The sequence below is a fragment of the Lepisosteus platostomus genome, chromosome 12 (assembly GCF_059453375.1).
Source record: "Lepisosteus platostomus isolate fLepPlt1 chromosome 12, fLepPlt1.hap1, whole genome shotgun sequence".
NCBI classification, from domain to species: Eukaryota; Metazoa; Chordata; class Actinopteri; order Semionotiformes; family Lepisosteidae; genus Lepisosteus; species Lepisosteus platostomus.
In genome coordinates, this window is record NC_142622.1 from 32,921,370 (window position 1) to 33,458,319 (window position 536,950).

At 37.5% G+C, this 536,950-nt stretch overlaps 6 protein-coding genes and 2 long non-coding RNA genes across 19 annotated transcripts; 4 read left to right on the forward strand and 4 right to left on the reverse strand.

Annotated features, from left to right (window-relative positions):
• Positions 1-66,391: 66,391 nt before the first annotated feature.
• Positions 66,392-329,554, forward strand: LOC148651421 (retinoic acid receptor beta-like). 4 transcript variants are annotated; one of them, XM_088601681.1, is made up of 13 exons: positions 66,392-66,492; positions 71,499-71,579; positions 73,694-73,803; positions 155,600-155,691; positions 194,686-194,872; positions 194,989-195,174; positions 254,450-254,598; positions 271,546-271,687; positions 298,003-298,163; positions 315,350-315,526; positions 319,555-319,759; positions 322,540-322,698; positions 323,509-329,554. In XM_088601681.1, the coding sequence occupies exons 5-13, from the start codon at positions 194,866-194,868 to the stop codon at positions 323,691-323,693; spliced, it is 1,371 nt and encodes a 456-aa protein (XP_088457807.1). In that variant the 5' UTR covers positions 66,392-66,492; positions 71,499-71,579; positions 73,694-73,803; positions 155,600-155,691; positions 194,686-194,865; the 3' UTR covers positions 323,694-329,554. The 4 variants fall into 4 exon arrangements, with proteins under 4 accessions (XP_088457807.1, XP_088457805.1, XP_088457806.1 ...); XM_088601679.1 differs by lacking the exon at positions 71,499-71,579; XM_088601680.1 differs by lacking the exons at positions 71,499-71,579; positions 73,694-73,803.
• On the forward strand, positions 199,900-207,496 carry LOC148651422 (uncharacterized). Its single transcript, XR_015925747.1, has 3 exons — positions 199,900-202,552; positions 206,301-206,375; positions 207,233-207,496. It is a non-coding gene; the product is annotated as an uncharacterized LOC148651422 (long non-coding RNA).
• Positions 329,555-331,638: 2,084 nt separating the features above from the next.
• On the reverse strand, positions 331,639-360,493 carry top2b (DNA topoisomerase II beta). Its single transcript, XM_088601673.1, has 36 exons — positions 359,809-360,493; positions 354,615-354,809; positions 354,054-354,144; positions 353,066-353,129; positions 352,118-352,263; positions 351,933-352,030; positions 350,981-351,193; positions 350,486-350,659; positions 350,278-350,379; positions 349,949-350,086; positions 349,730-349,868; positions 349,278-349,435; positions 347,831-347,956; positions 347,614-347,724; positions 346,763-346,868; positions 346,508-346,617; positions 345,964-346,056; positions 345,546-345,660; positions 345,199-345,320; positions 344,959-345,107; positions 344,101-344,332; positions 343,687-343,821; positions 342,824-343,024; positions 342,219-342,414; positions 341,852-341,943; positions 341,234-341,389; positions 340,826-340,909; positions 337,970-338,167; positions 337,652-337,793; positions 336,819-336,977; positions 335,201-335,390; positions 334,640-334,725; positions 334,429-334,530; positions 333,322-333,444; positions 332,444-332,538; positions 331,639-332,106 (listed from the first exon to the last, which is right to left on the reverse strand). Exons 1-36 carry the CDS (start codon positions 359,848-359,850, stop codon positions 331,951-331,953), a joined length of 4,839 nt encoding a protein of 1,612 aa, XP_088457799.1. The 5' UTR covers positions 359,851-360,493; the 3' UTR covers positions 331,639-331,950.
• Positions 360,494-360,915: 422 nt separating this feature from the next.
• On the reverse strand, positions 360,916-372,601 carry ngly1 (N-glycanase 1). 3 transcript variants are annotated; one of them, XM_088601677.1, is made up of 12 exons: positions 372,433-372,591; positions 371,648-371,762; positions 370,363-370,596; positions 369,083-369,245; positions 368,202-368,418; positions 367,739-367,860; positions 365,603-365,748; positions 365,323-365,433; positions 364,509-364,679; positions 363,942-364,127; positions 363,356-363,533; positions 360,916-362,545 (listed from the first exon to the last, which is right to left on the reverse strand). In XM_088601677.1, the coding sequence occupies exons 1-12, from the start codon at positions 372,531-372,533 to the stop codon at positions 362,370-362,372; spliced, it is 1,920 nt and encodes a 639-aa protein (XP_088457803.1). In that variant the 5' UTR covers positions 372,534-372,591; the 3' UTR covers positions 360,916-362,369. The 3 variants fall into 3 exon arrangements, with proteins under 3 accessions (XP_088457803.1, XP_088457801.1, XP_088457802.1); XM_088601675.1 differs by having other exon boundaries at positions 372,341-372,476; XM_088601676.1 differs by lacking the exon at positions 360,916-362,545 and having other exon boundaries at positions 363,357-363,533; positions 363,942-364,096; positions 372,433-372,601.
• A 198-nt stretch (positions 372,602-372,799) lies between these two features.
• oxsm (3-oxoacyl-ACP synthase, mitochondrial) lies at positions 372,800-375,973 on the forward strand. The gene is made up of 2 exons (XM_088601678.1): positions 372,800-374,290; positions 374,941-375,973. The coding sequence occupies exons 1-2, from the start codon at positions 373,305-373,307 to the stop codon at positions 375,341-375,343; spliced, it is 1,389 nt and encodes a 462-aa protein (XP_088457804.1). The 5' UTR covers positions 372,800-373,304; the 3' UTR covers positions 375,344-375,973.
• A 52,191-nt stretch (positions 375,974-428,164) lies between these two features.
• Positions 428,165-453,788, forward strand: lrrc3b (leucine rich repeat containing 3B). Its single transcript, XM_088601684.1, has 2 exons — positions 428,165-428,978; positions 448,680-453,788. Exon 2 carries the CDS (start codon positions 448,845-448,847, stop codon positions 449,616-449,618), a length of 774 nt encoding a protein of 257 aa, XP_088457810.1. The 5' UTR covers positions 428,165-428,978; positions 448,680-448,844; the 3' UTR covers positions 449,619-453,788.
• Positions 453,789-467,055: 13,267 nt separating this feature from the next.
• Positions 467,056-469,919, reverse strand: LOC148651427 (uncharacterized). Its single transcript, XR_015925748.1, has 3 exons — positions 469,739-469,919; positions 469,143-469,230; positions 467,056-469,050 (listed from the first exon to the last, which is right to left on the reverse strand). It is a non-coding gene; the product is annotated as an uncharacterized LOC148651427 (long non-coding RNA).
• A 3,158-nt stretch (positions 469,920-473,077) lies between these two features.
• Positions 473,078-535,198, reverse strand: nek10 (NIMA-related kinase 10). 7 transcript variants are annotated; one of them, XM_088601688.1, is made up of 39 exons: positions 535,043-535,198; positions 532,620-532,730; positions 532,397-532,460; positions 532,028-532,167; positions 530,719-530,817; positions 529,931-530,015; positions 528,942-528,983; positions 528,670-528,748; positions 528,515-528,582; positions 527,589-527,668; positions 527,240-527,326; positions 526,749-526,973; positions 522,988-523,127; positions 522,552-522,613; positions 521,467-521,544; positions 521,058-521,122; positions 520,851-520,953; positions 520,231-520,359; positions 517,297-517,434; positions 516,567-516,612; positions 516,342-516,463; positions 515,813-515,915; positions 514,476-514,551; positions 503,016-503,145; positions 500,607-500,677; positions 498,488-498,701; positions 497,760-497,946; positions 494,610-494,690; positions 492,566-492,617; positions 491,693-491,719; positions 491,049-491,089; positions 490,843-490,956; positions 487,528-487,628; positions 486,589-486,699; positions 485,164-485,269; positions 482,707-482,759; positions 481,828-481,883; positions 478,847-481,030; positions 473,078-478,693 (listed from the first exon to the last, which is right to left on the reverse strand). In XM_088601688.1, the coding sequence occupies exons 2-38, from the start codon at positions 532,691-532,693 to the stop codon at positions 481,012-481,014; spliced, it is 3,468 nt and encodes a 1,155-aa protein (XP_088457814.1). In that variant the 5' UTR covers positions 532,694-532,730; positions 535,043-535,198; the 3' UTR covers positions 473,078-478,693; positions 478,847-481,011. The 7 variants fall into 7 exon arrangements, with proteins under 7 accessions (XP_088457814.1, XP_088457815.1, XP_088457812.1 ...); XM_088601689.1 differs by lacking the exon at positions 478,847-481,030 and having other exon boundaries at positions 497,805-497,946; XM_088601686.1 differs by lacking the exon at positions 478,847-481,030 and having other exon boundaries at positions 534,968-535,198.
• Positions 535,199-536,950: the final 1,752 nt, after the last annotated feature.

Genomic DNA, 536,950 nt, shown 5'->3' on the forward strand with positions numbered 1-536,950 from the left:
TTTTTGTGAAATTGGATCCCACATCAATCCACCTATTATCAGATAACTTCCTACAGTAATAATACTGTAGATAAAGCCTCCTTTTAAAGGAACGCAGCAACCTGGAACCTATCCTGGAAGTACACAGCACAAGGTGGGGCTTCAAGCTTCACAGGCACCCCAGTTTAGACTCAAGCCTAGTACCCAATTGCAGTGATCTGTCAGTTGTCTGCCATGGCATTGTGCCAATGGGATTGGAATCATTACTATGTTCAAAAAATGGATTAATAAGAGTTTTAACTTAATTTCTATTCATTCTGGCATAAAGCAATTGGGTATAAAGCACACAAGCTGTGTCCTCATGTCTTCCTTAGTAACTTCCTTATATTTAATTAAAGTTAAAGATATTTGGTTACAGAAAGCAGGCTTTAAAATAATGTTGTAACTTGGTTCTTAGTTTTGCTTCTTTTGAAAATTGTACTGTAAATGTTTTTTTTATTCCAATATACTTTCCTGTTATGTTCGTTTTATTGTTCACTTTTTACATTCTTTACTTTTAAAGATTCAATGCCGGTTTGAAACCCTTCATTGATTGTCTGCAGAATTATTTGCCTGTGGTGAGAAAGTTTCTCTCTGAGGTGCCTGTCATAAAATGCAAACAGAACATAAACATGCTTCATGCCGTCTTGAAATTCAGCTCACAAAGACATGTTAATAAGACCGCACCTCAAAAGCCAAGCGCTGACCGCTGTCACTAGCACTAGTGCTGAAATCGTGCACAAAGCATTGTTCCAAAATCTAATTGCACTGCAAATAATGCTTTGGCCTCACTTTGAACTTAATGATTGGGTGTTAATATGTTTGCTTAGTGATCAGAATCTGGCCCATAGTGTTTAAAGTCGGTCTGGCAAGTGAACTGATGAGCCAGATGAATAGGCCTAAGCATACTGTATGTGCAGGAGTCTCGCATGCCACTAGGAGTTTAGCCCATAGGAAAGCTGTATGGTGATGTATTGTGGCATACACAAAACATTTGTACCTTTTTTTCTGAATTTGTGATCTTCACTCATGATAATGGACAGCCCAGTGTCAAAAAGTAAATAGCTCCAAATTGTGAAGATTCATAGCCAAGCAGGAAGTTTGTTTTTCCTGCTGCAGGAGAGGAAATCCAAGACTAATTTTGTGTGTTTACTTAAAAAATATTTTACTTCTGTCATTAGCTGGTATTGGAATAACTAAAACAAATTGCAGTATTAAGCAGTGCTTGCAATAACTATTATACCAGGGCAGAATAGGCCAAGGAGGCTTTAGGAATGGTATAAAAATAATAAAGTCTAAAGAGCATAATGGTTTCCAGCTTCATGTGTCAGCTCCCATTATGAGCTCCATTGAAATCACAGGCTGGAGTATTAGTTCTTGGCACGGTCACTTAAGGTAGATGGGCTCTGACAGAGATACCAACAAAATGGAAAGCAAAAGTTGTGGCACCACCTCATGTGTATGTCTTGACTCTGGAGGATCTGTTCGCCAGAGGGACAGCTTAATCAACAAAGACACCCACATTTCTTTTTGGGAGCCAATTGTGTTGACAAGGAAGAAAAGGATTTTAATATTGTACCAGTTATTGGGCAGGAAAAGGGAAAAGGTAGACCCTTCTATTTCTTTCTGAGAAAGATCACAGATTTGAGAAAGGAAGAAGTTAAAGTGAGGATGAATGAGTGGAGGACAAATCACTCCATGAAAAGATTGAAGTTAAGGCATTCACAATGTAATGTAGCTGCTAGAAGGGACCATTTTTCCAGAGACAGAAGGATCTATCCTTGCCATCAGAGGCCAGATTTTTGCCACCAAGGACTTCCAGAAGCACATTCTGAAGAAGAATGTTTCTGACATGTGCCATTCCTGTGGGACCAGAACCAAGTCCATTCAACACATCATTGAATGCTATCCAGCACTCAGCAACATTATGTACCTTCAGTGGCAGTTAAAATATGCACCAACAGCTTGCCTAAGACAACTGGCTTAGTGTGGACCTTGTATTTGCCTTTTTTCTTGCTTCCTCACTTTTCCTGGAAGATGAAAATGCTGTGTTTACTTAAGCACCTTAGCCTCTTCAAGCTTAGTGCTTTCTGTGTTATATGTAAAGCTTTATGTGTTTGCAGTACCCTGGATTTGTTTACATTAAATGCCAGCTGGCAGATATTTGCCCAGTATTGAATTTTATCTTAATCTTTTAAATATTATTCTGTGGTTTCTATCAATCTACAAATTGTCCCATTTTAGTATGATTTGCAAACTAATATTAACAGTTCATTATATTTACCAGACTCTCTAGGTCATTGATTTAAATTAGAAAGAGCAGTGCCTCCTATAAAGATTACTGGTGTGGGCACTACCTCAATATGAACACTCAGCCATTGTCTGTATGGTTGTGCACACCCGTAGAAGGCTCCACAGCTGAAACGTTGTGTTTTCTTTCTTCTCTTTTCAGCACAGAATAAACCTATTACTTGTTCCTTTGCAGCCTACACATGCTGACGCGGCTACCAACCTGAACTACATTCTCTGTATGGTTTTCTTTAACTTACTTTTATCAAAATCGTAATCGGAAGATTAGGATACTAGAATCTCAGCTGCAGTCCAATGCTGAAGGGGCACATCCCTTGGACCTTGCACTACAGGTTTTGGTAACCCTTCATCTTTTTGTCACTAGTTCTTTTTTGTTGTGGTGGTGATGTCATGTACACTTGCAGTATTGTTTCTTGGACTGTTCATACAAGTGCTGCAGTCATTGCATCCCCACACACATCATGCAATGCTGTGTCAAATTAAGAGTAGCAATAGGACATCTGTTTACACCAAAGCAGGAATTCCAAGAGTTGTTGCCTCTACCTGAAACCTTTAACTTCCACAGGCAAAGGAAGGATCAATATGTGGGTATATTTCTGTCAGATGATGTCTGACTGTAGCCTTAGATTTTGCAGCCTAGTAACAAGATAGGTTGTCAATACAGTACATGTGGTGCTTGGATTCCTGACAACACCTGTCTGAAATCAAATTCTGAGCAAGGAGTGTTTGTGGTGTTCTCCTGGGTGAGGGCCGTTATGCTTTTCATTGCTATCTTTTGAAGTCTGTGCACAATCCTACAACAGCACAAGAGTTTTGATATACTGTACTTTGCCAGGGGTCATTAAAAGGCAGGAACCCACTGTGACAGGCAGTCAGCCTAGATAATCATCTTTCTATTGAACTCCTGATCCCCGACAACTGGACTCCTGGAGATAAACAAATGCTCCTTATTCATCAGGTGCGTGAGAGATCCAGAGGAAGAGTACTTTTACTGCACGCCAGGTCTTGGAAGGAGCCAGAGAGCCAATCCTAGAACAATGACTGTTGTGACAGACTGTCTGGAGACAACAAGACAGAGTTGTCTTTTATGGTAACAAGAATAAAAGAGCAGTGTTGCTCAATTTTCTATCTTTGAAACGCTGAGTTGGAGATAGTGTATTTCTTCTCCTTAGGTCACACCCACATTAAATTTTAAAATGACATTTTGCATGTCTCTCATTTGGTTTCATTTGTACTGTACAGTCAGAGCCAAATGCATCAATGTGTCATGTGCAGTCCTCCCATTCTTGTTATCGGCTAGAGCGAACCACCTGTTCGAGTGCCACGAAATTCAAAACACATCGGCGGTTTCAACACCATTATTACTGAACCACAACCCCAGCAAAGAGAAGTAGAGGTAGTGTTCTGAAGAACTGTCATAAAAATCTTTTGTGAAAAAAAAACACTAAACATGGTTTTAATGTTCTCTTGCATTTGACAGTACAAAATAACTTTGTACCCTTTGAACTTCTATGTCCCAATATCTTGGTTCTCCCCTTAGAGTCACCAATGTTGAATGGTACCACAATAAATGTAATAGAAAAGACAAATTTGGCATCCAGAACTGAGTGAACACACTTCTCATCAAGAGTCGTCACATGTACTTATATGCATTTGTCTCACTTTCAGTTGCTTCCGTGCCCACTTATCTAAAAACTCACTATAGCCTACTACAAGTACCTGTGATACTGATAACACCTTTCTTCATGAACATGTGACATACTGTAGGTCTTTTTTAATGTGGTTGGAATACAGTTCGGGATATTACAATGCATTTCCCAATAATGAACATTTGAAATAATTTTAAATGACTAATTTAAGCCCGGTTTGTTACAGTTGGTAAATACAAAAACTTTAGTAGAGGGCTGTGTACTAAACACAGTATAATCCCTAGTCTGGAGTGAAATTCAGTTAATAATACATTTCATTTTTCCTTTCATTTTCTCGAAGTTTCTCCAGTTTGCATCTGGATAAAAAAAAGTTAAAAAGCATCAGCAGTGCTAAATGGTCATTTTTAGTTTAACTGATCTTTACTTTCAAAAACAGTAAAATACTTTTAAGAACCATTATAAATATATTAGGAGCATCTGTATGTCAAACAAAAAACCATGAAATGCACACACCTGTAATGATATTCACTACCTACTGTACATGTATTCTTTCACTAGTGTTAGGGTTTTGCTTTGGGGCTTAATTTAAGCCAGTCTGAAAACTTCATACTAGCTGGTATTATACAGCACATTGTTCATGGTCACCTTCCAGTAATCTTTGCTTACAAAGATAAGATAAGATGCACACTACAGTTCTACAGTACTTTCAGACTTGACTGTGGGACAGTCTTTACCCTTACCATGGCAGTACCAAGATTATCAAACATACAAATCTCACAATTGTTACAAGACATAAGTCCAGGAGGCTTTAGTTTCTGTCTTAGCAAGCCAGGAGAGCAAATAAACTATTAAAATATGTTTTTGAAACCAATAATTACCTAATTCACCTCTAATGTGGCTATTTACAACCATTAAGGCTGTATAGCAGCCTCTAGCTGTATGTCACATGCAATTACAGCCCTTTCTACAGGTAGTCTGTAATATTTAATCACAAAATAACATCTTCAGTGCTATGTGAAATAATTTAGATTAATTAGATGGCTATACATTTTGAAGCATTGAAAACAAGGATATCCAAGTGTTTCAGTGCAAGCTGCTGAATGTGACTCTTCAGTTTAAGAATTGTGACACCCAGAAAAATAATTCTGTATTAAATACTTCTTGGTGTTGTGTCTAGTTTGAAATGCAAAGGAAAAAAAAACTTTAAATATGAAAACTGCGCACATATATGTTATACTGTATTAGAGGGAAGAAACTTAATTAGTACTCATAACTGAGATCATTAATGATTTGTTTAAGGTAAAAAACCAACAAATATATATATATATATTGCTCTAAAAGTAATAGGGAAAAGTAAGTTTTTTTTTTCGCATAACACTTAAAGTGTGGGCTTATTCTTGTTTGCTCTTACTGCATGTGTATTTTCAGCTGATGTTTGGCCTGTTGCCAGTTCCCTGCCAGAGGTAATCTGGGACGTAGCTTTATTCAACTGTGATATTGAATTTAACTCCAAACTGTCATATCAAGAGCACTATTTCTAATATGTAAGAAAAGGCTGGGTCAGTATGGTATAACCAGTTACTTAAAATCATCTTCTGCTCTTTTGTAGTCTTTCTCTTAATCTAGTCAATGACTTTTATTTCTTGGATTTGGGGCAAAATATGTATTGCAGTGAATTTCCTCTTCCACTTTTTTTAAAGTAAATTTCTTGTCTTTCATAATACTGTACTGCGATCTGCTGTGAGGGGGCTACTGACGTAGAATGTTGAGCATGCATCACTCATGTGCATTTTTTTAGCATGAAAAGAGTTAAGCAAATGCAATATAGTTCTTATTATTTTTATCCACTGTCTTTGCATTCAGATTGTGCATTTGAAATTTATAACCGGTTCACAGCACTTACATTCAGAATTTTGGCTACACTGTAAGGCACATCCTTAGTGAATGACTCATGTTTTATTCCTAGGTCAGAGAGCCTACCTTTGCTACTCACATACTGTACAAAATCAAACACTAAGATCATCTCTAAACACTCACATCAGTTATTTTGCTGTTTAATAGGATAGTGCACAATTTCATTTTTCACATACGTATTCAATTCTGTATGTATTTATACATTAGAGTTTCAGATACTGTACATGCTGTATATAAACCAGATACTGCAGCAACAACTTTTCATGCTAGACAACACAGCTTTCTTCACATACCACATTGAGATGGTGGTTTTGTTAAATATAATATGTCTTTTTTAGTTTTAAATTATTAAAAACCTATTGGACATCTCAGTTGTTGTCAATTAAGTCAATCCACGCAGAATCTGAACAATGGCTCATCAAAGCATAGAATGTTACTTTCAAGTAACAGATTTGATGCATGATTAAGTTAAGGATGTGACAATGCAACAGGGTCATTGCTGGAAACTGGCTATGTTAATATGCTGGATAAAAAAAAAGAATTGACTCAGTTTGTCAGGCAGATGTGTGCAATCGACACAAATCTGCACCAATAGGTGTGGCACAGGAAATGTACAGTATCTGAACATCTGTCTTACAACATCTCTTTCTCCCATACACCAGCACTAAAATGAATCTAGAAACACCCCATAGAGACATATTTATAGAATATAGAAGATAACACAACAATAATAGTGCGGTAGTTTCCAAAGATGTCAAACCAGGTCTTTAAAAACACTCACTCAGTTCTGAAAGAGCTGAGAATATATCCTTCTGTACAAGAATACTGACAGCAGCATGTTCAACCTTAAGCCATAAGTTACATTGAGGATCAGGTGGAAATATGCCAGTGAATAAATCCATCAAAGCATTTGCAGTAAACTGCAATTAAAAAAAAACCTACAGATCAGTATTCTGCACCTGCATCTGAAGGACAGGAGGTTATAACAGTAAGAATAATAATAATGTTAAGGCAACCAAGGCCAAATATCTTAGGATTCTATGCGGAATAATAGAGAGTGTTCGAGAGAGGGTCAAGACAATAGGCGAAAGCAAGGTTGGGTATCCAAAGCCGAATCGTAAGACAGGGTCTGTCACAATTATAGTCCCTCCTGCTAAAGGGTGCTCCAGTCCTTTCACTTCAGACTTAATTCTGTGCACCTGACCCCTGTTCCCATCCCACCTTAAAAGCCAGGCGCTGACTTTCATCCTGGCTCTGCATCTGGTTTCCACACTGTGCGAGTCCGGGACCTGGAAGTGCTTGGTCCCGGTCCCGGTCCCGGTCCGCCGGTTCCGACCCGGTTCATGGTTTTAATTCCTTGTTAGGATGGATCACCTGGTTTTGGACTTATTCTTGCTTTTTTGGATTCCCAGTATGGATTACTTTTGGATTGTTTGCCTTGGCCACACCTCCCCTGTGCGCCAGCGCACTTTGGACACGCCCCCCTGTTGTATTCCTGCATGACTTTTTCCTAGTGTTTCCCACTTCTTCGGATTGTGTCGTCTGCATAGGGTCCGGAAAGAACTGTTCGTTACAGGGTCGAGGTCCAGGAACGAGAAACGGATCCAGAATCCGAAGGAGTCTTCAAAGAGATCCAATGCAAATCGTAAGGCAAAGTGGTGGTCAAGGAACGAGCAGTGAGGTCTAAGTCTAAAAGAGATGATCAGTGAAGGCAGTAGAAAATGCAAGGTAGAAGTTCTAGACAAGAAACAAATACTGAGCATTGAGCAGTGCGTAATGAGGGTTAAAGTTTGGTGTGTACTGGAAAGCGGTTGATGAGGAACCGCCGTGGGTGATAGTTAACTTGTGCGCTGGCGCTTGTTGTTAATAGCTACCCACTGAAGCCGATTAGCTCGTTTGCAAGAAATACTCCGAGGCCCAGTGGTTATAATGAATAATATATGATTTGTTATTTAGGGCAGTGTAACTCTTTACAGGAAAACATTGTTAATGACTAAGTTGCAGTAACAATAAAATTCTGAAATATTTGTAAAATCAGTTTATTCAAGTCACATACTGTATGCGTGGTTTTTATTTGGCCGTATGTATACACACATACTGTAAGCACCCACACCCATTAGTGGATTTTTAACCACAAAAAAGAGAATGGAAAAACTAAATTTTGACTTTTCATTATTGTTTGAAAGAAGCAAGTCATTTACTCAATACTAGTCAGAGAAGGGAACATTCTTGAGTATTTAAATTATGGTATTAAATCAGACACATTCTGTACATTGCTGTTGGATAGTATGTATAATATAGAGCCTTGTAATTAAAATTGAAGGATGTTGTGAGAGGGCAGTAAGTCCAGACAAGATTAAAATTGCCTGAACCACATTTCTCAGAATTTAGGTGACAATTTAAAAGTACAGGTAACTGAGGCCTGCAGGTTAGACAGTGTCTCCTCTGCTTTTGCTCCAGGGGGAGAGATGAAGGAGAGTATCTATCCAACTGACAGTGGGACAGTGAAACTTGTGAAATGTTTTGGGAACCTGTGAGTTTTGAAAGAGTGGAGTGAAACTTTGGTCTTGGCAAAGACTCCAGTTTGTTGCCGGTAAGCAGCTTAGCTGCCTGGTCATTTATAAAGATTTATTTGTCTCTTTCAATGAAAAAGTGCAGTCAGGAGCTCTAAGAGGAGATTAGGCTTTTGATTTGGCCTGCATTGTAAGTAAAAGGGCACTGTTTTACCAATATGGCTACTTTTGTTTGAGTTTTCACTGCTTTTGGGTATGTATATAAGTATATATACAGTATATATTTTAGGAAGGATGTGGCATACGTTTTGGTCCTGAGGAACAGTGCTGTTTTGTATCAGTGAGAGGATTCTTTTTTATTTTTTGGGTGGAGAACAAAATTGAGGGGGAGATGTTGGCTTCAAAGGGCTGAATGATCCCATTAGTCCACTACAAAAGGGAAAAAAAGGTGATTCGGAATACAGATCCAGGTATGGTCTACAGAAGGAAATAATTTTTCCTAGAGTTCAGAGCAAAAGGGAAACAGAAATGAAAGCCATTTTCCTGAGAAACTAGGACGAAGAGACTCCAGGCCATAGATCACCAGACTAAGGGAAAGCAAAATTATGAGTTGAAAACACTAGTTCAGGAGTGTTGAAGGAGGAGATTGAGGTCCTGCTGGCTGAACACTGGTCGCAGAAAAATGTACACATCAGGATTGCTGCCTGTAAGACACAGAACCAACATTCTGCACACTGCACACTGAAGAAGTGTCTAAATCAAACGATTGGAAAATTCAGGAAGTCCCATGACAGCTTCCAGGGAGAGCTGGAAAAAGACAGACAAAAGAAAAATTTCCTCACCAAACCTCAGATCAGAGAATCCAGTGTAGAAGCAGAAGTGAAGGAGAGGAGAACACAGGTGGGGAGTCTGCTGTCCCAGCTCAGCAAGACTGTTGCTGTGAAGAGGCACCAGGAGGAGAGAATTCTCATTGTAGAAGCAATGCTGGAGGCCAGCCAGAGAAAAGAAAAGGGAAATAAGAACCAAACTCTATCACTTGAGACGTAATCCAACTGAAAGGATTAGTTGAACAACAGCAGGTGAAAAATCATTAACTTTGTGTGAAAAATTAACATCCACTAAAGAAATGTACAAAGAAGTTCTGTTCAAACCTCAAAGGATGCTGTGCAGCAGCAACTGGGATGGTGGCAGGCAAATGTGGGAAACTTTTCCTTCAGATACTCATAAATGTAGTGGAGGAAAATAATTAGTTGCAGAAGTTCAAGCAGAAAGCCAGAAATACTTAGCCAGACCACAGCAGAAATGATAAACCTGATGGTGAACCTAAAAGCGGGAGAGCATTTTATAGGCAGTTTGTGAGCTGTACAGAATTTCTTTGACTGACTGATAAACCCCACCAAGATGTGACAAAATACAGTAGCTCTGTCACTGTTTCAGACTCAGCTCAAGGAGGAGTTTAAGTCTTGAAGCCAGTAAAAAATGACCAAGCAGGATGCACATAATCACTTATGATTTTTGAGGATCTCACTTTGGGCTAGCAGTATCCTAGCAAAATGAAGGACATGATACAGGATGCAGTCCATTCAGTTATGATCTCAGCTGATTCGATCCAAAGAAAATCTGAAGGCCACCCAGGACAAGGTGGTCCAGGAGAAGAAAATGGTCAGACTTATAGAAGCAGTTTAAAAAAATAAATAATACTGTGAATAACGTATGAGAAGTGAATGCTAATTGGGTGAAGGAGATGTTGCTTGTGTTTCAAAAATGATCAGAGGCGAAGGTGTCACAACCTGTATCCCAAGAGGGGAAGGAAGGAAGAGGGGCTCTTAACACCAAAGGCAGATGATGATACTTCTTTGCAAGAACCTAAAAACAGGCTGCCAGATGAGGAAGAAAATGTGGATGTGCCACTGTCCCATGCAGGTACAGTAAATAAGAAAGGCGCAGAATTACCAGATATTTGAGCAGCTGTGGTAGAAGAGGGGAAATGGGTTGTGTGATCAAAGCCAGACGCAGATGGAAAGAAAGTGGGAGAGGCTCCCTGAATGCAGAAGTTGAGGAGAAAAATAATGTCAATGAAGATTGCGAAAGAAACTTAGAAGAAGGGATAACTGCTGCTGCTTCTAAAGTTATAAAATTTGCAAATCCAGATGGGTGCATGACCCAGGTAGAAAAGCCAGCTGGTTTGCCTCATTGACCCTCCCCTGTATTTTACTACCAACCAGTCAGTTTCTGGTCAGCCAATGGCTTTCCTTAATTGGGGGTTTGATGGAGATCCTTGTCTGAACCACATTTCCCAGAATGCTGTGGGGAATGAGTTGCCACCCTCAGTCACCTGACCACTTGGAAGATGACAATTGGTCCGGTGAAGACTTTAATAACAGGAATCTAAGCCTTCAATGTTTGTCAACCTGAAGCACAGAGTAGATCCTTCGCATCAAAGGAAGTGATGGAAGGAGGCTGTCCATCCGACTGACTATAGAAACTGTGAATTGTTTTGGAAACTTGTGAGTTTTGTGAGAAACTGTTCTTGGCAAGAGACTTCTGTTTGTTGCTGGCAAGCCGCTTAACTGACTTGTCATTTATAGTGTTTTTATTAATGATGAAGTGCAGTTAGAAGCTCAAAGGTTAGGAGCTTAGTTTTTTAGAGGCTGTTATGTTATTCCCTGCACTGTAAAGTAAAGGTCACTAATTTATTTTTACAGATGCATTTGTGCCTTTTCCTGGAATCTGTATATTAAAAAGTTACAGCATCCTAAACATGGGAACACTGTCTACATCACACATAAAGTGTTTACAGCATGTAATTGATAGTGTCATCCTGAAGATTTCAAAGTTGTAATATCCAAACAGTCCAGGTTTCTAAAGTAGATTTCCAGGGGACCACTTAATACCCATTGCTTAAGCAGGGTGTAGTAGGGTGCAGTAGGGTATGCTAGAATACAGATATAGAAAATATAGAATATAGAAAATGCTTACATTATTCTGACTCTGTTATTATGCTACACTGTGTAAATAGTTGTGACAGCCTTTAAAAAATGGCTAATTTTGAGAGCTGGTTTCAATCAATTTTAAAAGAAGGCATAATTGAAATTGGAGAAATTTCTAGAAGTTGCAAGCCACTTGCAGAGTATACAATGTTACTCAAGAATTCTCCAAATGTTCATCTTGACATGAGAACAGAGATTGTTTCTAATCCCATCACTCCAGCTGTCAGTGTGATGTATTGAGCTTGTTGATAAAAGCCATTGCAATGCTGTGCCAGCAAAATACCTTCACGCTTGAGGATAGTAGAGAGTAGGAAACGGAGACAATTTAAAGGAAAGATTAAACGCATGGGAAACTTGAACTATTGCAGTATAAACACTTCTAAATTAATACCATTCAGGGAAAATATAGATTAATATCTCAATATATCTATTTATATACAGTATGTCTGTATGCAATCTTTCTGGATATCTATGCATAGTGTGTACATGTAAAGGAATTCTGAACATACAAGTTTGGATTGGATCTGCTACACCCACCATCCTGCAGCATCTCCCAGCCATGGTTGCCCTGAGAAACCAGAGCATTCTAATGCTTTTCCAGGTCTTGCTGGATATCCTTACTAATTACCAATCAGGACCCTAATTATTCACTTTGCTTCTTCTTCTTTCTGATAAAAATTCACCTCCATTGAGGTGCTTTGTCATTATTCCTTTCACATTCCTTGCCTCCATAGCAGTACTTCTTTCACTCTCTGCTCCACCGTTTTTTCCACTGGTTCTGCATGCTGAATTTTCAGCAACTTTTCCTGGCAGTTTGTCTGCCCTGGATTGCTGGACCCCTCTCTCCTGGTCCCCTTCTTTGTTGTTTTGCTGACTTGTCTCCAGGGCAGCATACAGTAAGTGGTCCAGAGAAAGATGCCACCTACACCTAGATTATATTTATTGTATTTATCCATCCATTTTCTAACTGCTTTAAACAATACATGGAGCCTATCCTGGCAAGCAAAAGTCACAAAGCTTTTTGTGAATTGTACATCAGTCCATTGCTTGGCACACACAGATATTGGGACTCTGTGAGGAACTGGAGCACCTAGAGGAAACCCACGTGAACCCAAGGAAAACATACAAACTCCACACCGATAGCACCACCTGCACCAGAATTGAACCCAGAGCACTGTGAGTGGTTACTCTTGTTGCCTGTGTTACCCGGTATTTACAGTTTTTAATAAATAATGACAAAGTAGAATTTTGATGTGTTATTTGTCAAAATAAAGTTATTTGTATCTATTAATAGGACTTGGTGAGGACTAGGTGAAGATCAAATATGTTTAAATATGTTAGAACATAAAATCTTAAGGGGGTGTGCACTTATTTTCATCAGACTGTACATACAGTATTACTTTGGTCAGTGACTAAACCATTTGTAAAACTATTACAGGACAGAATTTCACATGTTATTCTGTCACTTATGATAAATGCAACAAGTTTTAGAGGTTTATATTACCATAGTTTATTTTTCAAATCCATATGTATGTAGGACATACTGTATTTTGATATCATGACAAGCCTAGATGTAGTATATTTTTTGTGACGGTATTTCTCAGAAATATGAACTATAGTTTGCATTTGAGAGTATAAAATATATAAACATGCACAAATTCAATACTGTTGAAACTTATAGGCACATATAGGAAAAAACACAAAAAAGCATTGAATGCACAGCACTGCTTCTATCTCTTTTATCCAATTTACTTATTTTATTAGGGCTGTGGACTTTACATTGGGAAAAAAAATGAATAGCAGTTTTAAGTAACAAAACAGTTAAATGCAATTTTATTACTAACATGTAATGAAAATGAAAGAATATAACCTGCTATGAAATGGCATCCCATACATTGCACATGCTAGATCCCTGTATTGGATAAAGTGTCTAGAAAACTGATGAAAGAATATAACATGATCTACTGTATAATTTTTTTAATATTTTGGGTGCTTTAAGAGCACTTCATAGCATGCAATTAATACATCGACATACTCAAAATAAATTTTAAAGATGTAAAATGGGAAACCAATTCCCTTCAAATGTTTTAGTTACACAGTTTTAGTGACTTGTTACAGTATGTAATAATAATTTATGCTTGCTTTTCTTCCCAGATGATCCAAAATTATTTCACCTATAGGTGGAGAATGACATCATTCAGCAATGGAGTGCAGTACCCATCTGGCTGAGATGTGGCAGAGCCAGCAGCCCCACTACGCAGCAGGCCAGATAGAGAAGGTCAGATAGAGAAGGGAGAAGCTGCTTTAGCAATTGAATTAGAGAAGAAATTAAGGGAGCCAAAATGTGCAGAGTGAAATTTAGCCAGGACACCGCCCTTAAACTTGCAAACAGTGTCATAGGATCTTTAATGACTAAGTAGGAAATCAGTTTAATAAGGATGGCTTCCCATTTAACAACTCAGATTTAAAGCAGGTCATCTTGCAATGAATGCAAAATCCTTTGGGATGGGTTTGGCCCTCAGTTTGTGTGCGAAAATTGCATTAAAGCATTAGCTACATTATTACGTCATCACACAGTTAAGATAACACTGTGACTGCTGTGTTATGTATGTTTCATAAAGTTTTTTTTCAGGTTTTAGATCCCATGCTGCCTAATTTCATTTAATAAATGTTCTGAACATGTTTGGAACAAATGGACACTAGAGCTGATTATCAGAAATGTGATTAAGCTGTCTTTTTTTCTTTTCAAAAGACAAAATCATGAGTTAGCAGTCCTGGAAATATCAGTCCCTACTTTGAGAATGACTATATACTGTAGATATACATATGTTTTTACTGCATAAAGAACAACTGGGCTGTAGTATACAGTACTATGCTGAAATAGAATTGTACAGTAAGACTTAAGAAAGACTAGAGTGCACACAGCTTTGAGGAATGAATGGTATTCATATTTAAGTAATATTAGGATTCCATGGTAGTTCAAGTAGGTACTGTAGCTGCGTCAGCATGCATAGGCTGCAAAAGAACAAGTAAAGGTTTATTCCATGCTGAGAAGAAAAGAAAGGAAAGCCACGTTTCGGCTGTGGAGCCTTCTTCGGGTGTCATTAGGATTCCATTTTCAGTCTGCACAACTTAATCTGTGCAAAGATTTAATGCTAGTAAGCTGCACAGATGTAGAACTATTCATTAGAATTAGTAATTAGAATTAACATTTATAAACCGTTGGATTTCAAATAGCACTTTTGACTGAATTAGTGAATCTCTTTGCTGTTGAAATCTGTGTACAAAACTGGGATACTTTTCAAGGTACCAGTGTTGAGAAAAATCAATGTTTAAAAGGAACAATTAAAAGTTACTTATCTACTGTAAGAGATTATTTTTTAAGCATTACTTTACATAGGTGGTATACAAACATTAAAAAGTTCACTGAACCCTGTTTTTAAATATGTCCTGCTTACCTGCTTTCAATTTTAAAACAAAGTCTTTTACACAAATAATTAGCAACTGTTATGCATTACCTTTTAAAAGTAAATTTCTCCAACACTGCCAGGTAACAGTACTGCTGTATGTATACACAAGCAGAAAAGCTGAAAATTATCCAAGACCACAAAAACACATGCCAAAAGAAACACTGAGACCATCTTGTTGATTTTAATATGTAAATCACTAGACTTTGAAGAAGTTTAGATAACATCGCTAAAATTTCCCAAGCTATCACATGAAAGACTAAAACATCTTTTTAAAAAGATGAACATTCCATTGACAATGGCTCTTTTTTTGACTCAAAGGTTAACTGACTGAAACATTGCAAGTGGTACAGTATCTGGCCACAACCACATACAGGCAAGACTTGATCTGTAGATGTGGATTTGGAGAAAGGGAGGTAGTGACAAGAATAAGAACAGACCTGTGAACTAAAGGCAGAATTTGTTGAGAACATGACAAGGCTTGATCATAGATGGTGCAATGATATTACAAACAAATTTACTGATAACATACTGCCAAAAGAGCACCATTAAGCTTTTATGAAACCGATACAAAAATAAGAGGAGCATATGGTAAAGATAAAATTAAACGTACTGGTTATAGTAGAAAACAATGAAAAATTAGAGATATACAGTATAAGGTAAACAGACCAAAACTACAAAAACATATGATATACTGTATATATAACATACACATACTCAACTAGAGATTTTAATGAGCCCATTATGTACAGTATTTACATGTACTGTTTCCCAGTGGCTCACCAACCCTGTTAATGAAAGCACTGTGTGTTTGCTGCAGTGTTCAACAAACAGCAAGTTATCGTCTGATCTACTGCCCTCCGATATTGGAAGAGTTACAACTGGACCTCCTCCCGAACATCTGTTTAACAACCTCATTTCAATTGCTCAGTAAAATTGTAATTATGACAAAACAAGCCAGCCAATATGAAGTGAGAGCATAGTAAATATTTGAATGTTAACTCATCTGGCTGAGGAACTAACAGCCCTGACTAAAATGTCATAATCCCGAAAACAATTAGTAGAACCCCACAACACTGATGCAGATTTCTTCAGTAATGGAGGGATTGAAGTGTAAACTTTCTTTGTTCGATCTGGTTCGTTTATACGAAGTAATGCAGGAACTGATTGGAGAACAATAGGATGGGATGAATGAGATGGAGACATATGATTAATTATTTGATCACGTTGCTTCAGATATTACATGTTTAAGATGAAAACTGATGGGAGAATGAAATGAATGAGAAGCATGTATCATGCAGGTGATAGATGCCACCAAACCCTAATTGACTTGAGACTGGAATTCTGTGATAAGCAGTGGAAGATGCTGTGGTGTCCTGGAAAGAGCATCCTGTGGTGAACTATACTGACAAGGAAGTAGGATAGGAACTGGTAGCGAGTTATCACTTGCGAGAAATGAATGCAGGAAGATGGTTTCCAAACTGAACCCCTAGAAGAAGAAGACATATTAGTTATGTTTACATGTGGAAGCTTGGTGAAGTGGGCGTGAGAATTGAAGGCCAACAGTGTAACAGGAGCCGGGTCCTGACTCCCGTGAAGTGCGTTGTTTTTAAGACCCTATGCAGGGCGATATAATCCGGAAGGGTCTTGGAGAAGGATATCAGGGGAAGATACAGCAGGGTTAGGACAGGTTGACAGACAGGAGGAAGGAGACCAAGTCCAAACAGGTCCAAAAGGGGGTATCAGTGTGCAGTCCGTAACCCAAGGGCCAGGATATCTATCCAAGACGAAGACACTTAAAATACCCGGAAGGGGAACCAAGGCCGGGAACACAAAGAACTAAAAGCATAACGGTACCAGGCGCTCCGACCCCCGGACTCAGAAGGTCAGAACGCTGGGGAGAAGCCTATGCCGTTGGGCCACTCCTGGAACCTAATCGTAACGGAAAAGGGTAGGAGTGCCCTCTAGTGGAGGCATGAGGAACGTAAAAAATGGTGCACCAGTTGGAAGCCAACAGGGGGAGGGAGTAAAGGGAATGGAAACCAGTTACTGTGGCAGCCTGGGCCATGACTGAGGTGCCAGAACCAGTGACAGTGATGGCGAGGATTGAGAATGAGAAGCCCAGATCCAAACTGATGCCACGTGCTCACATTTTCTGGGGGGAATATAAAAAATCTATTGTAAACATTTTTATAATTTACAAGTTTATAATTTATTAAAAATGTCATGAAATTTTTATAATTTTGTGACTTTACAAAACAACACACGACAACTGTGATCTTAGAGGATCCTATGGGTACAGCAAAAATAGGACTGGGGATAGATAGATTGGAACTGTTGGTGCAATGGGTTCAATGCAAGAACAGAAATACAGAAAAGGAAGGGGAAGAAAGTGGAGTGAGCATGGATAGCGGAAGGGGGTGGGGGGGAGTGGTCTTGGTTGTTCCAGAAAGGGTTGATGACATCAGAGGAACTGAAAGAAATGAATGGATAGGATGGTAAGAGCCATTTGTTTTCCATGGAGAGACTGACGTTGAAGAGCTACTTGTTTAAGAAAAGGCAAGAAAAATGACTTCTTGAAGAAGAATTTCCTTGCTTGAAGATGAATGGTGGTTGGCGGTGGTTGCTGAGCTTGCCGTTGAATGTGAGGAGAAAGGGCGCAGTGATAAAGGTAAGTCCCAGTAACACCAAAAGTGAAAATTCCTCCATCTCCAATGAAACTGAAGTTCCGAGTGGTAGAAAAGACGTGCATACTGTACAGTACCTTTGTGGACAGCAGGTGAGTACTTATATGTAAAAAGCAGAAGTGTAGCATTCCAGGTAAATTTGTCGTATGCAAATTGTTTGACTAATTACCACCTATCTTATTGAGACTTGCTTGGAAGCCTTAAAGGTCATTCAGGATACATGCAGATTGTTACAGTTCTTCTGACTAGTGCAAATCCTGATAATACAGGTTTTGCAAATGAAATTCTGGTCACTAGAGACACTGCAACATTGAAGACAGAAATCTTTTAAATAATTCAGACATTATAGCCTACCATGAGTTATGCATGAAAGCGTTTGAATAAAAAATAAAAGGGAAGAAGAATTTAAAAAAATCAAGCAGGTTTTTGCTTTCTGATTAGACAGTGACCGATCTACAGCGATAGATGCTTTGCTAACCAGTTTTATTGAGTTCTCTGTGTCACTATAAATTAGGTACTATCTTTAGAATACCTCTGTGTTTTGTTATTATTGTCCATTACTTAGATGCAAACAATGTACCTGTAAAGTACTGACTTCAATGTATAGCATTACTGAATATTATGTTTCATATTGGTAGGCGTTCAAGTATGGCAGATAAAAAGAAATCAATGTCAACTACACATCCCAATTATTTCTATAGTATAGCAAAACAAGTACAATGCAATGTAAGGAGTTTCTGTAAACAGCACAAATTTAAGGAATATGTAGGAATTCCTTGGGAATTACTTATGGTTTGGAAAATAAATTGCTACAGCTACATTTTGAGTGTAATATGTTAATTATTTTAATTAATGGTGTTATTGAACAGAAGTTTGGAGGAGGTCAAATTCTAATCTTATTCTTCCTCGTCTCTGCATGTACCAGCTCCCTGCCTGAACATAGCGGCGTGTGTATCTTTTCTAGCTGTCTATGTTGGGCTTCATTGCAGACTGGCACGTCAGCCATTCGGTGGTAGTGGGACTTAAGCTACATTGAATTGCAGAGCTGCTTTCTGCACCCACTTTACCATATGCATTTTTCTTTTGGATTTCCCAATATCTGCATATCTTATAGAAACTCTGAGCAAATGTTTCCCCCTTCACCTCATTCTATCTACAGTATTCCTCATTTCACCAGCTCCATTCTACTTTCTTCCCCCTTCTCTCTCAATTTCTGGTCGAAACCATATGAAAGCCTACTGTACTGTATATCTCTTATTTCTCCTCTTCCCCTCTTTCCTGTCCTTCTTTCCCAATCTTCCATAAGAGCCCCAGGTTGCTTACTCCCACTCTCTCCTGTAGGTGCAATCGCATGACATGAACAGCACATCTACTGTAATTGCTCAAACAAGCTGAAGCCTGCATCATACACACACTTTTGGGCAGTATAGTGCAGTGGCTCTGTAGCTAAGGATCTGTGCCTGTGGCTGGAAGGTTGCCGGTTTGTATCCCGTGGCTGTCAGAGGAATCCTACTCTGTTGGGCTGCTGAGCAAGGCCCTTAACCCCAACTGCTCCAGGGGTGCTGTATAAATGGCTGACCCTGAGCTTCTCTTCCTATCTCTGTGTCTCATGGAGAGCAAGTTGGGGTACAGTATGTGAAAAGACAAATTCCTAATACAAGAAATCGTATATGGCCAATAAAGTCATCTTATCTTTTCATTGGTTGCAAGCATGTTCTGCTTGGTTCTGGTGAAGTGACTCACTTTTTGGTCAGTGTTTAAAGTGTTTAAAATCTGCGTTAGTGTTGTGGGGATTCTTTTAGGGGGATGTGACACCGCTGATCTTTCACCAGTGCTGTTAATGCCTCAGCAAGGCACGTCAAACATACATAAAGTACTAAATATGTTGTCCCTTTATATTACTTTGCTAGCATTTGACCAAACAACTGAAATGGTGTTAAAGTTCACCATTTCAGTTGGAGGCCAAATACTTTCATTTAAGCTTCCCTACGTTTACAATCTTCCTTGCTGGACATGACACTGTGCACAAGTTTTTTAGTACCCCCTCCCTTCTCCACAACATCCTTGCTGCAGCAGTTCTACCCGGCTCATACCTTGTAAGTGAGGGGGGATGTGACAGCACTGATCTCTGAATAGCAGTGTTATTTCTTCAGCACATCTGTAAAAACAAAAGTACTAAGTTCACTATCCCTTTTTATTCATTGGTATGTTTTGTCATTATTAGTATGTCCTAGAAATTAAATGATGGTTTTATACTATAACTAGTATTTGAAGCCAGTTAGTTCTATCTTTTAGTAAACCTGAAGGTGAGTATAACCACTACTAAATGTAAAATGTAATAAAAGAGAATACTAGTGCAATGCTGTTAACATGCAGTATATATCAGACTTATCCCCCACTGCGAAGTTCTTGAGCAAGCTAGCATTTGTTATGGTGTCTCTCAGTTACCATGGAAACGCGTGCTGACAGGATATCTGCATCACCTGTAATCAATTTACATCTACATCCGCATTAGGAGGTGCGGAATACTTAAGGAATGCTCTGATACAGCTCACGGTTCTGTTATAGAGTTCTGTCTCTGAGCCCATCGAGTTCTGGTTCCTGTTTCTCTAGTTTCTTACTTTGTTTGCTTGCTTACTTTGATCTTAGATCTCCCTTGGCTTGTTTATTCTCTATGTTTACTTGGCTTGTCTTCTGGATTGACCTTTTGCAATGAACTGTATTCTGCTGTGTTCCCTGGATCTGACCCTTGCTTTGCCCTGACCATGCACCTCAGATTCCTGCTTTGTGCTTTGGACTGTATTTGTGTTTCATCATTGGCTTCGACCCTTGCCTCATTCACTGACCTGAACTGCACTCCCTGTCTGCTACACTACCATCTCTGCCTGCATGGACAGAAGTGCTGCATTACAGCTAGCTGCAGCACCACACCCACTGAGTGCTCAGCTTACTCAGCTCACTTGCCAGCATGCAACATTTCTTGCAGTGTGTGAGCTTCCTGCTCAGACAGGTCCCTGTGTGTGCACGGCTTTTCCTTGACTCTGTGTTTCTGTGCTGTTTCCCAACTCGTGCTGCTGTCATGTTCCCTAGTCAGCGCACTGCCATGTAGTTTTCTTGGTTCTTTCAGCCCAGCACATGCATCATGTTCCATCAAGCAGCAGGGTATTACATTATGTCTAATAAAAAAAAAACATAAATACCATACCTAGTACGGTATAAACTGATATTTGTATTTTTCATAGCTGGAAAGCTGGATAATAATGAGAACTGCAGCAGATTAAATCTGCTATACTGTTGGACAACAAACAGCATGACAGCTAATAAGGTATTGTGATGCCACGTGGAGCAGAGTCCTTGAAGGGTGTTGTTTTCACCCAGTGTTTCTTATGCTTTTTAGAAGCTTTCCCCATACCCATGATGGTCAACTGGACATCACGATCCCAAGATGATGGATGACGGCAAACACTGGAGTGGGGTTCAGCACTGCGTCTTGCTCCAACCCCTGTCAATGGAGAACCTAACCAGAAAGAAAGAAAAGAAAGAACAGGGAAGAAGCCAGAGGAAGGAACTCTGCACAAGCCACTATGCTACAACATAAGATGCTGCTCTATAATTCCGTTCACATGACTGAAGATCCATAGGCAATGTAAACTTCTCATTGTAAATAAAGGGCACTTTGGATTATTATCCTTGTGTTGTGGTTAGTCTTTGGTCAGGGACCCTCCTGGAACCTAAGCCTCTGCTGTGATCAGCCCCACACAGCATCAAATTATGTATACGAGTGCTATCTCTTCACTGCTGAACCAGATTTAACTGATTTTATTGACATTGTGAGGTTCAACAACCTTTTGGAAAATTATATGCAGCACAAGGAATCCATAAAGCACTGTCATGAAATAGAACATGACCCTAAAATAAAATTGAACTTGTTCCATTGAAAGTCATTGAAGCATTGTAAATTAATCCAGGAGAAAGTTAACTTTCTATCAGTTGAAATTATTGTGTTTAAATGGAAAATAAGGTTTTGCTAAACAAAAGCTACTGTATAGGTTGCTTTCATTCTCAGACACCATTGATTTCTATACACACATAGCAGTAGATCAGGATGTGGAAAGGAATGTGATGAAAACCCTACTATAAAGAAACTGATGACAAGTAATTGTAACTAACTTTCTGTTATAACTTTGTCCTGGTGGCCTTTCTTTCTTCAGTCATTAACTTTGCCTGTTCCCTGTGAAGAAGAAAAAACAAGCTCAAAATATACTATTCAGCCTTTAAAATGCACAATACAACCCCCTACTGCGCGAAAGTATCTACAGTTCAGCGCGTTATACTACCGTACGTGATTGGCTGGCCAAAATGACCGACAGGCAGCACTCATGGTGCATTGGTTGTTTGTGAAACGATTGGTTCATTTAATCTCTGTGCTGTGCATGTTTAAATCCACTTAATATTGAATATTAATATGGAATTTTACAACTAAAAGGAAATTTTAGTAGCGGAGCATAAAAAGAAGAGGAGCATAATGCATCTGAAGGTCATAAATGATATTAATTTATTATTATGGAAACTGTATATGGCTGGTATTGGTAGTGTAAATAAAAAATACACACCAGTTTTCCACTTTCTTTACAAACATTTTAAGCATCAAAGTCTTTCATTTGGTTACATACTGTGGTTATTGTGGAAAAGGTTTTATGTGCTCCTTCTGACTATAATAAGTTTATAGACTTAATAAAAAGGTATAATGTTTTAACCTTTTCTCTGAGTATTTGTGCTCGTTATCGCAGTAAAAAAATGCATACTTTTTAGAATTTGATTAATAGGGAATATAATATGGAATTGCATATCCAACTAAATTAATAATGATATAATTATGTTCATAAAGCTCACATTTTTACAGTAGTATACTTTCTTTGTAAACATCTGCATCAGCTGGTTCCCTGTTGAACGATGCTGATGGACTGGATTCAATCCCGGGCGGTGTACTATATACTCTAGTAAAGTTAATTTTTTTTAACTCAAAGTTACACTGTTGGGTGATGACTGGCTTATGACATTTGGATTAAGACAAAATATAGATTTTCTCAAGACACATCATGTTCACAGTTAGCTATAATAGTGGACTATTTTATGCATTTGGCTCTGATCGGGCTTTGACTCGCCTGGATACAGCCCACTACATTACAGTGCTTATTACCACTACAAGAACAATAGAAGTTTTTTTAAAAAAAGAAATGAATGTCAAAATGTTTCCAAAACGTCCACTTGTGATACTTGCTGCTTAGTTACACTATTCCATATTAATATAACTATCAAGTGATGTTAAATCACTACAACATTTATCTTTTTAGAATATCAATAACAGAAAGTGGTGTTCTTACTACTTATTCTTAGAAAAGGATAAAGTATAATCCATGTTATAACTTTTTATGAAGTACAGAATATAAGCTTAATAATGTTAGAAAAAGCATGTTAAAATCAGAACCCATGTAAGTTACCAAGTTAAAGACTTTGATGCACAAAATATTTATGCATAATTAAAATATTTATGATGAAGGTGGAAGGTTGTGTACTTTTGTCCAACTGAGCAATCTTGCTTCTATAAAATATACCGACTTTTTAATGTTTAATGATTAACATGCTGTAATACACAGTTTAAAATGATTAAAAATCTAAAAAGTATACAACTTAAATTCTTAATTGTAAAAAGATTGTCCCTCAGCAGTGACTGGGATTCGAAATCAGGCGTTTTATGGCGATAGCTCAAATGCTATACATGAGACGTTACGTTTTATTAGCTCCACCTGGTGGTTTTACGAGGTGCTTCCGGATCATATTGGTCATTGGTCGAAGCCGATGATGATCATATTTCAATTTACATACTGTATGATGCGGAATGATGCCCACCGAATTTTGATGCAGCGTAATCCCCGCATTTTGAATGGCTGGATCTTTTTTAGAATCAGAAACTTTTATTCGCCAAGTACAAGATATCCAAAAATTTCTCTTGGTGCAGGTGTCGACATAAATTCCAATAAGGTTAAAGTAACAAAAAAGAAATCTACAGATAAAAACGTCAGTGATATGTACAATTTAAAAGTATATACTGTATAGTTGAGTAATAAAATGTACAGTAAATACTGCATATGTTTACAGAAAGTATCGGTAACATGTGCTGTTAAATGAAAATACGTAACTGATCACAAAGGAGGGATGAGAGAAGTGTCTTTTTTTATACATGTATAACTTATGGCCTGGGGGAAGAAGCTGTACAGGTGTCGGTTAGTCCTGGTTTTTTGGGCTCTCACTCTTGGTCTCCCCTGAGAGGGAAAACTCTGAAAAAGAGAGTGGCCGGAGTGTGAGAGGTCAGCCATGATTTTCTCTGCCCTCCTTCTCATCCTAGACGAGTAAAGATCTGTGAGGGTGGGGGGAGGAGCTGGCAGACAATGATTTTCTCTGCACATCGCACAATGCGCTGTAATATCCGCTTTGAGTGTGATGATGCAGAGCCAAACCAAACAGAAATTGAGGTTGTAATGTCTGATTCTATTATGGCTGTGTAGAATCGGACCGGCAGCACTTGTGACAGGCCAAATTTCCCAAGCAGTCCCAAAAAATGCATGTTCTGTTGGGCCTTCTTGAAATCAATGACCATATCCATAGTTTTTTGTGTATTCAACTCCAAGTTGTTGACTCCACACCATTACAACAGGCGGTTTACTTCCTCCCTGTATATGGATTTGTTATAGTTTGAGATAAGACCAATCAGAGTGGTGTCATCCGCAAACGAGACATTTGACAGATTCGCTGTTAGATGTACAGTCATTGGTGTAAAGTGAGTAGAGCATGGGATAAAGCACACAACCCTCTGGAAAGCCAGTATTGAGAAGGAAGGAGTCCTAAATGTGGCCGCCCACCCTGATGTACTGTTTTCTATTGGTTAAAAAGTAATGGATCCAATGGCAGGCAGGATGGGGAACATTGAGCTGCCTGTGTCCAGAAGTAGACAAGAGATGATTGTGTTGATAGCAGAACTAAAGTCTAAAAACTAAATATGGGCGAGTGTGAGTGCTGTCTAGGTGCTGCAGGATGTAATGCAGAGCCAAATTGATGGCATCGTCAACAGACCTGTTAGCTTTGTATGCAAACTGCAGTGAGTCCTGAAAGGCATCAGTCATGCTTTTGAGGGGATGCAGAATGAGTCTCTCAAAGCACTTCATGATGACAGAGGTTAAGGCAACCGGCCTGTAGTCATTCAGGCAGGAGATCTTCTGTTTTTTGGGAACTGGAATGATAACGGAGGTTTTGAAACAAGCAGGCTCCATACACTGGGCCAGGGACTGATTGAAAAGATCAGCAAAGATGAAAGATAGCTGTTCAGAACAGTGCCTGAGTGTTGCTGGTGAAATATGATCAGGGCCAGGAGCCTTCCTAATCTTCTGTTTCTTAAAAATGGAGCTAACTTGATGCTCAGTAATGGTGATAGGTGCGAGGTGCGAATTGGCAGGGGTGAAAAGGTGCAAATTGGCAGGGTTGAAAGGTAGAAAGGAGGTGTAAAAGATGTCACAGATTGACTGTGGCTAGGCTGGGGGGGGGGGGGAGAATTGGAAATCCTTTGACTCTCAAATCTTGAATAGAAAATGTTAAGCTGGTTTGCACGTGAGGGGTCTGCTGCAGTATTTGAAGATTTTGATTTGTAGTTTGTAATGGTCTGGAAACCCTTCCATATGGATGCACAGTCATTTAAGGAGAGCTGCTGTTCCAGTTTTTCCCTGTGTTGGCGTTTGGCGGCCCTGACTGCCTTATCGAGTTCATACCCAACCTTTTTAAATGCATCCCGGTCGCCACTTTTATAGGCCTCTTCCTTGGCAGAGCGTAGTTTTGCTAGCTCAGCTGTAAACCAAGATTTGTTGTTATTATACCTGCAAACAGTCTTTGTTGGTATGCAGGTTTCCTCACAAAAACTGATGTTAGAAGTAACTGCATCAGCATAGTCATCCAAATTGTCATTGGTGGTTTTGAAAATGTCCCAATTGGTGGAATCCAAGTAGTCCCTTAACTCCTCACTGCCCTCCGTCGACCATATTTTCATTGATTTTAAACAGCTTTAAGCTTTTGCCTGTATAAGGGGATACGGTGGATGAGGGAATGATCATTCAAGTTTCCAAGTGGGACATGCATGATTGCTTGGTATGTGTCCTTAATGGCGCTACAACAGTGGACAGTGGTCCAAGGTTTTGCCTTATCACATTTAAGCTGAAATAGAAGTTAAATTATTGTGAATTAATTTAACATACATTTAATTTAACATACTGTACATTGATCTAGAAATTTTCCACATCAAATGTGGATATCAAATGTGTCATCTCATTGGTTTAGATAGCTGAGAAAACAATCCTAAGATATCATAGAACGATAGAATGAAAAACACTGGGAAGCAAAAACATGAGAATGTTTATAAAGCATCCCTTCTATCTAACGTTTCAGGTAACAGCAATCACCGAGGATTTGCCATTAGTATAAATGAGCCAGAGAAACTACAAAAATCAACTCATTGGGAACAACCTTTTGAACTTCAGTTCATTTTATCTGTTCCTAAAAATAATGTTTCCTTTCAGGTTTTTTACCTTTAGGCAACATGAACATTTACTCTTGGAGCTGTCCACCGGCATTAATGCCAACAGAAACTTAAGAGAACGTTCCTCACATTTGCTTGTCACACCTTTCAATTTGTGCTAATTAAAGAACTATATTTTTATCTACAGTTATTTGTTCCATTTCTAAACTCAGTTCCATTGGAACTCATTTTGGTTTAAATACAAATCTTGCATTTCATTCCCCAAAACTACAAAAGATGCTGAAGTAATAGAAGACATAATTGGGTTCTTGTTGTAGGACTTCCATCCAGCCCTGAATTAAATAGACTTCACAAAATTGTTAAATTGACCCTGCTGTTGAATGATGATTAGGATAATGAATTCATTTTTAAAATGAAGAGCTTCATTGTCAATAAATGTCAAGATTATATTCCTATGTTCTGGAACAACAGGTTAACAAGGCTTTATTAGCCATATTCTAATTATGAACATTCTGTTATTGAAAGGAATAACCTGAAATACTACTGTGGGTCAGTACAGAACATTCTGTTCTATTCACTGAATACCATACCTTTTACAGTATGTACATACAGTATACATATGTATATAACATATAATAGTAGAATGTAATTTCACCTTTTTTGAAAGATTTGTTTAACACTCTGAAAAAATATGTACTGCTCTACAGAATTATTTTTCAATAAATAACCATTTAATAAGTCTTACTGTGCTTTCATTGTGGTTTACTGTAGACTTCCAACATGATACAAGTACACATGTAATTTCAACAGCTGCAAACCAAAGAAATTAAAATCAAGTCTATATTAACGACTCAGAGAATGGTAATGCAATTGTGTTGAAAATAACAGAAAAGCTATGAATGTGTTTTTATACTATGTACCAGGACATCTTAAAATGCCTTGCAATAATATGCAGACCTTTCCTATGGTGTGTTATTTTATGAAATTACAAAATATGTTTTTTTAACTTAATATTTTATTCAATACCTGAATGCTCAAAATATGTTGCAGCAAAAATGTAAGGGAAAACATGAATTGTTCTGATAGCATAAGTGTTCAGTCTGGTGAACTCAAAATTTGCTGGGTTTTGGCAGAAATCACAGCCACAGGTCCTATTGTGAAAGCCACTATTAACTTTGTACAACAGCTCGGTGCAATTTGTGCCAATTTGTCATGGCAGATATGCTCAAGCTGTCTCAAGTTGCCTGGGGACAAGTCGCTTACAGAGTTTACAGAGTTAAGTTTCCAGTCTTTTCAAAGATTCTCCATGGGATTTATGTCAGGACTCGAGTCACTCAAGGACATTTACTTTCCTATTCTTAAGGCACTCCAGAAGGATAAGAAGTTGTTATTTGGAAACCTTGGGCTTAAATTGTGATTTTTTGGTCTCTGCTTTAGGTCTTTTTCTCTAAGATTTACCAGAAGTTTTCTTCGTCTATGTTCCCATCATTCTTGACAAGCTTCCAAGTCCCTGCTGATGTGATACTGTCCACAAAACCTTTTGCCACATGTCTACAGTATCAGTTAGGTGCTTTGTTGCAAACCCCATGTGGGATTTGAGATGTTTTTGAAAAGGGGTAGCTACAAGGGTCTGAATACTTTTCACCATACATGGTCAAACCAATGAAGTCAGGGCTAGGATTTGAATAATACTTTGGAATGAGACAAAACAATTTCCTCCTGTCAGCACTGACAATATTTACACATAAAATGGAGTATCTGGTGTTGAAATATTTTCACAATTTGTAAAGAACTTATTTAGGACAAAAGGAAGTCAAAAGCAAAAGATTGTGCACTATGAGGATTTGTCATATAAGAGCTTTCCAAAAGATGTTTTGCAATATTTGTTTGAATCCTAAAAAGTTAAACTCAGAACAGTTTGAGCTTTTTGTACTTTCAGCCAACCCTCAGTTGCTTTAGATTTATACCCCTCTTTGCCACATTTGCCTGTTTTCATGATTGGACTCATGTGCAAAACACTTTGTCTCAAATATACAGTGCCATGCAGTTCACTGTTTTTTTTATGTGTGTATAGGTAGGGTGTGCTTAGTCTACTTTTCAGTAAAGACATGCTCTTCTTGAATTGAGAAAGCATATCTATGTTTCATTGAAATTGAGTGGCACATTCCCACTTGATGGAAAAAAAGTGATGCATTGTTATATCACAGATAAACATCTTTCATCACACTTAAAAATGAGATGAGTTAGCATAAGAGGGAACTGTTTCTGATATTACACAATTTTTATTATGATGAACCTCCGAAACAGAGTTATTCAAGTTAGCAGTTAATTATGAAAATGTTTATTTACTTTATCATACTATCATTTTATATATTGTACAATACGGGGTTCCTGTGGGCGCCCTTGCCGCTGCCACATCAGGTCAGCCCCCCACCATCGGGGACTCGAACCCAGGCCTCCAGCGTCACTCAACAGGGACCCAGCCTGTTGAGCTAAAGAGAGATCTCCCCACAGCCCAGTGGCTGCGGGCCCTGCTATTCAAAGGGAAGGGCGGTGATGTCACAGCGCTGGTAAGCCGGCTTTCACACTCAATGGTGCCCGTAAGTGTTACAATATTATACTGTAAAGTCTGAAAATAACAATCCCTTTAACACAACACAAACCAAAAACAAATGATTACTGATGGAATTAGGCAGCAGTGGTGGAGGAATATGTACTCAGAAACACTAGTAATATGGACATTTTTGGTCAGATGGTTTTAGAATAAACATAAACATGTATGTATCTATCCAGTCATTCAATTTCTAACCACTTTATTCAATGCAGGATCGTGGGGGAGTCTATCCCAGAAAGCAGTGGGCGCAGGGCAGGAAAACCTCTGGATGGGATAACAGTTCATTGCAGGCCACACTCAGACACAAACACATACACTCTAACACCTGGGCCAGTTTTCCCAGAAGCAAATTAACTGACCACTTTGTCTTAGGCACCGACTGGATTGTCCACAGGGACGCAGTACTTGCTATGGCGGCTGTTATCCCTAATAACACAAGGGCTGTGGAACACAAGGACACTCTCATCCAGCACAACACAGAGTGCGGAGCGAGGGAGCTGGAGGAGAGCATTCTTGCGAACCTCCAGATGGAGGATGAAGCGCAACGTCGCCAAATGGGGCTTCTCAATGGCGAAGAAGTGCTGGAAGGGACTGTGGGGTCTGTACAGGGATGAAGGAGGAAAACCCTGTTCCTTTGAGCTCCTGTGGAAGACTGGACAACTGCAGTTTCAGAGCCAGGACAGGGAAAAAAGCATGGACAACAGCAAGTGGTAGGGCTTGGAGAGACTCTTTTGTTGTGCAAATCCAGCCCTAAGCATCCACTTGCTCAGATTGAAAAAGGACAATCACATTTTTAGGAACTTTTCGATAGTGTAGAAGAGATTGTACAGTATGGTTTGTTAGAATGTGTATTCATTGTGAGATATAGATTGTGAAAATAAGTTTATTTTGTTAAAAAATATGTCTTTGGACTGTTGGAGAAAGATGAATGAAACCCACATAAGCAAACTCCATGCAGATAGCACCCCAAAAATTCAACCCAGCGTCCCAGAGCTGCAAGACGGCAATATTAGCCAATGTGCCACCGTGTCTCCTTTAAGTATATACTGTAGTAGGTAAAATTTGCGTAAAGACTTGTAGAGTAAATTTTATTCAATCACCCAAGTGGCAGTTAGAATGTGTGAATATCTGAAATGTCACTACAGTCACAACACCTAAAGTTTCCTGAAAAAAATAGTTAAGATCTACAGTAATTGTTGATTGCTATATGAATTATGTTTATGTTTATTTTACTTAAGGTACTGTCCTTTTCTAAGCTATGTTAATATTTGTATTAACATACATCAGCAAAGTGTTAATAGTAATATAAATACATCTCAAATTGTTTACTTTAATGATACTCCTATAGAAGGAATTTTATTTCAGATAAAGCTTATACTGTTCTAGATTAAAAGCCAAATAAATACTCCATAAAACAAGTAACGGGTTCAGGGCAATTTTGAAAACGAAATTGTCAAGAGACAATTTGTCGTCAGTGTATTTAATTTACCTGCAAGTCAATAGATGTTTCTGAAATTATTTATTATTACTTATTGTATTACTTACTTGTTATGATGTTGGTAATGGTAGTAAATGTCCCTAAAAAATGCAATTAAACTATTCCTAGAAGTTTGTGAATTTACTTTCATTCTTCAATTATACTCAAATAATTGACTCAATAATAATATGACTCAAACTCAGTTATGATTTTCCATATTTTTTCTTAAAACCAGCCTACAATGTTATGTGAACGTCATTTAGAGGCCTTTTAAAAAACGTTTTATGAGCACACAATGTTCAGATATGAAAAATAGACAACAAATAAAATGGAGGAAAGAACAGTAGAAGCTTTTCTATAAATTAAAACGGATAGCACTCCTATCTCTCTTATGTTCTGGCAGTGAGGTTCAAAATACACTCTTTTTTGAGCAACAAAAATGGATATTGAAGAGACTGCTTTAAGTACTGTATATTGTTACAAAATGCAGGTTTCTGAAAACAGCTCCTTTTAGAGTATGATTTCATTTTCTTTTGATATGAGAATCAGAAGAAGTTTTGCAAATCTTTTTGAATTAAATTAGCCTCTGTTTTTAGAAAGATATGGAAGGAGATACAGGATGTTTAAAAAAAACAAAGAAAATAACTGGAACAGCTTTGATACCTCAGGAAAACTGGAGCAGATAATATTTGCATAGCAAAACATTAATCAGAGCAATGATCCAATATGGAAAACATCAGCCCTAATACAATTACTGATAATTGTATAAACAATGAAATCCAAACTTAACAAAAACCTGCAACAACCATGTTGAAAAATAAAATTGTGAATTTCTGCTGAAGTTACTTTTAGAGAGTAAGACACTTTGAGGTATTAATCAGAATTTACTGAGTTCCTTTATTAGCCAAGAGAGGAACTCTTAGTAGTAATGTGAATGTGTGCTTTTTTCTGAGACACAACAAAAACACTCACTTGTTGGGGAGTTGACAAGTCCTTCCTTTCCATAAATCATATTACCAACACTGTTATATAACAGAACAGAATTTAAAGATACACTGCCATCATGTGGTGAAAAAGTAACTACAGTGACAAGGGTGGCTTTCTCTAAACAAATTCTTGTCAAAATGCCTTCTTGTTTGTGCTTGAACTCACACATTGAACAGTGTCTTACAAGTCTGTTTTTTTTTTAATTTCCAGACATTACCAATCTTTCATATACAGGACCTGTAACCTTTCTCTTATGAAGGATCACTATGTTTTCTAAAAAGGAAAGATCTACAGTATATACAGCATTTTAACATAGTGAGACAGTATAATGTGGAAAAAATGGAAGGATTGGAGCTTACTGCTAAAACTTTATATACAATTGTAAATAGGAAATGAAAATTGATTTCTCTAAATGCCTAAACAGCATATGCTGTAGAGAGCTTGACATCTTTTTTATACACAGAGGCCTGGGAATATTAAAAAGGATGAAAAATACTTTTTAAGAGCTATGGTAAAACTGCTTTAGAAATGGAGTTCCTGCATTAATTAAACAAGTTCTTAAAGAAGTCTAAATTCTTACATATAATTAATGGATGGTAGACAGTTCTGTATGTGTAGAACCTTTTTTACTGAAGGTAAGCTGAGGAGATTGTATTTGTGAGATTTACCAACATCAGTGAATTGTGGAATATACAATAGCCAAAAACCAGCTTAGTTTTGTGTGAAACCTCTTCTTTAAAAAAGTAGGTTGTCTTAAGGCTTTTTCAGCATTTACACCAGATTTATTTTCTATATTTACAGGTTAGACCTATTATCATTTTGTTAGAATTGCTGCAACACCTTTTTTTGGAATTTGCATGGATAACAGTAGAGACCACTAATAACATGACTGAGCTACTATATCCTAAGCAAAGCTGAGATTGCTGGTACAGTAATTATAGAAATTCTGTCAAATGCATGTACCGACTGCACACATCAAGAGGCTGTGGCTGTGGCCAGCTTCCAGCTGTAAGACTTCATCAATACTTGTCATAGAGAAAGCCATGAGATATATCTCTACAGTAAAAGAAAAATGTTTGACTGGTATGTTCTTGGTTTTATTGTAGAAAATATAATTGTAATCAATAATTTGGATACATGTTTTATTTTGTTAGCTGAATCTTAAAGATAGCCATTAGAATTCCAATCATTTTGTGAATGAATAGTTGAAGAGCTCAAGTATTTCTTAAATGATCACATTTGTATATATGTACAGTATACTGTATAGAGTAAGTTGCAACTTACGGGGGGATTGGAGATTTCAAGTAGCCCATTAAGCCAAATTAGCTTATTCGTCAAATTGTACCCTATTACCCATATAAAAAAAAACCTACTAACCTCTCATGGTAATACAAAATATAAAATATAAATATAAAAAATAGTAAATAAATGTAAATAATACAACTGTATAGGCTCACGAACTAGCTGTCATAGATGTGCTTGATAAATTTATGATAAATGCTGATAAATTTTGATAAACGCTGATAAATTTTTCAGAGCATAAAACATTTTTTCAATATTTTTTATTTAAACCTACGACTGCAGTAGCTGAGAGTCCGCAAGTTGCGAGTCTACTGTACTCACAAGAAACCTGCTACTCAGATGAACATGAGGAGGAGAACAGAGGAGGGATTCATGTTTACTCCTAAGTTTGTGATTACTGATAATCGTTTTAGTTCATCAGTGTTATATTAATTAACTTAAAGGCAATGCATAAGTACTTTCTTTCTAGAACCTCTCCTCTTCATTCACAGATTGCAGCTTTTCGCCCCCTCCCAAAATTTGTCCCCCAGATTTCCATTCATTCAGACGCTCTCTTTTGCCATGACCAATCTTATGCTCTTTCTTTGGTTCTCCTTATATCTGTGATATCCCTGTACATCTGAAAAAAGTTAATCAACTGAAGTATTAATGTCTATCTTTTTAGAATTTAATTTTCAGCATGAAATTACCCTCAACTAGTTCCTTGAGGTCCCAATAATAACATTGTCACTTTGTCAGGGGTGTGCTAAAATGCTATGGTGAAGTTTTGAACGTACATGCTGTCAAACTAATTGATTTCCACCTCAAGAGGACGTGTCATGATTTGAATGAGTCTCATTTCGGTACAAATTGTTTGGATAAAGAATGGTCGATCTACTCCACTTTTTCAGAGATAACACCCTGAGGTCCCAAAGGAGCCTGAAGTCACTATCGGGCCTATTCAAAGTGAACAGACCTCAGACATGGCATCTATCCCTCACCCCAAGAGAAGTTACAGGCCACAGAAACTCACCACGTACAGTATAAGTATCCCCCCCCCACTGAATCAATACTTGGCAGAAATACCTAAAGGAACAGTTTACAGCTGTGAGATATACATACTGTATTTCTCTAAATTTGAGAACCGGGATTGTGTAATTTTTCCCTTTTCATTTTTGCAAACATGCTCAAGCTCTGTCAAGTCCAGTGGAAATCATTGAGGTACAGCAGTTTTTCTCTTGCCACTTTCTTCTTAAAAGCCACTTCTGTGCAGCTTAAGCCTCATATTCGAGTCTTTGTCCTACTGAAACGTGAATTTTCTGAAGACTGTAGGTAAGTAGGTTTTTCTCTGTTTGCTGGTATCTTGCTCCATCCATTTGCCTGACAACTGACAAGCTTCCCGGTCCCTGCTGACAAGAAGCAGCCCCATCACAATATTGCCACCACCAGCTTGACAGTATGACAACAGGATGATGTTGATGGTTAATATGCTGTGTTATGTTTGTACCAGAAGTAAAACTTTGAATTTCTATAGGAAAGTTCCATATTTGTCTCATCTGATCAAAAAAGATTTAAATACATGCGTGCAATATCACTTAAATGCTTTGCTGCAAACTATAGTACATATGGGATCTGAGATAGGTTTTGCCACTGTGCCTTTCAGGCAAATTTGGAACAAGTAGTATGATATTTCAGTGAACTAAATGTTTTCTACATTTCTAATCAATTTAAATGGTAATCTCAGAACAGTGTCTCATTTTATTATAATATATACCAATGTAGTCTTGCTATTGTATTGCCTTAGTCAAAACTTTTCTTTTATTTCCAAAGCATTATCTTCAAAACGTGAGTTTCTTATTAATTTCTTTCACTTTAAATAACAGTTTAGCATATAGTTTGTAACTGTATGCCAAAATATTCTTTATTGGCAATCGATAAAAACTATCAGCATTTAAAGGATTATGATAAGCATTTAGCAGTATACAGGGTGTTAGTGTCCTAAATCCATAAATCTACAAAAATTCTCTGAATTATATTCAATATAAGGCTTCATTCTTTTAATGAGGTACTTAAAAATTGGAATGCTTTAAATTCAGCATTATACTAAGAAAAAAAGGATAAAATCAAAACCTCCAAAACATAAAATCCAGAAGCAAATTATTTATATCAGGATTATGTTTAATCTTTTCCCAGAACCTAACAAAGAGTGGTGTAAATTTGTGCCAATCATTGAGTATACCAAAGTAGTACCTTAAAAAAGCTCGTTATAAGCAATTCTTCCACACTTAAAATGCAAGAAGTACTGTAGAAGGTAAGCTGTGTACCTATTAAGGTTAAATCGTAATTGAGGAGGATGTTTTCAAGCCCTTTTAAACCACCAACATGGGATATATTTGTGTTTAGACCTCCTACATCATGTTACTTATCATTTAATCCAAGATGGAACTGCTGAATTATACAGTAAATAACATCTGCGTTTGGTAGTCTATAGCAGTGGTTCTCAGGCCTGGAGTATCCTCAGGTCTGCTGGTTTGTGCTCCAAAAAGACCCTCAATAAATAGTGCTATTTGAACTAACTGATCTGCTTGTTGGTTTAGACTTTTTCTACCCTCACTTCTCAGTTTCAAAACTAGAAAAAAAGAATACACCCCCTCATTTCTGATTAAAAAGTTCTCAATAGGTAATCAAGTGATGGCACAAGTGGAAATTATACTATCAGAGAACTCCCAAAGTGAATCAGTATTTTCCTTCTGCTTAAATCCAATTGGTTGGATTTCAGCTAGCACGTCAGAATGAAGGCAGTCCTGAAATTCACTAATGAGGACAGTGAATTACACGAATTACAAATCTTAATAAGAGCTCTTTAAAAGACCTCAAATAGACAACTGAAGTAAAATAGCATGTGATTAAGAACTCGGCTGAAACTAAACCAGAAGACATGGCATGGACCATGGCTGAGAACCATTGTACTGTACCTGAGTATTTTTGACACAAAGTGCAGGAAATAATAACCTAAACAAGCAAGCATATCAATTACTAGCAGCAGTTAGCACTGGTGATTATGAAACAAAACACACAAATACAGAGGTACTTCAGGATCAGTACTGGTTTTCATTGCTGTAGTTAAATTACATTCTCTGGCCTACAACATCACCAGGAAGTTTTCTAATGAAGAATACTAAGAAGTGCAAAACTTAAGTCAGCACTGAATTGTACAATAAAAAATACACATATACATTGCATTGGATTAGGTTTTGATATCAGCTTTACAAGATTTAGTCTTCACTATTTTTCGGTAGTTTGAAAATCATGCTCACTTGATTTAAGCATCAATATCAACTTGAAATGATATTGTTGTTATTGCATTTTTTATAATGGACGCTATGGCCATTAAGAAAATGCATGGAAGTGACACAGGACAATAGAAGACAAAATAATGTTGCTAATGTTATTTCATAATGAAATGCTTTTGATTTTCTTTATTACCAGGTGACAAGCTGTGTTGGATGCACAGTATGCTTGCCAAATATCTAACATTACTTATAATTTCTCTCCAACTCCAACTCCTTCTCAAACATATACACAACAGGAAACAACAGATTACTTAAAAACTCTGATATTGAAGCAAACGGCAAATCTCACTACAACACCAAGAGAAAGCAAAAGCTTAACTAAATACTGACTCCTGTCCACACACTAAAACTATTACTGACCAAAATGCAGCTTAACAGACAACCTTAAAACTTAACTGGAGATTTAGTTCTAATTACAGGTACTGTATAGTATTTCTAATATTATTGTATTATTGCATCATATTGTGATGCCACAGGGGATACAGTCATCAGACAGGACTTTTAGTAGGCTGGTCTTGAGACAAACACGTCCCACAGCAGTAATACAGTAGAATTAATGGAGCTTTTATTTAAGAACACAGTTAGATAACTAAAGAGCAACAAAAGTATATAAACAAATAAAAGCCTGGCTCATAGATGGAGCTTCCACCTCACATTGTCTTCTAGCTAAATATTAGGGGTAACTATTCAGTCCCTGATATGCAAAAAGAAAATATCTTGCATTGAAAAAACTGCCTATCTTCTTTCTACTTGTTCTCTTTTGATTTATTTTTTCTGTCTTAAGATCACCTGATTTTTAAAAATCATACTCTAGAACTGAAATGTAATTTAAATGCTACTCTATTTGTCAGAAAACTAAATATTGAGCAACACTGAACATGAACTTCCTTCCATGTGGTCACTGACCTCAATAGAGCTGAACCCAATGTGTATTTTAAATTGATTTTGAGTTTTCACACTGTCTGCAACTGGTGTTTAAGCTACGTATACATCCTTTCCTTGTTTCCTTGAACAAATGGAATGTCGTTTATTAACTGTTCAGATATTTTTTTCTTTGTATTTACGAAAACAGGTAAAGTATTGTAAAATACACCAGACCTTTATTTATTGATCAACAACATTCACATCGAGTTACAGTTCGAATTATTTTTCAAAGAGAGTCACTATCTTTCCACTAGGTGGGGACAATAGGCTACGAAAAATAAACATTGTAGCCATACTTACAGTATGTACACAAACAGCCATGTAGTCACTTAGTTTTCCTACAATATGTGTGTGCACTGTCTATATTTTCCAGAAACAACCCTGTTATGTTTATGTTTTTCCTCAAATTTGATTAGCTTCGATTAAAAATGTTCTTCTCTTCCTTTGGTTTCTTCTGAAGACATTGATTAATATGTGTGATTGATGTTTCCATTAGATCCACAGAGAAAAACTACAACAAATTAATAGTTTTAAACTGAGATGCTTCTCACGAATTAAGGATTAGAATCAAAAGTTGCAGCCCATCTAACCCATTTGGTAGTTAGTAACTAATTGATCCAAGGATCTCATCCAGCTGTGTCTTGAAAGAAGCCATATTAGCTTCTACAGCATGGCAGGGTAGCTTGTTTCAGACACCCACAACAATTTGAATGCCTCTTATTCTCAGTTTTAAATGTATACTGATGTGGAGTTTTCACAAAAAGTTTTCAATTTGTTTTAAGTCCTCTGACCAGCAATACAGCTTGTGCAGTGAGGCACTGCACTTTGCCAATCACACAAAAGCTTGTTAGGTGCATATTTTACCCAATGAGGTCCAGGTGGAACAATGTCTTATCAGGTCATCTTTAAAAAGACCTTAATTCAAAGCTTAGGTCACTGGAAGTAAAAGGCCACACCTTTTCAGTTTTTTTTTGTACATTCCATAATGCCTCAAATGTCACCAGAAGCAAGGGAGAGGGCCATTGGCATGCTGCAGGCAGGCATGTGACGTGCCAGTGTTGCCAGACACTATGGAGTAAGCCGCTCCACTGTGTCCCGACTGCAGAAAAGGTTTCAGCAGACCAGCAGGACAGATTCCTGTCCAAGATCTGGTTGCCCTTGAGTGACCACACCAGAGAAGGACCGACACATCAGACCGGTCCATGTGAGAGATCGTTTCAGATCTGCCACCCGTACTGCTGCTGAACCTACCAGCAGACACAATGCCCGCATCAGTGACAGGACAGTGAGACTCCATTCTGCACGAGACCTGTCAGGGGCCCTCTGCTCACACCTCCTAAATGTCACACCCAACTGGCCTGGGCCAGACAGAGGCTGTGATGGACTCATCAGCAGTGGCATCAGGTCCTCTTCACAGATGAGTTATTTGTCGGCCTGTTCCATTCATTGCTCATTGTTGATTCTCATGAAATTCACTGGTCTGACATTGGTAACGCCTTTGAGGATTTTGAAAACTTGTGTCAGGTTCCCTTATAATCTGTTTGAGATTAAAAATGTCCAATTTCATCAGCCCTTTAGTCTAAGACAGGCATTTCAGCTCTGAAATATAACTGGTTAGCGGACAATGCACACTGATGCAGCTTCCCAGGCAAACATATTCTAAATGAGGTCTGTTGATGCACAGTACAATATTAACATCCTTTGAGATAATACATTTAAACCAATATACTGTATATTTAATATGGTCATCCATGTTGCATTTTAATTGCTTCCCCACATTGTTTAGAAGATGTAAATCTACCTAAAACCTAAGTCTAAAGACCTATGTCTTCATATAAGCATCCTCTTTAAACTCATTTTGACCATTGTCGACTTACTATTTCATTATATTAATTCAAAACTAAAAAAGTATAAAATACTCCCTCATCGTGAAATAGATAAAAATAAATTATATCGTTAAACGAAAAAGGAATATACAGTACAGCCAAATAAGGGTTCATGGATCCAATGCATTTATTTAAAATGTCTCATTAATTTTTAATAGTTGCCTTGTAAAAATGTTCTACATTAATCCTGACTTATATAAGCCAAAAATGCAAAAATAAATCCTTAATTTGTCATTCTACTGTTTCTTCCATTTGGGTGATCCTAATGGATTTTGATGGTGTATACTGTAGGTGGCTACTTCAAGCTCCAAAAAGATCAAAGAGCAGTGTTCAAAGTGATTATTTTGCTTATTATCTTTGTATGTTCTGGCATACAAAGAACATCCTCTGTGGACCTGGATTTTACATGGATTCTATTCTGCTATTTGTGTCTGAAATTCACCACCTGTCCAATAGATCCCATTCCCACTGTTTAATTTCAATCCTGTTTCTCTACTCTCTGCCCTGTTGTCCTCAATATAATAAATATGTTCCTGAGCACTAGTGTGGTACTAACGAACTTCAAAACAGGACAACCTAAACAATTTTTGCCCTATATTCAATCTACCTTTCTTGCAAAAAATGTGCAAAGTGTTGTTACAATTCAATTAAATAACCACTGGATTGGAAATCTCCAATCTCCAATCAGGTTTCAGACAACTACACAGCACAATACAGAAACTGCCCTCCTTAAAGTCACTAATGATCTTCTTATGGTTTCTGATTCTGGTTCTATTTCTGTCCTTTATTCTAATTGACTTGGCCTCGGTGCTACGTTTCAACCACAATATCTCTAAATCCACATTGAACAAACTTCAGTTTGCCCAGAATTCAGCAGCCAGAATCCTGACCAGGTCTAGTGCAAGTTCATATCCCGAATTTCGTGTCAACTTCAAAATCCTCATTCTCACCTACAGTATAAGGCGCTTCATGGCTTGGCACCTCAGTATCTGTCTGAGTTGCTAATGTCCTATTTCCCATCTTGCAACCTTTTTTAAATCTAATTCTGGTCTCCTGACTGTCCCTCACGCCCGTCTACACTTTATGGGTGACAGGACCTTCTCCTGTTATGCCCCAACGCTCCTCTCATTGTGTATTTTTTTCCTATAAAGCACTTTGAGAAGATACTTTTAAAGTCACTATATAAAATATAGTTTATTATTATAATATATGTAATGCACATGATGGGATTAGAAGCCAGAGAGATTACAGTGAGGACTAGGCTACTTCTTTTGCACTCCAATCATCCTGCCTTGCATTTTTTGTATAATGGATTCTTCTTTATTCATCATCACTACAAACGTTTTTTTTAAATAATGTCTTTCTAATCTACAAAACTTCATATGATGGCATAAGAAAAAAAGAACATTTTCTTGAGAAGGGTTAATTTGTCTGAGAACAGCAAGACCCTAGTGTTGTAAGTCTCAATAGATGCAAACATTTTGTATTGACATAAAATATTTCAGTCTACTTTTGAAGATTTTATACTGTTTAAACCACATTTATACTCACTAAATTATTGCCAGAACGTCCTAATGATGGTGACAACTGTCAAAACCTTGTTATGAGCTTTTACTGCCAATCTGCACTAAATAACAGTATCAGTGGTCAGGTGTATACCAGATGTAATTAGTGCTGTGAACTGTTTGCCATAGCCTGCTTTCCAGTAAGCCCTCAAGTTTTTATCATTATTAGGAGCGTGGCAGTAGAAGACAGATTGGCAAATCCTGCTACCTCCCCCAGGAGCTTTTGGTGAACGGCCTTTTGCCAGTGAATAGCTGACCTCTAAGTGATAGTGGTCACTATACAGTCCAGTATAGTATAGTGGTCCAGTAACTATACAGACCCATGTAACAGGGTCAGTTTGGAAAATGTTTTATATAGAACTTATCTTCAAAATCAGTTTAAGAAGTCCTGATCTGGGAGGTGATTAGTCCAGGTATACAAGTTCAACAGCCAAACTGCACAATGGAGAGGCCTTGGGTAAATACAACCGTTCAACAAAGTATTTTTATCTACTGTATGAGGCAGAGTTTGTTGCTTAGAACATACTGAATTGCCAACTCCAGGTCAGTCATCTAGATATGCTCTAATTATTGAGTATATAGTGAACAAGCTGCTATCCTTTAAGAAAGAGTGTTCGGTGAATCAAAGTGTTATTTCTTCTGTTGCACAGCAGGAGGAATGAAGGAAGTGAAGGGTAGATGTGAGGTACAGGGAAACACAACAGCAATGAAGATATGTTGTCTTAATGATTGAGAAAGATTAATGACATTTGATTTGTGCCAGGGATTTTTCAAAGATGTTTAAGATGCCTTTGTCTTTTTGGAACTTAATTGCAGCCTACATTAAGTACCGTATCCACATGAGTAGAGAATGTATTAATTTGAATTCTTAACCAAAGAATTGTTGAGTTTTAATTGCATATGTCAAAGTGACGTGTGTTACTTGCAGGAAACAAGGGCTCCTTAGTAGCTCTGACCATCTGCTGTCTAGAGAAAGAGGCAGATTCTCAGCTGGGTATAGCGCAGTGGCTAGAGCTCAAGAAAGAGGCAAAGATGTAGACGAATAAGAGAATGAGCAACAAGGAAAAGGTAAGGATTTTTGAATTTGCAATTTTGACTAGTTTAGTTAAGCTTGTTATACTGGCAAAGCAATGTATGTAGCAAGTCAGTTCAGCTACAAGTGTAGCTGTGTCAAAACATTGCTCTAAGCAATGTATTAATAATAATAATTAATAATAATTGCTTACACTTATATGGCGCTTTTCTGTACACTCCACTCAAAGTGCTTTACAGGTAATGGGGACTCCTCTCCACCACCACCAATGTGCAGCATCCACCTGGATGATGCGACGGCAGCCATAGTGCGCCAGAATGCTCACCACACATCAGCTATCAGTGGGGAGGAGAACAGAGTGATGAAGCCAGTTCAGAGATGGGGATTATTAGGAGGCCATGATTGGTAAGGGCCAATGGGAAATTTGGCCAGGGTGCTGGGGTTACACCCCTACTCTTTTCGAGAAATGCCTTGGGATTTTTAATGACCACAGAGAGTCAGGACCTCGGTTTTACATCTCATTCGAAGGATGGCGCCTGTTTACAGTATAGTGTTCCCGTCACTATAGTGGGGCATTAGGACCCACATGGACTGCAGGGTGATCGCCCCCTGCTGACCCCACATACACCTCTTCCAGCAGCAACCTTAGTTTTTCCCAGGAGGTCTCCCATCCAGGTACTGGCCAGGCTCACACCTGCTTAGCTTCAGTGGGTTAGAGACCACAAAGACAGCAGCCAGAGACCAAGTATCACCAAGACTCCAGCCAGAGAGGGAGGAACTGTCATACACTTAGTGTCCAGCGATGGAGGAAAATTGACAGTGAAGATTGCGAAGTTGTTACCACCACCTTGGCATGAGCAAGAGGGAGATGGCCTCAGGTATGGTCAGAACCTGAGAGAGAGGAAGATTGACTATTGCATTGTCACCATGACAGGAGTCCTTCAAGGCAGAGAATTCCTAAACAGAGTCTTCTGAGTCTCCTAGTCTTCAGATTGAAAGGACTGGTTGCTGCCTTGGCCAGAGCCCAAAGCCTCTTGCCATTGAAGCATGTGAGAGGGGAAGTAGAGCTTCCAGTTGTCGCTTTGCCAGAGAGAGAAGAGGAAAGTTGTCACTGCCTCCCTGGAGCAAGCCTGAAGAGCGAGGTCACGATAAGAGGCTACTACTGAGAAAGATCTATGCTTTTTATGTTGTTGTTTGCAATCTGAATGACAATTCTTTGCTGAATGAGTCTTATGGGTACTAATGTATGGAGTAATCCTAATATGTCTGTTTCACAATCCATTTTAAGTTCTCAGTCAACTAGTATTGAGGAATCAATTATGTTTGACATTTGCACTGTGGCAATTGAGATTACATAGTACCAAAGTAAACTAGATTTGTCTCACTTACCCATCATTCTCATTGGCAAAACCCAAAAAATAATTACATGAAATGAATTACATGAAATTATGTGCATAAACACGGAGGGAGATGATGGAATATTAGACTGTTAATTTACTAGCTTTCAAGCAATACCAAGAAACATATGGTAAGGCTTTGACTGCTGTTAGGTCAACATTTCTTGGGAAGTTAATAGAACAGTTAAAAGTAATCCTAGAATTTTTTTCTACATAATTTATCACTTACAGGTAAATCCAGTTAAAGGTACAGTACCACTGTACAAGGACCTACTGTTTAATGTAATACATATTTTTTCCAATTTTGAGAAGTGTTATGCACTTTGAAGTTTAACACTTCTCACTTTGAAGAGTTCTGTGCATTCTCTCCTCAGAAGCAATTTGAAATCATCACTAAAATCAAACTATGCCTTGGATCCTATTCCCAGTGTGCTGCACTGTTGAAATAGTCTACTTCTCTTGCACACTTGTAGCCAAACTGATTTGCTTTTAGTTCAGTGTTTTGAACTCTGCCTCAGTATTTTTGAGAATTCTTTTGTGGGGCTGTTCCCTAAGCCAGGCAAGCTATGCCAAATATATTCTGCAAATTATATCTACAGTAACTCTTGCTATTATTAGGATAACTGTACTATTGAAAGGGAATTCTAACAAAGTTATACAGTAAAAACAATTCAGAAAGAAAGGTAGGTAAAATCTTATAAAACACATAGAAAGCAATTTATTTAAATTTAGTTTCGTTATTACGTACACCTGTCCCTGGTTTGCCTTTTATTATTTAAGCCCCGTGCCTCCGAAGATCAGGGCTCAGCACTGGAGGACTACCAGCGGGTCCAGGAGAGACCTGAAGGCATAGGCTTCAGAACAGCATCCTGACCATCTGAGTCAGAGGCTCGGAGCGCCTGGCTCCATTATGATTTTAACTTCTGTGTTACTGGTTCCAAGTTCCCTGTTTCTCGTCTTGTTGTGGATGGACCTCCCGGCATTGGATTTTGGACTGCGCCCTGATTTCTCCTTTGATCTGAGTCTTGTGTTTGACACAACATTAACATTACTTGAATCCATTTGTGTCTCTCCCAATCTGATACTGAGAAAATTGCATTTGTATGCATTTGCATGCATTGTATGCGCATGTCCATTTTAGGCTTAATTATTGTAATGTTGTGCCCTTCTGTTCAGTGCAGTGTGTTCTAAATTCAATCGCTGGTATCCTAACTACAGTAAAACCAAAATGTACAGTATGAGTATCTCTATTCTGTTTTAGCTTTCTTGTAATTCATCTGTGGATTTCACAATAAAACATAAACTATTGCTGCTCACCTTCATGGACTTAAATGTTTGGGCACTTGACCAGCATTTTCTGAGCTCTAAATAAGAAAGCTCTTGTTTCTCATTTTTTACTCCCTTTTTGTGTTTCCCTGAGACATCACTTATTTGAAGATCAGGCGGTGTCACTCCATCCTGTTAATAGTTTAATAGAGGTATTCTGTGTCATTCATATGGAATGGAGTGTGCAAGTTTTCTTTCTTCCTGTTACTAAGAAAAGAGAATTTAAAATGCTTTTAGATTTATTAACTTTCTCCATAGTACGCTGGAAATTGTATCAAAGTCAAAATCTGGTGAGTCAGAAAAATATGGGAAAAACTAATTTATCCCCAAGACTTGTGCCATGTAACTGGACAGTATTTGCAATATACTGGGCCTGATTTTACCTGAAACATGTCTGAAGAAAATAATTCTGATCAGGAAAGAAAAAAAATGTTTTAACTTTTTACCTTTAACTATTTGGCAAAAATGGAAAATCTTTAAAGTAAAAAAATGACTTCACCTTGGGAGTCAGTTTCTGAATTAAATATAGAACAAGCCTCTTGTTAGTTCAGCTAAAATGCGCAGTGTAAGCTAGGGATCAGTATGACACACTATGTTGATGTTAACCGAGGTGAATCATTTAGGGTATGCATTACCTTGCATTAATGATAATCACAACTTTAATTCAAACTCCTCTGTTGTATGCTGTTCTTTGTGTGAATGCACAGTGAAGTGACAAAAAAGTAATTGACATCATGTGATTTCTGTGTTATTCTGTCCTCTTACAAAAATAACAAAAACATCAAAAACTATTTTTACAAATATTGTGCCACTATAATGATTGTAAATGTAAAGACTGAAATTCTGTGTTTATTTTGTGGAGATAACAACTACTGCACACCGTTAAAACTTTTAAATTGCATTCATCTCAAGGTTGCAGATGTTCTGCAGCACTATAGCACTGCACAGGCGTAACAATTTTTTATGTTTTTGATTTGACTGTCAGAGGTTTATTATTGCTGTGATTTCTCATCACAGCCATATTAAATATTCCTTTTTGAGAACAAATAATATTATACAATAAAAGAAAACATTGCTATTTTCAGTCACCTACACTTCTAACAGTTCTAAAAATTCTTACAGCCTATGGCGAGGATCAGGGTCTTGTTACCAGCAATCAGTTCATCTACAGTTTAGACTGGTTATTATCTCATTGTGTCACTTAACACTCTTTAAAACACTCATAACATAAACTATTAATATATATATATTGTTTGCAGCACCTAAAGTGATACCCTGTCTTCTAAAGACAATGTATTATTAATGAAAGTGCTTTTAGAGAAACCATTTCTCTTTGGGAAGATGTGCAAAGCATTTTGATCTTTTGTGTAGCATATTGCATTACAATACAGTCAAGAAAGAATAGTCTCGTTATGAGAAAAAACAGAACCTTTTGGTGAAGACTGAACTGACAGTAGTGCTGATTCTGCCATTTAAGTAGCAGGCTTCTGCTTTAATATGACTCCATTCACAGCCCTTAAAGAGAACTATTCTGTAAGCATCTGAGTTATTATTAGGTGTATGAAATGAGATAATCAGTTGCAAACACTTTAGACATCAATCTGTAGTTCCAGAAATGGAAGAAAGCATTGTTAGCGTAAATGGAATGATGTCATTTTATTTTAGTGGACTGAGTTAAAAAAAACAACTAGAATATAAATGGAATTTTTGATGAATACCACAGCTTTTAGAGAAGCCTCTATCATGAGCTTCATTCCTACTATCAAAAGCAGAACATGGTCTGACTTAATCCTCAATGGTGCCCTTGACCTTGGAAAGGGAAAAAAATCTTTTCTTGTGAAATTAATTTTGAAGGAGGTAGAACACAGTGACAAACTGAAGGGACAAATTGAATTTATCCAGTTCACTTTTTACAGAATACTTGTTTTTCATATGCAAACTGGGATATAGAAGCCACAGATTAATGCAAGACATCCTGCAGTGTGACTAATCTAGACCCCTGACCAGGAAACCAATACTATAAGACTAGTTTTTGGGGAAAATGCAGCTGTGGTTCAGCAATTCATGAGATCTCCACCGAACCTACAGTATATAGTTCAAATTCAAACCATAAAAGAATCTCTAGGCTATAAAACATACAGTACTTGCATTAATCCAATTCTCTTGCATGCCCCCAAAGTTGGAATTTCATGTTCTTTTTAACACATCCATACGTGACACACTCCTGAATGTAAATTTTTGAATGAAGCCCAATTCGTCACAGGCTGAAGCATCAGTTGTAGGTCTCTAAAATGTTGCGTTATTCTCAAGAAATTACCTTGATTGGCTTGATCACTGAGAACACTGGAACACTGAGCAGGGCGTCTTGATTGTCACATTTCAACACAGCATTTTTGAAACATTTGTCTTAGTGTTTAAGACATTTTCTTTAAATAATACTTGAATATGAATATAGGGATATAATGGATGAAACACTTAATACGGATATGGTGGAGTACACATTTCATTGGAGCACATATTCTATTGAACAATGATGGACCATGAGACAGAGTTTTGAAGATGGAACATTGAGCATCTCAAGTGTTTTTTGTTTATTGTACCTTTAATGTAGATTATCACTTTATTTCACGATTCCTGAATATTTTCCCTGAATTTCAGCATCTTAAAGCCTTTTATTTTCAATTCAATAAACATTTACATTAACACTACAGTATGCTTCCACGTTTTACCATAGAAATAATGAAATGGTAATATGTGACAATATCATTTTATGTAGCATAATAATATTGCAGGATGCCAATTAAAGAGTCACTAAAAAGCTAAATGCTTCTTTTTATTGTCACATTAGGACTATTTTCCTTTGTGTACAAATTGCACAAGTGTATAAGAGTACACAAGTGTACTTATGTACAAGTGTGGTGAAAAACACCATGAATCAGGTCTCAAGATTGTCATTTTTCATTTTTTCTCTTTGTAGCTTTGGGCTTTATAGCTTAGAAGAGATTTTTTTACTTGCCACCCTAGCATAACAGAAGAACCCAAACACAAACACTAACGTTTTATGAGCTGAGTCTTAGTGCTTGTTTACTACACTGATTTTCCCATAGTTAAAAGAGCAACTTTCACTTACAAAATGAGAGATTTCCAAACCAAAACAAATACCTAACTCCAGCTGCAGTCTTATTTAAATAGCCAGGGGCTTATTTCTTATTTCATAACTGAAACCAATGTTTAAACAATAATTTCTTTTTAATACGGTTTTTGTTCTCTTACTTTTAGTAAGATTTAGTAAATCTTTGGACTCTTGCATCATTGCTCTTAAAATTCTTTATTATACAGCAGATTTATGTACAGTATAAATTGCACCCACAGCATTGGACCAGGTGTCACTAATCTATAAAAGAGAATTCCAAACAAAAGACTGAGAGGAGTCCTTATTGCACATTCACTTGTACTTTATATACAACCCCCCAGTGACAATAGAAAATGGCTGTAGATTGTCAACTAAGACTAAAAAAATCATTTTACCCACTAATAGTCTCCTCTCTTTCTGGGAATGGTAGTTTAAGTCTTCCCAGCTGGACCTGTGATCATTAGAGATGTTAAGGACTATCAGCCTGCCAAAGTGAAAACGTTTCTAAATTCTGGGCCCATAGTTTACCCTTTCAACTTGACCCACATTCTGTCACACAATAGTTTGTCACACTCTTATCATTAGACAATATCAGGATGATGCTCTGATTGATCTACACATCCCCAATTAGTATACCTTTGCTGTACTGTTGTGGACAAAGAGTATGGCATTTTCTAGTTTTATTTTGAAGAACCTTGAAAAGCTGTTTGTCACGGAAGCCGGTGACTGGCAGAACAGGAAGACCCTATTCCTGTTATCAAGGGATTTTCAACATGGTAAATGACATCTGTTAGATTGTTTGGTAGAATTGTTTTACCATTTAGAATCAGTGTGGCATCAGGAGTGAGGCAGCTCCATCAGCGAAAAAACAAATGACATACAATTTCATTTACATATGACATACATATTTATTTAATATGTCATGAGAGAGTGCCATAGGGAAAAGACGTAATGCAGCGATTCACCACTGTTATTAAGAACTTCAAATAGGATTTTCCCATGGAAGAAATCTGTGATGTACTGTAGGGTAAATGAGCTACAGTAAAAGCTGAATTGCAAAGGCCACAATTCTTGTTCACTAAACTGATAAAGTTAAGCCATTTGGAATCCAGGGTATTTTTCAAAAGAGCTCATTTTGACAATGAATTTTCAATTTGACAATAAACAAGAAGCCATTTACAGACAATGAAATTGTTAAGGGTCTTCATTCAGGGATTACAAAACATCCCCGAAATCATGTCTGTGGCAGGAGGAGTTTCTGCACTCGCCAATGTAAAGGAAGGTTTGCTCCGGGCTCAAGGTGTCAGGTGAAGTCGGGGAAAGGAGACAAGAGCAGCGGACGTGGAGTGACCTGGAGAAGCTAGCCTCACGACATCCGATCCCAATGCCGAGCCAGGAGGAGAAGGAGACCCGGAAATATAAAGCCCCAGACAAAGACACACAGGAATATAAAGAAAAGCACGGGAAAACTAGGAACAGAGAGGAGTAGGAACAAAACTAGGACAGAGAAGGAACACCCTCTAGATGTAGAAGTGAAAAGAGAATTTCAGATAGATGTGCAGAATTTCTGCATATATTCTTTTTCTAAGTAAATAACAAGACTAACCTTTGCAAAGAAAATAACTTTATATATGCACCCAGTTCCTGAGGAACAATTCTCGACGAAAGTTGGCTGTTAAGCCACTAAACAGAGTTGACAAGAATGGTGAATGCTATGGGCTGACAGCACACCAGCCAGGATGTGTGCCAGGTTAAATCCATAGATGCTTCTTTTGCCGAGAAAGAATGAAGCTCCATACTCTCTATTAAATCATAAAGTCCTACTGTGAACAATATTATTTTTCAAGGAGATGTGGGCGGGAGAGGAGGGATGTAATCGGTAAATACATTTTGGCTGTATTAAATAGGACAAGTTTGGAGACAGAATGTGTTAATTCACTTTTAGATACCACCATGACACCAGCATTACAATTCATGTTTTTGTATCTTTACTATTCATGGTTTGACTTGGGAGCCATTAACTAAGAAGTGTCATTCCCATGGACTGTCAGGGCCTAACCTAGCATAGCTGTGAGATCTCATGAGACCCAGCTTGAGTGTTAATATATAGCTGCTGTCAATACAGAGCACACGTTCCATCCCAACAAGAGCTCTGTTACTACAACTGCATTTGAAGCAAATGAAAAAAATCAGTCTGGGAACAATCTAATGAAAGATCTAATCTATGACATAATTCTGTGAAGACAATGAGACCTGCTGGTTATAGAGGTTTAAAACATACAGTAGGAATACAGGAAAATTACAAACAAGAAAAGGAAATCTAGCCTGTTTGGTAGCTTGTTCCTCACAATGTCCTGTTCCTGTTGTTGCTATGTATAAAAATTGCCTCCTGTTTTCAGGTTTAAATGCACTTCAACCTCTGTCTTATGGTTTATGTTTTATTTTTCCAAAGAAATGCCTTAGGTTGACTTTGTCAGTTCTATTTATGATTTTGAATACTTTGATCGGGTCCCATCATGTTCTTCTCTGTTCATGACGAAAAACATCAGATTCCATCAGATTGTCAGTGTAAAACTATTCTTGAGCCCAGAAATTTATCTGATTGCTCACCTCTCAACTGATCCCAGAACAATAATATCTTTTAAATAACTTGGTGACCAAAATTGTATACAAAATGTGGTCTTAGTAGTGCATTGTATACCGTACATATTAACATAACATCCCTTGATTTAAAATCTCTGCTGCTAACTATTAATCTTAACATTTTCTTTTTTATTGCCTCCCTGTGTTGCCTAAAACACTTTGTCCAACACTTTGTTCCCACATAACCTGTCTGTGTAACTTTAATTATTTACACTGCATGCTGCATTAACTAATATAACTCATATTAAATATAGCACTGTGAGCTAACAGACACTATCCATCCAAACTCCACTCTAGAAGGTAACAGCTTCATATCTGACAATTACTGTATATCAAGGGATTTTCAACATGGTAAATGCCATCTGTTAGATTATTTGGTAGAATTGTTTTACCAGTTAGAATAAGTGTGGCATCAGGCGTGAGGCAGCTCCATGAATGAAAAAATAAATGACATACAATTTCCATGAGGATAATAATTGTTTGTTCAAAAATAAAGTGTGTGTTTATTTAATATGTCATGTGAGAGTGCCATAGGGAAAAGAGGTAATGCGGATAATTCACCACTGTTATTAAGAACTTCAGATAGGATTTTCCCATGGAAGAAATCTGTGATGAAAGTTGCTTTTCTGTTATGGCTCAATGTACAGTATCTGTATTAATTTGCTTAATCAAAGTCCCGATGTGTCTGGCTGACAAGCATCTAGACAACCCCATCGGAATTAACCTCTCAGGTTATTCTCTGGATTACAGCACTCTGGTAGGTATCATGCACTGTCATCCCCTCATCAATATAAAGGTATAATGACAGCATGCTGGTAGTGTCACAATACTGTATGTTAATGGGATATTTTAAAATAGGCAGGTTCAGCAGAACAGAATTACAAAAACACAGCAATGAGGTTTAAAAAACGTGTTCTGGTGCTCTTTTATTTACAGTGAGGGAAACCAAAAAGACACCAAACACTGAAACAAAAGCCTAGCTCCTTTTAAAGCTGTTGACTGGCTTCTTCAGTCCCTGACTATTATGCTGGGCAGTCAAGCTATGTACTAGCTTCAAAACAAACAACTTCTCAAAACGCAGGCTCCTCAGAAACGTCTTCTCAAAACTCAGCCTCCCCTGAGACTTGTCAAAAACTTCCAAACTCTCACAAGTTCAGTTTCACAAAACTCACTCAATTCCTCTGTTCCATAGTCAGTCCTTCTCCCTTTGGTGAATGGAGCACACAGAGGATCTGCTTAATGTCCCCCACAAAGCAGGTATCACTGACTGACCTGTGGAAGCCTCCTCTTCCTGCTTTGTCTTCCCACAACTCGTCAGGTGACTGAGGGCAGCAGCTCACTCCCCCAAGATTCCTCGGGAGTGTGGTCCAAACAAGGCTGTCATCTTGTCTGAACCAGATGTACCCTTAAAGTATGCATTTCACTTACAAATCTTGAATATTTAACACTTTAGATACGAGAGCTGAGCAGCCTACAGTACTGTATGTACCATTATAAAAATGCATATACAGTATGCCAGGAGTAGTTTTTGATGTTTTTCATTACTATGAAGCAGCTCTCATGAAAGTAAACTTTGGTGACGCCTGGTTCTCTCCGTGTTTGCGTGGGTTTCTGTTGAGGTGCTCTGGTTTCCTCCCATGATCAAAAGTTACAGTATGCTGATAGGTTAATTGGTTTCTGGGAAAACTGGCCCTGGTCTGAGCATGTGCAGAGACTGGTGTCCAAACCAGGGATAATCCTGTCTTGCGTTGGTTGCTTGCTGGAAAAGGCTTTGGCTCCCCCTGAACTGGATGAACAATAATCATCATCATTACCATCTTTATTTTTATATAGTGCCTTTAAGAATGGCTTCGCAAAGAGCTTTACAGAACAACATCAACAACCAAGCCATTAACAAAAGGATGATGCCAAAAGGATGTAGCAGCGGGAAAGTGGATGGATGCCTTTCTGTATCTTGTCTGTTTTTGAACTACTGTTAAATTGGTAGTCTTATGCAAACACATGGTATCAATAACCATTTAATCCAATACAGGGTTGTGGTGAGCTGAGGCCTAACGCATGGGACAATGGAGAGAAGGATATGCCCTGATATCAGTTATATGTGACTTATGGTCAATTCACACATGTTTATGGGGAACAATTTAGAGAAACCTATTAACTAAGATAGCATGTCTTTTTAGTGATCATTTTCCTAATGTCCTTTAAGATTAAAAGAGCTTTGTTTGTCTTAAAAATATTCTGTTACTGAGTAAGAAATCTCTCTTTCTTTCTCAGTGCCTAACTGAGCCAATGAAAGAACATGACATTATGAACATGAACAAAAATAGACTTTTTTTATAAAATAATGTCGAGCTATCAATTGGCCAATTGTCTCTTTCTCTCTCATATAAGAGCTAAAAAACGCTGATAATTAAATGCTCAACTCATGCATTAACAGTAAAGGGAAACATTGCGTTCTCAGAATCTGCCTGTCTTTTTCTAGAAGTGATGTCTTAAATAGTCCCTGGTGAATCTGATTTTCTTTAAAAAGAAGGCATCAAGATAGAAAGAATTTCTTAATTGGCCTGTTACTGCCAGTTCCTTTCAGTTGCACCTTGCTAGAATATCAGTCAATGGAGAACAGCATAGAAGTAATTTCATTTTATGCAGTACATCATTAAGCAGCAACAAAAATAACTACTTTTAATTACCATATTTTCTTTGTGTTCTCTTGAAAAGTCTAACTCCTCTGAGTCCTCTCTTTACCCTCTCAGGTCTGTATATTTATAGCATTAGATTATTTTGCTCAAACCGAACTTATAGATCATTTATAAGTATCACAGAACCAATGAGGACACTGTGAACTTGGAGACATAGCAATGTTGCTTATGATTATGATACAGAAGTGTCTTCCAGATAAATGTCCTCCTGATGATTCAGTTTATTTAATGTCATCACATCATCAGCCATTTGAAACAAAAACATACAGCACAAGCTAACCCCCCACTGGCAGTGAAAGAAGCAAAATACAATCTGAAATGCTGAAGTGCTAAAACATACTGTAGAAATTTTCATTGGAAGCACAGGGGGTTTTTACGTCTGTGGCCTATATCTATTAGTAATGATTGCAGCTCTGTGAAAGGCATTTTGCACATATTAAAGTAAGAGAATGCAGCATGACCTTTTTTTAAGTGATGGCACAACTCCAGTTTATACAACCTTGAATGGAGGATAGGGAGGGGGAGTGCTTTAGAATATAGCTTTTCATTTTTTAAACCCAGACTAAAGGAGAGGAAGGATTCATAAATCTGTGCAAATGCCATTGGGTCCACAAGCAGAACAAATTCCAAGCTGGTCTGAGGGCATCTGTGAAAAACTGTCTGAGATTACTGACTTACTTCAGGGCAACTGTGGAGAAGAATGAACAGTGAAATCTAATTTCTTAAACAATCGTTGATAATCCATAACACTTATGTCTGGCTACTAGGCCCACTTCAGGGTTTAAAATATGTCTACCTGAAGCTCTTCAAACCCTCTAATACAAGTTTATGAGACAGATTTAGGGCTTTCTTTGCCATCTATGCATTCACTTTCTGAAGGGTAGTAACCAAGAAAGGTCTCTGGAAATGTATGACTGTATGCTATGTGAATTTGAATGTAATTTTCTTTGTTTGAAGGATATATTATTCCAGATTCAATGAGTATACAATTATACATTTCCATGGACCATACATTTCTACTGGCCTTCAGTTAATAAGTTTCTACTGTTTTGCTTCTAAACAATTAGAAGCGCGCCTGATTAATCACAATGGAAAGAGTATAGACCAAAATGACAGTCGAATAGGAACATGGTTGAAGATGAAAAAGCAGACTCTGAGCCCACCTGGTACATAGGTTTTGCACAGATTAAATAAAAGTGATTGACAGGGAAATGGCTGAAAGAAGTGGTAATTTTGCTGAAATCATTACCATAACATATGCACATCTGTAACATGTTAATCTGGTATGAGTGTTATAGAGAAGTGAGTTTGGAAGGTAAACACAGTGACAAACACTGTGTCACATGTCCAGTCTTGTTCAACATGTTTTTCTTGCCTGCCTGTATGTGTTGTGTAGCCTCTGTGTACTGGGAAATACCTAATGGACAGGGGGCAACTTCCAGTTCCAACAGGGAGCTCCATACGTAATATATGAATCGACATACTGTAAAACAGAGAGAAGAACAAAGGTGATTATTATGTTCCATTTTCCTGGCCTACCTTATGATGAGAAATAACTAGAAATGATTAAATTAATGTTTATAGTGAGATTATTCTTTCTATACAATGATGTGTAATGCATCAGCCAGTATTCACCAATGGGGATTGATGACTTTGATAATTTCACTGCCTATTAACTAAACTAGATCATACAGTAGCTGCAGATTAAAAATGATAGTTTTTTACTTTAATGGTGGGGATATTTTTTGGAAGAACGAAGGCTTTTATCAGGAAAAAATAGAATTTAATAGCATTACAGTGTTTTTAAAATCTCACATCAGGATGAATGAACCTAGGAACAGCCTAAAACCAACATAACATTTTTCTTATATTATTACTTATTATGGGGTGACGTGGTGGCACAGTGTTTAGTATTGCTGACCTGGAGCCCTGGTTTTAATTCCTAGGGTGCTGTCTTTGTGGAGTTCATATGTTCTCCCTGAATTGGCATTTGGTGCTCCAGTTTCCTCCCACAGTCCAAAGACATACTGGTAGGTTAACTGACTTTTGGGTATAATCGGCCCCTGTATGAAACTTTCTGAAATACTGATTTCCTGGTTGGATGGATCACCTGGTTTAGGATTACTGGACTGTGCCCTGACTTACCCCCATGAATTTGCTTGCACCTGGATGCCTTGTTTTCCCGTGTTCACCGGAGCACCAGTTGTTACTGAGCACTACCTTCGCGAATAAACCCTTGTGTCCGCCTCCTATTTGTCTTACATAATTTTTTGTCATGTAAGGCTTTGGGGAATGTAACTTTTACGTAAATCAGGGAGTACCTTTATGGTGCTTTGCAAAAGTATTCGGACCCTTCCTATGGTGTCCCATTTTGTGAAATTACAAAATGTTACATAAAGTTTTGAAAAATTAGTTTTTTATTCAAAACCTGAATGATCAAAGTGAATACTCCTTGTAGTCAGATAAGTTACAGTAGATATACAGTTACAGCAAAGCGTAAAGAGAAAAACAATGAAATATTTGAAATTATGAAATATTTTGTGCAAGTAGTTCACTATTTGCTGGAAGCACCTTCGGCAGAAATTACAACCAAAGTCTGTTTTTGATCAGTCTCCACCAGCTTTGTACACCAGCTCAGCTGCAATGTTTATTGCCTTTTCCACCAACAAAAATACATTAAACTAATGTTACAGAAAATGTTAATCGTTGGTAAAACATTTTAACTAAGAGCAATTTATCAATTTAGGTCGGTGCGGTGGCTCTGTGGCTAAGAATCCTACTCTGCTGGGCCGCTGAGTAATGCCCTTAACCCCAACTGCTCCAGGGGCGCTGTATAAAAGGCTGACCCTGCGCTCTGACCCCAAGCTTCTCTCCCTGTCTGTGTGTCTCACGGAGAGCAAGTTGGGGTATGCGAAAAGACAAATTCCTAATGCAAGAAATTGTATATAGCCAATAAAGTAATAAAAACACAGAAATTCCAATCCCCTTCCCATATCCCTCATAAATCTTGCCTCACAGAAAGGGTAAAACTAAAGGAAAGAGAGATAGACACAAACCACAAAAACAGAGCACAGATTGTTGTGCTAATTTTACACAACAATCTCTGGGAATTAAAAAGCGGAAAACCATTCCTATGAAGTTATATCTAAATACCCAACTGGTAACAGATTGAGGACCCAGTATAGGGAGCGAAGTTGTCAGTAACAAGAACTGAATCTCAGCCCACTGAAAGATCTGCACTACTTACCTCTTGTTCCATTCTTAATTCCTTCAGTCCTAACTAAAGTAGCTTTCTAATCACTGCTGAAGAGAACCATTCCCATAGTATGGCATGTTGTTGCCACCACCATGCTTGACAGTATGGATGGTCGATTGTCTTTAGAGAATGATCTGCTATATTGTTTGTGTATTAGATGTAATGCTTTGTAAATTAGTTCAAATTTTTTTTTCTTGTATGACCAAAAAAACTTTTGCCTTATATATGTAGTATCACTTAAATGCTTTTCTGCAAACTATGAGTAGAATTTGAGATTTTTAACACTCCTTACAGACCAACTTTCTCCATAAGTCTCCATCAAAGCCATTGAGCTCTGTATCAAACTTATGTACAGTATGCCCAACACATTAACTGACTGGTGACATAAACAGTTTGGAGGGACAGCCTGATCTATGCAGTCTCTGCATGATAAGATGAGATTTGCAAAGAAAGACTGAGATAACAGAATTACAAAGTTACACTGCATGATGGAATAATCATAATAATAATTGCTTACACTTATATAGTGCTTTTCTGGACACTCTACTCAAAGGGCTTTACAGGTAATGGGGACTCCCCTCCACCACCACCGATGTGCAGCATCCACCCGGATGATGCATCGGCAGCCATAGTGCACCAGAACGCTCACCACACACCAGCTATCAGTGGGGAGGAGAGCAGAGTAATGTAGCCAATTCATAGAGGGGGATTGTTAGGAGGCCATGATTGATAAGGGCCAATGAGAAATTTGACCAGGACGCTGGGGTTACACTTCTACTCTTTTTGAGAAACACCCTGGGATTTTTAATGACCACAGAGAGTCAGGACCTCGGTTTTACGTCTCATCCGAAGGACGGCACCTGTTTACAGTATAGCGTCCCTGTCACTATACTGGGGCATTAGGACCCACATGGACCTCAGGGTGATCGCCCCCTGCTGGCCCCACTAACACCTCTCCCAGCAGCAACCTTTGTTTTTCCCAGGAGATCTCCCATCCAGGTACACCTGATGTACATGATGTACATCTCTCACATGCCGAAGGAGAGAAAATCTAAATCAGAACAGGATCAGAAGCACAAAGATGAACAAGAAGAGTTTTGGAACAAAGTTTCTGGGGAGATGAGATCAATATAAGATTTTAATTGTGGATGATAAACAATTGTGAATTAATTTGATCTCTCTCTCTTGGGATTGGTCCAGGCTCCCGTGAAGTGTCCTATTCCTATGAAATCAATGCTGAAGAATAAGCCCCTTCAGAACAAAATGATAAAGTAGGCATTGATTTCCAAACAGGGCGTCTGAACCAGCGTATTAATAACATACAGTGTGAGTTGGCAACAAGTCCCCCATAAAATCTGATCACAAAAAGGAGTAAGCAAAGGAAATCAATATACTTGCTGTAAGGCACAAGGCCCTGAGAAATTCATCTGGACTCACATTTGTCATTATGTCTGTATCCTCATCTCTGTAAATTGCCTGATAAAGCAAGAACTCACTTATACCATTCACAGCAGCACAGGAGGAACATAACATCAGTTAAACTAATTGCTACTATTGTATACTGTATATATACAGTACTATATATTCTATATATAGTATATTGATTATATACTATTTATATAATACAATAAGCTTGCTGTGGTTATGATTTTTAACTTCTGCAATGTTAAACTACAATACATTGTAAACAGTTTTTGTTTTGTTTGTGCTCTTGTGAATTAAAGGTATTGAACCACTATCCTTCTCAAATTAAGCAGAAAAATGAAAATAATGCATCGGTGTATTTCAGCATGTTTTGGTCAAAGTCATTTGTTTCCTTATCAATCATGCGATATATGTGCAACAGAGCTCATATGGGGTGGAGCGGTGTCACTGTGGCTAAGGATCTGTGTCTGTGGTCCAAATCCCACGGCCAGCAGAGGAATCCTACTCCGTTAGGTCCCTGAGCAAGGCCCTTAACCCCAACTGCTCCAGAGGCGCCGTATAAATGGCTGACCCTGCACTCTGACCCCAAGCTTCTCTCTCCCCATCTGTGTGCCTGTGTCTCATGGAGAGCAAGCTGGGATATGAGAAAAGACAAATTCCTAATGCAAGAAATTGTATATGGCCAATAAAGTGATCTTATTTGGCACTGAGAATACTACAGAAGATGCTTGTTACAGCATTGCCAGTGTGAAATGAAATCAGGTTGGAAAGTGTACTTTGTCAGATGGATTAAGTATTCTGGGCTTCTGACTAGGCTCGGAGATACAATAGGTCCATGCACACTGTTCAACAAGACTTTGCTTGAATAAGGTAACCCATGGGTCTGACAAGCAGCAGCATTGTTGCTGTGGGTCTACAGGTGCCAGGGCTAGATCAGATGACACTGTTGTCCCAGAAGCAAGGTGTGGTGACTGTTAGACTGTTATCCTGTCCATTAGTCATGGGCGACTAGAGTGTTAGATGTCACAACTCTGTTCCAACCCCTAGTGGGCGCTCCACCTTTCTGTCCTGTTCCTTGCTTCCCTGTGCCAGTTCTTGCGCGTCTCGTGGAGGTCTGCTATTTCTTTCAGATCTGTCCTGTCCTCCTGGCTCGGCATTGGGATCGGTTGTCGAGAGGCTTGCCTTACCAGGTCACTCCACATCCGCTACCTGAGGGCTTATGTCTCCTCCCCGACTCCTTCCAAAACCTTGAGCCCGGAGAGAACCCCCGTGTTTGCTCCGTTCTTGCCGCTTTGCATAGGGTCTTCACGTCTCGCCGGTCTCTCTCCACGGCTAACCTCCGGCTTCCGTGACAGAATGCCGAACCTGCACTAGACCCCCTGAGTGGTCTCTTGGCCACCCTGGCATTTGTTCCTTGTCTCACTTTTCTTCATTCCTGGCTTTTGTTTTTCTGGCCTTCTGGTCCTGGTCTCTCTGGTCCTTTTTCCTGGCTTCTGTTTTCCTGGCCACCCTGGCTTCTGGTTTACTGGCCTCTCTAGCTTCTGGTTCCTTGTCTCCCTGGTCTCTTTATGTTTCATTTGTCCATATGGATTCCGAGGTTTGGTTGCTTGTGTGTTATTTTTTATGTGTTGTTTGTTCCCCTGTTCCGTTTGTTTATATTGTGGGTTATTTTTTCATGTGTCATTTGTTGTCTCGGATTCCCAGGTTATTTTTGTTGTATTTTATTTTTTATGTGTTTTGTCTGGTTTTTGTCTCTGTCCTCAGGAGCCCCGCCCAGCTCCCCCTTCCTCTACTAATAAAGGTTTACCCCGGAGGAGGGGGTTAGCTCTCAGCCGTGGACTCCCAGACGTTTCATTTCAGTTAAATTAGGTTTTTCCTCCACCCAGTGGTGTGCAGCTTATCATTTTTATGGCGTCCGGAGCTGCCCTTGAAGGGGGGGTACTGTCACGACCCTCTTCCTACCCCTAGAGAGCGCTCCACCTTTCTGTCCTGTTCTTTGCTTCCCTGTGCCTGTTCTTTTGCTTCTGGTGAGTCTGGTGGAGGTTTGCTATTTATTTCCGGTCTGTCCTGTCCTCCTGGCTTGGCATTCTGAGGACAGGACAGACCTAGCTTGCGTCACCAGGTCGCCCCATGTCCTCTACCTGAGGACTTATGTCCTCGTCCCCTGATACCTTGAGCACAGAGCGAACCCCCTTGTTTGCTCTGTTCCTGCTGCTTTGCATAGGTTCCTCCCGTTTCTCCAGTCTCTCTCCACGGCTAGCCTCTGGCTTCCATAACATTAGAATAATGTCTGCAAACCTTTGCAGGCCTCCTTTCAATGATGACTTCAATGATGTCACTTGACTTGACATACAAGAAGGGGGCTCATAGCATTAACACTGCTCCTCAGAATCCTCCATATAAAGCACAACCAGGTTTTATATTGATTCTACAAGCAGAGAGGAAGAGACACCTGATTTGTGAAGATATCTAACTCAAAAGCTTTGAGAACATAAATGGATATAAAAGCCGCTTTTTACAACTAAATATCTTTTCAAAAATCATCATACTGTACCTTATATGCAGAAAAGAAAATGAAGAATTACACTGGAATCACATTAAAGCATAGTGCAGTTTATTAAGTTAAAGAGAAGGCAATCACGTAATGAAATGTTTTTTATTGTCATATATTGTTATTTTATTTTGGGGGGAAAGTAACAATGTGGAGTCAGGCCACACAGATTGATGAAAGTTATTATATGTCAATACAGCTTTTGCTGAGGAAGGTTTTCCTCCCTTACAATTGCTTTGTCCCTTACTCTAGGAGAAGATCTCTGAAGACGAAAGAGCTACATGTTAAGAAGGTGGATCAATAGAAGCTTTTTGAACTTTTTAATGTCCTGATTAATTTTAATATACTGTAGCGTAGTTTTGTCTGCATGCCATTCTTCATTATTTCCTTGTCAAGAGTGTGGAAATTGGGAAATATAAACCCATAACAAGAAAATTCAGAATGACAGGAAGCAGAATCTGTTGGCAGAAGCAGGCTCCAGTTTTATTTTTGGTCATAGGAGGGAGCTGGTATGTTACACAGATATAGACACCAGTCCAGGAAAATTAAACCTACTAACTGAGCTCGATGTGACTCAAATTACACTCATTTTTATGTTTTTTCACTTCTCTCTCATATACATATCACACAGCCCACGAAGACACACTTCAAAATCTTTCCTACTATTTCTTTCACATCACAACTAATAACTCAGTCTATGTGTACTTGCCCCTGCCAAAATCCTTCTCTGTACTTGCAGAGAAGACAAAACGGATGCTACTGTGTGCCAGGGAGCCACAGGTGCTGGACAAGCAACCTTTACCCATCTTCATCCAGAGAGCAAGGGCCCTTCCAGCTATTTCTCTGGTCTTCTTACACTCTTACTCCAATTGAGACAGGAGCTACACAATCATTTCCTCCCACTTCTCTTCACAGGCTGAGTTTCCTGCTCATTGGTTTCTCTCACTGTTAAGTCAGTGGGTGGCTATTCCAGCTCAATGACTCATTCAATCATAAACAACGCAAATGAAATTAAATCAGTCACCTCTTGCTCAGTGATGGTACGTACTGGAGAGAAGCTCCAATACAGTCCAGAAGCCGTTTTCCTTTGGAACCTCACTAGGTTGTTCGTTGTTCCACTCTGGGGAAGACTGCATGAGCTCTCTCCCGCTGCTCTTTCCTACATGTGCCACCACTCATCACACAAACAAACTCTCTATTTCCCCAGCGATCTCAGTCACACAACACTCACAGAGCACCAGCAGTGCTACTTTTGCACCCTCACAACTGCCAGTGTCTCCCTCACGCCCGGTCAGCCTGCATTAATTTCATGCGCAATGGTTCTTTCCTGGTCGCTTCTGTGACGAATGCAATTCAATCACCCTACCATCTACCAGTGCTCCCATGCTCAGTCAGTCTCCATCAAACACAAACATTCTTCCCAGCACACTTCTGGTCTGTCTACAGGATCAAAGGAGCTTATATCCCTCTAACCCTTCTCTTTCAAAAGAGAGTTGTCCGTCTGTAACAAACTGGTGCTATGCTCTGTCTATATGTCCACAACTGATGTTACCCCCATCAGAACAGATAGTTTAAATAGGAAAGCTCTCAGCTATGACCAATTGACACACTAACTCCCTCCAGCTTAGCCACCCCCAAATGAGCACCAGCTAACGGGCTATCACAATTTTGCAGCAAGTGATGTATTAAAGGATATTATTATTATTATTATTATTATTATTATTATTATTATTATTATTATTACGGGTAGAAGATTGGGTAGAAGAATGCTTCTTTGCTTCCTATACTGGCTTTGTCCCTAACCTCTACAAACGATAATGATGACTGTGTCGGTGCTGCTACTGTACATGCTCTAATGACTAGCTGGGACATTCCTGCATCAATTCACTAACTCTCACCTGTCCCTCAAATATACAGTTAACATATTTTCCACCACACTTCCGTTTGTAAACATAAATTTATCTATTAGCCATCCCCGACTCACACCAAAAACTCTCTCCATTTTTCACAGTTCCTCAGGCTACGTTGACTCTGCAGCGATGACATGGATTTCCAGAATCGAGCACTCAAAATGCTTTTTTTTTCATCAACAGAGGATACCCCACCCATGTTATCAATAAGGCCCTCACCCAGGCCAAAAACAGCCCTTGGATCATCAACTTGATCAGGAACTCCCGGCCTCACAACCGCATTCCTTTGGTGCAACCTTCCCTCCTAACACACTTTCTATCCCCAGGACCATTAACGACAACTTTTCCATCCTACAGGCTGATCCCTCCACTGGGGCCCTCTTTTCTGACTGCCCCATCATCTCACATCTCCGACCACCTAATCTGCGTAACCTTCTTGATCACAGCTCCCGTGACCAAACTCAGCAGTCATCCCCACCAGGCACCTTCCCCTGCAACAGAGCTTGCTGCATCACCTGCAAATACATATCTAACAACATGTCATTCAGGGCCCCTCAGGTCAATTCTGGATCACCCAGATGACACCCTGTACCTCCAGCAACCTCATTTACTGTTTCTCCTGCAAAAAATGCCCAGCTATCTACAGTACATTGGGGAAACCAGAAGGAGACTAGGAGACCGCTTCAGGGAACATGTTAGGGCTGTGAAGATTAGAGATTTCTCCAAGCCCATAGTTTCTCATTTCACCTCAGACGGCCATGATCACACTGACCTCTCTGTCTCTGTTCTCAAAGAAGGGTTTCTCAACTCCCATAGCAGAAAGGCAACAGAAACAAAACTCATCCTGAAACTGGGTTCACACCTTCCCCCTTCTCCCAATGACAGACTTATTTTTGTGAAATCTTCTCTATTCACATGCAGGTTTCGACTTCACACCTTTCTTCACCCCTCTCCACTTTGCACCACCTGAGTGGCCTCACCCCCCTCCCACCTCCTCCACTCTCCCAGCTTCTGTTCTCCTGTGCTATTTAATCTTTGCTGTCTGCCTTGTCTTTCTCACACCTGAAGAAGGCTCCACAGCTGAAACGCTGTGTTTTCTCTCTTCTCTTTTCATCATGGAATAAATCTATGACTTGTTCCTTTGCAGACTATGCATGCTGACACAGCTACCCACCTGAGCCATTCTTCTTCTTCTTCATATTATATTTTTTATTTATTATATTTGGATTCACTTTTGTGGTCTGGCCACTGGAGGAGGGCAACTGATATTGTATCAAATTAATTGTTTACAGCAATGAATGAACTATGTACTGGATAGGGTTGGAAAATAAAGACAATTGCTTGTTTCTGACATCAGTAAGTTTTAGCATTTGCGTGTATAAGAGGATTTTAAGATGTATTCTCTGTTTTATGAATTGCATTAATTTTAATTAACAATAACAATGAGTGCTTTTATCTGGTGTCTACCCAAGGACACATAATTAATAATTATTTTTGAGTCATGTTTGTCATCCATGCTTATCTAGTGAAAATTAAAAGAATAAATTCTGAGGATGAAAAATTGGATGGCTTGTTCAGATGAGATACAGTAATTGAGCAGGAGTCTGTAATACACTGAATTAAAATACAGTATGTGCCCATCAGAACATTCTTCATGATACAAGTATAGCACTGTTACACTGACATGTCTTGTCATATTGTTGCGTACTTTATTCAGAAAAACTCTGTATTACAGATGTTTCATGGAGCTAATCTGAATGTTTGTGATGCCTTTGAAAACCTGTAACACTGATGAAGTATGTGTTGCTAGGTTCACTAACACAATGTTTGCAATAGAGCATTTTTATTTCAGGTAGTAGATTTAGAAGTGTTATTAAAAATATATGTTCTAAATTGTTGAGACAAATAGGAACATACTGTCATAATCAGCAAATACATCAAGGAAATAAGAAGCTCAGCGAAGAGAGGTATTGATTTCAGACTGTCAAAATACACTTCCTTAACATCACTACTCCTTGGTGCTATGCAACATGCACTGTAGATATACTGTAAGAGGCTGTAGGACCTCTCACCTTATAATTAACATATTCTTTAACAAGGAGATCTGTGGCTTAAAGTGCTTTCAAGGGGAGATATAAAATATTCAGGAAAGTTTTCACTGGAATGCTGTTCTTTTTAAATTCAAACATGAACTTATTACACACTTTTGTACTTTCAAACCATATGAGCAAAACATGAAATCCGATCTATTTCCTTTCCGTTTGCATAAGGGGTTACATGTACTGTAGTGGTATGAACATTAAAAAATCCATTATGCAATATTCACACTTCTCCACAAGAGGGAGTGTTGGCTAATTTTATGCCCTGTTTCCATGGAGCTGATAACATTTCTTGGGTTAAGTTACAGAAATTACAAACATCCACTTCACACTATACAATTTTTAAACCCTGTTCTTATCTTGGAAAAGGCTACATAAATGCTACAAGAAAATGAATATATTTAAAAATAACTCTGATGTACAGTATAGTAAAACAGTTACACCTTTACTCTAATACCAAGAAACCCAATTACAATCTAGATTTATGCAGATACCAGATGTTTCCATTAGTTACTTAAGTCAATAATAGAAAAAAAACAATATTGTAACATTTCTTAATCCTATCAGTAGATCTGCTTGGACATTGGAAAAGCACCATATTTTCTATACAGTAGATGTGGGACAGAATCTTCATACACTGTGTGTCTGCTGGGATCCTGATGATAATGGAATGGGCAGACAAATCCCAGTTTTTGTGTTTTTCATGTAATAAGCTCTTGCTCACATAGTCAAGATTATTCTATCTATAAATAAAAAATAAAGAAACACACAGTACTATAAACATTTTTAAGAACTGTATATGGAAGTGTACAGTACTGTATATAACAACTACATCATAAACAGAAAAGTACAATGTTAATAAAAGAAAACTGGAATGATGAAAGGTGAATCTTTTTATGAATAACTTTATGATTACATAAACAAACAGGTCCATTCTTGCTTAGGACAAAGATATTTAAACATTATAACTGGGTAATTAAGAAAAATCAGAATTTCAAATGTTTGCATTTTCCAAATGATATGACTAATGAGATTTATTTAGTTGTAACTCCCACAGGCTGCTATTGGGATTCATAAACCTGAAATAATCCAGTGTAGATTGTTATCACAATATAGTTTATACACATTTGACTGGCCAATACAAGCATGGTTTTTAATGTAGCAACTTGTGCAGCAATAGTTTCAGAAAGAACCAGTCCTACTTCAGTAATACAAAGCTGAACTTCAGTCAGCCAGACAGTTTCAGGGAAACAGTAGTTTGAATGGTTGGTGGCCAAACAATGTGAATGATCATCTGAAAACATCTACACATTGGGATGTGTTCATAAGCTAATGTGGTGCACCTAATTCAGATCAGTACTTCATCTGCTTTCAAAGAAGATCTTTCATATCCTTGAAATGATGTAAAAATTCCAAACCAGACAGTGGGGTGGTGCAGTGGTTAACATTGAGGTGTTATCCTGAGATGCTATCTGTGTGGTGTTTGTATGTTCTCCTCCTGTTTGCTTATGTTTCCTCTGGGTGCTCCAGTTTCCTCCCACAGTCCAAAAACATACTGGTAGGTTTATTGGCTTCAGTGAAAAATCCATCCATTTTCCACCTTTTTTATCCGATTCAGAGTCACGGGGAAGCTGGAGCCTAATCTAGCAACCAACGGGCGTAAGACAGGATACACCCTGATGGGGATAACAGTCCAGGGCACAGACACAGACAAGCACAGCAGTATACAAAGGGTGAACATACAAACTCCACACAGATATTACCTCAGGTCTGGAATTGAACCCAGGGCCCCAGCCCTAATAGGAAGCAGTGCTAACAACTATGTTACCACACTGCCCCAAAATTCAAGCCAAAGAAAAAATTAGTGCTCCACCTTTGTTGCTTGAACAACAACAATAATAACAGTACTAGTAGCAAGAATGGGAGCTCAAGTTTCCATGAAATGTGTGATATCTTTTTTAATGGAAACCAATATTTTTTTTAAGTAAAACATTTTCAAATAAGTCATTTTTTCATTTGGTTATTGTGAGAGCATCATCAACAAAATCTATTCTAGATCTAAAGATCCAAGATGCTTCATCTCCTGCTGCTCAAATCCATTTGTCTGATTTTTACTCTGATGCTAGGCTGCAAATGAGAATGTCTTTGCCATTTTCATCACAATTCTTTCCTTCTTATTTTCCACTGTGTGGCTGTGCTATTCACGGTTATGCACAGACCATCATGTTTTCAGGCACTGAGCAATAGTGCTGTTATTAAAAGTAGGTGGGTGGCTTAGCCATGCAACTGTGTTCTATTAGACTGAAATATGAAAGCTATTAGAGGTATTTTGCTGACTTCACATTCTGAAAAAGAAAAAAAATGTCCTGCAGATCTATACAGTGTTAAAAAAAGATTTAATAAAGGAAAACAGATGACTTCATTGTGACAGGTAAGTGTTTCAGGCTCATATTTACTATATGATGGAAAAAGTATCCAGGAGTGCAAAGACATTTGCAGAGACTGACGCTGTTCAAAGCAAATCTACCTTAGCAAATAGCCTCTTTGTAATTATATAGTTGATTGAAACAGCAATGCAACACTGGGAAAAGTAACAATGTATTAATTTCTACTAGTAAGGGAAACTGACCAACCTGTCTTGCCTGAAGTACGTCATTAGACACACAAGGAAATGACCTCATTTCTTTTCAGCTCTCTCTCTGATGAAGGGTTGGATATAGCAGCCATGCAAAATGGCACTGTGGACATTAGGTTTAAAATACCTGAAGCCTCCTTGCAAGACAGACAAGATTACTTCATTACAGGTTAGTCTCACAGCATTTACTTTTATAATTGCATCTTATCTATGTGAAATATGTAAGCTGACTTTTGCTTCAAAGACTATACAGTAATACCAGTTCAATGTGGGAACATGTAAGAACTAGCACTTTAAAACAAACTTTAAGATGATTTTGTTGGTTTCATCATACTTTTGTTTTGCTCCTATTGTGAACCTTACAGGAAATAGACAGCACAGCATGTAATGATCTTAATGTCAAAAAAAGTTCTTTGCTTTACCTTTCATCCCACATGAACTCTTTCATGACATATTTTTGTGTTTTTATATAGTTTGGCAGCTTACAGGGGAGCTATTTTTACCTTAAGGACCAGAAAGCACTTTTTATTTTCCATGGATAGTGAGAGAAATTGCATTACCCTATCTTTTTTGTATCAGCAGTGGGTGTTTATTATCGCAACAATACTTGGCAGAAATAGGTCTACCACCTAGTACTTATGGAAAATCCCACTACATTCAGTCAGTTGGTTCCAGCCAAATGCACAGGGAATATTTCCAAGAAATGATTACAATATTTAGTCCCTGTGCTTCAAAATTGGAAGCCCGGGCTGAGTTATAAGCCTTATCATTTCTGCATTTCTCTCAAGAGATGCGAGACATAATTTAATTGTGGGTAGCAATAAAATATCAAGCAGGCTATAATGAATGCCTGCTGTATCATGTGCAGGGCAGCAATCATTTTTTAAATGTGTCTTTACAAGCCTGCATATTACTAATGTTTAGATTTTCATCTTGTTACCAAGACAAATGATCTCTTGCATTAATAAGACCTACTCCAGTGAACGCAAATAGCCTACAGCATTGGAGCATACTGCTCAGCATTGTCACGACTGCAGGTGAAGTGAAAAACAGAGCTCCTTGTTGTCGCGTTTGAACTAGAAAGGACAATTTTGGTTGCGAAGATTAAAGAGAGAGCAGCTTATTACAACATAACAGAGTGTGCTGTGTTTGTGTCTTTGAAATATGACCTTACTTAGCCTGTTTCCATTTCACAGTCAATTTTCTCATTCCCTTAATGAACCTGCACTGTCTTGACTCTTCTTCACCAGCACACACACAGAGTGTGAGGGTGGCCGAGACTAATTGTCTGCCAGACGTGTATGAATAAAGCTGGTCGTGTAATTGTCTTCAGCAGCAAATGGAAAAGATAAGGCACAGTGCATTGATGGGATGTCAAAAGCAAGTTGTTTTAGTCTTTCTTCTCTTAGTCTGAAGAAGGAATAGACTATATCTTTCAAAAGAGAGATGTATGCTGCCGCAATAGTCTAATGCTGATAACAGCATCATCGCCCATTGCTGAATATAGCACATTTTTACTCTGTAGAAGTGGAAGAGAGTGATCATTAACAGTACAATGTCGCTGTACCTTATTTTTCATTTTGGTGCACTCATATCTCAAGGAAATGCATTTGCAGCTCATCTCCTTACATTTTGTGAATAAAACCCTATACTCTTCTGTATTGTATTGTTTAGAACTCATTTGGCATATAAAATACAAAGATCCCAGTTCAAGGAATGTGCCTGTTATATAGAAGACTCAAGAAAAACCTACCTTGATTATTTTTATTAACTACAAATCACAGGATCTTTTAGGCAAACTATTTTGGAAAAAATGCAGCAGTGATCATTTCTTGACCAAACTGTAAAAGTAATGTGTGAAATTTGTACAAGCTGAAAATAAAAAAATTATGGTAATGCACTAGAAAATTTAACAGTGAAGACATGAGAGAATGGTTCAAATCATTATTTCAATAACTGGTTAACTTCACTTAATAAATCACACCAATCACTATTTTGAAACTGAACAAATACTGTTTTATATAAGGTACATGGTTTTCAGGTATTTTTTCTTATTGGTATACCATATCCTCCAAGAGGTAACAACAACAAACACTCTAGTCATTCTCCTAAATAAATGTAACACTGTACTATACATTTTTTCTTGTTTCATTCCCTTATCATTTCCCAGAGCAAGCTCCTTAAGTCCTCATATTAAGCTAAGCCTTAACATTTCATAAATGGAAAACCTGGTTTAAACAGATGGGCAGATCAATAGATAAACTGACAGTATTCTGTTTGCAATATTATGGGTAGGACCTGTTTTTTCTTGACCATTTCTGATCTTGGGCTCCTAACCTGCAGTTTAATCGTTATCCTCCAGGTGTCCCTGTATGCACTCTAATCTCAGCAATCATTTGGTAATTAGCACAGGAACTGTTATTAATAATATGGTTAGAAACTAAATATGACGTGTTTATTGGATAATACAATTATTGAAAGCATCACAACAAGTAAAATTGGATACAGGGACTAAATCAAAAAAGTATTTAATTGGTTGAGATACTGAGTGCCACTTATCCATCTGGTATAGTTTTTACAACTACAACCTATTTTGCAAAAAATATCAATTTATCATTAGTCTACTATCGAAAGATAACATAAGACAGACAAATTAAAAAAATACAAAAGGTAGAGATTGACACTGGTGAGGGGGGGAGGGGGGATGGTCTCTGTAAAAGAACTCATGGGAAAAGAAAGCTTGGAACACAAGCAGCTGTAATTTAGGATCTGAAAGAGACAGGTGTGTGCACTAATATTGTGAATTACAAATCTGAATTCTCAATAGACATACAATGGACATTGGGCCAAGTCCTACAGCAAGTCAACTGAGAAAGGAGCATTTGCAGCAGACTGCTGATATGCATATAAATTAAACTAAAGAACTGATCAAAATGCATACCTGTAGTAGCTGATGAATATACCAATGTAAAAACGATGTAAAAATCACGATGCTTTCCCTATTTTTTGCTTTTTATTATTATTTTTTGCTCTACTAGAACAATCAAATATAGGTGAAATTACAGTTATTTAAGCAAATGCATCTTATGTGCACACAGGAAATTACTCAGTGGCACAGGGCATTGTGGAATATTTGGATGCATGTGATGATTAATTAAAAAATGTGACTGTGTTTGTTGCAGATACAGTAGTACCAATGACATGATCTTGTTAGCAAATTCAATGCATTTCACATTTAATGCCCATATTCTAACCCTTGTGAAGAAAACATGGACAGATAATTTTCCCAAAGCAGACAGATTTTTTCCAGCCGTAAAAAAGATTTCAAACTTTTTCTAATCAGGGTCATGTGCTTGAAAGAACACCTGTGTGCAGTCAAACAGAAAGGATGTACTCTACCATAAATCCTCCTCCTGAGTCATGTACTGTACAACACGATAGGCACATGGTGTACCTCTGCAGAATAATATTTCAAGAACATAATTCCATAAGACATAGCACAGCTGAGGAGACCATTTGATACACCAAGCCCTGAAAACATACATTTAGGCAGAGCTAAAAACCAGAACCAGAGCTTTAAGGAAACAAAGATGGTTATCTCAATAAATACAGTGGTGTTAAATGTGTTGAAACATGCTTTTGGAAAGTCAGCTTTGTATTTCAAAATTCTTGTTCTTATATGAGTCTTATGAAAGTTGTTAATTTAGATGGTATGGATCATTTTATAAAACTTAGGAATTCCTAAATGTATAACAAACATTGGCAAAGCAGATGCACAGTGCAGACAGCATGATAAACAGCCGGGGTCAATTACAAAACAATACAGATTTCATTCAACCAGAGTACAGATTTCTCAAGGTAGTCAGCACCTCTGAACCAAAATAAGTGTGCAGTCTGGATGTAAATACCCTCCTGTTAGATTATATTTCTGACTTTAATGATTAATGTAAATGTGAAGAGGACAAGTACAAACCCAATGGAAATGAAAATGGCAAAGGAATGTATTTGGACGAATTCTGGAGTGAAGCTCAAAAACTATTTCTCAACAAGAAATACAATATTTGTCAGTTGTTACCAATTCTTGGTAACCAATGTAGGTGCTGAAAGAACTGTTTCATTTTATGGGCTTTCACAAAGCAACATTAACCCATGAAAAAAATAGATAAACTAACTGACAATGATTAAATTAAACAAGAAAACTGAATACACTGGGCACCCCATTCACTGAACTGTAAGCAACATTTTCCTGCTCCTTGCAAACTGCTTTTTCTAATTTTTTCACTGTACATTATTTACATATAGACAATTACAGCTTACTGATGTTACTCATTTTCTGATTTCAGTATTTTGTATCCCTTAAAAAAGCAAAGCTTTTCTTTTGCTGTTGTACACATGTTCCTGTTGATAATTTCAATTTATTGCCATAATAATAATAATAATAATAATAATAATAATAATAATAATAATAATAATAATAATAATTGCTTACACTTATATAGCGCTTTTCTGGACACTCCACTCAAAGCGCTTTACAGGTAATGGGGTCTCCCCTCCACCACCACCAATGTGCAGCATCCACCTGGATGATGCGACGGCACCCATAGTGCGCCAGAACACTCATCACACATCAGCTATTAGTGAGGAGGAGAGCAGAGAGTCATGAAGCCAATTCATAGATGGGGATTATTAGGAGGCCATGATTGGTTAGGGCCAATGGGAAATTTGGCCAGGACGCCAAATAATAACTGTGATATTATTGGATAAAAAAGAACTGTGATTTAAGTATAGAAACTGTTACTCTTCACAGTTTTTGTTGGCTCCAAAAACTCCAAGCCCAAATTATGGTATAGGGATCACATCAGAAAAAGGAGGCCAAATTAAACCGCCATAAGTATGCTTCAAAAGAGTAAATTAAAAGAGAAAGCTAACAGCATGCTTCTAAAATAAGGGAAAACCATGCTCAGCATTTGTGCAATTGTAAATTGTTAAGCATCTGATGAGAGAATCCTGAATTGTAATGCAAAAAATACATGTACTCTGTTTTTCTATAAGAAAAAGTAATCCATCACATAGTCATACTTTACATTTGCCATTGTTTTTTTTTATTTAGAATAACCAATTATTTGTGTTATACCCACCTAGTTTGAAATTCTGTGTTTTTCACATTTCTCTTAGCAACTCCATACCTGACGAATACACACAGGGGAGAATGTGGAAGTGCAGGCGGACTCCAATGACCTTTGAACCATATCACAGGTATAATAGCCCTCTTGTCACGAAGCGTTCTTTCAGGACCCTATGCAGACAACAAGATCCGGGGGGAAGTGAAGAAAACACGGGGAAAGAGGCATGCTAGGGGCTGGAAGGAAAACAGGGGGCGTGTACAGTACATGGTGTGCTGGTGCTCGCGGGTAGGCGGGCTTCCGGGCGTCCATCTTCCAAAGCTGAGCCCCGATAGGCAGGAATGTCTGGTTTATATACTGTAGCACAAGGGGATGGAACCGGAGGCTGGTGTGGGAGATGAGTAGAAAAGAAGGAAGGGCTGGAGCATCCTTAAGAGGAGGGGTTTACGATCGTGACACCTCTCAGGTTCAATGCTGTTTGGAGAAAATGTGTGTCCCAAACTGAGAGCTCCTCATGCCTACGAGTGCCAATGGTGTTGAGAGTTGCTAGATTCCTGGTGTTGAGAGATCCCATGAGCTGCACTCAGGATTTAACCATTCCTAGATATTCACAGTCGAACTTCTAATTAAAGGTGACCAATTCTATAATGATAAAAGTGGGATAATAACAGGAAAACCCCCTCTGAATAATAACCATCCATCCATTTTTAACTGCTTTATCCAATTTATGGTCACAGGTGAGCCTGTATAGTCTGGACGGGTTGCTCAACTATCGCAGGGTAGACACACAGACACACACACACTCATACCAGGGCCACTTTTCCCAGAAGCCAATTAACCTACCAGTATGTTTTTAGACTGTGGGAGGAACCCTTCATGAACATGGGGAACACAGACAAAACCAACGCAAACAGCACCCCAAGTCTGGAACTGAACTCAGGGCCCAACTCTGCAAAGCAGCAAAGCCCTCTGAATCAAATGTTTTTCTTGAAAGCTTTTCATCATCTTGAATCATGAGGAACTCTCCATTAAATTTTAAATCAGGAGTACTTAGGTGCGTGGAGATGATTGCTTTCAGAGAAACTGTAAGAAATAATGTTTATTTTTATTTTCCGAAGAGATTCTTAAAAATGGATGGAACTGATTTAAAAAATGAAAATAAAATGTCACAACCTTACTTTGGATCTGAATGTACCAATCACATGTACATACTGTACAGTACATGTACATGCATATACTTTCACACAGTAAAATTAATTTGATTTTTTGGACTGAAAAGTGAAAGTCAGAACATCATTGAATTCTATTTTTCCTCAAACATTAACACTATACTGTGAAACCACAAACCCTCCTCCCCATAATATCCATTTAATGTAAAAAAATAAAAATCCTACTTTAACTAAAAGTACCTTACAGACATGAAAACAATGTCTACTGTCTTAGCACAAAAGTATTATCAAGTTGGAGGGTGCACACACACTAAAACAAGTTATTGGCTTTGCAATGTGTGTGTAGCACAGCCAGAAGCCAAGTACTGTCTACAGTACATTGCAGCATTTACTTTAATGCATTGGTCTTTCTTTTGCAAATACCTAAAATCTTTACTTTAGCATCAGCCACAGCTGCTTCTGCCTAGCTGGCTCTAAAGCACTTGCTCTGCTCAGTGCTTAAGATCCTACTTCATGCTGCTTTTCCTATAATACAAATCAGACTATTTTGTCTCCGAACAAAAGGCTCTGCTGGCTATCTAAACGTTGATGTGGAAAAGCCACAACCTCTCTGCATTGCTGGTGTTCAGTCCGTGTAAACTTCTGTATGTGGTGCCCTTTATGTGATTTTTATCTCATAAATAAAGAATGCACCATGTGTCGAGCCCTGTACTGACTGTAAGCTGCAGTAAAGAGACGTACCATATCTTTTGAAATCAAAGGCGGTGATCCAGATTGGATTAATGCTTTTCTAAAGAAGGTCTCCCACTGCTTCCCAATGGACTTTCCCATTGCAATGCACAGTGACATATAATCGAGCGCTTGAATTATTACATTACCAAGGGGTATTGTTTGAATCATTGCTTTCATTGTAACCTGCCAGGATTTTATTGAGAAACTCAGCTGTGCTACAGCAGCCAGTGCAAGTGAATAGGTAGAGGTACTGTGATGCACCGGCTCTTCCAGGAGTGAAAACTCAGATGTTTCAGTTTGGTGGGCTAATAAAAAGCACAGGGAAAATTTGCTTTCTTATGTATAGAGTTACTGGCAAGCGGGGCTGCTGAGAAGCAGGAAAAAATTGCAGAAGATAAACTTGAGATTCTGGATCAAAGGGAATGAAAAAGATGTCTAAATAAGAGCGTGCAGTGGGTAAGTTAAATGCTTGTTTATTTCAGACCATTTTTTTCCATCATGAGCTGATATGATTAGAATAACAATGTGCTGTAATTATGATAAATAGCTGGATGGCTGATATCGAAGCCGTCTATGTGAATTCTGTCATTATGTATAACATACTGTACAAAACTGGAAAGATTCTTAAAGTATGTATACATTGTAACAATGCTAACGCACAGAATTATGAAGTTTTACACAGCAGACTTCATTTAAGCGTGAATAAATGCTGTTATATTATTCTTTTTTTTAATATTGCTTTAAAGCGGTTTCTGTATACTGTTGCATCATACTCATTTCATGTGTTACTAACCCTGTGAAAGGTACTATAGTAAGCCGGTCATATTAGGTCATCTTAACTCTTGCCTTGACATGTATATTAAAATAATATTTATCTGTAGCATGATTTGGAATACTTGTAACATAGCTATTGCATTAATCGTGACATGCATGGGAAAGACAGCTTGTCCTTTCTTAAAGTTATTTTTAACTTATGTGAGCCATATAATGTCCAAAACTAATTCCAGGTGTGTAGATTATACTTATGAATTCACAGAAACATTCTCATTTTCAGTGTTGTGGTTAAAGCTTAATGAATTCTTAATGGTGACATTTTCATGTTTATCTGCTTGCATATTTTTATTTTAATCAACTTCAGTTGCTTCATCTCCAGATGGTAATAGTTACTATAATTGGGTTGCCTGCAGCAGGAGATTGCAGATGAATGGTATAAAGTGATAAGAAATAGATCTCATTAACCCCCTTATCTAACTTTGTAAGTTCTTCATTTGAAAAATTATTTCTGAGCACAATATCAAAACTGAAATACTAAATGAATCAGTGTTCATCTACTCATGATGCTAACTGCCCGTTTAGACATTTTGCACAGTTTCAGAAAGATGATTATCATTTCAGAGAGTTCATTAGTTTTTCTGAGGATCTAGAAATGTTGGTGGGTTCATCTGTCAGCTCGTCTCAGACTGGTTACTGATGCCAACTTGCAGAGCCTAGATTTTTTTCATAAAAATAGTTTCCCCTTGTCAATGATAGCTTTGCATATTCAATCTAGCAACAAATGCTCATTCTCAAGGTAGTCTGAATGGAATAAAATTGAGAATTCTTATGGTTATCCCAAAGGCTGTTCTCATTCTTTGGCATTACCTGTTTTTCATGTCCATCAGTCTCACGCTACAGGTGTTTACAAAGCGAGTGATCTGTGAGACATTTGACTGTTGAGGAACTCTGAAATATTGCGTTATTGCTCTCAGTGTGAAGAAATGACTGCTTCAGTCTCCATCTCTGACACTAATGTGCATAATTTGTTGCCTAGATATTTCTGACAGAGAGAGAGAGCAAAAGTCAAGAGCCTTCCACAGATTCCCAAAGGGTATTCATTATGCTTTTAAAGTTTTTAATCAATAGAACAAATAGTCCCTGAGAAACACCAAGAAGTTATACATCACAGGGTCTGGCCAGCCCGGTTCTTACACTGCTCTTTTAGGATCATGTTTGACTGAACACTGTGCTGCTTAAGATGTTGTTAGATCTTGTTTTATTCTTTCAGCCAATAGACATTTGGGTACTTTTACTCCTGAGTATCAATTCAACTCATGGCTATTTCAAAGAGCTCATGAATGCCAATACAAAAAGAAAGCATCTCACTTTTTGTAAGTGTTTCAGTTTGTTTTAAGGACTGGTATGGTTCTGGTGCAAAATGTCTTCGGGGAACAAGCTTAGTATGGTGTAGGGGGGTGTAAATGTATTTGCTTTCTGGTGAGTCTTCAAGTTAGAGGTTATTTGTCATATTTCAAGGATACTAGAAAACAGCTGATATCAAAGCCAAGGAAGTATGGATCTCTTTGAATTCTGAATACATTTTGGTTGTTTGTTCAAAGAACAAAGAAACCCTTTAATACATTTGGATTTTATTCTACTATATGCATATTGGAATGGTGTATTTGGCCAAAACACAGTTTCAAATATCTTCCATCCCAAACATATTCCTATGATGATCTAAACAGTGCGTATCTCATTGTGCTATCCATGTTTAGTGAATCACTATCAGGAATGTATTTTAAAAGATAGAATGTGTGGAAAAAATCTGTAGTGACACAAAAGTCCTTGCACTTTACTAATGAAAAACTGAATGTATTTTTGTGAAATACTTTAGCAGATAAATATGGGTAAATTACACAACCTGAGATACAACTTAATATCCACCACCATTTTAAGTACAATAAATTAACAACTTTCATAATTCCTTACATTATGTGCTGTTTTACTGAGCAAACATACTGCATGGCTCAATATATCTATAATGAAATGTAGAAAATATGACAAGACGTTAAATTTTTTAAATGAAAGTTAATGACTTTATATGTGTGTGTTAAATACAGACAATATTGTACACATCTCTTAGAAAAAATATAAATTAATTAGGATAATTCATCCTGCTTTTAATCTTTGCTTCTTACAAGCTTTTCATATTTCTTTCATTTTAGAATATATACAGTATATAGAAAGCTCTCAAAATAACTCTCCACCCCTGCCCCTTTTCACTTAGTGAAATAAGAAAAGTAATTTCACAAAATGTGTTTGATTTTGTATTCACAAAAGCACTATTCCCTGTTTAATTCAATCAATGATGTAACATTTCAAAATAAAAAGTTCTAAAGTGAATGCAGTGAATTCCTGAGTTGATTAGCTGTTAGCGTACTCTACCACCACTTTTTTCAGACTACCTGTACTGTGTGATGGCTGAAATCTCCAGAGTTTTAATGTTTAGAAGATAAGTTACTTAAGATTAATGAGTTAAAAAAGATACTTCAAAGGCATCAAGCTCAGTAATATATTAGCCTGAGGCTTATCTGCATGAATAATGTGGATAATAATATCAACAATTTTATACTGCAATATGACTTCAAACTCATCACTTTAATCAACCTGAATAGTCTGTTTTCCCTAGCAAATATATTTTGTACTAAATGATATTGTTTTCTATTATTCAGTATCATTTTCTACTCTCAGATATCACACAAAAAGCACTTCCAGAAAAGTAATTGCATTGCAATTACACTTATGTATCCACCAAATAATGATTTTCTATGTAAGCGCTGTCGTCTTGGAAAATGAAATGCATATATCCTGAATTAAATATGTGACACAAATTTATTATTGCAATATGAATAAGGAACATGGAAAAACTGCAACATGATGTTTCAGCTTAATATTTTTTTTGTTTTATACAGCATCTAAAAGCATGCCACAAAAATGCAGTGCCTCACTGTCAAAATGGTAACTCTGCGATAGTTGCATAATGAAGTACACATTACCAGGAGTACAGGAATTTTGACAGATGTTTTTCACAATTAATATTGCAATTACAATATGTAATCAGCAGATGGCAAAATACAATAAGAAAAAAATCAAACTTTAAAAGAAAGAGTAATTACCACCTTAGTGACCATCAGACTTAACTGTGTAACCAGACCTTTTAAAAAATTCTGTGATGAATATGCATCGCGTTCATCGAGTCCTCAAGTTCACAAGGAGTGTGTATAAAGATTAGCTACATACTGTATATTCTATTGCTACAGATAGGTTGAATGCTTGGAAGGCTCTTTGAAACTCCTCAACCTTTTCATAATTTTTTAAAATCAAACTTTCATTTCTGACTGTCAAGATACTGTTCTCAAAGAAGTATTAGCAAATAAAAATTCCACAGAGGCACTTACTGTACTGTATGTAGGCAAGAGTTTCAGGCAAAAATGGGGTGTGTTAAAGTTTGACCTGTTTGTGTGTGAAACTTCAGCTAGGCACCAGTAAGGTCAATTCAAGTGTGTATATGAGGATCTCAATAGGCATGTACAGAGCAAAGAGACCAGGGATGAAATGGAAGCTATGACCCAGTCAACCCCACTTTGCTGAAAAAAGATGTAGAAAAAAACAAAAGGTGCACCAGGTAAATTATTCCATGGTAGAGCATGATGGAGATCCTGGTACCACTCTATGTTTTCATGACATATACAGTAGTAGAGCTTGAATTCCTAGATCTGAGTGGGAAAAAAACAGAATGGCCATAAGGTAAAAGGACTACATTATGCAAAACAGGTGAGCTTGATGTTGCTTTGTTTCATTTCTAGTGTTTTTCCATCAGTCAACATATTTTGATCATATAAGGGCCAAAATTGTAAATTGTTTAAGCAAAATGGAAGAATATCCTGTCATCTGAAAGAAAAGTCTACTTTTTTTCTTTCAACTATGAAAGATGAAGATGAAGTGGAAGTACCAGAATTAAACCAAACTTTGACTACACAATTTTATTGATTATCACGTACAATTCAATGCAAATTGTAGCAGGAAAAGGGAGTCCAAGTATCAAACTGAAATTTTTATTATACATTAGATATGCCTGCTTGGAGCAAATTAGGAAGTTGAATGCAACTATTTAAAATGTCTAATTTTAAAAGTAAGGTATTAACTAAACTACTGTAATATTCTACATTTTCCTCAAACATAATGTTGGCAATTGATTAGTTCACACAATTTTGTGTGATGATATGCATAGTGTTTATCATATTTAAGATATTTAACATGCTTAAACTGGAAGTTTTACAGGTAGAACCATGACAGTGATGTCAGTACTTAAAGGAAGAAAAAAGAAAAGATGGAGGCAGCATGAAAAATATAAAATAAATGGTGACCATTACCGGTCACCAACTGAGTTATAATCAATTCCTATTGATCACATGAAATATACCGTATATACTGAAATAGTAGATGTATGCATCACTAATGAAGGAGCCCTCTGAGCACCATCTCTAGTAAGGGTTACTTGTACTTATCCATTCCCCTTAAAGTTCCTTTTTTAACTGAAACAGTCACCAAAACTTATTTTCTCTGTTTACTATACTGTTTACTATACTAAACTGTTTACTATAGTCACTATCATGTTGAATGAGCAATATTATTTGGAACAGGGAAGAGAATTCAGAATTTATTTGCAAAGAATTGGAAATCATGTCACTTCTTAAGGTACTAGCAGTGTTGTTACCAGGAAGCAACGGGAGGTAGGACCCTGTGCATGGCTATTCTAGTAGTTCTAGTTCAGTGCCAAATCGAGAGACGAAGTCGTGGTCTTGGACGAGCAAGAGAAGAGTAGAAATGGGAAAAAAACGCAGGGATAAATAAATAAGTACCGAGCGCAGGGAGGAGACCTCAACAGTGAGCGAGGTAAAGGAGACGTGTGAGGGTTTAGTGTGGTGTTAATTGGTGCGTGGGCGTTTAGAGAGACTAGGGCTCGTGGAAGTGCGGGAGTGCTTGCATGCAGTTTGTGAAAAGTATTAGAGAGGCCAAAAAGAAAGTATTCACAACCTATCATTGTTACAGAGGATTCAAATTAGAAGATGATTTGGTCTGCTGTTGTCAATATATTAATTGTGCTTAGTCCTATGCATATTAAGTCTACATGCAGAGTGAACAAAAGATTATGTACAGTACTTTCCTAATAATATTCAATTCCAAGAGATATCCAATAAGTTTCTAATATATGCTTGAGGAGTACTAATTCTTTCATAGAGATAGTTCTTTAATTTTCTTAAAGTTGCTTGGTATTTCTTGAACTTAAAGGGAAATTGTGTTGTTACTAACATGAAGAAGTGTCACGATCCTCCTCCCTCCTCTTAAGGGCGCTCCGACCCTATCGTATTTTAGTTCATTTCGTGCACCTGTCCCCTGTTTGTTCGTCTTTATTTAAGGCGGGCGCTCCTGCTATGCCTGGCTCAGCACTGGGAGATGGACACCCGGAAGCCCGCCTACCAGCGGGTCCAGGAGAGACCTGACGGCATCGGCCGGCTTCATAACGGCGTCCTGACCAACTGAGTCCGGGGCTCGGAGCACCTGGCCTCATTACCTTGGTTTTATTCTCTGTCCCTGTACCGGATCCCGTTCCGGATTTTAACTGTGTTTGTCTCTTGGATGGATCCCCCGGTCTTTGGACTTTGGACTTTGGACTTTGGACTGCACTCCGGATTCCACCTTTTGGACTGTCTGAATCCGTTTGCCCTTACCACACCCCTCGAGCACCGGATCACCGTCATCATGCCCCCCTGTCTATCTACCTGTCCAATCCTGCTGTACAGTACCTTCCCCTGTTGTCCTGCTCCACTTACTTCCGGATTATAATGTCTGCATAGGGTCCTGAACTACGCTTCACGGGAGGCTGGACCAGCTCCCGTTACAAGAAGAATACAAGGGTTGCCCATTGAGTCAAAAGTTTCGAGTCAGGATTTAAACGAGTGAAAATGATCAGTAAAAAAACATCTTGTGATTTTCATTGATAGCATCTGCAAGATTAGAGTACATCCTGTTATGGAAGAATCATTAGTGGAATGTCCACATTGAGAAAATTAGATGAAAAACTTCAACATAAAAATAAACTCAAGCCTACTGATTTATGAATTGTCTGACAGAAAGCATGTAGAACATTCAGCAGATGGCTTAGACACTTGTCAAACATGGACCAGCCCAAGCTTAGATGTAGAATTGCACAGGTCAACGGATGCAGCGTTCGGTCACCATTAAGATCTACAGTAGGTTAATAGAACAATCATATTAGTACATTTTAGAGAGGTTCAATAACAGTTTGGTCAATGAAGTATAAACAAGAGGAGACTATTCAGATTATAGATTCTATTTTTAATAGGAAATAGCAAATTGTTCCAAGAATCTCACCCACCCATTTCTTATAAGAAAGCTTCAACAACATGCTTGTTCCATAAACCCACAAACTATAAACTTGAACAAAATAGTTTTTTGCACACTTTGCAATTCTCTTTCCATCACCCCTCTACAACCGGAACAGAAAGCTTAGAATTAAGTTACACACTGAAAAAGTAAAGATCCCAATTTTTATTGTAAAAAGAAAAGGAAGGTAAAATATAACAATATCTGTTAACATCCTGCTGTTTAACGTGAGAATCTTATGACTACATGTTTTCTCTACACTGAAATGTAGACAAGGATCCAAAACAGACATTTGATGGAAATATCCATAAAAAAAATAATCTTTTCTAATGCTTTGATCTGAGGGGTACATTCCTGTCAATGAGAGTGAAACCTCAGCCAGCTTCTGTGCTGCAATGCTGTGGATAGTAACATACTGAACCATGAGAGAAAGTGAGCATTACACAGGTGACTACATTTAAATAAGTGTATGGGGTAATGTAAGTGAGAAGCCTAGTTAAAGATGTCTCATGATCTTTTCATGTCGATTTGTTTTCATTCTGTCTTCCTTTAGAGCTGTGTGTAGTCCCTTCTCCTTAAGGGCACTGCGGCTCTTTCACTTTTGAGTTGATTTTGTTCACCTGCTCCCGGTTCCTGCCTTCTTAAAAGCCAGACGCCCACTCTGTTCTGGGTTCTGCATTGGTTCCCGTACCAAGCGAGTCTGGGATCTGGAGCGTCTGGTCCCGTTCCCCCCTTGTTCCCCCCAACCCTCCACCGGATCCCGCTCCGGTTTTTAATCCTGTTTGTCTTCGTCTCGAATGGACTGCCCGGCTTTGGACTCTTGCCTCGTCTTGGATTTCCCTTTGGACTCTGTTTTTGATTGTTTGCCCTGGACTCACCCCCTGAACACCTGTGCACTATGGACACGCCCCCTGTTTTCATTCCTGACTCCTGCATGCTTTCGAAAGAATGCTTTAGTTACACTGTTAAACACTGATGTGTTGGTGCAGTGGAGACTAGATGTCAGTGTTTGCAGTCCATAATCAGAAGTCAAAATGAAAAACAACTTTGTTAATGAAAAGCTAGCAATTTTGAAAAAAAACCCTCAGAATTATAGCATAAAATTTGGCATGTCATAATTGTCAATTTGGAATAAACAGAAGAAGAAAGAAATGACAGGTATAAGACTGGGATGGCCAAGAAAAAACATTTCTATTTGATGACAGAAAAATATCAGAGTTGTCAAGGAAAACTGTAAAACAACCATCAGTGTAATTGTCATTCACCACCAGAGGTATTAAAAGATACAGTTCTTAGAAGACTGAGACAGCGGAATTACTAAAGCCACACCACAAAATGTAGACCTCTCATCAGCACCAAGAACTGGAATTCTAGATTAGAAATGGCTAACACAGGACAATTTTTGAACAAGGCTTTGTGGATAGAAAAAGCTAACATAAATGTTTATAAGCGATGGAAAGAGTTTGGAGAAAGAAAGGAACTGCAGATGCTCCAAAGTGCACCACCTCATTTGTTAAACATAAATGAGGAACGTCATAGTCTGAGCATACATGACCACCTCTGGAACTGGCTCACTCATTTTAATTAAAGATGTAACAAAAGATGGCAGCATCAGAATAAATTGTGAAGTTAACAGAAAGACTTTGTCTATATATGTTGAAGAAAATGATTCCATACTTATTGGCAGGCACTTCACATCAAGCATGGCAAATATCTTGAAAATGTTAGTGTGGCCAAGCTAATCTATAATCTTTAATCTCTTTAACCTAAATCTGTATTTTATGTGCAACAAATCGTAGTCTGAATGCACCAAGAGCATGTAAGAATTTAAAGAGGCTGCAGCAAAAGCTCAGCAAGCTACTGCATATCAAATGATTGTACAGAGACTGGTGACCCCAATGGGTTATAGACTTCACGTTGTTACTGCCTCAAATATGTGATCAAGTATTGATATATATATACACAGTATACATTCTTAAATGTAATTAAAATGAATGTGTCCAATATGTATGGCCACTTCTATTAATTGGGTTGAACACAATGCATGTTTTTGTTCTACTATGACCAAATGTATGCATGGAATTACCAGAAAAATACTTCCTGCACACATTTACCGATGCTCACCTTAGTCAATAGTTACATTCACTATTGCTTTTGGCCAGAAATTGATGTCATCAGATGAAACCCAGCTTTCATAAGGGGTTTCAACCCCCTTCTCCACAATGCCCTCCTGCTTGTGTCAGCAGTAACTGCCAGTCACTGCCTTTCTCCTCCTGGCCTCCATCTTAACTTCTCTCTCCTGTTTCGGAGGCAGGATGAGGCTCTCTCCATTTCTTCTCCCAATCTTCAAACTGCTGTCTTTCCATCCATCCCAGTCTCCCTAAAACGTTTTAGCATTCTGTGCACTGATTGGGCAGGGAATCCCTTATAACTAACCTCCACCAGGAACAACATCTGTCACCCTTTCTCAACGAAGTATTTTACCAGATCTTCTTATTTGGCACTTTTCCTGTAAAAGGCCTCCTCAAATCCTTCCTCCCATGGCATCGTCATCTCAACTAGGGTGATCTTTCTTGACTCAGGACCATATCGCCATGTCTGGATATAGGGATGTTTGAACAATTTGGGGGAAACTGCAGCCTTTCTCCACATTCAACCCACATACTGTTCTCCAAGGGAGATTTATGCAAGATAGACTCTGATTTTATTTGACTTTGTCATCTTCTCTCCCTCCCTGATGAATTCCACGTAACTTCTAAATCCTCCATGAGCTTGCTATTTCTTCTGCCTCTTTCTCCAGGATGTCCACAAGTGTTGTAGTGCCACCTGTACCTTCCTTGGGAAAATGCTACTTTGCACTGAGAGGGGATATGTGCCATGGTATCTCTGTCTTCACAGAGCCTGCCCTGTGGATCCTCACTCATACCCCACTTATACACGTTTGTTGTTGCTGGGAGGGCGTCATAGACTGCCCGAAGCAGGAATAGGATATGAAAGGGCTCCAACTTCCACAGTTCTGCACAAGTCAATCTTTTTTTAAGGAAGATTCCACTTTGTCCATGCTCTCCGTGATCCCAACTCCACTGCTCTGGACCTCCAGTCCTCCTCCTCCAGATTCCTCACTTCTTCTGCTACCTTGGCTTCTACCTGCTTTTTGCTGGCTTTTCCCCACTGCTGGAAGTGTGTTGTTCTTGGACCTTGCCTTCCAGTATATTTACATGAATTATGTAACGTTATCCTGCATTTAACTTGACCACAAAAACAAATTGACTGTAAAGCAAAAATAGCTTTGCTACCACAATACCTTCAATGTCACGGTGAATCCTAATGAGTCCATCCAAACAATTATAATGTATATACCTAGAAATGAAAGCATCACCATTTGAGAGGAAATACTGAATAAAGACAGTAATATTCTGCAGTGAGAAGATGAGGATGTGAATGAATGCTTAAAATAAAAAAAAGATAGAAAAACATATAAAAAGCTCATTTGAATTACATATCTGGAGCAATGTGTAATTTCACAAACTAAGAAATAAAGCACTGAAATTCTCAAACACAAATGCATTTTCAGGTAAAAACACAGGTAAAAAGTGCCAATGTCATTGCTCTTATACAGTAGAATGATGAAGAGTCCAGTAGGTATTGTGAAATGAAGCAATGAGCGTACAGTACATCACAAAAGTGTCTAATGGGCAAGAAAAAGAAAAGCCATAGAGAAGCATTCAAAAACTGCTGTGTTTTTACCATGCATCCATTTTCTAACTGCTTCATCCAGTACAGGGTGGCAGGGAGAGAGCTGAAGCCTATCCCAGAAAGCAATGGGCACAAGGTAGTATACACACTGGATGGGACGCCAGTCCTTGACAGAGCGCACACGGACAGAGCACTCACATCAGGGACAATGTTCCCAGAAACCAATTAACCTACTAATATGTCTTTGGACAAGGGGAGGAAATCCATGCAAATATGGGGAGAACATAGACCCAAGGTTTGGAGTTAAACCCAGCGCCTCACTGCCACAAGTAGCAATACTAAGCACTAAGGAACAAGTAATAGGTTTATTCCATGCTGAAAAAAAGAAGAAAGAGAACACAACGTTTCGGCCGTGGAGCCTTCTTCAGGTGTGAGAGAGACAGGGCAGTAGGCAAAGGTAAAGTAGCGGGAGAACAAAGGTTGAGAGGGAGGAGGAGTGAGAGGCGGGAGCAGGGGACAGAAAGAGAGGCCAATCAAGAGGTGTGAAGTCAGAATGGGTGCAGAGAGGTGTGAAATGAAACTTCCAATGAATGGAGAAAATTTAAAAGAACAGTAATCTGTCGTTAAGGGAAGGGAGAATGTGTGATCCTAGCTGCAGAATAATTTTAGTTTCGGTGGTCTTTCTGATGTATGAGTTCGGAAAACCGTCTTTGAGAACACAGACGGAGAGATTAGAGTGGTCGTGGCCGTCAGAGGTGAAATGAGAAACAATGGGCTTGGAGAGATCTTTAATCTTCACAGCCCTGACGTGTTCTCTGAAGCGGTCTCCGAGTCTCCTTCCTGTTTCCCCAATGTAGATGGCTGGGCATTTACTGCAAGAGATACAGTAAATAAGGTTGCTGGAGGTACAAGATGCTGTCTGGGTGATCCGGAATTGTCCTGAGGGGCCTTGAATGAGTGTGGTGGTGGCTGTGTACTTGCAGGTGATACAGCGAGCTCTTTTGCAAGGGAAAGTGCCTGGTGTGGATGGTTGCTGAGGGCGGTCAAGGGAGCTGTGGACAAGGAGGTTACGCAGATTAGGTGGTCGGCGATATGAGATGATAGGGCGATCAGAAAAGAGGGCCCCAATGGAGGGATCATCCTGTAGGATGGAAAAGTTCTGGTTAATGGTCCTGGGGATAGGAAGTGTGTTAGGGTGGTAAGGAAGCACCAAAGGAATGCGGTTGTTACGGCGGGAGTTCCTGATCGGGTTGATGGTCCGGGGGCTGTTTTTGGCTCGGGCAAGGGCCCTGTCAATCACACTGCTGGGGTATCCTCTGTTGATAAAAAATGAGTACATTTCGAGGGCTTGGTTTTCGAAGTCGATGTCGTCGCTGCATAATCGTCGTAACCTAAGGAACTGTGAAAAAGGAAGAGAGTTTTTAGTGTGGTTGGGGTGAAATGAGCTGTACAGGAGGTAGCTGTGTGAATCCGTGGGTTTGTAATAAACTGAAGTGGACAGTCGGGGGTAGTTGATAGACAAGTGGATGTCTAGAAACGGAAGAGTGGTGGAAGAAATGTTAACCGTATATTTGAGGGACGGGTGGAAGTTGGTGAAATGGTGCAGGAAGAATTCAAGCTGATCGTTGGAGCATGTGGCGGCACCGACGCAGTCATCAATATATCGTTTGTAGAGGTCAGGGACATAGCCAGTGTAGGAAGCGAAGAAGCGTTCTTCTACCCAGCCGACAAAAATGTTGGCATAGCTGGGTCCCATTCTGGTGCCCATGGCAACTCCACTGACCTGTTGGTAAAAAAGATCATTGAAAGAGAATGCGTTCAGTGTGAGGACCAATTCTGCAAGGCGTACCAGGGTGTGGGTGGGTGGATCAAGCACTGTCATATCATCTGCCCTATCATCTCATATCGCCGACCACCTAATCTGCGTAACCTCCTTGTCCACAGCTCCCTTGACCGCCCTCAGCAACCATCCACACCAGGCACTTTCCCTTGCAAAAGAGCTCGCTGTATCACCTGCAAGTACACAGCCACCACCACACTCATTCAAGGCCCCTCAGGACAATTCCGGATCACCCAGACAGCATCTTGTACCTCCAGCAACCTTATTTACTGTATCTCTTGCAGTAAATGCCCAGCCATCTACATTGGGGAAACAGGAAGGAGACTCGGAGACCGCTTCAGAGAACACGTCAGGGCTGTGAAGATTAAAGATCTCTCCAAGCCCATTGTTTCTCATTTCACCTCTGACGGCCACGACCACTCTAATCTCTCCGTCTGTGTTCTCAAAGACGGTTTTCCGAACTCATACATCAGAAAGACCACCGAAACTAAAATTATTCTGCAGCTAGGATCACACATTCTCCCTTCCCTTAACGACAGATTACTGTTCTTTTAAATTTTCTCCATTCATTGGAAGTTTCATTTCACACCTCTCTGCACCCATTCTGACTTCACACCTCTTGATTGGCCTCTCTTTCTGTCCCCTGCTCCCGCCTCTCACTCCTCCTCCCTCTCAACCTTTGTTCTCCCGCTACTTTACCTTTGCCTACTGCCCTGTCTCTCTCACACCTGAAGAAGGCTCCACGGCCGAAACGTTGTGTTCTCTTTCTTCTTTTTTTCAGCATGGAATAAACCTATTACTTGTTCCTTTGCAGCCTACGCATGCTGACGCAGCTACCCACCTGAAATACTAAGCACTATGCCACCGTGCTGCCCCTGGGGCTGGGCTTTCATTTAAAAAAATGTTTTGTTGCTGTTGTTCATACCGCCCATAATACCACATTTAGTTTTAGGGATAACTTCCATTGATATATTTCTATTGGAATGAGCTAAATGATAACATTTACAGTACCCCCAAGAGTTAAGTGAAAGGGAGGAAACTATTTTTTAAAAAAGGGAACCTCACAAAGCAAGGTTCCAAGGTGTTTTATGTAAACGCATCTAACTTGACCCTTTTGTCTTGATCCCATTCTTACATACTGTATATCCACATTGAATGCAATAATCTTGTAAGAATGGGGATTCTACTCATATACAGTATATTGTATAAGAAGAAGATCCACCACTGTAAATAAGGATTTATGTTTATGTCTTTCTCAGATTCTCTTAGCTCATTACAAGGCAGGTTTTGCTTCCTTTTAAATTCACTTCACAGCTGTGTCACTTTTCTGATAGGAATGAAAATCCATCTTCATTTAGTATTGGACAAAATGAAATATTAATAAATGTGAATTTATTATGTATACTTCTGGAGTACATGCTTTTTTATCATCATAAAAATCCTGGCACTCATAAAGATAACAATATTTAATTACATGTATCAGTTCCATATAGTTAATATTTTGATTAGGATAATTGTCTGTTTTTAAAGCATGTTTTAGCTGACTTACAGCACAAGCAAGGCCTGGATTGTCCCTTAGAGAGACATATCTGAGTTACTGAGTAAACAAGACCATTGGAGCTCCTTAATTTAGTTGTTCGGGAGTGATGACTCACATTCAGAATACCTTATGTTAATCAATGCTGAAACATGACAGTATCTCAGAATAAATCATTTTTAATTCCTCCAAGGGCCGATTGAGCACTGACAATGAGTGATTGTAAAAGAAAGGTGGCTGTTTACGCGCTCCTGTTGTCTGTTATGTGAGAAGTAATGCGTTTAGGGTTTTGGGCTAGTTCCCACCGACATAAACCCATGAGGAGTGAGCAGCAATTCTGCTTTGAAATGCTTATCTTCCTTTTAAATGCCTGCAAGCTGAAAATTATACATTTTGTAATCTCCCACCAAGAATGTTTTTCTTTTTCTTTCCCAATGGACTCTCTCATGATGCCTGCTCATTGCCTCATTTCACAATACTGTCTCTTCCACCCATAATAAATATAATTAATGTCCTTACAGAACTCAGGGCTTTTATTCCAGAGTAATGTTCCAAGGATTTGCCTTTTCTTATCACAGAAAGAAACAGTATTCTTAGAATAAATGGCTTCAGAAATTATTACTGAACACTAGAGGTTAATTGCGGCTCAAGTTGTCTCTGCCTGTCTTCGAATACAAAAAAACTGCCACTAGAAAAAGAATGCAGTTTTGCCTTTTGTTTTGTTAGATCTCCTTATCTATCCATCCATCTATCCATTTAGTAACAGTTTCATCCAGTTCAGGGTCAAGGGGGACCCGGATTCTATCCTGGCAAGCAATGGACACAAGGCTGGATACACCCTTGATGAGATACAGGGCACACACATACAGTACATGAACATGCACCCACCCACACCAGGGCCAATTAATCTGGTAATTATATGTGTTTTTTTGGATTATGGGAGGAAACCAGAGCACCTGGAGAAAATGCACAGAAACAGTGAGATAGCACTCCAGGTCCAGAATCGGACCCATTGTAGTGGCAAAGCATTATTTACACTTACAATAAAGTGTTATTAAGATTTCTAATAAACTTTGTGTTGCCTTGAACAAGCAGCTTGGTATCTCGGTTTAAATGTAGTTAAGAGGCCCCATTGATAAGAGACATTATAAAGTTGAACCAGCTAATGATATACAGTATAGCGCAGATGGGCTCCATCAAACCTAGCTAGTCTGGTTCTCCCCAAGACAACAGAACGTAGATCTCTCATCACACAAAGAAAGATCCACCAATGAGGGACCCGCAGGGTGGGTCCCAGGTTTATACCTGATAAGACCTTCAATCAATCACCAGCTGTGCTGTTGCTCCTGAAAAGCTATCACCCACCTCATTTTTCATTGATAATCTCACTGGCTCTGCTTCTTTCTCCAATTAAACTGGAAATCTAACTTTTCCAACCACATTACTGCCAGAAGTCTGACTCAGACCTTACACTTTTCTCCAAGGTGGCAGGCTGAGAAAATGCATTTGTAAAGTAGAGAATTCTGCCCAAAATATTCTCCCTGCAATAAAATGAATCTTGTTTTATGAATCCACTGTTATTTTCGCTTGATCAATTGTGGACAAGGCAGTTGGACTTTTTGTCGACATCATGAATATCTGAACAAACTCAGAACCAAGATATTGGTGGGACAAACTGTTCTCCACCCTGTGTACCCTGTGGCCAGTCCCCAAAAGACAACTCTGTTCAGGCTGTGCTTTAAGACTAAAGTTCAGCAATGCTTGATTCTCGCAGACTTCCCTCAGCAATGTTAGGCGGAGCTCTCTCCTCTCTACATCCAGGAAACTCCTTGCACAGAACAAGTAGTTGCCAAGTTGGACCTCTGACCTTTCTAGCCAGCTCCTTCTTCTTAGTGGGAAGTTTGAACTCCTCAAGAACGTTTTGACAGAGGATTTTTGTGTATAAAACTTCTTCATTCACATTTCAATTCTGGAGAGCTGAACTCTTATTCCAAACACATTTGATAGGTAGTTCACTATAGTAAATACATATTTACTTGTATCTGAGAATATGAATGTGATGTAATTATATGAGACTAATAAAACCTACAAGGTAGCCTGTAGCCATTTGTAATCCCAGGGTAAACGATCAGCCTTTCAAATCACTGCAGAACGTTTCACCAATATATTCTATTGCGTCTGTTGTTGGTTATGCATGTTTTGGTGTAATATCAATAAATTGTATATGCTATATTTAGAATCCATGTGTAATTCCTAACAGTTGTCATGAACAATTTCTAATTGTTACAGTAAATTGAACCCCTCACATCACTACACCAAAACCCCAGTGTTGCAAAGCAGTCATATTAACCCCTGCACCACTGTGCCACCAAGAAAACATTATCCACAAGACAAATAAGTAAACAAAATACAGAAACCTTCATATTGACAACTTTTGATTGTTGTGTCTTAATAAATAGGGTTATTTTATTGATTTTAATTCATAGTTGGGTGTGAATTTAACTGTTTTGTACTTCCTATGCGGTTTCTTTCTAACAGAAACTATAGTAAATGCTACATACGGTACACATAATGTTTGGTAGTATTTAATGTGAAGAAATACACTAGAATGTTTCTACACATACACAAAATCCTTTAACTATGAGCAAGCTGTATATATACACTGCAATTTTTTTTACATAAAGTGGGCAGCCACTTTCTGTTCTTCTTGTATTTTAATTTCCTAACACCTCTGCAGTTTTAAACTCTGTGTGTTTGCACTTGTAGTTATCATAAGTGAAAGCCTGAGGTATTGCTGCTCAGTATCAACAGACTTTGAATTTTGATTCCTTTTGAAACACTGAATAGAGAAGAATACTTCCAGCACGTATTTGAAGACGCATTTCCATATTCAGCTATACAGTATATTTAACCAGCAGCACAAACATTACATATTTCACTTTTCAGTATATAAAAGCTTTCGGTTTTGGAAATGAAGACAGACCCTACTTTAAAGCAGGGCACTCCCGAGGGTCTGGAAGCACAAAAACTCACAATGGGCAAGAAATAAAGACCACAAGGCTCTAGTGCGCACACGCACACGCACACGCACACGCACACGCACACGCACACGCACACGCACACGCACACGCACACGCACACGCTATATCTTTGCAGTCGCACCAACTCACCCCACCATCACCATACATACAGTACCCTTTAAAAACTAAACAAAAATCCAATTATACCCATGTGAGAATGTGAATTTCTAAACCCTCAACCAATTATCCAGTAATGAAATCAGTCATCCCTCATGTGGCTATTTACAAGGAATTAGTGGCCCTACAGCGTATAAACCTCTAGTAGCAAGTAGACTATAAATGCAGATCATTCGCAAGCCAGCCTGCAATTTTGCAACTTTTCATATAATGCCTTTATACATATATAGTAATTCGTGGTAAATGAGTAATTCATCCTATCTCAATTTTAATTGGACATAACGAAGTTACAAGATATACTGTAACTGAACAACCTACAGTATATGGGCTGACCAGCTTCCTTTCATTTTAACCTCTCTTATTTGCTTATCTTTTAAAACTTGATATGTTGAATAACCAAAATAAAGCTTGGAGACTAAGTCTTACTATTACAGACTATTAAAGATGATCTTACCTTACTGTGTCAGAAGGCTAAGGGTACAATGTTTATAATAAATGACAAAAACGACAATGCTGGCTTTATCAGGGCTGATATAACCTTTGGTTGAAACATGCAAATTTGTGTATTGAACTGACAGGATCTTAGTCTGGTATTCTTTCTTGTGAGGGACCTTGTATTGTTTGTAATTATTTATGATTATTTGAGTTCCAAATGCATGTTCTACCTATGTATAAAAGGGTTTTTGTCATCTTAAAGCAATTTAAAAATGTTTAAATGTGGGTTAAATTTTACTAATCAACACACTGTAATTATTTAAATATCTGTAAAATGAAAATCTGACATATACTTTATAGATTCAGAAATATAAAAAGGACAAAAATCCTCCTTAAATAGTTATTGTAACCAGATGTTAACTGAGAAGGGAAAGAGTTAAAGAAAATCAAGCATATCAATTGAAAACTGTATGCCAGATTAGTTTCTAAGAAGCAGAGATTTTTCAAAAAGCTTTCACGCTAGCCCTGACCATGGGAAACCTCATAAACCTTCAGGGGATGACTTTCTCACATGCTATAAATGATGGATGAAAAATATTTTTTGCAGTGGAAAAATAAAATATATCAGAATATAGATTTCTTAATCTTGGGCTTGAGTAAAAATATTAATGGCCTGTATCACTTTTTATTTCTGTAGAAAAATCTGTCCAGAATTTATTAAATCTAAAAAAATAATAACAGTGCAAATAGAATGAGGGGAGTGAGCAGTGTTTTAATTCAGCCCTCCATTTGACAGATTTTTTCTTTACTTTTTTATTTAAATAAACAAATCTTAAATGCAAGGAAAGTTACTGTCCTGAAGTACAATTTTCATTAGCAGTTTTAATGCAAAGCTGAGATTTTCTTTTATTTTCTGTCCCTTAAAGAAAATACAGGACATCAGTTTCTCTATACAGTGCAGTACAGTATGTCTGTAAGTGGGATACTCTGACCTGTGCAGATTACCTTTGAAGGGCACACATTGCTTAGCAGAAGGTAAGCTCTTTGTCTTTAAACACAACTACTTCACCATTTAGAGAACTGAAAGCAAAGGGAACCAATAAGAACTTTGATAAATGTTTCAATTACTCTTATAGCAGGGGAGCACCCATATATGAAAAAGTCATAAAGTCCATCTTGTGTGACCCAGCAGTAATGATGATGATGTGCTTTCTAAATGAGCTGTGTGATTGCTATATTTAAGGAGGTACAGTACAGTAAATATACCTATTTCAAAGACTTTCTCTAAATTCCATTTTCCACAATAACTTAATGCAATGAACAAATGCCTTTAATTGTAACATTTTTCCTATTAGCCATTGTGTATTCAGGCCTGGACCCTCCGGGACACTAAGAAGATGGGTTTGGTCTGGCTTTATGGTTTGTGAACTGTACAAGCTGGTGCAAAGGTGCTTCTTCAAAAAATAAAGGCAATGTCTCATGACAGAGCTTTAAGCAATCCAGCTCTTACTAGAAAGATACTCCTCAATCTACTGTTGTCATCTTTTTCTGCTGTCCCCCAAATGGTCTACGAAAGGAGGTGCTGCTGTGCACGCTCTTTGTAAGAAGTAAGAATTTTTTAAGAATGACTATCATCAAGTCATCGTTGCTCGCGTTTGCTCAACTTCTCTTTGTGCTTTTTGGGTCCTTTATTTTCTAATTTCTAATTCACACTCTAATTGGTTTAGACCCAAGGAGGCACTATTTGCCTTAAATATCTGAGGGACCCATTGAAAAAACCTGTTGCAGCCCATTGACACTAGAAGCAGGAAATCTGTGATGCCAAGAAACCTGGGGTCCTGTGCGAGGGGTCCTGTAGGACACAGAAGGGAAGAGAGAAAGAATTACTTGCCACACTGGTGAAGCCAACAAGTCCTTCGGATGAGACGTAAAACCGAGGTCCTGACTCTCTGTGGTCATTAAAAATCCCAGGGCATTTCTCGAAAAGAGTAGGGGTGTTACCCCGGTGTCCTTGCCAAATTTCCCATTGGCCCTTACCAATCATGGCCTCCTAATAATCCCCATCTATGGATTGGCTTCATTACTCTGCTCTCCTCCCCACTGATAGCTGATGTGTGGTGAGCGTTCTGGCGCACTATGGCTGCCGTCGCATCATCCAGGTGGGGCTGCACACTGGTGGTGGTGGAGGGGAGTCCCCATTACCTGTAAAGCGCTTTGAGTGGAGTGTCCAGAAAAGCGCTATACAGTATAAGTGTAAGCAATTATTAATTATTATTAAGTCACAGTTTGCAGTAGTCTGGAGAGATTGTCACCACTGGGTTACTGAATTCAGTATCTTTGCCTGAGGAAGGGTTCAGCCAGGCAGTTTGCAGCACAGTTTCCTCTGACCCTTCTAGCTGCTTGCCTTTTAACACGTCACATGCTCCGCTCCCCCATACTCTAGGTTCAGCACCACCTGGAAGAGAGGATTGGAGCGAATCTACTGAACTGGCTGCAGGAGCCACGGTGTTGCTGAGAGCTGAGCGAACTCTTGCTGACTATTGAGATGCTACCCTCCGCACTACTTAGACAGTTATTCTTTCCACTTAGGGAAACCTGGTCACAGTCTGCTATTGACACAGCGTAGACTTGAGCTACTATATGACACCTGGATCACAAAGCTAGTGACCTATACAAGATTGTGAGAGGGGTGCTTCTCTGGAGATACTGTATGAAATGCCCACTGTGTGTCAAGGTGGGTACTTCAGCATTTAGATCCTTCTAGAAGACAGCCCTCACATGATCCTTTATTTCAATCCCTTAGGGAGCATTTGGTTTCCTAAAATATCCTGAGAACCCACTGAAATGTCTTGCTTCACCATGAAATGCTGGCCCATCAGAGAATGCAATTGTGTTCCCACATTTGTTTTTATAACAGACTTTTTAATAAAATTTTGAGAAGGCTTAAACTACAACCACAAATGTAGTTTTTTGGACTTCAGTCAGGCACGTGCATACTTGCAAGATAAGTGTTTGTATAGCATGAATGAAAACTAGTTTACTATTCTTATTTTCAAATTTTGAAAGCTACAGAACTTTCTTTTTAATGCAAAACATTATAAATTACTTATAAATACCAGGAAAGTTTCAGTACATCTGTGATAAATATAGCAGATATCTGTAATTACACAATATCTTAGTTAATAGGCATTCATAGATATGTAATTACACACATGCAGAGCACAGTAAAATAAAATTAACATTCAGAGAACTATAAAATCTTGTGCTTTTGGGACAGACATTATGTAAAAAAAAAAATTAAAAACTGACGTAGAAAAACAGGGTGTAAATTGAATTACGCAGACCCCCTGCCATTCACACATGCTAATTGTGGAGTTAATGATGGATGAAGATGATTAGCACATAAAATTAAATTGACTCTTAATGAAACTGAATATTTAGAAAAATAATGTACTTGAAAGAAATGAAGAGAAAAACATAAACAGTGCCTTCCCCTTTGAGGCTGTTGTTGAAAACTGGTTTTCTGCACTCCTGTGAAACACAGACATCTGTATCTTTTCTTTTCAGTAATTTCCTAGATTCTCATTCAGCAAAGGCAATTCCAGCACCGGAGTTCTTTCTTCACGTATGTGGAATACAAAATGACAGGGTGGGGGTGGGGTCATGTAAATATGGAAAAATATTATAAGCGCTGACAGCAATGACATAAATATAGAGCTGACACAATGATGTCGCTTTTTTAAAAGCTGTCACTGCTGCACTATAATGTGCCAAACAGTGAAGTGGAAAGAAATTTTTATGGACACCACCAACAGAGATAAAAATGAAATGTAACAGATAAAAATGTAAGGTTCTGCCAGATTCATTTGGCAGTTTTCATCATACAGTGTAGAAAACTGTTAACAATTCTATCATGCAACATGTGGTTAGTTCAGATCCAACACTGCATCTAACTACTATTTTCTGCTTCAGAACAGTGGAAAATGTCCTTAACAGTGGGTTTTCCATTCCCTGGAGAACATAATACCAAAAGTAAAATCATCTTCTGGGTCAAGAAAGCAAAATGTAGGCAATAAATGAAACATTAATAAAGTTCAATATAGTCATTGCTGACAGAATGCATTACCATATTGTGATGTTATGGCATTTAGAATGACACCTCTTGTGACCTCATAAAATCCCCCAGAGCATACCTACCTTTTTTTACATGTTACAATGGGAAAAATGACACATCCTCTGACTTGACAGTTGCATTTGTAAACAATACTTTAGAATTTAGATTTACTTTATAAACTGAAACTGGCTTTGCAATTCTGCCTTTCTAAAGCAAGGTGTAAGAAAATGAGTGGTAGATAAGTACTTGTTCTGAGCACAATTTTTGTAATCATTATTAGTAAATTATGTTAGATTTACAATATTTGAAAATATTTGCACTGGACTACAAAATTCAACACTGTAGTAGAACAGTCACACAATGTTAAGAATTCTAATTAATGTGACAACATTTATAGGGACAGCACACCTACAATTTAGTATTGTAACGCAACGGGGCTCAGGCGGGCGCCCTTGCCGCATCTGGTCGGCCCCTGCACCCTCCGGGGCTCGAACCCGGGACTTCCGCGTCTCTCTGCAGCGACCTAGCCCCGTGAGCCAAAGAGAGATCTCTCCACAGCCCAGTAGCTGTGGTCCTGCTATCACAGGGAAGGGCGGTGACGTCACCCGCTCTGGTACGCCGGCTCTTACACAGCGCCTGTCGGCCGTAAGCGTTACAGTATTAACTCACCTGTGTAAGGAACTGACACCTGATAGATATTCATGAGTGGAAGTGGGCAAGATTAGAAACTTTTCCGAATTTCTGTTTACATACTCTGTTAAGGACAACAAAGTGTAGTAGTTACAGAACATTCAGTTTGAACAAACATGGCTTGAGGATTTGGTTTGGAAAGAGGCTGGAAGAAAAGCAGTTAATTGAAACCTTTACAGGAAGAATGCGATTAATAGACCAAAATAAGAATAATGAAGAAATGCATATTAGCTTAAAAAATGTGTTTTGTCTCATGTTTAATTAAAGTTCCTCATATATTAGGGCCTTCCTTCTTCTTAATAAGAAGTAGAACATGTGCCTAAAATCCCCAGTAATACCTAGTATTCTATTCTATTCAATTTCTACATATAGAATATAAAACTAATATATAGCTTTGAGAATATAGTAAAGAAGAGTAAAGATGATATGTTGTAATATTCACAGACACAAAACATACTGTATAATAACTTCTGCTTAGAATATTTATATGTAATATTGTTAGCAATGGTGAAAACAAATTTACATATCCATCCAGAAATATACATTTAGGACAATAAAAATAATAATTTCCATGCTACTTAAAATCATACTTTATTACATTTGTATACCATAGAACCCTTAAATGTCTGTGATACATTTCATAGTTTCTCATGTAAGAGTTAAAGCGAACAATATTGAATCCTCAAACTGCTGCCTCTTTTGCATTAATGTGCTGTAGTTTTCTGCTTATAACTCTGTTAAAGGGTATTGCTCTGGGATTTTACTACTGCAGATGTTATTTGAAGGGCAATATTCTGCTTTAAATATTTTTTCATTTGCAATGCAAATGAATACATTCTCATATGTATAATCCTATCTGTTTCCTAATACTCTAGAATAACTAGCTCCTTTCATGTTTTGTGGCACACGTTCTGCTGCCAGAGGGTTTTTGCTCAAATCCATTTGATGGAATTTTTTAATGAACCGAAAAATGCTATCATGAGCAGCAAAGGCTCTCTGGTTTAGCAAATTGTGCCCACTGCAACAAAATAGGTTTCCCCCTTTTCTGAGGTGGTAAAAGATTACACAAGAACACACAATTGTTTTCTCTTGACACGTTTAGTATGATTCAAGTGGTACAATAGTCTTTAATCAGGTGAAATTCTTATCTGTATGTAGACAGTCAGTGAAAATGCCCCACAGAGATATTGAATCCATTTGCAATCCAGCACAAGGAGCAAGATGTTAATTGGAGATTCTGCACTAAATATGCAGCTGCACTTTTTCAAATTGGTTAATTTATGTCTCATTTGAGATTCTCAAGTAGTAATAAAAGACATTACAACTGGGCCCCCCTTCCATCAAAATCATCAAATGTTTGTTTTTTTACCAACATTTTAAGTTGCTAAAATAAACTCAACACATCTTATTAACACAACTATCCTGCTATTCTAATAGATGTGCTTTAAGAACTAAGTTTTGTAAATTGATGCCTATATACAGTACAGCAAAAGTAGTCAAGAACATTTTTTTAGTTTTAGCTGCATAAGTCCTTTTCTGAGAACTGTCTCATAGTTACAATTAATTTTTCATGTGGCTCACAAGTACATACAGTATACCAGAGTTCATGGATACTCTGCTATTGTTTTAGATCTTGTTTATTTGGCCCAGTTACAAATATTTAATGAGAATACATATATAAAAGCTGATCTGTTGTGATTTAATAATAAAATATTAATAAAAGCAAACCAACCATTGTTTGTATTCAGAAGATGTTTCTACGTATCCAGCCAAATACGAATGCCACATCATCTGTTAAAACCCAGGTCTGATTTTTGAGGACGAAACTTATAACAGTGAGCATAAATTGCATTGACTGTGTAAATATAGTGAAATCTCAAATAACGTCACTGAGCCTACAGTGGTATAAGAGTTGTCTTTTTGCTCAGTCTGTTTCCAGAACAAATTTGGGTCCAACTGCAGTAAAAGGTGTGGATATGGAAACTAAAGACCAGTCATCTTTTTATTGCTCCAGTTTTCAGAAATGCTGAACAATACAAACTGTCAACAATTAAAGTGTGCCAGGACATAGTGTTGCTTATTCTATTATGTGCTGAAATTTTAACACCCATACTGTATGTCTCAGTTCTAAATACCAATCATTCAGATGTTCAAATTAAGTATGCGATGCGTATAGAAAATTGTAAGCCATGTTCAGTGTGCTCAGGAAGGCATCATTGAAATATGAAGTCATTGGTGAATAATTAATCAAATAAATATGTATTTTTAACTTGAATTGTTTCAATAGCAGAGATTGTTCTCAGCCACATTTATATTCACAATCCAGCTCTCGCCTCCTCCACAGATATTATTATTACTTTATTCCTAACCCTTAAGTCTTATATTCACCTGTGACTGAACTCCATGAGTTGGTGTACTATTACAGTTGCTGGCTCCTTCTTAGCCAAGGCTGTGCCAGACACTATATCTAGCACAGCTGCTAAAGAAAATCTTTGGATAACTGTCTAATTTTGTTATCTCCCCCAAGCATTAGTTGAAACCTCAGAGGAGAAACACCCCCCATTAGCACAGAGCTGGAAAAACTAGTACATCCTGTACTTTTCCAATATTTATTTGCTAGGCTTTTTTGAAAACATGGCATTTTTCTCAATGCTGTATTTGGGTTCTAATTACTTCTGCTACCCATAGGAACAGGGAGAAGAAAGCGAGCATGGAAAACGATTTAGTTTTGGCACATTAGCACTGGCGGCGCCTGCCAGCTTCAGCAAAGGGAAAGCCAAGTGGAATAAGAAGTCTGCTTTTGCTGGTTTTCTGAGGATGTCAGTAGTGTCCGGTGCTGTCTCTGCAATTTTGCCTTTGATGTACAGTAGTGCATATCAAAACAACAGAACTGACCACTGCAGGAAATGCAGCAGCGTTTAGAGACTTGGTGCAGCTGGCCCAGATTCTTGTGCAGTCCTCTGTAGTACCCCCAATACATCTAGGAGTCTCTCTTTTAGACTTTAAGGTGTTAATTTAATTATTTTGTTAAACATTTAATTTAATCCAAGTACTGGAAACTTTGGACTATGTATCTCAATTATTTATATGTGGTACCCTGAAAGAACTGCTGGTGAACCTTGCAAAACCATTCTACATCACCTTTATACTTTTAAGAACTAATCAAGGACCTGATTTTGCAATACACTTTTTTTGTATAATTGCTTTTTAAAATTGTAATCATTAAGCACATTTTTTCAAGCGTGAATACAGGGGATCTTATACTATATATACTCGACACTTATACATACTTATACATATACTAGATATGACTGGGCTGAATGTATGGAAATAGATGTATTTCAGGGTAATTAAAACTTTGTTGAGAGAATTTGTTGTGTGAACTACACTGCTATTTAGCAACAGAGAGTAAAAAGTCATCATTGCAGGACTGCCTAGAAATAAAAAAAAGACCCGCAATTTAGGTTTAAAGGGTGTGGTATCCAAACATATCCTTGGAATGGAAGACCACTATTGCTGAAGTATTGGTTAAACATATCAACCATCTTTTATTGCATTTCTTTGATGCTTATGTCAGGAGTTTAGTTTAAATCTCCCTTATTTCTGTGCAGCATGGTGATAAATGAGAGTGTAAAAACAGTGGCATATCATCACTTCTGATTCTTGAGAGAATTTATAGATACATATATTTTCAATTTCATACAGCTATTGATCCATTTTTATATGGATCACGATGTAAAGGTTGAATAAGGCATTGATAAATGGTCTTTCCAATGAACAATTAAAGTGTGCTCATGTTTTCCACTTCCAAGTCAAGGAATACTAGATTACAAATTTCCCAATTCAATACCTTTTTTTCCATCCATTAAAGATGTATCCTTTATGTATGGTGAAAACTCAGCACCAAATGAAAATTATGATGACTCTCCTTGAGCATCTTACTTTTAACTAGCTAATGATCAAGATCTGAGTTTGGTCTTTGAATTTGTAATGGAGCAGCTTTCACTTGGAGAGGCCTATGTCAGTTAAAGTGTCTGGAATGCAGGTTGACTGCAGGCATTCATGTACTTCTGCAGCTGTTGTTGGGTTTCTTTTTAAATAGTTTTATAAAAGGGTTGGGTTACAATATCCTCTGGGTTAAAGAAGTCTTGAGTTACATCATGGTTAAGATCAGTCTCTTGGATGGAGTGATTTATATTGTGGTTAGGGAACGGTCTCGTAGTAGGGAAGCCAGATAGAAAGAAGAATGGTTAGCTCTCACTATGAATGCTCCACCTGCTATGGAACTACAGTACTTTCAAGGAGATTAGAAGGGATGGGTTTTAGATGTTACTGGTAGGCACAATTGGTTCTTCCTGTGATTACATATAGCCACCCACCACCTAATCCCCATACATTTTTTTTCCAAATTTGTTCATTTGTATGGAATGGTAAACAGGTGTAGAAGGGTGGAGTGAATAGAAGAGATTTTTTCTGCCTTAAAAAGGGTTGGTTTAAGGTCTAAACAGATCCTGGGTGGGATTTGGGTGTCATTGCTTCAAGACACTGTGACTGGACAAGGAAGGAATGAACGCACCTGTAAGCATACAGTATGCACTGGTTATAAAGGAGGCATCTGTAATGGATTCTACAAAGTGCTACAAGTCTGCTAGTTAGAGGGGAAACAATAGACAGTGAGCTGTCCCAGGATCTGGATTTGAGAAAGAGATAGCTTCTTGAAGATAGCCCGGGGAAGGGACATTCTGTGTCAGTGTAGTAACTGAGAAATTTCCCTGCGAGTGGCAATATAGTTAACAATACTCACAGAGGGGGTTATGCTGAGGGTTAATGTTATGAAGAGAGAACAAAAACCTTGCCTAGAACACCCTGATGTTCAAGGTGTTGCTGTTCAAGAACAGTGCTAGATGTCCAGTCCTGGTAGAACCATGCCTCTAAGCCTTCAGCACTGGAGACTTTAGGTTTTACAGTCTCTTGGAGCAATTTAGCCAGGACCATAGATGAAATTTAGCCTTAAGTCAATTAAAACACCACAATATAAACTTTACATAGCTGAGAACCTGCAAGTTGTGAGCGGTGAGTGACAGATGGTTGGTTGCCATGGTGCTTTTCCCTGCGTTGAACAATGTTTGAGCATTTTCAGGGTTGATGTGAAAGTGCAGTGGTACAGTATATTTTCCCTTCTAGAAATAAATAATAGGAAGGTAGTTAAGTGTTAAACACACCTGGGGGGTTGAAGTGCCACAGGAAGCAATATTTAAAACAGTAGGTGGGTCCCAAGAAAACCAGCACCTTACCAATTGTTTTTTTCAGAAACTGTTTAGGTGACTGGGAAGGGTGACCCAGAACTGCCATCTTGCCTGAACCTGCTGTCCTCACAAATGCATAATAAACATACACTTCGATCGAAGGTTCTCTTCAGCACTCTGAGTTCTGCCCTGGTTCCTGTTGTTCTAACTCTCTTGCCTTTGCCACTGTATCTGAAATGAAATGAAGAATCCGACTTGCCAACATGCCTCCTTTCCATTACCTAACCCTCCACTGACCTGATCTACCGAGCCATCAAATTCACTATCAGGTCACTAATTGGCTGAAGAAACAAGCCATTCCTTGGCTTTTTCCCGAGGGTCTGTAGCGTGTATTACTGTTATGGTATTTCCAGGAATTAATTAAAGTCTTGTCACATGCTTTACATTTCCTTATCTTCTCACCAAACAATGTAAAGGACAAAGCTGATCTGAAACATGTGAATAACATTTCTTTGGGGTATTTCCTCTTCTGCAATAAAAATCATTATGTGAGTTTACCAAATGAAATGAAATGAAAAAGTAGCAGTATTTTAAATTGGAATACAATTAGTAATAAAAACTTCCACAGACTAACCAAAACATGGTAGCCAATGGTGAGCATGCTCTCTAACAATAGTCTTTAAAAGAACTATTATGCGCCAAAACACATGCAAGAATTCACTTTGGCATTCTCTATGTGTTGTCTCTAAGAATCTTGTTTCTCAAGAAACAAAAAATAACGTTCATTTAAGTCTTGGCACAAAAACAAGTGACAGGTCTTTGAAAGTGTTACAGGCTCTCTACAGTTATATGAAAATGTAAAAAAAAGACAGTGTCAAAATAATGTCTCGTTGTATAGTTTGATTCTTAACCTTGGAGTCTGATTTAACACTAAAATGTGTTTTATGGGAGGGAATAGAAGAAATGATACTTTTCCTTTTGTATGTATAAAACGTATATCCTTTCAGTGGTCTTAATATTCCAGGTAGCTGGGCTCTGAGATCTGGGAATGATTTGTGATGGGAACTTTTAGCTTAAAACAGACTCAGCATTTTCAAGGTAATAAAACTAGAATGTTTTCCCACAAACAGACATTTCTTGTTGTGAGGAAGAAAGAACTCAGTTAATTCCATCCACCCATCTTTTTCTCTACACTTGCTCTTCTTTTGTGCAAAATAGTACATCAAAATTGTTTATTACCACCTCAATAAAACTGTCAAGATCTTGTTAAGCCTTTGCCAGTCCACAGCCTTGGCTGCAGTTGTTATTTAGATTTATGTTCAGGTCATGTACACTTCTGAAATCTACTGATAGTTACGTTCTAAATGAAGTACAGTAAATAGCACAAAGAACAGGAAGCATAAATTAAAGTTAAATTTAATAAGAGGCAATTCCACCCCAAAACACTGCAGTAGAAACTTGATTGAAAAAATGGAAAGGTTATTCAACTACTGTCTCTCAACTCTAAAAATACTGGAACTCCTACACATTTTATTTGAACTCTTTTATTAGTATTAGTACTTTGTTGTATTTTTTTAACATGTTTAAAGATCATTAACTGAAAGTTATCTATGAAATAATGTGGTATTATCGGAATTAAGAAGTCTGCAGACTGGTTATAGATGTGCAGTCTGATGGGAACCCATTTTAACCTCCACAGCTTAAACAGTGGGTATTTTGCATTTCTAAAGGACAGAACCAAGGTTGCTTCTCAATATATTATTATTCATCACGCCATGACAGGAAGAATAAATGAACAGCAAGGGTTAGGAATTCATAAAGGCTATGAAGTTATGCATAGTCCATTCATTCTATACAGAATTCACATTAGATGGGACATTTTGCTTTGATGTAGATCATAATCAAAATATGCTGGATTTGTAGTTTAAAATCTCATATTGCAAAAATATTGAAAAAGTTCAACCATGCCTACGCAAGATGGTTGATGCTTGCATATCTGCTTTTTTCTTCATCATAACAAGAAAAAAGTGTTTGATATAATATTGATAAGTCAGTGTTATTAAATATATTAAATAATATAAATGAAAGAAGAACTTTCTTAACTAGAATCACAACATTTTGCATATGTACAGAGTGGAAGTGTAGTGCAAAAATGTATGTGGTTTTAATGGTTTTAAAGTGGGCAGTGGACAGCATTGCTGTTTCTCAGTTGTGTTGCCCTGGTTTCAGTTTGGATCTGGCATGCTATCTGCATGGAGTTTGTATGTTTTCCGCATGTTTGTGCGGGTTTCCTCTGGGTGCTACGGTTTCCTTTCAAAAGACATACTGATAGGTTATTTGACTTCATGAAAAACTGGCCCTGTTGTGAATAATTGTGTGGGTGTTTGTGTCTTTGTGTGTCATGTGATGGACTGGTGTCCCATCCAGGGTGTACCCTGCCCTGTGACCGTTGCTTGCCAGGATAGGCTCTGGCTCCCCCGTGACCCTCAGTTGGATTAATAGGATTAATCGATGTATGGACATTGTATGTACAGAGTGACATAACAGTAATATGATCATGATCTATTTCTGAGATATTTATATTTTCTCTTGGATTCATTTAGTTTCCTTTGAATGTCGATATAGTTTTGGTTTTTCCACGTCAATTCTTGCCTATATACATTAAATGAAAAAAAAAACAGACGAGAAAAGAAACTCTTTTTCTTAATTTTCAGAATGAACCTCAAGAAAAGGGCAGAACTGAAACTAGAGTTACACCAACCAATCTTTTCTCCTTCACTTTTATCTTTTGCACCCAATCTCTATCTGCACTCCTCTGCATTTTGGGTCTCCGCCTTCTCATCCTATGGCCAGAGGGCTGACCCTCAACCAAGTGTTTGAACCAAGTTTTACTATGACTACACACTAAATAAACACGGGTGATTCCTTGTCAACAACAGTGAAGGCTCTGTGGGACTCAATTGTTCTGTTCATAAACAATGTTGCATGGCATTGAAAAAATATCAATGCTGAATTATTGTCACTGAACATAAAGACAGAGTCTCGGTGGTCCATTATGTTGAACATTATGTAAAATTCTTTTTTCTCTATTCTCTTTTTTCTTAGCTGACATTTCAAAATGTCTGCATTTGAGGGTTATTTTAAGAACCTAAAGAAATGGAAATTAATTTGGAAATATCCAGTGGTTGAAATGAGTCAGACCCTCCATCCTCTCCTTCTTGGCATTATGATCCTTTCCTTCCTCCCATATATTTCCTCTAAGGTGAAATGATCTGACAAGTAACTTGTCACTTGGCAAGATCTGTAGGTACTGCAGATAGTGTGGCCAAAAAAAGATTTACTGACATGCGAAAAAGGCCAGATCATACCTTAGGTAAACTAAATTCATGGGATACCCCTTCTGAGTAGAAGCAGTTTTGTATGGGAATATCGGTACAGTACACTACCATTATCCAAAATATATTTTTAACAGCAGGGCATGCCCAAAATGCTATATTTGTTTTACATTTTCTCCCATGCTAAAACAAATTTTCATTTTGGACTAACTTCCCTTTAAAGTTTCATTTTAATACATTTTTAAGCCACTAACGTTTGGCAGCTGTACAAATCGATTTCTCATTTGATTCTTTCTGGAACAGAAATGTGATTTGTTTTGTGGAACATTTTACAGTTTTGGGGAGAGGGAAAGTATTCTAAAACACAGAGAATGCTTCTTTTCTGCATAATTTATTTTCAATGGCAAAAATGTATTTAATACATTACACTTTGTCACTTTAAGGTTTTTTGCGATTGTCCTTTGCTAAAATACAATTGATTTTTTGTTTTGGTACCTTTACAAGAAACATTACATGCTTGGAGTTTCACTGAATGGTTGTACTGTGCCGCACATGTGGGTAAACTGATTTCCACATACTTTATACACTACCGTACTGTGTAGAAGCAGTACCACTGAGAAACCTAACATAGCATGTGGGAGAACTATTGTGCCTCAATGGTGTAATTTACTGATAATGAACAAAATTAACATACTGCAATGTATGCTAATGAGGCCACCAGACACCACTAGGGAGGGGTTTGGAATGCAAATAGAATTCACTAAGGGGTGGTATTTTCTCCATGCACCTTAGCCTGTAATAAAAATAGCAATTATAAGCAGCAGGAGGTGCTACTAAATCTAAGCATAAACAGGACCACTGAGCCTGCAGTTTGTGGAAGAGACAAAGGTAGTACTTTGTGACAAGTCGAGAAATAGAGTACAAAAGAAAGATTAGCTGGTCAGGATAACATTGTATGGAAGAGTTTTGACCACACAAGCTTCTGTGTCAGGAGAAGGTCACTATAGGATATAAGCTGATCACAGATATCATACTGACTTTACATCATACTGAATCTTTCTGATCAAATGCCACAGTAATAATAAAGTGCTTAGGCCACCTTGGGTGTAAGCAACCACGACCATTTCCATATTTAACGTCTGGGTTCTTGTAACATAATGTACAAAGGTAATTGAAAATGTTTACATGTACTAAGGTATACAGAAACATTATGACTATTTTTCTTTGCCTTTTTAATGCAATCTTTCTTCATTTTAAAGTTTATTTCTGGTTCTGAATAGCACCTCCATGATAACACAGCTCTTATTACTGCTCTGTCTAGGCTATCACTTGTCACCCATGGATTTTAAATAATCATTATCTGGAAACCAGGAACAGTGCTTGCTGACATCTGATGCTGGAATAAGTGATAGTTGTTTGGGGCTATATCTGGACTTTAAGGTGGATGATTCAACTTTTCAAACTCAAATTGGCAAGTGGCTGGTTATGTAAACTTTGCACTAATAGGAGCATTGCCATTAAGCAGCAGATCAACTCAGGTCAATAGCACCTGCCCCCATCCTATTTTTCCTGGATAACTTTACCATAGCTAAGTCATTCTGTATGTGTACATACAGTACAGACCACATTATATTGATTTTAGTGATTATAGCACTGTGAGTCACATAAATAATTGGGAGTAGTGCTTTTGAAAAACGGAACATTCTGGCCATTATCTTACTTCAGGAGTTGACGCTGTGGTACAGAACTTCTACTGGGAAGGAAATTCCAGGTGCTTCCACTGCATTAACACAAATTCTAATCCCAGTAGCAAATGTCTCATCACCAATAGTACCCAAATGAGTCCAAAATGCTGACTTTAGTGAATGTTGTAAATAGGTCCAGAAGCAATTTATGCACTGCAGTCTCTGGTGACGATCTTGTGAGCTGGGGTTTCACGTGCCTCAGCTAGCAGAAAAGTTTCACATGCTAAGATTTTGATGCTGTCAACACAAATGTTGTTCCCTTGCACTTGCTGTGAAACCTGTGACCAGCGCTCACAAATAATGACACTTTCTGTAGACATAGATTGTTTCTGGACTGGTTGTATCAGAGGGTAGTCCAGACCAGAGACCAACTTCCTCCACTCATTACATCATTGTAGAACAATGAGGAGTTGCTTCTCTCAAGACAGAAACTATATTAATAAACTCCAGGCTCTCTGGCAGAATCCAGTCAAAATGACTGAACACTGTGCTTAAGGTCTCTGCCCTCTTCCTTGAATCCCCAAAACATTTCCAAGGCAGGTAACCACACTCCAAATATACACATTAAAAGAGTCTACCATTAGCAAGCATGCAAAGCCACTGTCAATGGAACATTACAAACAGTAGGAACAAGTAATCAAGAGGAACATGGTAAAAAATTGGCACTTTAGTCACAGCCTGGGCTCCCATCAAGTCTATATGCTAATTATGTCCTCCTGGGTTTCAGTTCCAGTAGCTCTGTCCAGGGACCCATGGATATTGCAACAGATTTAAAACAATGTAATGTGGGTATTCTAAAAATAATGTAAAATAATGTGATCATAATCCTAAAGCAAAAACAGTTGCTGATGACTGGGGACAAGAAAAAAAAATTGAAAATCTTTGATCAATCTTTAAAAAATGATTTTTTTTCTGTTTACCTTTATTTACTACATACGATGATTGTCAAAAAGGAGTATAAAATATATTAACAGTCAGATTTAATTAATGGGTCAGACCTCTTAAAACTATATATGTTCTACAGTATGTAACAACAGAATGTGGAAACTGCATGTAGATTAATGGAATTCAACAATAAGAAATGCGAAGATGTTTGTAATAACTGTAATAATGTATGTGCAATATGAGTTTAATGTTTTGGTAATGAACTAAGATTTGTTTTCACTTTTGTTCTAAAATACACCATTTTGATTATTTTAAAGTGCTTGTTTCATTCTTTAGTTTTTAAATTATAAGCAATCATTACTGATTTTTGTGATGGGAAAGGGGATTTTCATATTGCCTTAGGTCAACATGAACCCCATGCAGAATTTATATGGTAATATGTGCTGCTGTTGTGTCACAAGGTGATGTTATTGTATTTATATTTTATTCAGCTGTCGTGTGGTAATACATCCAGTTCATGATCTCTGACCTTCAGCTGCCCCAGTCTCTGCTTCAACAGTTGCAGAAGCTGAGGCTCATGCCTGATTGAATTATCTGCGACTCGTGACAGATGACACTTTGCCACTATTACTCCTCCGACACATTGAGTTTGTCACTCACGTGAGCCAGCCTGCTCCTCTGCATGACTGTTTCTCTGAGTACCATGTGCCTGTACTCCACAAGTTAAAAACGATGCACTGTGTCACAAGTAATTTAGACATTTGGTACATTATTTCATGTGGAATTCGGTCATTCTTCTTTGTTCTACAGACATTTAGCAAATGAAGCCCACAGAAAGGAAAATAACAGGAACATAATATAAAAATGGGAAGGCACAGTGGTTAGCATTGTTGCCTTGCAACACTGGGACCCTACGTTCAATCGCAGATCTGGGGCACTAAACTGGGTGGTAGATTAGTTAGCCCTCGTGTGGGTATGTCTATGACTGTACAGTATGTGCCCTGTGATGCACTGGTATCCTATCTGTCTGTTATTGAGCCCATTGCTTGCGGAGTTGGGCTCCGGCTCCCCAGTGACCCTTAATTTGATAATGTAGTTAGAAAATGGATAGAGGGATAAAACCTTATACTTGTAGGTGCATGCTAATACAGAGTGATATGTGTTATTGCACATGTAAAGTAACACATTGCAAAGTGTTACTAACTTATGCTGTTCTTACTGCTTTAGCTGCAGAGTCAAACCAGTTACATGTCTAGATATTCCCTGTTTTCCAATTTCCAGGATATACAATTTACAAAGTAAAGTACATTTCAATAAGATATGTCTCAAATCAAATCAAGTCATCATAAACCAAAGAACATTTGGTAGCAGTTGTATTGTAGTGTTGCTTACTGTACCGAGGAACCATAAACACAGATGGTACTAGAGCTCGCATTCCATCTTTTTTAAGCAAAATGAGAAAAAGGGACACTGTTACATTAAATAAGGAATAGAAATAGCCTTTACTATGTCTGCCATTTTTCAAGATAAAGAAAATCCATGAATTTAGTCCTTCAATAAAATACAATATGTACAAAACTGGCAGGATAATTAAAGTTGCTAAATATGAAGTATAATACAGTTCTTATTAGTAAAGTAGTGGCTTTTGCCACTAGTATACTAGACACATTATAATATTGATCCTATTAATAAACTGTATTAATAGACAATAATATACTGTACAACCCAGCCATATTATTGAAGCTGATACTTTGGCTTCTTTCAAGAAATGGCTTGATGAAATCCTTGGCTTAATTTAATACTTAATACCAAGTGGACTAGGTGGGCGAAATGGCCACTTCACATGTGTAACATTCCTTCATTATGCGCTTATATGTAATATAAACCTCTATTCCACCACTTTAAAATTCATACCTACTGTCACGATCATAAACCCCTCCTCTAAAGGCTCTCCAGCCCTTCCTTGTTCAGAACTCATTCCCTGCACCTGCCTCCAGTTCCTGCCCCTCGCCCTATTAAAGCCGGGCGCTCACCCTCTTCCAGGCTCTGCATGGGTTCCCGTACCAGGCTGTTCCTGGTCCTGTCAAGGTTTTAGTTCCTGTTCCTGTTCCTGTTCCCATCCCGGTCTCGACTCGGTTCTTGTTTTAATCTCATCTTTCTTGGATGGATCGCCTGGCTTTGGACTTTTGCCCGTCTTGGATTCCTCTTTTGGACTCAGCTCTAGATTGTTTGCCTCGGCCACACCTCCCCCGAACACCAGCACACCGTGGACATGCCCCCGTTTTCATTCCCGACTTCCGCATGCTTTTTTTCCCCGCGTTTTCCTCACTCATCCCCGGATTGTGTCGCCTGCATAGGGTCCGGAAAGAACGCTTTCGTTACACCTATCCCACTGTTTAAATTAAATTGTATTCTTTTGAGAATAAATACAGTATTATATATTATAGAAATATTACATAACCCAAGGACATTTATGTACAACTTCAATATTGCTGTTAATTTCCAAACTGATTTTGTGACATTAACTGACAATTTGTTTTTGCTTTAAAATTGCACTGTATGAACAGGATCTTGATAGTGCTACATGTTCTAGTTTCAAGGTTAATGTATGTAAATCCAGTTATGTAAAAACAAAGTCAGTTCTATTACAATTAAGAGGTTTGCTCCTTTTTTATTTGTGCAGTTCACACTGTCTCCTGCTAATTGCTTTCTTATTCTGACTGAAGGTTAGAAAGCTCCTCTATTTAACTGACGATAACACTATATTAATTCTAAAACTAAAGCTGCCTTGAATCACATTAATTAGCCACTGTAGCATAGATGTGTGTTAGGAAAAGGGGGGAGATATGGGGTGATTTAAAATTTTCTTTTGCAACTCTTAAAGCATCAAATAGTATTATTTTTTAGAGCTAATGAGAACGTTTTAAATTGTGATAATTGCTTATATATGATTTTAAATAAGCAATAAGCTAAAATAGGCAAATTAACTCAAACTCTTTAGATAAAGGGGCTAATAGTTTTGCTAATTTGTACTCTGAAAATGGGAGCAACATACAAAATCTAACTTCAAATAAGTCATATTAAATCAAATTTAAAAACTAGTTTATTCACTTCTTAATGTTTAGCAGATGAATCCAAAAAATGTTATTTATAAACTGTTTTTCCATCTCCTCATGCTGTAATACTTTTAAAATATTCAATAAATTGTTCTGGAATGATCTGTCATTGTATTTCCGACACACAACTTTTTTTTTTCTATTTAATGCCCCTTCTAAACATATCACAGCTAACTCTTTTTCTAACTTTATTAATATTTTTATCATAGACAAATATACAGACAGCAATCAGCGGTACAGTACAATTATTTCACATGAGACAAATGTGGTACACTTCCAAAGGTTGGAATTTGTTTTGTTGGAACACTGAAGAAAACATTAAAAAAGGAATGAATGAAGTACATAAGAAAGTAGGAAGGAAACACAAATACAGTAAAACCTTGATATCTGCAAGTTCTATATTAGTGATTTCTCCTATTTGCCCGTAATTATTAGTGATCACCCATTTTTGGACCAAATTTGCCAATTTGCAGCCTGCCCCCTAGGAGTAGAAATGTAAGAACCCAATTGCACATTTTCATTTCTCTGTGCTTCACCTGACCTGCATTGGTCTATGTAGTAAGGTCAAACAGGTAGCTTAGTTAACAAAGCGTTAACATGTTTATGTAGCAGTATATCGTGGGTTATGCTTTAGTTATGCAGTTTCCATCAGGAAACATCAAATGTACTTTGTGTATTGGTCTGTTATGATCGTAATGCCTGTGAGTGAGAGTTTGTGTCTTTGAGTTATCACAGTCTCAATTCTTGCCTGTCTCACAGGAAAGAAAAACAAAATAACTTAGAAGAAAGAGAATTAGACAAACTGCAGTGAATTGGTTGTTTTGGAAGTGACTTAGTATAATTGTCATGACTGCCAGCCAGCGGAGATCAACCCACAAGAGAACTAATCAGCACCAGCAGCAGGTTAATAATAACAAGCGCCGCCGCACGTGTTAATCCACCAGCACACGCTCTACCGTGCAGCACGCACCTCTATTTAAACCATCCAGACCCGCTTCCCGCTGCTCGGTATTGAGTCTATCGTAGAGAGCTCTATCTCGCCTTTAATTGTACCTCACTTACTATACTGCTCCTGGTTTCTGAACTACCCTTTTGCCCCTCGACCTTGAACCTCGCCTACTGATTTGGATTGTACGCCTCTCCTTGTATTTCCTGGATTTTGAGCTACCTCTCGCCTTTCGACCACGATCTCGTCTGATGTTCCTAAATGTAAACCTGCCTCGATAACTACCTGCTCCTGCGTCTGCATAGGATCCCCGTACCTCTTCTTTGGGGTTTCCTTACAATAGTTAATTTACTTTCTTGTCTGTTATTACTGTGGTATAATAAAGCTTATTACAGGATGGTAGTGTTGCATTCCTAATAGCAATAAAAAAATATCTTAAAAGTGAAGAGCATTGTTAAGACTTTATGAAAAGAAACTCTGATACATGGTAAGCTATAATGTCATGACAGCTAATTTATTTGTTTGCACATAATAATTTGAGTAACTTGAATTGTAAAGGAAAAACAAAACTTTGTTTTATGTTAACAGTAGTTATTTTCACTTAAAATACTATTAAAGTTATTGGAAGTGACTACTGAAGTATTTTAAGAATCCAGAGACAATAATTTACACCTCTATAGTGTCAACATTGATTGTTCTTGGGGAGCTTCAGAGTAAGAAAATAACTGGGGTGTTTACTGAATTGCATTAGGACAGTGATCAAAGGAATGGTCAAGTTTACCTTGGTTAATTAAATTCTGGGTAAGGGATTTAGTATCACCAACAGTTCAGGAAAAGAGCATTAAAAAGACAGCTAGACAGAGAGGACAGAGAGAAAGAATGAAGGAGAGGAGCAAGAGATAGAGGAGGGAAGAGAAGAAGACATTAGGCAGAAACTCCTTGTTCTAATCAGCCTTTAAAAAACTCACTTAATATATATAGCACATTTCATCATAGTGAATCTCAATGTGCTTCACATAAAAGAAAAACCTAAAAAAGAAATAAAGGCACGTAATAATAACTAAGAAGGAAAAAGACAGGAAATTAGTTTATAGTACTGGAAGTTGATGGGTTTGTTGGTAGAGAAAGGTCTTCAGATCTTATTTAAAGGTCTCGGTTGAAACTGCTTGTCTGAGATGATCAGGGAGGTTATTCCACAAGTGAGGAGCAGAGATGGAAAAGGCACTGTCACCCAAAGTACATAGTCTGGTTATGGGGACCTGAAGTAGATTAAATTGACCTGATCTTAAAGACCAGGGTTAATTGTGAAAATGAAGAAGGTCAATGAGGTAGGTGGGACCTTTGCCTTTCAGAGCCTTAAAAACCAGAAACTATACTTCAAAATCCACTCTGTGGTGGACAGGGAGCTAATGGAGTTTTGCTAGAATAGGGGTGATATGTCTGACTTCCTTGCTTTGGTGAGAATCCTGTCAGAGCTATTCCAGAGAAGTTGTAATTTAATTAATAAGCTTGAGGGCAGACCACAAAGGAGAGCATTACTATTGTCCAGGTGAGATGAAATGAAGACATTTTTTTTTCCGGTGTGTGCAAAATTGAGAGAAGACCTTAGCTAGGCAATATTTTTTCAAATGAAAATGTAAGGGCTTACAGATGTTTTTTATATAGTCCAAAAAACAGAGAAAAGTATTGACCACTGAGGAGAGGGGGACAACTTTTCTATCAATTATGGGACTGCAGTTTGATCTGCGATCTCATTAGGTGTCATTTTAGGAATAATGGCTGACAGTAAAACAGAAGACACCCTATTAAAACTTACTAAGATAAGATAAGATCACTTTATTGGCCATATAATAAATTCTTGGATTAGGAATTTGTCTTTTCACATACCCCAGCTTGCTCTCTATGAGACACAGACACAGAGACAGAAGTTTAGGGTCAGAGCACAGGGTCAGCTATTGTACAGCACACCTGAAGCAGTTGGGGTTAAGGGCCTTGCTCAGGGGCCCAAGGGAGTAGAATTCCACTGGCAGCTGTGGGATTTGAACCAGCAACCTTCCAGTCACAGCCACAGATCCTTAGCCACAGTGCCACCCCTGGGGTACCTGAAGGAGGGGCTGGAAGAGCAGCTGTGCGGATTGCATTAGTTGATGTAATTTTTTCTGGATGATGGAAATCTTATCCTTAAAAAGTCTGTTCCACTTTTCAGTGATTATTGTAAAGATTACTGAGGGGATAAGATTGAGAAGTTGTAAAAAAGAACCCTGGGATCGCCCTTAACTTCATTGATTAATGTTTAAAAATATCTGCCATGATCTGCTTTCACAACTGCAGCATAATGGAACTGGTGTGCCTGAAGGGCGAGCAATTGGACAGTTACTGTAGGCCAGATTTCCTCCACAGACACTGCTGCCTCCACCCTTGAACTTTCAAAAGACAAAGTTCTTACAGTGAACAGTAAACCATGGAGAGGAGTGACTAAGGGACAGCTTCTGTGCTTTCTCAGGGGCCTGTTAATTTAGAGCATAGTTAAGGACGCTGTTATAGGATTCAGCCAGCTCCTCAATATTCATCTTGTTATTATGGACATACAATGCTGGTGGACTCCTGAAACTATGAAATAGAAAGAGACTCGAGGCTGAGAAATTTCATAGTACGTTTAACATGAATCAGATTAGAGTGAGAATTTAAGTTAAATGAAATGGCTTTATGATCAGATATTCCAAGTTACAAAATATTAAGATCTGAATTAGGGGTATCTGTTATAACTCGGTCAATTATGTACTGTATCCTGTGTTACTGTATGCGTGAATGCTTTAACGTGCTGTGTCAAATTAAAACAATCCAGCAAATGTAAAAACTCCACAGCTAGTGAACTGTCAGAATTGTTAATATGGATGTTAAAGTTTCCGATAATGAGAACATTGCTGAAAGTAGAATGTACAGAGGTCAAAATCTCTGAAAATTAAGCCAAAAATTCTGTGAATTATATCTGTGGAGAATAAACAAGCAAAATATAAAGGGGGTAAGCCAATAGGTCTCAGAGCAATACGTTCAAATGCCTTAGCCAGAACGCAATTGAGAGACTCTATAAAACACAACACAAGTACCTCCATGACCATAAGTACAGGTTCAATATATAGCAATTTATCCTCCTGATGCCAGGTTTCACTCAGAAAATTCACCTGTCATTATCTACAATAAAATTGTGGAGAAGCAAAGACTTACTTGTCAAGAACTGAATATTAAAAAGGAGCATTTGTGCTGGTGACTGGAGGTTGTATTTTCTGATAGGAAAGCAGGAGCTGAGATTTAGGCTGTGACAGGGAGCAGACTTGCGAGGACAGGACTGAACTGAGTTAATATGCATAGAATCCAGGCTTGGCTTTTAGTTACAATTTGCCACGATCCTCGACATAGGTATTTATGTCTTCTGAGAATACCGGCTTCACCTAGAAGTTTGAAGTTCATTTTGCTGATAGTCCAGATAGGTGAATAGAGGCTATGGAACTTGGAAACATTTAGAGAAATCATACTCATACAAGCAAGAAGAAAAAAACTTTCCTAAAACCTTAAATGAGAATATCAATTATAATAAAATTGTAAAATAATCACAATTAAGAAAGAAACTTGCATAAACAGATGAAATGACACTTATAATACAATTATTTTCTGGAGACAGAAAAACACTCCTCTCATTCACATTCTGATTTCATGTTCAGAGAATCCATAGGTCAAAAAGGGACTCTCCTGGTTAGTGCATACATTTTTTAGAATAGGGAGATAATTTGCTGTTCATTTTGTAACATAATGAGTGCGATTTAACTACAGGTTGAATTCTGTTTAGTTTAGAAAGCAGTATGATATATAATTTGAATACTTAGTAGCGCTCTGGTGTTTACAGGTTGGCCAGGACATAGACCTTCGAGAGAGAAGTTTGTAAATAGAAAACGTGCCTGTTGTATGTTTATACAATTTTTGTTGTTTATGTTGTGTGTTGTTTAGTGTCTGTATTTTCATTATTTCATTATCAAATTATGCCAATCACTCTGGTACTGTATATTCTTGGAAAAATCTTTACAATTTGGGCATTATGATTATTTAATTAAGATATTGTTTTATTCATTTATGGTATTCTCTATTTTCATAACCCCTGTTTGTTACAATGCTTACTAACAATTAAATACTAACACTATTTCTGAAACAGTTAACAGTTACTGTATAACAAAACTACTAATATGGAAATGCACTTTTCATTTGCGGACACTTAAAGGTACATAACGCTTAATACTGTGGTTTTGCAGCAGAATAAAACAGACTAATTAGTTCAGAACAACAAATAAGTAATGTTTTGGGTAACTGGACTTTTAAGGGAGCTACAGTACAGTATAGATGAATTCTAAAATTACCATTTTTGCTGTCATGCTGAATAAAATGTATTTATCTAACCTTGAGTTCCAAACCTGATTATTTCTTTGCAGAAACTGTATCACATTTCTAACAAATTGGATTGGTGAAGGTGGGGCAGCTAGCTTCCAGTTGAACACAATTAGCCATCAGGCAAGTAAGGCTGCAATAGCCCTGGTGTTCTATGTTAAAGTATGACCAGAGATACACTTAATCTCCTACTCCTGAGATGACAAAGAAAGACTTATCCTCACAATTGGAATTTGATTTACTGTCAACTACTCATACTGAAAGGATACTTTATATGTCAAGTGTTGTTTTCGTTGAACAATGAAGAGATAATCCTAGTGTAATCCTAGCACATTAGTTAATCCCATTTGAATCATTTGTACTCAGTCTGGAGCCACATTAACTGATAAACAGGAGTTAAATGACCAGTTCAATGTTTTTTTTTCTTCTCTATATAATTCCAAATGTATAGAAGACTCCCCTTTAATCGCCAACTTCTTCAAAGACCTTGACATTCTTTTAATTTAGTTGACTCTTTAAAACATGATTTTTAAATTTCTGCAGCACCAGGAAGGTGTGTGTACTGCAAAATTCAACAATCCAAAGATGGCAGTCTTGTCTGGGTTTCATTTCCAACCATACAGGACTTCATTTGGCTTTCATTAAATAGGTTGTTAAAACCTGCACTTCTGCAGGATTCAAGTGATGTGAACTGGCAGCAGCTGTTGGCCTTTTCTAATCTTCCCTGTAATATTCTCAGTTTTTCCTTAAGCAAGAAAATAACCTAAAGGCAACGTGCTTCACTGAGGTCTCACTTCTATTCCTTCTAATTACTGAAATTACTTTAATTAATACTCATAGTACTCTGTAGAGGGAAGAGAGAAAAACAAAAAAATAATTGGAAACCACTTTGTCACAAATTTTGTATGTTGTATCTTCATTGCTTGTGTTTTATACATCATCTAATGAAAATGCACTTTCCTTGTAACTTTTCTCAGTCTATCTTTCCATTCCATACATCAAATATAGCTGTAACATACAAATTATTATTAGGCATTGCTATCAGGAAAAGGACAAAATCTTATTTGCAAGATATTTCATTGAACAGATATAGGCAAATTCATCTGAAGACTAACATTTTTTAATCAACACATATGTTCAACAAGGAGTTTCTTGTGAAAATCACAAGTTAGTAATAATAATAATAATAATAATAATAATAATAAACTTTATTTTATATAGCGCCTTTAAAGGTGGCTTCTCAAAGCGCTTTACAGGATGACAATAACAATAAATAAGAAGACTACAACAATAAATAAGAAAAATTTCACAAGACAGGACACAATTATAATTACAGCAATACAACAATAACAATAGAGGAGACCGTGGAAGATGGTATTAAGAAGAGCAGAGGGGTGAAGAATGGAACCAGTTAAGTAAAGGCTTTTCTGAAAAGGAGGGTTTTGAGTCTGGATTTGAAGGAGTTTAGAGAAGGTGACTCTCTAATATCCTTGGGCAAGGAGTTCCAGAGCTTGGGGGCATAGCAGGAGAAGGCCCTGTCGCCCATACAATGTAGACGGGCTTGGGGGACAGTAAGGAGGGCAGAATTTGAAGAGCGGAGGTTGCGAGGTGGGGAGTAGGGCGATAAAAGTTCAGACAGGTATTGAGGTGTCAAGCCATGTAAAGCCTTGTAGGTGAGCATGAGGATTTTAAAGTCTACGCGGAATTTGACCGGAAGCCAGTGCAAGGACTCCAGGATAGGAGTAATGTGAACACTTGCACTAGATCTGGTCAGGATTCTGGCTGCTGAATTTTGGACATACTGCAGCTTGTTCAGAGTAGATTTAGATACCCCAGGGAGCAGAGCATTGCAGTAGTCAATTCGAGAGAATACAAATATGTTGATCAGCTTTTCAGCCACAGTTAATGATAGCATAGGGCGTAGTCTTGCGATATTTCTAAGGTGAAAAAAAGATGTTTTGACAGTATGCTGTACATGTGGGTCGAATGTTAAGCCAGAATCGAATATAACCCCAAGGTTTTTCAATTTTGATTGGAGCTCAAGTACAGAGCCATCTACAGACAGGGTTACAGGACTGGCTTTGCGAAGTTGATGGGGGGTACCAATAAGCATGACTTCAGTCTTGTCACAGTTAAGATGATTTACACATGTGTAAATTTGAGTCATCCAAATTTTTATGTCAGAGATGCAATTAGATAGAATAGAGACAGCCACATCAGTGTCGGGTTTGGTATGGATGTATATTTGAGTATCGTCAGCGTAAAAATGAAAGCTGAGGCCATGTGATCTTAAAAGCTGACCAAGTGGGAACATGTAAATGCTGAAGAGCAAGGGGCCCAGTATTGAGCCCTGAGGGACACCAGACTTGACAAGACCAATTTCAGACCTGTACCCATTGAGCGAGACAAAGTGACAGCGATCAGTGAGGTAAGACTTAAACCATTTGAGGGCAGTGTCAGAGACTCCAAACACAGTGGTAGCAAGTGTGCCAGTCCTGACACCAATGATAGCAGTACATACTGTATGGGACACACCTGGTTGCGGATGATGTCTTGGTGGGATTTTGTCTCATTTCTATCATAAAGCCTGGACAAGAAAATGCATTTTCTGATCTCTAGCTGCTACAGTACATAACATTGGAGCTCATCTCACAAACATTCAAAGGGGCTCGGTTCTGCAGAGCATCCAGATAATTACCGTTTTCTAACAGAAGTAGCATGAGAATATGCATTTTCCTGCTGGAATGTTGTATGTTGGGATGTGCCAACAAGCAGGAGAGCCAGTGAGGCCCAGTAAGGATCAATACAGCACTATAAAATCAGTCACAACTAGCAGAATTCTGTAGAGATGAGGCACTCCTGCCAAGATGGCCAAACATGGATTTTCATGTACTGTATAATACAATAATTAGTACAGTATGTCATTCTGCACCACTCTCACCAGGAAAAGTGGAATGATATTGAATATGTGAGCAGTATAGATTGGAAAAACAACTGACACACTTAAATGCACCGGTAATACAAAAACATTACATTATACTGCAGTGTAGACTTTCACTAAACAGTGCACACAGTTGATGTTTTAGCTGTCCTATTATCGTACTTATTAAATACGTCCAAGAGTAACAGACACCTGTAACGAACAGTTCTTTCCGGACACTATGCGGACGACACAGTCCGACGGAGTGGGGAAACACTAGGGAAACGTCATGCAGGAAAACGGGGCTGAAGACAAGGGGGCGTGTCCAAGGTGCGCTGGTGCACGGGGGAGGTGTGGCCGAGGCGAACAATCCGAGAGTAATCCTTAGGGAAAATCCAAAACGCAAGGGTAAGTCCAAAACCAGGAGATCCATCAGAGGAAGGAATTAAAAACCACGAAGGCCGGGTCGGAACCGGCGGACGGGGAACAGGAACGGGAACCGAGGTTAAAACCTTAACGGGACCAGGCGCTTCCTGGTCCCGGACTCGCACGATATGGAAATCAGAGCAGAGCCCGGAAGAGCGTCAGCGCCTGGCTTTTAAGGTGGGCAGGGAATGGGAAACAGGTGCAGGGAATGAAGTCTTTAGTGAAAGGGCTGGAGCACCCTTAAGGAGGGGGGGGGACTATAGTCGTGACAACACCTTTGGTTTAACGTCACTGGAATTACAATAGTACTATTTTTTAATATATGTTTGAGAGATTTTATTAGTTCTAAATCCTGAAAAAATATATAACAGGATTTTTCCAGTGTATTTCATTGTACTCATAATGGTCAAAGTTATGAAGACTTCATTTCTTTGGAAGATTTTTTTTAGAAGACTCATACACGTACATTTGTACATTTTTTACGTTCAATTTCTTTATTGTTTTTTCAGGGAAAAGAAAGAATATTACATGGTACCATATACAATAATGAACAAATATGAACAGTCATCATGATATGAAAGACTTGGTACCTAAACAAACTGTGTAAATCCAAGAATAATATGAAACAGGAATAAATCAGTAGAAAAAAAGGAAAACAAAGAGTTTTTGAAGAGATAAGCAAAAGAAAAAGAGAAAAAGAAAAAGAAAAAAGGTAGCAAAAGAACAGAAGCCAAAGTCTTCAAGGTCTTTCATACTGTGTGTCTGGATCCGGCTGCAAGTTCTTAAAGAAGTTTAAAAAGGGCTGCCAGGCAGAATAACATTTTGCAATTGAGCCACAGAGAGAAAACCTAATTTTTTCAAGGTGGAGAAAGTTGTCTTTAATGGATAGTCTCTAACTTTCCACTTTTCTCAGTCATTCAGAACCACTGCCACAGTTGTTAAGAGCTTAGGTCTCTAGATTTATAATGATAGTTCCTAATGTTCATGTGCCAATGGGTGATAAAGTCTTGCAATTTCTTTACTCAAAGGCCTTGGAATAATTTTCAGATTTGACTACACAAGGCATGCTTAAAAAGAAATTAAATAAACATGGTATTGATAAGTGCTCAATTGCTTCTTGTACTGTGCTCTTCTGTGCAACAATACTGTTCAGTTTCTCTGATGAGGCACTGTTTATCGTCTTTGGGTTTGCTCTGGATTTCTCTCTCCTGGGTATCCCATGTACAGTCTTATGTCATTGTGATTCCCCGATGAGTAAAAGTGAAGAAAAAAAGACAGAAAACTATAATACTGATCATTTCAGTGTCAAATATTTCAGAAGTAAATCAGAATTACAGAAGATGAAGCCTTTTTAAGCAAATAACACCAGGCTTAAAATGGATCAGCTTTAACAGAAGTTTGCCTATTTTCAGCATGATGTTAATGCAATTGTACAACATGAACCTTATGTGCTGCACAGCTCAAACAGCCATGCCTACAGCAGTCCCATATGCTATGACAACATACCTCCCAATACTGTTTATTTTTATTCACTATCACCTTGCAATAACCTTTACATGAACACAGCACACATCAAGCCTTTCATTCATACAGCCCAGATGCTGTTGACAAAGATCATCACTGCTGCCCCAGAATTTGAGATGAGTTAGCATACAGATCATATTCTCCATCATCTTCCTTGCCCCATTGGCAATGTTCTCATCAGCCTTCCAGTCCTCCAAAGCACCTTTATGGAGGCTATTCTTCATGTCTATGTGCACAGCATGAATCTCCATCACACAGAGAGTGCTTTGATACCCCCAGCAGAGACTGGATGTTTGATGAGAGGGAACATCAGATGCCAGCTCAACTGATCCAACTGATCCAAGTACACTCCTCTGAAAAAAAGTCAAATTCCCTACTTTCATTTATTTCAGTTTGAAAAGAATAGAAGTCAACATGTGTATTGTTATATATCCAGGAATTTCATTTAGTACAAAAAATAAAACTTGAACATTCCATCGCAACCTTTAGAGATTTTTTTTTTGTCATGGGGGTTTTTAATGACATAAATAATCAATTTTGTTTTAGAAATCTTAAAAAGTAATCTTTTCAAAGCATGATACAATGCCTGTGAAGCACAAGTTACATTACAAAAATAGGTTTCGGGGTAAATTTAAAAAGACCCAATGTAGCTGATTTCCTCATTTCTTTAGGAAAGGGTCCCGAGCTTTGGGTCATACCAAGAAAAGGTTTCATGAAGTAAATAGATAATATATTGACTAACTAAGGAGCCATTGTCACGCCCTCTCCAGCCAGAGGGCGCTCCTTCTCTGTCCTGTCTCTCATTTCTGGTTCTTTGCTGTCGTTGCGGTGTTTCTCTCTCTCTGTGGCTATATATATTTCCGGGTCTTTCAGTCTGCCTTGGCTCAGCATTGACGTTCGGATGTCCTGAAACCCGCCTAGCACCAGGTCGCCCCATGTCTGCTACCTGAGGGCATAGGTTTCTATACGGCATTCCCTGAACAGCTGAGCCCGGGCTAACCCCCGTCTCGCAGGGTCTTTACGCTCTCCTGCCATTCCACGGTTCGTCCTTTCCGACATCCGTGACAGCCATACGATTTAGGCTATTGAATACAAGTAGAAAGGTTTGAATATCAAATAAAAACCTGACATGAGCCCAGCTGCTCAATTCTGAATGTGTCGTAGCTTGTTCCTAATAGTTTTAGAGATTCTTGTAAGTAGGACATTACAATAATAAATCCTTGAAAAACATGAACTCGTTCTCTGGTTCATACAGTTGTGTTGTAAGACTCAGCCTAACTATATTTTTGAGATTGAATAACTAGGAATGGAAAAAAAGGATTGAAATTTACACCCCAAAATTAATTTTGGTTGAATAATATTGTCAAGACATCTTGTCCAGCTACAGGTGAAAATAAATGTGCAACCATCATATACTCATATCAGCTGATAAACTGCACAGCAAAACGGGCTCTGTGTTTAGTGATTGACATATAAATTATACCAGAAGGTTTGATGAGCAAATGCAGTGATGTTAAGTGAAATGCAGATTGACTTGTTTTGTATTTAGCAGATTTGTGTTTTTTTAGTTGGAAACAGAAGCAGCTGAAGGTACATTTAATGGAACATCATGTACCAGAAAAGAAACACAGAAAACAATGCCATTAAAGTTGTACTGTCGAAACAACTTGCTATCGTCACTCCAGTTTACAAGAAACTGCTTTCATGGAATGCAGACAGTCAGTATACCATGGTACAAAGCAAGTATAAGAAATAGACTTCATTTTAACTGAGGCAAAGGTATCAAGAGAATGTATTAGGGGATTATTGAATGTATAGGGAATTACAGCTGAACCTTATCTTCCAAATTGTCAAAGGCAAAAAGCAAGGTAGTGAAGAAAGAGCAGAATCAGAGAGCCTTGTATGGTTGACTGATTTTCTTGACATGCTTGGCTTTTTTAATGTGCAGTTTCACACTGGAATCTGAACTTTACAAGATCTTAAATCTTTCGTATGTCAAATTTCAGTGTAATTTTGGGCTTGTATGGCGTTTCACAACATTGTAGCAGCTCATTATGATCGGTGTAGCTGCAAAACCTGTGCATCTTTGCAGTGGTTATTATAATGGACACTTACAGATGTAGCCATGCGCGGTAAAACCCCATACCGCAGGATTTGAGCTACAGGCGGCCGCAGTACGTGATTCGCTGGCCAAAGATGATCGATAGGTGTGCCACCTGTGGTGCATAAGTTATTAGTGAAACAATTTCTTCATTTAATCTCTCTACTGTATATGTTTAAATCCGCTTAATGTGGAATTGTAAAAAGGGACATTTTGGCAGCTGAGTATAAAAATAACAGGAGCATAATAAATAATATCATATATGATATTAATTTAGGAATATGAATATATCATACAAACTGTATATGCCTGGTAGTGGAAGTTTAAATAAGAAATACACAACAGTATTATACTTTCTTCATAAACATTTTATGCATCAAAGTCTTTCAATCGGCCATTTACTATGGTTATTTTGGTAAAATGTTGATGTGCTGACAATATTAAGTTTATATACTTTGTAAAAAGCTATAATGTTTTAACCTTTTCTATGAATACTTGCACTCGTTATTGCAGTAAAAAACAACATGTACTTTTTAGAATCTGCATAATAGGGAATATAATATGGAATCACATATCTAATGAAATGAATTACGACATTAATTTAAGGATCTAAATATAATGTTTTTTTAGAGCTCAAAGTATTACCGTATTCCACTTTCTTTGTAAACATCTGCATCAATTTCTTTGACTCATTCGCTCGTGATTACATTGGAAACATTTTAACCTGTCTGTTTCAGTTTCCAAATGATGTTTTGGTATAGTAGACTACTGTAGGTACTTGCCTGGAGGTCAGTGTTTGATTCCCTGTCAAGGCACATGTTTTTCCTTTAACAAATAAAGACTCATTTAAAAAAAATAAAGTAGTAAATATTATGTACAATTCAATTCAATTGTTTAATTCAATTCAATACACTGCATCACAATGGGGCAATTCAAGACAAGCCTTTACAACAAGTCTTAAAAATAAATAGTATATAATAAAATATCAAAGTGATATCAAAAACACCACTAAAAACTGAACTATAATAATGTATCTGATCACTATTAATAATATTAAATTATTAATCATAGCAATTTCAAACTGTTTGTATTTTGTTCAGGGTCATTTGTCACTGTTTTCACAACCTTTGCTTTCTTTTTAAAATGCCTATTTTTCAGACAGGATGCTTCAGATGTCAATAACTTCACCAACAAATGACAGAACCTTTAAACCACAAAGCATTTTAAAGATTGCTATTTGTGAAACGTTTCACAACTTTTATATAAACAACATCTAGTGCCTCGTTCCATTTTCAGAAACCTTACAGGTGTAAGCGAGTTCATAATGCGAGAACTACTATTTCTACGTATGCAAAACACCTGACCGTATAAAGCTTTCTGTGCTTTTTTTTGTCTATATCCTAATCACATCGGGGGGAGAGTGTGTGGGGGAAAGTTTAGGCTGCAATTGAATTGGGACTCTGTAGTCTTTACACCTGAAACATTGTGTTTTTCTTCCCTTTTCAGCATGGAATAAACCTTTAGTTGTTCCTTTGCAGCCTATGCATGCTGACACAGCTCCCTACTTGAACTCTCGGTTCTTGATTGAGAAGGCTTTGGAGAACTTAACAACCTTTTTTATTTCCTTTGTGAAGCACGTTTGAAGTGCAACGACAAATTAAACCAATTGTAAATATGACGTTTACATTGAGATTTTTATTAATTTTACATATCACAGTATATTTACTTGACATTCACAATCACTTAAGCATACGGAGGAGTGTCAGATGTCAAGGACACACCCCCTTCCCCCCAGGGACCAACTGACAAAGCAATTGGGAAGGGCTAACTATTTAGCCGTTGCAAAGGGTGCAAGAGCAGGAGCCACAAATAAATAAAAAATAACCTCATTTTTTCTCCTGATCATATCTGTAACAAATTGTCACGTTTCACTTACTTGTGTAACAATCATGACGTTTCTGAAATATGAAGCTTCTTAATTTTTTTAAAGAATTTGCTAAAAATAGTTTCTGAGCACCGTTAACAATATTAATTTATTGATATAGATATTTGTATTTAGCTGGTTGTATCAGGGTGTTAATTTCAATTCACACGTTCTCATAGCAGGGTACTGAGGACCCCATCCCCACAGACAGACAAAGGTGATAAAGATGTTAAAAATTCAAAGGGGTGCCTATGGCAGAGTTCAGCACATTTTAAATTAATGAGAGGCTATCAACAGCTGCAGCAGCTGTGTTGATGTTAGTGGTATTATAATAAATAATATAATAAAATTATCATTATTAACAATAACAATAATTAACAAATAATATAATGAATCGGATTTCAAAACGATTAACTACAGAATGTCTTCTTTTTCTGTTTCAGCATAATGGGGCAAATAGAAAATCAAATCAGTCAGGACCTTGGAGTGAAACAAGTGCAGAAACATTTCGCACAACAAAACTGTGAAAGAAGCAGGCAAAATGAGCTCTTCATGGTGTGTCAGAATCAGATTCCTTGCAATCAGTACACGACTTCTCAAAAGATACCCGTTTCTCTCATCCAAACAAAGGTTTGATTTAAAAAAAAAAAGAGAAACCTTGGATGGTATGCCTCAGGGACTCATTCATAATGTAATCCAAACAAAAGAGCTGCTGGGCACACCGTGATCTTGACATGCAGGTGTGAAGTAGAGTTAACAGCTTGTTTTTGGATTTGTGTAGAAATTGTACAGTATCTATTGTAACTGTTAACACAATGGCAAATATAATTGAGGTTCTACTGTTTAAAGTTTAAGCTTTTAATGTCATGCAATGTCTAAGTTAGGCAGGGACATGCCATATTTTCTTATTTTTGATTTTCTTTAAAAACTTGTTAAAAAATCAGCTTCCCACTTTCACCTTGCCGAAACAATAGTGGAATGTAGCATATTTGGGGGCTTGTTCATGATCTTTGATTTGTTTTGTGGAGCCAATATTTTTTCCTTTGATTAACGTGCACTGCACTTTGGGTTGTTTTAGTTTGTAGTAGTTCTTTGTATTACAGGTATTACAATACTGCGGTTTGTATGACGGGTAATTGTGGTGTCCATTGTGGCTTTCAGTTTAGAGGATTTTACTCTGCGACTGACTTTGGAGCAGTTTGAGAAATGTCACAAGGCAGATGTTTTATTGATACAGGGTTTTAGTCTCTCGGTTTAATGGGGATGTATCAGATGTTAAACTGAGGAAAGGATACAACCCCCACACCCCAGACAGACAAAGGTGATAAAAATCCATTCAATAGGGTGCAGTGTGTTAACACAAACTCTAACAGAGCTGCTTCAATCAATCAAGGTTTATTTATCAATGCACAAACAGTATAGAATACAGCAGTGTTCTCGGTAATGAAATGCATTGTCCGCGAGCTCGTTAAGAGGGATAGAAGAGCAGAAGGACAGGAATTTATCGGGATTAGATTAACGAAAAGAAAAAAAATAGGATACAATAAATTACACAATTGCAATTTACAATACAATTTACAAATTGTGCGAAAGTAACACAAGGATAGGAGGTATTTAGCTCTCTTCGTATGTGTCCTGAGAGTGCAAGTGACAGGGGGGCGCCGGTGCGCCTGTCAGTTCAAGGAGGTAATTGCAGGCATCTGCTGTGGTCGGCTATTTAGCAGTCTTACAGCCTGGGGTAAGTAGCTGTTACGAAACCTAGTGGTCTTGGTCTGTATACTTCAATATCGTTTTCCGGATGGTACTATAGAGAACAAGTTGTGGTCAGGGTGACTGGGGTCCCTAAGGATAGACCCGGCCTTCTTGAGGCATCTAACAGAGTAGATAGTCTCGATGTTCGATAGCGCGCAGCCGGTAGTGTTTTGTTCTAGTTTCACCACCCTCTGGAATACTTTGCGCTCTCGGGTGGAACAGTTACCATACCAGGCAGTGATGCAGCCAGTTTCAGTGGTGCACCTGTAAAAATTTGTTAGGATGTTTGATGGTCTGCCAAACTTCTCCACTGCGGACCCGCATGGGTGTGTGCTCTGTTCCTCGATGCTTCGTATAGTCCACAATCAACTCCTTAGCTTAGCTGGTGTTCAGAGAGAGGTTGTTGTCCTGACACCATTCTGTCAGTGTTTCTACCTCTTCCCTGTACACAGACTCATCACCGTTCGTGATCAAGCCGATGATTGTTCTATCATCCGCAAACTTGATTATGGAGTTTGTTTTGTTCCTGGCGACGCAGTCGTGGGTGAATAAGGAGTAGAGGAGCGGGCTGAGTACGCAGCCCTGGGGGGCGCCAATGTTCAGAGTCAGGGTGGAGGATGTATGTGTGCCTACTCTCACTACCTGTGGTTGGCCCATCAGGAAGTCTAGGATCCAATTGCAGAGAGGGGAGCTTAATCCTAGGTCCCGGAGCTTGGTGATAAGCCTTGGGGGTATGATGGTGTTGAATGCTGAGCTGTAATAAACAAACAATATTCTTTCATACATTTCTTTCTTGTCTAGATGTGAGAGGGTAGTGTGTAGAGCAGTGGCGATGGCATCCTCAGTTGATCTGTTGGATTCTGAGAGCAAGGTGACTTTCTGTTTCATTAATTTCAATTGTACAATTTTACATTGTTGCAGTATTTCATGTTTATCGTAATTCTTCAAATTACATATGTCATCCAAAACAGGCACTGATATTCTTTCAGTATCGTAAACCTTTCTTTCAAAGATTATATTGTTGTATCCAAAAAAGAAATTGATTTTGAAATTTCGTTTTGGATCATAGATGGGCTGGTCGTGGGATTCGTAGTTGAAATGAATCTTCTTCCTCCTTTTTCTGGTATTTTCTAGTTGGCCTCAATGTCAAGAGACACTGCAATTTGTTTAGCATCAATAATATATTTTTCATAAACATCATCACTTCTTTATCCCTTCGATGCTTTCAAGGACATTACTGTATGTACATTGAATTTTGGTTCCTGCATCATTTTGCTAACATTAATTTTAATTAAAACATCATGCCAAATTAGTACTGAGCAAATCAATTTAAAAGTGAATATTTTTGAAAGTATACCTTTGGCTTGTCTTCTGAAATCTATATTTTTATTAATATCATCAACAATTTCTAAAAAAGCATTGAATACTGCCTCTAATTGAGTTTTTAGTGGCATGATGGCATCAACTCGACTTTCCCATTGTGTGTTCGACAATGGTTTTAAATTTATGTTTGGCAAATCTGTTTTCTATATATACAGTATTTAGATGTTGTTTAATCATTCGATTATCGATCTCAATCCTCCTGCATAAGTTGAAGCGGAATGGTATATATTGGCCCTGTTAGAACAAGACACTTTACTTCTATCTGCCAGAAAATTGGCATCGCCCATCTTTGTCAACAAAGTTATAATAAAAATACAAAACATTTTCCAAATAATAAAGATGTCTACGATGTGAATGGCGCCCGCTTAGATGTGGTGCCCTTGTGCAGTGCACAACTGACCAACCTTATGTGGCGGCCCTGAAAGAAGCACATCGCGTTATAATAATGGACTATATTTATATATTCGGCTATGTAAGAAACAAAGCAAAAGTAATTCTCTGATCAGTCTTTGAACCACCTGGGTGCAGAGCGCTACATGTCCAGTGCCCATTACCACTATAAGCATAATAAATGAAAAAAACGAATGTCAAAATGTTTCCAAAACATCCACTTGTGGTATTTTAGCTGCTTAGTTACACGATTCCATATTAATATTACTATCAAGTGGTATTAAATCAGTACAACTTTTTTTACAATAACAGCAAGTGGTGTTCTTATTATATATTCTTAGAAAAGGATAAAACGTTATAACTTTTTATGAAGTACAGTATATAAACTTTATCATTTTAGAACAAGCACGTTAAAACCATAACCCACTCTAAGTCTCCAAGTTAAAAGACTTTGATGCATAAAATATTTATGAAGAAGGTGGAATACTGTTGGGTACTTTTTTATGTATAGCTACCACTGCCATCTCCTGTGTGTACATTAGGTATGTATTACGTAATGCTATTGTTTTTATGTTCAGCTACCAAAATTTACCTTTAGATTTTCTGTATGTGGATGTAAACCTGAAAGAGGCATATTACGTTCACAAGCTACAGTATAATAATAAACTATTTTTTATATATCCAACTGAGCAATCTTGCTTATATAATATAGACCTACTTTTTAATTAGTTTTAATGCTTAACATGCTGTAATACACAGTTTAAAATTAATAATAATTAAATTCCTTAATTGGAAAAAGATTGTCCCTCAGCATTGACCAGGATTCGAAACCAGGTGTTTTCTGGTGACAGCCCAAATGCTCCACATGCTATGTTAAGTTTTCACTGCTCCTTTATTATTATTTCTTATTTAAGAAAGTGCCATGTTCAATTAAAGATGGGTATCGTTATAAGAAATTGTCATTCCCATAATTATTTCTGGGGTCATCACGGTTTATTAAATTATTTACTAAGAATTGTATTCAAGGAAAGGAATAAATAATAAAGGAGTAAAACTCTAAGAACAAGTAAAATTATATTAGAGAAAGTAAGAGAGCAAAAAATAGTAATAACGTAATAGAGGCTAAAAAAAGTTTTTTTCAATAGTAGAACACAAACAAAAGTAAAGCATATTTATATAGTAAATTTCAAACTAACTTTCTTGTCTTGTTGCTTAAACAGAATTCACTGGAAAGTTCAAATGGAGACTTAGTTATTTTATTAAATATAATGGTACACTATCCATATAGTCAATATTAATTTTATTCTAATACTGATATGTGTTGACTGTGAGTTATTTCAGAAAAGGTTATGCAATATATTGCTGTGTTTTCCATTTTTTATGTATTAGATGCCATTTTTATTGTCTCAACTATATAATGTTCTAAAAGGGATCTCTGTTACGAACAGTTCTTTCCGGACCCTATGCGGACGACACAATCCATAATCGTGAGGAAACACTAGGAAAAAGATCATGCAGGAATACGGGGATGAAAACAGGGGGGCATGTCCTAAGTGCGCTGGTGCATGGGGGAGGTGTGGCCAAGGCAAATAATCCAAAAGTAATCCAGAGAGGGAATCCAAAAACACAAGAATAAGTCCATAGCCAGGTGATCCATCCAACAAGGAATTAAAACATGAACCGGGTCGGAACCGGCGGACAGGGAACGGGAACAGAGACTAAAACCTTAACGGGACCAGGCGCTTCCAGGTCCCGGACTCGCACGGTGTGGAAACCAGATGCAGAGCCTGGATGAATGTCAGCGCCTGGCTTTTAAGGTGAACTGGGAACAGGGGTCAGGTGCACAGAATTAAATCCAAAGTGAAAGAGCCGGAGCGCCCTTAAGGAGGAGGGACTACAATCGTGACAAACTCCATATATAAATCTGCTTAGGGCAGATCAATTATGATTCATTGAAAATCAAAACACTTAAAGTAAACTAGAACTGCTAAATAGGGTGAGTCATTTTACCTATTGAAATCTGTATTCTGTGCCTAGACTGATGTTTAAAAATTATTTTTCATTTGCTGCTGCATTTGATAACAGTATTAACATTTCTGGCTGTACAGCAGTAATCTGCCATTTTCTTCCTATTGTTAGTAATGGGTTTGGGATTTCTTTTTCATCATAGACAACACATACAGTATGTACAGAAAATCTGTGCACTAAAGGAAGTCTCTTGAAGCGTTTCACTGTTTTATTTAACCCCACATCTTTTTTCACCATTATATTTATAATGTTTATTCTGTTGTGTTCAACACTCTATTAATTAATAGATTAATTAAGTTAATTTGTTTCAATGCCTGCGATTTTGTATTATTGTCAACTTTATAGATTCTCTTTTAGTCACAATTAATTCTTTAATCATCTTATGGTGCAAATGAAATTAAGTCTTAAAATTAAAAGCAACCAGTCTGAAAACACAGAATCATCCATCCTTACTCCAGCTCCAAAGAGTTCGCCTTTACACTCCTAATATTATGTTCAGTGTGCTTTTACTAATTACAGGTTAATGGGCTGTCATTGGTAAACTTTAGTTTATCATATTAATACATTTGAAGTTCAATCCAAAAGGAAAAAAATAATTCACCCAGAAGTGAATGAATGTGTTCAATGTAAAGCCATTCATTGAAAAGTGAATTAATTCAGTCCCAGTTTTATTTGAATCCTTTGTCAAAATTGTGATTATCTGGAAGAAAATCTTTTTAGGAATTCCTGTAATTGATGGATTTCAGAGGTATATTTGCTAGGTTATTTCCTTCCAAAATTATATTACCATATAATTTCTCTTTTGGAACTATATCGTGAGGAAACTGTGCCACCAGAACCACAATTCTTTTATTATGGGAAAATATACCAAATTTCGAAAGCTCATTTTTATAAGAATAACGTTTAAACTTTATCATCAACTTTTTTCCGATCAAAAAGAATGTGAAAGAATATATACAGTACATTGTAATAAGGAATTATAGTGTTACCTTGAGCACAAAAAACTACTTGGTCTTCGCAAATTCACATACAGTATGTAACTGCAATACAATTTTAGTACATAATGAACACAGTTTACAGTCTTGAAGAGCTGTACTTCACATAAAAAGTTCAACCTGTGTTATGTGTGTAATATTGATTTGTGAATTTTCACAGGAAATGACCTTATCAGTGTTAAAGGTGTATCTGCAGTGTTAGATGAAGAAAGTATGTCCCTCTCTGGTAAAGCTACTAATGTTGCATAAAACAGTTAGACTTGTTTAATATTAGAAATTGAATGTCTCAATCTGGGTCGTAATTTTTTAAACATAGGCAATTGGAAAATAATATAATAATAATTCTATATTTTAATTAATATTATGTTTATTTTTAAGATTACGATTAAAAAGAGTGAGAATTCTCCATTTGATTGTATGTTATGCAGGTAAGAATCCCACCACATTTTTGAAGTCCTAAAGCTCATAGATGGTTTGAGTAGCAATAGAAATGTGTTTAATAGTCTCATCAGGTGCTTTGGATTCATCACTACTTAAACTTGGAAGAGAGCTGATTTCTGATATGCTTTGATCTTCTGTTTGGAAGTGAGAAAAAAAATCAGAAACTGAACAGAAAATCCATATTAGGGCTTACACTTTAGAACACAGAGAACTAGGAATTTTTGCTTAACCATGAGAACTTTGAAGATGTGTACTTTCAAAAGGAAACTAGAATTCCCTTCTGAGAAATTATGGTGCCCCAAAATTAAAATGCTAAGACGATGTTGTGTTAATGTGTCTGAGGTCTGGTGTCAAGGATAAATCGTGCTGAAAAGTGTGAAGATATCTCTTGAATTTATAAAAAAAAACATTCACTAAATCTTTTGGAATATAAACAGTCTAATGAGTATTCTACATCTAGGATTGCTATATTTAGAAAATATTGTATTAGAAATATTAGATCTTGTTATTTTTTCAAAATGTTGTTGTACTGTATATTTTCAGTATATAACCTAAAATTCCTAATATTCCATACAGCTTAGTTCATATGCAGTGCTTTATTTCTGGACTAGATACAATACCTTTTATGGAAGCAATAATGCACAAACAAATTATCTGAAATAAAATCTTTTAGCACATTAGCAAAAGAAATTCTGAAAAATGCAGTGACCACATCCTTGTAATCTGACCTTGCATGTTTCTTTTGGACAGGCATGTACTGTAGCTTAATATAATAACAGAGGGGTGTCCACTTTCATAATTGCCAGTGCAAGTGAAGTCCTGCTTATGTCTTTGTGTGGCAAAGGCCAGGAGGTGAACAGCACACTCAGGGAGGGGTAGGAACTTAAAATCGCTCTGCATACAGGTGACATTGTGTTGTTTCTCACTTTCCTGCCTCACTGTTACATGCAGTAAATGTATTTTACACAAGAGTGAAAAATGTGCCAAATCTTTGCTGCTAAGAATGACCTACTTTCAACTTTTTCCATTTACAAATGTAACCGACAAGTTCACAGCACCACCGTACCACGTTTTTATAAAGATAGATAGATATAGATAGATAGATACTTTATTGATCCCGTGAGGGAAATTGCAGTGCAACAGCAGCTTAACACAGACAACACAGCCACAGTGTAACGAATTATATAATAATAGTACAATACATACAATACAATACAAGAGTTACTCACAGTCCGGAGACACAAAGAACAGACTAGAACAGAACAGTACACAGAAAAATTGTATCACACATATGAATATAAATATAGATGTTAATGTAGATATAGATATAAATATATATGCAAATGTATTGCACAGGTCCCTGGCATATATTGCACAAAAAACGGTTGTAAACGGGAAAAAGAAAAAGAAAGAGAACAGATGTAGCAGTAGATGTGTAGATGCTTTCAGTCCAGAAACAGGTCACTGTCGATGTTGGCTCTGCCCAGACGCAAGGTGGATGCGTTGTGCAGTCTTATGGCAGAAGGCAAGAATGACCTCCTGTAGCGTTCCCTGTCGCACCGTGAATGAATCAGTCTATTGCTGAACGTGCTCTTCATTTCTGCAAGCCTGTCATAGATGGGATGGGAGATGTTGTCCATTATGGCCTCTAGTTTGGACATCATTCTCCTCTCAGCCACTACCTCCAAGGGGTCCAGGTCAGACCCAATGACAGAGCTTGCTCTCCTGACGAGCTTGTTCAGCCTTTTAGAATCCAAAAGACCTAAAAGACCTAAAATCCAAAGACCTCTTTAAATTGAATTTTACTCTATTATTTAAGCATACTGAAGCACCTTCGCCTACACCTCTGTAATTTTATCGTTAGCTAGATCTTTTAACTGTGTCTTATATGTTTGTATTTTTTGTATCCTTATGTTAGTCTAGAGATCCACATACTGTACCTGTAGCCTGCTGGTTATGCTCGCAGAGTTAAAAAGAGTTGTATATGGAAGCTGCTTCCAGTCAGTGCTCCTTACTTTCCATTTTGCTCTGCTCCTTCTCATTTCAGTACAGGACTAACCCTTTGGTACAGTATTCACGATTTCAAATTAATTATTCAAATAAATCGTTCACTTATTTTAAAATAATTACACATTTCGGCACAGTCCAGGAAGCAATTCGGCTTTCATCTGTCTCCTTTTTTTCTTCCATTCATCTTTTTCCTCCATCTTTTGGAGATGTGGCTTTCCTTGTCTGGTACAAAAAAGATTTCATACACTAAGGCTCTTTTAAATTAACTTTGTTTCATCAACAGTTTAAAAGATTCGATAAGATTTTTGTTATCCTCATTACAGCAGCTGAATTCTCACAGACCTCATCTTTTCTCCAATTTAAGTAGTCTTAGAGTCAGCAAAGGAGCAGGTATTAGGTTTATTCCATGCTGAAAAGAAAAGAAAGGAAACACAACGTTTTGTTTCCTTTCTTTTCAGCAAGGAATAAACCCGTTACCTGTTCCTTTGCAGCCTACGCATGCACTGTCTTGAACTGTCTTAGAGTCAGATCTGGAACATCCTGTTCCGATGGATCTCATGCAGTTCCTCATACATTGAAAAACCAATCAACTTGAGGTTGGGCAGGTATTCTATTTTTGCCGGTCTTCTGTACATTTTTTAAACATCTACATATCCCTTTGGACCCTTAACTTGACTGCTGATCTCTTTCTATTTTATACTATATTTATGATTTACTTGTTTGCTTAATAGTTCCTTTCTAATTTTTCATTTTTTTATAGCTGTTGCATAAATATAGCATATTTTAAAATATAATAAATATAATAAAATATAGTATATTTTCCTCCTCTTCCCTAAGGGTTTAAAATCAAATACATTTTCCATTATACCACTGGCTATTTTAATGTGGAATAATTATCCTATATTTCTGAATCCCTTTCTTAAGCTCATCTTCTGTATTTCTTTAGATCCCAGCTCTGTACTGACATAGTGGTAAACTGGATTTCTAAAAGCCTGTTACAAAATAAACTGGAAAGTTAGTGCAAATGTTATTGAGAACGCATTACAGCAGCAACACAAATTAAATTGCTGCTTATATTCATCCTAAAATAAACAAAATATATGGTTTCAAATCAAAATATTTTTTAAACTCCATCATTTCTGCTATAGTATATACAGTAGACGATTTTATAAGATGTAGATATGATAAACAAGTGGGTATTGCATTCCCATATTTCATTTATTGTATATCCAAAGTTCCTTTAAAGATGTTCTTTAATAGGCTGAAGAGTAATATACTTGATCTGAGGCTTTCAAATATTAGGACAAAATAATAACAAAAATTGTTTAAATCAGAAACAGTACATTTTGTATTGTGTATTTTTTTATTCTCAACATGTAAAATGGAGCATGGATGTTTTGATTTATCAAAGTTCAGATCCTTTATTATTAACTATGGATTGTTATTATATAGGATTGTTGATTAGTGCATGACACCATACTGTAAACACAATCATTTATAAACTGTTCAATATAGGAAGGTCATCTTTATGTCGTGATGTTTCACAAAGCTTTAGAATAACATTTTTGTGTCAGCCATAACAGAGTAAGCATGATGAAATCTGACTTTTGTTTTTGGACGATTGTGAATAAGTAACAGTTTGTTCGGGGTTGCAAATGCAATTTAGAAAAGTTTCATGAGTGGAATTTATGAATGAAGTATTAACAGAGGGATGTAAATGTGATAATAAATAGCTTCCACAGCAGATTAGCTGCACTTTAGAAACAAAATTCTAAATCAAACCATAACCATATCCCAAAGCCTAGGGTTAATTATAGAAAGTAGTTTAGTCCATCTATACTATTTAATAAAAGTATTGACAACTGTCTTATTACCCATTAATAATAAGTTTTGAAGCTCTAAAAAAATGTGAGATTATTGAGCATGCCTTTTTATTTTTCAGTAGAAGACATGTACAATGCTGGATACAGGGATAGAGTGTAAGAAGTCTTCGTGTGTGGATGGATGGATGGACAGGGTTGTTAGCCTTGTGCCCAACCTCCAACATGGAGGACCTGGCGCCCGACGTGGGACACAAAACCACTACCCTGAGATTATGAGTCTCATGCTCTACCAACAGAGCTAGTCAGACCCCTTTCATGTGTGGGAAAACGAACAAACAAAAAAAACCCATCTGTAATGAAAACAGAGGTCTGTGGAACAAAGCTGTTTTTTCCTTTGCACTACAGTACATGGGTGAAATAATCTGCTTATTCTTCATGACACCTTCTTAGCGGACTGGCTACATTAAAATGAAGTCTCGAATATATTTTTACATCCCTTTCCCAAGAAAAAGCATAGTATAAGATGCAAGAGAATATGATAAAACAGATGTATCATCCAATCTACTTAGCACGGGATGTTACAGCCTTTGTGGGCAAAAAGGATAATTAAAATGTGAGAAAAAAGGTAGTGATCTCTGAGCAAAAGTGTATCAATCAATTTTAAGTAAAGCACATTGTAAAATTACCATGAAACTGCCAAAATGATGTACCTTTTTGGTAAAGCTCTGTGTTATTGAATTGCTGGATCATACTTTTTATGAATGTCTTTGTGGCGTAAGAAAGTAAAAGACAGATCTGACAATGCTTCAGTCTTTTCAAATGTTGCAAAATTAATTTTAAATATGAATTATTATCTTAAAGATCTCTTGCACATTTAATTTATGTGGATTATCTGCTCTTTTTAAAGCCCCTTGCTCTTGTGCTCAATTGTATACCAGCTTTCATTATGTTTCTGCAATTTCTATGGGCTTAGTTAGTGCCACTCAACCTAACGTTCTTCAAGTCCACTCATACAGAAAACATTGCGTCAAACAGATTCTCATTTGGTAAATTTATAACTACCAAAAACATAGTAACAATTTGCTGCTCTAAAAGACAACAATTGGGGTAAACATAAAAATGCTCTGTAAATTACTGCAAGCTTTCAAACTATTTGTGTCCCAGTTCCAAGCAGGTATCGTTGTTAAAATGATACAGATTTTGAGATCCTATATGAGTTCAAACCACAAATACACACTGACTCCCTTCTCCACATTTTGAAATTAATGAGTACATTTGTTTTTGTGTGTTATCTATATGCAAATTAAAATAAGGACTGTGTCCTATTCCCGACTAGAATATTTGAATTCAAAGTGGGTTACTCTTTACTTTTAATTCAAAGTAAGTTAAATCACTATAAATAGCCCACAGGCAACAAAGCCATTGATTCAGTGTGACAGTTTTATTGATTTCAGTTCCACACAGCGCACAAAAACCCTAACACAGATCATAAAATACATCAATCGGATTTTAACTTTTTTGGGATTAAAAAAAGGTATAGGCACACGACAGACACCAGCACCTAATTGTCCAGTTTAAAAACATAAGCCTTTATCAACAGAAATATGTCAGTCACACAAAAAACGAACAGAATCTCTCTGGAAACACATTTTATCATAAAGTATCAAATGCCGGTCGTTAGTATGGCCCTGTGTGGACTGTGCGACAGAAAGCTATGTTCAGCATTGCAGTTAAAATAGAACAGCTTCTGGGAATTACAGCACAGCTGGCAAACACTAGTTGGAAATAGTGGTCATGCCTCCAGGAAAGCCTATAGTTTTGCCTTCACATTGGTGAGAATTGTGCCTCTCCTCCAACCTGAGCTGACTATGCTGTCAGGCAGGTTGGAGATTGTAGCTTTTTGAACGATAAAGGGCACTGACAGGTGGGTGTATCAGAAGAGCCTGTCTATGGAATTATTTGATTATTTAAAAAATGTTGTATCCAACTTGGGTATTTGTACTAGAAAATAAGGTGGGAAATTCCAAATAAAAGAAATACATAACAGAAAAAATTTCAACCCTTGAAGAGAAGTCCTTACACTTATTTAACACTTTTCTGGACACCTCACTCAAAGCGCTTTACAGGTAATGGTCCCCTCCACAACCACCAATAGCGCACACACCAGCTATCTGTGGGGAGGAGAACAGAGTGATGAAGCCAGTTCATAGATGAGAATTATAAGGAAGCCATAATTGGTAAATGTCAGTGGGAAATCTGGCAAGGACACTGGGTAATATCGCTACTCTTTTCGAGAAATGCCCTGGGATTTTTAATGACCACAAGGAGTCAGGACCTCAGTTTTACATCTCATCTGAAGGACGGCACCTTTTTACAGTATTGTTTCCCCGTCACTATAATGGGGCATTAGGAACCACATGGACTGCAGGGTGAGCACCCCCTGCTGGCCCCACTAACACCTCTTCCAGCACCAACCTTTGTTTTTCCCCAGGAGGTCTCCCATCCAGGTACTGACCAGGCTCACACCTGCTTAGCTTCAGTAGGTTGGCAGCTGTCAGCTGAATATTTATTAACATTGCATGTGGACTTGCTGTACAGAATTCATGCAGTGAATATTGATAAAATATAAATAAGGAAGCAAGCTCTTATAAGGCAGCATAGATACTGTATGTCAATGGATTTCAAATAAGCTCTGCTGCCAAATGCATCTTTAAAATCCAATGTAGGCTTTACAGTATATTCTTTACAGTCTATTGCTCCTCTGCTGCTTTAGTATAGGTGGTGTGTTTGTGTCATAAGGTTTAATGAAGTAATTGAAAGCCACATAAAGGTCAGCAGTGCCCTCAAGTCCTGAACTTACACAGGGAGGTTAAGAGAAAAAATGATGTGACACAATGTAATGCATCTAACAACCATCACTTGGATTTGTGTATTTGCTTCCTTTGCACCATGAGCCCAGAACATGATTTTTGATTTTTAAATGATCATACGTTATTAAAGAAAAAGAAAACCATTGGAAGACACCCATTTAAGATTATTTTGATCCCAAGATGAGCCATTAAAATAGATTTGTTTTGTTTTGGTTTTGCAATTAAAATGTGCTTGCGGTACAATTCTCACGGGAACCTGCCAGTTCTGTTCAAAACATCTGAGATTATTTCATGAAAATTCAAATCTTACCTTAGCAACAAAAATAACTCTTTCCAAATTCATTCATCATTCATCAATGATTTAAATTTTTCATGATATATGTGGGCTGCACAAGTTGGAATATATTTCAGTTGTGGTATTTAAACTGATTAATGAATTCAAAAATAAATATGTGACACAAAACGTCTCTAGATAAATTGTGGAGGACAGAGACATACCCAGGGTTTATATCAGATATTCCTCCCAAAACAATGACAGAATTGTTTTTGCTTTTTCTTGTACTCCTCATTTTCTAATACCTCTATACTATCTGTGCTATGCCTAATGGCTTTTAGGTCCAGTTTAAATTCACCCAGGAACACCTTCCTGTATGGAGTTTACATGCTCTATCTCTTGTGTTTTCCTTTCTGCTTCCAACGGCATGCTACCCAGATTAAGTGGGGTCTCTAAATTGAGGTTGCGGGTGTACAGTATGTGTACTGACACTGATGGACTGTCACTTATCCCAGGGTGTAGAATATTCTTGTGCCTATGCTTTTGGTAGAGACTCAGGGTTGCCATGACCTACAGTATGAAGCAGTTTTTCTGTAATGAATGAATGGTGGCACTCATTATTAGTTATTCTCCTTCTTCATGAATTGACAGATGCTTAGATTTCCAGGCAGTAAATCTGGAATTTTAAAATTGTCTTGAAATACAATTCCTAACTGCATGAACATAAACATCAGCTAATTAATTTACAGGATTTTTTTACACTTCAGAAGATATACTAGTTATTGGCTACAACATATAACTTTTTATATGGTCTTTCCCAATTAAAATTCTGAAGCATTCTGAAACATAAAACATTAAATTGCAAGGAGAGCCAATACTGTGGAGTAATGCAAAAGGTATAAATCCATTAAAAATAATCAAAATATTAATATAACCGAGTCAAAAAAACGTAAGAGTACACTATTTAATAATTACTATTTAAGTGAAAATATCAGTGATCAAGTCTTAAATACTAGTTTTTTGTACACAGTAAGATGCACAAAAAGTTCAGAATGAAAGGAGAAGCTGTACTATTAGGAAACATTCAAATAGGTTAAAGGAGAAAGTCATTTACAGTGTTGTCATTTACACCATTGTCTTCATCGGTGTCTCCAGATCATCTCAGTTCTCTTGTACCATATACCAACATAAGCACTAGGGTGACTACCATGATTACTGTACGAAGCTTTTTTTTTTAACGTGACGTCACTCAGCTCCCCTACAACAGCATTAAGAGAATCGAACCAATCTCATTCGTTAGTGCTGCATTTGTGCCAGTTTGTGCTGTTGAAAGTACCTTCCCCTGCTTTCGTTCCTGAGATACACTGTAGCACCTTCTTTTTCGGGTAATCACTTAAACATGTACAGCGACTTTGGCCGCTAATAATCCTGTCTGGGAAATTCGAATACTCTATTGCAGATGCGATGATGAGAATGTCTGCAAATTTGTGTTGCCCGTGAGGCAGTGTTTTCTGTGTGTTTGAGTGAACAGGAACATTCAATTTCACTCCAATATCATACCGTAATCACGTAAGAGTTGAGGGTTTAGCCTTAAAAAGTGAACATTAGCAAACAATTGCATGTTCTTAAAAAAGGCTTTAGCACGTTCTAATACTTTATATCTCTGTCAATATCTTTTTAATTCTGAAGAAGTAATCAGTTTCTCTGTGTCCTTTTTAAATAAATATATAAATCAAGGGAGATTTAAAGATTTGACCTGTCTTTCAAGCCATGTATATAAACAGATTAGAATTAGCAGCTTTCTGTATTACAAGACCATTGTTGTACTATCATATGCACAACAAATTTGTAAATGTGAAAAAGAACCAGGATTGTTTTAAGGGGTACTATGTACTAAGGTGACCCAGGTAGTTCAAAACACATCTGCAAAACAACATCGGAAACTGTCTCAATCATGCAGACTTTGGAAAGATTTTAAAATATTTTTATTTTCCCGTAAAATAATTGAACATATATCTAAAACAAAATTGTCATTATCCATGTCTTTGTATTTACAATGCTCTTATGTGCAAACATAACATGATTAAGTCACAGTCCTTTTATTGTATTTCTGGACCAACAGTGTGAGGGCACACTTTGACATCAGAAGACAAATATTACAGTCTTTGTTTAGTCATCATATTTCTCCAAGCTGAAATCATGTCACGATTTAGACCCAAGAAAAATAAGGCACAATATCCCAGAAACGAAAGCAGCACAAGCTTTACTTTTAATGGCACAAACTGGCACAAACGCAGCACTAATGAATGCAGTGGGTTTCATTGTATGTGCTGTATGTAGGGGGGCCAACTTCACAGAGCTACAAAATGAAGGTCTTTTAATGAGCCAATGTTAATACAGTAATTAAAATAATGTGAAATACAAAATAATGTGCTGTGAATTTAAAATCATAGCTAATTGTTAATGATATAACTTTGATATGTTTTTTTTTTCTCTTTTGAGACTTGTAAATATTTAAATACAGTATGGCTATATGAGCCATGTTGTTCTGATCGGCAAGCATAAATGTAAAGAAAGTGAGAGGGAAGTAATAATAATAATAATAATAATAATAATAATAATAATAATAATAATAATAATAATAATAATTGCTCACACTTATATAGTGCTTTTCTGGACACTCCACTCAAAACGCTTTACAGGTAATGGGGACTTCCTTCCACCACCACCTGGATGATGCGACGGCAGCCATAGTGCACCAGAACACTCACCACACATCAGCTATTAGTGGGGAGAAGAGCAGAGTAATGAAGCCAATTCATAGATGGGAATTATTAGGAGGCGTGATTGGTGAGGGCCAATGGGAAATTTTCGAGAAACGCCCTGGGATTTTTAATGACCACAGAGAGTCAGGACCTCGGTTTTACGTCTCATCCGAAGGACGGCGTCTGTTTAAGTAAACAAGAGCTTTCTGTCACTGATTCAACACAATGACCATAAGCATTTTGCCTCATTTTCTGACCATGTAAAGACTTCCAGAGAGGTATATACATCATCATACTGTACCTGCATTTAACTTGGATGTAGGAAGAAGCTACTGTATTCTGTACAGTACATTCAGATCAGGAGCACTCTAAACATACTAAGTGCTTATTAATCTTTGCTTTTTTCTGATCAATTTCCCACCATAGCCTGTTCCTGTGAATTGGAACCTGTGGCTTCTGATTTATCGTGACCTTTAATTTCCCCTTTGGCATTGTCATTGTGCTGCTAGATGAATAATGGATAAAAAATGTAAACTTATTATGTTTTCCACATCCTGTAAAAAATGCCTTTGAGTCTGACATGATTCAATTTGTATCAGTTGTACTGATATTTTTCATTTATAGTGTATAATCAGGAATTACCCATAAGGCACTTCGCATGCACTTTGCAAAGAAGCTAAGAACATTTAGCACATTTGACTTAAAAAAGATTAATCAACCATTTCATTAACTGTAGGTACTAGCAATTTAACATTTTATACAGATAATTGTACAACTGTACAACTGTAGATATGACTTATATCTAAGTAGACTATAAGTGTTACAATATATAACTTTAGAAATTATCTGAGGTGTTTCATCACTAAAAAAATCTCTAAACGTCAACTGCCATTACATGATTAATAATGTATAACTACTGGGCCCTATATGCAGAATACTTAGGAAGCAAGAAGATGTAAAGAATTAAATGCGTAGAAAAAATGCTCATTGTTATGAATATACTGTACTATTTGAATACAGTGCCAAGACCATCTACAATAAATTATAACACTGAATTCTCAAATCCTAAACACAAAAAACAACAGAAAACAAGCAACACAATTTCTTATTAGCACACATTCTAATGCTAGCTTGTAATTAGGAAAATTAGTACATTGTTTTTTAGTGGTTAATAGATACAATAGCTTTGTTTAACACACCCTTGTTTGTGCCTATCCATCCAAAACGCATAAAATGTACAATATAAGCAGGTGATTAAACATAAATACAGTTAATTAACTGCTTGACAGCAATGTGCACTTACTATAGTACTGCATTTGATTGCTTTGATGTAAGCAATATACAGTAATGTTGTGATTTATGCTCTTTGATTACTTTTTGTTGCGTTTTTTTGTGTTATTGTCTCAAAGCTGTTGCCTTATAAAAGAGAAAAGCAGAATATTAAGTTGTGACCTAACTTACGTATTCTACAAGTGATGTACAGTATCTTCACAATAATATGGTACCTCTGCCCTCTGCACCACTTTAGGAAGCGTTTAAAGTTTAAGTTTACATAAGACAACACTGGATGAAGTTCTTCCCTTACTTTACACTGAGTCTTACTAAAGACTTGCAAAATAACTCGGTAAACCACATACTGTACAGTAAATGGTCAGACTTTACAGTAAACTTTACAGGCTCTACATTAAAATTCTGTACTTTAGAAATGTTCTAAAAAGTGCAATTCTGTTTCAAAATACCCCTGGGACTAATTAAAGTATTAAAAATCTCAGCTGTGCTGTGCAAATCTGAAATTATGCTGCATTTCAGATACGCAATCGTTTGTACACTGCTGAGTGCCATATCAAATATTATGTACCATTGCCTTTTTTAAAGTTTTGCTTTTATTATTTTCCAGTCTGGCTTTATAAATAAAAACCCCACATTTTTTTTCCACAAGAGACAAGTAGACTGCTTTGTAAAAACTGGAAAATGTGCTATTTTATGTTTCGTTTTTTTTTCAATTAAAATCGGGAAGGGCTTTTGTGATATCATCAGGAAATTAGACTAAAACTGCCCAACACATTAAATCATAGAATTTGAGATTTATTGTTCCAGCTTACTGCTGGAATCTGGTTATGCAGTGTCTCCATATGTTTAAAATCCATTTAAAATGATTGCACCACCTTTAACAGCTTGAACATATCATACTGTATGGTTTTAACACTGGAATGGCCATTGCTATTAATTTGCTTTGTTGAAACATTTAAAATCATCATCGCTAATTACTTCCTTATTTTCTGTGGTATATAATTAAAAACGTTCCAGATAAAGAGCTGCACAATAAAGTTTCAGATAAATGTTCTGTTGAAAGGCTGCCATTATGGTTCTGAGCACTGCCAAAGTATGTTTCAGATATTTCTCTCTGACACTGTTTATACTGTATTGTTTATTACTTTATTATAGTGTAGAACAATAAAAATACTTTTGAATTGCAGTAACTCTGAACTCTTCAATGAAATGGACTGCATGACAAAAAAAAACAAGGATGTAAGACCTTCTACAGCAAAGGAAAACTGATATTGTTCTTTCAAGTATTATTCTACTTGAATTTATTGGTTCATGTGTAGACTTGCAATGAAAAGTGCTGTGTTAACTGAGACTGAGCTCAGCTAAACTAGATTTCTGGAAATTGCATCACTGTGGCCTGCACTTTCTTTTTTATAAAGATTTTTTTTTCCCTTGCTTTTGGGACAGGCTTTAAAGCAGATGTATGTCTTAACCTTTAAAAAGTAGGAGTCGTGTAGGCGTATTCTGATTGGACTACATCTCTCTAATGATGATTTGTATTCCTTTTAAATAACCATTTAGTCACATGGTTTATAAAGGACACCAAGAGATTGATAACAAAGAGAGGTTAAGAGTACAATTTCTCTCTTCAGTTTAGTCAATACAGGGTTTATGTCAGCACTGAATCAATAGTGGGAGGAGACAATTCTGTAGCTTAGCAATTATATTTTTATAATGAATTGATTCTCCCTTTTTGTTTTAAAATGCCATATTGTTTACATGCTGATCCTCTGTGTTTTTAATCCAAATATTAACATGAAACTTCATTGTACTGTATAATAGCCACCAATGACAAAAACAATTATTTGAATTATTATTTAGAAATACTACTTACTTTTACAGTTCTAAATCATGTTTTAGCCTTGATAAAAAAAAACTATGTTTTGTTTGAAAAATCAAATTCATTAAATATTCCTGTTGGGTGGCACAGTGGTGCAGTAGTTAGCATTGCTACCTTGTAGCACTGGGGCCCTAGGGCCAATTCCTGGGGTGCTATCTGTGTGGAATTTGTATAATCTCCCCATGTTGATGTAGGTTTTCTCAGGGTGCTCCAGTTTCCTCCCACAGTCAAAAAACAAAAACATACTGGCAGTTTAATTTGCTTCTAGCACCACTGGCCCTGGTGTAAGTGCGTGCGTGTCGGTGTTTGTACTGTATACACTATATTTCTGCCCTGCAATGGACTAGAGAATTATTCAGGGTGTATCCTGCCTTGTGCCTGTTGCTTGCTGGGATAAGCTCCAGCTGGCCCATGACCCTGAATTGGAAAAAGAAGGTAAGAAAATGGATGGATATATTCCTATAAAATCTAATGAAATAACCATTCCAGGTCAAACTTTGTTACCACCGAATTAAAAAAGCTTGCAAGTGTGTAAGACCATATCCACATGATATACACCACAAAAGACATTACATGAAATAGTTCTCTGGATGCTTATCTTTCATTTTCTTCAGGAAACATTTTGGAATCAGTACTAAATCCTCTGAATTTTCAACTTAGTGGTGATAATATAACACTGGGCAGCACAGTGGTGCAGTAGTTAGCATTGCTGCCTTGTAGTGCTGGGGCCCGGGAATCAACTACAGACCTGGTGTGCAGTCTGCGCGGAGCTTGTATGTTTTCCCCAAGTTTGCTGGGTGCTCCTGTTTTCTTCAACAGTCCAGACATACTGGTGGGTTAATTGGCTACTGGGAAAACTGGCCCTGGTGTGTGTGTCTGCGTGTACCCTGCAACTAACCGGCATCCTGTCCGGACTGTATCCCACCACGCACCTGTTGTTTGTTGGTATGGGCTAGGAAATAGATAGGTGAACATAACACTTTTTAATTATCAACAATCAAGTGCAAAAGCACGTAATGAAGCACAAGTACTGTGTGTGTTAACACTCAAAAATAATAGTGAAGACTTCACACAGCTAAGGCAAAGGCAAAGAGTTCTGTTTTATTTTTTTTCCCCCGCCAGATTGCAACTGCCTGCTTGGTTCATTCCAGGGCTGCAGTCTCTTATTTGGCATGTATAAAACTGCAGAAGGGCTGTGTTTGACTCGCAGACCGACTTAGTGTTATTTCCAGTACCTTATTTTTCCCTTCCCTCAGAGCTCATGTTACAGCGGGGGTACGTGCTGCCCTACTGTACAACAGTTCACTTTATTCCCCGGTGTGCGACGTGTGTGTTCATGTCGCCAAGTGTTTCGGTTTATCTTGGCTGGATGCCCGGCCCCTAAATTCTTCAAGCTCATGGAACAAATTTTAGCTCCCTAACCTGTGGCACATTCAAGGTCGGAGACTGGTGGGTGCCAGGTGTGCTTTAAAATGACTTGAATGGAGGTAGTGGTGGTGACGGGGAGGGCAGGATCCATAAAACCGAGTGGTTCTTTTTTTACAACCCCAACTAATAGGCATTTCTAAAGGCAAATTAGCCTGACCCTTTTTGACACTTCTCCAAATTCAATTGGACTGACATTTATTGCCTATTGCAGGGAAGGTATAACTTTTGGACTCTGATTGTTTGGAGTGGGCAGTATCAGGGTAAGCACCTTTGATTGACTTTTTTGTTCGAGACTCACATATGGAAGCAATTTATGACATTCCTGGCAGATTAAAGCATGTTTAGAGAAGCATTTCACTAGCCCCATTTCTGGCTATGGTGAATAAAGTTTCAAAGAAGGTATAGATTTCGTTACTGTTAATATGGTCAAAAGGAGAAGTCAAACTCAGGTCATGTGTTTTCCAAGTTTTACGGAAAGCGTTTGGCTTTTTATATTTCCATAGTGGAATAACTGTTTTGTTTCCTTCAGAAGCATAATTGATTGTTTCTGATAAGTTAGCAAAATTCAGATGATATAATAACCTTCTAGCTTCCCGTTCTTTGTAGTCAAATCAAAACTGCTTCTGCACAGGCTGACTCTGGGTAGATTTGTGACAAAACACAGGAATATCTAGAAAAATTGTCTGAGCTCTCACAAAAATGGCAGCTACTGTTTAAATTGTGACTGTTCTGAACTAGACTCAGTTTACAAAAAAAAACACAACTTCGTAAGAATCTTTCAGTATAAGCAATGTATCAGTGAAAGAGTTTTCATTAAACTGTATTTACCGTAAACAAGGGCAGGCTATATAGTACAGTAGATCTTCACTATTATTAGTATTTTACATCACTACAGTTTTAAAAAAGTCTGGAGATGTATTATGTATTATTTTAGTGTACACCTAGCCCTATTACCTATATTGCCCTAGACCCCTAGCTTTAAAATATTTAACAAAAAAACTTGATAAACAAATATTGATAAAAGTGTTGTTTTTCAGTTTTCACAAAGGGAATAGAAATGTATGCTGTAGTGCTATTATATTTCCAACATATATTCCCTCACAATAATATAATAAGTTTTAACAGCAGCATATAGTAATTAAAGTTGATGCAATTGCAGACACTTACTCAGAATGTGTTTTATATGGAATATCCAAAACATATACCTTATTCATACTCTTTACAATATTTACATATTACATATCTTTACTCTTTACATCTCTAAAGGTTTGTGACCTTTGAAACATCCCTACAGAAAAATGCAGTTTTTCAAGAAAATATATATTTTTTTCTGGTCTGTAAAAGAAAGTTATGTTCTTGTGATAAAATAAATGATTGACTAATGTATTTAGTACAGTTCTTTTTTCTCTCTCATTTTTAATGGTGCTACAGCAAACAAACAGTTTCATTCTAAGTTCATTATAAAGCATTGCTAGAAATAAGTAACTTATTATCCATGGTTCTTATTAGCTATTAATTAACAAGAAAATATGTGATTTGTATTAAAAATGTCATGTAATAGAAAGGATGATTTTTAATTGTACCAAGAGATTCAGTAAAAGCATCTGTTGCCTTTAAACTGGATGAAAATCTTGACCTTTTGAATCATATAGTCACCTGATACAGTATACTGTAGAACTTCAGTTCAGTTATATGACAATTTCACATCTTGGTCAATAAAGCTGTGGATGGTGATACATTAGGCAGCATGGTTATTAGCTAACGGCTGTGTGGGGAGTCTTTATTTTTGCATAAAAGCTTTAAAGTGCTAGTGATATGAGTGCGTTCATGAGTTTATGGAGTGTTTTCTGTTAGACTGATATTGTTCAGAATGGTCTTCTCATTTACGTTAAATAGAAGCCATATGGGGAAAGGGCATTGCAAGTGCAAGATGTCAAGGTGAGGTAATTGATGCAAAGCAGATACAAGTCAGCCTTACTTAATAAATGTTTGGGTGCCTCAAGCACACTTAGGGGAATACCAGGTATGTGAAATTTCAAAAACTGTTAAATATATTTCCAGTGTTTTTCTACTTAAAAAAGACTAAGAATGGATCTGTTCTACACTGTGCTTAATCCCCAGGATTTAAGAAGGATAAATGGGTGAGTGAAAACAGCCGTAAAATCACGCTGGCAAACTCAGAAGGCATGCTAATAGCAATTATGAATTGAATGAAAAGCTCTTTTAAAAAAACACAAAGCATCGTGCAATCAAACATACAGTACATAATGCACATAATGGAAATAACAAAGAAAACAAAACATAGTACAGTATATTAATCCAGTAAAACGAAGAATGAAACCAAATTCTGCATTAAAATCTAATCAGTAAAATCTTTAAACGCGTTTTAAAAAGGTCCACTGTCACAGAGTCTCAAATGGATCTAAGCAACGAGTTCCACAGAAATGGTGCTGCACAGTATTATTTATCATGTTGTGGGGCCTGGTCTTTGGTATAGTAAGACCTGAATCAGAAGATATCAGATTAAATGCTGGTCTATACTCATGTAATAAGTCCTTAAGATAACCTGGAGTAGACCATTCAGCTTCTTATACATGAGCCATAGAGTCTGAACATCTGTTCTTAATTTCACAGGGAGTCAATGCGTTTTGCATAGGACAGGGGTTACATGCTGATGCAGTTTTAGTGATCACACAAGACACAGAATTCTGTACTTACTGAAGCCCATTTAGTACATTAGCAAATACCCCAGTAAGAAAAGCATTATAGTAGTCTAATTTGATTATATATCTATATTCCAGCACTGGATTGACAGAGCAAACAAATTTACTGAGCAATTTTATACTGTAGTAAAAAAAAATATCTTTGCGATGTTCATGAGTGAAATTCTAATTTCCATAAAGGGTTTAGTTTTATCACCATCAATATCAATAACAACACTAAAGTTACCAATTACTTAAATACCTTTTAATACAAATGTGATAACAGCAGACTTGAAGCATACTGTTATAAGATCATATGCAGTATTAATGATGATTGTTGATAGTTGATGATTTTAACTAGTTATGATTATAACTACTTGAGGAGGATATTAACACCCAGAGAAAGAGCTGAAAACATCAATTTACGTAGAAATAAAGGAACAAACATCTCAAAATGCGTCATTTTAGCTACCAAGTAAGTCATTAACAACAGTTAAATGAGAGTTCAAACCCGTTAAAGGAGTGGGTGAAATTCTCATGGCTGCCAGAGGTTTCAATAGAAGTTTATTAACACAATTTGGTTGTGAAGGAATCGCATGAATGTGCTACACTGTTCAGTAGGTTCAGTAAAAGTAGACTTATTAGCATAAGGAAAAGAATTTGGCAGCCTCACTAAAGGAAGCTGTTGTGATTCATCAGCCTGTAAATGAACAGCCAACCTGCACTGTCTTCCTGCACAACCTGTTCAAGATATCATCCTGCTTTCTTCAAAGATTGTAGTTCACATGGGTACCAGGGACGGGTATGAACAAAAGAAATGAGACAGGAGTTAAAAGATCAATGACTTGTATTAGAGCTTTGTACTGCTGAGCAAACGTTTACCATAAGAATGACCTACAGTATAGTTTTTGTACAGTAATCTTTCTCACATAGTAATTCAATGCAGACCAGCATGTGTGTGCCAACTAAATCACCACCCTGTGAAGAGTTCTGAGATTTTCAATTGGTTTCCTTCAATTGGAATAATGGGATTAGCCTCATTCTGTCTAGGACCTGGAGCGCCTGGTCCCGTCAAGTTTTTAGTTCCTGTTTTTGTTCCTGTGCCGGTTCTGATTCGGTTCCCGTTTTTATTCCCTTTGTCTGCATCTCGGATGGACCGCCTGGCTCTGACACCTGACACCTGCATGCTTTTTTCCCCATGTTTTCCTCACTCTACCCCGGATTGTGTCGTCTGCATAGGGTCCTGAAAGAACACTTCCGTTACATGAACAATCTTAAAATTTGTCATTGAGACAAATTAAGATCCAGTAAAAAGGCCTCGGGGTATGTAAGATTGTGGGAGTGGGAGGAGCCACGGCGAGCACCGGTAAAAAGCCAGCGCCCCTAACTGAGGGATGGAAGCACAGATGTGAGGTTAGCAAGAACCGAAAATAACACCAAAAAAAGGTGAAAAAATAAAAACTAAAATAAAAACAATTGTGCCACTGTGCCTCATGACATCCGTTAAATAGGCTTACCCTGTTTAACGGGATCCAGCCTGGGAAAAAGAACTTCTAGCACAGCGGTGACCAGACTGGAAGAGCAGGGAGAAAAAGGCCAAAACAAAATAAAAACTCAACATGGGAGTTTCAACAGGGTCAGCCTGTCCAGGTAGAGATTTGTGATGGGACAGGCAAAAAGAAAAAGAAAAATAACGATGACCTTCCGTGGGTAAATTCCCTCAAAGGATGCCAGTGAAAATAAATCCTCCCCTTCCAGGGGTGGCCTTGCTCGTCCCTTTGGGGGATGTCCAGTGTGCCTTTATAGGACCTTCACAACTGTGGCTCATCTTCTAGTAGCCCGAAAAGCTGTGGCTACAAAGGCAACACCCCTGCGTAATGCCACAGGTTAGAAATGCTGAGTTAAAACACTTACAGGTTTAAAACACTGAAAAGAATTTTGGAATCTGTGGCCATACTTATGTGTTGGAATGTTGAGTAAAACAGAAAAAAAATAAAGTAGCTAAAAAGCAGGAGGTAAGCATTTAAGAGAATCCACATAAAATTTAAATCACCAAGAAGTGAAATACTCGCATACAATGGACAAACCAGAGTTTATAGTTTTGAAACCTAAGAGTAGTAAATCAGAACTACTAACAGGGGCTGTGATCCTTTATATTAAAATGTAATTATCCACAATTATACAGAATTCTGCATACAAACCGCATCAGATAACACTAATAACCTCACTACAACAAGAATCCTTGCACTAATACCAATATCTGAACAGAATTCCTAATTATGGCATCGATCATTCAACATATGTTTACATATGGCGTGGTTACAAATGCTTTATATACTGCAATTGTAACTATATTTTACATGTGTCCCTAAAGCAGAGTGCTGAGTTATATCTTTTTAAAAGGCAAATTAAATATTTCAAGGATGTGTTTGGCAGACTGTGACAGTGCTTGACCATTAATAGCTCAAGTGTTGTTTAAAAAATTGAAAACCACTAAAAATCTGGATTGAGTTATTACGGTGGAGAAAAGGATGCCTTTTACTGCAAGACAGTTACTATTTTGTTTTGCTTTTTACACAGTCCATTAAGGAAAATATCGAAAAAGGTTGCAACATAAGGACTGGTGTCATCAGACCAGCTGTCTGGGTCTTTTTCTTTTTATAGCTCATTAAATACTAGTAGCATCATTTTGTTCTCTCCTTGGCCTTGAAATACAAGTCGCTTCTTGTTCAGGCAGTCACTGGCTGCTATGGCTACAAATCTAAATGTGTTACTTTCAGAGGGCAGATCTATGAACTAATAAACGATATATTAAAAAAAAACATGTTTTGCTAATTTTATTAAGTCTGTAGTTTTCATTTTTCTCATATATGCATACAGTTTCTGTTCACCAGATCTTTATTATTTTAAAATGCCTCTTTCAGCTGTCAATATTGTAAGTATAGGTACTGCTCCCTCATTCTTTCACAAATAGATACAATTACATAAATGTATTCATGCTCAAACTCCTCACAAGTAAAAAAAAATGAAATGATGAAGAATTGGGGAATACGTGCAGTACAAACGATTTTATAATTCAAATGAAGAAACCTAAAGGTATTTTGGTAAGTAGATACTGAATTATCTTTTTGTTCACCCCATATAAATATTCAATCTATTCAATCCAAGCTAATACAGTAGATGTATTTCATGTGAGCAGTCTATCCATTACTTTCTTTAATAACGTTAATTACTTGAATCTTCTGCTGAACTTCAAGTACTGAATTTGTGGCTTTTAACAGACTGCCACAGGTTTCAGCATCCTTAGAAAAAAGGGCATGAATTATTATCTCATCTTAGAGACCACAAAGCTTCCTGGTGTAGTAAACCAAGTCATTGCTTAAGCTTTGACCTGCTGAGGAGAGTTCTAGTTCTTCTGACACAGCTTCAAGTGATTTGATTTGTATTACCTCATACTTTCCAGGGCAGACTGATTCAAACATTAGATAAGATGTAATTAACATCAGTTGTTCTAATTAATTGAACATATATATAACATAAGCTTTACAAGATGACAGTAATCACTACCCCACAAAAAAAGGTATTCATGTAAAAAGGCCATTTATCCCAACCAGGACTGTGTTTAGTCCTAAGCAGCATTATTCCTTACTGGCAAAGAGTAAAACAACTTAAAGCTCATTATAACTCTCAGATTGGTTTGCAGAAAATATTTCTACATAAAACACTTGCTTTTCATTAAAGTGGATCAGTGTTCACGTGGTTTGTTTCTTTTTATATCATATTGCATTCAATACAGTCGACGGGAAAGAGAAAATAGAAGCAGTTAGGGTTAGAAAAGGGCAATCAAATAACAGTAATATATATCTTTGTGAGTTTTTTCATGAATATCAGTCAACATTTATACATTTCTGCAAACTAAGAAGGTATATTATATAGAAAAAAATATATTCAGTATGATTTTTTCCTGCAACTAAACAAAAATGAGAATGACTCTTTCCCAGGCTTTGCTGTAAGATTATTCTTATGAATAAAAGGATATCTCTGTATCTTTGATACTTGTCTTTATTAGTTTTGCTTTTAATGCACAAACATCAGCTTATGACTGCAACTCCCTCCGTAAGAGTTGGTAAGATCAACAGTTCTTCATAAAGACACTGAAGAGCCATCTCTTTCTCTTTTGTTTCATTTCTTTTTCTCCCAACACTTCAGATTAATTTGGTGTGAAGATCCTTGTTTGTTTGCTACCCCGGCCTTTGTTCCTTCTGAAACATTTGATGTATGGCTGCTATAATGAATCACTATGAGGTAAGAGGAGGATAGCTGCGGCCTCTCCTCTTTTCGTCCTCCTGTGCCTCAAAGTGCATGTAATGAAGAGACTCTCAAGGGACGAAAGCTGGGAAATTCTCTCTGGACCCAAAGGAGGCCATTCATCACATCAAAGGCTCTATCATTCACCACAGACGTTATTTAAAAGGTGGACAAGTTGATGCCATCGGCCCTACAGTGGTGTTCCTTGTAACTCTTTCCAATGTGCAACACATCTGTCATCAGTTGAATTATTTTCCGTACTAATCGAAGCACGGGAACCCTACAGTAAATTTAGAAAATTGCACAGATTACAAATTTGATGCATTTTGACAAATGTGTAATTTGTTTAAGCTTATAAGAAGGTATTACACAGATTGCAGAAGAAACCCCAATAGGAATTTATTAAGGGAAAATGCACAGCACCAAGCAATCATAGTAAAACCACAATAAAGCTTGGAGAGGTATGGTTAAGTGTGACACAGTTAATGGGAATCCCTCACTGAGAAAAAACAAACGTATATTATAAGCATGGTCAGACAATGAGAACAGGAATACTTAAATTAATGTAGTCAATTTTATATTAAGTGGGATGTGATGCTTTATGTGAACATACTGTAAGCAAGATATAATTACAAGACTTTCCTTGTGCTACCAAAAAATTGGTATTTTCTCAGGAGTAATGTGTCACCCGAAGAAGGCTCCACAGCCGAAATGTTGTGTTTTCTTTCTTCTCTTTTCAGCATGAAATAAACCTATTACTTGTTCCTTTGCAGCCTATGCATACAGATGCAGCTACCCACCTGAACTACTTTTCTCAGGAGTGAAAGGAGTGAAAAAACAAGTTCTCCATTTCCCATGAATTGCACAGTCACAAAGATATGTCTTTATGAATTAATAAAATAAAATAAAAACAATCTTTGAAACCTGCTATTGTTTATAAAAAGATTTTTTGTTAGTATAAAAGGTGTAAATGCAAATTATTTAAAAAATCATTGTGCTTCTCACTGCATTGAGTAGCATTACAAATGAGAAACCACTAGTGCACTTAGCATGACTCACAAAATCACAGGCAACAGCAAAGGTGACAGTGAGAGTACTGTTGTTGTCTCAATGACACTGCTTATAGTACTTGGCACAGATTAACTTCCATATTCATAATTCATTCTAAAATAACACACTTCTGCATGTTCACAGGAAATGGTGCAATGATCATACTTTTATTCTAAAAAATAATGTGTTCTATGAATGATCACACTATAGTGAAAAAGTTCTTGTATTATTAAGTCTTTATAGTCCAAATCTATCACACTCTACAACTTCAGGTAATGTAAGATAAGCAGTAAATCCATTTGAAACTTGCACAGTTCAAGGTGTTGACTTTCTAAGAAGAAATGTCCTTAATAATTCATGAAAAGATGTTTATTACAGAAAGTGCAGAGAACTTCAGGGACTGGATTGTCTTCCCAATCTGCTTTCACAGATTCTCCCTACCCAGCAATCTGAAAAACTCTGCTATTGAATGAAAGACTTTTTCTTTGTTATCACCCAGAAAACAGCCATTTATTTTTTTTATTTTTCACTTGATAAATTGATACAGATTTACTTATACCCAACACATTTCAAATCTTTCCAGACAGACAGTTCAGTTTCCAAAGTAATAACTGAATGCATAAATATGGAACTTTTTTTCTGTTTGACCCTGTTGAATAATTATAAGATGTAGTAGATACGGTACCAGCAACAGATTAAATATGAATTAGACATTAATACCCTAGACTAGGGGAATTACAAGAGATTAATGATTTTGTTTTCCATGTAATAATTACAACATAACAGAGTATTACTTTTGGCCTTGTACACTGAAATTACTTATAAGTAATCGGTGTAATTTATAAATGACTTACTTATGTTACTTATGTGCAACTTTAAAGCAAGAATTATTCACACTACTCTGCAAGGAAAGAAAAATAAAAGTAAGTAGGACATTCAGAATGCCCTAATAAGGGAGAGATGCAATGGCTCGGATATCTTGTCTTATTTCACATCTTGAAGTACATATAATAAATTTAATCCATCCATACATTTATGGTCCACTCTTCTCGGTGAGTTTCAAGACATTGATAATTTAAATACTCTGTAATTCAGAAACTAAAAGCATGAATGAAGACTGTAGATCATGAAATATGCATGGCAAAAAAATAGCAGATGTGGCTGTTTTTGAGTTTGTATGGCAAATTTATATCAGATCAAACATTTCAAGCCATCTAAATCAGTTATAAACAGTTGTTGTTTTGTTAGCAGGGTTTAATTGAAGAGTGAAGGTGTGTCAAAGCCAGGACTGATAATAGTGTTGCAAGCCTGATGACTACATTACATGTTTTAGCAGTGATGCCCATTAAGTTAGAGAGCAGCAGCTGGGTCCCCTGAGATAGTTCATGTCAAATGCAATAAAAGAAATCTTCACAAGTCATCCGGACGCATTTTAGCGTATGCTTTAGAAAACAAGGCCTTGAGTTCAATGCAGTGATTTGATTTTTTTCCCTTTTTTAAAATGAAACAAATGTGTTTTATTTTTGCAGGACGCTAATACAGATTTGCATAGATGCAGAATTCATCAAGTGATGTTCCTTGGATCTGATGAATTCAAGGTGTCACCTTCTGGTACAGAAAGGTTAGTACCCTAGATTAAATCAGGCTTTTTAAATGTACATGCTAACATGCATACTATTTGTATGTGTAAGTCCTTGTTGTGGGTAGATTATTTGTTGTGCCCCTGTTAATGAAATATTTTCCACTTTATGCAGAATTATTAACTTGAAGTGAATGTGGAATTGTTGGTATACTGTATGGCATTTTTATATTTTCTATAAAATATAGAAGCTAGGTTTTAAAGTTAGATTTGCAGCATTCTCTGCATCTTCTACTCCAATCAAACCTATTATAGTTTGATACTTAAAATTAAATAATGTGTTTCTCTCAATAGTTAATCATCTGTAACATAAATTCATTTCAGTAAGATTAACTGGTGGTGACTCACAGTCAATTTAAATAGAATGAGAGCTTACCTCTTACAAAACATATGTATTTTTATATGGCTGTGTTAGTGTAGGGATGTTTAGAAAATTAGATATTATACTTGGCTAACTCAGTGTTTTGGAGGTTGAGGCTCTTAAAAGTCCTTTCGAAATAATACTCTTTCTTATTTCTTGAAGAAATACTGTACGTGCATATTTTCTTTTTATTTTCTTTATTACATGTTGAGCACAGGTGGACTGCTTACAGTATGCATTTCCAAAAAACATTTGTGGCAATCAAGGTTCACAGTCATATTTTTGTATTAGCCTGCTAAGGAATGTCATTTGTGTCATCCAGTTATCAGTGAACTTTAAACCTTCAGGCCCATTCAACCTCTTATGAACAGAGATTTCCATGTGTTTATTTTTGAGGCGCATATACATATGTATATACAGTATGTAGAATATCTTTATACACCTGGACTAGAAAAATCCCCATTTTTCATTGAAGGATAATTTTTTTTTTCATACATTTATTCATTTACAGATATTTGCCTTTCACAGTACCCTCTCTGTCCTTTACAATTTCCATGTAATTATCCTCAGTTTAACTCTCATCTGTTCTCAGTTCTCCAGTCCTTTACTTGCACCACCAACCCCTCGTATCTCAGCTCTCTGCCTATCTACTGTACACACTTGATGAACTGTTATGAACTGAAATGTTACTGCATATTTTACTCTGGCTTTCTACTTTTCAGTGTGGAATTTACCTCAGCATGTTTCTTTGTAGATCGTACAGTGATGCAGTTCCTTACTCCATCATGTATCTATGAATCCTTGCTAAATTAAATTATGTTCCAAAGGGACAGCTACCATGCCATGGGGCATTAATTCTAGGTCTAAAGATTAAAAAAGGCTTTATTTTTAAATGATATGGGTTTTGAGGTCTAGGCTGAGATTTGAAATTATAATTACTTATCAAAGTATCTGTCTGCTGCTGTTTGGATTTTGTAAGGATTGTTCTCCTATAGTCCAGCCAATGTTTACATTTTTTGTAGAGATATATCTGTGAGATAAAGCTTTATCTAGATAACTAAGGTTTAGAGATCTGTGCCAAACAAATTAGCATAAAACAACAACAGAACATGGGCACTTCAGTGCTGGGTTTCTTTTCAGAATTTCCACAATAGAAACTTGTTTATATTTTTAGATTTTACACAAATATATGGAGGACATACAATGCAAAGACGATTTGTCTCATCACCCAATGCCTAGAGTTTGGTCTTGGAGACTTGTATCAATGCGTCAAAGATTGTGGTTGGATATAAAACTGGAAAGAGATGAGTGCTGTAAGGAGGGGGAGCACACTCCATTCAACCCACTGAAGGTTATATGTTTCATATGGAAGTCATATGATTAAACTGGAAGCCGGTTCTAAAACAGGACTAAGATGTGCATTGGACTGGGACGTGCAGTAGATAAAATTCTTGTCATTGAGTTTTGAAAATACTTCAATGTTTTCACTAAACTCCTAGACTCCCTGGGAATAAGCACATTGCAATTATCAGTTCTAGAGAGAACAAAGGCTAATTATTTAACCTTGGTCCTGACCCTATGAACAAATTTATACAATAATCTTACAGGATATGAAATAAATTCTGAAACACCTGTGTGTCATTCCTTTACAACTCTCACTTTTTAACCATCTCCGATGATGTGATAAATATTTGTAAATGCTGAAGTTTAAAGTTCAATCTATTGTTCTTCTTTGAGTCTCATTTACAGTAAAGCTGAAGTTAGGTTGTATCAGTTATACACCTGGAATCCTCTTATAAACACAACTGAGTGTCCAGTGTATTTTATACTGGATATCAATAATTTGATTTTCGGTTTCCAAAAAAATTGTGAATGTTTCCTTTGGTATTTTTAAGAAATTAGAATTCAAATTTCACACGATTTCCCTGTCTTCAATTTATTAAACTAAATCATCTCAATTTAATTAAACTGGAAGAGGTGAGCCTTGAAGCGCTGTCTTGTTTAACATGAACTTGATTAAAGTTAGTGAGAGAAGACCATTTTTGAAATCAAAGTATAAAGGTTGAAAAAGCACATAGTGTATGTGCCAGGAATTTGAGATTTATAAATTAAAATTCTCCGTGTCAGAAAGGGAGCTGCTGAAATGAGATGGAAAAATCTATCCTGTAAATGACAGGAAAATTATTATTGTTTGTACGTGTTATGTATTTGCATTGACATTGAGAGAGTTTTCTATTCTTTTTTATTTTTTGATGGCAAAACCTGTCTCACAAAAAGATGTTTTTGGGAAAGATTAAGGAGAAGGAAGCCTGTGTCATTTACTTAGTCTAAAACAAAAGTAAAAAGCTGACATCCCTGCCTGCAGTTATCTCAGCTTCCAGAATTAGGTCAGTTTCATAATATTCTAGTGGGATCTCAGAAGTCTGCATCTGATATATTAAAAGCATTATCTGAAATAGCAAGGCATAAAGAAGATGAAGCCACAACTTATGTCTTGCTTATTGAAAACAAAAAACAATAAAGATGATTTTTTTCTCTTAAAAATTAGGAATTAAAATATATTTAATCAGTCACCCTGTATCTGAAACTGTGTCACTAATTAGCATTGTTAATCATTATTGCAAGTGATTCTGATGACTCTTCAGGGTTTATTGAACAACGATTTAACTAATTTAGAACACAAGGTGCAATACTTAAAAGCAACATGCCATTAAGAATTTGTGAATATACAGTATTGTATTTTTAAAAAGACAGATTTTTGCCATCTCACTGGTTCCCAAACAAGACAATTCTGATTGACTAGGTTGTATAAAGTGTAAAACAGGTAGATTAGCACAGAGGACAGACATTTCCAAACACACCAACACAGGCCTTTTTTAATGAGCTTTTATAAGATTGGACACGGTCTCCCAAGTGCAGATATGCTATTCAAATTCTTATATAGTTGCTGAATCCACCCACAACTGCGGAAGCATGAATGTAAAAAATCGAAATCTCCCATATACAGAGTATATTTAAATACAATATCTTTCCTTTAGAGGAAGTTTTTAAATTCTTTTTCTCATTCATTTTAACCACGCAAAGGAGTTGTTTTGTCCCTCGAGCTCGATTAACATGTCAGCACTTGCACACTAACACAATCCGCAGTATCCACCCATGTAGGACAATCGAACAGTATTGTGCTCTTGTTATTACAACCCGTGGAAACCAAGGCAATTGAAACTTTATCAGGAAAACACAATTTCCATTCAGATTTTGTTCCAAAAAATGAGAATTGTTTTTCTTCTTCCTTTGAATTCTTGTACTTACTGAATACCTACAGTCATGACCATTAAGTAGCAGCTCGCCAAACTTCAGCTTAAATTAAATAAGGTGTGAAAAGGTAAACTGTTGCTTGTGCTCATTTTATGTGATTTACATAATTCATGAAGTTAATACTTTGTTTGTTCTTACTATATTTTAAAATAACTTACATTATTTTTATTTTGCATTAATAAATTATAATTATTTTTATGGTTCAGTTTTTGATACCTTTGGAAACAATTACAGTATATATACATTAAATCTAATAGATAATATGTGAGGGCCTTAAAACAGAGCACCTGTTTTATAGGGAAAGTAAACACCATTCTTGTTACTAACATTAAAAAATGTGAAGGTTATATTGTAATAAAGAGTGTTTTACACTTGTCTTTTAAGTGGAAAAAATAGTCAGATAAAATTTAAAATGTTACTTTTAGGAAAACCTTTCAAACCTAAGGTTTTCTCCCTTTTGTTTTTTAAAAACCTACCAGAGAAGGTTGCTTTAAATTGTCAGTATTGCTCATTCTATCAGGTAAGCTTTAGTGCAGTATTGACTGGCCAAAATGAATGCTGATGTGACTTCATTTATTTAATTAATGTTTTTTTCTTTTTAAAACAATTGAACAATTGTGATTCCATAGCAATTTTGGCAAACCTCTAATTCTTATCTGAATAAAAATAAATTAGGCAACTTATGAGAGTCCTTGAGCATAACATGGTTACTACTGTCCAGTAGTGCAGAGTCAATAGCAGCATTCATTATATAGGTCTACATTTTTACATCAAACTTTTCATTTTCTGTCAGCTTTCTGCCAGAAATCTTGAGATTTCACATACGGTGAACATGTGGTATGTATTGTACAATTTATAGAAACAGACTCAAGCCTTCTGATTTTTGCATGACATTTCATGGTTCATTTAAAAATAGTTCTGATTAGCAGGAAGTCTAGAAAGCTTAAAAAAATTGTTTTAACTTTTTATCCACATGTTCTAGGTCAGACATCACATGGCAGAGAGTGAACGTCATCAGAGGCCTTTCTGCCTGGTATTTTATCATGTTAAAAGAATATTCTTCTGGCAGAACTCTTGCATTCTTCATATCTTTTCATCATAAGGGCCACTAAATATTTTTCAAATTGATCTGAAAATATATTATTAGGTGTGATTATTCTTCATGTAAATGTGTCCACCTTGTTCTGTATGTATCTTGAAAGTATTCATCAGTAGTTTATTTTTTAAATTAATGCAGCTCTGCAAGATGTTCAGGGGTTTTGTTGCTGACATTACATAAGCTTGCTAACAGGACTGTCGAATGAGTCTGTTCGCCTCCAGAGATACTCATGAACACTTTCTCGTGTAACGGTAGCAATACTTTTCTGTAGCATCAAATGAAGTGATGGCTCCTCTATGGCTGACTCAACAGTCTTTAAGTGTATTTTATATGACCATTACAGTACTGTACATGCAACGCTTACCCACATACGGTATTACAGTACTGTAATACTGAGTGTAGCAGGCTGTGGGATGCAGAGTTTCCCTTCCCTTTTTTTGTTCTTGTAGTGGATTGAAATTAGGATTCAGGAATCCCAATGTTGTTATCATGGTCACATGGTCATTTTATTCTGCAAATAATAATAATAATAATAATAATAATAATAATAATAATAATAATAATAATAATTGCTTACTCTTATATAGCGCTTTTCTGGACACTCCACTCAAAGTGCTTTACAGGTAATGGGGACTCCCCTCCACCACCACCAATGTGCAGCATCCATCTGGATGATGCGATGGCAGCCATAGTGCGCCAGAACACTCACCACACATCAGCTATTAGTGGGGAGGAGAGCAGAGTAATGAAGCCAATTCATAGATGGGGATTATTAGGAGGTTTAGGAGATTATTATGAATGGTAAGGGCCAATGAGAAATTTGGTCAGGATGCCAGGGTTACACCCCTACTCTTTTCGAGAAACGCCCTGGGATTTTTAATGACCACAGAGAGTCAGGACCTCGGTTTTACGTCTCATCCGGAGGATGGGACAAGTCAGTCAGATACTGACTTGTCTTTGTTACTGAAGCTCTTCTCTTATTGTGTTGATTGCTATCATTTTCTATCTAATCCACCAACTCTAGACATGTTAGGGATGATCTACAGAGAAAAAAGTAACAGAAGCACTTATTTTTTAATTTACTTGGTTCTTGCAATTACCTGTAGAGTGGTGAAGTGAACTGATTCTTGGTTAGTTGAATAAACAATGTGAATTACCACTGATAGGAATTCTGGCAGAGGAAACATATTTAGCCTTCAAGAGTATGCTTCATTTATTGGCTTCTTACATTATGCTATGCCTGAATGAAAATGTGATGGGAAACAGTGGAATGCACTGGATTGATGCATTTTATTCTTTGTTCTAACACAATCAATGAGGCCATAGTGCAGTCAGCTGATACTTGTGTATCTGGCTTCAGGGTCGAATTTACATTGGGATAACATTTATCACAACACACGTGTCCCCTTGACAAAATTATATATAACTATCCAGACAGACATCCCTGCCCTGCTTTAAATATGCACACCTTCTTACAAAAGCTGTTAAAAGCTAATATCAACTGGATTGTAACAGCACTGTGAATGGGATTGTCGTGGCATCTTTAATTGAAGGTACATGAGTACAGTCCATTTGTTCTGAAATTATTAGGTGGTGTTTGAGAAAAACAATTATCTTAGTTTATGTTTAGAAATGACTCTACTCAAAAGAAACAATAAAGTAGGATGACCATTACCATAATTGACAAATTCATTTATTTGAACATTATAGACATTATAGTCTATATATTGCATCGTTAAGGGTCTGAGTCCAGACAGCTGTCTCGGTATCCAGTTCAGCCTGTGTGTCATATGTTTTTTTTAGGCATCTTTTGCCAACACTCTCTGTCTGTCTGTCATGTAGCAAATAACCTTGAAGTTCTTGCTGTACAGCTGTAGGAATAATGTCGTAGGAAAGTAAAATCGGTTTAAGAAAATATTATTTTTAATACATTTGAATAATTAGTTTTATGAAATTAGCATTATTTAATAATGTTTATTGTCACACTATGAGTTATAAAAACTAATAAGGTTTAATTACTATAAAGAAACCCTCATACAGTATAAGCAACAGTACATATTTAAATTGTTTGGTCAAATTTTTAATTCTGGATAACAAATATAAATATAAAATATACCATGCTTAGTATGTTGGCTTTAATTCACCTCATACAGAAAATTATTGTGCGGGTCAGATATCAGTGCTGTCACATTCCCCCAAAAGAATCCCCAAAAACACAGAGGCAGATTTCAAATACTGAGCTAAAAGTAAATCAGTCTGGCTGCAGTTTCACTTTAACCAAGCAGAACTGTGTGTAATGAATGAATGCTTTTGACGCAGGCTTGTTTGGACTAGTGCAGTGGTTCTCAAACTTTTTAGACCAAGTACCACCCCTAATCCAACCAAAGCATCCAAGTACCACCTACAGGTCATCATCTCATAGGAACCCCAGCAATTCTCAATGACCAACATGAGTGCATGTGCACACACTCTCACACATACATACAATAAATATTATAATAATAAACTTTGTTTGATATATTAAAATGTGGCTTCTCAAAGTGTTTTACAGAAAAAAAACAACAACAAATAAAAATAAAAAAGCACCATTTCGGTGAGAGGGGTGAGCCTGTTTAGTAGAGCAAAGCAGATGTGAATTCATTTTTCAAGCCTTGATACAATTCACAACAGTCTTAACAGATTTTAAATCATCAGGCATTTTCTTGACGGCAAAGGTCTCGCGGTGGATGTTGCAATGAAACCATTAATTTCTGGAGCAACCTCTCTAATTCGTGCAACTACACCGCTGTGTCGGCTCTAGCACCGTCTGTACAAACTCCGACACATTTTATCCAGTCGATGCCATTCTCTTCGATACATTCATTCAGAAGCTGAAATACGTGCTCTCCTGTAGTTCCTGTTGGTAGCGGCTTACAGAACAGAAAGTCTTCATGGGACATGCCCTCAAACTCGTATCTAACGTAAACGAGCAAATTGGCCAAATCGACTACAGACTCATCTAATTGCAGTGAAAAACATCTGCTCGTCTTAACGCGCTCTGTCAGCGTACTTTTGATATAATCCTTAATTTCAATAATTCTATGAATGACTGTGTCTTTCAGGGGGGGCAGCAGGTCGAGCTGTTCAGCAGCTTTTTCTCCACACATAATAGTGTGGGGCTTACCTGCTTTAGCAATCCGCAAGCTTGCATTTTTCCACGTTTCCGTTTTTATTTCAGTGTTTATTTTAAGTATTTATTTCATGCGCATGGGAGAGAAACACAGAGACGCTCTGTGTATTTTTCTCAAATTAACTTAGAACAGTTCTTAAATATTTTTCTGTTATTTTTCACGCTTTCCTGTGCTCACAAGATTACCAGCGTTCGTAGCACGCATTTCTATGCATTCCTGTGTTTACAACGTTGGCATTGTTCCAAAATCACGCACATTCTCCTTTCTCTCTATTTGCTGGAGATACAGTAGCTTTTTTAAAATACAATTGGTCACTTGCATCCATAGCACGCATTCCTATAGAGTGGTATAGAATTACAGAGTGTCTCTTGTGTCCACTGAAGTATTAGCGCGCATTGTATCGTAGTACGTAGGCTGCGTATTCAACACGTATAAAAATACAAAATATGAAAACCCGTCCCGATTTTTTCAGCGCACACAACACAATTCCAGGGTCATTTGGCGTACCACCTGGCGGCACGCCACGTACCACTGCAGGTACGCGTACCACAGTTTGAGAACCACTGGACTAGTGGATCTGGATATGCAGTGTATAAGAAGCATGTATGCACTGAAAAATTAGGAATTAAAAATTGAATGATTGAAAATTATTCATCTGTAATTTAATCGGTTTCAGAAAGCTTAAGACAGGTTTTCATATTTTATATTTTAATAAAATTAGTTTATGTGTCAAATACGCAGCCTAAGTCCTCAGCTACGTTGATACAGTGCGTGCTAATACTTGAGTCTCTATACTCCTCTCGAGCTTTCAAAGAGACAGCTTAGCACCACATCCTCCAACAGAACAAGTGATCAACAATCTATACCTCGCAAAAATCAAGTATTATGTCATGGCTGAAAGGAATAGATGCCTAGAGTACTGATGCCAGCTCCAACAGATCACGCACACCCATTGAAAATGAGGAGGATTATACATCGTCACTAGGGTTACCATATTTGTACATAAAAAAGAGGACACCCTGAGAAACTTTCCTATTGCCTTATCTGGGAACGGGGTCGGGATGGAGACGGTTTTCAAAATATCCCACGTTTTATGTTCATTGGTAAAGTAACTGTGATGATGTTTAACTGTGTGAAAAAAGTCCCCTCCACTGCAATAACAGAATCCTCTGTTTTGCTGCCAGATTTTACAAAATAATCTGTTAATTTGGTTCTCTCCTCAAATTGCCTTTTTGTGTTTGTCTGAGTCAACATGAGTTTGCAAGTGAAGTACACCTTTATTTTCCACAGGGACAAAAGTACCAGGCTTACACACCAAACATTCAGCTTCCCATTCTTCTCTGCCACTTCTAAAACATGGACATTTATTTTGTGGTCCTGCTGTGAATTAACTCTTTCGCTTTGGCGTGGTGTTTGAGGGTAGGATATTGAGAAACAAAATAGGGAGCCTTTCAAGGGAATGCTTCCATAGACTGAGTAAAGACACAGATATTGATGCCCGATTTCACTCTCTCATGACATAATCTTACGGGTACAGGACGGAAACTGAATGACAACGTAGGTCGCAACGCGAGTTAGAGAAGTTAAGAAATTCTCTCTCTTTCTATCTTTATAATTTTTGTTAATTATTCTTCATGGTGAAAATAATGGGATCGAAATCCCAGACTTTTCTGGATATTTGAAAATTCCCCCTGGACGAGATATAAGGATCAAAAGAGAAGGCATGGCCGGGAAAATCCAGATGTATGGTAACCCTATCGGCCACCGACACTAGCTCTTCTGCTGAACCTGACGCAGACAGCACTGCTAGTGTTAGCAAGCGTTGGAAAATGGCTACAAGGCGGTACGATCCAAATTAACTAAGTGCTCAGTGCTATTTTTATTATGTGTGTGTGAGTGTGTGCGCACGTGCTCATGTTGGTCATTGAGATTTTCTGTAGTTCCTATGAGAAGATGACTTGTAGGTGGTATTTGGATGCTTTGGTTTGATCAGGCGTGGTACTTGGTCCAATATTTTGAGAACTACTGCTGTAGGTGACAAAACGCAAGTCAGGTGGCAAAACTTCCAGCTACCAGCAGTAGCAGGACTGGCTACCTTGGAGTAGGACTCTGTGGTGGGCAGCAGAAATCACTGGGTGACCAGAAGAGACGTTTGATGGAAGCAGAAGCAGGAAGAGCTAGTTACCAAGTAGCTGTATTAACTAGCTTGAGATAAGAACTCTTTGCAGGGCAGTGGAAGACACTACTGTGGCCCAAAAGAGTAGCCTGATGCACAAAACAGAAGAGAGCTACCACATGCAGAATTTAGCTAGACAATAAGTAATTCAAGCTGAACCCCTGAAACTGAAAGAATAACAGCTACTGTATGTATGCAACTGTAAGCACTGGGAGAGGGAAGACTCAAAGGACCAACACAAACCAGTTGGACGCCAACCAAAAGTAGGAGGATAGAGGGGGAAGGAAACATATCACTTTACCTGCCTAGGCCTAAAATGCTAGGGACAGCGAGGGGATGAATGAAGAAGCCTCGATCCAGGGCAGATTGATTCCATGTGCTTGCACCAACGGGGTGGACTTGAAGTCACCACCCAGATCCTGTGGTGGATAGCCAAAAAAAGGATTAGGGAGAGGGAAGAGACAAAACAGCATATATTGGCTGGGGCCTTGGGTGCAGTGGGTTGGACATTCTAACAGAAAAGGAGAAAGAAAGGGGAGGGAAGGAGAACAGAGCGATGAATATTTGGAAGAGAGAGATCAAATGGGAAAAGGGATAAAACTGTTCTAGGTCAGCTGTCACAGGAGCTGATCAGTAGACCTGATGCGCCTGGTGGGCGCAGAGACAATAGTTTTCAGTGAGGCATTAAGGCTGAAGAGGCAAGAGCGACTGCAGTTTTGGATGAATGCAATAAAGGTGTGGTCCCTGCAATGCCAAATGCAAGACGTGTCCATCTGTGACAAAGCTAAATTTAGAGTGCTAGAAAGATGCACACAGTACTGTGTTCAAGTGAGATTTTATGCACAGAGAAGTGGAAGTGCAAGATTAGAATTTGACCTCCATCCAATTGTCTGTTCAATAATAAGATTAATATTATGGGTAAATTTATATTCCTATAGTACATTCAAAGATGTTTATTATTCCAACTGTTTCTTTTGAGAATAAACTTCTTATGATTTTATTAAATGTCTGTTTTGTTTTTGCTTAATTACATATAGAAATATGCACAGCTAATATAAAGGTATACTGTAAAAATGCCAGATCACATACTTGTGAATTTGTTTTCGTTTTCTTCATATTCAAGATTATCATTATTTCACTCACAAAAAAGTTCAAACTTTATTGTACTTTTTCAAATGCCTCTCAGTTATGAAGAAATTATCACTTTAGTCGACTTCTTGTAACAAAACTGCCCTTAGTTTAACTTAGTTTAAACAATAAAAATCATGTTTAGCTCAGCACACTTAGATAAGAGACTGTGAACCTTTGTATTTTATTCCCATGAGTCAAGACCATCCTATTTACAAACTGATCATTATGTGGCAGATGGCCTTAGGTGTTATTCTTCCTTCATCTCCGAAAGAATTTACAGTACATAGTTGCTTGAGCAAGATCCAGTTACAGGGAAATTGTAAATTATTGTCAGGTTGATTAATTTATTTCAGCTATTCACAGTCTCTTAAATTGTAATCCAGACTGACTATGTCTACAGAAAATCCCTCCAGAAACTTTAGATCTCATTAGGGAAATTCTGTTGTTGGATAGATGTTGGGAGATGTTTTATGGAGTGTGTCAGCTAATGTCACCACTCTTTCTGAAAATACTTCATTGACGTGGGGATCCTGTAACTTCTTCACACACCTCAAAGTTATCCGGTTTATTATCTAGTGGTCGGAATACTGGTGCTACCTTTTGGGCAGCTAAATCATTCCTTTCTAAAACTATAGCAATGCTACCACTGTTGGAATAGACTGATTTAAGTGTTGCCTTTCTCCAAATGAAACACAGTTTTAATTATTTGTCAAACGGATTCACTAATTTAACCCTGAATAATGAAAGACTTAACCAACTACAGTATGTACATGTAACGTTGACAGGAAAAAGCTAAACTGCTTTGTTAAAAATTGTACAGTATATCATGTTATGGTCTGTGGGAATATATGATAATTAATGTTATTTATGGACAATGGCCAGGATTGACTAGTAAAATCTGGAGGGACATTTTCCTGCTTCAAGTGTTAATTTCAGTCATTGCCATGCTAGATAAATTTAACAGTTTTGCACAAATGATTTCTGTGTTATACCTCACAAAGTACCCTTAACATTCCTGTCATGTTTCATGAGCCCTTTATTATATAACTGCACATGCTTGATGGCTATTCTATTGGGACATTGCTAGGAAAACATATCCCAGCATGGTGCACAACTTAATCTTTTCAGAGAAAATTTAATGTAATATACAGTACACATACTTCAGGAATGTCACATCCTCTTAATAGCAACATCTTTAAATAAGGCTCCTTTTAGAAATATGAGAACATAATAAAATACATATTTAAGGGCAACGTTATGAAAATAAACTTTGCACAAGTAATTTTCTATAAGTGTATGCTAGTGTTTAAGCCATACAAGTCCATAAAGAGCTCTGTGGAAAACTGTTGCCAAGGGTGCTGTAGCAAATTGTTTGATTGATTGGAAGGCTGGTTGGTTTACAGGACTCACAGTATTCATTCCTGCAGTGCCACTATCATAAAATGACAAAAATACTCAACATTAATGGGGAATATACAAAAAACATTGCTTCTGTTGATCTCATAACACAAGTTCACTTGTACTGAACCTGATACAGACTGAGATAATATCACTCCATTGGGACGATAATAGTGCTAAATTCTACTAAATCAAGAGAGAGAGTTTTTTAGAATATCAAGCTCTACACCATCCCCAGAGTGGCCAATACCTAATCTCCAACAAGACTGATCAAGTGTGATGATCTAATCTTGTTTCATTTGTGCCGTGGCTCATATTACAGAGACTGATGTCTATCAGTCGCTGAGATTGATATGGAGGAGAAGGGTTTTTTTAAAGTGCGTAGTCTAACAGGAATCACCACCTTGGAGTCTAGATACCATTAAATTCTTCAATGATAGGAGACCTGATCTTCTGACATAGTGGAATTCTCTGTTAACTGGGGAGTGGTGCTGTGTGGCTCTGAAGCTGGAGGTGCTGGCCACTGTGCCCATGTGTTCAAAACCAGTCTGGAGAAGAGAAGCACTTAACCTACTCTGGAATCCAGAAGTCTCACATTTCACAGTGTACTGAATCTTTTAAACCTCCTGAGTCCTCAATTTCTTACTAAGTCTACAGTAATTTTCCTATATACTGGGTACATTTTATACTACATTTTAGACTAGATACATAAATAGTGGATACTCACATTTCAATATATTGCAAGCTGTGAATGTTTAAGTAAGAATCAAAGAGGCTCCTAGAAATACAGTATGCTTAAAATAGTAAACACATATCACATTTTATTGTATTCCAATATGGAGTCATAATGTATTTAATTGGAATTTTTGCCATTGATGAACAAAAAAAACCTTTCACCAAGTGAAACCAAAGTTCTACATATATTCCTAAATTCATTATTAATATAAAACAGAGAAAATAGGCAAAAACAGAGTATTTTATGTCAACCAATGGCAAAAATTAAATACATGAAGCGTTTTTTATGTTTAATACCACTGCACACCGATTTGCTTTATTCACAATCATCAAAATAATAATTATTCTGTTACACTTTTATAGGAAGTAGGCAAAGAAGCTAACAAAAATCTCGTTTTATTTGTTTTTCTATTTTTTTTGTGTGTCTATCCAGATACTCTGCTCATTTGTAGGTGACCACATGAGTCCGTGTTCAATAGGACACTCTGGGATGGACTGAGATAACTGAAAGACACTATCATGTAAATTCAGCATTATGCTTTGATCAGAGGAAAATGTACACTTCATATCTGTGTGCAGTAAAATTGTAATTCTGATCAGATGTTCTGTATGAAGACTATTCACAAAGCATGACCAATTTTCATCTCAATAAAGCTGTAATGGTAAACACATACAGTAGTCATTTTGTTGCCTTACACATTTGGCTGAAATAAAAAAAAGAAGAATTCTGCTGACTTTGCATATTCTGGTCTTTTGTGGGACCCTGTACATACTGTACTCCTCCACTGGCTGCAATCTTGAATTTTGAGAAGACAGAAATCTGGTGTTGATGTGCTTCGTATCATCACGGGTGACATGGCTACTGTATGCTGGCAATAGGGGAAACTAGGGACACAAATTATTGTGGGCTGGCAATAAAACCACATTAGTTTGAAAATGTAAAATGAACACTGGTTTGATATTTGAATCAGAAGATTCTTTCTAAATATGTGTTTCAAATCATTCTGTTTAATTAGACGGGTGTTACAAAATCCATCAACCATCTTTACTTACAAAGTTAATCTACTTACTAACCCCTGGAATTGTGCCTATGGAGTTTTTTTGGAGTAGTAAATGAAGCTTGTTTGATTTATGAAGAGATATTTTCTTCTGCAAATATGATGACATCAGGTATTTAACAATGTTGTACTAATGTATTAATATGGTCAATATGATCTAATAATAAATCATAAGTAACCTAGAATTTTTTTTTCTAAAAAGAATGTTTGCTAAAATATGCAAGTTACTAATAACAACTTTAAAGTTCTTAATGCTTACTGAATTATATGGTACTTTTATCTTGCCAGGCATATACAAAGCAGCACACTGCAAATTGTTTTTTAAAGTCTGGATTCAAATATTATTCTCAGTATTCTCAGTATTCTGAGAGATCCAGATGGCACACAACTGCATTAAAGCAAGCAGTCTTTGATGATAGCTTTCATTTCCATAACTTGAACGTCTTGCATGCTTTCTTTCTGCAGGTTGCAAATAGGTTCATGCCTTGTTCGCACATTTATTTTAATACTGTATATACTGTATATACTGTATATTCTTCAAGAAACAGAATTTTCCCAGCATAGAAGTTACAGCATATTGATGTAACGCAACAGATGTTTTTTGAAATTATATCAAAGTAAATTTAATTAATTTTGTGATGATATGGGGGGATTTTCCAGCTGATGAAAAAGTAAAGCATAAAATCCTTCAACTTTTTCAAGTGTTAACCCATTTCCTGCTGATCATGTTTGCTCTGGCACAGAACTGGGAATTCCTCGCAGTTTGAGAAAGCATTGTGTGCATTAGAATTTCAAGCCAGATATAAAGAGAGGTGGGAATAAGTAAGGTCTGGCTGTTGCAATGACCGTTATTGTTGTATTTTTTGGTTTTAACATGACCAGTGTAAGATGATCAGGGGAAGGGTCATTCATAACCGGTATTTCCGGAATGAAACACTTAATATTCTTAATGTAGACCTGAGCAAGATGGCCGCCAAGGACCCGTTGTTGGAGAAAGCCTATATTCAGCGATACAATGAGACACAGGTGAGCCGCATCAGGAAACAAAATATAAATGCCCTGGAAGCAGTGAGCCAGCGCGGAAGCCGATAAGGTTGCCGATAAGGAATGCGTTTTGGAGGAAGAGGAAGAGGAAGAGGAGGAGGAAGAGGAAGAGGAAGAGGAAGAGGAAGAGGAAGAGGAAGAGGAAGAGGAAGATTAGGATTGTGGTTAAAAGGAATAACAGACTACGGTTTACGGATTACGGACTATGGTTTGTGGGTGCGACTTGCGACTTAGATACGGGGCGGATTTGTGTGGACATACGGTCTTTGGAATTTGGATTGTTTAAGGATACAGGAAACGGATTACGGATTGGAATCGGAAAACAAACGGACAAAGTAACGGAGAAGATCAGTGTGGTATGAGTAACATCCCTTTTACACCTGCTTTTCCCCTGGCCACACCACACCAGCCAATGACCATAAGCATACCACTTTTTCATAAGCCACCTACCCTGACTCAAATCCCGACTCAAAACCTTCTTCTTCAGAACGTCTTTTATTTTCTTGGTGTCTTTTTCTACCCCTTGCATCTTCTAGTAGGCTTCTAATCCCTAGTGTTTGCCTGTGCTAATTTTTTAATCTCCTATCTTCGATACTGTTTTCTGTTTAGAATGTGTATTTTATTCCTGTAAAGCATTTTGAGAATTTTGAGAAGACACTTACTTTTAAAGGCACTGCTTAAAATAAAGTGTAGAATTAGTAGTAGTAGTAGTAGTAGTAGTAGTAGTGGTATTAGTAAAAGCAAAATCAAACAGATAAGGAGGTGCAAAGTCTTTAAAGAGACCAATAAGATTTTACACACTATGATACAAGCTAGAGGAAGCCAGTGCTGGACCAGAAAATAGCTCATAAGGTGTCAGATTCAGAATAATGCCAAGGCTGTAGCAGCAGGGTTTTGGACTTGCTGAATATTGAATAACGTGTGTTGTCATTCAAGCAAGAAAGAGCTTAAAAATAATCCAACAGTCATGTAATGAAAGAATTAATTAGAGCTTCTACTGCAGATAAAGAGGGACAAAAGCACTTATAGACCAGGTTGAATAAGTGTATCAAAGTACAAATTTGAATAAAAAATAACTGTACAGTTCCTAACTTGAAGACTACGGTCAAATCAATGAACACAATTATGTGGTACAACTGTAAATTTTCAATGAAGGAAATGAGTCAAAATAGATCAGAGCACTGCATTCAAAACTCATAATTCATGCTTCAATAAAGAACATTACAGACAATTGACTGGCATCTCATTCTAAACAATAGATACTGTATAAACTCAGCACAGAGGAAGGACTTTGATTGGAGCTCTGACCATTGTGGATGAGGTGGCTTCTCATCAAGACATAGTTTCACATATAAATAATCTATAAATCCTAAGCTTTGTTTTACACAGATACAGGATGTGAACAAATGTACAAGAACACTTATAAGAATCTTATGGTAGTAAAGACATGGAAAGCTACTTGGAAACACAGCCACAACTCTTTTACACTAAACTTTAAAATCAGATTTCTAACTCTGAGCTACCCAGTGGTGTTTTTAACATCACCACAGAAACGTTTTTGTTATTGCTGGCTGATGCAAATCTCCGGCAGCAATGGAATTCCTTTTTTAAAGCCTGTATTGTTTTATTTGGATTTATATAGGTCTTAGTACTCAAATATTGACATTAGCACTGAAATATAATTGGCACATTTAGATCAAATGAACTCATATAATACCAGTATGAGTGAATTAAATAAAGCAGCAGGCATTGTTTCCACTGAGTTTTAAAGAATTTTTCATTCCTTTCTGCATGTTTCACACGTTTATATACTGTTATTAAGGCAGTACAGGGAATGTGCCCTAAAGCTGTCAGAATTAACATTCCTAGATAAGTGAAAATATGGATTGAAAATGATGGCAATTTTGGCAGCCGGTGTCCTACACCCTCCAGGATTACCAAAACAAATGTCATTAATGTAGCACAAAGAAAATTGACTTTCAATGCTGTTATCCATCTATCCATTTTCTAATCACTTCATCCCATTGAAGGGGAGGAGAAGCCTATCCCAGCAAGCAACAGGCTCAAGACAAGATGCGAGCTGGACAGGACACCGGTTCTGTCACGCCCCACACTCTCCCTCGCAAACGACGTTACATTCCCGGAACCTCTGCTTCCCAATCTCATCCCTGATTGAACCCAGCACATTCTCACATGCATCAGATTCCTCAAATTCTCACTCCCTAACCAATCATCCAATCACACCCCTTTCCTTTCAGTATTTAAACCCCCTTCGCACACCTTCCCACGCTCACTATTGAGAAGCCTATCTTAGTATTCTCCAGTGCGTGTTTCCTAACCTTTTTGACTGATCTCCCGTTACGAATCTTCTGCTTCTGCCTCTTGACCTCGCCTTCTGGATTTTGCCTTTGAATTGTTTGACTATCTCTTGTTACCGGACCCTTTGCCTCCCTTATCGACCCTGCCTTTGGATTTTGTCTTTTGGATTGTCCCTTTGCTACTCTGTGTCCTGTGGGATTCCGGTCACGCATAAGGATCCTCCTATTCCACGTTTTGGTTCCCTGACAGAATAGTGAGCCTTATTAAAATGGATCCAGCGGACCAGAGTCAACTTTCTATTCTCCTTGAACACTCCCGGAATCTGGACCTGCTAACTACTGCAGTCCAGCAACTAGCTGACCACTTTGCACTTCCGCCGTCTCCCCCACCTGCAGCTCCTGCCCCTGCACCCCCGCTTCAAACACAAACTAAACTTCTACCCCCTCCCCTCCCGGAAAAATTTGATGGCGACTCCTCCAGTTGTCAGGGCTTTGTGACTCAATGTCAGATGGCTTTCCACATCCGTCCAGACTGCTTCCCCACCGATGGAGAAAGAATTGCTTTTATGGTTTCTTGCCTCTCTGGACGAGCTCTGGAATGGGCTGGACATCTCCTCTCTCGAAACGCTCCTGAGACTGCTAACTTCCACCTTTTTCAGACAGCTCTACAATCTGCCTTTGGGCAGTTGCACTCTCGCCACCTCATTGTTGCACGCCTCACTTCCCTTACTCAAGGATCTCGCTCTTTTCAGGACTACTCTTCCGAATTCCGTTTTCTGGCTGCTCAACTCGCTTGGGATCACAATGCCCTGATTCACTACTTCCGCCTTGGATTATCTGATGAACTCAAGGATCACGTTGTGCACCTGCCCCTGGACTTCCCATCACTTGACTCCTTCATTTCTCGAGTTTTTGAACTAGAGCTCAGGCTGCAACAGCGAAGGTCGGACAATCGGACCCCTCCCACACCCTCCCAACTGCCTTCCTTCCATAGACTGACCTCCGAGGAAAGAGATTGCCGACGTCGTGAGGGGCGTTGCCTTTACTGCGGTTCCCCTGATCACCTCCGAGCTGCCTGCCCCAGTCGCCCTCCTTGCTCCTATCCACCTGCTGTTATGGCCAGTGGCACTTCTTCCTCTCCCAGATCTGGACTCTTTCTCCCAGCCACCCTGTCATGGACTACTGGACAGACCTCTCTCTCTGCTTTTGTTGATTCGGGCTCCGAAGAGAACTTCCTTGACTCTGGACTCGCTTCGTCCTGGAATATTCCCCGGTTGCCAGTCACCCAGCCCTTTCGGCTCCTCACTCTTGATGGCTCCCCCCTCTCCCCTGGTCTGGTGAAGTGGCAGACCCCTCCCCTCACTCTTCGCATCGGCGCCACCCACCAGGAGGTCATTCGGTTCTTTCTCATTCAATCCCCTTCTCACCCATTGGTTCTTGGTTTCCCGTGGTTACGGATTCACAACCCACACATCTCCTGGTCACAAGGGGAACTCACAGCCTGGGGTTCCCATTGCCTTTCGCATTGTTGTCAGCTTCCTCAGAAGGTTTCCGTCTCCTACATATCTCAAGATAACCTCCCCAATATCCCTTCCCAGTATTCGGACCTACACCTAGCCTTCAGTAAACAGAAGGCCCTATCCCTCCCGCCTCATCGCCCATCTGACTGTCCTATAGACCTAATTCCAGGGGTCCTACCCCCTAAGGGCCATGTCTATTCACTCTCCAACGAAGAGACTCAGGCTATGGAAGATTATATCCAGGAGTCCTTGGAATCTGGTTTCATCCGCCCCTCTTCCTCACCTGCCTGCGCCGGTTTCTTCTTTGTTAAAAAGAAAGACGGCTCTCTCAGACCCTGCATTGATTATCGCGGTCTGAATAACATAACTATCAAGAACAGTTATCCCCTCCCTCTGATCTCATCGGCTTTGGAATCACTCCGGGGCGCCACTATTTTTTCTAAACTGGATCTCCGCGGTGCGTATAATTTGATCCGCATTCGGGAGGGTGACGAATGGAAGACGGCATTCATTACTACCCACGGTCATTATGAATACCAAGTAATGCCGTTTGGACTGATTAATGCTCCTGCTGTTTTTCAGGGGTTCATGAATGACATCTTTAGGGATATCTTGCACAAATATGTCCTGGTATACCTGGATGATATTCTGATCTTTTCCCAAAGTCCCCAGGAACATGTCTCTCATGTGCGTGAGGTTCTTCATCGTTTGATTCAGAACAAACTCTACGCCAAATTGGAAAAGTGTACTTTCCATGTTACCAGAATCCACTTCCTTGGCTACATCCTCTCACCCCTGGGCATTGAAATTGACCCTGCCAAGACTGAATCCATACAAAACTGGCCAACCCCCCAGAATTTAAAACAAATTCAACGTTTCCTAGGATTTTCCAATTTTTACCGCCGTTTTATTAGGAATTTCAGCTCTGTCGTCTCCCCCATTACAGCCCTGACCCGAAAAGGTCATGATCAAGGGAAATGGACTCCTGAGGCAGACCAAGCTTTCCTTCATCTCAAGAGACTGTTCACCACAGCCCCCCTCCTCCATCACCCAGACCCCAACCTTCCATTCATTCTTGAGGTGGATGCCTCAGCCAACGGAGTCGGTGCCATATTATCTCAACGTCATGGAGAGAAGGGTATCCTCCACCCCTGCGCCTTTTTCTCCAAAAAATTGTCCCGGGCCGAGACTAATTATGATGTTGGAGACCGAGAACTACTGGCTATCAAGCTCGCCCTGGAGGAATGGAGACACTGGTTGGAGGGGGCCCTACACCCTTTTACTATTCTTACAGATCATAAGAATCTCTCTTACCTACAAACTGCCAAACGTTTGAATCCACGCCAGGCCCGCTGGTCACTTTTCTTTTCTAGGTTCCATTTTTTTATTACTTATACACCGGGATCCAAGAACATAAAGGCTGACGCCCTATCTCGCCTCCATGATCCCCCTGGCTTTTTGGACCCTCCTGAACCCATTATACCCCCTGAGAGAATTGTGGCTGCTATTAGATGGGACCTGGAGAACCAAATCAAACGTGCACTTCACAACCAAACCGTTCCCCCTCAGTGTCCTCCAGACAGACTCTTTGTTCCGGATACCTTACGCTCCACTGTTCTTCGCTGGGGTCATGACTCACTATTTGCAGGTCACCCCGGTGTCAAACGTTCCTTGGAATTCATCTCTAGACATTTCTGGTGGCCTTCTATGAGGACTGATGTTACTGGGTTCGTGCAGGCCTGTCCCATCTGTGCCATGTCCAAATCCTCCCGTCTCAAGAAGCCCGGTTTACTCCAACCACTCCCAACCCCTAGAAGACCTTGGTCCCACATCTCAGTGGATTTTCTTACAGATCTTCCTGAGAGTCAAGGCAAAACTACCATTATGGTCGTGGTAGATAGATTCTCGAAGTCGGCTCATTTCATTCCTCTTCCTGTCCTCCCATCTGCTCAAGACATGGCTAACCTCTTCATTCTTCATGTCTTCAGACTTCACGGCATTCCTGAGGATATCGTATCAGATCGAGGACCTCAATTCATTTCAAGATTCTGGAGAACTTTTTGCAAATCTCTCGGGACTTCCACATCTCTCACGTCTGGCTATCATCCTGAATCCAATGGACTGACGGAAAGAACCAACCAGGACCTTCTTACTTACCTTCGATCTTACGTCTCTGCTTCTCAAGATGACTGGGTCTCTCTCCTCCCCTGGGCTGAGTATGCTCATAACTCTCTCTCTTCCTCCACCACTGGGATGTCTCCCTTCTATTGCTCCCTGGGATACCAACCCTCTCTTCTCCCGGACTCTATCCCTGATTCGGATATTCCCTGCCTCCAGACGCGCCTCACTTTCCTCAAGAGGATTTGGAGACAAGCCAGATCCGCCCTCCTGAAGACCTCCTTGCGGCAGAAGACCACCGCTGACCGTCATCGACGACCTGTGCCCAGACTACGACGAGGACAGTTTGTCTGGCTGTCTACTAAAAACTTGCCCCTTAGACAGCCTTCACATAAGTTGGGACCCCGTTTTATTGGACCTTTTCGCATCCTCTCCCAGCTCACCCCTGTAACCTATCGTCTTGCTCTTCCTCCAACTCTCAGGGTGCACCCCTCCTTCCACGTCTCTCTCCTGAAACCCTACCACAGATCCCCCCTCTCCCGGCCTCGGCCACCTCCACCCCCACCACGACTCGTTGATGGTCTGCCTTCCTACACGGTCAATAAGATCTTGGATGCCCGCTGGCTCCGAGGTCGCCAACAATTTCTAGTCGACTGGGAGGGCTATGGTCCTGAGGAACGTTCCTGGGTCTGGGAGAAAGATATTTTGGATCGCAGCCTCATTGATGACTTTGTTCGTACTCGCTCTCTGAGGTCGTCAGGAGCCGACCCTAAAGGGGGGGGTACTGTCACGCCCCACACTCTCCCTCGCAAACGACGTTACATTCCCGGAACCTCTGCTTCCCAATCTCATCCCTGATTGAACCCAGCACATTCTCACATGCATCAGATTCCTCAAATTCTCACTCCCTAACCAATCATCCAATCACACCCCTTTCCTTTCAGTATTTAAACCCCCTTCGCACACCTTCCCACGCTCACTATTGAGAAGCCTATCTTAGTATTCTCCAGTGCGTGTTTCCTAACCTTTTTGACTGATCTCCCGTTACGAATCTTCTGCTTCTGCCTCTTGACCTCGCCTTCTGGATTTTGCCTTTGAATTGTTTGACTATCTCTTGTTACCGGACCCTTTGCCTCCCTTATCGACCCTGCCTTTGGATTTTGTCTTTTGGATTGTCCCTTTGCTACTCTGTGTCCTGTGGGATTCCGGTCACGCATAAGGATCCTCCTATTCCACGTTTTGGTTCCCTGACAGGTTCACTGCAGGGCAGACACACAGACAGTCACACACACAGCAGGGCCAATTTTACCAGAAGCCTGTTTAGCTACCAGTATAACTTTGGACTGGAAGGAAAGTGGAGGAACCGGAGGAATTCCACCTGAACACAGGGAGAACATACTGTACAATATCCACTCAGATAGCGCCCCAAGTTTAGAATTGAGCCACCAGCTGTAACAGATGTCGGAAGGGCATGCTGTGGAATGATAAGGAGAGCAGTAGAGACCCTATGCGTAGCGGCAAAAGGGGGCAACACGGAGGTGAGCCCAGGCTCTGGGGGTCAGACGATGTCGGTATAAAAACCTATGCCCTCAGGCCATGGACGTGGGGCGACTTGCTAATAGGCGGGTCTCACAACATCTGTATCCTCAATACTGAGCCAGGAGCAGAGCAGACGCAGGAAGTAAATAGGCTACACAACAAGAACCACCGGAAAGACATGAATAAGCACAGGGAACTAGAAACGGGAAAGTAGACCGCCCTCTAGGTGTACAGGGCATGACACCAGCAGTGACACTCACCACTGCACCCCCATGCCACCTCAACCATGCCACCATTTAAACCCTGATGTAGATTTCAGATTTTTCTCCGTAGATACAGTAAAGGTCTAGCTTGCTGGAGCTGTTCCTGCATTAAACACATTTTTCTTAAAGGCTCGGATGCTAAGATCTTCAGGAAAAGAAGGCTGAAGCAGCTGAAGTTATCAAAGGTGTTCCTTACAGATCATGCAGCATAACCATGAATCATTCATGCGCAATACGCATTTGCAGATACTATACAGACTATGCTTCCACTGTACTCAGTGTAGAAAAACAAGGTAATTGGAGGATATGAAGTAAGACAATTGTGCACTGAGTATCCTTATAATAAGAGACATTTAAAAACAAGCGTTACTGATCCCAGTACTCATTTAACACTGTGGACAATATTAAGGTAAGATTGAACTGTTTCCTGAGATATAACTGCATATTTGATGCTTTGTTTGTTATTGTATGTTTAATTAAGATATTCTGTCATAACACTGCATAAATAGAAACCTATTCATACCTGATTTAGTTAATGAAGGTTGCCATATCCTTGAAAAAAACAATTTTTAAAAATAGGCTCCCACAAGCATTAAGCAGTGACCCTACAATACGTTTATCATGTCAATAGAGGTGCTTTCTACATTTTGGTCAAACTGTCCATTTTTTGTCTTAGGCAATGGCCTATTATTTTTCATGGCCAATCGCCAGGATGCAAGTACTGATTTGGCAGGCATTTATATTTATAGGTTTCTCTTTGAAATCCTGTTTAATCAAAATAATTCAACTGCAAAACAGAAAAGGCTATATTTGGAAAGCTGTACAACTAGGGAGTAAAAGTTTAACAATTCCAAATTATCGGAAGACAGCCATTTAATGGAAAATGCACTCTGACAGGGGGAAGCTGTAAATTAATGTTAAGACTTGCAGATCTGTATTACGTATCTTGGTCCAGCCTTCACTGTTTTTGTTTCTGAACTTAAAATCCACCAGAGAGTTCCTTCATTACATTTTCTACCTTTATTGTAATTAGCTGGTCACAGTATTCAGCATCACCGTTCCGGTACATGGGTTTCATGCCGTTTATATAAACAAACACATAAAGGATTGAATCCGTTTGTGAGACACAAGGTAGCCCTTGGAGTTTGCTAAAGGAATGAATAGAGCTAGCCATTAAAATTATTTTGTATTGCTGTGGCAAGGAAGAGCTGAAACATCGCTTTAGTTGTAATACATTTTCTGAAACTAAAGAAGGGATCAACTGACAGAACACATGCTCTGCATGTCTTTGCTACCAACAAGGAGCTCTTAGTTTCACATAAACAAATAAACAAAGGGCTGTACTCTCAATAATGTGACCGTGGCATTTTTTATGCTGTCAAAAGATTGAGCTGTTTGATTTTGACCCCTTAATTGTTTGAATGTAGTATTAGCACTATTCTTTGGCATTAAACCGCAAAATGACTTAGAACTGACTTAGAATTTCTAGTTTAAAATATACAATTGTTTACCCCCCTGTACCCACCAGTGTTAACACTAAGTTGCTAATGTTTCACACAAACTAAGAGAGGCTCCACTCTTCTTAGAAGACATAAATGATGAATGATAAGCATGCTTATGTACACTATGATGAATGGGCCAAAACATACATGATTAATATCATCATGGTTTAACATGCGGAGTTTGTTGTCTTAAAGGTTAAAACGCAAGAGAGATACTATATTTCAGCCTTTTGCAGATACTTGTTCTCCAGGATATTATGCTTTCTGTAATGAATCCTGAGGTGTATAAAAAAGAACAATACCTTTCAAACCAGTGATTGCACCAAGGGTGGAAACAGGAAGCCAAGACAGTGATAGGACACTTTGAGCAGAGTTCGTAAAAATACAGTGTGTGATGTGATGAGTTAAATGGAGCTTTGTTAAAGGGGTCCTTAGTTGTAACTGGAAGACCACTTCCATCCAATGATCTTCATCAGGTCTTTTATGTGGATGTGTATCAAAACAGTTGTGCTGTATTTTTTTTCTTTCTGCTATACCTCAAGAGCGGGAAAGAAAACAATATTTGACTCGGCAGTATCCCAAGCACTTCAAGAAGTGAGCTCCCTGAATAGCTAAAAGTTTATGAAAACAGTAATTATGTTGTAAGCATGTTTTTAACACCTCAAATGACACCTAACATTATTTTTATAAGGGTAGCATTAATAGAACTCTTATAAAAACAACGTTTTAATTTGTTATCTCTGGATTTCATCAACAATTATTAATTAACAACCTGAAGCCTACCTGTCAACTATGAAGATAAAGGTCCACAAAGATCAGATCACAGATCTACACAGAAATCCAGAAGTATCTAAAGCAGAAATAAAGGAGGGAGAAGACAAATACTTTCCCAAAGGAAGTTGTATAGGCATCATAGACATAAGGAGAAACAAAGGAGAATCACAACTATTAATTAAATGCTTATATCTAAATACTAGGAGTATTTCAAACAAATGACAGGATGCTACCATATTAATAGGCAATTATTATATAATTGGGATCACAGAAACATTATTAACTGAAAACGATGAGGATGAATGCAACATTAGACACTACAATACGTACCATTCCTGAACAGACAGAAAAGATAGATGAGGGGGAGGTGCAGTGCTGTATATTATAAAATGTATTCAGGTTCGAGAAAAAACAGACAAATAAAGAGCCTCTGAACCAATTTGGGTCAGACTGGTTCAAAACCATTTCAAAGGTAAACCACCAAACTACTGCACAGTAATTTGAAATTAAGAATTTATGTGGAAAAAGAAGTAGATTAATCTGAGATTTCACCTTTCCCAGCATAAACTGGGAAAAGCCTATAGGAATGTCTGTCTAAGATGAAGCTCATACATCCTGCAGTTTTCAAACAATGCAGGAATTTGCACTTTGGCACACATCATACAAAAATATTAGTCCAATCTGTCAAGTTTTCTGTTTGAGGAGTGAAACCATTGGGTTCTACAGTATGTTTTGCTGATAGTTTATATGCTCAAATTTCCACTCCAATCTGTTAACATCCCATGTGCAGAAGAGTAGTGCTAATGCAGTCTTGTGCAACTCAAAAAGTTGGGCATCAGGGTATTAAGAAAAAAGTAATATATATATATTACAAACATGTGTAAAGATCAATGTTAAACAAGTTGTTTAAAAAAAGTAAATGTTGTTGAACACATGTTTAAAAAATGAATACAGCAGTTGTGTAAATGCACAATTTGCATATGAGATGTACAGCAGTACAATGAAGGCATTGTAAACATCGTTAAAGCAGGATACATATGGCATCCAGCATTACGGTTTCACTTTTGGAGCTTATATTTCTTTTCTCAGATATCCATATCCGTTGTCCATTACATTTTTCACAAATGAATATTTACACAGTACTAGCATGATGCTTTGTTTTGAATCAATGTCAATGTTGAATCTCTTTAAAGCCACTGTAGCTACTATGAGCAGAGAGATTGCATATTGTACTGTATGCTTTTTCTAAAAGATGAGGCAAAGAAGGCACCATGCACTTACAGTGCTGTATGTATTTCATTTTTATACAAAAGGCTCTGGTGCAAAGCAAGACTGAATCTTATACAGTACTGTACTGTATATTTAGACAAATCTTATACTATTATAAGTGAATAAATTATAGAAAAGATACAAAATGTGTCATTGTTACAATGTTTTTCAATTTCAGCACATTTGTTGAAAGCATTATCTGAGTTCTAAAAACTGCTTGCATAAAAACCCGACTTCTCTTTTTGTTTCTAAAACTTCTGTAGCAATTTGGTGATTTATCAGTATCAGTATTAGTATTATTTAAATCATCAGGAAATGAATTCGTTGAGCTTAGTGTATTCGAACAAACTAGGCACAAGCATACATTTAGAAATATTATCCATGTTTTAATGACAACAAAAAAGAAAACAAGGCAAAACAGGTGATCATTGGTTTATCAGTTTTCTCCAGTTCTCAGATCTGTGCACTTTCCCAGTTCCACTGGACAATTTAGTGGCTGGAAGCCCAAGGTGAGGATGGTTGACTCTTTGGGTGTCGGTGGTACACGTTAACACAACCACAAAAACATAGACACTGAAAGTTTAGCAATCACAACACTTAGAGTATCCTATTCTGTATCACTAGGCCTCTCTATATCTGGCCACACATTTTCAACTGCATCGCACTTCTGCCATCACTTGATCATCCTTGGGATAGAGAAAATTGATTGATTCAGGCGGATCTTAATCACGGACATCACCAAGAAGAGAAAAACGATTCACCTGGGTTAAGAAAAGTGGAGTTACAGTGTAAGAAAAAATACCCCACAAAGACATGAAAAGCTCATTTTACCACAGCCACTGACAAAAGTTGTAGTTTCTGCTCCTCCAGGCCGAACCAGATGTATACACAGTGTGAACAAAAACAAGTCTCCTTGCTGTATTATGTGAACTAATAGCAGGAGAATGGAAAGTGAAATGTCAGTGAGGAATAGTGAATTTCCCTCTGTGATGACTGGGGACTTCTATGGTAACATGGTGTCCAATGGCCTCACCAATAAAGATGTTTTCACAGTGCGCAATGCTGCCATTCAAACTTCACACCTAAAATTTGAAGAACACCACTAGAATAATTTTATAAGAATAAGTAGTAATTTAATTATCATTATTAGAGATTTCTTAGTAAAAGCTTGATTGTCTGTACTGATATTGCACGTTTTACACCCACCCTTTATTTAGTCCACAGAGACTCGCATAAGGATTTCCTTCATCTGCTTGCTATGATTTGTTTTAATAATGCATAATTTCTCTGAATAATCCTGACCTTTATCTAAAAAAGGTGGTGTCACTATTGGCCATGATCACATTAACAATCACACCCTCTTGTTCTTTAGTGAAGTGATGACCTCAGGCACCAGAAGGTTTTCTTTTAATTGTGAAATCTGATGGAATGTCTGCATGTACATTAATGTCTTACTGTATACAAATGAATGTTATAAATACAGTATTTGATTACATATTCTAAAATGTGGAATAACTTTTAATTTCTGGAGGGACACATGCTGAATGCAGCTTGCTTTGGATTTGGATAAACTTCAAACTCAGATTCCCTGACTGATAATCCAAGATTTAGGACATGGTTACCAATTGGTTGATTTTCTTTAAAACTAGTGATATGGTGTTGATAGACTCATCTTGGCTGCCTCAGATGCTGAAGTACTGTACATGTCAATCTCTACCACTGTGTCCATGAGCACCAAGTTGTTTGTCCTCTGCTTTCTGCTCCATTTCTCTACAACATTTCTTAGACCACCTGAGGCTGCCTTTATTTATGATTAGAATCTGATTAATAATAATAATTAATAATTGCCTACACTTATATAGTTCTTTTCTGGACATTCCACTCAAAGTGCTTAACAGGTAATGGGGACTCTCCTCCACCGCCACCAATGTGCAGCTCCCACCTCAATGATTGATGAATGCTATTTTTATTTACTAATTAAATGTTATCAGAATTGATTGTTCTGAATCCCTAAAATATATACAGTATGTGTTTTGAAAACAAGACACATTTATCTTGTTTTAAAGATATTAAAAAAATATGCAAAACAGGCCTTACATTTGGATTTTTAGTAAAGAGAAAAGTGTTTATAGTTTTGCTTTCTGAGTTACTTCTTTTGGTATATGTTACAGGAGAGCAAACTTAAAATGTGCATGTAATTAGGCAAAAATTAAATCAAATCCAATTCAAATCACATTGCAATCCCAAATTAAATACCTGATTCCTGATAATAGTGTTTTGTTTGGTAAAGCTTTTTTGAGCTTCACTTGTTTAAATTCTACTATAACCATTTAAAAGTAAGCAGACCTTTGTGATTAAAAACATGTTCTAGCGATATCACAACCCAGGTGCTTTATTTAAATTCTGATTTGTTTTAGTGGATCAAAATTCTCCTGCAAAAAGCACTGTAAAAGTGAAAAGCTTATATTTTATGTCACCACACCATTAACTACAGTAATGTTGTTTAAAATGCTGATTTATTATTTTCAGACTATTTATTTTTTCTGCTTGTCTGCCAGTAGAGCCAGATGTTTTTAAAATATGCTTTTTTTTAATGCTGGAGCCACACTAGTCATCTCCTTTTCCACATTTTGGGAAAATAAATGGCCAACTTTTCCGCATTAAAGTGACCACCTGTAGACTTCTCACCAGCACACCTCTGATCTTTTTTATCTGCAAAAGTCTGCATTTTTTTATTTTTTCATGCTTCTCATAGCACGAGTAGGTAAAGATTACCAGCCAGAAGCTGTATCACCCAGCAAGTCACCACTGGCGACCCCTTGAAGCTAAGCATGTGTGAGCCTGGTCAGTACCTGGATGGGAGACCTCCTGGGAAAAACTAAGGTTGCTGCTGGAAGAGGTGTTAGTGGGGCCAGCAGGAGGTGCTCACCCTGCGGTCTATGTGGGTCCTAATGCCCCAGTATAGTGACGGGGACACTGTAACTGTAAACAGGCGTCGTCCTTCTGATGAGATGTAAAACCGAGGTCCTGACTCTCTGAGGTCATTAAAAATCCCAGGGCGTGTCTTGAGTAGGGGGTGTAACCCCGGCGTCCTGGCCAAATTTCCCATTGGCCCTTACCAATCATGACCTCCTAATAATCCCCATCTATGAATTGGCTTCATCACTCTGCTCTCCCCACTAATAGCATGTGGTGAGAGTTCTGGCGCACTATGGCTACTGTTGCATCATCCAGGTGGATGCTGCACATTGGTGGTGAAGGAGGGGGAAGGAGCGGAGTCCCCATTACCTGTAAAGTGCTTTGAGTGGAATGTCCAGAAAAGTGCTATATACTGTAAGTGTAAGCAATTATTATTTTTATTATTATTAAAGGAGTCGTAGGTGTCATTTGTCATGGAAATAACCTGTGCAGAGAGAAGTTCATTCTATGTTTGCAAGAATGGAATGTTAAGAACTTTGATTCCTCATTTCATTTCTGAACAACAGGGACAGAACTCAGAATTAACTACAACAAGCCGGACACATACAGTAGCTGGGTTTGATGTCTTAGCCCTGGTTGGCTTGTTGTACATTTGGGTTGGATCAGACAATCTTGTTTTGTGTTGAAATAATGCTTTGTTCTATTATTCATGTGAAGAAATTCATACTGGGGATTGAAAAGACTGTTGCTAGGTTTCCATAATGTAAAAAAAGATCTGATATGTGTGTATATGTAAGTGCATGCATGTGTTTTGGAAGGTCAAATGAACAGCCAGATATGTAGATATATTCTTCTAAAAAGATAAATAATAGGCAAATATAATTTACTGATCGAATGTTATGTGACCAATAATGACCATGGTGAGCCAGCTGTATGATGCTTTGCCTTGATTAATTACACATGAAAGCAAACAGCCAATATGCTCATGCTGCACAGTAATATTGACCTTTTTGACTCACATTCCCAAGGTTGTGCTCATTATTACATTTTTTTCTCATTCCTAAATACTCCGGTGACATTTTCCATCACTAGACAAGGTGTGACATCAGTCAAGCATGACAGGTCATTTCATTACATTCTTTGAAAATTCTCTAAGGGCTTGCCAAGACTAGGAATACAAGGTTATACATTAAAACCCCTTCTCCCACAAAACAAAGAAATCTGTTAAACATTTTCTTGATTTCAAAAACACTGATAAGGTTGATTACCTTAAGGTTATTATAATTGTTGTTGAGGAGGATTATGATGATTGTTGTTGTTTTGCTGTTGTAACTTTACACAAAATCTTTTAATCTTCATATTAAAAAAGTACAAGTGACTGTTTGCAGTATATCCACTGCTGTAGTATGTACAAAGCATTGAACTGCAGCTTATTTTATTTAAATAACAGTACTTTTCATGGTCTGTCTTCATTGGTATGGTGATTCCACCATATAACATGATTAGTGTATGTTACCTTCAAGGCAATTTTGAAAGCTCATGCTTGGAGAAGTAGTTGATACTGCTTTATAGTGATGCAGGTCTGGATATAACTAAAGTCTGTTTAAAGAAAATGGTACACTTCTCATTTGTATACACTGCATGTGTATTTTCAGGTATAATGTCTAGTTAAAATGTTTGATGGAGCATGAAACCACTGATTACATTTTTAAATAATGATTATTTCTGATTGTTATTTCATGGCTGAAGATTTTAATGGAACATAGCAAGACAGTATATGAAACTGTCTCCAGCAGTAATGCGATTTACTGTACCTCTAGACTGCATGTCTCATCGAGAAAGCAGCACCCGTTCCAACTATCATAGCATTATTTTTTTAATTAAGAGGACACAAATTATATTTTTATATAGAACACACTACAGTGTGTAAGTATAAGTTGAACATACTTCAAGAGTTGTTTATTTCAAACATTTACAACTGCAGCTTATGCCTCCAAAAAGAAATGTAAAGTTAGGAAATATTTGGCCTGAATTATACATTTTCCAGTTGAAACCTAATAATCCTTCCTATTAATCAAGGTGTTCATTTCTTATTCTTAATGAGTCACAGCTGGGTATCATATGTTATGCTAAATTTTGTTAATCATCTGAAACATTGTATAGATGTTATTTTCAAGTGTTTTAAACTCTAAGGAAGTATTGCCACGAACAGTGGTGAGGCTGTGTTTTAGGAAAGAAAAAGTGAAATCTGAATTTAAATCAAGTCTGAAAACATTGATCCTAGAATAAACTAGGTTGCAAAGCTAACTTTAAGCTTTGCAGCAACAGAAAAGACAACATTTTTCTATGAACAGTATTCTATGATTTTCTTTGATATCTCTTAAAAACGTGAGTAGACACATCTCTTGATTGTAGTGTAAATATAATAATACTCATAAAATATGCCTTTGATTCATTTTACATCCATATCCTCTTGTCGTTGTTAACAGTGGGATCCACCTGACTTTAAATTGATTTCCTACGACAGTTTATAAATTCTCCTTGAAAATTAATTTGGAGTCCATATCATTCACATTCATTTGTCACCAAAGGTTTCTTCACAATGAATAGGGTTACTTTTTATAGTGTATATAAAGGTATAGAGGTTCATTTGAAAACAAGCTCACCGCATGAATAGTTGATTTTTTATGGTAAACTTCCTATCTAAAAGCCTTCACTTGATAACTCCTGACAAATCACAAAATAAGTGAATCCTGCAGTAATTCTTGACTTCAAAATCAACAAAAGAGTAAAACGATGTTTTGCATTGTTATACATGATGCAGCATAACACAAGTATCATGCCATATATACCATGAGCTATGTAACTACCAATGTTTGAGACAGTTTTACTTGGAATCCAATGTACAGTACAGTACAACTCTGTTATGCTGAATGCCAGAAAGGTCAGAATGGTAAAAAGAAGTTTTTATGTATGTGTTACTTTATTTATTTTCTCATTTGTTTTCCATATAAATGGGCGGAGCAGTGGCTCTGTGGCTAAGGATCTGCGCCTGTGGCTGGAAAGTTACTGGCTCAAATCCCGCGGCTGGCAGAGGAATCCTACTCCATAGGGCCTTTAGCCCCCGCTGCTCTTGGGGTGCTTTACAATGGCTGACTCCACGCTCTGACCCCAAGCTTCTCTCTCCCTGCCTGTCTCCCTCATGGAGAGCAAGTTGGGGTATGCAAAAAAACAAATTCCTAATGGAAGAAATTGTATATGGCTAATAAAGTGATCTGATCTAATCTTATCTTATACAATTGCTTTTATTTGGCAAATAGCAACAATATCATTTATATATCGTTGCATTTTATTTTTGTTTTAATATTGGATATTGTACGGAAGCCTATTAGCGCCCGGGAGAAAAAGTATGTATTGCTTTTCAATGAAATAATATTGCAGTTTAAACGATTAACTTATTGTGTTTGAACAAGATAAGAAAGTGCTTACATGAGAAACGTATTGCATTTAAACAAGATAAATTTGCCTTGAAAGGAGTTAATTTTGCTTTTAAAGACATAGTGTGGCATTTAAACGAGATAGCGCTCTGCTAATGCATTGTCAGCAACAGGGGTAAAGACAGAAACATTGTTCCTTCTCCTTTCAAATGACACGTTTCCTGCATTTTGCTGTGTAATTCAAAATTCAAATGTATTTTATGTAAGCATTAGGCGATATTGTTAACAAAGTAATTATATTTTTTAACACCATAAGTATCTTGTCTAAACAAAAAAATATTTTTTATGCAATAATTATCTCATTTATCTCATTTTTTTTTTCATTTAAACGCAATTAATATTTGTTCTCCATAGCGCTAATAGGCTTCTGTAATACTGCTTCCAGAATTATGACTGATCACAAAAAAGTTAATATACTCTGCTGTAGTACATCAATGTTGCAGAGATCTTAAATCTTCTATCTAGTACGCTAAGAGGACACGACATGACATGGATTTAAAAAAATCACAGACATAGCAGTATGAATAAAGTGAAAAAAAAATCATAATTTTCCTTCCATTTATTAATAAGTATATTTAAGATTAATGTGGCCTGGAGATTCAACTGTCAAAAAGTACATTTGAAAAAGTTTTGTATGGAAAAACTTGAAAAAAATCTAATATTTTTTTAGAAAATAAAGAATTGTTAGGTCTTTCGAAATATCTGAGCAAAAAATTGTAAGCACTCTTTTCAATAAGTACCACTTACTGAATGCAACATTTTCTCCTTTTCAGTACTTGCAGTTTAGACATGATTTCAACCTGTTAGTGGTTTTCTGCAGCTTTTATCTCAGTTGACAGTTGAATCTCCAGGCCCTTCAATAAAATTAAGTTATCTCTAGCCTGTACTTTTTTCACTTTTCAAAAGTTCATCTTCAATTTACATGTATTGAAAGATAAAGGAATGTGATTATGTCAGCTTGAATTTCATACAAAAAAAAAAGGTTCACGTTCAGTTCTTCCCCACTCTGTACCCAGTCCTACAGAATGTTTCAGAATTACTTTTGTTTATAGTAAAACAACATTAATAAACTAATACGAGTACTTTCATTCTATAAATTATTTAATTTGTATAATAATTAATATTAAATTCTGTAATAAAAACAAACATAAGTGAAGACCTTGTGCAATTTTCAACAGGATAGGATGTCGTCCATCCATTTTCTGATCACTTTATCTACAGCTGTTCAGGTTTGCAAGGCAGCCTATCCCGGCAAGCAACAGGCAAAGGCAGGACACACCCTGGATGGGACACCAGTCCATCGCAGGGCACACACACAGACACGCACACGCTCACATCACAGGCCATTTCCCCATAAGCCAATTAACCTACAGTACCATAGCAGACTCCTGACACCATGGTGAGCATACAAACTCTGTGCAGATTAGCACCCCAGGTAAAGAGATCAACCCAGGGCACCAGTGCTACGAGGCAGCATTGCTAACCACTGTGCCACAGTTCTGCCTATTTCATCAAATCAAAGTTATTTTAAGCAATCTCACTTTATCTTAATTAAAATAAAATTGGTCAATGATCATTGAAAAATTAGATTCTGTTATTTTGAGTCTCATTTTTTGCATTTTGCCTTTAAAGATCTCTGGCCATATAAAATACTGTTTTAGCACAATTTAATTCTTGATAACAATATTTTATTTTAGAAAGTCCGTCTTATGTTAAAATATCTCGACCATCTACTTCAAATGTAAGCGATATATAAAACAATAAAAAGACAATCAGCTTAAAGGATCAAATTAAATATAAACCTGTCTTAAAAATGTTTTAAGATGTGTGTTTTTTTCTGAAACATTAATAATAATTGTGTGCCCAAAAGAGAAGAGTTAAGTGATACAAATATTTGGGTGGGTTTACATTTGTGTTTATTTATCTGAATTAATATAAACTGTGGTTAACTATAACAGTAGAATAACTTGCACTGGTTTGTTTAACTAAGATAACCCCCTGACGTAATAGATCAACAGAGCACTGAGCAAATATTAAAGTACTCAAACAACTTTATAGCCACATTTCTAAAGCCTTTTAGAATGGTTAAGTATGTGAACTGTAGAGTATACTACCATGATTGATACTTAATTGCCAAAGGTCAGTAGGTCAACATGCAGTCAAGAATAACATGCATGTTCACATGTGAGGTATTAAATGGCTTAATATAATTAATATGAACAGGTACAGTACATGATATTGCACTCTTTTAGTTTTTGTTTAAGACATTAATTCTATGAATTGGCGTTATTACTCTGCTCTCCTCCCCACTGATTGCTGATGTGTGGTGAGCGTTCTGGCGCATTATGGCTGCCGTCGCATCATCCAGGTGGATGCTACACATTGGTGGTGTTGGAGGGGAGTCCCCACTACCTGTAAAGCGCTTTGAGTGGAGTGTCCAGAAAAGCGCCGTATTAGTGTAAGCAATTATTAATTAATTATTATTAATTCATTTTTATCACATTCACTGCTGTATGCCTAGAACACTCAGAAGAAAGAAGACAGACACTTTAGCTCTATACACAGAGTTCAAGAGCAGATGTGTGAACTAAGGGATAGACACAGCATGAAAGAATATTGTACATCCCTGCAGCAAATCCAGAATCCTCTACAGGCTATGAGCAGTATTCTCCAGTTTGTTTGGCAACTCCACACCTTAGAGAAAGTTTCTGTTTCAAACAGAAGTAATCAGTGTCAGATCATACATATACATGAGCATACAATATTCTGAATATACAATATTCTGAATACAAAATTCTTCTTAACAGTGTTAAAATAATTGTATTATGTACTTGAATATCCTTCTACCTTCATCACAAACGTTTCTTTATAACAGCTGAGCATGTTACAGTATGTCTTTTGGAATTTCTATGCTGTTGGTTTGAAAACAGAACAGAAAGTTTATGTGTGAGGGTTTCAATCTAAATTGATCTTTTCTGACTTCAGGAGCACGAGTGAGAGCTACGATATAGTCCATATATTTTTTTTAGTTTAAGGCTTAAATTTAGCAAACAGGCTGAAACCTCTGTTTATGCACAGTTCATCGTATTTTGCCAAATTAATTGACCAGTAAGCTCAATGAAAATAAGGTGTGTACATTTTCATTAAAAAAAGGGTATCTTAATTTCTTCAGTGAAAAAAAAAACATGTGCAGTAGCTCTTATTTAGCACAGCTACCTGGCTATCATGCTCAAGAGTACTAAAGCAATATCTTCCTATTAAGCTACAAGAATCACATCCATAAAGAGCATTAACTGGGGGATCATTAATTATGAAGTGTAGTTACATATCACTTTAATAGCACTATAACTGCAGATTGGTGCATTATGACTGCAGTTATATTGATGCAGTTATAATTCTGCTGAACTAGATTTACTGTGCAGATTAATTGGAGTCTATCTACTCTTTTATCTATTGTTATTTTTCTAATTCTACTGTATGGTTCTCGTGGTTTTTGTGGCACAACTGTTGCTGATATCTAAATAAGTAAATTTTATACTAAATTAAACCTACAACTAATCTTGTGTTTTTCCTTTTTACACTATTAAGACAGTACAGATGTGCCAGCCTGTTTCCTGTTTCCTTCCATTGTGCAGTTACAGTCCTATATGGACCAATCGGATGGGCTGGACAATAACTGGATGTCCTTTGCTTGCTCTAGAATGCTCTAAGGATTATTTAGGCTGTGTGGTTATATTTGCCTTTTATTTTATTTCTGCGTCCTTGAGCCAATGGGGTGAATTCAGTCTTATGGATTGTTAAATTATTCTTTGGGATAAAGAACTGGCTTCCTACTGTACTGCATTGGATGCTTTTCATGAATGAACTAAATTCAGAAACTTTATAAATGTCAATTTAAAAGAAAGTTAGTCCAGAGAATACAGAACTATCACATTTACTGTATTAGCTGAAACCCAGCAAGATAGTTACCTAATAATGAACCACACTGTAATTAATTTACAATTAATAAAATGCATCCATTATAGAAGGTGATTCTGCTTAAACTGGGAAGCTTATTTGCATAACATAATAAAGGAAACCACAGGCATAGCTTAATTCTTTCAATGCAAGTTCACAAGAAGTTTACTCTTTCCCCCCAAACAGAATCTATTCTTAAAATGCACACTAGCATTTAAAAATATCATATGTCACACAAAAACAGAGGAAGGAAATGCATAGACCAAACCTACTGTGTGTTGTGTAGGTATACTGATGTAATGTGTTTTGCATTGATTTAACAGTTCTTTAATAAACAAAATTTTAATGGTACATAAGCTACCCACATAGTAGTTTAGGTGGGTAGTAGTGTAGTGGGGTAGTGGGTACCCACATAGTATATATATATCTTTAATTCTGATCCTTATTAAAATCCAAGTAAAATTTAATCTAAACAAAACTGATCAAGATTAAGTACCTTTTTGAGATGCTTGTATTATGGAAATTGTGTTCTCCAGAGGGAGGAGAAAATCTGCTTTGTTTTTATTTTTTTTTCCTGTTGTTGGCCTTCCTTGCCTGAGATGAGGTTTCTGGGAGTAATCAAATTAAGGGTGTGTTAACCTTAGCTGCTGCCCCTCACAGATGTGTGAAAACTTCAAAGCTAATCTTCCTCTGTGAGAGGAAAAGCACAGCCCAGGGGTAGTGAACTGACAAGAAGAGATGATGATGGTGACACAGTGGATAAGTGAAAAGTCAGATCAAGAGAACAGCGTTGAACTGTGAGCAGCTTTCAAACTAATACAACAGTCTAGATAAGGCAGGCTGTGCTTCGGTTTGTATTACCATTATGTTTTCTGTAATTTATTTTGCATCGGTATAAGGCCTTTCTTTTCCATTTATTCACACGATATGTGACACTCATACTCACACTAATACTCACCCAGCTTTAGATTCTGTGTTAATTTTGTGATTTAGTTGCTTTTTATGACTACTCTTTATGATGCGTTACATTTTGTTGGGTGGTGTACTGTAGTTCCACTATCTTATTATAAGGGAATTTGCATTTGCAAAATAATGACAGGAATACCAACACCCATTTTACTTAATACTCCAGATCTATTCAACACCATCATTATCTCTGTCATCTGTGCAAGAATCACCACCACCCTCCTCACACCCTGAAGTAATGCTCAGTGATTTCTTGATATATAAAATCCTCAAAACAATCTGCATTATCATTTATATGGCTACAAAAAAACAGATTTACATATTTACAGATTCCCAAGTTTTCTGTGCTTAATTTTTGTGACTTTTACTTTGTGCCGTTGACTGATTCTGTTATTCAGTTAACTCATAACATTAAAACTCTGATAATTACAAAACATCTGGTCTTCACTTTTTTGACCTTTTTGGTAATCTTTACTGGCTTTTTGGTGTGATCTACTTGATACCAATTTTTAATAGTACCAATGTTTTGTAAGTATAACATTCTTTTCCTTCCCAGATGAGTTTTACTTTCTGTATAACATGAACACTACATTTTTTTCCCAGGCAAAAATACCCTTGTTAACTGTATTCTCTCAAACATAAAGTATAGGCTACAGCATAATTCTTAGAATATAGAGTGCAAAGGTTTAATATAGAGACTTTGGAATTTTGTTCTTGTAGTGTGAAAGAATTTGGAAAATACTGTTTCTATAGATGTTCAGATATAAATGTATCGATCTGAGGCAAGCTGTCTTACTCAGGGTATGCATGTGCTGTAACATTATTTTTGAACTTCTTGCTTTTTCAGACAACGGAGGATTGTACTGAAATGAGAATGAGAAGCTGAAGGACCTCTTTTGTTAGCAGCCCTGCAGAGGCTGCCTTTATCATGAGATTTTCATGAGCTTTTCCTCAGCCTCTGGAAAAAAAAAAGAAAAACTGAAGAAGAAGACAGCCATGGAGGAGTGAATCCAGAACAGCTAAATCAATGGATGGTATCCTCTTCACCCGTTCTATTACTTAAATGCCTTTTTTGCTGCCACACGTTAAGGTTGTAGTTGACGGGCATAAACGCAATGATTTAGAGATCCTGTGCTGCCGTTGATCCTAGGAGCAATGAAGATGACAGCCAGGAGTCAATCCTGCCACATTCCTGTGGATGACCAAATGAACCGTTATCCGGCTGGCACCTATCCTTTCCTTTTCCCCTCAGTGATAAGTGGGCTCCCTCTTCCTCCTCTCCAAAGGCTTCAGGGTCACCCTCCCACCAGTGGGTGTAGCACCCCATCTCCGGCCAGTAAGTATAGCCTGAGGCTTCCCTGTGATGTGTGCGATTTGTCTGGTGACATAAATGATTCAGTGCAATATCAACACACGTGCTTTGATTTGCATTAGATTGGTGCCACGTAAAAAAAAACATTCTATGCATCACACTTAAAAATCCAGATGTGAGTTTTACATCACCAGCTCATTGAGCATTCTTTTTAATGTATTTACATGATGAGCAGATACTGTAGGTCGGTCAATTGCTTCTTTGGGAAAACAAAGTACTGCCCTGGTTTCATAAAACTACCAGATGTACAGTATTTGCTGTTTGGTATTCTGTTGAAATAAAATTTACAACAATGGGTTTATTAAAAATCTGTGTTAACAGCCATCTAAAAAGACAGTGTCAATTTCAGTACTCTGGTCATATCCTAATTAATGCTCTAGATGGGCAAAATACGTATGTAGACTATTTGGCCTGACTCAACTGAGGGAATGGCAGTCTAACTGAAAGGATAGGCTACCCAAACCTTCCTTCAGTTTTGCAAGGAATGACCTAGGGAGATTAATGCAAGGTTGTAGGGAGGGTTGTAGGGGAGGCAGGGATGAATGCATGTTATAAGATATACTGTACAGTACAAATGGATGACCTGGGTGCAAGACAAATATATGTAGGCAAGCAGAAGTGTGCAAGATAAGAATCTATCCATTCTCCTGAACTTCTGTTATAAACGCGTAAGTAGTTGATGATCTCCTGGTGACAATCAGCTTGATTGAAGGCAGTCTGTCTGTGAGAGAAGTTTCGTGAACAATGAGATGCTCTGTTTCAAAAATCAGCAGCCAAATCCAAAAGAACTGGGAAACCAAGTCTGTGAAAAGCCTAACCTCACCAGCCCATGACTTTCATATTGGTCTGATACTGTACCTCTACATAATCTTTCTACATAAATAAGAAGTTTAGGCATGGAAATTAACATGAAAACACAACCTGCACATGAGCTGAATGACTGTAGTTTGCCATCTGCATATGAAAGTGATCTGCATGCTGAGAGGCTTTTCAGGGGTAATGTTGACAGCTGATAAGTCATTGTCTTTGTTGGGCCAGAAAACATCTGAGGTGGTGACAGAGACAGGGGTGGAGTATTTTATTCAGTGATGAATGCCATTTTGGCCTTGACAGACCTGTGAAACAATGCATGTATTTATGTCAGGCTGAGTTTGATATGGCGATGCTCAACCCAACTTGTGTGGCAACGAAAGAGTGAATAATTTGGGGAAGAATCTATTTTAACACAAGAATGCCTGTGATCCAGACTTAGGTCAGCCTTACTGCTCACTGATACTGAAGTCTCATTTTTTTCAGCAGGACAGCGCAAGATCACATAGTCCCAGCATTATAATAGCTTGAATTAAAGAAAATTATTTTGAGGTCTTGTTGGAGCTAGTGTTTTCTTCTGACATGAGCAAAATAAAGCATCTGTGGGAACATCTTACCAATGCCTTCAACAAGAGTAAAATAAACATAATAACATAACTACGAAATAGTTATGCCTCTCGTATTTTTTGCAATTGGACATTGCAAGTTAAACGTTTCAAAAACTCCTTCAATTAAGTGTTGTGTTTCCATCAATTATATATTGTGTATGCTTCAGACCTTGGTACTGACAAAAGTTGTTTTTACTGTTAATCAGTCATGTAATCCATTTTAATTCCTGTGCTTAGATCTGAAAGCAAAGTCAATATGAAGCACTAAGTATAAAGCACTTTAACTAATTTATTGGGAAACCTAAAAAAGTCAAAAGATTTTAAAAAAGCCGAATCATTCAGCTTCAAGTGCAGTGTGATCCCTTGCCTAAGGCAAAGTTAAGGCCTGCTTTCTGTCTTCATCTTTTTAATCTTCAGTTTTTGGAATGGAGGGTGTCTAAATGAAACCCTGAGAAGAAGCTGAACTTCTGTGCAGCTGTGGAGTAAACATTAAGCTGCATCTGATCCCAAGATAAAAGATGTTAATCAGAAGTCATCACATTTGACTCCAGCCTCCCGTCTTGTTTTGCCCAGGTTTTGTTTCTTTCTCTGAAGGTTTGTGCCTGTTCCCTGCCTTTTTGCATTAACCTGTACAGCACATAAAGGACAAGAAAAAGAAGCATCGATCCAGTTCTGACAACGTTCAGGTGGGAAATGTTGGTGCACCGGGATGGTCAAACCTTTACACACATTTTCAATTGGATTGGATTCAAGTCAGGGTGAATGATTAGCCTACTAAAGGGCATTCACTGTCTTCTTGTCAGACCAATTGGGCCTTTGACCTTGTGCTTCAGGTTATTGTCCAGTGGAAATGTGAAGCTTTGACTCATTCTTTGCACCATTAATATTTTCCCAATTCTGAAAAATCTTCCCAACCCCAGCTCATGAAAAACATCTCTATGCTATGTGCTATCACCACCATGCTTGACAGCTGGGATGGTGCCACCTGGGTGATATGCTGTGTTTGGGCTTGCACAATTGTGACTTATACAGTATGTTTGTCTCATCTGACATTAATTCCTCTCCCATATATTGGCAGTATAAATCTGTTATGAGGTTAAGATGAATCTTTTTCAGTAATGGTCTCTTTCTTGCCACTCTTCCATACAGGCTAGCTGTGTGTAGTAACCAGGATATTGTTGGTGTATGAACAGTGACATCCATCAAAGACGTAGATCTTTGCGAATCTTTCAGACTCACTGCTTGCTTCCCAGTGGCATCCCTACCCAGTTTCCTGCCTTCCTTGCTACTCAGGAAGGGTGGTCTGAGTAGAGTTTGATTTCATAGTAAGGCACTTCACTGTACTGAAAAGGATAAGTAACCTTCTCTTCATCAGTGTCTTTCTACCACTTTATCCCTGATTTGTTCTCAAAGCTCCCAGGTCTTCATGGTCAATTTGTCATATCACCATGTCACGGAGCTTGAAATGTAATATCTATCTGAGGGAATATCCAGAGACTGATACATTTGCTCTGAAGTCAATTGAAACCAGTTTTATTACTCAGAGTTCGTAACATTAATATTGAGAGCTTTCAAACTACTCTTTTGCAACTGATTTAGAGTTGCTGTAGTAAAGATGTTAAATACTTATTCAACTGAGTATCTTCTAATTTTCTTTACAAATCTCATTTATTTACATATTCTAAGCATTTTAAGCCTCATAAGTTTGTAGGAGATTGCATAGATTCAAAATATAAAGTCTTTTGAATATAATCACTGCTTCCTCAGGCAAAATTTGAAATTTATAAGCAGGTAAATAGTTGAGAAAGAGTCTGTACAAAACTGCTTTGCAAAAACATGTAAATGAGTGTACAGAATTATTGATATGTTTCGTTAATCATATGTTTAGAAATGTACAGTATATTGTGCCCCCTTTGGTTTTCATTAATGTAAGTACACCATTTTTACATTTATTGTGTGGCATTTAATTTTTCCATGTTAGAATGCAGAATAAATCAGTGCACATTAAATTAAGAATGAAGGCTTTTATATCAAAGAAATGATTTACAGTATGCTGTTAAAGCCTGTTGCTCAAGGGGCAAATTAAAACTCTACTGTAATACAAACCTAATAAAATCGACATTTACTTAACTGGACAGCTCACAGGAATATTGGAAATATTTTAAAGGTTTGTTGAGTATCAACAAATGTAACTATGATAATTCTCGCAAATGAGAATTATTTCTCATGGGCTGTCTCTACTTTTGTTATGTATTATATTAGAGTGGAGTTACTAATAATTTACAGTACATTGCAATATTATTCAGACCCTTACACAGTTTTTACAGTACGTTTTCCTTTTTCAAAGCCTGTACTCATGACACTTTGATGTAGCGATTAATATTTGTTATATACAGTACACAAACAATTTCAAACATTCAAAGCAAAAAAACTAAAAACTGAGGGATGAAGTTGTATAAAGGCACAGATCAGGAGAAGGGTACAAAACATTTCAAAGTACAAGTACCTTAATACAGTATCTCTTTAAGTATAATGAAGTCGATCATTACGATTGGCAACCACACACTGTCTAGATCAAGCTGTTCCTCCAAACTGAGCAGCTGGGCAAGGAAGAAACATTTAAGGAATCCTAGTGTGAAGCCAGCGATGATTTTAAAACAGTTCCAGAGTCCAATGGCTGAGATGGGAGAAAATGCCCATAGGTCAACAATATCCAAGTCACTTGAAAAAGGGGAATCATATGGTAGTGAAAACATTTCAAATTCTGCATGAGATTTCCGACAAAACACACACGTGATACTGAAAACATGCTGTGGTCAGACGAGACAAAATTTGAGCTTTTTTGTTGGAATGTAAAGTTTTATATTTGACGCAAACCCAACAATGTGCATTACTCAGTCAACACCACCCCTACTGTCAAACATGGTGGAGGCAGGTGTTATGTTATAGTTCTGCTTCTCATCCACAGGGACTGTGAAGCTTGCCAAGACTGGTAGAACATAGATGAAAAAAAGTATTGGCAAAAAATCTGCTTCAGATTTAAAACAGAGACAAAATTTCAACTTTCAATGATCATTTATGCCATTTATGCCAGTTATGCCTACATATATTTGTCTTGCACCCAGGTCATCCAATTGTACTGTACAGTATATCTTATAACGTGCATTCATCCCTGCCTCCCCTACAACCCTCCCTACAACCTTGCATTAATCTCCCTAGGTCATTCCTTGCAAAACTGAAAACAATGATCCAAAGGCCAAAGGCTACAATGGATTTTGTTGAGTGCTCAAAGTCAAGATTTGATTCCTACTGAGAATTGTTTTCGAAATACATGAAAACGACTTTGCCTAAATGATGTACAAGAAACTTGATAGATCTTGTGCAAATCCGATTGAAAAGAATGGGCAGAAATTGCACCAATCTGGTGGACAAAGTTGGTAGGGACTTTCCCAAAAACACTAAAGTTAGCAATTGCTGCCAAAGGTCCTTCCACCAAATATTGAACTCAAGGATCTGAACACTTATGCAACCAATGCATTTCAGGTTTTCTCTCTTTAGTTTTGACAGTTCTGACATTTACCGTAACTTATCTAACATGCTTCTTACATGATTCCCATGAATTCTCCAGTTTGAACACTCAGGTTTTAAATAAAATATTACGTTTTAAGAAAGTGTATACGCTTCAATGTTTTGTAATGTCTTCTATGGCAGACCATAGGAAGGATCTGACACTTCTGCAAGGCACAGATATTCTTCTTTAGTGATGATCATGCAGTAAAAATATAAATGGGAAAAGTATGCTTTTCATATACATATATTCCTTTATATAAGAATGTCTTAGGAAAATATTATTTTGTCTATTGACATTTACTTGATAGATAATCTAGAGTGGAATGTACTGTAATATGTACTGTATATCATGATATAAATGCTGCAGCCTGGCTCCTTCACATGAAGCCCAGAAATATTCTGAAATAAAGAGCTAGGCTCTGCAATGCCCTGGAGAATTTATTTGAATTTATCAGCCTTGTGGATGTGCTCCCATATAGAGGTTCTACTTGTCAAGGTTGTTCATTCTGGTTTGGATGTATAAATAAACAACCAGATAAAATCAACCCTAAAAAATAAATAATGATAGATTTGATTAAATATCTCTATTTGTTGCCCAACCAAATATATATAAAAAACTCTACATTACTTTCACATTAATGGAAAGTCTTTTCCCCATGAAGTATCTTTAAAATCTTAAAACCAATTACGCCAAGGGATAAAGTTCTCAATTACAAGAAATATTCAGACTTGTGTACTTTATGAGTTGATGTTTTACCTTGCTTCATTTTCTCAGTAGTAAGAACTGTTGAAGAAAAGTACCTGCAATATACTGTAATGTGATATTAGATAAAGAATCCTCACTTTCAGAATCTTAAACTAGATCATAAAACTGAAGGTGAGAGACATCTATCATTTTCAGGTAGCTAGAGGATATATTCCAAAATAAGAACGAGATTCAGTCTCAGTAATAAGATCGTCAGAATTATCATCTGATATTCATTGGTTGAAAAAAGAAGCGTGCTGGACCTAATGACTAGTGCATGCACGACAACCTTCAATGATCTGTAGGTCATTAGCCAAGGTAAACTGGGTATGATGGACCAGAAGCGTCCATGACAAAAAGTGAGGGAAAAGAAGTATATATTTACTGTACCAAAACAAGGGCTCGTACGCCAAAATCTGTAGATCTGTGGCTGTGATAGCTGTCAACTGTAAAGATAATAGGTCTGTGCGTAGAGTCATGAAAGTGAAAAACTGAGAACTCTTAGCTTGTTAATTGTCTTGAATGAAGACTGGATGAAAACAACTAAGAAAGCACAGACTCACTGGAAATGAAAGCTGTATCACAGTCCCCTGAGACTGCTTGACTAGCTGTGGCTATCCTATTGGCATCAATAGATCCTCACCCCCCTTAGGGACACCAGTAACACAATCAAAAGCAAGGAAGCACAATTGCAAAAGAGAAGCTGTTCACAGAATCCCCTGTGAAGGGTAAGGGTATACAAACAAACCTAGTGGGATTTATTTATGTATGTGACTGATATTTTACCCAAGAGCCTTTTCTTACAGGGTATTGTGCCTTCAATTTCCATGTTCAAATGTGTTTTAATAAGTTGAAGGTACCCAGCGCCTAAAAAGTATAAAGTTAAATCAAGTACTGTAGCATGTAACAGTTATCACATTTCAATATATAGTATTGTTCATGAGTGATACAGCTAATACTACTAACTTAGAATTTCAAAGGGATAAGATATGTGTGTGTTAGTGGGGCTGATTGTTGAGTCATATGTTGAAACACATTGAAAAAGATTGAATATTACTGATTCTCATTTGTTGCACTAAAATGTATTATATCATATACTTATGGCTTACCTTTGAACTTTTGAAATGCAATGGTACCTGCATATTGGTACAAAGCATGTTAAAAAATGGAAAACTGCTGTTTTAAAAAACATTTTCTTCATTTCATTGTCCATTTTGAGGGTCTGTTATACTAAATTAAAACAACATAATTAAGAAAATGCTTAACTGTGTGATAGTTTGCACAGCAAAACCAGATTGAATTGTGTACTAAAAGGGTCTTGCAAAAATAAAATACTGGAACGAAAATCCATAAGAACGTCAGTATCAGTAATTTTGACAACTTTCCATGCAGCAGTTGTTTTTCCAAAATTAATCTATTGTAGGGCTTTAACTGTATTTACATCTTGTTGCAGTAACGGTTGCTGGGTGAGGCTCCAATGGAAAGAGTATTTTAAGACCCTATGTGAGACAGCAAATCCAGAAAGGAATAGGGAACGGAGTTGAGGGAAGACTCACAAGGTTTATTGGTGCTCACAGTGATGATGGGGAAGTCTGTGCAGAAGTGAAGGGTAGGTACTGTATCCATTGTAACATATCCAGGGAGGTCCACAGGAGAATCAGGAGACAGTCCATATGTCCATTATTGGGAAGTCCATCCGGAGACAAAACAGGAACAGACACACGAAAAAACAAGAACCAGGAATACAGGTCTTCATCCCAGGCCCCGGGCTCAGAAGGTTAGGGTGGCCTATACCCTCAGACTTCCCTGTGAAGCCTGGTGGTAGGCGGGTCATGAGACAACCATTTTCCAAAGCTGAGCCGCGAAGGCTAGGGGAAGAAAACTTAAACAAGGGACTTGACTAGACGCACAAGGAAGTAATAATTAAAAGGACTATCTAGAGAGGATTAGAGCGCCTTCTGGAGGAGGGGATGTCGACCGTGACAGTTGATTGATGTCTGAGACATTTGACCCATTCCATATCGTGTACATGAGCTTTAAATTCTCAGATATTTAAATTCTCTGTTTTCAAAATAATCTTCAAACGCCTTTGCATACAGTACCTTTAACCAGTCTAAGGCTGGGTCTAACATAAATGCAGTGCTTACAGAAGGTCTACACACTCTTTCTGAAGTAACACATTTTGTGGCCTAAAAGCCTGAAATCAAAACACATTAAGTCATATCTTATGTGTAGATAAAGGTAAATAAATCCTGATTTAATCTGTCTTGATTTCAGGCTGTTGGGACACAAAATGTGTTACTTTGGAAAGGGCGTGTAGACTTTCTTTAGGCACTGTACATCTTTTGAAAAGTATCATGTGAAGTACTTGGAAGTCACATGAGTGAACCACACATTAATAATATGTGGGTATTATTGGTTTACAACTTGTACATTTAAAACATGCACTTATTTTCTGAATAAGAGCTGCATAGCTGATTCTACAATAATAATGTATGGGATATGAGAGGTCCTAAGATAATTCCGCCTCCTCTAGTGTTATGGATGGACTAGAACAAATTATTATGCATGTCCACAAGTCATTGCAATTGCTACTGTATGTTCTTAATGCGCTCCCCAAACCTGAGTGGTTTTTCTTCTAGTCATAAATACATTTGCCACAAGAATTCGTTCTTATATTTCAGACCCATGTTATTGTAATTAATGTACTGAAGTCCTTAAATCTGCTTACCTTCAAGCCATTTATTTCTCAACAAGTCCTAGGCAAAACAGACCAATACTGGAGGTTTAGCACCACCTGTATGTCTTTTAACCACCTGGGAAGCCTCAGGGACTACTGTGATGCTTTTAGCCAGGAGAGACCTACATCCCACCCTACCCTCAGTGGACAACTCTTTCAGACATCATGCGTGTCCACTTGGAGAATCCCATTCAGTCAGTTAGTCACATGATCCAGTCTTGAACCCGAGATCACAGACCTGTGCAAGGGTAAGCACCTTTACTGGTTCAGCGCTTCAGGAAGCTCTGAGATCAGCTTGTTTTTCAAATGTAAAACGAACGAGATATAAGATGAAACTAAAATGTCTTCATCCTGGATTAGAACAGGGCCATCCAGCGTTTAGCCTGCTCAAAACCCTACAGATAAAAAATTACATTTTGTGGCAGACAAAAAGCACTTACCAAGCTTTCACCAAAGAAACAAAGCAAGCCCAGTTAAAGAGATCTCACAGCTGTGAACTTCAGCAGGATGGAAATACTTTTAAAATCTGATTACATTTAACATTGATCAGCAAAGCAGACGGTAATTAGGAACAAGGTGGCAGGGGTGAGGGGGATCTACAATAAACCAGAGAAAACATGCAGGCTTCAAACTCGTGACTGGTCTCAAAAAGTGCAGTGCTCTGAAATACAGTAAATTAATATGCAAAGGTTATTCCTCTCAGAATTTTACTCACCATCTACAACATTTCCCTAGGCAAGTAAATGTCTCAATAAGAGACATACATTCTAATGAGCTTGAATTCATCAGCTTTGGTTGCTTCAGATGGCTCTGTACACCAGTGCGCAATCATTCAGCAGTACATAATTAATAGCTGCCTGATGAGACACACTCTTTGACAGTATGACTCATTGATTTTGAGACCATGTCAGACACAGAATTCATAATCAATTTACGCAATGAGGAAGCCTGTTCCGAATTTCCTTTTAATTGATCCCATCTGTGTGGTTAAGACTTAGTCTGGAAAATAAGGAAACGAGGCAAAGTAAACACTACCGTTGTCGTAAACATTCAGCTATCTCACCTCCTTATGAAATGATGCCCTTCGATATGTATATATTTATAAAGGCATTTTAGAAACAATTTTCTGAATTCGCACAACTCAGATGACAGTGGTTTAGTACAATGCTGACTGCATGTGTGTGCATTTCATCACAAATTATTTTGAAAAAAACGGTCATTTAGTGATGTTTATTTACTCTTAAAATTCTGTTATTAAAAGATTTGTCAGGATTGATCTCACCTATTTTAACAATAACATTCCTCACTAAGGCTGCCCCACAATGTCTATTCTTTTTAGAAGTACCACCTAACAATAGAAGAGAACAAATCAAATTATTTCTGATTTTAAATTACTTAGGGCAGCAGGACAGTATCATCCTTTGTGCCTGTCACATTTTTAACTTTGCTCCCCTGAACTCCTATGAACAATAATGGAATCACATTCAATAGCATGCTGTACAATACATAATTTATTAAAAGTATGCTAATTATGATATTTGCATATAACACATATAACACAGACAAAAGTAAAATATGTGCTTTAAAAAATTAAGAATGCTTAAATTTCACACAGAGCTTCAGGTCTATTATGGCAAAATGACACATAGTTCACTTGAGGGCCATCACAAGCAACTTCTGTTCAGTGGCTCCTCATAACCCATTTAGCAAATTAAAGAGATTACATTTATTCTTTCCATTATTTCCTATTCTCCTGTGGTTAAACCACTTAACCTGAGCTTAATTGAAAGAGATAGAGGGGTTACGGTAACAAACACATTTAGCAAGAGAAGGCCAGTATGAACTCTGAGCCAAACAAATGATCAGTCCTAGGCTAACAGTAACAGATTAGAGGTGAGATCTATTAATTAGGTGTGATTGTGTGAACTGTGTCTCTGCCAAGCTTTCCAGTTAAAGGAATCATCAAATCATCTGGTTTCGTTGCAGTTTGTAGTGCTTTGTCTTTATAGTTACCCTGACAACATTAATTGGTTTCTCACTTAATCTTCACCTCTGGTTGATGGAAAAAGCACAGTTAGCATCCTATTAAAAGTATGTTAAAGCACGTTTAAGTAATGTTCAAGAGATTCCCTGTCTCATTTTTTAAAATATAGGAAAGTTTTTCTAGAGCATCTCAAAATGCTTGTTCTTCATTGTGAAAATGGCTTATTAAGCTAAACACATCTTAAAATAAAGCAACACTTAGTCCTACTTTAGCTCTACTTAAGCTCCACTATTTTTCATAGTGATTATGTTTGAATTGAGCTTTTCTAACATAGTTTAAAATAATTGTATATTTTTATAAGGAAATCCTATTTTGTATACCTAAAGCTTAAAATGTGCTTTTTCACTAAGCTTTTGAGGAATGATAACTTAATCCTTCATTAAATATCAGCAGCATATTTACTGTACCTGTGTAATGAAATGTTTTCTTCTTGAGTTTTTAGATATAGTTTATAGTACAGTTTTTGCTTTAATTTTTTTCTTGCTAAATAAGAATGCAAGTAGTCATTTTATTTCTCCCTTTATTGCTATTTTAATGCAAACATTACCTCTAAAATGATATGTCACTCTCTAGGTCAGGAAGAGTCAGGGGGTTACAGGAGAATGGCATGAGCTGCAGTTCACAGTGCCCACAAGCTGGCTTCAGATGGTAAATTGCTTCTCTTCTACCCCTCCCTGTAGAGAGCTCTGAGGGATCCATATTTCTAAACAGATGTTAGTGAAGACTTTTATGAAATGTGCTAATACTGCACAAATAAGCACTGTTTGTTGCACAGCATCTGTGTTTTAGCATTCATCTGCTCTGTTCTAATGCTTTTTTGTACCATGCTTGATAAAACATGCATTGTAATTGACGCATTTAATGTCCAATAATTGCTCATTTGATAGTATATTTTCAAATAAGGCATAGACCTCAGAATCATTTACATAAATACCTATATATACACCCAAAGAGAATGGCAGAAGAGAAAAAACTTTTTGTATTGTTTCCAGGAAAGCAGTATATAGTATTGTACTTTGTTACAATTGTGAATTACCCTGGTATTTAGGTTAAGTTAATTTGCCATTAGTTTCTTAAAATTTGTCCCCTATAGTGAAACTAAAAATATACAGCTCCTGTTCAGCCATAGCTTCTCCTGCCAGTCTCAGCTGTAGAATCTCTATAGCAACCATACATAAATCAAGAAAATGGTCCCCTTTGTAAGTTGGTTAATAGGCACAACATGCTTCTTTAGAAAATCCAACTATTCTTTCAATAGACTTTGATTGAAAGCCAGCCTTTTCTACAGACACATTCTCATTCACATCTAGTAGCAGCTTGTATGGCTGTCTAGTGCCTAATTTATTACCCTTTAAAGATTAGACAATGAAAAAGCAGTTCTCAGGATAATGTTTACATTGAAAGGCATAAACACAAAGCCACAAAAGAGCGTCACCCTTTGTTCTATAAAGAGAAAATGCATTTCACCTTAAAAATTTAACTTTCCTAAGTTCTTTTCATTGTAGTACTCACATTACCTCCCCTGAAGACAAAAGGAAACATATATCCATTCGATCTATCTTGGAAAATAAGAAGGAGCATGTGGACAGACGAAAACAGGACAGCTATAATTTGCTGATTTAAACTGGAAGATGGTCGGTTGACTAAGCAAATTGTTCATGAAGTATAACTGAAAAAAAAAGAATGTGATGAACCCATTTCGGAGGTAACTTTTCTAAAATGTGTGCTTCTTAAAACTAAAAATAAAATCACAATGTGTTCCAACGAAATGTTCTGCTAATGCTTTGAGTGTTATTTTGAAGAAAAATGTTAAGCCTAACAGCAACAAAGGAGCAAATAAAAAGAATAGTAGTGTCATCAGCAAGAACAAACCAAATTGTGATGACAATTCAAGTTTGATCTATTAACAAGCTTTTCTTATATAGTGCCCTCCATATTTATTCATACTCCTAAAATAGGAACCACAAACATTATGTTAAACAAAGATTTACAAATTGGATATTATTGGATATTGTATCCTGCTGAAAAAAATACACTGTACTGTCATACTGTAATCTTCATTTGATTGCACTGTGAAAAATCACATTTTCTTATTAATTTAGATGCAGAAAACATGAGGATCACATTTATTCACACCCCTATAGTTAGTATTTTGCAAAACCTCCCCTTGTATGGATCTCCCTGACAAGATATCTTCAGTAGTGTGCTATGTGGTTCTGGCACTTCTGAGGGGGAATTTTTGACCATTTATTTAGACAGATTTACTGTACTTGAAGTCTTTCTGAGCAAGTGGTTTCCGTTTTCTAAATGCCTTCTTCGTTCTAACCATGAATGTCTGGATATTGAGTTGGCCAGACCTGAAACATTTATTTTGTGTACATTTAACCCTTAACCATTTCTTTGTTGATGCGGATGTACAGTATGCTTTGTATATTTCTCGTGCTGCGATATTAATTTTTCGACCAAATTGCGCTTCTTGGCAGACAGAACTGAGTCTATCGCCAAGAATGTACTGGCATAAGTTTGATTTCACTACCACCCCCCTTTCCAGACGAGGGCTATAAAACCCAAAACAGAGTGCATCCCCTACCATATTTCACAGTGGCTTGTCACAAGATGAGCTTTGGCTTTTTATGCCAAATAACATGTAAAAAAGGTTAAAAAAAAGGTTTTCCTTAATCTGACCCTAATACGTGGTTCCAATCGTCATTACGACTTAGTTTGACAGGTTTAAGCTTGCTCTTTGCACCTCAGCCATGGATGCCACATTCTGGCAGTAATGTCAAATAGCATTTTGTCAGACCGTGTCCAGTTTGGCCAGTTTGTGTTGGAGATCCCCAACGTTTGCCTTTGGATTTACAGTTGCTCCCAAAGTTACTTATCTCACAGCCTGTAATGGCTAGATACACTTGCATCCAGTTCTTGGAGGGGTTGTCATTATACCAATAACCTTAATTTTTAATGGACAATACACTGAAAAGTGGTAGATATGACTTTTAATATATTTTTTAAAGTCATCTCTCAACTTCTGGAGGTCAATGACAATTTACCTACATTCTTTAGAATCTCTAGTACCTAAATAATGGTGATTACATGCTACTGCTAAACATCTTCCATGGTTTACCCTGTTTATACTCTGGGAAAAAGGAAATTTAGGGGGACCTCTATATATTTCCAGATTGATGTCTTCCACTGCACTGCCAAAGGGCAAAAAGGTAGATTTGGTTTTGTGAGAGTGTACTCAAAAGGTATACATAGAGGTGTGAATATAATTAAGCCTTGTATTATTTCTAACAAATATGACTTTGTTCTATGCAATGCTACTATGATTCCAAATTGCTCATTCATTCTGTTACATGATACTTTTTGGTGCTTTTCATTGGGGTATGAATAAATTTGGAGGACATTGACATTGTCATAGGAGAGCCAAAATGGGTGAAAATAGAATTTGCCCTCGTCCCGAACTTCTGTCTAAAAACGTCATATATAATATGATCCAATATTTATCCCAGTCAGAGAAATCGTAGCTATGGTTTAGATCCTAACAAAAGGTTCTGAAAAAATTCCATTCAATGGATCAGAACTGCAATTTTAAAAAACAGGACCCTTATAGTGTACAATAAACAGACATATAAGAGGATTTGAGCAACAAATAAGATATAAAAACTCTTTAAAAACTGCAATGCAAACTGAACATGATAGTCAGACTCCTGCATCATATCCTTAAGACACTGTTGCTCAGTGAAAAAGATTCTTTTTGTTTCACTAATATGCTTAGCGTGAAAGTTATATGGTAGAATGATCATATGCACATAATTAGCTCTGAAATTTGGAAAGAACAAGTTCTCACAGACGTTTTGATTTATGCAGTTTTTCCAGTAATCAGTCACAGTTTAAAATACAATAAGCATCTGTTCATGAGAACCTAGTTATGGCGAATGTAACTTAAATATATACTGTATTTCTATTGTGTAGCCTTCTCTAAAAGGGAAATAGAATGAATTGGGTGTTTGTTATTTGTGGTTGCCAAATGTTAAGAAGACCAAGAAAAGGTTAAGTGATAGTCACTAACATTTCATTTACATTAATGAGTCAATAATTTATACATTTTCAGTACAAAAATGTTCAAGGTTTTACACCTGTATATTTATATTACCTCTATATCCCATTCAGTAAAGAAAACACAATGCTGTTACAGTGTTTCACTGTATATAAAAAAGAACCAAAAGACATAAAAAAGATGAAACAAAAAAAAAATCTTCCTCCATCAAGGTATCAGTCACATTGAATTGGATTGCTTGACAACGCTGCAATATATTATTGAACTGAGTATAGCACTTCAATATCAGTAAAAAAAACTTCATCTTTTTTAGGGATTCTGAAATGGACTTATCTGTTACTGGTACTGGATTATTCCTAGTTACTTTATTTCTGAAAGCACATTACATTGTTGATACACTTCTTACATTTGGACTTGGATTTTATAACATTACAAGGTTGCACACGGAGAGAAAGAAGTAGTACTTAACACTTAGAAGCCTGCAGAAACACTGATCTGTACAGAAGTTTATTAGTGCCACAGGGAAATGTTTTTCTTTGTGCTTAAAAGAGATAGTATTGCATTTAAACAAGAAACTTTCATGTTTATACCAGATTGTATCGTGTTTAAATGTGTTTAAACGTGATAGTTAATTTGTGAACAATACTACTACTGCAATTCAATACTGCCTACTATATTAATATCTTTCATTTTATATGCAATAAAATTGTTTTTCAGCCAACAATAACCGTAACAGTAAGTTAACCGTAGGTATAAGTCTTACTGTCAAGTCATAGTAAATGTATTCCATTCAATGTTTAAAGAGAAGACCAAATTCTATGTACAGTACATGTTTCTGCAGTTTCACGTCAAGAATAACACACGTTTGGAAAACCGTGGCATTATTACTTTTCATAGAAATGGCGAAAAATGACACGCATTTACATCAGCCATGTTCACTGACTTCTACTTCATTCGTACAAAAAGACAGTACAAGTGCTCCTTTAGATTATTTTTTTGCAAAAAGAGGAGTTTGACGATATTATTCTGTTGATAAAGTCAGTGCTACCTTTCATGGGACAATATTATTGCATGTATAATGCAAGATATTAATATAGCAGGCAATATCGTGCACAAATTAACTATTGCATTTTAACGTAATGCTATCTCATATAAACGCAATGGGGTTTCTTGTTTAAATGCAATACTCATTTATAAATACATTAAATCTCATTTATAGTAAAAGGAAAAAATGTTTCTTTCTCTGTGGCGCTCATAAGCTTCCGTAGATCTGTGGTGTGTTGATTTTACTGGGGCATAATTTAAGTGGAGTCTAATTACTGTATATGGTGCACCATCTTCAACTGCAATATCTAAATTACCTTGACTCCAATCATCTTCAAAAAGGAACCCTGTTACAAACAATTGAATGCCCTTAATGAATCACGTGTGTGTAATGTGTGTTTTAAGGAAAGGGTTTACTCTCCCTACAAATAGAAATAATATTGCAATAATATTTTCTGAATATTCTGAGCATCACCATACAAAAGTTGTTTCCGCTGGGTACACAGCTTGATGAACCAGATATTTCGTCATTGCTATAAAATGGTTTTACTATCAGCTACGATAATAATGTGTGGTGAGCCAAGTGGAAAGGTTTCAGAGTCTCACAGAACCCGGAATGTAGCAATAAACATTTCACCCAATAAAGCAATGTTGCAACTTTGACAAAGAGGATGATACACTGTGGATGCACACAGTACATTTTAGAAATAAGGGTCAGCCAAAAGCATGAAACCATCTCATTATACAGTATATCACAGTGGCCGTACCTTTTGTACTTTGTACTGTTTACAGGCAATATATTTATGCTTTTTATTTTTTTCTATAAAGCTGCAACTGAAAACATAATCAAAAGCTGCAACTCATTACGTAACTAAAACGAAACAGGTACAGTAGTTGTAACGTCTTTTTTTGTGGTGTTCACATGATATTGCTCTCCATTCAGTTACTGGCCTAACTAAAACTTCCCAAAATCAAATCCCATCTCTGCCATTTTGCATCATTTTTCTCTCTGTGTGTTTCTTTCTCCCCATACTAAAGGTAAAGTTAAAAAAAAAGTGTTGCACTTTGGTGTAACAATAAAGTCTACTGCGAATTCATACATGAAACTCACTGTGTTATAAATGTTATGTTGTATGTTTTTGATAGTGTTCCATTACCCTCCATGAATGTTGCTTCCTTAGTAAACTTATTTGGTTTTAATTCAGGAAACACAATACAGAATCTAGAGTGTTGCATTATCATGGCCATGAGTTTTAGCTTTCAGTCACTTTCTTTAGTAATGGATAGCTGAAGGCTTTTCAAATCTTAAATACTCAAATACTCAAATTTCATGGTTTTGCCAGACTACATATGATAAACAGCCTTCTTTAATTTTCTGTGTTTATTTTGGTAAGGAGCGCTATTCAAAGCGCTATTCAGATACTTTGTTGAAAAGATTAACAAAAGGCTGTTCATCCTACAACCTCTTTCAAAGAAAAGAAATGTTATTTGTGCCGATGCAAAGAGACAATTTCATAAACTGAAAGCTTACTACAAATTTCCTCCACAACATGTACGGTATTACATTTTTGGAAGTTTGGATGTTTGCTCTGGGATGAAAGGATCAATTAGTACCACATTAATGATAATCTCCCATGTGAGCTAGGATTGTAGTTCTAACTTGATTCATTTTTGTCTATGCTTGAGCATGGAAACATTTTAATTCATTCAAATAAAAAGTCTGTCGTGTAAGTGATAAAATATACTAAAAAAGCTCCATAGCTTTAAAATCAAAGATATGTATAGTGCTACACTGACAGAAAATACATTAATTATAAGCATAGACTTTTAATGAATTGGTTAAGAGAATTACTCATTTTACAGCAGCGTGGAATTCTCAGGTTCCATGCTTAAGAAATGGAATTTTCCAGAATTATTTAGTGAGAGAAGAACAGAGAATTTGACCAGATTTTGAATTTGTGAGCACCATCAGACCTTGAGAATTTTGTGTCTATCTTTCAGATTATTCTGAGATATTCTGTCATTGACTTTAAATGGAATCATTCCTTATTTGTGTGGTTTGACAGGCCATTTTTATTATTAACTCCAAAAGACTGAAAATAATTGATTTAAGCTCATCATGGTGAGAAATCAACCAGGAATAAAATGGGAGGCATTATCTTAAATTATTTAATATATTAAACCTATCATTTCAGCTTCACTGTGTTTCATTATATATATTTTTACATCTTTAACCTCTACCTCGAGAGGAACAAATGAAAGTGGGTCTGTGCTCTTCGAAAAGGGCAGAAGAAATAGAATATCATGTTTTTTTTAATAAGAGCCAGAGAAGCTCAAAACAAAATTTCTGTAAAGTGAAGTTCCCTGAATAAATGTACTCCAGTGTCTGAGCAGCACTCATCATTCCTCAATACTTTCTTTGTGGGCTTAAGAAACTAAACGTGCAGTGGGCCAGAGCTGGAGACAGCAGTCTGCTGAGCCCACTGTGAGTTACCACTGTTTTCACAGTACTTTCCCCTGTGAAGACAAAGATTGTTGATTTTTTGCAGCATGGGAAAGGGCTGACAACAGATTTAGTAGATAGATGCATTCAACTGCCCCCTTCAAATGTTATGAAAAGAGTTTCAGATGTTTGTATTGGCCCCTGTGATATACAATAAATTGTTATTTTTTTATCTGAAATGGTGAAGAATGAAGAGGGAGAGGGCATAATTAAATTTCAGGAAATGCAAAACGAAACGAGGCCAGAGCGAACTAGAACAGGAGGGTTTGAGGGTGAGAAAATGAAGAGAGAGTGAGAAAAGCCAGGGCATTGGGTTTCTAGATCTTGAAACTGGGGAAGGCAGTCTGGCCCACAGGAAGACCCTGCATTCCTGTCCTCTCAATGAACCTGCCCAAGAGGAATACAGGAGTTATTGAGAAATCAAGGTCTGTCAGCACCTTGCTCATGCAGCATGGGTTCAATCCGATAATGTGAATGGGACCTGTAATAGCCCTGTTGAAAAGTAAGTTTGCTGTAAAAAGAACTCCTTGAATTATTTTTATTCTTTTTTTGTTTAGATGTTTAGCGTTGTTGACACCATTTTACTTATAGTGAAGACGGTTTATTTTTTTTAAGTGTTTTGCTTTCCTTATGTTTTCCTCTCCCACTCATGAGTGTAACTGTGTCTTTTTTGTGCTCTATTCTCTACCCTGCACTGAGTTTTGTGGAATTATCCATTTTCTTTTAAAAAAAGAGAGAATCCCAAGGCAAACATAGTAGCAGACTACCACAGCTGAAAAGTATTGATTTTCTGGCACCAGGCTGCTTAGATTAAAAATGCCAATACTGGAATCCTTTCTTGACCTCCTGGTTCAAGTTAAGTTCACTTGTCATTTTGTATAATTCTGAAAAAATCAAGATCCTTAACAATGATGTAGTTAGGAGACTTCAGGAGGCCTCAGGCAGTTTTATTGAATTAACTCAATAAGGTCTGCTATTACTGGTGTTCAGACTTTCTAACACTTTCTGGAGGCGAAGTTATCGTTTTTTGGACAAATTTAAAAAGGAATGACTACTAGTGCTCAAACTTCAGAAAGACACATACTGTAAGTATTCATTATTGTTTTTTCAAATGTAATTGTTATACCCTACTGTGCCTTTATTCTCTTAGGGCTGGCACAGTGGCACAGTGGTTAGCATTGCTGCCCTATAGGTACTTGGGTTTAATTTGGGACCTGGGGTGCTATCTGTGTGAAATTTGGATGCTCTCTCTGTTTGCACTGGGTGCTCCAGTTTCCTCTCACAGTCCAAATGTCACAACTGTAGTCCCTCCCCCTTAAGGGCGCTGTCACGAACACGGACTGAGATCCGTGTCAGATCTTGTAGAAGACCCTATGCGATGTGGTAAGAGCTGGAGAAAACAGGAGGCGTGGTAAAAGGGAAGACACAGGGGTTTAATAGTGCACAAAATAATAGTGACAGTTCGTGAGACAGTGTACGGGGAAGACAAAACGGCATCCAAATCCAAACGGGTCCAAGGGCAGGTCAAAGCACAGTCTGAGAGTCCATCAACTAGAAATCCATCCTGGGACGCGACAAAGTTAAAATCCCCGGGAGGGGGGAGCACACGGACAAACGAAACATGGAGGTCCAAGGGAGACGGGGCGAGGTCCTCCAGACCCCGGGCTCAGGAAGCGGGAGGTGTCGGGGATGAGGCCTATGCCCTCAGGAGACGGACGTAGGGTTTCCTGGTGCTAGGTGGGCCTCGCGACATCTTACCCTAATGATGAGCCCCGAGGACTGGAGGAGCTGGTCTTTAAATAATACAGCTAAGAGGGTACACCTGGAGAGCTTAATCACACGAACAATAATGGGAGCAGTGGAGCGCCCTCTAGGGAGGGATGTCGGGCGTGACAGGCGCTCCTGCCCTTTCTTTTCAGACTTGATTTTGTGCACCTGTCCCCTGTTTCAGCCTGTTCCTAGTCCTCCTTAAAAGCCAGGCGCTGACGTTAATCCGTGCTCTGCATCTGATCTCTGTATCTTGCGAGTCCGGGACCTAGAAGCGACTGGTCCCGTTAAGGTTTTATTCTCTGTTCCCATTCCCCTCCAGCCGGTTCCGACCTGGTTCCAGTTTTTAATCCTTCGTTTTGGATGGATCACCTGGCCATGGACTTTTTTGCTGTTTTGGATTCTCCTTTGGACTTCTTCTTTGGATTGTTTGCCCCGGACTCACCCCCCTGGACACCTGCGCACTTTGGACACGCCCCCCCGTATTCATTCCCGATTCCTGCATGGCTTTTCTCCCCAGTGTTTCCTCACTACCCCGGATTGTGACGTCTGCATAGGGTCTGGAAAGAACTGTTTCGTTACACCAAAGACATATTTGTGGATCAATTGGCTTCTGGGAAAATTGGCCCAGGTGTGAGTGTGTGTCTGTATGTGCCCTGCGATTGATTGGTGTCTAATCCAGGGTATATTCCACCTTGTGCCTGTTGCTTGCCAGGAAAGGCTCCATTCCCACAACAAATCTGTGCTGGATAAAGCAGTTAGAGTATGTATAGTAATCATATATTATAACATATTACTGAATTTATAACAAAAAATTGAATATACACTGTGTGCGAGAAAATGCACACAACATGGGGCTGTGAGGAGTATAATCTCAGTAAGATTAAATGAATTTGTGTATTAAGATCATTGAGACAACAGGCCCTTTAAGGCACAAGGAGATAATCCAAACCATTCAAATCACACAGTCCTGAGCCTACTATGCGAAGATAATTTACCAACAACAATTATTCCCAAAATTCTTAATGTACTGAATGTACATTTGAACTTGTGAGAAATGGATTTGTGTTCTATACATAAAAGCATGAATTGACTAGGAATGAAAAACAAAGAGGAGGAGAGAATTTGTACACCATTTGTAGTTTTAGTTACTCCTTAGTCTTCAAAACCTTTCACAGGATAAATATTGAAAGCTTGTGTCATCTGATTTTCTGACTGAATTACACACACACACCCCAACACCAATTAAAAAAATATAACTTAAAAAAAAAGAAACACAATGGTTCAGACATATAAAATATGATAAAAGAAGCACCATTCAGCAGTAAAAATATTAATTCCTGCTTCTGTTTCTGCCCTGGCTCACTTGCTCCCTGGAGGGGATGAAAGTCCTCAAAATCTAAAATTGTCTTAATGTCCCTTCTTCATCAAAGCAATGAATGATTGTACTCTGGGGACAGAATTTCCCTGTAGAGGCTAAAATTCTTACCACCGCTGACATTTGAGTTTATAGATGGTAAGGATTTCTGAAGATTACAAAATAGGATGTTTTGATCAAAATTCGTTTGGCCCCTACCAATGATGGTTTTGGAAAGTACCTAGAAATGAAAAAGGTTGTACAGCTTACTTACTACAATCAAGAAGAGAAACAAGCAAAAGCTTTCCTTTCTAAGTTTAAAAATCTTTCTTCAGTGACAGTTTCGGCAGTTATTCTAAACCTTGGTTACTTTCAGAAAATTCAGAGCTTCTGTAAACTAATATTATGTCTATAGTATATATTATAACCATAATTACCTAAATAGAACTAGAAAAAATGGTGTAGAAATAAATCTTAGAGTATGAGGTGTGAAATCTCATGATAGAGTTTTATTTGTCAGCTTCTGCTGTAACACAAAAAAGGAAGGGACATCAACTATCCAATCAACAGAATCTTTATTGCCTAGGCTTACAGTAAACAAGATGGGGAAATGGATTTTCAGTCCTTTGTGCTGGGTAATCTTTGGGGTGCTGTCTTTTATGATTTAAGAATGGCCCTTAAGGGGAGGAAAACATGCAGAGTGTTGTAATCATTGACATGTGAGAATCCTGTTGGAAATGGGGACTGGATGCAAGAAGAAGAATGAATTTGATTGGAAGTAGGCTTGGCAAATGGAGCAAAGTGAGCTGCAAATGAACTAGTGAGATCAAAAAAGAATACTGCTTTGTGTATGTAGAGTAGGGGACAGGGTTCAGCAATTTAGAAAAGGTCTGAGAGTATTCATTTTATTTGCAATAAGTATTAAGTACCCATCTAATGTAATTACAAAAAAGGTGCTCCTTTGAAATTGCCACTTCCTATGACATAGGTAAAATCATATTGTGGATATCGTATATATGATATTGGATATCATACAGTAGATAGCCCTGGCCTTGTGCTTTGGGAAATTGTTCTGATTAAAGGTGAATTTTTGTCCCAGTTTAGGTCTGAATCAAATTTTCCTCTGATTTGCAGATTCTTTACTCCATCTGTGTTCCCATCAGTTTTGACGAGATTCCCAGTCCCTGCTTATGAGAAGTAGAACCATAACAGAATCCCACCACCATCATGCTCAAGAGCAGACATGGTGATGAGTGAATGATGCACTATGTTGGGGTTTGCATCACATGTTACGCTCTGCATTTAGACCAAACAGTTTCAATTTTGTCTCGTCTGACCACAAAACCTTTTGCCAGTAACACTTAAATGTTCTTTTGTAAACACCAAGCAGGATTAGAGAAGAGTTTTCTAGACTTCTGTGGAGTGACTGTAATATTGTTGACTCTAGATTTTCTCTCATGTCAGCCACTGAACTCTGTATCTCTTTCATTAGTCCCAGTTGGTAGCATCCCTAAAATGCTTCCTTCATGTCTGGCTTCTCAGTCTGAAGGGACAGCCTGGTCTAGGCAGTATCTGGGTTCCTTCTAGTTTTTAATGATTGACCTCCCTATGCTCAAAGAGATATTAAGAGTCCTTGAAATGTTTATATACCCCTTTCCTGATCTTTGCCTTTATACAACTGTATCACTGAGTTGCTTTGAAAGCCCCTTGGTCTTCATAGTTTAATTTTTAGTTGAAATTCACTTCCTGGCAGAGGGACCTTACAGATATAGGTGTATTTATTTGGAAAATATGTGAACCACCATTACTGCACGCAGATAAAGGCAATTAAACTAATTGTGTCGCTAATTAAGGCAAATGTTGTGCACCTAAGTCAATTAAACCATATCTTTTCCATTTGTTTCACATTGGTTATTTACTTACTACTTTGTTTTTACTTTGAATGTGTGGAGTGTGTTGTGTGCAGTATATAACAAATATTCTTTCTCCAAAGTGGCCATGAATGCAAGCATTTAAACAAAAAAAACTGTGAAAACAGTGCAAAGGTCAGAATACTTTTGCAAGACAGAGTAATGTATGTAGATTTTAATAAGGCTTGTGATGATGTCCCTCATAAAAGATTCATTTTATAGAGCAGGCAGTTGACATTCAAGGGAATACATGTATTTGGATAAAGAACTCATTAATTAATATAAACCAGAGAGTACAGATAAGGGATAAATTCTCCAGTTGGTGTGGAGTAATTACAAGAGTTCCACAGAAAGTTGAACAAGGACCATTCCTCTTCCTGAATTATATAATTGATCTAATTTCAAGTTTTATGAACAAACTTGTTAAGGTGTTTCCGAAATATGTAAATTAGCAAATGCTGAAGAGGCTGCAATAGAAATTCAAAATGATTTAGAATTCAAGACTGAGAAAACATCTGGCAGACTTTTTATGTAGGCAAGAGCAGACTGTTAAGTGCAGAAAGCAAAAACCACTTATAAATATAAAATCGTAAATAATAAGTGTAAAGACGTTATCTATGAAAAACCTTACAGTAGATGTTTATGTCAACACATCATTTTCATCTTCAAGACAAGGACAGAAAGCAATAAAAATGCAAATAGAACATTATCATATATCATTATATTTAAAAGTATAAACCATACTACTGTATATACAAATATGTATAGAAATTTAAAATCACAGAACTGAAACCAAGGAATGTTATGTTAGTAATATACAATTCATTAATAAGCCTCATTTAGAATATTTAGTACAATTTTGGTCACTACAATAGAATAACAAATGTGTCCTGGAAAAACTCCAGAAATAAGCAAATAGATACTTCTTGGGACTTAAAGAAATGTCCTGCTCTGATAACCTAGAAGAGCTGAATATTTTTATTTTTGAACAAATACAACTACAGGGGACCTGATACAAGTATTCAAAGTCCTCAAGGGCACTGACAAAGTCAACCAAATGGACCTCAGAATTAACACTGAAAAATCTACCAGGTGACACAAATGGAATGGAAACTAAGGGGATGTACATTTACCACTGAGAACAGAAGGCACCAGCTACCCCGCCATGTTGTTGAAGCCAATATCCCGGCTTCTTTTGTAACGAAAGCGTTCTTTCCGGACCCTATGCAGAAGACACGATCCGGGGATGAGTGAGGAAACATGGGGAAAAAAGCATGCGGGAGTCGGGAATGAAAACAGGGGGCGTGTCCACGGTGCGCTGGTGATCAGGGGAGGTGTGGCCGAGGCAAACAATCCGGAGCTGAGTCCAAAAGAGGAATCCAAGACGGGAAAAAGTCCAAAGCCAGGCGATCCATCCAAGACAGATGAGATTAAAACAAGAACCGGGTCGGGACTGGCACGGGAACAGGAACAGGAACTTAAAACCTTGACGGGACCAGGTGCTTCCAGGTCCCGGACTCGCCTGGTACGGGACCCAATGCAAAGCCCGGAACAGAGTGAGCGTCTGGCTTGAAAAGGAACTGAACTGAAAAGGGGCTGGAACAGGGAGCAGGTGTGGGAGATGAGTAAAGAACAAGGAAGGGCTGGAGCATCCTTAAGAGGAGGGGTTTACGAACGTGACATCTTTCAATAAATGACTGGATGAGATCAATTAGCTACTATAAACAAAACAATTCAGATGGACCAAATGGCCTCTTCTCATTTGGAAACGTTCTTAGGTCCTTATGTTTCTTATTATCTTCTTATTTCTTGTTCGTTACATCACAGAAATCACACCCTTATGCAAAAGTATACATTTGAACCAGTATGGCTATTTTCATTGTTTCTCTACCATAGTGGTACAATACTATATGATATTAAAACAAAGTTAGTGAGAAAAGGCTTTCTTTGCCATTTCCCTCTGGATTTAATGATTTTGAGATTGCAGCCTGGTAGTCACAGTTCAGGGAAAACAGCAAATGTCATGTGGAACACAGCTATTCAGTGTTGATCACTTTTCTGAAATTAGCTCTGGGTATCCCTATTGTTGACACATGCAGAGTGTGTAAAGATTAGTCTGAATTTCAAATAGATCTTGAGTGGCATAACAAATAAATGTAGGCTAAACATTCTTTCAAGAGAAAATAAAAAAACTAAAGAGAAAATAGAATAAGAATACAATCCAGGGGGCACCAGAAGAGACAGAGAAAGTGAAACCATGGCATGTCAGGGTATTGCCATAATTACTAACAAATAAACGTTTCGGCATAGTCCAAGAGTAGGAATGTGGGGATGGATCTTTAGCTGCGTACATATACTGTATAACAGGACAGTTATGAAACAAAACAGGCTTATTTCAACTACAATGAGCCAAAACCAAAGAAAAAGTGGTAAGCGAGGAGGTTTTGAAAATGAAAGAGAAGATATGGGTTGAGATGGAACTGTGCCAGACATAAAACATAGAGCTTAAATACAGCCAATATGGGTTTCAAAGAACTGTAAAGTTAGAGGAGACAGAAATAAAAAATTAAAAATGTATAACATAAAGCAATGAATACACTATTTGGTCTTTTTTGTATTTAATTATGTTCCACCATCATATTACGTTATGAAAAAGAAATAGGGCAAAAGGGCATTTTCTGGAATCTGAGACAAAGAGCCGGGATGATATCATCATTTGCAGTATCCTGTATTAGGGAAGGTTTTCTGTGTTAGTCAGTCAGATAATCTACACAGTAGTTAAAAATTAATCTTTTATATGAATTATTCAATCTGTTATTAAGCTTATTCGAGCCCAGGTTTGCACGGGGCTTATATCTACAAATTTATGGTTTAATAAGTGCATTAAAATGCAGCTGGGTTAGTCATATATTAAGCTTAATTGCAAAGGCTTGTGATTCTCAACTGAAGCTCCTTTGGGTGTGTTTAAAATACTAGTTACAGAAATGGACAGTTATCCTTTTGCTGGGAGTTTTGGAATGAGCAGATTCAGGGAATGATCAATGGAGAGTTTTTTTAGGTTATTCAACTTCATCACCATCATCATCATCATCGTCGTCGCCGTCGTCATCATTATTATTATTATTATTATTATTATTATTATTATTATTATTATTTTTATTACATTCAGCTGCAAAGAATCATGGTGAAGAAAATTAGACCATCTAAACAGACACTGCTGCACAAGTTGTTTTGGAAATTCCTGTGCATCTCATTGCCCAGTTAGCCAATGGCACCTAGAAAAAATGACACATTTATTTAAGGTACGATTTTCTTAAAAGTCTTATCAGTCCACAAGAGGATTTGAAAGTAACATAAAATATAAAAACAACACAGCAGGTAATTTGGTGTGAAAGAAACTGAAACATAAAGATATATTTTCAAAGGGCAGGTTTATGAAAGGATTGCATGGACAAATGGGTTTTGAAAGTGTAAGCTATATGTTTTGGATTAATTCCATATATTTCAACTTTGTTTTTAAAACTAGTTTTAGTTTTTCAGTAGTACTACTAATTGTATAATTTTACAGTATTTTTATCTAATGCAGAGAATGAGATTTAGTAAATTTAGTAAATTTAGTAAATAGTTCATTAATACAAACAGCATTATGAGGATCCCTTTGATACTAAATCACACATTACTGAATTGTGAGCAAAATAATAAATGCATAGGCACAAAATCACTACTCAGATTCTAGTAAGGTAATGCAACGATAACAAAATTAACAAATAAACTTTGTAAATTTTTAAGGACATAACAGTGTTCCCATAATAAGTAAGTTAACAGAGGGCACGACCAGTTTGTCATTTTGTCAGACAGGTGGCCTATTAGATGAAAATGACAAAATGTCCAAAGACAATCAACTCATTCACATCAAAAAAGGAAATAATGAACATTGTTAATGCTGGCATTTGGTGGCACACAAGTGCATGTTGACACTACCCTGAAAGTATCCCAGATTGTGGGAACAAAACCAGACCACTGGTGATGTCGACAGGCAACATAGCAGAGATTGTGTAAATTCAGCTACTGCACATGTGGATTATTTTGGCGCAGTCTTATCGTTCTTCCTCTCACACTGCTACTCAGCTGAGAAATGAGCTCCAAAATACCACACATGCCATAGCAATTGAGTGGGTCAATTATGATTTAGAGTGTACAGAAAAACAGACCTATGTTTTAAGGATTTGTACATTGACAGGTGTGAGATACAAGGATGAAATCCTTGACCATAATTTAAAACCTTTTTCAGGTGCTATAGATACTGACTTCATTTTGATGGATGGTCATCTTGACTGTATCGTGCAAGAGCTGCTAACCAGTACAGGCAATAGTGGGCAATCAACAAGATGAATTGGCCTGGGAGGTCTCCACACCGAAACTTCGTTGAAAATGTCAGGCAGGCATGAAAATATGCATCATTTGTTTGTCCAGTCATGCAATATAGATGAGCTACAAACCAATCTAAAAGAGCAATAGAAATGTCTTCCACAATGTCTCTGATCATATGCAAACATTAATACCAAAGTATTATTGAGATGAGAGGTAACCACACAAGATACTGACATTCCTCAAAGTCTGTCTAATATGTTTTCACAGTATAAGGCAGATGTTGTATAGTCATGTACGATGACCATTATACTGTATGCACTGTATATATTACGCCCCGGCTAGCTCTGTTGGTAGAGCATGAGACTCATAATCTCAGGGCAGTGGTTTCGCGTCCCGTGTCAGGCACAAGGTTCTCTAATAACCCTTACTGGGCAGCAGCAGTGGGAGGGGGGGTGTTGGCGGCGGAGGGGCATGTTTCCGTGACAACAACACTAGCATTATCTGCGCGGATAAAGGCCTGGCAATCTACTTCTGTGTCTTGCCATGAACCTGACTCGACGGTACTCAACCCATTCCCCCACCCCACTGTATATATTATATGGTCACCTTGACACATCACCTCAAACAAGAAAAATGGGGCTAATTATTTTAGGAGAGTCACTAGCTTTTGATCATACTAAACAAAAGAAAGAAAAGGAAACAAACTTTGCCCAGGAGTCTCACAGATCCCAGGTAAAAATAACACTCGAAAACAAACAACTTACAATCACACAAAAAACACTCAATGGAGAAAAACTCCTCCAGCAGGAATTTCCAGTCTTTTCCTTAATAATGTCATTCATGGTCTGGAGTGTTTTTCCTCTCGTCTGCTGCAATAGCTGCTGTACTCACCACTTCCCTTCATTAGGACCACAAAAAAAACATTTTAAACCATTTTCTCATTATCCTCAGATGTCACCTCTTCTCCCTGACAAGCTAATGATTGCTGACTCCTACCACATGCCTCCCATGCCAGAATGTGGCCACTGCCAATTCAGTCTGCCCTGTCCCCCCCACACCTTTCACAGGAAAGGAAGTCAGCACACCAGTTCTGTGACCCCAGCCAGAGGAGCACTCAGAACTAGACATTTTGAAGTCTGGGATCTGAGGTACAACCTTCTTCCTCAAAATGTATCCCTTTTGACAAGCAGGAGATTTTCCGACACCGACACAAAGAGAGGGCCGGGTGGTGACAGCGAAATCGGTCTGACGTATTTCTTGGAAGTGTCTAAATGGAGACTTCCATGGCCACAAACTCCATAATTCTCTCCTCACTATTAGATTCAGGCAACATCCATTGTCTGCAGGAATCGAGGAGCTGTCGGGTAAAAGCAAGAGGCCTTCTTATATTTCTGAAGACTAAGGAAGGGGATTTCTTTCTGTCCTTCCTCAGTGAGTCCAACATGATTGCTTGGAGCACCTAATAATTTTCTGACTGGCTGGTACTGTACATTACAGGCAGCTGTCTGTGTTTCACCTGTCAGTACCGTAAAGGCGCCAAACATTTTTTTTTTCAAATAAAATGAGACAGACCTCTGGATCTTCCAGGCTCATCTTGTGCATCTGGATCTTTGTGAGATTCAAAAGGGGGGGATTTGGTTTGGCCACACTCTATAGAAACTCTCTAAGAATGGCCCTGTCAGCAGCTTAATTGGCCACAAGAGTAGCTGTGGTTTCTTGGTGTTGTTCTAGTATTAGCTGCAGGGTACGTAGGTGTTCCTATTGCATTCAAGATAATTGCTGCACCGACTGGACCACAAGGCTGGTTTCCATGTCTTTCAGCAGGTATCCTGATGTTTTGGCACCAAACTGGTTCACAGTGACCCAGATATGTCACATCAAGAACAATTGCAATATTCCACCATTTATTTTAGGTTTGACAGCAGATCTTGATCATACAAAAAGAAAATGATATAAGCTTTGCCCGGGATATACTTGTTTCACCCAGCTAATGTATGCCATCCTCGGTTCCCCTCTCTGATTCCTACCACAGAATGTAAATCTACCATTTAAATAAATGTCACCAGAAAAGATACACAGCATAGTAATACACAGATACTACATAGTCTCTTTTTTTATGCATTGACTTTATAAATATGCTAGTAAATGCTGAGTGCTATAGTTCTAAATGAAAAATGCACCCCATTTAGTATGTACTTCCATGATTTGCAGTCTAATAATATGTATAAAAATGATTTGCTTGTACTTTCATAAATAATAAGTAGTTTTATACAGCACCTTCCATAAATGTCTCAACTTTCTATGCATAAGAAGTCCAGAAATGAAATGAAAAAAGAAAAATAACAGTGAAATACAGTCAGAAAGGAAGTGAAATGAGTCATAATTTAAAAATACTTACAGAACCAGAGTCAAACAGTTTTGGGGTGAATGTATAATGTGTTACTAACTGATGAGTAATAAGGATGCATAAAAATTCCACTACATAGTTTTCTACAATAAATGACTTGATTAGGTATGTAGATAACTTACACAACTGCAGCTTGTGTTTGTAGGAACGGTTTTTCCCTTCAAAACATTGAAAGAACAAGTTACTATGCAGCTAAAATCTAGGTTTTCTAGAACTAATATTTTTTTAGGACTCATTGGTTTACTAGGACTGGGAGTTCATGGAAACCTATAGCTTTCTGCTACATGGAAAACTGAAGACTACATAAAAAGAGACATGTTAAAGTGCATTGGGCTAGGTTATAACATATAGTAATTGCACTGAAACAACTTGTTTTCCATATAATTACACAATTACAGCAATGTTAAATTATGGTATCTATGCTGTAGTGGTAGTTTGGAACGCTGAAACACCAATTTAACTGCTTTTACAGCAAGGGAGCACTTAAAATAACTACAATAGCTGTTCTTCCCAATTCAGTGAATTTTATTGGCAGTTAATTCTTGATGGATTTTCTTTCAAAGTACTATACAGCTTTGCAATAAGAGTACTGGAGGGATGCAAAATGTGCATTTTTTTCACAAGCATGCACTGGAGAGGAAAGAGTAAAAGAAAACTTCTTTATTTAGCTTTGGCATAAAAGGGTGCTTTTTACTGCAATGCAATTGGGGGAAAATACAGCTTAATGGGTCCCAATAAAGAGCAGAGAAAGAGAGAGAAAATGACACATTTCAGAATTGTTGAAAGAACTTTGTGCTGCTGTTTGATCACAAACTCAAAAGTTTTAAGTAATTATGAAATTTATTTTAAGTATTACTGCCTCACAGTGCTAGGGTCCTGGGCTCAAATTATAAATCTGGGGTATTATCTGCATGGAGTTTGTATGTTCTCCATATCTTCACATGGATTTCCTGTAGGTGCTCTGATTTCCTTCCACAGTACAAAAATATACTGGCAGGTTAAGCTGTTTCTGAGAAAACTGGCCCTGGGTCTGTGTCTGTCTGCCCTGCAATGGACTGGCGTCCCACCCAGTGTGTACACCGCCTTGCGGCTTGTTGATATTGGTGTCATCTCCCCTGTGACTCTGAATTGTAGGGATAGGTTAGAAAAATTGATGGGTGAACTTTATTTTATGACTAAAAAATTCCAGTCATGTTTTATGTGTGGAGAAGTTCCATTTTAGCTTATGATTAACTGGTATCAAACCAGTATATCAACCTGATGGCTGGCAAAGTTATTAATTTATGTCCTGGATTAGAAGGAGGAGATAGATCCGCTTTCAAGTTTTGAAATGTTATTAGGACATTAGGACAACAAAAAGCCACACTGTAAAGAAAAAAACATAGCTGGCGAGGAGACAAAAGGTTTCAACACAGACATAATTACATTGACACTGCTGTGGTTTGGTGCTTACCGCTATCTCATAGCTCTTGGATACTGAGATTGATTCTGGACTGGTGCACTTTTGGGAGGGGGGGGGGGGGAGTTTGCATGTTCTTCTTGTATTTCCAGGGGGTGATCCGATTTTTGCAAACCCTTCAAAGACATGCTGGCTAGGCTAATTGATGTCTCTGTGTTGTCCTTGCACTTGTGTGTGTGCTCCCTGATGCCCTGGCATTCTATTCAGTCCCTTGCATAAGAAATGGCTTTCATTGTATTATAAATGGCTTTTAATAAATGGATTCCAAACGGTATGGATACAATGAAAAAAAAATAGTCAGGATGAATGTAAACCAGGTAAAGGGACAGCAAAGTATTAGTGAAACTTTGATGTTTGTTGTACTTACAGCATATAGCACAAATCACCCAGGAAATGGTTATTGCTTTGACAGCTTTTCCCCAGAATATTGATGGTTTGGTAAGAAATGAATGCTTTTTGATGTTTTAAGGTGTCAGGGAAGAAATAGTCCAGGTCCTAGATGTTAGGTGTTGCCACTTTGCGTTGATTTAATTATGTGCATGAACCAGTAAGCTATTGACCAATCTCCATCATAACGTGTTACTGATTTCCAGTAACCCTTGCTTTTTGGGAGAAAGCCTACAAAGGCGCACACAACAATGGATATTGATTACAAGTTGTTCCCAAACTGTTCGAGGTCTCACATAGAAAAAAAATGTCAGCAGAAATGTATTGCTTTTAGCACCAAAACAACTTTATTTGTGACGCCGTGAGTTAATGTATGAGACACCTTACTCCCGATTCACCTGGGTCATTTTACAACAAAGAACATTGACATTCACTGAAAATACACATGTATATATAAAAAACTGTAAGTCTGCCGTGCACCTTTTTGAAGCCAGCTTCTTCTTGAGCTTTTTGAACAGATTCTCCTTCTAACACTCCTGGCCCACTACTGTGATGGACACTGTTGGAGGCTTGGCTTGAATTTCCACTGGCTCACCAGCCCGATATGTGTATTACTGTATGTGTGTTCTTATGTGCAGTGTTTTGAGTTTCCTCAAAATCACTTATAAATATAATCGTTATTATGATGATGATAGATTTGAATGTGCCTTTAACAGATCAAAGAAGAGAGTTTTCAACACTTAGTATGAAAATAGAGTCAATATGCTATAATGGCTGACATATAAAGTAGGAAGTTACAGTGTCCTTTAGAACCTGTGATGGCTTCAATTTAGCCTTTCTTATTTATTTTTTTTCATTCTGCTTTGCATTTTACTCATGCAAATGGAAAAATCAGAGGGATCCAAGGCTACTCCCTGTTTACTAGGCAGATGCTTTTCCAGATGGTCTCTCTATTGATATTCCTCCACAACCCAGTTTCTACTTCAGGATTGCCAAGCATACAAATTACAGCTTTCAAAAGAGCTGGATTTTCCTACACAAACTATTCTTCGCAAATGCTGCAAATCAAGCAGGATATTTCTGTTTTCTTTGATGGTGGGTACATATGCATCAAAAGTATCACTGAAAACTGAGATAATGCCATTATAAATGTGCTATTACAATTTGATGACAAGGCTAACTAATGCATTTAATTTGCTTTAGTTGACACATGTACTGTATCTGCGTCTTTTTGACAATAATTCCCAATACTGTCATATTTATTGCTAAAGAGACACCATACGCTACATTATTTCAGTGAAACAAAGGTTGTTCTTTCATATGTAAACCAAAAGGATTTTTTGTATCACCACCCATTCCTCTGTCAGTCCCCAGAGAAAACAGTTACATTACAGTCCATGGAGTGGCCCACATACAGTAGTTCTCCATAGAGATGAGGAAATGTTCAGATTAGAATTGCGTGAACCACCTAATAAGTCTGTTTTTTATCTCTCTACTGAACAATGTAACACATTCATCCAATTCTTTCACAACATGATATTAACAACCAGCTACTGACCTCACCTCCTGCAGCCATGATAGCTACAATATGTCCATTCCTGATTGCACAGACTTGAGTTTTTCTCAGTTTACTTCTGTTGATTCTGCAGAACTGAGCTGATAACTAAAACGTAATGACATTTGTTAAGCTCATTAATGAAATTGGTCTCGGTTTTGTAGGCTTAAAAGTGAACCGATTGCACTGATGTAAAGAGAGCCCACACATTTAAAAATTACTGTATTTCCAATTTTTCTTTTCTTACAAAATTCCTGCAAAAATTGGCGGCTACCTTCTCATAAAGTATGGAATAAGATCTTTGAACCTTTGCAGTTAGGGTTTAGACAGAAACAACCCTAAAACGTATCTTATTAGGTTAACGAACCCCACTTTCTCAAGGCATTCTACAATGTTCTGTGTTGGGACCATTGCTTTTTATATGTTGCCTGATCGTCAGAATATTTTCTGTATTGTTTTTTTTTTTTTGCTGTGATGGTGAGAGATTAACACTGCACTGAGAGAAATAGGTTAATACAGGCACACTGACTGGAATCTGTGGTGCATTAACACTGCACTGAGAGATGGGGTTAATTTACTGACTACATCAGCAAATAAACACTTTTTGGATTACAAGGTGCCTATTTTACATCAATATTTTTGATGTAACAGAATTTTCTTAAGCTAAACTGATAAGACCAAAATCTCAAAGCCGTTATAAAGTCCGAAACAGTCAACCTTTTCAAAATCTACTTAAAGCTCTATCATTTTTAAAAATAATTTTAAATGAAATTTAGTTTTTGTCCTGGCTTCATTTTGCTATTCTACAGTGCTTTTTGAACAATTTTCTTAAAAATGCTTTATTTTTTTCTTAAAGTAGTATTTTTTTTTTAATTTCCTCCATTTATTTACCACTGAGCTTCTGCAATAAAGCTAAAACAATACTACAGATGGTATCAGTTCTACAGAGGCAGTGGCAGGTTGAATCAGAGGCTTAACTCATCATGAACAAATCTGGAAGGTGCAGAATGTTAAGTCACCTGTCTCTCTCACCATGCAAACCATTTCATGTACTGAACAAGCTGTTGTTGCTTTAGTATATTGTGTCCCCTGTTGTACAACATAAGTTTAGAATCTAGAACAAAGTAAATTGTGTAGGCAAAATAAAATTCCTCCTTCATACCTTGGGTCAAAGATTCAAAGGAAAAACAAAGATGACAAACTGAATGGACGTTTCGTGTGAATAAGTCATTTCTTTCTTGATTAACGAATGTAGATCCTATGCAACAGTTTTTTTATTTATTTGTATAAACAGCATTGAGATTAAATAAAAGAAATTGATTAAAAATTAGCATAATAATAATAATAATAATAATAATAATAATAATAATAATAATAATTGCTTACACTTATATAGCGCTTTTCTGGACACTCCACTCAAAGCGCTTTTACAGGTAATGGGGGCTCCCCTCCATCACCACCAATGGTGGTATAAAACATAAAACCAAGGATGATCTACCACTAAGAAAGAAAGTTGCTATTGCTATTTAGTTTGCAAGACATAAATCATTTTATGTTCAAGAAGGAACAGGTGCTGACGTCTGTAAGTCTTGATACATCATTTGATCTACCCCTTGTCACTTAAAATTAAATTAAAAGAGGTGAGTTTCTAAGGTAACACCAATTTCACTGGTGGCTTTTGTGGTTTGAGAAAAGTGGTGGATAAATAAAGTCTATATCTATATCTACAGTATATTTAACATGTCTCTTCTTAAAGCATTAAAACAAAGTTAAAATGTTCTAAAACTGCATTTGGTTAAACACTGTTCTTGATACACTATTTGGCAAGAAAGATCTATGCTATGAGAGGAAGCTGAGAATCTTGAAAAAGGAAGCTGAAGATTTTAAAGCTCACCAGACACCTTTAAGTACTGATGTTTGGTACAATAGTTTGCACTCTGGTGCACTGGTGTGCCTGGCCTTTTGCTTTCGGAGGTCAATAGTTGAAATCTCAGCTTTTCCTGTCAGGGTGGGAACCAAGTTCAGCCTAAACAAATAGCGAACTATGCGATCTCAATCATTCTCAGAAGGGCTGAGGGCTGGAAGAGGTCATTGGTAATGACAAGGGAGGCAGCCCTTAGGCAGGAAGATAAGTTATTCAGCTCTGCGGTTTCAGTGTGTTTTCTTTTAAATCAAATAAAAGAATAAAATATGATACATTTACCTCATTGTTATGGCCTTCTGTTTGTAGCATTGGGGCAAAACAAAATATTTGCTGATATGATGCTAATTCATACATTGTACTACTTATATTAGATATTTTATTGCATATAATATTACGTCCAATACATTATGTCACTCCAGAAAATTGAGTAGAGTATGCTATGACAGGTTAATAAGCTATTATATATTTATGTATACTATATGAAGCTAAGCTGAAAATGGTTTTAATACAGAGTAAAGATCAAAATTCGGCTGTAGGTTATCTTTGGTATCTTAAACAACTACCTTGATTACCTGATTTTATGGACCCTTAAATGAGTGTACTCTCAGCTGGAGCTTCTTAAGGTAACCCTCTTGTTTGCTTGCTGTTCTGTAATGTATTGCTGTCCCTCTGTGTCTGTGTTAGACTTAAATTGATTAATTCCTTCTTTGTAGATCTCAGTTGTAGAAGTCTCTAATTTAAAAACTTTGCTTCTCAACAACTGTTACAGATATCTACTGGTTTATAATATAGCAAAACATAGAAGTAGAGCAATGGACAGTGAGAACCTATAAAAGGATGGATTGCAATATATTTAAAAGCATTACTTCCATCACTGGAAAAGTTATATTTATGTTGTTTCAATTTTAAACCATCCATCCGTTTTCAAACTACAACCTCCAATTCAGGGTCACAGGGAAGCTGAAGCCCACCCTGGCAAGCAACAGGCACGCAAGGCAGGATACACCCTGGATGGGTCACCAGTCCATGTCAGGATTTTCCCAGAAGCCAATCAGCCTACCAATCTATCTTTGGTCTGTGGGAGGAAATCGGAGCACCCTATGAAAACCCGCACAAACTCTCTATAGATAACAGCCCTGCAATTGAACCAAGGTCCCCAGCACTGCAAGGTAGCAATGCTAGCCACTGTGTCATCGTTCCACCAGTTTGAATTCAGCTTAAGTAAAAAGAAGTAAAATGGAATTTGTATCCTGAGCAAAAGATTTGTAATATACAGTTTCAGAACATAAGTTAGTAAATGTGTGGAGGCCATTCAGCACATCTAGATTGTTTGGGGTTCTCTTTTTCTCCTTTTATCGGTTTTAAATGCAGTTCCATGTAGCTTCCACTTGTGAGCTCCTGGTTCATGTTTCATTGTTTATTCTCAACCAGTCTTGTGCAAGTCTATGATGGAAGCAGAGAACATTTAATTAATTCATTGCTTACACTTACTGTACATAGCACTTTTCTGAACACTCTACTCAAAGCCCTTTACAGGTACTGGGGACTCCTCTCCACCACCACCAATGTGCAGCATCCACCTGGATAATGCAACGGCAGCCATAGTGTGCCAGACCACACATCAGCTATTAGTGGAGAGGAGAACAGAGTGATGAAGCCAATTCATAGATGGGGATTATTAGGAGGCCATGATTGGTAAGGGCCAATGGGAAATTTGGCCAGGACGCCGGGGTTACACCCCTACTCTTTTCGAGAAACACCCTGGGATTTTTAATGACCTCAGAGAGTCAAGACCTCGGTTTTACATCTTATCCTGCTGGCCCCACTAACACCTCTTCCAGCAGCAACCTTAGTTTTTCCCAGGAGGTCTCCCATCCAGGTACTGGCCAGGCTCACACCTGCTGAGCTTCAGCAGGTTGCCAGTTGTGAGTTGCAGGGTGATATGGCTGCTGGTTACAATTAAAAGACAATTTTTTTTCTAAATATGTCAGTAATAAAAATAATTCATTTTTATACTCATTGTAAATCTACTTTAGATGACATCATCACTTTTGTTGGGCTTCACAGCTTTTTCACTTCACAGAACAGAGAAGAAATCGCCAATTATGAAAGAATGGGATGTCCAGGTTTTAATACAGGACTGTCCCAGAAAAAGCCCAATGAATGTTCACCAACTATAAAAGCACAACCAGATATTATATTTGACTGGATGTAATTCACTATCAAAGGAAATGTCTCTGCTACATAGACGGCAAGGCACTGCAGAGTATGGTTGAGAATCTCTCTGCAAAAATGGCAACTCCTGTGACTTGGCAAGTGCCATCAGGCTCAGTAACATTAGTGAGAGATGCACCACTGCTCCAATCAGCGTGAACTCTCCTGCAAGACTTTTGAGCTTGTAACATTTTCTACAGGAAAGGATTTTAAAGCAACAAATCTACAGTATATGTCTCATTCTGTGCCAGCCAGGTACAGGAGATATCTCATGTACACTTAGCAGATTGGGAGCGTATTCAATTCCAAACACAAACAATGAAGAAGAAAAAGACAAATGGGTACAACAGCACATGTTGTTTTTTACACCTACTGTAGAGCGTTTTGACATGCTACTTTTAAAGTGTGCTGCACTGCAATAAGTGAAATTTGTGAACATTTAACGTGGGATGAGTGAAGAAAATATTCTAATAAATAAGAAGAATACATCACCAGCTTCCACTCAGGTTGGTGATCCTGGTGCTCTCTAATGTGTACTTTTATTACTAATGTGTCCCCCCTGTGGTCTCATTGTTCCATTTGTACCAAGTTTTATTGTTCCATGGTTAATAGTTATCATAATACGAATACTTGAAAAAACCCATTGGAAGGACCCGTCTCATTGCAAAGATCCTTACAGCTGTTATATTGTTACCACTAGTACAAAACTGAGATAACAATGTAGAATATCATCCTGCAACTCACAACTGGTAACCCACAGAAGCTCAGCAGATGTGAGTGTGGTCAGTACCTGGATGGACCTCCTGGGAAAGCTAAGGTTGCTGCTGAGGTGTTAGTGGGAGCAGTAGGGGGTGCTCACCCTGTGGTCTGCGAGGGCCCTTATGCCCCAGTATAGTGATGGGGACGCTGTACTGTAAAAAGTTGCCATCCTCCTGATGAGATGTACAAGTGAGGTCCTGACTTTCTGTGGTCATGGTTTCATGAAAAGAGTAGGGGTGTTACCCTGGTGTCCTGGCCAAATTTCCCCCGTGCCTTTACCAATCATGGCCTCCTTATAATCCCAATCTTTGAACTGACTTTATCACTCGGTCCCCCCAACCACTGATAGTTGATGTGTGATGAGAGATCTGGCACACTATAGCTGCCACCGCATCATCAAGCTGGGTCTTTTACATTGGTAGTGATGGAGAGGAGTCCCCATTACCTGTAAAGCACTTTGAGTGGACTGTCCCGGAAAGCACTATGTAAGTGTAAGGAATTATAATTATTAGAATGCTTTGCACAGTGCCATCCAAGGCTGAGAAAACGACAGTAAATAAGATATGGCAATATATTCAGATACCTTTGAAGTATTTTATGATTGGGTCCAGAGAGAAAGTTAATTAGTAGCAATAAAAAAGTAGGAAACAATCCTGTTTTATTCTGACTGCTATTGAATATCAGATTATCTTGGAGATGTGGTTGCAGTAACCTGCATAGAAAATTTCCAACTTTATCCTGTGAGTGAAACTCTATACTACTCTTTGCTGTTTTACAGAAATTGTTCACTTGTTGTAAAATGATATATTCTGTGTATAGTGGGTATTTCTTTGTGGACCACTATGCCCAAAACGGTTTAACGTGATAGATGAGGTCATTATCACCTTCTAATTACAAGCAGATTTCCAGGTGTATTCATTACCTTTCCAATGAAACGCAGTTAATGTTACACTGCGCAAGCCCCGGGGGTCAGGCTGTAGGGATCTTCTTCTCCTATTCTGTCACTGGACTTCATTATTCAACAGCAGGCTCATGGATTACTCCCTCAGTAATCACCCCCTATATTGAACAGCACTTTCTAAATGTGTTCATTGACCCAGCAGGTGTAAAGCACATTAAACACAAATACTGTAACCAGATCCCTCATTTCAGAATTTGAAAAATGGGACACATGTAATTAGTGAGCAAGCCTGCTAATAAGCCACATTTGCCATATTAGTAGCAACAAGTTGTCAGGCTTATTGGCTGTTAAGGTAGAAATGGCTGAGGGTTTTTTATCCCCCTAAAAAATAACATGCAGAATACGGTGCAATTATCTGTTGATTTCCGTGGCTATATATATAAAATATAAAGTGCAAAACAAAGAGCTAATGAGAGCAATTTAAAGAGCTCTGGTACCCTCAGTCACGATAATTGAATAGGAAAATACGATGAACAGGTTCTGTAACAGGGAAGTCTTGGGGGACTTCCTTGCATTTTTCCTGCACTGTCAGAAATAAGAACTTTATTGGTATTAAGTCCTAAGGGAGCAGGTATCAGGAGTGCAAGGAAGGGAAAGCTTTTGCTGGAGTATTTGTCTGAAAATGAGTTACACCTGGTGGAAAAGAAGAAGATAAAATAGAAGCACTGAAAACTGGTAAAAAGTTAGAACTAGGCAAACCTTAAAGCAACATTTGTACTGCAGATACCTGTATGACAATTTGTTCTAATGTATTATTCTTATTATTAAGAAAGAGACTAGTTGTAACAATCTTGATTGTAGATGTCAAATGAGTGTCGATTTCAAGATTTAACATTCCAGCAACTGTGACATTCAGGCCAACAAACACTCTTTTATGAGCCATAGCAAGTTTTTCTCATATTCATAGAACTCGAGAGTGTATAAATTCACCCATTCATATTCATATTATGTGAGTTAGTAATAACCACAATTCTTCTGATTGACTGTGAATTTTTAATAGGGTTCCTCCATATGGAAATATTGCTACTAATCATAATGTATTGATCCACTTAAATACTTAAGGTACAGTGAAATCAAGGTAGGGTAAAGCACAGAGTAAAAATATGATTAAGACTACAGGAAAGAATGGCAAAGCAAAGTTAATACCACTTATGTTAGAAGCATTGGTAAACCACAAATACTATGCAGATGTATCTTGATAAACTTAAGAAAGGTTAGTTCATTCATACGACCAAAACCTTCTTAATATGGGAGCAGACACATTGCTGGAAATTATATATAACCTGCTTTAACTTTGGTTTGAAACCAAAAAATATTCCTAAAAATGAAAAATTATGTTAGATTGGGTAGAGTTTTCATTTTTTAAGGATATTTATTGAAGTTGTAAGATTATTAATAGCAACATAGTCACACACAAGGTTTTACAGAGCGAGGACCACCTCTGAAAATTGCAGCAGGTGTGTAGGAATTTCGGACAGCTTAAAAAACTTGGATGCTTGGTTTGTATGCTCAAAACAAACAGAAAAGCCTGGAAGTGCTCTCGGGGTATTGGAAATGTCATCTGTAAAGCTTTCAGCTCACCTGAATGCAGGTTGAGCTTTATGATCACAGGTTCGAGCCTGGGCGATGTCATTAGCCAGATGTGAGCAGGATTTCCCAAGTGGGGTCACACAGTTGGCTGAGATTCAGATTAGTTGGCCAGAACCCCAGCAACCACAGGAGCTTGTGGACATGGTGCTAGAAGGATGTGCCTCTCCTTCAACTGGCCCAAATCCTCCAGGCCTGTGGTGCCTGTGACACACTGTAATATAAGATGAGTGACTTGAAGGTAGGCAGGTCACAGGAGTCTGTCTAGACTGCCTCATTCTCTCCCACATGCAGCTGGAGTCGTCACATGTGCAGGCTGTGATGTGAAAAACTCACAGCACTCTTCTAAATCAGGTATTTACTGTAGAACAAAAAACACAATTATGGCATGATCAGTCAAGAGATATGTGAATGTAAAAAATCAACCCACACTGATTAAACACTGACGCATGAAAAACAAGAAAGATCTTATTAAAAACTTTGATTTAACTCTTGCATGTCTTCAAGTAAGAGCCCACTATAAAGAATTAGATACATTATATGATATTTTGTGTTTTTTTGCTTTGTAGCTAAACAAAGTATCTATCATCATCTTGTGGAGATGAGGTACATTTATTTATGACAGATTTAGGTGAAACGTGTCTAGGACTACACTGCCTATCAACAAGACTAAAGTTGCATGGCTACATTCTGTTTCATTTTATAAAACTAGAATTTGAGGAAGAATAGATCCTGTCAGAAAGCACATTCCAGTCTAAACTTCTAACACACATTCTATGTTCTAAACTTAAATGTACATTTTCTATTCCGTTTAGTCAGAGTTCAAAGATAATTGCTGGTATCACATTGGAAACTCGTTGCAGAGGTAAGCAAATATGACAGTAAAGTTATTTTCAAAGCTTTTTGGTGTTTTTGGAAGAGATATCCTTTCTTAAATTGTGCTAGAACAGCTAAACCACTCTACTCTCTTTTATACAGAAACAACATTTTCAAAGTCTACACACTTTTAAAACACGAATAAATTATCTCGGCACTGCAGTATACAGAAACTTTTGTTTCTATTTAAGGCATGTCACAAAACATATACACTTACATATAGTAGGTGCCTACTGCTAATGTTATTCAGATTCTGTCTAGGTAAAAAATATTCTTCGGGGAAAAAAACGTGTAAAAATAGCACAGTGTAAAGACTTGTGCACACTGAAATTCAATGGAAGATTCAGTGCAGAACTATTGAGTACTGTCCATCATTTACCACATTAACATAGTCACCAATATAATTTTAACTGTGCTTTACTACATTACCCTAAATAAACTATAGATATGTGTTATCCATGAAGGCCTAGTGCTATCTCTATAGCCTCTGCAGGAAGGTGTGCCATTTAAAAGACTCAAGAAGAAGAGCACAGCAGTAATGCTATAAATTATCCTCAAGCTACGTTTATTAACTGCCCTAAGCTCTTCCTGTCACTTGGAAATTGGTTTTAAAAAATAGTGGCCTAAAAACAGCAAGCTATTTGCTGCAGACATAAGTTATTTGAAATATACGAAGCTGTCTTGCACATGTGCTGTTACACTAGCAGTTAATGGTATGTTTAGATAGTCTTGGTGAGTTCAGACTCCCAGTGCTCTACTTCATGTTCTGCGTACTGACTGAGGTTGTGCTATCGGGATGAAAAATGCTTCGCTGAAGAAGGAGGGAAAGCTCAAACAAACTGCTATCAAACAGGGGGTTTTCCCTCGAAAGCTGGAAGCTGTGCAAATGATCTCCCACCAATACTTTCTCATCTGTCATGCACACAACAAACATCTCCACATCTCTTTAATTTATTGCTCTATTTGATCCTGCTGCTAGTACTGCTGGAGGCATTAATGACTTGAAATACTTCCCTTTGACTGCAACGTTAACACAATTTGATTTGTTAATGTTGTTGTTTAAAACGTGGATATTCATTTTTTCACTTTTTTTTTTTCTATTGGAAAGAGTTTCATTTGCAAGTCAAGGTTTTAGAGAATGAAATCAAAGAATGGCTTGCTTTTTTCTTGCCTTGAGATCCGGGTGATTTATGGATACTGATCCAAGGAGAATTACTTCCTTTTCCGCGAGGAAGAAAACTGGCGTGCCACACACACTATTTATTTTTGCCATTTGCAAAGTCAGTTTCTAGATCACCAGTTTCCCCACCCCTAATAAAACTAAAACCTTGATTAGGAAAACACTTTGATTTATCTATTTTATTGCCCCTCTGTAATATCATATTAAAGTGATTATTACAAAATGTCAGACTGCAATTTGGAACACAAGAACAGTACATAAAGGTGGTGATGGCTAGTACTCAATGTACAGTGTTGTGCATATTTATACTGTGTAAAATACACTTGAGATAGAAAATAAACAAATATGTTAATATTATTGATTAAAATAATTTTTTATTTAAAATAAAAAGAAAACGTTTCAAGCAATTGAGGCTCAAACACACTTAATGGTATTTTGGCATTGTTCACTTCTGTTTTTTGTCTCAAATGTTATATACACTTTGAGATTATTATTACATATTTCAAAAGAAAACACAACCAAAGGGTATGTTTTCCATTTTACCTGTTTATTTTTAATTGAACATTTCCCCCTGGGAAGAAAGAATGTATTCTCCTCAGAGAACTGCAGATGGATTTCGGAACGTGACTGAACCGAAATTGTTGTGACTAAATTCAATGTTTGGACAACGAATTAACAACACAATATAATAATGTAAGAAAAAAAAACCAAGTGCTTTTGCAAAAGCCTACCCTCGGACAGGCTGCTGCAGGAAACCTGCAGGCCTGTGCAGTAGGCAGCTCTGTGTATCTGATGTCAGGAAACAGTAGGTCCACCTGATGCCATAGAAAGGAATGCAGACATTACTAGGGAGTGATCACTTTCTTAGCAGCATCCCACACAATCACATTAGATTTGCTGCACATATAAATCTAGTGAAGAGTAGTCACTAAAAGTCACTAAAACTGGTAAACATTGGATATTTTCCCTCAAAAGAGTAGACTTGAAGATACATGTCCCAACAAAAACCAGCTATATCCAAACACTCCTCCATGAGGTGAAAACAAATTTGAAAATTTGGCAAAATCCAGCAGTTTATGACCTGGTTCTTTACATTAAATAATTCCAGTGTGTTTCTCAAAAAGAGTAGGGGTATTACCGCAGTGACCTGGCCAAATTTCCCAATGCCCTAAACCAATCATGGCCTCCTAATAATCCCCCTTTATGAATTGGCTTCCTCACTCTGTTCTCCTCACTGAGAGCTGGTGTGTGGAGAGTGTACTGGCACGCTTGGGCTGCCGGCACATCATCCAGGTGGGGCTGCACATTGGTGGTGGTGGAAGGGAGTCCCCATTATCTGTAAAGCGCTTTGAGTGGAGTGTCAGGAAATTATTATTATAAAATGTAGAATATTTACATGTAGAGTCTGAAATGGTGTAGCGATTTGGATTGTGTGATAATGCAGGCGTTTCAATTGTGACACAGTGTGTACAGCAAGGGTTTGCCTTTTCTGTCCGAAAGTTCATATACGGTATGTTAATTTAAATGAACAGTATAGCCAGACTGACTTTTCCATTCGTACATATATTTCAGAAAGATTTCCATATATCTGACCAAAAGTGCAAATCTTCTTTTGCAACATATATCTGGCATTTGTATTCTTATTTTTTGATTTATAGAGGAACAAAACATTACAGTAAGTTAATATTTGTACATTATTGAAACAGAGAACATGCTTTATCATGCCATAACAAAAATGCCAATTCATTAGATTTTATGTTACCATATATCACAACTATAGCTGATTTGCTTTGTGAAATAATTTTCCAACAACAGAATGTTAAATAAGATTGAATTAATTAATTTGTGCCTTCATTAAAACAAAAACAAAAATACCCACACCAATCATGCAGAAGTACTGTAGGTCACGTTGAAATGCAGCATGACTATTATAAACTTTGTAACATTCATAATTTACTTTTTGTAAAAAGTAAATGTGGAAATTTCAGGTACAACTGGGTACTGTAGTAGTAGAGTACAGCTAAAAACACTTCTCGTGGATTATTTCACAAGTTTTGCTTTTTTCTTTAAGAAGTAAGATTTTAGAAAGAGGAGATGCCATTTAGAATTCCTACAGAAAGCAGACCAGGTAAAAATGAGCGTTGCTGTCTGCAACAGGAATCTCGTTTGACTTCCATCTCTGATCTAGTGTTTGTTTAGAACCTCTCTTATCGGCATTACGTTGAAACTTTCTTTAGCTAATCGAACCAGGTAAGATATCACAAGTCGACGCCGCATCCCTGTCTCCTAGCTGCAGGCAGCCCCTTCGACTTCTTTTATTCTTCGAAACAACATAACACGAAGGCATCTCGAAACTTCAGGAAGTGGCAACATGCTTTTAAGTCAGCACATGCCCACGCCGTAAAAAAACTCACTAGGCGTCTTTGTCTCCCATTTTAACAGCCCACATAGCTCTCACTCATCACTAACCATTTGGTTTGCTTTTATGGCTGTTTAAGGGCTAGATCGCGGTGGTGGGCGATGACAGTAAAACTTTAAAGTCCACTTTGTGTTACTTCTTTAAAAAAAGGCATCACGGACTGGTTTGAGCTTTTCGCAGCCATACAAAATTATTTTCTGTCGTGCTTTCTGCGCAGAAGTATGTATTACATTTATAACGAATCGTCTGTCGACTAAGTATTTTTTTTTTATTTCAGCCGAATTAGTTGTAACACCCCGCCATGGCTACATAAGTTTCCAAATACAGTTCGCAGCGTCCCTGCGAGGAATGTGGACAATGAAAACTGTACTTCGGTTTTTCGCTCCAGTTGTTTGAACCCCCGATTAAATCCGAGTTAAAAAGGGATGCTTTATGTATTTTAAACATATATTGACTTTGTGTTGAGGCAAAACAACAACAACAAAAAAATAACCCGCCGACTAGTCGCTGCTTGTCTGCTTGCAGCCGCGGAGCTGGAAAGCGGCTGGTAGTTGAAGCTGTGTGAGAATCCTGGGACTTGGTGATGTCAGACTGGTTGGGTCATTTGAAGGTTAGGAGCCTCGGAAGGGTTCATAGAAAGTTCACTCGCATATATTAGGCAATTCAATCTTTCATTCTCTGTGACAAAACTAGTAGGAAGTGAGCTGTATGGAGGCAGGATAACCCATTCGTCATTGAAGGGGAGACGGCGTTTTAAAACGCGAGCTATAATGTTTTATAAACATTTGTTATCCATCGCTTTCGATTGAAAACAACCTGTTTTTGTTTTGCTAACCGGGGAGGTCGGATAGTCCTTTTCCTTTTAAGCTGAATCCATCGCGATACAATTGGGAAATATCGCGAACACCCCTTTTTTCTTCAGTATCTGGGCTTCGTGGAAAATGGTAAATGATCATTTGGATCAATTACAGGCTTTTAGTTGTGTTGTCTGTCATAATTCATGATTCTAGTCTGGGAAAAAGACCAAGATCTTACGTGCCAAAAAAGGGGCAGAGTTTGATGGAGTTGGTTCCACTTTTACATGCAATTTCCCTCCACACCTAAAAGGAAAAAACACTTTTTGCAGACAGTCTGCAGAGGCTCATCATGTTTGATTGTATGGATGTTTTAGCAGTGAGCCCTGGGCAAATGCTGGATTTCTACACTTCAGGTCCTTCTTCATGCATGCTCCAGGAAAAAGCTCTGAAAGCATGCTTCAATGGACTGGCACAATCAGACTGGCAGCATCGACGGAGCGCTCAGTGTAGGTTCAATTTCTTTCCCTTGTATGTGTGTATATATATACCGTATTTCTGTTATGTCTCACAAGCTTATTACAGTATATACTGGCAAAAATAATGCAGCGCTGTGCCGTTAACTTACAGTGTTACGGTGCAGTTCTTCACTCATCCCGGGAGATTTACTGTAATGTGCATAATGTCTTGTATGTTCCTCTAAAATATGCAGAGGTTGTAAAAAAAATAATAATTTACAGAGCACTGTCTCAACACACAGACTGTCGACCTTTGCAAAGTAAAAGCGTTCATATAGAAAAGACTTTCACCATATTCTTTTAATTACGGCGCCTGCTATGTACCGTATGGCGGCTGTTTGTCTCTGTGTTTTCCTACATGAAATTGGAATTCTGAAAGGACTTACAGATATTATGATCTTTGGTGTTTGCACAAAAAAAAACACGTCCAAGAAAAGTTACTTGTTTTTTGCGGTCACTCTGCACTGTGCACTTAGTAGTTTTTCCCTAGATATACATAAACTGTTATTTATTGTGACTTTTCTGTTGTCTTCCCCCTCTGCAGAAGAACGTGTTATGACAACCTCGTCTAATTATTTGTATCCATTATTTTTCCAAAGGAAGCTATTGCAACAATTTGATATATGTTGTGTGTTACCTGATCCTGGCACAATGTTATGGAATGCAAATGGTAAATACTGGCAGTGTTTCAGCACCAATGCTCCAAGTTTGAGAAATGACAAGGGGCGCCCAGCTCTTCAGTGCTCTGCGGACCCTGCAGGATGCTGTTCGGCTTTGACACTGATTTAGATAAATTGCCTGCCGACTTTTCAACAAGGTTACAATGTGAAAACTCCAACCTTTGCATTGTACGCTTGCAGTTTTACTTATTGACAGCTCTTTTCGTGTTGATCAATGGCCAGATTCTCAACACATTCCAGGAAACCGAGAACGAGTTTTCCGCTTCTGGTTGCTCTTACAAATCTGACCTGACACCAAAAACGTTAATTCTCCCTGCCTGGACCAAAAGCTAGTTGAATAAACTGTCCAAAACAACATTAGCAAAAGATAAAATGAACTATGTTTGCATAGCTGTTTGCGGGCTAATTTACTTTGATAACATAAAAAAAACATCAATGGCAATGAAGTCAAGCACTGCTGGCTCACACTGAAGATTATTTACTCTAGCACCACTAAATCAAATACGACTGGCCTTATCAGAAAAGTGCAAGTGGTGAAGGCGTCAACAACTTTTTGCTAACCGCAGTAGTGTTCCACTGATTTTGATATTTTTTTTACAACGCCTGAACGTTATTTCGGTAGAAATTCGAAGTGTTCAGTGATAAACTAAATATTAATATACTCCACACAATGTGAATATGTCGATAAGTATTAATTTTATCAATTGTGTGAACGTTTTTTACGAATTTTATTTTATCGAGACAGGTACACAGGCGAGCACGTTTGGTGTGCAGCCCGTGTTTTTCGATTTCCTGATTGTCGCTTGTATTTATTACACCTTTATATCTGAAACCAAAAAAAAAAACATTGACTCCAAATAAATTCATGCAGCAGACTAAATTGGTTAACCTTGCTATGAAGGAATAAATACTGTAAAATAGTATTTTCCTGCCGAAATTGCTCCCTTCTAAATCATTGTTATCATGTTTTATCCTGTAAAATTGCGTTAAATAAAAATATTTATGCGCGTCTTTCTATGCGTTTATGATACCACATTTACAGTATCTGTATAGGGGTTATTGAAACAGGTTTGTTTCAACTGTTCCAAGTGGCACTATTCAAAGCGAAACAGTGTATTGCATTGTTGCGATATCTATATTTTAAAAAACGCGAATGCAAAGCGTTTTGATAAGCTGAGATATTGCCCGTTTACAAGGATTTTCAGTGCAAGGTGTTTGTCCTTTATTTCTTGTTATTGTCTTCACCACAGTGTAGGGTGCACCAGTAATAGAACTATTGCATCTATGGCACAGCGTGTTCAGGAAAGCGACAATATCCACGGGTAGAAGCCTGCTGCCTAATAATTTATTTTGCTAGACTAAATAAGATTTGTTAGGACTGTCTGATAAGGTATCCAACAGCCTTTCGATGTTTTCACAGGTCATTTCTTTACGTTTGACTGTATTGTTTGAGTAACCAGGAGAAATTAAATCATATTAAACATTAAAGGAATTTATCACTAATTACTGAGCGTAAGTGCATTTGATTTGCATTTCAATGAATCAGAGAATAATTTGCATTAAAGCACATGTGCAAATGGAGGAGATAAGGCAATGTTTGTATTAAATCTGCAAGTCAATGAATTGGAACAAGATAATGTAGATGAAGTCCTTATTCAGTTTTTTATATAAATGAGGCTTTTGTGAGAGAACACTTGGGACTATCTTCTTTCATGGCCAAATAAGATTCTGTTTTAATTTATGCTTTCATTTTAAAAGGCTGTTCTTACAAGGGTCATTGAAACATCAAAGATATTTTTTTTGTATTTTTTTTGTGTGTATAATGAAGGCCTGAAGAGTATTAATTAACTAAATTAAACATGAGTGCAAATTAAATTTAGTTCCCGATTTTCTGTTTCCATTTTGGTGCGCAAAATATTTATGAAATTCTATAGAACGCCCAAAATAACGTTTTGTAATAGGTAGTGCATCGTTTCTGTGCTTAAATGTACAACATCCTTAAGATCTCCTTCACGTTTTACATAAACTGTAAGAAAAGTTAAATGTGCTGATATTTGCACTATGCTGTGAACTGCAGACCTAAAACGTTTCTTTTCAGTCTCACAACAAGTATCTTTGTTTTCCAATGCCTTCTCCAAAACAGGAAAATAGAAATGTACAGTATACACAACTTCGAGCTATACACCAAAGAAAGATTTCTCAGATGATCCTGCTCCAGGACTAATAAAAGTAACTTGCTTCACCACAGACACAATAAACTGCTGTTTGCGATGGTGCTGTCTCAAATTCCCAAATCACATATTATTGCTTGAGAAAATAATTCTGCCATGTATATCTTTGGAATTCCGTTTGGTTTAAAATGTAGAATATTGAAATAATCAATGCAATTATTAGATTTATTTCGACCAGAAATCAGATATACAGAGATCTTCACAAGCTAAAACTCTTTACTTGTTCAGGGGTGGTGGTGTGCGTCTGAAAGTGTCCAGGAAATATATTTTCAGTTATTAGGTTGAGTCCAACTTGCTATTATTTTATGTAAATAAGCACACAACATGATTATATCTATTTTTTTTAATTTTGTTTGGAAAGCGGTCCAAATTTCTCTAAGCATGTACTCTTTACAATATATGAACATTTTGAAATTATATTCAATGAAAAGTAAGGTATGGCAAACCATATACCTGTAAGTACAGCTCATTTAGGAGTAAAACAAAATAGCATTTTTTTTCAAGTAGAAATATATAAATGTGTCCTGTGGAGGTGTTTTATTACAAATAATATACTGATGAATTGCTTTTGCAATTTTGAAGTGTCGTATAGTAAGTGTTGTAAAGTAAACGTTCAGATTTTAAGTATCCTAAGTGGTAAGCATTATATGGGCATGGGAATGTTATTTTCTGTGCATGACTTTATTTAAACAGCGTGATTCAGTATGACTGAGCTTTAACTTATTGAGCCCTTGAAGATCTGGTGAACTGTTACCTGTAGCAACGTGGGAGCACCCATTTCTGATGTCTTGACTTTCTTTTTCTAGTCTGTAGTAATGTAAGAGACTGTCTAGTAACAAATAGAGAGCATTGTCCAGGTAAAGATGGCTGTGCTGCATATTGTCATGTGTGTTAAATTTTCCTGTATAAAATTTGAAGACAATTAAAAAATGTCATTATGTTGTGCATTCAGCTGGGATATGGGTATTTATTTGTTGACAGTCAGACCCCATATACAGTATAAATATTTGTTCTTTTTCATTCATCAGTCATCTTTACAATATTAATACACATAAATGGATATATTTTAGAATATTTACAGCTCTCTGTATATAAGCATTCTGGCAACAGGAATCCATTGAAGGCCACAAGTTACATAAATTGTAGTTGTCAATATTGACTGCAAATGGCTCTACAATTATAGGTGTACGGGAAAGCTATCAAATTCAGTATATTAGTCTGTTGGGCCCTAGAAGTGTAGAATGTTTTCTTCCTGCTGTAGTTTACATGATCGATATTAACTGCCCCATTGAAACTAAATGCTGTAGCCCAAAACAATAAATCAGACAAATGTACTTACAGATTACTTATTGAGGGGTTTAATTGTTCACAAGGGAACGACTGAAAAACAATGGAAACTCCTCTTTCAAAAACTGTATGCCATGTCTATCAGCTATAGCTAGTCTTTGTTTGAGGTACATTGACGATCGAGATTTTTGTGCTCTGAAAGATAGCTTATTTTCTGATGTACCGCGTGTTGTGTCTGTGGGGGATGTTGATGAGCTGTCGGTTTTACTGTATATATTCAGATCGTTATTTTATCCTTTATGCTTTAATATCGCAAAGAGGAACATGTTGTTCCTTCCTTTGCCTTGTGCCTGCTACTTTGTTTTTGTAATACGTAGTTTTCTTTTAGACCCCTATTATTCATTCAGATAACGACTTCTATTTTTCTGTCTTTAACATCAGTCCACTTCTGGATATAGACAAAGGCTTTCTGTAGGCAACTGTATTCAAACATTCCTAACCAGTTTGTCCCAGCAAAAACTGCTCAATTGTTTTTTACTTTTTTGCAGGAAGACTTCTCCTTGGTTTTTTTCCTGTCTCGTGGGATCCACTACATTATTTTTAATGTCCTGTGATGATCCATCTGTTAGAGTTTCATTATTTAAGATGCAAGTTTGAAACTGGTAAAATACATCACTTATACAGGCCCTGATTGGTTATAAAAAGTGCTCATTTTTAATTGAATCACTTGTTCAGGAGAGCTGTCCCCCTGCTGTTCTGTATCTGCTAATAAATATTAAGCTATTCTTAGTGAGCACAGGGAAAACTCTAGCTGCATAATTCTTTTTTTTTTCAAACAGTTAATGCCGATTTATGTTTTACCATGTGTTTGTAGAGGTATTTTGTTTTCCTCCTCAGTATTGACCTTAGTGTTGCTCTGTAAACAGTCTGTAGTAAATAAAGCCCCAGGCAGTCATCTTCAAGATTAGAATTCGATATTAGTACACTAAAACCCCTAATAAGTTTTTGATCACAGCTAATTACTGCTTTTTTCAGCTTAAGCTCTTATGAAAGTGACATGAAAAGTCATTAACATAGATCGCGTGCCAGGCTAATTTAGGGGTGAGAGGCAGCTGAAAGCAGCAGTGTTGTTCATATTTTAATGAAGGACATTGCCAGGAGATGAGCAGTATTTAATCAAGTTGATTAAGGGCATCCAGGTTCCTACATTCAGCTGGAAGGTGCAAAAAGAAAAGCCCACTAATAACCAAAGTATTGAAGGGAGATGAAGACTGTGAATACTTGAAAGAACTATCACATATTCATATTTTTGTTCATTTTTAATTGACAGTGATTAAGAATCCAACATATTTGATGTGTTAGAAAACCTATTTGTTCATATCTTCAAGTATTTTTTTTAAGTGAGTGAATTAATTTCTTTCTGAAATTCTCTGCATTGTACGTAGTTTAAAGCATAGCCTCCTAATAAAACGTTGAAATGTTATTTTGGGAGAATGGACAGCCCTAAACCATAGCCGAGGGTTAACTGTTTTTAAAAAAAAAATATTGGTGTATTCATTACGGGTAGGTTTTATTGTGGCTTTAAAATGTCTTGCACCTGTTGTATTTACAGTGTAGAATAGCTGGGAGACCACACTGCTCTATAACCAGTGCACAGTCAGGCTCCATCATGACCGGGTCAGGCCTGTCACTCTGAGGTCATGGCTGGGTTAGTAACACTAGGAGAGACAGCCTTTCCTTTTTGGAAAGGCAGAGCTAGCTAAGAGACTCCAAAATGCACTGCAGTTATTTCTTGGACGATGGCTTCAACTTTTTTTCTCTTTTGACATTGTACGGTTTCAGATTTTTTTCAAAGATTTTAGATTTTTAGATTAAATAAACTCCTGCCAGATAATAACAGAGAAAAATGCAGTAACCAAGTCTGTATTGTAGCTGTTTCACTGTCTTAACCATGACCTGACGAGAAGCAGACAGTGTTTTCTTTTTCAGACTTAGACATGGAATGAGATGGCTTTTGTGATTTTCTCTTTCTCTAGCATTTAAAAGCTTATAAATAACTTCTACCATGAAATATATACAGCGAGCTGTGGTAAATCTGGTTCTAATTACTTGTACTTTCGTTGAACTTTGGCGTTTCCTTTGACTTTTTGCCTCATATATGTGAGCTATGAGCCTGCACTCCAGCAGTGAATTCATAGGGAAAAAAAGACTGACTATATTAGCTGCCAACAAAAATGAGGGCTAACAGAATGTTTTGACCAAGTGCAACACTTCACTGTGTACCCCTAATCAGCTGAAATTGCTCCCTCTCGCTGGAGACCCTGGAGTTCAGAACTCCTAATTCCCCCCGGGGCACTCCAGGAAATTCCTTTCTCTTTGCAACTTTTTCTTTTTTTTTAAGATGAGTGCTTTCAAAGAGGGTTTTTTTTTTTAAATGAAGGGCCTCATGATACAGCGTTATAGTAGGAGTAGCAGCAGGATTTGACTTTGCAGTACTGTACTCGGTTCTCTGTCATCAGTGGCATTAAAATTGCTCACTGTATGTCTACCGGCCCATTTAGCCCTTAACATCAAGAGTACCCACAATCTACTCTTCTGAGACATAATCTTATCCCCTGTATCAATCTAACCTTTAAAAAAATTCGAAACATGTCAGGAATTGTGTGAAGAATCTTTTGCCGATCCCCTTACGCATTTTACATCCACAGTTGTTTTAGCTAGAATGTCGAGTAAAGGCTTTGCGTGTCTTGTTTACAAAAAACGCTTGCTGTAAAAAAAAAATGGAGGGAAACTATTTAGTAGAAGCTGTGCATACAGATTACAGGGGTTATTTTTAAAAGCCAAGACAGGGACTCCTCCCTTCCATATTATAACCCCACGTAACACCTTTTGTGTAGGTTTAGCAACATACAGCTCAGGCGTATTATAGTCCATGAATCAAGTGGCATATTTTGAATTTTCTTTCCCATTTAGTGAATAGTTGCAAATGGGTGTGTTTTCCTGTTTGACCCTGGTTTGAGGTTCAACGTGGGGCTAAAAGTTCAAGGGGATAGAGATGAGCAATTTTTCTTTTTTTTTTCCATAAACCCTTCCCATTTTGTTATCTGTCAGTCCCCTTTATTCATATAATGGTGCTGATGTTTGTGTTAACCAGCAGTGTGGACACTTCACAGCAGTTGCCTCTGCAGATGCTTAATAACCCATAAAATGAATAAGGTTTCTGTAGCATCAGATGTTAGAGAACATCAAGAAATACTGGCTCACTTTTTTCTTTTTTCTTTTACCTACAGTATGTGTCTCTGTATATTGTATAAACATGTTTGTTTTTGGTTCTAAATATCTCTATATACTGTATATGCAAGGTATAGAAGCAGAATATTTTTTTCAGAAAGACTCGGCTGTTTCTTTTCATAATATTTTCAAGGTTTTTGGTTCATTTTGAACACAATGCCTTTTATTGAGCATTCCCAATTAAGTTTTTGTCCATTTTACCTTGCTTGTGCAGCTGTGCATGTAGTCATGATACGTACATGAAAAATCAAAATCCTCTGCGTTTTCTGAAATGGAAATAATCTCTTAAATGTTAAAAGGAAGCAGCGAAAAGACCGATAGTTAATACTGTTGTAATTTATTCAAAACATTTAAAACATTTCTACTCGCTGACATTTATTACAACTGCGCCACTCCAGTCTAAAATGTAAAATCCTCTTTGATTGTTTTTTGAGAAACTAATATAAATAAACATTCTTCCACAAACACTGCACAAAAAATCTTAGCAGATAGAAACAGTAAAATAAACTAGCCTTTGCAGTGATCTTGTGGACTTAACACTGATTTGATTAGCTTTGTTTCATTTTGTTTATTTTATGTCTATTGAGATATGTTGATTTTTAAGTGACTGTTTAGGCTATCAGGATAAGTAAATAAACATTTTTTTTTTTAGTTTGGCAGTACAAAGGTTATGGTTCAAAGTGTCATTTCATGTCTTTCATGCTGAAGGGAACTGAAGTACTCTCAGCTAGGTTTATAAAAATACACCAAAAATCTGCTCTGGTTCCCTATTTTTATTATGGAATAGTGGCAGAGATGGCAGAATGTTATTTTAGATCTGTGCTGTAAGCACACTAATGAATAAACCAGTTACAGCATTCACATGTGTAAAAATGCAGTGAGACGATGAATTGGCAGTTCAGCTTTGGTTAAATTTTATCAGGGCTTAAAACAAGAGTGACGCGGTGATGCCGATTACACTTTTTAATGAAACTGGATTATGTCAAATCCATTTTTCCTTTGATATCTTTTGTGTTAATGATTCAGTTGTTGCTACTGAGTAAACAATGTATTAAACAATTAGATTTTTTATGCTGCCTTTTCATATTTACTTTCTAAGCAGTGCTATTCTAGTTAATCGTCATTGGATAAAATCAAGCAAAAACTAAAACTAATCTCATTGTTTCTCTGTGGTACTAGGTAAATTCCAAATAAACTTTAATGACAATTTTTATGTAAAAGGAACAAACACTTTTTATTTAGAAAAGCTGTTTGGGTGACTTCCTTTAAAACGGATATGATCTGTTTAAATTAACAGCTAGATACCCCAGATATACTATTTTTTGTTTAATTTGTATTTATTTATTGATTGTCTTCTTTATATTGTTCTCAAATATATTCTCAAATAATTCATGATGGATTTGTGCAGTAATATTTTGCCTTGAACAGTTGCTTCTCAGGGGAGATCTACTCCTGAATTATTGTAGAAATATATCCCTATTTTACAACACTATGTTATAATTACATTTTCAATCTTATTTAATTGATCCATGAGCAAGTTATTTCATATCTGATGAATGAAGACCAAATTGCTCTCCACTGCTTATACAAGCATTATCTGCAAATACAGAGCAACTGAAATGCAGTCTTCTTTGAGTATATCATAGGTAAGTGTAATATTATCCCATTTCTTAAATATTAAAATTCATGCGCTTTGTGAGAATTGGAAGTTCGTAACGTGTAGGAATTAAGAAAGAGGAATTTATTAACATATTACTTCACCTGCTAGAGAACTGTTTGTCTCTGTCACCTGACATGGTAGAAAGGGTATTGATGTCTTCTAACATTGAGTTAACACCTGGAATAGCATCAAACAAGCTGAGACAGACCTTTTAATACAATTATAGCAAAGCTATAACCTATGGTGTCAGTCGTCAAGGTGTAAAAAATAAATATATGTATTTCTTACTTTGCTAAAAAAAAGCCTTTACATTATCCCATTTCTCTATGGCTATATTGGCTAAATGTATCCTCCGTTTCAATTACACCTCTCTGCCATTATGTTGTTTATAATTTATATCACCCACTGCAAAGTAACCATTTCTAATGCACAATACTGACCCCTGTTGTCACCTTTTCTGTTAGTGTGTCTGTTTTCCATACTCTTGTCACATATTCTTAACCTTTCATCACGAAATGAGAAAACAAAAATATGTTTCTATCAAGACACAGGAGTGGTGCAATGCTGTATAATATATTGCAGAACAGGGGATTTGTGGGGTATGTACATCTGAAGAGAGCTCTCTGGTAATCTTACAAGAAAGACATTGCTGTGTGGAAACAGGCAACAGGAGGTGTTCGCATTTATCACCACACATCTGTGGAAATGTTATAGACTGAGGATCTTTGCCTTGGGACAGTATTTTTGTAAAACTCAATTTAAAAAAAAGAAATGATCACAAGAACCGTAAAAAACAATTATTGCACAAATCTGACCAAATTATTTTCCTTTTCTATCTACAACATAATGGTCAGAGAGCTAAGCAGGATTAAGATACCTTTTCCTGATACCATCCCAAACGTAGTAACCATACAACCATAATGTTTTCATCCCACCATAATTTACAGGTCAAAACCTGTGGCATTTTCTTATGAAGAACTTTGAACATGAGAGATTCTCAGGACAGAAAAGGATTTCAGAGAGGTGTTTGTAGACAAATATAATTCTGAAGGTGGAACCTATGCAAGACATGTTTGTTTAGTTTATCATAACCAATTAGAGTGTGAAACTAAGGCCCTCGGTGACTTGTGCTGGTGAGGAATTGGGAGTCTCAAATGAAGATTTATTGTAACGGAGTGATGAATGGTGTCAACTGAGGCTGTATCAATACACTTCTGGTGCCTTTGGCTGTGCTTTTGTGTCAGGGAGCTGAAGGCAGCCAACTGGAAAGGATCATCTTAAATTTCGAAAACTAAGGCCCTTTTTGGATCTTTGTTTCAGATCTGCAGTGCTTTCCAGTAAATTGTTAGGAATTGTTGTTTTCCTGACTGAGGGTTTCCTGCAAAAACTTACCTTTGATTTCACTGGAAAGGGTAAATTGTCAAAACGGCAGTGATTTGTGCCTGGACAAAGGCTAACACTAAGTAGTGTACCATGTTAATTGACCTTAGCACTGGAAGTCAGTAATCTGCATTCTTGAGTGAAATGTCAGAAAGTAACAAGCTGAAGATCTTTTTCACAGCACCCGAGGAGAAACTGTTTTAAGTGTCTGTAATATTAGCCAGGGGCGCTGTTCAAAAATACCAGTTCATTAGTAAGTAAAAGGAAACGCAAAGCTTTTTGTTTTCTGCCCTTCAGTAATAAATCACGTCTATGAAAAGGGCTGTTCTTTTGATCTTTTCTATAATTTATTTCCCCCTCTGACAAAACTCATTCCCAAAAGTCTTTATCTCAGAAATATTTTTAGAAATATTCATGTCCAATTGTTTTTTTTCCACCCCTTTTCTAAATCCTGGAGATTTTTTAGTAGCTCAAGAATAGTGACACACTCATTTAGGCTTAAACCTACTTTATCACTATGGCATTACTTTTTGAGAGAGAAAAGACAGCCTTGTGTATTCAAGCAGTGGGGGACTCCACTCGGGAAGAGTTATACCCAATTATTGTTTCTGTCTGGTTCATATAATTACTGGTACATTAGGTACGTTACTGGGAGTATTCAAATAATTATTCAAATTAAAAAATTTGGTGAGCCTCGGTTTCTGAAAAATACACAAATGGGTTTCCTTTACTTTGGGATTAATGGAGACATTTAGGAGCATTTTGGTTAAAACTGCTTCTATAATGTTTTGTTTCATGGGAATTAATCCACGATTTCAACTGGAATTTTGTACATATCCTCCTTGTATTATGTGCATTATGACATTCAAAGGCATAGTGTTTTTTTCTGTTTCCTTGTTCTTCTCTCAGTTTATACTACACAATCGAACAACCATGTCCTGTTTCAAATGTGTTTGCTTTGCTTCCTCTCTGTGTAAATGGATCCTGTTATCCTGAACTATTAGAAAATGTGATTAAAATACCAGAATTGATTAAACTGATTAATATCAGCTTTCACTTTTTTTGTTATTTCCCAATGTTGTTAAATTTACATTTCTTCATATTATTTTATCCTTATTATTATTTTTTGTTATTTTTCAGGATTGTAATTTTTTACCGTATCTGATTATGTGTTAAAAATACATAATACATATTCTTTAAAGCATCCATTTGAAAACTAAAATGAATGACTTTTGTTATCCATTACAATATACTGTATACATAACTGATTTTCCACATTCAGTAGGTTTACTTTAATTTTGCTTAAAGCAAAAGTTATATCCTGCCTTGACTGAATTAAGAAGATTAGAATTCATGTTATTAAAGCAGAACTCTATTTATATTGCTAGTTTCATGAAGTCTGCTTTAAAGCTAAGTTAACACATTTTCTACTGTAAAGGGATATTCTTGCAAAGAAAACAGATGTATACTCTGACATATCATTACAAGAATAGAAATGTATATTATTCAAATAGCAGACTCATTCTTTTAATTAACTGTACATGCTGTATCCTGGCCATCTCGTTTTATACATGTAGAAAATATCAATGTCGAAATAATGCTTGAGAAATTCTATATTTAATAACGGCTTTATTTTGATGTAAAATCATGTTCCCCAGTGGTGTGAAGATGGGGTTGTCTCAGGAAGGCTTGTTTCCTCATGAAAGCTGCAGTACTGTATACATTTTGGAAAGAGCCCCATAGCATATCACAAAAATACATCAGAGAAATGTGTTAAATGTGTAATTTGCTTCCTGTCGTGTGGTGCATGATTGAAAACGTCATTTACATTTTTCACTGACGTTGTCTGATTTATCTTTAAGCAAGAATACTAATAATCACGTTAATTTTGTTCTTGCCTTTCAAGATGTAATATAGTACTGATATATTGCAAATGTCTGGGCTGAATAGACTGCACGTGGCTGATATGACAGTTTATCAGAATTTTTTACTTGGACTGAGAAAAGGTGCACGGGGATTTTTATATAAAAGACACATGAACTGTGGGTTTTGAAATTTTAGGTATTGTAGAAGGAGACGTTTTCTTCTTTTTCTGCTTGTGACCGGAGATAATGACGCAGCAATGTTGTGGTGTTTTGCAGCCATTGAAACGCAGAGCACCAGCTCCGAAGAATTAGTGCCGAGCCCCCCTTCGCCTCTCCCTCCGCCCCGAGTTTACAAACCGTGTTTTGTCTGTCAGGACAAGTCATCAGGATACCACTATGGAGTCAGTGCTTGTGAGGGATGCAAGGTAAGATCAATTAGCCAAAATGCATCATCTAAACTGATAATCCCTTATTGTTTTAGATATGCTGATTTCTTCAAGTGAAGTGTCTTTGAAATAATAAATCATTCAGGATAACAGACAGAATATGAAGTCATATACTGTACATTTAAAAAAATAGATTCCTCTCATGAATTCATAAATCATTAAAAATGGATTTCGATCAATTAAACAGAAGTGGATTTACCCATTAGCCCTTTGATGTGTTTTAAGCATTTCGGAATACAGTGAATTAACCCAATTAACATATTAAATGAACCTATTAACCTCATTCAGTAAATAACGTTGGCAGTACCCCTGAATTAGTTTTGATAAGGACTATTTGGATTGACCGGGCCAAAGCTTGAAGTGTAAAATAAGGAAAAATGCATCATAAAGTCACAGTTCGAAAATGGAAATATGGCCGTCATTTTCCCTTTAAGGTCTATGTTTAAATTGTTTTGGTTTTCCAAAAATTAATCTGGCATCTCATTAGTCTATGAAGGACGAGGCAACTTTTCATTTCAAAATAGTGAGTTGATATTGATATTTGTATGTAGTTCTTGGTATTCTGCAACTTCTTGGAGTCCATGGATAGGTAGAGCCAAGTACAGACTCTTTTAGAAATATTTTAACTGTACAAAAACAAAATTAAGAAACTCTCTGCATTTCCTGCATTTAATATTCAATAAACTGGAAAGTTTGTTACAGACTGCTATCCTTTAACAAGGGGGCGCACAGCCTCAGTAATTGAAGAGACAGGCCTATAGGAGAAAACCACTCAACTTAAAACTCTTAGAGCTCTTCTAGTCTGCATCTGTTTTCCTCAAGAGCTGGATTTTTCCAGTCCTCTTAAATACAGCCCTGAAGAGCTTCAACTGTCCACGAAAGAACAGAAATGGGCATCATGCCATTGAGCACTTAGTGACGAAAACATCTTGTTTTTGAGGCACGGAGGGCACACTGCAGAGATCAAAATGATTCTGAAGCAGACGTGCCTACAGAAGCAGCAGCACCCCCAGCATCCTTTACAATGAAGGAATGCCAGCGAGAGACCAATCAGCTCAGCTGGAGCTCTTCATTTTCTCAATTACACTTCTCGGAAGGACACTTCTATTCCACTAGGAAGCACAGCTGCTGGCATTCAGTACATTAATCCTAATGTAGAGCACGAAAAAAAAACAGTATTTAAACTTTTAGCGCCCTCGCTCAGTTTAATTTTAGTGTGCTTGCAGCCATTTTGACATACCAGAATTTCAGGCAGCTGGTGGTATGGTGGACACTTAATAAATGACTGTTGGTTATTTTTCTGAAAGAAGAAAACTTAATAAGGACTCCCTGTGTAGTCTGTACAAAACAGTTTTTCTGCTTGGTATTGCAGTGCACATCTGCTAATATCTTCATGTGTTATGTTTATAAAGTGATCTTGAGAATGATGATTCTCCAATAATATGTCTCTGTTCCAGCTTTTGCTGTGTGTGTTACTGTTAAGTATAGATGTTGAAGAAACAGCATTCAGGTTTAAGCAAATGATTTTAGTAAGAGGAGGATTGTATTATACAAAGAACTCTTGATATGGAGGTTTCCTCTGTGATGTGTGGGGATGTATTTAATGGATTTCCATAAGATTACTCAATAAAGAAATTGGAGCTATTTACAGTATGTAGTGACACAACCATATCTTCAAAACCTGTGAAGGCATTGGATATTTATTACCAAAGCCAATGGTGAAGACTGGGAAGGAATTCATACAAACTTAAGTATTTATGAAAGAAACATCATTATGCCGGTAGAGTATGAATTTGGAAATGGTCAAATAAACATTAATCATGTTACACAATGTAGATTTATACATTGAAATTGTGCTTGACTTAATTTTAAATGTTTGGGATACCGATGCATCCAGAGAATCGGAAAACATTATGAGGACAGCTTGAAATGTTTTGTTCTTCAGTGAACAATTTGTCTCATTGTAGTCAAGAGTAAACCCACAAATTGTAAGTGAATTCTTTTGCTTTTCCACATCTATATTTTAGATGTCTAGTTTTCTACTTTCTTCACACTTTTCCAGTTGCTTTTAGAAAAAAAAAGCATTTTGTGCTGTGGAGCTCAAAGAATACTCCAGTGGGTTGTTTTTTTTTTGGTGATGTGATGATGGGCAGTGACGTGCACAGAAGTTGGAAACCACGAAGTAATTTCCATTTCCATTGCATGCAAAGGCCGTCCTGTGGTCTTCATCTTTTTCCTGCAAAAAAAATAAGAAAGAACTATTTTATTAGATGCAACAAACTCCCAAATTGCTCAGTATTTGGCCAAGATGCCAAGAAATTTGTTGAAGGTTTTCTACAAGGATCCCCAAAGTACTGACTTTCCAATTATTTGCAGCAAGGGCTGAAAAGCATGTCCATGCTGTGGGCTGTCTCCAGAACAAAGGGAGCTTTGTACGCTATGCAGAGAAACTGGTGCTTTGGCAGATTCTGATGTCTGTTAGGGCCTTGTTTTTTGTACTCAACACTGAAAAGGCGACATTCCTTCACTGACTATAAGCTAAAAGGGCCTCTGGTAAAAACCTAGAGAATTGTTGGGGACATTCTTTATACAAGGGTGTAGCAAAATACAAAACATGAAACTGATTCGCAAGAACACGGCAAGAGGTTTATGAGGACCATCATAAGCAAGAGCTGTTGCCAGCTGTTTGTGTTCTTAGCCTTGTTTTTAAGTCACAGAATGTGAAGATTTTTTTCTTTACTTTATATCCTTGTGAAAGTCACTCACAGGAGTCAAGCTTAAAATCAAAAAGACTCCCACCACTGATGACTGAGTCTAGAGCAATTTAGCATCATTAGATATGAAAGCAGGCCACTGAATAAGCCTTATGGGTCTTAACAGCTGTGCTGTCTGCTGTTACATGGTTTATAAATTAAAAAGCAAACATTTCTGACCTGATATCAGATTGCTAAATATGGGGAATAGATCAGTTCACAGTTCAAACAAATATGCATGTACTGTATAGATCAAAAGCTGAATAAAACTCAGTCCTGGCCCTTAAAAATAGACAAAACAGAAATTTAACAGCAACAGGAAATAAAAATCTTTTTTTGCTTCATTTAAGAATTAGCAATTATTTGTGTTATACCTGCTGGATTTGGAATAGCCAGTTGGGTGTTTTTCATATCTCGGCTCGCAACTACGAATCCCATGACCTCACACAGGGTAGAAGGAGGAAGTGCAGACAGACTCCTTCCAGTTTTGAGCCATTTGTCTTTCAGTGCATCTGTGGCACTACAGTCTCATACTGGAGGGTCAGTCCTGATTGAAGGAGAGTCAAGACCCTCAGCACCAGTTCGGAAAGGTACACTTGGGAAAGAGCTCCCTTTTCCCAAGCCATTCAGGAGGCCCAAGAAACCTTAAGAAGGTTCACAGAAAAATAATGTTAGTATGGACAGATGCTAGTCTTGCAAATACATGACTTTCAGGAAATAATTCAAATTTAGTGATTTAATCCCTTAAATACACTCACTACTGAAGGTCCTTACAAATCTAGTCAAAGAAATAGGACAGATTTCCTTCTGATAAAATCATGACTTCGGGAGATTAAACCCTTTCTTTTTTATTCCTGGCTTGTATAAAGTGTGTTATTGCCACTTGTGTTTAGGGCAGCCTTCCCCGTCCATTCACATTAATTGTACAAGCACTGCAGCTATAGGATGTGTGTATCAGGGCTAACTGGATAGTACAGTATGTTACCCATTCCAGAAATGTGGGTAATTAATTATATTTTAGGGCTTGTTTTATTGAGACCTCTATGCTCCTAAATCATGGGAAATTCCTATTTGTCTTGACAGCATAGTGTATTTACAGTAACACTAGAAGATTGACTTGTACTGCCCAGAAGAACTAGTCATAAAAATATTCTTGCTATTACACAGACTGTGTTAATTTGCTGGTAAGAAAAGGAGTTTGTTTCTCCCTTCTGATTCAAAGGGGGTTACTTTTCTATAAAAAGATTTTTAGAAATAAACTAAAATTTGATACCTGTCAAATCTGATGCAAAGCTTTTGATCATAATAAGAGCTCTTGACAAATGTTAGGTTTTTTTGCAACAGTGCAAAAGTTTCGAGTCATGTTCTATGGATGTTTTTTCATATCATATGATCGGGAGAGCAGGTATCTTGAAAAATCATCTCAAAGTTGTTGATCAACATTACAGATTGACACAATCACATGAGGATCTGGATTAAAATTTGCCAAAAAGAATTGAAATATAAGAACACAGTATAATTTTCACATAATTTAACAGCCATTGAAACACTCATGCAGTAAAGAAGTTTAATATATTTTGGTAAGGCAGTATCTTAATGGTTCAAATGTGTCTCTGTATGATGTCCAAAGGTGATATCTAATTTGAATTTCTAAAATAGTGGTTAATGTGGCTTTAAAAAAACACATTTGTAAAGAGCACAATTGTCTTTTGTTAAGAGTGATTTTAAATAGAAAACACACCTTCTCAAAAGGCTGGTCACTTTTATGCCATTCATCAGCACAGTGGTCAATACAGTACACAGTGTTTGGTGCTTTTTACTTAAATCAGGAAAACACATGTCATCTCACTTATTTGTACATTACATTGTATATGTATATGTACTGTACATTACATGTCAGCCTCAAGATATAAAAGTGGCCATTCATCCAAAAATGTAATCTCTTACGAAGGATTATAATACAAGATGTTCTGGTATATTTATATCCAAATCCCAAACATTGAAATGGGTCAGTTATCAAATCTCTGGTGTAAAGATTTCATCCTCATTGCAAAATTAAACTGTTCTGAAAAGCATCAAGAGAGAAAGAAAAAAGTTACCAAAAAGCTTATTTACTGCCTGTAGAGACTGAAGCCAATCAGCACAATCCCCCAATCCTATTTCTCAAACCCAGATAAATTGGAAAGGAGATGCCAGTTAGACAATACGATCTATACCCATGAGGATATCTGAATTTCTTACACCTATGTTATCCTTAAACATAGATATTTTCACCCCTTTGCTTAAACATGAATATCTTGAGCAAAAAAAGGGTATGCTCAACTTTTCCTCATTTGTATAAGAAACAGTCATCGGTTACAAATAATAATACAATATTCCTGTATTGCAAAAGCCAGTAAGGTACTGTTCTTAAACAGTTTTTTCTTTGATATGGGTATTAATATCACATCGACACTGGCCACATAGAATATACAGTATCAATAGCTTTTCATAAAGAATGCAATACTAATGTTTTCCTTTCCATTGTAATGTTCAGTAGTTTTTTCTTAAATCATCAATGTTGTTATACTTGTTAATCTAAAAACTGGGAGCAGATTGTTTATTCTGTGAAGGCAGTCTATAATGCACACATACTCAATTATTCATTACTGCCATCTCCCAAGCAGAGGATGAGGATGCAGAAGCGATGGAAACATAAGGCATTTCCCTAATGTACATTTTCCTTGCTGGAAAACATTACACTATGAACATGCCTCATATAGTTTGTTTTTGTATTATTGTTCTAGTTCACAAACAAAATCTGGTGGAGGTCTGGATCAGTGCAGAGCACAATACTACACGGAATAAACAAGTTCTTCTAGAGGTGTGAATTAGTATGAACGGATAATTGCTAAGTAAAATTCTATTTTTCCATTAAAAAAATTGTGCCGTAGCAGTGCCGCCACACCAGTGAAAACAACGGACCTGCTTGACTTTTCTTTGAGCGTGTTTTTATCTTGGGGCAGATTTATTGCTTCAGATGGAAATGGACTGAATACTTTGGATCGGTCTTCCCAGAATACAGAGGTTGCTGTGAATGATTTCCGTACAACTGTAACAAGTTATCACGAAGGACAGACTATCCATGCGCACCATTTGAAGTGATGTATTTATATTTCATTTATATTGTATCATTTTGGACACCTTCTTGGCAACCACTAAAAAATTCAAAACGCCCACCTGTGCTTTTGTTCTTATGCTGTTTGTTGGCATCATGTTTGTATCACTCACTTTATATGTGCATATACATTGATAATAGCCTACTTAAACTGGCTCATTTCCTTCCAGAGATGTTTCCTCAGTACTTTTTGAAGAGTGAAATCGCATTATTCTTCTCTGAACCTAAAGGGTTAGGCTTAGTTGCTTGTCTTCTGTTCTTTATAAACATCTTATCTCTAATACAAAAAGATATTTCCCGTCTGGGGATTATGTCATTCTTGGTCGGTTTTCTTAGGTTGCAAAGACCTGAAAAACCTGTAGAGAAACCGAATAAACACATGTGGCGGTGAATGGTAGTTTTGAAGTCCAAATACAAGCTCAAACATGGCTTTCTTGAGTTTCAAGATCAGTGTGTCGAGGCTTAGTTGGCATGAATATCAAGTGAGACCTCTCGATCACCCCTTACAGGAATCTGAGACTGCATCCTGAGCTGCTAGGTCACACTAATTAGAACAAGCTGTGGAGAACCAGAAGCTTTTTACTCATGAGTTTCATATTTAAATTCAGCAGTGTTAATAAATACTATAGTAAGCTCTGATGCTCTGCTACCGTATCATGCAAGAAAAAGTCTATTTGTATAATTAAAGTTCACCACTCCTATTTCTATCATTTTTTTCTTTCATTTAAATGGACTCCTTCCTTTCCAATTTACTGTACAGTACATGGAGACAGTGAACCATTCTCTTAAATGAGAGTTTCCATATAAAAGATTTTTAAAACGAAAAGCTACCTAGTCTTCACGTTTGTAACATTCACAGAATGTTACCCACATTGATCTAATCCCCTAAAACATAATTTGCAGGAAGGATGTTGCAAATGTAAGCCTTTAATATGATTTGTAAATGCTAGGCAGTAAACCAACAGGAAATGACAGGAAAAAACAAAAAATTAGATGCTTGTATAAATATACATATCCTTGCTAGGTTAATGTATCTAAATATGTTGTTAAAGTCATTCACAGGCCAGAGTAGCTCCTAGGATTTTGAGTCCACCATAGTCATGACTGTTTTATTCCATATTTCTCAGGTAATTCTTTTGTTCTCCTCAGTCATCCCATTGTTGTTTCAGTATTAGCTCTGCATCCTGTTGCACCTGTTTTCAAAGCTGAAATCTGACTGAGTTAATTAAATATCGGTACTTTGCTTCATCCACACCAGGGCCATGTAGTGTCTGTCTTTGCCCATGAAATATTGTGTAGGCCTTACAGCGCTTGCTGTAGAAGTACAAGGTCTGTAGGCTAGGATAACATACAGTAAGAATGTTCTTTCTTCTTTGATTATTTCATCAAAGATACTGTACGTGTTAGGGGAATACAGTGAGACTGACTCAATTTAGCAGTGAATTCACCTATTACTCATTTGAAAGCTAACAAAGATGAGTTAAATAAATCACAACGTACAGCAAAATGTTCCTGTACTTTATAACTTAAATTCTTTCCTTCTTTGTTTTCACACTTTAATGAAACCTTGTTAACTGTGTCAATTTTATTGAGTTAGTTATTCAAAGTTAGAAGGACCACAAAACATCGACATTTTTAAAAATGTTTGTAACAATAACACATGATGTTTTAAGGTACATCCACATCTATTTGAAAGCTTTTAAAATAATAAAATCTTACAGCACAATGTGATGTTCCCTGCAGCAGATTTAAAAATGATGCACAAACATGAAGGGGCGAAAGGGATTATAGTTTGCATTTTGGGTTTCACCCAGAGCTTTCTGTTAAGCTTATTTTAATATTGGTCTGAAGAATGGTTCACTTCTTTAAACACTTGGATACCAGCCATACATTTTCTACCTGTTCTATCCAATACATGGTCACGGGGAAGTGGGAGACCATCCCAGCACAGGGAAGGATACGCCCTCGAAGGGATGCCAGTCCATCACAGGGCACACACAACTACAAACACTCACACACTCACACCAGAGCCAATTTTCCCAGGAACCAAATGCCAACCAGTCCAACCAGTATGTCTTTTGACTGTAGAACACTGCAGAACACTTGGAGGAAACCCACATGAACATACAAACTCCATGCAGATAGAGCCCCTTGTCCAGAATTGAATTTCAGAATGTTCCAGAATGTTCCCCACTGCGCCACCATGCGACTCCCCTTAAAGGGAAACTGCAACGCTATTGTTATGTTTCGGGCGTAGAAAGAATCAGTGTTGATGAGTGCATTTCAGAACTCCAATTTAAAACACAAAATAGATAATGTTTTCAGAACAAGGTGAAAAAACTTCTGGTGACGTGGAGCCCTATGACATTGTATGTAAGCAGCGTTGTGAATATATCTCTTTAAATCCGATTGGAATATTGCTTTCAATTTAAACACGGTTTTGCCCCATGCAGATCAAGTTGGATTATTTCTGCAGTGAGATGTCTGCTGCAGAACCTGTATTTATTTGCTCGTACGTCACATTACATTAATCGTTACAGGGACTAGTGTGCAGGAAGGTCCACATCACGTTACACACCACTGTAATGTCATGTACAGTACTCCCACACAGCTTTGTTAAGGGGAACCTTGTTATGAAAGGCACTATACAAAAATAAATTGAATTGAATTGACATCACGTCGCAATTCGTGGGACATTATGTTTTTCTCCTTAATCTTATATTTCCCAATTTCTGTGTGAATGTGCTGTAATTTAAATAGTTTATACAATATAATATATAATTTATATAGTTTATATACACTCATAGTTTTATGTCAACATCCTTGGGTTTGGAAAGGCACTTTATAAATTAAAGTTATTCTTATTTATTATTAGTAGTAGTTGTTTTTAGACTTCTCGTATTGTGCTGATTTTTTCCAATTGGTTTCACATACCCCCGTCAGCATGAAGTTTCATGTTAGTCGCAAGACTGAAGTGAAACTTGACAATACTTTTGAAATCTGATAATGATCTAAGAAATAAATTAATTTGTTTTATGTGAAGTGCTTAATCAATTGTTAGAAAATATTTCTGGTACTCTTTACCTTGAACTTGAAGTATGGAGGTTTATAGGCAGAGAGGAAGATGTCTTGAGCTTTGGCACAGATGCAGCTGTCTAACACAGAAAATCAGTGCAGAAGACCAGAGCAAGATTATTCTAATCTGTCCCAACTGCTTCTTTATTTTCTTATGTATTGGATAGTTGGCTGACTGGATAAATTTACTACCTCTTGGGGCTTCGCGTTTTTGTGTTTGTAATTTTCATGACAAATAATGTGGGTTTTGAAGGTCTGGACCGAGGTCACAGTGGGAAGAAGTTAATTAACCACTAAAAAAGCAGAAGTCAAGTGAACACATCTGGTCCTTGTGTATGTTTAAGGACACAGACTGAGGATGGGCGAGAGGAGAAGAAAATGTTTCCATCACTTGGTGGAGGTTTCGAGTCAGTGCCAGTGCCTGAGTGCTCACTGAGATAAAGTTTGAGCATGCTGATTTAAAGGCTTTAAAAAGAAAGATTAGAGAAGAAGGTTAAAGAAAAGAACATTAAGGTAAAGTGCCTTCTTTTTTCAATTTAGAACCACGTCATGTGTAGTAAGGGGATGTGAGGTCCTTGATTAACCTCGCTGTTATTGAAATCCTCTTTTGTTCTTTAAGCATTATTTTTCCTGTATGTTGTCAGCAAGTTGGAAGGTAGTTACTACCGGGGGATTCCCAAGTATCCCAGGCTAGCCAAGAGAAAGTTCCTCAGGTCTGTCTTTGTCAGCCTCATGATCTTTCCCCGGTTTGAGCCCCAATGGACGTATCTATACAAGGGTGTAGACTTACCCCAGTTGCCAATACCACCTCAATTGACTCTCCTGGATAGCTGAGTTTGTCATCCTGTCATGGAGAATCAGCCCCACAAGGAAAACTCATTTCCATTGCTTCTCCTCATTGTTTTGTCCTTCTGGACATTACTCAGAGTTCATGGCCAAATTATCAATTATATTCCAGAATTTAGTCTTATAATGACCGGTGTATTATCTGGTACGGAATGCTTGCATGTCCTTCTAATATTCTTTACTTCAGGAGTGCTCTTGGAAACATCAAGAGAAGTAAGGAACTGGTAAAGGTTTATTCCATGCTGAAAGGAAAAGAAAAGAGACAGAATGTTTCAGCTGTGTACCCTTCTTCAGATGTGAAGGAAAGAGGGAAATTGGCCAATCTTTAAAGGCCCATCAGTACATACCTGTCTGCACCTGTATAGAACTTACAGAAATTCCTTTTCCAGATTGATTTAAGATTAAACATTATATATATATGAAATACTTAATAGTTTATTTTCTATTGTACATGTTTTCTGAAACTCTGAACTGATTTTTACACAGCATATTTTGGAAGTCATATACAGTTCTTGTGGTGGTTCAGGTGGGTAGCTGCATCAGCATGCGTAGGCTGCAAAGGAACAAGTAATAGGTTTATTCCATGCTGAAAAGAGAAAAAAGAAAACACAATGATTTGGCTGTGGAGCCTTCTTCGGTATTGTCAGATATTATTTAGTTAAAATAATAATTAGTTATTTAGTTATTTAGTTAAAATAAATAGGTATCCATTTAGTTAAGGTGAGTAGCTGCGTCAACATGCGTAGGCTGCAAAGGAACAAGTAATGGGTTTATTCCACACTGAAAAGAGAAGAAAGAAAACACAACGTTTCGGCCGTGGAGCCTTCTTCAGGTGACAGGTGACACCTGAAGAAGGCTCCACGGCCGAAATGTTGTGTTTTCTTTCTTCTCTTTTCAGCATGGAATAAACCTATGACTTATTATTTAGTTACCTTAATTGGTTTATATTAAGCACCCAAAGACATGTTGCTATGAAGCCAAATCTTCTTTGAAACACACCACTTTTGGAGAGTGACAGGGTACATTCTGTGTGCCGAGCTATCTCAGCTGAAATAAGCAGAAAAACTGCCTCGTTCGCCAAACGCAGAATCAGCAGATCCCTAACAGTCAGGAGGGCTCCTGACCTGGCAGTTCATCTTGTTTTGTGTTTGAAAAAAAGAGTTATTTAACAGTGCCTTTTCAGGCTGCCTTTTGCTTGTGTTTTATCTTCAGAGGTTTCACATTCAGCGGCGACAAAGCCTTTCTTTGTGCACTTTGGTTCTTTCTTGGGCTCTTATTTACTCTGTATAGGGAGTTCTTTTGAATGCAGTCTAACCTTGTAGTCACCTCTCCCATGTTCAACAGAGTAATACACATCTCATACAAAAGTGAACAGCAACTTTTTTTCATCCACTTGTAATAGAATTACCTCTTCTCTGTAGCAACCTCAAGGTGTAAATAATAGGGCTGCTTAATTGCTCCTCTTCGTTGTGATCCTATGGGGTTTCGTGTGTCCCTCTCCACTTTCCACAGGAGAGATAAGATATCAACACAATTAAGAGTGAAAAATAATCTGATGCCTTTTCTGCCAGTGGTGAATGCTCAGAGAACACAACCTGATACAATGGGATTTGAATAATTTATGGATGGCACTTTCATTTTTTAATCTGTAAATGAGAACACCTAACATGACATGGCAATGAGTGACACCCTATCCATTCCCCATTAAGATAACAAGATGCAAGATAATGATCCCAATTAAGATATTGTTTATAGGGGGGAACTCTGCTGGAGGAAGGGGTCCCATTCAAAGGCAAGAGGGTTCAATTTATTTTATGGCTAAAAGTGACAGTCCGGTGCCATTCACAAGAGAGTACTGTTGTGCTCATGACCACAGGAAGTGTAGGTGGCATTCGAGGCCACCAGCTCAGAGTAGTAAAATGGAGAAAAAAGAGAGCAGAAGATACTAAATGTCAGGTTCATCAATCCATTCCAATGCAAGCTTTTGTCTTAAATATTGATTCTCTATAATTGCCTGATTAGTGGGATTAAATTGTATAATTAATTAGGGTGGACTGGAAGGTCTTGCCTGTTGTTGTTTTTTTTTTGCACATCGTCTGTTGTTGTTTTTTGCACACTGCCTGTTGTCTCTGTCTTTCTTTTGCTACACAATTGTATTGTTGTTGTTGTTTTTTTCTCTTTGTACTACTTATGTCCGAGAGCTAGCTAAATAGCATTTCGTTATACCATATACCATGTATATGAGTGTAATGACAATAAACTTGAACTTGAACTTGAAGGTCTAAAACTTCACTGCCTCTTCACTGAAAAGACTTTGTACCAGCAAAGTTGACAAAATATTCATTGTTCTGTAATCCAGATAATGAAAACACACTCCTGAAATTGTCGGCAAGAAATAAATAGATTGGACAGATTAAAAAACAAACAGGATTGGCATGGCTTTATACAGTGCGTGGGTGTAATGAGGTCTGTGAAGCAAAATGCATTACTAAAATTCACTTCTTGACGGACTGCCATTTATCTCAGACTGCTTGTCAGGAGGGGCACACGAATGTTTTTATTGCCATGCTATTAGACAGAACTGTCTGGTTTTGCCACCAGTACCTTCATATCCTTGAATTAAATGTTTGCCTTTGGCATTGTTGTAGTGAACAGGCCCACAGGTTCACAAAGCTAAGCTACACCAAATTTGGTTTGGCACAGCTTTGTTATAATATGTCACGACAGACCATTAAATATTGGAGGAGCAATCCACTTTCTTTCTTAGAATACCTTTTGGGATTTCCCACACAATAACTAGGAACAGGGTTACAAAATAAAAGGTGCTGCTTTGGACAGAAGTCCCACTGCAGTGGCCTAGTTTTTTTTTTTTAAAAGAAAATAATTTTTGGAAAGAATTATTGTCTGAAAAAAGGATTTCTAGCTTTTGAGAGAAAGTGATTCAGTTTACAGTGTTTTTTTTCAAGGCAGAGTTAAATAAATCCAACACACTTCAAAACTGCATCATACTCTAAGTAGATTGTTGTGTTATTCACAAAATCCAAATTCGGCTTGCAGCACGTTGGTTGGAAATGTGGAAGGCCTTACCTAACAGACTCACAAATGTATGTGAAAATGTGATGCTTCTGTTATGCTAACAGCTAACAGCAGCTGTTTCAACTGTATAGTTTAGTATGTTTATCACAGGTGTGATCGGTCCAGATTCTCATCATCAAGAATTGAGCTGCAAAAGACATCACTTTGCTGACAGGGTGTTACACAAGGCTGGTATTGAAATCCATAGGATGGCAGGATTTGTCACTGACTTAAACAGCGCTAACCAGATTTTACATCTTGTTTAGACAATTACTGTGTGTGTAGCTGGTGCCCCCTTTGAGGCTGCAGTAATTCTAAGGTCTTATGGCCATAACCATTACTTAATTCCTTGGGTTCCTGGTATATTCTCACATTGTCTGTCACAGTTTTGAATACTTAGAATTCTGCAGATAAGCCTGTCTTAATATGTAGTTTTTACCTTTCATACTCTGTTTCATTAGCACTTTCCTCTCAAGCTTAATTTCTGTTATGGCACTAACAGTGCGTGAATGTATTCTGTAAATGCAGTTGTCATAAGACTCCTCACTAAACATTTGTTACAGGACATAGAATCACATACAGTAATAAAATTATTGTTAGTTTTATTTTAAAAAGCTATTTGCTCAGTACTTCCTGGAGAAACAGCCCGTCTCACCAGAACATTTTTGCGTTAATACAAATATTTAAATAAAAACAAACTGCTCATAAAAGACCTGATTCATCATCTTTGTGCTTTTCAAGTGTACTTTAGTGGTTTTGTGCTTACAGTTCACTTTGATGTCCCTTTGCTTTCATACATTGAAAATGTTCCTTTGTGCCAGAACATCATGTACGTACAAAGCAGATCTTACACTTTGCTTGCTCTGTGATTATGAAATGAGCAGTTGTGCCATCCAGCTTTTTCTTTACTCTAACCAGGAGTGGTCCTTTTCCAAAGGTGTACTTTCAGTTTGTATGATTTGAAACAGCTGAGTGATTCATGTCTGTTTAATGGCAAGACATGTTCCATTTATAGCTGCAGAAATATTACCTGCTCTTATGCAAGCCCTCAGATGGAAGGTTGTGTTAATTGGGAAGTGAGACAGACATCCATTACTCTCAGGTCATGAGCAGCCTGATGGAAATGTCTTTCACTCATGAACTTCTTATACATTTCCATTAGAATCTATAGTGTTGTTGGAGGCTCTGGCAGCTCCACTGTGTTGCAACACATAAGGAGTATTGTATGAATGACTAGTGAATTACTAGAATAATGCAAGAACAACACCATTTATATTACTCACAAACTAATTGGAAAGATCATCCATCAATTTTCTTACCGCTTTATCTAATACAGGGTGATAGGGGAGCCTGAGTCTATACCAGCAAGCAATGCCCATTAGGCATCTTGGGGCACAAACAAATACAAACACACCCATACTATTAACACCAGTTTCACTAACTATGGGCTCATCTGCAATCTGGGGCGCAAGATTTCCATCCATTTTCTAACCATTGTTGAGGGGGAGACTGAGCATAACCTAACCAACAGGCACAAAGCAGGATACATCCTGGACAGGATGCCAGTCCATCAAAAGGCACACACAGACACAGACAAGTGGTCACTCACACCAAGGGCAATTTTCCCAGAGGCTTGTTAACCTACCAGTACAGTATATTTTTGTACTGTGGTAAGAAATGGAGGCACCCAAAGGAAACCCTTGCGAACACATGAAGATTATACCAACTCCATACAAACAGCACCCAAGAAATTGAACTCGGGTCCCCATCATGGTAAGGCAGCAGTGCTCATCACTGTGCCACCATGCTGCCCCCAATGGGAACATGTCTGATCTAAACACAAGGAGAAAATTTAGAAATGCCAGTTAATGGAGACAGTGTGTCTTTGGACTGTGGGAGGAACTGGAGCACCCAGTCCAAACCCACACAGTCACTGGGTGAACGTGCAGACTCCACACAGAAGGTGCTCCAGGATTAAATCTAACCAGGAAGTGTGAAGCAGGTATGAACAACTTGCCCTTCCAAGCTCTCATTGGTTCGTAAAATATGTCTCCCTGCCTTGTATTTACATGGATCTTAGCACCTGAAGATGAAGAAGAGGTATTCATGTTGTCTCAGAAGCATTAAGCTGTTTAGGTATTTTCTGTTTTAAAAGGAGATAGTGTCTCCTCTAGCAAATGCAGACAGTGCTTTCAGATTAAATAACTAGGAAATGAAAAATATGCAGCACATACTTATAAGCACACTGTGAAAATTGCGATAGTTAAAATGTAATTATGTTACATTATAGTGACTACAGTATGTGCAAAATGTGTTTTTATTGAATTGTGACTCCCAAAATATTGTCTGATATTCATTTTATTATGGCCAGTGGCAGTTCTGTTCCATAAAATAGGTTCATTGGTAAAATGAAAAACAAAATATTCCTGCTCATGCTGCACTGGTACTTATTGTTTCAATTTGGATCCTTATACATGTGGGCTGACACTTCAGTTTGATAATGAAGTTTTAAAAAGGAGAAAATGACCTTTGTGAGGATCCTGCTATCCAACATGTGGAGTCCTGTTTTACTCTTCAGTTTGTGCGTTGTGTTAAAGGAAATTAAAAAAAACACTGGGTCGCCTACAACTGTTCACAGGGGGGAGCTGTTTAGTGGTACTCAGTTTCAGCCAGGTATATAGAATAATTTGTCTGAGGCTGAGGAGAAGACCTTTGCTACCGTATACTGCGGCCTACACTGAATCCTCAATCAAATAAAGCAACCAGAAATAAAATTAATGTCTCTGCTTTGGTGCTGAAATAATTGTTGCTGTTGTTGTCGTTTTTTTGTTCCAAACAAAAACACCATGTACTCATTGTCAATTTATTTCATGTCTCACCAGTTGGGACAGCTGTACAGCTCCTCTAAAAATAAGTATTTTCAACATTTTCTAGAAAGTTCTTAGAAAGACTTTTCAGAATAAGTGTTTTGAAAACTCAAAGAACGGTTTTTGAACATACATAGTAAGCATTATTATTCCTGTCTGAAGAGATTTGTTTGGAAAAAATCAAAACATATGCCGCATTTCCACTAAAGTGCATCCTTTAGAGATATTTAGAAATATATGAAGCATCAAAATAATACTCAGTCTTGTGTGGCTTTGCCTTGTTTAAGATGTGGTCTGAGTTGATGAACTATGAGGTGGTACGTAGATCACTCCAACAGGGATTAATTGTTTCATAGCATGTACAGTACAATACAAGAAGCCCCTTGTCTGTGTGTTATCTTCTTTTAACAAATGCCTGCCTACTGCTATCAACCTGTACATGGAGGTTTCAAAGAACTAGCACATTACTCTACTCAAAGCCTTCTGTTTTCTTATACCAGTGAGAACTTACAGTAGATAGTGTTTAATTTGAATGTATTATTTCTTTTTACATACACTGAAGCATCAGCATATTATACAGTATATACCGTTACTTGTTAAATGTACGTGTCAATGTATTATGGTGGTGGTTTAATCTGTTGTGGATTTTTTTCCAGTCTGCTCCTTGATTTATTTTCTATATACACGTGTTTGCACGCTCACTGTATATCAATTAGGAAATACCATTTGTTTTAGCTGTATGATGTTTTAATGAAAAGAAAGGGAGTTGCATTTTCAGTTCTTCGCTAAAAGTTCTGAATGCTCTTTGATTAATCTGCCGTTGCTGTTGTGGAAAGGTTTGGAATGCTATGTAGCTTATGGCTCAAGTTAAAAGACAACTCAGCACTTCGTACAAAGTGTTTTATCCATTTTGTTATTACACATTCACTATGGCTGCAGGCAACTTTTTGGCCTGTAACACAAGGTTTATTTGATGTTCTTTTTGGAATGTCTCTGGAGTACATCGCTGGCTCCAACCATATTCTGGCAAAAAAATATATCAAAACAAATAGTCTTTGTAACAACAGAAATCAAACAATCTTCTTAGATTTGAAATGGAATACAAACACGGCAAAGTTTATTGGTTTCTCCTCTCTCTTTTCTTATATTTCAGGGCTTTTTCCGCAGAAGCATTCAGAAGAACATGGTTTACACGTGTCACAGAGAGAAAAACTGTGTCATCAATAAAGTCACAAGGAATCGATGCCAGTACTGTCGGCTGCAGAGGTGCTTTGAAGTGGGAATGTCCAAAGAATGTAAGTTCAATCTCTGTGGCTTGTATACTCAAATTTGCATAAGATTAAATGCCCTTTTTTCTTAAAAATGTTTCAACCTGCTTTGCTTACAGCAGTATTATAGTGCAGGTTCAGGATGGCGGTGTACCTGCATTGCACGGAAGAAACGCAAGGTCAGAGCAGATATTGTTCCCCATTTTGAGATGCATAATTTGGATCTGGAACCCTTCTGTTTACTCCTTCATTTCTCTGTAAAGGAGAAACAACATTATAGCTGAGCGGCACAGTGGTTAGCATTGCTGTCTCTACATGACGTGGCCCTGGATTCAGTTCCTGGAGTACTATTTCTATATTCTCCCTGCGTTGGCATGGGTATCCTCCAGGTGCTCTGGTTTCCTCCCACAGTACAAAGACATGCTGCTAGGTTAATTAGCTTCTATGAAATGTTTCTCTGGCGTGTTTGTGTCTGTGTATGTCCTGTGATGTATGAGCTTCCTGTCCAGGGTGTATCCTGCCTTGTGCCCATTGTGTGCCAAGTTAGTCTCCATCTCCCCTGTGATCCTGTACTGGATAAAGTGGTTAGAAAATGGATGGGTGGATTGAAACGGTCTTGGATATATTATTTTTAAAAAGTCTCCAGATGCTTGACCATAACAATGACATGAACAGTTTTACTTTCTGATTTTCCAGCCCGTTCTAGGAAGTTAGAGTTAACTTCAGCTAAGAAGTAATGTAATTGTTGGTTACAAGTCTGTAGTTTTGTATTTTAAAGCAGCAAATATTACTGAACATGTTGTGGCGTGCCTGGACAGCCAGCTTTAGCTCTATCTCAATTAATTGTGGTCCCTGTCATAGTCTTGGTACCAATGTAGTATTCATGTGTCAGGCACTTTGCTTTGAGTGCTAGTGCCTTAATTCAGTCTTTTTTGGTTTGACATTACTTTAATCACATGCAGCTCTTGTTGTTATCAAATGAATGATATTGATTTAATGTGAAAAGAATTTAAAGCTCACATTTTATCAATGTTTTTTTTTTACCGCTGTCCAATTGCATTACCCGTAGATACTGTATATTCTGCCAATATTCAGTGCTAATAGAGAGTTCACACATAATTTCCAAAGTAACATATTATGTGGCCTGAAATCAAGAAACATAACGTCATAATTTATTTTACTAATATTTACAGATTGTAACACGCAACCTTCAAGTGAAAAACAAATGTTGAGACAATTTGAAAAGGTGTTATCTAGCACGCTGACAAGTGAGAGTAGGTAAGGTAGGCACCATCTTGTGAAAATGTAGCAAAAATAAAATTCTGAAATTGTGATATGTATTATGTCATGGGGCTGCTTCTTATCAGCCAGGACTGGGAAAATAATCAACACTGAGGGGAAAATTAATGGAGCAAAGTGCAGGCAAAAATTAGAGCAAAACCTGATACAGTCTGCTAAAGACCTAAAACTGGGATAAAAATTCACCTTTTGGTGGAATAATGACCTAAATCACAAAGAGAAAGCTGCACTGTAGTGGCTTAGAAAGAAAAAAGTAAATGCCCTTGAATGGCCTGATTAAAGTCTTGACTTGAATACGTGGCACTTCTTGAAAACTGTTGTCCAACATCAATTGAAACCAACTTGACAGAGCTTGAACACATTTGCAAAGAAAAATGAGCGGAAATTGTACAGTCTTGGCAGTGGTGTAGGATTTTTTGAGCACCATTTGAAAAATATTTTGGAGACTATAGACAATTATGAACTAGAGTGGTTCATCATAATATTCAAAAACATTTAAACAAGTATGTAACCAAATTAAGCTAATTGTAAAAGATCTGTAATTTGTTTCTGCTTTTCAACCTCCAAAACCCAGTCTATTTAATGCCTGTGTACTGTATTTTTTTAATCAGTCAAAAAGTGCTACTCAATATTTATCTATATCAATAGTTATCTTGTATTGTCCTTTGCTGCATTAATCAAATTAAATGTTTTTTTTCCAATACTACATACAGTATACAGTATTTCTTTAGTATGCACACTAGTGTATATTTCATATTACAGGTATGTTTTGAAACACGTATTTATAGCCGACAATAAAGGGACAATAAAGGAGAAATAACCTGGCATTCAGTTATATTACAAACTGTCTTATTTGTGTCTTTTGGTAAGAATACTGAGAATTCAGTGCTTTCAGGGAAGCACTTTATAAAACAATGATGGCAGTTTGACTACCTGAAGGTACTATCACTGGGGAATAAAAGCATATATTCATATCTGTCAAGTGGTGGCTATAGACTATGAGACACCGTCAAATTGATGCCTGAAAGCAAGGATAATATAAGGCATTCTGATGTTCTTGTTTATTAATTTGTTTTTGAAGAACAAGTGACTCACAAGCTTAATGAGTTTTCCCCATCAATGTTTCCTCCAAGCAAAGATCCATTTTAAGAATTACTTTTTCAAACATGAATATTGCCTATTTTCGTTCATCACTAAACAGCAGATAGTGTGCCTGGAACGCAATTGAGAAATAATTCATCAAAAGCAGTTGCTTTTTATTTCTGTAACATTTTTCCAACGCTCTCCACTTCTGAAGCGTTTGCACACAAGAGCGTTGTACGCTGTTTAGCAGAATGTTGTAGCATGAAAAGGATCTTGCTGTTTCTTTATATTTTGGTAATTTAGAAATAAGCAGGATTTATCGTGCATGCGCTACGCTGCAATAAACAATTGTGTACAGAAGAATTTACACCCTACTTACAAGATCACACTTTTTAACAAGGATTTATGTTATTAAAAAGAGCTATTCTTATTAAAAGTGTTAGTGGTTACAATAAGTGCTGAAGAGGAGGAGGTTAAATATCAACACAGGACATTCAAAGAAGACATTAAGTTTACTTTACACATTGCATAAGTATTCAGCCCAATAGGTCAGTATTTGGTAGAAGCACTTTTGGCAGCAGTTGCTACTGTCAGTATTTTTGGATGCCTTCATCACCTTTCCCACCTTTCCACAGTAGGATTTTCTGTAAATTTTGCCTGTTTGTCTTGGCATAATTAGTACAGTTCTGACAAGCGTCTTGGGGATAGCTGATGGATTGCAATCTTCAAGCCCATCCATCGATTTCCAAAGCCGATTTATCCAGTGTGGGGTCTCGGGAGCCAGAGCCTAGCCCGGCAAGCAATGCGTCCAAGGTAGGATACAGCCTGGATAGGACACCAGCCCCCCCCCCCCCATACACGAGGGCCAATTTTACGGAAGCCTATTAACCACCAATATTTACTGTGGGAGGAAGCTGGAGCATCTGAAGGAAACCCACGTTTCAACAGGCAACAATGCTAAAAAACTGCACCACCAAGCCACCCAATCAAGCCTTTTTGAGATTGAAGTCAGGGCTTTGACTTGGACACAGAAAAACATCCACTCTTCTTCTCAGACCACTGCAGTGTCTCTGGCCTTGTGCTTCAGGTCATGTTCACCTCACTTTTGTTTTTATCCCACCGTTTTGCCTGGCCTTCTTCCAGGTGCTCCAGTTTCATCCCACAATTCAAAGATCCTTGGCTGATTTAAGTAGGTTTTCTACCAGGATTTGTGTGTGCTGTCTGCACCATCAGTTTCCACCTCAGTCCTAAGAACCGTCTGCTCCCCGATGGTGACGGCACTGCCTTTACATGATACCTCCCCCACCATGTTTGACACTTCAGATGGTGTTGACTGAGTGATGTGCTGTGTTGGCCTTGTGCCAGACGGAGCATTTTGGATTTAGAACAACAAAAAAAAAACACATTTTGAATTGTCTGAACTAGGGCTGGGCGATATGGCCAAAAATATTATCACGATAGAAATTTTCATATCAGTCGATATCGATAATTTTCACGATAAATGTCAAATCATTATTTCTTTCAAGTTTAAAGGTAGATTTTTTCTCCTGAGTGAAAGTTGAAGAAACCAGACAGTTAATTGGTAAATTAAACAACTCTTTATTTTAAGAACACAATAAACACTTGCCAAACAGCAGAAGCATTAAACAAATCTGAGGTAGAGAGTATTCAAGTCTTTTTTACGTCAAAATATGCATGAGTATATTTTACAAAATAAATATCTAAATAGAAAAATTAAATACTGCAGTGTGATAAAACATATTGTACATAGAAGATGGCTCAGACAGACTGCAAAGTTTAAAGTGCTCTGTTTTATGTCTGATCGTAAAAAGCCAAAATATCTCCAAATTACCGAAGTTGAATGACCTTTTCTGTCGACGATGTCATCGTCCTTTGAGCTGGTTGTTGGCAGCTCTACATTTGCTTCAGTGTCGCTCATTTCTCCACTCTGACTACAGTCCTGTCAGCCACCACCGTGTGGATCAACAACATCATGTTAGCTGCCCGGTCTGCAACACGCACGCACACTCGCGCAGTATTTTTGCGCAAAGCATAAACATATATATCAAACATTTATCTAACTTTTGTTAAAATTATATCGAGGAAAATTATATCGCGATAATTATCGTTAGCGAATTATCGCCCAGCCCTAGTCTGAACACAAAACCTTCTGTCGCATGTACAGTATGCAGTGCATCTCATAGATTTTAAAGGATTTTTTCTAGCTCATTGTCTGTTGATACTTGCCAGATTTGTTAGGGACTAGCTTATTGTTAATGACAGACATTTCCAGGACATTGGTGGTTTACCTTAAGGCTTAATGGTGGCTATCCATACCCAGTTTCCTGCTTTCCTGGCTGCTCATTTTGGGAGGGTTAATTGATCTCAGTAGTGTCTAGGTGGCATGATAAACCATTTAGTTCTTAAAGATGGACTTCATGGTACTGAGATGGATTATCAATGGCTGATGTTTTCCTTTACCTCTCTGCTTCACTGGGCTCCTTAAGCTTCATGGTTACTTTTTTTATCAGTATATACATTACCCCATAAAAGTCTTTATTTACATGATTAAAATATACATGATTAAAAATCACTTACATGATTAAGAATATCCCCAAATTATTACACTTTGATAACACACAGGCTAAACCCTTCAAAAACAATCAATTTGCTCCTGAGCTGATTTCTAGTAGCAATGGGGCTGAATATGTATTCAACTAAGAATAATTTATTTGTTAATCTTTCCTGTTTATATTCTATATACTCTTTTTAATTTAATCAAATTGCTAATTTTTAAGTCTAATTTAAAAGTGTTGTTAGTAGGTGGCAAGAAAATGAAAAACAAAATTGCAAGGTGATGAGCACACCCACAAACCACAAAAAAGTAACAATTCATTATCTTTTTTTATGGTCTATATCTACAGTACTCATGCCTCAAACTTCACTTCTGTGCTGTTGTAACTTCATCACTCCTCAACCTTATGTAGTTAATTTAATACCTAAATTCACTCTTCAGTTTAAGGTTGAGGTTTCAAAATGGTTAAACCATACATTTAATATGTACTTTTATTCAGTTGTAATTTGCATGAATTCATTAATTCCAAACCGACAGTATAGATAAGTGGATTATCCATGAAGATACAAAATGCTTAATTGGTCTTAATAGATTAATTGGTTTTTCAACAAAAAAGGTGATACAAAGACATTGCTCTAAGAAATACAGCGTGTAACAAAATTCGATAGTATAATCTGCATGGCACAGTTACGTATCGCAAGCTGAAATTGAAGTTTAGATCAGAATTTTTTTTTCAGGTTTTGGTACTGGAATGTTTTTGGGATATATGTTTAAAATGCTTTTCGTTTATGTCATTAAATCGTGCTAGGAAGCTGAAATCTCTTTAATGGTGAAATTAATTAAGTGAAAACACAAAGACTCTGATTGTCAACCCAGCAGGCTCTTTTGCAAAACTGATTATCAGGCAACATTAGGAATCTAAAGAGTAAGGTTCATAGTACATGAGGGCTTTGTTTTAAGCAAGGGCAATTGCTAAATGGAAATCCTTCCAGTCAAAAAAATAAACTGAATAAATGAATTTACTATGCTATGTAAGTAAAAATGTTTAATTCAGCTTAATGGAACACATTTTTATATTTTACGTTATTTTAATTGAAAGGAAATTACAGCTTTTGCTTGCTTTAATTTAAATGAATAATTATAACAGAAAAAAAAACATGTTAATACCACACTGTACTCTGCTTTTTTTGTGCTGTCTTCCTTCGTCTATGGAATAATTTGAATAATTTTCTTAATGTCAGACCACTGTAGACCAGTGTGGTTTTGCCTTTTGTCTAGGCTCTTCAACATGTTGATCTATAGAACAATTTTAAATTGCTGTAATTTTTAACAGATCTGAGAGGACTGTCAGTTGCATTGAGAAATTCAGTGATAATTTAATAACTAAAGATAAAAAATGTCATTGTATAAAATGTTTTTAAAAAATTGAATCAGTATTATTTTTGTAAATTATACCTTAAAAATCAGCATGTTGGCACAGCAGTTAGCATAGCCTTGCAGCTCTTGGGCCCTGGGGTCAGTTCCTGGGGTGCTGTCTGAGTGGAGTTTGCATGTTCCCCCATATTAGCTTGGGTTTCCTCTGGGTTGTGTGTCTGTATTTGTGTGTGCTCTGCAATGGACCGGTGTCCTGTCCAGTTTGTATCCCACTCTGTGTGCAGTGCTTCCTGGGATAGGCTCTGGAGCACAGTGACTCTAACCCTTCAAAATATTATTCTACACCATAAGTAGTCTCATACCCCTTGAATTTCTAGTAAGATAGTTAAGACAGCAATCGCTGAAAGAAATGAAAAATAAAAATGGAAAAATAACCGACTCCTAATGGAGCTTGTATTAGCAGGGGAATTTCACTCATCTCTCAAGAACAAGTATTATTTGTTTGCTGATTTTAGTGAGTACTCATAAGTAAAGTGCTTGTTTAATGAAGGACGAGTGTATAAATATTCAGCTTTTTTTTTATTACGCAAGTGATATTTCCAGTGCAATGAACCTATCATTTAAATAAAGTTTTTAGCTGCTGCTTCAAATAAACTAAACTGTTTAATCAAGTCTGGTATAATTGTTATTTATATCTCAGAACATAAATGGCTTGCCATTAATCATGTAACTTTTACTGTTTTGCTATCCTCTGTGTTGTGTCTTTGCTTGGTATCATTTAGCTAAAATCCAGATCTCAGACACCATGCTGGGAAATCCACTTTGCTGTAGTCTAGCCATTCATGTGTTCTTATCAGCCATCTGATCACTTGGCAGGGTACATTGTTAGAAAGTATGTTCTGTACCTTGGTTCAAGTAAACAACTTAAAAACAAAAGAAGACAGAGGAATCCTTCCATTTATTTAACTCTTACTTTCTTATATTTCTTAACTTTCTTTAACAGTTTTGAATGTTCTCATATTTCAAGTAGGATACTCAATGTATTGACCCTCTTTGGGAATGACACAAAACGTTGGGGAAATTAAATGTTAATACTTACTGCATTAAATCATATTAAAGACGTTGAGTGATATGTTGACTTCAGTTGACAGTGCTGTTGCTAAGTTTTTATTTTCCTGCAGCGGTTGGGCTATCTTCTGAGTGATTCCCTGGTGGAAAGCACAACTGAAGAGGAAATTTCCAATGATAAAGATGTTCCCAGCAAATGGAATTGTACTTATGTCTTCAAACTATGCCTATAGCCAGCTTTTGATATGTCTCATTAAGTATAAATGACATAATAATGAAATATTGGCTCTTGGCACATTGGCAATGAATATATGACGCTGTTTAATAATATATTGAATTTCCAAAGACTTGTTTTTGTGTTCACCAGTGGATGACATTGGTAGAAGCCAAACCGTTGACTGAATCTAAATATTTTACCATCTGCTTCAGTCTGCTTTAAGGTTTGGGGCACAAGTGGGGGACACTTTTTCCTTCTGCTTCGATCTTGTAAGACAATATAGCCATGTTCATGTTGAACATTTCTTGACAAAGCATTGACTCTTAAAGAAGAACAATTACTTTGAAAATGCTAAATATTGCTGAATTGTATTCTTACTCTGGTGTGTTCTTACAAACTAGTCTTTAATTTTAGCTCCATGTCTTTTGAGCTTTCCCAATTTGTTCACAGTGGTGAAAAGCTGTTGTGGGTAAGAAGCTTTATAGAACTCCTGCTCTATTGTACAGTATGTGTTTCTCAGTGGGTAGTCATCACTGAATTCCATCCATTCATGATCCAAAATCTGCACATTCCTGGTAACGGAGACAGTTACCTAGGGCTTATCCCAGAACCACAAGCTCCACCCAGCTCATAGCATCAATGAACCTTACCAGCATGTCTAGAGGAGGAGAGAAGAAGCTAAAGAACCAGAGAAAACCCATGCATACACAGGAATCAAACCTAGAATCCACGATGAAAAACAGAAACGCTAACCACCACATCCCCCTGCACCCAATATGAATCACAGAATTCACTTTTCCAATTACTTTTTACAAATATACTGCACATTTATCTTTCTAGGTTTTGTATCACTTTTAAGATGAAGTGGCGCTTCAGTAGAGCGCTGTTTTAAACAATTAAAATGATAGAACTTGAGCAGGCAGGCTTTCTAGGCTTTAAACAAATGAGTCAGATAATGGATGAAAATACATCTAGGTCCAGGTGAAACAAAACACTCAGATAATGAGAAATATTTGGTTAAGTTGAGTAGATGTTTATCATTTCTTTAACTTTGAATTGGAAAGAAGAAAAAAAAACACAAGCAGTGATCATTAGTGGTCAAGCTGACACTTGTATTCCAGAATAACCATGACCTTCTGAACACTGTTTATGAAGTGCTAAGATTCTGCCTGTGATCTTCAACCTGTCTTGAGGTTCATCATTCATATCCATACTGTAAATCTTTCAGTTGCAATCTTATATTTATAAGCGGCATGACAGGTCGAGGTGCAGAGGAATAGGACTCTTTTCCTCTGTGAGTATTTACTAGCCTGCAAAATAGTGCTATAGATATTCAGAATGTTCCAGCATATCATCAAGCTTTTTTGCACCAGTTACTCTTCTGGTTGAAATGATACATACTACCATTGAGACAGTTCACTTCAGGGACCTTAATAATAATTATAGTCTTAAGTTGTGGCAGCTCATGCAGAGGTGATGTAAAATAATCATCCTTTTCTTTGCTTTTACTTTGGTAGCATAAACACCGACTGGGTTATTGAAAAAAAAATACATGTTATTTGTAGCCTTTCACTTTTCAAATTCTTATATGGTTGAAACTGAGATAAAGCACATATGAAGTTGAAAAGAGAAGGCAATAAATGACGCAGAGAGTGGTGGCGGCCTAGTACAAAGTAGCCATTCATTCTGTGAAATGAGATACTTGGATCAACTACAGTAGCTACAAGCACCTAAAATGCACTAAATGTGTCAAGTAGCTTCTCCTTGTTTGTAAGCTTTCCTGTGGTCTTGTATTCACAGTCATTTGGTAAGCTGTCAATCTGCCTTTATTTCATCCAACCTATAAATTTTCCAATCTCTGATGTACAAAAAGATATTTACTCCTGGAAATTAGGACGTGCCAGCACTTATATCTAAAGATTCAATACAGTAATTAACCCTTTGGAATCTGTTTTCTGTCAGAGGGTTAATTATTTATTATTTTACTTTTCACACATAGATTTAGATAACTGCTCAAAACAAAAAGTTGTTACTGCATGATAAACACTAAGCCCTTTCAATTATAGTAGCCTTCCATCTTTATTCAATTATTTTAAGTATAAGTATATACTTTGCATCAAAAGAAGCTTATCCCTTCATACATTTGATAGGCTTCTTACATGTAAAATGCGTGAATTGTACTCCTCTCTTTAAGAGTCCCCACTGTGAATAGTGTCCAATACAAGATCTTAAATAACATCATTGTTTTCCCTCATAAAATCAGATTAAAAGAAATGTCACCACATAACTCATGCCTTGTGACAGGAATAGCATCTATCAGGAAGCAGTCATTGAGAATGTGGGAATGTCGTATATAATCAAGTACAAAACACCATTGCAGAGTATGTTACATTTATGTAATGCGTTTTTTCTACTTTCTTAGTTTAAGGTTCAAAGATATAACTAAATTAAACCGAAAGATTTCCATAAATGTTGTCCTTGCCGACAGAGCTATCCAAAGCCGCTATTCATTAAACGAGTAGACCACCTATGGCCATCAATATTCAATATCTGTAGCTTAATTAAAAATAATGTTTTACTACCTTTAAATGGGTTTAAGATTAGCCCCTTTTATTAATGCTTGACAATTCATTTTCTTGAATGTTACTCAAATTAGATTTTCTTATCAAGTATAATGTGCAGGACCAAAATGTCCTAAACTTCCGCACCTTACTCATTGTGTTGAAGTTGGAGTTCGCTGGGCGAACAGTCTGTGCTGTCTTCCATCTCGCGACAGTATTATACTGAAGAAAAGGAAGCCACTGAGCAGCTGACATGAGGCCATTTATCCCACCCATTCTCGTTCATTTTCAAGATAGCTTAATAAGCCTTTTTTTATTACGGTTCCCTTTTCTTTATCTTTTTTCCCCCCAAGATAAGAAATTTACCGAATATGCATGAGGCCCATTTAATATGCGTTTTAATATAGTAAAAATTCTGATGCTCATTTATAAAGCATATGGCTGTGTAAGTGACTAGATGGAGAGAGAGAGAGAGAGAGAGAGAGAGAGAGAGTTGTTTCCAGCACTCCCGAAAGCTGTGCCTAAGGGGGATGAAACTCAGGCTTTCTGTGGAGGCTAAGGCTTTGATGGTATAAATGCCTTCTGGAGTGGTTATATAACACACGAGGCAAGATCCTGCACGTTTGGAAAGACTAGAATTTGTGGTTTTAGAGAGTTGGAGCCTTTTCAATTAATATTCTGATGTCATTATTAGTTGAATCCCTATTGAATTCTGCCCCCCCCCCCCTTGGTGCACAGTGGTGCTCAACACATGCCAGCACTTACATCAGATTACAGGCTTTGCTCGTCATGTGACAGACAATTCTAATGGATTCTGAGATGTTTCATCAGCATAAGAGAAACACTCTGACCTAGTTTCTATCTGCAGTAGACTGACATCAGCTGATGTAAAGACAGCAGCCTAAATGTTGTTTTAAATCTTTATAACAGTAATCTAAAATGATTACAAAAATACCTGCAGCAAGTATTTCTCTGGTGTTTCGCTGGTTAACTGCATAAAGCCTGCATTTTGTAAAATACGTGTCTCTTTCCCTATTTTTGTTTTGTGCATCTTAACAGGTTTATGGAATAAAATGTGCTTTTGATGAAATGCAAGCTGATTTTAATGTTGCAATGTACAGTAGATTGTTTTGTTGGAATTTAAAAGCATAGAGATCAACTGTCAGTTGACAGTTAGAATTTAAAATACAGTAGAAATGAAACAGCACTGCAGTCCTGCATGTTTAGCACTTAATTGAGAAAAAAAGAAATAGAGTAGAAACGGAGGTACAAGACAAGAAGAAATGCTGTAGTTTCTTTTAGTACAGTTCAAATTCAGGTATTTCACAATAAATTATTTAATCTCAGTGTAACACCTAGAAAATACTAACCTACATAGTATGCTTGCAACACTCATTTAGGAAAGAATGTAAAATGTCACCACAGTTTTGGATGAGATCCAGAGCTGAGTGTAATGAGCATCAGGGAAAGGACTTTACAGAATTACTGAATGGTTACAGTGACTTTGGACTCTACTTTCAACTGCGGCCCATGTCATTTTACTGCACCTTTTATGAACACTGGATTTAAGATCCATTTTAATAATAAGTTATTGAAAATGGCATGAGATTTATCTGATGCTATAAAAAAACGAATCCCAGGAATGTGTTAATGTCCGTTTGCTTGATTAAATTTGAAGAAAGCAAGGATGGATATATAATTCTTAAATCTGACATAAGAAGAGTATTCCAAGGCATTTGTGTTGAATTTCTTTCACAAAATCAGGGTTTTGTAGACTCGAAAGCACAAAACCAAACAAAAGCTTTACAAACCTGTGTTGAATTCCAAATTTGGAGAAACTGTAGAGCTCAATGTCCGCCTTAATGTCTATGGCTCCTTCTCTTTGTTTTCTGTCTTCTTCTCCTTAATTGTTATGAATTTTACCATTACATAAAAGATTATCACAGTTATGTTCTTCTTCAAACAGACTGTCAATGAAAAACTGAAAGTAAAAGACGATTTGTTGGATATCAAGCAACTATAATGTCAAAATCTAATTTTGTCTGCGACAGTACCCATTAGAATTGTAAAGCACATATATATACTGTAGCAGGCATATTCAAAGGCATTTTTTTCAGCCCCTCAATCTATTTTTAATCTACTTTTTTATCTTAAAAGATCGCAAAATTGAACTTGAAGTCTCTTTGTTAAAGTGCTGTAAAAGTATATGACCGTGTAGATCAGAGAGCTTAAAAAAGCTTTTAGCTCATTTTAACTAAGTTTTATTATGTGCCATTTAATAGGGATGTTTCCAGGTATTAATGTATTAATTCCAGGTAGGCAGTGATTTCAGGTCTAATGAAGGAAGATCATTAACCTTGTTATGTCCATCCATCCAATTTCTAACCACTTCATCCAATTCAGGAGAGCAGAGGAGCTGGAGCTTATCTTGGCAAGCAATGCATGGAAGGTGTGATTCACCCTAAATGGGACACCGGTCCATTACAGGGCACACACAGACACAAACACACACATTCACAACAGGGCCAGTTTTACCAGAAACATGTCTTTGGACTGTGGGAGGAAACCAGAGCCCCTGGAGGAGACCCAAGTGAACACGAGTAGAACATACAAACTCCTTAGCACCCCAGAACTTACAGCCAAGGCCCCAGCACTGCGAGACAGCAGTGCTAACCGTTGCACTGCAAATAGATTCCATGCTTTGATGCCATTGACTCTTTATTGTCATGTGAAATACAAATAATAAATACATCTTTTGGGTTTAGGTTTAGGTGAGCACAGCACACAAATGGAAAATAAGATGTACTGTTTCTTCTTTATAATTATTTACTGTACATAAAGAGTGCAGGGTACCTGGAACAAGTTACTGAGCCGTGTTGATTAGTTACTGTGGGATGCTTCAAGAAATAACTGGATGTGATCTTTATGTAAATGCCACCCAAGCTGTGTAGACAAGATGAATCTCCTTGTCCTGTTTGCTTAACGTTGCAATAAGAAGGAAGTCACAATTCAGACCTACTTTCTGAAAATGAGCAATCAAGGATATGTGAAGCCAATGAGAGGCCATATGGACACTGCAAAGAGCTTTAAACCAAAACAGATAACCTGTTAAATAATTATAATTTGACTGTGCAGTCTCTGAAAGGATACATACCATGAATTACTAATCTGGAGATACAGTAGATGATGTGTAATACCCATACACCAATCTACAGCAGTAAAACCATTCCACCTTCCTATGAATCAGTATATTAAAATCTTTTTGTATTTAACTAGATACAGTTTATTTGAAAGACAATGGAATTGACACACTGTGCAACACTACAAATTGCTCCCGTTATATATGTATAAAATACAAAAAATACACTTTTTTATTGATTTTTACCTTTGTCTGATGATTCAATTGATCTCCTTAAAAGATCCAAGAAAAATGCCTTGTATGCTTGTTGGCAAATGTCTTTTATTGTGTAAATTTGCAAATTCTTAAACCAGAGATAAGGACTACAGGGTTAATCCATGTTGATCTCTTTATCATCATCAAGGCAGGGCATGGGAGTAGTGTATATTTATAAAGATGTTAGCAAAGATGTCGACCCTCTGTAGACCACACTTAGGCTTTTGCTGTCAGCTGCTGAAGGGCAATTCAAAAGCTTGTGTCAACACACTGCAGTGATATACATCGACTTTTCTGTTTTTGGAGAACGTTGAGGAATTGAAAGCATAGATTGCTTTTTAAAAGGTATTAATTGCTCTCTGAACGTACCGTTATCATTCAATAAGCAATTAGCAATCAGAGTTCATGCATATTTAGTCTGAAATGTGAGATCAGCATACATCTCAATTCCTCAAAACTCTGGTCAGTGTCTCTATTATGTCTTTCACCAATTTGGACATTTTTTAGTCGTCTCTGTTTGGCCTGTCTTAAAAATATGTTCTGCTTACCTTAATAATAGAAGAAAACACAGCATGCACGCACAGTACATTAGTCACTGTAGAACACATTTATGAACTGCTTCTTCGTCATTTACCCAGAATTACACATGAATGAGCCTGAGGGCAAGTAAAATTCTGACTGAGAATCGCCCCTCTCATAAATATAAAGCACACATCCATTTGGGCTGTGTTATGGGAAAATATGCAACACTACGTTAATATTCTGAACACAGCATCTATTCAGTTTGTTGGTATTTTATTTCTTTTCTTAAAAATGTCACAATTGTCACAGTTAAAGCTCTGATCAGCTTGTGTTTGGCATATAGATCATTTCTGAGTGAAAGCTGGGTGATGTAAGTCTAATGTGGAAAATCAGAAACAAATTTCATAATGGACTTCTTGTTTTCTGTGAGTTGTTTAATTTGGCAAGCCGCCTGCACAACAGCAACAAAAAAAAATCCTCACATTTTTCATAAATCTACCCTAAAAATACAGTTAATTAGGATGATCAGTGCTGGCTTTATTCTTAAAATGCCTGGTGTGTATTTTGTGCTGTTGTGTAGAACTGCAATTATCTCATAAAGGGCACAATATTTGCTTGGTAATCAGATTGCTTTGATTCCTTTGATTTTCTAAAGCTTTTGTATTTTAATCTTAGCAGATATGTCATCTCTATTAAATATGTTTTTGAATGTTGAAAACAAAGACAGATGCGTTTGTTGAAGGGACGTGGAAGCGAGATTATAGGTTTTGCTGGCTAGGTTAGAGTACTGCTCCTTTTTGGCCCTAGGGCCAAAAATCAGTCACTGTAATAGAATTGAATGACATTTGTGAAAGACACTCAGAGGAAAATGTCATCCTTAAAATATGAGTTCAAAGCTCACTTTCTCAAGTGACTTATGTATAGTAGGAGTACGATTCTGTTCATTAAAAATACATTTTGAAATGTGAGAGGTAATACTTAGTAGTTATATAATGGCCCCCAGGTCTAGCTGAATTACACGCACCCTGGGACTTTAAAAATATAGTTTTCACTTATTTTAAGGAATATATAATTTGATGACAGCAAGTTTGATAGAGGATTGACAAAGTGGGTTGTTAGCCAGAGAAATATACTTATTTAACTTTGCATATGCCACTGCCTGTGGTGTTTCATGTCTTCAGAAAGCTAAAACATTGCCTTCAGTAATGCATATGATCAGGATTTCTGGCTAAATGTTTCCAGCTAAAGAGTTTTAAACACAGGGTTTTAAAAGTATCTGAACTTTTATTCTATATTCTAAAATATTTCTCTGTATATTTTAGAATGTGGACATTTTTAAGCAGTTGTAGAGCAACACAAGACTCAGCTTACAAATACAGTATTTGATATACTGTATGCAAACTTCCATATTTTTCAGACAGCACATACTGGCATGTTTGTACCAAAGTGACCTCAGAACTTCTTTTTTATGAAAGCCACTTAACTATTAGAATTTTGAATGCAGTGAATTTAGATGTGTTTGGAAGCAAACATATCTGTTAAATGTTCCTCATACTGCATTTTCTATATTAAGTCTTCATGCAAATAGTAACACAATGTTTAGGTGTGGCAAAAAAAAATAAAAACACGCTTAACATACAGAATAAAAAAAGGTCAATATTTTCATATGTGGGGTGATAATTCAGTGCATCTTTTCAGAGCCAGATGGTTAAGCTCAGAAAAGATTCCTGCACAAATGTATTTAAGTGGAGAAAGGCCCAATATCCCCTTTTGAGATTACTTAGTGCTTCTGAAGTGGAGTCCCTGACTAAAGTTCATTAAAACTCTGTGGCCTTCTGATTTCAAAACTCTATTTGAAATCAGAAGAGATTTCAAAGTGCAATCTAAATTCACAAAGCACGGAGTGTACAGTATATTAAAGATGTAGAGAACACAGTAAACTGAGGATTAATGGCTTCCTATGTGTACTGTGCAATGTAATAAAAAAATAAAATGCTTCAAAAAGTAGAACAATCTTCAACATTTGATCTTTTGTAAATTCGTTTTCAGAGCATATACTTTGTTAGGTTAACCTTTAGATTGAAATTCTATCAATTTACTAGTAAATTATGCTATTGTGCAAACATATTCTATTCCATTTTCTAACCACTTCATCCAATTTAGGGTCACAGAGAAGACAGAGCCTTCTGCCAGAGCTGACCACTCGGTGCAAAGCAGAATACTGTACATTCCGGACATGACACAAGTCCATTGCAGGGCACACACAGACACACCCAAACTCACGTCAGGGCCACTTTTCCTGGAATTTTCCAATGAAGCGACCAGGTGTTTGGACGGTGGAAGCAAACTGGAGCACCCAGAGGAAAGTCACACAGACACAGGGAGAACATACTAACTCCATGCAGATAGTAACCCAGGTCTGGAATTGAACCCAGGGCTCCAGCGCAGCAATGGTTACCACTGTGCCACCCTCCCACAAACATTGGTGTCTTTATTTGTATTGTCCTTTGGAGTAAATGACTGAAATTGCATAGTCTCTTTAGCTACAGTATTAACTTTTTATCTATTTAATGTTAATGCACTAAACATGGTTTGGTGAGTTACATTCAGCCTATGTTAACTAGTTACCTTACAATATGTCTTTTGTAACTCAAAACTTAATAAGCCTTCAGTCTGTGTCCGGCTTTGAGTTCTATTGCCCTTTCGAATTCACATTGCAGGGGATAACCAGTTGTGAAAATAGTATATGATTGAATTAAAATTATTCTGTTTTTAAAAAAGAAATATAGTGGAATATATTAAATAAGTCTAAATAGTAATGTTTGTTTAGTTATGTGTTTGTAAAAGCCACTTTGATTTTCTTTATTCGCATAAAGATTTACCAGGAAAATAACTGTAAACAATGCACACTTGGAATTTATTGTAGGCGTATACAACATGCTGGAATACGATGTAATTCTTCAATTAATCTAAATTTTTATTATTACAATTTAACTTCCTCCAGAAAATACAAAAAAGTTCATGTAAAAGTTCATGTAATTGTCAGTTTTTCCATTTAAAGGGGATTGTGTCTTAAAAATAAATTAATTTTCCTATTAGACGTTAAAGACATGTATTTTTCTTTTTCCTTTCCTTTTCCTGTTTCCTTTATTTACAGAGTTTCATTTTAATTTGTAGTGTCCTTAAAGGTGGCAGCATGGTGTGGCCATGTTTTGTGGGAGTGAGGTGAAATAGCTTGAGCAAGACAGTAGGCATGTAATGCTGTAATGGAAAGACATCAGACTATACAGTATGTATTAAATATGTAAGCTGGCCTGATTCCGCACTACATCAGTAAGGCTGGCAGTTCTGTTTGATGACTGGCATGTCAGACTGGTGTTACACTCTTGTACTATTGGTCTCAACATCTCTAGTATTATGCCAGCAGCCACATCACCCTGCAGCTCACAACTGGCAACCTACTAAAGCTAAGCAGGTGTGAGCCTGGTCAGTACCTAAATGGGAGACCTCCTGGGAAAGCTGAGGTTGCTGCCGGAAGAGGTGTTAGTGGGAGCAGTAGGGGGCGCTCATTCTGCGATCTGTGTGGGTCCTAATGCGCCAGTATAGTGATGGGGGCACTATACTGTTTAAAAAAAGGGGCCATCTGAGATATAAAACTGAGGTCCTGGTCTCTATGTGGTCATTAAAAATCCCAGGGCGTTTCTCGAAAAGAGGAGGGGTGTAACCCTGAAATTTCCCATTGGCCCTTACCAATCATGGCCTTCTAATAATCCCCATCTATGAACTGGCTTCTTCACTCTGTACTCAACATTATTCATATACAGGATGATTCACCTTCAAAATATTGGAATCATTTTTTAAGCAGATAATGGATTAAGGTGAGGTCAAGTTGTTGACACCAACTGAAAACACCTTACATTTTAGCTTTTTATTTGTTCTTCTTTTTCTTATTATTACTTTTTGGCAGCACAGTAGTGCACAGTGGTTAGTTCCTGGGGTTTTGTCTATGTGGAGTTAATGTGTTCTCCCTGTGTTTTTTATACGTTTTCCACCCAGGTACTCTTGTTTCCCCCCACAGTCCAAAGACATCCTGGTAGGTTAATTGGCTTCTGAGAATTTTGGCCCTAGTGTGAGGGATTGCGCATGTCTGTGTCTCTGTGTGCCCTGCAATAGACTGGTGTTCCATCCAGGGTGTATCCTGCCTTGCTCCAATTGCTTGGCTTTGGCTCTGCCTGTATTGGATGAATGACCAATTCTTAAATTGCCCCCCCTGGGGATGAATAAAGTGTTTTGAATTGATTTAAAGCAAGATATATTATTATCTTTATTGTTAGCGCTACAGTTGATATTGTATATAAACCTTACACAGCTTTTGAGCAGGACTGTAGAGTGGTTGTCAGTGTTGTGATGTGGGATGCTGTCACTGACAGCTGTGTCTCACAGGCAGGAAGGGGATCCAATGGCAGGCCCTCGGCATTTCCTGCAGGCTGGCGGAGTTAGCTGAGGAGAAGCAAGAATGGGAGACCGGGAGAAGAATAGGAACTGGGGTAGACAGGAACAAGCTTGGGAAGAGGCCATAGGAATGATGCTGGGTGAATGAGAGGCAGGCAGGATTCAGGTCTCAGGTCTCGGGGCTTGGGATAACTTGGAGGCATCAGGTTCGCTGGTTTGTATGGTCATACAGTAGTAATGTAGCAGAACAGAGTGCTGTGCTGGTACACTTGGCTCAATGACAGAGCACCTTTCCTGTGGCATTTCTGGAATTAAATGGGGAATCTGGAATAATGAATTCGATGATTGTGTGCTGGCTTGGTATGGGGAAGGCCAAACCAAAAGACGTCCGGAGTGCGTTAGAATTGAAGCCCTGGGAGAAATGCGAGGGAATGTTGCGGCTCTTCCCGGGGCAGTTTTGAGCTGATGTTGAGTCGCTGCTAGTCTGGGCATAACAGTTAGGCCTCTGGACTCCAGACGTAAGGCTTTCTGTATGTAACTTCACTTAAAATGCTCCAGTAAACGCCTTGCAATGTAAATGGGTCTCCAGGTCATAATTTTAAATGGGGGGTTGTTTTCAAATTATCCACCTGGTAAAATGGAGAAATAGAAAAAAATTGCTTATTTTTACTTGCGGACATTTAGATGGGTGCATGTGTAAAGGTATGGTAGATGTTCTAGCATTGATCAAATTACTACCAGTTATTGGTAGTGCTGATTGTAAATGGGAAGTAATTAAGGACAACACTGATGAAGCGTCTATAGATACAGACAAAACCAGTCCTCATATTGTACTTACTGAATGTATGTTGATCCTTTATAAAAATGCTGTCATTAACATACAGTTTTTGTTTATGTAATGTAATTCATACAGCATCATCTAGAGCCTGATAAATGTGTTAGCAAAACATGTCAAAGTCAGTGATAATATTTACTTTAACAAAAAAAGGTATAGTACTTTTGAGCTTTCAAAAAAACTTCCTTTTTTGCAATAATTGTGAGAGTTTCTCAGAGATGGATTAAGAAACTCATTCAGAGCATGGCACCAAATTAGAGTTTTTATGAAGTCCAAATATTTTCTGTGGCGTTTTACTGAAATGCATATGGTTAATCTTTTAATGGTTCTTTAAAAAGCAAATGACTATTACTTCAAACTTAATTACTTTGGTAAAAGTATATGACTTCCCTCAACAGAAAATAATGGAGTCTGTACAGGCCAACAGGGAGTTTGAGAAATTATTTTAAGATGTGCTGTACTGATAATAAGCTGCTATGAGAGTGCCATTCTAGAATTAATTAAATGTGCATAGTTTTCCGTAGGAGGGCCATTTTATGTAAACTAGGAGCCATATTTTGGGATTGAATTAATATTTTTCTCAATTTTAGAGCTGCAATTCTCCTGTGATGTTGTCATATAAAAAGCCACAAAACACCAAACACTACCAAGCTCTCTGGAGGTTCATCATATGATCTATGTTTGTGATGAGGAAGCAGACTATTGAAGGCTGATCCTTGTTTATTTTCTCCTAAGTTTTAGGTGTGGCCTGTAATAGTACATTGATATCTCTATTATGTTTTGTTTGTGTAAATCACAGGATTCTGTATGTGAGATCGTGATTGCCCTTACTTATTTAAATAAGGTAAATAACACAATAATGTTTTCTTATAAAAGCTACTGGCATCTTGCTTTGTTCCATGAACAAGGCGGTCTACTGTCCTGCATAGAACATCATTGATATAGAAGCCTTTAGGGTTGTCTTGCCAACAAGAAAGTGGAATCACAAGGCTTTTTATAAGATTAAGATTTCATTAGTTGTAAATCAGTCACAACTGAATACCAGACTGATGATGAAAATGTCATTTTACAGCCACATCAATTGTTAGCAGTGAAATAAAGCTTGTAAGGGACACACCAGCCTGATATTTCAGTAAGTTGTTTCATAAGCAATTCTTCAAACCGTTGTAAAGCAATCACATGTAAAGCAACAGAGAAGAACTTGTTCAGTACTGTATCTCACTGTGTACAGATGCAGCCATTCAAAGTGCGCGGTAAAGACACCGCAGTACAGATACCGCAGGTAAGATGACACGCGATACCGCGGTACGTGATTGGTTGACCGACAGGGGCACTCGTGGTCCGTTGGTCTGTCGTAGAAAGACTTACTGTACTGTAAACGTCTTTACTGTGCCCGTTGTAGATATTGAATTTTACCACTGAAGGGAAATCTTAGTAGCTGAGCATAAAAAGAATAGGAGCATACTGTAACGCGTGTGAAGGCCATAAACGATATTAATTTTGGAACGTAAACATACAGTATATGGCTGGTCTTGGTACTTTAAAGAAAAAAATACGCACCAGTATTCCATTTCTCCCTAAACATTGTAAGCTTCGAAGTCTTTAACTAACGTGATACCGGAGTCAACAAGCATACTTTTAGAATTTGATTAAAAGGGAATATAATATGGAATCGCGTATCTAAAGAATTTAATAACGGTATGATTATATCCGTGTACTGCGGCAGAGCTGTCTAAGGCTGTTTCGCCTGCCTGATCATGCGAGCTCTCTTGTAGCCTACTGGTCTAGGTGCGTGACTACCAGCTGGCAGGTTGTGTGTTCGAATCCAGCTGGTGCTGGACTTTTCATTTTTATTTATTTATTTTTTAATCGCGTAACATAAACATATTACCGTATGCAAACTGTACTGTATACAGTATGTATATGTATATTTAATGTCTTAACTGTGCCCGTTTAATTGAATTTAAAAAAAATATTTAACACGAACATTAAGCTGTTTACATGTTCCGCCTGAGAACAGTCACCCGTTGCTACCCAACGCAGAATGGTGATTGGCTGACACCATCTGACACCCCTCTGATTGGAGAAAAAAGACGTGCTGGTTTGCTATACCAGGAAGAGGATTTCTTTCAATTCTAAACGTGTATTTTAAAAGTTTAAGAAGTAAAAACCTTACAGCGTACACAGATTTCTAAACTGATCAGGATCGTTATCTTTGTCTCATGCATAATAATGTTCACCGCTCTGTCCAGCAAATTAATAATAAACTTTATTTTATATAGCTTTTTAAACGAATAAGTAATTAGATTGCTCATAAACCTAATCACTTGCTTTTTCTTTTTATTTAGGCTCAGATTTCAACTACAGATCATATTATTAATAACCATAATAACAACCAACCAACAAAAACAACCATATAAACATAATACCAACCAAAAACATAGATAACAACCACAATACAAAATCAAATAATCAAACCATTTTACACTCGCAAAGTCCTCCAATTATCATAATCCCGCCCCTTATGCAAAACCAAACCTTCCTCCCATCCCAGTTTATCCTGTTTATCATAAACAAAATCCACCTCAATTTTCAACATAAAGCATTACACAAAATCAATACCTCAACACTCCATACTCAACAACGATAATTCACAAACAGCCAGAACATGTAACTACACATTCCCAAACATACCTACTTTCCATAGCCCCGCCCCTTATGCAAAACCAACATCCCTCCCCTGTTCTCTCTCTCCCCTGGCGGTTGTAATTGTTTTTATTTTCAAATAAATTTTAGCAAAGTCATGTATTTTAAAAATCTTAAGATTTTTCTATTTATGTCTTTATTTAGTGGTTTCATTAGTGACAAAGGCTAAACTTTCTTGGAAAAATGTCTTTTATGTAAACCATGTTTGCTATTAATTCATTCAGGGCTAAAATATGTTCATTGTCTTCTAATGAAAGAAGGGTTCCTTTCGCCGTAGTCGGGAGCCTAGCCTTTAACTAGTAAGTACTGTATTTACTGGGTTTTTGAGGGGGGGTGTCTTTCGCTGGAAATCTCGCCTCCTACTTTGAAAATACCCGTGAAACCGGTTCAATTCGTCACAGCCAGCACTCCTGCAGAGAGTTGGGTTGTACAGTACTTGCAGTGTATACAGTACACGCGTTATGCTCTTCGTTAATGTCTGTGAAGTTTTATTTAATCTCTGAGCCATACTGATTCTTCTGGAAGCACACCAGTATTCCACTTTCTCCCTAAACATTTTTAGGATCAGAGTCTTACATGTGGTTATTTCGAAAACGTTTGTACGTGCTCCTTCTTACCATGTTACTGTTTACCGTTACTGACCATATTAAGTTTAAGTGCCTGTGGGCACTTTTCCTGTCCGTGGGGGGTGGACCGTCTTTCATTAGAAGGTTAGTCTGTTCTACTCTGAGAATGTAGGGGGGGGGGGTGGGAAGTGCCCGCGGTCATTTAATTAGTATTAAAATCTTAGTTATCTTTCTAGTTCACAGGTTTGCATGCATAATTTAATTTTGAAAGCCACTGAGACATCAGGTACTACTGTTGTATTTATGAAAAAGAAACAAAACAAAAAACATACTAACAACTGTGCCATCCTACTCCTTAGTTAATACATTTTATTATTCATAAACAGTTAACATTGTTAGCAAAATATTTTGAATTATATTTAACCCTATTTTTTCTTTAGTTTTGTATTTAACTTATTATATTTAACTCACCTACAAGGCTTTACATGGCTTGGCACCTCAATACCTGTCTGAACTTTTATCGCCCTACTCCCCACCTCGCAACCTCCGCTCTTCAAATTCTGCCCTCCTTACTGTCCCCCAAGCCCGTCTACATTGTATGGGCGACAGGGCCTTCTCCTGCTATGCCCCCAAGCTCTGGAACTCCTTGCCCAAGGATATTAGAGAGTCACCTTCTCTAAACTCCTTCAAATCCAGACTCAAAACCCTCCTTTTCAGAAAAGCCTTTACTTAACTGGTTCCATTCTTCACCCCTCTGCTCTTCTTAATACCATCTTCCACGGTCTCCTCTATTGTTATTGTTGTATTGCTGTAATTATAATTGTGTCCTGTCTTGTGAAATTTTTCTTATTTATTGTTGTAGTCTTCTTATTTATTGTTATTGTCATCCTGTAAAGCGCTTTGAGAAGCCACCTTTAAAGGCGCTATATAAAATAAAGTTTATTATTATTATTATTATTATTATTATTATATGATAGTCAGACTTAATGTATATTAATGTATATTTGAACAATGAAAATATATTTTTACAAGATTTTACATTAAGCACTTAAAATTAATATGGTTAATAATAGTAAACTGTAACATGCTGTAACAAGATCGGTTAAACTTCGAAGAAAATCCTTTCAGAGAAAATGTTTCAGGTGTGAAGAACAAACCTGTTCCCACACACCCTGCCCCCACTACCATTAGAATATACACAAACATTTTAGCGTTTCATTATGAGCAGAAGACCCTCACACCTGAAGAGTGCTGGCTGTGACGAATTAAACCGGTTTTACAGGTTTCAATCACAGATTGGGACTCAGTAAAGTAACACACAGCGCCACTGGATTTGATAATACTGTACCTAACCAAAATCCGCAATATGGAAACAGAACCTGTGTAATTGTTGATAGATGATGTACTCGTAACATTTTTTCAAGACGAACTACAACATTTAAAAAATGACTTGTATGTACTTGATATCTCTAATCAATCCACGGGTTCCAGCACAAAACGAAACTAAAACGCATACCGTTTGGCGCTTCTTATTAGTTGTTCAAAAGTAATTTGACCGTATGAAATGCATAATATAAACCTAGAAACATATACGTGAGCAGTACTTAAGCACTGTAGTATCGGTGTTAAGACATACCTCTCAAATACTGTAAATCAAGTTAAAAATATCTCAAGACCGATTCTGGTCGTAATGAAACCATGTTTCGTGTATGTTTTCTTTTTCATCTTGAAATAACTCATTTCTAAATACGTTTTTCACTGTTAACATCTTGTAGCAACTTTGCGACAAAATATACACTCTGACAGTTCATCCTGCTACCAACATTAAATAAAACAAATCTTAAGATTTCTATATTTATGTCTTTATTAAGTGGTTTCATTCGAAGCTTACAATGTTTAGGGAGAAATGGAATACTGGTGCGTATTTTTTTCTTTAAAGTACCGAGACCAGCCATATACTGTATGTTTATGTTAAGATTTCCCTTCAGTGGTAAAATTAGATATGAATATTCAATACTTAAACGGGCACAGTTAAGACATTAAATATACATATACATATTGTATACAGTACAGTTTGCATACGGTAGTATGTTTATGTTACGCGATTAAAAAATAAATAAATAAAACTGGAAGGTCCAGCACCACCATTATGTTTATATGGTTGTTTTTGTTGGTTGGTTGTTATTATGGTTATTAATAATACGATCTATAGTTGAAATCTGAGCATAAATAAAAAGAAAAAGCAAGTGATTAGGTTTATGAGCAATCTAATTACTTATTCGTTTAAAAAGCTATATAAAATAAAGTTTATTATTAATTTGCTGGACAGAGCGGTGAACATTATTATGCATGAGACAAAGATAACGATCCTGATCAGTTTAGAAATCTGTGTACGCTGTAAGGTTTTTACTTCTTAAACTTTTAAAATACACGTTTAGAATTGAAAGAAATCCTCTTCCTGGTATAGCACACCAGCACGTCTTTTTTCTCCAATCAGAGGGGTGTCAGATGGTGTCAGCCAATCACCATTCTGCGTTGGGTAGCAACGGGTGACTGTTCTCAGGCGGAACATGTAAACAGCTTAATGTTCGTGTTAAATATTTTTTTTAAATTCAATTAAACGGGCACAGTTAAGACATTAAATATACATATACATACTGTATACAGTACAGTTTGCATACGGTAATATGTTTATGTTACGCGATTAAAAAATAAATAAATAAAAATGAAAAGTCCAGCACCAGCTGGATTCGAACACACAACCTGCCAGCTGGTAGTCACGCACCTAGACCAGTAGGCTACAAGAGAGCTCGCATGATCAGGCAGGCGAAACAGCCTTACACAGCCCTGCCACAGTACACGGATATAATCATACCGTTATTAAATTCTTTAGATACGCGATTCCATATTATATTCCCTTTTAATCAAATTCTAAAAGTATGCTTGTTGACTCCGGTATCACGTTAGTTAAAGACTTCGAAGCTTACAATGTTTAGGGAGAAATGGAATACCGGTGTGTATTTTTCCTTGTGATATTTTAAGCTCTAGTTGAATGATAGGTGTCGCATTTTAAATCATTTTCGTAGCTAGAAATTATGAAACGCCCTGTTAAAAGCAAGGAAGTTTTTATGCCCCGTTGAAGTAAAACAAAATGCCTGACAAAGTATGGCTTGGACAGATTCCAAGTGCTTGTACAAATGTGCTAAAGAAATTATACTTTGAGTAGACAGCTTGTCCAAAGTCATCCATTATCAATACTATTAGTAATATCTTCAGTAAAGGCTTTGATGCATAAATATTTCTGATGAAGGTAGGTTGTGTACTTTTGTCCAACTGAGCAATCTTGCTTTCATAATATATACCAACATTTTAATGACTGATGATTAACATGCTGTAATACACAGTTCAAAATTAAAGGCTCAAATGCTGTACATGAGAGGTTAAGCTCCCCCTGGCGGTTTTACAAGGCGACGCCGGATAGTTAGTCACGTGACACACGTGACACACGTGATACCGCGTGGTATGCCGCGAAATACCTCACCCATTTTGAATGGCTGCATCTGTATGGTGAAAAACGGTCAATTCTACATCTGTCATCCAAGAGAGGTATTATTACCATAGGTGGGGGGACAGTATTGTTATTTTGCATGTTTTCTATTTTTATTGAATCTGCTTACCTTGTGGTTTCAGCTGTTAGAAATGACCGGAATAAAAAGAAGAAAGAAGTTCCAAAGGCAGAATGCACAGAGAGCTACGAGCTGACAGCAGAGTTAGAGGACCTTATTGCAAAGATCCGCAAGGCTCATCAGGAAACCTTTCCTTCCCTTTGCCAGCTGGGCAAATACACTACAGTAAGTGCCCGTCTGAAACACTGCTCTGCTCTGTTATCTTTACCTTTCTGAGCTGCTGTACCCCGGGGTATGCGGCACAGATGACATCCTTTACCCTCTGGTTTGCCAGTTGAACTTAAAAAAGAAATAAAGTAAACTTTTCATTTGAGTTATTTCTTGGTTTTTTTTTGTCATTTATAAAATGTCCTCAGTAATCATAATGGTTTATGTAATCAAGTTTCAGCCATTCCGTTGTGAATTAAGCAGAATGTTAAGACATGAACATAATATCCTGTTAGTCTTTATTGCTTTATTGCCCTGTTCAGTTATTCCAGTTAAATCGAGCTCTTTTCCAGCTGCTTTTTCTGAAAAGCAGTTTTCATGAAATGGGATCAATACATTTACTCAATTATATTTGTTAGCTAATATGATTCATGGTTTACAGTATATACAACATTTAAGTCTGAACATCATGTCCTGAATGGACAAGCACAAATGAAATCATATGATCTTTATGTTGCCTTAAGGAAAGGCTAACTTTTTATGGAAACAGTTTCAGTATGAGTCAGTTTTTGTGCAGTGTTATTCATTAGTAGGAGTTAATACTTGACCCTGTTTTATGTTATTTAATCCATAATCTGTGACAGAGTATTTACTTTACAGGAAATCATGTGTGATGTGAGACATCAAATATATTCTGGTGCCTTCAGCCAACCAAGAAAGAGTAAAATGTGGTGAAGATACATATCCTGTAGTGGATTATTTGTATTTTTAAAGTGTGTTTAAAAATATTTTCATGGATTATTGTACATTCTCCCCAAAATATATTAGTAAGAAAATCAATTCTAAAAAAGTGATAAAAATATGACTATTGCAACAGGCGTCTTTCTAAATCACACTGAGAAATATTTTGTTCGATTACAGCAGCCTTGAACATAGTTGGTCAAAAGTAAAGTATTATTCCGTTAATTTTGTTTACATCTAAGAACATGTTCCTACTCAAAACCCAGTGAACCAGTAACACAATTCAGCCCAATAAAGGTATTTGTTTCAGCCCCAAGATGAGACACTACGATGGTCTGATGTCACACAACCATTCAAGAACCAAACAGTGTCTGGGCCTTCCTATTAGAAGTAATTTTCAAAACATGGTTCTTGGGATAAAATATGGCATATAATAAATAAATATGCCCTTAATATGGCATATAATAAATATGCCCTTTCATACCCAAGAGCTCAGTATAAGTTACAGGTGTATGTTCCACTAATAGTTAAATCATGATCATGTAAATAAATGGAGCTCCTTCAAACAAAGTCTCAGAAGAAGTGTTTTCCAGTCAATTTTTCTTAAGAAACCGCAACAAAATACAGACTTTGGAACCACCAATTAGAAATTCACACAATTGAGTATTGAGGTGACACCATAAAGGCCATAAATTTAGGAATCTCAAGGGACTCTGATAAATTCCTCCATTCTTTTGTATTGTGATTTTTTACCTAATTTCTTTATATTGTATTATTATTATTTTATAATGTGTCTTAGGGTCAAAACAAGTAGATTTCTACCCACCATGGAGTTCAACGTAGAGTAAACCCACTGAAGCCCAAAAAGTATTCATTTAATTTTTAATTTATTAAAGTTTTGTGACATTAATGATACTCGTCCAGTGGGTGAATATTATAAATAGTAGTAGCAGGCTAAAAAATCTTACAGTTATCATTCCCCCTGTTTGTTAGGCAAAGCATATATTTTTCCTCTAAAGTAAAACTGCTCGTTTTCTGCTTTGATACGTTTGTAGGCCGACCGAGGCAGGGAATCCAGTCTTGATGGTTCAATTGCTGTTAACTATGCAAAAACAACAAATGTTAAATGTGTTACAATAATCAAGGAAAGTCAAAAATAAGATAAAGCACCTTTTAATGGAAAAGGAACATACTTAACTAATATTACAGCTGTCAGTCTGTACACAACTCCCTGTGATGATATACAGATGCTGCCAAGTCAAGCAAACCTTTTTGGCTGACTCATTAAGGGACACATGTACTGTGACTCAGTGAAAACTTAACAGCAGATATTGGCTGCAAATGTGGATATTTGCTTTGCTTTGACCACAGAGGATTAGGTTCCATCACTAATGTGGATATGATGGTGAACTCTGGATGTTCTCAATTAAAAGATTTGTGGAGGGGGGTGTATGATGGGTGTGTTTTTTCAAAGAAAATAGGCTGCTATTGTACCAGGGCTCAAATACAATATCCTATTACGGGTGATGTCACCACCTTAAGCCTTAAGTGTAGAATTCTCCAATGGCAGACTTTGTCTTTCGGTGGAATGGATTTCATTGCTGTTTAGGGAGTGTGTGGGGAAGATGACCCCTTTACAATGATGCTTTATGGGCATGAACATAAATGGACCTGAGTCAGTTCAGTAACTGCTTTAATTTACAGATGGTGCCATGACCTAAAACCTTTTAATTCACCTTCATGTGATTACACAGTCAGCTGTTATGCCATGGTTAGGGATCATTAGAGACATCGCAGAGATATAAATGTAATTTTGAAGGAGACTTAAGGTCCATGGTTGGAGTTGTTTTTTTCCAAAAAGTAGAATGCCGTGAATCATGTTTATGAATATAAATGAGCTTTAGTAATCTCAGCAAGTATCCGTTTTCTATCCTTCTGTTTGTTTTAATTTTATCAGGGCTTCTATTTAATTGTACTCTATCAGTTTAAAATAATAACATGTAAAATGCATCACCATTTTTAAATATATGTCAATGTAATAAAACCCATCCAATGTATCTCATTTTTTGAGAGAATTTAAATAATTCCACATTAAGCAGTTCTTAAACTTAGCACATGAGCACATTTAACAACAAATGTGGATGCTGAAATGTTCCGGGACAAAGTTATTTATTTTTAACTTTCTACATACGGGGCTTCATGTTTACTTATTTCAAAGTCTTTCTCTATAACAGCATTAAATGAAGCTGAAAATGTGTTGTTTTGTCTTCACGCATCAGCATAGACAATAGTGCACAAGGCATGTGAAGGTTAGTGCACCTCCCCAAGATACAGGTGTGGCTTGCAGATGCCCTCAGACAACGTTTATGCCAGATGGAATCATGTCTTCACAACCAGGGACAATGCCTGTCTGCTTACAGTGGATCACCCCCTTGGGGTGGAAGGAGAAAGTTCTTGTGTTGATTCTCCATAAGAAGCGGTAGTCATTGCTCCAGGAAGTGGTCAGAACACACAGCAGAATTTAAATTTACAGCGTGCACCCAGGTGCAGTTTGCGCCATAATAGCTCTAATTGTATGCAGTGTTTGATCCTGCTTCTGTGACATCTCAGCACCAGAAATGGATATGGACTGGCTTTAATCTGTTTGCTTTGAATGTCGGATTTGATCAGTGATTTTTACAATCGATAACCTTACGGTGGGCGGAGCGGTGGCTCTGTGGCTAAGGATCTGCGCCTGTGACTGGAAGGTTGCCGGTTCAAATCCCGCAGCCGGCAGAGGAATCCTACTCTGTTGGGCCCCTGAGCAAGGCCCTTAACCCCAACTGCTCCAGGGGCGCTGTACAATGGCTGACCCTGCACTCTGACCCCAAGCTTCTCTCCCTGTCTGTGTGTCTGTGTCTCATGGAGAAAAGCTGGGGTATGCGAAAAGACAAATTCCTAATGCAAGAAATTGTATAGGGCTAATAAAGCAACATTATCACATTATTATTATTATCAGTGCGAGGTATTAGAGAAACCTGAGCTGCTATGTGCTCCTAGGGCAGTAGCTCTTTATTCCTGCCCTTGTTAGATGCAGTCAAACCAATTCAGTGTGAGCATCTCCTAAATAACAGGAATTGCTGTTGCAGCCAAACACGTTTCAATCCCTGGAGGCTGCAGCAGGCTGGGCCGTGGGTCTGCTAACAGCCTTCTGGTGACAGGACCAAAAACTGCTCTTCAGTGCTCTGTGCCCACTGGGCTTCTCTCTGAATCTTCGCGGTAAAGACCCTGACATTTGTGGATGTAGAGCATTACTTCAGAACCCAATTACCTGTCTACAGAACAATTGATTTCAGAGTTTTTTTTCTTCCTCATATGGAGTCACTATCCTAATACTGTAGTGGTTTGAATGATGTGATTGCTAGCATTTTGGAAAGGTAAAAGATTTAATTTTTCTCGGCTTTCTAATTGTTGTAAGCGAAGACTATATGAAATTCACCTTTACATGTGTCACTAATTGATTTTAAAGCCTCAATTTAAAATTTGAAGGGTTAGTAGCAGGGTCTGGTCCATTCCTTGCCTTTAATTATTATACCTTTAATGATTGAAACCTCAGCATCGCACATTCTTGAGTCCAGGAAATGCAGAGATGTATTGGTGTTCATATATCCAGAAAATAACAAATCAAATGTCTTAAACTACAGTTTAGCACATGGCAGCAGCTGCAATCATATACAATGAACTTTGTTTTTTAGATGTGATAATAATTAATTGATAATGGCCTCCGCTTCAGTACATTGTTTTCCGACATGTCGAAAACCAAAAAAAGAAATGTAGGTGACACAATTTGCTTCATTATCTCTTTTCCTTACACATACATCAGCATGCATTCTTAAAATGCATATAGCAATGTACTTTTATTAATGTATTTTTATTCATGTTAGAGTCGTGTTTAGCCTGAATTAACAATAATCTCATTTTGAATTAAAATACTCATTTTAAGTTAGGAAGATTTATGTGTGCAATTTAATGAGTAGAAGATTAGCTTTAATGCTAAAGTGTGTAGTTTTTACCTAATGGATAATTATTTTCTAAAACAAGCTTTATATCAGACCACCTGTAATCAGAGCTTGTACATTGGTGATTTGCTAGATGCGCACACCAATAAAAAAACAAGGAAGGAAAAGAAGTAAATATTTGACCTCAGACTCAAACTTAGTTTTCTTATTGACAAGATATAAACAAATGGCCACTTTGCTAATTCTTCTCTCATAATTAAAATAGTTTAGAACCGTCTGAGGGAAAAAGGGATAGACACGTCTCTTATTTAAATAAATATCGTGGTTAAAAACATTATTGGCATTTATATAACTTAAACAAGTTAATTGTGGCTCTCTGATGGACAGATGTGTTGCCAGAATGAATCACTACATAAGTTCTTTTTCATGGCCTTATCTATAGCCAAAACCAAAAATATTCATTCTCCTATTCGCCTACAGTACTTAAGCTATGCACTATAAGGAATATGCAATGTAAATAATGTAAAATTCACTTTCTTATAGTACAATTAAAGCAGGATACACCAGTGTAGTACTTTTAGATTAACTGAAAATGAGTTCTTTGTGTGCTTGTTTTGTTGGCTTCTGTCACGCTGTGAATGTTTCTCTACATGATGTTGGCAGCTGTAAAATGTCCCCAGTTCAAAGCAAGGCTTTCTAATTCTGTTTGGGTTGGTGGGTTTCCTTACAGCTCTGACTTCCTTCAGATCTTCTTACTGCATTCAGCTTGGATTCAGACCAGGAGATCACTGTGGCTTTTTAATCCCTTTCCTCCTTCGAAATTCCATGAGTAACATGACTCTGGGCCTCAGATCCCCTTGCTGTGCTGAATTTGAAACTACATTCAGTAAGCCTGTGAGCAACAGGTCTCATTTCAGTCTCGATAATTTTCTACACTTAAGTTTCCTTTATATCACACTTACTTGCACGGTATAATAATTGCTTACTGTGCATTTTTGAGTAAAAATTAGATTATGATAATTTGTCACTATTCATATGACAATCTGATAATGGGTGGTTTGTAAAAGTGATAGCCTATCCATTGTATAACAAGTGTTTGTAGAAGTAATATTTAATCCTGTAATTACATGAACTCTTTTGTCATTAAGAGGTTGGAGTGTCATCGCCATCATACTTGGTAGTTCAAGTAGTCTGAAGAGCTCACACCTGAAGAAGGCTCTGGAACCAAAACATAGTATTTTGTACTTCTTTCTACTTTCCAGCATGCAATTAACCTCTTCTTGTTCTTTAATCAATGCACAATAGCAGTTGTTTAAATGTAGTTTAGTGAAATAGTATTACAGAATTCGGACTTCTGTTGAGTATTACATATTTTTAATTTAATGTTTTAAGAGCCAGAGTCAGTGGGCTGATTTTGACACTTGTTTAGATAATAATCACCACTATACCTTGAGGGGAATATCAGAATATCACACTCTTTTTTAATTTCTGATAAAATAATTGATTTACCTTACAAGACAGAATGAAAGTGCAGTTTACTTAAGCATTGACTCACAATGCATTTCAGGTCAAAAGTCAAACTAATTTAAGTCAGGATTAGAAATGATACTTGTTTTTCTGATTGAGCTAGCAATGTTTCAACAGTATTACATTGCTTGTTTAAGAAGGCCAGTTGAGCAGATGCTCTAGAGCTTTAAGGTTATTTGGACCAAGACTGTCATTTAGAAAGCTGTATTAGGAGACTTGAAATGCAAAACACAGCAAGCTAAATGCTAAGTGTCAAAATAATTAGTCAATTTAACAAGATTCTAGTCTGAATCATATGTCCAGAGCTGTTATTTGGTCAGGTAGAGCAGTTTTAATATGACTTGAATGACTAAATACATTTCTGTGAACATCTATTTTACTCTCAGTACTGCTGTAAATGAAACACAGTATACCATCCATTTTTAAACGTAAAAAAAAATAATTTGGGAAAAGGGGAACTGGATAAAATGAAAAGTGAAATGTCCCATTTTCATGTTTTCTGCAGAAACATCCTATGTTTAAAGCAAATTCAGCTTCCTTAGTTGAAGTGCTGTTATCAGTTAACAGAATGTATCACTCTATACATCTCTAGACCTACACATGTATAAGAATTAAACTAAATCACAAGGCTTGAGTGTGTCTAATTAGCATTAGCCAACCATCCGTGATCTTCTGTCCAGAGAATACTCTGTCATTTCAGAAAAATCCATCCATTCATATTCTAACTGCATCTTCCAATTCAGGGTCAAAGGGAAGTCTGAGCCAGTCCTGGCACGCACTGGGCACAAGGCAGGATACACCCCAGACAGGACACTACTTCATCACAGGGCAGACACATTCACACCATGCCAATTTCCCAGAAGCCAGTTAATCTACAAGTATGTTTTTTGGACTGTGTATGTTCTCCCTGTGTGGGTTTCCACACTGATAGCATTCCAGGTTCAGACTTGAACCCAGAACCCCAGAACTGCAAGGCAGCAAGGCAGCAATGCTAATCACTGCACAACCATGCTTCCTTCTAATATATATAAAATATATTTATTCTATATCTTGTTGAAATGCCTTTTAAATTATGTTTAAAATGAGAGGAGTTTAACTTTCTTCAGATTAATTTAAGACACCAGTATACTATTATAAAGTATCTAAATCCCAGTCTGAAGTGATTTGTAAGTCTATCTTTGGCAAGAAAAGACATCTGGTAATCCCAAAAAAGACCTGTCTTCAATGAATTACATACCAGAGAGACAGAGAAAGTAAAAACATAAATAACTAGGAAAACCTGCAAGGACATGAGCTCACAAATTGAAACTGATAGTTTTGTTTCCTACAGTTTATGTAGAGAAAAATTAACATGTTTGAAATGGTCACAATATTAACATTTAATTAGCTTGAAGTGGTTTTTAAGACCAATTTTATGGAATACACCCATGCAGAGAGACTTATATTCTCACTGAGATTGTATTCAATATAGTTACATTATCAACATCATCTTGCATTCTGGAGAGAATTATAATCGAACCATAACATAACCTTTTGTAAAGTGCAGACATTCCATTGGTCAATCCTTTGCATAAACCAGTGTGCAGTTTTTGGAATGATTAATCTTTCAGCAGTAGTTGTTATTCTGGTGTGTGTGTTGTGTGGCGACTGTATGAGCTTGTAAAAGCACCAATCCTTTGTGAAGACACCATTTAGAAATGTTAGGAATTTAGAAATGCCTTTGTGTTGCTAGGTTGGAGTCATAGAGCTTCCATATGGCAGTTTTATTTTGAAGGGCTTGTTTGGCTTAGTTATGTGCTGATTCTCCAAAGATCTTCACACATTTAAACTTGGAAAAATTATTTGCAGCCCTACTACACAGAGAAATGAGAAATTGCTTCACCAATTAAATTAGGGGGAACTTTAGGAAGGCCAGTTTGTATATACATAGAGTAGATTTTTACTCTTTCTGAAAGTGCTATGAAATTGTTAACATACCAAATAAAAAGGACCTCAGTTTAACATCTCATCCAAATTGATGGAAACCTGTCACTATATTGGGGGCACTGGTTTGGAAAAGTTTAGAAGAGTTCTACCATCAACACTATGTTTCATCAACACCACTTGCAGTGGCAACCTGGACGTACTGATGAGGCCAGGTCTTGCTTAAAGATGATGTAGATATGGTTATACAGTATCTTCTCCTCCTATCTGGACAAGTCCAACTGTTCACTTAAAATCTGTCAAAAAAACTCCTTTGATAAATATACATTTAATTATTTTTAGTTGGGAAATACTATTTCAAAAACTGTGCCTGTAGTTTACCTTGAGAAACCAGCCCTTTTGCTGTAGTCAAATGGATGAATGAGTAGACATAGGTAATAAAAGTTGAAGTAAAAAAAAATGTTTCCAAAATGTTTTAGTTGTTAGCAGCAGTCATGCTCTTTATACAGGTATGTCTATGTAAAAATTAGTGTGTGCCTCAAATCCTCCACTCAAAACTCCAACTTTATTATTATCCCTCAAGGGATTTGTTTTTGCTCTGGACAAGCAATATTTCAGGAACACATCCTAGCAAAACTAACATACAATTTTATTTAATGACAATGACAATAATTGTTTGCCTTGTCAAGATCTGATATAAGGTAATGGCATACAATTACTCTGAGGCATTAAACATTTCTTCAATGATTAAGACTGTTTTTCATGTCTAAATCTATATTCCATAAATAAGGGAAGTTTGTATTTGTTCTTTCAGGCTATTGGAAACAAATCCTATAAAGCACTACATAGTTGCTTGCAAACCTCATTCATAGTGATATAAGAGTGGCTATAAAATGTTGTTCACTTAACTGAAGATAATGTTTCGAGTTTCATCCACATACTGCTCTCTTGTGACCAGCAATAGATCCCCTCTACTGCATCCATACTAAGTGCTAACAATAATAATAAGAACCAAGCCTGTGGTTTTGCTTGTATAGTGACCTGTGTCAATGTACTGAGGCACATATCTCAAAGGAATTATAAACAACATTTAAACAGTGTGCTGGTAAAATTATGTGCACTTTCACTTTCCAGCATTGATGAAAGATCAAATTAAGATTTTCTTACTGCTATAAAACCGGTTTGTAATGAAAGATGTTCAGGTGCCAGCCTCTGTAATGTCTCTTGGAAGTGCAACTTAGTAATATGTGATGTAACTTCATTTACAACTGTGTGAATTGTAGCCGTGAACAGAATTTTGCTACTTGAAAAACGTGAAAAGCTTTTCTGAACAAAAGTTAGGTTTAGCTACAGATGTAAAATAAAGTTTAAAATAAGCATCCCCTAGTCTCAGAAATAAAGGATAATACTAGACTCAATTTTTTTTCCTTATAGCAAGAAAAAAGTTTCTTCATTTTTGTGTATGATGGCTGCTGTTTTTAGACACTGACGGCAATCTTTAAAATAAACATTTGCCATGGAAACATTCTTGACTTGAAGTTTATTTGCCTTTTGTTGTGACTAAGCCTTTAAACCATATATTAGACAGCTGCTGTGATTGAGATATTTGTTCATTTTTTATTAACTTAAAATGAATGAAATGCCATTCTAAATCACCCCAGAACTGCTGAATAACAATCTACCAGAGTTTATTGCTCTGGAGGAGCTAATCGCTGAGGCAATAGCGTCATTATAACATCTGGCTTTCAGAGTTGCATTATGTACATTAAAATGTAATTATGGAAGAAGAACATTTTATATCTTAGCCAGACTGGCATTGGGCACAGTTGAACTAGGCAACTGCCTAGGGTCCCGAGACCACCAGTGGCCCCCCTCAATGTGCAATACAACATGTTTTTAATCAGCAAGTTTAAATGTGTGCGAAAAATTCCCTACAGAGATTCTTCCTGTTGCTGCTGTAAATGATCCTAATAGAGGCCCTGTCATAATCGAGTACGGAATATGTTTCTGAAGCGCAGGAAAGAAGAGGGGGATAAGCGATCTCAGAACAGGTGAAGTCACTGTAATAATGCATATTATTACAAATGTGTTTCATTTGTGTTTGTGTCTGTCAGATCCATGTAACTAACGAACAGTAGAGCTGACACATTTTCAAGCGAGGCACATAGACTATTAGAGGTGTTTTATCAGAAGTTAACAGATTGTAGGTAGCCAAACAAAACTGTGAAAGTGAATGAACGGTACCAAAGAATAATTAGCAGTTATACGCAATTGGCATTAAAAGGCACTGTTTTCCTTGCAGCTTCTCCTGTATTTCATTAAATTAGGGTTTGTAGCTCTTCGGATTGCAGTCGCTCTCCCAGTGACAGTGGCAGGAGCAGAGTTCAGGTTGATTAAAACATACCTTGGCAGAAGACCGTTTCAGTGGACTGGCCCATCATGAGTATCAATCACACAGTGTGCTGACTACAGATCTAGCAGCCATATCACCCTGCAACTCACAACTGGCAGCCAACTGAAGCTAAGCAGGTGTGAGCCTGGTCAGTACCTGGATGGGAGACCTCCTGGGAAAAACCAAGGTTGCTGCTGGCGTTAGTGTGGCCAGCAGGGGGCGTTAACCCTGCGGCTCATGTGGGTCCTAATGCCCCAGTGTAGTGACGGGGACACTATACTGTAAACAGGCGCTGACCTTCAGATGAGACATAAAACCGAGGTCCTGACTCTATGTGGTCATTAAAAATCCCAGGGTGTTTCTGAAAAGAGTAGGGGTGTACCCTGGTGTCCTGGCCAAATTTCCCATCGGCCTTTATCAATCATGGCCTCCTAACAATCCCCCTCTATAAATTGGCTTAATTACTCTGCTCTCCTCCCCACTGATCGCTGATGTGTGGTAAGCGTTCTGGCGCACTATGGCTGCCGTCGCATCATCCAGGTGGATGCTGTGGAGGGGAGTCCCCATTACCTGTAAAGCGCTTTGAGTGGAGTGTCCAGAAAAGCGCTACAGTATATAAGTGAAAGCAATTATTATAAATCTATGAAGATGTAATGTATGATTTTGCCTCCGAAAAATCTAGCCGAATTGGTTTTATGGACGTTTTTTTATAAAACTTTCCCATCTGTTCAGCCTTACTGATCTCACCTCCCTTTCGTATTGAGTGCCCTTATTTCTTACTGAATTACATCTTTATTTCTACACTTCCTTTCAACGAAGGTTTCAATGTAACTGTAAAGTTAATCTGTAAAATATTATGTACTACAATTTTGAAGTAACAGCTTCTGTTTATCGCTGTTTATTGTTAATAATGTTCCCTTTTATTACTTTCAGTGTTAAAATACATGTTCATCTCGTAAAATTGGTGCTTCTTGTTCTTGCTTGTCACTTATTTTTTATGTGGTCTTTCAAAGCTGGTTAATAAGTTTCCTGGTTATTGTCTTCTTTTCTTTTGCACACTCTGCATATTAAAAATGACCTGGGTCAACAAAAGTGCTGCTCAAGAACCAGACATTTTATTCCATAATATAACTCCAAACATGTTAACCCATGAGAGCTCTACCCTGTGGTATTTAACTTACATGAATCCCATCGCCACACCTACCAATCAACACAGAGCATCATTTGATCAGTGCCATAAACCAATAGCAGTTGGCTTTATTCACTATGGCGTCACATGTGAATATTACTAGTATATCATTAATGTATATAAATGCTCTAATTAGTAAAATAAGGTTGTGTTGGGAGCTGATAATAGTATTGTATGTGCAAATTGTGATCTGGAGGGAACCCTTTCCAAGGTCTTGCCTAGGACTCCCAAGAAGCTAGGGCCGGTCCTGTTTCTTAGCCTCACGAAACAGTATGATGTACATTAAGAAAGGAAAATTTGGAATACACTCTACGATAACTTATAGTTTTCCCAGTCAAACACAGGAATTGTTGTTCAAACTGTTCAGTAGGAGTTCATTCTGTAGACTATGGTATTTTTACAACAATATCTACACCAATAATGAGCAATTACAAGGACCACATTGGCATGTAGTACGATTGTTTATTTTAAAGTAAGAGCGCCTGTGATCCAACATTCTATTTGCAGCCAAAGAACTTAGAATACAAGTGATATTTAATTCAATCATTAAACTGTTTTTTTGTAGTTTAAGAAAATTATGTTCTCTATAATGCATGGATTCAAGGTTCTTAAAGTGAGTTAGATGCACGAACCATAGTCAAAGGTTTTCAGAGATCCTGCCTTTTGATTTTTCTTTTAAAATCTACATGGACACAGTTTGAACTATTCTTAAACTCATTGTGCTCATTTATTATTTTTCTCTGTGTAGCTGATACTGTTAATTTTCCTTCTCCTTCCTTAAATGTGGTAACCAACCAACAATAACTGAATAGAAGACACTCTTGCCCCTTCAGTACCACTTTTTACCAATCAAGCAAGTTATTAATATATAAAATATATAGGAAAACTTAGAGGTTGATTCTATATTAAAGTAAAAAGGAGGAAGAAAATCTCAGTGTTTCCCTTTTCTTTGCCTATGAGGGACAATGAGGGCAAGAGTACAAATATGAGGCCAAGAGGTGGTCTAGGGAATTTAAAAGAAAGAAAACGGAGACATTTATTCAACATACATAAACATTAATGTCGATTTTAGAGAGCAAGGTGGGGACCACACCCCTATTCTTATCAATGGGGTGGCTGCAGCGATGGTTAGCAGCTTCAAGTTCCTGGGTACCTTCATTACCAATGATTTAACATGGTCCCAGCATGTAACAGAAGCTACAAAGAACTTCCTCAGACAGTTGAAAACATTTGGTCCATCTTCAACTATCCTTACTACATTCTACAGGTGTACTATTGAGAGTGTGCTCACGTGTGATATTACAGTGTGGTTTGGCAGCAGCTCGATTTCTGACTGAAAGGCATTATGGGGGGGTAATCAGGTCAGCCCAGTCCATTACTGGAGTACAGCTCCTCTCTATTGTGGACATTTTCATAACTCGCTGTCTCAGGAAGGTGGGGAGTATTAATAAGGTTAACAATCATCCTGGTTTCTCACTTTTCTCTCCCCTGCCCTCTGGTAAGCATTATAGGAGCATAAAGGCATGAACCTCCAGAGTCAGAGACAATTTCTTCCTGCAAGCTGTCCGACTATTGAATTCTACCTCTAACACTCACTCACACGGATGTTTTTGTTTTGCACATTGCCTGTGCTGACTTTTATTTAAATTGCATTTCATTCTACTTTGTCGTTGTTGCTGCTGCTGTTCTGTGTTTAAGTTTGGTGTTTCCCCTGTATTGGAAATAAGGATTTCATTGTGCTTGTGCACATGGCAAATAAACTGAATTGAATAATGGGGACTTCCATGAGGAAAAGAGGGACTTAAGTCAGTGCGTCTCTTTTTAAAATTTAGATGTAAATTTCCAAGTGTTTTTATTAGACACCCACCCAATTTGGAATTGTCAATTGTCTTTTTCCTCTTGGCTATTAGCAAGAGAATTGCACTCACATGGGCTGAATGAGGAAGAGCAGACAGACTCTTAGGAGTTGTGGGAGTGAGGAACAAGCTACCCAGCCGTGTTGTTGAAGCCAGTTGTACCTGTTTTCTTTCAAGAAGGGCCAGATTAGCTACTGATTACCAATCACGCTTTCCTATGTTCTTCCAACACACTCACTCATTGAACCATTCACACACTACAAGCTGTAGAACTTCACTATGTGCCTGTATGCACTTGGGAAGTCACGGTGAATACTGTTTCACTGGGAGTCGAAAAGCCCCCGATTTATCCCAAACTTACCCCTGGTGGCACTCATCCAGTGGTGGGCATCACCACTTGGGGAAACTCAGTCCTTGTCGGTTAGTAAAATGAACCAGGATTGAGCTTCCAGCTTCTGAGTCATGGAGCTCAGCTCGTGCTCAGAGAGAGAATCTTTACTGGATGAGCTCCAGGTCGGTACATCTAAATAGCAAAATGTAGATACAGTATATGTAAAATGATGCACTCTAACAGACCGGTATGCACTCACTAAAAACATATTTTAAAATATTGTTAATCTCCCACCTTCTTCAGAAAAGCTTACAGATTCAGAAGAGGCTACAATAGAAATTCAGAAAATAAATTCAAAATCTGAAGCCAGTCACACTTGTGTAACCTGGCTTGGAGCTATACACATCAACTCCATGTGCGTATCTGACACAGCTGTGAATTAAAATACTTTGAGCATCCCAGAGGAAGTTAAATGAGGCATTGCATATGGGCTATTTAAACTGTTCTAAAACTAACATTAAATGTTCAATGTTAAAACCAATGTTTTAAAGTGTCTAAAAATGTTTTTTTCTTAAAGCTTCCTTCTCTTTGTATACTTTTAGCATTACAGAGATCCCCAAATCCTAATTGTTCTTGCACATATATTCTAGACATGTCATTGGAAGAAATTAAAATGCAGTTCCATGGAACACTCCAAAAGTGTCTTGCAGAGAAATTAGTAATGCTTATGTTTATTTATGTTTATTCTGGCCATCACACTGTATTAGAAACCAGAACTGATAAAGGCTTTGCAGAGACGTCCGCTAAAAACATAATGATTCTAAAGTGTGTTATTTGCAGGATCTGCTTGCATATGTGTGTGTAAGAGTATATATTATAAAGTTTATACATAACAGCGTATAAACAGTGTCCTGCTGATTCACAAATGGCTCTGTTTTAAAAAATGCAGTTGTCTCTGTGAAGTGAAGTCTTGAGTTGTTAATTGAAGACCTCCAGGCAGTTGGTGAAGTACACTTTAGATTGCATGGAGTGGAACAGCCTTCCTGACAATTGGCAGAGCACTTTCACAACCCAGGCTTAGAGCCACAAAGGTGGAGTGTTTAATCTGGGCACTTGTGTTATCCATTCCCTAATTGAGTTATAATAAGCAATGGCTCTGGATAACAGGAATGTGTGGTGCTTCTGTACTTTTATCTCCTTTGTTAAAAAGCTCTTGAGCAAGAAGAGAAACAAAAACATGACCTTACCCACGTACTTTAGCAGTCTATAGTACTGCTTGTACTTGTATTGATAGAGAACACTGGTCATTTTCATCTACTTCTGTGTAACATGGCTAGAAACACTAATGTTTTTCTAATGCTGGATGGATTAATAGTAGGAGGTTCACAGTGTTGTTGAGCTGTACCTTGATATAAAGTTAAATAGGGATTGGTTCCGTTTAGACTGAAAAGCTCTTCGTTAGAGCACTTAATAAATGCTTGCAAGCAGATTGAATTTCCCTGGGATCTGTGTAGGGCCTCATCCCAGCATGTTGAATGATTACTTCCCTGTGGACCTCATGAGCGCTGGAGTAAAAGTTATTTCTCCTGACACCACGAGCTAAAACGAGCGAATTATTCACGTCGGAAGTTACAAATCATTTTCTCCAACCTAGTAAAACCTCTGAAAAAAAAAGCATGTCGTAATTCTACATTGGATTGTGTTTTACTGTAACGTGAATGGAACATGTTTGCATGTTCTTTGCATGTTCCTGCTCCTGACTAATTAATTCTGATTTGGTCTCCTAAGGTGTTTAGACATTTTTGCATTCCACTTTAATTTTCAAGCAAACCAGTTGAATGAACTAGATATTGGTACTGCTGGCTTAGATGATTAAAAGGAGACCTTGATCGAATGAAAAGAATGTTTATGTACACTTCTGTTCTCCTTAAGTGAGTCTGTTTTTTATGGATGTTCCTTCTTTTAGAAGATGATCACAGGCTTCCTTGTAGCGTGAGAGATGATTTTATCACTGTTCATACAGGGAGCCTCTCTTTGAATGCATCCAGTTTCTTAATGAGCTGACATCAAAGTTATCCTATTTACCTGTCAGCAACGACATTTCATCACAGAGTTTACATTGATATATTTAAGGAAATGTGGCATGAATCTTCTAGTTTTGAAGCTAACCTTTTAAACTTAAACCAGCTACATTTGTACTTGGTGCAGATTTATGCTTCTTTTATGCAGCGATGACTTTAAAAAAAGGCAGCGTGAATTTTGAACTGTCACTTTGACATTGTTTATGCAAATTAACCTGTAAGGAAGAGAACTGGAGGACTAATTTGTATCCGCCTTTATTCATTTTCCTGCTTGATTGCAAGATTCTACATTATGTTCTGATATTTCTGCTTTGATTTCTGTTGGCCACGTTCCATATCTATTACATTTTAAAAATCGCATAACTGACTATGAACAGGAGTCACAAGGGTAAGTGGTGTACATTTAGCTCAGTGTCGCCAGGAGTAGGGTTGTCATTAGCTGTCCAGGGCTCTCTTGGTTCCCAGGGAATCAGTAACCCTGTGACTTCCTGGGGTAGGTTTGCAGTGGTGTCAATAAAGTATGTGCCTCTCCTGCAGTCCTCCAGTAAGTGACTGTGGAGACTGTAGCATATCCGAGTGAATACCTCTGTGAGATGGCCGATTGGAAGAGCCGGTCTGCACCTCCTCATTCTCCCTCCCTAGGTACAGGAGTTTAATATTGTGAGCAAAGATGTTAGCAAATAACTGGCAACTTTTGTAAAAAAATAAAAATTGTTCTGAAAAGACTGTGAAGGAGAGGTGATATAAAGTTGAACTCAGCATGTTATAGACTTTAGGACACTGTGTTTCTGTAAGGGGCGTAATAATTTTGCTGAATTGCTTCCACATACTGTACAGTATCTTGAATCAGCAAAGTAAAGACTGACACTAGAAAAACTAAGAAATCTGTGCCTTGACATACTGTGATGTGTTAATTTTAACTGAGTTATATAATATAATAAGAAGACACAGGTGTATTAACCCCCGTACAACTCTTAGAAGTTCTCCAAAGTAATGAATTTCATATCTTTAAAATTGAGCAAAGCAAATGTGAAATGCAGTTCTGTAACAATTTCCTTGGATTGTTTAATCAAAGATGTAGTTTTCCACTCCTTTTCACACTAGAGTGTCGTTGGAAACTGACGAAAAGGTGTTTGTCTTACCCTTTCTGTCGTTTTTCTCTACAGAATTCCAGTGCAGATCACCGTGTGCGGCTAGACCTCGGATTATGGGACAAATTCAGTGAGCTGGCCACAAAGTGCATTATCAAGATAGTGGAATTTGCAAAAAGAGTGCCTGGTTTCACAGGATTGACTATCGCTGACCAAATCACTCTTCTCAAAGCTGCCTGTCTAGACATTCTGGTAAGTGTTTTGAATGGTTTTACTACTTAACACAGTTAATGATACCAGTATAAACATTGAAGATTACCTGTTCATTTGGATTGGAAGGATTTCTAATCAATTTCCACACTGAACTCTTTGTAGGGATAATAATAAAACATTAATAAAAGTGCAATCTTTACAGCAAACTTTTTTCAGGTCCTGCACTTTCCCGACTGTACTGCTTCCTCGCACTCATCAGTCCGTGACTACTCTAAATCATAGCTCGTGGCTTTGACAGTTCCTCAGAATTAGTTACTTCACGTGGACTAACAGCTAAAAAAACCTGCAGCTGAGCAGAACTCCTTAACTCTGTGGAGAACTGCACTGTCAGAGTAAGCTTATTCTGCCCTGGCAGTATCTTTGAGTTTTTCAGGATTTGGTTTAATTTCTTTTATGTACAGTCAGGCAAATATCAAATGAGAGAGTTTACATAAGGATGTTAAGAGATTTGTGTTATAGTTTTTTCTTCATTAAAGAAATAATAATTTGTTTCAGCAAAGTAAGTAGAATTCTATAAAATGTAATAAAATGTAAACAGTTTGGAACAATTGAGAATTTCTGTTACCAAAGACAAAAAGGATTTTTCTTTACAGACCCCCCTTAAGAAACGGGATAAACAAAACAGCAATTAATAGATCACAGTATTGCTCAACTTAATCTATAACACTGACCTGAACTATGCATCAGGAAGAACCTTTGTCTTGAAATCAGTATATGCAAAATCATACTTTGAAAATATATCACTGACAAACTTTCTAATAAAATATTTGCACTATGTATGGTATGTATTTGGAGCACAATTCAAAACGATTTCCTTGTATCTAGAAACATACAGTACAGTATCAAACATTCCTATAGAACAAAAATGTTTAAATGAAAGCTTGCCTCTTTTTTCCCCCCCAGGAAACCATTTTTACTGTTCCCCTTTTCAGAGCACAAATGTGGATGTTTTCGGGTGTGTGGTCTCCTTTCTAACACAGAACCAATTTATAACTAATTACAGGCCTGTCAATGTTACCAGCGTTCTGATAAGCAACACTTGACTAAGTCTTCCACACAAAGGGATGAAACCCATTATGATGTACAGGACTTTAAAAAGTGAACAATCGCTCGGTTGTGGTGTTCAAGAAGAATCATTCGATTCTTTCCTACGGCAGCATCAATTCTCACGATGGATCATTTCTAACTGTTTTCTTGCAAATGGTTTTGAAATAAGTTATTGTTTTACAAATGATGGCTATAAAGTAAACAGGTACTTTATTTTTTGCAACAGTGTTATCCCTTTAACAGTATTGTGCTTTATATGTGGTGTAAAAATGAATTTATTGTGCCCCCAAAATACTGTACATCAACAGTGAAATGTTCCCAAACATTGCTCCATTGAGCTACAGTACAGTATGTGTCTTAAGGAATATTACATGTAGAAATACCCTGGAGGGTAGAATTGGTCCAAATCCAAAAGCAGTGCCGGTAACTGAATAACTGAGGATCACGTGCTTTGTTCACCTGAGCTAGGACTTAGCTGAGCCTGCTTAAAAGTAGCGAATCCTAATAGGACATCTGTGTTATGCAAAGTAGAATTTCTGCCACCATGTTACTGTATTTCACAACTTTCCAAAGCAACGGGTCAGCAGTGCCTCTCAGCAGGGGGGGTAGACATTATTGTTTTTGTTTAACCATTTTGTAAAATATCTCAAGAATTTGATACTACTGCCAAAACACTATACATTACATCCTATTTAATTTCCACTGGTAGTTCAGTTTCCTGAAAAATAAACAACCTGCATACAGGATTTGTTAGGGTCATGCACTAATATTATTTCTGTTTATCTACGAAAGACTGTAAATACCTACAGATATTAATAAGTGTTCTAATCTTACGTAAAAAATATATATTTTATTTGTGCACCGACTGAACTGTACAGGTTTGAACATGTTTGAAGTCCTTGTGCATTTTTGTATTTATCCTAAAAAGCTGACTATCCTGTTAAAAATTGCAGATGAAAGGGAAATAAAGGAAATTAAATTAAGAATTGAACAATTTGTGAAACCGTTTATCTGTTTTTCATGACTACATATCTTTATTTGAATACAAGAACTAAAACAGACCATAACATTGTCCAAAATGAGTAAAGTTAATTACAAACCATTTATTTGAGGTTGTGCAATGTGAGAACTTTCTTGATGAGTTTTAAAGGCTGACAGCAGTGAAACTCCTAGACACCTACAAATATGGTGCTATGTAAATTTTACTCATTAAAAGTACAAAGCAGGTTGAACATTTAGGTTTCTGCTCCACTGCATAACCTCTGAGTTCAGTTAAACCCTTTGGGATTTCTGTAAGAGGAGAGCTTTACTGGATAACCACATACTGTATACTTCATACTGTATATTCTCAGAACTACTTTCTTCCATTATGGTGTTGACTGAAAATCCCATTGCGGACTCCAAAGAAAGATCAAACAAATAATATTTCTCAGCAACGCCTGCATGAGTCATGTTGAACATGTTTTATTCTCTTTAATAATTCTGTTGTTTTTCAATTCATTGTCAAAGCCAACCTCAAAAGGTGTCATCTGGAAAAAGACTATATTATCAATGGGGTACAATTTCAATTAAGCCTACATGTGAATTCAAAGTTAGCATAAAATAGTTCCTTAATGCTTTATGGGATCTAATTACTAAAATATTACTGTGGAATGAGTAATATTCCATTTCACAGTTAATTAAATTTCTTTTTCAATTTCTTAGATACCAATAACCAATGATGTAGCTGAAGGTACTTAATCGTTTAAATAATTATTACTAAAGGGGAATATTACCTGCATCCTGAACACAATATAATTAAAAAATGAAACAAATGTGTGCTTTTATATATGTTCTTATCTATTTTAATTATTAGTTCAGCAGAGACTAAGCTATGAAATTGACAAATTGAATCAAGTCACCCTGGAAGTCACATTACACAAAGGCAGTGTTATCTCTGAATATTTAAAACTTCAGAAGTCTTGGTTTAAAACTGTTGGGCACTGTGTTTCTACAGTGTAAGTGTTTTGGCAATAAAGAGTTTAAACTTGAACTAGACTCAACAACTGTTTCAGTCAATCGCTAATATAAGACTAAAACTAGAGTATGTTTTACTATCCTGCATTTAAAATCACAAATTAGTTATTGGTATATATCCTACTTGTATATTAATATATCAGTTGATCCATACAGAGGTCATGGTGATGTAGCAGTTAGTGTAGCTTCCTTGCACTTTTAGTGTCCTGGGTTCGAATATGGGCTAAGGTATCGTCTTTGGTGACCTTGCTTTTTTCTTCCTGTGTTCGCATAGTTTTTACTTTCCAAATGCTCTAGTCAGCTCCCCTGTTCCGAAGTTTTTTTTGTAATTTATGCATTTTTAAGCGTATGTTATTTTTTCCAGCACTGTTTTCAGATCTTTACTGGGAATGTCAGACAGGGGCAGCCATCATTGTTTGCCTCCAATACCTTTTAAAAACACTGCTAACACTATTGTTGTATCAGTGACTATGTAGGTTGCCGTCTTCAAAGGAAGCTGAATGTGCCTGTTACCGCAGTTAATTTGCAAGAGAGATGCATTTGCCTCCCACTCATCTTGAAGCCTGTTGCCTGGCAGTGATGAAAGTGAAACAGTGCCAAAAGATTAGGCCTAGTTGGTCTGCTGCTCAGAAAAATAGGCTAGGACCTTTAGGCTGCATATAATGATCACAAAATGCTTTGAAAAGTAAATGCAGTTTTCATTACGTACAGCATTCTTCCAGTGCTGTCCGTGTGTGCGCGCTCATTTCCGAGAGAGAAAATTGTTCTCGGTCTTACGAGTGGTTTTATTAGATATTTTCTCTTTTTGTATTTAATATGTATGCATGGAAATTATATATAAGCTTTAATGTAATTGTTTGATCTAGAGCACGAGTTTTATTGAAGTACTGGTTTCAACTTGTTTCAACTGGTTATAGCTGGTTTTCTCTGGTTCCCAAATCTAGATTCTCCGGATCTGTACAAGATACACACCAGACCAGGACACAATGACCTTCTCGGACGGCCTTACGCTGAACAGAACGCAAATGCACAACGCAGGATTTGGCCCTCTCACCGACCTCGTCTTCACGTTTGCCAATCAGCTCCTGCCTTTAGAGATGGATGACACGGAGACAGGCCTCCTCAGTGCCATCTGTCTCATTTCTGGAGGTGCGTATCTCCACATGGTGCGCAGTGCTCATCACTGCAGGTTGTAGGAAAATGGACCGGAAAGGAGCATCTGAACAAGGGGAGGAAGAAAGAAAAAAACTAATTTTTGCAGATCCCTACAACACAAGCCATTATCACTAGAAAACTAGGCTCTATAATTACAAGTGCACAATTTAAATTGACAATCACCTTTCCTTTGTTCTTTTATCACTGGTCCATGTATTGGTTTGCTGTATTATTTTCTGAATGGAACAAGTAATAGGTTTATTCCAGTACAGGCGAAAAGTTGTGTTTTCTTTCTTTTCATTTTTTCAGCATGGAATAATTGTTCCTTTGCAGCCTATGCACGCTGACGCAGCTACCCACCTGAACTTCTTTTCTTAATCTCTGTTCTTATTTTCTTAATTTTCTGTTCACTAAAGCTCAAAGCTTTTAATTTACAATAAACAGGATTTCAGATTCGTTGTCTGTGATGTATGTTCATATACATACATACATTTAAAGTCGCTAAGAGGGATTTCAGTTTGTTTTTGTTAGGTTTTGACTATGCTCATCTTTTTTGGCCTTCTTTTAACTTTCATTTCCAGCAATTGCTAAAATGTCTTAGAGATCGTAACTAGACATCAAGCAAGAGTTGTATACAGTGCCCATATACATACAGATCCATGCTCAGTGTGCACCATAAGAAGCAGCTGTGATCAACAGGCAGCAACCATTTTGCATTTGTCTTTATACATTTAGTTCACAAGTGCAATACAAATACAGTTATGTGACCAGAATTGTGAAAGAACACTTTCTAAAACTAAAAAATACATTTCTGTGATAGTGTAATATGATAATGATAATGCAAAGTATTCTGTATATTAAATTTGTGGGGTTTTTTGGTTATCATACAATAAATTGTTTTATGTTTATGTACATTACTTTCATACATATAAGATAAGATTTTTATTGTCCCCTGAGGGTAATTTTTTATGAACACACAGTACTCCTGTACATTTAAATTGAATGCAAACAAAAAAAAGAAAAGAAAAACATTGCACATTATTCTGTTACAAAAAATAAGAAAAACATTGCACATCACTCTATTGCACATGTATAATACATAACAACATGTAACATTTATAACGCATCACAAAACATATTGCATTCAAGTGGGTTGTAAGAATCACAATTTTGTTTATCCTTGACATTTGCGTTGACATCTTTAATGGATAGTGGAACGAAGGAATGTTTGTATCTGTTTCACTTCTGGAACCCTAAAACGTTTGCCAGAAGGAAGAAGTTGATTACAAGTACATTTAATCCTTGCTGTTAAACTCTGATCTAAGATCTGGAGCATCAATGATCTAACGCCGTGAGATTAGCCAAAACTCCCTGGTCTTGAAAGGACAAGATGTACTCTTTGTATAGGTCTTACATGGAGCAGCTCTTTAGATTATAGTGTCTTTCAAAGAAGAAGTTATACAGTAAATTAAAACAATAAACATTAATTAACTCTTGCCATTTCACAATTCTAGAAAGGACCGTCTAAATAGACTTTTATTTTCCACTTGAGTACTGTATATAAACATACACAATTAACATGAAATTGAAAACAGTCCTTAAATGAGTGATGCAGAAACATTTATTTCATTGGCTTTTTTCCAGTGTTTAGATTCCGTGAGATTTTATGTTTTAGCAACCATTTAATGTCTCATAATAATACATTTTTATTTACGAACAAATTTATTCTAAGGCTTTGTACAATAGCACCCATATAATTAAGTTGTATTGAGCACATTCTGCATCAACTGTTTACAGCCTCTACAACATGCCAAAATAGGATCACACAGTGCAGCCACTATCGTAAAACTCTATAAATGGGCTTGACAGGAAGCATTTCCTAGAAAACAGCAGTTTAATATATACATACTGCCATCATATGGCAATGTTGAATACTGCAGCTCTCCAATTTGACTTTAGTTAGCTCTCACACACACTGCTGTTGTCGAACCACTATATTGTTCTATTTTGGTTCCTCTGACAGTTATTTAATGGTGACAAAGCTGTTAGCATTGCTGCCTGGCAGTCCGGGGACCTTAGTTTTATTTCTGGGGTGCTATCTGTGTGGCGTTTGTATGATCTCCTTGTGTGTGGGGCGGAGTGGTTGTTCTGTGGCTAAAGATCTGCGCCTGTGGCTGGAAGGTTGTCAGTTCAAATCCCACAGCTGGCAGAGGAGTCCTACTCTGTTGGGCCCCTGAGCAAGGCCCTTAACCCCAGCTGCTCCAGGGGTGCTGTACAATGGCTGACCCTGTGCTCTCTCCCTTTCTGTGTGCCTGTGTGTCTCATGGAGAGCAAGCTGGGGTACGCGAAAAGACAAATTCCTCATGCAAGAAATTGTATAGGGCTAATAAAGTGATGTGATGTTATGTTCAAGTGAGTTTTCTCTGGGTACTCCAGTTTCTTCCCACAGTCCAGAGACATACTGGTAGGTTAATTGGCTTCTATAAAATCGACCCTGGTGTGAGCGTATGTGTTTGGGTCTGTATATCTGTCCTGCAGTAGACTGGTGTCCATTGCTTGCCAAGACAGGCTCTGGCAGATCCAAGGAACCAAGCAAGTTTTATTAATGGAAAAAAATATGTCTGACAATTCCTAAACAGGTTTCAGTATTTTATTTAATTGTGAGTGACTTCTGCCTTTTTCAAAGGTGCTTGGCCTAAGCAAGCATCTGCTTTGAAACACATAATAATGAAAATGTGCTCTTTGTAAAGACGATGTAATACTCTCATTGACAGACCGACAAGACCTTGAGGAACCAGCAAAAGTTGACAAGCTACAGGAACCACTGCTAGAGGCATTAAAGATCTATATAAGAAAGCGGAGACCTAGTAAACCACATATGTTTCCAAAGATTTTAATGAAAATCACAGATCTGCGCAGCATCAGTGCGAAAGGTAAGAAACCCTGACTTAAATCCACATATAAAGAATCTAAAGGGGGGAATGACATGGCAGTTTGTCATGGTATAAGACAGAAGACAAAAAGAAAACTCCAGGATATTGAGATTTTCATGAATATTTGGGTTCATGGCTTAATCAAGTGTGATGTTGCATTTTCAGTGTTGTACTAGTGAATATCAGCACCACCATGGTCAGTGTGTCAGATCCAGATCATTCAGAATCCCCTGGCCAGGATGTTGCTTTCTTGTTATATGCTTTCTTGTTTTGCCTGTTAGCTCAGCTGGGAATGATGTGAGCAAATTATCTTTGTTGCTAACCTCCTGTGTAGAGTGACAATGAAATCTACTCTGAAACAAATCAAATTAGGTGAATTGCCAAATCAGGTATAATAATGAATTACATTTAGGATTTGTTTTAGTATTCTGAGAAAACTGATTTCTATTCTGCTGCGTGCTCAACACATTCCCTGTTACCCTGCCTACCTACATTTATATATTTAAAACAATGAAAGAGCCTGTCTGTACTGTATATAGAAATATACTGTAAGTTTAAAGTCTGTTTTCACCTTTCACTTTTTTTTTAATATTCAGATTTTTATAGCTTCTTATCAAGTCTAATGCATTATTTTTCTGTGTATCTTGTCACTTTATTAGGTATTTTTGCTGTTCTGAATTATTTTATTTCCTCACACTGCGTATGCTGCGCATATTCATTGGACATGAGGAAGTAATCATGATTGAAATGGAATGGGCTGTAGTTGTCAGATAGAGTACTTCAAAAGCGTCTGTCTCTGTGTTTCCACAGGTGCAGAACGTGTTATTACCCTCAAAATGGAAATTCCAGGATCAATGCCTCCGCTAATCCAGGAAATGCTGGAAAACTCAGAAGGACAAGATGGACAGAGACCTGAGGAAAGTCCAGACAAACCCCAGGACAGCCCCACGTCAGAGGAGAGTGGCCCTGCCGCACAGCTGGCTGAAGAGAAATAGGACCATTGAGAACTTTATTAGACATTCCTTTGCACAATACAGGGGGACGCGCAAAGCCAGAAGCATTTTCAGTGATGCTTTGTCTTTGCTTTGCTTTTTTTTACAACACTAAGGCCTAAAAGGACCAATGCTTTGTGTATAATTGTTATTAAGCTCTTATTTGGGTGGGGGGGGGGGGGAGGACTTGAAACTGTACCCTTGAATTTCAAAGCTCCCTTTGGCCAGACGCCAAAAAAAGAATGACAATAACAGTAACGACGGTTTAAAACTTCAGGTTTCCATTATGTAAATTTCATCGTTGCATGATGGTCTCAAAGCTTGGTAAGTGGTTTTATTCTATACTTCTTGTTGGCATACATTGTACATACCATTGTATGGTTAAACCTATGTTTCTATAATGACTTTGTGGTGCTTTTCCATTGTCTTAAATATGATCATGTTTAAGGCGATACATCAAGATAAAATGGGCTTATTAAGTCCTTAAAATGGTTATATAGAATGTTCTGGCTTAGGTAGGATGGAAGTCTATTTTATATCTGTTTATATATTTAAAGATTTTTTTACTCTTATTTCAACATTCAACAAGATGATAGACTCTACAAAAGTGGCAGAATTCGCCATATCCCTTGGTATCTGTACAATCTGTTAATTCTGTTCAACAAGTTTTGATGCTGTCAAGGGAAGAAATTTCAATAAGGAGACCATTTCAGTTACTTCCAGCTGGCTTTGCACAGTAATTCTGAGAGGATTTGAAAGGGCCAATGTAATCAAAATCACATTTCACATTTTATTGCTGCTTTATCAGTGTCTTTTGGCAGAAAAAAGTAGGGAAAATGCTGTCAATTATATTTTCTTTCCAGAAAGTTGAATGTTTAAAATATCAGTGCAGAACAGACTCATAGCAGTGCAATCTGGATAGAGATTTTAGTTGTTTCACAAAATGAGTCTGAATTGTCAAAGATTTAATGTTTTCCATAGGCAATATGCTTATTTTAAAGAGGGTATTCCAGAGAGTTTCAGCAATGAGTCTACATTTTTGGCTAAAGCATTGTGCGGTTTTCTTCACCTGATTAAAGTATAGCATTTTGGCACTGGGCCTGTTACAGAAAGTGACATCACCCCATTGGAATCTGGATAGCACTAAATTCTCCCACAGTGGGAGGCCCAGCCTTTTAGCATAGTGGAATTCGCTGCTGCGTTGAAGGGTTGCTTTGTGTCTCTGAGCTGGAGTTGCTTATGAGTTTGACTCTCGGGAAGGATATACTAGTAGCTGGACTAGTTATGAAAATACATGAACAAAAAATTTTAAAAAATTTCATCCCAACTCATATAATTGCATACAAAAATGCACCATTATCTTTGAAACCAATTATCTAACCAGTCTAAGCAAGTATCATAGCACTTATCCAAATTCAACGCCTGCAACTAATGTAAAGTAGTGATCTATACACCTAGTCCTGTAGAGTCTCAGTGTACTCTGAGCTTTCTGAACTCTATACATTTTTTATCTGAGCTTGTAGCTATTGAAGATTTTCAATTTTCATAAAGACCAACATGTCAAGGACAGAGATGATATCGAGAATTTCATCATGTTAACTTGTTTTAAAACAAAGTATTTCATGTCTACAGTAGGTTCTCAGAAAACTCCCCATTCACTAACATAATATGACAGAATTGCAGCAAAATTATGAATACAAAGTGTATGGGATTTGGTCTACATGTATATCAGTATTAGTCTTAGGAGTATCTTAAACTCAAAGTTCAAAACAGTAAAAACGGAACGAATTCAAAATAACACCAAATATTTTAAAAACCTAAGGTTTCTTTGTCACACACAGTAAGGGTTTTGGGGGTGAAAAATAGAAAGGAGGAGACACGAGTCTTGTTCAGTTTTAATCTGGGGGACATACTTTTCTTTTATTTCAGTTAATGCTGAGAGGCCTGACAGACCTTTAGTAGGGAACTGGACAAAAACAGAATGAAGGCTTTAAGGGACCAGTCTGTTAACATGTGAAGCTCAAATCCTACTGGTAACCAAAAGGCTCTGACTGGCATTTTATAAAATCCCTGCTGCTTGACAGGTTGATAAGGCTTTCTTTTCTCTTACTCTGAAGGTATCTGTGTGCTTCATCTTAAAGGTGACTACATTTGTCATTTCCCACATCCATGAAATATTCACTGAATTGTTCCTGTAGGCCATGTAAATGTAGAACAGTTATGTCCTTCATACTGTCAACTGAATGATTAACACACTGATCCATAAGATACTCCTGTGTCAAAGACATGTGAATTGATCCCTGCTGCACATATAAAGACCCGTATTCACCTTTATTAATGAATGCGGCTATCCTGTCACTTGACATTAAAACGTTTGAATCCCGACCCTGAAGTGACACATTTAGTCACTCAAATATGGCAGATGGATATCACAACAAGGATATCCAATGAGTGTCCCTGACTTGCTGTACACGTGGAGACGTTTGGTCAGCAAGAAAAATGCAGGCTTCCTTGCAAAGCTCACGCAGTCTTGAGTCGTCCACACCTTGGCCCTAGACAGACATAAGGCCTCTCTGTGTAATGACAGGCTGAGGCTTGCCCCCATCTCTTTGCGTAAAATGGCAAAAATCAATAAATTAACTGAGCGCAACTTTGGCAAGTGCATGATTTGCATTGGAAAGCCCATTGCTGTGAACCTGTGGCATCTTGAGCCAACAGCCATTGTCTGCCTGACATGAAACAATGACTCCAGGTTGCCTTGGGGATTCCTGCTTGCATCCTTGTCACAAGGCCACTGTGCTCTTCGGTCATAGACCTTGCATCACCATGGCCCACGGACCATCATCCCCAGTCAATACCAGTGTCTTGTGCATTGCCACTTAAAGGTTTCAAAAGCACTTCACCTTTAATTCTGATGGCTGCCTGATGTAAAATGAGTCTCTAGTTGTGCACCACTGAATGTAATCGGTCACCTCATCTGTCTGAACTGAGACACTTTTGTGGAGCTGTTCTTTTACATCACTGCCCATCTCTCCAATTTGGCAAGTGTTTTAAAGCAGGACCTCGCCTAGCTATGCTACTAGACTTCACTTCTGTCTTCATCAAGCGCTTATCCTTTGCAGGAGACTTTCTCCCCGTTGTGTGACTGACCAGATTTGCCAATGCGAAGCGCTACATGTAAGCTTCTGTAGCCTTCATTTTAAATGTGCTGTGTACTTCAACTGTTTGGTCCTGTTCAGCCATGTCCTGTTGACCCATTTCGTGTTTGGGTTTAGATATTAAGGTGCTGTGTCTTCTATCAAGAATCCAGTGTGGGTAGAAGATACCTGCACACAACACATTTTGCTTTGTGCATCACCGGACATGCTCAATGTAAAGCTAAACTGGCTTATTTTCAATTTTGCTGGAATCTTTTTTAATCACTTCCAATTGTGCATTTGTCTCCTTTTCTCACTTCAGTTGTCTCCAGGTTCTGCAATGACATCATAGTTCCTAAGGACCTAAACTGGGATTTCTGAAATCTGTGATTGTTAAACTAATTCTATTTTAATTATGTTAGTTTTAAAAATAATCCTTTGAACATATATGAAGTGAAAACAAAAAAGCCCACACAAGTCAAACCTTCTATGGCTTACTGTTTGTGAACTTCGGTTTTTAACCACGTTTACAGCAGATGCATCCTGTTCTCTTGAAATGCACTGTCGGGATATATTGCAGATGATCTGAATGCTTATAATGGTCTTATTACATTTTTGGTCCTGAGTCCCTAATTGAAATAGGTAAATAATTCAATGGGAGTCTAACATACATGACATGCATCTCTCTCTCTCAGGACGTACAATGTACAAATCTCTGAAAACTCCAAAAGTTCATACACAAACATGAACATCAAGATTATGTGTCTGAAATGTACTGAGAGGCATTAAAACCTCTCAAAAAGTTGGTGTTTTGACTCCAGGCCTTTTTAGTGTCTCCTGTTGTCCATGTTTCAACCCATACAGAAAAATAGGAATAATGAATACACAGAAGACTGCAGTTTTGTCTTGATGTTGCAACTCTCAAACACACATTCACAGGCGGCCAAAGGCTGCACTTGGAGTAGGTAGAAGCTCATGCTTGCAAGATCATGTTTTGGAACCAAAGGTTGGGGACGGGGGAAGGGGTATAGGATAACCTTCACTAGTCTAAACTTTTGGAGCCTAAACCGTGCTGATTCTGGTACTTGTTATACAATACATTTCCCAAAATCCCTCTAAAGCAAGAGAAAGTCTTCTGGCATTGCACCAGTTCCATGATATCATCATTCATTGTTTGGCCAACACAGCCTGCTTTGTTTGTGCCAGCTGGATACCTAGTATTCTTTTCTGAATACATTACATTTATATAACTGTACGTACCTAGAAAATGTAATATATCCACTATAAATACTTGCATGCAGAGTAGCAGCGAAGCACCATGGTCATTCATTATTAACAACACTTAGCCACTTCTAATGTTGAAGCTATAAAAAACCTGTAATTCAACCACATATGAAATGATAGTTGGGGATTTTACACATATGGTGGGCCCTGACAGGGTACTGCTGTAGCTCAGCTGGACATCAATTTCTGGTCCCAAAACACTGGGGGACAGGGTGTGATTCACCTATTTTAAAAAATGTAGTCTCCAAAGCAGTTGCTTGTTGCTTGAGATGCACATAAATCCTGTCTTAAATGTATCCATTGTCATAATGGTATGCTTTAATTTCCCTGTGGTATATTTGCATTTCATTGATTTGCCAACAGATGCAGACATGCAACATACAGTATGTTGGCAAGGGAGTTACACATCTGCAGAACAATGGAGATTAAAATAACGGTAATAGTCAAATACCAAGACTGGATGATTCCTACTTTTTTTTTCTACAAGTCAATTAGGATTTTAAATATATTTTTATACCATGTAGTAAAAGGTATACATAAAGTGGGATTTTATTTTTTCAAAAGGTTTTTAATTCTTAGACATTTACAAGAACTAGGTCATTACAAAGTGGTGTTATTAAAAAAAACTGCTTCTAAGCAGTGACTCTACGCTTAATTGAATCTTACTGCACACAAAAGTTTCCCCCTAGGAAGAAGAGGGGAAAGTGAGCAAGAGTATTGAATGTAATAGCGTGCGCTTTGAGATGCCTTTTGGTTCCATTTCTCCAAATTGATTTTTTTTTATCATTGTATTCTAGTTTGTCTATGCACATTAAATGCATCAAAAGTTTCAAACCGAAGATTATGAATTCCAAGAGGATTGGGATCCATAATGCTGAGAGCCATTCTGTACACTTGTGAATGTTACAACACAACTCGCACCACAGGAAGTATTGAAATAGTCTCCTTCAGTTATTTGTAAAACATATCAAACACTCTGTGTATCTCTGATCTCACCCGTTTGGCAGCAAAGATAGCCTCCAAGGCAAAACACAGTGTGACAGTGTTGTTCTGTTTTCCCGTGTCATTTTGAGCCAGTTAGGAAATGTATGTAAATTGGCTGAAGCAGTAAATCACGATACAGCAGTGTTGTAGAATTGTGTTCATAGATACATTAAAAATCTATTACTTTAGGATTAATTTAAAACACTAATGCAGGGGCAACAATTACATGAGAAAACTATACTAAAGATCTCTGCTTATTAATTTGATTCACGCAGAAACAGTGACTGAGCCCATTCATTCAAAGCCCTGCTGTTGGAATATTCTTTTGTATTTGCTATATCTGTAATGTATTTTCACTGGCTCTTGTTTGTACATTAACAAGCTTTTTATGTTCATATACTGTTTACCTTTACCATGGAATCTCCTGGCAAAATAATAAAATATATTTATTTTAAAATACTAAGGTATGTTAATTTAATGGTAAGTACATGGTTTGGTAAAATGACCTACGATGCTACTGTATTTTAAGAAAAAAAGATAGAAAAGGGAATTAAGAAACCATCTTATCATTGATTAAATAGTCCATTTGAAATGTATACCATTTGTCACATTTATGGTTTCATGTAAAATGTGATACCATGCCACTAAAGTGGACTGTACAGTGTACAAGCCAACAGCTCTACGGAACATTATGATCACCTTCACGCACACAGGATTGACGATGACTAGGTATGCTTCCAAACGAAAGAGTTAATCTAAAAGGAGTTTCTTGCATACGGTATTTTAGGCATATAAAGTTCAGGTCAACCATCCAAGATCAGTGAAAGAAGTAGTGAACATTTAAGATGAAAAGGTATGCACCAATATATCAGAAATCACATAAAGGCTAGCACAACACCCTAGATGTAAGAGCAGTTACACCTCCTCTCTCAGTTGCATGAATATCACTGATGTCATCCATGATTAGTCAACTTACCTTATATTTACTGCAAACATAGGTGACTCTGAAAGATTAGAATTGAAAACTAGCAGTGACCATGTTTTACATGATTTATCAGTAAACAGAGGAGAATAATAATCTGCAGCTTTAATGGGCAGCATGATGCACTGAATTTATTCCACTGCTCTGGATATAAAGGAACAAGAGTCTAATGAGAAGTCAACATTTGCTAATATGTTTGTGCTGTTGCTTTAAGATGATTCATGCAAAACCAAAAATACGAATAGTAACTACTCCTTGCCCTCATCCTTGCTCTGAAATCTACAGTATGAACAGCTCATGTGCTTTTCGAAATGTTCACAAAACCTCTGGACTACACATTCACCGAAACAGAGATCTAAAATGCCCTTGCTGTTCGCCCTGCCTTCTACACCCTGCACACGGTCTGATATTTAAGGGTAAAAAAGTACATTAGACAAATATAAAACCGGAAATTACATCACCTCATTGAGCTATCTTGGATTGTTGAAATGTGTAGCAACAAAGACCATTTTACTAGTCAACTTTCCTGTGTAAATTTTAAAGAGCGAAAATATTCAAATCAGCCACAAAAGACAGCCATTTATTAGCACTCTACTGTTAATAGCATGTAAAGTGTCGTAATTTTCAAGACCAATACATAACTGTAAGGACGCATCCATTATCAGAAAACCACTTATCATGATTAGAACAGATGTAAACTGCAGCCTGTCCTGGGAATGGGACCACACGACTCTTTACTTCCCTGGATGGGATCCTTTGTTAAGTTATAAAAAGGGGTCAATTCAGAACAGCCAAATCAAACCTAATCCTAATGTCATTGGGGGTGTAGGAGCAGAGCCTCAATACTACTATTAGCAAACAATCCAAAGATGAATGTTTCAGCATCTATTGAAAAAATAAGACTAATTAATAGTATACAATGAAGCTACAATAGAATTGTGTTAACTGGTGATCAACAGAAGTCTTCAACAGCTGTGTGCTTATAGTAATAAAAGATCCTGGCAGAGCTTTGATTTTTGCTGAAGGTAGCCAGTTCTAACTTTTCAGATATGACTTACAGAATCATTCTTATCACACTGAGCACTGGCCTTTAAATCACCCACTAGAAAAACTAGATTTGTTTTTCAAAAGGTGTTCATTGCTGTTGTAAATGGTATTTGTGAAACAGAAACTGGAACTCTTCATTCTGGCCCAAAATTTCCAAACTTATGCTCTAGTATGGTAATACAGGACACCGTGCTCTAGGAGGAGATATTCAAACAGGTCCTGACTAGTTGGTCATTAAAAATAAGCTCACGGGGGGATTATCCCTGGCTAAAATACCAAGCTGGGCTTGAACAATCTGGCCAACAAAAAAGAACTCATTGCAATGTCAAGAGTTCATACTGACAAAACCTTTATCTGAAAATTGGTGATATATTTTCAAAACCAGATTTTGTTTTACACTGCCATGAAAATCAGTCTTGCCTGGAATCAGGGGTAATTAAACCCAAATGTCTCATTTGCATCCAAATTGCAAAAAGTGGAAATACTGCACTTCAAGAAATAAAAAGTTCAAATGTTTGACATTTCTTAATGTTTACTTCGAGTTCATTTCAAAAAAGGTTTACATTTTATTTTAACAATTAAAATGTGCTTCAGCACAGCAATCTAAATTTCTAAAAGCTGCTTTGACAAATACATAACATTTCAATGATAAAAAAAAACTGTATATGTATAATAAAAAGTGTAAAACACCTACACATTAAAAACCATTGACCATCATCACAAAATAAGCATAAAAGCAAAATGTACAAAAGTCTGCAAGACAAAGGACAGGGGGATATTTCACAAGAGAATGTGTTGAAAAATGCTGTGGTGCTTCTAACACCTACTAATAGATATCATATTCATCTTCATCATCATCTGACTCGGCAAAATATTTTACTTCTTTCTTGGCCCGGCCTGGCCTCTCTCTCGAAGAGGTTTCTGATCTGCCGAAGTTGTTCGTGTCAAAGTCCTCTTCTTCTGAAGCTGCTTTCTTTGATTTCTAACAGAAAAAAAAATCAATTAAAATGATTCACTGCCACTTGCCCCAAAGATCTGCAATACAACAATCCTTCACACACAATCTTTATAGGCAAGATAAACCAAAGCAAAATTGATTGTCTATTTTCGTGTTTACAAATGCTTTAGTAATTAGAAATGTCTCAGCGGAAAACTAACTCGCACAACTTAATAACACTGAACATTTTGAAAGCTTAAAATAAAAAAAAAGAAAAACAGCATCTAATAAAACATGACTGAAGACCAAACTGTTTTTGGTCTGTTATATTATTAGTGTTTACATTTTTTGTTGTGTTGTATTGTTACACTGCAGAACACACCTTGTTTGCAGAAGACCTTCCAGTTTTTTTCACGGGATTGTATTCATCTTCATCCTCGGAGCCTGACATCTTTCTTTTTCTTCCTCTGCCTTTACCTGAGAAATAAATGTCCAGTTGTTCGGCTCAATCATAAACAAATGTGCAAAGTCTGGACTTGTGACAAGAAAGTTGTGGGGATTTGCAGCTATTGTACAAGATCAGTTGTGAAAGGCTTTAACAAACTTGTGAAGATCAATTTCCTGGGCAGATGTTAAATGAACAACTTTTTTATAGCCAATACTAGCATATAATACTATCTGGTACACTTAATTCAAATTCTTTAAATATTCTGGATAAGGGTAATAAGGGTATTTGCTAACTTAAAAATAATGCTAATAAAATACATTTTATTGGCACTGTTCTACCTAATACTTATTAGTTATTGTACATTCCTCTCTGAAATTTGAAACATTTAAAATAGATAAATAGAAATGTTTCAGGTTATATTAACTTAATGCAAAACATATACAAATACCTGAACTATTTAATCAAAACCATAGAAAATAATCAATTTACTTTATTCCTTATTGGGGTCTCATTACAGATATTTCAGAACTGTAATAGGATTGCACATATTATATGATATTACAATTTTCAAAGAGTGATTAGGAATCTCCCGAACTGCCAAAATAATAAGACTGTTTCTTCACATTCAGTACAAAAGAACGCATAACTGTGAATGTCTGAAAGTCACTGGTGAAATTAGATATTTCAGAAAACTTTCCTTTTTCAAAATATTCATACAATATGAATTTAATTATATAACCAAATGATATTCTAGCTACTACAAAAAAAAAGAAAACCAACTGAATTTTGGTTTTTAAAAGCCAGTGATATACCTTTGGGTGTAGCAGTTTTCTTTGGAGTACCAAACTCTGAATCTGAATCCCAAACTATTGTCTCAGCTTTCTTGGGCTTTGGAGGCTTTTTAGGCTTTGGAGTTCCTTCTGAGGGTTTCTTTGCTGTAAAAAGAAACAAAATAACAGACCCCATTGTCTATAAATATACTTTCATAATAACCACATTCCCCTACACTAGTAAGTCCTATGTTATGCAGTACCTTTTCAAAGTTAAATTACATCACCATTGTTATCCAAAGAAATGTTATAAAACAAAGCAGAAAAAATGAATACTAGAAACTTAAGTCAGTCTTAGCTACCTAAGTATAATGCCGATACAAAGTGCCAAAACTATTAAATTCACAGGATAATGGCACGCAAGGCCATTGCTGTGAGCAATACAAGGTGCAGACAGTGAAAAGCAATAAGTACTGAGATAGTGAAGTTAAATTTGTCATTTTTGCTGTATGCTAATGGAATTTGTATTTTAGATCAAATGAATAGTAAGAAAAAACTACACATTTGGGGATTTTGTTTCTAGGTATTATTTTGCATAAATTTACCCATGTTAGAACAATGCAGTTTGTTGTGTTCAATGGCTGACACTAAAATGGTTAAATACAATCCTTAAGTTACACAATGCACTAGTAAGACCCCATTTAGAATACTGTGTACAATTTAGAATATCACAATACAAATAGATCCTGCTTCTCTGGAATCACACCAGTGAAGAGTGTCCAGGCTCAAAGAAATTTGCAAATCTTTTAAGTCTCAAACAGAGAAGACTATGAAGGGAATTGATCCAAGTAGAGAAAATCCTCAAAGACACTAAAATCAACCTAAAAACATAATGGAAACTGAGGGGAAACACATTTAAAACTAAGAACACGAGGCACTTGCTTAGAGACAAGATTGTGGGAATCTAGCACAAACTACCCAGCCAACACCATCACTCTTACAAGAAAAGGCTTGAAGAGATCTTCAGATCAATTAGACACTACTAAACTCCAAAACGGACTTAATGGCCTCTACCACTTTGTAAACTTTACAAAGCTGGAACAAACACTGGAAAAGCAAGAACTGAATACACCAAATAAAAAAACGTACTAGCTTTCTTTGTTTGGGCTGGTTTATCAAAAACTGTGGTGCTGGATAACGATGAGAAGACAGGCTCACGGTCATCCTCGTCACTGTCAAACTTCAATCCATCTGAAAATGAAAAATGAAGACAAGAAATGCACTGAGCCATCTTATACAAAAAGGCATTATATGATTCTACTTTTAAGTCACATTATCACAGTAAACGAGGGTAACATACCACTGTCATTGCTCTTCTCTGAGTATAATGATTTTGGAGAAAACAAATTTTCAGGCTCCTGTTTTTTCTTTTCTGGTGAAAAGGACCTTTAAAAGCAAAGAAATAATGTAATTACAATCTAATTTACAGTAACCTTTACATATTTACTCTAGAAGTCTTTGTGGTGACAGATTGAGTTTACTGAGGGGGCTAACTCTGGAATCAAATGTGAAATGGACATTAAAATCACAAAGTAAAATTACAAATAAAATCCTAACACTCTACCTCATAGCAAAGTGAATATTACTAAAGTAATCTATTAAAAAAATCATTTTCATTATTTGCATCTAAACATGGACTATACCATTTACAAAGATGAGCAGCAGGAAACACATTCAAGCTAAGGAACAAAACCAAAAACTGCAAGTTGTGCATAAAATACATCCTCTGCTACATTAAAATGTAATATAAGGCTTCTGAAAATCAAAACTTAAGTATATCCAAAGATCAGCGAACATGACTGTACTATGATTTAATATAAAAATTCACCAAATGTTTGGTAGGAAAAAAAAAACTACTTACACTGCTACAGATGTTGATTTAGCAGTACTGAATTCATCATCCTCATATTTATCTGTGCCTTCAGATGCATTGAAGTCATCTTTAAAACTCCTAACTGGTGAAGATACAATTGCTCCATCATCCTCTTCCTCCTCCTCGTGATCATCCTCCTCTTCTTCTGAGAAATCAAAGATGTACTTCGGCTTTCCAACTGCAGAGCAAAGCAAGGACATCTGCATCTATATCTTCACTGAATTAAGTTTAGACAGGCATGCGTCTTTTCACATGCTACAAAATCCACACTGACATACAGGAGGGTTCAGTCCAATAGGAGGAGAGATGTGTTCCTGACTGACATCACTGCAAGCCTGCTAGCACCTGGGGTTGCAGTTTTACTGTGAGCTCACCGATATGAAGCCTACCCTAGGATGAGCTAAGCCAACTATGTACTACCATTTGCAGAATCCTGGTGCTAAAACTAGTGACATGACCTGAGCTCAAACCAGCGATGTCTAGATCATAGCAGTTAACTTGTGTTTACAAAGATTTCAGTGTTGTAATAAAACAAAACACTTTACAAATAAATATTTTTTAACTTATTTTATCAATATTGATTATATCTTAAACAGCTTAGAGGCGATTATCTTCAGAGCCTAGATATCAAATACTCAAAATTTATCAATGAACATTTTCTCAGAAAACAAGGTAAGATAGTTAGGTGTATATTACAGAAGAAAAATTGGTTTCTTGATGTTTTGTAACGGGGAAGGGAAAATAAAAATCACAATTGTTTTTTTAAAGTTAATGAACTTCAGATGGTATCTGAAAACTTATGTTTTAGCACATTCCCGAGAAATAAAGCCAAAATCACACACTTGAAGAAAGTCACGCACATTATTTAAAATTTCCCAAAGACCATTTTGTTTAATGCATCTCTCTGCACTTCCAAAATTTCATTAAAATTTCACTACTCCATTGAAAAGGAATAGTGAACCCTGCTATCCACTGTTTTCCTATAATCATTACCATATTAATGTCAGTTTTCTGGCTGCACATACAGTGTAGGGACCAGCATTGCTATTTAAACAAATAACAATGACTCAAAACAATGATAAACACTTCTTTTTCCATAACAAAATCCAACTTTACACATTACTTTGGTTTTCTATTAACAGCTTTCAGAAGAAATTCAAGCATTTGTGTCAATTACAGCTGTAAGTATTGCAGCGGCTTTCATGTTTCCTTGGCAAAGTCTGCTATACTTGAGAAAACCTTTGCTAAAAATAATTTTCTAAAGAAAGCTAAAAGTTTTAGAATCCGGATAAAAAATTACAATCAGCACTAATTTAATTTAACAACACGCTTCTTCCTAAGCTTGAAAAATTAAAAACTGATATCTAACATAGCCAACCAAAACTAAAACACAGTGGTAGGATGTTCAGCTAATCTTCAGTACTACATGAGAGACTACAGATCCCAGCTGCCCACACCTTTGAAGAATCGCCTGTAGTGTCTGAATTGCTTCTGTGCACAATCCTGGCAGAGTTAATAGGTTTTTTGTTCCTCATTTCAATGTCTACATATAAAAAATACATAAAATTAACTTCAAAAGCATATATAAAAAATCTAAAATACAAACCTGAAGCTCTTTGAGATTTTGTGTCTCGCGGGATAACCACAGGCTCACTGTCCTCCAAGTCACTTTCTGATTTGGAATCATCCTCTGACCACGGGTTCCTTTTCTTCACTTTTTTTGCACTACCTTTCGGCACAGGTGTTTTTCGTGCTCTAGGAGTGCCTGCAAACAAGTTTAAATGATATATATTTTAACATTTATCTCTACTGCTAAATATGTGTAAGGGCTAAACAGGTCTTAAGGGGACTGAGAAAAATGTAATGTCAGCAGAGATTACAGCATCAACTTTGGATTAAGCATTAAAAGTATAAATAAGGGAAAAAGCCATTGAAAATCATGTTTCTTGTTCTGTAAGTATAAACAAAATGGAATAAGTACATGCACAAGTTTTGAAACATGCATGGTTTCAAAATAACAGAATTTTTCATTTTTACTATGCTGAATAATTTGTTCATGGCATTAGTACAAAAATATCTTCTTATTAAAAACACGCTCAAAATGAATATAAAACAAAACATACTGGTGTTTACCAACTAATATATCTATATATGACTACTTTGGTCCATTCCTGCAACGCAAAAGTGTTTCAGCCAATAACTTAATTCGTGACCAAGAGAGGATTCCCTGTTACACGAGGCTATGAAGTCAGCTTTGTAGAGAGAGGAGGGACGAAACTGAGAAATAGTTTCAGCCTCTTATCTGAAAAACAATCAGGGTGACTCACTTTTGAAAGGGTGACACGATTTTACAAACTTACGATCTGGGATGGTGCCAAATTCACACCTAACCTGAAAAAGAATTCCGCTTTTAACCGCGAAAATGTTCACAACACACACCTGGTTCTTTTTTCTCTTTTTTTACACGGGGGGCTTTCACTTTGACCGCTGGTGAATTTATAGAGTTTTCTCCAGCTGCTTCTTCTGTCAATGTCACCAGCTCCTCTTCAAACTCACTTTTCACAACCAAATCTCCATCTCCCTGCATAAAGAAACCCTTCAGTAAACTGGTTTTGATCACAATGAGATCATAAGAGAGATAAAAACATTTTGAAAAAGAAAAAGACAGACAAAAGTTCATATACAATATTGAAAATTAATTTTAAAAATTATACTCCACTCATTTTGGGAATTGTTTTTACAAGTATACAAACCAACCTTTTTCTTTTTAGTCAACTTTTTGGAAGCATCTGCTTTCATTGCTTGAGTGATTTGTGGAACAATTCTTCGTCCAAATGGTGAAGGCAAGGTCTCCTCTAGATGCATCTTCTTCACTTTAGGCTTGCCAATTTTGCCCTTAATGAGCCTGGTCGATTTTCCTGCCAGCATGTCCTCCTTTTCTTGAGCTTCCACTCTCTAAACAGAAAAATAAAGTAAGATTCAATCCTATCAGAGTTAATAAACACATGTTAATATAACCCGCTGTAACGATTTCTTCATAGAAACCATAAAGTTGTGTTATGCTAAGAGTTATGAGTGTTCATACAGTACCCTCAAAAAGTATTCGGGCAGCAATGTCAAGATTTACTTTTGCTTTCAAAAAGTAATTTTGTGATCTTGTGATTATTATGAGACAGACACAATACGTATTTTATTTTTGGGCAATTGCATGCATTCTCCCACGAACCAGAGGCCACAAGTGAAAACCACCTGGATGTGCATATAAAATCAAGAAAAGGAGATATTTCTTTAAGCAAAGGGTTGTGGGAGTATGGAACAGGCCACTCAGACATGCTGTTTGAAGTCGAGAAAAAGTTTCTTTCAAGAAACTGGTGGATGAAATCCTTGGATCAATTAACTACTAACTACCAACTGGGCTAGACTGCTCGTTTGTAATCTTTCTTGTTGCGTTATTATGTTTTGTGTTCTTATTATGTGATGCTTCACCACACAGCCAAACACTGACTTTTATGCTTTGAAATTTACCAAATACTTACGGTCTACACCCTCCTGGGCTTTTCACATTTTATTGTTACAGAAGGGGTTCCCAACCTCTTTTGTCAGCTGAACCCCTTCAACCTTAATTATTACCCTCAAGTACCCCCTTGAGATTTTCACTACATCAAACCTTTCAATAAATCTAGATAAATGCTACAGCAGCCCTCTAAACATGTTTCTTTTCACTTTGTAAAATTTTAATATTGCTACTATTGTTTTTCTGACTCTTGTTATTACGTCATTATTTATTAATAGGACTATTTAATTTGACATTGACGTTTCCATCACAATCTCACGAACCCCCTGCAATACAGTTTGGGAACCAAACCCCCGGTTGGGAATCCCTGTGTTACAGCATGGAACCATGATGTATAACTGAGAATGTTTGCCAATCATCGACACAAATTACTCTATAACGTCAGAATGAGAAACAAAACCAGACATTTTACGAAATTAATTAAAAATAAAAAAAACAGAAAATAACTGAATGCATAAGTATTTATGAAGAAAGTTCAGAGTTAATACTTGGTAGGACCACATTTGGCAGCAATTACAGCTGTGAGTCTCTTTGGGTAAGTATCAGCGTTGCACACTTTGACACTGGAATTTTTGTCCATTCTTCTTGGCAAAATTGCTCAAACTCCATCAAGTTGGATGGGGACCGTTTATGAACAGCAATTTTCCACAGTCATTCCACAGATGCTCAATTGGATTGAGGTCTGGGCTTTAACAGGGCCACTCCAGGACATTAACTTTTTTGGTTTTAAGCCACTCCAGTGTAGCTTTTGCTATATGTTTTAGGTCACTGTCCTGTTGGAAGATGAATCGTCTTCCAAGTCCCAGTGCTCTTGCGGACTGCAGCACGTTTTCTTCCGGGATTTTTCTGTACTTAGCTCCATCCATTTTTCTTTCTATCTTTATGAGTTTTCCAGTTCCTGCCGCAGAGGAACAAACTCAATGGTGATGCTGCCGCCACCATGCTTCACTATAGGGATGGTGTTCTCAGTGTGATGTGCTGTGTTAGGTTTGTGGCAAACATAGTTCAATTTTGGTCTCATGAGACCATAGAATCTTCCTCCAAATTGTTGAGTCTCTCACATGCCTTTGGACAAACTCCAGCCGAGATGTGATACGAGTTTTTTTTCAACAAAACTTTTCTTCTTCCAACCCTTCCATACAAGCCAGTTTTATGAAGTGTGCACGCTATTGTTGTCTCATGCACAGTTTCTCCCATCTCTGTCAGGGAGGACTGTAACTCCTTTAGAGTTGCTGTAGGCCTCTTGGTGGCCTCCCTTACTACGGCTCTTCTTGCTCGGACACTCAGTTTTGTGGGACGGCCAGTTCTGGGCAGATTCACAGTTGTTCCAAGTTTTCTCACCTTTTTAATGATGGACTTCACTGTGCTTCGAGGTATATTCAATGCCTTGGAAATTTTCTTATATCCTTGCCCTATCTGGTATTTTTCAAGAACCTTGTCTCGGATCTGCTTGGAATGTTCCTTGGTCTTCATGGTGTAGTGTTTCCTTGGAAATGCACTAAGTGGGGAAGCTCCCAGACACAAGTGTATTTATTCTGAAATCATGTGAAACACCTCAACTACACACAGGTGGACTTCAGTCAAGTAATGATGTGACTTGAAGAAGACAGTTGGTTACTTCAGAGGTCATTTAGGTGTGTCAAAGCAAGGGGGTGCATACTTATGCATTAAATTATTTAGTTTTTAATTTTTGATTGATTTAGTAAAATGTCTGGATTTTTTTTTACTTTGACATTATAGAGTACTTTGTGTTGATGAGTGGCAAAAATCCTCAATTAAATACATCATGGTAACACAATAAAATGTGAAAAAGTCCAAGTGTAGATTTCTATAGGCACTTTATAATATAAAGTATGTTTTAGTATAATCAAATGCATTCATGGAATTACCCAAAATTAAATATATCATTGACATTTAAAAATCATTCACTTTTAGTAACCATTTTATTATTTGAGGGTCATGATGTGCAGGAGGCTATAAAAGTAAAATAAAAAAAAACTTAAATATCTACAAAACTGTTCAAAATGGATAGAACTTACATCAAGCTCCTCAATGAATACTGCCAGGTCTTCTCTCCAGAGATCTACTGGGGATTTTCTTTGGAGATCGTTGACTTCACTTTTCTGTAACAGAGAATTGTGATTATACAAAAGGTTAGATAAATTATTGGGTAGCTTTCAGAGTACCTTATAGCACAAAGTTATGAGGAGTTGGTGGGTGGACATCTCGTCTTATATGGACATACTTCACATGTCAAAATCCTCTAGTTCTAATGAGAAAATTTAAAGTTTTTTTCATGTACTAATTTGGTACAAAACACTGGCACAACAAAGAAATTAAATTCTGTTCCTGTGCAAAAATGTAATAAAGACAGCAACTCTCATCTGCCAGTAATCTCTTTTCCTTCATAAATGCAACAAATAATCAATGTTAACTCAAAGCTTTACCTTCACATCTCTTTGTTTTAAGAGCTCTTCAACTTTCTCTTTAGTTAGGCACCACAAAGACATGCCTAAAATGTAATTAAAATTAGGTCCACTGGCTGAGCCAGAGTCAACGGAGCTAGCATCATCATTGTCATCCATGTCATCCTCTTCCAGCATCTGTTCAGTTAGAATAGATAAAAAAGCCAGGTATTAATTTAAGAGCATCAGGTTACCACTTCGGGCAGTGGCACAGGTTAGCGTTGCTGCCTCGCAGCACTGAGTTCAATTACTGAGGTTTTTTCTGGGTGAAGTTTTCATGTTCTCTCCGTGTTCATGTGGGTTTTTTCCAGGTGCGCCAGTTTCCTCCCACAGTCCAAAGACTTACTGGTAGTTTAATGGGCTGGTGTAAAATTAGCCCTAGTGTGAGTGTGTGTATATTTGTGTCTGTGTGTGCCCTACTGCTGGCCTGGTATCCCATCCAGGGTGTATCCCACCCTAGCCCCAATGCTGGGCCACCATGACCCTGAATTAGATAAGAGGTTATTGAAAGTGATGTGATGTGAAGTTACCACTTATTCATTCCCGAGAACAAGGGTCGCAGTACATTTCAAAGCAATAAAAACAGAAATACAAAAATACCTTCTCTTGAGCCTTGTTCCAGGCAGCTACTGGATCAGATTCATATCCTCTCTGGACAAGCATTCTAATCAGATCTCTCTTAGATTTATTCTCTACACAAAAACAAAACACAAAACTAATACCAGGAATATAACAACTGATTCCAGAATATGCCATAATGACATAAAATGTCTGCCTTAAAAAGGGAATTTAGGAACTTTATAAAACTTTGATTAAAGAAAAAAAATCAGTTTAAGTTTATATAACTATAAAACCCTCTCTAAATTTGTGCCAAAAGCAAAATATGCTTCTCTAAATATGTGCATAAAGATTTATGTTACGGTATACACAAAAATGTTCAGTATTGTTACAAAAAACTTGATTTTACCAATAGATATTTTTCCCTCTATCTTCTCCAGGACGAACCGTGCCTGATTAGAAAGTTTGGCGGACTCCGCTCCTAGCATACCAACGAGCCAGTCTTTCCGCAGTTTATAATAATGCAACCTAAGTTCAAAGAATTCTTTCAGAATGTCTTGCACAGCTTCATATTTCTTCAGACACCCCATGTGGTCAAAAAGAACCTGTAAAGAAAAAGCAAAGAAACTTTTAAGCAGACTTCAAATGTAACAGTGAAACATGCGGAACCTAAAAGGGAAGTAAATTCATTTTCACACAAAGGTATGTAGGCGTATAGAACAAGGCAACTAGCCATGTCGTCAAAACTCATACCTCCCTAAACCAAAAGGCTGGACAAGATCCATGGATTAATTGGCTGTTAGGAACCAAATGTTGTACACACATTGTCATTATCTTGTCTCATTTGTAAAGGGACCGTCCATTTTTGCAGCTTCGAGATATGTCCAAGTAATAACACCCAATCAAAGGAAATCTTCACTGTTTAAAACATCAGTTTGGAAATGCAAATAGATTAGAACAATTTTCCTACCAAGGAGCTGAAGCCTGTTTTGACCAATAGCACATAATATTTACCATGGAGTTGCAAGTCAGACTTGACTGTAACTTGAAGACTTTATGTAGTCCAGCTGCTTCTGCTTGTGCCAGCTTTTCCTCTGTCATTCTTACTACAAACTTCACTGTTGTATCAGTGTGATACTCCTTATAGTCTGTTATCAAAGCAGGTGTTTTCTCTGTTCCTGTAAGCATGGGCTCAAGAACTTGCTCTTTGTAAGCCTAAAGAAAACAAACAACACACAACTATAAGAAAAACAGAGATTATGATGAAATGACTAGATTTTGTTTGGAAAGGTTTATTTGATCTGTATATCAAAACAAAGTCAATTTCTATTAATTTATACCAACATGGAATACAGGTTTTTATTCTTCAAAGATTTGTCTAAAAAGAGAAGCAGTGCTTTAATATGGATATATACATGTTATAACTCTGCAGAAGTTGAATTTTATACAATTATAAGGGTACACAAGAAAAAAGGTTGCTTTCATAAATGTTTTAATTAACCAACAATTTACATTATACTAGAATTAATGTACCAAGATGATATAGAATGGTTATTTTAAGGTGAGACAATATTAAAATTAAAATAACTGTTTTCCTTTTCCTTTTTGAGGAACAGATATTAGCGACAAAGTTTCAGACTCCTTTTGTTTATAATTTATTCATAAATATGCAAGAAAATAACACTTTCATAAAAAATACAGTGAAATATAGATATAATTGTTTCAGCAGTCCTGTTGGAAAGAATGAGGTTCCTTCAGTTATATTTACGTATAGTCTTGTTTGAGCAGTCTAATGTTTTTTCCACCAAAATGTCTATATTTAAATTTAATACAATACAGGCACCCAACAGGCCAGAGAGTGGAGAGAGTAAACTTGCCTGTGTCCATGTCCTGACTGGAAGCTCTGTGATCTCTATTGTGTTTTTGTCCAGGACAGAGACCTCCCCACTGACAAGGTACTGATTCTGACCCAGCTCGTGGATGGTACCTTTGAAGTTTTTGTAACTAGGAAGCTATTCAGGGCACAATAAAATGATAGATTAACATCTTTTGTAATCACTATAAAGAAATTATGTTGTGAAGAAAAACACAAGTCAAAATAATACAAATAAGGGTAATCTAATATGCATATCAATGTAAATCTCTAAGATGGTAGAATGATGAAAAGCTTATACTGCGTTCTAAAATATTCACTACTATAGATGACTATTTTTCTTAATGCTGTCTTTAAATACTGTTTCTTCTTATAGAGGAAACATTAATGGCTATTGTTAGAAGAAAAAAAAAATTACCATGGGCAGTGGATCCTGGTTATCAAGCAGTCGATTAATGTTGTTCACAATCTCTCTTGGGTCATAGTTTGGAATTTTACAAGCCCATCCTGTTCCAATACCTTCTGCTCCATTTACAAGAACCAGTGGAATAATAGGAATGTACCACTCCGGCTCAACCTTTTGGTTATCATCATACAGGAACTTCAGCAAATTGGAATCCACTGCTGGAAACAGCATCTTTGCCAAAGGACTACATAAAAAAACATACATACAAAACATTCATTTATATGGAAAGTCATCTGCTTTTAAAAGCACTTATTTTAGATCCCTATGTCAGACTAGCCATAGGAATAGTGTAAATGATTTTTGTGTGGAAAGAACAAGCGTAGCCCACACAATCGCTAGAGTTAAACTGCAGTGACTTGTGACAGCTTTAGTGCCTTAAAACCAGCTCCTTGGGCCTTATTGCATCTATATACTAAATACACTCTACTCAACACTGTGCCAATTTTTTAGTCATTGTCACCTTTATTTCGCCAGCCCACCCTTTTGCCTTATATTTCTGCTCTCCCGCTCTCCTCTGCATACATCAAGAAGATCCTATCACTACACTGTGCACTTCACTTTCTTGTACTTTAAACTACGGAATGAACCCCTACTTCTTCTTTCTGCTTAGGAAATATCCATCTTCTTACAAAACACAGCACAGAAAACAATTTTCTGTTTCAAAGAATGAAATTAATTCATAGTTAATTATGAAATTAACTCATACTTACTAGAATTTGTTTTGTTTAGCACTTTAAAGTACAAAATCCAGAGATCGTTCAGTCTGACTAACATAATGCTAAACACCAAGCTCTGAAGATATCGGGTCACCTGAGCAGTGTGAAGATGTAACGGGGACTGGCAGCATCCTTTCCCCCATTAATTCTGGTACCAAACTGGCCAAGTGGTTGGAGAATGTTGATGTTGTTGCTTCCCACAAAGTTCTGAGCCAAGTTCACAATGGTCATCATCAATGCTTGCTAGATTGAAAAATAAATAGAAGTTATGAGTTCACTAAATCTTTAAAGATTTTATCTGTACCAGGAAATGACAGCTCAAAGTTATACTCACCTCACCATGGTGATATGCAGACATTTCAGCCACAGATCCAGCCAGCTGAGCAACCTTGACTTCTCGTTTGTCATTTCTCTTCAAGCAGGTGAAAAGGACCTTCCTCTGACCAGGCTTCAATCCTTTGAAATGCATTATTTTAAAATTAATTAATGATAAATTAATCTTCTTTTAGATTTTACTCTTATGTTTAAAATATGTAAAATATTATCAACACAGGTACCGACAGATTTAAAGCAGCAATATCGCTTTTTAATACTGTAATCATTAACCATATTTCAATTATTAAAGGAAATATTATTGAGCTTTTAATTCTATTCTGAAAGACACCAAAACATCCAACTTACCATCAACAAGAGATGGAATGGATCTTTCATTATCCGAGTTTGAAAAAAGTATCAGCTCCTTGTTAATGAAGTCATTGTAGGTCAGCTGCTTTGTTTGTGTGCCATAAAGGTATTGCTACAAGAACACAGAAAGTACTTTCCTTCAGTTTGTAAAAATATGTTACTGTAAATCTACCCTCACCATCAGGCAAAAAAAACATAATTCTGAAAACACACTGTGCTACACAGATGGAAATGAAAGGGCATGTACACATTAAAGAGTTCTACAACACTGTCACTTTGCACATATCCATGTAATGATCTTTACAAAATCACATTAATGTAGAATCTTTCCTCAAAATCTTTCCAAAAGTATACAAAAATTAAAAAATGAGCATCACTGTGGTTTTAAATTTCAGTTCCAACTTTTCTCTCTGACCTCTGGTAAGCCATGCATTCTTCGTTGTCGCCTGTCTTCCATGAAGTTTGTCAGCCATTCTTTTCTGTCATCAGTTTTCTTTTTACTGAAGGCCTATCACCAATTAAGAACAGTAGCACTTTTCAGTAGCAGTTTTATGAATATGGCAGCATTCAAAAGGATATTTTATGCTTATGACCTGATCATGTGAAATATTACTGTATATTTTCATGGCATAATACAAATTCAATACCTGCAAATGTACAATGATTAAACTGATAGCAATTATATTAGATCAGTGAATGATCACCGATGTCATTTGCAACACGGAGCTGCAAAATTCAGCACATTCCCACCCTGATTCATTTTTGGGGAGTTTTTAATTTCCCTCCAAGCCATATAAAAAGTAAAACTTCAAAATCAAGCCTAAAAGATTGTGTTTCTCATAAAACATTATATTTAGAACTATGATACTTAATTAAGTACAAATACTCAAAAAGGCTGAATACATAAGCCATGATAGTCATATACTGTAAAAGCAACAAAACAAAAGACATTTACATACCAGAGTAATGGCAGCATCATCTTCTGAACCAGCATATTTAAACATGATTCTGTGTCTCTCCATATCAGCAAAATACTCTTTTGCCTCTTTGCTTGTACTGGTACCTAAACCTGTAATAAGTAATCAAAACAAAGGTATGTATACGTAGGTAACTATAAAAGTGGATGTATATAAGAAAATGGACTACAAAATGGGTTTCCCATTCTAAGCACAACAATCATTACATCAATCTCTGAAATTAAACCGATAACACACCTTTGTAGTACTTTATGTGCCAGGTTTTGAAGTTTTCAGTTTGCTTCTTCCATTCATCAAACTCTGGTATACTGTAAAATGACAATTCTTGTTTGTTCTTGCTAGCCTGAAAAAAGATACAACATTTGCAAAAGGTACATCTTAATATAGTTTTGATATTTCAATTATAACTCATGTAGGATTTTTTTAATTAATCAGTTTATGCAATTGATGGTATTTGTGACATGACACATTGACAAAAGTCAGCAAAACATAGTTGGCAAGCCAGACTGCAGCCATTAGCTTCTTCATTGCCCTCTGACTACGGGAATTTTTTTAGCATCATTAATATATTATTTGAAATAATGTAGTTGTTATAGCTGTCATATTAGCTTAGTATGCAGCTCCATTCTGTTGAAAACAGTACTGTATATGTATGTTTCAAAAATTAACTAAAACAATCATACAACCACAATATATTTATTGGCAATCTGTAAAACAGAATTGTGACTTAATCCAGCTCTGTGATTAGTGATCAGATAATCACAAATACCATCAATTGCATAAACTGATTAATTAAAAAAATCCTACGTGAGTTATAAATTGTGCTGGAGACAGTGAAGAGGCAAAACAGTTTTTAACCAGTAGGCAAAATCAGCCAAAGGTTAATTTAACGGGACATCAAGTGCCTGAAAAATAAACACTGAAATTGCACACTAAATACTAAACATAAAGAAAAAGTCTATGGAAGACAAGAGAGGAGTCGTGCTGATCTTTAACAATACGATGACAAAAACTTCTCATTCAAAGCAGGTAAAATTATTTACTCCAATGTTACTTTACTGTTATAGGTGAATTCCAAAGCACCTTACCTTTACAATAGGAGTGATGAACTCTTCCAGGAAGCTGTGCCTTAAAAGAGATGGCCAGTTGTGATGAAAAAAGTTGATAAGTAAACCTTTAATGTGGGACCCATCCTGATCCTAAGATTGGATTAAAAAGAATATAAGCAGTTGTGTAGAAAGAAACTTTAAGATGTAATACTTCCAAGATATAAACAAGCGCTCAATAAAAAAACAGCAGTCTCACCTGGTCAGTCATTATCATAATCTTTCCATAGCGAAGAGATCTAAGAGACTCAGCGTCATCATAGCTTTTCTTGTACTGCAGCCCAACTATTTTGATGATGTTGTTGATTTCCGCATTTTCCATAATCTTAATTGGTGGAAAAAAAGAAATAATTAGTACCCAGATATATTTCTGACTAATTTTCAGTGAAATGTTTTGATTCTTCACTTCTATTTCATTAATACAATTTTAGGTGAGCTACTATCTACAGCAGTTAGTAAAAACTGTTTTTTTTTTAAATTAGATTAGAATCATGTATTATTTTTTTATTACATGCCCACCCAATCTGGAATCACCAGTTGTGTCTTTATGTCTCTTCTCTATGTAATGACCTTATGTTATGTCAGAAAGAGTATGGGCTGACATGATCTGTTCTGTTATCTAATCATTCATGTCTGACACACTGCTAGCCCTGCAGTTATGTACAGGAATTTCAGCATCAATTGGATAAGTGTTTTGCCATCTGTGGGTGCGTGGAAAACCTCACTAGTCCTTGTTTGGCAGGAAAAGAAAAAAAGCCTCAGCTGACAATAATCCCAACCCTTTCCTATGTGAAGCCAGCTACAGTCTGTGCTGCTGTTTGGAAGATCCTGACATGATCCAAGCTCAAAACTCAGGGTCACTGAGACAGGTAAATGGTATTCTGTTTTTGCAATCCTTTCAAAAAGAGAGACGGCACTTCTGTAGCGATAAAGAACATGTTTTTTTGAAAATGAAAAGGGCTTTAATGGTATTTATCAATAAGAAAATCTTATCGATTTAATAAAAATACATTCTAAATGATTTTTTAAATATTTGCTAAATGGATGGCTCTGTGTGGCCTTCAGTAATTTAATCCGTGGTTGTCCTGGGTTAACAGAAACAAGGGAAAACAAAGCATTTTAAGAGCAGACAGAGTGGATTGGCTTTTAGGGCTCTGGATTCAGAGGGCCAGAGGTTCCAAGCCCCTATTGCAAACACCTATGGTATACCGTTAATAATAATAATAATAATAATAATAATAATAATAATAATAATAATAATAATGATAATAATAATAGCTTACACTTATATAGCGCTTTTCTGGACACACCACTCAAAGCGCTTTACAGGTAATGGGGACTCCCTTCCACCACCACCAATGTGCAGCCCCACCTGGATGATGCAACGGCAGCCATAGTGCGCCAGAACGCTCACCACACACCAGCTATCAGTGGGGAGGAACTAGTCAAACAAACTAGTCTCTAGAACTGCTGTAGTCCACTTATCTTTACAAACAGGTACTAGCATTGATGGGATGTGAAGAAAATCACAAACCATACGATCACAAGGGGAGCACTCTTCCAGTCCTTATCAAGTAATTGGTGAAAAAAATAAGCTATGAATAGTATGGCTAAATAAGGAAGCATTAGTTAAATTAGAAGCATACCTGTTTGTGCGATGCTTCTCGCACATTGAGGATTTTACCTCTAAGTGGAAAGACTCCATATCGATCACGACCAATGACACCGAGACCTGATACTGCCAAAGATTTGGCAGAATCCCCTTCAGTCAAAATGAGTGTGCACTCAGAGGAATGTTTACCACCTGTAAAATATATTCAAATAAAGTATGTGCTGACATTACATTTAATACTTTCAGTGAAAAAGCAGGGCATGCACAAAAGCAGTACAAAAAAAAAAACCCCTTTAGGTCAAACTTGTGTGGTGTGAATGATGTTTTAAGTGTCACTGTCCCAAAAGCTCAATGTAGTCAGTTTAGTTTTAAAATTCAATTTCCAAAGCTTTTGCACACACCATAAGTTTCACTGTAACTCAGTAAGTCTCAGTAGGCAGGCATAAGTACACCAAAAGCCATGAAATAAGTGACATTAAACCTTACCAGCATCATTGGCATCGTCCAGCTTTGGAATGCCCTTAATTTTGCTGTACTTCACCGATGAACATTTTTTGTTCAGTTGTGTCTGAGCCTTGAATTTTACCCAATTGAGTATGCTTTCCACAACACCACAATTAGTGGCCTAAAAAGTTAAAATTACAAGTTAGGTTGTTTTGTTTATTATTTTTTATATAGGGATAATTACACAGGACAGTCACTTACCCCTCTAATGAATTTCTCTGAAAACACACATTTGGATCCAAAGCTTTTAGTTTGGAGTGTCATGTTTTCCTTTGTTTGGGAATCAAAGGTTGGATTCTCAATTAGGCAATTAACAAAAACCCAGATATGATTCTTAACCTGAGAAAGATTACAAACTGATTAAAATATGCAATATGAGAAATTCAAAAGACAGCAAAAAGAGGTAAGACATAAAAGAAACAAATTAACTAGCTTAGAACAGGATTTTGTATTTATACTACCAACATCGTAAACATAAAGCCTATAAATGTTTCTTAAACCTTACAAATAACAAATAAGAGGCAGCAAACCTGAAAAGGTTTCACAGAAACTCCTGCTTTGTTCTTCTTTTTCACCACTTCAATCAGCTTACTAACTATCTGATCAACCACATAATCAATGTGTCTGCCACCCTAAAAAAAAGAAGGTTTAAAAAATAAATGTTAAAAATCTGGTCAGGTGTATGTTTAAAAATGTCCAGTTTGAAAAACAGATCTGGCACACATCAATTGTCCTTACCTTTGTAGTGGCAATACTATTCACAAAGCTGATCTGCTGAAAGCCTTTCTCACTCATTGTGAGACAAACTTCCCATCTGTCATTCACAGTCTCATTAACAACCTTCAGTGCAACACCAGTTTCATCCAGCTTGTCCTTTACGTATAGATCTACGTAGCTGCGGAATCCATTAACCTGAAAAGAACAATAAATGGACAGTAAATCAGAATACATGCCAAGCAGCTTCAGTAAATTATATGACTCTAGACACTTTCACATGGCAAGTAAAACCTTGGACGAGAACTGATGGAATAAATCTTGCTTATAAGCATTAAAAAAATATTTCAGATGCATCAATTCTGTTACACACTTTAGGCATAGTGACTGCAAGTTAGATTAATTACGTAATAAGCTATAATAAAAGTCTTTAAAGCATTTTTTTAGAAGTAAATTTTACGTAACAAGGCCTGGGAAACATAATTATTGGTACTGGAGACAATTTGAAGGTTAACTCACTGGCAGCTTCTTTCCATTAAGCATGACTTTGACCCCTTTGCATGACCCAGCAACATCATAAGCCCTCCTTGTAAGAAGGGCAACAATGTCCTTGTCCAGCTTTTCCATTTTGAACTTTGCCAAGTCTGGCTGGAATGTTATGCACGTGAAATCTTCCCCATCAAAGTATTTAATTTTGGGGTCACTTGTTTTTGTCATGTTGTTCATCCAAGTCTGCAAAAACACATTAAAATACGATTGATTACAGTTTTCTAACAGCAAATATTTAAAGAAATTGTGGACTTAACACTTTAACGTAACTTGAGAGATTTACGTAATTCTAGAAACCCACTAATGTAATCTAAACAAATGTAAACTAATTTAAATATTTTTCTGTCAACAGAGAAAACAGAAAAAAACATTGCATATTTAAAAAATGATCAAGCAGGCTTCCATTTGCAAGTGCTAAAAAAACCTACAAAAAGAAAGGGTCATGCTGGCAGTAACATGTATTATATAAAATGTAAGCGCCCACATTCTTCTATCATGCAAATAATCATGCTTGTTTTGTAGACACTAGTTTAATGTAGCAATGTGTATGATATTATAAACTAAAGGTAAGAACAGTGTTGGACCACAAGTTATCATTAAAAGTTTTAAAGACTTAAATGTTATTAACAACAAATGAATTTTCTAATAATCACAACTTAAGTACTTTCACAACATGTTAAATTACAGAAATAGAATGTTCTAAACAAGTCGGAAATCGAAACTCATGGGACCTAGGATGTGGAGCACAGGAACCCTTCTTCGTGAAATTTTAAATAACTTCAGACAAGTGACTCTTCCGTTAAAATGCACACCAGCATGATGAATTCAATTTTAAAATAGTTTTGTACAAATTCTGAAATGCAAAGAAAACAATTATGCAGGGAACAATATCTGTGCCAACACTTTAGTCCATAACGTTTACCTGTTTGAAGCTGTGTTTGTATTCCTTGCATGCAGTTTCAACTGTGAATTTTGTGCTGAAAATATTGCAGAGTTTAGCACCATAACCATTCCTACCACCTGAAAAGAGGAAACAATATTTAATTCCACAGAAATCCCCATATTTCTACAGGCGCAAGGTAAAAAAAAATCTTAAGGTCTGCTTACCTGTAACTTTCTTCTCCTCATCATCATAATTACTTGATGTTAAGAGCTGCCCAAAGATTAAAGCTGGAACATACATTTTCTCATCTTTGTGCTCCACCACTGGAATTCCCTTGCCATTGTTCCATATGCTGATGAGATTTGCTTCCCTGAAAAACGATGCACACCAATACACACCAAGGTTATACATTACATTGAGCCTGGTTACCAGGAAGAGAAAGCATAAGCAATGAAGAAAAAAAAGGAGTTACTTCTAAAACCATCACATAGGAAGTATTTATTGGCAACTCCTGCAGCATCTTAAAATCACATCCTACATTGAAGAAGAGCCATGAGCTTTGCATTACCTGCCTCATCATTTTCTGTTAATCCTATTCATTTCCCTTGAGTTTTCCCATTGCTTTAAAAAAGTACATAAATTAAATTCTATCACTACACATTAAATGTGAAACAACATACAAAGGGCTTCACTTAGAACTTTGAACACACTAACAGCCTCATAATAAATAACACTGACACCTTTTAATTATAATAAGACTTTCTCTCTCATCCCATTTTTAACCTAATAGGGCAGCCAACAATTACAAATTGCTATTAATTTGTCTTATGCTTTTATACAAAGTGACTTACATTTGCTCCCATTTAAACAGATGGGTATATTAACTGAAGCAATCTATGTGACATACCTTCCTCAATCGGTCAACAGCAGTGCACCAACTGGGATCTCAACTTTAAAAGTTTAAACTTCTAATCATTACTACATACTGTTGATTGTAGGAACCAGCTCTTAGTAAATTCCAATGAAAAAACATTATTAAATAACAGTTAATTGCAGAATAAATTGGGAGAAAATCCAGCTAACTCCAGTGATTGAGATACTAGAAGTATATTTTCCAATCCTCTGCAAATTATGAGCAAAGTAATTGTAAACGTAAGAAAAAATAAACTTACGGGTCAATGGTTATTTTAATACAAGACATGTTCTTATCCCTCTGTTTATTGTCAGCAGCATTGACTAAAAGAAAAAAGTTACAAGAAAAAATGGTTTGGAGAGAAAAACAGATAAGACGTTCAGTTCCACAAAACATTCTAATTGTCTCCAATACATGAAAAAAAGTGAGTTTCATATTTTATGTTTTTCTTTCACTTTCTTTTATTTCTTACTTACTAACTTGTTATTGTGCTTGGTAATTTTCTTTTTATGCTAAAGGTGATTATTTCACATACCAAGAATGTACGCCTATGCATTGATTTCTATTGCAATGAAGTGGATGGTGCCTAAAACTGAACTGCAAAAGTTTAAGAAAAAATCTTGATTTAATGTCTAACATCACTTTTCTCCTGCACCATTTTATAACTGCATGGAACTCACTGGTATACACTTAGGATTCTGAGACACTAAGGGTGTTCCTGATTGATCACATAATATTCTTCTGAAAAATTAAAATGTTTGTACAGATGCCGCAGTTAGCTAGGCAGGCAGAATTCCCACATTTTGCAGTTAGCATGCGTCAACCCAAAAACTTCTGAACAAATGATAAAGCATCCTCTCTGGTATATTTCTGTATTATAATTAAAACGTGTAACTCCAACACATATTTTAAGGCGTCATATAATTATATGCAAGCTATTTTAAATTAATATTTTACTATGAAGTGTAACTGTGAGGAGAATATGCATACAATTTTTATTACAGTATTAAGATGTAGAAAACAATATGGAAGATATACAGCACCAAAAATATTCTGAATGCTAATTCAAAATTATTATCCACATACTTATTATCACACATACATTTTAATATATCAGTTCACCTGACAGAAATATTATTGTGCTGAAGTTTTAACCCTCTTAAAAGTAAAAAACATGTTTCTAAACGCCTCTTGGAAAGGGCCCAGCATAACTAAATAAGGTTAAAGTGTTCATTAAAAAAACTTACCAAGAATTTCATCAAAAATTTTGTACAAGCCTGGGACATATGTTATTTCTCTTAAATTCATTCCAGTCTCCTCATCAAACACCCACATTTGCTAAAAAAAAGGAATTCACCGAAACATGGAAATCAGTCTTTTTTAATCAAATAAATACATTTCTAATGTAAATATCTAACCAAGATACTGCCACAAAAATATGATGTAATGAATGAAGGAAAATAAATGAAATCCAACTAATGCAGAAATCACAATAAACAAACTTAGATATGTCAATACTCCAAAAACTCCGTGAGCACTGAGGAATTAACCTTAACAAATACTTTAACAACTCCAGACCTTATCTACTAGTCATTAAGTTAACAACACTATGGTATGAAGTGCTGCATGTGTGGTCTCAGTTTGCAAACGGAATACAAAAGAATTCCTTATGAGCTACTGGACTACATCAAATACACAAGCTGAAAATACTAAACATTTTCGTGGTCGTGTGATAAATCCGTTTTTTCCACATCAGTATCTCAACAGAGATTTCAGCCACGTCCACATTACAATATAATCAGACTAACCTGGGTTACAGGTTCCACAGAACCTATGTAAGTATCTGGACGGAGTAGGATGTGCTCCAGCTGGGTTTTCTTCTGATAAACACGCTCCACTGACATCTTCTTGGAGCTCTCCTTCTTGGAAACCTCATTCTTGGCACCATCATTCTTGGCATTTGCTTCTTCCTTTTTGGCAGCATTGTTCTTGTCAAAGAGGGTCTGTTAACAGGCATTTGTAAAGACTGAGAACACATGATGATACTGACTTTGCACCATTTTAATTTTACCACCATAAGGCATTCCCGAATTCCTGAAAGTTTTGGGTGTCCATGCGCATCAAGGAATGTGTCGATAAAAAAAAAGAACCCTGCTAAACAAGTCTCACAGTATTCTTTTCCAAATTAGGATTTCATGCAGATGGGAAGTTCGTCTCTTTCTGACATCCTAATCACATCTGTAAAATGGTGTGGTGTTCAAATTCATAAATGCCTCACAGCATCCCAAGTTTGCACCCCAAAAAAACTGACCATTAAGGAGGTCCACATATTTTAATGGTGTTCAAATCTAATTTCTGTTTTGCTCACTTTTCAGTTTTATAGTACATTACATAAAAGTTTAAAAAGGTTCAGGCAGTACACGATTTAGTTTGGAATTGGGGTGGTGGAGGGGGTGGGAGAGGGTTTATAAAAACAAGCAGCACTTGAAAGTAAAAGGTTATAAAGAGCAAGAGAAGTGTAACTGCACTAACATAAGTGTATCTGTCCTTATATTACTGCAATTTCAGAGTTTCAGCAAAGCTAAGTGCAGTTTGTATACTAAAAGTGTATGAACTTTTTTTAGCAAAACAGATACTACGAAGATAAGCATATACAGAATTAAGCATATAAAGAAATCTCATTTCTTTATATATTTCTACTATATAGTATATTTCTACTAACAAGTCCCTTGTGTGATTTTTGTTTCACCAGTGTGTGCCATGCTAGCTGGTTACCTGGTTCCAATGAACACTACAGGAGAAAGCCATGGCTTGCAGTGAGCAAGAAACAAGAAATAACCTTCATCCACTTCCAGCCACCTCAATGAAATTTGAACAATGTTAAGGTAACAAAAGTTCGAAGGGACCAAAAATATCATATCTTGCTTTTGCTCTCCGGGTCTGAAACCATGTTAAAAAATATTTAAGATAGATCTAGAGTGCTTAAATACAATATTGTTAGAAACAAAACATGGATGGAAGTGGTTAAGGTGGCTAACATCCAAGTAAGGGACATTTTTAGAAAGCAACTGCAATTACTATTTGAGCCGTGTTTATTGGCTGAGGACATTCTTTATAAAATATCTGACAAAAACTGAAAATAGATAAGAAACTGAATGACTAGCAATGCTAATCAGCTCCAAAATCAGGGTACTATAATTTGAGCATTCCTTATAATATTCTTCTAAACCAAAATTCCACATTTTGCTGTTTCAATAATGTACACCTTTCTGAAGTGGCAATAGTTGCAACACAATAGATCAGATCTAATTTTAGAGAATTCATTCCCATAGACATTTCTATCCTCTTAGCATCTTACAGCTCATTACATTTTGTATTAAATCTATATTGTGCTTTCAACTGTTTTATTCATGAAAAGACGCTTGGTAAAACAAAGCTATCATTCTTTTGAGCACTGAATGTATAATTTGGATACTGCATAAGGCACACTATTATAGCACTATGTGCTGTTCAGTCATAAAACCTGATAACTTTTAAAGAGAATGGGAACATTTTCCCAAACAGCCTATTAAATAACTCTCTCATATACCTTGCTTTTCTACTTCTAATATACTATTTAGCCTAATTCTCAATCAATGTCCCCAAGAAATCTGGTAAATATAAGAGTTGAGTGTCAAATACATAAATTAATATTCTTGTCCCCTTTCAAAGCTTTATATTGTGCTTAATAGATATGCACATACGTACATATATCTATATAGAGCATAAATATTAATACACACAATATAATTTTAAGTCTTTTGATTAATTACCACATTGAGTACGTTGCATATACAAATAGAAAGTCTACACACCCTTTCCAAAGTAGCACATTTCGTGGCCCAACAGCAGGAAATCAACAAAATAAAAGTTATTTTAATTTTATTTACACATCGTAACATACAACTTTCAAGTGAATATCAAATGTTCAAACATTCTGAAAAGTAATTAGCCATGGAAAGACAGAAAAATGGGTTGGAAAAGGGTACACACCCCTCAGTAGTCCTTGGTGAAAGCAACTTTTACTTGAATTACAATCATAATTCTGTTCGGATAGGTCTGTACCAAGGTAGTACACCTACATTTGGCAATGTCTGCCCACTCCACCTTAAAGAACTGTTCAACCTTCAAGTCATTACACAGGTTTTCCATTGAATGGAGGTCAGGGCTCTGACTAGGCCCCTCAAGGACTTATACCTTTTAGTTCTTGAGTAAATCCACTGTTGTTTTGAATGTGTGCTTATGGTCCTTGTCACTTGGAAAAGGAAATTTCCCTCCCAATTTTAGCTTCATTGAACAGGGCAGCAGGTTTTCTTCAAGAACCCATTTGTATTTTGCTCCTTCATGTTTCTCTTTTCAATCCTGACCAGTGCTCCAGTTCCTGCTGCAGAGAAATACCCCCATAACAGAGTACTGTCTCCAACGTGCTTTATAGTAGGGATGGGGTTCTGTGGGTGATGCATTTAGGATATCTAAATGTTTTCACCAAATTTAACATTTTCCATTGTGACCAAAAGGTTCTATCCTGGTTTTATCAAACCACAAAACATTTTTGCCACATGGCTTTAGAATCTCCACAGTGCTGTTTTGCATACCTCTAACGAAATGTCTCAATGTGGGCTTTTCTGAATAGCAGTTTTCTTCTTGCCACCCTTTCATACTGTTGTGATATGTACACAATGACTAGTCTTTAACATGAAGGCCTGCAAGTTCTTCAAAGTTGCCACTGGATTCTTGGTGGCCTCCCCAGTCAGATCCCTGATGACTTTGCTCAGTCATGTATTCTGGAGGGACAACCCAATCAAGGCAAGGCCCTGGTCTTGGTGGTGCCATCCACCTCCCACTTCTTACTGACAGTCCTGACTGTGTTCCACAGGATATTTAAGGCCTTTTGAATCTTGTCTTCTGATTGCTGCTTGTCCACAGTTGACTTTTTTTTCTTTGAGATGCACCACCCAGCAGGGGAAAACTACAGGAACAGCAGATTTCTGAAATCATCACAATCACTACAACTGAATATGTGTGGAGGATAATTCGCTTGGTAGTTTGATTTAGAAGGCAATTTGTTACACCAGAGCTACCTGACAACTGCCATTACTTAAAGATGTGTATACTTATCCATCCCATTTATTACAGGGCTTAATTTCTCATTATTTTTCAGAATGTTGGAGCATTTGTGTTTCATTCAGAGGATGTGTGTTATAATACGTACATAAAGGTAAAACAGATTTAATGGGTCTTGATTCCAGGCTTTTAGGCCACAGAATGTGTTACTTTGGAAAGGGTATGTAGACTTTCTATAGGCAACATGTAGGTGCACCAACTCAGTGTTGGTGTGGCATCTAATCAAATGACTAAAAAAAATATTGCTGCACACTAACAAGGTCAAGTATAGAAAGATGATTCTCTTTAGAGCATAACAATTTGCTGATCTTATATGTAAAAGTGATGCCAGTTTTTTTTTGTTTTAGAAAAAAAAGTTGTTAGCAAAATGATTAGGAAAGTATTAAATCTTAGAAAATTATTTGGTAACTATATATCCTTGCTTTGGGTAAACAGAGAAGATCAATCATTGCCTTATGTGAACCGTTTCATACATAAGTAAAAGAATGTTAAAATTAATGAGTCATGTGAAAAAAGTAAATGAACAAAAAATATGCATTCTTAACTATATATGCTGTTTAAAATGTCAAAGGTCTTTTTCTCTCTAGTAGGTCTGACTTTCTAGTAGGGAAGAGTACAGAGGAAAAGACAGTACAGTATAATATTCACTGACTTCCTAGAACATAATAAGACTCTTGACTTGCAAGGACATTAACTGAATAGACTTAATCAAATTGTAGGGGGGGGTAGCATTAACTCTGAAGCTAAATGTACATAAATTCAAATTATGTTGACATTTTCATGTCCTCGCCCCCCCAATTAAAAACATACCCTAGGACCTCAAACCATTATATTAAATAATGTCCCAAACAGTTGTCGAAAAAGTATTTAGTTAGGTCTTAAAAATGCTGTAAAATGAACTGCAATACATATCGCGTCACTTAAAATTTACAGTTCTCATTATTCCACCCATAATCGACTTCTGCCAACATATTTTAGTCGAGCATGTCTCCACTTCCTACTCTTGGAAAGTGAAAAGTAAAATGTTAAAAGTTCCGACAGGAGTGTGAAAAACGTGCTTGGCGATCAAACACCTCACAGGTGAAAGATCTGGTACCTAGAGTCTGCCACCCGCAGTTTCATTCGGGCCGCTGTGCTTTGTCGGTAACTAATGTCTCCTTTCACATGCAGCCCGTTTCAACAAGTGTCGGGTCACCGACCAAAATCCCGGCCTGACCTCTTGGGCACATTACGCGTCTCCAAACCAGATGCTCTATTGTTTACCCACCCCTCTCTCTCGCCAGCGGCAAGTAACGCTTTCGAGGCTGCGTCTTGCTACTTTCCGAGACGGGATGAATGAAATCATCACGATCGCTTTAAAATTTAAATGCCCCAACTTACGGACCGCGCAAAAGCCCTCTTGCCTTTCGGTGTCGCGCAGAAATGGATAATAAATACGCGATCCGCGATCCCCTAATAACTTTTTTAGGGGTGCTAGATGAAATCTATACACCCCGACGGCACTGCAGCTGGGAGAGCATGCAGCATTTACACTTTACGAGCACTTTTTCTGTATTTTTTTTAAAGTTGTTTTTTGGCGTTCTTTCACTGCCTGCTCTTCGGGGGAAACGCAAGAAAACGAGCATAAACTTACAAGCTAAAGCGGATCGTTTTGTTTCTGTCATGATTAAGTCTGACGGTGTTACAAGCCCGTCTAGACTGTCCGCACACCCGAGAAGCAGCGTAATACTGTACCGGCGGAGCAAAGACCTACAACCCGCAACTGTCATCACAATAACCGCAATTAGGCGTGAAAATACATTTTAAACCTACAGTCGAGCTGTCCTTTTTCGAACTTACCACCCAAGTCAAACCCCCGCTTCCTGCTCCTCCGTTAGACATCTTCCTTTTGTGTTTTCCAAAATACTCTGGCTGAATTTGGAAAAATTCACTCCAGTTATTGTTTTAGAAAAAGGTGCATAAAAACATTAAAAAGGCGGCCCCATCGGATAGCAAACCGCGCCCTTTCCTTTCACGGGTCTCCTCTTTGCAATTTTTAAAATGTCGGACGCAATCCAAAACAGTTGGCCGGGATGATGCGCGTGTGCCTCGGTTATTGTTAAAATCGACTAACGGAGGCTGCGTGAGGCCTACCAAAAAAAAAAAATCTTGTTGTTTGTTAAAACATTTATAAATACAGTATAAAAATCAATTTAATAATTTTAGAATATTTTAATGAAGTAGAAAAAGAAAGAAATTCAACAACGTCTACATAAAATATCTGTACAACATTAACTCTTTCCACGCTTCGGTTTTCCTTCGGAAACAATAACACCGCCGCTTCCTCCGTCCGGCACCACCATACATACGGCAAAGAGCCCCTTCCAGAAGAGTTGACCAATCCGGGAACACAGCGCCCCGAGCCGGAATATCACCCAATAGGAAAAATCAAGAGCACCCCGTGACGTACACACCCTTAGCAACAACTACCGTCTGGCTGTAGGTGACATCTGGATACAAATTTTAGATTTAAGGTAACTACATTGTCGCATGGCAATGGGTAAATACATTGTTTAAATCATTTAATTTTTAAAAGTTAAATCCTGAGACATGTGATAATAGAAAAAATAGAAAAATAAAAACGTAATCCCTGAAAGAAAAACTGCACTCTGTGATTCTGCACCTCAAAATCTTTTATATTTATGTCCCCCTTATAATCAAAATTATGACATTTAACAAGTTCAATATTTTACTTTTGTTTTTGTAATGGAAACAAAGTCTGTACACATCACTGTGGTATTCAGGTAATCATATTATTTCTGTAATCAAAGCATATTTGTTGACAAGTAATGGCCTACTCTACTAAGCACATAATCATTTCTACATAATTGCTTAATTCCATAGACTACAGGTATAAAATTCACCCGAAATACTAGATACTAGAAACAGTAATAGTATTATAAGCGATTGTTCAACACTTTGAAAATCAGTTTAATATTTGAAGTGTATTTGAACAAAACTGTCAAAAACAAGAGGGCGTCAATACTTACATTTGTGATGCTATAATAGAAGCATACAAGAACATCAAATTTCACAATAACATACACAACATATAATGGAATCAGTTATGCATTTACATTAAAAATGGTTTAAAAAACAGCTAAATGACTATTTTACCCTTACACATCTCGAGATTTTACTGCAACAAGACATTAAGCGTAGATATAAAGACTATAATAACAAGTGAAAGAAACATACTTTTCAACAAATTATTTCCTTTCACTCTGCTTTGTTGCTCCTGTCCATCAAAATTAAAAGGAAAATGATGTTCTTCACCCATTTCTTTATTGGTTTAATCTACATTTTATTGACACTGCAATCAATTTATCTTCCTGTTATAGGATTCATGCATCTCTAGATATGTTGACATCTTTAACGAAGACTTTCATGCTGTTCTTGCATTCACCCCAAAACTGCATAATTAAAAATAAAAACAACATTCTGGGACACTATTTTCCATAGGCGAAAGCAATATATTACTCCAAAGTCCCAGTTGGACAATTTAAAACGCATTGTTTTCTTGCGAGGTGGCTTGAGAGAGAACCACCTGTTAATGAGAAAACCTGCAGAATGAGGCACACCTGGGCTGACTGAATAATTAGCAGCCGGAGAGAGTGAATTCCCACACGAGGGAAAGGAGTTGTTTGGGTTGGGCTCTGTGGAATTGGCCACTCTTTCGGAGTGCTAGTTATTCAATCATTCTCATTCTACAAGTTTTCCCAGTAACGGTTGGCTCTCTCTCCGAACCCCCTCTCGCAACACTTCTGTACAATGTAAAATACATTTCAGCAAAGGAAGCTTTCGTGATCATTTCCCTGCATCAATTTAAAAGTTCCAACGTGTAATGCAAAGGTTATATGATATTTAATGATCCCCAGCAAGTTTTGGGTTCTTAGTGAAGATGTGGTTGATAACTACCTGTTGCAGAAATATTCCGTTGGAATATTCCAGCACTTTCAAGAAGAAGCAAAAAAAGGTACATCTTACTTTGGTATCATTTCATCTTTTTCTTTGTAAAATGTCACTGGCTTTAACATTACAAAAACAAATGTGAGGGCATTATTTCACAGAGGTTACAGTTCACAATTTCACAAATGTAAGCCCCTAAGTTATTGTTGGGACATTTAAGTTTCAAAGTTGTGACCATTAAATATAGCACCAAAGTTGTTTTCCCTGCTAGGAAAGCTTTTCTAAGTATGGGGAACAGCTGGCTTGATTCAGTGTTTATTGCAAAAACAGACTGTTTATATACCAAATAGTTCTGTATCAAAGAAAGTCTTCTAAAGATCCCATGACAAAAAATATTTGGGTCTTTAAAAGGATCCCTTTTCCCATTTCCAGCTTCATATCACTAGAAGATATCAAGCATCCTCCATGTGAATAATGATTTCTAATGAGGTTTCTTCTGCTTCTTTCAGGCTTTGTCTAAACAGCTGTGCATGTTGCCACGACGTCTCGCTTTCTCCACCACTTAAATCAGCTTCCAAAACAAGTTCTGTAGTATCTGACAAGTTTGGGAATGAATGAAGTGTATTATCTGTAAAGAAAATGAGATGAATAACTTTAGCTTTTACTCTTTTAACAACATTTAAGTGTTACAATCCCAAGTCACAACAGAAACAATCTTATTGCGAGAACTGAAGGGCAGTAAACACTTTCTGATCACAGTTGCACTGAAATAATTACATTTTAACAAATCTTTTTAAAGGTTTTTTAACAACTGTAAAAATGTCAACAAATGTTAAAGCACATACTCCTGACAAGAGAAAAAGGTCTCAAGTTCATAAAATGATTTTGTCGGCTGTGGTTATAACAGTACAGACCATTAAGCAAAATACAGTAACAAAAACTCTGTAAGAGATATACAAGTTTAAAATATTCATGAATGGCAAAGTACAGTCCATTTAAGCAACAGGGGAGGCAAGTTACTTAATGATTGTAAGATACAATATCGCACATATCCTCTAAATTACCCACAGTATATCTCCAGTGAGTGCATTTTGTAATTTGTCACACCAAGGTGCCTAAGTACAAATGAAACAAGCACATTGCAATATACTCAATACGACCATTTCCTCACACTTCATGTATTTTCCAAATACACGGGTACCATATCTTTCTGTGCCAATACGATGTCAAATGTCCCCTAAAAAAGTACAATGTACCTGCAGACATGTAACACCTTTGTCATTTATGTCCAAGTAACAGGGGACTACTTTAACAACACAGGTTTATATAAAATACAGTACAATAGGATTCAGGAAATGGTGAAATTTAAAATAACAAAAGTGACAAAAAAAAGCCTGTGGCCACTCTTTCTTTCAACTTCAACTGTAAATACACATACCTCCTAAAACATCAATGGTTTCTTGCTTCAGGTTTATTCTCCAACTCACTTTCCCCGAGTGAAAAGTCTTACTGCTTACTCTCACAGAAACACTTCTTATTTTCAAGCCGACAGGCCCGCAGTCAAATTTCCAGCTTATATTCCCTGACGATGAACCCTCTGTACAAGCAATATAAACCTAAACAGGAAATAGTGATAGCCAAATATTTTTCATTTTTAACATTTAATACGAGAGCAAGGAAAGAGCAAAAAAAAAGTATATAAAATGTTCAGCCTACCCTCTGAAAAGGTTTTAATGATTTCCACCAACAGGTAACATTCAGATTAATATAAAACATCTTCATTATTAAAGTAATAATCTTTACTGTTTGTGTTTGCTATTGATATTCTTGAACATTTCCTATATTACTTATATTATAAAACTTCTCAAACTGTTTGTCTCAAACAGACTCAGTACTAGACACTTTCGTACAGTATACCAGTACTAGGCCTCACTATAATCAGACTTTAAGGGTTCACCATGAAACACCTTATATAATATAAACATTAATTGAAACCAAATAAAATTAAGTAAAAAAGTACATACCATTTGCCAGTCATTCTCAACTTTTCTGAAAATTGATTCCTTCTTCCAGACACCATTCTCCCAACCTTGTATTGTCTCAGATTTGTTCGAAATCCGACAATACTGATCTTTTGCTGGATTATATTGAAGATGGAAATTTTTTTCCTTCTTTTCACCTTCAGAAGGAATGAAAACAAACCCAGGGTTCTGTAAATGCAGAAATCAGAGGTATTGAAGATGAAAAAGCATTACACCGCGCCAGAATTTAAAGGAGGAAAAAAACGCCCTTTGCAACACACATCTCCATCCAGGCCTGAAGGGAGGATCGAGTAGGGACCAGTTTAGACGCCAGAGAGATCATATATTTTGGTTCATTTATGTTTGGCTCACCCAGACGGGGGTGTAGAATAAAGTAGAAAAGGCAATACCACAGTAGAGCCTTCATTTGTTCAAATCTGTTTCTTGAACTACACAGAAAGAAAATCTAAGGTATTATTCTGCACAATATATTGCAGATACTAAAAGTGATCAATCTGAAAATAGGTTATAACACTGCAGGTCTATGAGCAATATTACACCAAGTCTTACCAACAGCTGGATGCCACTTTCCCCCCTTGCCACACGCCAGGCCAAGGAGCCAGAAGTCCGCCCTCCAAGCTCCCCCGGTTTAGGGGTCTTTGGAGAAATAAACTCCACAAGCTCCACCAGCAGTCTCTCCATGAGCTCATTCCTTCTCTCTGCTGTGAGGGACTGCTGCCTCTGTGAAAACACAGTGTGCAGCTTAGAACCGAAGTGATGGACGGTAGTGGATGGAATACTTGCCACAAAGGGACTGGAATCAGAAAGCATAAGAAGAAGTATACAACTATTTCTTCATCAAAAGGTACCCACAAGCACCTAAAAATATACAAGAAGGTCAGCGCACTTTATCCTCTATTTACTTTGTCATGTGCCAGTGAACACCGTGCTGTAAAATGAAATTGCTAGTCTGTTTGTGCCAACGCGTTACACAAATATAAAAGTGAACTGTTCTTTATTTTATACTCCTACATTGGAATAGTCAGCTGTTCTTGAACGTGACACTGCTGGTGCAACCATCAACCGCAATATGAGAGACAACAATAACACATCATTCCCCCCCCGAGACGTGCACAAACAGCCAGCAGGTGGCTAGCAACAGGACTCACTGGTGCACAGGAAGGCAAGAATCCACCAGCCAGCTCCACCCTTACCAGTAATAGCAGAACTCCAGAGGCTCTAGTCGTGATCACAGAAACGTGGATTCAGAGAAATCTCCAGGATACAGTCCTTCTGCCCCCTGAAACAGAAGCTGTTAGGGGATCAACCCCACTCGTCAGCCCTGTTTTATGGACTTTTTTAAATTCTTAATGAGATCTCTTACCGCAGCACTCTGCCCATTGATCGTTTGACGCAGCCAGTCCTCCTGGACTTTTGTCCGCCTGGAAAGAACTTCTTCATGCTTACAAGAATACCTCCAGGTGACATCAACAACCTAGGTATAAAAGATTGCTTAAACATTGTATCTCTAACAAGTTTAAACTCACAACACAAGGCAAGTCAGAGGTTTCTGGTGATAAGATGCAATCGACTGTGCTCAACTCCATCAGACTCCATCAACCACCATGAAACCATGAAACCATGAAAAATGACTCTTCATTTACCTCATCTTTGGAAAAAGCAATGATGTATGAGAGTTTCTTTCCCCAGCCAATCTCATACAAGAGAGGCTTGTCGCAGACATTTTCACACGGGTCACAATGCAGCCATCTGCTCTGAGAGGTAGAATAAACTTCTGTCCAGACGTGATCTGGATCACACAGAAAAAAAAAAGAGCCGCTAAAACAAGAAATGCTTAGCCTATACTTCATGCCCTGAGATTTTATTCTTACGATATGAAGTTTGGTCTAAAATGTGTGGTTACGTTACCAAATAATTCTGCATATCTTCCTTTTATCTCACATTGTCCATACTTTTGTTTTGAAATGAAAAACTCTCAAAAAAATCATTTCATACTTGAAAACAGATTTCACAAATTCACAACTGATTTTTACTGCTATATTTTCTCTCGACTTAGTAACATAACTCAAAACTTAATAAAGCAGTAGTGCAGCTGCTTCTGAGAGAGCACTTCTAAGAATCAATGCACTAAATCAGTGGTTCTCAAACTACTGTGAAAACTGTGGTACGCGGACCGGCAGTGGTACGTGGAGTGCTGCCAGGGGGTACGCCAAATGACCCTGGAACTGTGTCCTGTGCACTGAAAAATCGGGACGGGTTTTCATATTTTGTATTTTAATACGTGTCGAATACGCGGCCTACGTACTACGATACAGTGCGCGATAATACTTCAGTGGACACAAGAGATACTCTGTAATTCTATACCACTCTATAGGAATGCGTGCTATGGACGCAAGTGACTAATTGTATTTAAAAAAAGCTACTGTATCTCCAGCAAATAGGGAGGAAGGAGAATGTGCGTGAATTTGGAACAATGCCAACTTTGTAAACACAGGAATGCATAGAAATGCGTGCTACGAACGCTGGTGATCTTGTGAGCACAGGAAAGCGTGATAGATAACAGAAAAATATTTAAGAACTGTTTTAAATTAATTTGAGAAAAATACACCGAGCGTCTCTGTGTTTTGCTCCCATGCGCATGAAATAAAAACGGAAACGCAGAAAAATGCAAGCTTGCGGATTGCTAAAGCACTATTTTTGAAGAACCTTATTTGCCGTTGGCAAAAGAGCTGACACGTATTATGTGTGGAGAAAAAGCTGCTAAACAGCCCCCTCTGAAACACAGTCACTCACAGAATTATTGAAATGGCGGATGATGTCAAAAGTACGCTGATAGAGCGCGTTCAGATGAGCCGATGCTTCTCTCTGCAATTAGATGAGTCTGTAGTCGATTTGGCCGGTTCGTTTGGTTACGTTAGATACGAGTTTGAGGGCACGTCCCGTTAGGACTTTCTGTTCTGTAAACCGCTACCAACAGGAACTACAGCAGAGCACGTTTCAGCTTCTGAATGAATTTATCGAAGAGAATGGCATCGACTGGATAAAACGCGTCAGAGTTTGTACAGACGGTGCTAGAGCAATGACAAGCCGACATAACGGTGTAGTTGTACAAATTAGAGAGGTTGCTTCAGAAATTAATGGACGCATTGCAACATCCACCGCGAGACCTTTGCCGTCAAGAAAATGCCTGACGATTTAAAATCTGTTAGACTCTGTTGTGAATTGTATCAAGGCTCGAAAAATTAATTCACCTCTGCTTTGCTCGACTAAACAGGCTCACCCCTCTCACTGAAATGGTGCTTTTTTATTAGTTGTTGTTACTGTTTTTTTTCTGTAAAACACTTTGAGAAGCCACCTTTAAAGGCACTATATCAAATAAAGTTTATTTATATAATATTTATTATATGTATGTGTGAGTGTGTGTGCACGCACGCTCATGTTGGTCATTGAGAATTTCTGGGGTTCCTATGAGAAGATGACTTGTAGGTGGTACCTGGATGCTTTAGTTGGATTAGGGGTGGTACTTGGTCCAAAAAGTTTGAGAACCACTGCACTAAATAATAAACATTGTGAGAGGTGTATCAAATCAGGAAATAGATCATCCACAATGGTCAACATCAAAGGAAGGACAAATGGAACTGCTGTAATCACATCCTCAAATATTCATTAAGACACGGCAATAAACCCATAAAGATCTTCCACCGTTGAATTGCTACGGTTAAGAACTCAAGACCATTTTGTTTTTGGCTCAAGATGGTCAACACTACATGAAGCTGTACCTGTGCTGTCCCAGATGTACCTCGCTTCCAGTCCCATTGCTCTACAGCACAATGTGAAACAGTTGGCCCACTCCCCACACCGCCCGCGTCTCGTCTCGAGCAGCTTCTCTGGGTTATTGTACCTGGAAGTTTGGTCAGAAACACCCACAGTCAACGCCAGCCACTGATTTTGCTTGGTGGAAACCATAACTCGGTTGTGTCAAGTAATTAAGATCTAAAGCTTATGATGTCTAGGCACTACTTAAAATACAGTGAAAGAAGTCAGTACAATGCAGTCAAGAAATACGATAAAGATGAGAAAGGAATTGTATAGTCTCCAATTCGTACACCTACATATCTCCATTGACACTTCTAGCAAACGTCTTTATGAACAATGCTTAGGATTCTCCTTTTAGCTGTAGAGCAAGAAAATTATTTCTACTTATTTTATCACAACTCGGTGATATTCAGGGGTGTGTGGTACCTTGGGAACCTATTGACCAGCTGGCACTCTGTGCAGAAGTGATTCTCCACTCTATGGGCATCCCAGCGCAGGTCGTCTGTGGAAGGAGGCAGCTGGCCTGAAGCCTGGGTTGGGCCACCACATCTGCTGCAGGGCAGGCTGTTGACCCAGGAGAAGAACTCGCTCTTGAACCAGCGGAGCAACTCCAGCAACAACAGGTCCTCCGCATTCAGTTTCCCTGTAACAGGAGCAATCAAGCGTAAAAAGAGAGCAGCTACAGAGAACGAGGAATGTCTCTGCTCAAGTAAAAGCCTGGACACAGCCCAAGAACTCCCTATCGGATGCCTGAATAATTCAAGGATTGCTTGACTATTGAGCAAATACGTTTTTTTCAACAAATTATAAGAGTGTCTGCCACCTCAAAATGAAATGTATAAGCGATTTTGATTTCTCATTACTAATGTAACTGAGACTTTTAAATCGAAGTTCTAGTTCAACAAACATACTTCAAGAACAGTTGACTTATTGTTTTTTGACAATAAGTCTACCAAGCTGCTGAATGCAGAAACTTGTATCATTTAATCAGGTACTAGCAAATTGACACACTGCATTCCTCAGCTCCATACATCTCTCTCGACTGCTGTTCTTTTTCTTCCATTTCACAATATGAACTAATGACATGTCAATAAAAAAAAAGAATAGGCTTCAGCTGAGCTTATCGATCATCAGGGGTTCTCCGTGTTCTGTGCCTTTAAGGCATGTGCATCCAGAAATCACTATTTAATACTAAGAACTACTTGATTGCGTTTTTCAGAAAACACATCTTGTTACATTCTTTACTTAATCAGCAGAAACATCAACCTTCTCTTTCAAAGTACAAATAATAAACAAGTTTGTTTTGCCTGGGTCCGCTTTCTGAGCTTCTTGCAGCTTCTCCTTCGCCGCCGTCCAGAGCCGCTCAGCTGGTATGTGGGCGAGAGCCTTTTGCTGAAGCGTGACATCCTCGTACAACATGACGTGCTGGAAATTTGACTGCAGGGTCCTAAAAAACGTCATTCTGGAATCCTTATAAGTAAAAAAAAAAGAAAAAGAATCAAAACAATTAAGTCAAGGAGACATGTTAATACACAACCCACAGCAGTGGTTTACTTCCTCAACTGCGTTTTCTGATCACATGACAACTGTAGTAAAATGACTCAGATGACTCGGAATTCACCTCCTTCTACCTCCAGTCATACAGCTTCGCAATCATGAGGGAGAGCTATACAGCTGTTCGCCCTGGCACAGTTTTCTACACAGCCACAGAAATACTCCCCCTCCATCTCTATTTCTCTACAATCACAAATTTCAACTCACTTGTAAAAAAACAAAAGATGACAAGTGATACACCTGAGCATGCCAAACACGTTGTTTTTTTTTAACCGAAGCAAGTACCTGTTCAAGGGTAAAATTAGCAGTGCCCCACCCCGAAATTAAACTCACAAGTCCACAGTAACCACTATGCCACACTACCAATTGGCATTTAAATTGTTCAAATGGGTTTCCTCCCACAGTCTAAAAACATAATAGGTTAATTGACTACTGGAAAAAGTGGCACTGGTGTGAGTGAGTGCCCTGCAATGGACTGGCGTCCCATCCAGGGTGTATTCTGCCTTGTACCCATTGCTTAGTGGGAAAAGCACCAGCTCCTCCCTGATCCCAAATTGGAAGAAGCGATTAGAAGATGGGTGGATGGATTTTGATACTTTGGCCTACCTCTGGCTTACCTGAAACTGAATACACACTTTTTCATACTGCAGTATTATTATTATTAAGCAGTAATTCATTTCCTTAAATTATGGTCACTTCTTATAGAGCATCTGCAAGTGAGGTTAACAGAATTGCTGCTTAAGGGTGGAGGGTCCCCTGAGGGGTTCCACAGAGTAGGGAAGGAGAGGAGTTATGCTGGATTTGGAGAGGAGTCAGGACGGATGCAACTAGGGAATTGAAGCGCAGAGAATATTCTTTTTGCATCTGTATCTTTCTATTTTCTTTAACAGTGGTCTTTTGCTCCCTTAATCGTACTGCTCTTTAATGACCGCATGTGAACTTTGTTGAAAGTTAATAAAAATAACAGGAAGCAGTAATTGGGGGAGGGGAACAGCAAAAATAACCCCCCCAAAATAACATCGCGACAGTTTACCGTAGGCGTGGGCTGCGAAGCAGGGGCGGGGAGCGGGGCGGACGGAGGTGCCGGGGTTTCGCCGGAGCCAGGGGCGCCTGCTGGCTGGCCGCGAGTGCTGCTGGGACCTGGAGCCGGAACCGACACCGGCAGCGGGCCCCGGAGTCTCATGTCCCTCTCCGTGGCGATCGTCTCTCGGATCCGCCTCAGCTGCTCCACGGACGCGCTTTTCGGAAAGACCAGGTGCGTCTCTGCCTGGAACCCGACAGCAAAGCATGCTTTGTGAAACAAGCACGCAAGGTCGGCGTCTGAAGGGGGAACCGCGACGCGTTTTTCACATTGCGGGGTTAGAAAGAATCAGCAGTGATGAGTACGCTTCAAACTGCAATAAAAGTCAAATGTACACAGTCACGCGTAAAAACTCCCATTTACATCACAAAATAGACAGAAGTTCCAGAAACATGATTCAGAACAAGGCAACAAAACTTCCGGTGACATGATGGGCACTGTGACATTGTAAACTAGCAGGCTTGTGAATACTGTACATCTCCTTTAATCCAACAGAAATATTGCTTTCAATTTCGAGACGTTTTGCCAACACATACTACTTACTAGTTAACTCTGCCTGCAGATCACATGGGAACATTTCTGAGGTGAAATGTCTGCTTCCACAACCTGCATTTCTTCGCTCGTGCATCAGATCACACTGGTCACTACAGTGACTAGTGAGCAGGAAGGGCCGCATCACGGCGCAATTCGGGGGAACTTGAAGGCGAGTTTCCAACAAAATGGCGACGAGCACTTGCCCAAAATTCAGAATTTTTTGCTCACTTCAAAATTTGTCATTTTTTTTATATCAATTGATTTATTGAGCTAGTGAGATTAAATAGCCGGGCTGAGAAATAGAGATTGCGGTTCCCCCTCTGATTTCCTCCTACAGTGCAATCACATACTGGTAGGTTAATTGGCTTCTGTAAAAAAAATGGATCCTGGTGTGAGTGTGTCAATGTCTGTGTGTTCCCTCTGATGGACTGGCGTCCCATCCCAGGTGTGTCCCAGCTTGTGGCCGGTGATTGCTTGGACAGGCAGCCAGAAAAGCACGATATTAGTGTAAGGATGATTATTATCTTTGTAACACTAAACTGAAGTGGTCAGAAAATCGATGGATTGATGGATGGGATAGCTTCACGAAAAATCCATAATAAAGCATGTAAAGTTCACAATTATGACACTCTTATAAGCCTTATTGAAGGAGGTTGTGTAGCTGAATGTACAGACACATTTATGAATTAAAAGTGAACTTTACCTCCTGAAAGCCCATCTCAAAAAGGCATTCCACAGCTCCCTTGATGGGCAAAAGTCTGGTAGAAAACGTTGGATTTCCAATTCGGATTGATCTGTACTTGTCCTCACTTGGATTTCTGATCGGATCACATAATAAAGAAAATTCAGGACTGCGGTATGACACTTCGGCGGTACTTTAATATAGTTCAGTAACTATATTAAAGTATTTAAAATATATTATAGTGTTATACTATAAAATGCTATATATTATCATTAGTATTTATATTTTATATTAACAATAGATTACTCTTACTTTACAAACCTGTTGATTAATACAGCAGATACAACGTATAGTACAATCTATGCATACACCATGTTAGGGAAGAGTTACTTAATGTACTTAATTGTGCAATACTAAGAAACAAACTGAATTACATACGGCAGTCATACATCATGTAAAATATAATCTGAGTGTCCTGGCGTAGTTACTTCAAATTAGTAACAACTTTGGTCGAAGGGATTCGCTTTCAAGCGATAACTAGCATTAATTTAAAAAAGCTTCCTTAAAAGTCGACTGACTTGAAACATTAAGAAGCTAAGATTTCAGACTCAGTCTTCAGCTGTCCGCGTGTCTTAAGACACATTTATCAACGCGTCATTTTATAAGTACACCACTCAAAATGATATTTTTATTTGTAAAAAACAAATCATTTACCTGCTTGCTTACGAATGATGACTGCGCACAACACAACGAGCAATGACCAGCGCACTGTTGGTTTAACTTTCCGTATAATATTGCACGCTTACCTGAGTATATTATCGGCATATGTCAGCAACAACTTGGAGACATCCAAAAAGACATCATTAGGATTTTCACATAAAGCATTCACCCCCTGCGATCCGGCCATGATCTCCTGCTGCCCCAATTCCACTTTCGGGTTCCTCACATTGAAACTGCAGCAGTACTCCACTTCAGGAGCTGCCTCGGCTGTGCCTGACCGAAATGCTGGGTTTCGCTCCTATGATTCTTCTAAGATGGCGTTTTAATTTCAACCCTGCCTCTCACATTATTTATGTGTTCGTTGCGGAATAATGCTATTTGAAAAACTATACACAATAACGGAGCTGCGAAACATCGCAGAGTCAGGCACGCTGTTCAGTGCCCATAAGTTAGACAGCTGTAATAACAGCAAGTGTAGGCACATGGCGCAGAAAGGATCGGGCTTTGCAATAATTAAGGTCGTGGTTTGTCATGTATTTTAAAGACGTGTATAAGAGTAGTGTCAAAGTTTCTATGTTTTTTTTGTGGACTGGGTGAAGTCTTATCGTTAAGAATTTTAATAGCTATTTTTTTTCAATAGAACGACTTATTAAGAAACAGTAAAGTCACTTTTTTTTAACAAGAGCTCGAATGTAATTGCGTTTTTCTAATATATTGAGCTCTTTTTAGATAAGACTTGAATTTGTCCTGACAACATTATTAATATTTCTAGCCTCATTTTTATATAAAAAACTATAATAAAGAATGATTGATTATACGTATTATTTGCTTAAACTGTTGAGATCGTAGACGTTTGGAGGACTGTAAATTGGATTTTTTTTTCTTGTAAGGTGAATCGGTTGTGGTTGTCGTGTTTCCCACAGTATTTGAAAGTCAAATAAATACATCAGTTCCCAAAATGTTAAACTTGCCAAAACTGTTAAAGAAATCAACGAAATGTAATCTCTTCTGCCTAAGAAACTGTATCTACTGTGCAAGTCCCCGCTTGAGATACTACGGCACTGCTTATCCACCAGAGACTCGCAGGCGGGTTGTGGTTACCGGAATAGGACTTGTTTCTCCCCTCGGAATAGGAAGCTCCTTGCCTTGGGAGCGCTTGATACGAGCTGAAAGCGGAATCATTAGCTTGGACTCAGAAGCCTATAAAAATGTTCCGTGCAAAGTGGCAGCTTGCGTGCCCAGAGGAGAAGGAGAAGGGCAATTCAAGGAGGAGATGTTTGTGTCCAAGGGGGAGATGAACAGCATGTCTCTGGCGACTGTCATGGCCCTGGGGGCAACAGAACTGGCCATGAAAGACTCGGGCTGGTACCCGTTAAGCACCCAGGAACAGTTTACCACCGGCGTGGCGGTGGGGATGGGGATGGTCCCACTGGACGAGATAGCAAGAACTGCTGTGCTGTTTGAAACCAAGGGCTACGGGAAGGTCAGCCCGTTCTTTGTTCCCAGGATCCTGGTCAATATGGCAGCGGGACACATCAGCATCAAATACAAGATGAAAGGTCCCAACCATGCAGTGTCCACAGCATGCACCACGGGGGCCCATGCCATTGGGGACGCGGCCCGGTTTATTTGCCACGGGGATGCCGCGGTGATGGTCGCGGGAGGCACCGAAGCCTGTATCGGCCCCCTGTCCATCTCCGGGTTCGCCCGGGCTCGCGCGCTGAGCACCAGCTGGAACGCAGCCCCGAAACTCGCCTCGCGGCCCTTCCACCCCGAAAGGGAGGGGTTCGTGATGGGGGAGGGGGCTGCCGTGCTGGTGCTGGAGGAATATAACCACGCCATAGACCGGGGAGCCAGGCTGTACGCAGAGGTGCTTGGCTATGGACTCTCCGGTGACGCCAGTCACATAACTGCTCCTACCACTGATGGAGACGGGGCGTTCAGGTACTGCCTGGCTTCTGCTCATCTCTTCTCAGTGTCTAGCGTCTGAAATGTGTTTCTTCTTCTACACGATGGGTATACAGTATATAAGGTATACAGTACACCACTCTAATCTCTGTTCTCAAAGATGGTTTTCCGAACTCAGACTACAGAAACCAAAATTGTCCTGCAGCTAGGATCACACCTTCCCCCTTCTCTTAACGACAGACTACTTTTCTTCTAAATTTTCTCCACTCATTTCACACCTCTGTACACCTGTTCTGACTTCACACCTCTTGATTGGCCTCTCTTTCTGTCCCCTGCTCCCGCCTCTCGCTCCTCCTCTCTCCCAGCCTTTGTTCTCCTATGCTACCTTACCTTTGCCTACTGCCTTGTCTTCCTCACACCTGAAGAAGGCTCCACGGCTGAAACGTTGTGTTTTCTTTCTTCTTTTTTTCAGCATGGAATAAACCTTCGTTCCTTTGCAGCCTACGCATCCGGACGCAGCTACCCACCTGAGCTACTACAGTATATAATCTGTTCACTCTTGGCGCTACTGTATAAATCTCTGCTACCGATAGAAAAAGCAGGATTGTTGGCACCAAGCCTCATGAGAAAGGACACTGCTGTGATTTGGGGGGGATTTTTATTAACGTACTGTGTTATATTTGCAGGTGCATGTCTGCCGCTATAAAGGATGCTGGTATAAAGCCGGAAGATGTGACCTACGTTAATGCGCATGCCACCTCAACACCACTGGGGGACGCTGCTGAGAACACCGCCATCAAGAGGCTCTTCCGGAAGCATGCCTATTCTTTGGCTGTCTCCTCCACAAAAGGGGCAACAGGACACCTGCTGGGAGCAGCTGGGGCGTTGGAGGCAGCCATAACTGTCCTGGCCTGTCACCACAGTGTGTTGCCTCCGACCCTGAATCTTGATAGAACCGACCCCGAGTTTGACCTCAACTACGTTCCCTGCGCAGCTCAGGATTGGAAGACTGAAGGGAGACGAATCGCCCTCTCCAATTCCTTTGGATTCGGGGGCACTAACGCAACGCTGTGTTTTGCCAGCATCTAAAACGTTTGTCTCTGTTGACTCATGAAATAGTTAGAATTTTAAAGACAGATGTAGCTGGCATTTTTCGATGGAAAAGCAAGCGCTCGTGTTTGAATCCATTTCAGTTTTAAACCTGCCTTCGTTGCCCTGTCTTATTGTGTCCCTCTACTCCCACCTATGTAAGCTATGCAAGTTGAAATTCAAATATTGTTACTGTAGCTTCGGTGTTTCTTAAAACCTATCGTGATCAAAGCAAGTAACTTTTGACTTCATACTAAATCATTAATTCAGGTTTGTCTGTTTTTTTTTCTGGGGTAATGTACAGTTTAAATTTAGATTTCGATTCATTTTCTGTATTATTCAGTTGGTAGAACAAAAGAACTTGTTTATGTGAAGGTATCCAGTTACTGAATATAAGGTATTAGAGACAGTGAGCATGTCTGAACTGTATGAAGAAGGTGATGATAGGGGATTATTTACAAATACCACATCACTTTAATAGCCAAAGCTCTGAACAAAGGACAATTATTTTAGATTACGATATTGAACATGCAATTTAGTAGAAAAACAGATTCGGGGGGAACAGTGGCTCTGTGGCTAAGGATCTGTGGCTGTGGCTGGAAGGTTGCTGGTTCAAATCCCGCAGCCGGCAGAGGATCTCCATTGTGCCAGTTTGTTCTCCGCTGGGTTTTTTCAAGCCTTGAGCACAGTGGGGTTTTTTCTCATGCCATGTAAGCTTTCAGTTACTCGATTTGTTTTATTAAGTAATCCTTTAGTAATGTGGTTTCAGATTTGTAAATGTCGTCAATCTCAGATTATTTGTAAAGTCTGCAATGTTTAAGACAGGTCGTCGACTCCAGTCCTGGAACAGCGTATTCCAGCTGCCTGCTTAGGTCTCTTTAAACTTGGGAACATCTGTTAAATTGCCCAAACTAAGCCAATGATTAGTTTACAGATCTGAGTTCCTCCCAGACAGGGATTGAGAGCTACTGCTGTACGCATTCTCAAACCCATTATCAACCTGAACAAAAGTCAGAAGATACGAGCCCACGATTTGATGAAAATACAGGTTTGACCAAGCTTCGCCGACAGATTCCAGAACAATTATTTGTGGCAGCTTGCCATTGGATAGACATCAGAAAACTGTAACAATCCCAATTAAGTGGCATGCATGTAATTTGCTATCAGCAATTTAAATTCAATACAAGCCATAATGCACATCAAGGCCCATTGTATCTAGAGAACTTATGTTTATATCTGTTGTTTTAATTATATGTACCAGCAGCTTCGCCTAATTTTTCAGCCTCACAGGGGGGTAAAAGAACCTCTTTTCTGATGAGAAAGAGGAATTTAAAGTGAAGCAGCAGGTTGCTCGGAGAGGGATATTTATGATAAGACATGTAACTGCTTATTCATCAAATTAAAAGTGACTTCCTCAGTAAGGGGAGTTTAATCTTTTCACATTAAATGGGTTTTCACAAAACGTCATGCTGCATGGCTGAAGAGCTATGGCAAGGGTAATTCTGTGGTATTTAAAAACTGGAAGCTGGAAGCTTTTCTTTAAAAAAAAGTTGCACATTCCTTGTTGCATGGAAATGATTTGTTATTCTAAAAGAATTGTTCTGATGCACTGTTTTTCACTATGGACTTTAGAGGAGTCCCATGTCATTTGGTTTATGTTCTGTTTATTGTTAATTAAAATGTTTGAAATCTTAAATTAATCAATGAATCAGCTGTTTTACTTTAACACGTGCCTAGTTCTTTGTGGTCGTTTTATATTTCTAAGAAATGAAGCAGGCAGATCACTAAACTTGTTCCTCTGTAGTTTTCTACATAACGAATTGGTTATGGTTTATTGAGGTAAAGAAATGGGGTGACACCTGTGTCGACACTGTCCTGATAAGCGTTCTTAGTGATATACTGTATATACTCATTAAATTTCAACAGGTCACTTAGTAATCTTAAAGGTAAGAAACATAGTGTTGCATCTCAAGGTTCCTGATAATTTCTAATCATGTCTTATTTTATAGCTAAAACAGTTGACATTACATTGAGCTAAACTTCAAATAAAGTCTCAAATAAAATTTATTTAAGAGAGCGTGAATGGAAAGCCGAAAACACCGTTGTAATGGTAGGGAAGGTCCCAAGGTCGCCTGCTTTGTCGTATTGAAGTAAAATCTAGATTAACAAATGATCAGTAGGGGGCGCTAATTCATAAGAAGACCGTTCTGAGGCTGTTTTTTTCCGTACAGAAATCCGCAGCCAGCCACATTCACAGTGCATGTTTGTAGTCAGGTGGAAGTACAGCAGTTGTAAATTTGTGACCTCAGTATAACGGAACCATTAACAAGGTTTGAGTTTTTTTTAGTTTAAATTTCATATTTGTATAAGCATTTGTGATGTTATATTTATACTCTTCACACACAAGATCACTCGTGCATGGATGACAGAATTAATAAACCTTGTGTTGTTTATTTTGTTATTCCTTAAGAAAGTTAAAATATATTTGTGTTACCTAACTGCTCAAATTGGAATGTATAGACTGTTTTATCTTAAATTAATGACACTGGGTAAAGAAAGAGCTTGATGTCAATTAACAACTATTCACTATCCTGAATATTAATGAAGCAGTGGATTAACTGAACTGAACTAATACTTTACATTATTGATCACTATAAGCACTGTTTACAGCAGAACTCTTTTGTTTTTACAAACATTATAGATCTTTGTTTCCTGACTCCAAGAGCCCTTAACTTTTAAACTGGACAATAACGAGTTTTAATATATATTATAATCTGCAGTAGGCAGGTATTTAATCAGTTAGTTTTACAATAGAATAGATAGGAAGATTTACCTTGATGAGTTCAAAACCTTTAAATCCCAAAAGAAATAGATAAATCGTGATTGTAAGGGACACTTAGCTATTTAAACAGCTGTGTAATGGCAGAAGCAGAGCAGTACTCGGATTTTAAATCTTTATGTTTTCATTAAATCTCATGACTGAATACTGCATATAACTGCCAGTGATATAAAAAATCATGGCCAGCATGCTCTCTCTAGTGCCTGCTGATGTCTATTATGACCTATGTATTTGTGCCAAGATATCAAATGTTTGTGAAAATGAATTGCATGGAAACATATCCGCCTATCACTCTGCAGTTTAAAAGAACTGAACTTACATTTACAGCAGTTAAAAAAAAAACAAGTAATAGGTTTATTCCATGCTGAAAAAAAGAAGAAAGAGAACACAACGTTTCGGCCGTGGAGCCTTCTTCAGGTGCTACCCACCTGAGTTAAAAAAAAATATCAAGAGATAATAAAATGCAACAGAACATAATTATGCAATTTCATGGCATAACCCTCTTTGAATTGAAATGTATTGCTCCTGGGAAATATGGCACACTTGTATGGTGGTCAGCACTGCTACCTCACAGCTCATGGGTCCAGGGTTTGATTCCAGGCAGAGGTACCTTCTATGTGGAGTCTGCATGTTACTGTCATGTTTCCTGTTCACTCCAATGCTCTGGTTTCTTCTAACCTCCAAAGGTCATGCATGGGTGGTTTGAATAGGTGTTTCTGAATTCTTCCTGTGTGCTTGTGTGTGTCCTGTGATGAATTGGTGTCCTGTCCGAGACAAGTCCTGATTTGCACCCTGTGCTTCCAGGATAGGCTCCAGGTTACTGTGATCAAGGAATAGCGGGTTTCCTGTAATGGAAGGATAGAAAAATGATTAAAGGAAACTATCTCAAAGCATCTATTATATGTGCAGCACAGCCTTAAAGATGGCCTTACTTAATTGTCAGAAGTCATTTAATTTAGCTAAATAGTAGTCTTTGCTGTGCACGAGTTCTTTGCAGGGAAAAATTATTCTATTTGAAGGTGGCAAAGGAAAAGAACTGTTCTGGCTTTTCCTCTCTAAATGACATTTACAGTTTTATTCTGATAAATACCATATTATTTCTCATTATATGAATTGCTCTTATATCTTTCTTTCAAAGTTAGCTCAAGAAAGTTACAATAATACCCCTTTTGCCAAGGGAAATGTCTATCTAATCCTCCTTCTAGCCTCCCATATAGGTTTCCATCATTGCCTAATGATGTCCTTTAAACTGATACAGCTACTGTGGACTCTTTCTGAGCTGTGAAACCAGAGCAGAATGATGATACTAGAGATTGCAGAATGATAACATCTTATGACTTATTGCTTGTGGGAGGAAATCTGTGTCGCAAAGAAAATAGGTGAAAGAGGCAGTGTACAATTACAGTTTTTGCTTAGATTTTAAAATAATAAATTGCCGACCAACCCATGCCCTTCTGTTACCATTAAGTGCAGCGCTGATCGTTTTGAAAAGAGGTTAGGAAAATAAGTCAGCCATTCATTGTGGCATCAAAGCACTTAAACCCAGAAAGTGGTTTTCTAGTAGGAGGATCAACTCATTCCAAACTGTGGAGTGGGTTGAGAAGATGTCCTGGTAATGGGAAAACAATAATATTGAAGAGTCCACTTCATGGATATTCATTGAATAAAACATAAAAATCAAGCATCAAATCCATGAATGACTAAGTCAAGGAAAAGGCTAATTGAGGCACTTGCATTTATGGGAAAGGAAATTTACTGGAGAGCTCTTTGATTTTACTTCTTTTGAAGTTCAAAGAACAAAACCAAAATGGCTTTTTGCATAGTGCACTTGTTTAATTGTGATAATGAAGAATTTTGTCTAGTTCATCAGTGCATGTATAATTACTGTTTTCTCTATACCATGTTTCTCATTTTACGAATGCGTACAGTATTACTCAGAGTGTAATATATTGCAGGTGGCACAGTGGCTAGCATCACTGGCCCTCAGCACTAGGGCCCTGGGTCCAATTCCTGAGGTGCTGTCTGCGTGGAGTTTGTATGTTCTTCCTATGTTTGTAGGGGTTTCCTCCAGGTCCTCTGGTTTCAGATCCCACGGTTTCAGATGTAGATGCCTGCATATCTATGTCTGCCCTGCTATGGACAGGCATCTCATTCTATCTTGCAAACTTTATGGGCCATATACAATTTCTTGCATTAGGAATTTGTCTTTTCACATACCCCAACTCGCTCTCGGTGAGACACACAGACAAGGAGAGAAACATGGGGTCAGAGCGCAGGGTCAGCCATTTAGTTGGAGCAGTTGGGGTTAAGGGCCCTGCTCAGGGGCCCAACGGAGTAGGATTCCTCTGCTGGCGGCGGGATACGAACCAGCAACCTTCCAGCCACAGGCACAGATCCTAACTAAATGTTGTTTAGTGTATTTGAGAATATGAGAGTAGAATTGCATATTAACTGTGTAAAAAGCAATCGTGTGTATTGTAGCGGTGGAACAGGTAGTTTGTAAATCACCCTCAGGAACCCAAAAAATGAAGGTGAGAAATAAGGCCATAAAAACAGTGAAGACCTTTCCTTACATGTTCTTTCCACAGCATTGTCATCTGGTATTCCTTCTACAAAGTACAAGATCTAAATTTGGTGAAACATGTAAGGTTAATAAAATCTGTGCAAAGGCACAGTAAAACCTAAATCACTGTGAGCACAAAACTGCTTCATCTTCTCTGAAACTTAAATCTAAATTTATGGTCTCCAGACCAGCCATTTATTTTTTACTATATTCATCTTTTATGCACCTTCTTTTCTTAGGAAACAGGAAGATTGGATATAGGCATTATATAATGCCACATCCTTTAATAAGCTGCCCTGACAATATGGCCTTGTAGAATGGGAAACAGACAAGGAATGCAGTGCCAGTAAATTTATATTGTAGTTTTGTGGAAATAAGCATGTTGCCCTTTTCAAAACAGCTTCTTTTCAACAACAAAAGAGGAATGGGACAAGCTAAGGCATATAATGCATCATATTGAATTCTTTGCAGTAATTACTAACAAGTAACTATCAATTAGTACAGGATGATTTAGTGATATTTGGATCAAGGGTGTACTCTAATGGTGTCAAAATGTCCTTCCCATAAAACATATCTCGTATAGTCCTCTGAAGGCATCAGCAGATGTTTTGGTGATAATTATTATCCTTTGTATCTGTTGGATTAAATATGAAAAATTGAAATTATTTCCTGTGAAGTCGAACATGTTAGGCATTGAAAAACCGTAATGCATCAGCTGAATGACTATAGAATATGAATATGCAGGAAGTTTGATCATTAAAATCTGGCAAAAAGCATTGCATAAGTGTAGTTAATGGCTAGAAGCACAGTTTTCACTAAATTAGCAAATATAAGGTTGATACTTTCACAGAGATGAACTGTAACTTTCTAGAAATAAAGCTGTATACTGATGGTACCGCCTCAAGTCATCCTGTTTGCTAAATATCTGTTCTGTCAGATATTACTTAGTCAATTTTAGTTCAATTGAAATATTTATGTATGCAAAGAGTACATTACTGCATGGTGTAAAGTTTGGCCCAAATCTGTCCTGATCTTAAGCATTGTTTCTTGGAAGCAGAGTAATGTTTGAGTACTGTGGTCATGACTTGTGGTTGTTACTATGCACAAAATTTGTGGTTTGTAGTTGCTCTGTTCATCTTTAAACAGCAAAAAAAATGGATTTACACCCTCTTATAATAAATTTAGTTTACTCCCTTCACCTGAGCTGTGCGTGATATCTATATACTATATGTAAACCCAGCCATTTTGTCTCCTGGATAATGTAGAAATGTAGATGGACATGATTAAGAAGAAGAAACAGCACATTTAACCTCATGATTAAAGATCGGGAGTTATTCATTTTTCCTTTTTTGCACCCATCCAAGATGAATTATGAAGGGTGGGGGGTGATAGTGTGATTTGGATATATTCTTAAGGCCATTTTTAGAAAAAGGATCTAGGATGAAATGTTAAGAATGTCAGTTTGTACTAATGAATCAAATGAATTATTAATTCTTTCTTTTTAATTTGTGAAATGGAAGCGTGACTCTTCTAGGGTCTTTTAAATAAGAATGAATATCACATCACAAAGGAAAACATGGAAAGCATTTTTTTTTCCAATTACATAACAAGATCATTTATGAAGACTTCAATGTTAGTATTGAATAGCATTGTTGTAAAGGATGAATTGCTTTATCACATTCATAACTCTTATTCTTGTATTAGAAAAGTCAAAACTGTGGGTAAAAATAAGCTTCTTATTCTCCCCATGAGGTTTCACAATTAATGTAACAGTTAATGATTTTGGCAATGCTGCTTTCAATTGTTGACAACACAAAAACCAGGCCTCTTACAGGCCCCTTTCCTTGTCTTTTTACCGTGTGTTTTCTCACTCCTCTCCGGATTGTGCTGTCTGCATAGGGTCCTGAAAGTACGCTTCGTGACATATTTGTAACAAGCCAGAAGGTCCAGCAAGGGGATTTGACCCCACTGTATGTTAAGGAAATTATATGGAGAGCAGATGCCAGGTGTACTTAGCCGAGTCACGTTGCCAAAAGTCGTGGTCAGGAGGATGTGTAGGTCTAGAAGCCGGGTTTTCACAGGATGATGGTTCTCTCAGAAGAGGCGTATATAACAAAGGGGAGCTCTATAAGTACAAATTTTATACTGAGCAAGGAGGTGCAGGTGAGGAGCCCTTAAGAAGTGGGTGGTCGGAAGGTGTGGTGCAGGACTAGGGACGTGGTTGGATAATTAGGATGTGCGTTGGTGTCTGTGGAAAGAAGCAGGGGCTTGTGTCTGATTAGTGGAGACCGTGACACAATTAGAGTAAAATAGTCATGTTTAATGGGGAGGGTAACCTGGGACGGTATATAATTAAGAAAGCATTTAGCAATTACCTTGAAAAGGCATTTTTTACTTAATATGTTTTAATTGTATGTTATTGACTGTACTGTGCATGTGTTTGCAAGATACTGCATACACATAAGGCACTAATAAAGCTATATGTACAGTACACTAATAGAAATTGTAATAATCTATCGTACATACAGTACTTACAGTAGTAGTTTTGAAGAATTTTGTTTACTTTCCTCACCCATTCCAGAAGTCTTGTCAATCTGTGGGCAAATTATGTTTAATGTGAAACTCAAAACATAGAGCTCAGTACAGGTCATGTAATGGCAGCTCTAAATGTTTTTATGGGAGCCATGAATACAGCCCACTACAGGGATGCAGCGACGGCAATCGTTAACCTTCCGTTCCATTGCAAGTCAATACTCAGGCTACTGTAGTCATTAATTAACAAATTGTTCTTTAGCATCTGGGTTAATCAAACAGTTAGAGATCCTTCCATTTTCTAACTGCTTTATCCAGTACAGGGTGTACTTGGGAGCCAGAGACTATCCTGGCAAGCAATGGGTGGAAGCAGGATATTTCCCTTGATGGGATGCCAGTACATTGAAAGACAGACACAGACACACACTCACACTGGGCCAGTTTTCCCCAGACGTAGTTCAAGTAGGTCAGTGCATCAGCTGCTGTGAAACGTTCTTCGGGTATATGTTCATAGTGCTTTCCCAGTTTTCCCATAAGCCAATTAACCAAAAATGTATGTTTTTGGACTATGAGAAGAGTCCCTTGCAAATATGGGGAGAACATACAAAATCCACATAAATAGCACCCCAGAAATCAGGGTTGAGACAGCAATTTTAACTACTGCGCCACTGTGTCACCCTTAGTTAGGGATCAATTCTGTAATATGTAATTACGATGTAAAGTAGAAATGTATTGGAAGATTCAATGTGAATCTTGAAAGAGCCAAAGTGATTACCTCTGGCTTAGGATCCGAACAATTAGAAGAACTGGTCTACAGCTATCATCTTGGAGGGCGCTTAATTAGGAAAAAAATGGCTCTTTGATCTTTAGGAGCAAAACGGGAGATCTAAACAGATGAATCTCAGCAGGTATGCCTACAATTCACATTCAGCTTCACAGATTTACTGGACTAGTGCTTCTAGCCTTTTCAACCTGGCATGTTTACAAATGAATAAAAGAGAACCAAACGTTGTCATTGCTACCAGCAGTTATAGAATCAGAAAACAAGTTTATTGCCTTTGTTACAGGTATTTTAATAACTTCATTTTTGGAATTAAATATAGATTTTTACCGGTGGTTTCAGTGCTGAATAATGATAAGCAGAGTAAAAATTGCCGTGCCTGCTATTCCCTCCAGGAAAATTGTTGGACCATATCTGACAGATTCTCTGCAATAATTACAGAAGATGTAAATGTGTTGTGACTTCTCTGGTCCATCAAACTACGTGATGAAATTGTGAATACAGGACAATTCCTGCTGGTTGAAAGCCCTAAACTATTGATGTACAGGGAGCTGTAATATATAGTGATCAGCATTTTTTCCTTGGAAGTGTGCCATGCAGTATAACATCTGAGGATATTATTTTAAAAAATAAGGTCTCCGTGTTCACTGGGGCAGTTTGAGAGAAGACAACATTTTACATTGCCATTAAATGGAATTGCTTTTTTAAACCCCAAAACACTAATTAATTGTTATTCTGCTTAATTACACCATGGAATAAGAATAATGATAATTGAGTGTTGATTAAGGATCTCTCGATTGTAAATGTTCATGTTTATTCATATTGGTGCTGTTTGTGTTTGGAAATTGCTGAAAGGAGAATGTCACTGTTCCGCTGCTGTTACTTATAGTATATATAAATTATACAAACTTGCAGTGACTTCCCTGAAGAAATCCATAACATTGATCCGCTGTTTACTCTGTGATCTATTATAAAAAAAAATAATAATGTTTTGGAGCGGTGCTGTGGCTAAGGATCTGCACCTTTGACTGGAAGGTTGCCAGTTCAAATCCCATGGCTGGCAGAGAAATCCTCCTCCATTGGGCCCCTGAGCAAGGCCCTTAACCCCAGCTGCTCCAGGGGCACTGTACAATGGCAGACCCTGTGCTCTGACCCCAAGCTTCTCTCTGTGTCTGTGTCTCCATGGAGAAAAGCTGGGGTATGTGAAAAGACAAATTCCTAATGCAAGAAATTGTATAGGGCTAATAAAGAAACATTATTATTATTATCTTTGTCCGATAGATGATAGGAATAGTGAATAGTGAATAGTGAATGAAAACATAACGAAGGCTACAAAGCTGATGAAACTATTTAGCCTATCTTGTTATACTTCTTTCTAGTAACTATTTGATCCGAGATTCTCATCCAATTATTAATTGAAATAAGTCAGGATATCAGCTTTCCAGACTCCCACAATTCTGAAGACATCTGTTGGGTTGAGCTCATCAGTTCCTTCGTAGACTTACATTAATTCAGTCAGGTCCCCTCATAGTGTCTGTGTAGTTACCCTTTTCAAATCATAATTATTGACTTCTACATGCTGAAAGGTATATTCCGTGTCTTTTCAAATTGAGCATACCTTTTTACTGATCTGTGCCTTTCTACATCTTTATCCCTTATTTGTTTTAAAGAAACATCTTGAGTGTTTGCTTGAAATTTGCTACCTGACTGGTTGTTACAGAGACAGCTGCATTTGTTTCTGTCTGTGCCACCATTATTGCTTTTGTTAATTGCCGCTGTTAATTGCTATTATTAACTTGTCAAAGTAATTATGTGCACCTGAACTAATTTAGGTTTGCCATAGCACAGGGGGTGAGTATATACACAATCAACGTATTTTCATTTTTGATTTTTTCTCTGCAGTTTTAGCTGACATTTAACCTCCTTCACTCTTAAAAGTGTTCAGTTTGATTACAAATATTCACTGTGAAAAAAAGTGTATTCAGTTTTAATTCAACTAAATGGGACAATATTGGAAGGGAGTTAATACTTTTGCAGAGTTCTGTACGTTTTCTTGAATTCCTGCCTCCTATAATTAAAGAATTCCCCTTTTCTGGTACTTTTTCAGGATCCTTCTAAAAGTCAGACCATACTACAGTATATCAATGCTCTTTTTTTCTCTATTATTGATATTTTTTGTTGCTATGTTCCACACTTCCTGACTTTGATTGTTCTCCCTCCCCCATTGGTCCATCATTACACCATTGTTTCCATATTACGTCATCGTCAATTAACTCTCGACCAATCAGAACTCGGCTTATTCAGTATATACTGTAGCTTGGAGGTTATCAGAATGAAGGGCCTTTTGCTTGACTTTGGTTCTGCTCGGCTCAGCTTCGTTTTCGTGTGTTTCTATATAGCTTCGGCTTTGTTGGTTTGTGTTCATCTCCTTGTACTTGCATTTGTTTGTGTTAACCTGTACTTTGCCATTACCTTGCCCAGACATATTGTATCAACCTCTGTGTTTTTTTGTACCCTATTCCTTGTGTCTACTCTCGTTTTCCCTTATTTGTATTTGTAGTTCACTTGTGTATTTGTGTGAACTTTTGTGTATTGGGTTAGTTTAGGTAGTCAGATACATCCTGCACACATAGTTGGTCTCTGTATTAGTAACACTAGTTTAGGATGGGTGAGTGCCTTTTGTCTTGTATGGCTTTTTCGGTAGTTAGTGAAGGTTCGCCAGGGCGTCAGTCGCCGAAGACCAAGTGTTTCGGGTTTTGTTTTGGTAGTTAGGTCAGCTTTCCCTCACTTTATTAGCCAGCTCCATTTTGTTTATTTTCTTTTCTACTGTATGGCACCACTCTAGTTCCCTTTCCCTGGGTGTTACTGTGTCCTGTATACCTACCAGTCACTTTGTTCACTTTAAAATCCCTATTGCACCAAAACTTGTTGTCACGCTTCCTTTGTCCCTCACCAAAAAACCCACCTGCATCCAAATCATCCTAAATGTTACACCCCTTTACCCAAAGACACTTGGGGCTGTAACACATACCTTGGTTCTTCCGTTCATTCCATTCCATTTTAACCAATTCCTAGTAATTGTAGACTGCCCTCTGTCATTGTTTTGAATCCCTTCCTTTCAGGCTGTTGAGGTGTTCTCTTACAAATCAATTTTGCAGGTGCACCATGTTCAAAGCTATTTCTAATTTAACTATTAGTCTTTTGGGTCTTATCAGTAATTCCTAATACTCTTCCAAGGCATTTTTGGTGAGATGCACCTGCAGTAGTCTCTCAGTATGTCTTGGTAAGATGCAATGTAGATATGGCAACAATGATCGCTTTATACACATTCAGTTTTGTCAGGAGATGTTTTATCTTGCCTAATATTTTTCCGTTTTTCAAAAGCAACATTTGCCTTTGCGTTTCTTGTTCTCAGTGGAACAAGAACCATCGGTGAGGCAATGCCTTTCGGGCTGTCTAGTTTGCTTGATATTTATTAATTAATTGATCCACGGATTTCATCTACTGGTTTCTCGGTACTGTAAAAGCCAGAATCTTGTCTTCAACAATGTGGTTGTTCAATCCTCTTGCAACTCTTGCAACAGTGAATAAGTGACTCACTTCGATGTAGTTTCCACTTGGTTTCTATAACATCACTTTATTGGCCATATACAATTTCTTGCATTAGGAATTTGTCTTTTCGCATACCCCAGCTTGCTCTCCATGAGACACAGACAGGGAGAGAAGCTTGGGGTCAGAGCGCAGGGTCAGCCATTGTACAGCACCCCTGGAGCAGTTGGGGTTAAGGGCCTTGCTCAGGGGCCTTGCTTAAGGGCCTTGCTCCGCCCTGGTTCATGTTTCATTGTTTATTCTGAAGAAGTCTGCTGGGTTCTAAATTATGTCTTACTGGTACGTTGTACAACTTGCAGAACATCTGATAAATTACATTTCTTGTTTCCTGATTTTTTTTTATTACAATAGGAGTAAGACAATAAGATACAGTACCAACATGGCTTGGGGAACTTTGTTCTTCTATTTCCTGAGACATGTTGTTGATTTCGTCCTTAGTAAACACCTGAGTAAATGATCATTTGGAGATCAACCATGTGCTTCGAATTGTCTAGATGTTTTCCTTTATTGTCCTGGATGCAGTTTTGCCTAATCCTGTATTTTTCTTTTGCTGTTGTAGTTCTGAAAGAATCTTATTAATTTTAACTTTTATTGCAATATTAAGGTTGAATTGTCAGGATTCATCCCATTCCAGGCTGTACTTATTGTTTTAGATTGCCTGAGCCCACAACTGAAAGAAGTACAAGGTTTATCCCTGTCTCACACCTGTCTTAGTTTCAAATGGTTTGCTGACTTTGCTCATGTCATAACCTGTTTTGATACAGTATTTTGAATTGATGTAAAAAGCTTTCATAATGTTGACTAGATTTAAGATTCTATTTTACATGACAATTTTCCACATTAGTTCTCAATTCACACAAATGTATTTTTTTTAAGTCAATACATTTGACTGTATTGTGACTAATTCAATGTGAAAGTCATACAGTGCCTTGCGAAAGTATTCGGCCCCCTTGAACTTTTCAACCTTTTGCCACATTTCAGGCTTCAAACATAAAGATATAAATTTTTTATTTTATGTGAAGAATCACCAACAAGTGGGACACAATTGTGAAGTGGAACGAAATCTATTGAATTTTTGAAACTTTTTTAACTAATAAAAAAATGAAAAGTGGGGCGTGCAAAATTATTCGGCCCCTTTACTTTCAGTGCAGCAAACTCACTCCAGAAGTTCAGCGAGGATCTCTGAATGATCCAATGTTGTCCTAAATGACTGATGGTGATAAATAGAATCTACCTGTGTGTAATCAAGTCTCTGTATAAATGCACCTGCTCTGTGATAGTCTCAAGGTTCTGTTGAAAGCGCAGAGAGCATCATGAAGACCAAGGAACACACCAGGCAGGTCCGTAATACTGTTGTAGAGAAGTTTAAAGCCGGATTTGGATACAAAAAGATTTCCCAAGCTTCAAACATCCCAAGGAGCACTGTGCAAGCGATCATCTTGAAATGGAAGGAGTATCAGACCACTGCAAATCTACCAAGACCTGGCCGTCCCTCTAAACTTTCAGCTCAGACAAGGAGAAGACTGATCAGAGATGCAGCCAAGAGGCCCATGATCACTCTGGATGAACTGCAGAGAACTACAGCTGAGGTGGGAGAGTCTGTCCATAGGACAACAATCAGTCTTACACTGCACAAATCTGGCCTTTATGGAAGAGTGGCAAGAAGAAAGCCATTTCTCAAAGATATCCATAAAAAGTCTCGTCTAAAGTTTGCCACAAGCCACCTGGGAGACACCCCAAACATGTGGAAGAAGGTGCTCTGGTCAGATGAAACCAAAATCGAACTTTTTGGCCACAATGCAAAACGATATGTTTGGCGTAAAAGCAACACAGCTCATCACCCTCAACACACCATCCCCACTGTCAAACATGGTGGTGGCAGCATCATGGTTTGGGCCTGCTTTTCTTCAGCAGGGACAGGGAAGATGGTTAAAATTGAGGGGAAGATGGATGCAGCCAAATACAGGACCATTCTGGATGAAAACCTGTTGGAGTCTGCAAAAGACCTGAAACTGGGACGGAGATTTATCTTCCAACAAGACAATGATCCCAAACATACAGCAAAATCTACAAAGGAATGGTTCACAAATAAACGTATCCAGGTGTTTGAATGGCCAAGTCAAAGTCCAGACCTGAATCCAATCGAGAATCTGTGGAAAGAGCTGAAAACTGCTGTTCACAAACGCTCTCCATCCAACCTCACTGAGCTCGAGCTGTTTTGCAAGGAAGAATGGGCAAGAATTTCAGTCTCTCGATGTGCAAAACTGATAGAGACATACCCCAAGCGACTTGCAGCTGTAATCGCAGCAAAAGGTGGCTCTACAAAGTATTAACGCAAGGGGGCCGAATAATTTTGCACGCCCTACTTTTCATTTTTTTATTAGTTAAAAAAGTTTCAAAAATCCAATAGATTTCGTTCCACTTCACAATTGTGTCCCACTTGTTGGTGATTCTTCACATAAAATAAAAAATTTATATCTTTATGTTTGAAGCCTGAAATGTGGCAAAAGGTTGAAAAGTTCAAGGGGGCCGAATACTTTCGCAAGGCACTGTATCTGTGCATGAACTTCGTTGTCTGAAACCAAATTTTTGCTCATGAAGTTTGCTCTCCACATTTCACCTCATTACGTTTAAAAGAACATCTGATACTTACAATAATATGGTCTAATACTTTACCCATATGAAAAAAAGTGTCACTTCCCTATAGCTTACAGCTTAAGTGGTTAATTAAATATCCTATGAGGCAGTTTGTGCCACAGAGTGCTTTCTTTAGGTGCTCTTTTCCTTCCCCCCTTGGTGTTCAACAAGGTGATTGTTTCTATTTTGTTTTCATCACCATAACTGAGCATTTCACAATGACACTTTATTTTTAAGCTTTCATAGTGCTTCAGTGACTAATTTAATTTCTATTTCGGATACATTGGTATTTAGATCTGGGGTTTCAGTTGTTAGCGATTTTCAAGTGTTGTTATTTTCACTTCTTTGAAGTATTCTACCCACCCGTTTTTCTGTGAGAAATGGAAATGTTAAGAAATTCCCCTTTTCCTTTTACTGGACTTTCACCAGCTTTAAACCTGGAACCAGCTCAGTGCTTCAGAGCGGTGTAGGCTTTTTGGGTCATTTCTCTTCCCTTGCTTGCTGCCATCAGCAGCTTTTGTTTTGTAATTCCTCTACTTATTTGTCAAGATTTCTTTAATTTTGTTCTGATTCAGCTCTGTCACTTCCTGTATGTTGTTCTCTTCTTACTGTATGTTGAAAAGCTTCCATGTGTCTTCTGGGATCCATTTTTATTTTTTATACTTCCTCTCTTCTGCCGATTGCTTTTCCATTGCTCCCATCACACCTGGATTGCAGTAATTCTCCACTTTATTTTCTTTAAAAATATTTAAAGACGTAGATCTGTTCCTGAATTCTATCCAAGACTTATTTTGTATCATAGTATTGGGCAGCTTTCTGCTATCTTAAGGTTTTTTGAAGATTAACCTTATACCTGCCTGTAACATCACACCTCACATCTGCTCCTTTGAGTTCTCTTGTGTGTGTAACTGAGGGTTTCCACCACTGACTAATACAGTCTGTGATGCTGCTAATCCCTCAAAGATGGTCAAGAGGGATGGTCACAGAAGAAAATGCCCCTGTGCCCCTGATTTTCCTAAAAATACATATGAGTGCAACAATGTTTTAAGAGCAAAATTACCCCTTTATTGTTCAAAAAATGAAAGTCAACCAAGGCTTTGAAATAAGGTTAAGACAAAATTCACAAATATTCTTAGCTCACTTTCAGAAACATAATGCCAAAAATAAACTTTGGTTTAACCTTATCTGACGCTAACAAATAAGTTGGAAAGGTGCCAGAGCTCAGCTCGTAAATCTTCTCTGCTAAGAAACATTTAAGATGATGGTGTTCGATTCTCCTTCTCCTCAGCCAACATTCCCCCCTCGATGAATTTAAATCCTCTAATCCCCCACACTGCAAGGCAATGGATCCTTAGCAATAACTAATAGAAATAAATTTCCATTTTTCAGTAAGAAGATCAAAAATCAATTATACAGATACCGGCACAAATTGAATCAAACGCACATCTGCAAGACAAATATTAGGAACCATTTCCGAAATTAATGACCCAGGTCATTACACACTTCCTCCCTTACAATATGGTTCAAGCAGAAGCACTACGAAACAGCCACATCTGCAAAATCAACAACAGAGACTGATTTCAGGCAAGACACTCCCAACCACCTCACAAGATAAGAGCACAACTGTATGAATACATTTACAAGAATGACCAAGACAAAAGAAAAATAAATTCTACCTACTGTATATGATTTTAGTTTCTATATGATTATAGTCACCAAGCAAGCTGCTGCTCATCACACTGACACAATTACTCTAGTTCTGTATTCAGCCATCTTGGAAATCCCAAGTCGTGTTATGAAAGTTTCAAACCCAGAGCCTGTCAGCACAAAATTGAAGAAGATCCATTGCCGTTATGTGTTAACATTCATTTATTAGGGACTTCTTGGCAGTTTTGCTCATAAAAATCCCTACTGTATGTGTCTATCCCGTGTGCCACCATCTGAATGTATAATAGTTTTCTCCACTGATGTTATCTTTCCTTCATCCAAATTCAGAGTCAATTTCATTTCTGTCTGTCTCTCTGATTATGTATAGAGTGCATACATTCCAGGTGAAGATGGATGTACTGTTTGTGGCCATAAGAATTTCAAACATTGAGCAAATGACTTAGGTACAGTATGGCTTTCATCATTCGCTGCAATAACTGCATTTACATGCTCTCTATCTTCTGTGAGCCATGATATTTGGTTTATTTGATTGGGTTCTGTAGCTAGGGGCTTTTATACAGTAATGGGAAACTACTCAATTTGCAAGACCTACCTTTTTAAATTCATGTTGACTGTCCCGTAAAATCTTGTTTCCATACAGATGCTCATCTAGTTTAGTCATAATTACCGTTTCTATAACCTTACATGTAATAGACATAAGAATTAATGACCTATAATTGCCTGGTCCAGCTTCTTCACCCTTTTTGTGAATCAGTGCTGCATTAGCAATTTTCCAGTCAATGGATATTACCTCCTTCTTCAAGGACTATTGAAAGAGTTTTATTAATGGTCTATAAATAACGTTCCCTTAAGTACAACTGGTAGAGTAACATTTTGCCCTAGAGATTTGTTTATCTTAAGTGCTTCTTGTACTTGCAACAGCTAATCAGTATTATGAGTTTACTGCCCATGATCATTAAGCAGCATTATTGATTTAAGAAAGCAGTAATACCTTCATTATGCATTAATTTCTTTTAGTTTAAGGGAAATTTAAAAACTCATCCTTTGCTCTAAACAAGGAAAAAGTCTATTAATAGAAATCTGTTTTCTCCACAGATCAGCAGATGATACTGCTTACTGTACCACATTGTTCAGAAACATGTGACTGTGGACATCACAAGCACACCTCCATTATTCTTTTACATGTAAGAACAGTGTTTTTATCAGCTTAACAATGATTTACTAAATTAAATTTTTAGATGTACAACTTACAATTATGACTTAATTAATATGTCGTAATGGTTTATTGTCAGGAAATTATTACCTAATAATAATTATTACCTAATTGTCTGTAGTAGTTCAGGTAGGTAGCTACATCAGCATGCGTAGGCTGCAAAGGAACAAGTAATAGGTTTATTCCATGCTGAAAAGGGAAGAAAGAAAACACAATGTTTCGGCCATAGAGCCTTTCTTTCTTCAGCATGGAATAAACCTATTACTTGTTCCTTATTTATTTGTCTTATATTTTTATCCAAAGCAATTTACATGTACAACCATAAAGCAGGATATTTTATGGGAGTAATTTGGGTGAAGTACCTTGCTTAAGGATTCAACAGCGATGTTAATTGGTGGAATTGGAACCAACAACCTTACATTTATAATCTAGAACCCAGTATTGAGAATCTGCTTTTTGACTTCCTAATTGTTCTTCTACTTTTACTTCCTCTTCTCCTTGTGTTTCGCTAATGTTCTCTGCATTTTTCTCTCTTAGTGCCCTGTCATAGAAGATTCTTGTTTAATGTTATTCAGATTGCTTTGTAGCTAAGCAATATCTGCTACAAAGGGTAAATCCCCAGTGCTTCTGCTTATTGTGACTATAAACCATATATATAAACTTGAATGCGTACTTGATCTTTCATTTGCATGTAAAAATGTTTTATACTGGAGTATTTCTAATATACAACTCCACATAACATTGACTCTGTTACAGGAGAATAATTTCTTCCAGTGCTTTCAATTTATTCAATGGAAAACATGCTGTGCCATTTAGAGCTCAGCATCTCCTTCTTTCTGGTGTCTTGTTTATCCTGAACAATCATTTAAGTGCTGGCTTCACCATTGATCCTCATTACAGCCTTCTTAAATCTGGGCCCTCTGAAGTATTTCTTGCATCTCACGCTGATCAATACAATGAAAAGGAGCAGGACTTTGGATTTTTATCAGCGCCTTTAATACATTTTTCATATTTGCTCTCCAATTAGGGTCCACCCAGGATGAATTATTTTCACCATGGAAACAATGTCAGTAGATATTCACTTTGATATGCACTGTCCCACAAGAGAGTTCAGTGTCTATCATCTGGTCTAAAATTAGAACATCATTTCCCACCATTGACATCCCTTCCTCATCTTTGATTCTTATTACGTTGGGAGCTAAAATACACTACACAGTCATAACACTGCTTCATCTAACTAGCTGAACCCTCCTGGAATACATTGGAAGGCACAGGAACATAATGGGGAATGGGAATTTCAAGTTTCAGACTCAAATGAGGCTAAGCAAAGTCCACGATTTATTGAATAAATGTAAATTAAATACTGGTTGTCCCTTGTAAAGTTTATTCTAATTAGATATAAACTTTTGGAAACACATTGTTTCCTTTAATATCTAAGCTGGAGTCAAGTGATTCTGATTGGTTCTGTTTGAATTTTTAAGTGCCATTCAAGAATTAGCTACTCGTGTCGAAAATAGTGACAAGTTACAGAAAGCAAACGGGTGGAAAGTGGTGTCTAAGAATGTTTTCCATATAATATAAGATCCAGATTATTGGCTTAATACATGCATCTGAAATGTGTTTGAAGATAATTAATACCTACTTTCTTTTAGTATTTGAATATGATTTTTTTTATTTCACATTAAAATCACATTAAAAAATATTCAACCGAAGAATCAGCTGTGTATAAACAGAATACTCTTTGACAAATGGAGTGAATACGATGTCACATGCAACACAGTTTTCAAGAAATTACAAGGAAATGTTTGCATTTAAAAAAAAGACAAATCACTATGATTCACCTCCCTTGAAGAGACAAGGAAGCATCAATGAAGCATTTGGGCATATTAAACAGTTATATACAGCACAGGCCAGAGATTTTGAAAAGTGTCCTCTGATCTCAAGTTCAGATTTCGTTTTTCAAAGATGTACAGCATGGGATTTTAAATTTATGCTTAGCTTATTTTACAAGAATGGACAGGTTTTGAAACAATAAAATCGCTTGTAACAGCTTTAGTGTTCGTCTTCTTAGAGATATTTTGCTTTATGGCTGCGGATTGTCAGTGCCCTGTTTCTGAGGAATTGTTAGATTTTTTTTTGTTTAAAGAAAATGCAAAAATAGAAAGCTATATTACTCTGCAACTTACAACTGTCCACCCACTGAAGCTCAGCAGGTGTCAGCCTGACCAGTACCTGGATGGTAGACCCTCCTGGGAAACCTAAGGTTGCTGCTGGAAATCCTGAGGTCTGTGTGGGTCTTAATGCCCCAGTATAGTGATGGGGACACTGTGCTATAAAAAAGGTGTCATCCTTCAGCTGAGATGTAAAACCAGGGTCCTGACACTCAGTGGTCATTAAAAATCCCAGGACATTTCTCAAAAAGAGTAGGGGTGCTACCCCTGTGTCCTGGCCAAATTTCCCCCTGGTCTTTACCAATCATGGCCTCCTAATAATCTCCATCTATGAATGGCCTTCATCACTGATAGCTGGTGCGTGGTGAGTGTACTAGTGCACTTCGGTGCAGGTGGGGCTGCACATTGGTGGTGGTGGAGGGGAATACCCATCACCTGCAAAGTGCTTTGAGTGGAGTGTCCAGAAAAGCACTTTGTAAATGTAGAGTTTATTATTAAAAATCTCACATCTGGGGCAAGGGTAAACTCTGAGAAGGTATTGGAGTTTTAGAACGAGGGCTTAATGCTGTTTTATTTTTTCATTAAAGTTCACATGCTTTTTTAGAGTACTTTAGAGACCCATGAACAAAACTGAGGTAGATGAGACTTTCATTTGTCTTTCTGAATTTTCAGTATGAATGTCACTAAAAAGCTCAGTTAGTACTTCTGAATATTCTGTAGTTTTGCACAAGGCCCTCCTTGAACCTTTGTACCACAGTACATTCACCTTCATTAAATTAAAACATTTGTTCTTAGGAAAAAAATGATCATCCATAACACATTTAGACTGTTATTTGAACTACCTACAGCATATACGTCATTAACTGCATAACAGTAATGTGTTTTATTGACCTTAATATTAGTCTCTGAAAGTGTGTATGTTATTGGTTTTCAGAATATCACGTTCGGCTATTCTAACTATAGAACATAAAAATCATTATAAATGGAAGCAAAGCTATTCAGCATTTTTTTGTCCATTTGATAGAAGCTAATTGATCTGAGAATCCCATTCAGCCATTTCTTGAAAAAAGCTATGGTGTTGCCTTCAACAGTATGATTGATAGAAATTGCTTTCCCTCAGAGCAATTAAAGTAAGTTTTTTTTTTCCATTACAGGACAACAAGAGAGAAAAAGGTTGAGCAGACTTGCCGTAACATTGAAAATAAACTCTTACTATCTGTAGAAATACGACCTGGTTTACTCCGGTTTTTAAATAAAACAGTAAGATGTTCAACCAGCCTAAGAAATGCAGCTCTTCTCCCTCCGTGTTTGTATAATAAATGTGAGAAATCCCAGTGTTGTCAGAATTGTTTAAATACAATATAAATTGGCTGGGAAGCAAGGCTCCTAGTTTTCATCACAGTGAAGAAAAAATTAATGTTCTTTGTGGTGCTGTCAGTCATGCTGTTTCCTATCTGCTGAGGTTTAATGCACAGAGTGTCCCCTGGTATTGTAAATATCAAGATATGCATGACCAAAGGTTCTTCCGTTGAAAGCTTGTCTTGTAGTTCTTTGTTTGTTAAATAGTGATCGCCTCCCTTTTTGCAATAGAAATAATGAATTGAGTAGGAAAACCAGTTGCATCATCTGGATTTAGAATACTGTTGCAGCTTCACTAAGGCAAACAAGAAATCTGACATTTTTATACCAAAGGTTATAGCTAGGTATTTGGCGCGAAAAGGAATAGTATAAGTAATTTATTTTAATGAAAGCTACTCATCACTAATCCAATAAATCATCTTTTAGATATTTTGATTTTAGATATATTGATGTGGTGTAAAGACATTGCCAGCTTCATATACACACAACTATAACACTTTAAAGTGAAAATATGCCACCTGTTTTCTTGTTTGCATTTGATTCTTTTATTAGTCTAATATTTATTAGACCGATCTCTAAACTCATGGAAGCAGAAACCCCTGTTCTGGAGAAGCCATGCAAGAAAACCTTGAGATATGAAAGTGATTTTTAAGTGCCAGACAAGAGAACACAAGTATGTGATCTGTCTGAACATTGATTAATTAAAGTCTATTGATGAGCCTATCTATGATATATTTTTAAGGAGCATATTATTGTCTATTTGGGAATAAAAAGATTTTAGTAAATCGGGAAGTACAGTATCCTTTGATGTTTAGTCTGTATGGTATCTATCTTGTGCTTGAATGTCTAGGTACTGGCTCACTTGTATAACCCTTTTCTCAACTATTTATCTAATTTTCTTGCGTATTATAATATTAAAGGGCATTTCAACTAATTCCAGTTAGACTACCAAAAGTGGATCATTAAAACTTCCTTCCACTGTTTTTATGTTATACAATGCCCTCTGGGAAATAAGACTAGAAAACGAAATATCCTGGTGTTAATGAGGGGCTTGTTGGCAATGCTATGTGAAAAGAATTTCTGCTTTGCAAAGGGAGTAATCCTCATTCTGAAATTTTAAAACCTGAGTACATACTGTAGTTATATCTGTAAGAGAAAACATTTTTATGTTTAAACAGGTTTATGAGTTAGAAAAAAAACATTTTGCCTTATTTAAGTTAACACACAGATTCACAAACAGAAACTATATTGATTTAGAGATGTCCAGAATCCATGATAAAATTATACTTGAAAAAAGAAAATGTGTTTCTTCTCCGTAAATAATTTCATTCAACACATTCACAGTTTAACAGTTTAAATGAATTCCATAACCTTGTCATTGCCATACAAACTCATTTAAAAATAACTCTTCAAATTAATCTTCACATTAAGAATGCAACAAGAGAAGAACAATGACTTTATTTGCACACTTTTGTTTGTCTAGATAGCTTTACTGTAATAGGCAGTCGTCTACAGTATAAAGGTTTAAGGCACACAGAGCTAAGAAAATAATTTTTAATAATTTGAAAATTTCAAGGTAATTTGAAAATAAGAAATTATAAATTCAATGTGAAAATGGTGTCTAATGCCTAATGTTGTAACACCTTAAATTTTCAAATGTTTAACAAATACTTTGAAGTGATGTGAACCTGGTTATTTTTACAGTATTTTTAATTTGCAGTTTGTTTTCAGATTTACTTCAGAAGAATAGTCAGTTCCAGTTTAAAGACACAAATACCCCAGTCTAGCCTATCAATCCACATTACAAGGCTGTGATAGAATGTGGGGCAGGGTAACAGAGGGAATATGTATTGGGCTGAAACATCTCTACCTACAATAAGCCTGCTGGTTAATTCTAGCCTTCACTGCCCAGTTCCAATGAGGAAACTCCAGTATACAGTATTTAAAAAAAGTAAACACTGATTAGCTGAGTAATGAGACTCCCCTATCGATGTTTAGTTTCCCTCTCCAAGTATAAAAGAGATTGGCAAACAGAGGCTTTGGTCTTTTTATTTGGGGAGGGTTTTTAGGGAAAATTAGAGGACATAGAACATTCTGAGAGCTTGTAAATGAACACAGACTTTATTTTGCTGATCTTGCCATTGAGCTAATTAAACCGTTGCTACACATTTGTGTGGTTAGTTTTCTCGTGCTAGATAACAATATTTTGAGAAATAGCTCAGGAAGAAGCTGGAGACAGCCCGTAAGGCAAATATAGTTTTCCACCAAAGAAAACAGTCTAGTAACATACAACTGTTAGAAGTCAGTTAAAATGATGACCTTAACATATAAATCATGCTAAGGCAAGATAAAGCCTACCTTAGCCTGTGGATCTACAGTACTGTTTTTCTTTTCATGTCTTAAAGCCACATTCCATTTTGTTAATTGCTAATGTAATTTATTGTAGATAATGGTATTTATTTATTTACCATATGTAATGAAATAATAATTGAAAGTAAATATGATCAGAAAGGATTGCATTCTAGTGGCATACCACAAAGTTGATGCATAACAGACCTTCCAGAGTTTATTGCAGCTTAAAGTGTTTCCACTTAATATTTCATTTTCATGAGCCCATGCTCCTTTGGTATCTCTTTTACCATCTATTCCTTCCACAGTGGCTTGCATAACACTTGAGATCACTGCTGAGGTTTTAATTAATTAGTCTTTATTTTCTTTCAAAGGTTTTCCAAACGTCATTGTTTCATTGTCAGTAGACAATATGCAACTGAAAGGTCCCCCCAAACTCACAATGTGTATAAAAAACACAACCTTTACTTGGATATTCCACAAGCAATTAGGGCAATACAGTGTTATGGTACTGTGCGTAACATCTCCACTGACTATTGCTTATGATTGGTGGGTGTAGTAAACTTTTCACAGTTCTCATGTTTTTTTGCTCTTTCAAACACTACAAGACAGCTAGTTCTTGAGGGACAACAGTTCCTGACGGAAATAGTCCTGGGCTCCAAAGTCACAGAAATGAACCTGTTTATCTACAGTACATACCGTTTCTTAGTTCAGATGAAGGATGGTTACAGAAATATCATATATGCTATTTCTTTCCAAATCAAATCTTGCTTTTTAATTGTCTGAGTAAATTCAAACCATTAAGTCTCTCTACATTTGTAATAGGTTAACTTACTGAAGTGATGATATAAGATACCTGGACTTTTTTTCATTTTTTGGTTTCCCTGATTTGATGCATGTCAGCTTTCAAGCTGCAGAGGAGCAAGTAGAGGCTAAGTTCTGCACTGAAAAATAAATAAAAAATCAGATGGAAAAACTCAATGTTCTCTCGGAGGAGCCTTCTTCAGGTGTGTGGGGGAATGAGGAGAGAGTGGGAATTAAGGGGTGGTTAAGGTGGAAGGCAAAATGAGTGTAATAAGAGAAGACGAGAGAGTCACAGTGAAGATGTGGAAGATGAGAGTCACAGTGAGAGGATGGAGCTGCGAATGAGGAGCTTGCCTCTTTCTTGTTGTCTATTGCTCTTGTTTTGAAGATTGATTCAAAGTCGCAGACCTTTTTAAGGACATTTCATAACTTGGCAACAATCTCAGCCTATCGCACTCTTTCTTCCTGACCGAGCAGGAATTTCTTCCAGTGTTCAAATATTTTTGCAAGGGTTACTGATCACTTTGCTGCAGGTCAGTCCCAATCTTGGTTAATTAGCGTTTGTACGTCAAAAACTCTTCATGTGCCTTTTCTAATTTCTAAATTGCAGGGGTGAATATGTTTTGTTATATCAGCAGTTTTGGATTTAGTACGTTGGATGTGCTTACACTGCAGATTCTAGCAAAGTCAAATTTTCTGCATCAATGATCAAAGTAAAGCTTTTGAGAATTCTGAAAGATGTCCTTACTTTTACACTACTAATACATTTCATCAATTAAAATTTTGATCACAGGTTGTGATGCATCCTCAAACCATGCCTGGATATAGCACGTTTCAGATGCAACATCTACAGTATGATTATGTGTAAGAGTAGATACCATATATATTATATTGTGAGTTTTTCAAGGTTCAACAAAAAATTAAGGACAGATAAACATTAATGAAAATCATGTTCAGATCATGTTTATATACAGTATATAAATATAAGAAAAAAATTCTAAAACTGAAAATTGTATTCCAACTCTCTTAAATCTACATTTTGAGAAATCCTTTAAAAAGACACTAGACATCTTATTTCACACACAACTGTGATTCTATCCATTTTAATTTCTGCTTTATAATTAGTACATGTAGTATGGAGGTTATGTATACTTTACTAGTGTGTTAGTAGGAAGTTCAGCTGGAGTCCCCAATTTTTAATCAAGGAATATCATAATGGCTATTATAAAACAAGGGTACATTTGCCTGTAAATAAGACTTCCAATTTCAAGAAGATTTTTATAGTATTTCCATTTTGTTACACAATTCATCCATACTCTATTTCTAACAGTGCATTTTGTGTTAATGAATGTCAAAGATAAATACAAAATAGCAAGAAAGATTTTGAATTTAAAGTGGATAATTAATTCTGGCATACTCAAAATAGTTTAATGTTTATAAAGACTATTTAGCAGTATCTTTGTTACTTACAGTATATTTCTGCTATTGGTTAATGGAAGTATAATCAATAGGCCATAACATAACATATGGTGACATAGTTTACCTTCTGCTTTGCTATGCAAAAGCAGTAATTCATATGAAGCAGTTTCTTAAAAACCTGTTGTATAATGAAGTTGCAAAATAGTAAAGTACAGAATTCATAAGTGATAAAAATCTGGATTAAATAAATTGGTAATTCAAAGAGACGTCAAAAGACTGCATAAAAGTACTTGAATAAATTCCCATACCCAATAATTACACACTTCTAAAGGTTAGATTAAACAGAAATTGGATTAAATATTGCATGAGAAAATTTGAATATACTAGATGATTTACTTGGGACTGATTTCACTGAAAACCTCTATGCTAACGGCAGAACCCCTTTCTTGTCTATATTAAAATACTCATTTCCATTATGACTGAAATCTTGAAAATACAAAAGGTTTAAAAAAATAAAAATAGAGTAAGACAAGATGATTTTACCTTTCCTTCAATGCAATAAATTTCAGCAACAATTCTGTACACCTTTAGGCCAGTGAAGCCAAATTTTTAAGAGAAAGAACCAATCTCTCCAGAACCTAACTAATCAGACACACACCAGAATTGGAAAGTGCAATATACTGTCAAGCAATAGGAGGCATGAAAAAGAAACTGAGAGAAACAGGCGAGCGATGAATCCCAAAGTGAGAGAATGAAATCCCGGGGCAAATTTACTTTCAAGAAGCACATTTTTCAGACCTTTCCAGCAAAAAAGTATCATCATCTTTATTAGTACGGGCAACATGGAGACGCAGTATTCAACACTGCTGCCTTGCAGAGCTGGGGACCTGGGTGCAGTTCCGGACCTGGGGTGCTGTCTGCACGGAGTTTGTATGTTGTTCCTGTGTTTGCACGAGATCCATACTGGTGCTCTGGTTTCCTCCCATCTTCCAACGAAAGAACTGGTTGGTGAACTGGCTTCCGCAAAAGTTGGCCTTAGGTGCTTGTGTGTGACTGTCTGTGTATGTGCCCCGAGAGAGGCTTGCTGTCACGAATCGCACTCGGGCATGTAAGCGCTTCTACATTCCCACAAGCTCTTCTCTCCCTAACTGTTCACGCATCTTCTCAGCACTATTTAAACCCTCACTCGTATTCCTTTCCTTGCTCATGATTGAGGTCTCCTCCCTGAGCTGCGTATTCGTACGTTTCCTATCCCCCTAAACTTGTGATTAGACTCCCGGAATTTCGACTCAACGCTTCCCTTCGACAACGTCTTCGCCTCCCGATTTGGTACTTACTATCTCCCGACTCCTTCCCAGATTTTTACTTCAGCACTTGTATTCGACCACGTCTTCGCCTCCCGTCTCAACTCCTAACCTTCGAAATCAGAAGTGCCTCGCATAGGATCCCAATCCACCCAAGTCCGGATCCCTGTGACACTTGCTTCTTATCCTGGGTGTTCCCTGCCTTTCACACATTGTCTACCACTATAAGGCTCCAGCCACATGACCCTGGGTTGTAAAATGTGTTTGGAAAATGTATAGGTTGTTGTTTTCCTTTCAGTTCACAGTATAAATATTGTAACGCAACAGGGGCTCAGGCGGGCGCCCTTGCCGCATTAGGTCAGCCCCATCCCGACTGAGGCTCGAACCCAGGACTCCCGCGTCTCTCTGCAGTGACCCAGCCCGGTGAGCCAAAGAGAGATCTCTCTACAGCCCAGTAGCTGTAGTCCTGCTATCACAGGGAAGGGCGGTGACATCACCTGCTCTGGTACGCCGGCTCTTACACAGTGCCTGTCGGCCGTAAGCGTTACACTCTCCCCCGCTTAAATCGCCGTCCCCGGCGAAGGGCTATCCCACCCCGCTTCTGACACCAATGTAACGCAACAGGGGCTCAGGCGGGCGCCCTTGCCGCATTAGGTCGGCCCCATCCCGACTGAGGCTCGAACCCGGGACTCCCGCGTCTCTCTGCAGCGACCTAGCCCCGTGAGCTAAAGAGAGATCTCTCTTTGGCTCACCGGGCTGGGTCGCTGCAGAGAGACGCGGGAGTCCCGGGTTCGAGCCGGGACGTCACTGCCCTTCCCTGTGATAGCAGGACTACAGCTACTGAGCTGTAGAGAGATCTCTCTTCAGCTCACGGGGCTAGGTCACTGCAGAGAGACGCGGGAGTCCCGGGTTTGAGCCTCAGTCGGGATGGGGCCGACCTGATGCGGCAAGGGCGCCCGCCTGAGCCCCCGTTGCGTTACAATATGAAAGGGAACATGACTTCCACTGCACGCAATAAAATAATAATACTGAGTTGTTGCACTTCATTTTTGTAAGGTTCTGTATGATGCAGCCTATTGCTGGTTTTGTGTTCAGAAATTACTCACTCAACTTACACTGCCATCTTTACATGTTCATATTGATTTTTTACCCCTATAAAATTCTATAGGATGCTGAAAAGTAATTGTGACACAAAGTACAACCACCTCTTTATTTTTTAAGAATAGTTATTACTATATTTGTATGTGTACCATCACCCCAACCTGGTTAAATCGTTATTATGAATTTAATTTCCTAAACATTTCTTGCAACAGACAGCTTCTGAAAAACTTAAAATTATTTTTTCCATTTCATTACCAAAACCAATTTGATTACACCAACATCCATATTCATAGCGAACAGCCTTGAAGAATTCTTACAGTATGTTAGATATGTATGTTGTGATTCTTTTTTTTTAAATGACAGTCGAACACAGGAGGGTGAGGAGCAGAATTCTATCTCAAGGAGATGTTTGTGAGACATTGCCGACTTCTGAACACAGTCCAGGTTTTTTCAGCTTTGCAATAAGATCTATTGAGCCTGCGAGGAGCTGACAACTGTACAGCAGAAACAAAAGTAATTTGATTTACCAGCCAAGCATACAGACTTTGTTGTGGGTTTTCAAAGTGCTCTGGAGCCCCTGCCAAGCCCAATTTGAAAATGCTGCTCGATGCCCATGACTTTGAAGATATGACGATTAAGCAAGGGCACTTTCTAGCACGGAGACTGTTCAAAGGAAAAATGAAGAAAACCAACAGTTGCTGTAATACTGCTCTCTGGACGGTTTGGCATTAAATGGTTACCTAAAACAAGTCTGTGACTTATATGGTTAAATTAATCTAAAATAGCATTAAATCCACTCTGCATTCAGATCAACCCCTTTCAAACATAGCTTTAATCATTATTAGATTTTGGAAGTATATTAGGAACATGGCTATTTTGTTATAAAAAAAAGATTTTTAGTCATGAAATATCAATCTTCAAATACTTTAGGTACACAAATAGAAATATAAGTTGAAAAAGCATAGGATATCCTCCATAACTCCATGAAAAGACATACCTTTTAGTGCAGAGTGAATCCCATCTGCTAGAGGTCACTGGTTAAATGCTGGCTGTGCTGTCTGTGGTTAGGAGTGTCATGTCGCACACAGCGTCCGTTTGGGGTTTACGACATGTTTACGACTGTTGCGCTTTGGGTTTTGGGGGTTACCGCTTTATGGCACTTGGGTGCCTTGGCGGGGTTTTGCCATTCTGTATTCTGTGTCAGTTAGGAGTTATTCACAATAACGTCCTTCGGATGAGACGTTAAACCGAGGTCCTGACTCTCTGTGGTCATTAAAAATCCCAGGGCGTTTCTCAAAAAGAGTAGGGGTGTTACTCTGGTGTCCTGGCCAAATTTCCCATTGGCCCTTCCTAAAATGGCCTCCTAATAATCCCTATCTATGAATTGGCTTCATTACTCTGCTCTCCTCCCCACTGATGTGTGGTGAGCGTTCAGGTGGATGCTGCACATTGGTGGTGGTGGAGTCCCCTTTACCTGTAAAGCGCTTTGAGTGGAGTGTCCAGAAAAGTGCTATATAAGGGTAAGCAATTATTATTATTATTATTAAGAGCACACATCTGTGAAATCTGTCCGCCTCAGTCCCTGGTTTTCCGTGGTGTAACAAGAAGTCCCATCAGATTGACCTGCATCCCATCAGACAGGTGTCTTTAGGATTCTCTGAAAAAACCCCCATAAGAACTAGGATGATTCCTGTGGAACTGCATACCATCAGTGCAAGCAATGCCTCTGGCTAGCACTGAGACTCTGCTGCTTGCTTGCCTCTTGGATCAGGTCCGTCTGTCTGTAGCAGGGTCAATACCCATGTAGAGGCACCTGGAAACTTCAGTGCTACATTGTAGTATGAATCAGTGATGTAGACACTTACAATTGGATTATTGATAAGTATTAACAAACAATTTGTTAAATTAAAGAAATGAGTCAACACCATGGGGCACCAGTACTTATGATTTAAAAATACTGCATACAATAATACTTCCTGGGCAACTGTATATTTTATGAAGGAAACATACTGTACACATTATTGCAAATTGTGTGCTTGCTTCTTTTTTCAATGGCTGCAGGTGATGACAACTTTATCTTGTGTACATAATGTTGTAAGTAAAATAGGATGTGAAACTATGAATCAAACTGATATACTGTAAGGAAAGCTATTTACTACTTTACTAGTACTGCAATTTCTGAGGCTAAATATACAGTACATATAGCTATTTTGTGTTGTTTCTTAAAGCACTTTTCAGTACTGATTTCCTTAAAATGGCAATTGTCTGTCTGATTAAGAGTATTCACCTTTTCTCCCATGGAGGGGAAACTAAACAATGAAAACTAAATGATAATCTTCATGTTGTGAAAAAAAAGCATTTTATACAATATTTAATCATTTATTCCCACTGTAGGAAGCGGACTGCAGATTTATGCACAGTGAAGTTTGAAAAACCTTTGAATGAAAAGAAAGACTAATAAAGTAAAACCTCAGCAGAGATCTCAAGTGTTATGCAAGCCACTCTAAGAGAAAGAGACAATAAAAGAGATATCAAAGGAGCAAGGGCTCATGAAAATGAAATATCATTAAGTGGAAACACTTTAAACTGCAATAAACTCTGGATTTTACAATACGCAAAGTCTTCAAGGTCTGTTCTGCATCATCTTTGTGGTATGCCACTAAAATGTAATCCATTCTGATCTTATTTACATTCAATTATTATTTCATTACATATGGTAAATAATAAACCTCATTAACCAGAATAAAGGACATCAGCAATAAACAAAATTGAATATGGCTTAAAGACATAAAAAGAAAAACAATAGATTCCGAGGCTAAGGTAGGCTATATCTTGCTCAATCATTAAACTGATGTTAATGTCATCATTTTAACTGACTTCTAACAGTTCTATGTTACCAGACTGGTTTTGTTGGTGGAAAACTATATTTGCCTCATGGACTGTCTCAGGCTTCTTCCTGAGCTATTTCTTTATGGCTCAAAATGTTCAAACGTAACAGACAACCCACAAGGGTTGCTGCATCTGTTTCTGAAATCTATCAAAACCACACAGATTATTTCATGAGTGGGTACACCTCCATAACAAGGCATATTCCATGGAGAAAAAGAGTCCTAGGAAGAGACATTAGGAATGGAGCTTGAAAGGTCTCTTAGTATTGCTTCCCTTTGTGTTTGGATGAAGAGGGTAGTGGGTAGAATATAATGCTTTTGAGAAATAGTATTTGTGCCCAGCTATGCATACTTTCCAAATCCTTTTTTACACTTTGCTTTTATTAATTAACACTCCCCTGTTGGTGCAAAAATGACATTGTATTTTATAGTAGCAAGTTTCAATAAGAGTATTTTCATTGTCGTTGGATATCCTCTTCTCTAGATCTTACAATGTAGCATACAGTATATTTACACAACCATATACAGTATATAAATTATACAGAAGTAGAAAACAGTACAGTATTTTTTTCAATATTCTCTTAAAAGGAATTACATTCTTTTGAAAATTAAAGCCCACAATTAAATTATATTATATTACAATTTTATATAGTGTTGCAAGTAATATTATACAGTATGTAATATTGTCACTTGTTTTAATGAGAAGGACAGAGCACCAGGTAGCACAATTGTACAAATATTTTCTTATTAAGTCAAATAATGGGTTAAGTGAGGACACTCTGCTAGACGTGGAAATTTACTGTCTGTTTCTTCTTTATCAGTCCTTATTGTTTACTTAAAATAATTGTGTGCCTGTGTGTATATTACGCATGAAAAATTGGTTTGAGAACCTTGGAGAAGATGAATTCCACGTCAGATTGGTTTTACATTTCTCTGTCAGCATACCTTCCAATTACATTTCATGTAGTAAAGTGTATCTTTTATCACTAGATTCCTAATGCGAAATTATACAGTAGGAATTGACTTAACTATAAAAATCGTGCAAGCTTGAAAGCTCATACACTAAGTGACCAAATGAATGTTCTTTTACACCTCAGAGAAAGGTACTATAAGCCTGATTAAATCCAGAGTGGGATCTGCTCTCTCCTTGAGCCAAAGTAAAAGACTGTCCTTGAAACAGAAAATTCCATGGGAGACTTTCTGTTCCATAGAAGTAATAATCTATCAGTTGCGAAATAACAGATAATGTAAAGTGCAATGCAATTATGAAATAGAGAAAAAAATCATGCATTACACTTATTATCCTCAAGATAAGTACTACCCAATGTATGTTTATTTCAATACATTTCATAAACATAATACTGATTATTAAGAGCAAGAATATATTTAACCTTTGCTTGATTATTTACAAACTCATTCATATTAATCCTTTGAACACCACTGAGATTAAAATAAATACCTGATAATCCTTTACAGGGATAAATCCACCTAGGAAAGCAAAACAAAAACTACTTTTTTAAAAAAAATCTAAGATAGTATGGACCAATCAATGTTTGTCTTGCTACTATACATAGACACACTGGGTGATGATTAGATAATTAATAATCTAACGTTTACCTATTGGGGTCGATGCAGTTTCTAATCCCACAAAGACATACCATCTGACTGTAGTGATATTAAGAGAAAGTGCTGGTTAGCCAGAAAATATTATTTTATCACACTCAGACGATTGTTTTATTTTAATACTACAGGTATGCATCAAGACCAGTAAGCAAGGTAGCCCCAACTTTCAGATAAAGTCTGCTTAAATGTAAATGTAAATGTCAAAGCCCACACACTCATTCCTTTAGAGACAATACAGAATAGAAAAAAGAACATGTACTATTTTTCAATGAATGGAGCTGCACATTCTACACTGACAAAAGCTTCCAAGGGGAGCAATATATATCACAATAGGAGCGTTTGGTGAGCCAATAAAACAGTGTGTATGAAAAAATATAGCTTCAATATTGCAGTTCTGAAAAAATAAGGCTTCAGATAAAAGGCAGGTGGTTATTGCAGTGATGAAAACATTTCAGATATTTATTTTGAGGTTCAAACTTTTTAAACTGCTCCTTAAAACCCTGAAAAAAGCAAGAAAAGAAATGTTTTACTATTCACTTGAATAATTCTGGAGCGAAGTGATGTCTTGCTCATGTCTACATGGGATTTGGTAGAGAGGGGGGTCTCTTGGTGCTATCACAGTATTACAATACTGTCAGAGTACGTCTCCTCTTCACCAGCAACCTGAAACGGTATTTTTAATTCTTGTAAGGCGAGCTAGCCTTTCCAAAATCTTTCATTCCCTAATGCAATGATGACAGTTTAAGCGAGGATTTATGAAGCTTACTCAAAGGTAAGGCTGGATTTTCTTATAGTTTGATGAAGAATTATGATACTCTACTTAGAATGACAACATTATGCTGAATTTATATAAAGTAGCTAAAATAAAGTACCTCCAAAACAAAATGAAGATTCATACTCCCTTCCCAGACTTTACATAACATAGTGTAAAGTCTCATCATCCAGGTGGATGCTGCACATTGGTGGAGGGGATCTCCATTACCTGTAAAGCACTTTGAGTGGAGTGTCCAGAAATGCACTATATACAGTAAGTGTAAGCAATTAATTAATTAATTAATTATGCGATGTGTTCGTAAAATACAATCCAGGTAAATCTTCCATCTACAAGGAATTACTGTCATGACCGCTAACCTGCCCAGATCAGCCCACAAGAAAGCTAACCAGTGCCAGCGGCGGGTTGATAATAACAAGCACCGCTGCACGTGTTAACTCATCACCACAGGCCCTACCATGCGACAGGCGGGGCTATTTAAGCCATCCAAACCCGCTTCATGCTGCTCGGTATTGAGTCTTCTCTTAGAGAGCTCTACCTCGCCTTTACTTAAACCGCGCTTACTTTACTTCTCCTGGTTTCTGGACTACCGTTTGCCCCTCGACCTTGAACCTCGCCTTCTGATTTGGATTGTTTGCCTCTCTTAGTATTTCCTGGATTTTGAACTACCTTCCTCCTTTCAACCACGATTTCGCCTGACGTTCTGGATTGTACGCCTGTCTCGATATCTACCTGCTCCTGTGTCTGCATAGGATCCGCATTCCTCTTCATTGGGGATTCCTTACAATTGCTGTTTGCAGAATATGGCTTTTTGAAAAATAAGTCTGAAATATGTTTATCAGAAAGATAAACCAAACTATTAAAAGAAATATGATTTCTCAAGATAAATGTGATAGACAGGCCCCACCACTACCAGGTGAGCTTGTTACAGGCCCATCTGCACATCATTTTTTCCACAGTACTTACCCACGCTAACACTAAAAACCGTCATTTCCTACACAGAAGCATACAAGCTGCTCATGCTAACACAATCACAATAAGCACATTCTCACTAACAATGCAATGAGAGTGAACTCACTCTCTCATGACCCCAACGCAACATGTTCTCTTACACCGACACAATCAATTAGCGTTCACCTCTCAGTCACACTCAGGCATGATCACACAAAAGAGAAGACCCCCTGAAGTCTGACAGACCACTAGGGAATGCATTCTGCATTTCCAGCTCCAGCTTGCAGACCCAGCAAAGTATCACCTTACCAAAGTACCATCAGTCAGAAGTCTTCTGGCATCCTAGCTCTCACACATTGCTCCCCTTCTGGGGACGATACCACTTCCTTCTCTTCCTTCTCACTGTTTCCCTTCACATATTCACTTTCAAAACCTCTGACTTATGCAGCTTTCAGTGAGTCTGCGGTCCAGCCCTGCCACCTGCCTCAGCAGCTACACAAGGGTGCCTATCGCCGAGTTCTGTCCCAGAGTTCCAGTGGACAGCGTAGACTCCTTTCCACCCACATTCCTACACCTCCCTGGCCCTTCCAGCCCAGCTTTCCACACACACAACGTCTCCACGGCACCCCCTGCCACCACTTCTCTGGTGACTCTAGCCAGAGCCTTAGCTATGCCTTCAGGCTTGGCTTCTCTATGATCAGTAGAGATTTCCACTGGACTGTTTCTCTTTCCTAAAGAGAGTATAGACAGGCCAGTGAAACAGGATGGCTCACAGCTGCAGCTCATCAAACCACCACTTTCGTGTAGCTGTGGCCATTTCTGGACAGAGTGAATAAGAAACCAGAAGCTACCCAGTTGAAAACAGAAGCCATACAGTAAGTGCTTCTTGTGTGTCTGCTTCACTCCAAAACTGTGTTAATGCACTCATAATAATTAGACAGCAGAATCACATGAGAGTCATATTAAGCCAAGGCAATATGGTGTCAATTGCAAGTACAATTAGTAAGCATTCTCTGGAGCCTTTGCTAACTATAACATTAAAAATAAATGGAAAACTCCATCACAGAACTGGACTAATTTATTTTTGCTCCATACAGCTATGGACCTTTTATTCTTTAATTATTTGAATTGCACGTCTTATTTGTTAAAGTTAGTGGCTGGAGCTCTGGCTTCCTAACTGCATGGTAACATGTATTCAGATCCCAGGTGAGGACACTGTCCAGGCATCTTTGAGCAAAATATCTTGCTCCGGCAAACCCAGCTCTATACTCTAGATGCTTACTGAATTTAGCACACAAAACGTAATAGGTATTTGTTATTTCCATGAGCCACTAGACGTGTCTGCTAAATCATTTTTATTGATTACGATGAAGATGAATTCCCAAAGGGCTGCACCCTTCTTTGCAGCAAATGCTCTTAAAGGGTCTTTAATAACAAAACATATTTGAGAAATGTCTTTATGTGATAGCTGCTTGTTGCATAATGTAAATCAAGTATGCCTAGTCAGTTTACAAAGCAGATTTGTTGAGGCTCAGGTGGCTTGATGTTCTGTTCCTCAAAGCTGTTAATTAAATCAATCCTTATATACTTGATATCTCAGTGATTTAGATCAGATGCACTAAGAATTCAAATGACATAATTAGAGGTTGTTGTTCCTGCCAACCTACATATTCCTTGCCAGAGGTTAAGCTGAAAGATAAGGAGATATAAACAGCAAAGCATTTTCCTCTTGAACAGCATATATTTTGCCAATATATATTTTCAGTTATTGTGTTAATGTTTCATTTCTGTTGTGTAAAAACATTGCATTCCATTTGGAATTTCATATTACAAGAAAAGCTAGCATGTAAAAAAAACTATAAAGAGGATGTTAAATATTGTAACTAATAAGACAACATGAGAAAAAAATAATTAAAAGCTTTCTTACCCAACCTGAAAATGCATACATGAAGGCATGGATAAAGTTGTCTTGTACAAGGTAACATTATCTACTATGGAGATGCACAGATAAGAAGTTAATTGGAATGACTTTTTTGAATTTTGAATATGTGGATTACGTCTCTTTATAGTCTTTTCAGCTCAACATTGAAAAGATTCAATTGTTTTCATCTGTATTCCTGGTTATTCTTTTAAGCCCCAGAATGCATCTAGTTGCTGTTTTCTGGACTGATTCTGGAGTAATATACCAAAATATACCACAATTGAACACAATATTATAAATTGGGCAGTTATTATTGAAATGTATAGTTTTAACATAACATCCTTTGATTTAAATTCTACACAGTCCTATGCCAATACTTTGTTTTGTTAACACCTGATACAAGCAATATAAAATACTTATAAGTCTTTTTTATACCTATCCTCTTCAGGATCAGCATTTCCCCTTTTGTAATTACATTTTGTTTTAGCCACCAGCATATAATACTCAGGCCTTATAAATATTAACCATCATCTGACATGTTTGTCCTGTCTTAAATTTGATCTAAAACCTTTTAAATTGTATTTCCTAATTCTATTCTAGTGTTTGCTAATCCTCCTGTTGTAGAATTGATTAGAAAGAGCAATGATCCTACTACAGATCTCTGTGGTACTCCACTAATTGCATCAACCCAATCTGAGCATTCAGCTATTATACTGTATATGCTGTTTTCGATTAACCCAATATAAACACCCACAAGTCAAAGGATACCTGCCTCCTGAGATTTGATAACTTATCTTTCCTTACAAACTTTATCAAAAGCTTTCTGACAACCCTAATGTACTGAATTGTATGCTATGTGTATGTTCATTACTGTTGTTGCTTGTTCAACAACACAATAAAGTTAGTTAGACAAGACCTTCCTTTTCTATGTCCGTGTTGACTATCCATTGGGATCCTATTTCCATTTACAGTAGGTATTCCTTTACAGTAATTTATTTCTAATGTTTCCATAACCTCACTTGTTGTGGAAGTCAGACATATTGTATTTTTCTACTATTGTTTTGTTCAGTTTTGTTACCCTTTTTCAAGAATGGGCCATTCATTTGTATTTCTTCAGTCCATAGGAACTACCCCTGTCTCTAATATTAGAAAGCTGCTTCAATGGCTTATGAAAATCATCTCTTGTACAAATGGTAGGATATTTAATAATCTTGAGCTTTTCCAGTACCTGAAACACTTCTATCTTTTCTATGGTAATACTACTTAATAAAGAACTTTTTTTCTTCTGCTGCCTGAAGTATGTAGTTGAATTCTGAGTGGCATTCATAATGCCATGTCCCTTTCATTGTCTGGATGTGTTCCATTATAGTTTTATGGTTTATGTATTTTACTTGACTCTTAAGGTTCTTTGCTGTTGTAGTAGAGAAGGAACTTTTTTATTATTTTAACCTCATGCATAACATTATGCATGATTTCACACAAGGTCTGAGCACAAACCAGATCTAAGATTACAAAAATGATTCCCGCAAATTTTGCAGTGCAATACTTAGGATTCTATTTATTGCGGCGATTCTCCTAAGTTTCACGTATTACTTTTCTATAAAATTAATCCACAAGGGCTCTGCAGGCTACTTGTGTTTCAGCCATATTAGTTTGACTGAAATGCAAAGAATTTTTAAAATTTTATTTATCCAGCCACACTCCTATTATACATTTTTTACATAATTCTAAATGAAAGGATGGAAAAAATAAATTATTATTGTCCACTATCGGCTGCTCCACCTCTAGCTACAACTCCGTTGTGTTTCTACCTTTCCAGACAGGGCTGAATCTTTCCCAACCAGCACATACTGCATAGCTGTTTTCAAGTTCAAACTATTTTATCGCAAGGCACAACAATAACAAATTAAAATACAGCTTTGCATTCTATTATTTATTAAATATTAAAATGCAGATTTGCATCAGCTTTAAAAATAATAATTCCTTACACTTATATAGCGCTTTTCTGGACTCTCCACTCAAAGCGCTTCACAGGTGATGAAGAATCCACAAAGTGGGTGATGTGATGGCAGCCATAGTGCACCAGAACGCTCACCACACACCAGCTATCAGTGGGGAGGAGAACAACGATATGAAGCCAATTCATAGATGGGGATTATTAGGAGGCCATGATTGGTAAAGGCCAATGGGCAATTTGGCCAGGTGACACCCCTACTCTTTTTGAGAAAAAAACTGGATTTTTAAGGTCCACGGAGAGTCAGGACCCTGGTTTTACATCTCACCTGAAGGACAGCGTCTTTTTTACAGTACAGTGTCCCCATTACTATACAGGGGCATTAGGACCCACAGATAGACCACCGGTTGAGCAACCCCTGTTGGCTCCACTGATACCACTTCCAGTAGCAACCTTAAATTTTTTCCAGGAGGCCTCCCATCTAGGGACTGGCCAGGCTCACACCTGCTTAGCTTCAGTGGGTTGCCAGTTGTGAGTTGCAGGATGACATGGCTGCTGGCTTAGTATTTAATCTTCCAAACCCTACAGTCCGATATGGAAACAAGGGGTGCTGGGCCATATGTGGTACCATGTTTCAGACAATATGTTAAGCTGAGGTCCTGACTACTTGGTCAGTAGAGGTCCCATGGCACTTTTCCTAAGGTTACAGGTTTGAACCCAGTGTTTCGGCTGATTTCCACTCTGGACATGCCTAATGTGGTTTAGTAAAGTTTCACCTTTATTCAGCTACTGCACTCATTCCCCCATTCTCCATGTGTTATGCAGTGTAATGTAGGAACTGGTACATCATGGCTGCTGTGCATCCCATAATAGTGCTGCACTTCCACAGTGGGTGAATTAGATTACTTCCTGTGTGGAGGTATTAGGGATCCTTGAGATGAGCACCGGACAAATACAACTCATTGTTTTAATTACAACAGTAATTCTGATTGCCATTAGAATGAGTAGAAAGTGATACTTTATGGCTTTAAAATTCATTTTTATTTTTCAAATTATAACCACGCCTCCTGTCTCTGCAGATTGGGTAACAAAGTCATATAATTAATCCAGCTCAGTCTTATAAGACATTAAAAATAATGTGTGATCCTGGATTTAGAGAAATTGATTATTTCTCAGAGGAGAGAAGCTGAATAAAGTGTTAAACCGTACGGTAATGAAAAATCATGCCTGGAGTCCTTGTGGTAAAAGTAACATATTTAAAGAGAGAGAAAAATTCACCCCTAAACTGACATTACATTTAATTTTATTTCAGCTGTTGATCGTTTATTTTTTATCGATCGTCTTATGAATATTAACTTAGAAACTGCCATTTGTGTTGATTGGTTTCTCTTAAATTGAGGAGGAATGTATCACATTGTTTTTTTAGGCATCTCATTTTTTAAATTTCCCCTAGGTCAATTTTCATGTTCAGACATTATTGAGGCTCCAGTGCACCACACTTTATAGGTTTCATATTGACATTTTCATATGCTGATATACAGAAAGTCATATAGATAAGTGTTTTTCAATTTTGCAAAAAAAAGTATCAGTGCAATTACTGTAAGCAGCAAAAAGGGATCTTGAGAAATGGGTGACTAGATAAACCTAGAACAATAATCCAAATTGTATTATAATTTTTTAATGGAGAACATTTAGTAATTCCCTGTGTTTTGGTCTTGGCTTTATCTGTGCTCATTAATGGGTTTAATGTTTTGCTTCCGTTTTAGAAAACACTCTGAAGCTCACCATCAAAATAAACAATTAATTACAAAATTGGATGTATTTTGCCCAGAGTTAGAAAACTCTTTTCAAGTTCATTTGTTCCAATGTCAGATATTATTGATTGTTTAGGTCAAGTCAGAACACAGAATACATGACAGTAGTCTTCTCTAATCAATAGTCATCAAATTTCCAGGCAAGGTGACTTTTCAGATGGCACTCTCCGGCCCACATTTTACAGTTTTTAAAATATACACATTTTCTACAACAGAACTCACTCAGAGATTCACTGAATATTGAAAGAGCAAACATGTTGCTTGAGGATTGCTTATGGACAGTTGATTTAAAATCTTTTCACAGGTTATCAATGGGCAATATTGAAGTACAGTATTAAAGTCAGGACTTACTGGCCACTCGAGGCCTTTCAGTTAATCTTAAGCCTCTCCAGTGTAGCTTTATGGTATACCCTGGAGTAGAGTGTCATAAACAGGAATATTGATATGCAGGTCTAGGTAAAAAAAAACACCAAACAAACAGCTGTAAGGTAAAGAGAAAATGCCCTTTTATTTAGAGTGTAAGGAAAACATTTAACTTAGAATCGTAATAAAAGTAAGATAGTGGCTTAAGGTTTATCTTGTCACCCGTTTCTCTCCTTCTTTCTCTCTAGTGCACATTGTAGAACAGAGAATCTGCTTTCTGTCCCCAGATAGCTGGTAATGATGGACTCCAGAAGCCTTAGATTCCTTCTTTTTAAACTTGACCTTGGCTGATGGACTGTGCTGTTAGCACTAGATGTTATCAATAGTTTGCATTTAAACCAAAAGGTCTGATATTAAACTCAGTAAAGTTCCTGTTGGCCTCACAGTTGTATTCCTAATCAGTTTCCTCCTTGCTCAACTCTCCAGTTTGGAGGGACAGCCTGGTATATCAGCTGTCTGTGCAGTATGATACACCTTCCATTTCATAATGATTGACTTCACTTCAAAGGGATATTAAGCGTTTTAGTCGCTTTTCTTGGTCTGTGCTTTTCTACAACAATATCCCCGAGTTGTTTTGAAAACTCTGTGGTCCTCATGGTTGAATCTTTGATTGAAATTGCCTACAAGTGAAGTGTTTGGTATGTAAAAGTGTTTGGTACAGTACAAAGCTTCATCGTGTTACGTGGGAATTGGGGTTTTTATAGCACTCTGGTAGGAGGCTGCTGAAAAGCAGTTTTTGTTGCAGAGGCCTGCAAAGTCTCTGCAATAAAGCTTCTTGCACTGTCCAGAATTGCCTTTGTAAGTTTTACTGTGTTAAGATTTCTTGAGCCAGCTTGTTTAAGGGTGGGGGCAGTCACAGAATGATTTCATGAAACTACAGAATTCAAAAGATCCATCCATGCTCATCTGAGTGATGAGTATAGTCTGGTTATCAGAATGATGGAAATAACCAGTCTGTAGGAAGTTTCCTAGAGAATGATATATTATGCTTCAAAAAGCAGACCAGTCAAAAGAAACCAGGAAATTGCCTTTGAAAGAAATAGGCCATGGATCACTACACCAGCTGAAAACTACCACATAGGTATGTTTCATCTGCGTGATCATTTTCAGTGGCTACATTACTGGGAGTTGGCGAAATAATGTATAATGTACCAGTGTACCTGTAGAATGATTACAGCTTTCCGCCTGCATGAAAGTGATCTGTATGCCTGGAGGCCATTCAGGGGTATTGTAGAGAAGTTGAAGGTGAAATTACTGGCTTCTCTTTGCCAGAGAACATCTTAAGTGGCAACAAAGAAAGTTGATGAGTGTTTTAGAAGATGAGAACATAAATAAAGGTTACATATGAGAAGCTAGACCATCTAGCTTCTTTTAATTCACTGATGAAAGACATTTTGCTCTCGACAGGCCTGACAGGAGACAGTGTGTGACGACAATGTTATTCAAGCCTGGTGGTGTGAAATGTTTCAGCCAGAAGCTGCTTTGACACAAGAAAGACTTTGGTGCAGACAACTTTCATGCTTCAAGGAGGACTTTAACTTCCTACAAAACACATAAAGTGTTGCCACCAGAGACCAACAGCTGAATCACTGAAGGGCCTTGATAGAGCCAGAGTCCATCCGCTGCATTAGAGGCAGAACCTATCAGGAATAAGGTGCAAGAGACTGTAGGAAGGCAAGAGCAAGAGTGGAGTCCCAAGGGCTATAAGTATTGCTCAAACTGTTATAAGTTCTTGCAACAATCGGCCTTGCCTTGATAGACCTGCATCTATCGACTCTGGAGGACCTTTAAGGTGATCTGGAGGAGAGGCACAGTCGCACGGCAATGGAGTTTTGCTGAAGGGATGCGGATCCTTCAGGAGGAGAACTCTCAGGGGACTGTCCTGTTCAGGATTATTTCACTGCACAGTATTGAAGCAAAGATATTCTTCAGCATTGTGACTTAGCATTCAACAGCCATCCTCCTCTGCAATGCATACAACAAGGAAAGACCCCCTAGGTACCAGGGTGCTTGACCACAAGGGAGTGGTGACACAGTTGATCAGAGGGGCCAATGAGAACAAGGGAGACTTGGCTGTGCTGTGGCTGGACTTCAAAAATGCCTGGAGCTCAGTATCCCCCAAGCTGGTGGAGGCAGCATTAGTGTGGTATTGCATCCAGAGCAAGATCAAATACTTAGTATATATTATATATATTAGTATATATATTAGTATATCCATTAATGTGTCACCACTGAATAATATCTGAGCGGCACAGGCTGAAGAAGGAGATCATCACTGGTTGCACCATTGTTTGACCCTGTTTGCTCTGGCCGTGAATATGCTTGAATATGAATGTTGCATGAATATGCAACATCTGTCCTGGGATGTAGATGGAATTTGCAGGAATGATTCATCACCTGGGCTTGGATGAGCTTTAAACCAATAAAGTCCAGATCTCTGGTGCTGAAGAAGGAGAAGCCCATTGACAAATTCCAGCATCTTAAGGGACACAGCAGCCACCTAGGCAACTAACAAAGTGCTGGAGAGGGTGGCTGAGAGAAGTGGATAAGTCAGGCCTCCTGAGTAAGATCAAAGCATGGGAATACCAGCAAGGTGTCCTGCCACACCACCCATCCTGGGTTATTTTTGTGCATTCTAATTTATTTATTTTTTTACTTTGTTAAAAAGGGTATTTTCTAACAAGAGTCAATGGTGACAAATTGCGTTACAAGACAGTCTATTTAAAAGAGGCCTGTTCTATCTGAACACTGATTAATCTTCCCTTGCTTATCAAACCTTGGCAGATTTTGAAGTAGAATTCCCTTCAGAGAAGGGTAAATACAGTTTATGTAATACATTCCCAGTAGTCTTTTTCCAGGTTAATTAAGAAAAACCATAAACTATTCCCTAAATACTGCGAAAGCTTTTGACATACCAGTAATAGGATGCTTGCTTTGTGTATTTTTGTAATCCTTAAAGTCAATCCCAACTGTCAGAATTCCTTTGGCCTACTTTAGGAAGAGAAGTCTAGCTTTTCTAGCAAGCACTTCATTATAAAGTTTATCATATACAATTCATGTACTGTCTATATTTTTGTTTAGGGTGAATACTTATTTTTGTTTCAGGTGGAAGACATGTTTATATGCAGAATGCTACTTTGATTACAGAAATACAATCTTCATCCTTAAAATCTGTTAATCAGTTTAAAAAAATCATGTCTTTGAAGCAAATTAAAGTATGTTAGAGTATTAAAATATGAAATTAAATCCAACATTTTGTGAACAATATCTAAAATTAATGAAGGTCGAAAGACATACTGTACCAGTAGGTTAATTGGCTTTTGGAAAAACTGTGCTAGGTATGAATGTATTTGTCTGTGTCTGTGTGTGCCCCTGCAATAGACTGGTGTCCTGTCCAGGGTGTGTTGTGCCTTGTGCCTGTTGTTTGTCAGGATAGGCAATCCCCACAATCCTGTATAGGATAAAGCAGTTAAGAAATGGAAGATGGAAAGCTAGCTACATACCAACCACAGGCAACCAGCAAATAAATGAGGATACTGCTGATGTAATATCTGCAACAGATGTGTTTTCACCCATTCAGAAATCATCCAAAACCAATGTCCAGTATATGAAAAAATATACCTAGTGCACATAACGCTGTATCACTAGAGATACTGGCATGGTAGTAAAGGAATTTAAAGGTATTCAAAGTTAGGCTTTTTTATTGGTATTGTCATTGTCAAATTAAATCTGACATTTGCGTGGCATACCAACAAATCAGGTTTAACAGTTAAAAAATATGTTCAGCGCATTTCCAGGAAGCACAGAGCAAAGCCTAACATTTTTAGAACATTACGCGACAGAATCAACAGAATCAACATCCTTTTTCCACTGATTGAGTAATTGAGGTAATACGCATGCAAATTAGATGTTATCTGGTAATATTTGACTATTTAGCTGTGGAATATTCTGTCAAGACAGAGACATTCACTTAGAAAACTCAGTATATACACCTTAGCTTTTTCGTGGAACTAAAAACCTGTAGAAGAGTTGTATTGTATGCAGTATATATACTTTACTGTATATATTGAAGACCATTGAGAATGCTAAAACCATATGTCCAAAAGCCTTTTAGAAATGTGTATCTATTGATATTTTTGTGGGGGTGTATGCAGTTTAAAGCCTTGTTAGATATCTTCTTAAATCAATAAGAAACTGAGGAACACAGGAACAATGGTGAGATGTTCATGCAATATTCAAGATTTATTTAGTATTCTTGAGTATTAGAGGCAGCATATTACTATGTAGCACATTTAGATATCAAAGGCATTTTCCTTAGCTGTACTTTTGAGTTAGCTTTAAAAAAGTCCAATTATCATTAACAGTCTTGAGGACCATAAACTGTGGCCCTTCCCTTGATTGCAGTTGTTAAGTGCAACCAGCTGCCAGACCTTAATAAGTGGAATGTCGTTCAAGATATATGGGGCATGATTAAAAGTTGATGTTTCCCATTGAAGAGTTTTAACATAAGCATAGGCATAAGCAACAAGAGTTTGACAATGGGGTACCCTTATACCTCAGCGCTGAAATTTCAGCAGCAACAAAAGGAATCAGTGCATCAGCTTGTAGAAATCAGTAATGAAGATTCATCCAGTTTCATTGCATTTACAGGTATTACAGGTGATCAGATTCACCACAACCAAGCAAGAATCCATACAGTAAAAGCAACAAGCCAAGAAGTTTTAAGTTTAAGAAAAAAATCAAAGCAAACATTTTCTTGGTTAGAAAGGGGGCCCAGATGACTTGTTATGTGCCACATACCAATATTATTACACGGGATGTATGTCAATTTGATGAAATAGATGAGACATGCCATCAAGCCAAAGATGAAGGGGATGTTGGTAAAGATGTGGTGCTGCTTCATGGCAATGCACCTGTGCACAAGTATTGTGTTTCTCAAGCTGACATTCACAAATGTTACTATGAGCACCTGAGATCCCCCACCATACAAAACCTGGCTTTTTTATTGTTTTATAATCCAAAGGCTCACTTTCACGGTCGGGAGTCTGCGGATGAGAAAGACCTGAAGGCATCAGAGGTATTGGTAACCTATACAAATCTATTTTGTGTGTGTAGTCACTTTGAAGGGTAAGTGAGCAAAGTGTATCGAAGTATAAGGAGACCATATTGAAAAGAGATACGGAGACCTTGAGGGCAGAACCATTTTATATACAATGTTATTCTTTACACACGTTTGTATGGTAGTTACACACTGCTGTAATTCTCAGCAATATATCACTCAGTTGAAATAATGTAACTATCTGCACTAGAAGTGTGCTTACAAGTATTTCGAAATTCCAGACTTTAATCATATTCTTCATGTACATAGATATTTTGTAAGGTTAATTTATTAACAATTGTTTTTTAAGAAAGCAAGAAATAATACAGTATTAACAGAAAACATATTCTCACATTATGAATAAAATACACTTATCCCCTCCAAACATTGGTTCCTTAACATACACAAACATAAATACAGGTTGGATAATATCCGTATCTGTGCACACAAACGTCATGAACTGATATTCCTTTATCATGGACTTACTACATACACTATTCATCTATACATTGACTGTGCCTCACACAGCCTTTTTTTCAATATTCCTTGGTAAGATTCATAACAAGCAAGCCTCAGTCCTCTAATGCTCTTACTCAATAACATGATCCACCACGCTACCAGATTCTCATCCATTGAATGACCCCGGCGCTATCTCCAACTGCTGCCTTCCTAGTCTTCCATCCTACTGTACCTTCTTCCTCTGTTCCTGTTTACCTCGTCTCCTCACAATTCCCTTTTCATATTTTCCGACTGTTTTACTCCTTTGTTTGGTTTCTGTTCTCATGCTGTCCCTGCTCCCCCTTTTGTTTCTCACAACCCCCTTCTCATTCTGCCCTTTCTTGTGCTCTTTGCCTCCATCCTCAGTGTCCAACACGGCCCGAATTCAAGGTCTTTGGTACCTTCAGTCCTGCTGTTTTTGATGCCATCTCCTTGGGTTTGAGTCTGTTCAGTGTCCTATGTGTGGCTCAGCCAGCAGCTGTCCCAGAATGTTTTCTCAGTTAGCGTCTGTCTTTCCTGCTGTCTGCACCCCCAACATCCAACATGCACTAAAATCTCTATCAGGGGAGATTTTCTATGTTGATTTATTTAATTTTTTCAACTTTTTTTCTAACTCTGTAACACATTTGGGGCTTTTGGTCGCACTTTCCTGTTTCTTGACCATTTGCTGCTACAGATGTTACCTCCTTGGCCCGGTCCTGACCAGCCTCCTTCCTAAACCCAGCAGGTATCCTACAACGTTCTGTAACTGAATGTCTATATCTATGGCTGGTATCCAAAACGGACAAAGACTTCTGAAATATGCTGCCCTGAAACTCTCAGCCCCTACTGCTCCTCATTCCACCTTCTCAGTCCTGGGTCTTTCCTGTGTCCTACCTGTAGCTCATTCAGTATACTTTCCACGATACAGTAGCTTCTCTTTTCCCCCATCTTGTCCCTTTTCTGTCCCCTAGCATTCAACACAGCTCAGTGACGATTCTTGTTTTGGCTTCCTAGTTTAAAAAACCTGCCCACCAATTTCCTCAACACATCTTACACCCCCTCTTTCTCCCTCAAACACTGTCACTTTGCAGCAGATCCTACAAGGTGCAGACATTAGCCTCACACATCTTCACTCGACCAGCTCCATCTTGACTAGAAATTTTAAGTGAGACCCCCTCTTTGTCAATGTTCAGATCTACCAGTCTTAGTTGTCCTTTCATCCTTGCAATCTTTGAATCACTTTTACCTTCTATGAAGATATCGTATTCTCAGTGAACCTTGATCAAACTCACTTCAATGGACATCATTCTCAGTCTATTTATTCATTTTAGTGTCCCTCCTTCCCATTTCTTCCATACCTGAAGTTAGCTCTGTATACCCCTGAAGTCCTTTCACATCCCAATCTGCCTCATATGCCCCAAATGACTATTAGTTCATTCCTTCACCCCTAAAAATATTCCCAAATTTGCTGCTGAATTACTATATGACCCTGATCCTATCTTCACTCATGTACTAAACAACTTTTCCTGCAGTTTTTCTCTTCACTACACTCCAGACATGTGGCTTTCTAAATCTGACATCTCCAATGCTTTTAAAACCATATATCTTGACACTGATTTGGCATTTCTTCAGCATATCTTGGAATAAATTTTACTTTGTAGTTTGTTTAACAATAGGCTGTTTTCAACAGCTGATTTTCAATAGCCAAGTACTCTGTCGGATCTTCTTTAGTAGAGACTTCCCTTTCTTCATCTTCTTAACGATTTTCATAGCACTTCCCTCTCTGATCTTTGGAATGTTTCTCAATTCCAAAGTTTTTGTCTCCTTGCCTAGTGATACGCACCAACAGCATTTATTTATACCTTTCCACCTTCCCATCATCAGAAGTGTATGTAAAAATGGAACTCTTGACTCTTGTCCAACTTAACTTGGATTAGCAAATTATTTCACAAGGCTGACTTTCTATCTCCATCAACAATGTCATTGACTCAGAGTACAGGAGGCATGGTGGCGAACTGGTAAACGCTGTGCTGCTGTATGTGTGGAGTTTGTATGTTCTTCCCATGTTCACTAAGGTTACGTCCACAGGCACTGGTTTACTCCCACAGTCCAAAATAATATTGGTACTAATTGGCTTAAAAAAGTGTGCATGTTTGTGTCTCTGCCCTGCGATGGATTGGTGTCCGGTCCATGATGTATCCTGCTTTGTGCCCCTTGCTTGCCGAGACAGGTGTTGTGGTAGAAGTGGTTGAAAATGGATGGATGATTTGGAGAACACTGGCCTTCTGAGATTCCATCCATCTTGCCTTTTGAAATTCTTCTGCCATTTTGAATTGTACCCAGTCCTCATAGCTACAGTACCTGTACCTCTCTTTGGGGTCATAATGGGAAACAAGTCTATTTTCATTCATTCAGATAATCTTATAGCTTTCTGCATCATCAATGAAGAGAGACTGGTTTCCAAGTTAATCAAGAAATTCCTCTGTATTCTTAACTGGGACTCTATTACTAACCAAATTCCAGTCTTTTAAACTTTCCTTTCTGTCAACAACTTCAGATGACCCAAAATACCAAATTATCAGGAATATCCCCATGCTCCCTTATAATGTATATGCTTATGTGAAAACACCTGTCCATCCCTTCCATCCATTTTCTAATCTCTTTATCCAATGCGGAGGAGCCAGAGCCTATCCCAGTGAGAAATGGGTGCAAGCCAGGATACACCCTGGATGGGACGTCAGTCCATCTCAAGGCACACACAGACACAGACAACCACACACTCACACCAAGACCAGTTTTTCCAGAAGCCATTTAACCTACCAGTATGTCTTCAGAATGTGGGAAGAAAGCATAGACCCTGTCAGAACAGGGGGAGAACATACAAACTCCAAGCAAACAACCCCCCAATTCTGGAATTGAACCCAGGTCCCCAGCACTTAAAGGCAGCAATTTTAAGGACTGCACCACAGTGTCACTGTATTATACATGTGCAACACTTTCCATAATTTGGTCTCTCTGTATAGAACTCAGAGAAAGCTTCTCTAAAAGTCAAGAACCATCTTTGCTAAAGTAGGTGGCAAGGTTTGCTCAAAAACAGTTCAACCGAGCATACATAAATATGCACCTATAACATGAAAGCAACAAATAAGAAATAAACTTTAAAAAGAGAAACAATAAATAAGCATAACATGATCTAAACTGCTAGTTAACCATAGTCATTTCCTAGATGTGCATGGAAATACACATAATTTATTCTGAATTTGTTAAATAAAATTATAAGGTCCTAGAGAAATTATGGGAAAGTATTTATCACGTCTTTAATGAAACAAAGAAGGATTATGTCTTCATAGTACTTGCTATATATACAATCAGATTAGTGGCTACTAGCAAGCTTTATCATTTGTAATATTTCCATTAATTTTAAGAGCTATGCATTACATCTGAGCCTATGCTGCTGTAAAGATGCACCATACAAGTTAGCCAACAGGATATGTAAATGTATCTATACCTTTCCAGTAGGAACATGACTCCTGATTTTCAAATGCGAACAGACCTTGTTTGAGAAAGATGAAAAGGCTGTATCAATAGAACTTTATCAATTGGCATTTGGTTTTTCCATTTATTTTCAAGAGGGGGTACATCTGGTTTAAAAGAAAAAGGTAAAAACATCTTATTTTTGTTTTCAGCTGCCACTTCAATTTCATATAACATGAGCATGACTCCAGCTCAAATCTCCACAATGCCAAATTAATACAAATCAAGACCATAACTTTCACTTTTCATATCAGCATAAAAAATTCGAATATTATTTTTCGTTTTTATAAAATGCCAGTGAAAACAGTAGAGCCTAATAAGTATGTTGTACTATTAAAATAATACATCACTGTACTGTACAGTGTGTCTTTGAAGTGCAACATTGTATGTCGGTGAAGTCTTGCCATACATTATGTAATTTGTAGTGCTAAAACACAATATACCCGTTATAATATGGTTCCTGCCATTTTCTAACCCATTTTCACTGTCTTGCTTTGATTTCCTACCTTTGGAACTCAGTGCAATATACTTAATTGTGCGCCACTTTTCTACATTATTTCCTCATTACAGTTTTAGCCTTTGATCTCCCATTTGGAGCAATTGGAAGTGTTTTGACCTGCTCTTACAGCTTACTCTTTCCAGTGCCAACTATAGCCTTTTAGTCAATTACATAAAAAGAAAACAGAATACATTTTTCCAGATGGGTGACCACTAGAGCACTGTACGACCTTTCATTAACCTCCTCACTTATTCTGTAGTGACTTAGTGCTGCATTAAACTGTCTTTAACAAAGACATTATAAATAGCCAAAAAATCAGCTCTCCTAACCTGTTTACGGTGGCTTTTCCACTTATTCAGTCCAAGTTTGGTTAAGAAAGAGAAACCGTGTAGTTCTGTAGTGTAGCTAAAGTACATACCACTGTTTAAAGTCCAATTTTCCAATAATTATTTTTTCTATGTTGAAGGACAAATAAGCTAAAAAAGATAAAAGGGATTTGGGCTTCAGTTAAAGATGATCTAAAATTAAATTTATTTGGTAATCATCTGGAGTTTGGGCTAACTTTCTAGCCCTGCTGAACTATACATTTTTATAGAGATTTTTTTTTTACAAAATCTTAAAATATATTAGAATATCACATAAACCTATATGGGATTATCAGATTAAGAAATATAGAAAATGGTAAATTTGTTCAGAAAGCAGTAAATATAGCCATGAGGGCATTTTTCAAACAAGTCAGGCTCTGCTCAAAGCTGTTTGATCAAGTTGAACTTGGGTAGAATTTGATGATATGCACACTCCCAGGTAACACACACGTGGTCTACCAGTGTGAATGAAGGGTGTATGTTGGGCCATGGTTATCACTTCTGAAAATGGGCCAAAACATAGCTACTTAAAATATAGTTAAGCTATTTAAAATAGCTTAGCTTTGCTCTTTGGAGACTGGGGATCACATCAGTGGGAAAGGCATATCATTCCAATGACAGAATTCATGATGGATAATGTTTTACATTACTTCCTTCAATCCCTGAGACTACTAGCAGTCTGTAAATGGCTGTGGATATCAGCCAGCTATAAGGATTATAAAATCAAGGTTTTCGGAACATTATAAATGGTATTATACTGATTGAAAAAAGAAATGCAACACCTCCCCCTCCTCACTCTGGCGCCCCCGTCTGTGTGGAACAGACTGAAGAGTGACTCATCCTTGAAGAGGCCCTGATGACGAGTCCATCGCAGCCTCTGTCTGGCCCAAGCCAGTCGGGTGTGACGTCTAGGAGGTGTGAGCAGAGGGCCTCTGACAGGTCGCCTTGCTCTAAGGCCAGCAGCATGGAGCCTCACTGTCCTGTCACTGATGTGGGCGTTGTGTCTGCCGGCTGTTTCAGCAGCAGTATGGGTGGTAGATCTGAAACGATTTCTCAGATGGACCGGTCTGATGTGACAGTCCTGCTCTGGTGTGGTCACTCGAGGGCGACCGGATCTTGGACGGTCATCTGTCCTGCTGGTCTGCTGTAACCTTCTCTGCAGTCGGGACACAGTGGAGCGGCTTACTCCATAGTGTCTGGCAACGCTAGCACATGACATGCCCGCCCGCAGCATGCCAATGGCCCTCTCCCTTGCTTCTGGTGACATTTGAGGCATTATGGAATGCACAGAAAACTGACTAAGTGTGGCCTTTTTCTTGCAGTGACCTAAGCTTAGAATTAAGGCCTTTTCAAAGGTGATCTGATCTGATCAGGCATTGTTCCACCTGGACCTCGTTGGGCAAAAGTGTACCTAACGAGCTTTTGTGTGATTGGCAAGTTGCAATGCCTCACTGCTCAAGCTGTATTGCTGGTCAGAGGGCTTAAAACAAATTGACAGCTTTTTGTGAAAGTACATAAACTACAACTATAGTATTCTCATTCCAGAAAATGTTGCGTTTCTTTTTTCCATCAGTATATTTCACTCACCGAAATTAATCACTCATCGTTTTTATTCTCAACCTTGTAAGTAGATGCTACCGACTGATCTCATTACTTGCGTTAAAAAAAAATTAAAAAGAGATGACACGAATCTCAGTGCAGTTAAGAATGTACAGCATGGTTTTGAAACAAGAAGAAGTACAACTAGAATTAGAAGAAAACTAAAAAAAATGTATCATGTTTGATGTTGACGTTTTTGATTAGCCATTTCTGATGCTCATTTTATGTGCACATTTTATCTGCAGTAACGAGAAACTGTCTTATGTTGACTAAGAACAAAAACACAGAAGCAACGCAGAGCTAGTCACTCTGTGACCGTTTTCTCAAACCAGTAAAAAATATTCACTTTCTCCATGTGTTTGGTTCCTTAAATCCGTGTAGGGGAGCGCTCAGCACATTCAGTTTTCCATGTTCCAGCAAAACTTGAAATGACTGACCCACTGCCAAGCCCACACTTCTTTCATTTTGTCTAAAGAATCTTCCAGATATTTTCGATGCTGTGTTTTTGAAACATGTGTATACGTCTCGTCTGTTTCGTTTTAATCTAATGATCATGTTTTGGGCTTTGCAAACTACTTCGTCACATGCAGCGTTTGAAAATCAGATGAAAATATGGTGTTTAAGAACTTATTTACTCTATGCTTTCGTGGTTCCTGTAGCGAAACTGTAAATAAGGGAACACTTCAGGTTTATTTTGTGATCGAGTCCAAGACCGTGGGCATCATATGGATAAGCGAATCACTATTTTGTGGCTTAAAAAAAGGATGCAGCTGAAAGAACAGATGCATTATTCTGTGGTTTCCTTTAAGACACACAAATCACACATGCGAAGTGTTTTACATTGTGGATAAGCATAAAGGAGCGTCCATGGTGTGCATTAATCGGCGGTACTTGTGGTGCTCACCGGGAGCTCGTTTCAGTAAAGATGATTTGTCTGAATACTTAACAGAATGCGACGGGATTTCTGAATTCTCAAGACAATGACCGTGGCAAGCTGATAATTGTGCGCTGGGAAGAGTACTGCCTGCAAAGGCAGGAGAAAGGGAAGGGTGTGCAGTTGTGACAAGACCATTAAATTCGATGAAACTCCTATCAGGCAACAGACCTCCCAGTACTGAGCGTTCATTCATTTCAGTATTTCAGGCAGCACTCCCGAAAAGCACAGACTGCTCTTCTCCAGGACTCCTCCTTTTTTTTTTACTTTCTCTTCTTGGGTTTAAGAGAATGCAGTTATCAATCGCTTCAGGATGCAGCCAACCTAATCTAAAATCTCTGTTTGCAACAATAGTACCCTACAGCGCATGGCTTAGCGTCTTAGGATAACAGCGTTGGTATGTGTGTCTCAGGATGTCGTTTCGGTTGCAGGTAAGCAATCATATGACGCCTGTTGCTCAGTATTGTATACAGATACAAAAGCATGCTTTTGAATACTGCCTGTGCTGTTTACTTCTCTTTGTTTCAATTGATCAATTAATTTTGTCGATGTTTCAGGAGTTGTTTAAAAGTAAAACCTCTAACAGACTGCGTGCTGTTAGACCTCCAATACAGTGCTGTATGTATATTTGTATTTTCTGTTCTTACATTGTTTAATGCATTTTGTGGTACTGGTATTTTAGGATTTAAACAGAAAGGTGGTTGACGTCCTAGTGTAAACACATATATGTGAAATAATTAATTCAAACAGGTGCTATGGAGTTGTGTGGTGATGGCAAGGTGTTTACATAAGAATAACAACAGCTGCTTGGGGCGGCATAGGAAACCCATTGCCTTCATTAACACCGGGAAAGCAACTATTACCAAGGGGAGTTCAACTTGGTGCTAAGCATTAAGTGACGACAGATCATTTTCTGTCTGAATGGAATATCCGCATGAAAAGATTTTGTTGTACTGCATCGTAATTGATCTTTAAAAGCACAATATCTGGGTAGAAAACCACAAGTGAATGATTAAATCTGCGTGTATTCATAAATTGTAAGAACTGCTTTCGCCATTACCAGTTTGCATGTATTCATAAAAATAAATTTCAAGTTGCTGTGTTGTACATTACCCACGGTAAAACAACATGACGACAAAAAAGGGAAGGAATAAGCTGTTTAAACACTTATGTTTATGTATTTCAAGGTCTTGTACATAGTGATTCCCCGGGGAAGGCACACATGTGTTAATTAAGAACAGTTCTTTTCTCACAGGGAGTGTTCCATGAATGACACTATATTTCTCTGGCAGTAATTAGAATAGGCAAAACCCACATTGTGTTGTTTTTTTTTTTTGCATGCACTAGTCTGCATGAATTACCGATTGCACTTAATTGGGAAAATATCAGATGCAATGCATGCCAAAAAACAAAACTAACCAAAGAAAACTGAAGTTAGTATTTCTGTCTCCTGTGAGAAATCCTTCATCTAAAGTGCTGCATTACCAGTTTCAGTACAACGCCATTCCATTCAGCACAGAACACAGGGCAGTTGTAAGAAAGGCTTAGGAGTTTTGAGGATTTCGGCTTTGTACTGATTGTGATTGAACTTATTTAATGTGAAGCAAAAGGCTGTGGTTGGAAGTTAGATTGCTGAAGCCCTGAAAGGCAGTTTTGTCACCCTCCAAATGTCGTAAACAGCTTTTAAGCTGCGGGTAACACCAGGACTTTCCATTTGATTCATACAAATTAAATAGCAACAGCTTTGGGAGTGAGATAATTCAACAGAGATAAAGTACCAGGCAGCTTGGGAGTGAATTGTCTTGTATTCCCTGAGCACAGAGATACGGTAGCCTCCAAATTACTCATACTCTTGTTTAACTATAGGAAAAAGTTGATTTAGCACATACAGTAACATTTTGAATTACAGTGTGCTAAAAATGTGTCACAAGAAGTTCCAAACCTAGAAAGGGCATAACTGCAAAAGATAATTACACAGATTTCTAAATAAACGATGGTCAAATGTGTTCATATAAAGTAAATATTTGGAAAAATACTGTAAATTACATCCTGCAATTAGTTTAGTTATTGAGGTGCAATACAAAACCTCAGAAGTATCCTATAAAGTCACTTTGAGCGACACTGTGAGCTGTGAGACTCTGCTGTGTAAAAAACATAGTACTAAATCCTTGATGAAGAACGACAGAATTATCTGTGGATCTAAGGGAGAGATTATGAACCTCAACAACTCTGGAGATGGATATGCAAACGTACATACAGTCCAACATCCCAGTTTCAATTGTGCTGCCCATCATGTTCAAGATGTTCAAGTCTAAAGTGGTGAATTTGTCAAGTAACAACTAATTGACTCCTGAGTTAAGTGGAACTCATACAATTGGAATTTTTGGACACTTTCACAAGGGGCATGATTAACATAGAAAGGTTAAGGCCATGGTGAAAAGAATGTCATCCCATCTGTGAAGAATCTGTTTTAGGGTTACGGTAGTTTGCATTATTTGATCCTGATGCCCTTCTTAAAACTGAGGCAGGAATGGATTCCAACGTGTATCAGGAGAGATTCTACACATAAACCTGGTTCCACTGGTAGTAAACCCACGCTTGGTGTTGACAGATCCTCCAGGAGGATAATGGCCTAAAGTAGCAAATCTACTGCCAAATGGCCATTCCTGATTGGCCAGCACAATCCCCCAACCCCAATCCAATAGAAACAAATCCGATAGAAACGTTTTGGTTTGGACTGAAGAAATTTGTATACAAGCACAAACTTCATAACTCAAAGCAGCTACTGACATTCTGCATAGAGGAATTTTCAAAAATCCTGTCTCTGTGTTATCAATAAACACAGTGGGATCAATAAAAATTAATTTGATGAATTATAGTTGGAAAAACGTATAATTTTGTAGGATAGATATAGTTGTACGATAGCCAGTTTTCATTTGGTGATGCAACAGATACTGAATGTACACTCACATTTTTTTGCTTTGAAAAAATCAGCCTTCAGTTACATTGTATCAAGGGTATGAATAAGCTTGTAGCTCCAGCTGACCAACAGGAAGAGCTCCCCTAGTAAAAAGATACAGTATCTGCCTGGTACTGTTAATCCTCATTTGATTCAATTAGTAAAACAACAATAACAACAACAACAATACTTTACCACTTTCTGTCTTTTATATTAAAAAAATGTTTTTCACCAACTTTCAATTTAAAAATATTTTTATATTAAACACTTTTTAACTTCAACTTCATGACCAGGCCTGACATCATACAGGTTTTATATGTTTTTTTTAAATTAATGATATGTCAATATGCCTGTCAATATCTATGTTCATATTAATTTAGTTCTGTATCTGCTTGCCATTTTAATTTTTCTGTATCTTTATTCAGTTATATGGTTACTTTGCTTTTGCTGGTGGTGTAGCTTAAATAGTAGATCTCATTGTCAAACGATATTTCAAGGGGAACTCTTATTTAGTAGTCATGTAGTTTGATCTTATTTTCTTGCTGTCAGATACGAATTGATTAAAACTTCCAACACTATGTTTTTTTCATATGCTCAGGGAGATCAAAGAAATGGAAAATTAAGAAGTTCTCAGTTGTATAACACATTTATATAGCTTTGAATTAATTTCAATCATATTGCCAGAGCATGTGTGACTATAAAATACTATGGATATGTTATTGAGGCTTTCTAATCTGTATCGCCCTCGTTTTGAAGGAAATGCAAAAGCAGAAGCTCAATTTATAGGTTCAGCATGCTTCAGAACTAAATTTCTAAACAAATCCACTAAACAAGTTGGGGGAAAAGGATTCTATGATTTCTAATGCCAGAACACTAGATGCCATTGGGTTTGATTCCAGACTCGGATATCGGTCTGGGTTTGTACAGTATGGTTTACCTGTATTCATATGGGTTCTCACAGGATTGTACAATTTTCTACCTCCTACAAAAAACATGCAGCATAAGTTCAAATTAGGCCTTTTTTCCATGGCCCCGTCAGTCTCATCTTCTATTTGGGATATATTCTGTGTTGTTGCAGTTCTCACAGGATAATCAGCTTTCTGATAATGAGTGGATGGACAGACGATAATTATAATTGGAGTCTAATTGTGGTCTAATTGTCCATTAGGCTGCCTTTTTCCAGCTGTGTGTTTTTTGCAAAGAATGCTTTGCTTTGAAGTCGGCAGTGGCGAGAAAATTGTCAACTGGAAATTGAGAAAAAAGTAGTCCAGACATCACATGACTGCTATGCTTAAACGGTACCTCGTAATTAGAGCTTCTGCTACTTCCTCTCCCCTTTTCATTTGTGTTTGTTAGCCCTCTTCTCTTTTTTATTATAATCATGCTGGTTATCCATTTCAGATGGCAGGGAAAAGGAAAAAACAAAGCCGATTCTTAACCTGCTTTTTGCTCAGTTAAGAAGCAACTGAAGGAATTGGATTCTCCTGTAGTAGGTAAAATGGCTGCTCTGTTGGAACAGTCAATGAAACGGCAGGCACAGCTTATAATGCTGTAAAAGGTGTGGAGTTAAACTTTTAATTATCAGCAAGACCTGCAACTGGATTTAGAGACTAGACTTAAGTACTGGAAACTTAATAATAACACCAACAACTTCTTTTAATATTGTACTTTTCCAAACCCAAGGATGCTGCACATTGTGAATACAAAAAAAGAAAAAATAAGTACAATAAAATATAAAGAATAAAAAAAAAACTAGCATACAGGTTTTTACAGATGTAGGTCAATCAGACGTAGACCTTGGTAAAAAGGTAAGCTCTGAGTCTGGTTTTGAAGAGAGTCAAAGAAGCTGGCTCTTGTAGAGTCTGAGGAAGGTCATTCCATAACAATGGAGCAGCGACAGAAAAGACACGGTCACAAAAAAATGCACGTGATTTAGTCCTGGGTACAGTGAGCAGAGGTGTAGCCTCAACTGACTGGAGTCTATTGAAGGGAGTGTAAACATGGAGGAGGTCAGAGATGTATAATGGAGCCAGATTATTTAGAGCCTTGAAATTTAGTAGCAAGATCTCATATGTGTATAATATGTGACTTTATATGCAGCCAACTTAAGCATAGGAGCAATGTGCTGCCAGAGTCTGGTGTAAGTAAGTAGTCTAACTGCACAGTTTTGAACATATTGCAACTTGTTGAGAAGAGAGTTCTTAGTTCTCTGAGAAGTTTTCATGTTCTTCAGTTCTCAGAGAAAAGAGAAGAGAGGGGGCCCACAGAGCAAAGAGTTGGCGAAATCAAGCATTATGGAAACTTCTGGATAATGGTGGATAGTTAGGAAGAATACAGAGCTGGAGGACCGTTCCCATCATAACAACATTCGCAAAGGGTTTGCCACAGGAAAGTGACCATGACAATGTAGTCACATTGTTGAAAAATACAGTCTTCTTGGGGTTTCCATATTTAGCACAACAGGACTGTGGCATGGAGAGGGCATACGGAATATAGGAGATCACTGTTCATATGTTAGTTGTTTAGATTTGTTACAAAGGAAAAAAAGTATTATCCTGGACCAGTAGGTGGCACTTATGCCTCTGGACTAGAATTTCTGGGAAAAACCCAACAATGCTCAACTGTGCTCCAAAGGACTCAGTGCTGTAGGACTATAGGCCCTGATGTCCTGGCTAAATTTGACTGTGGGCTTGAATACCACATAGATTTATTCCTGAATTCAGCTGGTGAAACAATTGGAAATTTCTTACATGTACAACTGATCTGCACGTGGGGATGCACTTCAGTGGTTGAAAACTCACGCTATATGTAAAGCACTCTGGGATCCTTTGATGAAAAGCTCTACATAAATGCAATCAATTATTATTGTGAGTCACTGCATGGCATAGAACAAAGTTTGTCTTAATTGTACTACATCTCTGGGGTCAGAGTTTGTTGAAAAAGGAGTACTGTTTATTTAAGTTATTTTGTTCCTGTTAGTTCTTTGCTGAGTTTAAAAAAAACTATGGGTGTAGATATAAATGATAGAAGATACAAAAGCCCAATCTTGGATCAGAAAAATACAGTATATACCTGATCTAAATGTGTATATTGCATTTAGTTTTTATATCTGCCTTGAAAATGTGTTCACCCTGTGCCAAGGAGGTCCATATTTATTAAATTACATAAAATAAAGGATGTATATACCACACATTTTAAAAGTGAATATACTGTATTAAATCAAACCTTGAATGCTAAAAAATGGATGCTTTCATGTTTGCTTTTCCAAAAACTGAAGAAAAAAAAACTCAAAGATATGGATTGTGGTGGTTCACATGATTTCAAAAACAAATAAAACTGTCTCTGTAGGGTTCCTCTGTCAGGGACAGAATTTCAAACAAAGATTCAACCATAAAGACCAAGGAGCTTTTCAAACCACTCTGCGATAAAGGTATGGAAAGACAGAGAAGGGCAGAAAAATATTCAAAGATACTGAATATCCCTGAATGGGAAATTCAATTAATAGGAAGTGGAAAGAGAATTCTACCACTTCCTACAGTACGTCAGATTGTCCCTCCAAATTAGCCAGGAGCAGGGCAAGGTGGGGGATGCCACTGTGGGACTAACAGTGACTTTGAAAGAGCCTCAGGCTTCTTTAGATGAAAGAAAACGTCAGCAGTAACTCTATGAAACTGGTCTGCATAATAGAATTGCAAGTAGGAGGTCATTACTGAATTAAAAAATCTTGAATCCTGCAGGAAGATTGCTGCAGAACATTTAAGTAATACTAGTTCAGGTGGGTAGATGCGTCAGCATGCGTAGGCTGCAAAGGAACAAGTAATAGTTTTTTTTCCATACTGAAAAAAAAGAAGAAAGAAAACACAACATTTTGGCCGTAGAGCCTTCTTCAGGTGTGTCACATAAATTGTTCAGGGGCCCAACGGAGTAGGATTCCTCTGCCAGCCACAGGATTTGAACCGTCAAACTTCCAGCCACAGGCGCAGATCCTTAGCCACAGTGCCACCGCTCTGCCCTTAGTCCAACATAGACCAACACATTTTCCATGTTTGTGAAGTCCTCTCCAACCTATATGTCAAGCTGGAGAAGTGCACTTTTCACGCTTCTAAGGTCCACTTTCTGGGATATATAGTTTCACCCCTCGGGGTTGAGATGGACCCAACAAAGGTTTCAGCCATCCAGAACTGGCCTACTCCCAAGGACTTGAAACAAGTCCTGGGTTTAGCAAATGTCTAACATCGCTTTATAAGGAATTTAAACTTTATTGTGGCACCCATCACTGCTCTAAACTGTAGAGGCCCCAGACAGGGCAAATGGACCCCCAAAGTGGACAAGACCTTTAACTGTCTCAAACAACACTTTTCCACAGCACCAACTCTCTGTCAGCCAGACCCTAAATGTCCCTTTCTACTTGAGGTTGACGCCTCAGCCCATGGAGTTGGAGCCATATTGTCACAATGCCATGGAGAAAAGAGTGTCCTCCTTCCTTGTGCCTTATTTTCAAGAAAACTTTCCCCGGCTGAAGCTAACTACAACGTCAGGAACAGAGAACTTCTGGCCATCAAGCTCGCCCTGCAGGAGTGGAGGCATTGGCTGGAGGGTGCCCAACATCCTTTCACTATCCTCACTGACCACAAAAAACTGGCTTACAGTCGGCTAAACATCTCAACCCCCCGCCAGGCAAGATGGGCTTTATTCTTCTCCAGATTCCGCTATACCCAGGCTCCAGGAACATCAAAGCCGATGCCCTCTCCCGCCTTCACAATTCCTCTATGACTGAGATCCCCCCACCCCCTAACCCATCATACCTCCTGGCAAGTTTCTCACAGCTGTACATTGGGACATTGCAGATCAGGTTAGACCTGCCCTTCAAGGCCACTCTGTACCCCTCCAATACCCCCCCGACAGACTTTGTATTCAACTTTGCCATTCTGCTGTTCTCCACTGGGGTCATGATTCCCGCTTCACTGGCCTCCTGGACACTAGAAGATCCATTGAATTCATCTCCAGGGACTTCTGGTGGCCTTCTCTGAAGACCGACGTAGCAGACTTTGTACGGGCATGCTCCACCTGTGCAAGAAACCCCCATCAGAAGAAGGCTGGCCTCTTGTAACCCCTCCCAGTTCCAACACGCCCATGGTCCCACCTCTCAGTGGATTTTCTTATGGATCTCCCCAAATGCCAGGGCAAGACCACTATCATGGTCGTTATTGACCGGTTCTCTAAATCCGCACATTTTATCCATCTTCCTTCGGCCTGGGAAATGGCTGATCTTTTTGTCCGCCATATTTTCCAACTCCATGGCATCCCGAAGGATATCATTTCTGAGGGCCCTCAATTCATATCAAGGTTCTGGATGGCTTTCTGTAGAGCCTTGGGTGCTTCTGCCTTACTCACCTCTGGATACCATCTGGAAGCTAACGGCCAGGCAGAGAGGATTAATCAAGACCTTCTTACCGACCTCAGAACCTATGTCTCTGCCCCCCAAAAACGACTGGGTGTCCCTTCTTCCTTGGGCTGAGTAAGCCCACAACTCTCTCTACTCCTCTTCCACTGGTATGTCTCCTTTCCTGTGCTCACTCGGATACCAACCCTCACTTTTTCCTGACACCATCCTGGACCCTCAGTCCAGAACTATTTTTCCCTTCCCCAAGGACTCTGGAAGGCTGCTAGGAGCACTCTTCTAAAATCCTCACTTAAACAGAAGATCTCTGCTGACAGACTCCGTCAACCATTCCCCAGTTTAAGATGAGGTCAATATGTCTGGCTTTCCACCAAGAACATTTCTCTCCGACAACCCTCCTGTAAACTAGGCCCTCACTTCATTGGACCTTTCAGAATACTTTCCCAGATCATACCTGTCTTCTACCATCTCACCCTTGCTCCCCCTCTCCTGATCCATCCACTGGGGCGTCATATTTCCACATGCGCGCATTCCACACACTCTCACATTCCCACGTGCATCAGCTTTTACAAACGCTCAGGCCGTAAGTTATTCTCCTATCCCTTTTCTCTGCCATCACTATTTTAGTTCCTCTCTTTTGCCCCTTCCTCGCTCACTCTAGTTTACTGACTTTTGCTTGTTTCGTGTTTTATACCCTTGCTTTTCAGATTTGGATTTGTTGTCTCGGTTCTACTGCCCTCTTCTGACCTTTTGCTCGTGTTTTGGATATTGAACACTTGCCTAGTGTTTTTGAACTTATGGCTTTAGTGCTTTTGGCTTCCCCGTTTTAAGTCCTGCACAAGGGCAGTGACAGATACCAAATATATCTTTAAAAACCATCAGAGTCTTAAGAATTATCATGCAGCGATGCATTGTAGATATTTAAAAAGCACAGCTAAAAACTTCAGATATTTCTCTGCTGCCCTTAATGAAAGCATGAATGTCACGGACACATTCATATTTTAATATTTATTTGTGTTAGAAACAGAAATATTGTAGTCCATTTAGAGCCTACATATCTTGTGTGTAACTGCATGACAGAACTACTGCAGCAGATATTTTCAGTGTCTTCAAGAACAAAATTAATGACTTAAATGTGTCGTAGCGCAATAAAGTGGTGGGTAGACAATCTACAAGATTACTGGGAAAGTGTTCCCTGGACATATGAGTACAAATGTGAACTGTTTTGCCACAATGATAAATGTTTTGTGTGGTACAGTATAAACATGATCAAAGGAAATGTGGAAGAATGGGCCAAAATCCCTAAAAGCCAATGTGAAACTGAAGAAAAATACTGCAGTTGAAGTCATTACTGCTCAAGGAGATACAGTACAGTACTACTGGATGTTAAATCTGAGTGCTCGCAAATTTATTCAAACAAGGATATTTACTGTTGTATCATTTTGTTAATTAAATTATCCAAATTTATCTTTTATGTCTTTGTGCTTAATTTTTATTCTGGTTACCTTAATGTTTTATTAAGACTTCCATGATGATTAAATTACATTTTAAGTTTTAAATATATGAGAATAGAGACATTCACAAGCTTTTGTCTTAGCACTTGGTGGTGATAATTAATGTTTTAGTTACACATTTTTTTGGAAGATTTTTTCTTTACAGTACAGTACTACAGTATGTAGTAGTTTGAGTTACAATTGTATTAATTTTAATTTACATTTTAACAAAATTAAAAGACAGCACACAGGACTAATTTTATGTACAGTATAATGATTTTAAGTAGCTCAATCAATAACATTTTCAAAGTCATTGTTCTGCTCGGTCACAGCTTAAAATTAGAAATGTTTCCTGAATATACAGTTTGTTATATGTCAGCATAATCTAATAGGTCCAAAGCAACCTTGAAATTTCTTAACTGTTGTTTCATTTGCATCCTCAGTAAAATACCTTTTTACAAAAACTCAAAGATGGTTGCAGTACAGAGTGTTTTGGATGCATCGTGCCTAATGAGACATCGCCTCCATTTAAGCTACTTTTTTGGCTGTAGTTTTCCTCAGTCCACTCACCTAGTTGCTTTCCTGTTATGATTCATGGTCAAGCTATTGTTTTTAGATAATGAAGAAAGCAACATCCAGAGTCTTAAGCTTCTCTTGATGGAGCACTTTGCATAAAGGATTTGTAGAATGGGTCTGATCATTTTAAATGCCGTTAGAAGACTTCAGATTACCCAAAATCATACTCCGGAGACAATTAATCAAATTGACAGCTCACTGGCACTGCAGACACGCAACATGTTTCACCGATACCAAAAGTGCCAGGTTAATATTAAGAGGAAAAAAACTGGGAATCAGACTTGCTGAAACAATATTTTAATCCCACTCTTGTTGGTCACAAGCATTAAGCAAGATCATTTTCTGGGATAAAGGTCCCGAAGTCAATTTGTAATAGATCTGATCATTTGATGCTAATGATCTCTCACTATTATACAGCGACCACAGGACCCTCATGCAGTCTGCTCCAGTTACTGTCAGTGCTCGTTACTCAGTCCGAAGGATCTATAAAGAAAAGCATGAGAACAGCACCAAAATATAGGCAAGGAGCAGAACGTAACATTGCTCTGCCTGGCACTTGCACAATTGACAATATGCTGTCAAAGTCCTTATTGGATCCAGGCCTATACAGCTTAAAGATAACATTAGAGTTACTTTTATGTAACAGTTTGTCAAAATTAATAGTACCTATAATAAGACAAAATGGTTATGACATATAGGGGGACATCTTCATTTTGACTGCACTCTTTTGCTCTTCTCCTAAAACCCTGTGGTAAATACAGTACCTTGATCTGAAATTGTTAGTTAAGTCTCTTTAAATTTCAGGGCCAGATTTAAATATGGAAAAGTTTATGAACCGTTCTGTGCTCAGTATCTAATCTGAAGTCTTTAGAGTAAAGTCCTGGTCATTGTAGGATTCGAAAAGGATATAACACCAGGATTTTCTCTTATTCCTCCAAGCCATTTTTAAGGGATCGTCCCTTTGTCTTCCATTTGGAAAACAAGATCTTCCAGAGGTTAATAACTAACAGATAACTAGCTAGACTAGGCACTCCTGCAGCGTATATTTGCTCTTAGATTGACATAACCGAATATGCCTTCCTGAGGCACAAGTACTAGTCTATGGATTTCTCATCCATTTAGATGCTTTTATTGGCTCAGAATAGGTGGCAGCTTCTGAGTTGACCTTTCAGGTTCTCAGACACAATGACTCATTCTTTCAGCCTGGCTGCTCAGCAAAGGCGATGCCTTCTGCACCTGAGCCAGGAGGGTAAACAGCACAACACAGGATTCCTTGTCTGTGTTAAACTCTCCAGGGGGATTGGAGGTTGAAACAACACAGATGTTCCTATCTTTGCTTTAAAGCTGCCCGAGATTACATGCTAAAACAGATCGGGGAGGAAGACTAGGTGAATGATTGCCTGTCTCTTTCAAGAATAGAGGTTTTGTAGTCAAGAGAGAAAGGGTTTTAGCTCAGCGAAGTTGGTTTTATTGTGAATAAGCTGGAGTTTTCAGGTTTGTGAAAGATGTGGAATCAATTCATGTGCTTTTAAAAACACTGTAAAAAGAATATAAACAGGCTAACGTGTACATTAAAAAGCAATATTCAAACAGAACCCAGGATGGACCGTGCTAATACTACAAAGTCAAATCCATGACCCCAGCCAGACGTGACTAAGTGCACCATCTTATGATTCACATCACCTCTTGATCAGTGCTGAGCTATAACAGCACAATATCAACAAAGCTGATGAACTTCATTCTCCACCATGACCTTTTTTTTACACAGCAAATATTAATTCAACAAGATTTAATTAATGCTTAATGGATAGCCAAACTCTTATCACAGAGTAAGTCTGTTTCTTTTCAATAACCACACATTCTTTTAAAAGTGTATTTCCCTTGTGTGATCTACAGTATATCTAAGTGTACAAAAAATAGTACAGTGATAGAATAGGTTAAGAGTGAATTTTTCAGGATACTGAAGAACAGGAGTATAAATATAAAATAGAAATATAAAATTATATACAGAGAGAGATGGCACAGTGACATTGTGATTAGCATTATAGCCTTGCAGCTCTGGGGCCCTGGTCTCAATTCCTGGGATGCTATATGTATGGGGTTTGTATATTCACCTCATGTTTGCGTGGGTTTACTCTGGACGCTCCAGTTTCCTCCCACAGTGCAAAAACACGCTGGCAGGTTAATTGGCATTGGGAAACCTGGTCCTGGTTTGAGTGTGTGTGCGTGCCGTGTCTGCCCTGTGACAGACTGCCATCCTGTCCAGGGTGTATCCTGCCTTGCACCTCTTGCTTGCTGGGATAGGCTCCGGCTCCCCCTCAGACCCTTGTTTCAATGAAGTGGTTAGAAGATGGTTGGATATAGACCGAGATAGAGCATGTATGTATTACTCCTATTGCTTATATAGAATATTCAGGAAAAAACAACAACATACATATTTCATTTCATACCTTAGTAGTGTAGCTCTGTAGTCAAGTGACAATAGCTTCAATGGCTACCAAGACTATTGTGCAAGAGTGTATATATATATTTCAAGTAATAGGTTTATTCCATGCTGAAAAGAGAAGAAAGAAAACACAACGTTTTGGCTGTGGAGCCTTCTTCAGGTGTGTGAAAACCAGATATATATTTCTGCTAGTTAGAAGTTTCCATTTCACACATCGTTAAATGGTTAGGAAGAATGCTTAAAATAAACTACCTTGATTTTTTGTCTTTCAAATAAATACATAAATACTGCCCACAGTATCTTATTTTTTTGTTGCTCCTATCTGAATGTCAGCCTGGAATGTAGGCCACTTATTTTAAAGGGATATAGAACATAGACACACTAAATACACCAAGGCAAACACACATGTGCAAATCTAATTTTACATTGTAAATGTACTTTATATAGTGCCCTTTATACCAGAATGCTTTGCAATATTAAATGAGTAAATGCATATCAAAAAGGAAAAAGATCATAGCAGTGACAATCAGCTGCACAGAGGTACATTATAAAAGCAAGGGATGCTTTATATTTAAAGGATGTCAGCCTTCCTAATCGTTTGTGGAAAAGAGAGTTTGTGCTGAAGCTTAAGATTCTAGCCCCTGTCAGCTTAGGTCCATATGACTAAATTATTAGACCATCGCCTGACATTTTAGTTTCTGTATAATCATTTTGATATGTTACATAAAGGTGTTTTTTTTACTGAACATAAAATGAAGGTTTAATATTTTCTAAGGCTCCCATGCGGTTGAAATTACAACTATGACTTTCCAAGCTTAATACTGTACTGACAAAAGTGTTTGATGGTGGCACTTTAAATCTTGTTTCATTTCTCTATCAATACTTTTATGTAATTTTGCTTCTCACAAACACTTATATTTTGTCTTCACTTAAAATTTCCATTAGATATCCAAATGGATTTCCTTTAAGAGTTTTGGAAGACCAAATGATAAAACCAGCTTAGTTATTTCCCTCGCAAGTATTTGCTGTAAGACATGGAACATTATCTTGCTGGAATACAAAGACATTCTCAACGATGGAACAAGTAATAAAATAATTAGTGATGGGATTCAAAACCTTTCCCAAAATGTCTGTGGAGGTTCCAGAGCTCATTTGAACCTCAAACAAGAACAGCTTGTGATAACATGCTGATATTGAATAGCCCCAGACCCCTGTGCTAAAAGATTTGACATCTGGGACAATCCAATCAGGATTAAATGTTTTTTTCCTGCTCTCCTTCTTATGAGCACAGCCCTAGGAGTTTCACAATCCTTCTACGAAAAAAAAACATCACTTCACTCCACAGCTGTGCTCAGTATACGTTTTTTTAGAATACTTTATGATACTCCACAGCTGATATATGTGATAGTGGGGGCATACTGGATAGCATTGATGCCTTCGGTTCAATTCCAGACCTGGTTTGCTATCTGTGTGCAGTTTGTTTCCTCTCTGTGTGTTTGTGAGGGTTTCCTCCAGGTGCTCTGGTTTCCTCTCACAGTCCAAAGACAGGCTGGTAGATTAATTGGCTTCTGGGAAGATTACCCCTGGCGTGAGTGTGCACGGACTTGCATTTGTATGTGCCCTGTGATGGACTGACATCCCATCCAGGATGTACTGTATGATGCCTTGCGCTCGTTGCTTGCCAGGATAGACTCGGGCTCACCTGTGACCCTGGTTAAAGCAGTTAGAAAATGGATAGATTCTATAACAATTTAAATGCCCAAAACCATAGGTTATTGCCAACCCTTTCCAAAACACTGCAAAGTATGGGGATGTATGTACTGTATGTGATTTTATCTCTTTAAACGTTTAAGGACCTCTGGATTGCACATCTGGGGTACAGTATAACACCTCTGTTTTAAACAATTTAAAACAGAGTCTGGAGCAGGAAAATTGAGAACTTTTCTGTTTTGATAATCCATTTGTTATGCAATTTCATATCGTAACGCTCCCAGGGTTTGCCGACAGAAGGAAACAGGCCGGGGGCTCTGGCACAGGTTGGCAGGACATTTATTAAAGTGGCCGAGGGGGGCTACACACACAGGGACAGGGGAGATATAGCACTTCACCCCACCTACACAGACACAAGAGGGAAGGGGGCGTCTCCAGCCCTTGTCCCACTATATACGGGCAGGTATTCCTGCCCCTCAGCCGCCGTTCCCAGCCTGCCTTCCGTGCGCATGGGTACAGCGCCCCAATAGCGCTACAATAGCATTGATCAAAAATAAATACAGGATACATAAATGTTAGCCAAAGGTGCACAAAGTAATTCCTTAAAGACACAGCTGTTCTTACCATAAATTGGTATTATGCATTAGTATTCTTAAAACCTGAATATAACACACAGAATGAACAAATAAAACAACCAGTTTTGCCCTGATTGGAACTCAGCAGTGCGGTTCAGCCATGTATAGATCTTCCTGTATGTGCTCATTATGTCTGTGGTTTCAGTGGTCAGCACTTGTCATTGCTGAGACAGATACCCCAAATATATTTAAATTATCTTTTGTATGTGACGTTTTTGTCAGTTGTACTGTTATTTGCTTGTCTCATTATTGATTAACACCTGGGACTGCTAAGTTACAGCACAACCAGTGCTTATGAGAAAGAAATATGACACAATTACAGTTGGTTCTGCATGGATTATATGGATTTGGGATGATTCAGAAAGGCTTATACAGTATACTTGCCAAACAGGATTGGGCTACATTGCTGGCTCTCACTAATTCCATTTATTTTGCTGCTCCTTCCCTAAAAAAAGACCAAAGACTTTTTTGTTAGACTGTAGAAGTCACAGTTGTCGTTTGGGTTAGGTAATACCTCTGCAACATTTGAACACTTGAAGGAGAGAGCGCTACATTCTGTGCCACTGAAAGCCCATGTGATATATTTCAGTTATCTGTTTTTGCATGCAGTCACTTTCTGAAAGGTGAGAAGTATTTAACTGCATCAGGACCACAGGGCTGAAACAGGATTGTGGACCCAAGCGGAGTGGGTATTGATCATGAAAAGACTAAATTGATGGTGTCTTGGCCAGCGCCCATGAAGAGACTTGAAGTTGGCTTCTTACTATACATGGTAAAGGATTACTCTAAGATAGTTACTGTGCTGTGGAAATTCACGGGCAAAGGGACCTTTGAAGAGCTAAAGGCAGTCATCAGGTACCTCATCTTGTCCTTCTGAAAACCAGGTTTGACTTTAATAATGGACATCAATGGCTGTATCAGTGCACTCTCATGCAGGCCCAAAGGGCAAGCAGGTGATTGCTTACTAAAGTCAGACACTCAGCAAACCAAGAGAAATGTGTAACTTGTCGGAGGTGTATCAAATGCGATAATACAGGTTCAGGGCATCTCTCGGTTGCCTGGTCGGCTTCAAAGACCCAGAGGGGCAGATGGTCTAGTGGATTTACAGTACAAGAGTATAGTTTCACTACTGAGCACAAGGCTGGAATGAAAGACTTGAACACAAGATGCTGTTTCATAGGTCCTGCTGAAGTGGAATCCATTCCCTATGTCCAGGCAGAACGAGTGTAGTTCCAAGGACTTGGCTGTTGGGGACGTCACTAAGGGCCAAGCGGGACCTGAAAGTGTACCCAGGAGAACAGCCATAGTGGTGACCACTCACAGCCATCACAGCCCCCCCACTACTGCAGTAGCAGGTGCATGGACTAAATAGAAATTGATGTCCGTTGACCTTTTGTCACGTTCGTAAGCCCCTCCTCTTAAGGACGCTCCAGCCCTTTCTTGTTTTCCATTCATCTCCCGCACCTGCTCCCTGTTCCAGCCCCCTTTTCATTTCTCCTTAAAATCCATGCGCTCACACTATTCCAGGCCCTGCTCTGTTTTCCGTACCAGGCGAGTCCGGGACCTGGAAGTACCTGGTCCTGTTAAGGTTTAAGTTCCCGTTGCCGTGCCGGTTCCGACCCGGTTCCCGTTTTTAATTGTCTAGGATGGACCGCCCGGCTTTGGACTTTCGCCTCCATTTGGATTCCCCCTTGGACTTTCTTCAGGATTGTTTGCCTCGGCCACACCTCCCCTGAACACCAGCGCACCACGGACACACCACCTGTTTTCATTCCTGACTCCCGCATGCCTTTTTTCCCTTGTGTATTCTCCCTCAACCCCGGATTGTGTCGTCCGCATAGGGTCCGGAAAGAGCTCTTCCAGTACACCTTTTCCCTGGAAGCAGATTAGAAAGTAATGCATGGATCATGGCCATGGATTTCCTTACCAAGGCCCTGCATTCCCAGACTGCAGTATTCCCATCCCAGCATACAGGAGATGGTCAACAGCTTCAAAGTCCATGACGAGTGCCACATTTACACACTGGACTGTCGTGACCCAGCACACCACCCTCACAACCAGGCACCGGTAGAAATACTGTATAGACACTGTCTCCAGTGAGGGAAATTCTGACACCCAGCCCTTGTCAGGAGCAGAAGTCTTGTTAGGTTATCCTGTATCACTGCTGTGAAGTACTTTGTCATCCTGAGTTTCTACCTACACACTGTGTCTAGAGCTAAGGAAGCACTTTCTGAAACCTCTTGAGACTTGTCACTGAAGCAAACTGTTACGTCAAATTATATACAAATCAGACAATAATAAACAATGCAAATTTAATATAATTCACTCTGGGCCACCGCCTCTGCTTTTCTCTGTAAAGCAAATAGTCAAAGTGGAGAAATATTGACAGATTTGTCCAAAATAAAGATTCAAAACATAGTGAATAGCCTCTGGTCACAACGATTATATTTTCCTCATAAGTCACATCAGGGCATTTAGCAATACAAGCTCTTTATTTCTGAAATATTAATTGATAACACAACAGTTTGCTTTTCACATGGCAGTTCTACTTCCAGGCTTTTTTCTTCTTCACCAAAGCTGAAGTAGTTAATGATTAAAAAAATATTCTGTTGACACACCAGCTATTAGCCGCTGTATTATTAATTATAAATTTTGAAAAGACAGTTTTCCAAGTGCCATCTACTTTTGGAATCCTTTAACAGACTTATATTTATATTGTTTCCCTTTTTAGCTTTTGTTTAAATAAAGTGCAGTGATTTGGATGTGTTCGAATTAGACTTTCGCTTTGTTTTGTGAATTAGTTGAGACAAAAAATAACGTCAGGTTCTAACAGTTTAAAAAAGTTCTTCTCAACTTTTCACATCATCAGATGGGTATATATATAGTAGATGGGTATATACTGTATATGCCTTTATGCTTGCTGCTACTTGATGCAATATCATGCATTAATGGTAAGAATATTTCAGTTTACAGAAATGTACACTGTATTGGAGAATAATGTACAGTTTAATTTTCAAGCTGATGATGTGAGGCAATAATTTTAAAAAGTCACAGATATTGGAGACATTCTTTGTGACTGACTGAATTAGTATGTAAAACATTCTTTCTTTGTGAGCAGTATTAGAATCATATAAAGAGGGATTTTATCTTTTGAATTGCTGCATGCATCATTTATTAGAAATTCTTATTTGGAAAATAATAGAATTAAATGATTTTGGAACGGAAGTATTTTACAGTTTTTCTGGTTTACAATTTGAGTAACAGACACTTTGTAAGTATGGAGTATTTATTGTTGCTTTAAGCTTAATTATTTATTGAATTAATGCTGAAATTAATAATAACACAAAGGACAAGGTTTACAGTTCTAGTGTTCTTCCATTTTTGTTGTAGCTTTTTCTATCTTTTGCATTTTTTTCCCTGCCAGTGTATTCATTGCCTTTTCTTTATAGGCTGCTAGAGAAAGATGCTTTTAAAAAGTAATACATTAGGGCAATACTGTCCAAGTATGTCCAGTGTGTGAAATTCTTAGTGTGTCCAATGTGTGGAACTACTTTTGAAAATGAACATGAGAAAATGCTTTTTAAATGTCATCAATTACGTTAATTACTGTGTAAAATAATGCATTACCTTTTAAAAGTAACTGTAAACCTAGAAGAAATTTGCAATTGTAATGGATAAAACTGTAGTTTTAAAAGTACCTCTCACCAGCACTGGTTATAATAATAATAATAATAATAATAATAATAATAATTAATTGCTTAAACTTATATAGCGCTTTTCTGGACACTTCACTCAAAGCACTTTACAGGTAATGGGGTCTCCCCTCCACCATCCACCTGGATGATGCAACGGCAGCCATAGTGCGCCAGAATGCTCACCACACATTAGCTATCAGTGGGGAGGAGAGCAGAGAGTAATGAAGCCAATTCATAGATGGGGATTATTAGGAGGCCATAATTGGTTAGGGCCAATGGGAAATTTGGCCAGGACGCCGGGGTTACACCCCTACTCTTTTTGAGAAATGCCCTGGGATTTTTAATGACCACAGAGAGTCAGGACCTCGGTTTTACGTCTCATCCGAAGGACGGCACCTGTTTACAGTATAGTGTCCCCATCACTATACTGGGGCATTAGGACCCACGTGGACCACAGGGTGAGCGCTCCCTGCTGGCCCCACTAACACCTCTTCCATGACTGTACTTTTCCCCAGCACTGGTTATACAGTAACTGTTTTGCTTGATTGTCAGTTTTTCTTTCTGGTGATATCATTTTGTTCCATACTAATGAGCCTTCATTAAAGATACACCATGAATGGGGTACCTGGATAACTCCTGGATAACATGACTTACTGCACAGCTGCTGATCCTCTGACTGCCCAAGTGCATAGCAGGCTTGTGGCATTGATTAGTGAGACGCATGACTCCTCCAGTCATTGCTAACTATTCTGTAAGGCATTCTGTGCAGTAGCAATCTCGTCATCCCGCTGTTGCTGCTATAATGAAATGAATTGTGATCCATACTGATTTAAGAAAACTGGCATTTACAAATTGAGAAGCTGGTATAAACCCAACTGGCAATTCTAAATTACAGAAACGTGTTTAGTATCTCTCAGAAAAACATGACATTCAAACAGTGGTATGCATACAATGTTATGTTATTTCAGCTATATTAAGTTTTCATACTTTATACTGTATGTATGTGTGTCTGTATACATGAGAATTATAACAGAGTTTATTTACTATGGAACACATGAGTATAGCAAATTACAATCAAGGTCTTCTAACAAGACAGCACGTCAAATCAGAAAAGCACATCGCACAAACATCACAGTTGTTAAGCATTCACGCAGCAGGAATGACTTGTCCGTAATAAACATGAACATGCATTAAAAACCAATAATTTTGTTTTTCAGCCTGGACCAATGAATACCAGCAATGAAATAAATTCAGTCCGGCATCATTGCTACTGACTTGGTAAGAAGACTGTGAAAAGCCCTGGCTGTAGAATGTGGTATGATTGAACTCTGCTGCAGGGTCATCCAGAGGAGGAGGTGGGATGATACTGCCAATAGCCCAGTATGAATCTGGCGGGCCTGTGGTTAACTCGTTCCCTCTCCATGTGTCTGCTGTTACAAAGCTTTGTCCTCATGATACTGTGCTTTCATTCAGCCAGTATGTGTCCCAAGGGCTGCACGTGCTCACACTCTGGTGGATTAAATGTCAGCTGCAGCAACGCCAACCTCAAGGAGATTCCCAAGGATCTCCCGCCTGACACCACTCTTCTCAGCCTAGACTCCAATCGGATCACGTCCATTCCCGATGGAATCTTCAAGGATCTGCACCAGCTCAGAGAGCTCAACCTTTCCAAAAATATAATTGAGTCTGTGGGCGAACACGCGTTTAAAGGGCTGGAGGAAACTTTGCAAGCACTCGATCTCTCGTATAATAAGATTACGACGGTGCACAAGAATGCTTTTGCTAGCCTGAAGGCCAAGGCCCATATTGGGAACAACCCCTGGCATTGCGACTGCACCCTACAGCAGGTTTTGAAAAACATGGTGTACAATCACGAATCTGCCAGCAGAGTCATATGTAAGACCTCTGAGCTGCACGATCACGCAGGGAGACCATTCCTCAAGGCCGATGCTGACCTGTGTAATCTCACCAAAAGGACTACTGACTACGCCATGCTGGTCACCATGTTTGGCTGGTTCACTATGGTGATCTCTTATGTGGTGTATTACGTGCGCCAAAACCAGGAGGATGCAAGGAGGCATCTTGAATATTTAAAGTCCCTTCCGAGCAAGCAGAAGAAGCCCGATGAAACTGATGACATTAGCACCGTTGTATGACATGACAAACAAACAAGGCAGTAGGGCTGGAGGTACAGTGTGTGAAAAGATTGAAATATAAAGACCTACAGTAAGTTCATAGTTAAATGCAGGTAATGGTAAAATCTGTCATTGAAAAACAAAGCTCAAAATGCTGACTTTAAAGATTGTCCTGATCCTGACTAATGTGGCTAACTATGCTGTATAAAAATGCAACTTAGTGTAGCAGGTCAGAATAGCAAAACTTTTATGATTTGGGCAATTAGACATTTAAACCAATATGAAATGTGAATGTTTTAATAAGAAGATGTTAAATGAAAATTGAATGATAAAATCCATAATACCCATTTCTGTATTTGCTAAGCAGAAATGTTTACATGCTGCCGATCCTGCAAATATCTGTCCAACAACTGAAGGTTGATGGGGGAAAAAAGCTGAGTTTTGAATTGATCTGACATTTTTGTGATCTCACACAGTGACCTTTGTGTTGCAATGGTTTGCTCTAAAGCTTTTGAGGTGATAATGAATTATTGGGCCTAATCTCAGTTGGTTATGTTAGAAATTAATGCTATTGATAAGATTAAAATAAGAAAGGAATAGAAGGAAAATAAAGTAAATGCATTTTATGTATGTTACGGATAACTTGAATGGAGATTCAAAGACTGGTGCTTTGACAAATGTGAAACCAATCGGGCAATAGTGAATGAATTGTGAAGAATTTGGGAAAAATGAAACTCAGGTTAAGATCCCTTACAGTGACCTGTTTTTAAATGGTAGTAGCAGTCTTGGTTTCACTGGTGTTTAACTGTTAGAAAACAGATCACTGTTTTTTCTCGTGTTATTTTGTATGAAGAACCTTTGGCTTAAGACTGTTGTGAATTTTATTTGGGGGGAATAGACAAGCAGAAAGTCGCTCACAGGTTAGGTTTGCTTCACAGATTTGAAATGCATTTAAAAAATTCAAATATATTAATTGAAGGTTTCACATAATTTTACCTTATGAAATTGCATATTTGCTGATTCAGTGATTCAAATAGCTATTAACCAGAAAAAAATATAATTAAAAAAAACTAGCCATTTAATCATCTTTACTTCCAGTATTACTCAACAATGCTTGTTTTATGCTAGAAATTGAACATATTAAAAACTCTTCTAGATATTCTTATGCCAAAGTAGACTCTCTGAATGTTTATAAGGGGTATAAGAATAAGGGGTACCAGAGACACATCATATTTTGAAATGCTTCAACTAAAAGAGATGAAGGGTAAAGTGAGCAAGAAAAGATTACATTTTTTTAAACCTTTTCAATCATTTGTATTTTTACTAGAGTATTTGAAATCTTATATCACTCCAAATTAGAAATAAATAATAAGAAATAAGTAGTAAAGAAATACATTTATTTATATAAGCAGAATTTACGCAGCTATGAATATGACTAGGTGTTTTTATAAGCAAATCCGTACGCATCCACTTAGGCACTTAGTGTTGAAAGTTGAATGCAGATGAGAGTCGGCTGATGTCTTAGGAAACTGAATCAAAATTAATTCTCCTTTAGAAACCTGTAATTCTATAGTAACTGGCATCATGTCTCATTTTGGAGTGCTTTGGACTTCAGAGGGGGAAGTGCTATGAAACTATTAGTCTTTCCTAAACATGTCTTTAGAGCATCAAAACATTGTGTCATATTTGTCCTGCAATTGTCTGGCTTTTAAGGTAGCAGCTCAGTGATCTTTTCTGAATGTTACTGAATGCCCGAATACATTAAAAAAGCAAATGTCAGCTGTTGTTATGTTATAGTCCCAATGTTTAATCTGACACTCTGTTTAAAAAAAAGTAAATGTGATGTTTTTGCAGCTTATTTGCTCTCCCAGCTGTGAAATAGACCTGACAGATTGAATCTTACAGCGCATAAAATTGGCATTCCCTAGAACAGGTTAAATACCCTGAGAAGAGTATGATCTCCAAGATGTAGACCTGTAAAAATACAGTATGGTGCAGGTCTAGAAAACACATTTAGTAGTAAAACAAATATTTTTCAAATAGAAGATCAAGTCATGATGTTTGTGTTTAATTAAAAAAGAAAAGAATTTTCTCAATGTCACTGTTGGAATGTTTCAGAGCTGACTCAGTAAAATAAAGAAGATCTTCCTATGCAGTGCGTTATAAATGTGAGTAATCACTTGATTCCTGTTGGAGGGATTTTGTGAGAAAAAGAAAATTGTTCTTCAGCGTCTCTTCCTGTGATAGTCTCTTGTTCTTCTCTTGTTTTGTTTCCAGTTTCCATGGTGAACAGTCACTGGAAACATCTTTGTTACTCTGCTTTGTTGCTATAAATGTCTTGATTTGAAAAAAAAAAAGATATAAACTAATATTATTTCTTATAGTTTTTTTTTAATTGTTTACCCTTTAATTTCACATTACCTCTACTGTTTTTAGTGATACAGCCCTAATAGCTACAGTATTTATATTATAAAGCTATTTGTTTTGTCATTTTAAAGCCATTGAAGATACCATAGCATGTTTTGAACAATGCGATAGTAATGACTAAATATTAATAAATGGGAAATTTATCGAACACAAGACAAATCAAGGCATTATATAGCAATTAGGTTTGATAGATTTAAAGTCAGTAAAATACAGTATATTTAAGTTAATATTTTATTCCTAAATAGGTGTCTCTAAGAAATCAAACAACTATCCAATATGTGATGGTTATTGCACTACACTATACTATTTTAATGAAATTGATCAGTTAATAGCAAAGTCAATTACTAAACTTTGGAATTAATTAATAAGTAGTATTTTCCTATTGTGTGACATGATGGAAATAAAAAAACATCTATTAAATGACCAATTTTGAATTTACTGTAGAAGATTTATCTAACTGATAGGGTAAACTACATGGTCTCCTGAAACAACTAGATAGTGAAGCAAAAGGCAAAATGAAGGACGTGACCTGGGGAAACTGAGAAGCACAAAATAGAGCCATTGCTAATTTTAAGTGCCTGAAATTATTGTTGTCTATTGCATCAATTCATCCTCATTTAACCTGAAGGCAGTCAGTTTCTTCTTTTCCTCAAAGTGAGGTGGGACAGTTTTATTCTTAATTTTGATAAGATAAAACATAAGAGCTCTGACAGTGTAGCCAGAGAAGGAAGAGTACTGTACCTGTGTGAATGTTTGTGATACCACTCTGGGCTTGTCATGATCTTCTTTGTAAGAATATTGTTTTCTCCCCAGGTTGTGCCTAGCTTGATCATACCGCATCTCAGGCAATGTTATAAGGCTGTACCTTTTACATTTTAAAACATACAGTAACTAATCTCCTCAAGAGTGAAAGGGTGTTGAAAGCTTCATGATTAAGTCAGAACTTCACACATCGTGCATGTGTATGCCAAGATTACTGGTTCTATACAGATGGAAGCAAACAGTGTTTGTCTTTTACAAAAAGAGCCAACCATCATTATATCATTAGAATATGTCTTTCACATTAGAAAATCAGTTATATCAAAGCATCTCTTTTCATTTCTTAATAGACTGAGGTACCTATTGGGTGGTACAGATTTGTTCTGCTCTGTCTTCATTATTTTTTAGCTACTACAGCAGGTCCCATATCCAAAGGTCTGGCATGTTAAAAGGCTCTTGCAGATAAACAAGACAAATATGTGTCATTTGTATTTTTATAATAACTCTATTGATAAATACACTGTAAACCTCCAAAACGAAATGCATTGAGAAATATTAGTGCCCAATTAATGGTTAAAGAAGATTACATCTGTAACAACACAGCGGGGATAATTCACAGGAGATTCACTGCAGCGCACAGCTTGCAAAAGTTGCATTTCAGACGAAAAATGAAACAGCTGCAGCTCTGTCAGGAAACACAATGTCTGGAAGCTGTTACATTAGCATAGAAAGTTAATTAAGTTTCATATCATTAGGTTTTTCCTCATAGAAAAACCTGGTGGAAGCCTTGTGCTGAAGTATGCAGTTTAATTTTCTGTGCCAATTAAAATGGCAGCATTTTGCTTTAGGTTTTTGCTTTCCAGGTACACCACATTTACCATTTTATTGCTCAAGTGCAGGATTTGCTTCATTGTTTTGGTGTCGACAGGCCTAACTCTGAATTCAATTGTACATTCATGAGGCATGTTGTAAAGAAAAAGTAATAAAGAAGAGTGAGCACCCGGATGAAGTGTGTGGAATTTTTTCATTTTTGCTACAATATCATGAGGGTCTTTTCATTGATGGTAATATATACCATACTGTATACATACAGCACTATTTGATTTGATCTTTTGTCTCAAAGGACAAGAGGGACCTCTTAAGTTCCAGAAGCACTCATCCTTTTCCACTGATCTTTTAAGCGTTCACAAGGCCCTAGAGGGACGCCGGCGGTTTACTCAAAACCAGTGAGATTTCAGTGCGTACCTCTAGGCAACCAACTGCTTCAAAGTCAGGTGAGTTAACCCCTCCTTCCTCATGAGTTATTGTAGCTGCCCTTTGAATCTGACGGAATTGTTAGTCCTTTACTCTTTAAAACCCTGAACATCAATAACCTTTTTTTTTCAGTAACTCAGATTCTAATGAGTGTGACAGCGGGACGAAATATGAGTATTTGCTGTGCCTATCTTAGGGAATGGCATGACGATAGGCTCCAGACCAGACTCCCAAAAAAGATACCCCCAAAACACCAATGCGCCATCTTTAACTATTAAGTTAATTACGCACTATATCCTGGCCGGTTCAGTAGGGATATACGTGTGATAAGCTTCGTAAGACCGCCGACCTAGTGTTTGGATGATTGAGATTGGTATTCCACTGTGAGGTGCTGAAAATGTGCACTGACTCTGAAGGAGGAGCCGGAGGACTAAACAACACTGAAGCCAGCTTAATTAACATGCCGATATAGAGGTGATGTACATTGGGAACTGTTTTTTGGTCCAAAGATGGATGTAACTGTGACCGTATTTAGAAATATTGGCTTTTGCTAGTCGAGAGTTTTTACGCCGTGTTTTCATTGAATGGATGGGATGATCGATGACCGCATATTTTTTGGGAGTTGGGGTATGTGAAGCAAGGCTGGAGATGCAGAGGTGGTGTAGGAACTACTTTCTGATGCTTACCAGTCAGCTGGATGTTGTGTTCTTGGTGTTCCATGTTTTCAGCATTTTCTGTATTAGTTGGTTCTGACAATAACATCATTATGGTTGCACACTTTACCGTAGTATCACAAGCATGAATTGCCAAACAAATCGAGTCGATCTGTAGGGTAATGCACTTGCCATGAAAGAGATTTAATTTTTTTGCAACCTTTTTTTAAATTAATTTTCTATCTTTCCATGCACACGCTCAAGAGAACAAGGATCAAAGAATATACCACTGTTTATCCCTGGTGGCTCAGTCAGCCTGCACTCCATACATCTCTCTTTGACGAATTCATTTATATTTCTTCCACGACAAACAGATTCCTGGCACTGCTGAGACGTTCTGCACCTTTGGCTATTGCTGGGACTGGTCTTTTATCGATGTTTCTAAGAGAAGCACAGGCAGAATGTTTGATCCTAATCCATACAGCCCCAGCCTATATCCATTGGTTAGTCTCTACCCTTTCCCTAATCCTTCTTTTCACTGTCCTGTAGAACCCCGAAGGTCGCTGGACATCCACTCTGTGCTGTTATTTCACATCTCTCACGTCTCCAGTGTCTTGATGCCCCGGCTGCTACACCAGTGACTTACCCTCCCTTATTACCTTCTCCCTAAGCTGGCATTCAACTGGTACAGTCTCTGCCCTTGACTCATCCCCCCACAAGCTTTCACCTATAGCCCCTGGTTCCACTTCCAACAGAATCTTCCTGTATACCACAGCAAATGGACCAGACCTGGCAGTGTTTTGATATCCAGTGGATCAAATTCAGTTCTGTACTCGTCTCAATCTCATATTTCTGCACTTACAGAAATATGTAAATATGTAAATATGTAAGATGCAGCAATTCAAAACAAGCGGGGTATGCTACGGTACAACGCGGTGGGCATGTCGCAGTATACCGCAATACTGTATGTGGTGATTATGTTAATAGTATCCAGAATCACCTTGTAAAACCGCCAGGTGGAGTTAATAAAGCTTAACCTCTCCTGTACAGCATTTGTGCTGTCACACCCAGTTTCGAATCCCGATCACTGCTGAGGGACAATCTTTATTCAATTAAGAATTTAAGTTGTATACTTTTTAGACTTTTAAATTTAAACTTTTAAATGACCTGTGGCTCGTGCGTAGTTGTGTGCGGTACGGGTTTGCACCGTGAACTTTGAATGGCTGCATCTGTATGTGCGCTCTACCGCATTTAGTAAAAGAAGATGTGACGCATCTTTGACAGTATAAAAATGAATCCTGTCAATTGCTGGTTTTTAAGCATTTAAGGGCTGCGAATTGATTCCTGGCTTTTTGAATTGTTAGTATGTCATATGTCCTTCGAACAGCTACAGACCTTTCACTGTCCTTTTGCCTAACAGTAATTTCATCTTCATAGAGAATCAGTCCACTGATTCCAAAATAATTAATTGCATAATGTTGGTATAGTGACTTCTCTAATGCATAAATAAGAAAGAAAAAAAAAACTCATGTCTGAACACTAAGGAAAATATAAATATGAAAAAGATAAGTGTTCCATATCATGGTTACTTTTGGATCGTGATGTATTATAATTGCAATACGTTCAGTCTCATTTTAATAAGACTAATAGTAATTCCAGAAGAAAAAAATTGAACTGTTGCCTCAACTATGTGAATAGTAAATGTATTTATTTTCCTGCAGATTCTGCTTAATTCAATCATATGCAAAAATATTCTTTACCTTCCTGCCAATTTCTTTCATAGATTGTTTAAAATTATAATTATGAATACTACTGCAATGGGCTGGCATCCCATCTGGGGTGTGTCCTGTCTTGCGCCCATTGCTTGCTGGGATGAGCTCCAGTTTCCCCACAGCCCCATATTGGATAAAGTGGTTAGAAAAATGAATTTATGAATACCAGTTGCATTTGGAGTAATATGGTCATATTCAAAACATAACCCCCTAGCCTGTATGCAAACTCAACAGGTAATGAATAGATCATTATTTGCCATTATTTTATTTTAACATATGAACAATAGTGTAATCAAACACAAAGATAGGTTTAAATAAAAATCCACCAAATTATTTTTTTATGGTATGGGTTTCAGCCCCAGGTAGCCAATTGGCTGATTGGCCAATCAGAAAATGGCATGCTAACTTCTTCCTGACAGGCTGTCCTTAAATTGGAGTCACCTCAGGCAGACTCCTCTGTAGCAGCAGGAGTGCAATTAGAAGACCCATTGCAGGGAGATGCAGGTTTCTTCATGCCAGCATTTCGATTCTTTTAGACTGAATTAAATTAAATCACGTCTGAATTCCTGCATCCCATTTTATTGTTAAGATAAAGGGTTTTTGTAAAACTCAAGGTTGAAGGGCCTGTGTACTTTGATAACCCAGAGTTAATGTAATCAGCAGTCTTAACATTTCAGGAGAGCACAGATTAAAAAGAATTCCCCTGCACTGCAACACCTTAAGCTATGAATAACACATCTCACACGTTGAATGGTGTTGTATCAGGATGGCTGTGAGTGTTATGTGGGTGTAATTGTATGTGGTAGGTGAGAAGTAATTGTAACAGCTATCTAGACAAGAGTGCACACATCTGAAATCAGTGGAAACAGAAATCTAGGGAAAATGAAAATTGCCATTCAATGCTAGGCCCCAAAGATTAACATCACATACAGAACAAGGGACTCCAGTCTGAATGAGGAAATGAAGATCATACAATGATAAAGAGCATGATAATGAGAAAGTTCTTGCACTCAGTTAACAGTGAACAGTCAGAACTATAAAAAGACACAGAAAGAAGGCGCAAAAGACATAGCAAGGGGAAATCTGTTTATCAGAGGTCTTACTATTTTTATTTACAATGTCTTTCAAGCACAAAAAAATAATTAGACTATAAACATTAACAGAACAGGTGAAATAAAAATACTGAAGAATTAAGTGTATTGAAAGTGTTAATTGAGTGTTTTAGTCATAGTAAATTAGGCTGAACCCACTTGGCTGGGACCCCCTCTTGAGCACAGATGAGTGAACCAAGGCAAACCTGCAAAGGTAAGGATGATTTGGAGGAGGGGGGTCAAAAATATGCATATAATGCGTATAATATATATGCATATAATAGGAAATGAGGAAAAAGTATGATTTCGGACAGCCAGAAGATGGTTGTTGTCATCCCTTCTGTATTTTCATTGTAAACTCCATAAAAACAGCTCTAGTCAAAATGCCAAAATAGAAAAAAAAATTTAAATCAATAGTAGAAAGGAACAAAATAGAATTTAAAGTGCAATAATGAATCAGTTAAAAATCTGCAAATAAAATGTAAACATTCAGGTTATGCGTGTTATGAACTTTTTATCAAAAGTTTCAGAGGGATGACAGCAAAGAAGGGTGCCCTCACCTCTGAAACTCTTAACTCGTGATTCTCCATGACATAATTTCTTGAAAAACTATCTATACCATGGTAATCCTCTTCCTCTTTCTTTTTTCATCCTGCATACCGTACATTGTACACACGAAAACTTTCTGTGATCAATACTGCTTACCTGATCCTCTCTGCTGCATCTTTTCCTTCAGTAGTTTGATCAAATTCTAAAGGGATCGTGTATTTAATATTTAAGTGTTTGGCTTAAACTTGGCTGTCTGAGGAAATAATAGACATATTCCCTATATGATTGACCTATATTCCTAGTGAGGAATGAACCAGGGAGGCTGCTAAGGGGGTGAAGATAGGTTGGAGGAAAGGGTGCAGGACAAGATACTGTACATGCAGGGCTATGTACTGTATCTTAACTTAAAAAATTCTCCACAATTCACGGTGGATCTCCAAGATTCACTGGCTCTTGCCTTTTCACATCTTGTCTTCACCAGTGACTTCTCCGTCCCAGTCAGCTGCTTCAATACTAGTAAGTTTATCCACTGGTCAGTCTTCTTAAGCCTTCTCTTAATTGTCTTGGCTTTCAAACCTGGGTTTCAGCTGATATCATACATACTGTATGTAGCCCCTGTATCCTCAGTATTGGGATTAAGCTGGACCAATTCACCTCTTCTCAACACCTTTCAACTAATGACAATTTACAGAGACACTGGAGATGGATTGGGCCAAGCACTGGGTACTCTAACTGCAAACAAATTGTAAAACATTTTTTTTACATAAATCACATGAAGTGTAAAAAGTATTAAAATCATGTAGTAGTTTGTGCGGTACATTACGTTTTTATTATAAAACATTGATACATTATATAGCTTTGGTTAAAACACTCTCAATATGTGATACTTCAGGATCAGAAAGTGGTATATTTACTATTAAAGTAGTAAGTAAAACTGAAATTAATCCTTGCTGGATTTCTTATTTGTTTCTTGTTTATTTTGAAGATTCAGGACAGCATTTTCCCACTTATATAACACACATCATTCTTAAACTTTTCTTATTTCTTAGACTTTTATAATTAAAAAACACATAAAAGTTACGACACTGGGCTATGGCAGTGGATCAACACTAAATCACTCCCTCACAGCAGGAATGTGAGGGCTCTGAATGAGATGTTGATTGTTGTCTAGGCCTTGTCCCTTCCCAGGAGTCCCTAAACAGATTCCGAGGTGGCTCTAGTATGGTGTGGGTTTGTGTAAGGATCTTCTTTGCTTTTATTGAAATAGCTGTTCCTGTGGCTTCACAGGGTCTTGTTCTGACTCCTGTAAAGAACTGTGGAGCCTGCAGTTTCTTGAATGATGAATGGGTCTGATGTCTGGATGCAGGATGTCTGCAGGTCCTTATAGTAACTGGGCATTATAACAGAGAAACAAGTAATAGGTTTAATCCATGCTGAAAAGAGAAGAAAGTCTCTTTTCAGCATGGAATAAACCTATTACTTGTTCCTTTGCAGCCTACCCATGCGGACACAGCTACCCACCTGAATTATAACAGAGTATTTGAATTCTGAAACTCACTTCTTGAATTACTTCCAACTATGCAAATATGTCTTTCTGTAACCAATTTGTAACAGAGAGGTAAATACGATTGATAATGCTATTAAACTTTTGAGACTTAATTGTTACAAAATTAAAATAAAGTAGTTCTGTACTACATTTCTATTTATCTGCAGTCTTAATCAACTTTTGTCTAATGCCAACTCTTCTCTAGTTAAAATAATGAACAAATATTTAGCTAGATTAAGTAACTAATTCATTTGTCCTGTCCATAGTGTATAACCTGTTTAGCTAAACTGTGTTTGGCTGGGGCAGAAAGTCTTTTGATGTATTTGTATAGAAAGCACCATGTAAATGTATCAGTGAGACATTATTTCAATTGTAATTATCACTACCTAAAAACCTTCTCCAGAAGTAAATAACATTATTTTGAAATTTCCTTGCTTTGATTTCCTTTGCACTGGAGGACACCCATAATCCTAATACAAAAGTGAAATGAGCAGAAGACAGTGCTGTGGAGTAATTTACCAAAAGGAGAATTGCATTCTGAGGCCTGCGGCTCTTTTTTAAAAAGCTGAAGAATACAAAACAAGAAACTTATTAGCCAAGCCCCATCTTAAAATAAAATGACTGAACCGTTATTGCATCAAAATAGAACTGATTGTTGCTATCAGTCACGAATATAATCCATGTAAAATTATTTTGATTTAACGTTAGGAATGTTACGATCCTTAGGAAAAACCTTGTACATTTTAATAAGATTGGATGTAAATGATTACAGTATTTAATCATATATAAGATTTTGCATCAATCTCTGCTAATTGGGGCTGAGTAGGTCATTACTTTTCAAAACACCATGTTTACACAGTTCACAAGGACAAATATATAAAACCACGTCAATGAAATGTGACAGCAACATAAAGAAGTGGTTGTCTTTAATAGCCCCTGCAACCCCATCAGAGAAACATGCTTTTTCTGTGAGCCCAAAAGCACATCCAAATGACAAAGGTGTACCTTTTTCTCACAATTATCCAGCTGCTATTCCTGTGTTCTGCTAGACTCAACCCCCTTGAGTTAAGGAAGAGCCGGTGTCAGTGCTACATTCTGAGAGGGAAGAACTGCTGCATGTTTTCTTGCTCCCTCCACTGAAATATTAGGGCTCATCAGGTCTTCGTGACATTCAATAGTTTTTCTGGACCTTTGAGGGCACAGTGCTACTGCCCAGAATGAGTACTGCAGCTGACCTGAATGAAATAGCAGTAATGGTGAAATTCAGGACAACGTCCTAAGCAGCCTGTCTTCTGTATGATTAATGGAATTTAAGGTGTTGCTAGACATAGGGAAGTTTTAAAAGATTTAAGGGGATATAATAAGTAAGCTGGCAATTGCTGTGTGGAAACAGTTAGAGCAACAAATCAGGATGACTTGACTCTCTGCTGTGTTATTCTGTTGCAGAGGAACATTCCCCAGAGTTCCTTCTGTAATTGTTAGCCTCCTGTAATGTTATTCACAGAACACTACTTTCATGATACAGTTGATCAAATAGGTCAGTTAACTTTATATCTACCGTGTACAGACTGCGGTGTTACCAGCTTCTAGATCTCATGAGATCTTAGAAAGTTTGAGATCTTGGACCTTGTTAGCACTGGGATGGGAGATCTCTTAGAAAAATCGACTACTGCTACAAGAGGTGTATGTCGGCCATTATGTGAGATTTGGAATTTACAAAGCCATTGACCCATTACTGCGATTGGGGACACTGTATAGCAGGAGCTGCCTACTGATGAGACATTAAACTGAAGCACTGACTACTTGGACATTACAGAAACTGAGAGTGAGGGTGTTACAGTTGGGGTACTGGATGGATTCCTGAAATCTGCTGTCTAGTGTGGATACTGGTGTATACTGCCATACCTTACCCAGATGAGTGCTTTACACACAGGACCTATATGTCCATTATCACAAAGGTTTGCTGGGGGGATCGGGAGAAGGTTTTTTTTGTTGTTGTTTTTTTATAAATGGCACACAATTCCAGCCATGATCCTTCTAAATGTTTAACGTTCAATATAAAGTAATATTATAGAGTAATATTATAGAGTATAACAAGAGTAGAACGTTTTTGTATCTTTTCAGCATTTCAGCATAAAAAGCACTGATAGTGAGATGACGGTATATCAGATAAGCATGCTAATATGTCCCTGTCATATGAGCCATATAATTAGGGTAAGTGCACCTGTGAAATAACCAAAGGAGGTTTTACAGTCCAAGGCATCAAAATAGACATCACAATAGAAACATCTGTTGTGTTTGTTCTGCTTCTAATCTTACAAAAGGTAATCTGCAACAAAATCACTTTTGACTGATATGTTAATTTGCTGATGTTTTGCATGGGCTTGTAGTAAATGAAGCAGTTACTGTTGAATGCTTAAAGGTGATCTTTATGAAGCAAAATCAATTTTGTTCTTGGTGTTCACTGCCTATTATAGTTACAGTATGCAATTCATTTGTGGGCTATTTATAAACACACACAGAGTGATGTTATTATCACTATTTCTCAGGGAAGGGTTTTTGTAGCACGACAGACACTTAGCTCCCGGGTCCTGCGAGACTGGGGCTCCTTTAGTGTAGAGTTTGCATTTCCTTTTCACCTGCACATTGGTTTTCTTCGAGTGCTCCAGTTTCCTCCTCACTTCCAAAGACATGCTGGTTGTTTTAATTAAGTGTCTGTACCTATGTAATTGTGTCTTTCCTTTTCAACATACTGGGAGTCTATCAGGAGTATAATTCTTTCAGGTCCCTAATCTTCTGGGATAGCTTCGGGTTTGTCACAGCCCTTACTGGAAAATATCAGTTTCTGAAGATGGAGTGTTGCATAGTTGGTATTTTTTAATAGTTGATAGAACAATGATTGTGTTCTGGCAAAAAGACTGAAACGACATCTTTAGATAGCACCATGTTGAAGTAGATTTACTTAGACGTTGTTTAGACACTGAGCCAAGAACTACTTCAGATGTGTCTCTCAGCCTAATTGACAGTGTCATCCAATACATAACCACTATAAAGCCTTTATTTCATTTCATATACTTGTGCATGAGATAATGGATACCTACCGTGTGAGCTATCAGAGCCCTCTAAATCCACTGTATCTGTAAATAAAGTTCCACACTAAATTCACTTCATTTTTATCTCTAACATCATTTTTGTTTATACCACACTGTAAATTCACAAACACAACAGATATAAAAAGGCAACTGACTTCATTGCCATTTTTACTGAAAATCATCCAGTGCAATGAAAGTTACATACTGTACTACATGCTTGGTCAACAATATCAGCTGCAACTTACAACCACAGCAGGTTCAACCAATTTAATTAACTTTGCCATTGCTGGACTATTGCCTGGTGAAAACAAACCAGTCCTGAGGTGCTATAATTGGCACACAGTATTTTATATGAAGAATAGTAGCAGCCAATGCTGCCAAACAGATTAGAACTTGGATGGCATTTTTTTCCCGGCACCCATCATTTTCACAATTTAAAATCTTGTTCCTACCTGATAATACCTCCATCTCCATTTAATATGACAATGCTATTGTTAATTCTTAATTCTAAAGCTTGCCACAATTTGCAACTCTCATGTCTAGCTAAAACCCATAAGATAGGCAGTAGTTTAAAATCTTAGAATAATTGTGAGGGAATGTATTGCATTTCCCAGAAGGCTGTTGGGAATGACCTGCCAGCCTCACCCACTTGACTAAATGCTGGAAGACAATTGGTTAGCAGATGATTCAAAGACCAGGAAGTGAAGATTTCTGGGGTCACACATGTGCAGTCTGGTGACGGAGGGCAGGGCACGGAAACAGTACTCAAGAAGGCCACTATTACCCTGTATAAAAGTACAAAGGGCAAAATAGGCATTTTGAAAGGAATAAGTACAGTATAAGGCAAAATAGGTATTTTCTAGTCAAGAGAATTCATGGAAGTAAGAGTTAATTAAACATGGCATATTTTTAGATTTCAAAATTGGCCTTAGATGTGAATAAACCTTTGAAGTTTAGGTTGCCTGATTATTCGCAATTCCAGGGCAAGGGTTTAGTATAATTTCATTCTCTCTTTTTGACCAAGGTTTTCTGTCTCCAGAAAATAAAATAAAAAACGCTCTACTAAAAGCATTAGTTGTTTAATAGGCAAAGCTAACATGCATTATATTTCGGCAAAAACCTCTAACATAAAAATGGCTTTAATTGGCTAGAAAATGTTGTTAGAAAAATGTCTGTAACATTTCAGTCACGCTTAAAATCAACTGTGTAAAGGCTGGTATATTGGTTTATTGTGTCTTCTCAATTTCAGTAAAATGAAGAGATCAATATTGAATGGAGCACAAAAGCAAACAAGTGTATTGTAAATGATGCATGAAAGATATAACTCAATTAAAATTAATACAGTGATTGCAGATTACAATATAAGCCAGGCTGTTAGATTTGTATAAAATATGTGACATGAAGGAGTTGGGATGCAATAATGGGATCATTATATAGGATTGTCTTAGGTAAAAACAGACACACATTCATAAATGTGAAATAAAATGTGTGCTTTTCTTATTTACAGTGAAGTTATATACTCTTAAGGTAAAGCCTAAACTCTAAACTACTTTGAGCTCCAGTTAACTCTGCCAGTCCCTCTCTTAATAGCGCCTATTCCTAAATGAAGTCGTCTCTGAGCCTCTGAGACTCCTCTTCAGAACTCACTTCTAAAGAAAATTCAGTATCTGTCCCTGAGATTCTGGAAAACAAGTTATTACTCAAGCAATTTGGTGGGCTTAATGGATCGCAAACGTCAAAGAGCTTTTCCCCAAAAAAGACACACTGTTATTTTACACTTTGAAATGTACTAAAAATGACAATTGAACCCCTCCCAATACTTATTGTCATTTAAAATCACTAAGTTAAAGACAACAGAAGTGAACATTTTTATCCATCCTGTTATTTTCAAAACCCTTTATCCATTAGGGTAGAGAGAGAGGGCATTATTATTATTACTTCTGGAATTCAATTTATGGGAAATAATTTGAATTATTTGCATGTTGGTTGCAGACCATTTCAGGTTATACACGGTAATAAAAAGTACTATCATAAACAAGTGAAATAATTTAGTGTCGATTGAATAGAAAGCTGAAGCATTTTTCTTTAAAACATCTACAGCCATTTTCAGCAATCTTCAGTGTGCCACAATTTGAGAGTCAGGTGACATCATGGTCTCATTTGCTTTTGCTGTTGGTTGCCTTGGTTCCCAAAGAAGCTCATCTCGTGCATACCAAAATGTTGAGCTACAAGAGTCCGTTCCTTTTCTTGTGTTCACACTATTTTTTCATTTCCGTTCTGGTTTAAAAAGTGTTTTTGTTCACGATTTTAACAGAGATTGAGAAATGCATGATCAAGCCTTGGTTTAGGTTTCCTTCATAGAACTGCGATTCGCATGACATATGCAAATATTATTTGTAATGGCGTCAACAACAGATGTTAGAATTGTTAGTTTTTCAACTGTGGCTCTCAAACTAGTAAATTGTTCGGTAATTACAGCCTCAGCAATATTGGCTTTCCTGTGTGTATGCAACATTGTAAACGCTATATATCTATACAGATAGTTTTAGGTAGTTGGTATTATAGGTAGTTAGGCCTTGGTAGGTCCCTAAAAATGAAATATAGTTAAGGAACCTTGTTTTACAACTTTTAATATCCACTGTAAAATAACAGATAACCAGTTTTGATCTGAATTTATCATGTTTTTGACATGAATGTGTAAATTAACCTCATTCTCTATTAGAATGAGACAGAAAAACATAATCGATGAAATCTTACCTACTAACAACTACTGTATAACCAGTTGCTTCAGTTTGGGTTTTCCATCCATCCATCTAAAATTTTTACAGCTGCAACCAGTTCATGGTCATGATGGAGCCGGAGCCAATGCCAGCAAGCATCAGGTGCAAGGCAGGATACATCCTGGACAGCACACTACTCCATTGCAGGGAACACCCAGCCAATTAACCTATCAGTATGTCTTCGGTCTGTGGGAGGAAACCAGAGCCAACAGGCTGTTACATTTTTACTGCTGGGTTCAATATGGTTCGAGAATCAAGATCTGTGGACACAGAGCTGCAATACAAAAACCAACTGAGGTGGTGTGGTGGCTCTGTGGCTAAAGATCTGCGCCCGTGGCTGGAAGGTTGCTGGTTTGTATCCCGCAGCTGGCAGACGAATCCTACTCCATTGGGCCCCTGAACAAGGCCCTTAACCCCAGCTGCTCCAGGGGCGCTGTACAACGGCTGACCCTGCGCTCTTACCCCAAGCTTCTCTCCCTGTCTGTGTGCCTGTGTGCCTCATGGAGAGCTAGCTGGGGTATGCGAAAAGACACATTCCTGATACAAGAAATTGTATATGGCCAATAAAGTGATCTAATCTTATTTTTTTTCACTTAATACAATATATTATATAATAACATAATGAGCCATACATCGGTAACAAACCCATTACATACCCGAGTCTACAGTAAGCCAACAAACTCAAAATGCATAATACCGGCAAAAATACATGTGAACATGGAAGAACAGCAGCCCAGGAACAGAATTCAGGGCCCCAGTACTGCAAGGTAACGATGCTAACCACTGCACCACCATACTACCCATTAGGGCGTTCAGTGTTCCAATTTCCCTTTGACATAACACAGCACAGACTACATTTTGAATCACACAAAGCCCTCGAGAAAGGCCAAAATCTTATTAGAGAAATCGTTAGGAGGATTAATAATTTTAAATGCTCTGTACTTTAAGAAATAAAGTTTTCTTTTGTGTTCATGACTAGCTAGCCTTTCAGAATATGCAAACTTTTAATTAAAGAAAAATACAATAACAATTCTTAAATCTCTTCACTAAACACAATAGATGTCAATTTCTAAGATAATTCTTTAGTTTTCTTCTTTGAGTGTCTCCCTGAAAAAAATTAAGAATAATTTAAATGGATGACAGAAAGAAGAATTATACCTCTCAAACTTAGATCAGGCTGTATCCCTTTTCTTAACCCATTTCTAAATGCATTTGTAATATAGGCAGAATAAAGGAAATGTACAAGCCCTCAGAAGTGCTTGTGAAAATGTTAAAAAACAAATCACACTACATACTAGAACCATTTGAGGATTTGTGTCTTTCCCCTGGAGCGTGACATTTTCAATGTCATTGCTTTTAGTGGTGTACAATATTGACGATGTATTTTTTTTAACTTGTCAGCTGTAAAATGTACAGCATTGCTTCATTTTAAGACACTATTTATAGCTCTCAACCATGTAAATTAGCACTTCCTATCCAATCATTGTGTGCCTTGTCAATGTAAAAAGAAAGCTGTAAAGGTTCTCTAAAAACTAATGAGTGGTTTTATGACTGGCTCTATCTGCATGACTAACCCCTGCCCCCCTCGTTGTCTGTCAGTATTAAGACACAGACGACCAACAATATACATCAGGCCTCACGGGGCTAATATTTCAAGAGAGTACTTGATCACTTTAACAGCCCTGGTGCATCTCATTTCATAGTCATTACAGTAGCTTTGCCTCTGTGCTTTATGTGAAGTAATTAGATCAATGGTACATGCTTGCTAAACAGGAGTATTGTATGCATTAATAAGGTTTGTGGTAGCTTCAAACAGACACAAATGCTGCCCACATTATACAACTTGTTAAGGATGCCCTGATAAGGAGATTTGAATATACTGTACATTCTTCCCAGGTGGCTGCAGGGCAGAAAAAGACTTGCTAAACAGAGCATTAGGATTAAAGTGTAACTCTATTAAACAAACAGAGAAACAGATGAATTTGTCTACATAATCAAATTCAAAGAAATCATTTTTAATTTGGGAGACATTAATGAATCAATTTAGTTTAAAGGAAAAAACTAAAGATCAAAGTTACATGTGCATGAAATTAGCTTTGACTATAAATGAAGATGATTGTTTTAGAATTGTATTAAAATTCATATCCACTTATGCATTTTGCTCAGCACAAGCTCCAACTGGTGTGCATTTTGAATATAGTTAGTGTAAAATGTTTATCCCAGCTATCCAAGTACTAAACGTAATAGAAATTGGAATGTTTGATTAAATCCAAATTAATGTCTTGAAGGAAATTAAGAGAAGCTTCATTGTAGTTAGCTGATATATGGGAAAGTAAAATTATTTTTAATTACTATAACTGAGCTTAACCTAACAAAAGAGTTTCTGAACTCCAGATTCTATTGGAGTTATATATTGACCCATAATCTTTTGCACTCAGTATATCTTTCATTTCCATTACATGACACTGAAATGTTAAATTGATCAATAAAGTGTCACACTCGTAAACCCCTCCTCTTAAGGACGCCCCAGCCCTTCCTAGTTTTGTACTTATCTCCTGCACCTGCCTCTGGTTCCTGCCCCCTGTCCTATAAAAGCCAGACGTTCCTGCCAATCTGGGCTCAGCTTTGGAAGATGGATGCCTGGAAGCCCGCCTGCCAGTGAGTCCAGGAGCGACTCGACGGCATCGGCTTCACAACGGTGTCCTGACCATCTCAGTCCAGGACTGGGAGCATCTGGTCCTGTTACCCCCCTTTTATTCCCCCGACCCTTCGCCGGATCCTGCTCCGGCTCTTAACTCTGTTTGTCTGTGTCCGGACGGATCTCCCGGTTTTGGACATTGGAACACTCTTGGATTTGCTACAGACACACCCCCCTGAACACCAGCGCACCTTGGACACGCCCCCTGTTTTCCTTCCAGCCCCTTTGCATGCTTTTTTCCCCATGTTTTCCTCACTCCTCCCCGGATTGTGTTGTCTGCATAGGGTCCTGAAAGAGTGCTTCATGACATAAAGGCTGTTGGGGGTTGTTAAGAAGAAGAAATGATGCTGCATTTAGATCACTAGCCCTAACCCTTAGGCCTGCGAGGTCCAACCTTTCCGGTGCCATCAGGGAGGCAAAGCAGGACATCAGAGACACACGGCACATGTGGCAGGGCATCCAGACCATTACTGATTACAGGACTTCCCCATGTGCCAGTGACAGTGATGCCTCCCTTCCAGATGTGCTGAACAACTTCTCTGCACGGTTTGAAGCAATGAACGCTGTGCCTGTGAAGAAAACCACACCTCCTCCCGACAATCAGGTGCATTGCCTGTCTCCAGCTGATGTAAGGAGGACACTAGCCAAAGTTAATCCACATAAGGCTGCTGGTCCCGATAATATACCTGATCGCGTGCTCAATGAATGTGCAGAACAGCTAGCTGATGTCCTCACAGATATGTTTAATATCTCCTTGTGCCAGGTGGTCTTCCCTGTGTGCTTCAAATCTACCACTATTATACCGGTGCTGAAGAAGTCAGCCATGTCCTGCCTCATTTACTATCACCCCGTAGCACTCACACCAATTATCACGAAGTGCTTCAAGAGGCTACTCATGAGCCACATAAAGTCCAGACTCCCTACCCCTCTGGACCCCTTTCAGTTTGCATACTGCCCCAACTGTTCTACTGATGGTGCTGTATCTCTTGCCCTTCACCTGGCCCTGTCCCACCTGCATAAGAAAGACTCTGATGTAAGAATGCTTTTCATTGACTTCAGTTCAGAATTTAATACAATCATCCCCCAGAAGCTGACAGAAAAATTGAGCTTGCTGAACCTCAACACCTCCCTCTGTAACTGGATTCTGGACTTTCTGACCGAGAGACCTCAGACAGTCCAGATTGGTAATAACATCTCTAGCACCATCACTATGATGAAACACCTTACAGAGAGGAGGTGGAGCAACTAGTGGACTGGTGCACAAACAACAACCTATCTCTTAATTTAAATAAAACAAAAGAGATAATAATTGACTTCAGGAGGGCCCACACTGATCACTCCCCACTGCACATCAACGACTCCCCTATGGAGACAGTTAAAAGCACCAAGTTTCTTGATGTACACATTACAGATGACTTCACTTGATCTCTCAATACCACCTCCCTAGCCAAGAAAGCACAGCAGAGTCTCTATTTCCTGTGGCAACTTAGGAAGGCAAACTTTCCCCTGCCCATTCTTACCACATTCTACAGAAGCACCATTGAGAGCACCTTGACCAGCTGTATCACTCTTTGGTTTGGGAACTGCAACGCTTCAGACCACAAGACCCAGCAACAAATTGTGGAAACAGCTGAAAACAACATTGGAGCCTCCCTCCCTTCCATTTCTGTCACCTATCACAAACGCTGCTTACACAGGGTCTGCAGTAGACCTGTAGTAGATGACCCCTCCCACCCCTCCCATAAACTCTTTGCCTTCCTACCATCTGGAAAAAGATATCACAGTATACGGGCTAGCTCCACCAGACTCTGGAACAGCTTCTTCCCACAGGCTGTCAGGCTTCTCAACACCCTGGAATCTACTTGCACCCACTCCAATTCCAGAAACAGGGTTTAATTTCCCCAGTGTTTTGTATATTGTATTATTTATTTGCCTTAGTAATGTCCACTATTTGCACTTTGCACTACAGTATGTGTATCTTGTCTACAATGTCTATGTCAGTGTCCTCTCTGTATTTGCACCGTGGACCAGGAGGAACGATATTTCGTCCCACTGTATACTTGTATATGGCTGGAATGACAAATAAACGTGAACTTAATACTGGCTACTCATAACTGGCTCTACCTGACTCTCTTCAATGCATGGGGTTTTTGTCATGAAGTCATGCAGCCATTTTTATAAGATAAATTATTCCCCTCAAATGGTCATGTTTAATCTGGGAGCCATTTTTAGGGAGACAAAATGATAAATCATATTTGTACCATGTTTTGAAACTGCATTTAAACTTCTTGTGATTATGAGAAGAGAGTGAAGAGAAAGCTCACTTCTAAATAAAAATGGAGCACTTACCAAATAGTGCTTGAAAGAACCGGGAATACCCTTTTCTTATAAAAGTTGGATGTTGCCAAAACTCATTCTAAAAATAACAGAGGTGCTATTTTCTGCTTTTTAAAAATAAAAATACATTCAATCAACATATTGAATCTACAAGCCTTTCATTATGTCACATTGAAATGTAAATTTCTTAATTTTCCTCATTTGGTGCCGGAAACCTTCTGTAGCAGGATGTAATCAAGCCAAATATTAACATAAATCACTTTCTGTGGAGGGGTAATTAACCCTATTGTACTGCTAGAGCCTGTGGGCTACGATTTCATCTCCTGTATGGTCTTCAATTTTCTTTATTAAATTTTAATTAAGTAATATTCATATGGGGTTTTAAATATTCATTGTACCATATAACAAGGGTGGTGGTGGGAGGGATTATGAATTAAACAATAATAAGCTACAGGGGCTCAACACTTGTAAATACAACGGTTATTATTATTAGCCAGGAGGAGAACATTGTTCTTCACTAAATATTTATTGTAGGTATTTTTCGTAAAAGATAATCACACTACCGGTTAGGCAGATGTTGTTGGTAGTTTCAACCAGAAATAAATGTCTACTTTTATTTCGAAGGTAGGGAGAATCTCTTTCACCCGCACAAAATCACACAGTGTTACCTCGTTTCAAATGCTGATCAAAACCTCTGATTTCTGTGAAATAACATAATCCAAATCCAGATCTATCTAGCTTGTCGTGTATTTCCAATCTTATTCCATGCTGAAGAGAGAAGAGAGAAAGCACAACATTTCGGCTGAAATTGAAGCTGAAACAACGTGTTTTCTCTCTTCTCTTTTCAGCATGGAATAAACTTATCACTTGTCCCTTTGCAGACTATGCATGCTGACGCAGCTACCCACCTGATGTATTTCTAGGCTGCCATATTTACTGTTTCCATGACTATTGACTAAAGTTATTCTTTTCAATTATTAGTCACGTATATGCAGTATATATAATGAAGAGTACAAGTAAAACAATGGATAGCTTGTCTCAAGTGTGCTGCTAAATACCCATCTTCTTCATATAATATGGAACATTACAATATTACCATACCATAATAAAGATGGAATTTGTGGTATTACTGTACATTATACAGTGGAAAAAGAAACATAAAAATGTTACAATCTTTTGCTGCACTATAGAGTCTTCAGGAGCTGTTTCTTGATTGTGAAGTATAGCAAATCAGAGACTTCATGTAGAACAATGAACAAAAAAACAGAATGACAGGCACAATTATTTTGCCTCGTGTGTGTGTGTGTTTTCTGAAAGGCAAAAGTAAGGTCCTTCTAATCCCTTTTTCCTTGTGGTGAGCCTTGGGCTGGAAAGAAATCAGAGACTGACAGTTTTAAGTCTGCACCTGGTTGAGCAGCTTTCTCTGTGTGATCATGCAATGAAAGAACAATCTTTACATATGGAATCCTGGATCAATAGGTCCACCTGAGATTTAAAAAACTGCAAAGCTTCAATTTCTGCTCTGCAGCCAAGTTTAAATTCATACCCTTTATTCTTGATTTTTCATTTGTCCTGTAAAATGTTCTCTTAAAATGCTTATCCTTGCAAATTTGTTCGACAATAAACACAGCGATAGGGGAAATTAATCTTTAACACTTAAAACAATTAAACCTGTATCTTATTTTATATCTTGTTATTTAATCCATTTACTGTCATCTGCTCTGTCATTATTTAATGATCCTCATTTGCTCCAAAGCATGAGTGTTTAGTAGCCTCTTCTTTTTTAAGCTTTAGTTCTCTTAAAAAATAAATTCACTGAAAAAAAAACTTTGTTTTCAATACAACAGTGCTTCCTGACCCACAACCTCTGCTCTTTGTTTAAGATTATGAAATCCTCTTTAAAAGTATATCTTAAGTACTGTATACATCTTACAGCACAACAGGTTATTACATTCATTTTCACGTTTAAAATTTTGTATATCTAAAACAGCACTCTTTTCTTTATTTTTTTAACCACATACTGGTGCATGCAGATAATAGAAATTACAAACATTGAAGAACTGTTGCTTTGCAAATGCCATTTTAATTGTCAAAACAAACCTTCAAATACTCGCCAAATTAAGGCTCTAACATTATGCTGCAACTAAGACATACAAAGCCTTATCTGTACAATGCAGACGGGGTACTTTCAAATGTGCCATTCTAAAAGAGACATCACACAAGTAATTTACATTTGAAACAGGTACAATGCTGTTAATTAGATGCATGCCACATGAGTTCAGCAGTTAGTGTACTGTTAATTGGATCCGTAGCATCTACTACAGGTTTTCAGTCACAAAATCACAGACTGTGTTTAGCTACAGTTTATAATATTATAATCTTGTGAATATTATAATCAGTAGTACTTTGTTTCTGGCCTTAATTTTCACATGCAGCACTTTTAGGAGAGTACAGATTTATCATCAACGCCACCTCGTATATAACAAAAATACGATACAAAAAACTGAGCAAAACATAAATGGTTATGTTTATGGTAGGTTTATTTTTAACAAACATTACAATGAAGAAGTTTTCATGTGCCATGTATCATACAGAACCTTAATGACTGTTGATTGTACCAAATATAAATATTAACACAGGAAAAAAACATAAATAAATTCTATGTTGGATTGCAAGGATGTGAAAGATTTGGTTTAATATTAATATGGCATTATAGATACAACAGATGGGTTTTGGAACAAACAGCATTTGTTGCTGTTTATTATTGTGTCTCTGTGTTTTTCGAAGCAACAGTTTGAGTTCCATGAACCGCTTTGTAAACTTTAAAACAAAAAAAAATCGAATGTACATAAGACTGACTTTGTTCTCCATAATTATATTATAAAAAAATTGTTAAGTGGATGCTGCTGCAGATACTCAAAACTGTCTTAACAAGATGTTTCAAATGTACAGTACGTGCCAATATCCCAAGCTAATATTTTACATTTAAAAAACGAAAGATAAAAAAAAAGGTTTTCATTGACAGTGACAGTTGACAGCCGCTTCTCCAGCTTGCATGAAGTCCTTCTTAGCAACCCTCCTCCTGCACCATAAGATTGGAATGATTTTCTTTCTAATTCAATTGAAGACTCAAGTGAATAAAAATAAAACGACCCTGAGGCTCCTGGGAACCAGAATTGCCAACTGGAAGAATAAATGCCTTTCTTACAGTGCTAATTTTGAATTCCAAGATGAAATCATTCTGTCATTTTCTGTTTTAATAAGGGGGCAGTACAGAGGAGTTCAGGCTCTGCTCTGTGATGTTGTACCCATGAGCATGTTTTAACCCAGTTGCTTCAGTTGACCGAAGTGTATAAACTGTCAACAGCATTAGCAGGGGTAATGGTGCTTCAGACCAGCATCTCAGCCAGGACAGAGGCTTGCACCCTCTATCTGACTAATGCTTAATACCAGGATCAGTCTGCTAGCCTAATAAGCCACAAGGCTGTTTTAAGTCTGCCTTGTGGCTTAAAACAAACCCAATTCATATCTTTAACAAAAGAGGTTTACATTGAATGATATTTTCAACTTTTTTTTATTCTGAAAAACGAATAAAGCTACTCAAAGTCCTGGCAAACATACACAATGTGTTATATGCACGTTTAAATGCATTAGTTCATGTCTGTTACTATACATACAAATTGTTATCAATCACAATTGTATGCTTTAAATCCAACACATCCAAAACCACAACATAAAACAAACCATACTGTACAATGCAGAAATAAATTTTAAACAGAGGTATCAAAGGAGAGTTTTGTTCAGCAGTGATATACAGTAATGTTTTGCAATAAAGGTCTATTGCAATTACTTAAATTCAGAAGATCAAAATCAGTGATCTTAACTATCACTCATAACATCAAAGTAATATAAAGTGCTCTAGATTCCATCTTATAACAAACAACACCCTGAGATTGCTTCTAAAACATTCACTCAACCTTGAAATGATTGCTTTAGGTGGAGTAAAGAGTACAAAAATAGAACAGCCTATCTGTATCGAATATATGATTTCCTTTCATTATTTGTATCCAATAAGATGAAAGTAAATCAGCATGTCTAAAAAAAAACACAATTGCAATAACCTGATTTCCAAATAACATACATCAATGATAATGTTTGTGCTTACATTATAGGAATTATGCTGCCATGGGCAACAGTAACACAAGATGACACACACTTTATAAATGAGAGTAGTTCATTCTTGTAGCAAATAAATCATGTATACCATTATAAATAGTTAGCTAAAACAAAATGACAATCATTGTAACCATTTTCACACGTTAAGTCACAAATCAGTAATTGTGTTGGAGGAAAAGAATGATACCACACCTTTTTCTAGGAGGTATTTCTAACACCTCCTCCCCACGCTCTGTAAATTTCCGCAACTTACAATTGATCACCCAAGGTTTGCAAATTCGGTTCTGTCCTCCTTATCCTGTTTCTCTTCCTCTGACCCTCTAGAGGACAAAATACAGTTACTTGGCAATGCTCTTTAATCTACCCTCGATACCTTTGCTCCTTTAAAAACTCGAACCATCTCCTTCTCTCGCCCTGCCCCCTGGTACAATGACCATCTGCGATTCATGAAGGCAGCCTCTCGCAAACTTGAGCGTAGGTGGCGTCTTTCCGGCCTAAATATACATTATCAGGCCTGGAGAGATTACTTATCTGATTATAAGGTTACTATAGAGTCTGCTACATCCACCTACTTCTCTCACATCATTGAAAATCACCAAAACAACCACAGACATCTTTTCTCCACCATCGACAGACTGCTCAAGCCAAACTGCCCTACCACATTACCTGTCTCATCACAACTTTGCAACACATCTTAGATTTCTTTAGTTCTAAGATTGACAACATCCGGCATCACATTCTCTCCACTACGGATATCATTTCCATACCTCCTCCCTCCTCATCCAATTTCTCTGGTTCCCGTCTCTCCAGCTTCTCTCTTCTTGACTCAGCATTCCTAAACAAACTAGTTACGTGCATGAAACCCACCACATCTACTTTAGATCCCATTCCCACCACTTTATTCCAGTCCTGTTTCTCTTCTCTCTGTCCCATTGTCCTCAATATTATACATGAATCCTTGAGCACTGGCATTGTACCAACGGTCCTCAAAACTGCTGCCATTACCCCCGTGCCAAAGAAGCCTAACATGGCTCTCGACAACCTTAACAACTTTCGCCCTTTCTCTCTAAAATTCTAGAATGTGCTGTCACACTTCAGTTACATAACCACCTCATGACAAACAACCTTTTCGAACCCCTCCAATCTGGCTTCCGTCAACTTCACAGCACAGAAACCGCCCTGGTCAAAGTCACCAACGATCTACTAATAGCTTCTGATTCTGGTTCTCTTTCTATACTCATCCTTTTTGATCTCAGTGCTGCCTTTGACACTGTTGACCATAACATCTTACTTTCTCATCTCGAGACTGTGTTTGGAGTTTCTGACACTGCCCTCAAATGGTTTAAATCTTACCTCACTGATCGCTGTCACTTTGTCTCTCTCAATGGGTACAGGTCTGAAATTGGTCTTGTCAAGTCTGGTGTCCCCCAGGGCTCAATACTGGGCCCCTTGCTCTTCAGCATTTATATGTTCCCACTTGGTCAGCTTTTAAGATCACATGGCCTCAGCTTTCATTTTTACGCTGATGATACTCAAATATACATCCATACCAAACCTGACACTGATGTGACCGTCTCTATTCTATCTCATTGCATCTCTGACATAAAAATTTGGATGACTCAAAACTTTCTTCATCTTAACTGTGACAAGACTGAAGTCATGCGTATTGGTACTCCCCAACAACTTCGTAAAGCCAGTCCTGTAACCCTATCTGTAGATGGTTCTGTACTTGAGCTTCAATCAAAATTGAAAAACCTTGGGGTTATATTCGATTCTGGCTTAACATTCGACCCACATGTACAGTATACTGTCAAAACAGGAAACTGTTTTTTCACCTTAGAAATATCGCAAGACTACACCCTATGCTATCATTAACTGTGGCTGAAAAGCTGATCAACATATTTGTATTCTCTCGAAATTGACTACTACAACGCTCTACTCGCTGGGGCATCTAAATTTACTCTGAACAAACTGCAGTATGTCCAAAATTCAGAAGCCAGAATCCTGACCAGGTGTAGTGCAAGTGTTCATATTACTCCTATCCTGGAGTCCTTGCACTGGCTTCCGGTCAAATTCCGTGTAGACTTTAAAATCCTCATGCTCACCTATAAGGCTCTACATGGCTTGGCACCTCAATACCTGTCTGAACTATTATCGCCCTACTCCCCACCTCGCAACCTCCGCTCTTCAAATTCTGCCCTCCTTACTGTCCCCCAAGCCCGTCTACATTGTATGGGCGACAAGGCCTTCTCCTGCTATGCCCCCAAGCTCTGGAACTCTTTGCCCAAGGATATCAGAGAGTCACCTTCTCTAAACTCCTTCAAATCCTTCAAATAGACTCAAAACCTTCTTCTTCAGAAAATCCTTTACTTAACTGGTTCCATTCTTCACCCCTCTGCTCTTCTTAGTACCCCTTCCACAGTCTCCTCTATTGTTATTGTTGTATTGTTGTAATTGTAATTGTGTCTTATCTTGTGTATTCTTCTTATTTATTGTTGTAGTCTTCTTATTCATTGTTATTGTCATCCTGTAAAGCGCTTTGAGAAGCCACCTTTAAAGGCGCTATATAAAATAAAGTTTGTTTTTTTTTTCACAAAAGGGTGTCGAAACTTTTTTCCCTGCCTATTACCAACCACGTGTTGATTTAACACAAGAACTGCGGAAAGGCATAACTTGACTGAAAGAAAAAAACAGATCAATTTTTCATTTCTTCTCATGATAATTGTCTCAATTTCCCTTTATTCGTGCCCTTTATCAGTTGTTTTAACAGCATTATGGGGAAAAAAATGAAGTGTCAAAGTGTCCCAAAAGGGTTAATTTACAGAGCAGAGAGAGAAAAAAAAAGTCTAGGAAAACACTGCTTTGCAATATACAGGATTCCATAGCAACATCATCTTCTCTGACAAACTGCAGTGGCACAAAGAAGGTCCAGCTAAGAAATTATAGTCATTTACAAGTACCTGGGGACACAGCTGCTCTCAAGCCTGTAAGAGCCTGCATACTGTACTTGAATACCACACTACATTTCGTTTCTGCCTTGTCTGGACTCCTACAGTACACTACCAACAGCTGGTGTAAGAAAGGGGTAGAAGAGCCAACTCCGAAGCCTTTTGTTGTATTTAAGTAATGGATATGACAGAAATATCCACTCTGTGCAGACCTAGCTAATGAATTATCCTTGCCCGCGAGTGCAATATTTAGAAAATTAGGGTTTAACACCTACAGTATAGGATGCAATTGATAAACGGTATCTGAATATACTACAGTGGAAACTTAGAAACATGTTTTTTCTGTCACCAAAATTATTAATTTTGTTAATACTACATTTAATTATATTCTGAAGACACGAAATTATTAATGAAAACTTATTTTGCTTTATTTTTATTTTCCATCTCATGAAATGCATTTTCAAGTTTAAATCAGGGTGAATCTTACATAAAGTAAAGCCCCTTTTATGTGCAATCAGATCTGTGTTGGACTCGTTCTACCTTTACTCAATGAGAAAACTTTTCTTTGTACAGTGTTGAGAACAAAGATATTCTACAGTAAGAGTTCAATAAATCTATACAACCACCCTTCATTTTCTGAGCAGTGCCTTGTTGAAAGCTAAGAGACATTTTATTCTCATTCTTGAAGTTCATAACATACATCAACTGGATTGTATACTATTTTCACCTTTATTTATTCCTGGCAAGATAATTTTAGACCTATGGAAAGTAGTGGAAAACACATTTAAAGCATGGGTAGAAAACTTCCAATAAGACCCATTGCATAGGGGACCCACAGATTAGCTCCCAAAGTCAGTTTCTAAGAACAACTGGGACTGTTGTTAATCATTTGTCTGTTCTGTGAGATTCTGGCAGTATGACTTCAAAATTCTGACAGTATCACACTTGCTGCTGGAAAATAATTATCTCCTTGAAGCAGGCAGGCTCTTGTTTCCCCATGGATAAAAATGATCCCTACAATCAATGCAAAAGAAAACATTTAGTGCACAGCCAGATGGCATCTAGAAATTAACTAGATGTTTTGGGTTTTTTTACTCCACACTTTCATAAAGGAATTTATGTACTATGGAAGTGTATAAGAACCCTTATGTAGTGATATGCACTGACCTGGTGAGGGCAGTGGTCACAAAGCTGAAAAGTGCATCCACTTTCGGGGCTCTGAGGAGTCAGCTACCAGACAGGCAAGAGCGAAGCTGAACGTACCGCAATGAGAGGGGAGGCAAGGGGAAGCTGAGTCCATAATAAAGAGACAGTGGTGAACACAAGAAGTGTCCGAGCACAGCGAAGCAAAGCAAGGAACTAAGCTAGAGCCAGGATTAACAGTGAAGTGCAGCTAGAAATGCGATAGGCTCAAGGGAAGCAAACGCAATGACTGAGCATGGGACTAATGCTGAAGCAGGACTTGAATACCTGAAGTTAATGAGATAAGTACCTATTAATTAGAAGCTGGTGGTAGTGATAAACACCCAAATTGTTATGGGAGCGGTTGATGATTTGACCTTCATGGAGATACATCTGGTTTCCATAGCGACATGCTGATGTGAGCCTAGGTTTGCACAAGTATTACTGTACCTCTCCCCCCTTAACTGGTGACCTCTGGGAAGAAATTAAAAGAGTCTACAAGGGATGAGACACACAGTCCCTTGCAGGAACCACCAGCGTACCGCCAACGCACAAAGTATTGTAAGCTTTCCTCAACCAACCGGAGGGGACGAGGGTTGGGTTAAATCTTGCACCAGGGTGCTGGTCAGAGCAAGTTTCAGCAATGATATGTGAAAAGCCAACGGGATTCATTGTCCGAACTGGCGGTAAAGAGCATGCCAGCAGGTGACTGGTTTCACCTGTTCAGTGATCCGGGAGGGACTGATGAAGTGAGAAGCCAGCTTCCTTGAGGGTACCCACAACTGGAGGTGCTTGGTTGACAACCAGACTCTTTGGCCAGGCTTCAGAGGTGGAATGGCACAGTGGTGACAAAAACAGAGCACTGCCCAGAAGGGCTGTCATGTACGTGACACCAAACCCCTTCAAGATCCCGCATATTCCTGTCGGCAGGAATAAAGGTTTGCATAATCTGGGGACAGCCTGAGGAGTGGAAGCTGGTTGTCATAAAGGCACTGGAAGGGGGGACATACCCGTGGATGTGCTGCACAGGATGTTACAGGACAGTTCATCAGCTATTTGAGGAGCTGACGGTAGCTAGCCTAATGGGATAAAGTGTGTGGCCTTGGAGAATCAATCAACCTCTGAGAGGATTATAGAGCAACCTCAAGAGTGGGGAAGACCAGTAATAAAGTCTGGCAAGTTGGAGGACCACTGGTGATGAGGATTGAAAGGAGACTGGAGGTGACCTGCCATAGATGTTCTTGGGTTCTTGGCCCTGTTACAGATGGGGATGTGGCCACAAAGAACTCAATGTTGGATTTCACAGAAGTCCTGATGGATTAATTCCATTGAGTGTTGAGTGTCTGGGTGACCTGTGAGCCTGGAGCTGTAGCCCCATAACAGTACCCCTGGTCTGGCAGAGAGAGGAATGAATAGTTTGTCCAGAAGAGCTTTGGGAGGAGCAGTATTGGAGGCCAGTACTGCCAATAGTGTCTCTACCACCTCCAGTAGTGTAGCTCCTAGAATGCAGGTGGCAGGTACTGTATAATGGGCCCTGGATCTGTGGAAACCCCAGCATGGGAATAGATGTGAGACATGGCGCTGGTCATTCCATTCTTCGACCCAGGTTGGTAGGAAACTCAGAAATCAAATCGGGAGAAGAATAGGGCCCACCTCACCTGCCTTGTCTGTGCAGGTAACTTTTCCAAGAAAAACAGTCCTTATAAATGTAGCAGTGTAAGAAGCTGTCTTCCAGTCAACGGTAGCACATCCCAAGTGGTTACTTTCTTCAGATTCCTGGTTTAAACATATTGAAATGGAGGCGTTGCGAGAGAAGTGTCTCATAACCACATATTCATTTTCTCCACACCTTCCATCACTTCTCCTTTGGAACACGGGTTATGAAGATGTCAGAGTCACCAAACAAGTTGAAACCTTCCTAGCTAAAGTCAAACATTTTGTTTACTTTTGATGGCTGTCGTAATGCTGTTTGTGGCGAAACGGAGGTTGCTGGGACTTGTTTTTAGTACTTGGTAGTACAGGTAGAATGGGGGAACTGCAGACATCTGACTATCCATCAAGTCATTCATCTCTTAACAGGCTCACAGGTTTGCAGCAATGCAACAGGATGATCCACGCTGATTGGAGAAGGGAAACAGCTCTCACTCACATCACCCCAAGTCTGAGCGCCTGAAAACCGGAAGAGTCGCTGTTTCTCTAGAAGCCAAGGGATTCAAATAATTTCAACCCTGCTCTCGGTGGCAAAGAGCACTGCTGCTGGGGGAATCTTGGCCACAGTTAAGAAATGACATAACGCAAGGTCAAATTCACAACATTGGGATCCACCTGCACTCAAAACCCCCTAATGTACGCTTTGTTGGTTGTAAAAATGTTTACTTCTTGAGCCACTTGGAAATCATTTACACCTTTTCCTGAATGTAAAACTCTTTAAAACAATTTCTGCAGCATCTCAGCATGATTGGAACCTGGCCATGTTCATTACAGAAAATGAAAAGAAGGTTTACGATTCACTCAGAATGGTGCTAATTACTGAATGACACTGATTTCTCTTGGTCAATTATTTTAAGCCTTCCTTTCTTCCTGCTTTGATTTTTTTTACAATATACAAGAACCGCAATCAGGAAGCCAGAATTCACCTTGAAATGCAGAAAAATACTTTGAGGTACAGTTTAAAAACTGATTTGCCATTTTTTAAAGTTCCAAGAAATGGATAAGCAATCATCATTTTCGTTTTTTCTTGTATCTCCACAATAGCTTCAAAAGAAAAAAAAAACTATTTTTGAACGCACTTAAATTTTCCTGCATATGCTGGAACATTTGTCCTTACTGAAATACACTACATCTGCAATAAACATGGAGCTCAATGGATTGTGGGAAACATAATTGTAATACAATGCCTCTTAAATACCTTTTCTGCATCTCTGCTTTTCAGATTTTATGTTTCAAAAGGATCTACCATACTTTACCTATTTGATGTGGAACTGTAGTATCCATTCTCTTCAAGAACCTCTTCAATCATGGTCTAAAGTAGCAATTAAAAAAAATGTATATTTTTATTCTTACTAGTAAAATATTAAAGGTTTCATCTGCATTAGGAGCAAACAAGTTACTTCTAAAGCTGTTTTGTATATTCCCATATAAGGTATTTAAAATCGGGCAGAAAAATCTCTTCTCTCTTCTATAGAATAGGTTATATTACAAGTAAGTCGTTTGTTTCAAATCAACTTGTTTTTGCAAAGTATTAAGACAATATTTTGGGACATTACAATTAAAAAACTGTCAAGAATTCCCTGTGCACGTGAAGAAAACTGGGATTTAAGAAAGTATGGCTTATTAGCTGACAAATGTAATACACTCTATACTATTGATATTAATTACGCAGCTGGAAACAAATGTCTCTGTAGCTAATGTATAACAGCATAAGGGCAATACAATTATAATTTAAATACAGCAAGTGGCAAGTGACAGTGATCTCCTTCTAATGTAAAATATAAGAATGTAGTATCCTGCTCCTGTTTACATTTTCATAGAGACCTACAATAATCAGTACAGCACCCATGCCTATTAATTGGTAAATTCCACTGATGCTAGATAATTTCAATTCTTTCTAATTCATCCGGAAAGGCAAATTTCTATCCTTTCCAAAGTGTGCTATGAAGGTTAATGTTAATTTGAAGATGCTCTGATTAAAATTACAGATATTTAATTATCTCTGCTTAGGAAGCTAATTTTTGATTGATTAGCAAGATTTTTTTCTTTTTTTTTTGGAGAAGCCTCAGATTAATTCTCATGTAAATTAGACATCTGGTTAATACAGTGCAAAAAATTTGCTTTACAAGACTAACCTGCATTTGCTCATATGTCACGCCATCCTGATACTTCATACTTCCTGAGTTACCTGTGAATAGTTGAAGTTGTGGGGTAACACTCATATTTCTTTGAAGGTCAATACTCTTTTATTGAAGAGGAATATTTTATGAAACAAAATGGACTTTACTTGTAAAAAAGTCAAGAAAAAGAAGAACTTTAAGAAGAAAAGGAGAAAATAGCTTTAAAGGTCCTACATTCAATTCAATGTATTTTTATATAGCGCCTTTCACAACAAGGTTGCCCCAAGGCGCTTAACAATGCAAGTACATACAATTACAGGTATTACACACAGGGCACCCATTTTGTTTTAATGCATCTATTGTGTAAAGTTTGAAACATTTAAATATGCAAAAACACATTGCATCGCAAAGGCAGCGCAACAAAGGTGCATCGATCTTTTTTCACCACATATTGTACTATAAACTTCAGCCTTGACTTGTATTAAGTTTCGGCATTCTTCAGTCTTATTGATCTTAAGCTTTTAACTTAAAATTGTGTTTTAGCTAAGACAAATAAAATTAGATTTTCAAATATTTAATCAATTATAAACATGACCATTTTGATAAAAAAAATTGGCTAAGGAAGAGAATTAAAGAAATAAATGTATAACATTTTGTATAGTTAGGTGTTTAGTACATTGATTTGTCATTTTCAGTTTTTTTATGTATTGAAAATAACTATAGTATTTGTCTGCAGGGCATTGTACCAGAAATCTGGATTACCTGTGAGTCTGTACAAGTGATCAAAGCAAAAGATTGCAAAACAGCCATGCTACAATGAGGGTTTGTAGTGAACTGGTTAAGACAGATGTATTAGCATATTTCTGTGAAGTGCCCTTCAAATTTATTCTTATCCCCAATAACATAGGAACAAAAAACAGTCCCGGGTTACAGATAATCTTTCTTAAACAATAGACTAATAGAGGGAACTCATAGTGTCCGTTATTGCAGGAATGTCCGTTAAATCACTAATAGCATTTTTTAAGTATTAAATTAGAAATATAAATAGGATTTATACTGTATATATGTGCTTTCTGGATTTTCTGACTTTTTTAATAATTGCAATCAACACACACAATGAAAATTGTTCCTGTGCCCTTTTTTACCATGAATATTCAAGCTGTTTATTTCATGTGTCATAAACATACTGCATTAAATTTGCTAGAGTACACAAAAACAGACAACACCCATTGCAAGCAGCAGACATACCCCTATTCAGGGCACCATTGATATTTCTGAATTTTATACCTATAGTATAAACCAAGGTATTACTGTAATGGTATACTAGAATCATAGTAACATTGCATGGAGCATATTTGTCTCAAATAACTGAATTCCAGAAAAGAAGGTCACATTATCAAAACATAAGTATTCCTAAATATTAACTAAATGTCAGCAGAAACAAATCTAAAATAACGTGCTGCTTTTTTGGAAGTGCAATGGAAACATCTAGAACTATAGCATATAAAGTCAACTGAAGGTTTCTATTTTCACTGGAGAATAAAAGGAGGTAGCACAAAGAGAACATCCAGTAGTAGCAGATGCATCCACATGGAGGAATGTTCATACATTTCTCCTCTATGAAGTTCCGGGACTTTATAACACAATACAGGAGGCATGAAGTCAGTCCAATTCCTACAGTATGTAATAAATCTAATCCTTTTTTTTTCTGGATGTAATTATGGATGTAAAATGACTTAGTTCTGTGTGTTGCTACTAAGATTACCATAAAACATGTTTACATGTGTTAAGAATGAAACGCTCAATCTGTAAATCTTTCTGTCATTTGAAGTTTATTGTTGCTCTTTCTTCAGGGGGTATGAATAAATTTGAAGGGCACTGTAAAAACCCACTCCAGAAAGAGACATTTCCAGAAGTAATAAACAATGTTAATACTGTGCAAGATCCTGGTGAGGCACTTGAATATTTGATTCTAGGTGATGGTAAGACATTTAAGGAGTCAAGGACATCAACAGCTAAGATTCTTTTTCTTTTCAGTCACAGTTTCATAAGGTCTGAAAAGAATGTCTGAACAGAGTCCTGACCTCTATGAAATAACAGGCATCACAATGTTTTCATTTGGTTAGAAAGAATTTGTTTAAAGCTGTTGCTCTTTCTTTGTGGACAAATGGCACCAAAGAAATCCAGAACTCTAGATGAATAAAAAAAAAGTTTCAAATGACACCAAAATAACCTTGACATCCCCATTTGCACCCTTCCATTTTCTTTTAAGACAGCTACAGTATGAAGACATTGACGTTCACAGCAATTATACATTCCGGTGTAACATCAAATTATTCTTCTCTGAAAACAGAAATTCAAGGTCTTAAACTAAAGTCAAATAACTGACATATGATGAAAGGGGTGAAGGAAATGTATTATTAATACACATATCCTTATAAATTAGACTTTGTAATGCAAATGATGCCTTACCTTGATCCTCAGGAGACACTGGGTTTCCCCCTAAGGACTGGCATAAAAATCGACATTCTGTACTAACACAGCTGGGCTCTATGAGTTCTGGAGAGCCCTGTAGGAGCTGTGAATAAAATGGACAACACAAAGGTTTATTAAGCCCAAGTTCAGACCTGACTTAGGTAGAACTGTTGTCAATCATTGCAGACGGTGAACAATTATAGTAATGCAACAACATATGGACGGAGTAATTTCCACATGCTCGTTTTGTTCCTGTAATAAATCATTCAGCAAACGAAATCCCTTCCCTTCTGTTATTCATACTCACTAAGCAATGACAGAGAGATTCGCTTTACCGTGACTTTGCCTGTGTTGCTACAAATATGCAGGACAACTTTGAAAGTTTTCTGCGTGAAACTTTCAGAATAAGTTTTCTTTTTCTTCCACCTCTTCAACAAAGTTCAGCTAAAATTCCTACTCTGTATATATATAGGTTTAGAAAATTGTTATTTCTCCTTCCCATACAAATATTGTCTTTTGCTGCATTTGCATCTTTATAATCCTATTGGAGATAAAAAATTAAATCACAGAGTAAATGCTTATACTTATTATTCTAGAGAACAAAAGCAAATGATTTTCACACATTTCAGCCAAAATGAGGCATTAGCAGTGGTATTAAGTCATACTGAGTATTGAATTTCTTAGCCTTAATGTAAGCCTCACTGCACAGATCAATGCTTCTGATGACAAAGCCAATTTAATTGAATGGCCTTTCCACCACAACAGACAGGTCAGGTTTCTTCACTATTGTTTCAGAGAGCCGTGAGTCAGCGCATTTGTTTTTTAGCCATAAACATATGAACAGGTGTGCATTGGATTAATCTGGACACAAATTGTACTTGGTTTGTTCTAATTCCTTAACTTCTAAATACCTTCTAAATTTGTCCCCACATTTCCCCATCTCTGTACACAATTTGTTCTGCATGTTTATCAGTTTGTGCTCACAGTTGCTCATTCATTCACAACATTCATTAAATGAACAGCACATTGTACAGTACAATAAAGTCCTTTAATAATCTACAGTTTGTGCTTATCTTACTAATTATAACTCTTAGTGGAATGAGCACTCTAGCCTTCTACGTCACAGTTCACATCTTCAATTCAGTTTGATTTTTTTATGATTCAAGATGGGGTATTCAAACAAATGTATCAAACAAGTAATAATAACAAACATGACCAAATAACCAAAAGTGGATTAAAATGATTTCCTTGAAATGCTTTGACATGATTAAAAATGTATTTCCGGGGGGAAGGATTTAGAAATGTTACAAAAAAAGTATTTTCTTACATTACAGTTTCTTACAGTTCCACCTCAATAAAATCATTATAGAGCAAACAGCACACCTAAAGATAAGCTTGTCATGTTGGAAATATTAAACCAACCTTCTTAATTTCTGTTTTCAAGTTACAGGGATTGCTCTGAGGATGGAAGAGGGATTTTTTGAACCTCTCAATCGCTCTTCGTTTGAAGTTGTGGTGCAAAGCAGGAGAAAGCTGAAAAGAAAGCACACCAGTACTGTGTGAGAAACGACATCTTTAATTATGCATAGAATTGCTATACTTAGCACTGGCTGTACTTCCATAATGCAGAAAACTTTAACAGTTCTTTCATGTATCTGTTTGAGTTGATCCAGTACATTTCTACATGAATCAAAAAATTTCCCCTAAAATATATATAAACAGCATGCAATGTAAATGAAAAGAGAAAGACACATAGATAAAATTGAAAAATTACCTGACACAGGGCACTGGAAATCTCAATTTTTATAGTTTCATTAAATTAAATGAAGATTTTAACCAAAAAAATCAAGTCTACCTTCAGTCAGAACTGACTGTAATTAGTTAAATTCTTGAAGAACTCACTGTTCAGATTTAAGAGGAAAATATAGTAATAACTGTGCATATTATAATGTTTGTTTTTATTTTTTTGTAGGCTTGAATGTAGGCTTGTTAAAAATGCACGGAGGAAAGATCTTTCCAGAAGTCACATTTGTATGATTATATACTGTATAATAGAACCTAATAAATCATAACAACAATGATTGCTCCAAATTATTAATTTGGAAGTCTTTCCTGTCATCTTAAGAAGGTCATTAATGTTTTCGTGTACATATAATGAAGACATATTGAAAAATATATGTTGTATTAGTTTACAGCTAAATACCATGTCATATTAAAGAAGATAAATAGTGCCTGTATCCTGAAACAAAATAAAGATGACTTTGGATTGTGCTGTATGATTCTAAAGATGCATCCTGATGACCTTGCCAGTAACCCATAACGTAGCCAGATTTAGTGTGGTGGAGGGAGACAGATACACACCTGTGTAATGTAGATAATTTTGTGAAGCTGAATAAGAATCCTCTGGATTGGATCACTAATCTGTCTAACTTTCCTTTGTGAAACAGCAATTCCTGCTGATGCTGCAGATGAGAAAACACCATTGGTTATACAGGTACAGAAAACACAATTGCATTATAAAATATATTCTGTCACATAACAGGAAATGATAAGACACACACATTAGAGTTCACTTAAACCTTCAATTCAAGTGTTTTTAGTATAAGATTTAGTCAATACATAAATTATAGAAAATCTACAATGGATTTAATTATATAAATGGTATAATTAAAGTATCAAGCATTCTATAATGATCTACAATGAAAATGCAGCAGTCTATGTTTTACATAATAACTCAATGGATTAAAATACAATATTAATACTAAATAAAAGTAAAAGTTGAATAAAGAAACAAAAAGTCAAACCAAAAATATAAGATGAAAATAAAAATAAACTTTAATTGACTGTTTATTGGAATAGATCAATACTAACTCAAGTTAAACAGCTTGTGTTCAATGTTTTGTTATTTCATTTGAATTAAATTGTCAAAGTGGCTTTAATTAAAAAAAGAACAATGAAAGATATAAGCATTCAATGCTTGAGTATATTCTTCATCAGCATTTCTGTATGTACTATACATTGTGAATTCACTACAAAACATTTTTCTCTACTGGTGCCATACTAATAGACAGACTTGTATGAATACACATAGGATTTTAGTTCTAAACATTTAGATTTGGAGTTATACTACTTACGATAATTTAAGGAATCAACAGTATTATTTTTGAAAAAAAATAGTTTATTACATAGAGTGGCATTGTGGCACAGTAAAGGAACAAGTAAAGGCTTATTCCATGCTGAAAAGAAAATAGTCTCAACGTTTCGGCTGTGGAACCTTCAGGTGACATGGTGACACAGTGGTTAACACTGCTGCCTCGCTATGGCCCTGATTCAATTATGGACCTGGGGTGCTATCCACTCTCGGTGGAGTTTGCATGTTCTCCCCACCTTTATGTGAGTTTTCTCTGGCTTCTGAAAGAACTGGCCCTGGTGTGAGTGCCTGTCTGTGTCTGTGTGATGGACTGGTATCCTGCCCAGGGATTATTCTGTCTTGTGCCCATTGCCAATTACAGTCTCTCTGTAATCTACAACCCTGCATTGGATAAAGTGATTAGATAATGGATAGATGGTCTATGACACACAGATGTAACTTTCAGAACTCATAGCACAATTAGCGACCTAAAATGGAACAACAATTAGTATATGCAGCAGACTAATTTTGACAACAAAATTGAGGGACCGAAAGTCGCTAATGGTTTTCAGTTAGACTAATGCGAACTATTTGAAACCATGTAACTGTCATTTTTTTAAAATCCTTCCATGTTCACCATAGTTGACAAATGTTGGCCTCTAAATAAGAATCAGTTGTTTCCTAGGAGTATACAGTGAACTGAATGTTGTTGAGTTATAAATGCTGAATACTGTACTGTATGCTGATATACTGTATGTTTGCAGAAGTCTGGACACCACTATTTGAGAAAAAAACTGAAACTGTACTTTTTACATACTCTAAGTATAATATATAATTCTCCTACAATACAATATGGACAAAAGTGGACAAGCTTGTATTTCTGAAGTGTATGAAAATACCTTTGTAAAACACAAATGTACATTAAGGTATTTTAAAGCATTGTTTATCCTGTATGATATAGAATGAAGCTGCATATAAAATTAAAGAGTGTACTTTTTAAAAAAAAACAGGCAGGATAAAATGGGCAATAACATGGGACTACATATCAAAAATAACATGTGAGCTAGTGAACAGAAACTGGGTGCAGTTTTGAATCTACAGTATATGAGTTAAACTGAAAAACAACATTTCCAAATGTCTACAATGAGTGAGTGCTATAGATCACCATACTCACTGCAAACAGTTCAATGTATAATGAAATAAGGACGGTAGGTACTGTAGCAAAGTAACATAGTAGTTATTGGGAGATATCAACTTCCCACACACATATAGGAATATAACGATGAGAAATGAAAACGTTGTAATTGATATGGTTGAAATGGTTGATTTGATTGCTTCTTAACCCTTTTCTAAAGGCAATGATCTTATTTCATGTAGTATTCTATTCAAAGAACCAGGATTGAATAAATGGAAAGAAATTCTGAAGAACTGTGTCCATAACATGGCAAGAGCTGATGCACAATCTGAAGGCTGAATCTAAAAATGACAATTTCAGAAAAACGAACTATAAAATTGCAAAGGGTAAGAAACAATAGAAGGAAAATAATGCTCTACAGACTGCATAAAAGAGGCCAAAATTCCAAAATAGATCAAAATACATCCAACTACAGGCACAAATTAAAACAGATATCAAAATTGTGGACAGAGAGACGGGAAAGAAAAGCAGAGGCTAAAAATAATGCCACTTTTAATAACAAATCTTTTTCTCAAAACTGTCAAAAAATGTAAATTTGAAGTACTTTGCTAGATAATATAGGATTAATAATAGAAGATAAAAAGGAATAGCAAATGTGCTAAAAGTATACTTCATACAAGCTTTTACAAAAGAATATGTCAAGTGAATGCTCCAGGATACAAAAGGAGCTCCATCAATATTGAGTAATTTTAGTAGAACTGGCAGTGAGGTACTACAGAGACTAGGAAACTTAAAACAAACAAAACAAAATCAGGACTTTAAAAGTACTTTCTGAGTTCTACTTAAGGAAATAAGGGATGCTATTACTTTATATCAGGGTATTTGAAATATTGTGAAATATTCTCACTCATTAGCAAATTGTATTTGCACCAATTCCTAGAAAGGGGGACAAACAAAGTAACATAGAAACAAGAAACTATAGACCAAGACTTAATGCTGTTACTTGTAAATTCCAAGGAAAGACAGAACTAAACTTAGAAGAATATTTTTAAATGGCATTTTAAAGGACTGGCAACGTAGATTTTTTAAACGTAAGGTCTTAACTACCTTACTAGAATTCTTTGAACATGCAAAAAGAAAACCTGATTCTTCTAAAGAGCATAGCTAATAGTAAGGGGACATCTCATACTCTGTCTTTCTATAAAACCTTCACACTTTTGCATACCTGTAATAGCATAATAAAGTTCTATCAATCATCTTAAAAGTCTAAATAGTTTGTGTCTTAAAGCATAATTATTGCTATATTATTGTTTCAATTTGCAATACATTTGAGTACCAAAAATGGCTATAATAAATTAGCCGACCTTCTGTTGTAATTCTTATTGGACTTAAGTACTGTATCTAGTACTACCGTGATGAGTGATATTATGAAATATTATTGCTGGGAGACTAGGACACTTGTGTCCTACTGTCTGCTGTCCTTCCCTGGAGGCCACTGACTTAACAGAAGCAAAGGAAAGCGGAGCTAAAGAGAGAGAGAAACAAAACACTTTCAATCAAATTTTTACAAAATCTGGACAATTGACAATCTTAATCAAAAAGGAGTGTGTAGATTACCTGGTCTGGGTTTGGTTATTGGCAGAGTAAAGTCTCCACATCTAAAAAGTACAAGTGTTGAAATAATCAATAGAAAAATCTTACATGAAAAGAATGCATAACAGTTTCACAACAAAGTTTGTGATTTCATCCACTTTCTACAGAACTATTATATTACACCTCTTATTGTAAATTTCATACCGCTCTGGATTTTATTGAACATGGTAGTAGATTTGAGATTTATTGGTGAGTAACACTTAAAAACACTTTTTAAATAAAGAGCTATAAACAAAATATATTGCCGTAACACCCAAGCATGATGTAATCAGATGCCAGATGAGTTTATCAAAGATATTGGTGCAGGTTATAAAGAAAAATAGTTACCATGCAAATATAAAATAATATTTTCATATTGGAAGAAGATATTAATACTATCTTGTTGCATGTGAACTTAACATGAAAAGGGGTGCACAGAATTTAGATTTTGGTGAGCTTTGGGTAATTTACATTTTCTTGATCAGAAAAGCCAGCTTTAATTATTTATGCTATCCATATCTCTACAAAGGGGGCGTCTCTTTACAGTGTACTGTGTATATAATCACACTCACACTCCAGATTGTCCCCAAAAGTAATGTTAGCTCTATCATTTAAATATTAATTCACACCTGGACATTTTCAGTTCACCGCTATATCTGTAACACATAACAGTAATGGTAAAGGAAAGTTACCAACAAATTGCCACAGTTTAAAAAAAGACCACCAAGAAAATCAAACATATATATACTATAAATAAAGGTATATTAATATACAGGGTCTTGCAAAAGTATTCAGCCCCTTCCTGTGATACCCCATTTGGTGAATTAATTTTAACCCCAGTTTTAAGTCTTTAGCAGACTGAAGCATGTTTTCCTGTAAGATTTTCATGTATTGTACTATAATATTTCATCAGTCTTTACAAGCTTCTAAGTCCCTGCTGATGATAAGCAGCCACATAAATTGCTGCCACCACCATACTGCTGACTGTACTGATGCTTGATAGTACAGGTAACGTTTAATGTTGGGTAATGTGCCTGATGGTTGCACTAGACATAACATTTTGTATTTAGACAAACATGTTACAAGTTTGGCCTCACACTGGCATCTCTAAATAGTTTCCTGGTTGACTGCTACGTATAGAGGAACAGCCTGTTCTAGGCAGTTTTTGGTTAATATGACACACCTTCCACTTCTTGTCTTTACATTATTCCAGAGTTATAGCTCCTTAATCTTCACATGAATCTTTAAAAATTCAGTACCCGACTGAAAGACCTTACTGAGATACTAGGTGTATTTATTCTGAAATCATGTGAACCACAATTGTTGCACACAGAGAGAGGCCACTCAACTAATTGTGTGCATCGCTAAGGTAATTTTCTGAAGGTAATATACTGTAAAGTATGTACTTTCACAAGTATTCTTGTTGCTGTATTAAACAAGGGGAAAAGGAAAAAAGAAAACTCACAGACAGAAACTAATTTGTGCATGTGAACAAAACTCACCCTGTATGGTATCTCTCAGTCCCTGAAGTGCTAATACTTCGCTTTATTAATTCTGTAAGCAAACAAAAGCGATTATACAATGCATGCAGGGCAAATGTGTTTAAAAACAAAAATGTTAATTCCCCAAACTCCAAAAATATCTATTTTAGTTCAGACAGGAATGAGAGAGTAGATAATGGATACAATCTTGCTTCTATTTTAATATAATATTGTATCTTGTATTAAGTATGGTCAGTGTCAGACTTGTTTAAAGAAAAGACTATCTAGTACATTTTCTTTGATCTAATAAGATTAAACATACATGACTTCTGAGATCCAAGGCTCTTTATATGCATCCAAGCTAGTTTTAGCCTATGAATTAATAATTGTACTGGCAGGAACAATTGTGAAAAACGTATAATGTATAACGTTTTTTTTTATATCAGCTAAGAACAGTTATATTACTCCTAAATTTAGCACACGCTCTCAAGAGATCAAAAAACTTCGCCTAGCTTCACTGTTTCAGTATAGCAGGCTGTTCTTTAATTGCTGAAGAAATAATCCATGCTGAGATAGGCCAGAGCGTCTGAGCAGGTCAAAATTTTGTAAATGCACAAGACATACAGTACCAACCAGTTTATATCACTTAAGAAGTCTTGGCATGTAATTGGCTATGAATCAAAAATCCCCCAAAATGGACAAATATCTGGAGGATCTATCAAACTATGTTTTTTACACTCCACAGTATTGTATGATTTTCTCCCCTAAATCAAATTCCTTCAAGGATTGCCAGCTATGAGAAATTCCGAATTTAAAGGTGCAAAATACTGCTCAGTATTCTTATGCTTTTATCCTGAAAGCCAGGTTATGCTTACAAAAGCATCACAAAAACACAACAATGCTCTACAAAATAGATAAAAACACATTAAAAAATGGGAAAATGCTATTTTGTACAAGAAAATAACTGTAGATTAATCTTTTGCACAACTCAGTATATCCGAGAGCTAAAGACCAAGACTCACATCCCACGTGACTGGATTTCGATTGACTTTTAATATATATTTTTTATTCCACTGAAAATGCTTTTGTCTAGGTTTCTCATTTGATCTTCCGTTAATTATACCTTTTGGTAAAAATGGTAAAAAAGATATCATGTGCATAATGATACAAAGACAAAGATGAGAAGACTCACAAGCTTTTGTCTGGAAACCATGATCATAGTTCACCCCAGAATCCCAGCAATCTTAACTTTTATTACCTATATTTAAAACATAGGTGTCTTACCTCATTGCATTATATCTTAAATCACTGTATCATGACATGTTACTGGACGTTCTTATCTTCCCATCTCCATCCTTTTAGGGGTTTTATTCTCCTTAATTTAGCACAGTAAATCTATAATTTCCGATTGACTTATTTTAGCTTACATCATCTCACTCCATTTTAATGATGCAATACGTTTACTTAATACTTAAGCTGTGACTCCAGATATTTCTTTCCCATCTGTCTATTAACCTCTGGAAATTAACCTATCTCTTGTGTTCTCTGTGCAACTTTCACATTTGCTTGGGCACTCTGGAAATTCCTATTACAAAGTGTGCAAAGCTAAGCTATTAACATAAAAATAACATTGCTTTACAGAAACAGCAACAGTAAGTTCATAACTGTTACAAAAATACAACACTTGTAACGTTTAAATGTGTAAACCTTGAGTTATTCCAAAAACTGATGCAAAACTTACATCAGCCCAACACTCTCTTTACTGCTATTTCTGTCATACAAAAATACTGCATTCTTAAGTACTAGACAGCTCAAGAATAGAAGAGTAATAGCATTTATGAATGTGCTTTCCTTATATTATTATTTCAATAACTCAATTACTTCCTTGAAAAATTCTAAATTCATTAGATACAGCTTGTTTTTGTTCTTTTTTCCTGTTTCAGTAAAATTGCAATTTCCTTGATTTGTATTCTTTGCCCAGGGCTGGCACTGAACTTCTGTCTACCTTAAACCTCCCTTTAACACAGCATTAAAGCAATCGAGCCAATCAGTCTGTGGCACTTACTCAAAGCTAAATCTTTACTAGGGCTTGACGTGGAACTGTTAGAAGTATCAGATGTATCCGGGTCTTCATCAGAACCAATATCTATAATAAGCACATTATATACAGTATTTAGAAAAGAAATTAAATATACACATGTACATTCATAGACACACAAAGCATTAAAAAGGAATATACCATTCACAATTCACATTCATTATTATATAATGAAATGTGCAGTAAACAGGTCTCTAACTATTGTTAAGATTAAAAGTAAATCTAGAATTGTGGTTATACAGTTGTTTGTTAAATTAATTACAGGCTAAAGCTGAAATGATGTTGAGTAGGTTCAGGGCTAGAGCTGGGGCTCTGGTTAGGTTCTACAGGTAGATTATGACTTGGGAGAAGGTTAGGGATTCAGTTGAGAATATGCGGGGTATAAAGTCACATCAGGATGAAAGATCAAGATGTGTGATGTTTAGAGAATAAAAACAAATAGCACAGGCCATTCCCGATACTGTATACAGTATGTCAGGGTTAGGGAACAGAAACTCATGACATAGCAAAACGACTTACAGGACATCGGGGAAATTTTCCCTACAGTATATATAGTCAGGTTGAGGACCATAACTTAGAATAAGTGTGTGTTTCACTTTTTATTTTTCTAACTAAAAAAACCTTCCTAAATAATGAAACTTATAGCAGGATGCCTTAAAAGGGGAAATTTATATCCACAAGGAATTATTATGAGATACACTTCCAACATACAGCTCAGATAGTGGTACATACCTTTTATGTACCTATAACCCATAAAAAAAAACAATAATTAGTAATAGCATCACCCACTCCTTCCAAATTGTGGTCTCATCCAAACCAACAAAGTCATTTGCTGCTTCAGGGTAGATTTCTTCCACACACTGTTTATGCATTTAAAATGAGCAATCACACCTGGATCCATTGATTGGATCAACAGTGTAGTGCATGGTGATAAGAACTCAACTTTAACGTTGTGGCACAATGATTCATAATCACCACACTTGCAACAGCACTGTCTACAAGAAAAATAATTTTTCATTTTAGATTTTGATCTTCACAATATTTTTTTCATTTCTGGAATGACATAATCCAGAATCCACCTACATTGTTGGCTACTGGTGCCTTGAAAAACAACTTAAGTGTGGGGATTTCTTCATGCAAGTTCTTCAATTCATCGACAAAGCAAGTGCGAAGTGACTTATATCTAGGCAACTTATAATGGGGGCTGCCTGTACTTAAAACAGTAGTGGAGGGATTAATTCAAATATCAGCTTGCTTTTTATTGGTCAAAATGACTGTGACATGCATAGGGATTCAATTGCTTAATCACCTTAATATTATCAATCTATTAATGTTGTTTCATGTTGAAAACAATTGTGCTGAGTAGGTCAATTGACATAAACCTCAGTCCACAGTCTGAGGTGAGCCTGAAACATGGGCCTTGTTGGTTCAAATTCAGTGCTGGTAGATTGCGTTCTAGGGCACAGCCAGGATAGGGGCTTTCCAGTGTCAAAGGTGGCTTGGCCTGTGTTCTATCAATCTGTGACATCCTATCCTTACCAGGGTAGTCCCAAAGGCACAAAACATCCATAAGATGTGAAGTCCAGGGGGGTATTTCACAAAGCAGGCTAGCCAGACTGAATTAACTTGATAACTGACTTCAGGTTTGCTCCAGTTTCACTACAGAAAACTCTGGTTTCAGTTACCCGCTTAAAGTCCGGTTAAACTTAAACAATCTAAGTAATTGTGCATCCACAGCACACTTTAGAAGGCAGGAGAGTGGAGCATTAAATCCTTCATCCACACAAGCAAAAGAACATGTGCCTTATTTCAGTCACCATGACCTATGGGTCCAAACACGTGTTATGATGTCTGATAACTTGTGATGATGGAAACTGTAGATTATGAACTTCTATTGTAAGTCTAGGTAATACACACATTTAAAAAGTTCTTTTGAAGGAAATGATTAACAAATTTTATTGTATCTTTTGTGTAATCACTGTTAATATGTTTTAGGCTGGAAATGATTTTATTTTAACTGTACATTTATGCTGTGAATTAATAATCTTGCTTTGTGAAACACCTCTCAGAAGGTTATAATATAGGTTATCCCAACTGAAAACAAAGCATAAGTGAAAAAAAAATCCAACTACAAACAGGTACAACCTTAATAAACCAATCAAAATTGTAGCTGTACCGATTCACTAATAAATGCTTAGTTTATTCCCACTGTTGCTATTTACAGGTACGTTTTTAGGCGCAGTTCTGCTGCAAACACATCACTCTTTAACTGACCTAGCACAGAATTAATCTTTAGATTTTAGTTTAATTTGCTATATAAAAAGATGTAAACTGAACTGACAACACTTGATCTCAAAAGACTGTGTGTATGTGTCTCCAGTTCCATCAGGTTATAAAATGGGAGGCTTGTAATGAGATACATAAGGAAGGTTGGAGAAGATACTTTTTATTCTAAACTATCACTGTATATACACCAGGGGTGAAATAGGTATTAAGCCTAACAAAAATTGCATATTCATTAGTTCTACAGTAGCAATATTCTATCAAAGCACTATAAATCTGGTACACCGTGCATTTAAGACATAGCCATTTGGAATTTCAGCTATACCAAGATATTGATCTTATTTAAAAAGACTGCTGTGCAAGACAAAAGTGGCCCTGACATTTCCAGAGGTCACAAAAAATGACTCTTTATCAGGGTCCAGTGAATCCTTCTGAACAGGCTAAGCTAGGCCAGTTCAGCTGAACCACAGTTCAGAATGAACATAGTTTTCCAGAAATCAATAATGAAAAAAAAAGACTGGCTAAGCTCTGAGACTTAAAGAACCTCATCAGCTTTAGGTAATTTGGCCATTTCAAATGACAGTAAAAACACAAACTGGTAATGCCATGAACTTGTAAATACATTAAGTAACAAGAAAGGCAATGAGAAAAGAATAAGGGCTTTCAGTGTTGTAAATTTGTTTTTTTAAATTTCAACCAAATAAATATCTAAATAAATACTGTTGTGCATCTGGTTCGCTTATTGCCAACTCATTTGTTCAGCTTTATCAAATCTAAAAGCAATTTACATTTGAAAGACATTCATTCGTTTGCCAATACAAAGGCTGCACATACCCTTTTCAGCACTCACTGAAACTGAATTTTCAAGTGGAAAATCACCATTGTTCGGTCTCTCCTCTCCATCTTTTCCTGTGCTGGCTTGAAAGGTGCATGATGAAGTATCAGCTGAGTCTGATGATTCACTCTTAACACTGGCAGATTCACTGTTAATTCTTGTGCTGCTAGATTTATCACAAATGTCCTGATGTACAAAAAACAAAGATTTATCTAAATATATATTAAACAGGTATTTCCACAATGTCTTCACATTTTCTCCAAAAATACCAGCTATCTGTCATCTTTAATCGAGTTACTCTAATAAAATTCCATGCAGATTTAGGGTGGAATTTTAAGAGCTTAGTGAGTGTTATTGAGAAATGCAGTTGAAGTGTCAAAGTGTTTTTTTCTAGTTCTAAGAGTTTAACTGACACAAGCAATCATTTTTAGAATTCCCCTTCTGCTATTACTTTGTGTGTTGTCTCCACAAAGCAGATATTTCTGAGATTTGAAGTACTGGAGGTTAAAACTACACCCTACTGAGTTCGGATCTTTTCCACACTTTGACAAAGTTTTAGACACCCTCAAACAATCAGGCTTATTCCTTCAAAAGAAATGTTAGACGTGCTTTTTATTACTTTTGCTCTCTAGTTAACCTTAATTGAACAAATCTGTTAGCCAGACCACATTATAGTAGTAGCTATGTCTTGAATGAAAAATTCTGAATATATTACAAAATATCTCACCTTTGGTAATGTTGGTGATAAGTGACAATAGCTCAGTACACTTCTATTTGCCTCCAAGAAGTACTTCTGTGTGCGTCTCCGTTCTCTGTCTAATTTTTTCTCCAAGGTAAGCTGAGAGGTGCAAAGACCATCCATATACTTCATCATGACATCCGACATCTTGGTGCTGACCTCAACAATGTCTGGCCTGAGCTCAGCATCTGGGGTTAAACACCTGGGGAATTATTTACAACACATTTATTTCTAAACATTTTCATCTGTCTCAACAGGAATCCTTTTTTTATTGAACATTTTATCAAATGGGGAGGTCAGAAGGTTCTGAGCCTAACACAGACTGATATATGAGATCTCCAGTCAAGAGCACCCTCAAACCAAGCCCAATGTCTTTTGATATCAAGATATCACTTACAGTGTGGACAACCTATAAATGCACACAGAAATTAAGTTTAAAGAACAAAATCACTAAACCTAATAGTAAACCTAATAGTGACTAAAACATGGTATGACCTGTTCTGCAAATTGTAATTCATAGTCTCAGAGTCAACAGTATGTTTCATCTCCTATATTTAATATTCTTAATCACCAATCAGAATCCAATCATTCAATTATACACAGTACAACAACAGCAAAGCCACTGACTATCCCTGATCTCAACACACTCATTTTTCAATTAGGTATTCAGATGAACAGAAAAGTAGTCCAAACCTTCCAAAGTAGCGTAGTTTGATTATCGGTAAGACTAAGATCTAGTTTTCACTCATATTAGAGATGAACAATCATTAACGTGTTGATTTATTTATTGTCAGATAGACTTGTCTGTGTATTTATATAGATACAAACCTATGGCAGGTAAAACAACCAAGGGACCAGGCACTTCCTTGATTCAGAAATGGGCCTAGCCAACTGTGTATGCTCCCACGGTGTTCATTAACATACTATCTTTTTCTTTATTTTCAAACGCCGAGATAACAGGAGTGTTACGTCCCAGTGTGTGTTCTGTGTGCGTTTTTTCTGTTATGTCCACACTGCTGACCCTTGATTGTTCTCCCTTCCCCATTGGCCAACCATCACACCACTGTTTCAATATGATGTCATCATCAATCGGCCTTCAGCCAATCAGAACTCATTTTATTCACTATATAACATGGAGGCTTTCAAGAAGAAAAGGCCTTTTGTTTGACTTCGGTCCCGTTTGGTTTTGGTTATCGCTTCGCTTCGCTTCGCTTCTGGTTATTGCTTCGGCTTCGTTTGTTGGTTTGTTTTGCTTTGTGTGTGTGTATTTTTGTATAGCTTTGGCTTTGTTGTTTTGTTGGTTTTATGTTCATTTCTTTGTACTTTTGTTTGTTTGTGTGTTCATCCTTGTTTTGTCATTACCTTGCCCCAGTGTTACATGTTCAACTTTTGTGTTCTTTTTTACCCTGCTCCTGTTGATTACACTTGTTTTCCCTTATTTGTATTCCTGGTTCACTTGTGTTTTTGTGTGAACTTTTGTATATAAGGTTAGTTTAGGTTGTTGGGTACACTTACACACTTAGTTGATTTTGTATTAGTACACTAGTTAGTACGGGTGAGTGCCATTTGTCTTGTATGGTTTTGGGTAGTCAATGCAGATTAGCTAGGGTGTTGAAGACGCCGAAGACCGTGTGTTTCGGGTTTTCTTTTGTAGTCAGATTAGCTTTCCCTCACTGTCCTAGCCAGCTCCATTTTTGTTTGTTATTTTCTTTCCTTTGGCACCACTCTAGTTCCTTACTCTTGTTATCACGCTTCCTAGTCCCTCACCAAAACCCCCCCTGCTTCCAAAAGAATTATCCTAAATGTTACACCCCTTTTCCCCTAGACATTTGGGGTCGTAACAAGGAGGTTAGCAATTTAGCCACAATCTATTTCCATCAGTTTTGTATTCCTGTCAGCTTGTTATTTCTGTTTTCCTATTGTCTCTCAAAAAAAAATTTGAACAACATTCTTAAGCCATTGATGAAAAGAGGATGATACTGTACATCTTGATGCACACAAGTTCAATGACAGCTATATTTAAACCATGAAACTAGTTTGTACTAAAAATCGGTGCAGCTGTATGCAGAGCCAGATGAAGTGGAACCACACACAGTGGCCAGATTACCATTTAATGATGTCTGTCACTTTTTCTGAAAAAACTCCCTCTGGAACTGGCTCATAAACAGCTTCAACTATCTACAAGAAAAAAAATTGATTAGCGCATTTAGATTGTGTAAATGTACAATGTTAAATTTTAACTTTAAATTTTGTCAATTTTTTTAATCTTATAGTTCATTTTGTGATTCAATGAACACGGGAACAATTGGTAACTCAGCATACTAAATACATTTGTTATTTCTTTTTTTGCTTGATAGAATTCTTGCTTCAAACAATTCAAATATATTCATATTCAAAAAATAAACTTTGTTGTACAGACAGAAAACCTTGCTCCATTTTAATTTTTTGGGGATTAACATACTGTAATAAAATTAAATATTCCTGAAAGACTGGAAATTAAAAGTTGACAACCCTTATACAGTATCTGTGTACAAACACAAGAACTACAGAACTGAGCCCTGTAACCTAACATCACCCTGTAAGCCTGGGCTACTTCAGTGTACTGTAACTGAGATTAACAATTGCCTAGGTTCTATCATGTTGTAACTCCTGACCATCGCTGTTATCTTGATCCTCCAGCTTTCTGACCTGTGCCTGAAACTTGAACCCTGCATAGGGTTCTTTCAGGACCCTATGCAGGCGACACAATCCGGGTATGAGTGGGGAAAACATGGGGAAAAAAACATGGAGGGGTCGCGAATGAAAACGGGGCTTGTCCATGATACGCTGGTGTTCGGGGGAGGTGTAGCCGAGGCAAACAATCCAGAAGAAAGTCCAAGGGGGAATACAAGAGGAGGCAAAAGTCCAAAACCGGGCGGTCCATCCAGGACAAACAAGATTTAAAAACGGGAACCAGGTCGGAACCGGCACGGGAACGGGAACTAAAACCTTGACGGGACCAGGCACTTCCAGGTCCCGGACTCGCCTGGTATGGAAACCAGAGCAGAGCCCGGAATAGAGTGAGCGCATGGATTTTAAGGAGAAATGAAAAGGGGGCTGGAACAGGGAGCAGGTGCGGGAGATGAATGGAAAGCAAGGAAGGGCTGGAGCGTCCTTAAGAGGAGGGGTTTACGAATGTGACACATGTATAAGGTTCTATAGCCAAAAACATAGCATGGACCCTATGAGAATAATTACTAGTGCCCTCTCCCTGGGAGGCAGAGGGTGTGGTGAAGGGTGAGAAGTGCGATTGGATGATTAGTTAATGCGAGGGTGTCTGATTATCTGTGGTCGTGAAAATGTGGCGGCGTCTGCGGAAAAGTTCAGGTGTGGTCGTGACATCATGATTCAGTTGGCCATGATATTCTCAATTTACCACTCAGCAACAAACTCTGTGACTTGTCATGAACCTGGGAACTTGCAATACTATAAGTTATTTAGCCTAATCACTTCTCCAACTAATGGCAATTCTGCTGTAGGCAGTCTGCTGAGAGGTAGTTACTTCACCCTCTAGCACAGCAGTTCCAGAAAAACAAGTATGTATTTTTTCATACTGTTACATCCTAAACACATGACAGAAGTAATCAGAAACTGTTGCACAAGGGAAGGCTGACAGATTTTTATATTTTCCATCCTCTTAGGCCATCCAGTGCAGTCTCTAATTAACTAATCAGACACACTCTCTCCCCCCTGTCTACTTAAATCAGCCTGACACACCACTCCTTGCTCAGTATTAGGTTTTTCCCTAGCTAGAGCAACATCGGTCCTGTACATCTCTTACGGATTTCGACCTCGGCTTGTTTACTGACTACGTCTCTTTGTTCTTGATTTGACTGCAGTGGATTTTTCTGCCTTTTGACCCTGGCCTGCACTTTGGACTCACGAATTTGGATTTGCATCCACAAGAAAATTTACGTTCGGAGGATTCCGCATAGGGTCCTTAGACATGAGATCGTTACACATGAATCTTGTTCTGAAAGTCCAGACTATTGTCATGATGATGTGCAATAGTACTGTACATTACTAAATCAATTTAAGATATATTAACAATATATGGCAGTACTTAACTGATGTGTGGGAGGGATAATGACAGACAAGCCAATCTCAACCAGGTGTTTTATACTGCAACTATTACTGACTTTTTCTATATACATATAACTCCTGCACACACCATTCCCCCCACCCCTTTCTCCATCTTTACAGCCCTGGGTTTATTTCTCTCTCTGATGGGGTCTTGAGACTCCTTCCTTTGGCCAGGAGGCTATCTCCTACAGGTTAAGCCAAAATGAGGAGGCTATCTCCTACAGGTTAAGCCAAAATGTATTGTACTTAAATAGTCTTTCACAACATTCGCAAAGCATCTGGTTCTTGGATGGCACTACTCCTCGTGAAACATTGAATGGACCAACCAACTGCACTGCCTGGTATCAGCCCGAACGTTTCAGAATAACTGTAATACATTTATTCGGGGTCTTACCTTCGTGGCCAGAGAAAGCATGTTTGTGCTGTAGAAGGGTGGATTGAGTGTGACCATCTGATAAAGGATACATCCAGCAGCCCAGACATCAGCTTTCTCTCCATAGGGCTCACTCTTTACAATCTCAGGACTGCAAAAGAAAATAAATGCCACCATTTCAATCTTCTAGTTACTAGTGGGAAACAAGTATACAAAATATACAATAGTGTGGAAATTAAATCAAGGGGATTTATAGAATTAAATTATGTTAATATTGTACAATGCACTAGTAAATCCTCATTTACAATACTTTATGTATTATTTGTCACTAGGATGCATGTCTTTTTTCAGAGAAGAGCAACCTGATATATTCCTAGTCATACTGGATTGGTCCACAATGAAAGATTAAAAGAAATGCAAAAAATCAAATAATGTTGTGTAAATACCTTAAGAGACACAAGTGTACAGAACTGTTGTGACAATGCAAATTTGTAGACTCCAGATTTTCTCGGTAAAACATTTTTACTGCATGTAACAGCAAAAGTACAACACTTACACAATGCTACAACAATGTTTACTAGGTTAGTTTGGGAACTTTTAACACTCTGACTTCTTAATATTATGTATTAAGTATCGTCAAGTGCTGACTTCTAAAAACAAAAACAACATAAATGTCTTAAGTTTTTTTAATACACTATAATGTGGTCTACTAACCAAAACCTTGTTAAGCATTTTGTCTATCATAACCAATATAAAACCTCAAAGTTTGGAAGTGTTTTTTAAACAATTAAAATTGCTCTTTACTTTTAAGTAAATAAAGATTAAGACATCACAAATCACACACTAATGTGTTGTCACAACATAGTTCATTAGAGCATAAGTCTACAGCATAGAGAGCAAGTCTAGTACAAGAAAAATGTTATTGTTAAAACAGCAGTCTATGAGTGTTTATATTCAGTCATTTAAAGTTTCTCATCTTTGATATACACGTGAAATGTTTCAAAAATACTTAAAGATTAAGAGAAGTTCTGCTCAGAACTTCTTTTCATCTGTCATTATTTTGTTAAACGTAAAGTAAATGAAAGTGTAAGTTTATTCTCATCCTCAGGTCTGTCACACTAATACCTGCTTCAGATTATAAACTGTAACTGTTCAGATTATACGTTCTAGTCTGCATTTTTTTGAGTAATTTACATCTCTTCAGCAAATGCACTGGACCCCCTGCACTTTGCCTTTTTGAAGTTAGCATTTTTTTCAATGGATCCTCATTTTAGTGTAGATATCTACATCATTGTTGTGTTACTATACCATGCAAGCAAACAGCAATGTGAGTCATAGTTGCATGTTATGTTTGACAGAGACAATCGTGACCCTTTGGCTAAAGAAATGCATATATAATAGGTACAGTTCCTCTGGGTGTCTCTTCTAATGCTCTGCTCTGTACTGAACGCAGTGGCACAGATCCAGCTAGCCATATCCTAAATGTGTGCGCGAAAAGAGGAAAATCAATAAAACTTAACTTAACTGAGCACAAAAAAAAATCCCTCCATGGCAGGCAGACAAAAAAACGGAAAAAATGGCAGCACTCCCAAAGAAGCAAATTAATAAGAGAATCTAGACTTTTTTTCAGATTACGTCTATGGCTGAAAAATGGAAAAGTACAGAGCGATCCCAGTGACAGAACCAACCACTGCACAATGCAAAGAAACTGAAAAGGCATAGAAATGGGCACGAGTGATCCCTGAATCTCTGCCTCAATACTTGCTCATGTTCCTAGTAACAAATGATTCACAGAAAGCAAATAGAATTAAAGTATTTCATATTCAAGGCAAAGTTAACCTTAGGAAGTGAATTCAGTCAAATTCAAAACTCTAAATTAAGGTGAGACATACTGTATATATCTTGTCATATACTGTTATGTATGTACTGTATTGTACTATGCACAATTAAGCACGAAGTGTTGACACAGATCTCTGCCTGTAAAACAAAACAATTATTTGATAATTGTATCAAAGAACATAAATTAAATAGGTTACCAGCTCATTTATTACTCAGCAAATCACAAGTGGCTTAATTCCCTCTAGGCAAAGTCTTGGTTGGACCACATGATGACTAGAATTCTTTGAACCTGATGCTGTCTTTCTCTATCAGGCAAGATGGAGGAGAAAAGTGAGAGCATGCAGCACCTAGCAACAGTCATATTCTCCTTACATCTCTCTCAGATCTCGCCCCACTGGGTTTATGTCAATTTTCAATTAATCTCTTTATGAATCAATCTCGTAACTGAAAACACTAAAGTGCAAGGAGGAAAATTAGGTACTGTACTTAAGGAAATGACCAAAGTTCTGTCAGGTTTGTCAAGGGTAAAATGGTGAATTAAAACTCCACCACTTTCTCTGCCACTGCCCTCTGGCCAGACGACGGTGATTTAATCTGTCTGAAATTTTAATTCAAATGAAATAGCAAACACTGAACACCTAGAAACCCTGCTCTGAAACCCCATGGCTTGATCTGTTTTTGTGAAGATAAAGAGCAATACCATGCAAATAATCAACAAATCTGAGTTCTTACTATTTAAAATGAGTATGTATAACAATATGTATGTACTGTACAATATTCAGTTCAGTTAAATTCAATTTTTTTTATTCATCCCAATGGTGGTAATTTAAACAACAAGCAGTGCAAAATATTACACATTCCAAATAAAAACGTTAAAAATTCCGTTTTTTAAAAACGTTAAAAGTATTCTTAGTGAACTTAAGTTTTAGCGGTAAGTATTTGTAACAGTGAACTACAAGAACAGACTCAACATGGATTGTTATGGGAATGATATTGCTTTGTTTTTTTTTTAATCAACAATAATTTCTTTGTGACATATTCATCTCAAGGTAAGAAATATCACACCAGTCGACACATCTGTCCAGAATGGGTATTTGTGTTTGTCTCTCTGTCGGCTCTGAGAGAAGACCGACTATCACCGTTATCAGCATGTTACGTTCCACATCTCTCCTCTACTACCCCTTTCTGTTATGATTAGTGTCTATTATTTCCTGGTGCGTCTCGTTTGGTTTTTGGTTAAAAGCCTAGCGTCTCTGCAGTTCCTGGCTCAGTATTGGAAGATGGAGGCTATTAGGCTTGCCTATTCTTCAGGTTGTCCGAAGGCAGGACTTTTCCCGGCGTCCTGACCGCCTGGGTCCGTGATGCAGAGCACCTGGTCCCGTTATGTTTTTAGTTCCTGTTCCTGCGCCGGTTCCCGTTTTTAACCGTTTGTCTTGGACGGATCTCCCAGCCCTTGGATTACGGACTGTGCCCCGAATTCCCTTTTGGATTTCCTTGGACTTGGTTGCTTCCGCATTTCCCCCGAGCACTTGATCACTACAGTCACCACCCCCTGTCTGTCTACCCATCCTAACCCCGTTGTACCTTCCTCCGTCGTCTTTTACGGATTATACCGTCCGCATAGAGTCTTTAATGACACACTCCATGGGAGTCAAAACCGGCTCTCGTGACAGCAAAGTTGTTATAATATTTTCACATTTGCTCCAGCAGTCATCAGAATACAAGATGAAAAGGAGGGAAGAAAGAACACAGCCTTGTGATGAACCAGTAGAAATACAAACAGGGTGATATGCCATAAGTACATCCGACATAAAAATAATGATACACGTGATAAGTTGATGACCTAATTTCAAACGTGTAATACGTTTTTAAACCAACATGTTTGACTGCATTGCATTAAAGACTGGTGAAAAATCAGCAAAGAGAAATCTGGCTGAAGAATTCTTTCCACTCGAAATGTTTATAAAGCACATCTAATAGAATCCTTTTTGCATTGTCAGCAAAATGGTAGGCAAACTGGAGGGGTCAAGATCTGACTCTGTTGCAGCCACAATATGTGACAATATGTGTATTTTTCAAGAGTCTTCATCACTAACAGTGTCAGAGCTATTGGCCTCAAGTCATTGAGAGTTTTAGGTCAGTTCTTCTTAGGAACAGTACAACTGTAGAATATGAGTTACTGATGTAAAACTGTTGCATTTTCATTCTGTATCAGGAAATGTGAATAAAATTAGCTGTTTCCTTTAATTTATTTTATAGCTTTTTTAAAACTCCAGGAAAAATGTATTTAAAAAAAATACTTAAAATATTACACGGAATTAAATTCTGAATGTCTTGTGTTTGTACAACACACAAGTTTGCTGTATGTTGCCTTAGTGTCACGACTATAGTCCCCCCTCCTTAAGGGTGCTCCAGCCCTTTCACTAAAGACTTCATTCCATGCACCTGCGCCCTATTCCCTGCCCACCTTATAAGCCAGGCGCTGACGCTCTTCCGGGCTCTGCATCTGATTTCCATATCGTGCGAGTCCGGGACCTGGAAGCGCCTGGTCCCGTTAAGGTTTTAACCCCTGTTCCTGTTCCTTGTTCCCTGTCCGCCGGTTCCGACCCGGCCTTCGTGGTTTTAACGTCGTGTTTTGATGGATCTCCTGGTTTTGGACTTACTCGTGTGTTTTGGATACTCTATGGATTACTCTCTGGGATTGTTCGCCTCGGCCACACCTCCCCCGTGCACCAGCGCACCTTGGACACTCCCCCCTGTCTTCAGCCCCGTTTTCCTGCATGACGTTTCCCCTGTGTTTCCCCACTCCGTCGGACTGTGTCGTCCGCATAGGGTCCGGAAAGAACTGTTCGTTACACTTAGGCCATGACACTAGCTTTTTTTGTTTTTGTTCCTTGTTTTTGTGTGCTATCGAGTCCCACTCCCCAAAGAACACAACATGGACTTTAACTCCAGTCTGCTAGCAAAGAAGAAAAAGTAATGCTGCAATTAGAATATATCATTTCATTATAGGAAAATTTACTTTTTTTCCTAATGGGGAGGCTGGAGAATTGTCATGTCTAGAATTATCACCTGGATAATTCTTAGCACAGAAAGACACCAGCCCTCAGGTTAACTTGAAACAGTGCTTACCTCATAGAGGAAGCCTGTGTGTATGTTTTATGTACTGTAAGTCACTTTTGAATATGACTTTAGATGACACATACTTGTACAAATGGTTTGAATTAACATATACATAACTGCTTTCCGTGACCTCCATTAGCACTGGAGAGCTATGCACTACTTTAGACGGTACAAGATTTGAGATAATTGGGGTCTTTGATCCGCTCATGAGAGTCAATGTCAAGTGTGCAACGGGCCTACTTTTCAAAGTTTAGTGAATTAATTTAAGTAGACATTTGTCAGCAAAACAAAAAAAAGTACAATAAGTAGTTGACAGGTCCAGATACAGTAGTCACCTCAATGTGATATTAAAAAAACTAGCCCAAATGCTTACCAAAGTAAAGCTTACAGAAATTAACACATTCCTACTGTATGAAGTTAGAAAGCTAAATCAGAGATACACGTTTGATGAGACATATTGAAACTAATAAAGGCTTAACCCTAGGGCTGTAGAGGTCTTTTCAGATTATGAAATTAAACCCAGACAAGGTCAGTATGGATTACTCTAGACAAAAACATACCATAGCAATTACTTTGCTGTACAAGGCTGATCTTCTCTAGTCTGGCAGGGGTCAATATTTCGTATAGTAAGCGAGTCTATTACTTTACTGAGGTCAAGAGTGGAACACTGCTTGCCATGTGGCTTAATAATCATATACTGTAAAAGTGAGGTAGCAGTGTGGGGCAGTGGTTAACACTATAGACTTTAAAGTGGAAGGGTGTGGGTTTGTATCCCAGATGGGGCACTGTTGTCATACCTTTGAGAAAAGCACTTCACTCAAATTTGTTTAGTACAAATTGGCACAAATGTACATTGCTTTGTATGCAAGTATCAGGCAAGTCAATTAATAATATTGCTGATGAGAGGGCTCCAATATTGAGAGGCATTGGTATAATATTATCATAGTTTTGGCCCACAGTGTAAGATAGAGACTATATTACTGTAACGCTTCGGGGTTCACTTGGGTGCCCTAACCGCTGCCGCCTCAGGTCCACCCCCCCACCGCCGGGGACTCAAGCCCGGGCCTTTGGCGTCACTCAACAGGGACCCAGCCAGTTGAGCTAAAGGGAAATCTCCCTGCAGCCCTGCGGCTGCGGTCCCTGCTATTCACAGGGAAGGGTGATGACGTCACTGCGCTGGTAAGCCGGCTCGAACAACCTGCAATGGTGGCCGTATGCGTTACATTACATTGGTTATTTGGGGAAATGTTAGTGGACATAAACATGTGGAAACGACTAATCAATAGAAAATTGAGAAAATGGAGGTGCTCATATTGGGTGATGCAATTAGTGAAGCATCACAGGGACCATTACTAGAACAATTGCTCTTTCTCCTATGATCTAGATTTTGGTGTAGTTAACAAAATGGTTATGTTTACAGACAATATCAGCACAGGAGGAATAATAAGCACTGCAGAGGCAGCAAATGAAATTAAAGATGATTTAGATCAAATTAAAGTCTGGGCAAACACCAGGCAGATGGCATTTAATGTAGACAAGTGCAAAATACTAGATACCAGAAAGATAAATATAAACTATATATTCAATAGAGGAAACACTGAGCTTGAATGGGCTAATTATGAAAAAAGGAAAGTATTTATGTTGATGCATAATTTTCATCCAGATAGTATGCAATAGAGGTACAATAGGGAAGGCAAACAAATTTAAGAATATATAGGTAGATGTTGTGACCGGCCTCACTTTAAATAAGTGACTAATGAGAAACATATCTGAGCACATCAAAACTCACAATGCCACAAAGAAGGCACCATAATGAGTCTTTACTGTAGTAATTCTCCTCTAGATACATACAAGACTTGCTCAATAACACCCATGTGAGACTGTGTAAACTCTACCCTAACCAATTATCTACTGCCTAATTCACCTCAAGTGTGACTATATACAAGTATTAGAGGCCAATAAAGGCTCTCTGAACGGGCCTGCTGCAGATGTGTACAATTGAAATAAAAGCACGTTCTTAAAATTATACAATGTACTAGTACGACCTCATTTAGAATACCTTGAACATTTTTGGGCACCATGTTACAAAAAAGATCTTGCTGCTCTGCTATCAGAGAAGAGCAAACAGATTCTCAACTAACAGAATTCTATTTAACAACAGTTCCATCACTGTGGGTAAGTATCTATACTGCTGTTCATGACACTGTGTTTAAAGTCACAATCCACATTATATTTTATACAAATATTTCATCAATAAGAATCAAATTCGAACAATTTCAACATTATTTCAAACAAGAAACATATTTTCCTTCGGTCACTTCTCTTACTGAAATTACAGTTTAAACAGATTCTGTATCTTATAATGTAGAACAGGAACACTAAACATTTTTGCACAAAAGTGACACAGGAAGTCACAAAAACCATGTCCTCAGTTATAGAAATGCCCTATTGCATCAGACCTTTAAAAAATATTCATTTGCATTATTTTGCATGCATAACAGCCATCTAACAATATTGTTCTAATGGAAGTCATTTCAGTGTGGCAGGGAACCCAAACAAGACCATTAACAAGAACTGTAATAATCATGGAGTCTCTTATTCAATACATTTCTCTACATGTTTTGGAAGAGAAAAATACCTATTTTTTAGGCAATATTGTTTAGAACTAATTTCTTTTTATTGCTATAATATGGTCCTTCCTTTATACTGAAAAATACAAATCATTTTGATGGATAAAGGGTTATTACTGCTATTTAGAATTTGTATATGTTTGAATTTTTCATTATCACATTTTTCCCTCTGGAAATATTTACAATAAACTGCTTTGGGAAGCTGAATGAAACAATAAAACACAAAACACAGTTTCTTGCCACAGCGTGGCTGCTGTGCCAATTGGTCTAAATACCAATACCACCGTATACACAGTAGCCATTTAATATTCCAAGGTCTAAAACATGAATATGGTACAGTATATTAATCTTTGGGGCTCAGTTAGTCTTCAGCAGGATGTAAACACAAGACACATATACAGTACAATGTTTTACTTATTTGAACAGCTGCTATTCCTCATTGACACAAGGCTAAATAACTTGTATCTCAAAGTTTTTTAGCGGGCACAAATCTGTATGTTAATGCTCCCTGTGCACCACAATGTGAAGGAGGCAGAGGAGAGTCAAGCAGTGCTACTCAAAAGCCAGATTGACATTGCAGTGAAGTGAATCAGGTGAAGAAACCACCGACCACTGTGACTAGTGGCCTGCTTGTCCTTGATTCTAAGGAGGCATTGTAGGAGGTGCACTAGTATAGAGAAGATATAGTGTTGACTGGAGGCCATCTGAAGACCAGGCCATCAAGTCCTAGGGGGTTCTCCTCATGCAGGTAAAGCAGGCAGTGGGTCAGAATGTTACATTCCACATCCCTCCTCTAGAGGGCGCTCCTACCCCTTTCTGTTATGATTAGTTTTATTATTTCCTGGTGCATCTCGTTTGGATTTTGGTTAAAAGCCAAGCATCTCTGCAGTTCCTGGCTCAGTATTGGAAGATGGACGCGGGTAGCCCGAGGGCAGGACTTATTCCCTGGTGTCTTGACCATCTGGGTCCGGGGCTCAGAGCGCCTGGTCCCGTTATGCTTTTAGTTCCTGTTCCGGTTCTGACCCGGATCCAGTTTTTAACTATTTTGTCTTGGATGGATCTCCCGGCCTTTGGACTACGGACTGCACCCAACTTCCCGTTTTGGACTTCCCTGGACTTCGTTGCTTCGGCATTTCCCCCCCGTGCACCGGATCACTACAGTCACCGCCCCCTGTCTGTCAACCTGTTCTAATCCTGCTGTACCTTCCTCAGTTGTCCTTCTCCAGTCATTTCCGGATTATACCGTCTGCATAGGGTCTTTAACTACGCACTTCACGGGAGTCAGAACTGGCTCTCGTTACATCAGCAGGCTCGTGGCAAACAAGATGGCCACAGATGTTCTGCAAATCATGTTTACCACCTCTCGATGGACGCGCCACTTGGGCTAGTTTGACCTTCCTTGGAGACGAGCTCCACTGTTGTATTCTTGTCCCTCTCAGCAGACTGCCCTCTAAATAGAGAAGGGAGAGTCTGCTCTTCTCTCAAACATGCTACAGCCGCAGAGCTGTAGCTCCCTGCAGAAGGTTTCTACCAATCGGTCTAGATAGGAACAGAGGTTCCAAATCCAAGAAAAAATGTATTGTTAAGGCAACAGTAGGCAATAATGGTGACAAACTTCCCTGCTCACAAGTATAAAAGGGATGGCTGAGTAACATGATAGTAGAGGAGAAAACCATATCACTTCCCCATGAAATCTGCCTAAGAGAAAGCTAAAGCCCCATTCTAATCACTGGTGGTGATCTGTTTTTAAATTCAATAAAGATAAAAGCAGAAAAAAAGTGCCAAGTTCCCACACATATCAATTTCTAGTTTAGTCTAAATCTGTACTAAACAACAATCAAGGAATCAAGAAACTGACAATGAAACTGACACTTGTAACTTCTCCTTTCAGTGTGTTCACGGTTTCCTTAAAAAAACTGTGCATTTTGCACAGAATTTGAACCACAATAGAGAAAACTAGAACTCGAATTCAAGATCATTATGTTTAGCCTTTGTTTTTGCCTTTCTGTCTTTTTTTTCCAGATACTTCTGTGCTTATATTATCAACACATCAACAGACTGAAACATTAATTCCACATCAGACCTTGCTTGGCCCTGAGACAGAACCAGATAGCTTGTCAGGTGGGAACTATCCTCTTGGGAACATGAATAGAGGTTGTTACTATGCTCCAGCTTAGCAGGGGTTACTATGGCATTCTCAAAGAAATCAATACCAAGAGAAATAAATATAATAATAATATTTGCTTAAACTTATATAGTGCTTTTCTGGACACTCCACTCAAAGTACCACCACCAATGTGTAGCATCCACCTGGATGATGCGATGGCAGCCATTGTGCGCCAGAGTGCTCACCCCACATCAGCTATTAGTGGGGAGGAGAACAGAGTGATGAAACCAATTTATAGATGGGGATTATTAGGAGGCCATGATTGGTAAGGGCCAATGGGAAATTTGGCCAGGACACCAGGGTTACACCCCTACTCTTTTCGAGAAACGCCCTGGGATTTTTAATGACCACAGAGAGTCAGGACTTCGGTTTTATGTCTCATCCGAAGGACGGCGCCTGTTTACAGTATAGTGTATATTTTATGTGACTCCATACAGTAGGTATGCAGCTTAGACCCCTATACAATATTGCCGTACTCTTATTGTTGTTGTTAAACATATTCATTACAGAATAAATGGAATTTATTCAGAAAATGGAATTTCTCAGGCAAAAGCGGAAAGTGAAAAACATATTTTAAAACTAATATGAACAACTATGAATATATTATATAAATGACACAAATCTGTTGAAGATACATCCTACTATGTTTAATTGAATACTTTTTGCATTTAACTATTACACATAAGAATAAGAATAAGTCCAGAGTCCAGTGCATTTATGACATACATAATGTATTTCAGATTGTTAAGATCAATTATGAGAGGACTACATACCTTGATTATTCAGTTAGTTAGGTTAACCAGGGAAATATGAGAACTCTAAATGATTAATCAAGAGCTGGGAGATCTTCCTAAAAGGTCTGAGACCCATGTTGTGCATTAAAATGCATTGTTGCGTTTCTAGCCACAGCACAAGTCAAATGCAAATTTTAGGGCAGATCCCAACTGACAGTATGTGCAGTAGGTACATGACTTAAAAGAAATTCTGGTAAATAATGCAAATTAGACTAATAAAAAGGGACCAAGTGAGCCTTTGCACGTACAGTATTAATTAAATGCAAACAAGCTGTTTCACAACCACAGTGTGATTAACAAATGAAACAGGAAATTATGTATAAACCAAAACTATATATTTTTATCAGTTACTCATGCTTCTTTATTGCATGCTCTGTGTAAAAATAAAGGCTGATTATTTGTTATAACAAAGAAATAGAAAATTTCTGTGTGAGAGAATTCATTAAAACAACTTTTTTTTTCATTTAGTTCTGAAAGAGTAAATTAATTCCTTTGTATTTCCTACAGTTCCTAAAGTGCTTTGTAGAAGCTGGAATCACCAGCTGTCCGTAGTGGCAGAGCAGAAAGTTAACATCATGACATCTTGTTTCGTAATTAGCAGTATTACAGAGAACCACATGTCTTCTAATAGTACAGTATTATTGTTTTGTTAATGGCAGAGATTAGACAGCTTTTTCTGTTGTGAACAGCATTTGGACACACTTCAGAGTATAATTACAGTTTTGTAAGGCAAGTATATACACAAAGACTGCAAACACTCAGATGTAGTGGAACAATTGCTGAACAGTAACAATACGTTATGTAATGTAGCTGTGTACTGTATAATGTGTACTGCTAAGCAATCACATCTCTCCAGGTGTAAATGCCCCTGATCTCACCTCAACCTAGTTATACATTTTTGTACCTTATAATTTGTCATGATACTCACCAGGAATACAAAATAGTTCCAACTACCGAGGTAAGCTTGCTGTTTTCTTGTTTTTGCTTTGCAAGACCAAAGTCAGCTAAAAAAGAAAATTGTTTATGTCAATGAAATTCACATCACAGTTTTGATCAAGCTTCCATTTCAGCTAAATAATACTATCTGTATATATCTCTGATTAAACTCAGGAATAAAATATTTTTTACATTGTTGATAATAAAAGCTATGATAAAATATACATCAATTTATTAAGTTACTAGACTATTTTCTGTTAACTTTTATGGCCATTAAAAGCAGGAGTCTAATTCTTGGATGGCCTAGCATCTTCAGATATATGTTCCACTTGAGCTTCCATTTCCATAGTTGGTTGAATTATTTCATGAGCTGCATAATTGGAATACCTTTAACTATGGTCTGCCTGAAATGTAAAGCTTTTTGTGTCGTGAACAGCACTCGAACACACTTCAGAGTATAATTATGAATGATAAGTACATTCAAATAGGCTGCCAACAATCAGATATAATGGAAAATGGCTTATGAGTATATGTACAGTACATGTACATATCCATCCATTTTCTACCCATTTTACCTAAACAGTGTCATGGGGCAGTATGAGCGCAAGGCAGGATACACCCTGGATGGGATGCCAGTCCATCACTGGGCACAAACAGACATAACACAAACTCACACCAGGGCTAATTTTCACAGAATCCAATTTACCTATCATTATTTTTTGGACTTTGGAGGGAGAAAACCAGAGGTGCTGGAGAACATTCACATGAGCACAGAGAGAACATACAAACTCCACACAGACAGCACCCAGGAATTGAACCCAAGAACCCCAGTACTGCCAGACAGCAATACTAACCACTTTGCCACCATGCCACACATGTCTAACTATCCACTAAAAAAATAGTCAAGTTAATTATTTAATTGACTACTTAGATTGAAACAAGAATCAAGAGATACTGGACTCTGATCTCCTTAGTGGAAAGGTTGTGTTTAATATATCTCTCTATCTCTACTCTTTAGACAACAATGCCACCTAGTGTATCAATTGATGGTAATCAGCTTCCTACTGTACTCTTGCAGGTGGCAGTTGTTTCCTCAGTAAAATGCAATTCAGTTATTCAAAATGTATCCAGTAGCGTAAAGTGTTGTGTTTTTTGTTTACAGTGTCACCGATATTGGCTGCATAGTGCCTGACACCAGAGCCAAGATAATATCAACTAAAACCCCAAAACAACTAAAATAAAATTGCAACCACACAACTAGAATTAAACAACAAATGAATGTGAGCTAAACAGGGAAAAAAATTCTGTATAATGAAATCCGACACTTACTTATAGTTACTCTATCCTTTTCTCCCAGCATTATATTGTTCGGTGTAAGGTCTCTGTGTACAATCCTTTTCTCTTTATGCAAGTAACGAAGTGCTAAGCATATCTGAAAACAGAGAAGGGATTGCGAAATTAAGGCAAGAGTATTAAATGACATCACAGTAAAATACTCAATTATTTAGAAACGTGTTGTGTCGGGCTCCTTATTGTTTCCATTTTGAAATGTTATTTACAGTATGCGCCTAAATATTCTAGTATGGATGTGTAGAAAGAAACCAAATTAGTGCTCTATAAACTGTAGCTTTTACAACTTGGATACTTAACTTATTTCTTCTAAGTCGTTTTAAAAACTGTCTTTACTTGATTCAATTTGTGAGCCTGTCAAATAACTAGACCAGAAACCCTGACTGAAAATCTCGCAAAACACAGGAATTTGGCAAGAAACTAATTCAATGAAAGGGAAGTCCATATGGTCGAAATGCCAGTAATCTGCCAGTAATCAGTACAGTAATCTGGAGTTACAGGCCTTTACCTGAATAAAGATGTTCCATATCCGCTCTTCTGTAAATTGCTTTTGTTTTTCCTTGAGAGAATTAAAGTGCTCCCCAAGGGGAGTTCCTTCTATTAGTTCCATTACGATATACAGCCTGTCATCTATGAATGAGAAAAAGGCTGGGGGGTCAGAACCTCACTGTAATGCCTTTGATTTTACTGACCACAAAATGTATATCCATGTTTGGATACATTATAAACTTACTTTCTAAGAAGGTCTTGCAATACCTTACAATGTTAACATGGTTCATCTAGAAAGAAAAGCAGAAAGATTACATTTTCAAAAACATCACCAAATAGAAAGTTATAACATACCATGGAAGCTCATTTCTAAATCTTTGGTAAATATTAGGATTTATCACCCAACAGATCTTAAGGTTATTGTTTTTAGGTACTGAACTACTAATATACTCTGCTATACTACTATACTATATAGTCTACTATACTGCTAATATACTAATATACTTTGCAAATGTGGTAGCACAATGACACTTTATAATGTTTATAAATGACTACAGAGAGAGATGTTAACTCTGTGTTGTTTTGACAGACTATCTGTACTTCTCAATAACGGTGCTGTACAAGATTCCCTGAGAATGCTGTGCCATGCTCTTGGGAGAGATATCCTGTGCTTCATCCAGATTTGAATGGATGGATCATAAGAACATAAGAAAGTCTGCAAATGACAGGAGGCCATTTAACCAATCTGGGTCATTGAGTTGATAGAAGCTAATCAAACTAAGGATCTCATTTAACAACAGGGCTAGGCTGATTGTTTTAGACTCTTATAGCCTTAGCCCTGACTGGTATGCAGCAAGGCTACATTTGCCAAAAGTATTTATGTTGATCTATCCTAGAGATATTTAACTGTTTTGTCTTAAAAACTGTTTTGTTTATGTTACTTGCAGACATGAATGTAATAATTTGAAACGTACCTGTTCCTTTATGATGGTTAGCTCTGATACAATGTTCTCCACACTGCTGTCCCGGTCCTTCTTGTCTTTGCCAAAGGCAGGATTGTGAAGATTAACTTCCTTCAGTGCAAACAGATTCTGCCCGCTCTGTTTCCTCACCTGTTACAATGACAAAATTCCAGATTGTTCCAACAGCTGGACAGTCTACATGCTTGTACTGTATGTATCTATGTATGAACACAATACAAATAACACACCATTTCCTGGAAGGCTGGTCAGGGGCTGTTTTGCTTGTTCAGTTTATAATTTGCAAATAATCTATGTGAATGTCTGAAATATCCTCTTTAGATACTTAAACACTACAGGCATGTCTTCAAAAAGGAATAAGCAATTCTACTAAGAATAAGAAATAAACTGTTATAATCCAAATTTTTGGACTGCACTGTCATATTCTTCAAATGCATGCTCTTATGAACTTAGGTATCTACAGTATTGTTGAGTATACATAGGGTACAGGTAAACTTAATTTGCATTTTTCAAATCTGAATTTCAGTGTGTCTTCCCCATCTAGAATTAGCAGTTTAGACATTAAATGATAAACCTGCTTCAAAGCAGAATAACAAATCTACCAGTTCCCTGAAGGCATTTATTGTTAGAAGTGTCTGTTAAATGCACAAAGAACAGCTAGAAGTACAACCACTGAGGCATTAATTTATTCAATGGATCTGTTTTCACCACCTGAGAATTTCACATTCACAGTTATGCCAGTGCCTAAAATGTAAGATTTGCACTTTAAACTTCAGCATTACACCATCGGTGTCATATTCATCCACTAGAAGAAGTCAGAGCACGAGCAACACAGGTCCTCTATATCAGCTTACGCCTGGCACAGGCTCATAAACTATGAAATCTCCAGACTGAAGTTTCAGCTATACCAGCTACAATACTAACTATACTCCAGGCTGAAAACCAGCTGTGGTGCCCCAACACCAGCCACATTATCATAGCACAGGCCTCTGACAAGTACCAGCCACTTTCTCACAGTGCAGGCTGCTGGCTCATTGTCACAGTTACAGGGATGAAGGTACCTACACACCTCAGGTTGAAGATACTGCCATGGCCTCTGCTAATACCTTGGCCATTGTGCCAGTCACCCTATCACAGGATAGGCTACTGGCACACCAGTACAGTACAGGGCTGGAGGCTCCAGCCACTCATCTACCTTATGAGGCTACAGGCTGAAGATCAGCTGTACTGCTACCTTGCCAAGATGTGATTTTGACGGGCGTCTCGCCTACAACCTGTACCCCTGTTGTCAGCCGCCCCAGGAGGCATCACAATATTAATAATACTAGTAATGTGATATGTTATGTCACAACTTAAAGACAGTGAAATCTTATAAAGTATATTAAGTAGCTAATAAAAAGTACCACAATATCAACAGCCACTTTTGCTTTTATAACAGCTGAAAAGTTCATTCTTGGAGCAAAAAAAGATTGAGAAATAAAGGTCACTTTTTGCAGACAACTGTGTCTTTAGAAAGGTGAGATGTTAAATTTTTGTATGCACCAATACTAGAGATCTCAAGTTTACTGAGAGCCAGCAATAGTAATTTGGGTGTGGTGTGATTGACTGGAGAAATGGAAAGGCTAAAAACGGCCTAAAATTGCAATACCAGAGATTCAATAAACTGTGTGCTTTTTCAGCAATATGTGATCTAATAAGTGGCCATGTCTCAATCAACGGATTATCAAGACGTCTGTACTTACATAAATGCATCAATTCCTTTTCATTTGCATACATTTACAGTACAGTACATGTTCTCACAGAATCTGTCTAGACAAATTGGACACTGAAGTCTGTAATTAGTGATCATCTGGGGATGTATAAATCCAGTTCTAACTCTATTAGAAGGTTTTAGTGCTCAAGCAACGCACATACTGTACACATTTAGAAACATCAATGATTGCCAGATAACACAAGCTAATAAAGTCAGCATGTGTAATGAAATGGCATGTGCCATTTTAAAAATATTCACTCTACGTACTGTATTTTTTTCTATTGCATTTATACTGTATATGCAAGTATTGGCAAATATGTGTGTTGTGAAATTACTTTATGATGCGTGAACACTTTTTTAACTTCATATTAAATTCTGAACATGAAAGCTCAAACTAAAGTCTTCTATGGGTAAGAAAAATGTCAGTAAAAACTAAAGAGAAAACAAATGCATTGGTTGTAAAAAAATTCAAACCCATGAACTTAATATCTGGCAGAAGCAGTTTTGGCAGCAATTAAAGCCACAAGTTTTTCTGGGTAAGTCTCTACAAACTTTGTACCAAGTCGTGCCTGTGTTTTCTCGAGCTCTCACGAGTTTCTTGGGGATCATAAATAGACAACACTTTTCAAGTCTTTCCACATGTTCTCAATAGCTCCAGTTTTCCCTAGTTGCTTAGTCCTAAGCAGAGTGAAACAAACAAAATTGTATTTGTCTGAACCTTGCTCCATCCATTTTTCCTTAAATCCTAACAAGCTTCCTAGGCCCAGCTGGGGAGAAGCATCCCCAAAGATGTGGTCACCACCATGCCAGATTATAGGAAATTATGAGAACAACTATTATTGCATACAGACAGAGGCCACTTAATTAATTGTGGGTTCACTGAGATAATTTCGTGCAATGTAACTACAGTAATTTGGGTGCAGCCCAGCAAAGAGCTTGATTACTTCATATTTGCTACTTGAAAATGTCATGACAACAAGCTTCAAAGAAATAAAACTTTGAAACCACATTCAGAAATCTCTCTTAGAGTTTTATTAGCAACCTCTGGCTGTGCAGTAACTGAATTCAACATAACCTATCAAAATTAACATAAATCTAGTCGACTCTTCAAGACACAGATACAAGTGTTTTCTTGTGACACCGCATCTCAGCCAAGGACAGAGTGACACACCCACCTTATAAACACTGCCAAATGCTCCACTTCCAAGATGATCAAGAATTGCATAGCCATTGATGATCTTTGAAGGAGCCTTATTCTGGTTGACAGTTTCAATACTTTCTTTGATGTTACTTAATTCTTCATCCTATAAACATAAATAACAACAACTGCAGTAATAATCAGCATATGATTCATTATTCTCCTCAACCTAAAAATAGTAAAATAACCTCAAATCCAGACCGCAGAGGGGGAATGTAAAGCAAATTTGTAATTTTTGAAAAATAAATTAAAAACATAGGTTAAGCTATAAAAAACTGCATTGTGTAAAACACATTTCTTTATCAAAGAAAAATATCTCAATTATAATTACAATATTTATGATATAATTATTCTAAACTACTAATCTAAAGTGTGTTTTATTTACTTAAAACGCAGACATGCTTTTTAAGCCAGTAGGTTTCAAGCAAAATATTAACTATGCAGATAAACCTCACTTAATCAGAGGACACTACAACATTGTATAATGTAAGTAGTGCAATGCATATTTTAATCTCCACTGCAAAAAACAAAGACATGCTTGATTTAATTGTTACGAAACACATAACAAACCCTACTTTAACTAAATCAGACACTTACTGAAAGAGCACAGATTTTTGCCAGCAGTTTTTCATAGGCAGTGATGTCGCGAACATAATGTCCAATGTCAATGAACATCTCGAATATTTCTGTAGAAAAGAGTCTAAAAATTGCAAAGCATTTCTGTAACTTGAGGAACTCCTGCTGCTGTATTTTACTTAATACAAAACACCGACAGATTGGCTCAATTACGTTATACTTTGATACCTTTTGAAGAGATGGCGATTTCGTTCCATACTAAAGAGAAAGCGCAAAGCCCTGAAGGCATAGCACTGTGAGAGAAGAAAAGAATCTTGTCATCCATTTTACTCTATACATGACTACATACACAATAAAGTTACTTGTTAAAACATGCCTTTGATAAGTTACATTAGCAAAAGTTAGATACAGTATTACTCAACAGTCTGTGCATGATGTAGACAAAGAACTGAAGACAAGGTCTAATTACTATAAAAGGATTAAATATGTATTCCGTGTAAAATGTACCAAGATATTAATCTTCCTTGTCATGGACCTTTATAGTACTAAATCTTGGAAGCTTAAAGAAGATTTAGTGTTTATATTATCTGGAGAACAGAAATATTATTAATATTGATCTGACTTATGGTTGAGATACCTGAAGCAATTCTGTTTTTGGTCCTGTTCTTTCTTTATGTGGCAGAATTAGTTTCCCAATTATGTAGACCCCATTTTCCTAGAAAAGCAGAGAATAAAGACTAAATATTATAAATTAGTTCATCGGTGCTAGTGTATTGATACCATATAAACAGGAAGTCTGTAATAAAGGTTGCATATCATAGAAACTGTAATATTTAATGTGCTTTTGCTAGATTTGTAACAATATTTCCAAGAAGCATTTGGGTTTTCTATGATTTCTTTCACTTGCTCATTCTAAGAATGTCTTGTGGAGAGCCATGAGACTCTACAAAGATTATTGTGAGATTATTTTCCGTAACTGTGAAGGGTCATGATGGATGTTCCAGCAGAATGTGGACCTATTGTAATGTAACGCTTACGGCCGACAAGCAGTGTGTGTAAGAGCCGGCGTACCAGAGCGGGTGACGTCACCGCCCTTCCCTGTGATAGCAGGACCACAGCTACTGGGCTGTGGAGAGATCTCTCTTTAGCTCACGGGGCTAGGTCGCTGCAGAGAGACGCGGAAGTCCCGGGTTCGAGCCACCAGTCGGGATGGGGCCGACCAGATGCGGCAAGGGCGCCCGCCTGAGCCCCCGTTGCGTTACAGTAACTTATTTTCACAGCAGTTTATTTGAATAAAAGACTGCATATGTTACATGTGAATCCATTTAAATATACATTCTATTTCTGTTAATATTAAATATATTTTAGAAATGAGCAATGTTTCCTCACTTTAGGTATTTAAAAGAGGCAAGTAGGTGATTCCCCTAAGTGAAAACATCCATCCATTTTCTAACAGCTTTATTCAATACAGAGTCACTGGGGATCGGAGTCCATCCCAACAAGGAACGGATACAAGGTACGATACAATCTGGACAGGACATGAATCCAGCACAGGTCACATCAAAATAAATTTGATATTGGAATTCTCCTTGAAAAGGAAAAAATGGCTTGATCTTAATGGAGTAAACCTTGCTTGCTAGACCTGGTGCACAATCTTAAAAGCACACCATATACAGTTAATAATAAAAGTGTAGTAAAGGTTTTGTTGCATTGAATTCCTACCTGAACTACTTGATGTGCGTTAGTGTCATCCAGTACGAGCTCTGTCAGTGCTGCACAGCAGGCTGGAAAAGAGAGTGAAGCATCAGGTGGGAGCATGTTTATTTAATGACTGGCAAAATAAGAGAGCGGTTCATGGGATGTAGGACATCTAACCAGACAGTACACGAGTATTATACAGCAAATGGAACAGCTAGTTAATTTCTTACAGCTTTACTCAGATGCAAAGGCAGCCACAGAAACTAAACTAGAAGGCAGTGGAAGCCTGTGTAAATTGTCCAACATTTTCAAGCTTGCATTTACACTTTTCAAACAACATTCTTTCTGTTTATTTCCTTACATTCATTTTTAGATAGTAAAGACAGCATGGCGAATCAAAACTAGACCTTTCTATGAATTTGTGTGGATTGGATAATTCCGTACTGGGCACCTGGCTCACCTGCCTGTAGTGACAGTGTGTTTTCCAGGATTTCTTGAGGACTTAGCTCTTCTGATATATGCTGTTGCTGGATCCTTCTAGCCGCATTGGCACTGGATAAACTCCCAATAGAGGAACGGTCAGACACATATTCTCTACCACTGCAGGGAAGGAACACACAAAGGTTATTTATCTCCATGATTTAATACATGGCAATCATTGGCAATGGTTATTATTATTATTATTATAATAATTGCTTACACTTATATAGGACTTTTCTAGACACTCCAGTTTTTACAGGTAATGGGGATTCTCCTTAACCACCACCAATGTGCAGCCCCCAACTTGATGATGTGACGGCAGCCATAGTGCGCCAGAACACTCACCACACATCAGCTATCAAGGGGGAGAACAGAGTGATGAAGCCAATTCATAGATGGGGATTATTACAAGGCCATGATTAGTAAGGGCCTTTAGCCAGGATTTCGTGGTTACCCCCCTACTCTTTTTGAGAAACGCCCTGGATTTTTAATGATCAAAGAGAGTCAGGACCTTGGTTTTATGTCTCATCTGAAGGTCGGCACCTTTTTAGAGTATTTTGTACCCGTCATTATACTGGGGCATAGACTGCAGGGTGAGCGCCCCCTGCTGGCCCCACTAATACCTCTTCCAGCAGCAACGTTAGTTTTTCCCAGGAGGTCTCCCATCCAGGTATTGACCAGGCTCACAGCTTCAGTGGGTGACATGGCTGCTGGTTATCATTATTGTTATTGTTACTGATTTTAAAAATATATCATACCACAACTTTTAAAATTCAAGTATGCAGAATATATTAAGAGTTCCAGAATGGCTATAAACAAAAGAGGAACATGTGGACTGCTTACAGCTTTGGTTGACAATAGCTAAATCTTATTTTGCCTCTTCATGTAACTGATTAAAAGGATTTACTTCCAAAAACAAGGGGTCTAGTCCTTTTTACCTCACCAAGCTGGTTAAAAATATCAAAATTGTGTTTATTGCGTTTTCATAGTTATAGGATAAAAACGTCTTTTAAGATGAAGTATAGATGCCTTACATGGTAGAGAACTTCTTTATTTTTTTCCTGTGCGTCTTATGTATTTCTCAGCTGAAAGAAATTAATGGGAGCTTGTGATACTATTAAAAGCAACAACTGAAGATAAAAGTATTCTCATTCCACTTACAAGTTATTCTTAACTGAACAAGGTGGGACACCCAAGATGAAAAAGATAAGATTAAAATGTCAGTTTAATAAATCAAAATCCAATCCAATGGATCTATTCACCACATCGGAGTTAAACATTTACTGTTAGTGCTTAGAGAACTACAAAGCCGTCAGAAAATAGAGAGAAGCTTATTTCATGATTACAAACATGCATTTTGCCATCAGCTATATCACCCTGCAGCTCTCCACTGGCTACCCACTGCAGCTAAGCAGGGTTTAGCCTGGTCAGTACCTGGATATGAGACCTCCTGAGAAGCTACTGTTGCTGCTAGAAGTGGCGTTAGTGGGGTCAGTAGGGGGCGCCCACCTTGCGGTGTGTGTGGGTCCTATTGCCCTGGTATAGCCCTGGTATAGCGTCGGGGACACGACACGAGTAGTGAGTGCTGTCTTTCGGATGAGGTCCTGACTCTCGGTGGTCATTAAAGATCCCCGGGCATTTCTTGATAAGAGTAGGGAGTTATCCCGGTGTCCGGGTCAAATTTCCCACCCTCGGCCTTTACCGTGGCCTCCAAATTGTCCCCATGTATGATGGGCTTGCACTTGCCCTGTGATGGACTGGCGCCCTGTCCAGGGTGTACCCTGCCTTGCGCTCATTGCTTGCCAGGTAGTCTCCGGCTTCCCGCGACACCGTGTGGTATAAAGCGGTTTGGCAAATAACGTGACATGAAAAACTTGCATTTTGGTAGATTTTAAACAAAAACACTTTTAGCAAAAACAAGAATAAAAAAACAGCTACATTAAAACTTTAGCCCACTTATCAATCACAATAGCACCCAGTATTGTAAGGCAAAAAACTATGTGTTATAAGGAAGAATTTCTCAAAAATAAAAAGCCACTATCATGTACTGTGAACAGGAAAATGTTTTATTTAAATACAGGCCTAAATGGAAATAACAGGGTTTTGAACTAGTTTTATAGCAAATGGATGCAGAGAGGAGCATGAGAACATATTGGTTTTTTCCCCAACGAGGGCCATGGGTATATTTACTGTAGATTTCTATGAAAAAATATTCTCCTCCAGGAAGCCATTCCACAAGTTTAATAACAGCCAGGAAGGAGTTCCTTTCTTTAAAAAAATGTATAACCAGATGTGTTTGTAAAAACATTTCGAAGCTGAAACAAATCTTGCTCCCTAGTTTGTTGTCAGTCCTCTGGCTTAATATGCCCAATCAGTAAAACTCTTTAACTATCATTTAACATTTTTTGTCTGGCTTACTTGCTTTCACAAGAAATAGGTTTCACAAGAACCCATTTATTTATCCAATTTCAGTCCACTTGCCCTGTCTATGGAGCTCCATTGCACAGTTATGAGGCAAGGAAGCAGACAAAATCCACCCTTTCTAAAGACTTATTGAATGGGAAAGAAAAAGGAAAAAAATAAAGAAGGAAATAAAGAAGGAAAGGGAGCCTTGCTTGAAACTGGAATGGTAGTACCCCAGCAGCCAGGCCTGAGGGTGGTATTTCCCGGTGAGTACAATACCCAGCCAATTTTAGCATAAAAAAATGGTTATGTGCCCTTGTTGTCTCAACACCTTCACAAAAGGTGAAGTTGTGTAAAATGCCAGTATGGCAGTGAGAGGGATAAGTGCATCCAACAGGAAGCAAATGGTCTGTGTAAATGTGAAGACTAAGGCATTGTGATATTGCCTCATTTCCTACTTTCTATTGTTTAAAAACTCTGCAATTTATTAGAACAAAAGGTTACAAACTAAAGAAGGCTACACAATCATCTTCAGTTGCTAGTACAGTAGCTAATTGATCCAACTTTTCACTTACCCATTTCTTGAAAAAGGGGTAACAACGTCAACATGGTCGGTCTTGGTCTAGACCCCCTGCAATTATTAGTACTGCTTTTCCCCGTAATGTAAAAAAGAGTACCAAGAATGGTGTTCTCATGCGTAGTAATGCTGTGATAAGACCTTGGGTCTTTCCAAGCTGTTTTCTTATGAGCCTCTTGCAATTACAGCCTGACAGAAGTCCTGCAGCAGGAGTGCTGTGAAACTTGCCTGTCATGATTGTAATCCCTCCTCTTACGGGCGCTCTGGCCCTTTCATATTAGTTGATTATGTGCACCTGCCCTCTGTTTGTCCCTCCTAATTTAAGCCTGACGCTCTCGCTACTCCTGGCTCTGCATTGGAAGACAGACGCCCGGAGGCCCGCCTACCTGGTCGCCCTACGTCCCCGGCTTGAAGGCATAGGCTTCCTTACGGTGTCCTGACCAAGCTGAGTCTGGTTGCTCGGAGCGCTCACCCCATTTTAATCTCCTTATCCCGTGTTCCATGTTCCTGTTTTTTTCATCGTTTTGTCTGGGATGGACCTACCGGTTTTGGACCTTGGACTGTGCCCCGGATTCCCCCTTTTGGACTGCTGTGGAACTGTTCGCCTGCGCCACGACCCCCGAGCACTGGATCACCACAGTCTCACCCCCCTGTCTGCCATCCAGTTCTGCTCCTACTGTGTTTCCCATTAAGTCTTATTCCAGTCACTTCCGGAATATACCGTCTGCACAGGGTCCTAAACTACACATCGTGACACTTGCCCTTGTAAGATGTGCAGCAGCTGCTTGATGCCTCCCCAGACACGGATCTCAGCGCTGGTTTCAGGGTCCTCACACAGCTGCACCAGAATCCACACCACACTCCAGAGCAGCTTGAGGTGCTCGGAGTGAAGGAGGCTCAGCAAAATAGGGACCCCTTCAAAGATTTTAACCTGCTCCCTCACCTGCTGGTCAGCACACAGCAGGCGGAGCAGCTCTGCAGCCATCCTGAGGAGGAAAAATGGAACCCATGCATACACAGGGATTTAAGAATTTGAACCGGCACTCAATAAACAGGTTAGAAACACCATTAGAAAATGAGACTAAGGCTTTCAAAGGATTCTACGAGAAAAACCTCTAAAATACTTTTACTTTAACAAACTCTTTTACTAAAAGCGACTTCCGTAGTTTAACAGATAACGATCTTAGGTTAATGGTCATTTCAAAATGTGTAGCGTTTAGATCAGTCTACAAAGAATAAGTGCATGAATTACCTTTTTAAAAGCAAATCATATTCCTGCAATATCATCAAAAGATTTTCCACAATCATGAGCTCCCCGATCTTCTCTTTATAATCTGGGCTGAAAACAAAAATACAACAAGCCAGGTCAAAGTAATGCAGCATCCAAAAATGGAATCCATAAAAGTAAATAACACTAACTTTGTCACTTAATAAGAGTGTTGATAACATTTCATAAATTTTATGGAATGAAAATACCTCCAGAAACTACCTATGACCCACATACAGTATCTCTTTTATTATTATTGCACAGCCAATAGATTGAAAACATCTGATTTCATGTAAAGCTTCATTGCTTAGGCACCTCACCTTCAGAAACGTACCTTTCAACTATGCTAGTCAAAGCCAGGAGAGCTCCTAGCAGAACACTGTTGTCTCTGGCTGCAAGAAGTTTCACTAATGTCTGCAAAGAAACACCACAGCAAGCCAATGTCATCACCTCTGAGTGAGATACAGTAGCAGGAGGGCAACATGAAAACAGTGGCAGCCTCCTTGTTAGAAAACTACGGCATGAATCACGACACAGAGTTTTTTAACATATTTCTCAACCTCCCTTTCTACCGCACTGTCAACAATTTGCTCTGTCTTAAAACGTACGCATAAAGTGAGGGTACTAAGTAGTGGTTATTGTCAGACAAATACGGTATCAAGTAATCTTGTTGCAGTTGTACAAAGTATAACTACAGTAGATACAACAGAGTAGTCCTTTATCTCTATTTGTACTAACAGAGCCCAATTTGCTGACATGGACCTATAGTCTAAGAAGTCTATCCATCTATTTTCTAACTGCTTATTCCAATAAGCAGGAGGAGGAGCAGAAGTTATAAGTGTGGACAAAAATTATTTAACCTGTATTAACCTGTAAACAAGGAATACAAAGTAAATGTTCTTCTGTTGAAACGCCAGTTTTGATTTGTTTTGTTTAAAAGTTTGCAATTTAGAATTTAGATTTTATTTTTGGTGTGTCAGAGAGGCTCAAGACTAAAACCATTGAGAAATTGCTTTGTGATTGTGCTTTGGTTTACTTCAAGATCATGTTTTGAAACTCAACACCAACATTTATTTTGCAGATAAGGTATTTCATTTGTATCTGCTGAATGTAGCAGATTTGCAGAAAAAAAAAGATTCCCCTTTCTCATTTGTATTTTAAAGGGTATCAACAGGATAGTTGGTTCCATTTGAATACCAAAAGCATAATATTAATATAGTTTTTAATTGCCTATAAGTATTACATTGCTACATAGATTACCTTATGAGCTCCACAAGCAATAATCCATTTTCTCTGCTCTTCAGCTGCGGCGATTTTTTGAAAAATATCTGAATAAAAACAATAAATAGTTAACATACAAAAACTAACACAATTTTCAAAAATGTGTTTGTCAAATATAATATAAGAAATCTTACACGTCATATTGACCAGCTTGTCCATTACAAATGGCTCTTCTCCACATTCAAGATATTCATTTGAAACTGTCTCCATGTGCTGTAGATGAGATACACTTTATAGAACTTAAGCTCAGGCTTAAACTGAAAGTAGAGTATTTTCAACAATATTTTCAAAATTAAATACATTTTTGCTTAAAGAGACGTTTACGTTTAAGTTACAAAGTGACAAAAAATGATTCAAGTTTGAATAATCACATACAGGTATATTTTATGCCACATGCTTTCTTTACCTGAGCTAGACAATCAATTCCTTGTAGCTTGTGAAAAACTTTCTAAAGGTGGAAAGAAAACAGAGGTACTGATGAACACCATCCTTAGTTTTAGCAAAACAGTGTTATAACAGCACAGAGAGAACAATTTGACTGGAAGAATATCAATTTGAAGATTACAGTCACAAAGTATATATTTGTGCAATCTTGGTTAATATGGACTGTACATTGTAAGCTCCAAAGACCTTAAAACTGCCACACATATAGTTCATGTTTCATACTTGTATTACATATGTTTAGAAACCAAGTTCTATCTACACAACTGACCATCTATAAAAGCAATCATCGGAGAAAACTAAACATTGCGACTCATCGTATTGTGATTTGAATTTGACATGCCTAATTCATTCTTACTAGGGCGCATTCTAATAAAAAACTTAAATATAGACTTAAATGTATTTATTGGTACTTTATACAGTACATGTACAGCAAAATATGATGTCTTCTAGGAAAGTTATGTGTTTTTCAATGGACCAGCATTAAACACTATAAATCAGTTCGATATTAAGGCTATTGTAATAATGTTTATTACCATGCTGGGCAGCAAAAAAAATCCGAAACGTCTGAAGTGAAAAACTGTTTTAGTGGATTCGAAGGACCAGCGGAAAGTGAGTTCAGGTCTTAAACAATGTAACCGAAAGGCCAGCTGTTTCCTTTTGTTTGATTGTGACCCTGGTGTTACTGCACGGGGCCAGGGTATGTGAGTAACAGGATAAACGATACGCAGAGCAGCAGGATATCTCTCCAGATCACTGTGCTTCAGTGAAAGCACTTCCCCAGCAGAATTAAACTCACTGCAAGCAGGTGGCTCTTAGGCCTTCTGTAAATCGCATACATTCATTACGAAAGTATTTGCAGTCGAAAAATAAGTATATCTTCTAGTTTGTCCTATGACACCAATCTGAGCTTTTAATAATTGTAATTTGACAGCATGGCACTTTAAAATGTACCTGGTACAGTGGCTCTCTCATTAGCAGTCGCAGGCAAATCAACACTCGCAGGAAGTTATCAGCTTGGGCATGATCAGTCCACTCACTGAGTACAAAGAGTATATGCAACACTGTCAGTTAGCAGTATCTTAAATTTATGATGCATGTTGAATCTAAATGCCTCCTTCACAATATAGAAAATTAAGACAAGTGTAAACAAATTAAAACACATGACCCTTTATGCCCAATAATGTCTCCTTTTGTCTTTTCCTATCCTGCTGATTACTTGAAGCCACAAATGGAAATTATTCCTAAGCACATCTACAGTAACTAGACTACGAAACCTACATTGGCATTTGTTATTTAATACATTGTTATTGTTGTCAGAAAATATATCAAAAGTCTATACTGGAGCCACAGTGGCTCATCTGTCAACAGTTCATCCTGATTTTCATAGTGTTAAATGGACTAAAGAGCATGACCCCCCCCCCGAAATGGGGAGGTGGGTCATCCCAGGAATTACCACCAGAGCTGGTCCCCACATATACAGCAGGGACCAGCTCTGTGGACTGGAACAATAGGGGTACACTACTTCTCTCAAGGGTACAGCAACAGTGTTTTGCAGTGGAGACTCAAACCCACAACCAATGAGCCCAAAGCTTACTCCTACAAAGGTTCTTCCCCTTTCCCCTCATTCCTAAGATTATTCAAACTAAATTTTCAATCTAACTGTGAAAAACTCACTCGATATAGGCAAGCTACAGCAGAATTCCCAAAAGGACCATAATGAATGATGCCTATGGTTTTACCTGGAGGTTAATCTGTTCTTAACCAGAGCAGTGAATATGTCCAGAAAATGTTTGTGCTGTGGTCGGCTGCTGAAGTTTCTTTCATTCTTGTAAGTCACGCTTTGTGTAACAAAAGAAGAAGCAAATGTTGATTCGCAAGGTAAACGATACCATTTGTCTTATTAATGTAACGTTAACACTGCATCTTCACAAGGCTATTGCAATAATCGCATTCAATGTGCTTTGACAACTGTGAAAAATACAGCTTTACAGCGCCGAAGGTGTTTTTTTTTCTCCTTTTTTCTCCTTCTCCTGCGAGAACAGTGAGGAAGAAGCCTGAAATGGCCTTTGACAGCAGGTGTGGAGCCAGAGTAGCTTTGAAACAACATTTCGACGTCATGATGTCCATCTGATAAGCTGAAAAAATGAGGTTTTGAAGGTCAAGCTGCTATTGTAGTTCATGATATGAGAGAAATTATTTCAGGGGCATTGAGATACAGTACTCTACAAAGAAACCCATCACACAAGTGCCCAAGCAGAGGCAGAAGGCCTCACCATGTCATGCACAAAGACTAAATTCTAAACTTTTGAATGATGTTACAATTGTGTTTTTCTAAGGATTTGTTTGAATTATAAGTTGACTTGCCTTATAGGCCTTACCAATAGTTTCATAAACCTTACGAAATTACTTAAAAATAAATTGGGCCAATTAAAAAGTTATTTTTTTTGTAATTTCTGTGACTATAATTCGATTTCTTCTATACAGATCATATTGTAAGGTATGGAAGACTTTGCCCTTGCTACTGCTTTAGTGCCAGAGTCAAAACATCTAAAACAATCAGCAAATACTTGGTGATTTTTATTTTGTTTTATAAAAAATGTCATTCTCATTCTTATTGTTCTAGGGCACATCTTCATTACCCAATCAATTAAAACTATACTGAAGGTTCCAGATAGTTTTCACAAGACATTTTGGTACTTCTTATAAAGATGTTTTCAAGCATTCATCGGCAGTGCTACCTGATGAAAGAGAAGTGAAATAAAGATGAAGGAACACATTTCCAAAATCTTACGTCTCTTGACAATGTAACAACTTGGTTGTTGCTTAGACCATTATGATTCTCAAAGGAAGAAGAAACGTCTTCCATTTAAGCATATCTAAAGAATTTGGAATGTTATTTTAGAAACAAAACCTTAAAATAAAATAACTGATATGTCAATGTTTGTTTTGATACTGAGGACTTCAAGTATTGCTTGAAGTATACAGTACATCAAAAAATTACTGTACGGTTAATACAAATTAAGTAAACTACATTGTGCACCTCCATACCTAAAATTCTCCAATTCTATATCCTCAGTGGATTGTTGTTGCTGATTCCTGTTTTTAATGGTACTATTCCTTTGAAGGGAGGGCTGTTGCTGTGATTTTGCAACACTGCTACATGCCTTGTTACAGCTCACAGCTCCAACCTGCAAAGACACACAGAAAATAGACGTTCTTCATAGAGAAAAGCAATCTTGTTAATATTTTTAAAGACTATTCAGGGAATTTGAAACATGGATTTAAATATTACAATATAAAAAACGGAGTTATTGCAGCAGGAAGGCAAAATACTGAATACAGAAGGTTTTACATATCTATTCTCTCAATTTTAATACAATAAGTAATGAATAAATACAGTATAGCTAAGGGATTTACCTGACTTTTGCTTGCTGCTGGAACACTAAGCAAGGAGTAGAGTCTTTTGAGGTCTGAGAATGCCCTGAATATAAAAAGACACATTTTATTAGTACTGAGGAAGAACATGTTAATAATAGAGGACACCAAACCCAAAGTTACACAATATTAAAATCTAATATACGTTACATGAGACGCATTAACCTAAACTTTATATTTTTAAAAATATATATTTAATCCTTACTTGTCAGCACTTCCTTTTGTCTTTGTCAATCGTCCTTTGTCCGTTCGTTTTACCTTTTTATCTTGGTCAGGCATGGTAAAGTGTCAGGTTGACTGCATTTAGTAGTCATTCCTAAAAATCCACACAAAAATCAGTGAAGTAACCATTTAATCTGTTGTAATGTAAACTATATGTTACATAAATACTATTGCATTACGAAGGATAACTGAACGACTGAATTGACTGTAAATTGTAACATAAAAAGCCCAATAAATAAAATATACAACATTTTCTATAACCGAATTTATTACAGTGCTCCTTTCCAGAGAACTTAATAGTCATTAGACGGACTGTGTTAAAACAACATACGCATATTAACCACAGAGAGGACAAAAAAACATTATGGTACTGGTTCAGATGGCATGCTGGAAAACTAAATTGTACACACCATTAAGTGAATTCCCAGTGCAGCAGCAGGTCTGTACGTGCTACTGTTTATTCAACATTAGAAAACCTGCGAAGCTAATTGATAAACAGAAGGGAATAGTTAGGCTATGTCAGCGCAAAACGCTAGTGGCTGCGGAAAACAAAACTCGCTGTCGATCTTCAAGCTTCTTTCAACTACACATATTCTAAAACGATCACTTGCATCATTCGACTATGATGCATACTACTTTTTGAAATGAGTTTCAAACCAACCCGTGTTCGGGAGTTTGTGATTTCGTGACATTCTGAAAGGTCCGTATAGGTGGAGGGCATTCCCGGAAAAACATTGATTTTTTTTTATCATTATAGCTATATCTCTTTGCGACATGATGCTATGCAAGTGATTGTAAAATATTATTTTTATTCTCAGCACCCTTTTAATGAAATTATTTCTTTTAAAAAAAAACACGCTAGAAATATGTATAGAAAGAAGCCTTTTAAAGATGTTTTAGAAATGAATTTCTTCTACTATTAATTTGTAAAAAAAAAAATTCTCCAATGAACATTTTAAAATCTTCTTTAAGAAGCGACTGTATAATATTTCCATGCTGTAAGCGAGACATTTAATTATTAGCAAGAACTGGACTTTATCCTCAGCCAAGAAAACAGTTCCAAAGGTTAACGACATTTATGTTCATGTAGATTCTGCTTATTTTCATTACAGAGAAACCAAGTTTGAGAACAAATATATATATATAATTATTTTCACTTTAAGTTGATTTGCTGGTTTTTTTTTCTGCAGGGCACACTGTCCTCCAGTAATTCGGAGCATACTGCCAAAATAGGCCTATTTTTTACATTCTAGTCCTTCTGCATCAATATCAGAGTTAATCTGGCGATTAATGTGAACCTGTATATGTAGTTCGCCTGGGTAATAGATTGTTGTGGACTTGAGAAATTATTTAGAAAGGGCGTCTTGGAAACGTGACCAAAAGGTCCCCAGAAACAAACGTTTCATTCTATAAATAGCGTGTAATTTTGGAGCATCTGTTCTGACAGTGCACTTTTGTTTATGTATTTTAATTAATAGCAGCACCTGTGGATTTCGTATTTCCACTTGATCCAAAAACACGTCAGTCGGATTTATGTTTAAACTGGGGTGGGGGTCCAAATTGCAAAGGACTTCTTACAAATTATGAAAACGCTGATCCCGAGAACTGTGATCATGCGCTTTGCTAAAAATGCATTGTTTAGGTTTCGGCAACGCCGAAAGTAATTTACTTCTGCAGAGAAGGCAGGAAATACTGCACGAAGCACCTGCTTCCTGTCCTAGTTAACCAGCGCAAATAACATTCTTGTTTATAAAAGGGATTCAAAAGGAATAGAGCTGAATTATTCTAGCTAAAGCGCGGATCAGTGGTGTTACGCCCCGTGACAAACGAGAATAACATCCCGTCCAACCTATGTGGATAGCAAATATATTATGTTAGAAAACGTCGTTTATAGGACTATAAGAATATCTAAAAACTAAACTGTTTTCAAAAACACCTCGAGAATACCAAATCTCTCAACCGAGAAATGTGAGGTTTCTTGTCAGACACTATAGTCATCACAGATGCGCGTCGTATTATTCAATTGCATTGACTGTCATCGTGTTACTTTTCGGTTTATTCTAACAGAAATTACGCAGTACTTTTCTGTAATACGTACAGTGTGTTTCACATACTGTATGCGTACATAATTCGTATAATATAAAACTTGTAAGTATCGTCAATAGTAATACGTTTAATACATTCCATATCTAGACATTTACAAGCAAGGAGGTTCTGATTTTTATTCTAATAGTAATACAAGTAATCGGGTCTATTTTATTTGCAAACTCATTCATCGTCTGTTGACATTTAAAATATTTTACCGTATTTACATATTACCGCTTGACTTACAGTGTTTGCGACTGAATATTCCAAGTCAGCACCATAAGCAACAGCAGTATAGCAAGCACTGTAGATTTTTCTTACCTTCTTCATATCTGCCAAAAAATAAGATTGTGAAAACCACCCTAACCTACACGTATTCGTATTATAACATAGTCTAGCGATCCGTCACAACAGTAGTTTATTTTTAATAAAACTCCAAAAACATTGACAGTCTATTACCGAATCGGAAAATAGCTTCTTGAGATAGGAATCGAATTCTGACCAATCATATACACCGATGTTAATAAGTGCTTATTACCATAGTTACCGCTGACGCCGTTCTCGGTCCGGTCGTCATGGATTTGAAAATGCTAAACTCTAATGAAAGAGGAAGGGAGGTGCAAAAATCATACATTTATTTTATTATCTAATGGATTCATGCACGAATCCTGTTAGTAGCTGTTTTAATAGTTAAGTAACTAAGGATTGCAGATAACATGAATATTTACCAAAAGGCTTTGTCTGTAGGATTAGGTAAGGACTTTAAATGACATTATTTTCAGATAGTGAAGTAAGACAATAATTCCTTGTAGAATTGTAATAAATTGAAAAGAAATGCAAAAAACCCCATAATCATTACTTTCACTGTATTACTAGCGATGGTTAATATTTTTGAACCTCTTCTTCAAACCAAAATTATATATACTGTATATTACCCTTCAAAAATATAGGGGCAGCAAAATTAAAAGTGTTATTTTTGATTTACCGTCAAGCGATGTATGTCTGTGTTTATTGGATTAATATAAACGATACAAATATGATTTAAATGCAAGCATTTGAGCTTACATGTTTAGTACAAAAATATTTTGTGCTCAACCCAGTGTTTTTAAGTGACGATATTTATTGGTACAAATTCACTTTAAGTAAATTTCAAAGTTAAAAAACGATATAATTGTACCGATGCAATAACTGCATCACATCTGTGACCAACAGAGCTCACCTGACTCATCATCTGAGATGCTTTGCTGTACGTCCAATGAGTTACTGTCTATTCTTGGGGTGTTCTATCTCCATTTTTTCAGCAGCTAGTAAAATGCATCACCTGGATTTAAATCTGGAGATTACCTTGGCCAGTCTAGGATTTTGTTTTTGTTGCTTTTTCTTCTGATTGACTCCATGGTATTATTGTATGTTTTAGGTCTTTTGCATGCTGCATGGTGAAGCACAATACAATAACTACTGAAGCATTTTCTTGTACTTACACATACAAGTTGGATCTATTAACTACTAACTACCAAATGGACTAGAAGGTCTAAATGACTTCTTCTCCTTTCAACCCTTTATTATGCTCTTATGTTCCTAAGTGGTGTTCGACGACCAGTAGGAGGCAGTCTTTCCTTTGGTCATGCTCCAGTATCATGACCATGAACACTGCGCTGTAAGAGGTACTGTCCCTTAGATGAGATGTTAAACAGAGGCCAGGTTTCCATGAAACCTGAAAGATTTCATGAAAGATTCCAGGGCGATCTTTTAAAATATAGTCGTGTTAAGTCTAATGTCCTGGATAAATTCTACAGTCTGCCACCCTACATTTCCCAAACTGCTGAAGCTATTTTTCGCTTATCCACTGGTGGAGTGGTGGTGGAGCACTGGTTTCTGCTAGTGAAATAGAGCGCTGAGTTCCATCCTATCCCTTTGAGGTAAAAAACACTATATTAAAGAAAGGAACTACTGTCTTAGAATCATTGCCTATTTGCTTTAAACAACTGGATGTGTAATTACCCCGGATTTCCTCTAGGTGTCACAACCCAATGATGGTGTTAAGATCACCGTATTTGTATTATAAATAAGGTGCTGCCAGAAACTGCGCCGTGAAGTTGGCCCCGTACAAAGAGCACGGATCACTGAGTATTTAAATACGTAACGAGTAATACTGGCCTCCTGTGATTTTCAACCTATTTTACGTTTTAAAGTTCGTATTTACATTTGGTAATGAGTTCCTAAGCCTGA

Excerpts from the sequence above, each read along its gene's own strand:
- LOC148651421 (XM_088601681.1), top strand. Across the intron at positions 195,175-254,449 it reads TAGCACCCCATCTCCGGCCA|CCATTGAAACGCAGAGCACC; the intron begins GTAAGTATAGCC and ends GGTGTTTTGCAG. Across the intron at positions 315,527-319,554 it reads CTGCCTGTCTAGACATTCTG|ATTCTCCGGATCTGTACAAG; the intron begins GTAAGTGTTTTG and ends TCCCAAATCTAG.
- top2b (XM_088601673.1), bottom strand. The coding sequence starts at position 359,850 with ATGTCTAACGGAGGAGCAGGAAGCGGGGGTTTGACTTGGGTG. Across the intron at positions 345,321-345,545 it reads CATTCCATCTCTTGTTGATG|GATTGAAGCCTGGTCAGAGG; the intron begins GTAAGTTGGATG and ends TGCATTTCAAAG. Across the intron at positions 342,415-342,823 it reads GTCTGACTTGCAACTCCATG|GTTCTTTTTGACCACATGGG; the intron begins GTAAATATTATG and ends TTTTCTTTACAG.
- ngly1 (XM_088601677.1), bottom strand. The coding sequence starts at position 372,533 with ATGGCCGGATCGCAGGGGGTGAATGCTTTATGTGAAAATCCTAATGAT. Across the intron at positions 365,434-365,602 it reads TTGCTTTTTCCAAAGATGAG|GTTGTTGATGTCACCTGGAG; the intron begins GTAAATGAAGAG and ends TTTTATACCTAG. Across the intron at positions 364,680-365,322 it reads TCAATGGGCAGAGTGCTGCG|AGGCAGCAGTCCCTCACAGC; the intron begins GTAAGAGATCTC and ends GTGTTTTCACAG.
- oxsm (XM_088601678.1), top strand. The coding sequence starts at position 373,305 with ATGTTAAACTTGCCAAAACTGTTAAAGAAATCAACGAAATGTAATCTC. Across the intron at positions 374,291-374,940 it reads GATGGAGACGGGGCGTTCAG|GTGCATGTCTGCCGCTATAA; the intron begins GTACTGCCTGGC and ends TTATATTTGCAG.
- lrrc3b (XM_088601684.1), top strand. The coding sequence starts at position 448,845 with ATGAATCTGGCGGGCCTGTGGTTAACTCGTTCCCTCTCCATGTGTCTG.
- nek10 (XM_088601686.1), bottom strand. The coding sequence starts at position 532,693 with ATGCCTGACCAAGATAAAAAGGTAAAACGAACGGACAAAGGACGATTG. Across the intron at positions 532,461-532,619 it reads ACAAAAGGAAGTGCTGACAA|GGCATTCTCAGACCTCAAAA; the intron begins GTAAGGATTAAA and ends TTTTATATTCAG. Across the intron at positions 485,270-486,588 it reads TGAAAACAGAAATTAAGAAG|CTCCTACAGGGCTCTCCAGA; the intron begins GTTGGTTTAATA and ends TTTTATTCACAG.